Here is a 548,797-nt window from a genome sequence, read left to right as displayed (position 1 = left end):
TTGGTATTTCAGTAAAAATAAAACTTTGCTCAAGGATCTTATAAATAGAGGATTAGCCCTAACAATAAAATATTGAAGCCATACGTCACAGTTTCGAAACCCCTACTCTGCCCACTCCGCCCAATAGGATCGCAATGTTTTGAGCCAACAAACATGGCGGAAACGAAAGTAGCCAATCAGACGTGCTGATGCTCTGTGGTTTTTTGGCTTCATCGATTTAATAGGATGAAGATACATATGGGCAGATCCTCTATTTATAACATCCTTGACATTGCTCTTGAGCAAAAACACTATTGATGCATTTTTTAAAAAAATCATTTAAGAAAACAGAAAGAAAGAAAGAGGTTTACATTTCAGTTGCAATGAGCGTTGCCACTGGATCCAGTACCAGCATATGGCAAGGAGCTCCTATTTTTAGCATAAGGAAAGGTATTTGTACTTGGATTGCTATCTTCCTGTATTGCCTACTAGCAGTTGCAGCTACGTGCAACTAAATATTTCATGTTGAAGCCATATTAGTAAACTCATTCCAAACTTCTGTAGGAAAGTTATTGGTTTGTAGCACTGTCAATGAAAATTGAGTAGGAACTCTTATTTTGTTTCTACTCTGAGAGGAAAATGTAAAAGAAACTGATTCTAATTACTTTATATTGTGTCGTTTTACATAAATCATGAAATGTTTCGTTTAATATATTATAACCATCTTTACATACAGGGTGGGCAGGAATTAACTCGCTATTAGGGATATGCACGAGCGAGTTCGAGCGATTTTTCTTTCAAATTCGACTTGACTCAAAAAATTTCCTCGAAGTCAACTCAAATTCTGCTCGAGTTTCGAGTCGAGTCGAGCAAAACGAGCCAAATCCTGTGTGTAGTTTCAAATACTCTCTTCTAGTATTCTATATAGGCAATATAATTATTATCAATGATACTACTACTACTACTGCAACTACAATTATTATTATTATTATTATTATTATTATTATTATTATTATTATTATTATTATTATTATTATTATTATTATTATTATAACAACAACATCATGTATAAACATGAAAGATAGGCGGTTTGTATCAGAATACAAAACTAGTTGACTACCTACCTCGGCAATTGTGAAGTCTAGGAGGCAAGGACATCTTTCACGAAGTTTCGGGTTTATACTCTAGAGGAGCACTAAACCCGTTACCAGACGAGGTCAAGCTCAAGACTAATTGACCCGACTGGAATTTTGAGTTGTGATAACCTGTGTTTGGGAATTTAATTACTGTAAAACATAAATTTGCAATAGAAACTAATTTTGCTTTGCATAATTACTTCATAACCATGCAAAGCATGGTTATATAGCCAAAACGAGCCAAATCCTGTATGTAGTTTTAAGCAGAGTTGGCGTGGGTCAATGAAAACTTGACCCACGACCCACTGACCCACCACCTACCATGACCCACTCTGACCCATCGTGACCCACTCTGACTTATCGTGACCCACTCTGACCCACCACCCACCATCAACCACTCTCATCCACTGTAACCTACTCTGACTCACCAAAATCGTCATCAACCCTTACACATAATCCACGGCCTCTTGTACTGACTAAAGAGTTTACACTTGTAACAAAACAAGACTGTGAAATTGTCACTAATCGGAGTTTGAATTTCTACGGTCAATCGCTCAAGCACCACTCTATTGCAATAAAGGTGGATCGGGCCTTTACGATATAAAATTGTAAAATGTTTGTCAATGAAGAAATTGAAGCACTTCGAGGTGGGGGGAAATTACTGTGTGCCTAAAATATTCTTGTACTAAGAGAGTATTCTTGCTAGTGTTAATTTCTTAACGCATTCCAAAAGAAACTTCTATTCGCAGAGAAATACTTCTGTACAATATGGAAAAGATTATGATTTCTCAGTTCACGTATTTTTCTCCAAAAGACTTGGAGCGGTATGGGACCGTAATACGGCAAATTGTGGAGGCGTTAAAATATTAAATAATACTTTTGATAAAGTGGATACTTTCAAATATTTAGGATCAATATTAACAGACGAAAATCATATTCACGAAGAAATTAAATGTCGACTAAAAGCAGGGAATTCGTGTTACTATTCGGTTCAAAATCTCTTGTCGTCGCGAATTCTGTCGAGGAATTTGAAGCTTAAAATATATAAAACGATAATCATGCCTGTTGTTCTGTATGGTTGCGAAACATGGTCGCTTACTCTGAGGGAAGAACATAGACTGAAAGTATTTGAGAACAGGATCCTGAGAAGAATATTCGGACCCAAGAGGAACGAGAATGGGGAATGGCGGAAGCTTCATAACGAGGAACTACATAGTTTATACGGTTTACCCAACATTGTTAGGGTCGTCAAGTCTAGGAGGCTTAGGTGGGCAGGTCATGTAGCTAGAATGGAAGAAAGTAGAAACGCTTTCAAAGTCTTGACTGGTAGACCCATAGGAAAACGACCATTAGGAAGACCTAGGCGCAGATGGGAGGATAATATTAAGATGGATCTCGCAGAGATTGGAATACAAAGTAGAAACTGGATGCAGTTAGCTAAGGATAGAAGTCAGTGGAGAGCTTTTGTGAACGCGGCACTGAACCTCCGGGTTCCATAGGCCATAGAGTTAGTTAGTTAGTTAGACTTGAAAAATCAGTTTTCCATAGCGTATAAAGGTGCTCGGGTACTGTATGTAAGAGCACCTGCATAAAGTATGCTCATAATTGTAATTTGTGTAATCACTAAAACACAACGTTAAATTTAAGTTACAAGTATGCATAATTGCAATTATTATGAATATTTATTCAAAGTAGTTTACCTTCTAGTTTAAAAGGAAAGAAGAGACTTATTAAAAATTAGGTACAAGGTGAAAAAACACTAGAGATTGGTACAATCGAGTTTTCTTTGAAACTCGACTCGACTCGAAACATACATCTTTCAGCTCGACTCGAGAACTCGACTCGAAAACTTTCCTCCAACTCGACTCGAATTTGTTTCGAATCGAGTCGAGCCAAAACGAGCCAAATCCTCTGTGTAATTTTAAATACTCTCTTCAAGTATCCTACATAGACAATATAATTATCATCAATGATACTACTACAACACATTATTATTATTATTATTATTATTATTATTATTATTATTATTATTATTATAACATCATGTAAAAATATGAAGTGGTTTGTATCTGAATACTAAAAACTATTAATAGTTGACTGCCAATCTCGGTAGTCGTGAAGTCTAATAAGGGACATGTTTCGATTCGAACGCGAGGATCAATATAAAACTTGGTAGACATATACAGGACTAAGTACTGACCACTGTAGGGGAGTCATTCCCGTGTAAAATTCGTTTTCCGCCGCTATCCTTCGAAACACTGCAGTTAGATTCCGCGTTGTTTGCGCTGAGTGAGACCAGTTAGGTGCGTTAGTGTGTGGTAGTAAGGTCCAATTAGTGTTAGGTGTGGTAGTCAGTGTGGAAAATTGGGTGAGCTGCTGGCATCAGTAGCGTAGCAGCTGCCCCCGCAACCCCCGCAGTGCGGGGGGGGGGCGAGGTATAGGGGGCCCCAAAATCTTGCTATGAATAAAGATTTAAAGAAGTAGAACTTCAATCTTACTTCTATCGGTTTTACAACTAGAGCCCATTTTCTATACTTTGCGGGGGCCCCGCAAAAGTGTGCTACGCCACTGGCTGGCATTAACCCCCTTCATGTAGTTGAACTGTTAAAAGACAAACTAAGGCCCAGATTTAAGGATCAGACGTCAGTTGGAGTGAAAGATGAGTCATTTGCGACATTCTTGTGCAATGTAATTATCACTGAGTACGAAAATGAACTAGAAATGATACACACATCGACACTCTACAGACATTATGAATTGTTCGTGCTTGTTTCTAAAGATTTTCAATGAAAGTCGGCGACATTTTTAACTCCGATAAGCCAACTTCTTTTGCCGCTTGAAAAGCCCAGCACTGTAAATACCAGTAATGTACTGATACACCATGCTCTCTGATGACTTCACCTTTCACTGTTTGGAGTTTCATTTCCCGGTTCCCTTTGAATGAAGCAAAGTTCGTAGACAGCGCGTATCATAATCCAAATATTTTTGCTGTTATTTACCGAAATAAGTTTCTTATGTCTTTCCAGAAGCTTCCTATACGAGTTGCATCCTCCTTCATGATAATCTTCGTAGATACTGCGGATTTTCTCTTCCGTAAACTGCAAAAAACACCTGTACTTTTCACGTGCTGGACATACGTCGTATTTGACTACTGTCTTGTTCCCGCTATGGAATACTGTCTTCTTCCTGTTCTGAACTGCTATCATAGATGTCTTCCTGTGTCCTGCCAGCTTCTTCATAATATCTGTAGAGTGTCGATTTGTGTATCATTTCTAATTTATTTTCGTACTCACTGATACTTAAAGTGCACAGAATGTCTCAAATGACTCATCTTCCGCTCCAACTGACATTTGATCCATAATTTTGCGCCTTAGTTCTCTTTTTCAACAGTTCAACTACAGGAAAGGAGTTAATGCCAACAGCCCGTCCCATTTTTCCGCACTGACTACCACAACTATGGAGCTTACTACCACACACTGACGCACCTAACTGATCTTCACTCAGCGCCTAAAATGCAGAATCTAACTGCCAGAGTAGCATTGTGACACATTGTCTGGAAATGCCAGTATGTCTGGAGAAGTTTTTTTTTATTCTTGGGATAGGTATACAGGTATACGGGCTTACGATACTTTTTATGTGCTTAGAGGGACGTTTTTACCTGTTTGTGGCCCGATAATGACGTAATTTTACCCATAATTCACCTGATTTTTCATTAAATAAACACAATTCATTTTTATTTTTCCTATTCATTTTTATTAAGCATTAGAAATCCCTGTTTATTTTTTATCAGCCCACAAAAAGCCCTGTTCATTTTTTATTAGTCTACAGAAAGCCCTGTTCATTTTTTATCAGTCCACAGAAACCCCTATTCATTTTTTATCAGTCCACAGAAAGCCCTGTTTATTTTTTATCAGTCCTCAGAAGGCCCTGTTCATTTTTTATCAGCCCACAGAAAGCCCTGTTTATTTTTACACTGGTTCATGTTTATATTTTATTACGCATTAGAAAGCTCTATTTATTTTTTATTAATCAATAGGAAGTTTTATTTATTTTTTAACAATGCTCAGAAGCACTGATTGTTTTTTATTTAATTTATCACGTATGTGTGACCTTTCTGCTGGTGCCCTTACTGTTTGGTTATGCTGCGACTTTGCTTTATACTTTTACCGCTTACTTTGTATATCTTATCACGTATGTGTGACCTTTGCGCTGGCGCCATTACCGTCGCGAGTTTTTCGCTCGCCCGCTTTGTATATCCGCCGGCCGGCAGCCACGGACGCTAATGGTATTTTCCTTTATAGATACCGGCACACTTTGTATGTTTATCCAATACTTTAACTTAAGTAAGAAGACAAAGTTCACTTACTTTTGATAACACCTCCGCTGCTGGTTATTTCCTAGTTGCGGTTGGTGGTTCATTGATGTTGACAATCTTCTTTATGACGTAGAAGAACTTGTTGCGCGAACCGAAAGCAAACAAATATTGCGATACCGCCGTTGTATTATTTTTTTTTGCTAGCCGAAGGCTAGCTCCCTTGCGTGGGTTACGCCCTCTATCCGGGGTGAGAGGTGCAGAGACTGGGGAAGCAAGGATATTGGAGGTGGTCTATGGGAAGTAAGGTTAATCTGGAAAATCATTTACTTTATTGTAGATGATAATGACAGTTTATGACTTTTATTACATTTTATTCAAGTGCGACGGTCATTATGAACTTTGTTCATAATCATGAGGACAGGAGGAAATATGACAGTGAAGTGCATATCACAGGACAACACAAGGAAATGTTAGTTAGACGAATGCAGATTATCTTCTTGTCCAGGGGCTGCTCTGGACAGTGATGTAGACGAGTGGAGCCCTGTTAGCACAATAGGTTACAGTGCAGCATATGTAGGTGATATATGAAGTGGAAGGTGATCAGAAGAATAAGCTGAAGCGACAAAATGATCTGGATGGTCTGGTGGAATGGTTTTGAGATATAAAGAGAAGAGTAGGCATAGAGGGCAAGTAGAAAATTTATATCCTAAATCATAGTGGCGGTCGGCGTCCATAGTTTCCAGAAGTAATGGATGACGTTGTTGAAACCGGTTAGTAATGAACCTGACTCGTAACTATTCAAGATGACAGAGGATGGTAGGGAAAGTGATACGGTCGTAAAGCTCCTGTGTCGGACTGGGAAGCTTGATTCTATAAGCCAAACGAAATGCATGTCGTTCAAGAACTTTTAATTTCTGATAGAAAAAAGGTAGTGCAGCAGTCCAAGCAGGATGACCATATGTTAGAACTGGGCGTAAGAAGTCCTTATACGTATTAAGAATTGTCGTGGGTTGCAATCCCCAGGTGGTACCAACTAGACGTTTTAGTAAATTAAGCCGAGCATACGCCTTGCGGATGATCGCTTGAAGATGTGGCCGCCAAGTTAAGTGATGATCGATGATGATACCAAGATAAGTGACCTGTTTTGTAGGTGATATTCGTGTGCCGTGAACCTCGAGATTGAGTAGATTGGGGTTTTTCTGAACTCGAGAACGTTTTCGAGGTGGTATGAAGACTATAGCTTGAGTCTTAGTCAAGTTTATATGAAGACGCCACTTACTGCACCAGACGAGAAAAGAGTCTATTGCCAGGCGGAGAGCAGAATTGATTTGTTGAATAGTTCTGGCCGTGCAAAGAAAAGCAGTGTCATCTGCATATTGAAAAAGATGAACAGTGGGAGGAAGGGTTGGCATATCAGCTACAAACAAAAGATAAAGAAGAGGCGAGAGAGCGGAGCCTTGCGGTACACCAGAATGTATAAAAATCGGATGAGATAAGGAGTTATTGATAGTAACATAAGACAGGCGGTTAGAGAGAAAATGGAAGATGAAGCGAAGGTAGGACAGTGGTAGCCTAAAACGGTGAAGTTTGAACATGAGATATAAATGCCACACTTTATCAAAAGCCTTCTCTAGGTCAAAAAGAATGAGACATGAAGGCCGAGCCGTGTTATAATGATTCGTGATGAGATTGAGAAGCCTGAGCAATTGATCATTGATACTGAAATTAGGTCTGAAACCAGCTTGCTGTACAGGCAAGAGATTATGTTGAGAAAGATAGTGATGTAGTCTGATGACAATGATGCCCTCAAGAATTTTGCTAAATACGGAAGTTAATTTTATCGGACAGTAAGAAGCAACAGAATCTGGCGGTTTGTTGGGCTTAAGAAACATAAGAGTGGAAGAAGTCTTCCAGTCACAAGGTATGTAGCCAGTCCGGAGAATAAAAGAGTAGATATATGAAAGAAGCAGAAGAAGACAATAAGGACCCTCTTTGATATGACGATAAGTTATCCGGTCGATGCCAGGAGCTGTGTTGCGCTTGCGATTTACGACGGTGGCGATATCAGATGTAGAAATTGTATTTTCCGGTTTTAGGTATATTTATAACCTCGGTTGACTATTTGATTCAGGCTATTTTTGAATTTAATAAAATAATAATTAATTGGGTAAATATATAAATTTGATATTGTAATTTTATGAAAAACATAATTATTGTGCACTTATGTATTGAAGATTTTTTTAAAAAAGTACGAGAAACTATACATTATTGGAATGTGGATATTTCTATGGCGCTTACACGTACACTATCCGAAACTAACTATGTTTACAAGCTAACGTTGTATGTTGGTACTTTTATGTCGCCTTTTTCCGGAAGCATGGCTTATTTGACACTGATTGCAGGTACAGCATTTGATTGTAGGATATTTGTTGCACCTTGCAAGTCAGAACCATGTTCTTTATAGACAACTCTTTTTGTTATTGTTAATACAGCTTGAATTGGAATTTTATTTATTATTATTATTATTATTATTAGAATTATGAAAATAATTATTATTGTACGTAAATAGAATTGGAACTTGGGCTCTTTGAATTACTACTCCGTTATGTCAGGATATATATGACAGGAAGAGAGTTAGTTTTGTATGTTGCAGGAAATTATCATAAGAATGTGATTGCGTTTTTAGTATATGAAATTGGATGTAGAAATAACAGTACATATTGGATGTAGAAATAACAGTACATAAGATGCGATCATTTTTATTATTATTTAAATGTGAAATTGCACGTTACAATTATTTGATATGTATAATACAGTTATTATTTTGTTATTAATTGCGGATACCATATGATTTTAGTTTACTTTTGGATTGTGATATTTAGATTTTAATGTTTAGTGTGTGTATCCTACTAGTTATGTAATCGGTAGCAACGAACAATCAATTTGAAAATGCGTAGAAGTCTTGTTTGCCAACCTAATTTTGCGCTGTTTAGATTTCATATTATATATGCATAAAAATAGTCATTCCATACATAGGTTGAAACTGAAATTGTATTTTAGATATTTTGGAGGGTGGATTTTAAGGATACCCATTTTTTTGTTTTGTTAGATACTTATTTTTATTTAGGGTGCTGCATTTTTTATTTACAATATTAATGCATAGACATTCAAGATATAAGACCCGAATTTAATAATTTTATTACTAATTTAATACAGCTTGTATTCAAAATAATGGTGAGATTATGGATTGTCAAGTCAAGCGTGAATTTTACTAATTAAACTATATTTACTACGTATGACACTAATTTTACTAGAACCTGCAATGGTTTTAAGCTGTTTTGCTTCCATGAAATTAGCATTAGCGGTTTGATTTACGTTGGAGTTAAGCTTTGAAATTATAATTTTTTCTTTATAACTGGAAACTTTATAGTTGAATTTACTTAGAAATCCTGTTACAGCGTTTGAATGGTATATACGTTTATTGCATGATGATTATTGTTTTTGTAGGTGAAATGAATATCTGTTTACTGAATGAAGATATGATTACAGAAATATTTGATTTTTGATAGTCTTATCAGGAATTGAACTAAAAATTTTACGCTCCAGAGGTTACAATCGAACACTAAATAATTTTAAGTTTATCGTCCTACGATTATGCATGTTAAGGTAACTTGTATTAGAACACTTTGTGGTGACTTTCTCTTTTAAGACGAATGAAACGTTGGAATGAGAATGTAGGAGGAAACGGGAGAACCCCGAGAAAATTCCATATGTACGATGTTTGTCCATTACAAACATACATGGTCCAGAATTGAACCAAGAGTATTGACGATACTAACTACGAAGTGTGTTCACTATAAGTAAGAATAGAGGGTATTCCATTGTTTGAAGCGAATTTAATGGGAAATTGTTGATAATTGTAGGGGTAAAAGTTATTCACTTTATGTGATAGATAATGTAGCAGAACTATTTATATATTATGTGGACTTAAGACTTACAATGAATACAGTACCGAGACTATTGATTTAGCCGAAGATTATAGTTGATGCCTTTTATAGGGACTTTTTAGTTTAAGCTTGCTGAGGAATGTATTATTATACTTTGAAGTAAATATACTACGGATATTTAATCTTGCACTCACAAGTGGGATTGATTCACAAGCCTTTTGGTTTTCACTTGGATGTGCTAGCTGATTATTTATTTTCTATGCTGCACAACAATATTTTATGTATATGCTTTATTTGACTCAATTTATATACATTTAAATCACTGACAGAATCATTATAGGTAAAAATTGTTTTTTGTCTCGAAATTTTATGTTAAGTGTCTTGATTGTTTACCGTAAAAATATTTTTATGGAGTATATGTGAATTTGATTATATCTAAGACCAGAATATATTGTTATTGACAGAGTATTTGACATAGGTTTAATTGAAGTTGGAAATCAGAGATTCACAAATTGACATGTGATGCATATATGGCACATTGATATTTAGTATAGTGTAGATATTTTTAAATTTACAATACATGATAATATTAGAATTTGACATAACTTGTATTGTGGTAAAAGATTACCCTACAGAACCATCATATGAATATTTGGCTGATTACACTTTGTATTATGCTGAACTAGGTAATTTAGGAGTTTAGTTTTGTATAGAGATACAGATTAACTACACGCTATTACTGTATGATGGTGAAAATGATTGATACTTTATTGTTTGGATATTAGATATACGGGTTAAAGGTTTCTAGAAAAGAATTTAAGGAAACTTGTGTGCATTAAGATTTGGAATTTCAGATTGCAAGATAGAACTTTGTTTGATGTTACTTGGTTTATTTATGGATGTTGATTTAAATTTGTTGAATTATAATTACGCTATTTAAACTTGAAACCTGATGAATGTACTATATTCATGTAACATTACCAGAAACAACTACAAATTAGTTTGTTATATCACATTAGGCCATATTAGAAACTATTTATCAGAATTGGTAACTATATTTGAAATAGGATTGAAGACAAAGAACTATGCTTGAATTTAGCGGTGAATAATATTTACCTATTATACTGATTAGAACTTTAATTATGTGTTATGGTACCTCCACAGATTTACTACTTTATTGTTCACATATTGCATACATTTTAGGATAAATTAGTTTTCTACGACTATTTGTAGATATTACAGTAGGATTAGAATTTATTTTATATTGAAATATGACACAAAATTAAGTATGAACTATTGATAACTAATACTAACTACGGTTTACTAGGAACACAAGTTCAGACTATACTTTGTAGGTTTGAAATTACTAGTCTTTTAAGAAGTAGATGGTTACTATGTTTTAAGAGCAAGGACAATTGATTTGTACAATAGTGACAGCTATTATACTGGATTGGAGATACTCTATTTGTATAACTTTAGTTTATTAGTATTGCAATTAGCAGATAGAAGTACATTATTTATAAATATTGATGATAACGACTCTTTTAATTATCTATAAATGGTATGTTTATTAATGTCATTTAGATTTGTTTAACTGAATCAACTAAAGTAACAATCTTAACTATGACCAATATTATGATCCACTGGAGAATGTTTTGAGTTGATGTCAGTGAAAATGTACGGTAGAGACTTATTATATCCTTGGAATTATAGTTTTTACTAAGAAATGCTATGATAATGAATTATTATGATCTTGAGATGTATAATGATATGTATTGCTTTAATAATAAGAATTAATTGATTTAGAATATTAGGATTCACAGATGATTCCTGGAATATTGTTATTTATTTATTAAAGCACCACACCTAGTAACAAGTATCATCCTCTTGAACTACTATACACATAATTGACAGATTGCCACATAGTACTTTATAACATAAATGCATTGCAATTACATGTAATGCTAACTGAAGAGTGCACTATCGACATTTAATTAATAGATAGCCAGGCCACCACAAATAGTGACAACTATTGTTTTGTTTAAAGCTATTTAAATATAATTGACAGATGGGAATGTTTTGCTTTTATAATAAGATATATTTCGTTTACATTTATGGTGACAGTTTTTTTCGGCATTAGTCACTTATTTTAGATATGAGACAGCGCAACTAACGACAGCTATTATTTTATTTGAAGTATTAAATACGTGAATGTTAGCGTGATTTGTTCTTTTGTCATAAGATGTATTTGCTTTACATTAAAGTTGGATATTGTGATTATTACAATACTGAAATCTATATATGTTAGATAGAAGGCAATACAACTAGCGACATCTATTAACTTATTTGAATTATTAGAATGTGTGAATGCCAGTGTGAATGCCGGGTTGTTTCCTTTTTATTATAAGATATATCAGGTTTACATTTAAGGATTGATATTTGATTAGTTTAATACCAAGATTACTCATGTTAGATAGGAGGTAGCACAACTAGCTACATCTGTTGACTTACCTGAATTATTAATTGCATGAATGTCAAATTGAATTGTTTTACTTCAAATAACCATTTATTAAACATAAATATTTTAAAATGCTTGTATAGTAACAAGGTATATTGACGTTAAATACGGCTCAGTATACGTCATTACCATGTACTACATCGTATTTAAATTATTAGATTTTTGAATGACAGACTAGGACTTTTGCTGTTATACCAAAAGACTAATTATTTTGAATATTTATTCATTCAATTAATAAATACTAATGGATATGCATTATATTTTCTTTTACATAACTTTATATTTCATTTATTTTGCTGCTTATATTAACTTGTTATTGTAGACATTTTCTTTGTTAAAGAAATTTGATAAGATAAATATAATTGTATAAACGCAGGTAAATTGAAATTATATATTTATAGCCTACATATTGAATAAATACTGGTTTGATTTACGAGTTGATGATGAAGAGTTGAACAAACACACTATGAGTTTTATATTTGTATATCAGTAAGCATAACATTAAGGATAACTTTCTATGAATATGGACTAATTTTCTTGTACTGAAGAACACTGTATCCTTATTGAACAGAATTTTTTCAAATACATGAAGTTTTAAAGAATCATAAGGAATATTTGCAAGTAATTCGTAAAAAAAACTAAAACGATGAGACCTGACTTTATGATGTGGAGATATATCAGGAGAATGTGATGGATAAGAAAATAGCAATTTTTACTTATGAAGACACTTTATGTATTTTTGTTTAATAGTGACATCAAGTATTTTTTATTTCAGATTGATTACAGACAAAAACTATACAGTATTTTTAATACTGATGAATTACATGATAATTTAATTATATTATAGATTATGAAATTTACAGTATTAAATGCTTTGAAGGTTTGAAATCCTTCCAAGGCAATGTTTGTGAATAGATGAATGTTATCTCCATTCATAAATGTTTTAATAAACGTATTAATCAGGGGATCATCACATTGTAGGATTTGTTCATAGTTTCAATACATACAAAGAATAATTTAATTATTAGTAACTATAAGCGCTTGTTCATCTTAGGTGACAGTTTGAGACTATATTGACTTTAACAATTGCATAGACTGTTATAATGATTCCTTTATTTTCTGCAAGATATGTTTTATGTTACGTTTGTTGATCCTATCTCTTCTGTATAGTGACAAATGTTTTAAATGTATTGCGATATTTGAATGAAAATGATAAAATGATAAGAACCAATTTGTTTATTATTAGATGTTCATTTCGCCGAAGAGTATGAAGGATATGAGGCTGTAATGAAGGAGAAGATGGATTGATTGTGTTTGCTGGATGTCTATAGAAATATGTGCGAGTGAGTGGTGTGAAGATGTCTTGAAGGAAATCAGCAAAAGCACCAGCTTTGGAGGAGTCTGTCTATATAGGTAAGACATCATTTGATAGTTGATATGCTATTTTACTATGTTTTCCGCAAAGAGCATTGAAATGTTTCCAGAACCTGTTAGGACGAGTGACGTTAGAGAGTATTACAGATTTTAATCCGACACCGTAGCTTGTAACCACAGATGTAATTCTTGGCCATCCTTTGAAGTTGTCGGTGATGACGGAGTGCTTATGGATTTTTGTACGTTGACAGTTACGCTAAAATTGTCGAGAGCGAGTGATAAATGTGAGATATTTTGTTGGCCATGTTGGTCGATATGGCGTTGATGTAGTTACTGGTATGTAAAGTGAACTAGCTTCTTGGATTGAAGATGTGTTGGTATGAATGTTATGATACAGTGCGTCCATTGATGTACGGTTGTAATGGGTTTGCTGCTGCCGATAAATATGTTTTGTATTGTTCACAGTCGAATTTGTCAAAACGGATGCTAGTTCTTTGAAATTCTGTAGATTGAGTCGTATGATGAGTACTAACTTGTAATTTGATCGGAAGAGGCTCACTTTCTAATGGATCGAGAACATTAATTTGGATTTGTGAAACGTGATTAGCAGGAGTAATAACAATATTTGGTATGCTTTGTGATACAGACTTAGTGGGTTTGGAAAATCATGAATGATACCAGGTATGTAAGTTATGACAAAGGTTTGAAAGGTAGATTTGTCTCTTTCTGATCTGCCGTGCATGTTGAACTCGGCCATAATTATGAATCTTATTATTATCGGAAATGTGTTGCACGATTACAGTAGGTAGCGGTTTTACAGGTCTGATATAAACTGTAGCAACGATTATAGTTATATTACGGAAGTATAAAGTAATGATGAGATATTTTGGAAGATCTGGCAGCCTACAAAAGTGTCGGCGTGATGGAATACGTGGAGAAAATTCCACAACTGTTCATCCACTCGTGCGTCTTCTAGGAAGATGCTAGCCTGTAGAATTAATGTATATCCAGAAAAATGACAAATGATGGAGGGAGTGACAAAGGTTTCGTTAAGGATAAACACTTCAGCTTTTTCTTCCACTAATAGCGCTTCGAATAAAGCTTTATTCTGATGAATGGATCTAATATTGAGAAATATAAAGACTATATCCATGATCAGTAGGTTAGACAGTAGTTTCCAAAGATAGTGTATGAAAATAGATATTTTGACCAGAATAAGTAGTATGAAATGTAACATGGAATATTTCTTTTGCTGCGTGCGTGATTTGTTTTAAGACATGTGAACGATGAATTGGTTGGATATTTTGAAGAGCAAGCGTTAGAAAGGCAACAGTATATTGCGTGCTGTTATAGAAGAGTCCAGTGATTATAGAACGTTTGCAGAATAGTTGTATATACGTAGTGGTACCACCTACTCAGGGTGAACTTTGGTATGGACGGATTTGCCTTTACACTTGTAACTATATGTCGGGTGTTGTTCATGGCAAGTGTAACAATTTTGGGGGGTTGTAGGTTGGAGATATGAATGGCTGGAGTGATCAACAGATCAATAGCTGCAGACAGAAGTATTTGGGCATATTGCGGTAGAGTGTTGATTATATGTATATCATTTTTTGGATTGAAGTGTTAGGGGTGTTGATGACCGTGAAAGTTTAACTCTGTTTTTGTTATAAATGTATGCCCCACTAGTTAGAAGAGAATCATTAGTGGTTTGAGAAAGTGTTAGTACTTGAACAATGTACGTGGGACATGTAACATTTCTAATTCGTACAACCTTCAGGAGTGTGTGTCCTTCATAGGTAAGTTCCTCCTGAATTTCTTTATTGGTATAAGGATCAACACCCCGATTCATCACGGAAAGGTGAGGAGGACGGCGAGGTGGTGGCATTTGCTTGCCTTGAGATGCATTGTAGTTAGTAAGTTTAACATTTTGTCGAAGGTTTTCTATAAGTACCTTGTTTTTTATAGTGCTGACCAAGTTTGCATTTTCTGTTTGAAAATAAAGCTGTTTCTAGTTTTGACTATTTCTTTGAGTGTCGCACGAGGAAGGTACTTGCACAATTGTAGAGCAAATTGTTTCTCAGTCGAGAAACGTGAATCAAAAACGGTCAACAGAAACGAGTACATTAATTGAGATAAAGTTCGAGGTAAAGTTGGAGCCGCAGTAGAATTTGTTTCCATGTCCATAATGTTGTCCACTATATCTGGTGTAGCGTGTGCTTTTTTTGCAGCTGGTGAGAATTGCAAGCGGTTTCATGATTGAAGAACGGGAACCCATAGACATAACAAAGCTTCTTGTACGACCAGATATAGTTTGTGACTGCACCTACATTTCTTCCACTTTAGTGGAGTAACCAGGAAGTTTACGCTAATTATTGCTAGCTAGTAAGGTTACGATTGATACTTTGATACATTTTGGCAGTTTATACTTGGGAGTTGGCATCAAGAAAGATATGGTAGAGAATATTTATTATCGATAGATGCACCATATTATAATTAACAATAAACATTGGTATGTTATGAAATATGGAAAGTTTATTTGACACGTTAATTTGTTTTAGGTTCTGATAAAAACTATTTGATTTATAATATCACAGAACAATATTTGATTGGTATATTAGTGTTATTTATATGTAATAGATACAGCATATCATATCTAGTATCAATAATTATGTTATTTGAAATATGACAATCACACATGATAGTTGCTAATTTAACTTCTAAAATAAGTTATGGTTTATGAATTCTTGTGGATTAATGAAAAATGAAATGAAATCTTTGAGTTTTACGTCCCACGATTATGCCTGTTAGGCTAAAGGAGACGGTGATGATGAGTAGTGAATGAAAAAGGTGGAATGAAGAAAGTGGGAGGAAACGGGAGAAGCCCAAAAAACCCACGCACACGGTGATTGTCCACCACAAAGTTCTTGTGAATTTTATTACTACAGAACCGTTATGTACCAACATTAAATATGAAGCATCATACCAATTGACAAATATTACAATATTCGAAATTTTAACTGCATGATTGTCAGACTGAAATGTTTAGTTTCACAAAAGTTACGTACATTACAATATTAAATCAAGAGTAATCAATATTATACAAATTTAAAACAAAAGAATGTAAAACTGAAAAAAGTGCAGAACTAAAACTAAAAATGCAACTTGAAAAACAAAAAATTAAAACGGAAAATGAAAAGTGTAGAAGTGAAATCAAAACTGCAACTTGAAAAACAAAAAAAAGTGAAATTGAAAATAAAAATGCAGAAACCAAATTAAAAGTGAAACTTTGAAAAAACAAAAATGTAGAATCGAAATAAAAAACTGGAAACAATATTCAAAATACAAGTATTGCAATGAATTTGCAATTGCACACACATTGCAAGACTTGCATTTTGAATATTGTTTCCAGCTTTTTCTTTCGATTCTACATTTTTGTTCTATTCCTCTGATATATCTCCACATCATAAAGTCAGGTCTCATCGTTTTAGTTTTTTTACGAATTACTTGCAAATATTCCTTATGATTCTTTAAAACTTCATGTATTTGAAAAAATTCTTTTCAATAAGGATACAGTGTTCTTCAGTACAAGAAAATTAGTCCATATTCATAGATAGTTATCCTTAATGTCATGCTTACTGATATACAAATATAAAACTCATAGTGTGTTTGTTCAACTCTTCATCATCAACTCGTAAATCAAACCAGTATTTATTCAATATGTAGGCTATAAATATATAATTTCAATTTACCTGCGTTTATACAATTATATTTATCTTATCAAATTTCTTTAACAAAGAAAATGTCTACAATAACAAGTTAATATAAGCAGCAAAATAAATGAAATATAAAGTTATGTAAAAGAAAATATAATGCATATCCATTAGTATTTATTAATTGAATGAATAAATATTCAAAATAATTAGTCTTTTGGTATAACAGCAAAAGTCCTAGTCTGTCATTCAAAAATCTAATAATTTAAATACGATGTAGTACATGGTAATGACGTAAACTGAGCCGTATTTAACGTCAATATACCTTGTTACTATACAAGCATTTTAAAATATTTATGTTTAATAAATGGTTATTTGAAGTAAAACAATTCAATTTGACATTCATGCAATTAATAATTCAGGTAAGTCAACAGATGTAGCTAGTTGTGCTACCTCCTATCTAACATGAGTAATCTTGGTATTAAACTAATCAAATATCAATCCTTAAATGTAAACCTGATATATCTTATAATAAAAAGGAAACAACCCGGCATTCACACTGGCATTCACACATTCTAATAATTCAAATAAGTTAATAGATGTCGCTAGTTGTATTGCCTTCTATCTAACATATATAGATTTCAGTATTGTAATAATCACAATATCCAACTTTAATGTAAAGCAAATACATCTTATGACAAAAGAACAAATCACGCTAACATTCACGTATTTAATACTTCAAATAAAATAATAGCTGTCGTTAGTTGCGCTGTCTCATATCTAAAATAAGTGACTAATGCCGAAAAAAAAACTGTCACCATAAATGTAAACGAAATATATCTTATTATAAAAGCAAAACATACCCATCTGTCAATTATATTTAAATAGCTTTAAACAAAACAATAGTTGTCACTATTTGTGGTGGCCTGGCTATCTATTAATTAAATGTCGATAGTGCACTCTTCAGTTAGCATTACATGTAATTGCAATGCATTTATGTTATAAAGTACTATGTGGCAATCTGTCAATTATGTGTATAGTAGTTCAAGAGGATGATACTTGTTACAAGGTGTGGTGCTTTAATAAATAAATAACAATATTCCAGGAATCATCTGTGAATCCTAATATTCTAAATCAATTAATTCTTATTATTAAAGCAATACATATCATTATACATCTCAAGATCATAATAATTCATTATCATAGCATTTCTTAGTAAAAACTATAATTCCAAGGATATAATAAGTCTCTACCGTATATTTTCACTGACATCAACTCAAAACATTCTCCAGTGGATCATAATATTGGTCATAGTTAAGATTGTTACTTTAGTTGATTCAGTTAAACAAATCTAAATGGCATTAATAAACATACCATTTATAGATAATTAAAAGAGTCGTTATCATCAATATTTATAAATAATGTACTTCTATCTGCTAATTGCAATACTAATAAACTAAAGTTATATAAATAGAGTATCTCCAATCCAGTATAATAGCTGTCACTATTGCACAAATCAATTGTCCTTGCTCTTAAAACATAGTAACCATCTACTTCTTAAAAGACTAGTAATTTCAAACCTACAAAGTATAGTCTGAACTTGTGTTCCTAGTAAACCGTAGTTAGTATTAGTTATCAATAGTTCATACTTAATTTTGTGTCATATTTCAATATAAAATAAATTCTAATCCTACTGTAATATCTACAAATAGTCGTAGAAAACTAATTTATCCTAAAATGTATGCAATATGTGAACAATAAAGTAGTAAATCTGTGGAGGTATCATAACACATAATTAAAGTTCTAATCAGTATAATAGGTAAATATTATTCACCGCTAAATTCAAGCATAGTTCTTTGTCTTCAATCCTATTTCAAATATAGTTACCAATTCTGATAAATAGTTTCTAATATGGCCTAATGTGATATAACAAACTAATTTGTAGTTGTTTCTGGTAATGTTACATGAATATAGTACATTCATCAGGTTTCAAGTTTAAATAGCGTAATTATAATTCAACAAATTTAAATCAACATCCATAAATAAACCAAGTAACATCAAACAAAGTTCTATCTTGCAATCTGAAATTCCAAATCTTAATGCACACAAGTTTCCTTAAATTCTTTTCTAGAAACCTTTAACCCGTATATCTAATATCCAAACAATAAAGTATCAATCATTTTCACCATCATACAGTAATAGCGTGTAGTTAATCTGTATCTCTATACAAAACTAAACTCCTAAATTACCTAGTTCAGCATAATACAAAGTGTAATCAGCCAAATCTTCATATGATGGTTCTGTAGGGTAATCTTTTACCACAATACAAGTTATGTCAAATTCTAATATTATCATGTATTGTAAATTTAAAAATATCTACACTATACTAAATATCAATGTGCCATATATGCATCACATGTCAATTTGTGAATCTCTGATTTCCAACTTCAATTAAACCTATGTCAAATACTCTGTCAATAACAATATATTCTGGTCTTAGATATAATCAAATTCACATATACTCCATAAAAATATTTTTACGGTAAACAATCAAGACACTTAACATAAAATTTCGAGACAAAAAACAATTTTTACCTATAATGATTCTGTCAGTGATTTAAATGTATATAAATTGAGTCAAATAAAGCATATACATAAAATATTGTTGTGCAGCATAGAAAATAATCAGCTAGCACATCCAAGTGAAAACCAAAAAGTTAGTGAATCAATCCCACTTGTGAGTGCAAGATTAAATATCCGTAGTATATTTACTTCAAAGTATAATAATACATTCCTCAGCAAGCTTAAACTAAAAAGTCCCTATAAAAGGCATCAACTATAATCTTCGGCTAAATCAATAGTCTCGGTACTGTATTCATTGTAAGTCTTAAGTCCACATAATATATAAATAGTTCTGCTACATTATCTATCACATAAAGTGAATAACTTTTACCCCTACAATTATCAACAATTTCCCATTAAATTCGCTTCAAACAATGGAATACCCTCTATTCTTACTTATAGTGAACACACTTCGTAGTTAGTATCGTCAATACTCTTGGTTCAATTCTGGACCATGTATGTTTGTAATGGACAAACATCGTACATATGGAATTTTCTCGGGGTTCTCCCGTTTCCTCCTACATTCTCATTCCAACGTTTCATTCATCTTAAAAGAGAAAGTCACCACAAAGTGTTCTAATACAAGTTACCTTAACATGCATAATCGTAGGACGATAAACTTAAAATTATTTAGTGTTCGATTGTAACCTCTGGAGCGTAAAATTTTTAGTTCAATTCCTGATAAGACTATCAAAAATCAAATATTTCTGTAATCATATCTTCATTCAGTAAACAGATATTCATTTCACCTACAAAAACAATAATCATCATGCAATAAACGTATATACCATTCAAACGCTGTAACAGGATTTCTAAGTAAATTCAACTATAAAGTTTCCAGTTATAAAGAAAAAATTATAATTTCAAAGCTTAACTCCAACGTAAATCAAACCGCTAATGCTAATTTCATGCAAGCAAAACAGCTTAAAACCATTGCAGGTTCTAGTAAAATTAGAGCCATACGTAGTAAATATAGCTTAATTAGTAAAATTCACGCTTGACTTGACAATCCATAATCTCACCATTATTTTGAATACAAGCTGTATTAAATTAGTAATAAAATTATTAAATTCGGGTCTTATATCTTGAATGTCTATGCATTAATATTGTAAATAAAAAATGCAGCACCCTAAATAAAAATAAGTATCTAACAAAACAAAAAAATGGGTATCCTTAAAATCCACCCTCCAAAATATCTAAAATACAATTTCAATTTCAACCTATGTATGGAATGACTATTTTTATGCATATATAATATGAAATCTAAACAGCGCAAAATTAGGTTGGCAAACAAGATTTCTGCGCATTTTTAAATTGATTGTTCGTTGCTACCGATTACATAACTAGTAGGATACACACACTAAACATTAAAATCTAAATATCACAATCCAAAAGTAAACTAAAATCATATGGTCTCCGCAATTAATAACAAAATAATAACTGTATTATACATATCAAATAATTGTAACGTGCAGTTTCACATTTAAATAATAATGAAAATGATCGCATCTTATGTACTGTTATTTCTACATCCAATATGTACTGTTATTTCTACATCCAATTCCGTATACTAAAAACGCAATCACATTCTTATGATAATTTCCTGCAACATACAAAACTAACTCTCTTCTAGTCATATATATCCTGACATAACGGAGTAGTAACTCAAAGAGCCCAAGTTCCAATTCTATTTACGTACAATAATAATTATTTTCATATATCTAATAATAATAATAATAATAATAATAATAGTAATAAATAAAATTCCAATTCAAGCTCTATTAACAATAACAAAAAGAATTGTTGTCTATAAAGAACATGGTTCTGACTTGCAAGGTGCAACAAATATCCTACAATCAAATGCTGTACCTGCAATCAGTGTCAAATAAGCCATGCTTCCGGAAAAAGGCGACATAAAAGTACCAACATACAACGTTATCTTGTAAACATAGTTAGTTTCGGATAGTGTACGTGTAAGCGCCATAGAAATATCCACATTCCAATAATGTATAGTTTCTCGTACTTTTTTAAAAAAAATCTTCAATACATAAGTGCACAATAATTATGTTTTTCATATAATTACAATATCAAATTTATATATTCACCCAATTAATTATTATTTTATTAAATTCAAAAATAGCCTGAATCAAATAGTCAACCGAGGTTATAAATATACCTAAAACCGGAAAATACAACGGCGGTATCGCAATATTTGTTTGTTTTCGGTTCGCGCAACAAGTTCTTCTACGTCATAAAGAAGATTGTCAACATCAATGAACCACCAACCGCAACTAGGAAATAAGCAGCAGCGGAGGTGTTATCAAAGGTAAGTGAACTTTGTCTTCTTACTTAAAGTCTTCTTACTTGGATAAACATACAAAGTGTGCCGGTATCTATAAAGGAAAATACCATTAGCGTCCGTGGCTGCCGGCCGGCGGATATACAAAGCGGGCGAGCGAAAAACTCGCGACGATAATGGTGCCAGCACAAAGGTCACACATACGTGATAAGATATACAAAGTAAGCGGTAAAAGTATAAAGCAAAGTCGCAGCATAACGAAACAGTAAGAGCGCCAGCAAAAAGGTCACACATACGTGATAAATTAAATAAAAAACAATCAGTGCTTCTGAGCATTGTTAAAAAATAAATAAAACTTCCTATTGCTTAATAAAAAATAAATAGAGCTTTCTAATGCGTAATAAAATATAAACATGAACCAGTGTAAAAATAAACAGGGCTTTCTGTGGGCTGATAAAAAATGAACAGGGCCTTCTGAGGACTGATAAAAAATAAACAGGGCTTTCTGTGGACTGATAAAAAATGAATAGGGGTTTCTGTGGACTGATAAAAAATGAACAGGGGTTTCTGTGGACTGATAAAAAATGAACAGGGCTTTCTGTAGACTAATAAAAATGAACAGGGCTTTTTGTGGGCTGATAAAAAATAAACAGGGGTTTCTAATGCTTAATAAAAATGAATAGTAAAAATTAAAAATGAATTGTGTTTATTTAATGAAAAATCAGGTGAATTATGGGTAAAATTACGTCATTATCGGGCCACAAACAGGTAAAAACGTCCCTCTAAGCACATAAAAAGTATCGTAAGCCCGTATATACCTGTATACCTATCCCAAGAATAAAAACAACTTCTCCAGACATACTGGCACCTCCAGACAATGTGTCACAATGCTACTACTTGCCAGTGTTTCGAGGGATAGGGGCGCTGTCGGCAGAAAACGAATTTTACACGGGAATGACTCCCCCTAAAAAACGGAGTCGAGTTTAATGGTAAATCTTGATTTCTTTATGGGGAAAATGAACTTAATAGTTATCTGCAAATTACACACATATACTTTATGAATACTTCATGAATTTGAATAATATGGTTAAATGTATAAACCTACTTTACGATTTTCTCCAAATGAGCCGCGTAGGTCGTGATATCATGCAAAATTTAAAAAATGCTGTGTCGGCAGTTCCCAGTGTCACCTACAGGTGACACTACTTTGGATGCATGTAATTTAATTTCTTTTTCTTGAAACTTAGTTTTGATTGTCAAAGGGTGAAGAACTGTCCTTAAACAAACAAATGAGTGGCACTAGAACTCTAAAGCCATCTAGTGCAAACTTCTGCATTGATGTTTCCAGAATGGCGTCACCGAATGTTAACAAGATGAGCAGGTGTGCCCTAAATGACGCTTCTACCAGTCACAGAAGGTGAGTATGTGTAATATAAATGTTATAGTATTTTTCTTCAAGTATCAGTTAGTGATAATATTTGTTTTGTAGAAAAGAAATCTAAACTCTAATTTATCTTATGACCAGTTGAATTTCCGTTGTCACCTACAGGTGACACTGGGATATAGAGCTACTTTTTGTATTGAAGAACGTAATAAGTACTACTATCGTATAACCTGGAATATGTGATTTTGTGTGTCTGTGTATGTGTGTGAATGCGTGTGTGTGAGAGAGAGAGAGGGGGAGAGGGGGGAGAGAGAGACAGGTGTACGTAACTTATTCACTTGTGGCAATAGAAAGGGTATAAAAGGGCCAACCTTCTATATTACTATTTGTGTTAGGTAAAGTTAGTCTACTTGTGTGGTAAAATATAAGAAATCAAGATTGCTGTTTGGTGATATTTTGTCCCTTGTACAGAAGAAAATACACAATTAGTTACCTTCTACATTGGTAGAAAAAAAATAGTCATATTTACCGTCAATAAACTAATAAATTTAGTTTTCTTTTGGTGCAGAATTTTCTTGCAAGGAATATGCACCTTTTGTAGAGCTTTTATTTCATTTCGTTTACATTTTTTGCTATCAACTAAAAGAGACTTCTCAGGTTCCATTCAACCTAATATCCAATGAATATGTGCAAATCCAAAGCAGCCAAAGTTTGGTTCCGAATATATCTCTTGCTTCAGTCGAGAAAACTACTTATCCCACAGGCATTTCATATTATTTTGGAATTTTAGAGATCGAATTCATCTGATATTTTATACAAAATAACTGTTTGTTACACTGATTCCAAGATTACTTTATTCAAAAAATCTCTCTTTTTCAGCTTGAAGCTCCATGAAATTCTCGACTGTTTGGAAGAAAACGAATCTGATCTTGACCTACAAGAAATAGTTCTAATTCCTCCTGAAGATGACTATAACACTGAAGAAGACAGCGGAGATGAAGATGTGGCTGATATGAATCGATTACCGCCAAGGGTTTTGAGGTCTTCTGTTGAAGTAAACGTTACTTCACAAGAAGTTGAACATACAAAATATGCTGACAGGAGGGAGAAAAGTGTTAATAATAGTGGTGATGTACCTTACAAGAAAGGGAAGCAAACGAGTAAATCAGTGACTAAACATTCCAGTTTTATCTATGAACGTAGAGAGTGGTCCGGAAGACACGAGGTATTCACAAACCAATGCGGACGGGGAGACAAAGATGAAGTGGTTTCTCATAACAAGGATATGATATTTTCTCCAACGGAGTGCTTTGAACTTTTTTTTTTCTGATGAAGTTATTGAACACATTTGAGAAATGTCAAATAGATATGCTTCACAAAACAATCACGCACTTGACGTAACAACAGATGAGATTAGGGTTTATATTGCGATTCTGCTTTTAACTGGTTATCTGACACCAAAATACTTACGTATGTTGTGGGAAATCAAAGCTGATACTCACAACAAGATGGTTGAAACTAGTATGAGAAGAAATCGATTTTTTGAAATTTAAAAGTATGTTCATCTGTCGAACAACCTAAATCTCCCGGAAAATGACAAATTTGGCAAAGTTAGGGCATATTTTACAATTCTAGATAAGAAATTTACTGACAATTTCAAAAAAGTAAGTTCCTCTCATATATCCATAGATGAAACCATGATTCCTTATTTTGGTCGCCATGGCACCAAACAGCATATCCATGGCAAGCGTTTGCGCTTTGGTTACAAAGTGTGGTCTGCTGCTACACGCGAGGGATACCTGATCACATTTGAGCCTTATCAAGGATCTAAATCTGCTCATTTACCCAAGCAAGACCAGTTCGGTTTGGGAGCTGCTGTTGTACTCGAGCTGGAATCACGTCTTCCTCGTGAATTAGGTCCTTATAATCTGTATTTTGACAACTGTTTACATTGTTGCCCCTTCTAACAGAACTTTCAAACCGTAACACTGGTGGAACAGGGACTATTAGGGAAAACAGAACTCAGAAATGCCCTGTCGAAGACACACATCTGCTAAATAAAATGAATCGAGGATCCATGTCTTTCAAGTGCACCAAAGACATTACGATTGTCAAGTGGAATGATAATAGTGTAGTGACTATTGCGTCTAACTGTCACTCCCCACTCCCAATTTTGAAAGTTGATAGAATAAGAATGATCGAATCGAAAAGAAGAAAGATTCAAATTGAATGCCCGTCAGTTATACAAAAATATAACAGATAAATGGGAGGGGTAGATAGGTTAACGAAAATGTTCACCGTATGCGCATAGGTTACCGGGGTAAAAAGTGGTGGTTCCCTCTGTTTGCTTTCGGAATCGACGCAGCGTGCCAGAATGCTTGGCTAATATTTAGAACCACAACCACTGGGAGTCGATTTACATATTGTGATTTCAGGAGAGCAGTAGTGCAAGCCTATTGCCAAAAATATGGGAAACGTGCTAAGAAAAGTGTTGTGTGTGCATCACCTGTTTCATCGAGAGTTTCATTGGAGCAGCGAAATAGTGGAAGTGTTGAAGATCACGACCGTGTGGATTGTCCCCAAAGAAGATGCAGTTTCTGTCACAAGAGAACTAGAATAATGTGTGGAAGGTGCGAGGTTGGGTTACATCAGCAATGCTGGTATAAGTTCCATAATGCCAATCGAAGATTTTTTTTCCAAATCCGAACGCAAGGTTGGCAGAAAAGGCAAACAACCTCTCAGCTGGATGGCGTTCAAACTGTTTCATGAACTGCTTTGGTTTTTGAACCTCAATTTATGCTGGTTTTTTGTTGTAAAGTGTGTGCAATCTCTTATATAGGTTGATTTTTTGTTGCATTCAAAATATATAAACGAGAACCATATATACTTACAATAAAACTTCTACTCTCATTAAGTTTAGCATGATGTTAGTTTGTACACGTATTGCCCAGTGTCACCTGTAGGTGACACCATGGTACCGGGGTACCGGGGTATGAGTTTCTCAAAATAATATGAAATATGTATTAAGGAGTGCCTAAATATTTTTTTTTTATTTGCGAGAATGTTTAATCTTTATAAATAACGCTATGGGAATTGCCGGGTTAAATTTATCTCATATTTCACGGTATCCTCGCAAAGCTCCAATCCACTCTCAAAGGTTCATAGCTCCTAAACTATGGGACCTACCGTAGTCGGGTCAAGACTTCATTTAGGAAATAGTACGTGTCCTATCCAAATATCCAAGTTTCAGAATCATGTGATACTTCCGCAACAATTTTTCTAGAGGTAGTTGGTGAGTACTTCAAATTATATGCCCATAGCCAAACTCCTCCTATAAAAATTGTAGCGTGAGTACCGCAGGGTTCTGAAAAATGTATTTTTGGATAGGGCACATGTTAGTTCCTAAGTGAAGTATTGACCCGACTACGGTAGGTCCCATAGTTTAGGAGCTACGGAAAGTTCGTTTTTTCATATTTTTGGGAGCCTATAACTCCGAAAGGAAGCATTTGTGCACTCAGGTTGGTCTTTACTTTTTGTCTTATCTTGGTGTCAGGAATCACCTCCCAAACGTTGTCGGTGTTGCTTTGAAACACACTATATATATATATATATATATATATATATATATATATATATATATATATATATATATATATATATATATGTATATATATATTACTAATAAAACTCCAACTGACCAAAGCAGTATATATATATTAAAATTATATATTTGTGTTACAGTTTCGGCTATTTAACATAGCCTTCCTCAGACACATTATGAGAGAAATATCCAATTATGACAGCTTATATACAATCTCGATGCAAGCCACGCCCACTTTCTCTTTACAAAACATAAACTTTTAATATATACTAGCTGAACCTGCGCTCTCTTCATAGCGCATCATTCACATATGAGCATAAATCTCATTTCTCACATCATCTATACATGTCCCTTTACAGACACAAGTGAAAGACGTATTGATTTAAAAAAGCTAAGGGGTAGCATAAAGGGGAGACTTTTTTCGATTATTTTTTCTCAATATCTCGCACCGTTTGCTAGATTTGAGCTTACTTCCGGTTGGAGTTTCTAAATCATGTATGACCAGTGTTTTCTTTCTTATTGCATTCGGTATGTAATAAGCAAATACATTACATACACAATTAATTATAATGTCAGTTATATATGGTGTTCATTGGGCAAAACACTCCAATAATAAATGTTCATCTTAGAGTGGAGAAATGGCTTTCCTTTTTTTCCATTATTATTTGGCCATGAAACAAATGCCTGAAACATATACAACCCCAATATGGAATGTATAACGTATAGGATATGATGCCCTAGTTTTTTTTTTAATTTCAACGCTTCCAGTGTACTCTAATAAAATGTAATAAAGAAATAATTGCCATGTTTTTTTTAATATTCAATTAGAACTGATCAATCTACGCAAAATTTCCAATCGATCAGTGAAAACGTCATCTTTCTAGAGCCTGTAGTTTCCGAGATCTCATTGTCGAAAGTATTGACCACAAATATATAAACGTCCTCAACATATAGTTTAAAAGAACTCGGAAGATGGAAGCACAATTCACATGCATTGATTTTAGAGAAGGTTTATTAAAATACAAAGGCTCTGAACAATAATTTTATATCATAAACTTTATGGAAATGATATAGTTAACCAATTTAGACTATTTAAAGTACAAATACTTAAAGTGTTTGTCTCTGTTAAACGTGAAATCACACATAACCGTAAATGAAGATTGAAAGCTAAAGTTATAGGTTGGAGCTCAGGCGCTTTTAAACGTCATACATACTTCCACTTGGCTCTCAACTCTCCGGCCGAGGTACCTAGGTATCGAGTCTAGGCTTTGATCGATCCTGAGTTGTGGACGCAACCAGGCAATCATTTCTACGGGCGTAGTGGTGCGGCGAGATAGAGGGTTTCACCCGAGAGAGGCCAGCCATTTTTGGCTATTGCATCATTTCATTTTTCTCATTCAGGCTACCTTCATCTGAGTTACGTACTTTGTTGATTCATCACATCGACTTAGACGACCATGGATATCGACACCGGACAAACAACACCCTCACCTTCTGCTTCAACTGGTGCTATCAGCAAGACTGATAAACGCAAAAACAGAAAGGGTTCGCGGGCAGGTGTCCGATATCGGTCGCGATCCCCAGCCCCAGTGCGAACCACTCGCAGTCAGCAAAAATCGCCACCGCCAAAAAAGCACCACTCTTCGCAACCTGTGCAACCTCACTCTACCGAGATGGACGTACCATCTCCAGACGATAGGCAGCAATTTCCTTCTCTAGAAGATATCTCAAAGCCGACGTTCTATTCTTATCTGCTTACTAATTACGATCCGAAGTTCCAAAACGAGAAGCAAATTTTTCTTCAACTAACAAAGTATTTCACTCGAGCACAAGTCACTCAGATCACTAAAACTCGCAACGGGATCATAATTAAATCACCTGATCCTAACTTTGCTACGACTATTCGAAATAAATACTCATTTGAAACTTTTGGGAAAAACGCTAACCTGCAGAAACTAACAGATAAACATATAAAACAGCAACCTCCTCCACGCCGACAACCTGCTTTATCAGTAGTCATACGTGGAGTCGAACCAAGTATAAGCGACGATGAAGTCAGCGAGGAACTAAAAGCTGAAGGGCACTCCATTCTCAAGTGTTTACGCATCAAAAGCGTACATGGCGCAACTTACATGGTTCGCGTTTTGACTAGCTCTCAAGAGACCATTGACGATTTACTTTGCAATGGAGCTTTCATCTATAAAAAACGCCATAGAGTGGAGCCATCACACACCCCAGCTCCCCTTCCATTGCGTTGCGAGAAATGTCAAATTTATAACTCGCATAGCACAGCGGAATGTCGTAATCCTGCGAAATGCGGATACTGCTCGCAACTTCATAACACGAAAACCTGTCCAAACCTCCAAAATCCGCCAGCGTGTAGTACTTGTGGAGATGCTCATCCCACTTTTAGCTACAGGTGCAAATCACGGCCCCGTCCTGAACCAAGCAAGCCAGAACTAGTTGTGCCCTTAAAGGTTACAGCACCTATGGATACGCCAACTTCTGTTTTTCAACCAATTCAAATCAACCAGTTTCTTTCCTTTCTCACCACAGCACTTCAAAATATTCTTCCCTTTCAACGGCAACACGTCTTCCAACAAATTCAGCTGGCAGCCAAACGAATCTAGAATGTTAACTTCCAAGCTACTTACTCTGGTCAAAATGTATATTTTCACTCTTCTATTCTCAACACTGACCTTACCGCTGATCCACATTGAGTTTTCAGACATGGACTCTCATATTAGTTTATTGTTTCTGAATATCAGCTCCTTACAGGAACATAGGAATTTGTTTGAACAACTTCTTTTGGAGGAAACCATTCATGCATTCTTACTAAACGAAACTCACCTTACAGCTGCACGCTCTGGCAAAGTTTCAAATTATCATGTACTTTGCCATGACAACACCATACCAGCCCGCAGAGCAAATGGTGGGGTAGCTATTGGTTTCCCTCGAAGCTTACCATATCGCATCTTTCATCCTCCAATACAAAATCTGTCTGAAAACTTGGTTGTTACGCTCTATTTTTCAAACCTTTATGTAACCATTGCCACAATATACATTCGCCCTGGTCATGAGCTTCCTTATGGTTTTTTTCAATATGTTTCCAATAACTTCCGAATGTTTGTAATCATGGCTGACATCAATTTTCACAGCCGTACCGATCGTCAAAAACGCCACTTCCAGGATTTCATCACCACTCATACTACCGGCACTATTCTGCAACTACCCAAACCAACTCGACATGTTTCCAACACTACACCAGATGTAGTCATAGTTTCGAATAATCTCATAGACCGATGCACTGTGCACGTACTCGATCCGATGGGCAGTGATCACCTTCCAATTAAACTTTCTATCACACGCCGAGTCTCCAACCTTTCCAATTCTATTCCATCACGTGAAGTCCCACGTTTTGATAAAGCAGACTGGGATGCATACCGCATTTCTCTTGCACACAGTCTTGAACACTTAGAAGCCCCTACTACAGAAGAAGGATTATATCATGCGCTTGACGTTATCACATCATCTATTCAGTCATCCGCAAACTCCCATATTCCCAAGTCAACTATTTCTTTTCATCATCCTCAACTCCCACCCCATTACCTTCCACTTATTCGTCGTTCCAGAGAACTCTATAGAGATTATCAACGCACCGGCAATGTCGAATCCTTAAGGCTTCATCGACAATTTCAACGGACATTCCGGAATTACATAGGGCATATAAACAACGGCGTTGGATAGACACTTGCAATAATCTTTCAGATACTGCTCACCCCACGAAATTTTGGAAAAGATTCAACATTCTCACAGGTAAAAAGACACATACACCATATCCATTAATTCACCATGACAAAGCTCTTCATACCGATAAAGATAAAGCGGACGCTTTTGCCGATTATCTACAAACTATTTTCACTCCTCTACCACCTACTAATCAGTTAAAAACTCATCCAGTCGAAAAAGTTAATTTTCAGTCTCCTCACCTTCAACCAAATCCATCCCACTCTCTTCCCGCTAACCATCCACTTACAGCTCCTATCACCACAGTCAAAATTCAAGACACCATAGCACGAAAACGCAATACTGCCCCTGGACTAGATGAGATCCCATATCGCCATATCAAAGAAGGACCGTATATTCTCCTACACCTCTTAGCTCTCATTTTTACATTTATACTCAGAACAGGTTACATACCGTCTCACTGGAAAACCTCGAAAGTTCTAATGTTCCAAAAGCCGGACAAACCTGCCAATAGCGTAGCTTCTTACAGACCAATTCAATTAACATCTATCTACAGCAAAATTCTTGAACGTATTCTCGTTCACAGGCTCCATCAACACCTCTCTGTTAAAAACCTTCTCCCGAATCATCAAGCAGGCTTTCGTCCAAATTACTGTATCAACGACCAACTTTTACGAATGCTCACTATCATAACTGATCATTACAATACCATCAAACCATCCTGCTGTTAGTATTATTTGATCTTGAAAAAGCATTTGATAAAGTTTGGCACCACGGTCTCATTGCCAAATTGTTGAATTTCAAACTTCCTCTCGCCTACGTCCGTTTTATTTATAATTTTCTCTCTTGCAGATTGGCCTATATCTCAATCAACAGTGCTCTTTCACATCCCATCTTTCTACATTCTGGCGTGCCTCAGGGTTCAGCACTTTCTCCTTTATTATATCTTCTATATGTTGCAGACTTACCGCCACTTCCAGACAACATCCAACTTTTTCAATACGCAGACGATACAGCCTTCCTTGCCTTAGGGAACACAGTACATCAAACTAATACCGCTATGCAGTCTGCTATCAACTCCTTCGTCAGCTGGTGCAACCAGTGGAGGCTCAAGATAAATCCAGATAAAACACAAACATTATTTCTTCTTCCTCCCGGAAAACGTAGTAAAATTCAGAAAAATCCATCTTATCTCAATTTAACCGTTGACGACACTCGCCTGAAACCCGCTAATTATGTTAAATATCTTGGTCTCACCATCGACAAACACCTTACCTGGCGTCCTCATTTAAAGACGGTTGTCGCTAAAGCTTATAATAGATTGAATCTATTACGACGCTTAACTGGAACGACTTGGGGCCTCAGATCATCTGTCGTCCTAAACACATACAAGGTTTTTCTCCGGCCAATACTAACGTATGGGTTTGTGGCTTGGATTAACGCTTCTCCCTTTTATTACAAGAAACTAAAAATTCTTGAACGCCATTCATTACGTATTGCATTCCGCATTAAATTACCCAGCCCTACACATGAACTTTATGAGCGCCTAACTTTTCCCCATATTTTATACCACCTTGAAACACTCCGACTGAAATATATTACTAAACCGTTCGAGGAACGACATGCCCTCCTCTTAGAAACTATGAATTTTGATATAGCTTATACCCCTTCTCACACCCTTCATCATACTTCACTATCCCTTCTATTTTCTTTATATCATTACACTTTACCCCCTGATCATCCCGATCTTCATACCGTTGCTGCTTATAAAACCGACTATTATTCACCTCTCATCTTTCCATCCTATGTTGCACAGTAGTCCTTTTGTTCTAACAGGGTTCCCACTGTCTCCATCATGGTCCTGAGCCACCCCAGGACCGGAAGATAAGCTCATTCGTCCACTAACATTATAACACGATTAGATCGTGTTTGGTTCGATTCCTGTTCGGGCTAGCCATTTTTATAACACGAGTGGTTCGCGTTCTTATTCGGTACGCCTTACTAATGGTGGTTTTAGTGGTTAGAATTCGTATGAGGTACTGCACCAGATTGCAACTTGAGATGAGTCCGAACAAAACTGTGATATCCGCGTACCCACCTTCAGTGACACGCCTGCTTCGCATACACTCTAGTGCTATGATATTACCTACTGAATTCTCACCATTCTGGTAGTGATCGAAGCGAGAAACATGAATTACAACTGAAAACAAGAAATATACATGAAAATGATTTTACTCAAGCACAAAATATTACATATTTTGTATACATATTTACTCCTGTATTTTGTTAATATGATTATTAATGACACCTTTTGAAATTTTGAATTTTAGATTTTTCCTTTTATCATTTTAACACAATGAATTTAAGCCCATGTATTTACTAATAAAAGAATAAAAAAATAAAAAAAAAGGAATTTTAAAATTTTAACTCAGAAATATATTATATGACGACGTAGCCGGCTTATTGTATGATTAGAGAAATGATTATTTTCACACGTTATTCACTAATTCACAAAACATTTTAATTTCAAGATTTCACAAGAAGAAAGGGAGGTTTAGTGGATTCCTTTAGAGGGCAATCTCTTTTTAGATTCTTCTTTCCATTTTCGAATAGTTTTCCGACTTCCTTGAACAACTCCAATTTCCATTGTCCGGCTGGGAGTCGACCATAAAGTTATTTGTGGTACCGCAGATTAACAATTAAAGAAGTAAATTTTTCCCTTGTCTTACTTACGTTATTTCATCGCTAATATGAATAAAATTCTGTAATGGATTTGGTATTTGCTTTAGAACAGCAACATTTACAAGGAACTAATACAACGTGGCATCCCCAATCTTGGACAAATTAAGTTGTTTTGAAGGATTTTCATTGACATTTACTTCAACACATGTATGTGGTGATATGATATAAATTCCACACTTCACTCATTCATGTTTTAACACAATATCACAAGAGATGACCAGATAAACGACGGATTTCTCGGCTGAGTCGTTCACATCATTTTCTTCTCATGGCGTCCATTTTGCACAATAGTTCTCGCGGCTTCTCTATCTAGCGTCGGTATACTTGCGCTTACGATGACAAAGAGAAATTTTAATAATATCTATACAAAATGTTCTATACAAAGAATATGTATATCAAAAAGTACTATAAGGATTCACCATTAGGGCAATATATTCAAAGTATTGAAAATAGTAAAAATGTTTTCCGATTGCATCAGATTTTAAGGGACTATTTTGTTATAAAGTCATGACCACATAACATTCTTTTTGTCCGATGCACAAGAAGTTCAAGTCACCATTCACAGTACTGCCAACTCCTTGAAAAAGATAAAACTAAAACACAGTTTGCGTCGACGTACAGTACATGGAGCCTTATTCCAATTCAGCCAAGAAAAACTGGGAAAATTAAAATGGAATGGGAGTGAGGGGGGGCTACACGCTCACAACATATCCCATGTGTTGTGATGTTGATGCACTTCATTTTCATCTCATATATTCCCCTCATTTATGATTATAGCATTAAAGCTATAATGTCGTTCATATGATCCCATAACCAAATAAAGGCAATGCCATCGCTTGCAATAGTACCTACTCCCCATCCTTATGATTATAGCATAATGCTATAATGTCTGCTGTTGTATCATACATTCACATCTATTTCTATATTTATCTTCGTAATATACCTGTTGTTTATTATTTTTTTCTGTTTGTTTGTTATTGAAGCTAATAAATAAAGAATGTACTCATAGAACAGCACCATATACCTTCTATCCACAATCCTCTTCCTTCTCTTCCCATATAAAGGGCATAATCCTTTGGGGGAGCTAGCCATGAAGCTAGCACTAAAATAAAAAAAGCTTTTAAATTGCTATTGTAGCATTTTAATAGATAGATATCACCCCCAGAAAGCAGGTAAGTGCTAAGCGCCACTTTCCTTGATTTCCAACTAAGTGCATATCCTGACTACCCATTTCATATTTAATGTTGTGCAAAAAAGGAGACAGGTGGCAGGAGACAATATGAAATGTCTGCAGTGAAAACTGAATTCTAGAACAGCGTTTCCCAACTGGTGTGCAGCGGCACACTGGTGTGCCGCGAATGGGCCGCTCGTGTGCCGCGACGAAATCAAGGTAGTTGTCTCGTAGTCGTGTATTGTCAATATTTTATGCACTTAAGGAACAACTTCTTCTATTCTTTCTGTCAGAAGAAAGTGAAAATGTCGATTTCCTTAGTGATGATCCTTGGTGCAATAAAATTACTTTTCTTACCGACATATTCCAAACATTGAATACGCTGAACAAATGCATGCAGGGAAAAAAGGAAAATATCCTAACCTTAAGTGACAAAATTTTCTCATTTAGGAAGAAACTCATTTTGGGAAGTCAGAATTAGAAAACAAAACAAATGTGACATTTGAGATTACAAAGTGCTGTAAAATTGACACAAACCTCTCAACACTCGTTTCTAGTGGTCTGCGCGGATATAAAATATCGCATCCGCAGCATCTCTATCCGCATCCGCAATCTTCTATTCGCACCCGCATCATCAGATAATGAGGTAGCAAATATATACAAATTACATATTCTATAATAGTCATGATTTCGAAAATTTTTTTAAACACATTTTAAATAGCCATTGAAAAGAGCAATAAAAGGACAACTTTCTCGTGTCATTTCTTGTCCTTTTGCTCTCACTGAGTCACAAGCTTCGAACACACTTATTTTGATTTTTGTTATTTTTCTACCGATATTAAAACTTTTAATTCAAAACAAAACTCTTCGTTTCGTTTCTTAGTGCTCTTTCCAACATCATCACAAATTTCATAGCGTTTTTTTTAGGTAGGGAAAAGAAGTAGGAAACCATATCCACAACTTTATCCGCTATCCACAGAAACGAAATATATATCCGCATTTACCGGTACCCGTTTTGATGCCGATATCCGCGAATATCCGCATCCTCGCTGACCTCTACTCATTTCAGACAGATTGTCTTTGTTGTGTACCAATGTTGAGAAGTATTTTCCTACGCTTCAGTTTAATTCGTTTGACTGGGTGAGGGACTACAGTCAGCAGAATTAAATGTACGGTACAGGAAAAAAATGAATTTGTCGATGTGAGAATGACCGAGGTTTGAAGCTCCAGCACTCACAAGAAGACAAGGAATCATTCTGGATTTCTCTCCGGAGAGAATATCCAGCTATTTCTGCAAAGCTCATATTCCCTTGTCTACATCCTACTTAAGTAAAGCAGGATTTTCTGCAATGAACACAATCAAGTATAAGAACGGTTCACAACTAACTCCGAAACACGACATGAGGGTGTGTTTAACAACTACCAGCCCACAATTGAAGAAGATGATGAAAGAACACCAAGCTCAAGTTGCACATTAATTTTGCTTCGCGTACCAACTTGTTTCACTTATTTTTGAAAAACTGTAACCTTCATATATTATTATTAAAAATTGCAACCTTCAATAGATATTATTGAAATAATGTTACATTACTAATATTATTGAACAATTCATAAAATATTTAAAAATTGTAACGTAGATCAACGATGTTAATAAATTATAAGTTTCATACTGTGTTACTTTTCTGTACATTTTTAACGTTGAAAAAAGTATTTGTTATCATTGTTATGACCATTATTGCTTCTTTATTGTTGCAGAATATTTTGTAACTTGAAATAATAAAATATCATTCATTAATTTCGGTAAAGCAAACGCGGATACAAATTACCTACATTTGTGTTATTAAAGTACAAGAAATTAGTTTGTTCGTTCGTTATTTAGTTATCTTCCTTCTTAGTGAAAGGTTGGATACAGTTTTCGAAAAATAAAGTGTATTTTTTAAAACCTGAGTTCTATATTTCCGTGCAATTGTTCTCTATTTTTAAATTAGAATGAAAAATAGGAGTAGTAATGGCCTGACTTGGCCTCACTCTTAATAATCCAATTTTGGGTCTCCATGGACCATAATGAATGAATTAGGGATGCTTTGGCCGGGATTACGTCACCTATTGAAATTTTGCTTATGCTTATTCAGGGGCCATGAACGCTGGTACGAATGAATCAGAGGTACCTTGGTCCTGCTATGACGTCATTGAATTGGGAGTATTGGATCAGAGGTCATGATGATTCTTTAAAATTACTAAAAATATGGTCTTGATGATTCATTACGTTATGAAATAGTACAGGTTTACGAATGTTTTCGTTCCCTTTTATGGCATAAAATTTGGAGATTGTTATGCATGGACTAACACGGATGCAAATGAAATCTTTTAGTTTTACGTCCCACGCTTATGCCATTTAGGCTAAAGGAGATGGTGACGATAAGAAAGGAATGAAAGTGTGGGAGAAAATTGGAGCATAATGTTGCCCACCACAAAACTATTTTCGAGGTGTTTAAATCAGGGACCACATACAGCAGAGGTGAACGCTCTACCACTGAGCCACCGCACCTCTACTGGTATGAATGAATTAGAGGTAGTTGGTTCGATATAATATGTTCGTTTGACGTCACTGAACAGGGATTTTTTAGCTTGGAACTTATGATGGCTTGTTTCGTTTCCTTTTATGAGTATAAAATTTCCAAAACAAGGTTTGATTTCTTTCTTGATGACCTATTACATTATGAATTAGTAGACCTCAGTAATAGTATAAATTAGTATTAGTATTAATATGAAACTCGAAAACTTTGGAGTTCCTTTGTGGCTAACCGGTTAGCGTATGCGTCTTTAACGTGGGAGACCAGGGTTCGATTCCCGGCAGGAGCTCATGCGGTTCGGATTGTTATCCCTTTGATGAGATGGACTAACACTGGTGCAAATGAAATCTTTAGTTTACGTCCCACGATTAGGCTAAAGGTGACGATGAGAAAGGAATGAAAGTGTGGGAGGAAAACTGGAGCATAATGTTGCTTACCACAAAATTACTTTGAACCAGGGACCCCATACAGCAGAGGTGAACGCTCTACCACTGAGCCACCACCTTCCTTACTGGTGCGAATGAAGTAGAGGTATTTGGTTTGAGCTAATGTGTTTGTTTGACGTCGGGCAGACCCTATTTCACTTTTGGGACCCCCACACATGGACCATAGCGAATGAATTAGAGATGTTTTGCCCCGGGATTGCATTACCTATTGAAAGTTTTGCTTATGTTTACTCAGGGGGGGTAGGGATCACTCAGGACACATAAGATCACATTGATTTACATCAGGAGTTGGGGGAGGAAGGGAGGGGAGTATCGCACCTCGTACTCTTTGATGAGTATAAAATATTAAAATTTGGACGTTTTTTAACTTATCCTATTATCTTTCACGAGACATTTTCGTTGTATAATAGAGTACAATGATTTATTTTGGGAGTTGTCGTTCCCTTTGGAGCATTATTACGTTATATGGATGCATATTTAAATATTCCCTTAAATTTGATAAGCACTTTGTGATCTATTTTGTTCCGCTTTAGGAGTGAACATGGATACCTTGGAATCGTCCCGAGTTCGATTCTTGGAAATGTTGAATTTAATGTCCCCTTGAAACGATGATGAGAAATGATGAAATGAGAAAACATAATAAACTTACTTGCTTGCGGATTGAAGCAGAGACCTCACACATCAGGAAAAAAAAACGCTGATCCATCATGCCAACTTCATTGCGAGCAGTTTTGCGTATGAAAAAGAACATGATCAGATTATGTTACATTACACATTTTTGCTCGTTGTTAAGCATAGAAGTTTGTTATTGTGAAATTGCAGCATGTGCTTTTACTACATCAGCATTTTTCTCAGCTGACGGACTTTTAAAGCTCAACTTTACATTTATGTCAAAGACAGTTTCGTAACATATCGATGAGTGTTACATTTTTTCAATCAAGTTTAAGGAAAATGAATCACATTTTAGATGTGGTAATTTGAATGTCGTAAGAAACTAACGAGTCAACGGTATGATGTCATTATCAAAATTGCGATACTAGATGTCGTAACGATTGATGTGTAAGGAGAAAAACGTGAATAATGTCACAACCACTCAGATTGCTTCTTACATCACGTTTCGGCTCATGATACATGATGAAAGCTGTGTTTTCATTGGTTCTCCGTGATGTCATTGATTCATTTCCTCGTTTCTGATTGGCTGATAGTGTTGTCACTTTATAGTTGAACCGTTTTAGATCTAAATAAAATTCTTAATTTTCATTTTCAAGTCCTACTTCCACGAAGATCGTGAATGAACGTAGGTGTACCTCTAGTGACAGCGTGACTTTACTCCGTTCCTTGAATTTGAGGTAAGTATCAACCGCGTTTTCTTAACATCAATGGAGTGTTTTTGCATGAGGATAACATTGTTATCACTGTTTTTTATTTAGTATGAAATATTTAGCAAATGGAAGAATAACCCTCACTTACTTGACCGGGGATCGAATTAGGAATCCCACACATTAGAAGTAAGCACGAGAAATTTGTTGATTTTGGTTTAGCGTCCCTTCAGTAGTGGGGTGCTAGGAATACAGCTTAATGTTGAATTTGAGCGCATACTGGGTGTTGAACCCGGGCCACATCCCACACATTAGAAGTAAGCACGAGAAATTTGTTGATTTTGGTTTAGCGTCCCTTCAGTAGTGGGGGCTAGGAATACAGCTTAATGTTGAATCTGATCGCATACTGGGTGTTGAACCCGTGCCAGAGGAGCGTAACGCTAACCACTTAGCTCAGTTTCTGAAAAGTTACCATTAACGTAAACAAAGAAACTACGCACGAATTTGTTCCCTACAACGTGAGACGTGGACTTGCAGTTTAATGTGGGATCTGATCTCCCGCCGAGAAACGAATTCGAGTCTTTCTTGTCTTAGCTCGAGAAAAGCAAGCACATGAGATGTTGTTTTCGTTTCATGTTCGTCATACGTTTAAAGTTCAGTGTCAGAGGAAAAAATGCTTACTACTACAATGATTCTCTTAGCACAGTTAGAAAAACAATTTCATTCATTCTTTTTATCACTACATAAACTTAGGTCATTTAAATGTTGATGTTGGTCCCGAGTATGACGACAATAAAACGTTTCGGTAGTAGAACTATTTGAGATATGATCATTCTTTTAGGATTGATCGTGTAGTCATTTTGATAATGTAGTGATCTCTGAATTCAATTTTAATTCGTGCTTTTTTTCTTCTCGTTTTAGATATTTGTTTTCTTTGCCTATTCCTTTTTTGTTTTTACCTTACCTTTTTCCTATTTGAATATGGCTACTTCTGGCTTTACTGTCTTGCGAGAAATCAATAGACATTATCGGCGTTTTAATCTTGAAGGACGAATGCTGGAAATTCAAATCAATGCTCCGGCCAGTGGCACTGATATTGTTGAGTGGGTTCAGACCTCCTTTCAACAGATGTTGGATTATTTATTGGAAAACGTCGACGAATTATCGATGGTTGGATTGTCGATTTTATCCCACGATGAGAAGAACAAACCGTTTTATTTATCTTTCCGGCGTGCAAGTAATTTGACACTGGAGACTTTATGGGCATCCTTTGATCGCATCCTTCAAAGTAACGATAGTTTTCTCATGAACGAACCGTTCATTGTCCATTTTCATCATGTGGATGTGCCGCGTGGATTTGGATTGGTGCGTCGAGGTCTTTTATCAAACGACGAATTATTAAAATGCAAGAAAGGCATTCTACGAGTAAAAAACACCGACAAGAAATGCTTGGCTTATGCAATTGTGATTGCTATTGGACTAAAGAAATATAAGGATACAAATAAGAAACTGTACAGACAATATCACAACCAGAGAAAGTGTGTTGTTCTCCCAGACGTACATGAACTTTTGTCCAGATCCTCAGTGAATTTAGAGCATGGGGGATCCGTGGAAGAATTACGACAATTGCAACGCTACTTAACCGATTATAAACTTACCGTATACACCAGTTTTTCCGGAGAAGATATTCTGTATGAAGGGCCTGGTGGCGAAGACAAGATTCCAATCAATTTAATGTGCATCAATTCACATTATGACATCATCACGTCATTAACGTCTGTTTTTTCTACCAACTACTACTGTGCTGCATGCCACAAAAAATATGATCATCTTAATAGACACGTCAAGAACTGTTCGGCCATGTGTGAAAAATGTTTGCAGAAACCGCCATGCAGTAAGACCAACACGGAGAAGCAGTGCCCAGAATGCAATCGTGAATTTTATGGTGAAACATGCTATACAAATCATCTGACTGTACCATACCATAAAGGTCAACCAATATGCAAGATGGTGAAACAGTGTGCCAAATGTCTACGCATTTATTCGTTTGTCCATACAGGGGAAAGAAAACATGATTGTACTGATTATTTTTGTAATGTGTGCCATAAACACGTTACGTCTACCCACCAATGCTACATGAAGCCTGATACGACTCAATTAAAACCTGGAGTTCCATCAGTGTTACATGCCAAGAAGGCTATGATTGTCTTCTATGATATCGAAGCCACACAGGATACTTTCTTCGATGAAGACACGTTCATTCATAAGCCCAATTTACTGGTGGCCCAACAAGTATGTTACAACTGTGTTCAAGATGAAGATATACATCATCCGTGTGAAGTTTGTGGACAGCGAGAACATGTTTTTCAAGATGATCCGATCAATGCCTTTCTTGCGTATTTACGTCAACCACGACCCCACATCAAACTTATTGTATCTTTGGCACATAACTGTAAGGGCTATGATGGTCATTTTATTCTTAAATCTTTAGTGGAAGAACATGAATTGAAACCTACTTTGATCTTGAACGGAGCAAAAATTTTAAGCATGAAAGTGAATCACTTATCGTTTATTGACTCTTTAAATTTCATGCCAATGGCTTTAAGTAAATTATCCAAGGCATTTCATTTACCAGCGACCAAAGGATATTTTCCACACTTTTTTAATACTGCTGCAAATCAAACGTATGTGGAAAAATTACCGGACATCCATTATTATGGTGCAGATGAAATGAAAGTGGATGAACGAGAGAAATTCATGACATGGTACAACGAACACCAGAACGATACGTTTATTTTCCAAGAAGAATTGGTAAACTATTGTGTCCAGGACGTCAACGTACTTCGAATGGCTTGTATATCTTTCATGACCACTTTTGAACAAGAAACTCACGTCAATCCTTTCCTGGAGGCTATCACTTTGGCGAGTGCGTGCAATTTAGTATTTCGACGAAATTTCTTAAAACCCAATACTATTAGCATTCTTCCTGCACGAGGATATCGTCACAGAAACAATCAGTCACGGATTGCTTTGCAGTGGCTTGCCTACATGGAAGAAAAAGAGGGTCATTCAATTCTACATGCGGCCAAAGGCAAAGAAGTTTATGTTGCTGGTTTTCATCTGGACGGCTACTACAAAGATCCCGACACTAAAGAGGAACACGTGTATGAATTTGAAGGGTGCAGATTCCATGGATGTCCTCTATGTGTCCCTACAGGCCGTGATCAACCCATTTATGAGAACTCCGAAGAAACGATGAACTATCGCTACGAGAGAACACAGCGTAAAATGAAATTATTACGATCCATGGGATATAAAATACATGAAATGTGGGAATGTGAATTTCGTCAAGTGTTAAAATCCAATCCAGCATTGGCCTCTTCTTTAAGCACACATCCTTATACTAATAAGACACCATTAAATCCAAGAGACAGCTTCTATGGTGGCCGTGTTAATGCCATTAAATTGTATCACGTCGCAAATGAAAATGAAGGCGAAGAAATAAAATTCTTGGATATCGTTTCCCTGTATCCTTATGTGAATAAATGTGGACGGTATCCAATAGGGTATCCACGAATATATCTACAGGGAGATCCAGAAATGCCGGCCATTCAAGATGTCAACGGATTGGTCAAGTTGAAGATTTTGCCTAGCAGAAATGTGTTTCATCCAGTGCTGCCATTTCGCTCAAATAAGAAGTTGTTGTTTCCACTTTGTGCTGCCTGTGCCACACCATTAAATCAAGATTCTGAATGTATACATTCGGACAGTGAACGAAGTCTAACGGGAACATGGGTGTCCTATGAAATTCAAAAAGCCATTGAACTTGGGTATCAAGTCATTGAAATTTACGAAATTTGGGATTACGACATCACCGTATATGATCCAGAAACCAAGACTGGCGGATTATTCAGCGAATACATTAACACATTTTTGAAATCTAAGCTGGAAGCTTCTGGTTGGCCTGCCAATTGCGTCACCGAAGAAGAAAAGCAGCAGTATATCCAAGTGGTACAACAACGGGAAGGCATAACTTTGGATGCAGCAAATATAATGACAAATTCAGCACGTCGTAGTCTTGCAAAGCTCTGTTTGAATGCCTTCTGGGGACGACTCGCTATAAGAGACAATTTCAGCCAAACGACCATCATTAACGACCCCAAAGAACTGTATCAAAAATTAACTGCTCCAGATATAAAAGTCAACCAAATTTTACCTGTTAACGATTCGATGTTATACCTTTATTGGCAGTATGAAGATGATGTTCCAGTACAAAATCACAATGCTAATGTTGTCCTTGGAGCATTTACAACGTGTCAAGCTCGTCTGGAACTCTACAAATATTTAGAACTGCTGCAAGAAAGAGTACTATATTTCGATACAGATTCCGTGATATTCACGCAGCGACCATCACAGCCCACAATAGAACCAGAAGTATTTCTTGGTTCAATGTCAAATGAACTTGAATCAATTGGACCAAAAGCATACATTAAAAAATTCGTGTCTGGTGGCCCAAAACAGTACGCCTTGGAAATCTACAACCCCGACACGAAATCAACCAGTTATGTATGCAAAATTCGTGGGTTTACACTCAATTATACAGCAAGTCAAAAGTTAAATTTTAACAGTCTGGAGCAAATGATCATAAATCAATCGAGTGAAAAAATCTCCATTAGCACGCCGCACAAAATTTACAGAACCCACGATCATCATCTTGTCACAAAACCTGAAGAAAAGAAGTACAGTTTCAACTATAAAAAACGCCGATTAATACCAGACACATACGAGACATTGCCCTATGGGTATAAAAAAGCCAGAACAGAATAACAACCATATTTTTCCCTAATCCCACCAACATCACTTCCCAAAGACGGGGCAAAGAATCAACGCAACACGCGACATGCTTCAACGATGCACGAGCGGAAACAAAACTCAGATGACATCACCTTGCAGAAACCAGTGGAGAAAAAAAGGAATTCAGGTACGTCACATTTGCGTTTCTTTTCTCACCTCACTCTCTCTTGATCAGTTAGTTCGATGTTAATAATCTGTTTTTCTTCTTTCACAGGAAACAAAATAAATATTACCATGTATATTCATATGTTTTATTTTCTCTTTACAGAATTTGTACCCGTCACGGACACGTCTTCCTTTGAAGAAAAAGAAATTCTTTATTCATTTTCACATGCTAAAATAAATGTACAAAAACATGATTCTGTGTTTTTATTTCACATCCTAAAATCAAATTCTTTTTCCTGTACTGCGATTTCAATTTCTTTTTTCTGAATCAGTTTACCGGTAAAATAAATCAATGTTTTGCGGAAAAAAAATCAAACTAAATTTTTGTTTCAGAAAATTTTTTGTGTACGAAAAGAAAAACTGATTCAGAAAATTTTTGTGTACGAGAAAAATGTTTTCAGAAAAATTTTTTGTGTACGAAAACAAAATTCTGTTTCAGAAATTTTTTTGTGTGTACAAAACAAAAACTGTTTCAGAAAAAAATTTATGTACAAACAAAATTCTGTTTCAGAAAAAATTTTTATGTACAAACAAAATTCTGTTTCAGAAAAATTTTTGTGTGCAAAACAAAAATCAGTTTTCGTCACGAAACTGCTCCGACTAAATGAATCGATTCATTCTGATAGTGTTGGCAACACTGGAAAAATTTCGGTAAGTATCGCTCAGGCACTGAGTTACAGCGAACACAACTAGATTCGAACCAGCAACCTTAAATGTCTGATTCATCTCTAAATACAGCCAACTAAACAATAAGATTATGTGTATACGTCAATGCTTTGCACTGAGTCAACAAGGTTTTCTTCAAGGTCAAAAATCGCACACGAAGTAAAAAGATGACAACACAGATCTTCTATCTTTCTATATGAAACATAAACCTAGTGTAAACTGCTCGCACTGAAATGTGTAATGTAACATAATCTGCTCGTCCTCTTTTCATACGCGAAACTGTTTGCACTGAATGGAGTACGGCGGCTCAGCGCTTCAATCCACAACGAAGTAAGTTCATGTTTCCTCCTAAAATTTTTCATCATCGTTTCAAGGGGACGTTAAACTCAACATTTCTTAAACTAACACAAAAATCGAACTCGGGACCATGACATAGTAATCAACAAACTGAACTTCTCAATGGGCCATGGTGACTCAGCTCTTATTTCTGATGTGTGAGATCTCTGCTTCAATCCGCAAGCAAGTAAGTTTATGATGTTTTCTCATTTCATCATTTCTCATCATCGGCAGGGACATTAAATTCAACATTTCCAAGAATCGAACTCGGGACGATTCCAAGGTATCCATGTTCACTCCTAAAGCGGAACAAAATAGATCACAAAGTGCTTATCAAATTTAAGGGAATATTTAAATACGCCTCCATATAACGTAATAATGCTCCAAAGGGAACGACAACTCCCAAAATAAATCATTGTACTCTATTATACAACGAAAATGTCTCGTGAAAGATAATAGGATAAGTTAAAAAACGTCCAAATTTTAATATTTTATACTCATCAAAGAGTACGAGGTGCGATACTCCCCTCCCTTCCTCCCCCAACTCCTGATGTAAATCAATGTGATCTTATGTGTCCTGAGTGATCCCTACCCCCCCTGAGTAAACATAAGCAAAACTTTCAATAGGTAATGCAATCCCGGGGCAAAACATCTCTAATTCATTCGCTATGGTCCATGTGTGGGGGTCCCAAAAGTGAAATAGGGTCTGCCCGACGTCAAACAAACACATTAGCTCAAACCAAATACCTCTACTTCATTCGCACCAGTAAGGAAGGTGGTGGCTCAGTGGTAGAGCGTTCACCTCTGCTGTATGGGGTCCCTGGTTCAAAGTAATTTTGTGGTAAGCAACATTATGCTCCAGTTTTCCTCCCACACTTTCATTCCTTTCTCATCGTCACCTTTAGCCTAATCGTGGGACGTAAACTAAAGATTTCATTTGCACCAGTGTTAGTCCATCTCATCAAAGGGATAACAATCCGAACCGCATGAGCTCCTGCCGGGAATCGAACCCTGGTCTCCCACGTTAAAGACGCATACGCTAACCGGTTAGCCACAAAGGAACTCCAAAGTTTTCGAGTTTCATATTAATACTAATACTAATTTATACTATTACTGAGGTCTACTAATTCATAATGTAATAGGTCATCAAGAAAGAAATCAAACCTTGTTTTGGAAATTTTATACTCATAAAAGGAAACGAAACAAGCCATCATAAGTTCCAAGCTAAAAATCCCTGTTCAGTGACGTCAAACGAACATATTATATCGAACCAACTACCTCTAATTCATTCATACCAGTAGAGGTGCGGTGGCTCAGTGGTAGAGCGTTCACCTCTGCTGTATGTGGTCCCTGATTTAAACACCTCGAAAATAGTTTTGTGGTGGGCAACATTATGCTCCAATTTTCTCCCACACTTTCATTCCTTTCTTATCGTCACCATCTCCTTTAGCCTAAATGGCATAAGCGTGGGACGTAAAACTAAAAGATTTCATTTGCATCCGTGTTAGTCCATGCATAACAATCTCCAAATTTTATGCCATAAAAGGGAACGAAAACATTCGTAAACCTGTACTATTTCATAACGTAATGAATCATCAAGACCATATTTTTAGTAATTTTAAAGAATCATCATGACCTCTGATCCAATACTCCCAATTCAATGACGTCATAGCAGGACCAAGGTACCTCTGATTCATTCGTACCAGCGTTCATGGCCCCTGAATAAGCATAAGCAAAATTTCAATAGGTGACGTAATCCCGGCCAAAGCATCCCTAATTCATTCATTATGGTCCATGGAGACCCAAAATTGGATTATTAAGAGTGAGGCCAAGTCAGGCCATTACTACTATAGGCATAATGATTTACCACAGGGGGAAAACCAGCGACCGAGCTTTTTTCCCTGTGAGAAGATCAGCAATCACAGAAAAAAATACCACGATATTTTATATTTACGAAAATAATAATAATAATAATAATAATAATAATAATAATAATAATAATAATAATAATAATAATAATAATAATAATAATAATAATAATAATAATAATAATAATAATAATAATAATAATAAATCTATGAGTGTGCCGCGAGAATTCAAGTTACACCCGTCGTGTACCGCAAGTTGAAAAAGGTTGGGAAACGCTGTTCTAGAAGAAAGAAACAATCGGAATTAATTAGTGTTTCATTCGTTTCTATGCTCTCCTGACAAATTTGCAATTTGGCGGCGGACACCTGGCTGAAAATGATTTACAAGTTCGTGGCGCTCTCCATCGGTACTGCTGGAATTCAATATGGTGTTGGCCCACCCTTAGCCTTGATGGCAGCTTCCACTCTCGCAGGCGTACTTTCAATCAGGTACTGGAAGGTTTCTTGGGGAATGGCAGCCCACTCTTCACGGACTGTTGAACTGAGGAGAGGTATCGATGTAGACGGTGAGGCCTGACACGAATTCTGAGTTTCAAAACATACCAAAGGTGTTCTATAGTATTCAAGTCAGGACTCTGTGCAGGCCAGTCCATAACAGGAATGTTATGGTCGTGTAACCACTCCACCACAAGCTGTGCAGTATGAACAGGTGCTCGATCGTGTTGAAAGATGCAATCGTCATCTCCGAATTGCTCTTCAAGAGTGGGAAGCGACAAGGTGCTTAAAACATCAATGTAGGCCTGCGCCGTGAGAGTGCCATGCAGAACATCAAGAGGTGCAAGCCCCCTCCAAGAAAAACACGACCACACCATAACACCACAACCTCCGAATTTTACTGTTAGCACTACACACGCTGACAGATGACATTCACGGTGCATTAGCCATACACACACCCTGACCTCCCCTTACACCAAGCGAGGCGTCGTTTGGCATTTACCTGCGTGATGTGTGGCTTATGAGGAGCCGCTCGACCATGAAATCCAAGTTTTCTCACCTTACGCCTAGCATAGTACTTGGAGTGGATCCTGATGGAATTTTGGAATTCTTGTGTGATGATCTGGATAGGTGTCTGCCTATTACACTTTACGATCCTCTTCAACTGTCGGCGGTCTCTTTCGTCAACAGACGAGGTCAGACTGTACGCTTTTGTGCTGTACGTATCCCTTCACCTTTAAACTTCACTATCACATCAGACACAGTAGACCTAGGGATGTTTAGGAGTGTGGAAATCTCGCGTACAGACTTCTGACGCAAGTGACACCCAATCACCTGACCACGTTCGAAGTCCGTGAGTTCCGCGGAGCGCTCCATTCTGCTTTCTCACGATATCTAAAGACTACCGAGGTCGCTGATGATGAGTACCTGGTAGTAGGTGGCAGCACAATGCACCTAATATGAAAAACGTGTTCGGAGTGTCTGGATACTTTTGATCACATAGTGTATATAAACCTAGGCCAAACTGCTTAAGCTAGAACTTGAAATTTACATACAACATAGGATTTGTGACGTAAGGTACCACTAAAGAAGAATTTTTTGGAAATTCGGAAAGGGGGGATAGGAGACGTGGAAAGGAGGATAGGGGCAGCAATTACTATAATAATATATTCATGTTTTGGAATTCCTTAAAATTGGATACACCAAATTTGGTATTTGAATTTTTCATTTGAGGTAATTAAACATGTCTTTCAGCGTTTCTTTTTATTCAGTTCAGAAGGGAAGGAAAAGTTGTGAGTGTGGTTCACTAGAATGCTTTACAATGCATTCAAATTTCGTGCAAGACTCCGAGTTCAGATGAATTGTGTGTGAAAGGTGCAGAAGGAAGAAACGTTAAAAATTGTCCACAAAATATTAACACTTGAGGAGAGGGGAAATTTGCTTTTATATATATAAAGTGTGTTAGCTTCAATTATTTTTATTTTTTTCTGTGTGTTCTAAAAATTTAATTGCTCTCTCACTAGTTTCCACTATATATATATATATATATATATATATATATATATATATATATATATATATATATATATCGGGTGTTGCAAAATAAGTGTTACACCTCTTAGGAGGTGACTCCTACCACTGAGACAAGAAAAAAAGTTCTCTTGAACTTTCGGCTACCGAACATAATTTCGGATCTACAAGGTGCCGAAGGCGTGGGAAAATGACTTTCGGACGCCAATAGTTCAGAAACTATCCAACGTAAAGAGGCCGGGTAAAAAAATTCACTGAAGAAATCATACCTGCTGTATTGAATTTTTCATGTTTCACAATCCTACCATGCACGCGCAAGGGATTCCCCAAAGGTATGTAGGGAGTCCTGGATAATCTACCAAATGAAAATTGGTTTAAATGGATATGAATTGATAGGGTTTCTACCAGGTAACTATAATTCGTTTGTATTAAGTCGATATCTGGAACAAATACAAAATGGCGGACACCTTCATGCCCGTTGTGTGTGGTTGCATAATCGCCAGGTACGGATGCTGACCAACAGTGACGTTCTGAGTATTAATTGTAGTGAATTTGTACTCAAATGCTCTAGAAAGACATCTGGAGTGTCGGTAAAGCACAACAGATGAAGCAGGATAATTCACATGTGTCGAAACACGTAACGAAAAATGACCAAAAATGCACTCGTACTCAGTAAACGTGAGTTCAAGGCGTCGGAAATGTAAGGAATAGCATCAAGAACATGAAAGCCATTGCCAATTCACCAATAATATTTCATCAATCCGATGCAATATGATCTGCACGGTTGTATACCAATAAGGATGCAACAACTGAGGAAAAGTTGAAGTTGTGCAAGGGAACTCAATAAGAAACTGGGTAAACTAACTTAATGTCAGTAGTGGGATCGCGCGATCGATATTGATATGTTTCCAATTTGTGTGTTGGATCATGCGATCCCTCTACTGACATTAATTAGTTTACCCAGTTTCTTAGTGAGTCCCCTTGCACAATTTCAACTTGGCCTCAGTGGTTGCTTCCTTATGGTATCCAACCGTGCACATCATATTGAATCGGTTTTGAGGGAATATTATTGGTGAATTGGCAATGGCTTTCATGTTCTTGACGCTAATCCTTACATTTCCGATGCTTTGAACACAAGTTTACTGAGTGTGAGTGTATTTTTGGTCATTTTACGTTGTTTCCACACTTGTAAATCACCGTGCTTCATCTGTTGTGCTCTACCGACACTCCAGTAGTCTTTCTAGAGCATTTGAGTACAAATTCGCTACACTTAATACTCAGAACGTCACTGTTTGCCAGCATCTGTACCTGGCGATTATGCAACCACACACAACGGGCATGAAGGTGTCCGCCAGTTTGTATTTGTTCCAGATATTGACTTAATACAAACGAATTATAGTCACCTGGTAGAAACCCTATCAATTCATATCCATTTAGACGAATTTTCATTTGGCAGATTATCCGGGACTCCCTACGTTCCTTTGGGGAATCCCTTGCGCGTGCATGGTAGGATTGTGAAACATGCAAAATTCAATACAGCGGGTATGACTTCTTCAGTGAATTTTTACCCGGCCTCGTTACGTTGGATAGTTTCTGAACTATTTGTGTCCGAAAGTCATTTTCCCACGCTTTCGGCACCTTGTAGATCCGAAACTATGTCCGATGGCCGAGAGTTAAAGAGAACTTTTTTTTCTTGTCTCAAAGGTAGGAGTCACCTCTCAACAATTGTAACACTTATTTTGCAACACCCGATATATATATATATATATATATTAGGGATGGCCAAAATTTTCCGGAATCCGGATTCCGGAAATTTTGTTTTCCGGAATCGGAAAATTTACTTTCCGGAATTCGGAAAATTCCGGATTTCGGAAAAATTTCGAAATTCAGAAAAATTCCGGAATTCGAAAAAATTCCGGAATTCAGAAAAAATCCGGAATTCGGAAAAAAATCCGGAATTCGGAAAAAATCCGGAATTCAGAAAAATTCCGACATTCGCAAAAAAATCCGGAATTTAGAAAAATTCGGAATTTTTCCGAAATCCGGAATTTTTCCGATTTTACTTTCCGGATTCCGGAAAGTAAAAATTCTGGAATTGGCCATCCCTAGCTAGTAGCTGTTAAAAGAGAAACACAATAATGAATATATATACTGTATTAGTTTCTTGTAGTTGGATATGTCTTTATCACTTACGTAGAGAATTGCTACTGCAGTTATTTACTGCTTTATGAGGAAGGTCTTATTTTCACACACAAAAAAGTCGCCGGTATGTCTCAAACATTATCGCGTTCCCACCTGCAGCTGCTCCAAAGCACTGCAAACTACTTTTTAAGCAGGCGAAAGGCAGTGAAGGACAAGAAATCTCAACAAATATTCTAATAACATTCGCTTATTGTCAACATACCTACAGTGAGCGCAGAAAGTGTTCGTACACCGTGCATACTTTATATTGAAAACAGCTAGCATGAGAACGGAAGGTGGAATATATATATATTATAACGACTCTATAGAAAAGCGTCGTCAACCTGGTCCGTCTGGTAAAATATAAGTTACGAAACGATAATAACTTTTCTTTATGCAAAAAAATCAACTCCGATATTCAAAGATTATTAGTCTCACCTTTATTGCTTGATATGTCTTAAATATTCCTTTTAAGACCGTAAAATACATAAATTCACTTGACTAGGTCAACACATAACATGTACATAGCCACAACTATCCCATAATAATCTCTTACATATATTAAAAACATTCTTCTTTTCTGTTAATTTAAAATGAACATTCTACTAAGTATACTACATATTTATGAGCACTTTTTGCCCACGGTACAGGTAAATATTATACAGACTAAAGTATTTCGTTATAGAAAATGTCGCCCGATAAAGGGACTGAATATAAAAGTCATGAGTAGGCTTGGCTTTTATATTCAAGAACCACTGGTCTGATTAGATTAATGTTCGTACATTACATATGTTCTTTATATTTTGATCACACCTCGTATATATCTTCATTATTTTTTTGTTAACCCTCATATATATATAAAATATTAGTTATTATCATTCACATAAATACATTTACAATAAATCTTTGATTTCATTAATATTTTTCTTTTATTACATTATTATTTATTCTTTATCATTAAAAACATCGTCGCTTAGAAATGCAATTAACGAGGGTGAAACACAAATTATCAAGATTACTAGTTTCGATTATTATTACAAACGATGATGTGACAAATAATATTTATTCTTTTCGGGCGCATTGTATAACAAATAAGTTAGATGTTGCAATTGTAATGGATACATAGTAGCACTAAGATGTCATAAATAAAGAGGAATTTCATTCAAGGTAGTAATTGAATAATGGATTTTATAGAATGGATCTTATTCTTTAACATAATCTTTGACAATTAAACACAAATCAATCTGATATAAAGTAATTTTTTTTGCCTTTAACTAATTATAAATTGAATTATGATTCTTCACATTAATAAGAAAGAATAAAAATTAAACATAACCTACGTTTGAATAATCAAATGGAAGTAAATAAATTTATTTTACAGAAACAAAAGACACCTTTTTATTATTAAATAAACACATTTTTCATTATTATTGTTATTTTTCATTCTTATTTATTTGATCAAGAATGTTGGGTGCTACTAACTCTTTAACTAGATGCATTTCAAATATTTATAACCGTCGTTTTCATTATTAATATTAACACAAACTTTAAAACGAAAATTCACAAGAATCTATAACCAACATGGGTTTAACCTAATTTCGTTAACGGTAATCATGTTACATTCGCACTGGCATATGAATCTAATAAAGTGCATTGTACCGCACAACCGTGGTTAGGTTCTACATTAGGTTGTACATGTCTTTCATCGTGATTTGAATTTGGATACGAAGTACCATCTCGTGAACAATGATTATGTCTATACATAGGATTGATAGCATCTCTAGGATTTCGACATGTATTTCTATTATTTTTGTGTCTACTTCGGTTGATTAGGTTAGACGGATTCCTTACATAGCCTTGTCTATTTTGTTCATTTTGATTGCTAGAGTATACTCGTCTTTGGTTCGGTTCATTATTATTCACACTTCGGATATTCAAATTCCGAACAGGGACCAAATGATCTGAATTATTCTTACTTTTACCCATTCCTGATTGTGTTAGATTCATAGCATGGTATTGAGTTTCGTAGCATTGTACAAGCATTAATAAATGACTGAAACTCATACACTGTGTGGAAAATAAGATCTGCTGTAATTTAAATGGAAGCAAATTGCGAATCGATGCAATTATTCTTGATTCCGATTGCAAGGGATTAACAACCTTTAATTCATTATAGACATTTATAACAAACTCTACAATAGATTTGTGCAATCGAGGATTAAAATGTTGATTTCTAAGAGTGGCATCTCTGTTTGCCAGCAAAAAGTCATTTTCGTAATTCGCGATCAATGCCGCTTTAAATTCCTCATATGTACTAATGTGATCACGTATTGCCTTAAACCATAAGGAACAAGGTGGGAGTAATACATGGGGTATTAATTTCATGTATTGTGATCGGTCGATAGACATTATACTGCATTCGTCTTGGAACTTCTCTAAGAAAGAACTAGCATTTTCATTGCACTTACCACTAAATTTACTCATGGCTTTGATTTCGCTCATCTTGACACTTAGCTTTACCTTTCTTTTCTCACTCCTTGTTCTTGTGGTGTGATTGTTCCGGTCCGTAGTGTGCTGTGTCATGATACCATTTATATTTCGTTCATCAGTGATCTTCGGACAATTTTCCTCTAATATAATATCCTCCTCAGATTCCGGCGAAGGCGTAATTATATCCGGTGATTGGGGAAACTCGAAGCGATCACTGCCCAGATTATTGCGATAAATGGTGTCTCTAGCCTGTAACGTTTTAATTTCTTCCTGCATAGTAGCCAACTGGATCTTTTGATGTTTAACGGAAGATTCTATTAACGTTAAATCCTTTTTTACAGCACAGATTTCATGATTTTGATGATCGTGCTTTTCTTGACACTCATCGGCTAACCTTTTTAACTTCTCTTCAAACTGCGAGGATATGTCGTTCATCACCTGGACGATTGTTTGTTTCGTATCGTCTGATTTCAGTTCTATCCGTTCTATTCGTTTACTTAATTCTTCATACTGCTTGCTAGCTTCATTAAATTTCAGTTCTATCTTCTTTTCCATGGTCTGGTTAGCTTCATAGAACCTCAGTTCTATCTTCTGTTCCATGGTCTGGTTAGCTTCATAGAACTTCTGTTCCATGGTCTTGTTAGCTTCATAGAACTTCTGTTCCATGTTTGTGTTAGATTCATTGAGCTTCTGTTCCATGGTTTGTTTTATCTCAGTCGTCATTTGCATAATTTGTCGCTGCACAGCTAACAAAAGTCGATCCTCAGATGACAAACTTGGTGTTGCACTAATTTCATCTGGATTACTGGTATTAGATTCCTGTTGCACTATTTCACTATCCATTTTTCTTTTGATGACCTTACCGCTTCGTAATACGGTTAAGTTCGTATTCATAAATGGTAATATCCAAGTAAATTCAGCCCTACTTTCCTTCTTCGGGAACTGAATTTTCAAAAGATCCCGGGTTTGGTAAACCAAATTTTTATAACGACTCTATAGAAAAGCGTCGTCAACCTGGTCCGTCTGGTAAAATATAAGTTACGAAACGATAATAACTTTTCTTTATGCAAAAAAATCAACTCCGATATTCAAAGATTATTAGTCTCACCTTTATTGCTTGATATGTCTTAAATATTCCTTTTAAGACCGTAAAATACATAAATTCACTTGACTAGGTCAACACATAACATGTACATAGCCACAACTATCCCATAATAATCTCTTACATATATTAAAAACATTCTTCTTTTCTGTTAATTTAAAATGAACATTCTACTAAGTATACTACATATTTATGAGCACTTTTTGCCCACGGTACAGGTAAATATTATACAGACTAAAGTATTTCGTTATAATATATATATATATAACCAGAATTAAGACTACACATTCATACATTTTATTTCTATATACAAGAGAAAGGCCAAACAAACACAATCACTGTTTTGTTTAGAAGAAAAGAGAGAAATCCTTTTTTGTAAACGCAAAAAGTCACCGTACACTTATGCTTGAATTAATGCTTATAAAGTATATTACGTTATTTAATATTTTGTGGGATTACCCTGTGCGTTAATGATTGTCTGTAGTCTTCGTGGCATTGATTTCACCTGTAGTAGTTCGTAGTTCTGTAGCTTCGGGACTGATTATGTCCCATTCTTCTTGAATAGCTTTTCTCAGGCCTTCTTTAGTAGAGAAGTTGTGCCTTCTGATTCTTGTCTCCAGAACAGACCATAGATGTTCTATGGGGATAATGTCTGGGGATTGAGGAGGTGTGCGAAGCTGTTTCAAGATATTATAGAGTAGCCACAATCGAGTATTTTCCGCTGTATGTTTGGAGTCGTTGTCTTGCTGAACAATAAATTGTTTTCAAGAACCATCTTCTGCGCACTAGTATGGAGATTATCCTTTAATATGTTAATATACACTTTGTGGATCATCACTCCATCGATAAAGTGGAGACGACCCACTCCTGATGCACTCATACAACCCCAGACGAGCACGGACCCTCCTCCGTGTCTTACTTTAGGGGCGAGATTTTGAGGATTCATCTCTGTATTCACCTTGCGCCATACCATACGCCTCCCATTGGACTCGATAAAATTAAATTTATTTTCGTCCGAAAATATGACCCTATTCCAGAAAGAAGCCTGATCCCTTATCTTTATACTCTTTTTCAACCTTTAGTCTCTTTATACGATTTGTCTTGTTCACCCAGAACATTCTCTTGGCTATCCGACCATGATACTCTGCAAATATTCCGCACTGTACTGGCTGATACTTTAACACCGCGTGTTTCCAGATCCGTTGCCAATTGCACAGCACTACTTTTCGGAACCTTTTTTCTTTCCCTAATAATGTAACGTTTATCTTGTTCACTCAACACTCTTGGTCTTCCAGTTTTTTTTTTTTTTTCGCACAGTGATAGAAACATTATACATCGCAATTATTGTTTGTACTGTTGAACGAGGCCTGTCTGCAAGCTTTGCTATCTTTCTCAAAGACTTACCCTTCTTATGCAATTTAATAATTACTTTTCTTGTCTCCTCATTTGTTTCTGTTCGGTTGCTTCCCATTTTGACAGCCCACCGTGCAGTTTTTTCACTCCTATTCACAACTAAACTCATTTTGTTACTCGTCATGCTATACAGAGGTGTATACTCAGGTGAATACTAGTGAACCCCAGTTGTGGTATCTTTGTTTCGTATTCGTACGTCAGGTGTACGATCACTTTTTGCGTCTACTCTATACACTTTCTACGGAATTTATTTACTTTCTGGCCATTAAACTTGTCTTTGTGGTTCTTTATTGATATATTCATAAAGCTTAGTTTTATTATTCATATTGTGTGTGTTATTACACTTCTTAAATTTTCTGTTTCTTTTTCGGAGGCATTCTCGTTTCAATAGCATAGGTGTACGAACACTTTCTGCGCTCACTGTATGTACAGTAAATACAAATTTATAATTTTTGACTTTACGAAGTATACAACGTAATTGTTCAATAATTAACAAAAGCAGGCATTCATTAATTTATATTAATATAATAATTAATAAAACTAATAAGCGGATGATTGATGACTCAGTGGTAGAGTTTTCATCTATGGTATTCTAACCTAGGACATGTGGGTTTTCGATGGCTAATTTTGTGTTCGAAAATTTTCCCGGTGGTAGGCCTACTCTTGGTTCACTTTCTTATATTTGTTCCATCATCACTCATTAACGAATTTAGTTTATCAAAACTCTATAGCCATATATTCATTCTGTCCGTCAGTGAAACAAACAGTCTCAAGAACTATCTGATGGATTACCATCAATTTTGGCCATGATGTACAGAGTCAATAGTTAAGAATCGAGTTCCCTGATGAATGTAATATTCAAACCGGAAGCGGTACAAATCAACCATTTCCGGTTTTAACGTTAATCATTATATAGTAAATACGGTAATAGATAGCAAGAAGCGGTTTCCAGTAATCGACATATATGACATTCATGTAGATAGAATGTAGATCTGCTGAAAATAATGAGCTTAGGTATTTAGAGAGCATTTTCCGCTTTAGAAAATGTGTGCTTGGTAAATAATGTAGAGAATTAGCTGAGTCAGGCACGTAGCTAGAATATGGTAATAGGAAGGGGGGGGGTCTGTCACGAAATACTGTGGTTATTTACCAGGGGCTCAATCATTCTAAACTATTTTATTGGCAACATATATTTGTTCGTTTAGCCAAGATTTCTAATGGGGGGATGATATGAAATACGTGGTTACACACCAGAGGCTCGACCAATCTAAATATTTTACTGACAACATACCCATATTGATTGGTTAGGACAATAAAATGAGGATATATTAGTAAGTATTTTAATAAGAAGCTATGAAGAAATCTCGAGTAAAAGAATATAAAAAAGTATTGAAAAAGATATAGTCTTCCGAGGTCATTCGAACGGTGTCGAGAATTTTGCGTCTGGGAAATTTGCGCCCTACCTCAAGAACAGGGAAAATTGCGCCTGCGATGTACCTCCACCGGGAAGTTTGAGCCCTGCGAAATAAAAGAACCTATTGGAGCTTACGCATTTGCTCGGAAGGGCTGACATTACAGCATAAACAATCCTCCCCCCACAACCATGCTATTTGTGATTTATTTTCATTGTGGCTATATAAGGGGAGAATAAACTTCAATATAAGCCAAAAGAACACAACGGATCAACGCAATCACTGCTTCTTCCAGGGAGATGATTTTGGGGGAACACTGGCCTCCCCAGAGCTCTCAGAGTGCCACCTCGGAGGAGACCAAAATAATACGTCTATAATATAATAATAAATAGAATAGTACCAGCAGTGATCCCCCTCCGGAATACTAAGTGTGCCCCCGGAACATTTTTTTCTGAAAGAACGACTGAACGCAATTGTGTGTTTGAAGTGTAATTCCAGCAAGTAAACACACTGTACATAGTTTTCTTGATAATATTACTGAACTGATTTTACATTCACATTTTCTTTTCTATATTTTGTGTCCTGAAAAGCCAAACAACTCGCAGGGATTGTGAACAGAGATATCTGGGTAGGGCCAAACAGCCTTTTGTAGATTAAATTATACTCTTTGATTATATTAATAAATAATTATATATCAGTCATTTATACTTTTATTGTAAATTTTGTAGTATAATGAAAAATTGTATTTGTATGGATTGCCCTTTAGTGAACTAAAATTGTATTTTTTTTTTTTCATTTGTTCGGAATATTATAACGGATGGAGTAACTCACTGAGACGATGAGAGGCAAGCCTAGTTCAAGTGTGAGTGGAAGTTACTTTACACAATACAAAAATAAGTTGAATTGTAGGGCGCAAACATCCCAGTGCAAATATATAACCGGCGCATTTCCCCCTCTTTTTGGGGTAGGACGCAAACATCCCAGTGCAAATATATTGCGAGCGCATTTTTTCCTATTTTTGTGATAGGGCGCAAATTTCCCGGGCGCAAAATTCTCGCATTCAAGGAAAATATAATGTCCTTGAAGTTGACAAGCCACTTATGTCAGACTCCAATTTCGACTTTAAACGTCGCTAGTGCTACGTTAGTGTTCGATAGTGACGCAAATCGTTAGTACTCCACAGATAACGTGTACTTTTTAAATAATGGATATAAGTCTTCTAACTGCATGCCAACACGCCCACTTCTAAGAATCATCTCAAAAATGAGGTTAACCGTTAGAGCAAGTAAGTGCTCATTAGTGCCATTAACATTAACGTTAATGCCTCCATCGTACGGCCCTTTGAGTAATAATGACACTACGCTCTTTGCTAGTCTCAATGCGTCCCTATATTCTCGCGAACATTCTGTCGTGCCCAAGTTAGTTACTTTTTTTTTTGTGCAACTATTGTTTATCTGTTATTGTTTATTGATTATTGCTAGTCTGCAGGGTAGTCCTTACATTAATATGCCAATCATTGCGTATTTACAAGCAGTTTGTTATTACTGTTAGAAGATATCAAAAAACAACAGATAAAATCTACTACTTAACGGTTCATATTTTTCTTTTACAGTACATAAACGATTGATAATAATAATAATAATAATAATAATAATAATAATAATAATAATAATAATAATACTATTCCAGCATAAAAGTTATCAATTGCATCACACTGGTCACAAGCGACGCATATTTTAACTTCACAAAAATTCGTTTCTCACGATTTTCTGGAAAACTACGTATGATAACATCTTCATTATGTCAAGTTGTTTATCTCAGTGTGATATATGTCTTACCTCTGGACAATATCACAGTAAAACAAAAATTAAATATTAGGAGTACATCGTACTTTTGGACTACATCTCATTAACCATGGAAAGATTGAGTAGTGTATACTTTAGGATGGAAGTTTCAGCTTAACTTGCATCATACATTCTTAGGATTACAAAAAGGAAATTTGTTCGTTTGCATTTGAACAAAATTCTTAGGATTACAAAAAGAAAAAATAATTTTTCCGAATTCCGGAATTTTTCTGAAATCCGGAATTTTTCCGAAATCCAGAATTTTTCCGAATTCCGGAATTTTTCCGAATTCCGGATTTTTTTCTGAATTCCGGAATTTTTCCGAAATCCGGAATTTTTCAGAAATCCGGAATTTTTCCGAATTCCGGAATTTTCCGATTTTACTTTCCGGATTCCGGAAAGTAAAAATTCCGGAATTGGCCATCCCTAATATATATATATATATATATAGGATGTTTCAAAACAATATCGACAACGTTTGGGAGGTGATTCCTAACATCAAGATAATACAAAAAGTAAAGACCAACCTGGGTGCACAAATGCTTCCTTTCGGAATTATAGGCTGCTGAAAACATGAAAAAAAAATTAAATGTAAGGATCCATAGCTCCAAAACTATGATGCCTACCGTAGTCTGGTCAAGACTTTACTTACACTGAGAATAATTTGCTTGCAATTGATCCTATTGGTGCATATTTTAACCCTACCAGGTGGCTAAAACTGCTCCGACCAAAATAGGGTCAAACATTTAGTTAAATTGGGTTGAAATAAATTCAATCTAATGTGTAGTTATTCTAGTTAAATTGCAGGAGTCCAACTCAAGGGCCCAAATTGGTGTGAAATTGCATAACTGGTTAATACTTTAATCGAACTTTATGTACAATATGACCCAACAAAAGTGTAAATTCCATTAACTCGAGAATGCGCTTGACCAAACGTGTAGTTAAAAGTGAACTAGCGTGGGGTAAAAAAATGACCACATTGTGGGGTCGCTTGGAGAAGGGAGGGAGTGCAAATAACCCAACAGTGAGATAAAATTGACCACAGTGGATTTAAAACATGACGTCATAATGGGTTAAAAGAGTAAAGGTCACATTAACCGTTACGGGATTTAACACAACATGTGGCTAATGTTAAAACCATCAGTTGGTTATAAAGGTGACCCAACACTACACAATACAAAATGATTACCACTTTAGTGTGTTACTTGGAATTTTATTCAACACCAAGTTTTTTATTTTTTATTTTTATTATTTTTATTTTTTAATCTTTTTTACATACTAGCCAGAAAGGGTAGCCACTAGGGTGGACCGAATTTTTTTTTTTTTTTTTTTTTTTTTGGGAAATTCGATTGGCCGGGTTGCGGAGAAGTTGCCTCCTGTTAGTGGTAGTCAACACATAAAATTTGGATTATTTTGGTCAACCCCTTCCTTTTCCTCATGGGACTTGTATATTTTTATAGCTGCGGCTATGCAACCCGCACGACACTACGAAGAAAATTGTGCCGCACAGCTATTTTTGTCTTCAATTTCGATTGGTGGGTTTGTGGAAAAGTTGCCTCGTGTTAATGGTAGTCTGCACAGAAAATTTGGATTTTTTTTGGTCAACTCCTTCCTTTGCCTCATGGGACTTCAATATTTATATAGCTGCGGCTATGCAACCCACAGAACATTACGAAGAAAATGTGTCGCAGTCTTAGTTCTTTTTCACACTGAAGAATTTTGAAGCTGAAAATAAAACGCAATATAAATGTGAGATGTGATAGTGTTCCTATGTGGTTAAAAATTATAATCAATGAGACGAACAAATTGTATTGATGATTTCAAGCACATTATGAATATAGATAATGAAAAATTGTTGACAAACCTTTCCTTGCAGTTCTTAGTTCGTCTTGTCACATACACTCCGAAATCTCCAGAATTCACCACTAGAAGGTGGCTGAAAATCGAGTTCCACCCATCCACCTACTTGCTTCTGTTTTTTTCCTTTTCTTTTTTGGCTCATTTAAATTTGATAGTCCTGCTAGAAGTCCAACTTTTGCATCTTTTCTTCGAGACTCTAATTTTGCCCTGATAAAGCCATCTCTTCCGTCTGTTCCAAACACTAATGCTGACGCTTCTGTAACAACTTTTATCATCCTCTCCACTGCTTGCGTTTTTCACGGAAAACATTTAATTTCCTCAGAAGCTGTAGCCGCCGTCTCTATCTGTCTTCTATTTGGCTCGAAGAAAGTTATCTTGTTAATAGTGGCTTGGTGACGTCCATTGAGAACCAATCGATTATCTCATGATATTTACTTGCGTCTAAGTTTATCTGGACAGAAACACCAGAGGTGCAAAAAGTGCAGCCAAGTTCGTCAGCCTCAAAAAGTATTGAGATGAGGATGGATGAGCCAAGTTCCTTGGCCACTCCATCTGAAACGAACACTGGAACTTCTCGCGAGGTGTCTAACATATTAGAATACACCAAGGTGTCTGTTTCTAGTTTCACGGCCGGGACATTTCAGTCCCGCCCTAAGACTGGTGGTGAACCCACATCTACCACGATCACAAACACCATCCCTAAGGCTCGTCAACATCATTTTCCTTGACATCTCATGGAGGATTATAAGTTTCTCTTGTCTGGTTTTCGAACTACCAATCTTACTGCAGTATACTATATATGTGAAGTATACCAAGCTAATTAGCGAAGTTGGTATTTCTAAGGTTGATGGTGGCCCCAAACCCACCACTGTCACCACCACCATCCCTAAGGCTCCTTAACATCATTTTCCTCAACACCTTGCGCCAAGTTCCAGTGTTTGTTTCAGATGCAGTGGTCAAGGAACTTGGCTCATCCATCCTCATCTCAATACTTTTTGAGGCTAACGAACTTGGCTGCACTTTTTGCACCTGTGGTGTTTTTGTTCAGATTTAATTTCTTTTTGTAGTTCACCATATCAATATCGTATATTGGGATTCTCAATCGTGGCATATTGTTGGATTTAAATTTAGAATTGTGCTTTTTTAAAGGAGTCATAACCTGTCACATGCAACATTAGTTCCCAAGGGCTCTCCCACCGGAAATCGAACCCAGGACCTTGTACAACAAAGGCACACTTGCTAGCCACTGACCAAGGGGGAGGATTTCTTCTATTAAATATCTGTCAGAGAGTTATATCCAAACGAGATTCTAATTCAATTACCCAAGCTACAAAATCACGATCGCTAACATGTCATTTTTCATTACCTAAATACGAAGAGTATCAACAGGGCCCTAAAACCTTTGATGCTGAATCCTCGCTGCTACATCACTAGATATGGCTGCTGTTTCAATATACTTAGTTGTTTTCTATCCTTCCACATTGCGAAATTACGGAGTTCGTTACATGACGAGCATGTTGCGCAGTTTCATACTGCCTCGGGTTTTCCTTCCAATGATATACACCTTTTAAATAGCTTATAAACTTAATTATATTTCCCAGCAACATATCTCATATAAGTTGAACAACTGGATTTCTCATTTCTTGGAAAACTTCATTAATTCTAGATATCTCCACCTCTACATTCTCTTACTTATCAATTTAATTTCAACATCTATTTAATACCAATGACTGCAATAAAGGAAAAATATTCACCGAGAAAAGAAAAAAATACTAGCTTTCCTTATCTGGGTTTCCAACCACGAAATTTACGGCAGTATGAATGCGCCTTAGACCACTTCTTTACTAAAGTTAACTGATTCACCGAACGTGCCTCATGAACTTGCTTAACTATTTATTACTAGGTTTCACTTGTTTTACTAGCACACTGAGAAAAAAGTATGTGGTGTACGTGAACACGTAGCTTACATGTTTAAATCCTGTAGTTTTTGGACTTAATGTACACTAAACGTATAACTGAAAAAGTAAATTTTATAGTACTTTCCGTATAAGTGTTCCGAATAAACGTACTTTCCGTACGAACGGAAGAACTGTTGATAGGCGGTCAGGATCTCACATACAGATGGACATATGTAACTTATAGCTGACGTACGCAACATACGTCTACGTATGTAAGGTACGGAAGATGTTAGATGACAGACATCCTGCAATGACATGATGTAAAATCTAAGAGGGGAAGAATCCGACATGGTGTAAAATCTAGGAGGGATCCGTATGTATGTAGCATATGGATCAGGTACGCTAAGTACTGATTTTTGTAGTAAACATAAGAATATCTTATATTTGTACACTCCGCATCAAAAAAATTGCGACACCTAACGCCGTGCAGCTAGGTCACCCAATATACACCTTCTTATCCCATAATCGTGTCTGGTAGAGAGACTCCCTCCCTCTCCTCCTTTCTTCTCTCCCATACTAAAATTAGCTAACAACATGAACGCAATTCTAATTTAAAACTACACATGTATTAGAATCGATAAAATGAAATAACAACACCGAGACGAAACAAGATTCATAAATTAATTTAGGGAGAAACTGAAACACACACGATGAAAAATTGAAACCAATGAATGTCTATTACACAGAGGTTCACAAATGAGGCAGAGAGAAAGAGAGAGAGAGAAAGAGAGACGAGGCGAGAGAGGAAGAAAAAGAAAAGGGAGAACAGATAAAAATGTGGAATTTTAAACTTACCAAGAAAAGAACCTAACATTATAAAGTTCTGTTACCAGAAATCCAACAGTAATATAGAAATAACGTTTGTTTTATATATTTTTTCAGTACTATTCGAATATATAGAAGATGCTTGAAACATTCATTAAGTCACTTTCAAAAAGGATAGCATACGCAATTTCCAGTAGAATTGTAGATCTCACACGACACATCTAAGATAATGTCAACAGTTTAACACACATGCTTTGTTTCTGCGTGTTTGTTCGGTTGTAAATTCGGTAGTGTTCATTGGACGTACTGATACAAACTACGTTCTAATAATCCCAGTAGGTAGCGTAGGTCATATCTTCCATTCCAGACTACTAATGCAAAGTGAACAAAAAGAAAAAGGAAAAAAGGAAAAAAGAAAGAAAGATAAAATTGAATGAGTGCTATTTTACGGTAAATTTTTATCAGAAATATCCTATATTAAAAGTCCAAACCGTATCATAATGCAAAGTTACAAATGTTCAAATGGAAAATTGGATGTTTTTTTACAGATGTAGCAGACCTTGCATGTTTCAAATTTCAACGTGAATAAATCACATTGAATTACAAGATGGAAACAAATTTGTGTCGAACTAGTATAAATAATTTTTTGTTTCCAAATAACCAAAGAGATTACCATTTTCTAGTCTTTTAGGAAGATTTATCTGTACCGAACATCCAGCATCACTTTCATCTCTTGCGAATAGAACGTTGTAATTTGCACATAGAGAATGAACAAGCTAGAGCTTGTCATGCTTTTCCCATTGCAATCCAGTTTGCGGATATTCGTTACTTTAACTGCTTAGCACATAGTGCTTCATCAGTGCCTTGCATAACGTTTGATTTACCTAAGTGCTGTCACACTTGTACGTATGCATTAGTTGTCGGAGCCATTTACAACGTACATCACCACACTTCGATTGCCTCTCTCATTTCCTGCTGGTTATGCAACCACACACGGCACGTAAACATTGTCCGCCATTTTGTATCTTTTCGAGCTTTCGACCTGGTACCACGACTTATGAATTACTGGTGGACAGACTTGCCCTCGATGTTCATCTCGAGCCCCCCTTCCTTGGACAATTTTCCGGGAATCCCTCCGTTTCTTTGGGGAATCCCTTGCGCGCGCGTTGCAGAGTTATCAACCACGCATTTCTGCATAGCGCAGGTCTGACTTCGATAGTCATTCATTGAACCGCCCTCGGTCCGATTCATAATTTTTGAGATATTCGTCTCTAAACTTCATTTTCCCACACTTTCGATAACCTCTATCTCCGTTACGAAGCGTTTGCGGACACATGTTCACTAAGACTTTTTTTTTAAGTTTTGGCGTGTACTATCTACGGTTCAATTTATAACCATTTCTTATTAAACACCCTGTATATTGCAAATAGAGGGAAAAGTTATTTTTAGCGGGAAAAGTTTTGCATAGTTGGTTGTGCGCAGTTATTGAAAATCCGTGTTTCTTGTGTGTCATATAGGGGGTTTTCGTTTTCAAAACTTCAAAGTTGCTCGGGAGTGTCGGAAAGTGATAAATGTGTTCCTTTTTTTTATCTCTGGTCTCTTTCAGAGTTTAGTGGGTGTTTTCCCATTAGTTTATAATTTATTTAATATCTCATGTGTAGGTGAGTGAATTAGAAAGAATTGCTTTTTAAAAATTAATCATGCATAAGCATAAGCAAATGAAACTCGATGGTTTTCTAAAACAGCAAGTGTCCTCAAAATTGAAAAACAACAAACGTGATATTCTGTGTGTTGAAAATCTGAGCGAAGAAAAAGAGTTAACGGAGGGCAATATCGTTAGAGTACCTTCTCCCCAAATGTCCCCTTGTGCAACTTTATTAGGTGAGGAGACGTCCTGTGACCCAAAACACATTGGCAATTATGTGCACTTAAATTTGTCTACTTATATTTACGAAAATTTGTCCGTTGATTTGAAAATTGGTGAAGCGGCTCGGAAGCAAGTGAGGAAAACCGAAAGGAAAAACTGTCATCATTCATTGAGACAATTGTCTTTTGTGCGACACATGATTTGTCTTTAAGAGGAAAGAATGCTAAATCTGACAATTTCTACGATCTTCTCCAATTTAAAGTAGATTCAGGAGATATAACATTAAAGCAACACTTTGAAACTGCTGCTCAAAATGCAAAATACTTATCTGTGCAGATTCAAAATGAATTGATATCAGTTGCAGGCAACATTTTATATGAACAGTATATAAAGCCTAAAATATACCACTATTTCTTCCCACTATTATAGTGTGCTTGCAGATGAGACAGGTGATATTCGGGGTGTAGAACAATTGTCTCTAGGTATTCGGTATTATGACACTGTTGAAAATCAGATGCGAGAAGATTTCGTAGGTTTCATTCCATTAGGAGAGTTAAACGCCGCCTATATTGCTAGAATAATTCTGAAAGCATTGAAAAAACGTGGTTTATCTCAGTGTGAACTTGTAGGGCAGGGTTTCGATGGTTGTTCCACCATGGCTGGATGTAGTAACGGTGTACGAAGCATTATCAGGCGACAATTCCCAAAAGCGTTTTTTAACCATTGTGCATCACAGAAGCTTAATCTTGACATTAATAAGCTATGTCCCGTTTCTTACATACGAAACACAGTGGATACTATCAAAGAAATCCCAATTTCCATTCGCGAGAGAACATTAACAAGAAAAAATATTCCAAACATTCCACTTCTTTCTGAAACCCGCTGGACTTCCAAATACAGCAGCATCAGAAAATTTTCTGAATATTTCATAGAAATAGCGTGTGCGTTAGAAGAACTATCACTAAATTCTACAGTTTCTGAAACTAGAAGCAATGCTTATCGTCTTTTTCATGCAGGAACAACAGGAGCCTTTATTGTTTCTTTGTCAGTTATCAGTCAATATTCCTCGTACCTTGAGCCAGTAGCACAAATTTTGCAAGGAGTTCAGTTGAACTTAATGGCGGCAAAATCACACATTTCGGAGTTGATTTGTATCTTCAAAGAACAGAGAATTACAGCTGAAGTTACATTTCATTCGACCTTCGAAAAGTGCATTCGTGTTGCTGATGAACTGAACATTTAGCTGTCAGTTCCCAGACTTGCATCTCGACAAGTTCATCGTGCTAATCCTCCATATACAAATGCGGAAGAATACTATCGGCGAACCATATTTATACCGTACATAGATTCTTTGTTACAGTCGCTAAATAATAGATTTTCGGAAGAACATAGTCCAGGCTTTTCACTCTTCACACTGCATCCCCGAGAAATAAAAAAACACCTCTGAACTACAATTCATGAAGTTGATGGATGAAAGAGATGAAATTTATCAATTTGACAATTTCCTTCTTCAAGGTGAATGCTGGTACGATTTATGGAAAAACAGAAATCTAGATGCAGACAGTTTAGAGAAACTCTCTCTTTTTGATTTGATGGATCACGCCACATTTTATCCGGCAATAAAACAAGGAATACAAGTAATTGTTAACCTCCCCGTCACAATATGTAGTGTTGAGAGAAATTTTAGCACCTAAGATGTGTGAAAACGTGGTTAAGGTCAACTATCTCTAAAGAAAGATTGACAGGATTATGTATGATGAGTCTCAATCGGGAACTTATAAATAAAAATAAAACACAATTCATATCAGGCGTGTTGGATGCTTTTGGGAGAGAACCAAGGCGTATGCAATTCTTGTTCAAGAAGTAGACCTATATGACACGTAATAATGCTTACCTATATATATAGATTTTTTGTGTGCACTTTCCTTTATATTGTGTGTTCGCTTTTTTTTTATATATAAATATGATTTGATTGTTCTGCGTTTTGTAAAGTGGTTACGGAAGAAAGAAAGATTTTGTGCATTTTGTGTGAACTTTATGAAACAACACAAGGAATTATTTATACCTGGTGGCTTAATTATTTACAAACACGAAGATGACGACGATTTTATCTGATAAAATCTGCTCTTTTCCTGCTTGGTAAGTAAAACCGTAATATTTTCGCAAATACATTTTTTCATGTGTTATTTTTTTTTTTTAATTCTATTTATGTGAAATGATTAGGTTGTGATTTTCATGCACAAAAATATTTTCTTGTATTTATCGAGATCCCGAGAGCAGTCTCGTTGTTGCATGACTTCGCAAAGGACTGATAAATAAACATCAAGAAACACAGTACTGTTATAAAGTCTTCTCTTTTTATGTTGGTTTGTTCTGAGTTTAGTGTCCCTTACAGCCCCGAGGGTGAGATGTGGACCTAAATCTTCATATGGAATGGAAACTCATGAGCTCAACTTCTACCGGGAATCTAACTCGAATCTTCCACACCAAAGGCACGTACAGTAGCAACATAGTCACGAACATGCATTCTCTCTCTCTCTCTTTCTCTCTCTCCTTGATTCTTTCAACGTTTGAGATGTTGAAAACAGGAATTATTATGAAATATTAAGAAGGGAACATACGATTTTGTCTTCGGAAAGTTCTTCTAAGTCAACATAGTATATGTACTTGCATGACTTTCTAATTATAATATTGTGATTTTGTTTAATATATATATATATATATATATATATATATATATATATATATATATATATATATATATATATATATATGCGCGCGCGTGTGTGTGTGTGTGTGTGTTATTATTAGCTTTTGTTCTTGACCCCCTGCGAAAGTTTCTGGCGGTGCTCATGCTCTCCCTTGTTCACCCTCTCCCTCGTGTTGGGAATTTCTCCTCGCCCTCGCGTCATTGTGGGCGAGATAATTTTAGGGTGATGATGCCGTCGAGAGGGCCAACCTCGCGAAGGTGAACATCTCTGCGATGTAGTAACAATTGCAGAGTCGGTTAGCCCTGTGACCATATAGAACAAGTGAATACATTATCAAAACATAGCACAGGTTGGTATGTGTCTTTTGCACTGTATTTTTTACGCCATGTCTCCTGACCCTGTATTTATACGCAAAAATCGTTAAAGAATCTTAAGTTTTTATCAGTCACTTACGGTGGCCCCCTTTAATTAATCCATGCTAAGTGAAGTATTGTTATGCAGCTTACGCAAATATTTTGGAGGACAATAAGAAGGAAATTAGTGAAGGAATTATAATAATTTTTCAACCATTATTTCGAGTGGTGTCCCTAAACTTGATGTGCATGTTACTTTTCACCCATGGGGAGGTCTATCGACTTACACCCCTCGGGCTGCCCCCGCCGTGACTCAGATAGCATTTTAACTTTTAGTAATTATTTAGCACAAGTTGGTTTGTGCTTTTTGAACAGTCGTTTGATAACAAAGTGAATCTGAACAATTGAATGCAACTCTAACCGAAGAAACAATTTTTAAGGTATAACGAATGTATTTGAAATTGCATAAAATAGACAACAGTTACGAGAATAGCACGCAGCTATTTCCAGGGAACATCAATGGGACGCATATTGTAGATCTATACGCCATTATTTGGGCATGCAGCAGACTAATAACAGTCCAGGGGGGAATCTTTTAAAGCAAGGGATATGAAAGAAATAAGCTTTTGTTTTTTATTTGACCAACTATTCCTAATCTGTATCGAACTTCTCTCCTCCGGTATAGGTTTGTTTATCTGTGAACATTACGAGTAACAGTAACATTTTAAAAAATCATTTGAGATAACTTCAGGTGAAAATGTTTCCTATCCTGAAATAATCGAAAAGAAGGAAGCAATTATCGCTTGAGTCATTTAATGATGAACTCTTGTGATCGATTCGATAGTGATATTACCATGGCGTCTATTTCACGAACAAGGGAAGGATTTCTAAAAATGTTATTGTAACTCCCAGAACTTGTATCTACATTATAAATGAAGTGGTTTCATGATGATCACATGAAATATTGCGTTCATGTATGGATATTTGCACTGTGGAACGTAAAGAGTAAGTTGTCATCGCCCAGTTTTTATGATGGTTTTCGTATTGTTTATATAGCACATCGTTCTAGTTTGTCATGTTTTGATTGAAACTTAAGTTGGTGTATCAACTTGGGAAAACTTTACATTTTTTTAAAGTTATTCTTTTTTGACTGTAATATCCCAAAGTTTGATCTCAGTGTTGAATCATTAATTCAGGTGTTTTATCACAGGAAATGCAAATTATTGACAGAAAGTTTGCTGTATAAGTAGAAAGTTTTTAGTGCGTCCTGTGTGCATTAACTACACAGATACGACTATTTAGTTATGAATGTTTCAATAATAAACAAGGGAAATCCTTTATTCAAATGTATTTAAGGAGATACCACAATTAGTACTAAGTCGGTAGCTTGTGACCAGAGAATTGACGCTATAAACTTAAGGAATTTTAACCCCGGTAATCTCTTGTACCTTTACGGAAACGTATAGTTCATCTTAACCCTACCGAGGATGACTGTTTGTAATTGCTGTGTGTAAGGCTCTATTTCCACTAGGTCCTAAGGATCTTCATATTTCGAAGGTTATATATGTAAGTTCATACTTTTAAAACTATTTAAAATATTTAGGTAAATGTCTAGTAATGTTCATATTTGAAATACTTGGCAGTGCTGATATAATTTTAAAACTGTAAATATGGAGTCTTCATTAAAAAGTTAGTTGAAGTAACTGTCACAAGTATTTAATTTTTCGAAGTAAATGTATTGTTTTGCTCAGCAAATAATAAGTTCGTATTTTAAAAAAAAGTTCATGAGATTTGAAATGTGAACTTCTGCATATATTTTAATTTAAAGTTCAGGTGCAGCTACCGAATAGTTCATTAAATTAAATGGACCGTTATTGGCCTGGCATATGCCCAAATAATTGCATACAGATTGATACTATACCTGCAAACTGATTTGCTTTCCCGTAAGGGTATCCATACGCGGTCCTGAAATACACCATAAAATCGACTATGCAAAAACACAAATCAGCTTGTGCTAGGTGGTCACTAAAAGTGTAACCAAGTCAAATCAGGAACGCGGGGAGAGGGGAGGGCGCAAGTGTTGAGTCTGTAGGGAAGAGGCGCGTCAGCGACAAGAGTGTATGCAGACAAATGAGTATACTTGAACAAACACCTGATATCGCGTAAAATCTTATACGTTAGACCATTTGTATTGGTTTCACACTAGGAACTGGTATACTTTAACATAACATATAAGTTTCCAACATCGTGCAGATTAGTATCTTACGCAGTCGTCTTAGATTTGCACTCACTCAATAGCCCTTGTATTGGTTTGACACTAGCAATATTACCTTGTAAACATAAATTACTAGTGCCCTATGTTGTGCAGAAATGCTACGACAATGGAAATTAATATTCTAGACAACCCTCTTATATATGCATCCACTCATTTTAACCGTAAAGTTACCAGTTTCATGACGGGACTATTATGCATCAGTGGCCAGATTGATTGATACCTCTTTTCAGGAACTGTAGTTACACTTGAATGAAGATCGTTGTATTGGGATTTATTTTTCTCAAAAGAATGAAATGAAATGAAATCTTTCAGTTCAACGTCCCACGAATATGCCAGTTAGGCTAAAAGGGAGACAGTGATTAAAGCAAATGAATGACGATTTAAGAATTGGTGGAATGGGAAAGTGGAAGGAAACCCATGCACCAAAGATAAGCGCTCTACCACTGAGCCACCGTGCCTCCCTTTTTTTCCCCTCAAATTTGTAATAGAAGGTTTGTGCTGGCCTTGTTTAGTGTAAACATATTGTAGAACTTAGATGTTGGTTGTTCGTGAATGAATGATTCTATAGTAAACGAACTAAATTCTTTTTCACGAAGCTTTGCACCCTTTTTAAACAATGCAGTATACAGCATACAGCATAGAAGTATTGCCAACTGATTAAATAAAAAATATGTATATATTTTCTTGCGATAACGACTGAAGAAACAAACTAGAAGAGGGAAACAAGGAGATTAAGAATGAAATGAGGCATTTTCTCTCTCCGGAATCTTTGAACAAGTATATAAACGTAGACACGCACCAGCAGGAAAGAACCATGTCTACAACTTATCCTGCCATTTTAAGTTACAGCTAACCGTGACTGGCCATAATCATCTCTGTGTATCAGAGAGTTCATGTTAATGGCCCAGCAGCTACAATTTGAACAATTAAACTTTATAATACTTATTCATAACATGTCTTCTTGTTACGAACCAACATGAAATGTTGGAATCAGAGCCAACCTTCCTGTGCTTTGCTGGCTTAGTTACGCATCTAGCAGAGTTATGGCTGGTTGCGTTGGAGTTTAACTTATCTTTCAGCAGCGAGGCTCTATGAGAAATGGACCTACAGCGTAACATGGGATCCGAATCATATGAGTTCCCGTCGGTAATTGAGCCCGGATCTCGTGGGCCGAAGACGCTTAAGCTAACCATATGCCTAGAAGGGAGCTCACTAGTAGATTTAAAAACATGTACGCGTGTACTCACCATTACTATTCAGAATATTAAGCTCCTTGTAAGAGTGACGACGCCAGCGTTTAATATCTTGAGGGAACAAGCAGAGGGAAAGAAACTTAAAAAAAAAAAAAAAAAAAAGAAAGAAACAAAGAAAAAGAAATGATATTTTATTATTTGACCTACATTACAATACCAAATGTCTGTGGAGCATTCGGGGTACATCAGCCCTTTTAGATCATCTAGTGTTTTACTGCCTCGTACTTTTCCAGGAGAGTCGAAATAATGTTCCGAACACAAAGTTGTTCATTTTTAAGAAGTTGAAAACTACTGGCTTTACTTATTTATTGAATAGAGTAGTGGCGTACTCAGGGGGGCTTAAGCTGGGGGATCCCCTTAACGTAGTGATGTTGAAAGTGGATTCTGCTTGCATGCAGTATATTCCATTTGTGATCCCGATGTGTTTCTTTAAAAAAAAAGAAAGAAAAAAAAACTTCCAGCATAAGAATACGAGCTTGTAGCTACACTCTAGATGGATGAATGTGCGTGTGTATTTTGTACTCTATTTTTCAGTAACTACTGGTCAGACTGAACCAAATTTGATGCGCAAGTACCCAATCCTCTGGTTCTCAAAGTGCGGTCCGCGGGACCTAGCCAGGGGGTCGGCGAGGCCTAAAAATTGAAATATTTAGTAATAAAATGGAACTCTCAGCTGTTATGCCGGAATTATTTTTAAGATTAAGAAACTGCAGCTGTAGGCAGTACGTGTACAAAACAATATTCATCATTTCCAGTGTTCAAGGACTTAATTGATTCTTCAGGTAAAAAACTGCTGAAATGCACAAAACACGTATAGGACACTTGAAAACATTAGCTGCAAATTTTCGAGAATATTTCCCTGTCCCGCAACCTGGTAATGGTTGAATTAAAAATCCTTTCACTAATGTAGAGATCCGTAACATACAAGGTATGAATCTAGCACAGAACAAGAACAGCTGTCGAAACTATCCTGCGATACTTAGTGGAGAAACGTTTTCAAAGAAGATGAACTTTGTAGCTTTTGCTTGCGTGTGCGCTGTGGGTATGAAGAGTTGTCTTAAAAGGCATTGTAACATTTGATGCCTTTCCCTACCACTTAGTTATGTGAGTAGACCTTTTCTGCTCTTTGCAGTATTAAAACCTTAAAGCGGAATCATCTTAATGTTGAATCGGACCTAAGATTGATAGTGACAAAACTTACTCCAGGTTTCAGTGCAATTATGGAACAACACAAAGAATTTCATTCCTCACATTAGTGACCCTACATTTACGAACATTGTTGATCAAGTGCAGTTCCTAATTAAAAAAAAAAAAAAAAAAAAAATATATGATTTTCAGTCTTGAAAGTTACTGTATTTTCAATTGAAATTTCGTTCACTAGGAAACAATCCTGTATCTTTAGAACAAATTACTTATTGCATTATTTTTCTTGATCTTTTTCTTGTCAATGGTAATTCTAATTAGTATATATATATATATATATATATATATATATATATATATTTGGTCTAGGAATTAATTCGTGCGGGTGGACAAGAGATAGCGCAACGAACGGAGCGTCCCACAGTTCCGTGTATCCACACATGTGTTGCAAACCCCTGTCATCGCGTATCGTTCGTAGTATATGGCAGTGGATTAAAGCGTCAACAACACCAGTTTGTAGTTAAGTGAACATGGCGCAATTTGTGCCTGATAAAGTGTTTTTGCGGGGTGTCCTGCTGCATTACTTTAACATGCAGAAAAGTGCGACTGAAAGTCATCGTATTTTGGTGGAAGTGTATGGTGACCATGCTCTAGCTGAGCGAACGTGTCAGAAGTGGTTTGCACGGTTTAGAAGTGGTGATTTCGGCTTGGCAGACCAAGAGCGAGCTGGACAGCCAAAAAAATTTCAAGACGAAGAATTGACAGCATTGCTCGAGCAGGATTCGTGTCAAACGCAGGAACAACTTGCAGCAGCATTAGGCGTTGATCAAACAACAGTCTCCAAACGCTTGAAAGCCATGGGAATGATTCAAAAGATGTCACATTGGGTTCCACATGAATTGAAAGACAGAGACGTTGAAAGACGAAAAACCATTTGCGAATTGCTGCTTCAACGACAGAGCAGAAAGGGGTTTCTGCATCGAATTATTACGGGTGATGAGAAGTGGATCCATTACGAGAACCCTAAAGGAAAAAAGGCCTGGGTGAAACCAGGTGAACCAGGTCCATCACAACCAAAACGAGATATTCACTGTGCAAAGGTTATGCTGTGCATGTGGTGGGATATGAAAGGTGTGGTGTACTATGAGCTGCTGCAACCGGGTGAAACTATGAATGGAGAACGTTATCGACGACAATTAATGCGTTTGAAGCAAGCTCTGGCCAGAACACGACCAGAATGGGAGAACAGACATGATAAACTTATTGTTCAACATGATAACGCTCGCCCACATGTCGCAAAACCGGTCAAAACCTATTTAGAAAATGTCGGATGGGAAGTTTTACCCCACCCTCCGTATTCACCAGACGTTGCTCCTTCGGACTACTACTTGTTCGATTGCATGAACAACGATTTGATTGGACAGCGGTTTACTTCTTCAGAAGATATCGAAACATGGGTCTCTGACTGGATCGCTTCCAAGGATGAGGACTTCTTTCGCCACGGAATCCGTACATTGCCTGACAGATGGGCGAAAGTGGTGGCTAGCGATGGACAATATTTTTCTTAAGGTATTTATGTATTTTGTGTTTGTACTACAGCTTCAATGTATGCGTACCAACCGCACGAATTAATTCCTAGACCAAATATATATATAATATAATAACATGTGACATTTCAGATAACATTGCAAGGAGGTTCGCGTTATCGGAGAGTTTGGGAACAACTGCTCTAAGGAATAAAGATCACTATATGTGATGGCCGAGCTTGGTCGGCGACAGGCTCGGCTCGAATTGCCTTCTATGTTGAATTTTATTTCTCAATAACTACTGGTCGAATATAATCGAAATTTGGTGTACAGGTCCCCATTGTCTAAAGAATAAATACCGCTATACTTGGTGGTGGACTCTGGCCAAGAACAGGCTCGGCTCTTGTCTGCTTGTGTTTCTCGGTAACTACTGACCAGGTTTGAACGAAATTTGCTGGACAAGTAGCCTATTGTGCAAGAATAAAGATCGCTATATTTGGTGGCCAAGCTTGGTCAGACACAGGCTTGGCTTGATAACAGAAGTTCCACACCTATGTTCCTATGTTCCACGCCTATGTACGCTGGGATCTTCCGAATTCGATTCGCTGACTCTGTTCCCCTTATTATTATCACAAAGACAACCAAGGCTAAATTATGTTTAAAGAAATCCTAGAAGCATTAGATTTAACCCTACATAAGATTTCAACAAATTTATATATATATATATATATATATATATATATATATATATATATATATAACAATTACAACCAATAAACACTTCCTCTGTGGCATATGTCAAAATTTACTAACTTCGATTGCAAATAGAAAGCATTAAACAAGAAAATATATGTTCAAATTAAATATATACTGTTCTTCTATTACTGAGCTCCACCTTAGCCAAATTGTTAGTGCACCTGACTTCGATGTGAAAGGTCTGTTACTTCCAGTGGTACAACTAAAATTATCCAGTGTTAATTCAGTATCATGAGACAGTTGGGAAGCTATCTGAATTAAGAGCTATCAAACTTCGGTTCAGAAAGCCAAGAAAAATGGCGTCTGGGCGGTGATTGGCTAACCGTGCAGCCCCGTGTAGGTAGAGCGCCATCTGACCGGCCAGAGATTTTTATAGACTGTAGCTAAAGGAAGCTTAATACAACTTCTCTGGATTTGTTAGCAAATTTCATCAGTTTCTCAATACTATGTAACTAAAGAAAACTGAAAAGGATAGTACTCTGGCAAGCCACGTGCTGCACATAAGTGCCGATGATAATGGTCAGGGTTGAATTAGTGCCTATAGCCACATATTTGAATCCCTTTCCCCCGTCTTGTATAATACAAAATAAATTGATCTAGTGTAGTAGAAAATTCCTGTGTGGTAGTTTCTGTATTAAATATTATAATACAATGTTATCTTTTAAGAATGATCCTGTCTGTAAACGTGCATTCAACAGTGAAATTTTCTGTAGTCGTGACTAAGTGCAGAATTCACTGTGACGACAATTTGGTCATTGCAATTTACAACACAAGAACTATATTTTCTTTGAGGGAAGGAGGAGCTGCAGTATAGCCTTGGGTGTAAGAATGTGTTAATTTGGTCCTGTGCGTTGTCAGTTATTGGCTAGAAACGCTATATTTCTGACCTTGTGAGAGCCTTCCCCTTGATGAGTTTCTGGCTACGCCACTGAAATAGTGGATTTATTTCCTTTGTCACACGTAATAAAATACCCATAAAGTAATGCGATTCTTCTACTTGACTTTTCATTTGGTATTCAGCAGAAAATGTGACCCCATATACCAAGTATCAGCCGTGAAACTATGAATAACCTATCGATACTTTACTGATCAAATTCTAAGAAACCGTTAGGTCCCACATAAGAGTAAAGAAACACACAATATACATGCAGGTACCCCTTATTTTTAATTTTACTACAGTAGGGCGTAGAACAGCAAGTACAACTGCTTTTTTGTGATATGTACACTCATGTCCAAAATTATTGTCGCATGTCTATAAAATATGTTGTAGGAATATAATTTGATAACTAATTCGCCCGGTTTTTCTTATAATGTTAGTATGTGTATAATCGGCAAGGACATGTATGTGGCAAATTTCACGTCAAAAGAGCAGTAAATAAGAACAATAAAACGAAAATAAAGTTTCTTGTCCACTTAGCAACATTTTGTTTTACTCATTCTAATTTTCGTATTTATAATTCTTTTCCTATGAAATTTATCACAAATATACATTTCCCGATTATACACATAGTATCAGTATTAAAAGTACCCTGGAAAATCATATCAAATTATATTCTTACAAGAAGAAAGTTTAGATATGCGACAATCATTTTGGACATGAGTGTACATTCCAGCTCATTTTTCTAAAATGACACAACTGTTTAACAACGATTCTTCAAGGAAAGATGATAAATTGAGAGTGGGACGACTGGAGTTGATTCTTCCATAAGAAAATAGTCCACAACAGATACAGTATTGTTAAGGTATATTAAGAATTTTTCGGATCGAGGTAAAAGCATATTTCTACGTGTTATCGATAGCTTGGACCAAAATCAGAATTTTAAGAGAAAACTGTTGCAACCAATGACAAAACACGCGGAGCGCGCGTCACTACTTAAAAGATATCGCCCAAGTAAGCAGGTAGGTTGCGGGCTGCTCCAAATTATTCTAATAAACATACAGAAGGCAAAACTGTAGGTGTAGGAGAAAAGTAAGTCGCTTATGAAACGATATCAATGTTGTTTTACGGTATTCTATTGAAGAAAATTAAGACGTTAAGTAGCTAATTTTCATGTTCTCATAGAACAAGATGTCCATATTACCTATTTATTTACTTATTTCGTAGGACTGAAGTTACTGTTTGTGTTCGCACGCTACACAAGGGAAGAAAGTACATAAAGAAATATAACTTAAGGGGAAAATCTATAAGCTGTATCCATATATTTTCTGCTAGGTAAACACTCGTGGATGAAAAAATAACTTCTCGTAAGCAAAAAATATTTTTCATTTTATAATATTATTATAACTTATTGTGCTTTCATCTGTAATTATAATTTTGAAAACATAATCATGTCCTGTCCCTCTTAGGGGAGGACGAGATTGTTGAGTATTGGGTATTTTATCCATGTGAGGCGAGAAGCCCACGTCACAGTGACAGGAATATAATCACGTGGTACAGAAGAAATATTGCGAGAAGCAGACGAAATATCTTTTCTCTTCACCAATCATTAATGCTTGTGCGCTAAGTTACGATCGCTCATCGAGTTATCGAGCGGTTTGTTTTTGAAGGCTGCAAAGCATCGTGAGAGAATTGAGTTCTCTCTGTACAAGTGTAGTTCAATTTAGATGAAGTGCTAGCGCTTCGTACTTCTGGAGAACCACAGCTGCATCAGCAAACAAGCACAAGGTAGTCTACAGGTAGGTGGAACGAAGTGTGTGCGCGCTGGAAAGAAGCAGCAAGGTATCACCATCGTTTGTTACGGAGGTCAAAGACGACTTGAGACATTATTTTCATTACTATCGGAACCTTTTTTGTCCTCGGCCAGTTGCTACAAAAAGCAAGATAGGAGTGACTTGTATCATGTTTCTTGCTCTAGCCTGTATTCATCTAACTACACTCCCTTATCCGAACGAATCGAAGCAAAGATAATCTTGTTCACAGATTAGTGGGGTTAAGGAAAGCTAACATACCTGCACGCACAGACAAAGAATACACATACACAGTAGTTTCTCGTATACGTGACAAAGGAACTAACATTCCATTTGACGTCAGCTATGTGGAAATTTTGAATGTAACTGTCGACTGGAAGGTGGTATGATTTGATTTTGGGTTTAGCGTCTCTTGCAGCAGCGAGGCTGTATGAGACCTGAACCTATAGCTTAGCATAGAATCCGAACTACATGATCTCCCACCGGGAATTGAACCTGGGTCCCCCACGCCAAAGGCTCGTACATTAACCGCTAACCATTACTGGCAGGTTGTGAAGGAACCGTGGACTTGTGGTGTATATAAACAACAGAGTTGAAAATTTTTTTTTTTTCATTTAAATCGATTTTTAAAAATCTAAATTAGTGATATATATATATATAATTGAGCACAGTTTTTAATGATATTTCTTTTGAACTAGCAAACTACCAGGGTTTATTTTACTCTGTGATCTTAGAATGAAAACGAAATTGGGGGTTTCCTGGTATTTGTTATGTTTTTCCAATGTGTTTCTTACACGCAAGTTACTCAGTAGCAGTATATTATTGTTCTCCCAACGTAGGCGGTCACAGTGATCCTCAGAATTAACTTTACATTAATTGGACGAAAGTAAGTTGATTATGATAATAATAGTTCGTATCTTTTTTTAAGCATCTTAAGAGTCTTCATCCCGGCGAAATTAAAATACCGCCAATTTTACAGTAATTATGTGATATCTTCAAATAGATAAAAGATATTTGAAATATGGAACAAGAGCGCCCTACACAATATTATTTTGCGTGAGGTACCGTTATCACAAGTCACCTAGTGGCTTTCCGTTTTCAGCTGTTTAGAAACGCGAAAATAAATGCCGATTTTCAAAATGGCTCGAAATCGAAAGCAGATAAGTGAGTCGTGATAACGGTTTCTCATGTAAAATAATATTGTCTAGGGCGCTCTTGTTCCACATTTCGATTATCTTTTATCTATTTGAAGATACCACATAATTACTGTAAAATTAGCCATGCTTTAATTTCGCCGGGATGAAGACTCTTGATCAGTAGAGAACATAGTAAAATATATGCACGTGTAGAATATTCTACGATTTTGGAGACTGCAAAAATTTGCATTGCGTTGTTCAGCGATTATATATCACGTTTAATTTTCTTTTTGTAATATATTTTTTCATACTCAAATGATTCGTATCTTTATTCATTTCTTTTGTTGATATGCAAATTAAATTAAGTCACTGAATCTTCTATTGGTGAGTCATTCACTAACTTGGACTAGATTAGATCTTCTGTAGTCTAGTCTTTTGAAATTGCCTTTTTATTTTAATAATATTCATGCAAATTTAGAGTAATCTCACTTGATTTTTTTTTTAATGTGCGACTTAGATATATTCATAAGTATGCAAAGATCAGAACTGCTGTCCTCCGTGGATGACTCTGTAGACTCGTCGCCTTTGTGGTGAAAGGGTGCCGGGAATTCGAGTCTAGCTGGAAGATAAACCCCTCTTGGGTGTAAACCGAGCGATTCGGATCCCACTTTAAGCCGTATGTGAGCTCCCTCTTGGCTAAACGGTTAGCGTATGCGCCTCTAGCGTGGGATACCTAAGTTCGTTTCTAGGTATGAACTCATGTGGTTTGAATTCCAAATTAAACTGTAGGACCACGTCTCATATAACCTCACTGTTGAAAGGGACGCTAAACTGAAAATCAAATGAATTGAGATTTAAGCTGTAGGTCCCGTTCTTTACAACTCTCATATACATAAGGACTTTAAAACCAAACAAATTTATTTCTGTTCATATGTAATCTAAACAAGTAAAGAAAATAATAATAATAATAATAATAAAAAAACGGTTTAAACCCAAATTACTTTCTTTTTCAGCATAGTTTTTACCAAGCCTACGGTAGTTTCGAATGTACTTTGTCACAATCCTAATTTTATGGTGATAATTATATTATTTTTTAACACGTAAGTAGTAATTATTAGTAATCCTTTGAACCGTTCGGAAATAATTTTGCTTCGAATGGAAGTTGTGTCGTTTATGTGCAAGATAACAACAGATCAAAGCAATACAAGTATTACTCTTGAGTTGCTCTCTGTAGAAAATGTAGTACCAGCCAACAAACAGGAAGGTATTACCTCTTTGGAACCACTGTATTTTTGACGCCTTATATGTTGTACTGGTTCAGCTGCTTCACTCTTAATAAAGCTACACTCACTCACAAGAAGAAAAGGATAAGAGAGCAAGGACAGTTGGAGAACTTTAGAATTACATATGTCATTATATTTCCCGTAAACTTAATTTTTCAATTTTTCACGGTGATATGTGTTCTCTTGATCGTAACCACTTCAAATTGTTTTTTTGTAGTTAAATATGTCTCTCTTCTCGATAGTATTCGTGCACTTTAGAAAACTGTTTAAACTCGAACCTAGACTAGAGTAATTTCAACAAGTCTTTTGTAAGTTTACAATCCTAGCCTCTATTCACATTTGTTTTAAAATTGCTTTAGTGGATGCTAGTTTAATAATTACAGATTGCTTTGCAGTCAAAAAAAAAAAAAAAAGAACAAGACGTACGATTTAAGAAAGACATTTTTAAGAAGAGAGAAACAGAAAATCTTGAACTCATTTCGAAATGAGTTATCCTGCAGTTTCAATAGCTTTCTGTTTTGGATGTATTTCTCCAAAATCTGACATAAGATTAAGAGGCCTCATCACTGCGAAATTAAAATACCGCTAATTTTACAATAATTATGTGATCAAATAGATAAAAGATAATCGAAAAGTGGAACAAGACCTCCCTAGACAATATTATTTTGCGTGAGATACCGTTATCACGACTCATTTATCTGCTTTCGATTTCCAGCCATTTAGAAAATTGGCATTTATTTTCGCGTTTCTAAATAACAGTAATCGAAAAGCTACTAGGTGACTCGTGATAACGGTACCTCATGCAAAATAACATCGTCTAGGAAGGTCTTGTTCCACATTTCGATTATCTTTTATCTATTTGAAGATATCACATAATTACTGTAAAATTAACGGTATTGTAATTTCGCAGTGATAGAGACTCTTAAAACGAAATACAAAGTTCAGACATTTTCATCTTTGAAAAACTGCGACAAATGGAGTTATTGTACTCAGTTGTTTGTCGGACAGTTTGTAATCATCTGCGTAAAACAATTCCTACTTATGGTTTCAAAAGTAGACGTTTAGGTTCCTTAACAACTGACAAACTTAATGCAATATAAAGTTTTCCGAAAATCCAATCATACCTTCAGTCCAGATTTCATGTATTCGAGATCAAGAGTTTGGTATAATTTACATAAGCTGGTAAACCTTGTCGGACGTGTCCTCCTAGTTCCTAGAAACTTTTATATGAATTGGCTGAGTTGTATTTCCTTTGTGCCGTCATTCTCCTAGCAAGACATTTTCATTGCGTGCAGTGAAACAGAAAGAAAGGAGCCCTCTAAACACTTGTGTAATTTTTTAAATATCGTTTTCACAAATTGTTTTCTTTTACGCTAGCGTTTAGTGTCACCTCTACTGTGTGGTGATCAGTGAAAAAGATTAAGAATGTAGGAGGAAATGGAAGACTCTTGAAAATTGCGAACACGATATTGCCCACCACACTCACATGATTTTGGATCGAACCAAGAACCCCACGCACCAAAAGTGAGCACACTACAACTAAGCCACCGTGACCCATTCCACTTACAAAGGGAACATTAGTAATATATGTTCCGGTCCGAGTGGTCAAGATAAAGTTCCAAGAGGTGGTAAAGCAGAGCGTGTTATAAGTATAGAGACTTGATTGTTTGCTAATAAAGCTCCAACTGACCAAAGCAGTATATATAAATTTTAAGATTACATATTTGTGTTAGAGTTTCGGCTATGTAACATAGCCTCCCTCAGACGCATCATGTTACATAGCCGAAACTGTAACACAAATATGTAATCTTAAATATATATACTGCTTTGATGAAGTTGGAGTTTTATTAGCAAACTTGAATATCCCAAAGCTGCAATGAATAATTTACAAGACTTGATTGTATTTATGAAATACATACAAAATCATGAGAAAATGTTAATTATGTATTTTCAACCTTTATATTATCGATTATAAGAAGGAAATTTCGAAGAACGGCATTGGAGAATCTCAGGGAAACGTGAGTTCAAAATTAGACGGACGGGGAAGTTGATGAATCATTTTTAAAAATCATCAAACTGGTACCCATTTAAAAAAACATGCTCCTTACAGGTGGAATATCTAAGTGACAGTTCGTAGTCTAACACAGTTTCGGTGCATATGGCCATTCAGAATTTTGATGTTAGAATTACAGTGTGTTTCGTGTAAGATGGTGTATTTGTATGATCGTCTACTTAGGTCTGGCAGTGCCGCAGTGGCTCAGTGGTAGAGCGTCCACCCCTGGTACATGAGGTCCTTGGCTCTATTCCAGCTTGTGCCAAGTGAACTTTGTGGTGGACAAACACCGTGTGCGTGGGTTTTCTAGGGGTTCTCCCATTTCCTCGCACTTCCTTCATTCCACCATTTCATTCATTTTATTTAGCTGTGGCTACTTTCTATAATTATTGATGGATTGCTATGCAAATTCGCGGCAATCAGTTAAGAGTCTTTAGTATCGTTTTGAACTTTTTTCTATTTCCTTTTTAATAGTGCATTAACATTTACGCATATAATTTTGGGAGGTTACAGTTATATTTAATGAAGTGAATATTTTCAAGATCTTTCATGTGGTGAAATTAGTACTCGCCAATTATGATATCGTAAACTGCGTACATAGATTTCTTTCATATACCGGGTGTAACAAAAGTCCGGGATCATAGGTTATCTTAGATATGAGTAAAGATAGGAAAAATTAGAAGGTGAGAAAAGCTGTTGGAAATGTGTGGTTTTTAACCTCAAATAGGTTTCTTTTTTTTTCTTTCTTTTTTTTTTAATAATTAATTAATTGTATCAGCCGTTTGGGCTCCGCACTGGTAATATGCCCAATGTTAGATGAAAAAGCAACGTTTCCAGTTCAGTAGGCTCGTCGAGCGGAACTTAGGGCCGCGCAAAAATGATATGGGGAACGTATAGTTCGCACGGAAGGTATTGACGCGACGCAAGTGATAGCTAGAACCACAAATAAAAAGATACTGAACACATTACAAAATTAAAGTTAGAATACTTATGGGATAGTCAGTATTTTGTTGGACTTTCTTTCGTCTTCTTGCATGCTTTCAGTAGCTCTGGAACACTCAAGACGAGAGTTTGGAGGGTAACAAGTGGCTAATTGTCCTAAACCTCCCAGATGGCAGCTTCCAACAGAGGCAATGTAGAGATGTCCATACCCTGTAAACGTCTCTTCATGACAGACTATAGGTTCTCTATGATGTTTAAGACTGGACTATACCCTGGCCAATCTTCAATAAATGAGACACATGCATATTTAAGCCAAAATACCACACTTTTTGCTGTATGACAAGGAGCTTATATTGCATAGAAAAAGACTCTCCATTCTTTTTGCAAAGGACGATTCCAATACATCGTTTAATAGCTCAAAATAGAGAAACTGATTCATAGTCTGGTTTCTAGAGAGAGTAACTAACTCTCCTACACCACCATAACTAAAGGAAGCCAAGACCATGATAGGGGCAGGGTGTTTTACAGGTGGACATGCTTGCTGTGGAAGGGTGGAATCGTCACCAGGAAGACGGTACATTCGCTGGCAGCCAGTGCCACTAACGAAAAACGTGGCTTCATCAGTCCACAACACTGTTTTTTTCAGTCATAAACAGCCCAAACATCTTTTATTTATTTTTTAAACAGAAATCCAGTCTTTTCTTATGATGATCCTGTGTAAGATAGCGTTTCCGGGAGCTCTATAACTTCGTAGCCCTAAGCTGTCATGAATTTTCTCCTGCACCATCCGTAGGGACACATTACCAAGCAATGCAGGATTCTTTTCTTTTAATTCCCTAGCTGTTAAAGAAGGTTGCTTCTGCAGCTACCTTTTCATGATCTTTAGCGTTCTTTGAGACACTTTCCTAGACCTACCAGACTTTGGCCGGGGCATTTTGACTTCTCCTTCCTCCTTAAAACGTTTCACCAAACGTTGTACTGTTCTCAGCTTCAGACCCGTTTGCCTAAAGATATCTTTGGACTTTTTACCAGCATTAAGGAGGGCAATTACCGCCTCAGTTTCACCGGGCATCAGAACGCAGTAAGGCATCTTGTCACAAAGAAATGAGATCGCAACACACATTACAGCAACATCAAAATTACATGAAATATCAAGAGCACGTGCACACTCCCAAGTAATCCTGTCGACCCACCAGAGCAAATTGAAACTTGTTACTCTACAGCAAGTAACACAACAGGCGGGTGTTACAATACTTTACGCGATGTCATTAAGGAAGTACGCAGATCGTGTGTAAAAACGCGAAAAATATTGACACTAAGCTTTAGGCGTCAATACTTTCCGCGCGCACTGTACACATTGTTGTGTGAGGGAGCCTAGAACACCTCGAATCTATTTCTTAACAGTGCTGTATCGTTGATATAATGATTGGCTCAAGGGAACAGCCACCTGAAATAGCAACGTAGATTTTTCATTTAACATCGAGCACATTACCAGTAAGGAGCCCAAACAGCTAGTGCAATTGGATAAATTCCATCATTTGAGGTTCAAAACCACCTGTTCCCAACAATTTTCCTTTTTTTCCGCACATTTACTCATAACAGAGATGAACTATGGGCCCCGACTTATATAACACTCGGTATATAACCTGCTAACAATTTTAGTTCACTTCGTAACATTTTATAAATACTGTTATTAACAAAAGATTGGAAGGAGGAGCATTGTAAAAAGTCGTAAGTGATGCTTTAGATCTGTTTTGTTGCACATTTTCATGTACATCTATATTTTTTTCTTTTAGGATCCTCCTTGTGCCATTTGTTTAAAAAGTCCGGAGATCCATATGTAATAATAGTGTTCCATCATTAAGAAGAAGCAATGGAGAGGGGTATGTAGTAATAAATATATTAATGGACGAGTGTTATAAGAGTAATGGAGTAAATGTTTAGTAGCGTAATAGAACCATTAACTTTCTTTGTCAACCTTTTAAAGTTTTCTTTTACAATTTCTTCCATACTAAATATAACTAAACTGCTTTTTCCTTAACCTTAAGTGTGGGGGCTCTTAACACCACTCTTATTAATTCAGTGGTTTTGAAATCGAGAAAGGTATTAAGTAAGCATAATTATTTCTACTGTCTAAACTATTTAAATTAAAATCCTAATTTCCCAATCTGGAAAAGTTCAAGCCAATTGAGTAGCTGCAATATGCCAAGCTTGTCAGAATACACAAAGTATATCTGTGCATAAAACGTAACTATCTACAGTATATATATATTGATCAGAATACTAATATTCATCACATGTTATCACACTGCGAGAAGTCCCCGATTCAGCCACCTTTATTCAAATAACAGTAGTGCTAATTATAATTAGCATATATCACTGTTTCGGTAATTGACCAGTAGAGATAAGTTCCATCGAAACTATTGAAGCGATATCATCATCCTCATAGATATTGTGCTATTGTTGGCAAGTCAGTTGCTGCAACTGAGAACTTTCCATGCTCCACGGTCTTCCGCTAGCTTCGTCTTCAAGTAAGGTTTTTCTGTTTTGATACCGCCCATCAGTTGTAGCCTCCTTTGCTCCCTCTCTCTCTTTCCTGCCACTATAGTCTCTAGTACCAAATTTCACATAAGTAAATCCCCACGCTAAGCGGGTTTGCATATCCAGGCTCCTAACTATGAAAATATTTACGATCACTCCAACCCCAATCATTTCACAGATTCAACCTGTTGTATATAAGTTATTAGGACGTAAAATTGAATGTAATTTATACGAAAAACCCTTTTATGCATTGCAAGACCTGTAACGTCCAAATATTCACCACAAACTTATAGTTGTATCGACATAAACAAACAAACAAAAAAAAGTGTGGAGCAGGAAACCACTTTACACAAAAGTCAAAAGAGCTCATTGAAGACAAACGAACTGGTCGAGCGGTTTGTGTCACTAGTCTATCAATCAGAAGTTTCTGTGTTCAAACCCTGTAGAAAATATTCGGTTTTCTTTTTCTGAAAAGTGTGTTCCTATTTTCATCAGAGGACTCAGAACATTTCTTTGAATAAATCTTTGGAAACTACTTTTCTCTCAAATTCGATTAGAAGCGAACATTATATGAATTGCTAATCTAAGATCCACAGCTGAGAACAAAATATTAAATATGTTCAATATGTCATTATTATCATTTGATTTGTAATTAAAAACTAATTATAAGCATTGACGATTTCAGAAGATTCTCCCCGGTAATGGTCAAGATATGAATGAGAAAAAACTGATAAAACATTATTAGTCTACTTTGAGCATGATCGAAAATAACTTATGGCCACGAAGGGGAAATTTATGTCGACAGGGTCTCAAATTCTCCGACGGGTCATGACCTGAAATTATCATTGTTTGAAAGGTTTCCTTAACAAATAGAATATTATATTTATTTCTCGTTCTACGTTTTGAAATGGAAAAATCATAATTTTAAATAGAATTATAATACGATAAGCATAAAGATTTATACAACTAATGAAGTAAATATTCTTGTGTAAGCTATCGATTTCTATTCGGATTAAAACTCGAATACTCGTTTGCATCAAACTTTAAAGTAATTCCTCTCTCTATATATATTTCCTACTGGAAAGCATGTTTAACTCCAATTACTTAATCAATATTTTTAATAATATATTTTTATTGTAATACTCTTACTGTTCAATGTTGTATGCACTTAATTTCTCAAAGCAAAACCTCACAAATGTATAATTGACTAGTAAATATTATCAAATAAATTATCATTTAGTTTACGTAAACATTGCATCGCCTGATTTGAAACTTCGTATTTTAAATAATAATAATAATAATAATAATAATAATAATAATAATAATAATAATAATAATAATAATAATAATAATAGTAGTAGTAGTAGTAATAATAAAATCATAGCCATATCTTTATCAGAATTTCAGGCTTAGTCAATAAATGAATTCAACATATTCTCTATTCGAAGCTCTATTTAATCGAATCAGATAGAAATACGAAGAGGAACTTCGAGAACAGGTAAAAGAAAAATGTTACTTTGGTGGGTTTGGAAGTAACTTTTAAGAGTTTTTTTTTAACAAATTACAGACAAATGCCTTGGACACTTTTTTCTTTTCTTTAAGTTAACTGATTCACCGAACGTATCTGACATATGAGTAACTTGTCTCTATTTTCTACTTGGTTATACACGTTTTACACTCTTTTCCATTAACCTTGAACGACAAGAACACGAACACAAAAACATCCACATAGGTATGACAGTTAAAATTCCTAACTTCCCCCACGGGGAATCGAACCCGGGACCACATACACCTGGGGCACACGTGCTAGCCACTAGACCAGCGGGAAGAGCAAATGAAATGTATTTTGTAGTGTCTGAAGTTTATAGCTATTTCACCCTGTTGTAGTATGTCTATTGATTTTTTTAATGTTTACCGTATTCGTTACTTTGAGGAATGATATATATTATTGATATAGATTTTATTACATATTCGGCCATAAATATTATATAAATTATCAGAATTATTCATGATCTTGCATGGAAATTCACTGGTGCATGCGCAGTAGAAACAGAAGAACACAACTTTCTGATGTTGGTCAGAACACAAATTTCTAACAGGATGTCTGAATTCCTTGGTGGAAAGCAGTAGTTCCCAACCTAGGGACCTGCAGCTTCCTCCTGAGTAAGCATGAAGAGCGAGTAAGGTGGCGAAAGCTACTGGCATAAAAGAATTGTGCAATAAATAAATAAAGCACTACTTATTATGACTTTCAAATTCAGCTTGACAATTTTATAATTGCCGTTTTACAAAAACATCATATTGCACTAGGAGGGTATGCAAAAGTCTTGCTGGAAATAAATATAAATTCCTGGGATTATTATTATTATTATTATTATTATTATTATTATTATTATTATTATTATTATTATTATTATTGGTCTCCTACTTCTTGGCCAAGATGTGAAATATTCACTACCTTCTTCATACCGCTAAATCAATTTCTTCACTGTTTTCTCGTCACAGCTCATACCCCTAGCTATCTGAATGGCAATTTGTCTAATTGTTGCTCGACCTATGATTTTCCCTCGCATAGTAACAGATAGTTTTCTACAGCTTTTAGAGAGAGGTATTTTGACAACCTGTAGAAATTTGCATTGTGATTCGTATTAGCAATGACAGTAAAGTGGATATTTCTGTTCCTACTGTGCATAATCAGTATCATTATATCAGAAGTATTCCGCCATTACCAGCGGGTCACTTACCGCAGCTGAGAAGCTGCCATGCTCCACGATCTTCTGTTAACCTCTCCATCTTCACATACGATTTTTCTGTTTTGATATCGCCAATAGCCTAATTCTGTTTCTATATAGTCTAATTCGTCCTCTCCCTCTCTTCCCTGCCACCATACCCTCTAGCACATCCGTCATGATACAGTTCCTTCTTAACAGTTTCGTCCATGTTTATGTCCTATAAATACAGTAAAATACAGTAAACGAAGCATTTTATGAGTCTTTTTCTTTACAACTCTATTCGTGGTCCCCTCAAAATACTATTTCCTCCATCCTAAAGGCTCTTTTCGCCATTTCTATCCTTGCTTTTATTTCACGTTCGCATGTCATATCATCACTAGTAATAGTACTCAGATATCGAAAACTAATCACTTGTTGTTTTTTCCCGCTCCTACTTCTATATTTCACACCGATCGCTTCGTTTCAATCACCATGGATTTTGTCTTTCTAACATTTATTTTCAGCCCATATTCTTCACAAGCCTTTCTCAAGTTTTCTACATCTTACTAATTTTCCTTTTAGATTCTGCAACAACAACCATATCAACCCCAAACCGTATACACCTCACCATTCTATCTTCTACGGAAATTCCATCTTCATTATGTAGACTCGTTTTCGTTATCTCTTCTAAATAGTTATTAAATAAAATATAATCGGCGGAAGATATAACCTCTGTTGAACTCATCTTCCAATTACACTGTCTGTCTACTGTGCATGCACCAGTGAATTTCCATGGAAGATCATGAATAATTCTGATAATTTATATAATATTTATGGCCGAATATGTAATAAAGCCTATATCAATAATATATATCATTCCTCAAAGTAACGAATACGGTAAACATTAAAAAATCAATAGACATACTACAATAGGGTGAAATAGCTATAAACTTCAGACACTACAAAATATTTTTCATTTGCTTTTCCCGCTGGTCTAGTGGCTAGCACGTGTGCCCCAGGTGTATGTGGTCCCGGGTTCGATTCCCCGTGGGGGAAGTTAGGAATTTTAACTGTCATACCTATGTGGATGTTTTTGTGTTCGTGTTCTTGTCGTTCAAGGTTAATGGAAAAGAGTGTAAAACGTGTATAACCGAGTGGAAAATAGAGACAAGTTACTCATATGTCAGATACGTTCGGTGAATCAGTTAACTTAAAGAAAAGAAAAAAGTGTCCAAGGCATTTGTCTGTAATTTGTTAAAAAAAAACTCTTAAAAGTTACTTCCAAACCCACCAAAGTAACATTTTTCTTTTACCTGTTCTCGAAGTTCCTCTTCGTATTTCTATCTGATTCGATTAAATAGAGCTTCGAATAGAGAATATGTTGAATTCATTTATTGACTAAGCCTGAAATTCTGATAAAGATATGGCTATGATTTTATTATTACTACTACTACTACTACTATTATTATTATTATTATTATTATTATTATTATTATTATTATTATTATTATTTAAAATACGAAGTTTCAAATCAGGCGATGCAATGTTTACGTAAACTAAATGATAATTTATTTGATAATATTTACTAGTCAATTATACATTTGTGAGGTTTTGCTTTGAGAAATTAAGTGCATACAACATTGAATAGTAAGAGTATTACAATAAAAATATATTATTAAAAATATTGATTAAGTAATTGGAGTTAAACATGCTTTCCAGTAGGAAATATATATAGAGAGAGGAATTACTTTAAAGTTTGATGCAAACGAGTATTCGAGTTTTAATCCGAATAGAAATCGATAGCTTACACAAGAATATTTACTTCATTAGTTGTATAAATCTTTATGCTTATCGTATTATAATTCTATTTAAAATTATGATTTTTCCATTTCAAAACGTAGAACGAGAAATAAATATAATATTCTATTTGTTAAGGAAACCTTTCAAACAATGATAATTTCAGGTCATGACCCGTCGGAGAATTTGAGACCCTGTCGACATAAATTTCCCCTTCGTGGCCATAAGTTATTTTCGATCATGCTCAAAGTAGACTAATAATGTTTTATCAGTTTTTTCTCATTCATATCTTGACCATTACCGGGGAGAATCTTCTGAAATCGTCAATGCTTATAATTAGTTTTTAATTACAAATCAAATGATAATAATGACATATTGAACATATTTAATATTTTGTTCTCAGCTGTGGATTTTAGATTAGCAATTCATATAATGTTCGCTTCTAATCGAATTTGAGAGAAAAGTAGTTTCCAAAGATTTATTCAAAGAAATGTTCTGAGCCCTCTGATGAAAATAGGAACACACTTTTCAGAAAAAAAGAACCGAATATTTTCTACAGGGTTTGAACACAGACACTTCTGATTGATAGACTAGTGACACAAACCGCTCGACCAGTTCGTTTGTCTTCAATGAGCTCTTTTGACTTTTGTGTAAAGTGGTTTCCTGCTCCACACTTTTTTTTTGTTTGTTTGTTTATGTCGATACAACTATAAGTTTGTGGTGAATATTTGGACGTTACAGGTCTTGCAATGCATAAAAGGGTTTTTCGTATAAATTACATTCAATTTTACGTCCTAATAACTTATATACAACAGGTTGAATCTGTGAAATGATTGGGGTTGGAGTGATCGTAAATATTTTCATAGTTAGGAGCCTGGATATGCAAACCCGCTTAGCGTGGAGATTTACTTATGTGAAATTTGGTACGTCCCTCATGATACAGTTCCTTCTCAGCCAATGCCCCAACCAATTTCTCTTCCTCCTCTTCTTAATAATAACTAAAATTGTTCTTTTCGCACTCACCATTTCTAACACTTTCTCATTCGTTTTCTGCCCGACTCTCTCATTCTTCTCCATATCCACATTTCGAAAACTTCAGTTGTGTGTTTGTTTTTTTTTAAATCACTTTGGCGTAATGTTCGTGTTTCTGCCTCAGTACTCCAGACGAAGCACGTTTTATGAGTCTTTTTCTCAACCCTTTATTCAGAGTCGCACAAAATGCATTTTTCTTCCTCGTAAGAGTTTGATGTGTCATCTTATCCTTGCTTTTATTTCACGTTCGCACTTCATATAATCACTAATTATTCTACCAGTTATCGAAAACAAGTCATTTGTTCCATTTTCTTTCCTTCTATATTTGACACCGATCGCTTCGTTCCTATCACAATGGGGTTTAGTTTTCTAACATTTATTTTTGTCCCTTATTCTTCACAGCCCAAGCTAAAATTTTGTGATATTTTGTTGATTTTCTTCTCAGATTCCACAACAAGCGCCGTATCATCTGCAAACCGTATACACCTAACCTTTCTACCTCCCACCGAAATGCTGTCTTGATTATGTAGCCTCTTTTTTACTATTTCTTCTAGATAGATATTAAATAATGTTGGCGAGAGACAGCATCCTTGTCGAATCGCCCTTCCAATTGCATTCTTGTCTCTCATTTCCTCCCCTATTTCAACACTTACTTGTTGGTTCATATATAAGTATCTTCCATATAAGTAGAGTCTTCGATCTTTCAATCCCAACCCAACCTTCTTTACAACTCCTAACAACAAATTTCCATTTCATCGGTCAAAAGCTTTTTCTAGGTCAATACATACAACATACATCTCTTCCACTTTTTCTGTAAACATTTAACCGATCACCCTTAATAATCCAATTGCATCTCTTGTATCTTTACCTCTCCTAAACCGGAACTGTTCTCATCAACTTTTTCATTTGTTTTTCCATACAACTTCTGTTCACTATTCGAAACAAGAGTTTTGCTGCATATAGCCCTCACATTTCTCTAGGATTGATTTCTTTCCTATCATGATCATTTTCAGGAAATCTTTGGTCACTATTCTGCTTCATATATTTCATTGCAGAGTCGGAACAAATGTTTCTTGCCGTTGACTCCCATATTCTTAATGAATTCCATTGGTATATTTACCATTCCGGTTGCCTTTTTATTCCTATTCTCGGATATAGTTTTTCCAGTCATCTCGAAGAATACTAAACACTATGCCATTCTTGCTAACTTCATTTTCTACTTCAACATCTAGGCAACACGGTCTATCCCCTACCCTCATACAAGTCCTCAACGTATTTTTTCTATTTTCCTAAGACTTCACTTCTCTCGCTGACTACCTTCCAATTCTTATTTTCTACGGCCGTCGTAATATCCCTTGTTTCTTCCCCGGTTCCATGGATTTCGCCTTGTGTGCCCTGTCACTAAAGAGCACTCCTATTTATGCTCATTTGTTTAACATCAAAGCATTTTTTGTACGTTACTTCTAAACAGATGTATGTGTCTTCTTCACTGGTCTACTGGCTACGATGCACGGCTTTGGTGCATGTTGTTCCTGATTCGATTCCCGATGCGATAGCCGTGAAATTTGAATATATCACGATGTTGATTCCATCTTAAATTGTGGATCCACGTATTATGTAACATCGGCGCTGAAAAGAACGCTTAAACAGAAACAGATGTACCTATGGTTTGATCCGTATATCAGACGTACTCTGCATTTATTTTAGTTGCAATATAACCGTTAACGTGAATAATGCAAATACTTTCATATATTGCATACATGGCAGAGTTTGCATACCAGCGCTTGCGGAATATTCTCACAGCATGACAATAGACAAACTCCGCAACAAATTGCCCTGGTTAGACAGTATCCCAACAAGCCATTGACAGTTGATTTTGAAGTAATCTTTATAATGAAGTTAGTATAGTTTTAATAATACAGGTACTTCTACTAAAATAATACTGTAATCGGGGTTAATATGCTGTAAGATATTAATATATTCCTTCTATGTTGTTAATCTAGAGGCTGAAGGAAGTGAAGCAGTCCGTGCTGCTAAGCAAGAGATGCTTGCAGCACTTCGATCCAGAAAAGAAGCGTTAGAGACAAAGCTACAGGAAAAGAATGAAGAATTGAGAATGCTCTGTCTGGAAGAATACGAACTGACTGGTGTGTTGCCTCCTGACATGCCTTTGGAACCAGGAGAGTCTCCCCCACCCTTGAGAAGACGGGTAGGAACAGCCTACGCTTTGCCGGAAAATCTTATTAACAAACTTAATTCAAAGAAGGTAAGTCACGTTAAGATGTATTACATTGCTAGTACAACCGATTTTAAACTGGAATAATGTGTAAGTTGTTTGAGTTCACAAAAGTTGATATTAAGGGTACTTATTGAATTATTTTACTTGTTTTTACACTTCAGATTATTCAGAATTAACTTTAGTATTTTATATCGGCTGTTTTTCCTTTTTAACGTTCGTTTTCGTTCTTTACTGCTTTCCGAAGTTATGATCTAAATTAGTGATAGACAGTTTATAATGTATTGAGGGACAGCATAAAATGAACTATAAGTTGAAGGCCATGTAAAGAATAAACTCACAACTATGACAACTTAAGAATATTAACACAAGAACATTAAAACAAGTCTCCATTCAGCTCTATTAAGATGGCCAGCTTCACTCTTCCTGTTATGCATGGGGATTTAAAAAAAAAAAAAAAAAAAAAAAAAAACTTTTTAAATGTGTTTGATTCGCTGGCTTCCATTTGGCTAACAGTGATCTAAATAGTTTTTTTTTCCTCATTCTTTAGCAGTCCAAAATCATAATAAGCTTAAAATGATGTTTATTTTATAATATAGTACGTATTTTTAAACATGAGATCTATTATGAAACTAATCACATACAAGAGAAAAGCTGCACTAAGGCACTGTCGCTGAACTCTTCAGTAGTCAGAGAAGGGAAGGAGTAAAATGAGAAGAAATGTTATAGAAAAGATCAGTCGTTGAATAGCTTGTGAAGCGACCTACTGATAGATTCCCGAATTGGTCGTTTCAAAAAGAGTTGAAGACCTCGGTGCAAGAAGGGGATAGCTTCAATTTTATGATACTTTCAGGATTGAAAAAATGTTGTAAATCGATATTTTTTTACGTTAGCCTCCAACCTTTTTTAAAGTTTAATTTTGTTATACAGAGGTGAAGCTCTTTGCAAAAAGTTTGGAGACTAACCTAAAACAACGTTGATTTTTAACTTGTTTTATTCAATCCTGTAAATGTAAAACCTGGAGCCGTCTACTTGCACAGAGGTCCTCAATTACTTGGTTCCGTGTCTCTACAGTCTGTTTAGGTCTTACTGAGCCTTTTTTTTAAATTTATTATGGTTTCAGATAAAAACAATGTGAATAGCAATCAGGTTATCGCAGAGCGGTACGATTGTCACTGTCATATCAGGAAATATTCAAAATATCAAGGAAAGGAAACTAATCTCCAAATAATCTGCATTCAACTGCCTAGTACATAGAGACCAGTTCCAACGTCGATTGGACTGAACAACTCTGAGATGAACCAGTAAAATTCCTTGTATTCCCTTCCTAAATTCTGGATCTATTTCTCTTACATATTTCTTCATACATTAGGGCCCCACTCCACCCTCATACCAAAACATCTTAGACACATCAATGGTTATTATCCATTTTCCATCCCTAAGATTGTTTTACATTCTAGTTTTTCCATTCTACTCAACAGTCTTTTGCAAAGGCTTTCTAAGTAACAGAATATGTTCTGTGTGTATTTCGTATGCTATCCAACTCTCCTGTCGATCATTGATGTTTTGATGTTATTATCTACAACTATTTTCGGGGAGGGGGCCGCGGTGGCTTAGTGGTAGAGGGTTCACCTCTGGTGCTTGGGATCCCGGGTTCAAACCCTGCTCTCGGCAAGTGAACTTTGTACTTGACAAACACCGTGTGCGTGGATTTTCTCGGGGTTTTCCTGTTTCCTCCCACTTTCTTCATTCCACCATTTCATTCATCTCTCATAATCACCGTCTCCTTTAGCCTAAACGGCATAATCGTGGGACGTAAATATTAAAGATTTCATTTTTATTTTCGGGGAAATAGTTTCCGATAACTTCGAGTTTTTTAAGTTTTAGAGTTCTATTCAGTGACAGGTATATATAATGGAATTTGTGTTAATGCAGCTTTCTGTTCACCCGTTTTTCGTCTCTGTACTCACTTCTAATTTCTTTAGTATGAATCGCAACAAGTTTTGTACAGCATAGCAGCGTGCGTTTCCCATCGCGATTATAGTCATTTATATTTCCATACTAGCTTGGGTCCTGTTACTACTTTGCCCAAATACGAGGATTATTCAGAATGTCATTTCCAGTGGGATATTAAGAAAAAGGCTAGTTACAAATAATCATGTTTCCATTCGGTACACAGCTTTCAGATATATTTTTCACTATTGTTGAGGCAATTGTCGTATTCATCCTTTCATCATAGAATGATACTTTCTGCTGCAATGAAAATCAAGTTACGTTTATTGGATGATAATTTTGTGACAAAATGGCCGTGAAATTTCAGGAAAATGTAATGAAAGTGACAAAATGGTAAATCGTCTGTTTTCTCTCCTTTCTTAGTTTCGCATATCAAATATTCATCCTAAGGTGGTCGGGTGCCCATCAGACCATCGCTAACATTTTTATGTCCTTCGTTAAGGAGTCGCACCCATTTCTAAGTATTGAAATACTCATGTCATATTTCCCGGGTTCGATTCCCGGCGGGAGTTCATGTGGTTCGAATTCCACATTAATCAGTTGGTCCATGTCTCATATAGCCTTGCTGCTGAAAGGGACGTTAAACTCAAAATAAACTCAACTCATGTCATATATATATATATTATAAGGTTGATTATAAATTTCTCCATTTCCATGATCTTTACATTCAAAAAAGAGACTACAGACGTTTTACACATGCGGTTTGATTATTGATTTTCGAAAACATTTTTAGTACGTAGAACTGCTCGCATTGTTTAAATGTTGCCTTGTATATATGTAACAAACTAAGTGCGTATGTTCATCACCATAGCTTTTATGCTGCAGTGGTACCACTCGCAGAGAGAACTTGTAGGTTTCCTCGTATTTAATCTCCTTTCTGTATTCAGTTACGCAATAAATATTCAAAACCATTCTATGTTTATATTTCAGGAGGAGTCAATTGCTAGTCTTGAACTTGAGTACGAAATCCAAAGGCGTATAACAACGGCTGCTCTGCAGCTTTTTAATAGTTGCTCAGCGAACAATTCAGTAAAACGAGAAAGGAAAATGCAATACAAGAAGAACCAAGACAGGTTGGATGAGCTGAAGAGGCAGTTGGAGAAAATGTATCAAAGTATGGGCACGAATTTGAAAGCACAAAAGCAGAGGAAGAAGCCGCGTCCACCATTAGGCACAGGTATTGATGTTTTAGCGTATTTATTGCTTAAATTTCCATCAACGGATTTTTACATCCTGTATAACATCGTTGCTTTCACGGGTATATTTGTGTTTTGTTCGTTTTAGCGTAAGGTTACGAAGATTTACATTTTTTTTTTCTTTCTTTCTTTCATGAAATTTGGTGACGGTTCTGGAAGTCGAACTCCCCTATTTTCGAATCACTTTTCTAAATCTAATCTATATATTTGTGGTCAAGCTATATATATGTGTGTGTGTTAGCTTTATATATTTGTGGTCAAGAAAAGTTTATATGTTTGTGGCCAATTCTATTGACAATATCTCGAAAACTACAAGCTCTAGAAAGGTACCGTTTTCACTGATCGATTCCAAATTTTGTATAGATTGTCCAGTTCTGATTGAATATTCAGAAAAAAAAAAACATGGACGTTATTTCTTTATTACATTTTTTAGGGGTACACTGGAAGTGTTGAAATTTTTAAAAACTAAAGCATCTTAATCTATGAGTTTTACATTCCAACACAACATAGTTGTATACAGGGGTTGTATATTTCTCCGGCGTTTGTTTCATGGCCAAATGACAATGAAAATTGAAGGATACCCACTTCTTCAGTCTAAGATGAATGTTTATTGTCTTGGAGTGTTTTGCCCAATGAACACCATATATATCACTGACATTATAATTAATTGTGTGTAATGTATTTGACACTGATCATACATGAATTAGAAACTCCAACCGGAAGTAGGCTCAATCTTGCAACGGTGCGAGATATTGAAACAATAATCGAAAAAATCTCCCCTTTATGATACCCCTTTGCGATTTTTTTAAAATAAAAACGTCCTTCGCTTGTGTCTGTAAAGGGATATGTACAGGTGATGTGAGGAATGACAAGGAGATTCATGCTCATATGCGAATGATACGCTGTGTAGAGAGCGCAGGTTCAGTTAGTATAGATTATTTTGTAACGTATTCGCCAGAGTAGTTTGAAAATATGTATTTCTTGTTTGATTCTCGATTAAGGATATTTGCCTCGGATCCAAACCCGAGTACTGGTGTTAACCGAGTTGAAGCAAACAGTAAGTCCTGTCTCATGTAGCCTTGGTGCTGAAATGGGACGTTAAACTCCAGTCAAACAATGAAACAAGAAGTCAATACGGAGGGCGGACCATTTATCTTGAAACGTTTTGTAACTTTTAAATTAATAGATAGTATTCGATGAAATTTTACTAATATTTTTACATATCAAGTTCTGAAAGACAATTTAAACACTTGTATGAGATTCTTGTGTGTCGTCTAACTTTCCATGGTAGAAATATATTTAATATCTCTAAGGTTCATAGGCTTCTGATTCCTGAATGTAGGTATTAGGCTGTACGTGATTAAGTTGCTAAATTGCAAATTGTTACTGAAGAGGTCGTGCGCTCTTATTAGTATAGCATTCCTGAAGAGTCCTTGTCAAGTGGCTAGCGCACGTGCTCTTGTTGGACAGGGTCTCGGTTTCGAATCCAGGTGGGTGAACTTTGAAATGAACGCATTATAGTGAATCGAGTTTCTTTGAACTGATCATGTTGCATATACTCTGTGCTGAAAAGGGACGCTAAAGTACAACCATTCCTAAAGACTTAAATTTAAGCTGAAATGTCTTTGACTTAGACATCCGATGTGTATATCTCTCCTTCGGAATTGAATCACAATATTTAAAATATATGCTTGTGTTGGTAGTTCGGTTTCCTTAAAAACTGCCTGGACGCCATAAATGTTGTCCCTTTGTTGTAGGGGATAGAGCGTAACATTTGGATTTTAAAATAAATTCGTTCTAAGTAACAATAATAGTTATACTTACTATTCCGGTTTTTATTTATTTATTTATTTATTTATTATTTTTCTAACCGTTGTATCTTCTTGAAAAATGATTTGCTCATTGCTTACTTCTGAATCTTGTTTACGTTTAAGTTCTTGCTCTCCCTCCCTCGTTACATCCCTCAATCAACCTCGTCATTTTTATTTGAAGTGCTTGGAGGGATGCAGTTGTACGTGTGATTTGGTCAGCTTCACTATAGTTCGTCCACTTTCCCGGCGTACTTTGCGTAAATTAAGTCTAATGTTGCAAAATAGGTGAAAGCATAATGTAGCATTAAAGGAGTGCTCAGAAGGTTTGTTCATTTCAGTGAGATAACTGTGTAGAAGGTTGTTTGCAAATGGACAAATGTTTAATAATGGTATATAGTACAGCTGAATTGTTTTTCTTCTTTTTTCAATGCTTACAATGCAGTTAGGAAGGCATACGTTTTGCAAACGGTAAGTGTGAATTTCTGAATTGACAAATGTAATTTAAAGTAATTATGCTACAGTGATGTGAAATTTCAGTTTTGTCAATGGTCTTTTCTGGGGGTCAAAATATAATAGATACGTTATTTAACTTGTGTTTTAGCGAATAAATGAAAGATTAGCACACATCATTATTTCTTTCATCTCGAATAGTGTATATAACAGTGTAAATACATTTGTTGTGTTGTGTAAAGCTTACGTACTCTTTTACGTGATCAGCTCTAGCATGTGTACTTTTACGAAGGAATAAATTAATGAATTTTAAATGTGTTAAAATAACAAAAATGCAATATCGGTGTTATTTTATACCATTTATTTGTGTCTTATTTCTTTCAGAAGTTCTTACTGATGAATCTGGCCAAGATTTAGAAAGGGACCCAATTTTACAGGACGAAGGAGTTAGTTTGTCTCCTGTTGCTCAGATTCCGGTCTCAGTTTATCAGCACGACGCTGTAGGCCAGTATTGGGACGGAACCTTTCACCCATACATACATATGTCGGAGAAAAAAGGACATATAACTCAAGAACCAACTAATCATAAAGTGTCGCAATATAACAGTTATACAATGCCCTTAAAACAGCACAATCATTCCCACCAAATACCATATTCTCAAATGCAAAGGTTTGTATTGAATTTATTATTGGATAGTAATACTTTCTTAAAATTATTGTAGTTGAAATTAATCTTTTTCTTATGTGCTTAGGAATATGAATATATCATTTATAACTATCGTTTAAGTTGGTTGAATCAGTCGTTGTTAGACTTAGGTGAACTGAAATATCTTAATCCAACTGGTTGATCAATAAAATAACTAAAGGATGATCATTCGTTTCTTGTTTTTTGAACAGCTCGACTATAAGAATGGGTTAAAGGGGGGCTAAATCGATGTATCTGAAGGACGATAGCCGTGGTCGGACGATAAAAGCTTGTATCTACATTTGCTTCTTAAACTTGAATTATTGATACTTACGAATATGTTAAATATAGTAACATATTAGGGAAACCTATGCCCATTTGTAATATTCCGTATTTTACTTTATTGAATGATGGAAGTTTTCTGCTAACAGCAAAAATTCAAGAAAGAAGGTAAAGGTACGAGGGGCGTCCAATAAGTTATCTACGTAGACAGGAAGGGAGGGGCGGATCATAAAGACGTCTGACACGCAGGCCAAGGTCACTATAGGGAACCCCGCTGCGCAATTTGAGGTCAGTCGGAGCAATGCAGTGGCCGTGAGCAGAGTATTTGTGTTACGCCGCGTAGCGAATGTTTGTCTGACGCTGCGAACAATGGATTTCCAGAAGTTCGAGCACCGGTCGGTCATCAAGATTCTGAGAGCAAGCAGGAGTACATGCAGTAGAAACACCACGATTCCCCGCCGCCGAAAAAGTTCCGAACACATCAACAGGCTGTTTCCCAGTGGTTTGCAGCCCATGACAAAGATTATTTTTTTCTCCGGTATTTCTTTGCTGTCCACAAAGTGGTGACGGTCCATATACCTCCATGGGGACTGCATTGAAAATCAGTGATGACCAGATGAGCCTATCTGCATTCCTTTTTGTCTAGGTAAGTAACTTACTGGACACCCCCTCGTATATTTGGGTAATATCAAGAAACGATAACCATATCAATAAGACAGTCAGCAATCGGCACAAAGTAGACAGAAAATTTAATTGTCCCACCAACCTGGTCTTGAGGAAAAGTGATATATTATGTAAAATATCACTGAACCTGTCAATTTTGCTGTATTTTAGCGTTTCAGCTTTTGGTTTTAGACAACTTAGTGACAATTTGATCAACACTGGTCCGTCTTCGTGGAATAATAGAATAGGTCAGTAGTGGCGTAATGCTAGGGTTTTCAGTGTAAGCAGTGCCGAGGCCGTGTGAGAAATGACATTTTTCAGTTCTGCGTTCTATGGCTATGCCTGCTAGGCTAAAGGAGGCGGTGAGGATGAGAAATGAATGAAAAAGGTGGAATGAAGAAAGTGCGAGGAAACGGCAAAATCCTGAGAAATCCACGCACACTGTGTTTGTCCACCACAAAGTTCACTTGGATCGAACCAGGTATCCCGCGCACCAGAGGTGAACGCTCTATTAATGAGCCACCGCGACCTTCGGGGACCTTGTGGGGTTCAAAGCAGACTTGTCACAACTAAAATTTATTTTATGTCTATTTAAACGGAACAATCAGATTGAACAGTTTCGCCTAGAATTTATCAAAATAAAAAAGTATTACAGGCAATACACTAGGGGATAATATTCTTGTATTGAGGTTATTACAGTGTTACTTTCTCCTTCATATAAATATACATTTATTTCCCGACTGCACTGAACTGTCAGCTTAATGTTTAAAGTTTTTTTATTTGTTGTTCAAAATATAGGTGCAACTATAGATGAGAAGTCATTTCGCAGTTACAATAATTGACTATGTCAAACATGAAAAGAAATAATTTTGAAAGTGATCGACCACCGTCTACTTTAGAAATACTATTTCAGTATTTGCCTGAAGTGGCCGCTGAAAGTCACGAAAAAAAGTGTAGTCACAGTGACTGGCCACGGAATCAAATCTACGGAATTTCCTGATTTGAAAGCGAGAATGGTGCTCTTTCATCCCAAACGCTTAACAAATAGCTAGTATTTCCATATTTCTTTTTCGATTAAAATTCAGTGTAAATAGTTTTAATACCAGTATTACTCAAACAGTAGAAAAAAAATATTAAGCCTGAATCTCAATTCCAGTATATAACCCCTTCGTCTTTCAGCTTTTTACAGAATAAATATAAAATTTGTATTTAATAATGTACAGGAATTTTATTAATTGGAATTAATTCTTCAAATTTTTTGGCTGAAAAATTTTCTCATGTGCTCTTGCAACGTAATTGATCATGTATAAATGCATAGTAAAAATCAGTTCCATTTTTAGTAATTCTTAGTTCACTAATCAGTATGGCTTATGATTTATCAAACTATATCATGTATGTATACATGTAATATATTATTCTACATTTTAAAAATATTTTCAGATATGGAAGCACAGGTTATTTTCCATTTTATCAGCATCCATCGTACATAAGTTATGCTCTGCACATGCATCACGAAAATGATAGATTAAATCGAATGAGCAAAGTAGATATGGGTAAGTTCCTTTCGTTTTCTTCTAATACCGCAGGAAATCCTCCATTAATCGTGACTTTCGCGCATTAGTAAGTAGAATAGCAGGAGGGCCTAGACTCAATTTTAAGAACGAAAAGGGCTATTGAAAAATGCAGTTATGATGCAGGTTAAAAAATACATTTCTTAATGCTTTGCATCATTACTTACGTTGTAAGGTGTTTTGTAGGAAGAAGGGAACTTCAGTCACGACTTTCTAGGCTAAAGTGAGTGACGAAGGAAATAGCACTTGCGCAATATGAATTGTAGCCTCTAATTGGATACTACGGAAAGAGCTTTCTGCTGGCGATTTGCTAATGAAGCCACTGAAGTTTACCTTTAGCTTACTTTAATTTCTTCATTGTATAGGAATCAGTTTGATTTACTTTAGTTCCTGATTCAGCACGTTATTGCACGCGTAAGTTGCCCACCTTCTTCACTGCTGCCTAACTGTTACTCTAGTCCTTAAAAGCATTTATATGAGAAATTAATAGAGGTACTTACATTCACTCATATCTTACTGACATCTTATAATAAATCCAAATTTTTGCTAATTTGTCATTACTTGGAACTACCAAGGCTATACAACATACGCATGCGTACGTGAGAGATAAAAGCTCTTTTCCCCCTGTAGTTTTTTTGCTAAACCGGAATAAACTGGCCAATTCGAATTAATTTTATCGGTAACACACTTTCTTTCTGTGCCATTACAACTGTTTTCAAATTGATGCAACACGTCCACATCTGTTGAAAAAAATATGGAAGCTGATTGGTGTGCACTTTTGCTGGTGACTACTCTCAGCGGGACGATCCCGACGGGAGCTCATGTGGTTCGGATTCCACGTAAATGAGTAGGTCCCGTCTCATATAGCGTCGCTGCTGAACGGGACGCTAAACTCAAAATCAACTGAACTCTCAGCGGGGGATTTGAATTTCCCACAGCAAAGGTTGCGAACGTTACCCTTAGTAGCTAGCTCTTGTAACCAAGTTAATGATGAAAGAATTGGTAGAAGGATTTATTTTTATATTTGCATCCTTTGTTATCAACGAGACCGATAAGACGAGACTTTAAATTTAAACTGAGACTTGAATCACTGTAGTGCATTCAGTACTCTCCCCCTGGAAATCGAACCCAGGAACTCGTCGTGCAGTAAAAGTACAAGCGCTAGTCACTAGACGAACGAGGAGGCCTAATTGGTAGAATAAGAAATTTCAGGAAAGAAAACCAAGATTCATATCGAACTATTTTCCTACTTGTTGAATACTATTTTGCACGTAGGTTGATTGTTTTGATTTATTTTTGGCATTGTGTTCTTAATGTGTTGTCCTTACCATGAAAAATGTTTTCTTTACAGCACCACTAATAGCCCCTTATTGGAACCGATATGACGTAGGGGCTCCGGAATGTATGCCAGCCCAAGGATATTACAATGTAACCCAAAGTCACCCAGCTGAGGTGTTCCAGTGTGTGGATGAGTTAGATGCTGAGGCAGAACCAGATCTTCCTTCCAGACATCCGAGCCTTGAAGGGAGATCTTCTCGATGGAACCGGGATAGGTGAGTTGGCATATTAAGTGGTACCACTGCCAAATAAGGTATTTGTCTATAAAACATTAGTCCCTAAAACTAACAATGGACTTCTTCAATTATAATGAAATATAACGAAGTGTGACGCATTTTGATATATTCATATAAGTCTATTGTATTTTCATATTTTAACTTGCGTTTTTGCGTTCAGTTTCGGTCGAAAATAGTGTTTGTGACAATAAAAGCATAGCTGTATTTGTCTATTTTTGTAAGATTGTTACTCGGATTATTTTAATCGCCTTCCATATTATTATTATATTGCCTAGAAGGCTAGAAATAAATGTGTTAAACCATGTATCACTGAGCTGAAAACCATCTTGGCTGACAAAAATTTTTGTGTGTTTACTTTTATTTATTACTAGCGTCAATTATTCGCTTCGCTGGGTTAAAATAAGAAAAAATTAGTAATATATTCCGTTAGTCAGTCACTTTGTTACTATTACTGAAGCGCTGGCCCCGCCAAGTGAACTTTGTGGTGGACAAACACCGTGTGCGTGGGTTTTCTCGGGGTTCTCCCGTTTCCTTCCACTTTCTTCATTCCACCATTTCATTCATAATCATCACCGTCTCCTTTAGCCTAACCGGCATAACCGTGGGACGTAAAACTTAAAAAGAGAAGATATTACTGAAGCGCTCTTTGATATCGGTCATTTTCGATCATTTTTATATATCTCCCTCCTCTCCCAAGTGGCGGGGCTAAATTTGGATTTAAACTTGAGAGGAAGTGTCACTGTTGATCTCAGTGACCCCGAAAACTATGGATTCGACATTAATATCGGCAATTTTCGATCATTTTTATATACCTCCCCCCTCTCCCAAGTTGCGGTGCTGAATTTGGATTTAAACTTGAGAGGAAGTGTCACTGTTGATCTCAGTGACCCCGAACAACTGTTAATACAATGAGTTTCTATTTTCCAAAAGCGTGTTTACAGTATCCAGTTGTACTTTCATGTATTTGTTTATTATTAAACATGCATTCTTTATAAGTCTGTGGACCAATGAATATGGGTCGAACTAAATCTTGTTATGAGCTCCTTCGTGGTTGGGCGGTTAGCGTCCTCGCCTTTGGCGTTGGAGACCCGGGTTCGATTCCGGCGGGAGCTCATGTGGTTCGGATTCCACGTTAATCAGTAGGGCCACGTTTCATATAGCCTTGCTGCTGAACGGGACGTTAAACTCAAAATCTACTCAACTAAATCTTACTATTTAGCATGTTTCACAACACTTGGCCGAAGTTACTTAATAATTATGCACAATTAAACTGAGTACTTGTCACTGTGCTAGTTTATGAGGGTAATTTAAAAAGTTAGTTGCACTGCTTGAGGAAACAAAAGAGGAGCGAACTTTCACAATACTGGTACATAAAAGTTCAACGCAGATTTACTTTTCGATCTAATCACCTCCGTTATTTAAACATTTATCGACGCGTTTCACAATATTTTCTAGAATTCCCGCCCAACGTCCGATAACCTTTGTGGGTTACAGCTTTCACTTCGTCATCCATATCTTCGATATCATATCTTTGGAAGTTCTTTCATAGGAGCGAAAACATGGAAATCACAACGTGCAAGATCTGGAGTGGTGATCCTATATTTCTCACTGAAATTTGCACAGATCATCTCACGGTAGTTTTGCCTTATGTCATAGAGGAGCATAATTGCGATATTACATATTCATCGTACACTTCGTGCACCTGCCTATAAATTTCTTTGCGGTTACACAGTTTTGCCCACAAAAACTAATCACTGGGCGCACTTCCAATTTGGACGCCAACTGCCGAGATATGTTTACAACTGATTAGCAAGTAAACCACAACTACCACGCCAAATCCGTTACGTCACGCGCTGCAGATAAATGTCAGCAGTGTTGCCGCCAAGTTTCAAAAATATCCTTGTACCAAGAGATTTTACGAAGGTGTGCAACTGACTTCTTGACTAACCCTCATATTTACTGTGTGTGCTGTTTACTTACTATGTTACTCCGTCAATGTGTTATTTATAACCCTGACTTGCATTACTTGCTTTTACTCATAAACATACTTGCTGATGAAAGTGTATGATGTGTTTATTGATTTCAGGTTCGGAAGCCTTGATAGGCGGAAGCACATGGCTCACAGTAGTCCTTGCCTTGAGTCTCGTAGTGTCGACGATCTAGATGCTCTGCAAGGTAGTGTAGTAGAGCAGAATCCAACCCCAGCGCAATACGTCGGTTACTATCCTGTGGAAAACGTTCATTACGTAAGAGAGAAGCGGCGTGACACGAATGTTACACAAGGATCATCATCATCAAGAAAACATGGTCAAAATTCTGCTCATGTTAATTGGGGCAGGGAAGCCGAGGATCAACAAATGTATGTAAATGTTTCCTCTAGCCAGTCCACTGTACAATATCCGTCCAGTCCAATGGGGGGAGCTTTGCTGCCTGGACAGACATATCCGGAACACAGTTTGGGACACGTAACTGCGTCGTCGGGGGACAGAGTATTGTCTAGGGCTCAGTCAATGGGCAGTGTTGACACGACTACAAACATGAATGGTGAAGCCAGAAGTGCAAAGGAACATTTGCGAACTAGCGATATGCACTCATCAACATCTTACAGTCAGTTGAAATCGCCTGAGGCATCTACTAGGAAGCCGAAGGAAAAGGAGTGGTACGAAACGTCCCTTGATTCTCCAACACCGCCTCATCGCTCCCGATCGTCTTCCCGTAGACCCAGTGGACATTCATTCAATGAAACCAAATCGCATTCTTCCAGTGAGGCCCCATCCAGTCTTCCGTCCCCTTCAGATACTGCAAGTAATCACGCGGCGCCTAGCAGTTCGAAGTTTAACTCTGAGAACAATGTTGTCAATAAGAATTCAAAGACCAGTTCCGCTGAACAACATTTCTTACAAGCAAAAAGTGATACGTCCAATGAATTCTTTGAAACAGTGATACCTTTTGAATCACCAAAAAATCACATAACTATTCAGCCTGGAAAGTTACAGCCTTATTGGGAAGTAACGAAACCTTTTGAAATGTCTGATTTCTACAAATACAGTACAAAGTTCCGCAAAAAGAATAATCAAAATCAAACTGCTAATAAAGACGCAGACTCAAATAATTTAAATTCACAGTCTACATTAGGATCTGGAGGTGTAGTGAAGAATTATGGAACCTCTTCAGGATCTGACACTGCTTCCATGTCTTCACAGCATACTCCTAAATCCCCAGAATCAGTGTCTCAAGGATCTGAGCCAGTGTCAAGAGTGGTCACAGCACCGTCTCCTACGCCGTCTATGTCATCACAACAGAAAGGAATTTACCAGCCCCTGCAACCTATGACATGTCAGCCACTGGAAAGTTCTATCGATTCTTCTAGTGCATCAATCAGACAGAGTACACCATCTCCAGCGAAGTCTTGTTCACAAAACAGGTAAGTGGAAACGAATTCATGAATTAAAATATAGACCTTTTTTTAAAAAAGTAATAATTCCTTGATATTGTGTTAACATTTCTTTTCAGCACCAAAGCTGTCTGGGAACTTAAAGGTGGCATTCGAACCACGTGTATTCTGAACAGGAGCTAACCATATGTACATAAAACAGCCAGTTCTGCATTTGTGGGCCCCTTTATATTCAATATTGCAATTATTTATATTATGAAAAATGACAGAATTACATTATCGATTATTCAGAAACTCTGTGGATACTTAAATCCTGTTCATTAGTTACACACAATGTACGCCATTTCAACAGAATAGTTTTTCGTTGTACGCTTCTGAGAGAGTAGCTCTTACCGAGAATCAAACCCTTGTCCTTGTATACTGTTTATGTACTCGGGAAGAAAATATTCACTCAAGTTTCCAGTGCTAAAGCATGATCAGTAATGATTGATGACTGTTATTATTATTATTATTATTATTATTATTATTATTATTATTATTATTATTATTATTATTATTATTAGGAATAAAACTCTTGCATTTAGATATTTACAATGTAATTTTGGAATTTTTAAAAATCTATCAATAAGATAACGGTTTCTATTACTTATTTTTTATAATATGGTAGATCGTCGTGTTGCTGTAACAAACAATGAAACTTCAAGATTAGTGTTTTTTCCTCCCATAAAAGTGTTTATTCTTTCCTACATCAAGCATGGTACACATCATAGCATATGTTTGGAATAATTTAAAGAGTCCAAACAATGTCTTGAATTTATTGAATAATTTCTGTAGCCACTAGAATTGTAATAGATTGTGGCTTGAAAAGAAAATACACACACACACAAAACAAGATCTTTTTTTCTTGAACTGTTGGATATGTTACAAAGCCCATCAGTTTCAGAAAAAAGTATACAGTGAATTAGTTTCCCCTGAAAATGCGAAAATGTGTTATTTGTACTGGGTAATCGCAATACGTGGAATTATATGATTGGTGAGCTGTGCATAGCACTTACTAAAATGTACTGTGGCAATACTTACGATATGGATCGACTGATTTGTATGCAGTATTATGTAAAGACCAAATCTCTATAAGAAAAGTCTTACAACCGATATGATCAGTGTGTTTAGAAGATAGGCACGATAGCTCAGTGGTAGAACGCTTACCTCTGGTGCGTGTAATTTTATGGTGGACAACATCGTCCGTGGGTTTTCTCGGGGTGCTCCCGTTTGAAATGTTGAGAGAGAAGTTATGGTGTATAGTATAGTAGTTCTTTGACTGTGCTACTATAGCTGTGTTCAATACGCCTTGTATTAAGCGAAAACCTGTACATAACGGAAATAAATGATAACCGCGGGATTCCGTTATGCAGAGGTTTCACGATATCTGCAACTTCTGTACTTTTCTTTTTAATGATGTTAATATTGTTTACATGTTACTTTTTAATGTTTAATATATAATGTAACTCATAAGTCAGTTGGCAGTAGCAGTTACTAAGACTCTGGTTTGACTAGTATAGTAGCTACTTGACTAGAGCAGCAGTTCCTATAATTCAGGCGACATTATCAGTGATGACTCTTGTGTGATGTAAAGTTTATGTAAGCCCTGCTGATGTTAGTGCTAGTTAGTGGATGGTTGTTGAGAAGCAGTAAATAGAAAAATACTTTCAGAACAGCGTGTTTCTGTACTGCAAATGTGGTGGAAACGTGACTTTAATCTCAATGCTGTTGAATTCTTTGTAGATAGTTTTCCAAGCATCGCACCGTCATCTCGGGAAGGTATTGAACAAAATATTTGAACAAATCCAGTCGATAGGGAAACTTGATCGTACAGATGGACCTACATCAGTTTGTACAGAAAACAGTTAAAGCATCCAATGAATACGAACGGCATATCTTGTATACTTGAGCATTATTAGACTTTCAGACTATGCTATGCATAAGTTTCGGAAGTCTTATAGAACGTTTATGTGAGTCTGTCGACAAGTATCAGCAAAAACAAACAGATTTCGAGAAGGGGTTCTTTGCAATCGACTCAGCGTCCCAAGAAGAGGTTCCATTTCTTTCGCTAACCCTATATTCAAACCGGAAATGCAAAACAACAACCATTTCCGATTTCATCGTTGATCGTCCCAATTTTTTTTAAAAAAACTAAGAAATAGGAGAAGCTTTGCAATTGGCTCTGCGTCTCAAGACGAACGTACCATCACACTTAAAATATTCTATCAGAACCGAAAGTGCTTGAAATTTACCAGTACGTTCGGTTTCAATTCTTATTTCCATAGACAAAAAACGGTAAGACATATCAAAAAGCTACAGATTCAGCGTCCCAATAATGAGTTTTGTCTCGGCTTATATGTTTCTGGAGGGGGCCACGGTGGCTGAGTGGTATAGCGCTTACTCCTGGTGCGTGGGGCCTCTGGTTCGATCCCCGGCCAAGTAAGTTTGTGGTGGACAACATCGTGTCCGTGGGTTTTCTCCCACTTCCAATTTCCTCTCACATTCTCATTCCACCAATACTTCCATCATCATTTACTTACCTTAATCATCGCTTCCCTTAGCGTAAAGGGCATAAGCGTGGGACGTTGAACTGAAAGATTTCATTTCATTTTTTATGTCTGTTGAAACCGGAAGTGATGAAAATCTACTATTTTTTCGGCTACAACACTGATTACATAATGGATGAAACGGAAATAAATAGTGATAATCAGGTTTTTAATATGGACTCAGTACCGCAAGAATATGTTTCAGATTTGGTTTTATTCCTTTGTTGCAGTAGGAATTGAAATACATCAATTAGCACTTTCAGTTTCAATGCTGAACTCCCTAGAGCAAAGTCAGTAATAGGTAGTGGCTAGTTCTGACATGGATTCAGCGTTCAAGGAACACGTTATCTTTGATCTTTTTAACCTATAGCAACCACTAGTTATAGATGTACAATGTAAAGTTTGAGTATTGAATTCCAATAGCATGGAAGTCTATCATAGTTTCACACTGTAAAATGAAACTCGCTGATGATGATGATGATGATGATGATTATTATTATTATTATTATTATTATTATTATTATTATTATTATTATTATTATTATTATTATTATTATTATTATTATTATTATTATTATTATTATTATTATTATTATTATTATTATTATTATTATTATTATTATTATTGGACATAGTTCTGAGTTTTTAAATTTTAAGAGTATCTTTTGAGTTGCTATTTTTTCACCCTAAACTTAGTTCTCTAAATATTTGATTTTCATTTTTCTAGAAGCAGAGTTGTATCTCCTAACGCGTCTTTGGACGGAAGTTTGACTTTGGGCAGTGGAGAATCGCTTGCAGATGCCTTTTCGACAGAAATGCTTGCTTGGTATCAGGATCAGAACGTTCCCCGTTCAGCAACCCTTGTTTAAAGTCAGTCTTCAGGGAAAAGTGAAGTATTTGTGCCTTGAAGTAATTACACAGAAAGTGTTCGCATACGTTACACATTGAGTGTAAGTTTAAATAAGTAACTAAGGACTTAAGGTTGCTCATTTTGTAATTTTGTATATTGTTTCTTTTTTTATACGTCATGAACAGTTGTTTGATAAGCTTTCGTTGAAAGTTACAAACTGCTAAGCCTATATTATCTGTTACAGACTGAAATGTGGGCCAAACGTAAACGTGGTGTATCTTCGCGTTTTAAATATTACAAAGCAAGAACAATCATTCCAACTTCCAAAGATTCTTTTATTTAAGTGTACCTTATGCGTTTTTATTTAAATTGTAAAGTTCGAGGATTTATTATTATTATTACGCTGTAACTGTCTATGTGGGCCATTAAACCAGTGATCATTATTTCTAGAATGCTGATACACACAGTCATATTATCAAACCATTGTACTAATGCTTAAGTGATCTGTTATTAATATTGTTCTGGTTACTACTTCTGATTGCTTCTTAAGTTCCTATACTCAAAACTTTGATTTATAGTTTCTCGAGCAATAATACAAGGTAAGCGATTTCAACATTTTCTATATTAATGGGAGACACTGAGCTTGAAGAAAGAGAGAAAAAGTTTGAAGCCAATATAATTTAATGCCTCCTTTAGCATCACAATTTCAACACTTAAAATAATGTAAAGTATTAGCGTACTTTAAGGTTTATTTATTATGTTAACACACTTTCGCTTCCCGTTTGAAAGGATGATCAAGTAAATATTCTTCCCCTGTGTTTTAGCCAGAGGTCAGTTTGCCGGTGAGTACCTTATACATTTTGACCGCACCGTCACTCATTGGTTACCGCCATTTATTGTCCACATTGAATTTCTTCACACTAAAATCTTAGCACCGGACAGTGATGTGGTTGATCAAGATACGACTAATTCGTAGGGGGACCGTAAAGCCTCCCTATGAGTGTATCACTGGTGGGACCTACCCGCAGTTAGCCCTCTACCAAGGCATGGAGATCTCGGGTGGTATCTTAACCCGTGCGGCGGATGATGGGGTGAGAATCCAGTCATACTGTCACGGGTACGACTACCGGAGGAACAAATACATGTATGTATATTTGAATTGTTAGTTCCGGTGTTAAGAAGTTGGAAGTCAAAAGTGGGTACAAGATTAACAATTACAGATCCCAACAGATCAAATATACGTGTTCGAACAAACAAAAAGAAGCAACTACGGATGTCTTTCAGTGCAGGGTGTGCGGCGTGTAATAGCGACATGTCTTCTTTAGCTCGTAGAGGCGAAAGGCTCTAAAGGTGTCGGTAGTATGAAAATGGTACAGCTAAAGCGTCCACGAGACGTAAGTCCAATGACTAACGTGACGTTTTTTTCTTTCTTTCTTTTCTTTGTTGGCTTGTCTAGTCTGTTTTAAAACTGCTAGTTTGAGAACAGCACGGCAGAGGCGTTTACCTGAAAAAAGTTTCCCACAAAGTAGTTCACTAGAGCGCTTCGCTCTTGTTGAGGTGTTTGTGGGATTAGCATTAAAAATAGATTTCTGGGCTTTCGGCATCTATGACTATGTTAGCCCGTCACGTATGAGAGTTGATGTCCCTCGGTGATCACATTACCCAATTGAGGAGGCATAAAGAAATGGAAAAGCGGTCTGGAACCAATATCTTAGGTACCATCTCGGCATTTGGCTGGTGTGATCTTTTGAATGATTAAAACTTACTGAGGAACCCAGGAAAACCTCCCTGCCGAGAGCGTTAACGAGTACGCTGCGCTAGGCCACGGGTCGTTTGTTTCAAGACAAAATATCGATGAAGATAATCAAGACTTTAAAAGTAAGATATACTAAAATTGAAAGAAATAATTTCAATTGGATTAAGGCTTCGGATTGTAGCTTTAGAAAGAAAAAGTTTGGAACTCCAAAGATCACGAAACGAACAAAGAAAACAGATTGAATGGAGTCAATTTTGTGATTGTGAGGAAAAAGTTGCCGACCAAATTGTAAAATCAATGTCTCCCGAGGTAGAATCACATATAAGATAAAATGGAGATTCTTTGCTTGAATACCGTTGAATGGAGGACTACCGCAAATGTAGAAATGGGGTAAAGAATTGGCGAATCAGTTGGTAAAATAAGGATGAATTATCTCTTGAGTTAACAAGACAGTCTGAAGTCGGAGATGCGCTAAACTCTTAAAACAGCTGCGTTGAATATATATGAAGGAAATTAAGTGTGTGGGCGCTTGTTATTCTTCACTTGAAACGGCATTTAAGGAAATAATATCCATTTTATGTTGTGTGTTTTTGTTTCATGAGAGACTGATTTTGCTGTTAGCTCCTCAATTACTATCTCACGATCACAAAGTTAACTCCAGTAATTTTTATTCATTTCTTGTTCCAATTTTTCTCTTTCTCTCTCTCCAAAGTTTCAGTTGGAGAGTATCAAAACCGAAAGGCGGACCCCAGATTGGAAAAGGCTGCTTTAATCTATTTAAAATTCATCCAGTTTTAATATCTCACTTTTTAAGTATTTTATCTTTCTCAGTATCTTGTAATTTTCCATGAAGTCCCAGCCTGGGCCCCTCTGTGCAAGGATAATTTTTGCAAGCGTTACCGTTCTCAGACTTGCAGCAGGTTCAGAGCTTCAGCTTCCAGTAGCTGAAGAAGACATTGCGTGGCTACTACTGGCCGTACATTGCACTGTAAAGTGTGCGTGGCTGTCGGTGTAACTTTCCTTTGCACGGGTATTTTTGATCTGTTAGTATCTGGGCTTGGTCCTTTTGTACCCAGTTTTGACGCCCAACTTCTTAATATTGGATCTATCAATATAAATATGTTTAGGCACATATGTTCCTCTAGAGCTGTGTCAGTAATGGAGTTACCGGCTTTGACACTATTACCACCGCACGAGTTAAGCCACCACCTAGGGGGAAGTTCTGCTACTAAGCCTTGGTAGTGGGTTCACTGCAGGTCGATCCTACCAGTGACAAACTGTTAGGGGATTTTAGAATCCCCCGTGAATGAAACATATCCAGAACAACCACCCCACTACCCGATGTGTGGATTTCCCTGGGAAAAAAGTCAGAGTGCACTGGAAACGGCGATGACGCCATGGTAACCAATGGTGGTGGTGAAGTCATAACTGGCGTGATCTAATAGTTGTTCTAATCTTTCGAGGTGTCAAGAATAATTTATTTGAATCGTAAGACAGAATTAGTAATTGACGTCAATGAAAGCACTGTTGACTATATATAGTGAAACCTGTCTATGTTGGCCACCATCGGTTCCATTGTAAGGTGGCCAACTTACAGAAAATAAGTGTGATTGGTGTATTTTTAGAATAGGATTTCTAGTGCAATATTATTATGTAGTAGTCATTAGAATATATTGTGTAATGACTTTTGTATCTTTAAACGTTGATAAATATTGTTCATTGTGTTTCGTTATATCACTTTATTAATTTATAGTTTTTATACTATGAATCGTGTAACACTAAATACTGTTTGATATCTAAGACTTGGGTGAACTAGTGTTTCTCAGGAAACTCGAAAAAAAATCTAATCCTATCTCGAATTCTGAAAATTGACTCTTCGAAACCGATACGACACAAGGAATATCACCTCTTTCGTGACAACTTTACTACCTAATAATATTGATCCTCTTGTTAATGAGCTACAAGTGTTTCTCTCGGAACAAAAGATGTTTTGAGAAAGTCTTAAGAGAATTCATATCTCAAAACCTCAGCTACCTTTCGACAAGCCATCACGTGCCAATAGTTGACAATTGAGATGGTTAGCTTTATGGTTGAGAATTTTCTGAAATTACTAAAAGGAGCCAATATAGCTAATAGTTTTACCAAAACAGACAGGGTAAACAAATACGTACAACGATTTCCTGAATTCATGTACGTGCTTTTTCTATTCACACCTTCCTTTACCACCCTTTTATCAGGGTAGTGTTCTGGCTATTAACTTCCAAGAACAAATCATTGGAATCTATGCTTCTTTGTCTCCAGTCACAAATACAGAATATCTGCCTGTTTGCGTGGCCAAGATACGCAGGTAAATTTATCATTATCATCATAGGGTAAACATTGTTTCAATGCGGCCAACTTCCAATATAGACAGGTGGCCAACTTACAGAGTAATAAGTAACGACTGTCTTATAGAAAATTCAGGTTCAAGATGAGCAATTAGCCAACTCTAGAACTGGCCAAGTTGACAGGTTTTACTGTATACGGTTAAGCTGTATTATAAAATATTGTAAATACGGTTAAGAGTAAAAATCATATAAGAAGAAGAAGAGTTGAGTTGAGTTGATTTTGAGTTTAACGTCCCGTTCAGCAGCGAGGCTATATGAGACGTGGACCTACTGATTAACGTGGAATCCGAACCACATGAGCTCCCGCCGGGAATTGAACCCGGGTCTCCCACGCCAAAGGCGCGTACGCTAACCGCTTAGCCACGGAGGAGCTCCTAAGAAGAAGAAGAAAAAATACCAAGCAAGAATTTAGGCAAACAGAAGTTTGGTATGCTTAGAAACTAAGTTGATCTTGAATGTTTAAGCGTTATGCGTGGTTTGGTTTATAAGCAATATTAGGAAATAATTATAAACTCTACAATTTTGAAATAGCATGTTCCGGCTATTTACTTTACTGTTCCGATATGTAAACTTGTGACATTGCATCAATATCCATTCAGTTGGGAGATACCACTTATTATGCTCTTGAATGTCATTTGAAATTAACACAGTCTCAGTGTATTAATTTTTGTTTATTCACTAGGTAGTGATGACGTGACGTGGTATATTTGCCCTTTCTTGTAATACCTTTATTAATTCTCTGCTGCATTTGATTGCTGTGATTAGTTTCTGGTGCTTACAACATTTTCTCCTCTAAAATCCGAAACGTGATTGTCATTTAAGCAGAACACAGTACGAACATATAAATATTTCATTTTGAGTAATACATTTAAAGGCTGTACATACAATATTGCACTCGTAAAACGTACAGTCAAGAAGTTTACTTTTCAGGTCTATTAATTACCATATTTACGCGAATCTAAGACACCCTCAAACGTAAAACGTATTCCCAGTTTTTGAAGGAACAATTGAAAAAGAAATCCTCGAATGTAAGACGCATTCTAGGCGAAAATGGAAAAAAAAAAAAAAAAAAAAAAAAAAAAAAAAAATTGGAAATCAAATAATGTTATGGGAAAATAAAGAAACATTGAACTTACTGCTGGAATTTCCGGTATATTCATGTGCATCTGCTGGTACTTTTATTTTCCTAATGTAATTACGGTACAGCGGTGGACACTTCTAAATGGTACAGCCATATGGAAATTTACGGCTAAGGTGTACCATTTAGAAGTGTCCACCGCTGTACAACACTTGCTTGCATCAGTTGTATAGCAATCCATTATCGGTATCATATTATACCAGTATGTATATTATACTGGTATATTATACCAATATGTACACACACACACACACAAACAAATAAATAATTATCAGCAATTATTTAAACTTGTTTGTTTTCTTCTGTTTCGCACTCATATTCGCAAAAACAACACTGAGACATTGCTGCTCATCAACTGTTTCCTCATCGGCATTACTATCTTTTCCAATTTTTCCACTGCTGATGGCCAAATACACACAAAGTACACATTCTTTACACAATCGAGACCAACGGGATTAGCTTTTTTTTTTTTTTTTCAAAACTCCATCTAATCTAGCCTCCGTTTGCATAACTCAAATCTGAGATGCACCTTGATTTTGGAGGCAAAAAAATCGACCAAAAAATTCTTCTTAGAATCGCGTAAATACGGTAATTATCAGAATATTTTACGGATATGTGATTCTTTTCAATTTGTTTATAGGATACTTAAAAAGCTAGGTGAGATTAAAAAAAAATCAAAATAGACTGTCCGGGAAATGTTTCAAACCTGTAATGCTTACTGACTTCATTGCTCTAGGAAATAACTAAATTAGTTAGTTAAAAAAAAAAAGTTTTTTGTCTCTAGCTTAAGTGACGCTGCGTTCTGTAGTGCATTTTGCATTTAATTTGGTATCTGATTTGATTTTAAGTGTAAGAAAAATTATGGACTCAAATAATATATCGTCTAACTTAAGTATAAGTAATACAAACTAACACTTGAAGTAAGTCAAGTTTTCTTGAGTGTTTTTGTCGATTTATTATATTTCTATTGTAAGTCATCATTCTTGTGTAAAGTTTTATACATATATAAATGATTATTAAACCAAAGATTGTATACGTGCTTTTATTCCGAGCATATTTTCTATAATTTGCATTTATGAGCTTCAAGTGTGTACTGTGTATATCAGCATTATGTTTTGTATTGTATTTTTTTTAAATATTTAACTAAAGATATAATTTTAAGAAAAAATATTATCTAATGTGTGAATATCTATAAAAATTATGATTAAAGAAATGTCAGTTTTATAGACAATAGTGTGTAATATATGTGTGATTGTTATAGTGGGTCAGATTTGTGATAAATTTATTGAAATCTAATTTCAGGGAAATTTATAATTATAGAATATATACATGTGTGTGTGCGTGTATGTGTTTGCATGTGAAACATTTCCAGATGTATAATATGAAGATATGCTTTTGTATATTAATTTTTTATATATACTTCAACTATTAAAATACATTTTTCGGATGGGTATTCCGTTAGTGAAATACCGTGTTCATATTGTGACTTGTTGGTTGTTTAGAATTTGAGAAATCCCGGTTGACAACACCAAAACAAATGTTAAATATTTTGAAGAAAATGTTATCGCTCACTAATATATATATCTATATTCGTAACTACAAATGTGAGAGAAAATTTTTATCCGTCATTGTTGAACACGAAATTTGTTAGGGTTAATTCATTTTGCAAAACAAGTTGAGGTACAAGTAACACTTTTTCTGAAACATTTCAGGAAAAATTTCACACTTTTTTTTAGTAGTAATTCATTGATCTAAGTGTTAGTATTTTTTTCTATAAAACAATAAATAATAGTTTCACTTTGATCAGGGCGAGCATTTAAGATTGACCAAAATTACATCAGTTAAGAACTAATAATCTACCAAGGTTATTCTTTAAAAAATTCAGATGTATTACGCACTAATAATTCTTAAAAGAAACAAACTACTTAAGTTCTGTAAAAGAACAGCCTGCTCGTACTTGCAGCCGTTACCGCTAGGAGGCAATCATTATTAAGATGGTGCTGAGCCAGCGATAACTAAGGATTTAATACAGTAACCATACCGTAGGATAGTAAACTTTTCCGTAAAATACGATACTTTCCATGTTCTGCTGAGTTTGAAAACTAAGTGTGATTTTTCCATTTAAAATTACTGGGAGTGCGTACCACGTATTTCACAAAGATGTCAGAGAGGAGAAAATGCCAAATTGCTATTTAAATCTGCCACGAGCTCTTTCGCGGGTAATGGTTAGTGTTATCGCCTTCGGCCCAGGAGACTCTTGGCTCAAATTCTGATGGGAAATTATGTGGTTCGGATTCCACGTTAAACCATAACTCCGCGACTCATAATAGCCTTGATGCTAAAAGGGGTTTTAAAACCAAAACCAATCTCAATCTTCCACTTATTTCGGAAAACAATATTCCGTGTACTTCGTTATTCTTTTACTGTCAATTTGCAATTTAGTATGTATAGCACAGTTTCATCGGTAGCAGATATTCTAAGTCGATTGTTTCTAGTTTCCATTTCTTGCGACATAAAATTTCTGTGTGGTTTGTGCATGGAATCCGTTCCTGCTGGTTTGTTTGTTTTATAATCATATTCATGATGTTCAGAAATTACTATTCAGGTGGTGAAGACAATTATTAGTTTTGTTGTGTGAATCGTCCACACTAAACAGTTTTTTGTTAGAGTATTTTTCAAACTTCTCTACTCTTGTTCCGTCATTGTACATTTCGTAGCTGTTCTGTTTTCTTCATAGTGCTTTTGAGGTGTTCATCAGATATATATACAGGGTGTAACAAAAAGATACGGCAAAATTTCAGGGGTGGATTCCTTATGGGTAGCTAGACAAGCAAATAAGTTTATATGACCATACGTCAGGAAATGTATCTTTACATAGGTACAGCTATTGAACCGCGTGGCGGTGTGAAATAGTCACATTCTAGACTTCCCTCAATGTGACTCGATTTAAACCTCAATAGCTCAGCTCCTATTTAATTTAGGAAGATAATTTGGTATCATTATTTTCCTGAAGGATGAAGCTATCCACTGATAATGCATTTTCATGGGTGGACGCAGAGCCAAGGGAAAATTATCCGATGCATCCGGAATATGGGTTCCAAAAAAGTCTCAATGTCCATAACTCTGTAACGACGCATTCCCCGACATATGGTCATATAAACTTTTTTACTTGGCTACTCATAAGGAATACACCCGTGAAATTTTGCCGTACCTTTTTGTTACACCCTGTCTATATCAGGTCCAACAAATATATCTTACTTTAACTTTGCTGCTAAAATACTTGGGAATTGGCTGTACAGATAGTGGAAACAGTTTCCTTGTCCAATGCTTTCCCATATAGCTTCACAAGTCCTAATTTTATATGCAGTGGAGGCAATAAAATATGATTTGTATAAGCCAAATGGTAATTTACGATGTTGTTCGATCCCATTAGCAGGTTTTCCATCTTAGACAACGATGCGTTTGCAAAACATCATCAAATTGTCATCAAAAAGTTTTCTTGAGGCCTATTACGAATTCTGTACACTCAATACAATGTACCGGATACAGGTAAATTATTTTCACTGAGACGTGATCTCAGAAGTTGTACCGTGTCTTTCAGCCCCAAGTCTTTCAACAAATTATTAAGTTCTGTTTGAGTAAGAAGTTTTGGGTTACTATCACTTCCGTCCACGGAATACTCATAATCACTACTTCCCTCTGATTCAGACACTTCAAAAATATTCACTGATGTTAATGGAGAGAGAATTGGGAGCCGTGGACTATGAGACAAATCTAATCTCTGATTCTAAGTTTGAGTACATGATTTTGTTCTTGTTTTGTTGATTTCTGAGATGATAACGAAAGAATGTCAATGTTCAGGAGCATTTTCTCTGTTTTCTTTCCCACCCAACACATAGAGATATTGCCATATTTAGAAATGACACTCTGTAACGCAGATTTAGCAGCTAGTTGCTTGTACTAAATTGCCTGGAGTAGATTGGTAGGGGGTAGCTGTTCAGAGGGTGATAGGATAAAACTGGTATCATTTTCGTGTTCAGTGGTACCAAAATAGTCGGGAAGACTCTTTACTTTCCATACTCTAGGACCTATGTCGACCTGTGTAATGTGAATCTTTGAGGGCAACGTGCGAATACCCACCTGCATATCCTTTTTCAGACAACTAGTTTCTCTCTTTCTTTGATCTACAAAAATATGCTTGATGTACAAAAAAAAAAAAAAAAAAAAGTATGAATTTATGCACCAACCAGATTCCTTAAAAGAAAATCAAGTGACTAGTCTATTTTTCATTAATTTCATCCACTGATACGAGGATTTCGTAGCTGTTCAGTCATGAAGAAAGAACTTGGAACATATAGATACATTCTTTTTTCCGAAACTCTGCTCTCATATTTACTGTAAATCATGAAAGATGTATACGGATTCTTTTTCGTTGACATCAAACTTTCTCAAGTTTTTAATGGAGTACACTTTCCATTTAATATGGACATTTCCAATTGCTTCTTCATTCGAAAAATCGAATAAATTAATCATTTTCATATTACTAGTGACTTTTTTCTTTAGTTCATTCTGTTGCTTGTATTCACTCTTATAGACGAGATTGTAGCTAACTTGGGCAAATGTTCATCGAAGCCTATAGATCAAAATGTACCACGCACAGGAGCGCTTCGTAAAGGAAGATGAATATAGGGTATTCCAAATTTGTACTATTTCTTTTTAACACGGCTGTACATTAAAACATTGTACATAACAGACGTTCCTTTATTTCTGAGTCATTTATCTGACTTGATTATGAAATAATTTCCTCCATTAAGGCCAGTAGTTCTGCGGTTCTGTAATACAATAAATAAATAAAAAAAAAATTAGCCAGTTGCTATTAGAAGGATCTATGTTCACCTTTTCATGTGTCGACCTTTGAGCTGCATATTATTGGAATAATTTTCGGTTTAACATGGAAACAAAATCAGACAAGAAATTGCAATATATATATATATATATATATATATATATATATATATATATATATATATATTGTATTGGTATTAGCAATACTAAATATGTGATCGTCACATTCACGTTCGGAATAACATTTAGTTGGTTGTGATGTAGTTTTTGAAACCAATGTTAATTTTCTTACATCCTTTTTGATCACTGTGCTCAGTCCGTCAATATGATTGCCTGCGGTGGGTTAGCTCCACATTAAATCACGGATCTCGTCCCAAGGTCGTTTTGGGACATTAATACTCTTGAAAGATCTCTTACGGGTATGCTAATTTTCTTTTTCCCTCAGATTTGCTGATTTTTTTTCTACCAAAGTATTTTATGATTGAAGAAAGTGTATATCATGTATAAGTACTAATATAGCTATGATTACTAATTACATATAAAGATATCTGTCAGGTTTCTTTTTTGAAAAAATACCGTATAATAGAATTGCCAGGAAAGTCTGAAAGAAACGAAAATAGTATAAGGTGTGTTTCATAGAATTCCACTTACAGATGAGAGTGCACGGCTGTTCATAGAGAAATTAGGGAGGGGGTTAACACTGCTGTACATAGTATTCTCTGTGTTCATTTTGTTCCAATTTCGTTGAGTAAATAATGAAAATTTCTGCTGTCGTTCTATTATCTTAACGTGTGCTGGCTTTAATTAAACAAAATATGTCCGGATGATGTAATAATTTAAATGTGACTTAAGAAAATTTATTTGTAGATTTTCTCTTATTTTATTGTTTTGTGTATGATTTGTGTGATAAATGGATCATGCGATCGATATTCGAGAAAATTACAAGGTGGTTCGATTGTATATCTTGTACACGAATGTCTTCTTCTTTTATACGAATTAAAAAGTTACGAACTATGTCATTTTAAGAAGAAATATTAAATTATTCTATTGAAATACAATTCCAGATTTAATATATATTTTTTTCCCATGAAGCAGCCTTAATTTAGGTGCTATTTAATATACTGTCTCCTTCATTCAATTTTGAATGGTGCCAGAATCTTAATAATATTGCACTTATAATTGATGTCAAGCTTCATGAAAATAAAAGGAATCAAATATGCTGTTAATGTGTTTGTAAAAAAAAATATGTATATAGTTTTATAATTAAATTTTGTTAATTATGCTTTTGTATTTGAAGAACGTACTCAATATGGATTATTTTTGTCTAATTGAATATTTTAGCTATAATGGATATAAGAATGTTTATAATCTAAATAAATTAAATAAATAAAAATGAAAGCAAAGGTTGTGTACACCTGTATATTGTTAGACTTTACAGTTAGAGCATTTTGTCAGATAAACCATTTTGTCGTGCTGCCAGTTCATTAGCTTTCGTTGATTGATTTGAGGACTGTAGACTGTATCGTATGTTGTGAAGTAGTGGTTACATTTAAGCAGGATGCTGAATACATCAATGGAGGGGCTAGTAGTTGTGGAATATTTACTAATAATATTCCAATACAATTACTTTGTTACTTAAGAAGTTACTGTTAGGTTTGCAGTTGCAAGTAACTGAAGATATGAAGTTAACATTAGAAAGCAAAACTGGATATATATATATATTTATGAAAATGCTGTTTGTTTGTTTAAATAGTTTGTGTCTGCTACAAAGTAGTTTACAGTTTGTTTTTTTAGTGTGTGAAGAGCTAAAAGTGTATTCGAGTTAACAATTTCAGAATTCAGATTGTTTGTATAGAAATGATTGGAAGATATATAAATAAATTGCGAAAAAAAAGTATTGATATCCGCCCGTTCAGGCTGAGGTAATTAAGTACTGCCCAGACAGGAAAGCATATTCCTTTACCGGTACTAGGGACTGTTTAGCTTGCTTATTTCTGTGTGGGTTCCCTTCATGACCAAATGACAATGCATGTGATACCGGATCGCTTGTAAGTGAGGGCACTTGCGTCGGGTAGAATCTCACTTGAATCAATAAGTCCCCTCTCTTCTAGCCTTGGTGTCGATTAAACTCACCCCAGTCAATCACCTTCATAATAGTCTTAGGTTTTCTGTAGCGATAGTTCTGTTCATGACACTAGTGAAGTACAAAAACAGCCAAAGCATATCCAGTCGGCAAACTTTGATAGTAGTTTTGAAGACATGCTCACTACTCCACCTGTTACAAAAGCAAAAAGTATACGTTATCACAAAAATACACTTTCCAACATGTTTTAAATAGTAGAAGTGCTATATACGAAGCTGCTATTTCTCTTATTTTATTTATTGCTAGCTCAACTGTCCGTTCGTTGCACAGGGAGAGTAGATTTATATATATGACAAAAACCTGTAAGATACTTTATTTTTGGCATAAATTTTGAACCACTACTTCCCTTAGGATATGCCTCTTATAGTCAAAGTACATAATTAAAACTTAGCGTGGGTAGGTACTAAATATCGTCCAAAATTAACTTCAAACTGTTCAGACGTTTTTATGTGATGCAATCACATACAGGTAACATTGCTTTCAGTATGTCATATATATATAATGTTTACTTTAGAAACGGGATATTTTGAAATACTCTGGGACATGTCTCTGCCTGTTTTTAATGACGATCTTTTGTATCGAGTTTCATCTTTCTAACTTAACAGACTTGTGAGATACTCAATTTCCTATTTTGACTCCCCATACTGCTCTTAGGAAATCCAGTGTGAGGTAGGTAATATCTCGTCCGAAATTCATTTCAAACAATTCAGCAGTTTTCCGGTGATTCAATCCTACATTAGATCACTTGGACTTTTTATATATTAGATTTTTTGTTAGGGTCAGTCTTCATTACCTCAGGAATTAAAATTTTGCCGTATAAATTAAGTACATCAATATAAAGTTTAAATTTTAGACTTTTTTCTGTTTTCCGTTCCGTTCATAATATTTATTCGTGGGCTCATATAAAGTACTCTTACATTGTTAAAATTGAAAGAGCATGCTAGGTTTTGCATTATAACTACCGCTATTATTTTTGTACTTTATATTCTGCCTGCTCATGTGATATCTTCATTCATCGTATCTCAAAGTAAAATTGCCAGGTCTTAAAACTAGCATTCATGTTAGTATGGATTGATGTTGGTAGTGATCGGAATATTATTATTTTTAAATAAGTTTTGAATGATTGTTTCTCACAGAAAGTGTGCTAGGAAAATTCAGCGTGTCAAGTTATATTTGTTCAATACTGAATCCACAATATGTGTATATTTATTTCTTTCAATTCGTACATACATACAATGAAAATTGTATCAATGTCTTTCAGTATTGTGTGCCTTCAAATTTCATGAACATGTAGAGAACTATTTTCTGTATGAAAATTCAGATTGTAAATGCAAAGGCCAAAAGTTTTGTATAAGTAAACCATTATTGTAAAATCAAAGCGTAGTGCCATCATTTATTTTAAAATTTTAGAGTACAGCCCACAATTTAATATTTTTTCTGCATGTTTCTATGTTTTTCGTTCGTTGATTTACTATATGCTACTGAAGAAATGTTGCTATATACGAGTGTAATTCAGAAAGTAATGCTTCGAAGGTGATACCTTTATTTGTGTTTGACAGATAACACCGATACAGATATTAGTGGAAAGCTTGCAATGTCAGTTACAAATGGTGGCATCACTTTTCAACATGGTCCACATTACAGGCAACACACTTGTGCCGACGCGAAACAAGGTTTTTAATGCCGTTGGCGGAGAATTGTGGTAGTTGCTGGCGACACCATCGCATCACAACTGTAGCGTTGTCTCTTAAGGTGATCCTTAAGTTTAGGGAAGAGCCAAACGTCGCAGAGCGCAAGCTTCAAATATAGGCAGGATGAGGCAGAATGTCAACAACACTTTGGCAGCAGATAGGACAATTTTGAATATTTTTGGCGGTACTCCATCGAGTGACGCTTCGTTTCCGGGTCGTAACGGTGTATGCACGATTTGTCTCCGGCGATGAGTGTTCTTGGGCGCACAACCTTCCGCAGTCAGAAATTCAATGACAGTCCGCTGTTTCATCTAAATGTCACCACTGGATGCCATGAATTTCTCCATTACTCTGGAACAAGAAGAGATAGAAAGGTGAAACAAGTGACATTCAATAGCATAAACATCAGTGCATTAATGATAAACAGTTCAGAATGTTTGCAGTACTATTGGCCAAATAGTGGGCCTGGAGGCATTAATTTCTGAATCACCCTCTTACTAAAAGTTAAGCGAACAATTGTTCGTTATTCAAATATTTGTTATGGGATTCCGGGTTCGTCTTCCGGTGGGAGAATCTTGAAATTATACGCATTACGTTAGGTTCGAATTCCACCTTAAATTTTAGTCTACGTCTCATACAAGCCGCAATGCTGCTGAAAGGAACGTCAAACAATCCACCAATGTCATAATTATTCGGTTTGAATATGTTCATTTGTTCAAATTGTAGTTACCAGTGGCGGCAGCTTGTGAAGAGAGTAACCACTATAAATGAAAACTTATCGCTTCAATCTAAGGGAAGAAAAATTTCCTAATATACTAATCGTTGTATACAAGAATTACTAACATTAGATGAGTGTTCGTCACAAAGTTTGAAGTGGTAAAAGTGCAACTTTTACCAGCGCTATTTCCCTGAAGAGCCGCCACTGGGAGTTACGAATATTCGAAAAATAGTACATTCGTATTTAAACACTACTACTTTTGCTGTCACCGCCTATAGGTCTTCAGAGGTAATTCTCCGAATAGTATGGGTAATGGTTTGCTGCAGTTCAGCTAGGGTATGGGGATTATATTTGCATGCACTTTCTGCTTTAAGCATTCCCAGAGACAGAAATCATAGCAGGACAAACCGAGGGAAAGAAGGGGTCAAAACCCTTTCTTTGAGCACCACACAAATAGTGTTCCGTGCAGGTGGATTCCTAGCAGACCAGTGACACGTATTCTGCACATTCACATAATCTGATAAATAGAACCACGTTTCGTTGGACATAAAGCACAGTGGAGAGGCCGTCCACATTGTTAGTAACGAATTACAGTAAACCCGTTTACAATTATTCCGTATGATTTCAATTTGAGACCTCCGCATACGCCGATACGTTCGTGACACACTGATCTGCTGAGACAGTCCGATGATCTCCGGTATTCTAACATTTGGTTTCCGCCTACTCACGATCGCCACAGATCTGGTTTGACGCAATTTTTTCACCATGTTCTGAACGTAGTGTTTTGCAGATATGATTTGTTCCTGGGTACATGGCAGTGATGGCCTCTTGTGTGTTCTCAATTGAGCTCGTCCACACATATTATTCCACTATCAGGATTCGCTACTGCACGGAAAACACAATCTTCTCGATGTGACTTCTTTACCAGAACTGAGCAGGAAGGTAATTCCAGCTAAACTACTGAACATCGAGCGGCACACTGGCATCAGCCGAAATACCCAATTACACACATTTGCTCGTCTCTGGCATTACCTGCCGGGCTACTGTTATGTGGGTTACCCTGTACACAACATTTCAGCAAGTGAATTTAACACTGTTCGTGCTAATGAGACGGACGCCCGCTCGTTGAATATAAAACTCATTCTTACTCGCTAACAAAACTCAGTTCGGCACATACAATATTGCACTGTATCAAAGTGATGGGTTTCCTTTTCTTACAAACACTGTAAGACTGGTGGTACGCGAGGTAGATTAAAACGTGAAAGTGTATGCTGCCTACCTCCAGCAATCCATCAGGATCCCATCTTATCAAAAAGACACGCCTCGTTTGTCTGGAGCCAACAAGAACCAGATGCTGATCCACATGGACAAAAGTGTCCAGATCATCCTTCCGGTTTTATCATAAGATGAAGCAGGAAACTGAAATCTGTTTTATCATCTTATCGAGAGCCCAATTAATTTATGCCTACTTGTCCTGGTAAAACGCCATCTACAACAATGCTTTCACTGTCTACAGAAACAATGCAGGTACGAATGGGATAGAATTCATATGTCTGAGCTCCAACGTAGTTTCTTGCAGTGGAAATTACGATATCGGGAAATAGTTCATAATATTGGTAGTACGATAGAATACAATCCGTGGTGGCGGCACAGCTTTTCATAGGGTAAGTACAATTTAAAATCTGTCCGAAATGAACTGTCAACCTTCTGTAAAAGCTATATTCTCAAAGTATACATAGATGTTAATACTTTGGTTTCAAAGATCATAATTGATCAAAGAAAATTGGATGATTTAATTCAACTCATCTATAGATAAGAATATTAGACTTCTGAAAGACAAGTGGATGAACAACCTTAGTAGCATAGTTGATAGACCTTACGTAAATTAATGATAGCCGTGGTTTGACTTGATAGGGTAAGGGAACCTATGTTGATGATATATTGGTGGTAGTTTGTTTCTTCTCATGAACGCAATTGTGTCTCGAATCACTTTCTATACAGCCAATAGATGGTTCAGACATATTAGTTTCTAATCCTGCAGGTATATCTGCACTTTCTTTCAGTCAGCGAGTTGTAGAAACAGTTTAATAATAGAGTGTAGTATTGAGGAGCGATTTTGCGGTTGTCGGCAAATAACCTTACGTTTTATATTATTTCAGAGGCGTAGACTAATACGAAACACATCGGTAGTGTATATTCTGAAGACATGAGGAAGTGGTATGATGGCTGTATTTGCTAACTTTCTTCATAATTATGCATTATATAGCCTTAGCAATCTAGTAACAAGGATTTTAGGAATGATCCAAAAAAATGGATCAAAAGATTGCGATCTTGGCCAATAATTAGATGTTGGGTCAGGAGCCACAAAATTTTTGAACGGCCTCTAGATAAATCGAGTTTCCGTATATTTTACGGAATAAGGACATCATACTGAGTTAAGTGATAGTTTTGGTTTAGCTGCACTATATGGAGTTCTCGAGATATAGGACGTACAAGAAAATAATTGATTGAATGAAATATATTGCATTTTTTGAATCAGGGACCACAAAAATTTTGAATGATTCCTAAATCGAGATTTCATATTTTTTACGGAATAAGCACACCATACTGAGTTAAGTGACAGTTTTGCTTTGGCTACAGTATATGTAGTTATCGAGGCGTACAAGATGATTTGTAATTGAATGAAATATATTGGATTTTTTGGATCAGGAGCCACAAAAATTTTAAATGGCCCCTAAATCGAGATTTCATATTTTTTACGGAATAAGGACATCATACTGAGTTAAGTGATAGTTTTGGTTTGGCTGCACTATATGTAATTCTCCAGATATAAGGCGTATAAGAAAATATTTGATTGAATGAAATATATTGGATTTTTTGGATGAGGGACCACAAAAATTTTGAATGGACCCTAAATCGAGATTTCATTTTTTTTTTTTTTCGGAATAAGCACATTATACTGAGTTAAGTGGTAGTTTTGGTTTGGCTATACTATATCTAGTTCTCCAGATATAAGGCCTACAACAAAATTTCTGTCTGAAATATATTGGATCTTTTGATCAAAAAAAAAAAAAAAAAAAAAGAAAGCTTTTTGAACACATTTATAAAATTATCAGGCAGACTTTATTTCGAAGAATTAAAGAATGCATTTAAATTTATTTATTTTAGTTTCCAAAGCATTAAAATGTTAGACCAGGCATCCAATTAACCTTTTTTAGTTATTACAGTATCGTGCACGATATCCCAAATTAGGTGTATCGCTCAAGATTTGTATCATCAACTTAGGTGTATCACTTAAGATTGTATCTCTAACTTGTCACTCAGAGCAGTTTGGGGAATAATTTTCAATGTTTATGTGGTCAAAAAAGAAAAAAAAAAAGAAAGAAATCAAACAAACAGAATTTTCACAACATTTTAAAGATACCCTTTGTGAAAGCATTTTCAGCACAAAATATAAAGAATGCTCTCAAGTCATATGGAATCACACCACTTGGTCTTGTTATTCCCAAGAAAAAAAAAAAAAAAAAACTTGTTCCATTCGTACTGACAGCATTCTAATCCACAGACAGCAGATCCACCTTTGAGAGAACATCCGAACCACCTTAACCTATTAAGAGGACACCCGAGCATCCGGAACTAGAGCCAACTATTAAAAAACCATCAGCTTCACAAAGCAGAACCTCGTCGTCTCCAGTAAATATTGGGAACCGGTCAAAACCCCCACAGCCAAAACCCCCACACTCAAGAAATGTCAAAACGCCCACACAAACGGTCATAACCCCCACACAAATGGACAAATCTCCCAAACGCACGAACGGTCAAAACCCCCACAGCCAAAACCCCCACACTCAAGAAATGTCAAAACGCCCACACGATCGGTCATAACCCCCACACAAATGGACAAATCTCCCAAATACACGAACGGTCATAACCCCCACAGCCAAAACCCCCACACTGGTAGTCGGTCATAACCTCCAACAGTCAGAACTCCCACACAAATGGACAAAACAGCCACACATAGCAACGGTCACAATCCCCACATAAATGGACAAAACCCCCACACAAATGGACAAAACTCCCACATGCAGAAATAGTCACAACTGCCACACAAATTGACAAAACGCCCATACTCATGTATTGCCCTTGTACTTTTTAATAACATTTTTTATTCCACTTAAACTGATGTTGCAACTATTCTTCTTGGGCGTCATAAAGAGCCGCAACAAAGACGTGAAATGACGATCATTTCAGAGTGTGGGGGATTTGTCCGATTTTGTGGGAGTTTTGTCCATTTATGTGGGGATTATGACCATTGCTATGTGTGGCTGTTTTGTCCATTTGTGTGGGGGTTATGACCGATTGTGTGGGCGTTTTGACATTTCTTGAGTGTGGGGGTTTTGGCTGTGGGGGTTTTGACCGTTCGTGCGTTTGGGAGATTTGTCCATTTGTGTGGGGGTTATGACCGATCGTGTGGGCGTTTTGACATTTCTTGAGTGTGGGGGTTTTGGCTGTGGGGGTTTTGACCGTTCGTGCGTTTGGGAGATTTGTCCATTTGTGTGGGGGTTATGACCGTTTGTGTGGGTGTTTTGACATTTCTTGAGTGTGGGGGTTTTGGCTGTGGGGGTTTTGACCTAGACCCTAAATATTATCCTAAAATTTCCACCACTGAACGTCAGAAACAGGTCCATAAGAACAAGGACAATCGATAGAAAAGTCAAGCTCCTAAAAGATAGCCAGTCACGTCTGTCAGTAACTAGGCTACTGCACAGCCAATAACCAAAGGTAGCACAGTTGTTGATCAACCTGGACTCCGGGGATAAAGGTGAGGAGGAACGCGGGGTTGAAGTTCCCTACTTCCAGAAAATATCTGTGCCGTTCCCCCACTTTATGAAAAAATACAACGTATTCGCTAACACTCTTACCTATCGTGCGAGCGGTCCCGGTGGGGCCCCTCAGTCGAAAAAGTGTAATAGCTTTTTCCAGGCCAGCCATCTTGAATGAGGTCTTTCCTGGGTTTCCTTCATTCACACCAGGCAAATATCGGGATGGTACCTAACACAATGTTCCCATGCCGCTTCCTTCCTTCCCTTTCCCCAGATAGTGTGCTCTCCGAGAGACGTCATCCCTCATATGCGTGACGGGCTAAATGGCCTTCGATGCCGATAGCCCAGAAATCTTAATTCCTAATCCTTTTAATAACGTAGCTTATATTCAATATCTCGCTCTATCATTAATGTTAGAAGCATTAGGACTATACATTTCTATACATCTATTTAAACCAATGAAACTTTCTGAAGCTATTAGGCCTGTTGGACATGTCTCATTTGAAAATATTTTCCATTTATTTTAGATTCAGGTTCAGATAATAAGGGGTGTTTGAATGTAGCTATATTTGAAACTTATTTTATAATGCTTATACCTTTATTATTGTAATGAGAATCCTTAAAAGATAATTTGTTATATTTCCATATTTTATGTGGCATATTTCCTGTCAAAGGTGTTACAAATAGGAATAAACACATTTCTATAGCTTCATTGTTTTCTGAAATCCAATTCAATTAATTAAATTTAGGTTTGGCTTATTTTGTAAATAATGTGTCATTATAATTAAAAATAAAAACACTTGGCATAACGGCCTATTTGTGAGCCTAAGCCTGCTCCAGCGCCATCTGCTAGCGACCAACTGAACTACGTCCAGCCTGGCGGCGAGCACGTGGTCAGGAGTTTTCTAGACCTAGAGTTTTCTAGGTCTTTTATTCACCTGATTCCCCAGTTTGCCTCACGACGCTGGGTGGACGCCGAAAATTGGGAACCACCGGACAGAAATCGCACCCGTGACCACGCGGACACGAATCCAACGCTCTAACCACTGAACTACGGTGTCTCATATGTCATTATAATTACAGTGTGTAATATAAAGTGTGTGATAATACACCAATTTATAATGTTTATGTGTGGTGTTAATGTATCACCAAATTAAGAACAATATCATCAAACTAGGTACCATATCATCAACTTAGGTAATAAAGGAATGGAATTACATAAGCACATACATCTCCCCTCACATACATTAGAGTAAAATTATTTAGTAATGATTATATGTATTATATCCAAGACTTAATACCGCAACCATTTTTCACCAACTATTAGCATTTAGAGACAGGTTATTTACAAAAATGTAAATTTATCACCAAATTAGGTTCCTTTAACCTACTTGCAAAAATAAAGTTTAAAAATACGTATGTTAAAGTGCATGTTGGCCAACGTCTCGAGTCCTCATTCCGTAAACAATCCATTCCAAAATTTGAGGATCGCAACAATGAAAAAATTACGGTAAGCGATTATAACTGCTATGCCGATTATGGCAAACTTAAGCGCAAAATTTGCGTTGTGTTGACACGAACTGCTACTAAATGAGTCCCTCGACCATACAGTCTCAATCTCAATTTTACTTCTTTTGTAGGGTTTGTGTTGCAGTTTGAATTAGTTGGCAAATACTTAAGCAGCCGATTACAACGTTGGTCCAACGTTAGCAGTTGGAAATGAAATGAAATGAAATCTTTGAGATTTACGTCCCACGGCTATGCCGGTTAGGCTAAAGGAGACGGTGATGATGAGTAATGGATGAAATGGTGGGATGAAGAAAGTGGGAGGAAACGGGAGAACCCCGAGAAAACTGTGTTTGTCCACCACAAAGCTCACTTGGCGGGAACTGGGATCGAACCCGGGACCCCAAGCCCCAGAGGTGAACGCACTACCACTGAGCCACCACGGCCCCCCTAACGTTAGCAGTTGGCTAACCCACTGTTTACTGCTGTTTGACCTATTGCCCGGAAATGAAATCTTTAAGTTTTGCGTCTGACGGTTATGCCGGCTAGGCTAAATTAGATGCTGATAAGAATAAACGAATGCAATTGTGGAATGAATAAAGTGAGAGGAAACGGAAGAACCCCGAGAAAATCTACGCACACGGTGTTTGTTCACCAGAAAGTATTTGGCGCGAGCTGGAATTGAACCAGTTACCCCACGCACCAGAGTATCCGTATTTCGAACACACCGAACTCATAAGATCGGGATAAAACTTGGCATGGAGGTATAACTTGACTTGCTATATAAGCATGTGTGTTACATTGTGCAAGTCTTCCGTTTGCAAATTTCGGCAGTCAAATTTAGCATCATATTTAGCAATGCAAAAACCCATACATATGTAACTTATCCGCCCGGGATCAAATTGAACATATAGTAGATCCTGCTCACACTAAAGCATGTTGTGGAGGTTTTAATTTCCCAAGATATGGGAGGTCAATTTTGCGTCAGATTTTCGAGAACAAAAACCCGTACGTATCAAATTCATCCGATAGGGATCAAATTTGACACATTGATATACTTTGATCTGTAATATAAGCGTGTGAAGTATTATGTTGTGTGGAATTGTGGTTTCCAAATCATGATCGTTCAAATTTTGCGTCATATTTGTGAAAAAAGAAAACAATACGCAGAATTCAACTGATCTGAATCAAACTTCGCATTATGTTAGATCTTGACCTACTCTATAAGCGTGTAACATAGTATTGTATATTATTTAGTACTGGCTTTGGGTTCCCCAGTGATATGTACTTAAATTTTATTTCATATATTTGAAAACCAAAACCCATACACCATACTCATCGATCGGGATCAAACTTGGCATAGTCGTACACCTTGGTCTGTTTTATTAACATGTGAAATATGTTGCCCAGGATTTGGGTTCCCGAACTATGCATAATTGAATTTCTAAATAATTTCATTGGAAAGCAAAAAGCAAATCTTGAGGATTTTCCTCGAATGACCGAAAAATATTTGAAGACGATTGTCTGTGGATCCTTCTAATATAAACAGGCAATACGTTATTTGGCTGAAATGTTGGATGAAAGAGGTAATATTAATATGTAGTATGTTAAAGATAACGACAAGATATTGAAAACGACAGTGCATTCAAGACATACGCAAAGCAAGACATACAAATGCTTCATCTAAAACCAAACACAGAAGGTTACAAAATTGTCATTAGGCATTGTTATGACTGTGCAAATGAATTGTGAACAGTTAACTCTTGCTCCCATATTGCAGTCATTATTAGGGATGCGCACGAGATGAGCCAAGACAGGATTTTCCTCACAAAATTCGAGTCGAGACACGGCTCATCCAATAGAGAAATATACATTTTTCGAGTCGAGACCACTTTTACAGCACATTTTCGAGACGAGGCAGCCACAAATCTTGTCTCGTGCGCATCCCTAGTCATTATTTATTATATAAGTTATGGAAAATATTTGTCGAGGATCCTAAAACCAGCACAAATTTGAGCAAAATATTAGATCATGATAACATTTGTGTGGTCATAAATAAAAACAGTGAGAGGACGTAAGTAGGTACTACAATGTTCCTTTCATTCTTATTTCTTTCACACATTGAAATACTTGTACTCTTACATGTAACTGACTTTCCGTTTGCATTATATTTTCTTCTGTGTCTTGGATGAAATGGACCTTTTATTCAAATGTTTCAGTTTTCCACTACTCTACTTCTTATCCCCATCTCCCCCTCTCAGAACTTATGGGAGACACTACAACAAAGGTTGCATTACATTATTCTGTTGATGGTTATTCTCTTTCCAGCTGAGGTTATTTCACTTTGATTGGACACTGTAGTTATAGGTAATATTGAACACTCACACTGAAACTTCAGGCATCTTCAAATGGGATACTTCCGGGGGTCTAATGGTAATTTTAACCTCATATTCATGTTCAGGCTGATTGATTCATATGAAATAAACACCAATACGAACAGTTTCACTTTGGTTCAAAATAAGGATGGGGACGCCACAGGCCATCAAATGGGGCCGCAGTGAGTTTCGCGCTTTTCAGGTGTGATTTCTCATTCATTTACGTAGCAAATATCCTAAAGCTTACACTAAAATACAAAATAATAAAAAAATAATAAAATATAAAATAATAAGATAATAAATGTGAGGCTAGTTTTAGACGGAAGCATTTATCGTAGCATTTCTCGTAGCAAAAATCGTATCATCGATATCCTACCGTGTAAAGTAGTAAATGCTATAGCATTTCCCATGCCATGGCATATCCTATGGCATTTCTTGTCGATAGAACCTGCTCTATTTCGTAGCATTTTCCCCAGCATTTCTGCTCCGATTGCAGCGCCGTGGTGTGTTAAAAGGAAACGATGTGTGGGAAATAGAATTGTAGTAAAGAAAAAAGTTAGAGCAGGGATACTATTATTATGTTGATTAAAAAAAATATGAGGAACATCCTTGTTTGTACAAAGTTAAAGCGTGCAGTTTCACTATACGGATACATACAGAAATTCATTTAAAATAACTTTCTCGTTTCATTTATTGGTGTGCTCTTGCATTCTCCGGTGCAGGTTCACTTTAACAGGTGGTAACGTGTAGTTTTACTATACGGATCCATAGTATAAGTAGTAGTAGTAGTAGTAAGCAGCAGTAGTAGTAGTAGTAGTAAGAATAATAGTAGTAGTAGTACTAGTAGGAGGAGGAGAAGTAAGTAGTAGTAAGAGTAGTAGTAGGAGTACTTAGTAATAGTAACAGTAGCTGTAGGTGTAGTAATAGTAAGAGTAGTACCCACCCAACACAAGTACATACTGATCATGTGTAAAGAATGTTCCTCGAGGTACATTGGAATGTACATGATAGGTACGTGAATAGAGCAATCATGTGAAATACACATGTAAGGAATAAGGTTACTTCCGCCCAAAAGTACGTGCATGACACATACCGAGGAATGTATCTATTATGTGTATATCACGTACCGTGTATGTACTTGACACATTTACTTGGCATTGGCATGTGCCAGGAATGTACTAGGCATGTCAGTAATGTTCCTTAGGGCAGTGCTATGCAACTGGGGATGCGAGTACTTAAATACTAAAACCTTAACGCTTCATTTTTACGTTCGAATTTAGAAGCGTGTACTTTTAAAAAAAGCCAAGCAACTAACTCTGAAAATATATGCCCTCCTCCGGCATCTGTGTGGCAATTTAACTATCTAGTAAAATACTACAGTAACATTTACGAGCGACCGAGCTCTAACCTATAATCTTAGCATTCAAACCTTTGATTTACGGTTATTTGTGATTTCACGTTTATAACAAAGACAAATATTTTTAAAAGAGTGTAGTTTAAATAAATTACTGAAATAAATATTTGTCACAAAGTTTATCCTTTTAAATTATTGTTCAAAGGCCTTTGCCTTTAGTAAGCCTTCTCCGAAATACATGCAAATGAATTGTGCTGCCATCTTTGGTGCTCTTTTAAAATACACATATATGTTTCTCGACAATGAGATCTCAGAAACTACAGGCTCTAGAAAGATGACGTTTTCACTGATCGATTGCAAATTTCATGTAGATTGTCCAGTTCTAATTGAATATTTAAAAAGCATGGGCACTATTTCTTTAGTACATTTTTACGGGTACATTGGAAGTGTTGAACTTTCAAAAAAATAAAATAAAACATCACATCCTAATCATTACACATTCCAACACCACACTGTTGTATATAGCGGTTGTATATGTCTCCGGCATTTGTTTCATAGCCAAATAATAATGGAAAAGGAAGGATAACCATTTCCTGAAGGATGTCTATATTATCAGGCTGAATTTCTTTAAGGAGTTAGTTTATACTTACACTTACGTCTTCCCGAAAATTTTATTTAACGTCTAGTTTTAACGTACAGGTTTTGAACTAATTCTCTGCTGTGTAACGTCACAATATAACCATCAATGCTAATTTTATGAGGACAATTCTGCCAGTGGGGTTTAGAATGTTACAACCTAGAGAACGCATCAAACGTCAGAAAATTGCAAAATGACACACACAATATATTACAATGTGGCTAAACTCAGAAAGTGGCTATAGAAGTGAAAAGCATATGGCTAAAAAGCCACTATTGGCTCTTTGGAAATTATGTGACTAACGACGTTCTCAAAATGGCCAGATCTCGTCACAAAGTGGCTAAATTGGCAACCCTAGTCGCAATACGAAACTTACGCACAACCATGCCATGGTACATGGGGTATGTGCCATTCACATTCCTCACATTCCAGTGAAGCATGTAAAAGTGCCTTTCAAGTGTCAGAAATTCCTCGAAAGGCACGTACCTAGCGACACGTGCTATGCATATGAAATGTACATTTTTCAAGTACCAGGTACGTAAACGGTACATATGGAACTTAAATGGCACGTTCCTAGAATGTACCTGGTTGGGTGGGTAGTAGTAGGAATAGGAGTAGGAGTAGGAACGGGTAGTAGTAGTAGTTGGAATAGGAGTAGTAGTGGTAGCAGTAGCAGTAGTAGTAGTAGCAGCAGTAGTGGGAATGGGTTAGAAGCCCCGATGGGGATGGTTGGGTTCTGTTTTCGATACAAAATGGGGAAGTTACAGACCTGCCAAAATTTTATGGCAGCTTATTGAAAATTACGTGCATTTCAGGTTCGACCTTAATTTCTATATTTCCACATAAATACGCATCTCAGATGTAAGTGCACACCATATTTCCATTACTTATACACTACTCTATTAAAACATTAGAAATTTCTTCTGTAAATTTTAAAATCTATGGATCTGTATAGTATAACCGCACCGTTAAAAGTCCTTTGTATCATAATAACCATATGCGAAAACGGGCTTTAGAAGAAATAGTGACTGAAATATCTGTTTTTAGTTTTGGAACCATATCATAATAACCATATGCGAAAACGGGCTTTAGAAGAAATAGTGACTGAAATATCTGTTTTTAGTTTAGGAGCCATAATTGCGCTCTTCTCCAGTGATTTGTTTGCTACGTCACGACAAAATGCTTATCAAAATGCTACCATGTAAAAGCGCAATATACTTTTCATGCCATAGAATATTATACGAGATTTTTGGCAGCACATCCGCTACGAGAAATGCTACGATAAATGCTTTCGTCTAAAACTGGCCTGACACTTTCGGATATCTAACATATCCTTCTATATATATGAATTTTCATTTAATTTGATAGTGTTTGAAGAAGGATATGTTAGATATCCGAAAGTGTCACATTTATTATCTTATTATTTTATAATAAGACGTTGCTTTGCTCAGCATTTGTATTTTAGTGTAAATTATTGAATATAGCAAAGCTAGTATAAATCAGATAGTTATCCTAAAGCTACATCAATAACTGTTCTTTTTGCAATTGTCCCCTTATAGGTGTGGTATAGTTGGTTTTGGATAATTTTGAACATGGAGTAGGTATACCCGTGATACAATTTTGGAAATAAATATATGTGATTGTAGAATTAAAGTGACATCTAAAATTTATTTTTTTCATAATTGTGCTCGCAGATCATAATAGGTCAAAAGGGGCTCAAAATATTGAATCGAATTTTTTGAGAGAGGAAAGTAGTCGGGGGAAGTTGTTATTTTTTTGGACAAAGCCCTTGTATACACCTATACATACATTAAAATTTGAGCAAAATCGATCGAGTAATTCTTGAGAAATAAATTAATCTCACTTCTCCGATTTTGAGCCATTTCTCATGAACCAATGTGATTTGAGGTTTGAAACGTGAGGGATTAATGTATCTTGGGGGTACCTACATACCACCCACTTGTCGTCCGAAGATTCATCTGGGTCCATTTCACTATACTTATCCACCCACGCCCTTTGGTGCCGGTACGTAGGACGACACGGACTCTATGCAAGTGAACACGTTTTGTTTGGAGGGACAAATGAACAGACATCGAAATACCACTTTCTCGGCTTGTAAGAGCCTTGAAACGTGTAAAACCGTTGAAATCTCGAATTCGATTTTTGTCACAATCAGCATAATATCTTCTCTGCTATCGTCAATCGGAAGTAAACCAGTTGAGAATAGTGCCAGACCGGACTTAAACAGAAGAAGAAATGGAGCGGAAGGATAAGTGTAATCATTCCTATATGCAAAAGTAAATCTTTGTATCCGCACCTTCCTCTGTTTCTCGCAAAAATATCAAATATCGCAAAATATCATCTCTCTATGACTTACGGTTCCCGAGATAAGGCTCCTAAAATCTCCCGAAATTCGAACTCTTTTGGCCAATATTTGGGGAACGGTGATCAGCTGGCCAGTAGCCAGTTAGCCAGTGGCCACCGGTTGCTATTTGGTACCAAAATGTTCACCTCTCTTAGGTATTAATCAACACCAATATGATCTCTCTATGACTTACGGTTCCCGAGATATGACTCGTTAAATCTCCCGAAATTCGAACTTTTTGGCCAATATCTGGGGAACAGTAGGAGTGACGCGAAAAATTCCATCACTTCCCCAGATAGTGTTTGATTTTCTATCGAATGGAGGGCTCAAATTGAAAAAAAGTTGCAAATAAGAGGCAGACAAACATAGAGAATCCATGTTATAAAATTGAAAGAGACTCTTAATCTCTTTAACCACCTGATCAATCTAGACCAAATTTTCCATATAGATGAAGTTCAAGCCTGGGATGATTTCTATAATTTTACTTTGTCGGTATAACTCACGGGAGGAGGAGGGAAGGCAGATACATAAAAATAAATAAAGCTTAATAACTCTTGAACCACCCGACTGACCTCGATCAAATTTTCAACATGGATAAGGTTAAGACCTGGAATGGCTTTTATCATATCACTTCGACGGTGAAACTTAGGGGAGGGGAAGAGACATTTAAAATGGTCGAAAATGACCGATATTAGTGTCGAATCTAGTGTTTTCGGGGTCACTGAGATGAACAGTGATACTTCTGATGCCGTTTAAATCCAAATTTAGTTTCGCAACTTGGGGAAGGAGGAGAATATAACCAGTTTAGAATGCTCCAAGAGCATTGCCAATACGAACTTAAAAAGAATGGAGAGATGGAGCGGGAAGGATAACTGTCATTGTTCCTAGATGTAAAAGTAATTATTTTCATCCGCACCTCCTCTTTTACGCAAAAATTAGAAAAATAGCATCTCTCTATGAGTTACAGTTCTCGAGATATTGCTGCTTAAATATCTAGAAACTCGAACTTTTTGAGCCAATATCTTGGGAACGGTCCAGTTGGCCAGTAGAGAGTCAATTAGTGGCCATCGGTTACTATTTGGTACCAAAATGTTCACCATCCTCTTAGATATTGATCAACACCAATATGATCTCTGTGTGACTTGTGGTTCACAAGATTTGGCTGCTTAAATCTCTCGAAATCGGAACTATCTTTTGGACAATATCACGGAAACGGTAAGTTATAGAGAGATAATATTGGTATTAATCAATACCTAAGAGTATGGTAAACATTTTGGTACCGATAGTAATTGGTGGCCACTGGCCAACTGGCCATTGGCCAAACCAGTGGCCATCGGTTACTATTCGGTACCAAAATATTTACCATTCTCTTAGGTATTGATCAACATCAATATCATCTCTCTACAACTTATGGTTCCAGAGCTATGACTCCTTAAATATCTAGAAATTGGCCATTTTTTGGCCAATATTACGGGAACGGTAAGTCATAGAGAAATGATATTGGTGTTAATCAATACCTAAGACGATGGTAAACATTTGGTACCGATATTAATTGGTGGCCACTGGCCAACTGCCCATTGGCCAAACCAGTAGCCAGTTGGAGAGTGGCCACCGGTTACAATTTGGTACCAAAATATTTACCATCCTTTTAGATATTGATCAACACCAATATGATCTCTCTATGACTTACGGTTCTCGAGATATAGCTCCTTAAATCTCTGAAAGTCGGCCATTTTTTGGCCAATATCTCGGTAACGGTAAGAGTGACCGAAAAACTTAATCACTTTCTCTGATAGTTTTTGATGCTCTATCGAATGCAGAGTCCAAAATTGAAAAAAACGCAAATAACAGACAGACGGACAGACAGACACACAGACAGGAACACAGACAGAGAGAATTCAGTAACGAACTGTTTAAGTTCGTTGAAAATGATCGAAAATGTCCGATATTAGGCCGATTTAGTAATAGTAAAGAGTGACTGATTTACAGAACATATTACTACTTTTTTTTTTTTTTTAATTAACCCAGCGAAGCGGGTAATTGATGCTAGCAATAAATAAATGTGGAAAGTACCTGCAAATGTTTCGAGAATTTTACGAGGATATATAAACGGAACGTGGCGGGAAATTGGAGTTCGGAATTCCCTTGAGGGATTAGCGTAACTATGTAGAACCACTTTAACCCCCAGTTGATTTTCCTTGTGTCCTTCCATTCTTGAATAAAAATAAAAGATAGTTTGTGACACTATCTGCAATTTATTATAGTCGAAAGAAATCATGAAGAAAGAATATAAACAGCATTTCGTCTTTCATAAAGCTTTCCTTGTAAAGATTTCAGATGTCCTCGGCTTATGTAAACACAAGGTAATCTTTCATTTTATCAGCTGATCCACTACGCCCAGTTAACTCTCAAGGCGGTCGGCCATTTATTTCTCTTCATTCCCAAGATGCGAATGAGTAAGTGTGTGTTGATTGCCTGTATGATGAATCCACATCTAGAGATTGTTGATGACAGTGCCATCTGCTGGCGTGTTGTGATAGTCATTTCCTCGGCGGGAGGTTGGTAGTTTGATGTGGGCCAGGAAGAGAGAAAGCATATGTGAGTGAATAGCAGAAGCTAACAAGATCACGGGAGGTGCTGGGAGGTGATTTGTGTAAGAAAACATGTCAACAAACATCAGTACTTTCCAGGACATACTTAGCGGTAAGTTTTTTCACTTAAAATGGACAATTTTTCAGTCAACACTTAATTGTTTTTCGTAAATATTATAACGTGAACTTCAGCATGCTTATTTTAGAATTCTTAGGAAATACATAACTTCCTGAAAAAAATGTAATTAAATTTCATTGTTTATTTTCTGTTAGGGATAACTTACATTGTGACAAAATACAAATTTCTGAAATTAATCAGTATTTTCTATGGGCATTAAGATAGAAACCACAGTTTAATCAGCAAAAGAGCGCGTATCAAAATACTATACCAAAATATCTCAAAACAAGTATCTAAACGGAAGAAAATGACCCGATTGATGTGAACATGATAAAAAAAACTAATCGTTTATATTAATTTTGAGATATGGCAAATACAGATCTCGGAGAAAATGACATTTGCTAAGGATATGATTTTTCTTTAGTTTTCTTTTTACATCTTTTACTCCTACTAGTTAGCGAAGACTTTATAAAGAATATACGCGTTTAAGGGGTAAGCTGACTTACAAAGTGGAATTAAATATTTGAAATGTCATTTTTCTTTTAATAATCAAGAGTAACTTTTGCAAATATAGATCAGTAACAGGACGTTAGAGCAGTTATTTCTGCAGTACGGGCCGCGGTGGCTCAGTGGTAGAGTGGTGCGTGCGTGAGAACCCTAGTTCGATCTCATTTCGCACCAAGTGGATTTTGTGGTGGACAAATACCTTGTGCGTAGGTTTTCTCAGGATTTTCCCCTTTCCTCCCACTTTATTCATTCCACCATTGCATTCATTTCTCTTCATCAGCGTCTCTTTCAGCCTAGCCGGCATAATCGTGGAACGTAAAATTTAAATATTTCGTTTCATTTCATTTCTGCAGTATATAGATGAGTTCGAACCTTGAAAGTACGGTGAAGACTTTTCGGAATTAATAGCCAACATTTTCTCGGATTAGTTTCAACTTTATTCAACCATGTCACTCAATTGTTGAGTGGCGTACCATAACTTAAATTTCATTAATATATCTAGCCTACTATAAAATATACTGCTAACCCAAAAGTTTAGAAACTTGAGCTTATAATTTTGAGAAACTAGAGTTTTTCGAATGTTTCTGCGTTTTTTTATTTTTTTTATTTTTCAGTTACATTTGTCTTCTAATTCTTTAGCCTGATCAGCAGAAGTTAATCTAAACATTTCCACTTCCTACCATTTAAAAAAATGTCCAGTTGAGTTGATTTTGAGTTTAACGGCCCTTTCAGCAGCGAGGCTATATGAGACGGGACCTACTGATTAATGCGGAATCCGAACCACGTGAGCCCTCGCCGAGAATCAAACCCGGGTCTCCCACGCCAAATTCGCGTACACTAACCGCTTAGCCACGAAGGAGTACGAAAAATGTATTCAGATACATCATCATCATCATATGTATCCTGCCATTATTGATAGGTCACTTGCTGCAACTAAAAACCTTCCATGCTCCACGGTCTTCCGCTAACCTCTTCGTCTTCATATATGATCTTTCTGTTTTCATATCGTTCATTAATTTTAGCCTTCTTCGCCCTCTCCCTCTCTTTCGTGCCACCGTACTCTGTAGCACATCCTTCATAATACGGTTCCTTCTTAGCCAATGTCCCAACCAGTTTATCTTCTTCTTAATATAATATTTAAAATTGTTCTTTTCTCGCCTACCATTTCTAACACCCTCTCTTTCCTTTTCCGCTCGACCCAGCTAATTCGTTGCATTCTTCTCCACATCCACATTTCGAGAGCTTCCAGTCGTATTCAGATACAAATGGAAGTAATATTAAAACAAAACTGCTTGACATTACAATCTAAGAAGACGTTACAACCCAGACGTTAGTTGAATTACGGGTGCGTTCCTTAGCTGTTGTTTCGATTTTTTTTTAAATTTGAGTTTACTCCATCTCTTAATTTAAGTGGGTACGCGGTGGTTCAGTGGTAGAGCGTTCATTTCTGGTGCATGGGGTTCCTGGTTCGATCGCAGCTCGCGCCAAGTGAAATTTGTGGTTGACAAACACCGTGTGTTTGGATTTTCTCGAATTTCTCCCGTTTCCTCTCACTTTCTTCATTTCATTCATTTCTCATCATCACCGTCTCGTTTAGCCTAGCCGGCATAACCGTCGTACGTAAAACTCATTTCTTAATTTTTTGTTGAGTTGATTTTGAGTTTAATGTCCCTTTTAGCAGGGAGGCTATGAGACGGGACCTACTGATAAATGTGGAATCCGAACCATATGAGCTTCCGCCGGGAATCAAATCCTGATATTTCTTAAGTATCTTCTCAATTGCTTCATGATCACAGGGATATTAGCGAAAAATTTTTCCCCTTTCGGAAAATAAATTTGAGACCATGCACGCCAAATATGAGCACACTTCATCATATAGCTGTCTCGCTGAAATAATTATATATATTATTAAGGTTGCGTCCAAGAAATTTTTGCTAGTTCCTGGTTGAAAAGAGCCGAATTTCGTAGAATTACTGCTGTTTCCTTCCTTCCTTTTAATTTTGTAATGTTCGTATCATTTAGTAACAAAGACCACGCGCGGATATCCTCGTTTCCTCCTACTGTTTCATTCTGTCAATAACCTTATCACTAGTCGCTTGCTTTTAGTTTCTTTAGAGTAAAAGGTATAACACAGAAACTGGAATGAATTATTACGTTTTATTTTTCTTAACAAGTATACAGTCTTGTTCAAAAAATCTTGGCCAGCCACCTTGCTTTAGAAGGGTATATTCTCACAGCCATGCGTGGGAAATTCAAATAGTTTGTTTTAAATAAACATTTTATTTAATTGGGCAAAAAGAAAATTCAATCTGTTTGATTTAATTGCAACTGTAAGTAAAAGCGAAGGGCTTTTTAAAGAGAGCTGGGTGGTCAGTACTTTTCTGAACAAGACTGTACATCTATAACAAATATAACAAAGTTAATGGCCTGAGTATTATGTATATGTTTGGCCATATGTGGTTCAGAAACTATATGGCTGATTTTAATGGAATTTCTTTTATGTATTTAGCGGAATTTCAGACTGATTATTGGCTATCATACATTTTAACTTTGACAGCACGGAACGAACCAATTGCGTAAAGTGTTACAAAATGTACGGAAAAACAATCATTACATACAAAATAATATTATTGCATACACATTTTCATACGTTTCTTCTTGACGTGAAGCTTCGACATGTTCTTCAACATGGTCAACATAGAGGACGCACACACACACACACACACACACACACACATATATATATATATATATATATATATATATATATATATATATATATATATATATATAACATTATTTTCTCAAAGAGCGTATCATAATGTGGTGCAAAGAGTTCAAAAATATATGCCAAAAATTAGTATGTCAAGCCTGTAAACTAGAAAATTTTATATAGGGCCTATATATATATATATATATATATATATATATATATATATATATATATATATATATATATATAAATTCACTGGAAATAAGGCAAAACATTTCCCAGCACTTTTGAAAATTTCCATTTTATTACGGGGAAGAGTACATTTCCTATAGTCAAACTATAACAAGATGTATGTATTTTGTAACGTAACTCTGGAATGCCTATAGGCACTTCAACCAAGCTTTTTACACATGTGACCTACAAGCTATAAAATACCATAGAAGAGATCCCTGTCAACCCATGCGTTCGGAAGGGGGTGACAATAAAAAATTATCAGAAACGATCGATATTAGTGTGGAATACGTAGTTTTCGGAGTCATTGAGATGAATAGTGACACTTCTGATGCAGTTATAAGTTCAAGTTCAGTCCAGAGATGAAGTATGTCAGTGGGTCGCGGGTCAACAGTACATGACCCATCTTGACCCACTCTAACTCGCCCACCCATTCTGACTCACTATGGCGCACTGATCCACTCTGCACAGTATATTGCAAACAGCGTGTTCTGAACACTGGTGAGGACTACGTTTTTCTTTCAAGGCCAACATTTTTTTCTTTTTCATTAGTTTCTATTTACTTACTTGAGATAAGCATATCTAAGTGAAAAAAGAACTTCCGCCACTTTTGAATATTGATATTTGTAATTGTAATAATAGCAATAAGACTTTCGAGACACAGAACCTGAGTTTCTAGAGAAGCTAATTACTGGAAAAAATATTTTTGAATAACCTGTATCTATAAATATATATTAATAGCGGTGTCTGTGAATAAAAAAAAAAAAAAAACTTCAGATCCAAATTGAAAGTGACTATGCGACTCTTAATCTCTTGAACCACCCGACCGATCTCGATCAAATTTTTGACGTAGATGCAGTTTTTTTTTTTTTTTTTTTTTTAGCTGTTCACTTTGACGGTAAAACTTAGGGCGGGGGAAGAAGGCGAATTATAAAAAAAAATAAATAAAACCTAATAACTTTTGAATCAAACGACCAATCTTGATCACATTTTCAACATAGATGACGTTCGTGCCTGGAATGGATTTTACCATTTCACTGACAAAACAACGTAGGGGGTAGGAAGGATGGAGGGATATAGAAAAATCAATAAATATAAAAATAAAAGTGATCATGTTCGTGAGTTAATAACTCTTGAACCACCCGATCGATCTCGATCAAATTTTCAACACAGATGACGTTCGAGCCTGGAAAGTTTTTTTTTTTTTAATATTTTCACTTTGACGGTAGATCCTAGGGGAGGGGGAGGGGAGATTAATATATAAAAAATAAATAATTCAGACAACAATAGTGTCCTGCTCTTGGGTTTGGTAAAACGTGCGGGTTTGCTAGTAATATATTAAATAATACAATAATGATTTAAGAATAATGCAATAAGTATTCACAATCATGTAACAAATAACAGTTTCATCTAAGTAGTGAATCACTCTACGCCACTGATGTAATTTTTGCTTTATCTTTGTTTGATAAAATTGTTATAGAACTTTTGTCGTAAGATGTAGTAACAAGTTCTGATAAAAACTTTTCAACAGAATGAATTAATCAAATTTTCTCAACGTTCAGGTGCTTTCTGTGGAATATATAGATTCAGGTAATGTTGTCCAGTGCTGTAGCTCTAAAATTGTCACAGGGTATTCGAATCGTTTTCTGTTAAAAGGGTGTATGTGCAATAAACATTTTCGGGAAATGACAAAAAAAAAAAAAAAAAAAATACGAATCGGTTTGGTTGATGAAAAAAAAGAAAAATATATGTAGATATACATGGTTACTGATTTTTTATTAGCTATATAGGATGTTACTGTGAATTATTGTTTAATCTATTTGGTCTAGGAATTAATTCGTGCGGTTGGTACGCACACATTGAAGCTGTAGTACAAACACAAAATACATAAATACCTTAAGAAAAATATTGTCCATCGCTAGCCACCACTTTCGCCCATCTGTCAGGCAATGTACGGATTCCGTGGCGAAAGAAGTCCTCATCCTTGGAAGCGATCCAGTCAGAGACCCATGTTTCGATATCTTCTGAAGAAGTAAACCGCTGTCCAATCAAATCGTTGTTCATGCAATCGAACAAGTAGTAGTCCGAAGGAGCAACGTCTGGTGAATACGGCGGGTGGGGTAAAACGTCCCATCCGACATTTTCTAAATAGGTTTTGACCGGTTTTGCGACATGTGGGCGAGCGTTATCATGTTGAACAAGAAGTTTATCATGTCTGTTCTCCCATTCTGGTCGTGTTCTGGCCAGAGCTTGCTTCAAACGCATTAATTGTCGTCGATAACGTTCTCCATTCATAGTTTCACCCGGTTGCAGCAGCTCATAGTACACCACACCTTTCATATCCCACCATATGCACAGCATAACCTTTGCACAGTGAATATCTCGTTTTGGTTGTGATGGACCTGGTTCACCTGGTTTCACCCAGGCCTTTTTTCGTTTAGGGTTCTCGTAATGGATCCACTTCTCATCACCCGTAATAATTCGATGCAGAAACCCCTTTCTGCTCTGTCGTTGAAGCAGCAATTCGCAAATGTTTTTTCGTCTTTCAACGTCTCTGTCTTTCAATTCATGTGGAACCCAATGTGACATCTTTTGAATCATTCCCATGGCTTTCAAGCGTTTGGAGACTGTTGTTTGATCAACGCCTAATGCTGCTGCAAGTTGTTCCTGCGTTTGACACGAATCCTGCTCGAGCAATGCTGTCAATTCTTCGTCTTGAAATTTTTTTGGCTGTCCAGCTCGCTCTTGGTCTGCCAAGCCGAAATCACCACTTCTAAACCGTGCAAACCACTTCTGACACGTTCGCTCAGCTAGAGCATGGTCACCATACACTTCCACCAAAATACGATGACTTTCAGTCGCACTTTTCTGCATGTTAAAGTAATGCAGCAGGACACCCCGCAAAAACACTTTATCAGGCACAAATTGCGCCATGTTCACTTAACTACAAACTGGTGTTGTTGACGCTTTAATCCACTGCCCTATACTACGAACGATACGCGATGACAGGGGTTTGCAACACATGTGTGGATACACGGAACTGTGGGACGCTCCGTTCGTTGCGCCATCTCTTGTCCACCCGCACGAATTAATTCCTAGACCAAATACAAAAAAAATATTAAATTTTGGACACATACGCCTTTTTTTTACAAAAACATGGTGACAAAATGTGAAACCAAGGTTTTTCTGAAATATATCAAAAAGTTTAGACAGTGTTACATCGGTAGTTGTGACTGGGCAAAATTTAGGTAAAAATGAAATTTGAAAAATTTCTTGTCAGCCACTTTATAAAAAAAATCATATGCTAAAAGAAACATTACAAATAAGAAATTTCACGGCTAAGATTTTGTGTATCAACAGGAAAAAAAGTGAGCTTGCATGAATAACAAGATTTTAAAATGTTATTTTTTAAAGTAATTTCGTACTAGTGAGATAGTCCAATCGTTATCATTTCATTTCAACAGTTGTCACATTCCCTTAATTGTCTTTGGCCGTTTTATTATGAAAGGTTATTACAGTTTACGTATGTTTGATCTTACCGGCCCTGCTGCACATTGTCTCTCGATGAGTCTCAAATATTTTCACTAAGTAATCCATTCAATACACAATTCACTCACGACTCACATTTAACACAACTCAGAAAACATTCACAATACATTCACGTTCATGCGAAGACCCTGCCGATGAGGCGTCTATATCACTAATTACTCCAGCATAGTCTATCACTCACATTCACAATGTTGAAGTTCGTATGCAGATCCTGCCGATGAGACGTTTATATCACTAATTACTTTAGCATTGTCTTTCTGATCACTGCCACTGGTCGTAAAGTACTCTCACACTATACTCCTTGTTTTATTAACGAAACTAATAAATTGTCTTTAAAATAATGAGAATGGACGCATTCTTTTTTTCTTTCTTTTGCACTGACCGTTTGGCGTCCCTCTTCATTCTGTTCTCTCCATTCACTCTATTTTCGTTTTTCAGAAACATTTACAAATTTTCAAATGCAAGCCCACCCTCGTTTCCTATTAGTTGGGAAAACTATTTAACATTTTTAAACTGGACAAAAGACAGAAACAAACAAGGAACTTCGTTGGTGGCGACTTGAAACACTATCGGTTGGTCAGTGGATGAAAGACAAGAAAGTGAAAAAGGACAGAAAGTTAGGGAAAGGAGAGGGGAGTTGGGATGTGGACTTTTTTTTTCAACGTTGTGGAGAGTGACTGGTGAGAAAATGGTTTGGATGGGATGAGCGCCTGAAATAAAATGGCCAAACCTACTCTTAATTGAAATTAGAGCAATAAATGAATACTGAATGAAGATTGATAATATGATTGGTAATATGTGTACTGGCACATAGTATATTGATCAAAAACAGAGGTAATTATTAATAATAATAATTTGAAAGCAAACATTTTGTCTCCCGAAAATTACCTTTAAAATATTTGATCTCTGTTAGGATAAATTCTAAATTAACACTTCCCATCACTGTTTGCCTGACTTGCAAAGCACTTTGACTTTCATGTTTACCGATATAGGGAAATGCTGAGGTTAATGTTGAAACAGACCTTGACCACCTACATGCTAAATAAGAATCCTGCAAACCTTAATATTGTGCCACTATAAAAGATGAAATTTTCTCATGGTATCTTTTTCGGGATCTAAAACTGTGGCAACAAATCATAGACTGATCTTCAGATTGTCTAACGCCAAAACAGGCAACTATGTTTAATTGGTTTTAGTTTTGCAGTGGGAAGAGACATAATTGGGAATACAAGGAAGTAGCATTGCATAAGAAAATATTATTTTAATGGTAGGATTTTTATTTTTAAGCCAAGCAAGTTTTCTTTAAGTTTTATTCCCCAAATTCCTGAGCGTGTGTCCAAATTCCAGCACAGCTGATAGACCGACCAAGAGAACGCATCAATATAATATAATAATAATATGATCACTACACTTAGTACTGGTAGTGATTTCAAAACAATGTAGTACTAGTACAAACCAGCAGAATACAATATTTTAGGAAGAACAAACAATGCAGTATTCTGAAATTGCCAACACCTTAGAACATAATGTATTTTTTATGAGTCACTGATTCCTGAGTCCTTAATGCCACTGATTGGACAGAAGAACGGAATAATTAAACAATATAAATCTTTATGTTTATCCAGTATTTAATCCATGTACTTTTCCAGTACTTAATCCGTCTGATCTCGTTCATCTTCAAAAGGATAACTCCTGTTGGGTTCAGTTTAGTTTCAGTAAGTAATACATTTTTCGTTGTATTGAATGACATGATTCAGGTGTATTTCACTAATCCATTAGCACTTGGAAAACCTATTCATACTTATAGATTGTTCACAGAATAAATAAAGTGGTGAAGGCTGCTGATCCCAAAAGTTATCTTATCTCCTTTCTCTGTTTGTTCCTTGTCTCCAGAGAAACTAGAATTTTTCTTATAGTATTATGGCCACCATGACCTGAAATCTAAAACATTTCCACTATTGAACACAACAGTGAATTTATCAGACCTGCTACTGTGAATAATCAACTCCGCCAATGTATGTACACTCATGTCCAAAATTATTGTCGCATATCTATAACTGTCTTCTTGTAAGAATATAATTTGATAATGATTTTGCTGGGTACTTTTAATACTGATACTATGTATATAATTGGAAAATGTATATTTCTGGTAAATATCGTAGGAAAATAATTATAAATACGAAAATTATAATGAGTAAAACAAAATGTAGATAAATGGACAAGAAAATTTTATTTTCGTTATATTGTTCTTATTTTTCTACTCTTTTGACATAAAATTTGCCACATACATGTCTTTCCTGATTATACACATACTAACATTATAAGAAATACCGTACGAATTCGTTATCAAATAATATTCCTAGAACAACATATTTATAGACATGCGACATTAATTTTGGACATAAGTGTACATTGTAAAGGCGATCACGTTTCCTAAGAGCTTGTTTGATGATGGCGAAACACCCGCCACATGAAAAAATCGCTGGGAACGCGACCAGGGAAAAAATTTTGGACACATTTTCTTATGTATTCATTATTATGATCCTGCTTGTTTGATTTTCAGTTAAAAAGGCATATTTGTAGAATTACGCCTTTTTAACAGAAAACGCAGATTTAAATGCCTTGTATTTTCAACAAGTTTCAAGGAATACACGTTCTTTTAACACAAATAGTTGCATCTACCTCTAAAATACTCAGTTTGTAAAAAACTGAAAATCGTAGAAAAAAATGTTACACACACTTTTAACAGAAACAATTCATATCCTGTTTTTTTTAACACCTATGATTGGGATAAAACCTATATGTGACAATAGAGATGGCTTTATTTTTAAATGAACAATGTAAAATGAATGTATTAGTAATTCAATTAAAATATAAAGTGTGTGACACTGTTGCATAGTCTAAAAGCATTTTAAGGTACTTTCTTTATGATACTTCTTAACACACATCACACGATGAATAACATACGGTAAATTGTGTAGATACGCAGAAGGAACTAATCCACTGCGAGAAGGAACAGAGAAAATTGCGCCTGACGTACTATGTTCATATTACGGAAATAGAAGGAATTATGAAAATTGTGGTGAGTATGAGGAGTAGCGAGTAGGGTGCAAATACAAATATCACAGTTAAACAAAGATTTCGAACTGGTATTCGTTGAGTAAAACAATACGAACTTGGACAGAGACAGAACTGATCTAATCTTTCCTTTCCCCCTATCTTTTGTGATCGCAGAATAGTAAGAAAAAAGTTTGTTTTTTGCATGATCAACATACCTGAACAGAAGCTGAGAGTAGGATAGAAAAGTAAGTGGTGTACAAGGAGTGGATAAAAAGTTATGGCAACCAAGGATGTTATAAAATAGAGGATCTGCCCATACGTATCTTCACTATAAAAACTCAATGAAGCCCCCCCAAAAAAACGAGCATCGTTTGAGCAGGCACGTCTGATTGGCTACTCTCGTTTCCGCCATGATTGTTGGCTCGAAACATTGCGATCTTAGTGGCGCGGAGTGGGCAGAGTAGGTGTGGCGAAACTGTGACGTATGGCTTCACGATTTTTGTTGTATGAGTAGATACTCTATTTTATAACATCCTTGATGGCAACATTGTTATAATTCGTACCAGACTTTATGTACAGAAGAAGAATTGTTACATTTCTTCAATGCGATCGAGGCCCCCCCCATTTCTTGTCACCTTCTGTCACACATATGGAAGGCGTCATACACTGGGAGCACGTCAATCTTTGTCAATGTCCCACAAGGACTGCAATATGGCACAGATTTTTTTCTTTTTGTGTGTTGTAGTGCTTCCCGCGAAGTGGTTTTTACATTTTGATAAAGAAAAAAGGTCTTCATGAACTCCCTTTTAAACATTGTGGTTCTTTACGCTCGAGTCCTACTTCAATTTTAATCCATGCAGTGCATATTATATATATATATATATATATATATATATATATATATATATATATATATATATATATATATATATATATATACCGAGAGAGAGAGAGAGAGAGAGAGTGGGTGGGTAGGTATAACTCTCTGTTAGGAAACAAAACACAAGGTATAAACAAAAGATTTTTTTTACTGGATACCACAAGTGACAAGTAAAGACCTACACAGCATCCTAATGCAAGATGGTGTGACGAAATTAGGTAGACTTCAAATATCTTGGAAACGAATTATCCAAGATAGATGATTGTCAAAGAGTATTGGAAAAATCTTAATCCAGGAATGAATCGACAATTGTTGATAATCGTATGTATGTGTTTCCCTCACCACTCTATCATGTGATCCCAGTTCTCATTCTTGATATCTGATTAGGCCTATTTTAGATTAAGAAATAAGCATCTATACCTTGTTCTGAGAAATCATATGTTTACCCCTGTAGCTGTAAGAGTTTCTATAAATAAAGATAATTAAACTAAACTTTACTGTTTCTAGATATAACTGAGTAAAATGTACTGTTATGGCTAAGAATAACAAACGGTTCTGCGAACTCGAAATATTTTAATAACCGGTTCTAGCGAACCGGTACAAACCGGCTGAATAACACCACTGACTCCATGTTTATTGTTCGTCTTTTTGAACCATATTGTTGTGGCAGTTCTACTTTCCTCCTCTAATTTACGACATTGCTCCTTTTAACTTAATAGCACGTAGAAATTCTCACTAGCCACAGTTGACCGCTTCACATTTCCTTATCAACTACGGAACTCTCGTAGTGATGAGTCACAGTGTAGTGTAGTCTTGTAGTTCTGAGACACAATGCTGAGTGTAGTCTTGAAGTGCTGATACAGAGTGCTGAGTGTAGTCTTGTAGTGCTGAAACAGAGTGCTGGGTGTAGTCTTGTAGTGCTGAGAAACAGTGCTGAGTGTAGCCTTGTAGTGCTGAGACACAGTGCTGAGTGTAGTCTTGTAGTGCTGAAACAGAGTGCTGGGTGTAGTCTTGTAGTGCTGAGAAACAGTGCTGAGTGTAGCCTTGTAGTGCTGAGACACAGTGCTGAGTGTAGTCTTGTAGTGCTGAAACACAGTGTTGATTATAGTCTTGTAGTGCTGAGACACAATGCTGAGTATAGTCTTGTAAGGTAGTGCTGAGACACAGTGCTCAGTGTAGTCTTGTAGTGCTGAGACACAGTCGTGTGACGTGAGAACAACATTGCCACTACTTTTTATTCAACCTATGTAGTTAGTTTATGTCTAGAGTCATGACCCTATTAAATGAATAGGAGGCGCGATGGCTCAGGTAGAGTGTTCACTTCCGGTGCTTGGGGTCCCTGGTTCGATCCCAGCTCGCGCCGTGTGGACTTTGTGGTGGACAAACATCGTGCTCGTGGGTTTTCTCCGGGTTCTTCTTTTTCCTCCCACTTTCTTCATCCCACCATTTCACTCATTTCTCATCATCAGCGTCTCCTTTAGCCTAGCCGACATAACTGTGGGACGTAAAACTTAAAGATTTCACTTCATTTTCCTATTAAATGAATATTAACAAAACAAAAGTAGAAAGTACTCTACGCCTTGAAGCATAAGGTATACTAAAAAGGCAGGGTACCCTGGTGTAACACGCCGATTGCGATCAGATTGCAAAGACATAGAGAACATCGAAAAAGAAGCGACACGTATTTTTTATATCGGCCAACAAGCGTATTGAAAGAATCAAATAGGGCCATAAAAATCGGGTCAAATAAGATTGTGTGAAATATAGCGAGAACGAGAAGAGATATCGGGAAAGGTTCATGTACGAAATACTACCCATAATCGACGCAAGGCAATGAGGTAGAACACGTCCATGCGAAGAAGCAAAACATGCGGAAATGGACCAATCACGTGTATAACATTGTCACAATGTGTTACGGAAATGAGCGAAAAAGGTGGTAAGGAGCGGGAAGAAAAAAAGAAACGAAAGTAGAAAATACGTGTTTTTGCTTTGGGTGCATATGTCGTCCGTATGCGAAAGAGACGCAGATTCATCTGAATGCATGAAGGTGGCAGAAAACGTAGGAAGGATGCAAATGCCGTTCGTATAGACAGCCAGCGAGACAGTACTGCGCAGTGGGTTGCATATATATCTCGTAATGCAAACAATAATGCATTGCAAAGTAGAATATAATAGCAGGTAGTCTCATACGTAAGATAAACAGCAACAGTAATATCAGTACCATGCATGAATATCAATATCAACATTACATCACTACGAAAATACGCGTACAACATAATGGTAATAGTAACATTTTTGTTTTTGTGTTACTACTGCCTACTTTTTGTTTCCAACATCCATCTCATCGTTGTTCCTATTACGCGATATATGCAACCAACTGCGCTGCACTATCTCGCTGGCCGCCTATACGAACGGCGTTTGCATCCTTCCTGCGTGTTCTCCCATGCTCGTACATTGAGATGAATCTGCGTCTCTTTTGCATACAGGCGACATATGCACCCAAAGCAAAAACGTGCATTTTCTATTCTCGTTTCTTCTTTCTCCATGCTCCTTACCACCCTTTTCTCTCATTTCCGTGACACATTGTGACAATGTTATACAGTGATTGGTCCATTTCGGGATATTCTGCTTTCTTCGCATGGGTGTGTTCTACCTCATTGCCTTGCGTCGACTATGGGTAGTATTTTATACATTTAACCTTTTCCGATATCTCTTCTCGTTCTCGCTACATTCTACAATAATCTGATTTTGACCCCATTTTTATGTCCCTGTTTGACCCTTTCAATGCGCTTGTTGGCTGATAAAAAAAAATACGTGTCGCTTCTTTTTCAATGTTCTCTATGTGCAATCTTATCACAATCGGCGTGCTACACCGTGGTACTCTGCTTTGTAAGATTAAGCAGAGAATATACGGTGTATACCGCTGTATACCCTAGACTACAGTCCTGGACGAGAAATGTCTCATCTCATCTCGAGAACGGGACGAGAATTATAGTTTCAAATTCACGACGAGATGAAACGTGACAACTCAGGTGTGTTCGTTACTAGAAACGAGACAAGATGTCAAATTTCACGAATTTTGTGGACAACACTAGTTCACCCAAGTCTTAGATCTCAAAAATGTTTTAGTGTTACATTATTCATACTATAAAAGCTATAAATTGATAAAGTGATTGTACGAACATAATAAAATTATTTATAGAGATCCCTTGTGGCTAAGTGGTTAGCGTACGCGTTTTTGGCGTGGGAGACCTGGGTTTTATTCCCGGTGGTAGCTCATGTGGTTCGGATTCCACGTTAAGACATATCTCCACGTCTCGTATAGCCTCACTGCTGAAAGGAAAGCAAACTAGGAATCAATATTATATAAAAAAAATATTTATAAAATGTTTAAAGATATGCATGTCATTACAGAATATACTCCAATAACAAATATGTTTTAAATGTTGTTATATCACACTCATGGACCTCTTGTGATGTAGAAGGATTTTGATAAAAATCTACATCAAATTAAGAAAATAAAGTCAGGGCATAAATTTTATACTTAAATTTACGAAACGAGGCGATAAAATTTGAAGGCAAGACGAAAAAGGCTTCTTTGAGAATCGAAACGAGACGAGGCGAGAAAATCTTATTTCTGTCTCGTCTCATCTCGTGGGCAACACTAGATTCCGACGATCACACCAAAAGAGTTAGGGACCATGGCTCCTTTAAAATTCACCTTATTATTATTTTTTTTAAAAATAATAACTGTGTCGTTTGAGATTTGGCTTTAAGTTTCATCTAATCAAGATCCACCTAATACCTCCTAGGCGGAAAATGTCAATCAAAATTATAACACAGAGTTACTGTTCTTATTAGGCGAAAGTTGATTTTTTTTTAAAAAAAAGAAACAAAACTTAGTTTAGCCCACAGATGTTGGTAGTCCTGCACCCTATTAAAAAATAGCATTAACTATGAACTTTTCTACCTATCAAATTTCCCGCATTGACAATAAGGTTTAAGAAGGAAATGTAATGGAATCCATAGAAAGTGACAATTGATTATGAAAAGTCAGCTGCAAATTGTTCTTTTCAAATGCATAAATCTAAGTATCTTATTTTTAAGATTCCTAGCGGATTTGGACAAAGATTAGAGGAATAGGATTATTTCAATTATATCGAGAAAATGTGAGTGTTAGTAAGCGGACCAAAAGAGTTGTTGCACTATATCTTGCCCCAGGAGACAAGGTATCTTATGTTTTCATTCAACCTAGAAATAAACGTACCAGACGTACCACAGACTCCTGATTACTGTGAGTACAATGTTGAGACATGGCTGGACGAGAATGATTGATTGATTGATTTTTGAGTTTTACGTCCCGTTCAGCAGCGAGGCTATATGAGACGTGGACCTACTGATTAACGTGGAATCCGAACCACATGAGCTCCCGACGGGAATCGAACCCGGGTCTCCCGCGCTTGACGAGAATGAGGTGCGTTATCCTCCATAAGTACCAGGAAAGACCAGAAAGTTACCCTCATCACGAAAGAGATGTGCTAGTAACGTAAAAACAATGAAAAATGATAGATGGCATCTTACTAATGCATCTCTACAGGCTCTGTTGAATTGACGTTACACAAAATTAGACGGCGACAGCATGTTGGATAAAATCAAATTTCGAACTGTGATTAGTTTTCTCCATCTTCAAGGAAAATCGGCACAATCGATACATGAAGTGATGGGGGAGTTGTGTATGGTAAGGAATTCCCATTTTATGATATAGTGGAACGCTGGAAGAAAAAAGTTCTATGCAGACGTACAAGTATAAAGAATGGCCAAAGAATAGTCATCCCTTAGACCCAAGCATGGTGGAAAATATTGAGTAACTAATGCATGAAGATACTATAAATTCTATAGGTGTGTTACTATAAATTCTATAACTAGGAAGGTGAACATTAGTAGACGGTTCGTACACGCCGTATTAAATTACTCTCTGGTTACGAGCAAGTGGCAGAAAAGTGGGTTCGTCTTATTGTTGACGGCACCTCTCCAAAAGCAGCAATGTGTGCAATGTACACAAAGCATTTTGAGCCTATATCACAAGACAAGAATGTTTTTGTAAACAGATAAAGTTACTATGGATGAATACTAGGCGTATCTATTTGACTCTGAAACCAAATAAATTATTAAAACATGTAAACATACCCTGTCTCCGAATCACAAAAAGACTGAAATGAAGCGTTCATCCAGTAAGACCATGTTGTCCGCATTTTGTGATTATAAACGTGTAATCTTGATTGGTTTCTTCCAAAAAAAAAAAAGCTACAATCTCAAGAAAATATTACAGAAAACTGCTGCAATTGTTACGGAATGCTATCAAATCAAATAGACGGGAGAGGTGTGTTCCTACTAGCGGACGATGCACCAAAATACCGAGCAGCAAAAACACTCATTTTTGTGTAGCAATGCAATTACCAACTGACACCATATTTACATAATTTGTCTGCGTCCTATTACTCTTTCTTACCAACTGTAAAAATAAACTATTTGCGAGGTGGACGTTTTCTGGATGATGAGGTCATTAATGCGATGGAAAGCTAGTTTGCCTCCAAATCCGCAGACTTTCAGTACGAGGTAAGAAGAAACCCACCCGTGGACAAAATTGCAGATACCTCGTTCATCTCTTTTATGGTGAGAGTAACAATGTTTTTTAGCCTCTTCTCGTACAAATAGAATTTCGTCTATTTTTTAAAGTTCCAAATGTACTGGAACTACTATTTCCAGATGTAACAAACACTAATCTACATACGGGATTAGAATATTGTAAATACGATACGATTGTAAGTGCATAATCCATGTTTATAAATCAATTTGAACCAAATTATGTTCCTTTTATTTATTTATTTATTTTTAATGACAACCTTAGACAAATTAAGCCATTTAGTGGCTTCCAGAATAGTTCTTCTGTAATTGTAAGTCATTAACTGAGATCAGCTTATTTTTCTTTCGGTTTAAAGAGACATAACAGCAAATCGAGGTGAAGCATAGTATTAAAAATTAACATAAATGCAGGGAATTCATACCTGAACATACGTCTATGTAATATGTAGATTTCTTTTTAGATTTTTCGATGCAGGGTTAAGAAGAGAATGAAATGACAACGTATCAAAGCGTTTAGCGTGGCACATCGCTAAATCAAAGAAAGTGAAGTGGTGCTGCCTATCCACAAATTGTAGAAATCAAAAAACGATGGAATCACAAGAATACATAACACAACGTTGATGCAATGTGTCATTGAATTTCAATTAAGTGTAAGGAGAATTTCTTGGTGATTTGTATATTTTTGGATCAAAAGATCCAATATATTTCAGACAAAAATGTCCTAATATGCCTGATATTTGGATAACTACATACAGTGTAACCAAACCCAAACTATCACTTAACTCAGTATGATGTAATTATTCCGTAAAAAATACGAAAGCTCGATTTAGGGGTCTTTCAAAAATTTTGTGGCCCCTGATCCGAACACTAATTATTGTCCAAGATCCCAATCTTTTGATCCATTTTTTTTATTATTCCTAAAATTCTTGTTATTTTATGATTTATGCCAATTTTATTTTTAGAATTTTCTTTATTTTAAGATTTATGTAAAATTATTCGTTAATGTTTGTGTAAATTTATCAGAACTTGGTGTCATACCTACCTACTGATATAATTGTGCTTACAATGTTTTAATATGCACATATCCTTTCTTTCATAAAAACAAAGTTCTGTATCATTCCTTGTCAGTTACTAGCAACATTAAGTATTTCGGATTAAGTAAATCTACTTAGATGAATCTTGACTTCAATATCCACCGACCTTTTTTCTTAACTTTCCATATCGCCCCCAGAAAGCAGAAAGGTGCTAAGCGCCAAACTGCAAATTTCTCAGGAGAGCATATAAACTAATGAAATACTAATTAATTTCCGATTCTTTCATTCTTCTATAGAATTCAGTTTTCACTGCAGACCTTTCATACCACTCCTACCACTTGTCTCCTTTCTGCCAACGTTAAACATGAAACAGAAAGTCAGGATATGCACTTAGTTGGAAATCAAAAACAATGGCGCTTAGCACCTTTCTGCTTTCCGGTGGCGATATGTAAATTCCTTGCTTGTAGTTATTAGGCGAATTTTGAAAAGGCGAAACTTCATGTTACTGTCTGAGACGTTAAGCTGGCATTCGGATAGTGTTGTCCACGAGGCGAGAAGTACGAGAAATTTCTCTTCTTTTCTCGAAATCGAGGCGAGAAGTGCATTTTTAAATTCGAGACGAGAGATTAATTTCTCGCATTTCTCGTCTCCTGGGCCACACAAGTTCACTCATGCATGCCCAAAATCAGCCACAGAGGTTGTGTATTTATTAACGTTTAAACATACGAAAGTCTTCACAATATACTCCAATAATAAATATAATTTAAATGTTACATCACACTGTAGGCCTACGTGGACCTCTCGTTACGCTGAAGGATTCTGGTAATTTCGACATGAAATTAAGGGAACAATCAGAACATAAATTTTGTACATAAATTTGCAAAACAAGATTAGAAATTTTAGAGATGTGACAACAGGATAAATCCTTATTTCTCGTCTCGTTTCGTAGAAACACTAATTAGCGTGTCCTCGTAGATTTCAGTCCAAGAACGGCACGGTTATTTAACTATATTTCCTTTAGTAGTGAATCAGAAAAGTTAGTATTTCATAGAATTATAATAATGTGGAAATGGTGGAAACATATACATTTAAGTAAAAACGCAATAAACTCGTTCATCTCTGTTGCGAAGAGCCAGTTGGCATAGTTGAGTGATGCTGTGTATTAGATTGGATATCACCGGCCTATCAGTCGCGAGTTCGAATACCGCTCAGGGCCTGCATGTGACCTTTTACTATTCATTTCTTGTTGTGTATTTCAGCCTAACGAGAACATGTGTGAGATGTAATGCTCAGAAACAAACGCGGTGCACATATTCTCTGGTTAGATCCCAAAACATACGAAGTAATGATCAACTCCTCGTCCGTGACGATTTTCAGGTTAATCCTATTTCTCCACTCAGGGATGTAATACATACCCACCTATTATTTTTATAGTTCAGCATGTACTCACCTTAAACTTAAGAAAGAATGAAGCGTATTCAGGGGTTGGTATATGCTATATTTTTGAAAACGATAGAGCGTATGGCCTATCTACCAAAAATTTTATCATTACACCATTGTCTCCAGCCAGCAACTTCATTTTAGACTTCGCTAGGGGGGGAAAGGTTCTCTAAACGGGTAAAATTTCCATATTTTCTATTAGCATACATATTACTATACAGCTTGTTAAGACATGCACTGTATTTTTGACACTCAGGAGGGGGCAGTTTCCAGATGACACCTCTGCCTCCATCACTTTATTCTCCAACTTTTTGTTTGTATTTAAATCTGTAGCCTATAATAGGAGCGGATCCAGAATTTTCTTAAACGAGGTTACAATTTTTCAGTTTAACTTAACACAATTATCCCCTTTAGACTAAGGAAGAAGATTAAGGCAAATGAATGATGATGGAAGAATTGGTGGAATGAGAAAGTGGAAGAAAGGGGAGTACCCCGAGAAAACCCACCGACACGATGTTGTCGACTACCAACTTACTTGGCCGGGGATCGAACCAGGGAACCCACGTGTCAGAGGTAATCGTTCTACTGCGAAGCCATCGTGCTCCCTTAAACGGGGTTACAAATTCGAGAATAACTCACAGATATTTTCCGGATTTACGGAAAATATTTGTCCCCTTACACTTTACGATATAGATTTCAGTGAAAGGTCCACAAAATGCTCTAGTTTTGGCATAAATTTTGAAATACAATACCAACCCTCTAGAATACGCCCTTTAATCAAAGTGACATGGTAAAACTCCAGCTTAAGGCGAGTACTAACTATAATTCAAACGTCATTGCAAACGGTCAAACCTATGAATGCGACTATAATCTTAGTCATTTGGTCATTTTTTTTTCACTCATTATCAACCTTTATGGCAATATTAGGGATGGCCAATTCCGCAATTTTTACTTTCCGGAATCCGGAAAGTAAAATCGGGAAAATTACATAATTCGAAAAATTTCGGATTTCGGAAACATTCCGGAATTCGGAAAATTCCAGACTTCGAAAGAACTCCGAATTCCTTGAATTTTCTAAATTCCGGATCTTTTTCCGAATTCCGGAATGTTTCCGACATCTGAATTTTTCCGAAATCCGGAAAGGAAAATTTTCGATTCCGGAAAATTTTGACCATCCCTAGGTGATATGGATGAATTTAGGACTAATCGGAATCAAGGGTGCCTCTCATCTCAGCGTCCCCGTAAACTATGAATTAGACACTAATATAAGTTGTTTACGATTACATGTCTTTACATGTCACTTCATTCCCACTGCTCTTGGTATGCTAGAAGCGTTTTATCCCACTTGAGGCTGAACCTGAAGGGTATAAGGAGAATAACCATTCATTTCGGCGATCCATAAACTGTGTTTTCAACACTAATATCGTTAATTTTCGATTATTTTTGCATGTCACCCCTTCCCACCCATACGGATGATAATGGTTTATGTTTTCTTTTTACTTTTTTGTTTTTATATTCGAGCTAAAAATATTTTAAATTCGGTGCTTTTTGAGCACAACCTCGTTACTTTTTAATGTTGAGATCTGGCAACACTGGTAGGAAATATATTTTAAACGCATTACATAATAGATTCGTTTTTAATCTTTCCTGTAATTATTCTAATCGCTTTAAAACTGTATTGAGTCATATTTTCATACGCATTTTCTTCAAAAAATCTATAATCTCAATGTCTGATTTCCGTTGCTTAAAAATGTGAATTCTATGCCATAACCTAAAAAAGAAAAAAATATATATAACTAAGAATAAGTAAGTTTCGTAACCATTTTGTTACGAAGTCTTACTAACAAACTTGAAACAGAAGAGATGCTTTTTTATGAGGCAGCGGTTTAATTGTGTGCTTTCCTTCTGTCGTTACTCAATTAATACTATAATGCTTCCTTATGCGTTTTTAATGTAATGTGCTGAGCGCGCATAAACATGTTTCAGTGATCTGTCAATGAAAAACAATAAAAGAAATAACGATACGAGATTTATTAAGTAGGATTCTCGGGCGCGAGAACTTTATAAATAACATTGAGTACATAGGAGAAATAACAAAATACAGAATGTTGAAGCAGTAATGTAGCATTGAAATTACTTGATATACTGGTAATGTAGCAGAAACATAGTGCTGCATTGTATTCTAGATCAGTGGTTCTCAATCTTTTATAGCTGACAACACAATTTAGTGATTGCTCACGACATCGCGACCCACTTGATTTTTTTTTTAAATCTATACAAGGTGTTTCAAAACAACACCAACAACGTTTGGGAGGTGATTCCTGACACCAAGATAAGACAAAAAGCATAGACCAACCTGGGTGCACAAATGCTTCCTTTCGGAGTTATAGGCTGCCGAAAAACATGAAAAAATGAACTTTAAAGGTCCATAACTCCAAAACTATGGGATCTACCGTAGTCGGGTCAAGACTATTTAGGAACTAGTATGTGCCCTATCCAAATATCCAAGTTTGACAATCTTGCGGTACTTTCGCAACAATTTTTATAGAGGTGAGTACTTCAAATTATATGCCCGTAGCCAAACTCCCTTTATAAGAATTGTTGCATGAATACCTTAGGATTCTGAAACATGTATTTTTCGTTACTGAAGTCTTGACCCTACTACGATATGTCCCATAGTTTTGGAACTATGGACCTTCAAATTTCATTTTTCCATGTTTTTGGCATCCTATAACTCCGAAAGGAAACATTAGTGCACCCAGGTTGCTTTATACTTTTTGTTTTATGATGGTGTCTGGAATCACCTCCCAAACGTTGTCAGTGTTGTTTTGAAACACCTTGTATATATGAAAATAAAACTATGTATGTGACTTCATACATCTTGAACTACCCGACTGATCTCGATAAAATTTTCAGCATAGATGAGGTTCGAGCCTGGGATGTTTTTTGCTATTTCGCTTTGACGGCGCAACTTAGGGGAGGGGGAGATATATAAAAATGACCGATATTAGCGTCGAATCCATAGTTTTCGGGGTCTCTGATGAGGAACAGTGACTGCCGTTGCTGTTTAAATCCAAATTCAGCCATGCAAATCAAATGAGGGGGAGGGGAAACTATATTAAAATGATCGAAAATGACCGATATTAGTATCGAAATTATCATTTTTGGGGTCGCTGAGACGAACAGTGATACTTCTGATGCCGTTTAAATCCAAATTTACCCTTTCATGTCCAAAATGATATATATTCTCCTCGTGCGAAGAATGGATACTCTGCTAGTTAATAATAACATTAATTAAAATAATGTAAGACTGTAGGTTTCTATAAAGTAATGGCTCTATATAACACTGTAGTTGGAGACGTTGATTGGCACAATATGTCTCAAAGTTGATTTTAACTAATTATTAAAGTCTTCAAGATTTTTAAATTCCTTATAGGACTGCGCAACACACTAACTGGGAACTGAGATGAAGGGAAATAAGTTAACTTGCGTTATCTTATAGATAAGGAAATTCAAAAAAAGTGACATTAACATTGTGATTTCAGAATATTTTCCCCTGGGGAGAGATTTTCAATACATGGGAAATGAAATGTGACGCTGTAAAAAGCAATGATATTTCACATTGAACAGTACCGGAGATATGACCCTCGGAGGAGAATTTTGTTGCTACGGGGTGAGTTTTCCTCCCGGAACACCTCCAAAAATCTTCGCTGAAAACGTGGTTTCATCGCCATAGAAACAAAGTTTACACTTGTATCTTATGTGTTACCAATTTAAAGCAAAAAAAGAAATTCCAACGAAACAATTTTGTTCTGGCGGTTACTTGTCCTGAAAAAGGGTAATCATCTTTTAATACATCAATAATTAATAACACTTAGAAGAATGATCAAGAAAATTCTTGTATTTTCACGAACATCCAGACGGAGATTAAAGATATATTTCGCATCTGCGCAGACTTGCAGGAAAATTCGTTATAATAGTAGGGCTGTTTGGACTTGAGATCATTAGTGGTGCTTCAGTTGACTCTAATTCTTGTTGCACCGCCCATGGTTCCACCACTACCTTTAAGATCATTTTTTGTCTTCTTCTTAGCTTAGGCCATACAAAGGTTGTTTCCTATGCTTATAACCTTATCTATATCCTATACGACGTATTTTCATAAATATATAGGGTAGAAGCACGCTGCCTTCGATCTAATAGTGCAGCGTTTGATTTAGCAGTCCGAAGTGTGATCTTCGTGAACAGGAGCGTCATTACAGATTATTCTTGGAGGGAGCAAGACCCCTTGATATGAGTAAAATTTCGCGTTTTTCACTGATTTACTATTAGTATATTAATAAAATCTATATACATCTCAAACTCAGAGGGGGGCGGCAAATGCCCCTCCCTGACCCCCTAAATGACGCCCCTGTTCGTGAAAGGAATTTCTAGTTTAGAGGATTCAGCTGGACGACCAGCATCACATATCTGCGTCAATAGAACGCAAAATTTGCGATTCAGTTTGCGATAATAATCGGAATTAGTTATTGATTTTGTGAATTTACGATGTGTTGTCAGTAATGCAAATTTTGCGTTTTGTAATGGTCTATTTCTGCAGTTTTTTTTTTTAACAAATTCATCACCACAACTGTTTCAAAAAATAATATTTTGTGTTGTGACCCCTGATCTTCTTGTTATATTTAAGTTATGTATTAGGTAAAAATATGTTCTTAAGTGATCTCTAAGCGCATCAATAATTAAGCATAATTAGCTAAAGAACACAGCTAACGTGATATTCGTCTTTTATCCAATTAGTGTATTAAATAGTAGAAAACAATTATTTACACATATACAGTAAAATCCCGATTATCCATGGAATGGGTGGCGCGGCTATAGTGGATAATCCGCAAAATAGCATATCAATACAAAATGCTTTTGAACAATTTTATTTACAGTAGAAAGCCTTCATCCACAGTTGTAACTTAATAAATGGTAGTTTCCTGTACTTCCGAGATAGTTGATTTACTTATTCAGATAAAAATTTGGTCACTTGTTTTTGTTCATTCGTGTTATAAAATCTCTCTTTAAAATTGTCAGCAACAAGGCTATATGAGACGTGGATTTACAGCATAACGTAGGATACAAACCACATTAGCTCCCTGCGGGAATCAAACCCGGATCTCTCACAATTTAAATTGTAATGCGTTCAAAATTTTTCAATGCCCTCTTACTGGGTATCAAACCCGAGATCACGTGCACCATATAGGCACGTGCTATGCACTAAACAACTGGAAAGGGTAAGAATAGATCATTTTCAACATTTTAAATTTACTGCAACTAGAAGTGGTACAAAAAACATACAACTACATCCAGGGGCGGATCCAGGAGGGGAAACTTTCTTATTAAAAAAAAAAACTAATCCCAGAGTTTGGAGCTCTTAAAAGTAGCTCTAAGTAGCAGCATTACAACCCACCGCCCCCCCAGAAGTTCGTCCTGAATCCGCCCCTGACTACATCCAATTTGAATACTGATCACCGCAGAACCTAATACGGCAAAATATAGTTAGCAAAGCGTCCAAATGGCTTTCTGATATGAATTTAGCGTCCCAAGAATTATATATATATATATATATATATATATATATATATATATATATATATATATATATATATATATATTAACTCTTAGAATTTAAAAATTGAACTATTTGTATCTTCTTTATCTAATTGAGATTCTCAATGATAGTGTGTGAGACACAGTTTATTTGAATTTTATATTTTCTACCTAATTTTGAACAGATGTTGAATCTAAAACAACCACAATGGCATGACAGACTTCGAGGATTATTTGTCGTCCGCAGACAATACTTTGAGAAACGCTGAATTAGTGAATTTCAACAATGTATTTAGACACACTTTAATATGTAATTTCTTCGTTTTATTTAGGTCAACTGTATCATTGGCGTCAAAACAGTAATGCTTGTTGTATCATATAACTCCCGCTGGTGCGTATGAAATGTGCACCCCCAAGTGTGCAATTCCAAAGGTAAAAATAAAAGGAGAGAAAATAAAAGAAAGAAAGAAAACGAAAAGAAAAGAAAACTTCAATACATGGTTATTCAAAATAGTCGTAACCATACAACACACTTTTGCTATTGCTCAGACCACGATCAATAATGCCAATCTGTGAAAAAAATCCCATTTTATGGGATTTTATGACATTAATTTCTCGAAAAGGGATAAAGGGAATTTTCGTCGCGATTTGTAATCTACATGGGATTTGTCATACTTCAACGTCAGCAACAAAATTCTCCATTGTCAGGAAGTAGACTAAATGGACACTAGTGCAAAAGTAACTTGTGACTCTCAAAGAACGATCTCCAAGAAACGGAAATTGGTGGTGTTATTTAATAACTAAAATTTAAAAAAATAACGGTAGTAGTAAAATATGAAATGAGAAATAACCAGCTTAGAAACTTTCCACACAAACTGACTGCAACATCTAATGCGTGGGGTCCCTTGTTCGATTCATGACCATGTAAGATTGTGGTGGACAACATCGTGTCCGTGGGTTTTCTCGGGGTACTTCCGTTCCTCCCACATTTTCACTCCACTAATTCTTCCATAAACATCATTCGCTTGCCTTAATTATCGTCTCCCTTAGCCTAAAGAGTATAGGCATAGGACGTTAAACTGGAAGATTTTATTTCACAAACTGACTGGAGAATAAAGTTCGTCCAATATCGTTGCGTTCATTGAAAGATGATCTCATAAAAGCATGATGAAAATGCAAACTGCTTGCACAAATGTATTTCCTCTCGTTCATATTTTTATTTTCTCTTTCAATTAAGGATAATTGTAAATGCTCATAAAGTGATAAATGCAGAGATCGAAATTTACGAATAGGATGGTTCGCTCATATTTTGAAGATAGTGGCTGAAATGAGCTTAACGTGGGAAATTCAGGACCAAATGGGAATTTTCTGCCTCTTGAGATAGGATTTTGTAACGTTTCTGGTCGGTATCACTGACCACGATTATACTTCGTGACGAAAGAAGTCTCGTGTCTGCGATGCAAAGAAGCCGTCAACCGCACGTTTCACCACCTAATCAACACAGTCGTTTTTCTCAAGCAGTAATCGAGATTAAGGAAGCAGGGGCGATTCCTCTATAGAACGGATGGAACAGCCTATTTCTTCCCTTTTGTGCCACATTAAGTAAGAACACATTATTCTAAAACCAGAATTCTTTTAGGACAATTAAAGCTCATTAGCTATCTTATTGCCTGCAAGTGCCATGTCATTTGCTTTCCAAAGGTACAACGACGTTAAACGTTCCCTTGTTGTTGGTGGTGAGAGGGATATTTTCTTCCGAAAAACTCGAATATATACGAATATAGTGACTTTAGCGAGAATGGAAAAGGAAATTTGTGCATTTGACCTTTTCCAACCTGAAGGCCTCCAACCAGCGTATTGGGCGTAGTGGAATTAGAGTTTCATACAGTTCAATTCGTTTACGTAATTTTAATTTGCTAAGGAACAATATTGTTTGTTCATCCTTTCGTATAACATGGTATGTGACATTATATAATTTCTTTTTTTTTTTTAAAAAAAAAAAAGCGGAAATGCTTAGGTTTGCATTACCCTAGTTGGAAATATACCGTAGTTAAACACTGTTAAAGAAAATTCATTTGTTTTTTACTTTCGAGAGACGAAAGGAGAGAAGAAAGAATGGCGATCGTAAAACAAGAATTTTAGGAATGATACAAAAAATGGATCAAAAGATTGCGATCCTGGCCAATGATTAGATGTTGGGTCAGGACCCACAAAGTTTTTGAACGGCCTCTAGATAAATCGAGTTTCCGTATATTTTAGGGATGGCCACTTTTTTCGAAAAATACTTTTTCGAAAATTGAATTTTTCGAAAACGAAAAATGAAAAACGAAAAACGAAAAAAAAACGAAAAGCGAAAAATTTTTCGAAAGAAAAACGAAAAACGAAAGATTTTTCGGAAAACGATAAACGAAAAATTTTTCGAGAAACGGAAAAGGGATAATTTTCGTAAAACAAACTGAATTCATTTCGTTTGTTAGTACTTCCAAACTATAGTATACTATGCATACGTATAGGAAGTCTTATAGAACGGCCATGTTCATCTGTCTGTCTAACCATCCGTTTGTCTTTCGGCTGGCGTCAGAGCAAGAGCGGTAAGAAATAGCGAGAAGCATAGGTTTGCAACACGAATAGATTCATCTAATGCATTTGACTTTTATTGAATCCAGAAGTGGTAGAGATCTATCGCTTTCTGCTACATTGTTGATCACCACAGAACACAAACGGTAATATATACAAAGACGCGGTTTTTCAGAACCCATTCAGTGTCCCAAGAACATATTCAATGTTCGCCCTTATTACACTTGCAGATTAAGCTATGCGTAAGTGTCGGAAGTCTTTAGAATGGCTTTGTCCGTCTGTCTGTCGACAGGTGTCAGAGCAAAAACAGTAACAGATATTGAGAAGTCGTTTCTTGCGGTCGATTTAGAGCCCCTAAAATAGGTTCAATCTCCTCCATTAACCCTCCATTTAAACCGTAAGTGATTCAAATACCCTTCTTTTGGATTCAATTTGTATCGCTATAGAACGAAAAGAGTAATAGATAGCGAGAAGCGATTTATTGCAAACAATTTAGCATCTTAAGACAACATACAACTATCCACAACATTCAATCAAAACCAGAAATTGTTTATATTTACTATTATTTCCGGTTCCAATACTGAAGTACGAGATATCGATTCAGCTACCAAGAAACAGGACTATCTTTTCCATTAATCCTTTTTTCAGATCGGAAGTTGTTAAAATAACCATTTTCGGTTTGAACATTGATAGATATAGAACAAAAGTAGTAATAGATAGCCACAACTGTTCTTTTTTTTTTTTTCAATCGAATCGATACAGCGTCTCAAGAGTATACAAGCTATATATCATCTCAACCCACAATACCATCGAAACCGAAAGTGGCTGAATTTACTAGTATATTGGTTTCAATACTGATTTTTATAAAACAAAAACTAGGAGAAACCGTGATGCGGTTTTTCGCGATCGACTAAGCGTGCTAAGAATAGGCTCTACATTCTCCCTTGATCTCTATTCACACCAGAAGTGGTTCAAATTAACGATTACAAGTTTCAACATTTATCGCCACAGAACAAAATTGGTAATAGATAGCGACTAGTGGTTCACCTACAGTCGATTCAGGTTCTCAAGAGGAAATACAATTACAATCTTCAACACTCCACAAGGTCAGAAATGGTTGAAGTTTATCACTTTTTTTTTTTTTTTTGATTTTATAGGTAATACTAATTTTCATAGAGCAAAATCGGTGAGATATATCGAGATGCATTTTTTTTTTTTTTAAATCAATCCAGCATCCCAAGAATAGATTCCACATTCTTCGTTAACACTTTATTTGAATCGAAAGTGTTCAAATTAACCATTTCCTGTTTTAACACTTGTCGTGATAAAACAAAAATTGTAATAGATAGCGACAAGCAATTTTCTAGAATCAATTCAGGGTTTTAAGAGAACATATCGTAATAACCTGCATCACTCTTTTGTAACCGGAAATGTTTGAAATTTACTACTACTTTCGGTTCCAATACTTATATTCATAGAGCAAAAACTATAAAGGATATCGGGAAGAGGTTTTTCTGAAATCGATTTAACGTCCTAAGAATAGATTCCATCTCCTCTCTGAACCCTGTATTCAAGGCGGAAGTGGTTCAAATTAGCCATTCCTGCTTTCAATCTTTATCGCCATAGAACAAAAACGATAAGTGATAGCTATAAATGACTTTTTATATGGATTCAGCATCCGAGGAACAGATTCTGTCTTGGATGTTATTAATATATTCCAACCAGGAGTTTTAGTTGTGCTACTTGTTGTACTGAAGTTTGAGTATTCAATTCGCATAGGTTGGAAGTCTACCGTAGTTTTACACTGTAAAACGAAACTCACTTGATTCTCTACAAAAACAGGAAGTAGGAAAAATGTATCACAACCAGGGGCGGATCCAGGGGGCGATCGGGGAAATCGCCTCCCCCCCAGAAGAGGACACTTTCTTATTTTATATATAAATAAAACCCATCCCAGAATTTGGAGCTCTTAAGTAGCAGTATTACAACCCACCGCCACCACCCACAGAAGTCCGTCCTTGATCACAACTCCCGGTTTCAGTATTGATCACCATAGAGCAAAAATAATAAGAGATAACGATATATATATATATATATATATATATATATATATATATATATATATATATATATATATATATATATATATATATATATATATATACAAATGGTGATCAGAAAAATGGAAACACCTGTAGTTGGCAACACGTCAGATGTATGGGTTGGCAGTGGTGTCGTGGCGCCCACAGTGCCGGACCACTGGTAGTGGTGTGTTAGATCGGTCTCCATACTACGTTAGGCGCAGTGGAACAGCAGTGTCCAGTGGCTGCAGCAGACGGAGGTAGTGTAAAATGGGAGACCTCTCAGATTTCCAAAGTGGGCACATTGTTGGTGCGCGGTTATGTGGAGTGAGTGTGACGGCAGTGGCTACTGTGTTAGGTGTGTCGCGTGGGATACTGTCGAAGGTGATGACGGCCTACACAACACACGGGAAAACCACATCGGGGAAGCGGAACAGTGGGTGGAAGAAAATCATGAGTGACAGGTCACGCCGGGTATTAAAGCGCATTGTCACGCAGAACCGTCGTGCCACTGCGGAGTAAGTGACGGAGGAACTCAATCAGCAACTCCCCCACCCTGTTTCGACAATCACAGTCCGCCGCGAATTACATGACTTGAACTTACGGGGTCGTGTTGCACGGGCCAAACCGCTCACCAGGGACCATAACACTTTCGCACGCCGCAAATGATTCCGCGACCATGCAACTTGGACCGTTGAGGACCGAAAACGTGTGATATGGTCGGATGAGTCATCCTTCACCCTATTCCCAACCACGGGCCGTATTTATGTGTAGAGAACGTCCAAAGAAGCTTATGATCTGCAGTGTCTCCGCCCAACTGTAAAACATGGCGGCGACTCGGTGATGCTGTGGGCCGCCATATCATGATTTTCATTGGGTCCTGTGGTCACACTTAGCGGACGAATCACTGCCAACGATTATGTCGCAATTTTAGGAGACCACTTGCATCGTATGGCTCGGATGTTGTTCCCGGACAATGACGCCATCTTCCAGGATGATAATGCACCCATTCACACAGCTGGCGTCGTTGCAGCGTGGTTTGAGGAACATCGGGATGAAGTTCAACACCTGTCCCGGCCCGCCCAATCCCCAGATCTCAACATAATTGAACATCTGTGGTCCGTCTTGGAAACACGACTCCGGCGACGATTTCCAGCTCCATCCTCTCTCACAGAACTGGCCGATGCCCTGTACGAGGAATGGTGTAAAATTCCACTTGCTACCATTCACGACCTCTATGCCTCCATCCCACGTCGCATTAAGGCTGTTCTGAAGGCGAAAGGTGGCCCGACACCATATTAATCTGGTAAGTTGCAATTTCGTTCAGGTGTTTCCATTTTTGTGATCACCATCTATATATATATATATATATAAAGTACTGCAAATAGATTCAGGCCTAATTCTATAACAATTTCAGAAATTTTCTTAGCTGCCATTTTGGATAGAAATCACCAAGTTTGGACAGAGATGTTGTTTTAGTTACATAACATGTTATAGTTACATATACATGTTTTAGTTACATATATGAATCCAGGATTCGAAGATTGTCATCTCGATCGCTTTCCCTCTATGTAAACCGGAAATAGTGAGAAATTACCATTTCCGGTATCATAGTAAAGAAAAAACGATAGCCGGAAGCAGTTTTTGAAATGGATTCTGTGCCACAATGGTAGTTTCCATCACTAAGTTTAATGCAACCGAAAGTAATAAATACTTACTATATCTCTGGTTACAATATTTTTGCTTATAGAACGAGAGAGGTATCTACTAGGAAACGACAAACGTTTCTTTTAAATATATAATGTCATAATTCCAAGAAAAGATTTCAAGCCCTGCCCATTGGTCTAGTGGCTAGCGTGTATTCCTTTGATGCACAGTGTCCCGAGTGGGGAAACATTGAACGTGTTATGGCGGTTCGGATTCCACTTTAAAATGTATGTCCACGTCTTGTATAGTCTCGCTCGATACTGAAAAGGGACGCTGAACTTCAACAAACAACTAAATAAAAAATATTTCATCTTAGTAGTATTCTTGTACTGAAGTTAGTAGCAGTAAAAATTAATACAAAAACGAAGGCCCACATATTTAAAATTTGAATTCTCGTTTGATGAGATTATTATAGTCAGATACTTAGTTCTTTGTCGTAACACATATAAAACATCTTGAGAACAAATAAGCCATTCAATAGTATTTTGTTAGTATTAAATTGCCTATTTTTGAAAGCAATCAAATTGTTTTTGATACTGACTTAGTTAGTTATAGAAAATAAGAGAAATGGATGGGGGATCTTTTAGTGAGAAGTCTTTAGAATCATTATCAGTACATATAATCACTTCATGTTTCATATTTTGTTAAAATCAATTGTTAAAAGTCAATTTATTACAGAGCTACCTGATACTATCACGATCAGTTTATGCAGGATAATCTATTTGGTAATTTGTTAGTCTTTTTTTTTACATTATAAAATATATTGTCAGGTTAACTGCTGTATCGCCGGACCAATTTTAGGAAATTTACCGGGTCAATTGGAGAATTTATTTAAGTTTACGAGGAAGAGTGATTGAAAGTCAGGTAAGGGGAATAGTAAAAGCTCAGATAGTGATTGTATTTGCTGGTTGCTTTTGATGTTGTAAGCGACACTGTATGTGGAGGCGGATGGACTATTTCGAGGAGAGGTACACTTGTTTTACTATACGGATCCATAGATTGTAAAATGTACAAAAAATTTGGGCAAATCTTTAATTTGCCCATTTCATGTCGAGAACAGAACCCAAGCAACCCCTGCTAGGCTTCTAACCCGTTCCTACTACTACTACTACTACTACTACTACTACTACTACTACTACTACTACTACTACTACTGTTACTGCTGCTGCTGCTACTACTCCTACTCCTACTACCACTTGTACTATTGATCCGTATAGTAAACCTGCGCCCCTAATAACATAATCTAACGTAACTTAATGTAATCCAACCAAATATAACCGAATACAGTATATTTTGCTCCATTTTTTCGATTTTCAAATTGGTCCGGCGATACAGTAATAATGCCATATTGTCGATAACACATTAATAATCACTATTAGTAAATAATTATTTTTTAATATTCTGTAAAATATAAATTTTACACTGTTTACCTTTGTGAATTATTATTTCTAATTTATATGCCTCAAGAACAGAGGACCAAAGGTCTGTGCATCACAATATTTCGTGCTGAGCTCGCACGCGTACCAGACTCGTTAAAGTCTATGACAATATCAACTTTGGCCAATATCGGATAACTTTAACGCGTTTTAATGAAATTTCTTGATTTTACTAAGTGCAAGTCCAAATTTTCTGAACAGTATTTTGAGAAAAGATACTGCTACCAGCTAGTCAGAGCATCAGTATAACTGTGTACTGTCAGCAGTTGAGCCGTGTTCAAGAAAAAACTCAAAACTCTGGAGCCAGCACTTGTGAATCGCAAAGGGGCCCTTCAGTTACAGGACAACGCTAAGCCCCACGTGGCTAGGATGACCCGGGACACCATTCTACACTTTGGATGGGAAACACTATTGCATCCGCCATACTCCCGGGACATTGCACTGTCCGATTATCACCTGTTCCATTCCTTGGACAATCAGCTTAGAGGACGCCAGTTCAAATCCCTAGTAGAGGTGCAAAATGCACTTGATACCTTCTTCGCTTCACGGCCCACCAAGTTCTACCGCGATGGAATACATGGCCTTCCAAAACGTTGGCAGAAGGTCGTCGATGCTGATTGAGACTATTTTTGATCTTCCAGATATGTCTTAGGTTACATATCGATATTTGAAGGTGTTGGGTGAAAAAGCGACAGATCTTTCTTGGTTACCTTTATAGTTACTAAGCTCGTCAGGACCTACTACCTTGCCAAGTTTGGTAAAAATTGGATGAGTTCCATCTTTCGTGCTTTAATGAAATTTCTTGATTTCACTGATTTCAAACCTAACATTGATAGCTAATAACTCAGGAACAAAAAGTCTGTACATCATAATATTTTATACTGAGCTTCCATGCATACCAAGCTTGTCAATATTTACGACCCTACCAACTTTCGTCAAGATCATTTGAGTTTAATGAAATGCGTCTTAGCGAAATTTGTTGATATCACTAACTTAAAACACAAATTTGATTAGCAATAACTCTGGAACCAAAGTCCCGAACACCATAATATTTAACGTGCGTACTAAATACATCGCAGTCCATAACCATACTAACTTTGGTCGTGATTGGATGAGTTTCGTCAATAGTAGGCATTATATATTATCCTTTCATTAAACACAAATCCAAGGGGCCACGGTAGCTCAGTGTTAGAACGCTTACCTCTTGTGCATTTGATCCCAGGTCAAGTAAGTTGGTGGCAGACAACATCGTGTCCGTGTGTTTTCCCGGGGTACTTCCATTTCCTCCCACATTATCATTCAACGAATTCCGAAAACTTTTCGAGAAACGAAAAATCATCGAAAAACGGAAACCGAATTTGTTTTCGAAAAACGAAAAACAATTTTTTCGATAAAACGAAAAACGATTTTTTCGATAAAACGAAAAACGAAAAAATTTCCGAAAAAACGAAAAAAATTTCGAAAAACGAAAACGAATTTTTTTTGAAAAAACGAAAAACGAAAAAAAAATTCGAAAAAGAGAAAAACGAAAAAACGAAAATGAAATTTCTGAAAATCGAAAACCAGGTTTTTCAAAAAAGGCCATCCCTAGTATATTTTACGGAAGTTTTAGTTTGGATACACTATACGCAGTTCTCCAGATATAAGACGTACAAGAAAACGTTTGGTTGAATGAAATATATTGGATTTCTTTCGCCTTCCGAGCATATCAGAAATAACTCGTTACTGCCTGAAAGAATTTGCATTGGTACTTATCGTTTAATATGAGCGAAGCTTTGCGAAATATATTTGGCACTTATGCCAAGTAATGAATAATGTCCTATGCTTTCTGTAATCGGTCAGAATAATATTGTTATAAATCTGCGAATCGTCTGACAACAGTTACATACGCAACAATATTGCTATCTTCTGTTCATACATGCTAAGACACAAGAGTAACAGATAAAGAAAATAGTTTGGAGCACTGCTATCTCTGTAACTGTCGTTAGGTGATTCACAGGTTTACAACAATATTATTGTGACCGATTACTGAAAACATAGAATGTTATTAATTACTTGCCGTAAATGCGAAATATATTTCGCAAAGCTTTGCTCATACCAAACAATACAAAACAATGCAAATACTCACAGCCAGTAACTAGGTATTTCTGATATGCTCTGAAGACGATGTACTTGGTGTTCTTGTTGCAAGAGGGAGCTTACATATTCAAAAAACGACACCGTGTAGAGCCATCCCGTACTACCTCACCTCTCCCAGTTAGATGTGAGAAGTGTCAAACTTATAATGCGCACATCACGTCAAAATGTCCAAATGTTTCCAAATGTGGATATTGTGCAGGACAACACGAAACCAAGGACTGCCCGAATACGGGAAAGCAACCACATCGTTCCACATGTTCCAGCACAACGCATCCTACTTACAGTTACAAATGCAAATCTAAGCCGGCACCTGATCCAAATCAACCAGAAATGACAGTTCCGCTCCGTACAACGGATGCTTCAGTCCTATTCTCACAATCTATTGCTTCACCTATCACTGTAGAAAACTTCCTGCGATATATCACTCTTATTTTACAAGACATTTTTCCATTCCAACGTCAGCTTATTCTCGACCATGTTATTGCAGCAGCCTCTGTTATTTTCCAAGTTAATCTGTATGCCACGTATTATGGTCCCTTTGTTCATTTTCATATTGCACCACGCGATACTGCAGTTTAAAACCCACTCCTTCTGTTTCAGTATGGGTCTTACTATTCTTTTTATGAATATTCGATCTCTAACTCAACATCGAATACTATTTGAACAACTGCTTCTAGAAGAACAGGTCGATATATTTGCATTGAACGAGACAGCTCTTAAACCTCCACAACCCATACGCTTTCCCAGGTATCAGTTTGTACGGCATGATTACCCAGACACCAACGCCAGAGCACAAGGCGGCGTAGCAATTGGAATACGCAATAAACTTCCATATCGACATCACTCCGTACCAACGTATGTTCCATTACCCGAGCACTTAATGACGACAATATATCTATCAAACTTAGCTCTTACTGTGGCTACTATTTACGTCCATTCAGGACATATACTTCCACTAGAATTCTTTCGATACTTGTTTTCTCAGTATCATCATCTTTTAATCTTAGCAGATCTGAATATTCACAGTCGCTCCGATAGGGATAAAACTCAGTTTTATGATTATATATCGCTAGGTTTGCATGGACATATATACAATCTACCCAGACACACCAAGCCCAGTAGTCAAACTACTCCTGATGTTCTTATTAGCACAGCTTCATTAGTTGCTAAAGTGACTGTAACTGTTCTTGATTGTATCGGTAGTGACCACCTACCAATTAAGGTCCAAATCAATCATGCACGCCAACCATCGTCTCCATCATTCACAAGAAATATTTTCTTGTACGATAAAGCTAACTGGGAGCAATATAGAACTGATATTAACATCGCGTTGGGTCAGATGGAACCACCACCATCTGAACTTGATCTCAACAACGCCGTTCATACCATAACCACTGCACTTGTTGACAGTGCTAACAAGAATATCCCTACATACCATGGTAAAACGTATCAACCAATATTACCACCTCAGTACCTCACACTTGTAAGAAAATCCAGGCAGTATTTTCGTGAATACGAGAGGACACGAAACCTTGAATATTTAGCTCAAGCGCGTCGTTGGCAACGCACAGTTCACAACTACATTGTTGCCCACAAAAGACTTAGTTGGAGTAAAGTGTGCAACAAGCTGAACACGGAAACGCACCCTACAAAATACAGGAAGCAATTTAATCTATTGACTGGACAGAAAGTTGGTACTACTTACCCTCTGGTACAGGACAATCACCTTTTGCAGACAGATCAAGCAAAGGCTGATGCTTTTGCATCTCATTTGCAAGCGGTCTTTACACCGCCTCTATCATCACACCGTTTAAGTCCCCGACTATCTGAGCCAGCACTTAACCGATTGCTCCAACCTTCTACATTGCATGAGTTAGATAAGTCCAACCCTTTGACTCAGGAGATTACTTCTGATGAAATACGTGGAGCTCTTAAACGTAAACGTAATACTGCTCCTGGATTTGATTCTATATCTTACAGAATTCTTAAAGAATGTTCAGTAAAATTTTTTGTCTTCTTAGCAACAATCTATACGTTTATTCTACGAACTGGCTATTATCCGCAGGACTGGAAGATGTCTAAAGTTTGTATGTTCTTAAAACCTAACAAACCACCTCACTCCGTGAAATCGTATCGACCCATACAATTAACATCTACGTTAGGTAAACTATTTGAAAAAATCCTAGTACACCGTCTACATCCATATCTTAATGAGCATAACATTCTACCTTCTCACCAGACAGGATTCCGGCCGCTATATAGTATTAATGACCAATTACTTCGCCTTACCACTATTATTACAAATCATTATAACAAAGCACTACCGTCTTGTTTCATACTTATGGATCTGGAGAAAGCGTTTGACCGTATTTGGCATTACGGCTTATTTTATAAGCTTTTGAAACTAAGAATTACTCTCACTTATCTGCAAGTTATATATTCCTTTATACTCAACCGTATTGCCTATGTGAACATCAACGGCTCGTTATCGCATCCTATATTTCCATTCACCGGTGTACCACAGGGTTCAAGCTTATCACCTCTTCTTTACATCCTCTATGCCTCGGATTTGCCACCTCCAGCACCTAATACATATTTGTTCCAATATGCGGATGATACCGCTTTTCTCACTCTTGGTAAAACAATCCAGCAGATTAACGTCCACTTACAGGTTACAATTACAGCATTTCTTCACTGGTGCGATAAATGGAGGCTCACTGTTAACGAAGACAAAACACAGGCTATAGTAATTTTACCACCCAACCGCCGCAGCAGGGTTCATCGAAATCCAAATTTGCTACGGATACATGTTGGCGATCATAATTTACAACCTACTAAAACTGTTACATATTTAGGTATTATCTTCGATGATAAATTGCGGTGGACAGTCCAACTCCAAAAACTTAATATGAAAGCAAAAAACCGATTTCAGCTTCTACGTCATCTTGTGGGTCAAAACTGAGGTTTGAACTCTAAATTATTACTGAATACCTATAAAGCCTTTATGCGTAGTGTCCTTACTTTTGGTCATACAGCCTGGTGCTCTGCCCCGCAGAAGTTTTACAATAGATTAGAAATTCTTGAACGTCATGCTATCAGACTTGCATTTTGCATTAAACTACCGTACCCCGATGATGACCTTTATAATAAGATTGATTTTCCTCCGCTTGTCCAACACATAGCTCTCTTACGCCAAAAATATATAGCTAAATGTCTCCATTCATATAAAGATATATTTCTCGACACCATATTCACAGACTTGGAACAAGACTCTCAGTATCGATACTGCTATACACCTCTCAGCATCCTCCTTTCCATTCATGCTCGACAACTTCCAGATAATCATCATCATGCAAGATTTTTCCGACGACAGCTCATTCATGACGACATTCCTCATCTCTTACCATTATAGCACTGTCTCCCACAACACTAATAAGGGCTTCCCCCTGTTTCACATCAGTCTTGAGTCGCCCCAAGACAGAAGACTAACCAGCATTCGTCTCACTAACTTATTTCATTGTGTTGTGATGTGATGTGCACTGCATTCATTATCATGAGCATAAAATCTTCCTTGCTTATATTCATTAACACTTTTGTATACTCATATTTTGATTATTCATTTATTTTGTTGCTTTCTCTGCACCTCTTATTTATTTTATGCACTTATTCTCTTATACTATTTATGTATTATTACTGTTCATAACGTCATATTATTAACATTATGTTTTTAATATTATTATTATTATTTCAATGTACTTATATGTGTTTGCAACATTTTGCTTTTTGTATATTGTTACTTATAAAAAATTTCCTTTGACAGCTCACTACCCAACCAAAATGCAATCAAAAATAACTGATGCTCCCACATCCCAGGCCAAGAGAGAGGGCGAAACCCTCTAGTGGCAGTTCTTCTTATTCCCACATGTTGAACGACAATAAAGATTTCTAACAAACCTGTCTCTCTCTCTCTCTCTAAAAAAAAAAAAAAAAAAAAAAAAAGCTTGGTGTTGAATTTACACACAAGTAACACGCTAAAGTGGTAGTCATTTTGTGTTGTTTCAACACCTCACTTTTTACTGTGTAGAAATCATTGAAAGTGACTAATATCAAGGAGCGCTTTAGAAATAGTAAAAACTGACTAACGAAACATATTACTATCTTTTTTTCTTAATTTAACCCAGCAAAGCAGGTAATTGATGCTAGTTTATATATAAAACAAGAAATTTTCTTCTTCTGGAGGGGATTGCCCCGATCGCCCCCTCTGCATCTGCCTCTGGTTTATTCTTGGAGCTGTGTTGTTCGGACGATTTTCTCAAAAACAACACAGGCGATTTTATTTATATTTCATAAATAAGTATTTCGTTGATAACTATGCAATGCTGTCTCAATTACTATTTACGAATAAGTTTACAAGAGGTAGTTTACTCTTGACGTGAGTTTCTTTTGAGACTACTTTCTCGTAAATGACTCAAGCGATTTTGTTCATATTTTATAAGTAAATGACATTAATATTCCTATAATATCACTTACATCAGAATTTTCACAAGAGGTAGTTTATTCTTGTGGCCAGTTTCTTAATAGTTTTGTGGAATACGACTTCTGCGATTTGATTTCATATACACAAATATTTCATAAATGACCTTAACATGTATCAGTCATTTTATTTAAAAATCTACAAGAGGTGGGTGTGAATATTCTTTAGGCGAAAATTTTCCGAAAAGGCCTTACAATTTTGTTCGTATTTCGGAAGAAAATAATTCATTAATAACTCCAGCACATCAAGATTTAGTTTAAGAAATTGGAACGAAAAATTTTAGTACAGTAGCTCGTACCTTTTGTTTTATTAAGTTTTATTGTTCTTTCCCCACGGTTATACGAGGCGCATCCAGAAAGTAAGTTTCCCACGCGTCTCATAGCTAGGAAACGGTATGTTGCGCGAAGCGACTACGTGTACGTGAGAGAGTAAGGTCCTAGCATGGCACATGCACTAGCGGAACTTCCCTAGTGCTCTCAGTAGCGTGGCAGTGGCTGAAGATGGACGTTCCTATTCCAGCTTCCGGCGCGTGTGAAGTGCGAGCAGTGATAAAGTTTTTGAATGCACAGGGCATAGCACCAATCGAAATCCATCGTTAGCTGTGCCAGGTTCATAGGCCTAACGGCATGAGCAAGCAGTTCGTCAAGATTTTCCGCTCCTTATTGCACACCGCTGTCACGGAGTGCCTGTTGATCAAGAAGTTTTGTATTGAAGCAACTGACCCTAGAGCACAAAGCAAGGCGCACAGGGTCAGCACTGACATTTTTTTCAACGATAAAGCTGACGATGGATTTCAATCGCTGCTATGCCCTGTACATTCAAAAACTTTATCACTGCTCGCATTTCACACGCGATGGGAGCTGGAATAGCAATGCCAGTCTTCAATCACTGCCACGACGCTACTGAGAGAATTAGGGAAGTTCTGCTGATGCATGCGCCATGTTAGCGCCTTACTCTCTCACGTACACAGAGTCGCTTCGTGCAACATACGGTTTCCTAGCTATGGGAAGCGTGGGAAACTTACTTTCTGGATGCGCCTCATATATTTTAACTCCATTATTGATTATTTTAACTCCTGCTTTGTCGTTTCGTTCGTCATTTTGAAGCATTTATTTTCCCTTTTATATAGTTCTGCTCCATATTTTGTCAGTCTATGGTGAACATCTATTCGGTCACGCCACTCTATTAATGTCCTCATTCTCTTTCTACTCGATCAATCGATCTATTCATAGAAAAGAAAATAAACAATTATATGTAGCGAGAAAGGAGTTTTGATGTCAATGCAAATCCGAATAACATGTTCCATCTTTATCTGTTATTCCTCAATCTAAACCGGAAATTGTGAGAACTTACTACCACTATTGGTACTAATTTCTGCTACCGATGGATCGGTGCCGATAACTCGCACTTCTGTTTTCAATATTGATCTTCGTGGGAGTAATGATAATAATAGATTGCAAGAAACGTTTGCTTTCTAAATATGGATTCAGCTTTCAGGATCCATCTTTAATCTTCTATTGAAACCGAAAATAAACTGATTTAAGAATGAAATAAAATGAAATCTTTCAATTTAACGTCCCACGGTTATGCCTGCTAGGCTAAAGGAGATGGTGATGATGGTAAATGAATGAAATGACGGAATGAAGAAAGTAGGAGGGAACTGGAGAACCCCGAGAAAACCCACGCACACGGTGTTTGTCCACCAAAAAGCCCACTTGGCGCGATCTGGGATCGAACTATGGACCCCAAGCGCCAGAGGTAAGTAGCAGATTTCTAGCATTCCCATTAAATTCCCATCATTTGAAAGAAACGTAGTTTCACAGCGTGAAATGTAATCCAGTTTTTCAAGTCAGTCTCTTGCTTTTGAATGACATTTGAAGTTCTCAAAATTTGTTGGATATTATTTTGATCGCAAGAGAGTGATGGTGATCGCAGTAGAGAATTTAAGAGATGTGTAAAGCAAAGGTCATTGTTATAACATTTTACGAGGTACTAAAACACGCATCATTCAGGTGGCTTTTGCCTTTACAACTTTTTATGATTTACACTGCCTTTTGTAGCCATTCTAATAATTTCTCATTGAATTCAACGTGTTTTTTTTTTCATTCAAATTTATTTGCGGATCTTTCCTGTTTTAAGTTTTAGAAAAACTGCATTTTATTTGTTCTTCGTTCTGTTCAGTCGTTATATTTCTCCAGTAAACACCGATGAGATAAGAGCGGAAATATTTGTTGGGCGATAACGCAAAGATGACGTGGAAATATATTACGTATGTAGTCACAATAAAATGTTTGTTTTTACTCTACTTACTGTAGCAACGCAAGACAGACATACTCAATTCACTTTTCTTCTTTTTTATATATATTTTTTTAAATAAATAAGTAGGTCGTCAAATATGTTGAATTTTAGTTGAGTTGAGTTTAGCGTCCCTTTCAGCAGCGATGCTGTATGAGACGTAGACCTACTGATTAACATGGAATCCGAATTACATGAACTTCCGTTGGGAATCAAACCCGGGTATCCCAGGCCAAAGGCGCGTACACTAACCGCTTAGCCACGGATGAGTTCATCATCAAATAGATATAGTGGGAAAATGTACTGCTAACTAACTAACTAACTAACTAACTCTGTGGCCTATGGAACTCGGAGGTCAATGCTGCATTAACGAAAGCTCTCCATTGACTTCTATCCTTAGTCAACTGGATCCGGTTTCTACTTGATATTCCTATTTCTACAAGATCAATCTTAATATTGTTCTCCCATCTGCGTCTAGGTCTTCCTAATGGTCGTTTTCTGATTAGATTTCTAGTTAAAACTTAGAAAGCATTCCTACCTTCCCTCATTCTGACTACATGATCTGCCCAACTGAACCGTCTAAACTTGATGACACCAACAATGCTTGGTAAACAGTATAAATTATGTAGTTCCTCGTTATGAAATCTCTGTCATTCTCGTTCTTCTTCGGTTCGAATGTTCGTCTTAGGATTTTATTCTCAAATACTCTCAGTCTACGTTCTTACCTCAGAGTAAGTGACTATGTTTCGCAACCATATAGATCAAGAACAGCAGATATGACAGTCGTTATATATATATATATATAGCTTCAAATTCGTCGACAGAATTCGCGACGACAAAAGATTTTGAACTGAATAATAACACGAATTCCTTGCTTTTAGTCGACGTTTAATTTTTTCGTGAATATAGTTTTACTACTATTTTACTACTAATGATTTGTAATACTATTTTACATAATTCTGTAACTCGGACATCGGCCACCGAGGTACGAAACCAGCTCTAAAATTACTTTCAAAATCTAATTCAACCATAATGCCCGTTGTTGAGAGGATCGAATAAGTTGTGCATGACGAAATGTTTTCTCAAGTTATTTTTGTGATTTACTTTACCCTGGGCGGAGCACACGTGGGCCACGAAAAAAGAAATATTTAATAAAAACAATATAGAGCGTACCAGGGCTGATAATATCTGTGTAATTGCGAAATGAAGCGTGTAAATTTCTGTAAAATTAGCACTAAACAACAAACAAAACATATTAAAAATAGAAAAATAAAATAAAATAATAGCTTTATAAGAATAAAGTATTTTTGGTTAGAGTTTTGCGTCCTTATGTAATACCTAGGCTATAATGAATAGGACGTTTTAGTACCGTGGGCTTCAAACCACTACCGGAGATTGAATCCCGTGCACTTGATTGGTGTACATACCATCGTCAAAGACCAATCCTCACAATATAGTCCGTTCCTCACCACTATTTCACCTCCAAAAGAACTGGTTAACAGGGAAATACTGATTTATTAGACCTATGCAATTGATTATGAAAGTAAAACTGCTTAGGTTGCGGGTCACGAAGAAATGGTACTCTCAGCTTTGAAACGAAATGAAATGCAACCTTTGAGCTTTATGTCGAACGTTTATGCCGGGTAGGCTAAAGGAGACGGTGATGATGAGATATGAATGAAATTGTGGAACGAAGAAAGTGGGAGCAAACGGTAGAACTCCGAAAAAAAAAACACACGGTGTTTTCCCACCACAAAGGTCACTTGGCGCGAGCTGGAATCGAACCAGTGACCCCAGCACCAGAGGTGAATCCTCTACCAGTCTACTACTGAGCCACCGCGGCCCCTACTCTCAGCTTTGTAGGGACCAAAAATACCACTTACAGCTGCTTTCAGCCAAGTGCTTTAGGTATATGTAATCCCAGAATACAGATTTCATTTTGGAGGATCGTGTGATAGGGTGCGGTAGGAAGAAAATAATGGGCAGGAAAACTATCTCTTTAAATGAAGTAAGCTGATATATTTGTTTTCTTTTTCTTACCCGAACAACAAAAAAAAAGCTTAAGTTGTACAGGATGATCCAATAAAACGTCCCACATTTTAAAGGTTAATAACACAGAAAGTATTGGAGATAGACACTTGTTTATTCAAAAATATAAAAGGGGATTGAAAGCAGTTTGTAATTATTTTGTTCTATTGTGTGTTGAAGTAACATAGCAATTACAACATAACTGTTGTAAATAACACTCAATAAAACCACCCAATTTTTGATCGGCTAAAGCGTTTTCAATGAAGGGGCAAGAGGAGTCATCGCTTCCGCTCGCCTCTGCTACCGTTTTTAGTTGTCATTATGGTGTAACTAGGAGCTCATCGCGCGTACGTAGTTGAAATAATGTACAGGAAGAACAGCATTTCTGTGATTACAGCGCAAAGAGCGTACCGCTTAAAGTTTTTTACTGCACGTAGTGAAAATTTTCGTGATCGGAAAACTATCTTGGACTGGTTCGAGAACTTCCGAAGAACAGGTTCAACGTTGAAATATCGGGGTTCTGGACTATTTTGCAGTCCCCAGAATGTTCTACAAGAAAGCATACTTCGGCTGTTGGGCTTTCTATGGACAGTGTAAGAACAGAACAAATCATAATAATGTAATTACAAACTGTTTTCAATAGCATTTCATATTTTTCAGTAAATAACTTTCTGTTTGCAATACTTTTTTTTTTTTAATTAGTCTTTAAAATGTGGTAAGTTTTATTGGATTACTCTGTATATGGGAAATGGGTTTTAAAAGTTACGAAAATAACTTGAGTTGAGTTGGCTTTGAGTTTAACGTCCCTTTCAGCAGCGAGGCTATATAAAACGTGGACCTACTAATTGACGTGGAATCCGAATCACATGAGCTCTCGCCGGGAATAGAACCCGGGTCTCCGAATAACTTGATTAGTTTATTTATAAACACTTTTCTTATTTCTGGGGAAATGACATACTTTTTCGACAGAAGAATGGTCTCCAAGAACATACATTTATAGTTTCATCTGTATCATATTTGATGCAATATAATCATTTCACGATCATATTAATCCTTTTAAAATCAAATGTCCCAAGGTAGAGTTCAATACTTTTGTATTACTCAACATCTGAAGAGTAAGAAATAAGGAAGTCATTATTGTCTGAAATTCGAACCATGCTTAGACATTGAAAAATCTACTTTATAATTGAGATGAGGAGCAGATATGTCAACACACACTATTTGCTTGTTTACTGGTCTCTGTTTCGGAATGTTGGTTTCCTTGTTGTGAATCACCAGTGTATCATAAATGTCATACCCAATTTATAACAGAGCTACAATATATGAGTGCAATCTACAAGATGAATCATGCAAGTTTAGTGACAGAATCTCTCGTCACTGGGAACATCCATCTCGGAGGTGCTTAACTCGCGCCTTAAAGAATATCATGTGGGCAAATTTCAATGGATTTTACAGATGCATGTTTCCAGTGGGCATAAAATTTACTATAAAAACAGCAAATACAAATTATTTAACCCAACATCTGTTTTGTTTTAATGTTTTGGTCTCATTTGAAGCAGTACACCCCACTCGATGGCCATGTGTATAGTGTATGCGGCTTTGCCGTGGGAGCCAGGGTTCAATTCCGAGCGGGGGCTTATGGAGTTCAGATCCTACACAAAACTGTAGGACTACGTCTCACATAGCATTGGTGCTGAACGGGATGTTAAATCCAATCCAATTGTCCTTGGTTCGATCCCAGCTCGCGCCAAGTGAGCTTATTGGTGGACAAATATTGTGTTCGTGGGTCTTCTCGGGGTTCTCCCCTTTCCTCTCACTTTCTTCATTCCACGATTTCATTCATTCTCAATTATCACAGTCTCCTTTAGCATAAACGTGGGACGTAAAACTGAAAGATTTCATTTATTTCAAATTCAATCCAATACAATCATTTATAGCTGTAATTATCAAAACTGATGTTTTATTTATTTCCAAGAAGAGTGTATAGTGTATGGAAGTTTTTGTGTTACGCAAACTAAAAAATTCTCAGTCTACCTCGTAGCTAAATGGTTAGCATTTCTGCCTTTCTAGTAAGAGATCTCGGTTTGACTTTTGGTGGGAACTCATATAGTACAAATTACACGTTAGATTAGATTCGCGTCTTGTGTAACCTTCGTACTGAAAAAGGAGCATTGGAAACCAAAGAAATAAAAGGATCATGGCTATTCCACTCTCTTTCAGGTCACGGCCGCAGGTTTAATTATATTTTCAGAAGTATTATACAATGCATTCTGTACAAACTCTATTAGTAGACTTTTACCTCTGGTGCGTGGGGTCCTTGGTTCGATTCCCGCTCAAGCCAAGTGCACTTTGTGGTGGACAAACACCGTGTGTGTGGGTATTCTCGGAAGTTTTCCCGTTTCCTCCCACTTTCTTCATTTCACCATTTCATTCATTTATCATCATCACTGTCTCTTTTTGCCGAGCCGGCATAATCGTGGGACGTAAAACTTAAAAGATCTAATTTTTTCTATTAGCGATTTGGTTTCCAATTCAGTATAGGTTCCGTCCTTCTAAACCTCGGTGATGCAGAAGGACATACTAGAAAAATTATCCACTCACTCCAAGCAAACACAATTAAAAAAAAAAATCTCAAAATAAAGCATTACCTCCGAATCACTGATCAGAAGGTTCTGTCGTTTTTGTAATTGCTTGACTGTTACAAAGCGTCTGAAGACTATTATTTTGAATAAATCCCGAGATTTGTCATATTATTCTATAAACAATCGTGATACCTTAGTGTTGGCTACGAGATGAGACAAGACATAATTTTCAGAACGAGACGAGACAGAGTTCTTTTAATAGGAAAGATACATTTTCCGAGACGAGACATCACTTCCACAACATCTCGAGGTCAGAAATCTGTATACAAAATGAATATCGTGGCTTTAAGGTTTTTGTAGTATTTATTACAATTAACTTACAATTATACTGTAGATAATACATCAAATGAAAGAGGAACTCAAATAGTTTTGTACGCACGCATACACATGCACCGTTTCCTCTATCTGCCGTTAGAAGGAGCCAGTAGCAAAGATGGCGACTAGTGAGCAGAAAGCTTTTTGTGTTTTACATTTTGTAGAGACCGAATCTGTAGTACCGGTGCAACGTCTGTGTGGATAATTTTAAGGAAACGCTTATAACTACGTCCTTATCGTTTGCTGTTACTACAAGCTCTAAAGCCTACAGCCTACGGTTTACGTGCCAACTTTGCAAACGAAATGTTGCTGCATGACGATGAACATTTTCTGGATCATGTCGTCTTCAGTGATGAATCGACATTTCACTTAAATGGCCATGTGAACACTCATAATGTTCGATATGTGCCGTGTGTTGAATGTTGCTCATATTGAACACTTGTAGCAAAAAATGTTTGAGTTGCTCTTTTAATTGATGAATTGTTTATAATTGTTCCTTAAATATAATAAATACTATAAAACCTTAAACCCCAATACTCATTTTGAAATACCCTATATACGTTACATTTTACAAATGCCTGTATTAACATTATGTAAAATAACAATATAGAAAATGAAATAAAAATTGAGAGTATGTCGGAAGACATGTTGAAAGTGGGACAGTTGCGGAACTGACATGATCGTAGCGAGTACCGACATTTTTTTCCCAAAGAAAAATAACTACCTACCCCTTATGTTGTTATTGTGGGAGTTAAAATTCTTATTTAAATCTTTAGGCAAAAATACCGGGAAAAAATCTAACAATACTTCATACTTTTGTTGGCAGCTTAGAACAGACTAAAGCAGAAACAACAAAGGCTTGTTCCAAGAATAACCCGTGATGCTACCACCACATTTGTGAATGTTGTGCCCTATATAATTTTCCTGTTTCTCAGCTCCCTTTTATTCTGTCTTGTTTGCTCGTTGTCAATGTAGCTTGTTATCTTTTAATTTCTTTTCCTTGCGCCGTGCCGTGTTGACGTCGAATGGGGAGAACCAGCTTCTGAAGAGACGCTACAACGCCTTGAGCCAACCGTAAACAATTCCTTCCCCTCCTCTTGTGTTCTTTGCCCACATTCAACACAATTATTCAATCAAGTCATATAAGCTCGTTGATATACTGATGCAAAGTCTACTCATATGGAGGATTCACCATTCCCAAGTATTCTAAGAGAAAACTGTTAGGAAGTACTTGTTCTCGTTGTTGTATGGTAATAATTTGACTGCGAACATGATACAAGGGTTTTCTGGACGATTCCGAATATTTAGAACATTTTACTCACTTTCGCTTGCAATTATCATGCACCTAATTTAATTTGTAGCACAGACCCCAATCAACCGTGCAGCATATTTGACCAACCGAAACTAATAGTCGGCATGATTGAAAAAAATGAAGTTGAAATACACATTGGGCTACAGTATAGGCTAATGGCCAGCATGGTTGGAAAAATGAAGTTGAGACGTAAATTAATCCAACATAGACTAATAGTTGGCATGATTGGGAAAATGAAGTAGAAACATACGTTGGCACAACGTAGGCTAATGGCCGACATAGTTGGAAAACTGAATTTGAATCACGCGTTGGTCCAACGTAGCCTAATGGTCGGCATGATTGAGAAAATGAAGTTGCAACATTCGTTGGCCCAACGCAGGTCGACATGATAAGGTAATAATAATAATAATAATAATAATAATAATAATAATAATAATAATAATAATAATAATAATAATAATAATATGACCAAAATTAATTGCTTTTTACTATTTCATTCAACTTGTCTTTTCTGTTTGGGTTTGGGTACACTCTGCAATTAATTTTTCATCCACTAATCTTTTAAGGACGTACTCTCACAAACACCAAGTAAGAATTGCTAATAGTTTAACCGAAAATAACAATCGTAAACACCTTGTGAAGGTCCATATTGCTTTGATTTAATTACTCTTATGAGCTAAAATATGCATATCTTTTGAAACAAATGGGTGCGTGGCCAGATGTATTTTGAGCATGACTGTACTTATCTCCGATGACAATATTGTAACAAATTCGACCTAATTAATTTAAAATTAACTACGTCAACATTAAATTTGCAAGATTATTATGGACATAATTCTTATTTGCAAGACGTGATATTAATTTTACTGGTTTAAATTCAGTAATTCTATAAAGTGAGAGAAATGAAACTGTATTCTTTTGGGCCAATGAACAACCGACAATCAGTCTAATACATGTTGTGTAAGATCCAATATTAAAACTATTGAGTATATATCGTGACACTTTTAAACTAATGAAGCTAATTCGATCATATGATACCAACTTTGAAACGAAACTGCATCGCGGTTCATTGTGTACAGGATGTCCCAAAGGACAGTGTTCAACTTCTTTTGTTTTTATTTTTTAGAAATAATTGATACTGTTGTAAAATGCCAAAACCTGCTTTAAATTTATTTAAGTGGACGATATTTTAACTAATAGAATTCCACTTTTAATGTCGTCACAGATGGTATGCACGGGAAAACTCAGAAAATTTATATAACAAAATCCTTACACAACTAAAATGTTATGTAACTAAAACAACATCTCTGTCCAAAATGGCAGGCAAGAAAATTTCTGAAATTGTTTTAGAATTAGGCCTGAACCTTGGGAGCTTGGGCGTATCCCAGGGGGGTGTGCGGGGATAAAGTCAATAATTTTAGAATTTAGGACTTATATTTCTGGGCTTTCGTCATTTATGGCTATATAGCCCGTCACCTATGAGAGATGACGTTCCTCGGCGAGCACACTATCTGGGGAAAGGGAAGGAAGAAATGATTTGGAAAGGAAGGAAGCGGTCTGGGACCTATAAGTTAGGTACCACCCCGCCATTTGTCAGGTGTGAATAAGGAAACCCCCAGGAAATCCTCATTCAGAATGGCTGGCTGGAAAAGCTTTTTGCACTTTTTCGACCGAGTTCCCCACCGGGAATCGAACCCGGGACCGCTAGCACAAAATCAGCAATTTTAAGTAACCAGGGAATCAATAACAATATTTGAAATATCTTCCCAAGAAAAAACTTTTTTGTAGAGTTTCGACATTTGTGTGTGGTCTCTGTCTAAAATGGCTGTTATGGAGGTTATGTTTATTTTCTGTCATTTTGGATGCAAATTACATAGAATCGTTCAAGTTGCACTAAAAGTTTTTTTTTGTGTGTTTAAATACGTTCCAAACAACATACAGTATTACTCTTGTTCCTTAGTTAGCGTAAAATTTTTGAGTTGTTCTAATAACGCCACTGGCCGCATTAGTTTAAAATATCGTCGACTTAAATTAATGGAATGTGGGCTTTGGCGTACATGTCAATTATTTTTTAGGTAAAAAGGTGAACTTTTACTTTTGGAGCAGCCGTTGTGAGCATATTCATTCAATTTGCCTTGTCTCTGTATCTATCTGTGTCAAATTTATACAAATTTTCCTCCACTTTCATATCAACAGACTATAGTAACTGCAAGGACTCTTGAAACCTGGGCTCTGCACCAACCACAGAACTGCTTTGCTTCACGTGTGATGTGCCTTCCGATTCTTGGAGCTGCCTTCCGAACGCTCATTTGAGAAAACGTGCAACAACAGAAGTGCACCAACAATGTTGCCAAATTTAGAAGAGATGGTGAACGAGTGACCAAACAAGCACTTCAAGAACTATAACACGAACACTAACAATTATTCGAATTTAACGGTAACAACAATAAATATAATAGTAAAATATAAAACAACAACAATAATAACAACAAAACGGAACTTAGCGGCAATCCGACAACACTGTACTGTCAGGAGATGTTCAATGCGCAGCGCGAGAGACGACACTGGCAAAATTTGATGGATGCGGGTTGACGACTGGCACACACCCTCACGTTCTATTGCATGCTGAAATTGGTAAACGGCGTGACAAACATCTTGGCATTTGAAGGCGGTGCTCCAAGTTCCCTTTAAATGTTGCTAGCAAATGAGACGCCAGCGGTATTGCCACGTTTATTTTGTACACATCCACGTTTATCCCCTGCCACCTGATCGCGCTGTAGTTTGTCTGCTTAGCAATAGCCACACCCCTTTACCACTTGGCAACGTCGCGCCAGAGCTTGCATTTTATTCGTTTAGCTGAAATGCCAAGATGTTTGTCACAGGCTTTAGATTCCTCAAGCTTCACGACTTGTTGGGATCACTAATTATAGTATACTTGTGATACTACTTTCGTTCTTCACTTGATTTCTAAAAAATTCGGTTTAGCAAAAGCACCGTAACATAATTACCATATGTGTCTGTATTTGTGTCCGTCCCAAAGATATATATACAGTGTATACATCAAGAATTACTTAAAGGATCACTATTATACTTTGAAAAGAATCGACTTCGTTTATGGATGTGATATTTAAACCGGAAGTGATAGAAATCAACCATTTCCGGTTTTACACTGACCACTATAGGGAAAAACTGTAATAAATATTAAAAGGCAGTTTCTTGTAATGGATTAAGTGTTCCAACAATACATTTGATCTCCGTTCTCAACTCTGTACTAACACAAAAAGTGGTAGAAATCCACTGGTTTTCAATATTGATTTACTTAGGGCACAAACGATAAGAGATAACGATAAGTCCTTTTTATGGAATCTATTTAGCTACCACACTCCCTCTTAACTGTCTGTTCAAACCGGAACTCTATGCATCACGACTCTGGAACTTACTACAAGAATAACTAAAGCTTTTCTGATTTGAGGATATACACTTATTTATTAAAACCAAAATCCTAAAATCAAGTTCAAATGTGTGTAAAAAGAAGAAGAAAACTGTTTACTATGTAATCCAAAAAAAAAATAAATAAATAAATAAAATAAAGCGATTGTCGTTAAATTTTATGCTATAGCCCCTATGTCATAATTGGAATGTCGTTGCTAGGGCATCATCTCCCTCTGTTAACCTAAGTTAGACTATGACCCATTCATCAGCACGGCCTAATAGCCAAATGATGTTTGTCCAAGACTGAACGCTACTTACACCGGGGAGAGGCTTTCGGGTATGGAATACCTCCAAACAAAACCGGGGGTTCTTCCTCGGATTTTTTTAAAAATCAACATTTGAAATTAGCCTAAAACAAAAGTGAACCGAAAGACTAAAGTAAAACAATACCTTAAAATAACATTTTTTAAAGTAATATTTTCTACCGATATACAAGTATAAAAGGCCCACAACTTGGCCTTTTGAATCGGGGGGGGGGGCGCAGAGGTAGAGCGTTCACCTCTGGTGATTGGGGTCCCGGGTTCGATCCCAGTCCCCAAGTAAACGTTGTGGTGGACAAACACCGTGTGCGTGGGTTTCCTCGGGGTTCTCCCGTTTCCTCCCACTTTCTTCATTCCACCATTTCATTCATTACTCATCATCACCGTCTCCTTTAGCCTAACCGGCATAACCGTGGGACGTAAAACGCAAAGATTTCATTTCATTTCATTTGGCCTTTTGAACTACCTTTTTCAATGGACACTGAAATAAAAAAGGAGAAGGCAGACTTTGGTAAGTGAACTTCGGGGCCATTTTTTGCGAGTTATTAGTACACATTAAAAGTATTAATATTGCCAACTGGGAGAGCGCAATGGTCAAAAATAATGTAGAAGAACCGTTTTAAAGTTTTCTACTAGCTGCATATATTGTACGATGCACACAGTTACCAATTGTCGGCGTGGCAAAGTGAGGAAAACCTTTGGCTTATAAGTAAAGGGTTTCGGGTTCAATTCCTGTTCAAGTCATACGTTTTTTTTTTTTTGCTTCAACCAATAGAGTACCGGTAGCCATTAGTAACTAGAAGTAAAATATTAATTCATTATATGTTTATAATGAATAAAACAGTAGAAATTTCCAAATCACTTGTAAAACCTTTCAATGTTTCATGCTAACTACGGTAGGAGCAAAATGTACTCTATTCCGTAAATATTATTGTTACCGCAGTCGTGTAAAAAATGTTCTTGACGCTTCGTGTCTACACCTGTAGACAGTGTGCGAATTACAAGGAGAATGAGGAGGAAATCTTCTTTGGTTATAGCAAGATCCAGTATTAGCAAAGGGAATTTCCCCCTCAACTCCTTTGTAATTCGAAAACTGTCAACACATGTAGACACAAAGCGTCAAGAACATTTATTACACGACTGTCGTAACCAGTGGCGTATTTAAAGGGGGCGCTTCCGGGCTTGATCCCCCCGAAATGTTATTTACTATAAAAAGTAAATAAATATCTTGGAGAATTTTCACATTTCCAGGACTAAAGTTGGCAAAGTCCCCCCCCCCCGAAATAAAATCGTAAATACGCCACTAGTCGTAATCATGATATAATTCGTGATATCAGTACATTTACGGAATAGATTGAATTTTGTTTTCCAGTTAACATGGAACATTGAAAGATTTTACAAGTGATTTGAAAATTTCTATTGTTTTATTCATTTTAAACATACGGTGAATTAAGATTTTAGTTATAGTTACAAATGCCTACTTTATTGGTTGAAGCATAAAAAAAAATGTATGACTCGAACAGGAATCGAACGCGGGACGCTTTACACATAAGTTATAGATATTACTCACTCTGCTACACTCTCACTTGGTAAATTCGTGTATCGTACGATATATGTGGCGAGTAGAAAACTTTAAGACGGTTTTTCTCCATTATTTTTGGCCATTGCAATCTCCCAGTTTGTAATATTAACTCTTTAAATGTGCACTAGTAACTCGCAAAAATGGCCCCGAAGTTCACTTACCAAACTCTGCCTTATCCTTGTAAGTGATTTACCATAAAATTTAACTTATTAGCAATATATTGTTAATAACTCTATTTAAAATATTTTTCTTTATAATTAACCTTTAAAATTCAGCCATAACTCACTGAAACAGACATTATATTGAAAACAAATAAACTAAATAATTTACCATTGTAATGTTTTAAAACCTTGCCATGATAGAAAATAAAACTGCTAGTATCTCCTTGTATATACAACATTTCTTATTTGCTTCAACGTAACACTGTTACATAAAGTAATCCGAATGCGCAGCAAATAAATAAATTATAATTGAAATTAGGATCGTATCTGTCATTTGTTTTAGTTTAGCGGATAGTAAGAGCAATTTATACAGTTATTTCAGTAAATAGCAGACCTATAAGTAGAGAATATTTGCAAAAGTATAGTAAATTTAAAGATTATTATGTAGGTTTGCCTTCAAAATTATATAAACAATTAACAACATTACATCTTGTTTTTTTCACCCTTCACCAAAACGCTCTCGTTGGGCCTTGCAAACGCCTCAAGCCACCTCTGACACTTGTGGACCAAAATAATCAAAATTAGTCTAGGACGAATTGGCTACCAACATTGTTGCATTATTATTATTATTATTATTATTATTATTATTATTATTATTATTATTATTATTATTATTATTATTATTTATTTATTTATTTATTTATCAATGTCGAGGATTACTTTCCCTATGTAGAAATTCAGCTAAAGCGGTCTTTACTTTTAGTCATAGGATATTACAGCAGGCTTTGTATAGATCATAGTGGTATTGCGTGCTGTTCATCTCAGTAATTTCTAGGAAGGGAAATGAAGCGAAAAACAGCTTACTACTAGTTTCTGAAGTATGCTGACCCATGTGCTGACCTTTGTAGTATGTGAAAACATATAAGACTTTCCTGTAGCACTTACTGTGCTATTTAAAGAAGTACGCGTGCTGGTATGAAATTTTATCCTTGTTGGACTTAAAACAATGGATTCTAAATAAGATTTAAAAAATCTGCGCAGGAGAGCGATTGAAGTTCTTACTCACGAACGAAAGTTGTTGTTATATAGGCCTACTTGGGAACGGGATTAAAAGAAGTAAGGTGGGGATAATTACCACAGGGCTGCCAACTTTTCAAACCTGCTAACCCGTACATTCTCAGCTTGAGTCTTCCAAATTCAATTTCGTTAAATTAAAACCTTATTTCAGTTAAACATCCATTTATGTTTTTCTTCTTAAATCTATGTTTAACAACATTTGCTAGAGAAACAAAATAAGTTTGATTTGAAACTGTAATTAACGTTTATTTCTGAATAGACTGAAACTTATACTTATTTTCATTTTTAGCACTTTTTAATACAGCAGGATTTTTTTTTCTTTTACGTAAAAGTAAAATTCTTTGCAGGTCATGTGAAAGTTATTTTTTAACCATTAGTTCAAATTTCAGTAAATTTTCAGACATACAGTTTCTTGAATCAGTCCAAGCATTTCCAATCATACTAAACATGCTTTCACAAAATGTACTACTTGGAGGTAGGCCCTATTGATAATACAAATGCAGCTAAGTAAAACAATTCTGTTGTGTCAGGTATAGCTTGAAAAACTTTTAACCCTTGACATCTAACAGAAGAAGACTGATCAATTTCGCTTTGCACTTTTTTTCAAGTAGTGAATTCTGAATACAGCTTGTCAATGTTTACGTTAACTTTAACATGATTCAAAATATCAGTAACACCAGACCAATTGAGAGGTTTTTTTTTTCAAATTCAATAGTTCACAATGTTTATATACGGAATTTTCGTAATCATAGCATTCCTTTAAGTACGTCAAAGCCGGAGTCAAAATTATTAGTTCACCCGTACATTTTGATTAGCAACCCGTACACCCATATCTGAGTTGTTAAACCCGTACAGTTGGCAGCCCTGATTAACAGCATATAATTTTCTCTACTAAATGGCGTGACAAACATGTTGGCATTTGAAGGCGGCGCTACAAGTTCACTTTAAATGCTGCTAGCAAATAAGAGGCCAGCTGTATTGCCACATTTATTTTGTACACATCCACGTCTATCTCCTGTCACCTGATCGCGCTGAGTTTGTCAACTTAGCCATAGCCACACTCCTTTGCCACTTGGCAACGTCGCGTCAGAGCTTGCGTTTAATCGTTTAGCTGAAATGCCAAGATGTTTGTCACAGGCTTAAGTATGCCACTGTTCTCAATACATTTTCTCAAACGATCCACTACATTTCTTTCAACTCCTTTTAATTTGTGAAGATTCAAAGTAGTCATTGCAGTGGTTATCCTTTCTCAAAAGGGGTGCAGTTCTTGAATTTTCACAGCGTCCAATTACAATTTTAAAATTCTCAATATGGCTAAGTGTGTACGATTGAGATTGAGATCAGGTACCCAGATAGCTGGAACACTTTATTTCTTAAAAAAAAAAAAAAAAGTATTTAGATAAGTATCACGTGCAATTACTTAGGTGGTATTCAATAAAGATCATAATGTCGTTTACAGCAATTTGATATTTCAAACCTTTCCGGAGATATGAAGAAAAAAAGTTAAATTTGATATATTTCTTAAAATGGCGTATTTGTGTAGACTTTTAAAAAAAAACGTTTTGATATTCTTTGTTTCTATTACACTACAGAAATTCATTCTGGCAGGTGTAATTAGAAGTATCCGGAATTACAGATTTATAAGCAGTGTGGCAAACTTTATTAGAATTTACCATATCTCCAGAACGGTTTGAGATAGCAATGTGTTTAAAACAAAATTATAATTATCACGTTTGTTGAAAATCACCTATACAATTGGATGATGAACTTATTAAGCAGTTTTCCAAGAGAAGGGCGTTTTGAGAAAAGTCAAATTTACAATTTCTGTATCTTTCTTCCTGTTCAATCGAAATACGTCATATGATTATTATAGTATTAGATACTAAAGTACTTCGAATGTGCATTGCCCCGTACGTTTCATTTATGTTGTTACTGCTGTAGAGGCCACGAAAATTTAGATGTTCGTGATACTGTAGGGTCTTTAGTTTGAAATACCAAATCTGATATTATAAGTTTTCGTTTAGCATCTATATTTGAAATATGCAATAGCTTGATGAAGTACCATTTAAAAATATATAACTCTATGTTAGGTTGACAACACTGTTAACCTAGTTATATTGCAGAGCGTGTCATATAATGTACCCTGCAGATTTCCGCATGGTACTAAATTTTAAGATTTTGTCTATTAGGTTAAAAGTTATAAGAACGTGTCAAGATAAATGATTCACTCCTGTATATATATGTTCCAAGATTACGCTTTAAGGCTTAAGGAGATGGTGATGATAATGACAGAAGTGGTGGAATAAGGAAAGTGGGAGGAAACGGGAAATTCCTGGGGAAACCCACGCACACGTTGTTTGTCCCCCCCAAAAAAACCCACTTGATACGAGCTAGGATCGAAACAGGAACTTCAAATACCAGAGGAGAGCGCTTTACAACTAAGCTACCGCGACCTCCCACAGAGTATTCTATATATTATGTAGTTTGTCTACATGGCTTTGTGGACATATGGCCAAGTTATGCAGGTAAACAATTTTAGAGAGTTTACTATATGTAAGCCACTAAAATCATTGTTTCGAAAGATTCCTTCCCCGAATGAGAAACTATTTCTACCTTTCATCACACCTTGCTTGAAAACTTTAGAACCACTTTATTACTTTTTTTGTGATGATAGAAAATATTATTGTTTATCTTTTGTTACTGTTTTGGTACTGCTATGTTTACAAGAGATGTTACGTTACATTTTTTTTTTATTATAACTGTTAAACTAAACAAAATGATTTTCCTTTGTGTTTACAAATTGGTTTCAGTGTAGTTTGCATACGTCATTCTTTCCGCTTGTGTAGTCTTTGGATGCGTTTATTAACGCTATGGCGTGTTTATTATTTCTCAATCTGTTGATTTGACTGGGAGCTAGTTGCAAAGAATTCAAAAGGTCGTTATCAGCAACATATAAGGGATAGACGGCAATACGGAATGTTCAGACAATATTTCCCTAACTTACTCCTAACAATTTCACCTCCTTTTCCTCATTAGTTACAATGTATTATTATCAATTTTGTGGCAGTTTGATACCAGTTACCTGGTTTTCTATGTAGTATAATACCGGGAAAATTCCCTGACACAATGTGTTTAAATGAAGATAAGTAATGTTAGATAGGATACGGAAATCATATTTTTAATTCAAGGATCTTTCTGTTTTTCAAACGAATTTGACTTTATTCCGTAATATAAGTTGGTTAAAAATGACACATTCCACAACAGTTGTAATTGCTTGGTACACTCATGTCCAAAATTATTGTCGCATGTCTATAAATATGTTGTTGTAGGAATATAACTTCATAACGAATTCATCCGGTATTGCTTACAATGTTAGCATGTGTATAATTAGTAAAGACATGTATGTGGCAAATTTCATGTCAAAAGAGCATGAAATAAGAACAATAAAACGAAAATAAAACTTTCTTGTCCATTTAACAACATTTTGTTTTACTCATTCTAATTTTCGTATTTATAATTCTTTTCCTATGAAATTTACCACAAATATACATTTCCCGATTATGCACATGGCATCAGTATTAAAAGTACCCTGCAAAATCATTATCAGATTATATTCTTACAAGAAGGCAGTTATTGATATGTGACAATCATTTTGGACATGAGTGTACATATTCAGTACAATGAAGTTTGTTTCAGATGAACACAAATGTTGCACGGTGGCTCAGTGGTAGAGCGTTCACCTGTGTTGCATAGGATCCCTGATTCGATCTCAGCTCGCACCAAGTGGACTTTGTAGTGGACAAACACCGTGTTCGGTTTTTTTCGGAGTTCTCCCGTTTCCTCTCACTTTCTTTATTCCACCATTGCATTCATTTCTCTTCATCACCGCCTCCTTTAGCCTAGCTGGCAACCGTGGGACGTAAAGCTGGAAGATTTCATTTCACGAACACGAGCGCTGACGAGAAATCTAATGCAACTTTTGTATCTACAATGCCTATCAGAACGTTGAAATTTGAAAGTTTTCTTTGTTGTTAAATTTATACTTCAGTATGCAGAGATAAATATTAAATAGAAAAGCATAATTAATATTTTTGTTTTAATTAACGCCTTATGCTATGTATAATTTCAGAGCTAGTCTGCATTGTGCACAATTGCAGCACATTATAATGGAATTCCAAGGATTGTTTTATTAACAGTAATCAAACCTTGACGTTAACGGAAAATGAATATAACATACATGGTTATTCAAAAATAATGATGCAAAAAAGAAAGCATATTGATTTCATACTGAAAGGATATACGAAAGCAAAATTAATCGAAAATTAGAAAGAAAAATTGTCAGGTTTATAGCCTATATTTTTAATTTACTTTGAAGTCGTTAGAGGTGCTAATTGTTGTATAAATAGTTAACAATGCAAATAGCGACCACAAAGATAGAGCATCCATATCTTGCGATGGAATTTACACGAACAGGGTCTGTGTCCTAACAATGACGAAACATTTTCGTACAGAATTCAAGAAACAAACATCACATAGAAACTGTCTTTCACGCTAACAATATATGTCTCGTACAATGAAGCAGATAACAGAGGATACATTTTATGTTGTAGTTATTGAACTTAAAAAAAAAAAAAAAAAAAAAAAAAAAAGCCCTTGACCGCGTGAACTGCGAATTGGTGTTGGAAGTTGTAAGGTTGAGTTTTAACGGAAAGCTTGCAGATTCATACGAAAATTACATATGAACGAAGAAGTAAGCGTTAGAATAGGGGGAAGATGACAGAGAAAGTCCAATTGAAAGCGAAGTTTGACAGGGATTTTGCCTCAGTGGTAGAGCGTTCACCTCCGGTGCTTGAGGTCCCTGGTTCGATCCCAGCTCGCGCCGTGTGGACGTCGTGGTGGGCAAACACCGTGCTCATGGGTTTTCTCGGGGTTCTCCCGTTTCCTCCCAATTTCTTCATTTCACCATTTCATTCATTTCTCATCATCACCGTCTCCTTTAGCCTAACTTGCAAAACCGTGGAACGTAAAACTCAAAGATTTCATTTCATTTCCCAAATTCTACCGTCAAAGTGAATAGGTAGATACTATCCCAAAGCCGAGCCTCATCTACGTTGAAAATTTGATCGAGATTAGTTGGGTGGTTCAAGAGTGATTAAGTCACAAAGACAGTCACTTTCATTATATATATATATATATATATATATATATATATATATATATATATATATATATATATATATATATATCCCCCTCCTTCTCCTCTGCATTGTACCGTCAAAGTTAAATGATAAAAATTATCCCAGGCCCGAATGTCATCTATGTTGAAAATTTGATCGAGGTCAGTTCGGTGGGTCAAGAATTATGTTTCATTTATTTTTATATATAAATCTCCCCCTCCCCTTCCCTTCCCCTAGGTTCTACTGTCAAAGTGAATATATATAAACTTTCCAGGCCTGGGACTCATCTATGTTGATAATTTGATTAAGATCGGTCGGATGGTTTAAGCATGATGAAGTCACAAAGACAGTCACTTTTACTTCTTCTTTTTTTTTTTTTTTACATATATCTCCCCCTCCCCTATGTTGCACCATAAAAGTGAAATGAGGGAAACATCCCATGCCCAAACCATATCTATGATGAACGTTATATCAAGATCGGTCAGGTGGTTCAAGATTTATTAAGTTTTATTCATTTTAATATATTTCACCTTCTCCCCTCCCCCTCTCCTAAAATCTACCGTCAAAGTGAAATAATTAAAAAAATCTCAGGTTCTAACCTCATCTCTTGAAGGCCATTTTGAAAACGGTGACCGATATGAAAATTCTCTTGACACAGTGCTCTTTGGTTTTTAACTATCTATCGAACAAAATATCACTTCTCCATGTTTCCATTTAAACTTCTGAAGTTGAGCCCTGGTACCCCCAGAAGGGCGGTCCTGAAAGGCACCGCGACAATACCATTCGACGTGTCCCATGGCATTTCCTATTTGAGTTATTGTTTGGTTCATTTATCTTCAACCGTTTTCGAAATATTTCCGTGGAAAGATTAAAATGGACCACCCTGTATACAATATATTTCGCTAACAGGAAAAATACTTAAAGCAATAGGTTTTACTTTTAGTTTTTAGTTTTCTGATTTCTGGTAAAATTCCTCTTTATTATTTGCATATTTTTCGAACAACTCAAAAAGAGAGAGGATCTTATTTACACATGCACACACACACACCACACAAGTGCGTAAATTTGAGCAGTGAGAAACATTAAAGAATATAACATGTGAAACTTCCGTTCGTTATTATTAAAGACTAGCAGCATATCCGTTCTTCGTACGGGAAGAATACGTTTCATTTTGGACATAAAGGGCACCAAAACTGTCACCAATGAACTTAGGAACCCCAAAAACTATGAATTCGATACTAGTATCAGTCATTTTCAATTACTTTTACATGTCACCCTCCCCTTTTAGGAGTACTAATGGGGGCTAAATTTGTATTTCAACGGCAATGGAAGTGTCACTGTTCACCTCAGCAACCCCGAAAACTATGAATTCGACACTAATATCGATCATTTTCGATATATATTCCCCCTTCCTTCCTCGAGTTGCACCGTCAAAGCAAAATGATAAAAACCATCCCAGGTCCAATATATATAATTTGCTGTACTAGAAAAGAGGTGTTTGTTTACATACAAAATTTTGTGCATGAAATTTATATAAAAGAATTTCTATACTAGGATATTAAATAAGTAATTATATGTTTTAGCGCATGAGGATTAGTAAAATTTGCGTAATGCTCTTTCTTTTAAGAAGTAATGTGATTAAAATTAGCAAAAGTCCACCTCATCAAAGAGCATATTATGAACTCAGTTTCATTCAAGAGTCCTATTTGTTGCAACAGAAATACTTCATGATGGTAGATGTGTATGCAACTGTTAAAGTTCTGAAATTAATGCACAACTACGAATAAACGACTAACACGACATAAAGGAAATGAGTGCAGATTCTTAATTTTCAAGAATAATTACAACAATTTTATTTTGTAATGAGTTTTTTTTAAATAACCTCAATATTGAAATTTCTCAACTTACATTTTCCACGTGTTCGAAAAGAAAACGGTTTCATTACTTGTAAAATTAACCTAATACAAAGATTTTTGTTATTTTCCCAATTTTTCCAAATTTTCCGGAAAGAAACCGAAAAAAACTGTTTTTTACCAGCAGGTTCAAAATTTCCTGAAATTTTACAACACTAGTCACGCCAGGTACCTGTGTCGGATAACAGTTAAAATAATTCCAATTGAGTCTTTTATAAACACCACAACTATCCAATGAAAAAGAGAAATATAGGTTTTTCTTCAATGGTCATTGAAGACTTAAGTGAACTTCAACAAGTAAGATCTATTACGGCACAATCTTCACAATATCTATTTTCCCTCAACCTTATATGGCTCGTAGGATTACAGTCGCAGCCAGGATGGATTTAGGATTTAGATTTCTCGGCTTTTGGCATCTGTGGCCATGTTAGCCCGTCAGGTTTTGAGAGATGACGTCCCTCAGCGAGCACACTGTCCGGGGAGAGAGTAAGAAGAAAGGATTGGAGAAGGAAGAAAGCGGTCTGAGACCTATATTTTAGGTACCACCCCGGCATTTGGCTGGTGTGAATAAGGAAACCCAGGAAATACTCATTCAGGGTGGTTGGCCTGAAATTTTTTTTACACTTTTTGACCGAGTGTCCCCACCGGAAATCGAACCCGGGACCGCTCGCAGCCAGGATGGCGTGGATTTATGACTACGAGAAATTTGTTCAACCACTATTATATTATAGCTGTATTGCAGTTGATCAAAGCAGAAAATGAAATCAGTTGTAGTGATTGATGGAGAATTTCTTATTTATTATGTTCTTTGTAGTTACGGAAATGCAATTCAAAACTGTAGCAACTACACTAAGTGTTCACTGAATTACGGCCACCTAGCTAATACTTTGTTGGTCCACTTTTGCTCAGAGGACGGCCTGAACACGGCGTGGCATGGATTCTGGTACTTGCTGATATCTTTCCACGAGGATCTGATACCATATATTAATAATGTTATCCCACAACGAGCCCACAGATGTTGATGTAGGAGTCATGGTGCGAAGAGCTCGTTCCGCAACATCCCACAAAGGTTCTATGGGATTAAGATCCGGTGAGATAGAGAGCCAATTCATATGCTACGGCTCCTTGAAATGTTCCTTAAGCCAAGCAAGTGCAGTCCGTGCATTGCCGTCCTGGAAAATGCCGTCTTCGTGTGGGTAGAAGTGTTGCATTATAGCGTGTACGTGATTCTCTAACACCTGCAGGTACACAGCAGATGTCTCGTTGTGGTCCATACACACCAACAGTGCCAGTCCATGCCAACAGAAGTATTCGCAAACCTACAGTCACCCATACAGTACGCACCATGCACGAAGGATCCATAGCTTTGTGCTGTTGGTGCCACACATGCACAAGCCCGTCCGAGAGAAGTAATACAAACAGTAATTTATCGGACCAACACACCAATCATCCATGGTCCAATTAGCTTGTTCCTGTGCTCGAGCGCGACGAAGTCTGTGGTAATGCGTCGTGAAGAGTAGGTGACGAGTGTGTAATCTGCTGTGGAACTGCATGCGTGAGTGTACGTCGTATAGTTGCGTGGTATATGAGTGTTATGCATTTTGTTGGTCACATAATTCCCAGACACTGATTGTTCGTTGGCTGTCATGAGCTGTTTAACGCGACGCATGCCCCACGTTTTGAACTTCCGTACACCTCTGTAGTTCCGTCTCTTGGAGACCGTTACTCCACTTTCTTTCCACTCATTGTATAAATTCACTACACAGGAACGGGCGCATCCGACAAGTATTGCTGTCTTGGTATTGACGTACCTATTGCTCGGGTACTCACAATCATGCCCTATTAAAATGCGGATAAATGCTGCCCACCTCCCATTATAACAGTGTTTTATCTGCCAACATGTAGCTTCGAGGATGTTCTTTTTCTGCAATACTACCAGTCGGACTGAGCATATAATCATCTCTGCTGCTGGCCACACTTTCTTGTGTGGAGGTCACAATTCAGTGAGCACTCAGTGTACATTGTAAACACATATAGAAGAAATGTCACTGTCGATTTTGATGGTTATCGTGAAGATGGTACAAGTTAAAGTTAAGCTTTGATACCAGTTCCTAGCTCTAAGACTTTTGCACCTGGTTATCTTCGTCTTGTTTCTCGCAGCTGTGAATAATCTTGCACCAACTATATGTAGAAATGTAAGATTACATTGTTCCACCATGTGAGAACACTGTAATGAACTTTCCTGCGATAATTCTTCTGCCTATGACGATGTTATTGACTGATGATGAGTGTGAACCGTGTAGCATTTTGTTTCAACCAGATTGGACTGAAAGAGGAATTGAATTTTATCAGTCAACAAGTAAACACCGATTGTATAAAATGTGCAGTAATATTGTTGAAAGTAGAATATTTGGTTCTACTTCCTACATTCCATGTGTATTGGGTGGGTGATTCGTGATGTTATTACAGTATAAAATACATTATTTTGCACGTTAAGCAGCTATCAAGTGTTGCCAGTCGAAGAAATGGCGGGTCCAGAGGCAGTGGTCAAAGTGAGACGGTATGCGGTGGTATGGCATACCGCCTCTGATTTTTCAGTGATCAAGACATACCGTCACTGGAGAGTAGATGTTAAATGCCTTTAATAAATCCATTTTTATACTCAGTAATTGACGAATAGCTTTGCACGTAAAAAGATTTTATTTCTTATGTAGAAATAATTTCTAAGTTGATAACATTGACATTTTTGTTATCTTTTTCCTGCCTTTTTGTTTTTAAAATGATGTGCCTTCAAACAAGCTCATCTAGTTTATATTTTGATGTGCCATATTGAATTGTTTCTTTTTTATGTATGTCTGTGTCTTCTTGCCTTAATGCAAATGTTATGTTTCTAGCATGGGCGGATTTAGGGGTTGTCTGCTGTGGGGGCGGATGTTTTAGGGATTTGAAATACCCGTCAGTCGAGGGGGGGTCCGGGATTTTTCCCGCAGGAACTTGTTAATGTAAAAACTCGGTTTTTGAGCATTTTTATGTATAATTCCCTATGATATAACATAAGGGGATTTTTATATATTTTCTCCAAAAGTTTTTGGACGGGGAACAGAGCCTCTCCATATCCCTCCCCCACGTAACTACAGAGAAGCTCTCCAATGGTCTTTAATCACTGCGTAAATAGAAACGCAATTTTTAAGGCAACATACCCTCACTGTATTTCAACATAGGCGGTATGTCGAGTCAGAATCAAAATAAAACATACCGCCTCTGCTTTGTTTTTCCACTTCGAACACTGTTCATAGGTGATAGATAATGAAACGGCCCTAATCTAAGTTAGGAACAATTCCCCGAACCAAAATTGGCCATATTAATTAGCAATAACACAAGTAAAAACAAATTAATAAAATATAGTAACCATAAATTTGTATATAACAGTTATAGAAACAATATTAACTTATGTGCATAGAGTATTAATAATGTATATACATGTATATATTTTAAAGCTAAGAATTATATTTCATTCCGTTCGTCATATTTTCGTGTATATTAGAAAGGTTACTGGATTCGATTTTCTGAAAATATCTCATTTGCATTGTCAAACAGGATTAAGAAATATTTTTTCTCCTTGTAATTCTACATATTGCAACGAAACTTGGCACATACATCATGTATAGACAATAGTATTTTTCAAGGTGGATTATATTCAGGCATCTGTACCCGGTAGCCCTTCAGGGGCCCCCAAATTTCAAAAAAAGAATTTTAAGAGGGAACTTTTCATATTTATCCCAAAACACTTTTCTTTCGTACATTATAAACACATGTGCATCCTATAATTTAAAATCTTGTTTCATTCTGAAAAGAATGACGTATTAACCATGATACTTGGGTGTAAAGTACTGTTCTTGGAAACACACACACACACACACACACACATATATATATATATATATATATATATATATATATATATATATATATATATATATATATATATATATATATATATATATGCCTGGCTATATGACTTATCTATGTTGAAAGTTTGATCGAGATCGGTCGGGTGGTTCAAGAGCTATTAAGTTTTATTCATTTTCGTATACCTTCTCTCCTCTCCTCCCCCTCCCCTAAGATCTACCGTCAAAGTGAAATGATAAAAAAACTTCCCACTTTCGATCCTCATCTATGTTGAAAAATTTGTTGAGATCGATCGGGTGGTTCAAGAGTTATTAACTCACGAACATAGTAACTTCTATTTTATATATATATATATTGATTTTAGTACATCTCCTCCTCTTCTCCCTCCCCTATGTCGCTTCGTCAAATGATAAAAACACCCCAGGCACGAACGTCATCTATGTTGAATATTTGATCGAGATTGGTCGTTTGGTTCAAGAGTTATCAAGTTTTATTTATCTTTCTATAACTCCCCCTTCTTCCGTCTCCTAAGTTCTACTCTCAAAGTGAATAGCTAAAAACACTCCCAGGCCGGAACTGCATCTATGTCAAAAATTTGATCGAGATCGGTGGGGTGATTCAAGAGATTGAGTCACAAACATAGTCACTTTCAATTTTATAATGTAGACTGGCTTTGGCTAGCTAGGGGCTCCGCCCCCAGACCCCCGAGTCTGCTCGACCTACGGCCTCGTATTTCTTATTTATCGGCCTTTGCATCAACAGTGAATTTCGTGAACTTGCTCTTCATATTTCCTGAATCTGATCATCCGGGGGCTTCGCCCACACTCACTGACTTTGCTCGGCCTACGGCCTCGCACCTTTTGAACACACGATTTTATCGCTTCTTTTCCTATTTCAACTATCTAAAATATAAGATTTTGTATCTTAAGAAAACACCATTTAAATAGCATGGGAATTTCTTCATCCTCCTCTGGACCCCCTAAAAATTAAAAATATTCACTTTTGGCAATTTTCCTGTGGGTGAGTTACGGAAAGCTACAATCATGCCAAATTTAATCATTGTAGCTCTACAGGAAGTGCTCAATAATTTATGCCAGTTCATGTAGTTTTATATATAGTTAAGATTTAGATTTAGATTTAAGATGGATACCTGAAGCTCCTTTCAGTGCTTAAAAGACTCACGCTCAGATATTTTCATAAATAGCTCGTGTAATTTAAAAACAGTCTTCATTTTTTGATGTACTTAAACGAAACAAAAACTTCATGTCTCTTTTTCTCATAACTTTTAAGGATGCGCACGAGACGAGTCGAGACAGGATTTTAGTGACAAAATTCGAGTCGATACACTGCTCTTTCAATAAAGAAATATACATCTTTCGAGTCGAGACCACTTTTACAGCACATTTTCGAGACGAGAACGCCAGAAATCTTGTCTCGTGCGCATCCCTAATAACTTTGGTGATTTTACTTGAATCCCTTGTGCTCCGAATGAACTACATAACAGCCAGTTCCATAAAGTTTACGAGCTTACATGTTGACTTCACAAGTTGACAAGTGTTTTGAAGTAGAATCACTAATGGAAATCATTTATAAATACTAAACTCGCTCTCTCTCTCTCTCTCTCTCTCTCTCTCTCTCTATATATATATATATATATATATATATATATATTTGGTCTAGGAATTAATTCGTGCGGTTTTTAATAAAAATTGAAGCTTTATTTCAAAAACAAAGTAAATGAATACGTTAACAAAAATATTGTCCATCGCTAGCCACTACTTTCTCCCATCTTTCAGGCAATTTACGGATTCCGTGTCGAAAGAATTCCTCATCTTTTGACGCAATCTAATCAAAGATCCATTTTTCGATATTTTCTGAAGAAGTGAACCGCTGTCCAATCAAATCGTTATTCATGCAATCGATCAAGTAGTAGTCAGACGGAGCAGTGTCTGGTGAATATCGCGGGTGGAGTAACACTTTCCATCCGACATTTTCCAAATAGGTTTTGACCGGTTTTGCGACATGTGGTCGAGCGTTATCATCTTGATAAATAAGTTTATTATGCCTGTTATTCCATTCTGGTCGTTTTCAGGCCAGAGCTTGCTTCAAACGCATTAATTGTTGTCGATAGCGGTGTCCATTAATAGTTTCACCAAGTTTCAGAAGTTCATAGTACACCACACGTTTCAAATCCCACCATATATACAGCATAACCTTTGCACAATGAATATCTCGTTTCGGTTGTGAAGGACCTGGTTCACCTTGCTTCACCCAGGCATTTTTTCGTTTAGGATTCTCGTAATGAATCCACTTCTCATCACCAGTTACAATTCGATGCAAAAATCCCTTCCTTTTCTGTCTTTGAAGCAGCAATTCGCAAACGGTTTTTCTTCTTTCAACGTCTTTCTTTTCAATTCATGTGAAACCCAATAAGACATCTTTTGAATCATTCCTATGGCTTTGAGACGTTTGGAAACTGTTGTTTTCTCAACTCCAAATGCTTCTGCAAGTTCGTCCTGCGTTTGACACGAATCCTGATCAAGCAATGCTCTCAATTCTTCATCTTCAAATTCTTTTGGCTGTCCAAATTGCTTTTGGTCTTCCAAGCTGAAATCACCACCTTTAAACCGTGCAAACCACTTCTGACACGTTCGCTCAGCTAGAGCATGGTCACCAAACACTTCCACTAAAATATGATGACTTGCGGTAGCACTTTTCTTCATGTTAAAGCAATGAAGAATAACTCCCCGCAAAAACACTTTATCAGGCACAAAATGCGCCATTTTCAGTTGAAGAAAAAATGTTGTTGTTTCCGCTTCAAGCAACTGACATATACTAAACAAGATGCTCAATGACAGTAGTTTTCAACGCATGTTTGGATCAACGAAACTATGGGACAATAAGCTAGTTACGCCATCTTTTTGTAAAACCGCACGAATTAATTCCTAGACCAAATATATATTATATATTATATATATATATAAATGAAACTCATTATGTTTGTGATTTCATACCTCTTGAACCACCTGATTGATCTTGATCAAATTTTCAACATAGATGAGGTTTGGGCCTGGAATAGATTTTGTCATTTTACCTTGACAGTGCAGCTTAGGGGAGGGGAAATATTTAAAAATGATCGAAAATTACCGATATTAGTGTCGAATCCATAGTTTTCTGGGACGCGGAGATGAAGAGTGACATTTGGATGCAGTTTAAATCCGAATTCGCCCCTTTGTGTTCAAAATGAAACTTATTCTTCCCCTGCGAAGAACGGGTATTCTACTAGTTTATTTTATACAGTTGTAACTTTATGATCTAGATAATTACAATGAAAAGTTAGCCTATTCATTAGTTGTACACTGGTATTACAAGACTAGTGCCTTTTGTGTAACAGAACTCCGATGTTTAGCGAAGTTTGTAAGATCTACCACTTGTGACATTATGATGAATTTATTTCTTTCATACTGTTTTGGGTTTTATGTGAGGAATGTATATATATATATATATATATATATATATATATATATATATATATATATATATATATATATATATATATATAAAGGTAAATAGAAACATGAAACCTTTTTTAACCTTCAAGGGACATAAAGGGCAACATTATGCTGATATCAAAAAAAAAAAAAAAAAAAACATGAGATGCGCTCAAGGGGTTACGGGGGTAACTACAAAATTTTAAACAGCAACCCTCACCCTGGTACCTCGTTTGAAAGCTAATGACGTGTAGAGACCAGTTCTGGAAACTGCTAGTCGCTACCGTGTGTCTGTCTATCATGGTGGCCATCCGTAAGTACGTGCGAAGTACTCGTAGTTACCCCTCGTAAACCCCTTAAGCCCTCCTCATGGGGGATTTTCCTTATCGGCATAATGTTGTCTTTTGTGTCCCTTCAAGGTTACAAGAGGTTTCATGCTTCTATCTCCCTTGGTTTCTTCAGGAGACGGGTCTTAGTGTTATTCGTGGAACGCACTGTGTATATATATATATATATATATATACACACAAAATTTACGTATATTCAAATGAAAAACAACTACTACTTTCGCCACGTCAAACAAAATAATGCATCATATTACTGTATTGATTTTTATAGTATACTTTCGTATCATATCTGCTTGTTTCTGTTTGAAATCTTTAGCGCCAAACTTCCCTTTTCTTACTTTTTTAAATCATTCATTAATGTTCCACTTTCTTTCAGAACAGTCCCAGTTCTCTTCCATTTTTCTCGGTGTCCCGAGGAAGATTTTCAGGAGGGTGGAGTGTTTCTGGTTTAGAAAATTTCTTAGAAATATCCAACTGAAACGTGCTCTCATAATGAAAATTTGATCATCTTGCTACCTCGCAAGTACATTGAAGTTCTAACACTTTTGTTGATGTTTTGTGAGACTTCAGAAGCAACTTCCTTTCCTCATTTCCTTCGGTCTATCAGTGGCTCAGCAATGAAAGATTAGTTTTGTGCTGTTATTTGTAACCATCAAAGTAAACGATTCTGGAACAAGGATGTGAATAATCAGAAGGAAATGAGTGTGTACTCCTACTTCCTGCTCGTTAGTGTTGCTGGCGAATGCATTTTTTGTTCTCAACATATAAAGTGAATGTTACAAACACAACACATTCTTAAAGCTACTAATTTCTTTCATATTATTTTGCAATAGCCTCTATTTACAATTTTAAAGAAGTCTTGTAGTTGTTTGTAAAGGACTTAAAGTTACATTCTATATGGCAATATTAAATTATAACACTCTTGGAAATCCTACTTCTTTTGCGTACACAACAAAATCTAGTTAGTTTTAAAAAAAGCCGCTACGTTGAAAATTTCCCATTAGGTAATCAGTGGCGGATCAAGAAGATAAAAACTTTGGGGTGGGTAGACAAAACCCAGAGTACAATAGGTGTATCATGCATTTACGATTTTTCATGAGTCCTGTAGAAGTTTCCAGCTTAACTCCCTCCCGATGGATATTATGACCGGATTGGACGTTGACTTTGTGGACGTCAAGTATTGTTATACACATTCCTTGACGGAAAAACTGCAACTACAACTCTATTTAATGTTTCAAAAATTTTCCAATAAAGAATAAAACACAACGCTTACTATAACCTTTCAAAAATATATAAATTACAGCTTCAATTATTATTGTCACACAAGAAAGTGGGGGTCCCAGCCCCCCCAGTCAAGGGCTAGATCCGCCACTGATGGTGGTAGAAATGGACACGACTGAGTTGTGTATTTTCATTTGCATTGCAGGAAACTAGGCCAAGAGTTACGACCCCTAAAGCTTTCCTAACTCAGTATATTATGACGAACAACACCTAAAAGTTGCGTACTGCGGATCGTACCGACCCTCCTCATTGTTTTCTTACTAATCTTTTATATCACTATGAACAGAAATGGTTTACTAAATACACATGTTCTTATATATATAAGTAATAATAAAAAGTAAACTAAAAACAGAGAGTGTGTGTGTATGTGAATCATGATATAAGTTTAAATTCTGTAGAAATATTGATTCAACCAGTATAGATTTTGTTTCAAGTGCAAGTGTTTGGTCTTATTTGAAAACCAATATTATAAGCAATTATACACTTAACGCGACCAAAGTTGTTTTGTAGCGATAAATATTAGATAGTTTCATGGTTGCGAAGCAATGTGTTCAGAGATCCTGAGTTTAAAGCTAAATACTAAAAACTGAAATTTGTCCGAGTTAAGCGTAACTTGCACTTGTTATAATCGGAAAAGATATCATGAAATTACGATGAAATTGCAGTGTGCGATTGTAGCAAACAGTTAACTTATTAATGTAGATCCAACCTAAAGTCTTGCAATGTTAAAGCTAACTTGGTTTGATTGTGACTCGTATCGTTCATTTTGACGAATTTTCCCTCCATGTTTTTCACCCAAATTCGAAATGTTATAACCATGTCATCTTTCTAGTAAAAAAAACATATTTTCCGAAATTTCAAATTTGTTTCTTAACCAATACGTAATAAAGATAAAACAAATAATAATTGTAACTTCATGCAAAAAATAAGAAGACAAAGAAGATGCGAGGGAAGAGTAATAATTTTAGTTTGCAGTGTCTATGCCGATAATCGATACGATCTGGAAGGCTTTCAGGTCTTCGAGCCTCATTTGCACCCTAGTATGTGAACGAAGAACGGGCGAATGAAACCCACACAAGCAGCACTGGTTCACCCATTTAGGTTGTCGAGGTCAGTGCCTCTCCTCAGGTTCGCTATTTTGCGCTTTAGTTACATTAAATACAACCTAGTAGTGAGAGCTGTCTCCCAAGTACGTAATAGTACAAACGATGGTACACTCATTTTCAAAATGATTGTCGCATGTCTATAACTGTCTTCTTGTAACAATATAATATGTTAATGATTTTGCAGGGTACTTTTAATATTGATACTATGTGTATAATCGGGAAATGTATATTTTTGGTAAATTTCACAGCAAAAGAATTATAAATACAAAAATTAGAATGAGTAAAACAAAATGTTGCTAAATGGACAAGAAAATTTTATTTTCGTTCTATTGTTCTTATTTACTGCTCTTTTAACGTGAAATTTGCCACACACATGTCTTTGGCAATTATACACGTACTAGCATTATAAGAAATACCTGTTGAATTCGTTAGCAAATTATATTCTTACAACAACATGCGACAATAATTTTGGACATGAGTGTACACTTGACAACATTTCACTTTTAACAGTGTCTCAAATCAGACATTCCATGTCAGTAAATGTTAACAGACGAGTCGGTTTGCAGGAAGTTTTGAAGTTTGCAGGAAATACAGGTTTTAAATGGACTATCCATACACAAATAATAAATACACTGATATGCTTTTCATATACGGAGAAGCTAGGCAAAATGGAAGAGAGGCCTAGAGATTGTATCAGGAGAGTTTTCCGAATACGCGACAACCTACACACACCATACTTGCAAGACTTGAACGTCGTTTGCGTGAAACAAGTTGTTTGTGTACTACTAACCAAGAGTGTGGGGTACCCATAAGAGTTCCAACCGTCAAATTGGAGGAACAAGTGTTGCAATGTGTTGAAGACAATCCTTCTACCACCACCCGGGCTATCGCACATGTCTTCAATGTTGGCCGTATCACAATGTGGAACGTTATTAACGATGATCACATTCATTCTTATCACCTCAGGAGGGTTCAGAAGTTGGAATCATAAGACGGCATGCGTTCAATTCTGGCGATGGTTTCTTGATAGAGTAGCTGAAGATTCTCAGTTCACACCCTTCCTCTTATATGTAATGGTGAAGCACTCTTCACACGAGAAGGATACTTCAACACAAAAAACAGACACGTATGGGCAACTGAAAATCCTCACGCTGTGCATTTCAGAGGATTCCAATATCGTATCTTGCTCAACATTTGGGATGGAATTGTGGAAGACCAGCTGATAGGCCCATATATTTTAACTCCACGTGTTATCGGACAATATTATCTGACATTTTTGAACGAAGAGCTCCCTAATCTCCTGGAAGATATTTCATTAGTAGCATGTAGGAAAATATGGTTTCAACATGATGGTGCTGCGACACACTCCACTGCAGAAGTTTGTGAGCATCTCCACAACATAATTGAAGAGAGCTGGATCGGTCGCGGTGGTCCAGAGCTTGGCCTGCACTTTCATGAGACCCGCCGCATCTGGAACATTTTCCTTTGGGGTTACATGAAGGAACTTGTTTATTAGTCCCCAGTGGAGACTAAAAATTCTCGTAGGAAGAACTGTTACAGCTTCAGGACAAATGCGTGAGACGCCAGACATCTTTCAACGACTTCGTCAGAATTTGAACAGAAGATATACAAGGTGATCTCTTGTCGATGGAAACCACTTCGTACATTTTCCTAATGTGTCAGCAGAGATTACGTTATAGTACAGGGTGATTATATTTCATATTCAATGTTATTGCTTTGTCTATTGTTTTGGCCTTAGAGCAATTAAAAACCCATGTCATTGTTGCTTTTCTTGCGGTTTTTGGCCTCAGGACAATTAAAAACCGGTGTGTCCCATCCGATGTGGGATCAGTTGAGCGTGGTGAATGGGCCTTCAACTAAGAGTGTCACAATTACTGAACTGACTTGCACGTGATCGAATGCACGAAACGAACGAGTTGTAGGAGTCTGGTTGTTTTTTTAGAAGCGATTAGATTGCTGATTTTAGTTTAACGTCCCTTTCAAAAGCGACACTGTTTGAGACGTGGACCTACATGTTAACGTGGAATCCGAACCACATGAGCTCCCGCCGGAAATCAAACCCAGGTCTCCCACCAGTGCCGTGCCGTGGAAAATCAGCGCTCGGGACGACAGTATATGACAGCGGCCCCCCATACATATGAATAAGGTCAACAGAGCAGCCGCGAAGCGCCACCATGGTTGGCGCGAAGTGCAAGAATTTTTTTAGTAAACCCTGCTTTACCTTGATTTTGAGCACTTTTTATCACTTTTTCCTTCCATTTTATATATATAATCCTCCCAAATTTTGCGCCCCTTACTTCGGCGCCCAGGGTTGTCGCCCCGCTCCCCTCCCCCACGGCATGGTAGAGCCTCCCACGCCAAAGGCGCGTACGCTGTAAGCGATTAGACGCGAAAAAATAGACAGGGAGCTGCTTATTAATGAAATGTTTACAAAACCGGCGATGTGGCAGTCAAAACGCAAACTGTATATGAGCAGAGATGTCAGTGAGCACATGTGGGAACTAAAGACCTGCAAGGGCTGAATTTTTCGCCCCGAACCCAATCCAGCTCGAATGTACCTCGGCCAGGCCCAGCCCGGGCCCGAAAAGTTTTGGAGATTTTCGGTCCGAGCCCAGCCCGGGCCCGATAAATTTTAAAAGTTTAATTTTGTAACATTTTTCATGGGCACACTTCTTCAATGTTTGCCTTTACTCTAATTATCGTTTAACGAAAGTCAATAATTATTACAGAATTGCAATTAATCGGCCCCAGCCCGGCCCGACCTGAAAAGAAATAACAGAGTCGGCCCGCCCAAGCCCGGCCCGTGCAGGTCTCTAGCGGGAAGTGTTTTCAAAATACAATATACAGCGTGTTGCACGTACCTTGGGAATACTGAAACTATCGCAAAAATGTTAGTTTCACGAACATATGCTTAGAATTGTAATGTTATTAATTTATTTTCTATTTTCTTGTAGGTTTGTTATACCTAGACTCTAATATACCTCAACATATTGAAACTTAATGCAGAAAATTGGAGAACTGCGCGACTTCGATTTCCGTTTTATCTGTTCGTCTAGCTCTCAACTTTCATTTTTCATTTTCTCTCGCTGCTTCGCTTGCGTTCTGTGTGTTCATATGCTCAATTTCCACACAACGTACAACTCACATTCATCATTTTGTTTACCTCAATTTCTGTAGGCTTATATGTCTAGCATTTGCAGTGCATACTGTATATTTTCATTCTAATATTTCTTGTGCTCCCAAACGAGTACAGTTCCTTAACTGTGTTACTACCCTTGGATACATGTATTTTGTTCTTGATGTTCGAACGGTTTATTCTTCATCATTTTTTGGCTGCTTTCTGAAGCCCAATATTTAATGTTGAAACTGATCAGCAAGACATGATTCGAAACTCATGATAAGGTGCAAGGCCGTGATGCTGTCTTTATTTCTGATAGTTAGCAACGCAGAATTATTGGCTTCCCATGTTTTGTTCAGCAGTACCAAAGGACACTAAACATGCAATATCCTGAGAGAGTGACTGTTTTTTACGATATAATGTTATTTACGATTTGCAACACTGTCAACCCCATGTCACTGACGTTTCATATTTTCGTTGCATTAATTTTATACATAACATCTTGCTGCAATATATTATCATTATTGTATCCTAGTCAACGAACTTAAAAAGTTCGTTACTGAATTCTCTATGTTTTAGTGTGCTTCTAACTGTTATTTGCATTTTTTTTCAATTTTGAACACTGCATTCGATACAGCATCAAAAACTATCTGAGAAAGTCATTAAATTTTTCGCGTCACTCTTACCGTTCCCGAGATATTGGCCAAAAAATGGCCGATTTCAGGAGATTTAAGGAGCCACTTCTCTAGAACCACAAATCATAGAGAGTTGATGTTGGTGTTGATCAATACCTAAGAGGACGGTGAACATTGTGGTACCAAATACAGTAAAACCTGCCTTCAACGGACCCTTTATTAAACGGAAAACTGTCTTAAACGGAAATATTTCACGGTCCCATGAATTTTGGAGTAAAAAATATGTAAAAGTCACTTCATTAAGCGGAAACTGTGTTACGCGGACAACGGAAAGCAAAATAAGCCTAATAACGGAAAATTCTGAGTTGCGGACTACAGCGTTTAGAAAATTTTTAGATATTGTATGAGGGGCAAACATATATATTACACTGTCTGCGATAAATCCTTCGATCTTTTGTTAAACCTTCTGAACAATTTGCCTTAGGGAAATAACGATTGATTTACTTAGTGTAGTTTCTCAGGCTACAGCATATGCAAACAATCAAGCAGCCAAGCAGCAATGCATACAGAAAACCCTGTTTGACTATTGGAAAAATACAGTAAACATGTACATAGCATATTTTGTGTTCATTTGTGTGTGTGTTTGTGTGTGTATTAGAAAGTAGAAGAAAGAAGTACTGTAAGTGAACAAGCTACGTAGAACAATATGTTTTCTCAGCATGTCCGTTATAAGCATGTATTTTTAAAAAATAAAGGTCTACCTCTATTAAGCGGAAACCTGACTTTAACGGAAATTTTTGCTAGTCCCGCTCGATTCCGCTAAAGACAGGTTTCACTGTAGTAACCGGTGGTCACTGTGCAACTGGCCACTAGTTTGGCCAGTGGCCACCAGCTAACATCGGTACCAAAATGTTTACCGTGCTCTTACGTATTGATCAACACCAACGTCATCTCTCTATGACTTACCGTTCCCGACATATTGGCCAAAAAATAATTCCAACTTCGGGAGATTTAAGGAGCCCTTTCTCGGGAACCGTAAGTCATAAAAATATAATGTTTTGCGAATTTTTCCCAGGAACAGAATCTGTGAATATATATATATATATATATATATATATATATATATATATATATATATATATATATATATATATATATATATATATATATATACTTTTACATATAGGAACAATGACAGTCATCCTTCCCCGCTCCATCTCTCCATTATTTTTAAGTTCGTTTTGGTAATGCTCTTGGAGCATTCTCAACAGGCTTTGAATTGTATTTGCCATTTTCGAAAGTCAAAACTACGTCACAATCCTGTATCTCGAAACTACTCCACAATCGCGCAAATGGTAGGCCTATTGAGAAAACTTACAGTTTGGTCCAACGAATCTACCCACAAACAGTGTAACATGTTGTCTGGGATACCATATTTATACTGGAGCACATTTTGTCTGGGATACTGGAGTACCTGTTCATACTGCACGGCCAGTGGCGGAGTGGTTACACGACCATAATATCCTTGTAATGGATTGGCCTGCACAGAGTCCTGACTTGAATCCTATATAACACCTTTGGGATGTTTTGAAACGCCGACTTCGTGCCAGACCTCACCGACCTACATCGATACCTCTCCTCAGTTCAGCACTCCGTGAAGAATGGGCTGCCATTCCCCAAGAAACCTCCCAGCACCTGATTGAGAGTAGGGATGGCCATTTCCGGAAAAAGAGTTTTCCGGTTTCCGGAAATCACATTTTCCGTTTTCCGTTTTTCCGGAAAATTTTCCGTTTTCCGATTTTCCGGAAAATTTTCCGTTTCCGTTTTTCCGGAAAATTTTCCGTTTCCGATTTTCCGGAAAATTTTCCGTTTCCGTTTTTCCGGAAAATTTTCCGCCTTCCGATTTTCCGGAAAATTTTCCGTTTCCGATTTTCCGGAAAATTTTCCGTTTTCCGATTTTCCGGAAAAAATATTTTCCGTTTTCCGTTTTTCCGGAAAATGTGGCCATCCCTAATTGAGAGTATGCCTGTGAGATGGAAGCTGTCATCAAAGCTAAGGGTGGGCCAACACCATATTGAATTCCAGCAGTACCGATGGAGGCCGCCACGAACTTGTAAGCCATTTTTAGCCAGGTATCCGAATACTTTTGATCACGTAGTATACTGGGTGAGGCATTTAAAACTGTTTTTTTGAATATCTGGAAAACTACAAATCGAATTTTAAAAAAGTTGTAATAAAAGTTGTTCGTCTCGAAGGGGGACATCCAATGATACCACACTCGACCCCCTGCCCCCACCCCCTGGGGGCGGGAGAGGGGGCAACTTTGAAATCTTAAATAGGAACCCCCATTTTTAATTCCATATTCTAATTCCCCGTGAAGAAATACGTAACTTTTGTATTGAACATTTTTTTTTCATTGCGTGATAGATGGCGCTGTAATCGTCAAAAATCAAAATGGCTCACAAACATTTGAAAAATGAGGCATTTAAAACTGTTTTTTTGAATATCTGGAAAACTACAAATCGGATTTTGAAAAAGTTGTACTAAAAGTTGTTCGTCTCAAAGGGGGACATCCAACGATACCACATTCGACCCCCTGCCCTTACCCCCCCGGGGGCGGGAGGGGGGCAACTTTGAAATCTTAAATAGGAACCCCCATTTCTTATTTCATATTCTGATTCTCCGTGAAAAAATACGTAAATTTTATATTGAACATTTTTTTCGTTGCGTGATAGATGGCGCTGTAATCGACAAAAATCAAAATGGCTCACAAACATTTGTAAAATGAGGCATTTAAAACTGTTTTTTTGAATATCTGGAAAACTACAAATCGGATTTTGGAAAAAGTTGTAATAAAAGTTGTTCGTCTCGAAGGGGGACATCCAATGATACCACACTTGACCCCCTGCCCCCACCCCCCGGGGGCGGGAGGGGGGCAACTTTGAAATCTTAAATAGGAACCCCCATTTTTTATTCCATATTCTGATTCTCCGTGAAAAAATACGTAACTTTTATATTGAACATTTTTTTCGTTGCGTGATAGATGGCGCTGTAATCGAGAAAAATCAAAATGGCTCACAAACATTTGAAAAATGAGGCATTTAAAACTTTTTTTTTGAATATCTGGAATACCTTATCAAATTTTCAGTTATAGACGGTGATAACACAATATTCTTTCTTGAAGGAGAAATGAATGTAAATCCCGTGAAATTTAATTGTTTATCACTATTATCCTGCTTGCTGATGCAAAGCATAGCATTGGGACAAAAGACAATTTGAACCGAAAATGGCAACTAGTCATTCAATGGTTATAGAAAGGAGCCGTTTTGGAATTAAAAAATCCTTTCCTTATCAGTGCGCCATGTTGTTGTGGACAATATCACTTATGAACAGAAACCTACTTTCCAAATTACTTTTTTTTAAATGTTTTAGACAGTTTTGGCAAGAAACCAATTCATAAACAGAAAGATACGACCTGAAAGATTTCAAAGCTACTGATATCTCAATTTAAAAAAGAAAAAATGGACAAGATCCGTTTTGAAAATACTCGACAATTAAAACTACTTTTAGCGTTACCCAGGAACAACGACGTGGACGTAGTAGTAATTTGTTCCCTTCGGGGTGCTTTTTTAATGTGAGTCCCCTTGCCTCTCACCATCGGGGTGCTTGTTTTAGGTGAATCCCCTTGCCTCTCACCATCGGGGTGCTTGTTTTAGGTGAGTCCCCTTGCCTCTCACCATCGGAAGCTCAATATTTTACCGAAGCAAATGTTCAGAATGGTGTCCGTTTTCTGCAATACACATTACAACTCTGTTTCTGAAGGACAATTCTACTGCTCTAAGTGTCTCTTCGCTAATGTTTGCACATGCATTGATTATGCGCTGCCGCATATTTTCTGGGGTTGTTGGTTCTTCCGTGTAACATTTTGCTTTTAGCGTTCCCCACAGGAAAAAGTCGGAAGAAGTTAAATCAGGGGATCGTGCAGGCCAATTTTGAGGACCACCTCGTCCAACCCATCGATCAGGATATTTTATATTCAAAACCTCACGAGATATCCGTGAATAATGCGCTGGACATCCGTCTTGTTGAAACCAAATATTCATTCTTGTTTGAAGTGGGACATCTTCCAGTAGTGTTGGCAAAATATTATCTAAAAAATCGGCATACATTTGACCATTCAAATTCCCGTCTATGAAATATGGGCCAATTATTCGAGTACCTAAAACACCGCACCAAACGTTCACACTCCGTGGACGTTGACGCTCGGCTTGCCTTAACCAATGAGGATTATCTACTGACCAATAATGCATATTATGCCGATTCACTTGACCAGTATTCGTGAAAGTTGCCTCATCAGAGAAAAGTATCTGTGAAATAAAATCATCATTAACTGCTAATTGCTGTTGTGTCCAATTGCAAAAGTTCAAGCGGTGTTGAAAGTCGTCCCCATGTAGTTCCTGATGCAACGAAACGTGATATGGATGGAATCTGTGTTCATGCAGTATGCGCAGAACACTTCTTTGCGACATTCCTGAACTTCGTGCGATTTGTCGAGAACTGATGTGAGGATTTGCAGCAACTGCAGCTAAAACATTCACTGCGGCATTTTCGTTCTTCACAGGCCGTGATCGGACTCGTTGTCTTGGTTGCATACTTCCAGTTTCAATAAATAATTGAATAATACTGCGAAAAGTCGTTGCAGAAGGAACATTCCTATCAGGGAACAGGTTAGCATACCTTAAACGTGCTTCTTCTACTGTCTATTTGACTCAAAGTACTCCTTAACTTCGTCACCTAATGTTACTGATATCTTCAATTGATCCATAATAAGAATTTTTCTGTAACTAATGAACAACTATTTTCATCATTATTGATCACAGACTCCAACTACATAGCAACGTCCAACTTCATCATACGATACGGACTATTGTCTTGTTGCCCATATTCTTTTCTTTCAGTTAACATCCCATTAAAAGTGAAATCCACAATCGAACTCCACTCAATAGAATTACATCAAGAAACTAATCCTTGAAACTACAAGTTATTCTCACCAATACAAACAACGACATAACCCTGAATGACATGTGAACGTACTTTGTGAGTACGTTATGTAACATTGTCTTTCTTGGCGCTGTCTAATAGATGGCGGTCTAATAGACAACAATCAAAATGAGTAAACACCGCTGACAAGTGATAAGAAAATGTTCGAAATTATGACTATTTTTTGCGATATATTTTGCATTATTCAAACTACCGTCTACGAAGCAAGAACTGCTATCACGCGTAGCAGTCCATGGTTAGATTTCCTGTAGGTGTAACACTTGCAATTAGGGAGGGCACGAGCGAGTTCGAGCAAGTTTTCTTTGAAACTCGACTCGACTCTAAAAACTTCCTCCAACTCTACTCGAAATTCTACTCGAATTCGGGTTAAGTTTCGAGTCGAGTCGAGCCAATTCGAGCTAAATCCTGTGTGTAGTTCCAAATACTCTTTTCAAATATCCTACGTAGATAATATAATTATCAATGATATTACTAGAAATATACTACCACTACTACAACTTATTATTATTATTATTATTATTATTATTATTATTATTATTATTATTATTATTATTACTATACGAAAGATAGGCGGTTTGTATCTGAATACTAAAAACTAGTTGACTGTCTATCTGCGTAGTCGACAAGTCTTTAGGAGGCAAGGACATCGGTCATGAGGTTCTGGGTTTGAGTTCCGGGGGAGCAAGCCAAAAATTGATACAAGTTACAGGGCGTCGGTCAAACATGTTCAAAACTGCTTGGTCCGGGTTTAGGGTTGTCATCGGCTCAAGCGGTCGGCTCACAGCTTATTCACTATCAAGCCAAACAGAAAAGTGAGCCAACAGCTCACCCAAGCGAGCCGGCTCAGCCATAGGCTCAGTTAAGCTGAGTAGAACCGAGTCGATGGGCTGCTTTTAATGGAGCTGGCTCGAGCCGATGGCTCACATGAGTCGAGTTGGTGGCTGATTCGAATGGAACCGGCTCGAGCCATCGCACAGTGGGAGATTTCACCAATCTAAGGGAACTTTATTCAATTTTGCGACCATGCAATATAGCAAAGAATACCTGCGACGTAGATAGCTAAATATGCCGTTTATATGAAATTGACATGAATTCGGACGATGGTCGCGTGCAACGGTTGCAAACATGGCCTGAAAAGAGGCAACGAAGTGTACGCGCTTAGAGCCTACGACAGGTACGCTTTATACTAGCAATTCATTTGGCTTGTGTCCTGCTGTGCTTACACAAAGTGATCAGTGCAGTGCTGTAATAGTATTGAGGGTGTCCGAAGGAAAGATCGAGCACTTGAACTTTGCCTTGCATTATAGGGTTCCTGGGGGATAGCGTGGAAGAAAAGTGTGTGTGAACGTGTGGAAAAAATGTTATATGGGAATTAGAAACAAGGTTTTAAGTAGGTGCTCTGTGGTGTTCAGCCTATGGATTAAGTTCACCTGAAAGCTTGTTGAGGTTAGAAGTGAAAACAATCGAGAAACCTTGCGCAAATTTGCGCAAAAACGTGAAGACGCGGTGTAAAAATTTCTCCCGTGTTTACATGGCGAGCTATATTAGATGTGTGTGAACAACATGCGTGAATAAAGCAGTTGGAAGGTTTAACAAATTGCATAATAGAAGAAACCTTGGTAGTGGAACTTACCACTAGTTCGCCAGGAAGAATAAGAAAATGTATTAATGATATACGTACTGGTTAAACGGGACAAAGCCAATCGGCACCAGAAGAGGTTGATAGAAGACAATACAATGTCGTTGGAAAATGAAGTGGACTTCAACATAGTGCCTGTTCTGCCAACGGATACTTCTGTTGAAAATAAGCGCGGTAGACCGAAAATGTACCTCAAAAGTGCAGAGTAGAAAAGTTAAAGAACATAGAATCAATTTGTTGTTCTTGCCCACACGGGGAACGAAAATCAAGAAATCTCCAAGCGCTGCACTTCCAGTTCCAGCGAAATTATCAGAAGATGAAGCTTTGGCGTTACTAGTTGATGCGAATCTTTCGAAAAACCAGTAAAATGTCGTACATGATGAGGCAAAATAAGCAGGCTGTAAAATGTATCCATCCTATGATAAGGTTATAGATAATAAGCAACATTGTTATCCAGATTAAATAAAAATCATAGAAACTTCCGTTGACATACCGGTACAATCCCTTCTTGATAATACCATAGGAAGACTCAGTAAAACACAAGATGAGTTTCGAAATTTGTCAGATGTTCGCAACATTAACATTGTTATTAAGGGGGACTGTGATGGTGCGCAATAAAGTATGTATCGCCAAACCTTTTAGATGAGCATTCAACTGACGAGAGTTTGTTTGGTATATCTATTGTCCCTGTTCAACTGTATAGTGTCACTAACAATCGTAATTGTGTCATTAGGCAAAATCCCGCTCCATTCTCTACTAGATACTGTCATCCCATAAGTTTTGTGTTTGCAAAAGAAACATTTGAAGTTTTACAAAACGAAGTCGAGAAAGCAGAAGACCAATTCGAGAAACTCACTGTAGGAGACAAGGAATTTTTCTTTCGCCCTAAGATTATTTTTTGCATGATTGATGGAAAACTGTGTAATTCTGTATCTTCATGTGCGTCTACCCAAACGTGTTATTTATGTGAAGCGACACCAAAAGAAATGGATAATTTTAGTATTCCTGCTCATAAAACTGCAGATCTGAAATTTTTGACTTTTAGGCTCTCTCCGGCTTATTCTTGAATACATCTTAGGGAGTGGATTCTTCATATTGCCTACCGCCTAGACATTAAAGGATGGCATGTAGGAGGCAAAGAAAATCGGATGAAAATGAAATAAAAGAGAAACGTGTCGAAGCAAAATTTCGTAGTGAGCTCGGACTATTGGTAGATATCCCGAAACAACAAGCAGGAAATACCAATGATGGCAATATACCCCGAAAGTTTTTTTCGGGATGCTGAAAAATCGTCCGAAATAACTGGGGTAAATGTCGACTTAATTAAGCGATTTCCCGTTATTTTCGAATGTTGAAATTGTGGTTTTCTGACTGGTACATACATATTTAGTGAGTGCGCTCTTTGCATTTTGGAAATGTATAAAAGTATTCTTGGTATCATATGTCCGTAAGCGTACTCAAAGTCCTATTTCACGGGAGAGTATTCTACCTATAGGCTAGCTTCCCGAAGAAGCACAGGAGGCTCGAAACAATAACAATAAGAAATATAGGGGACTCTTTATAAGAAAACTATCTAGAGTGAATACCAACACGGATTTAATTCATAGATTGCTCATCACCTGATCCATATATTGCTAATAAACGTGCTCCTGCCAAAACCAAACGTTCAGACATAATGTCCGAGGTACTACGATCGTTAAAAGAGCCTTATGTGAATGATTCCTCTGATCATTCCGAACAGAGCAGTGACTAAGACTAAGAACTTATTTTTACCGTCAGTTTTGCGTGCACGCTGACTCTTGTTTATTGTCCTGATTACCTAGTGTAATGCACTGTTGTGTTTACCTTTCTCACACATGTGTTACTTCTTTGGTAAATAATACACTAACAACATTCTTTATCAAAGAAATCGCATATTTCAATCGAATGAAACGTCAAAACCTGCACCATTCAAATGTGCATCATACATTGAATAAAGTTCCCCTAGATCGATGAAATCTCCCACTGTGCATCGGTTCAATTGTGCCGAGTCGCTGGCTCGTCCCAACCAAGCCGGCTCAATTGAACCGAGCCGATGGCTTTCCATTCCAACCGAGCCGGCTTGAGCTGTTAGCTCAGTTCCAGCCGAGCCTATTGACATCACTGCGCAGATTCGGCTTCTTCTGGGGCTCAAAAAGTAGACCGTGCAGGTCTAAGCCTAGACGGTAAGAACTACAGTATATACTTATATTGGTGCTCACGAAATTTGAAGCTATCTTGTTATAAAAATCTATTGTTGTCTCGTTTTTGAGACGAGATGACATATACTAAACGTACCCCCACCAGATGTACCTCTGTCGTGAGAAATATTAAAAGTATTCGACATTACTGCTTACATTTCTCATGGCTTTCGCTTTCCAGTCTAAACAGGCCATAATTTAAAAACGAGTTAAAAAGAGCTGAATGTGCGAGCCATTTATCAAACTCGACTCGACTCGAAACTCGAGCTCAAAACAGTGACTCGGCTTGGAACTCGACTCCAGAAAATTACCTTTGACTCGACTCGAGCTTAAGCTCGACTCGCGCCTATCCCTACTTGCAATGTGTAGACTATTGCAGAAAAGGGAAACCATTTCGAACGTTTGTTCGTTTGTTCAGTAAACAATGAAGATGTGTGAGAGGCAAAGAGACAACCCCAAAACAAACACCCGAATGGTAGGATGTATCATTTCATGTCCCCCTTCGAGACGAACAACTTTTATTACAACTTTTTTAAAATCCGATTTGTAGTTTTCCAGATATTCAAAAAAACAGTTTTAAATGCCTCATTTTTCAAATGTTTGTGAGCCATTTTGACTTTGTCGATTACAGCGCCATCTATCACGCAACGAAAAAAAATGTTCAATACAAAAGTTACGTATTTTTTCACGGAGAATCAGAATATGGAATAAAAAATGGGGGTTCCTATTTAAGATTTCAAAGTTGCCCCCCTCCCGCCCCCGGGCGGTGTGGGCAGGGGGTCGAGTGTGGCATCATTGGATGTCCCCTTCGAGAGGAACAACTTTTATTACAACTTTTTTAAAATCCGAATTGTAGTTTTCCAGATATTCAAAAAACAGTTTTAAATACCTCATTTTACAAATGTTTGTGAGCCATTTTGATTTTTGACGATTACAGCGCCATCTATCACGCAACGAAAAAAATATTCAATACAAAAGTTACGTATTTTTTCACGGGGAATCAGAATATGGAATAAAAAATGGGGGTTCCTATTTAAGATTTCAAAGTTGCCCCCTTTCCCGCCCTCGGGGGGTGGGGGCAGGGGGTCGAGTGTGGTATCATTGGATGTCCCTTTTCGAGACGAACAACTTTTATTACAACTTTTTTAAAATTCGATTTGTAGTTTTCCAGATATTCAAAAAAACAGTTTTAAATGCCTCATTTTTCAAATGTTTGTGAGCCATTTTGATTTTTGTCGATTACAGCGCCATCTATCACGCGACGAAAAAAATGTTCAATACAAAAGTTACGTATTTTTTCACGGAGAATCAGAATATGGAATAAAAAATGGGGGTTCCTATTTAAGATTTCAAAGTTGCCCCCCTCCCGCCCCCGGGGGGTGGGGGCAGGGGGTCAAGTGTGGTATCATTGGATGTCCCCCTTCGAGACGAACAACTTTTATTACAACTTTTTTAAAATCCGATTTGTAGTTTTCCAGATATTCAAAAAAAACAGTTTTAAATGCCTCATTTTACAAATGTTTGTGAGCCATTTTGATTTTTGACGATTACAGCGCCATCTATCACGCAACGAAAAAGATATTCAATACAAAAGTTACGTATTTTTTCACGGGGAATCAGAATATGGAATAAAAAATGGGGCTTCCTATTTAAGATTTCAAAGTTGCCCCCCCTCCCGCCCCCGGGGGGTGGGGGCAGGGGGTCGACTGTGGTATCGTTGGATGTCCCTTTATGAGACGAACAACTTTTATTAGAACTTTTTTAAAATCCGATTTGTAGTTTTCCAGATATTCAAAAAAACAGTTTTAAATGCCTCATTTTTCAAATGTTTGTGAGCCATTTTGATTTTTGTCGATTACAGCGCCATCTATCACGCAACGAAAAAATGTTCAATACAAAAGTTACGTATTTTTTCACGGGCAATCAGAATATGGAATAAAAAATGGGGGTTCCTATTTAAGATTTCAGAGTTGCCCCCCCTCCCGCCCCCGGGGGGTGGGGGCAGGGGGTCGAGTATGGTATCATTGGATGTCCCCCTTCGAGACGAACAACTTTTATTACAACTTTTTTAAAATCCGATTTGTAGTTTTCCAGATATTCAGAAAAACAGTTTTAAATGCCTCACCCGGTATATATGTGTTCTGAAATTTCAAGATGTGAAAAATTATATTCAGGTGGGTGAACACATAGACTCGACTACCTAATGTCCAACTATAAGTCAACATTATTTATTTATTTTTTACTTTTCTGTAATCTGTGAAACATGAGTTGACACAGCATGAATAACACTTAGGCCTAATTCAACAGAGTTTTCTCTGTGATTCATGGTAGTTGCGCTATTAATTGCCTCAATGTTTCTGACGTAAGACTTAAGAAGGGACGTCTCCCTCGTAGTTTTATAATTATTTTGATAGAATACTTGGAGTAATCTTTACTTCAAACGATGACTAAATAGTTGTACAGCGTGTTTATAAATGAATGGTGCTATTTAAAATGATCCATTGCTTTACTAGTTATTACTAGCGATAATGACGTAATAATACTTTGTTTCTCTCATTCTCACTAAACTTGACAAACAGACAATAGATAGCAGACAAAACAACCGATCATTGTTGAAGCAGTGGTGGCAGGTACACAAAGATCTCGACAATGGTGGAGTCAATGGTAATACTTGTACCCCCTGGCAACACTTTTCTCTGTACTTCTGGACAACTCCATTCTCTCCCGTTTTTGGTTGGTTCTTACTGCTTCTTCTTGTCAATATTCCAAGGCAGTGGTTCTCAAACTTTCCGATAACGCGGATCCCCTGTTCATTCGGAAAATGATTTGCGGACCCTTTTGCAATGCTACCTGAAATTTAACGTGGTATTAAAAACATACTAATTAGAATTACCACTAACAAGAAAAATCAAGAAAAATAATACAATCATTTATTTATTCTGAAAATATATGATTGTTTCCTAGTGAACGAAGTTTCAATTGAAAATACGGTAACTTTCAAGACTGAAAATCAATCTTTTTAAAAGAAAATAAATTTGGTAAAGATTTTCTCAAATGTGGGGTCACTAATGTGAGGGAAAAAAATTCTTTGTGTTTTTCCATAATTGTACTGAGATCTGGAATATGTTTTGTCACCATCAATCTTAGGTCCGATTCCACATTAAGACGATTTCGCTTTAAGGTTTTAATACTTCAAGAGCAAAAAAGGGCTGCTTACATTAGTAAGTGGTAGGGAAAGGCATCAAATGTTGCAATGCCTTTTTAGACAATTCTTCATATTCACAGGACAGACATGTAGTAAAGTAGGAAAACATTTAAATTTACAAACATAGGTATAATTTCTAGTTGCTTTCTTTTTAGTCACTGAAAATAATACTTCTTGCATAACAGATGTGAGTTACATTTTATTACAACACATTTCAATTTTTAGGTGTCGCGGACCCCCTGGCTAGGGCCCGCCGACCCCACTTTGGGAATTACTGCTCTAAGGAGAAAATAGTATCTGGGCTAGAAAGAGCCTTCTTTTGAGCAGGGGCATTTATCTCTCCAACGCTTCTTTACGCGTTTGGCGTATGAATAAAGTTTCAGTGATACAAAAGATGTTATTGTGTGAGTACCTTAAGATTGTAATAATTACCCCGTGAATTCTCCAAATATAATCTATTTTAAATTATTCTTTTTGCTTTTCAGATGTTAGCCAATTTCTTAAGGACATACTGGTTGAAGAGAAACTGTCAGATACAGCGGAAGAGAAACGCAAAGACTTACTTCACCGTCTTCATCAATACCTCGCCAATGATGCTACACCACCGCCTTACCTTGATATGAATGGAAGTTCAAGAGGTAAACTACTAGAAATTTGTGAAAACTATCATGTTTTCTAGCGCTTTTCATAGAAAACGCTGAAAGAGTTAAATCACGCAAAATGAAAAACGTTAAATATTTTATAGTAATTTTCTTTACGATTAGAACATGAACTCTAATTTGGTTTTCAGTAATTATTATTATTATTATTATTATTATTATTATTATTATTATTATTATTATTATTATTATTATTATTATTATTATTATTATTATTATTATTATTATTATTGACTGCGCAATTGGTAATAAGACATTCACGGAATATAGTACAATGTATGGAAAAAATAATGTATCAGTTTCAATTATCTATCTGCGTCAGTTCGTTGGAGACACTTCTTTGGTCTGTCGCTGTGAGTTGAGCTCGCATAGTTTATTGCATAAAAATGATTCAATTCATACGACTGTATTACCAAGGTTGCAGTGCTAAGGCCGTGCCCAAAAGATACAAGTACACATTCGAAGTATGCTTCTCTCCGGAACTGACGCCACCTAGTGTGCGTCAAAATGTCGAAGTTCACAAATCTGCAAGTACATAGTGCGTAGTGTGCGAAGATGTACACTACGTTAGTATACTTGTGAGCTTAACATGGCGGTTTCTCGTAAAATGACCTACTAAAATTTTAAAAGGCATATTCTTAATATTTTTTGAGGCGAAAATGCTTGTGGGCTGTTCTAATAATAATTTACTTGATAAATATACAAATTAGTGATTTTACAAATTAGACTATCTGTAATGCAGCTATTTACACGTAAATGACAAATTTTAATGACGTATGAATTAAAATGTTAAGCTCTAGTATACAATAATGAATACCTAGATTATTCATTTCTCAATAGCTACAGCTACAGCTGCAGCTGCAAATATTAATTCGTAGGTAGATAGGCCTAATTTTCTACTTTTGATTCTAAACAAATTCCTTTCAAAGCTACCATATTTCTTTGCAGTTGAGAGAGATTGTGTTATGCCAACTACCGTATATGTTGCATTTTTGACAGCTGCCCAAAAGTGAAATACTTATACATATCAAGAATTTCTTTCTCCAGATTTATTGAAGATTTCACAAATTCCTCTTCCTAAATCTTTACTTTGGCCATTTAATTTTTATGAAGCTTTTTTAAATGTAGGCTGTGGATGGACTGAAGCATTCTCTTGCAGTATGCAAGACAGCGACTTATTCAAATGAACGCTTGCTATGTATTGAAGCAACTAGACCTTTGAAACTGATCATTTCTTCCATAAATATCGTGAACGGTTTATTACCAATGACGTGATAGTTCAGTGTGTGGCTGAAAACTTTTAGAAGCACCCTCGTACCTTGCTTTCTTCTTTAAACTGTTCTTAGCCGCTACTTGTTTCGTGCACTATAATCTGGAGACTGTTTCACGAAAACTTACAACCTGACATCCCGTTTTTGCAAGTTGCAAACTATCAAAAAGAAACACTAGAACAAATATTAATAATTGTATTTGCAAATACTTGAGTTATTACCTTCAATTTGTTACAATTTTCCTCTATATCCAATTGTAAAACAATTATTTATATCAGTTATAAACTAGTATTTATCAGTTACAAACTAGTTATGAAAGAGAACCATGATCAAAGTTAATGAATAGTTCTGCAATTGAACACAAACTTGATGGCACTAAACAGCGTGACAGACATCTTGGCATTTGAAGGCGGCGCTCCAAGTTCCCTTTAAATGCTGCTGGCAAATGAGACATTGAAACAAAATGTTGCCTTTTAGCATAATGTTACAAGGAAACCATTTCAGTTAAGAGATTCATGTAAATAGCATTTGTATAATTTCTGTTAAAATTTTTCGAATAATTTCTTCCACATCATTTGAGTATTGAATTATCGTTGTTTGATAATTATTTGCTACCTTTATTGAAATATTTTTTCGAGCAATCATTTAAATTATGAGCATTTGGATAATAATCATTTAAATAACAAGTAGGTAAATCAATATATATAGTTTGTTTAGGGTATGTTTGCAGAGAGTTAATAAATATAATAAAGTCTGTCCGTTTTAACCATTAACTGTAAGCTAATAACATACAATTTTGGGTGATAACACGCAGTCAACTGTTTAGAAAACAGGTACTGCACCAATCAGATTGATTGTGCATGGTGCAGTGGGGAATGTTTGTTTCTGGTGTAAGTTGAGCTCACCTCTCCGCAATGTAAGTGTATTATGCATTTGTTTGGAGATAAAATTATCACAAAACGAGCTGGTGGTTAATTCTTGAAACGGACAGACTATATATACTGTATCATTTTAGAAATTTATTATAAAAAGAAACTTGTTTCGTATATGTAATTTTAACAAAATTTTTGCTCGCATAATGCATAATAATATTTGTTTATTTAGAGGCCGAAGATTATGTGCCGAGTGATAACCCTGTGTCAACCGCAGCTGATGAACCTGGTTGGTACGAAGAATTTCCAGCCGACTCACCCTTGACCGAAAACCAAATTCAAGAAGTGTCTTCACAAGAAAGTCAATCGTCATCGGAGTACCCCGAAGCTGATGATGCGTCCGTCACTCGGAGTCACCCAGTATCAGCATCGGATATCAAGGCAACTGCCACTAAAACTGGTCCTCTTTTACGCAAAGAGAAGAGGTTTTTTATGGAACAGTACCGAAGGTATTGGGCAGGACTTCGGGACAATCTATTGTTTCTGTATAGCACAGAGAAGGACTTGAAACCTCATACAGTGCTGGATATTCGTGGATACGATGCTCGGCCAGCATCATCCGAAATGAAAGACAAAAATAAGAGAGATATTTATTTTGAAATTGTTTGTACAGGAAAGAAATCTCACCAGGTGAGTTCTTTACAAAATGTCAAAATTTCTATAAAGATAACCAAGAAAGTTCTGTCGCTTTTTCACCCACCACCTTCGAACATCCATATGTCACCCAAGACGTACCTAGAAGATCAAAAATAGTCACCATAAGCATCGACGACATTCTGCCAACGTTCTGGAAGGCCATGGAACCCATCGCGGTAGAATTTGGTGGGTCGTGAAACGAAGAAGGTATTAAGTGCATTTTGCACCTCTAATAGGGATTTGATCTGGTGTCCTCTAACAAGTAAAGAGTCCAAATGGATGAATCGAGTTGCGGGATGAGACATAGTGTATCTGATAGAGGATGTGAAAATATGTGTATGTGCAAAGTTATAGCGGCTGAGCACCATAAGAAACGGAGGGGGAAGGGGTCAAAGTTGGTGGGGAAGGCCTATGCTATGTTATAGAAATACATCAAATAAAGTGTTGAGACGTAAAAATAGTGAAAGATAGACAATACAAACAGTAGTAGTTTCACATATTGGCAAACGAAGAATGGGCAGAGTAGATCATGAACCTCCGCTGCCATTTTGAAATCCGCCATTTTGAAATTGTGATATTTTTGAAATGGAAAGGTAGTCATGTGATATGTCAATTAGGACCAGCATGTTCTCAAAAAGTCAATTATGAACTTCAGTGATCGTTATATGCACTTATTCGGAAGATTTAGGATCAACTTCATAGTTAGGCCTATTTACGAAAATCTAGGAGCCTGATACTAATATGATGGAAGTTTGGATTATCACGAAAACAAATTTAAGTTAAAGATATCTACAAGCCAAGAAAACTAACAGTGAAATTTGATATCTAAGGTGTATATTAGTACATTATTATTTATGACATTACTTCCGATTTGCTTCATATAGTACCGAAGAGAACTGTTCCGGTCTGGAAGAACCGTTTCCGCTTTGTTTTTCGCTTTTGCTTGAAAACAATGTAGAGTTTATATAGCTACCTTTTGTTAAATCACATACTTACTAATATAGACCATAACACAATAAAATCTGATAGATTGGAATGCAATTTTAACGTACTGTCTGTAGACTACAATTTTTTTTCACAACTTGCTATATTTTCACTCAACTTTCTTTGTCCGCCTCCGTAAGCAAAAGTAACTTGGGCCGAGCGTAGCATGTGATATCTGGATGAAAAGTGGGCTACTGCAGTCGAATGTATTTTCGTAATAATCCAAACTTTCAACATACGAGTATCAGTCTCCTAAATTTTCGTAAATAACTGTAAAGATGATCGTCAATCTTTCAAATAAGTACAGATAACGATCACCAATGTCCATAATTGACTTTTTGAGAACATGTTGGCCCTAATTGATATATCACATGACTACCTTTCCTTTTCAAAAATATCACAGATTTCAAAATGGCGGATTTCAAGATGGCGGCGGAGGTTCATGATCTACTCTGCCCATTCTTCTTTTGCCAATATGTGCAACTACTACTGTTTGCATTGTCCATCTTTCATTATTTTTACGACTGAACACTTTATTTGATGTATTTCTATAACATAGCATAGGCCTTCTCCCAGCAACTTTGACCCCCTCCCCCTCCGTTTCTTATGGCTCTCAGCAGCTATAACTTTGCATATGCACATATTTTCACATCCTCTATAAGACGCACTATGTCCCATCCCGCAACTCGATTCATCCATTTGGACCCTTTACTTGTAAGATGATTGTACAAGGAATGGGTGTTTTCTTGAACACAGCTCAGCTGCTGATAGTACACAGTTGCATTGATGCTCTGACCAGCTGGTACCAGTTCCTCATGCAAGATGCCGCGAGCAGTCCACCAAACATACAGGAGGACCTTCTTCTGGTGCATTGCTGGTTTCGGCTGTTTTGGAACCGGATCATGGGATGCCAACCGATTATGACGGCGATTATAGTCCCAGTTCCTCATATGTCTGGCCACTTTTCGCCTCACTTGCTGCCTGAAAATCTTCATTTTGGACATGTGTTGGTCTTCCGGTACGTGGTGCGTCTTTGAGTGTTTCGTAACCTTCCTTAAACTTGTTAAACCACCTCTGTACTGTCGGCGTAGTCACGACACCCTCGCCAAAGGCCTGGCATATTTTCCGCCCCGCTGCAGTGGCGTTTGATCCCAGTTTGAACTCGTACAACATACACGCCCTTATGACGCTCTGTGGAGATCCCATGTTCACTCTGTCCTTACGGAAGTTCACGATGTAACTGAACTGCTACAACCAGGTAGTGTATTGGATATACCCACACAAATAACTGGACCTCCCCTCATCTCCATTCGCATTCAACTCACTATGTGAGGGCCAATTGAAGACAAACTTTCACAAAAAGCGGCATAACTTTCTTGGTTATTTTTATATTTTGAAAATGTTTATGTAAATATTGATTGCTAACAAGTTTTGTAACTTTAAATCACAAAGAGAAATTTGAGTTTAAATAATATACAAACAACAGATTATTATTTCAGTCATTTTACATAAAATTTGGTATGTTGTAGCTATAAATATCAAAATGATATTTTTAATTGCCGCGTGGAAGTATAAATCAATGTAATGAAACCTTAATTACTCAGTTCTTTCTTTTGCTTTGAGTTTAACATCCCAATTTTACACTCCAAGGCTAACGGAGACGGTGATGATGATAATAAAGGAAATTATGGAATTAAGAGTGAGGAAGTAAACGGAAGGACCCCGAGAAAGATCACGCACATAGTGTTTGTCTTCCACCATCACACATTGCGAGAAGTGGGACGAAAGTAGGAACACCACGCACTAGGCTTGAGCGCTGTTCCACAGAGTCACTGTGATTTCTACACAGTTCTTTCGTGCATGGTATCAAAAATCTTAACTCTTAATCTATTCGGGGTGCCCCGTAGCTCAGTGATAGGGCACTTGTTAATTTGAACTACAGTACTTCCAGCTTGAGTAGATGGTTAAGAGTCTTCATCCCGGCGAAATTAAAATACCGCTAATTTTACAGTAATTATGTGATATCTTCAAATAGATAAAAGATAATCGAAATGTGGTACAAGAACACCCTAGATAATATTATTTTACATGAGAAGCCGTTATCACGACTCACTTATCTGCTTTCGCTTTCGAGCCATTTTGAAAATCGGCATTTATTTTCGCGTTTCTAAACAGCTGAAAACGGAAAGCTACTAGGTGACTTTTGATAACGGTACCTCACGCAAAATATGTCTAGGGTGCTCTTGTTCCATATTTCAATTACCTTTTATCTATTTGAAGATATCACATAATTACTGTAAAATTATCGGTATTTTAATTTCGCCGGGATGAAGACTCTTAAGGGAAAAGATAGAACTACTCTTAAGACACTGAATTGATTGCGAAAAACTGCATCTTGATAACTCGTACAGCTTTTACTCCCACAGAAATTAGTATTCAAACTTGAAGTAATAGTACATTTCAACAACAACAGGTTTTGGTAGAGTGTTGTGGGTTTTGTTAGTGTGTTCTCTTGACATCCAGAATCGATTTTGAAAATACAGCTTGCTGCTATCTACTATTCTTTTTGCTCTATGGCGATAAATGTTAAAACTGAAAACGGTTAATTTTAACCATTTCTAGATTCAATAGAGAGTTAAGAGAGGAGATGGAACCTACTGTTGGGAAGCTGAATCGATTCCAGAAACCCGCATCTTGATAGCATTTGCCGTTTTTGCTCTACGGGAATCAGTATTGAGTTCGGAAGTAGTAGTAAATTACAACTATTTCTGATTTTGGTAGCGTGTTGTGGATTGTGATGGAATTTTATCTTGATACCCTGAATCGTTTTCGGAAAACAGCTTGTCTCTATTTAATACCGTTTTGTTCTCTAGCTACAAGTGTTAAAACAGCAAATGCTTTTTTTTAATAGTTCCAGTGTGAATAGAGATTTAAAAGAATAAATTGAATCTATTCTTGGTACGTTGAATCAATTGTGGAAAGCCGTATCTTGATATCTCTTTTTGTTTTCACTCTATGAAATAAGGATTGAAACAGAAAGTAGTACTAAGTTTTACTATTTCTAGTTTTGGTATAGTGTTCGGAATAACCATGATTTTTGCCTTGAGACGCTAAATCGTTTGCAAAAAAAAAAAAGAAAGAAAGAAAGAAAGAAAAGAAAAAAGAAAAGAAAAAAGAAAAGAAAAGAAAAGAAAAAGTTCTCGATATCTGTTACCGTTTTTATTGTATGGCGAAAAAATATTGAAACCGGAAATTGTTAATTTGAATCACTTCTGGTTAAAATAAAGGGTTAATGAGAAAGATGGAACTATTTTTGGGGCACTGAATTGCAGAAAACTGCATCTCAATATCTCTCACCGTTTCTGTCGTTTGAAAATCAATATTCAAGTCGGAAAAAAAATATTAAATTTCTACCATTCCCTCTTTTGATAGTGTGTTTGGGATAATCATGGTACGTAGGCCTAAGACGCTGAATAGTTTACAAAAACAGTTTCTCGTTACCTGTAACCGTTTTCGTTTTATGGTGATAAAATTTAAACGGAAAATGACTTATTTGAACCGCTTCCGGTTTGTATAGGGAGCTAACGGAGAAGATGGAAAATATCCTTTAGACTCTGAATCGATTACAAAAAAACTGCATTTCAATATCTTATCATTTCTGCCCTGATGCCTGTCAACAAACACATGGGCAAAACCGTTCTTTAAGATTTCTGAAATTTATGCATAGCATAGTTTGGAGGTCTAATCATTGTCTCTGACATATTCGTAACAAATATAGATTAAAATTTTAGAGATGATATCCATCTTCTTGTATTATGTAGAAAATTTTTATTTGTAAATTTATTTTTTGTATCAAATCGTTTATGTATATCCACATAAAAAGCAAACACATTAAATTACAAAACATCTTACTTTCCTCTATCCAACTATTATGTTGATAATCAAACCATAACAATTTAGCATATACCTTATCACCCTCCTTTCCTAAAAGTTTTTTTTTACAATATACTCGTCTTTATATCCAGCTATTAATAGTTCTGGTTGATAAAATCATCCTTTACTTAGTACGTAACTTCTTCAGATTTAAATTGTATCTTGCATTGTGTCCGTATGCTTTTTACAATTAACACAAAAGATTATGAGTGCTATTTATTTAATAGAAAATCATCAAAGTTCTCTCTTTATTTACATAATAAGAAACAAAAATTGTTGTTCTTCCCTTGCTGAACTTGCTTGAAAGTAATTATTTCGTTTTTTTTAATTTAAAAGAAAAGCTTCCAATTGGACTATTATTGTTTAACAATTATTTAGAAAGTATTTGTGAAGGCTTAATTTCATATGCATTATTTTTACATTATAGAGGCATTTGTAACCATTAAATAAATAAAATATGCTGAAGATTAGATCTTTAAAGTTTTTATTTCTCAATCGACGCAACAAGTTTATAGTTTTTTCTGCTTAATTCGCTTAAAAGTTTCTTTTTTCATCGTTTGAAAATCTTCATTTGTAACAAGCATCTCAAGAGCAATATCATCTTTATTTATTTATTTTTCTTGTGAAGATCTTAATATATCTTCAAATTTATTTCTATTACTTTCTAGTTGTTTATTAACATTACTAGTTATTGATTTATGCTGTTCTGATGTTATTACATCTTGATCATTTACATTGCCTAAACTAACAAGTATTTTGTTTTTTAAAATCAACTAATGGTTCATTTTTGGTTGTAAAGGTTTTAATTAGGTCAAAGTGAAAGGTATAAGGACTTAAAAATGTTACTGTATAAGATAGTTATGTTTTTGTATTCATCAATATCTTCTTTTTTTAACTTAAATTTTTGTAATAATTTTAATTGCTTATTTGGAATATTACCTAAACACCAATGTTTTCATTTCAAAGTTATTCTTTTTCAGATTTTTAAAATCAATATCAACATTTATCCCATATTTTCTTAATAACCAACAAAAACATATTTCATATTCATAAAGACCATCTTTCATTTGTAGAGTTTACAAAAGGTTAGAACCAACTTTTACACTCATCTACAAGGATTTCTTCCATGTGTTTTAAATTTAATGGTTTTTGTTTTTAAATTGTTGTCGTATTAAATAAACATCGTCATAACACTTCGAATACTTATGTTCTTTTAAAACTTTCAATATGCCTTTCATTGATATTTTTGATCTTTTTATTTGTTTTGAAAAGCTTTATCTAATACATTATAAATCTCTTTTAGAATAACTTGTTTTCTAAGGCTTGGACTATCATACCAAGGATTTCTTTTCCCATAAACTCTTATTTTGTCACTTACATAAACAGGGTTCATTACATAACAACTACGACAATTTCTTTCATCGTTAGTAACATTTTTACTACCCTAAATAAAACATTTTGGTTTACGATATTCTGCCAGGTTCTCAATGCCATTTTTCAAAATAACTTATGATATTCATCTCTATATAAAAACTAAGGAATATATCGAGCTCATAAATCATCCAGTTTACTTAGATTAATTTGTCCTTTAAATCTATACCATACAAGTCAATACATGTTATAATTGTGCCTTAGAAGTAAATCAACTACAATTTTCTTGTAATATCTTTTAATATCATTGTGTATATCTTTCATGTTTAAGCACAAACTCATAAAAGCTATTAAACTTATAACTTTCGCTCACTTTTTAACATATACATTACATCATTAAAAAATAACCTTTACTTAATAATTTTAAAACTTTAACACAAGGATGGGATAAAGAACCCACAGTGTCTAATGCACAGAGAATTACAGGTATTATAAAAATAAAACTACCAATATATTCTTTTGGTGAACTCTTGATGTCTTTCATTTGTATTGTGTTTAAAATCCTTTACCTTCTTTTATTTTCTTAGCTTTATAATTAAGTTTTTTTCGTTAGTACATGATCTATTTTTTAAATTAATTAACTCGTTGTGAGGAATAGAAAACGTTAAACGCATACTATATTTGTTATAAAGAAAATCTTTATAAACCCCAATTTGATTTCAAGCTCAGACCTAAATTTACATTAGCTTTCATCACTAATGCGGTTCCTAAAGCTGATAATTTTTCTGTGATTAATGACTCATCTATAGCAAACAGTCTTTCCCATGCTTTGTTTTCTAATTCTTTGATCGCAATATATCTAGAAGCCGTACTTTTATTATCACTATTATATATATCGTGTTCTTTACAAGCTTCATCTAGTCAATTTATACCTTTATCTCGTCTCCCTAAATGTCCTTGTAGCTTGTTTTCCAGACCGCAATAACTTAATCCTGGAATATATAATTCAAATGGAAGGTTATTAATCAAAGAGTTTACTAATCCTGTACCATATTTCTCGTTGTTCCAAAACATTGATGGTAATGTGTTCGATATCTTTATCAAATAACCTATACCTTCTGAATCATTTGGAATAAACTGTGAGAGTTTAGAATTGATCATATTCATTATGCCCATTATCTAGTAAAACTTATTATTACCAGTTTTTTCTCCTTCAATAACAACTAATACACCAATTATTTTTCTAACGTCATCCACCCATACATTTTTGGGAATTCTACATATTGTTTTGTACCTTTAGCCGTCTTTTGTTTTCTTGGTGATGGAGTTTCTTTTTGTCTTTTTTTATTTCATTCCAAGTAGGCTTAATGTACTTGTCATATTCCAGAACTCTTATAATACAGTCATATTAATACATCTCTTTTTTTTTTTTTGATGGATCATTGTTTTGATACATAGCGTTTATGAGTAATATTACGTACTTATAGTTTTGTTCATCTTTTTCTGTGACAATTTCATATTCATTATTATTCTCACGCGCCATTTTGGTTATTAATAACGACACTAAACCATCTGTTGCTGTAAATGCTCTATCATCAACTACTATTCTATTTATGCTTCATCTCCAATTTTATAATCAATTTTTCCTTGAATCTCTTGTAAACCAAAACGTTTCTGCTTTGGTTGATGTAAGTACTCGGTTATCCTTCTAGAAATTGTAAATGTGGATTTTAAATTTTCTATTTTTTTTTTAGAAATCGGAGATACACTCCCTAGTTGAATAAATTTAATTTTGTTTCGGGAAGAAGTATTTCCATCTGTAAGTAGCTTTTGGTCAAATGATGTTTCAGATGGTATTCTAGGATAATATAAATTCTCATGGAACAAGTTTTGTTATTAGATTTTTGTTTTGTTATGTTTATCCTTTAATATCATTTTCTGCTGCATGAATAGCATCAATTATTGATTGTTCCTGCTTTTCGTATTTGTTATTCATTCCTTGTTTTTCCTTTCCTCCAAGTTTTAAAACCTTAAATAAGAAACTCTTTTAACTTGAGGTTCCTCTGGATTTCTTTTTCATCAATTTTTTATTGAGTCGTCCAGTTCCAAAACAGCTCTTGGCCATTTACAGGAAATCCCAGAAAACTTTTTAAAATGTTGAATCGGCATGTTTTGTAGAGCTGGGAATATATGAGAGTCTTCATGTGAAAACCTGAACATCCTCAAATACTTCCAGTTCTACTAAACTCATCAATCCTGCAGTTTTTCTCGGTTTCCTGGGAGTTTCTGTAAATGGAAAAGAGCCATTTTGGAACTGGGTGACTCATATATAAAGTCTTTGAACGTTGTTGACATTTACGTTGAACGTTCATGTTGATGTTGACGTTTGGGTGATCAGATGTTTGAACGTTCATCAAAATTTTATGGAAATTACCTAAAAATTTAAGCCACGTGTTAATTTTTTATAAAGTTTTGAATCTTTTTTTTTCATTATTCAGTTTTCTTATCATATCAATTGCTATAAAAACTTAATCATCTTTCTCCTCTATCTCAGGGTTTTTGCTTAGGGCCTGCCAATGAGAAAATGTTAAAAATGTTGTTGTGAATTTGGAACAAATATACTATTCATAATACATATAGTAAGAAATTCAAATAAATAGTAATGCAATACATGAAACGATAAAATAATTTTAGAAAACGATTGGAATACTGACAACTAAACCTGCTCTCCTTTGATGCCGGTTTGACAGAAATACATATATTTCTGTAAAATTGATGTCAACAGAAGAAAAACTGGAAAATATGAGGGGCAGAGGGACAAGCGTTCAGAAGCTATAGGACCCACAATGTATCATGATAGTGTGTAGAGATTGACATATTCCCTAAATGACGTCTCTATTTCTTGTATGTTTCTACCTTCTACTATGTATTATGTACTATGATATCCTACTATTTCTTGTATGTTACTTGTATGGTTCCGTATGTTGCTGTCAAATACTAACGAATTTTATGTCTTATCTGTACATTGCAGATAGATCCTAAAGTCGTTATGGCTTTGGTCTCCCTATTGGGAACAAGCAATCGTCCCCCCAATAACCAGGAATCGGATATGATACGACCATAACTACCCTCCTGAAAAAGGATATGGAAATTGTGGATAAGATCAGGGCATTAGGATTGGGTGGTGGCGATAGAGAAGAATGGGACGAGGAAATGGAGTGCGGATATGATGATGTCGATGAGGAACAGCGATGTTCTTCGCAACAGTCTCATGCCTTGTCTTCGAGTTCATCGGCATCCGAGCATGAGCCTTCACCGAAAAGGCGAAAGCATGATGGTCCCGCAGATATTACAGAAGAGGACTGGACTGATTACAAGAAGCGAGCTTTCGTGTACTGAACCACAGATCCTACTACAGGCGAACCTCGGCGACAGTACTGAATCAGTTCAAGAACATTAAGCATATGAATATTCTGTACAATTTGGAGAAAAATTAATGCTCCTCCGATCCCAAAAATCAATCAGGCCGTCCTGTAGAAGTTCAAAGAGAAGGAGCCATTATTCACGATCGGACATTGAGACTGTGGGCCATGCAAATTAAGGTAACGATGGATACAGAAAATACTATCAAGTTTAAAGCTTCTGATTCCTGGGTACATCGCTTCAAGAAGCGAAATAACATTGTTGGTAGAGCGATAACCCACAAAGTCGACAGGAACTGAAAGGAGCAAGAGGCAAGTCTGTCACAAGCGTGCGATGATTTTGTTGAGAAGATTTGCAACATCATCGTTACCGAACACTTTCCACCGACATGTGTCTTCAATGATGACCAGAGCAGATTTGACAAAGAGTCACATGGCCATCGGACCATGCGAACCAGAGGAACAACTGTTGTTCGCTCTGTTGTTGGATCAGTCTCTACAACACAACACAATTTAATGATTATGCCTGTGATTTCAATGGACGGCAAAATATTGCGGCCAACATATGTGTTTGTATCCGAGCCATTTGGAAAATGCCCGCATCTGGATCGCCAACAGATCCTTCAAATATAAGATATTATGCTGGAAAAACAGCGAACACGTCGAAAGTAGACCTCAAACGGTTCTATCGTGAAGTTTTTTGGCCAAGTATTCCTGGAGACAGGACAAATATTCTGCTGTTGGTGGATTCATGGGATCGAACAAAGATCATACATTGTCTGATTCCGAAGTATCTGATGGTAAAGTCCTACAAAAAGAATTGATACCTGAAGGATGTAGTAGAAAGATCCAGTCTCTTGATATTCATTTGTTCCTACTGTGCAAATCGATTTGCTCGTTACATAACGGACACAATCATTATAAAAACACAGGAGCACATTTGGCATTGCGATAGTTTTCTGGTTTGCAGGCCTTTTCTCTATATCAGTTCAGCACTCCAGTTTAAAGAACTTGATTAAATATGCTTTTTATAAGAGCGTATACTTGGACGAAGAACCTAGAATGCGGATTGCGCCAATGGATTACTGTTTCGAGTCATTGACAAATGATGCGTGTGCAAAATGTGACGCTATTGCGTTTGTAAAATGTTTCCAATGTGAACTGACTTTCTGACCTTCTCACTGTTTATTTGATGAATCACACATTGATTGTCTCTTGTAATCGATTTGGATTGACTGAAATAACATATTCCATCGTACATCTACAAACGTGTTTAATTTTTTTTTCAAGGCGTTGTTTCTACCTTTATGTTTCGCTCTCCAACCTTATTAACATATCGTTATTACATATCAATACTTGCAACGTGCATTTTAGAGACGTTAGATGTCAGATTTCCAACAACTATCATGATACTTTGAGGGTCCTATAGCTCCTGAACGCTTGTCCCTCTACCCCTCATATTTCCCAGTTTTCTACTTTCGACATCAGATTTTCGGACATATATGTGTTTCCGGCAAACTGGTATCAAAGGAGAGAAGGTCTACTTGTGAGACAAAAATAATTACCTGACATTGATCTATGAAAAAATCCAGTTTAATTAGAATTATAGAATATTGTATTAGAAATTACTGAAATATGTAGATAGTAAATTATGCAGTATCATATTATTGGATAAAGCGAGTTATCTTTCTTCCATTATCCAAATACTGGGGTTGGGTGCGCTATACTCCAAAAGTATTTTTATTTATCTAGATATTGTACGATAAATTTGACATCAGGTTATCACCTCCCTTACACTGTGAAATTCAGTAACTGTAGTTTTCTTTGCATTTTTGTTTTGTACTTTGCATGTATCCTCTTTTTACGTAAATACAGAATAACATGGATATCGGTATTGTTCAAGCATGTAAAAACTATTCCAGAAAACAATACCGTTTATTGCGAAGGTGTCTAATATATATTTTAATTTATTTTACATTTCAGTTTCTCGCACGTACATTGAAAGATATGGAACAATGGGTTACAGCCATTTGCGAAGCCAGTCGAAGAAGTAAAACGCCTGAGGTTCAATTAAGGAATCCATTGGCTCTGAAGCGACTTCGACAACTCCCTTCCGTACCGAATGATGACATGGAAGAAACGTACGATGATGTTAACAATATTCTAGAATCCGACAGAAGTAGCAAGGAAATGTCGCCCGAACAAAGAGAGTCTGTGGATGTGGAGTATGAACACATGAACTCCGAAGAGGAAATTTATCATGATATTAACGAGCTGACAGCTGGTCAATATAATCTAAATATTGCCCCTGCGTTGCCACCAAGAACTCCAGTAACACACACAACACTTCATAGGATTAGCTCTGAAGAGGAAATGTATGACGATGTAGGATTAGATAAATTTTACTACAATGTTGCAAATCGTCCTCCGGAAACAAGCCTCTCTGATGAGGGACCTGAGATGATATACGATGATATTGGAGAAGATTTATCACTGAGTAAAGAAAATGGGAATATAAAATCTCGAAACGAAATTACACTAAAAGATAGAACCCCATCGCCAATTCCAGATTCTAAACAAATAACAAACGTTTCTCAAGAAAAAACGGGAATGATAAATCAACGAAGTGAGTCATTCACAAATTCTAGCTTTAATTCAGAAAATAAACAAGCTTCTGAGCATTTAACCGTAAAAAATAATAGGGAGTTTAATTCCATCCAGAAAACATCACGTTCACCTATAGCAGACATTATAAAACCATCGTGTAACATTGGTGATACAAACTTCGCTATTCCTGATACTTCTGAGAAGTATGAACAAAAGAAGGATCAAAATAAACCGTCAAAATCATTCCGCAATGGTGAGAAAATACTGTCAGACAGTGGTGAATCAACTAGTCCTTCAAGTTGCACAGGAGACGCTAACTCTAAATCAGGAGATAGTCATTCACGGCGAGAGAGTGCAGGTCGCATCACACATTTGATCAAGCAATTAGAAGCGTCTATGGGTGGGAAGCCTGTCATTAGGCCTAGACCGTTTCAGCAGCAAATGAACAATAAGGTGTTACCGAATTTACAATCTAACTCAGTTGAACGGGACGAATTATACGAACCTGTAGATAACCCCCCCGAAGGCGTTCAGGAAGAAGTTATCCCTCGGCTCCCCCCACGACCATATGCGTTTCGTTGAACATAAAAATACTGATGTAATGAACCTACTAAATCTCAAGTGGCACTAGAAGAACAGATTGTTAATGCTTCTACCCGCAGCACACAGGTTTGGTACATTTAAAATGGTACGATTTAAAAGATTAAAAAGGCCTAGCTGCACCAGAGAGAGGTGTCAGTATACTTTGGTAATTTACGTGTTATAGAGCTCCAAAATTTTCTTTTTAATTATTGTGTACTACTATTCCTAATGGGACACATGAAAGCATATCACCAGTTTTTTTTTCTAAATTTAAATACGATAATGATATTATCTGATTCCAGTTTTACATTGGTATACAGCTAAATTTGGCACTTAGGCAAATAGTACAGGGTTTACATCTACAAAGCATGAACGCATGTTTTATTCCTTACAGAGTAGTTGCTCAATTCAAGCAGTTGCGCCAGAATTTAAGAGTTCTTATTAGATTCACAAGATCATGCAAATAATCATTCGTATATAAAATTGTCCAAAGGCATAAGTCATTGCTTTTGTAACTTTTGGCTAAAGTTTAATAGTAACTCAACAATTGCTTGGTAACAGCAATTCAACTAAGCACGAAATATTCTTTTCTTCTATTATGGTTATTCGATTTCTTAAGGTTATCCCAAGGATTTCTTTAGGTTATTTGATTTCTCAAGTCCCTATGTATATTTATACACACTTTCTTGTGGCTTTCTTTTGAAGTATTTTAACACAAATTTCGTGTGTTAAAATATTTTTCAATTTTTCAAACTTACTAATACAATTTAGAGCCAGTTTTAAAATCTTTGAATAATTATTTATTTTTAAAATAGACAAAATTATCAATACTACCCAATATTACTATTTACCAATATCAGATTATGGTAGAACACGTAAATCGTTACGTGATCTCTGTTCAAATTATCAGAAACTTAAAAAAAGAGCGTAGGTCTTGCTCTTAATAATATCAAGCGTGTTCAGAAATGTAGCAGATTTCCATAAGATAATGAACTACTCAACGATCTGGGACGCTTCAAAAATATTGATTCTTTATTGCATTGTATTTTGCAAACACTAAAAAGTTCGGATAATTTTAGGAGTAGAATTTTTGACTTAAACCATCGAAGTCACTTCTCATAAAAATGAAGAAATTGTGCAGTGAAATGTTTTATGAAACACGCAACTATAGATCAAAATATGTATGACGATTGGAAATAAGCAACGAATTATTATGTACAACAATTGTGACAATAGGGTCAAAACTAAAAGGACAAAATTTCTCCTTTTTACACAATAAAGTGTATATCATACGGTCTAGTTTTTTATGACAGTAAAACACAACACTTAAATTGCCGAAATAGGAACAATATTAGGAAAAGTATTTATTTTCGTGCTGATCATGATGCTGTCATTAATAATAATACTAGTTTGAAGGTAACCAAAGTTAAATACTTCTCTGGGAAAAATTCTTGTGATATTTGCTTAGAACAACCACTAGAAACATCTAGAACTTTGCTTTTTGATGTTAGCGCTGAAACCTTATCTGATTTTACAAGATCTACAGATATCTGTTAGCATCTGTGAGAATTACAGGTGACGAAGATATAATCTCTGAGACGTCCAGTTGATGAGAAGATCGGAGCGATCGTTAGATCTCACAAAATCATTGAAAATACCGATGCTAACTCAAAATTACAAATTTTGAGATATATATCTATTGGCTATTCCAACGACAATTTGAAAGAAAAATGGTCAAATATGTAATATAAACCACAGAAAACTTAATACCGCTATGATTAACTTATAAAACAGGTTTAACAGGTGTTTATCTTTAATATAGGCTGCAAAAATAAAAATAAATCTATATAAATACTATAAACTTTAAATAACTTGCATTTTAAAGGTTGAAATAAGATTTTTGTGTCAAATATCTACAATTTTGATTTAAAAAAATAGATAACAAAAATCCGACCCCTACTTATGGCGCATATTGGTGCATCAAATGCTGGTTTCGTGTATTTTATGGTCTGTGTGTTCCGTTATTTCAATTTTAATAACGATTTCAAAGACTTGACATCCACAATACCAATTTTTGGGGTGCAATCTGAAGCTATAATTATATTTGAATGAATGATTGTTCTGATCACTGTAAAGAAATCAAACAAAACCTGTAGCCAATTTTAATTATATGGTGTTTAGAACTATATTTGTAGAATTATAAACACACTATCAAAGATTGTAAGTCTAATGTGTCTAGACTTTTAAGTTGAAAAATTTACATGCTGCTGAAACTATAAGTAGAAACTTCTGGACGTGTATCAAAGCAACTAATCGCCAAAGAGGACAATTCCTAAGATTATTATGAAGCTACTCATTCAACACTTGTTGATCGAATCATAGTTGTGCTCCCGTTTCTGTGATCCTCGTTCTGTTTTATGCTACTTGGTAACACTGATCTTTTATAATCGTTGACACAATTGCAGTTTTATCAACTGGACGTAATAGCACGAAGAAGAAATTTTTAAAATATTATTCAGATAGGTCAAATTGAATTTTAGAGCATAGTTTCACATTGTTCAGAATAGTACAAAACTTGCAGAACACTATTAAAAATTTTACAATTCTTACTTTGTGGTATGTTAAATACTAAATATTTAAAATATATTAAAAATCACTAAATCTATAATACCATGAATCAAAATTTAATGTAGCCAATACAAAATTTTGATGGTCCAGTCCATCTTTTAGGGTCATAGTTTGGCACAATTTACAGTTTGAGGGTGTGGTTCTACTCCCTCTTCCTGCTAGTCTGGCAACAATTGAATTACAAACGTAGTACTCAGTAGCGAAACTACTGTACAGACATTCCCCACAACTGTTAGGAAGGGACCTTTATTAGGCTCCTGAAAATGTTATAAATTATATTTTTTTGGTAAAATTTATGGAAGAAATTTAATAATATACATTTCTAAAAACTTAGGATTTTGTGAGAGAAGTAGTCAAATAAAACTATTAAAAGAAAGCAGTGGATTAATTTTAGGAAGTATTAACGAAAACTTCTGATATATTCTTATTGTTTGTGAATCTTTCTTCATTAGCGGTTGTTGCCACTTATCGATGTAGATTTGGTAATTTCATATGTTTTATTTTGTTTTAACTTGAAAGTCAACTCAAGAATCTATCATTATTTACCAATCGCTAATGAACTTAACTTGCTCATTTTGTATATGTTAAGAACTATATATTTCGTGAAACGAATTCTCAAAATGTACACAATTGTAAAATAGAGGGACCAACAAGAACTTAGAGAATTCTTATGATTCTTCATTATTTTCAAAATGAAGATGGTACATAATATAATAAATTATTTGTATATCTTGCAAAAGATGTGATGTTAAGAGTATGATTATTGAAAAAAAAAGAGTAAATTAACAGAGGTTCCTATTAACGTCTGACGACAATGTTTTAAAATGGAGTGTATTTCCTTTCATTGCCATCAGTATCAAGTGTTCTTAGTTTACAGGCCTATATAACAATTTACAATATTGGCATTATAATGATTTGAAAATAAGTAATTTTTGTTCACTTCGTTATTTATATTCAGTGTTGTCCCACAAGAATCAGGAATTATCTATATATTTTCTATCTGCTATAATAGTTTAAATGTAACCAATTCTTCTATAAGGACACTCAACAATCAAGAAACAAGATACTATTAACTAGGCTTATTTACATTGAAATACTTAATGGTGTGGCTTAGCGGTATAGCGTTCACCTATAGTGTGAGGGTCTCTGGTTTAATCCCAGGTTATGTGAGCATGTGGTGGACAACATCACGTATATGTCTCTTCCCGATTTTTTCCCGTTTTATTCCACATTCTCATTCCATTATTTCTTTCATAATTATTCAACTCCATAAATCGTCCGTCTCCTTTAGCATAATCGTAGGAATTAAAACTGAAAGATTTCATTCCATTTTTTGAAACATTTTCATTTTTCATACCTACGGCTCTTAACATACTTCAATATGTATATCTTCGTATACTTCATAATTCTATATATACATCGTAAGTCCTTTGCACTGCACCTCAATATTTATTCCAACACAAGTTTATTTACATCTGGAATACATTTTAGAATCAAGATAATCAATTGCACAGACAAATTCCACATTTATCAAAATATGTTACTTTAACTTTAAAAGTTTCTGCTTATTAGCGTTAACCCAAGAGTCAGATTTTGAGATTATTCGTTTCATGAGACACATAAAGGCCAATTTTCACATATCGCTTTCTGGGAAACATCAGATAAGTATCCATAAAGTTTCCTGTACAGAGGAGTATCCATAAAGTTTCCAAACTACACTCACCAGATTTGATACATATTGGATTTGCAATTTCTAGAATCATGTATTGGAAGACGCAGTCCTTTGGACTGGCCACCACGATTCCTGCTGTCGTTCCTGGGCTTGAATACATGCGTCCATGTGAAGGCAGAAAAGTACACTATTAAATATTGTCATCAAGCAACGTCTTGTCGAGACTTGTGCACCCTTAAAACCGGAAATTCTGTATGTTGTTGAATGTTTATAGCTGAAACGTATACACAAGTATATTCAGAATAAATTTTCTTAATTTATTTGTATCAGTATACAATACGTGCGCTATTCAGTCAATTACATCACAAAACTCTCCACTGTAATTGTCACACGCATATGATTTATAGAAAGTTTTCTTTCCAATGAAACGCACTTTCAAATTTTATAAGAATATGTAGGTCGAAATTTACGAGGAAATTAATACTAAACACTACATCTTCTTCAAAATGGTGGATGTAATTTTCTTTCTTTCTATCATTACTTTGGCTGTAACTGTTCCAAAAATATAAATCATTGTATTTGTATTATTCCTTTCAGGCAGCATAGTTTACCACCATGCTTGAAAGGTTTAAGAAAAAAATTCCGCTTGTATTTTTGCTGAAGTAGGTCCTTTAGGAGATTATTTTTGTAGAGATACAGATTAAGTACACGGAAGTCACATAAGCGTAAATGACATAGGATACATGGGAAAGGATATAGAACATTTTCGAGGAAAATTTCTCGAAAATTCCCTTTCCGCGACATTGTCGCAATCAGATTCTCTCAAAGTAATCGCTAGAGTAGAGAGTGAAATTTTAAAGGAAATACCATTGACAGTAAAATATATCAGTTTTTAGAGAATTTAATGGATATAACCAGGCAAACTACGTTAAAATAACATATTTAGTTTGCAATTCCAATTACAACATAAGGTATCAGTTTATTTTCTTATTACTTTCTGGTTGTAATTATCCCAAACATAAAACTAGCATAATAGGATTTGTTATAAAAAATGCTTTCAAATGATATACGAAAGTTTTAAAAGATGTTAATGCTGAACAATTATTGCAAAATGTTAAAAAAAAAATCCGATTATCAAGTTACTAAATTAGAGACTTCTGGAAATTCACTCATATTTCCCAACTTGCTGATCTTACGCGTTGACTCTTATACGGTTTGAAGCTCTTAAATGTTCAAATACAATTTATGTATTTACGACAATTGTTGCTAATACAGTAGTGGAAAAGTAAAATGACAGTTTTCATTTTAAAGAATAAGAAAAGTTCAATAATTTCATTTCAATTAATATTATTTTTTCTATGGTTATATGTGTTGAGTTACTTTTGAAACTTTAATGATTTATTGTTAATGGAGTTTGATATTTTTTAGTCTCTCACTAGGATACTGTCAGGTTAAGTAAAAAATAATGACAAATTCACGACAATAGATTTAAAAAAATAACAAAAATGTATTTCCTGACCAACTTATTCTACTACGTTAGCACATAAATCACGTGAAAGAGAATTTGATTATGATACGGCTAATTGGAGTAGAAGTTACAGGTGATTAACTTAACTTCTTTAATATTCGTTAATTGGGTAAATATTGAAAGAGAAATATCAATCATATTGAATACGTGTTACGATTCTTGTGCAGTACGCTCAAACAATAAAAGTAACTATGTGTGAAAACTTTTGATGTAACTTGTATATGTATTGGATTTCGGTTCATTAATATATTAAAATTAATTATAAGCATTTGACTGCTCACTATTCACGTTTGCAATATTTTGATAAATGTGCAGATATACTATAAACCCAACCAACAGACTTGAGAAAGAAACTGGCCAGTAACATTTTATAGGATAGTGTATAGTAAAATTTAATAATAACTCCAGTAGATCAAGCTCAAAAACAATAGAATATTCTTATCTGAACACAATAGTTTAATTAATCACTAAGCATTGTTCGATACTTTCACACTGTATTTATGATTAAACTATTGATGTTTTCCTTTTCCATTTCTCAAATGTTTGACTGCAAAATGTGAACTGCAATTCATTTGTAGAAGCTTATAACAAACGAACATCACCAAATAATAATATTAAACAAATTGACAATTAGCTTTATATATTAAGCAATCATACCTAGAAACAGAACGTTGAATTCTTCATAAAAAACATTGTATTTATAAGTACATAAAGAAGGTGTTGTGCATTTAGTAATATTTTAAGCTGCATTCGAGTTAATTTTTGTATCGTCATGCATCTTTTCAAGGTCACTCACGGTTTAATAGTATAATTGGTACACATTTGTACTCTGAACATTTCATATTAATGATCGAATAACAAAGAGATGTGAGTGTATTTTCCACTTTTTTTTATAACGAAGAGTATTCATATATTTTTGAATGCCAATAAAACATTCATTCATTGTATGAAATTACCATTCCTTTATATTAATATTATATTGCGATTGTATTGTATTGTATATATTTGTAAAGTCGGCTGTGTTTTATTACCAAAAATGTAAGAGATGTATGTAAAGCTTGAAATGACAGAGAAAGAATCATACTGTGTATATTTAACGTTTCAATAAAACTTTTATGCTAAACAATTCACTTTTCTAGACTTTTGGTCACTGTGTTTCCAAAAGTTCTATTAAAATATCAAAGTCATGAGAAGAATTTTGAGGATAATTTCTGTTGGATTTGTCTGGGAGAGGAGTGTGGATTGTAGATGTACGTTCTCCGCAATATAGAGTTGTAGTACGGATAGGGTACATATATGCTTCGAATTTGGTTCTACTGAAGCTGAGTGTGGAAGCCATAAATAAATTCTAAGATACTTTTTCTTCACGACTCTCCCACAAAATTTAGTAGTAGTGTTGTTGAAATGGAAACAATAGAAATATCGTTTTTCTATTTCTATTTGTATTTTTAAGCAAATTTGGATTTTCTTTTTAAGAAAACACGTTTCAAGAGTGACTTTTCCTTTTTAAAAAATCCACATTTGACCCAGCTTTGATGGCTAATAATTTCAGCACCAAATACATGCATACCTTCAGAATTACCTCCTTGTCAAATTTCGTGAACGTTGGGAGAGCTCCACGTTCGGCGTCTAAACAGCAAGAGTTCTTTTCCTCTTTTTTTCCAGAAAACAGATTCAGTAAGAACACCAACTCAGATTCCTTTGAAGCCAAATAACTCGAGAACCAATAGCTTTTAGCTCAGCATCTCCGACATTATGGTAGACTTTGGCAAACTCAATATGCATATGAAAAATTCTGTTGTGAAGAATTTTGGTCTCAGAGTTATTGGTCATTAAACTTTTGGTTTGGGCTCAATCAGAAAGTAAGTCGAAATTCCCATTTTGATGGCCAATACTTCGTAAACCAATGTCTGCACACAATAATATTCCACGTGCTTAGTAAACTCATGAAGGTTTACTATCATTCCAAATTTGGTCCAGATCGAATGAATTTCGTCCATCGTGTATGATCGTACAATACATACAAGTATTATGCAAAGAGAAGCTTAAACGATTGACGAAAATGTAGATATATTTTAATATCCATGTTTTGTTTCTTTCTAATATTAAAGTAACTCTTAAAAGCGTGCAGTGTGTTTCGTGTGCGCACATATCTTTGGTATTGCAATAGATGCTTTTACAGCCCATCGGCAACTGCTATAAATATTTTATTTTTATTTTATTTTTTTATTTTGTACATAACCGACCATTAAAACTAGGTAACTAACTATATGGCCTATGAAGACCTGATGGTCAATATCGCATTCACAAAGGCTCTCCATTGACTTCTGTTCTTAGCCATCCAGTTTCTACTTTGTATTTTTATTCCTGCGAGATACGCCTTAATATTATCCGTCCATCTACGCCTAGGTCTTCCTGATGATCATTTCCCGATTGGGCTTCCAGTTAAAATTTTCAAAACATTCCTAATTTCTTCCATTCTGGATACGTGGCCTGCCCAATTCAATCTCCTAACCTTGATGACCCTAACAATGTTTGGTGAACAAAATGAATAATACAGTTTCACGTTATGAAGTTTCCACCATCTCTCATTCCTGCTCCCATTGAGTCCGAATATCCACCTCAGCATTTTATTATCAAACTTTCAATCTCTGCGTTCTTCTCTCAAAATAAGGGATCATATGTTGCAACTATACAGCACTACAGGCATAATTACCATTTTATATTATACATTTTAAGCTACAAATTCTTCGACAGAACTTTAAGAGCCCTACAACGTGGTGTAGGTAAGTCTTCACTAAAACATTCTAAGGGGTAATTCCAAGGGGTGCGTGGTTACTTAATTATAGCTGGGGTTGAATTAAGTGGATAAAAGGAAATTAAGCAAAATAATTACATCTGCAGGTTCATGACACACAGTCATGACCTGTGTGCTAAAGGAGACAGACATTAATAATACGTAATGATTTTGGAAGAATTGATCCAATGAAGATTCGCGAGAAAATGGAAGTATCCTCCGAAAGAAAGAAAAAAACCGAAAGTGAGAACAATAGATACAATATTCTTAATCACAAACTCACTTGGTTGTAATCTACAGTGGAATCCCTTGCCATGGGGAGCTGATGACACATAAAAGCAACAATACTCGTTATGGAACAAAAAGAGGGAAAAGTCATGTTAAGAAGGTAAGCTATCTCGTGAAGAGTTAGTAACTTATCCTTTCAGATTTGTTTAAGACAAATTAACATTCCACAGTATTTCCTCTTTTGCTAAAACAGGCGAATAATTAAAGAAGTATGAAAATAGTTGAGAGAATAAAAATATGCCATACAATAGAAGAACAGTACGGAAACCCATTGACAGTTCTGGAAAGACACCTGCTCAGTGCGATGACTAACATGGAAAGTTTCTTGGCCATGTGGACCACGTTGTAGTTAGTAATAGGAAATATGACACATAGTATTACGAGACAGTAACAATGGTGAGAGTGTCATTGAACAGATCAGGTGTACACGGACATGTCTGGGAACAACAGCGCAATCTACACTGAAAGTAATCCCTCTTCCTTCACTTCCCCCTTCTCTCTTTGATATATGAACTTATGATATATAACAGAGTCAGTGAAAACAAATTGCAAGTAAATTGAAAGCACATAGGCCACAACGGATGAATAATGTCACGTGCCGCCTTTTAATCAAGGGGTTCCGATTTCGATTCCTAGAGGTTACAAGAGGTTCAAAGCCAAAGGTAGGTCAAGACCTTATATGTGGTGGTATCGGTACTGAGAAAGGTCATAAGACTATAAGATGACCAGCGTAGTAAGAAACTTGCCTGTACGTACCTAGGGCAGGCTCTAAAACGGTGAAAAACGAAAATTTAACACGTTTTATTTCGAACACGAGGAACCAGGCACGTAGCCAGGATTTCGTAATAGGGGGGGGGTCCGAGACATGAAATACTGTGGTTATCACACCAGAGTTCGATCATTCTAAACTATTTTACTGGTAACATATATTGGTTCATTTAGTCAGGATTTCGTGATGGGGGGGGGGAGGAGTTTGATATGAAATATTGTGGTTATCACACCAGGGGCTTGATCAATTTAAACTATTTTACTAGCAACATATATTGGTTTGTTAAGACTTTAAAATTAGGACATATTAGCAAGCTTTATGCTTTATTTTTATCTTTAGCTTTATTATTATCTTTATTTTTAACGCTGATTCTTCCTATTTCTTGTTTTTTTTTGTTTCGTCCTTCCTTAACTTCTTTATTTCTGGTCTCGAAAGGGGGGGTCCGGACCCCCCGGACCCACCCCTTGGCTACGTGCCTGGAGGAACGGTGGATCTGGAAGTCTATAACCGTATACAAAGATGAAGTCATGCATGAGCTAAGAAAAATGATATGACAAAATGTCCGACAAGTAAGCAAGGGATTACACAGAAGGCATAAAGGATTCCCAGACGTGCTCGGACGTAATGACTTGATCGAAGTATGCAAAACGTAAACCTTGACAGAAAGCGTTAATAAGAAGTCGATCTACAGGCCAGATAGGGGTCATTGTTCAACTATGCTTGATTGTATAACAATAAAACAATAAATAACAACAACAATGAAATGAGGACATCACTACATATGCAAGACATAGCTTTATACCCACTTAGCCCTTTCATGCATGAATTATGTTCTCATTGACATATGATGATGATTTTTTCTTACAAATTGTTCTTGATGTACTATGACTTGTAAAACTGAAAATTTCGAAATTTGATATTTTCTTAAAGGAATTTAATACATTATCTTGATCTGTCCACTTGATTGGGCTTCATGCATTTTGGGTAGGATAATCATTTCTGAATTGTAGTATAAAGTTTGAAAAATTGCACTAATAGTAAATGGAATAAACGTTATATTGTAGAAAATATGCCAAAGTGATTCTGGTACAAGTAATAAGAGATAAAGAATTAAGATATTCATCAAAATCGTACATGTAGCCACTATTCCCTGCCCTTTTCCAAATTTTCTACCACAAGTTTTCGGCTTCTTGGGTATATACTGCTTTATGTTAAGTCTACACTTGAATGGCACGATTTTCTCGTCAATGCATTCATACTCTTCATCATTCAGAGCAAATTTGAATCTCTAGTTTATTCAGTACATATCGTAACTTATAAAGTATGTTGCTCGCATCTCGAGGCTGTGAATTATCATGGAAATGAAGATACGTTCATATGAGATCAAACCAGTTTACTGACATTATAACTTTGTAACGCAAAACTTCATCTGAAGACCAATACTGTCGTCTTCTTGGGTACCTGATATAAGTCATTACAAGATTAATTTCAAGAAACACTTTGATTTCATCTGAGTCAATCCAAAATGTTCCTTGCCATTTTGATCCGCATACAGATTGATCTGAAACACAACGTCATTTACAAAATAATCTGTAAATAACTGCGAAAACAAGTCAATTTGTTCATTTCCAGTAATACTTACATTGTTATTTCCAAGGAATGGAAAAACCTTTTGAGAAAATTTATTGCTACATTTTGACCACTTCACTTTAGCTTGTTGTGGTCTTTGGTTGCTTCCTTTTTCTTCATTCGCTGATTCTAATTCACTTCTGTCATCCTCAAGATGCTGAGTAATATGTGTTCATGGCAGTTTGTGTGTACAAAGCCTACGTGTTCCTGATTTCAGTTTGATTTCAGGAATGATTGTCTATTTGGGAGGCGTTCTGAACATACTAATTTTGTCTGCCGTAACGTATTGGAATCAAGTGTGGTGACATCAACTGGAAATCGAACCCAGATTTCACATACTGTATATCAGAACGTCAGAAGGTTTGATGTGGCTCATTGGTTGCCCCAGAGACTTCAGTTATATTTTTCTAAGCGGCAAGGAACGCTTTTTGCAAAAACAATCATATCTTCATTAGATGCATGAAGTCCACTCCAGTGGACAGATTGCGGCAGACAAATATGCTTCAAGTGCGTGCTCTCCACTACATGGGACATATCTGTTTGGATGATTTCTGCAGATACAAGAACAGAATCTGATAATATCATGATATCAGCTTGGTTCACACATTGTAAAAAAGAAAATAAAAAATATCACTTGCTTGGCACGCCCTAAGTAGAAGATTAAGCAGATATTCGAGAAGAACTCGACACGCCTCTTTCTTGTCTGTTCAAGCATGCACTGATGACGCCACACCCCTGCTTTAAAAGTTTCACGCTAAGTGTCAAAAAAATTCAGATCGTCAGGCCACCCAGGTAACTTCTATTGAAAAACAATGCACTTGGGTTGCGGGTGGAGAGTCCCGGCAGAACACAATTGTTACCAATAAGCAGTGTCTACTCCAGTGGACGTTATGCACGAAAGGGTTAGAGAAGCTGCCTAAAACGCCGTCCTCAGACGTTAGTACAGGCATTGCAAAGGGGAAGCAGTGAGCCTCCAACATGTATTAACATATATGGTATGGCTATGGCTAGCGGTAACAGTTCTTGCAACTAGTTCTTCTTCAGACAGTACAGGTGTTTCTTAAACCAGGGTTTTCATATGCCACCACAGAAAAAAGTCTCATTTTTCTGTGGGGGCAATAGTATCAGAAAAAATCAAACGGTGAACGAACAGGCCTACTCACGGGACCACCTTGCTCTATCCATTGCTCTGGATACACATGATTCAGGTATTACTGCACATCATGTGAGAAATGACTGGCTCCGTCATGTTGCAACCAAATGCATTGAAGAAACTATAGGGAAATCTCTTCAAATAGTGCTGGAAAACGTTTACCATAAAATAACAATAAAACTGTTCATTTAATCGAGCTGATAAAAAATATGGATCAATGAAGTAAGCTCTAAAAATACAATTGTTACAAATGTTACGGGTAATTACAATCTTTGAGGATGAATGTGATGTCTGCATTCGAAATGACCGATGTCAATATCTTCACCTGACTGATAGAATACTTATTTAAAAAACGGGTTTTCAATTTACCTGTAATTTGTTTTCGCTGTCCCTGTGATAATCTCATATGTTCATACATCAAAGAAGGAAAGGGAAGGTGAAAGGAGGGAGATTACTTTTCATGTAGATTGCTCTGTTGTTCTCAGACATGTCCGCGTACAGCTGATCTGTTCAATGACACTCTCACCATTGTTACTGTCTCGTAATACCATGTGTCATATTTCCTATTACTAACTACAACGTGACCCACATGAAACTATCCATGTTAGTCATCGCACTGAGCAGGTGTCTTTCCAGAACTGTCCATGGGTTTCCTTACTGTTCTTCTATTGTATGGCATATTTTCATTCACTCAACTATTTTCATATTTCTTTAATTATCCGCCTCTTTTAGCCCAAGAGGAAATACTGTGAAATGTTAATTTGTTTTAAACAAATCTGAAAGGATAAGTTACTAACTCTTTTCAAGATAACTTACCTTCTTAACATGACTTTTCCCTCTTTTTTTAACATAATGAGTATTGCAGCTTTTATGTGTCACCAGCTCCCATACGTTGTAAACAATCTGTTGTTCGGTACGTGGTAGGGGGAAAGGGGGTAGATGGTCACTCAGTGTTAGCGAATACGTATATGGCAAGGGATTCCACTTTAGATCTACAACCAAGTGATTTTGTGATTAAGAATATTGTATCTATTGTTCTTACTTTAGTTCTTTTTTTTTGGGGGGGGAGGATACTTCCATTTTATCGCGAATCCTCATTCGATCAATTCTTCCAGAACCATTATGTGTTATTAATGTCTGTCCTCTTTAGCAAACAGGTCATGACTGTGTGTCATGAACCTGCAGATGTCAGTCGCAAATACAGTTATGCGACCACGCACAACACGCCAAAAATATTTCGCTATCTTGATTTTATTCAAAATATTGACGGTCTTTCAACCACTTTTTTTAGTTGATGGTACGTTGTTCTATCTGTCATGAATCAGACCTATCTGACCTAACAGAATATCTGGAATCCCCCACTTTCTGTGGGGGACTTCCTTGGTCCGCCACCGAACGATTCAGAATCACGCATTTTTGAATAGAGCAAATTACGAGTCTAAGATAATAACACGCCGTCTCAGCTCAATAGCTAATAGTTTTAGAGATATTCGCCCCCAAAGTTTATTTTCCCAGGTTTTGGACAGTTTAGCTCTGGAACTATGCACTTTGACCACGGGACCATATGAACTTTTTTCGTTATTTTGATGAGGAATCATCTGTTTCAGTTGGTCGGTCTAGTTCATTAACACCCAGTGTACATATATATATAATTAAATCGATATTACGCTATACTGAAATGTTACATTTAAATAGGGACAAGGGGGAGCAAAATTACTTCCTATTTTCTTGTTGATTTTAAACTCAATCGTGAATGATTGCGTGTATATATATGAAGCTTCTCAATCATTTCCACTGCTTGAAGTGGTACTCGGTCAATTATGACGGTGTGGATTTTGTCCCTTCCCCATTAATTTTTTCGTAACTTTTGTAAAAACTCAGGATTTTGTGAAACAGGGTGTTCATTTTCTTTGAAATCATAGCTGTCGCTTGGAATTGAAGTTAGCTAGATGGAAGAGAGTGAATTCATGCAACTTTGGAAATGTGTTAACGATTGCTTCTCTTCAAGTACCCCATTCTCACAAATCATTGGGTCTGATGTGTTAGGCTGACTATCGTGAGGCAAAAGTCACTGGAGGTTCGAGTCAGTGTATGGAATATGCGCGGATTTTTAATTGTCCCCAAAGTTTCTGTGTTCATGACTGTATCGCATTGGATTAAATAGAGTAGATATGAAGTACATATGAAGACAAATGATCCACCTGAGGTGAATCGAAAAATAGTGTTGGGGCACTCACTTGTTGTGCGAGGGATCCCTGCTTCTATTTCAGGATATGTGATTTTGTGGTGAATAACATCATATACATGAGTTTTCTCTATGCCTTTAAATTTTCGCCCACATTAGAATTCCAAATTATTTTATAATCACTTCGTTTCATTAATCATCCATCTCCTTCAATATAAAGGGAATAATCGTTGAACGTAAAGCTAGAAATGTCATATCATTATTTTTTCACTTAATAACTGAATGCGAAAACTTGTTTTAAGGACTGGAGTAAGATTTTCTATTGATTTTTATTGTGTTGTTTTTTAAATGTTGGATATTTCTATTTAGAACTACATTTCTTTCTTTTCTAGTGGAAATATGGCAATCCTTTATTTTTCAGAGCTTTATGCCTGCACTATGCGGACGCTGTTAACGTGGAGTTATAGTACGGAAAGTATAACGTCGTTGGTTTCCCGCGAAAAGTTGTAGTGACGTTTATGGGGAGTTGTGAACTTGCTTACTCCTGGCTCGCTGAGCGCGGTGATTGGCGGGTGGTGATTGGCTACCCTCTTACCACACCCCCAGTGACGAGCAGGTCCAAGCGCGGGAAGCCAACGACGTTATACCTTCTGGACTATAGCAACGAGCAAAAGTGGGCTTTATGCTTTGGACTACACTGACGATAAATACACATCATATACAAAGCCTCCCTTTAGTACTTTAAAATAGACCCATCTTATATTTTCTCACTACTAACAATAAGTTTTTTTAAAGTGATACATCAAACTTTATTACACCCGGAAGACGGTACTTACTGCTTCCAAGTTTCGAAAAGTACTCCTGTATGCAATAGTTACGATAAATTGCGGGGATTGCATTTTCACGATATTACTCAAAGTCATTAAATGTTTTTAAATTTACTGGGCCGTATGCAAAGTCATTTTGACGTGTGATTAGTGTCATACTAAAGAGTTCGACTAACATATGGTTCCTGTAGTAGTCAGGCCTTTAGTATGACTTTAATCACTTCAAAACGACTCTGCATAAGGTGGACTCTATTTCGTATACGTACACACTCCCGACGTCGCGTTGCTAATGCGATTAGACCAGTTTAATATTCTCATCACTGGTTAACTCGTCCTCACTCTGCGTTGAAGACATTTGTACAGTAAATCCACTGCTCCAATCGTCCAGTGTTAATGTTGTGTTGTTGTTGTCGCATTTTTGGTGCCTGTATAGTCCAGGCCAGGCTTTAGGTGAGTGAATCTGCGTGATTATTCACTAACCTTTGTATAAGAAAAGATATACGGTACAGACGTCCCAGAATTCTTTCCCTGATTACAAACATTCATAAGGCATAAAACAAGACACATCCCAAGTACTTTTTATCTTGAATTACATGTAACACATTCAAGTTTTTGTGTACACAATTAATAAATTTCTACGTGTAATCCTTTCGTTGCCCGAAGGATACCCAGGCGATATTCCAATTCCACCCATGTGTTGATCAACATTATGTGACGGATGGATGTTATGACTACAGTAATTCTACGCCTTAATGCTGTGATATCGTTCACTGATGTTTGGTAAACCTGGTCCTTGACATAACCCCAAAGGAAGAAATCTAGTGGTGTTATGTCCGGTGATCCCGGAGACTAGTTTGTGGGACCATCATGACCGATCCATCTTCTCAGAAATGTATCCAAATAGGCACGAACATCTAATCTTCAATGGGTTTGCGCACTATCTTCTTGAAAAGTTGTCTTAAATGTCCCTGAATCTGTGGTACAACAAATAACTGCAACATATCAAGATAAGTATTGACTGTGATCGTCTTTTTATTGAATAATAAATGTTCTATGATTTTATTGTGCATAAGACCGCACCTCACGTTCAGCTTAGGGTTGTTTCTGACTGTCCCAAACACAGTTTGGGGATTCTCGGACCGCAGTATTGTGTCGGTTGGGAACATCGTTCAAATGAAATTTGACCTCATCTAAGAAAAGATCACCTTTCAGATAGTCAACATCGTCCTCAATCTCAGACAGCATGGTAACAGCAAAGTCATGACGAGCACCGTAATCTGTTGGTTGTAGGGACTGCAGGGTCTGGAGTTTGTACGCACAAAAAAGATGTTTATGTAGAATGAGGTGCACTGATGTCTTAGGAGTCCGCAACTCACGTGAGGATTTGCGGACTGATTTCTTGGGGCTTCTCGCGAAGGCGTCTCTCACTATCTGAATTTCTGGGCACTAGGGCCAGGCCTGCCTGTTCTAGGGAGATAACTGATGGTGCCCGTTTAATTAAACTTTGTATACCACATTTTGATGCTTTTAACAACTGATGGCTGTCTATGGTATGCCGTCTGGAATTGTCTCTGGACTTTTTTCGGTGACTGTGTTTCGTGATACCAGAAGACACATTGGGCTTTCTCCTGGTTTGAGTACATGTTTCTGCAAATAGTGTCCGATTGCGGTGTTGTTATATCACTGGGCTCTGTATCAAACAAAATAACAGTAAGTATGCAAAGGAAAACTTGTTACATGCAATTCAAGATAAAAAAGTATTTGTCTATGTATCATGTTTTATGCCTTATCTATGTTTATAATCAGGGAAAGAATTCTGTGACACCCGATACTTGTGGTGTAAAACGCCTCATCACTGATCGCTACGGGGCGAGAAAATGAAGTGGTATTACCTCAAGGAGAGAAAATATAATAGTTATTTTTTTTTATCTCCGTGACACTAATTTGGTGCAGGAATGAAAATTGCAATCACTAGTTTTACTGGAAAGAGGGATAGGTTTTTTATTCCAAAAGCATTAAGTGAGAAAAATTCACTCGTATCCCCAAAGTTTCACCCTGGTGCTAGTTATGATTTCAGGGGTTGTACGAAGGAGAAATTTCCTTCCTCTTAAGCTACAAATTTCTCTATCTCAGAGACAAATATCTATTCATGTTCAATATGGGTTACCAGTAATCTTGCACCAGGCCCACTTCTTACCACACAAGTAGTAAAAATTACAAGGGAAAAATGGCCTTTAAAAAGAGCTCGTTGGACAAAGGCCTCATTCTGTTTTGATTTGCATTAACGTAATATAAAATTTGCATTTTAGTTTGCGGTATACAATTTCATGTGGAGGTAATGCATTAACTCATGATGCACTATCATAGAAGTGTCTGAGAGATATGAGGACAATGTATTAACTCATTATGTGCAACGATAAAAGTGTCCAACAGGTAGGAGATTTGGAAATAAGTAAGTCTCGAAGATAGTGAAATTAATTCCGCACAATATATCAAATTACAAGTTTTGTCCGTCAAGTCCGACCCAGATTACTCCTCAGAAATATGGTATTGTAATGTAGGTTAAGAAATATAAAATTTTATTTTCGACAGAAAAAAAAGCTGCATCCCTAAAAATGTTTCACTTTTCCTCCAAGAAACGAAAGCTGATGTCGTCACTGATTTCGAGTATCGCAAACTAAAAAGCTAATTTTATTATGTTGACGCTAACCGATACGGAATGAGGCCCTAAGAATAGATTCATCAGGAAAGAAGTAAATATGTAATTAATTTATGCATGGGTCGATTGCAAACTTGCAACTTAGAAAATATTAGATACCAATGTAGTCAGTGTTTATTTTTCCTATAATCTTAACTCTAAATGCAAGTTTCCGTAACACCTCTATGTTGCAACATCTGAAAAAAAAAAAAAAAAAAAAAACGCTGAGCAGTGGTTAATTTTGATATGAGAAGATTGATTTTCAGGGTTTTACTTTGTAGTCTGTGAAGAAGTGCATTATTTATTAAAAACATTTTGTTTATACCGTATTATGTAATTTTAGTTTAGAAGTTTATGTTTTTATAAGTTCACCACACAGCTGACAGAAATGTAAACATCGTCGTACATAGAGTAAAACAAGTTAGCGCATGGGGAATCCCTAAATATTTGACGGAATTTAACTACTTCGTGTGATAACTGATGGAATAATCGAGATGTGTTGAATTAGGCAGAGAAGACTTAAGTTTGGTTAATTGAGACAGAACATGTATACTTGTAACTAGTGGGGTTTTGTTGGAGAACAGATAATACTAGTAACTGTCAACATGATATATTTTTATCTACTTTTCGTCAGTTTATATTTCACTTCCTCTGCTGTTTCAGAAGAGGGCGATGACAATTTCCCGGATTCAGAAACGTAAGATTAATTCAAATATCTAGATTAATGATATCGATTAACTGAAATTTAAGGGTAAACTTTACAAGACACGCTCCAGCTGCGCATCGATAAGTAGGGCCCTTTTAAAAAGTATAGTATAGTATAGTAGGGTAGAGTAGAGTAAGATATAAAATAAGTAGAGTAGGGGTTAGGAACGGGTTAGCTTAAGGTTAAGTAAGTTTAGATCAATTTTCACAAAATTATTAGTGTGTAATTTCTCGTTTTTGAGTGAGTCTACCTGCTGGAGCGGGCGTTGTAAAGCTAACCCAAATTTAATATTCGCTTTCAGCACCGACATTATGTGAATCGGAGACTACTGCTTAAAGTGGGATCGGAACTCTATTTCGGTTTTACGTTAAGCTTTCTGTACCTACTGGTTATTGAATCAGGAACCACTCACGCACATAAAATGGAAGCGGTGACCACTTGGACTCACAGGAAATCTGAATTGTTTGCTAGTTATGTAGTTTGTAATTTATTTAATAATTACAAAAAGCGCGGACGATTATCCTTGGGGATAGAAGAGGCTCATACTTCTCAAAGTTTAATTTATTAACGTCCTCATTGATTCTTCTTGTCCATATTTCTTCTTTTTCCCCAGCCTTTTAAATTTCAGTTTACTCTTCTTCACTATTAAATTTCGATCTCACTTTAGCTCCTGGGAAATTTCATAGTTCTTAATTTGGTTTCTGAACTATTCCTTCACGAATATGTAATCTATCTAGTGCTATTTTCGTAATTTTCCGTTTATAAATCCTGTGCTTATGTTTCTTGAATATAATATTTGCTACCACTAACTGAAATTTGTAGAATAATTAATAGGGCCTAACTAATTTTGTTGATATTTGAGTTAGTGGCACTACAACTTAATGAATTTGTATTATCCAATACTCGTTACCCGATGCGATCTTGTTGGTACAAAGCTCACAGAATATTTGTAAAATAATGTTGTTGCAATTTGAATCGGTGGAACTACAAATTAATGATATTGTTTGATTGTTCGTTATTGAACACGGCGTGAAACCTTTTCATGATGGTACAGAATGATAAAGGACTCGTACAATACGTTGGAATTAAGTTTACTGAAATTTGAGCCAGTGATACTACAACTTAAATATATTGGATTGTCCATACTGAATTTCCTTTCCTACGCTCCCCAGCGCATTTTTTTTTTCTTTTTATGTCTATAAATAGAAGAAACAACCGATTTTTAACGCACCAGTTCCTCTATAGATGCAAATTCAATGGTGCTTAAAGAGTGAAAATATGCGCGACTGGATCTAGATTTGAACCCAGGATCTTCGGCGTACCTGGAAAACTGGAAAAGTGTTCTGAATGTGCACACTGGATTGTCGAAGCGCAGCAAGATTGTGGTCTGATTAAATGAACACCGACTTGAAGAGTGAGAGGATGTATGGCTGTTCAGGGAGCGGACTGGGTAGCATAGTGGTTAACGTTACACCGAAGATCTCGGGTTTGAGTACCGGTTTAGTCGTGCATTTTATCACTGTGTATATTTTTTTTCAGTTATAATGAAAAAAGTTGAAAAATATAAGTTTTTTTTTTTTTAAATCAAGAAGTGAGAGAGATGGAACAAATAAAACGCTATTAAATGAACTAGCGACTGCTTCGAAGTTCTTTCTTGTAGTGAAGATATCGCTTCATAACGTAATAATTGGTTGATTTGGTTATTTAGAGTTTAACGTCTCTTTTCAGCTTCGGGGTAGTAGGCGATGTTAACCTACAGTTTAAGGTGGAATCCTCCCATCGTAATGTCCTGATTGTTGATGCTTTCTTACCAGGAATCGAACCCTGGACCACGTGAACAGCGGAGAAGGCTAATGTTATAATTATCAGGCACTCAAACAACATGAGGCGTATTTGAAACAATTATTGGTTCATTCAATATTTTCTAATTAAATAGATTACTTACGAAAATTTCGTCTTCTTGAGAAAGTAATGTGGTGCATATCTTAGGTTAGGATTGTACGTTTCAAAACTATACAAGTAGTGAACATAAAATATCCTATACACCAGTATTGAGTTTCTCGAGCGCTTTGCATTCTTTGTTAATTTTAGCAAATCATCATCATATATACATACTCGATTTATGTAGGTTAAGCGGTTAGCATACGCACCTTTGGCGTGGGAGACTCGGGTTCGATTCCCGGCGGGAGCTCATGTGGTTCGGATTCCACGTTAATCAGTAAGTCCCATCTCATATAGCCTCACTGTTGCAAGGGACGTTAAATTCAAAACCAACTCAACAACTCGATTTATGTACGTTTATTACCTCAAATTAACGCTTAACAGAATTGTTCTATTATTTCTACCCAATGGTTATTTGAACTAATTTGTGAAGTAACGAAAATTTGACTAAACTTGAAATTTTATGGCCAATAAGTCGGTCTACATAGAAACATATTTTGTGTGTAATACAAAGCAAATCAGGATGTCTTCGTGTCAAGCTTGGTAGAAATTGGATGATTTCTGTACATCGCATACGATGTATACTGTCCTGATTTATTATTATTATTTTATAAAAATCAGATGAAGAACGAAAATGAAAGTATCTTTACTACACTTGTGCGTTTTTATGCTGTGTAGTTTTACTATACTTTATTTGACATTGTGTAGAGATAACGAAGTGGGCGAGAATGTGCTCTCAGACTGTAACCTCAAGATAGAAAACAAGCAAATAATTAGAATGATCTTTGTTGTCGTTTTTAACTAATATTGTGTCTTGTTACATGTACGAATTAGGAATATATCTAATGTAGGAGGAAACCCTCCCCAAAGGAAATTAAATAAGTGAGCCGAAACTGTCCAATTCCATCTCCAGACAGGCGGAGAGGTTGAAATCATATTCTTATATTTTCTTGAAATTTTGACAAATGAAATTATGACATAATAGGAGTGAAATGTATATTTGGTTTTGTTTTTCTAAAAAGTTATTACCCAAGATACAGCTCTTCAAAGTTGACTCTGCGGATCACGGTTACGAATATTAGTTTCTTTTTTTTTTCTTTCTTTTTTTCTTTTTTTTTTTTTTTTTATTGATGAGGGAGCAGTGCTACATCATATAAACAAGGAAAGCATAACCTATCCTCAAGACTAACCGTAGTACAGCAATTTTAATAATACTAAGAAAAATAATAAAAAGGTTTATTTCTCCAAACCACCAATCACGAAAAATGTGAAACACTTACAGAAGTTGTATAGCTAATAGCACTACATATCTTGAAAAGGAAAAAGACGCCATCTTGTTTCAGAATAGTATTAAAAATTATTTTGTATTTAAGGATAGCAATTGACGTAAAACGTACAATTTTGTATTCCTGTAGACTTTTGTTGTACAGAGAACGTTAAAATATTTACTTACAGGTTTCGAGAAACAACCCAGAATATTCCAGAATGCGAAAGAACTTTCTAGAACAAATCAGAATATTCCAGAATCCAGAAGAACTAGATCAAACTGGAACCTGCTAGATAATTCAGGACGAGTTGATGGCCTACCATATAAAAATGAGAAAATCAATTTACTTTGCACTTATTTGTAGGCAAAGAAAGGGAGCAGGTCACTACGGTGAAACAGTATTGAAGGTTGTGTGTAGGATTCTCCTGATTGTAGAGAATTACGTAGAACACAGTCTGTGCAACCAGTGCTCTTAAAGAAAAAAATGGTGTCCCAGTGGGGACAGAACAATGAAATGTGCAGATTATGAACATGTGCACAAGAAAATATATTACAAAAGCAGCAAAAGACCAAACTTCATTGTGGTTGGTGAATGAAGTTGTGTGTTTGCTAAACAGTTCCCTAATGAGAGAGTGGATCGAAACCATTACCTGTGTTCTAAATGTTACACCAGATTACATAATCAGGAATACATGAGTTACCTTTTCTGGTGCTAGATTAAAGTTGCGTCGGTGATACACCTTTTATCCCTGAAGGCGAAGAATTGCAACTGTTAAATACATCAGCAGCAGTTGGAATTTCACCTATGAAAAAGCCTTGTTGTGTGAAATGCAATCCAGAAGCATGTGATACGAAAACGAAAAGAACTTGTAACCAGGGTTGTTGGAGTTTTCCCCAGCCCAAAATCCCCCAGTGGGTTTTAGTGGGTAAAACCCACAATAAAACCCAAAAAAGCCCACCTCAAAAAATACACTTCAAACCTTGGATTGAAATAATAATCGAAATATGATTATAACTACTTTCTTTTACTCGTACTTTTTAGTGTATGCCTACTTTCAAAATTGGCTTAAAATGTGTATTTACAACCAGAACAGAACAGAACACCATTTAAAACAAACAAACAAAAAAAAAAAAAAAAAAAAATGGTTTGGGAATCATTCATAATGAATTTTATTTGCGCTCGATCAAATTTGCTGTAACACTGTTCAACTGTAATCTATTATATAAAAATGAAAGAATTTTGTTTATGCGCGCAACACGGGAAAACGGTTAAACCGTTTGGAATTAATTTTTGGATGCACCTACCACGTACTTTGAACTAGGTGTTTAATTAGGTTACTTTGATTAAGATGTGTATTCTATGTGGGGAGCAGATGGTCAAAATCTATGCGAAGATTTTAGTATCTCACGATTCTGTCAAGTTAGGAAGAAGACATTTTTTTATGTAAACTTCCCACTAAAAGTAAATGGACCCGTGTCCCAGTATTTTTGAGAGTTTCCATTTTAAGTGGGGAAGGGAAGCACTTTCAATAATTTGAAAGTGATTTTACCTGTTGTTTCTGATCATATCACACGGGGAAACGGTTAAACAGTTTGAAATGAATTTTTAACATACAGGAGTTAGTACCTACCCTGAGCTAGGATTTTTATATTACTTTGATTCAAGGGCACATCCTAGGAGAAGGAATAGAGAAAGTTCAAAATTCATGTAAAAAAAAAAAAAAAAAAATACGGTATGTCACGAACTCGCCAAGTTAGGAAGATTAAACTCTTTATATAAACTTTTTATTAAAAATAAGCTGGCATGTATTGCGATGTTTTTTAAAAAAATCATTTTATGGGGGAGGGGGTGATTTTCCATGATTCCTTTGTTCACATTCAAAGCGATGTCGTCTGTTGTTTATTGGTGCTTGAACAGTTTTAAATGAGTTTTAGAACACATTTAGTACCTACCTCAAACTGGGATATTATTATGTAACTTTCCTTAAAGGGCGTAAAGGAAGGGAACTTTCTTAAGGGAAAAGGGGGTTAAACATTCATGCCAGAAATACAATATCTTACTAAACTTTCATTGATATGCGTATCCTAAGAGGGAGACAAGGCTCAAACATTTTCCTTGAGCCTAATTCTAGCCGTACAAAGAACGGGCACTTCAGGTAGTATGGAATCAAAAGTAATGCGACTATATTTCCTTTGTTTTTGTTATATATTTGGGTATTAATATAAACAGATAAAATGTTTGCTCCATGTGTCAGCTAATTACAAATTTAGAACGTTTCACATGAAAAAGGCAATTCCTAAAGATATACCTCTATCTTCTCAACACTAACGGCAATCAGATCGTGGAACTCCCTATTTCTTTTTGCCTATCTGATGGAGTATGTGAAGCACAGTACAATTATTGTATGCCACAAAACCCCTTTAATCGTAAAATATATTGTAAGAAATCAAATTGGCAACTGAAAATGAGAAAAAATCAATTTCCAATATTTCAGTTCTTAAAAAAACTTTTTTATTTCTTTTAGAAAAACAACATCCATTCAATAAAGTCATTTTTTTATCTCTGGCTCCTGAATTTAAGATACTATCCCATTATTTGCCCCGCGTGTTTTAATTGAAACTCAAGACGGCCGGATTTGACTCGTAAGTGTAAGAGGGGATTTTATTCCTATTTTGTATTAAATAAAACTATTGACCTCTTTGTTACTCTAGAAAATTGTGTGCTTCCTTCTTTTTAGAAATCGTAATATAAGCAAGTGTCAACGGTGCAAAGTGTCTCACGCGTATAGGACTTAAGGGGTTCCTTGTGCATTATTATTATTAAGTTTAGTTTAATGTCTCATGATTATGTACCACGTCTAAGGGAGACTGTGATGATATGGATAATAATGGTGGCATGGCGAAACCACCACCACCACCCCGAGAAACTCATGCACACGATGTTTGTCCACCTCAAAACGTGCTTGGCGGAAGGTGGGATCGAACTAGGAATCCGCGCCAGACGTGAACTACCGCAGTGTCACGCGAGAATTTCATAATTTTATGGGTACAGTCTAACATATATGGTAGGAATGTGGCTTTAAATACACGTACAAAATTTAATAAAACCCAATATTACACAATAAAACCCAATTTTGCCGAATAAAACCCAAAAGGATTTGCAAATAGCATTATCATTTTATATGGATGATAAGTGGGACTGTACGAGGCAGAGTGCTAATTAAAAGGATACTGTTAATGTACTTGAAAATGGTCGATAAATTCCTATATTAAAGCGCTATGTGACAAGGACATTTCTGAATTATTCACTCTTTTTATGAGTATCCAGAAACAAAGATAGGTAGAACATTTTTTTTTCTCTTTGCGTGCTAAGTGGGTAATACCACATCCAACAGGAGAGGTTTTTGTTTTCGTGCATTGTGCAAATTTCAATCTCTGTGTAGTTGCTCTGAAGAACCTGTTGCGAGAAAGAGACTGCCCGGATAGTCTAACATGTAAGGTATTGTCATTAGTTGTGTACCACATGGAGAGTGTCTACAAACATTACAACTTGAAGAAGCAGTAGTAGACTGATGATATAAGCTATACAACATGAGAAACCAGTAAACTTGTGAAAAATAGAGTGCTTATCGATTATTTCATTGACGAACTATCCCGATGGACTGTAATACATTGTCATATTAAGAATGTGCGAAGAAACCACATTTCCCATACCAAAGATCAAGCAAAAACATCTATCCAAAAGTTAGTTATTCATTGTCATTTTGCAGAGAATTTGTCAGTTCTATCAGAAAAAGTACAAGGATACCACTGACAAAATTAACAAATATCCATCTTGACAGCAGTCACGTATTTCAACAATGAGATAATAAGTTTTGCAATTGTCAGTGATGACACAGGACATGAAATCAATCTTCTTCCCATGCTTTATTGGCAATTCATAAGTTCAAAGAAAACAGTGTTAAGCTAAGTAGAACTACTATAATATCCGATGGGGCTGCTAGTCATTTTAAAACCGCCGTGTGCGTGGGTTTTCTCGGGGTTCTCCCGTTTCCTCCCACTTTCTTCATTCCACCATTTCATTCATTACTCATTATCACCGTCACCTTTAGCCTAAACGGCATAACCGTGGGACGTACAACTCAAAGATTTCATTTCATTTTTTCATTTTAAAACCGCTTTCAACTTTATGAACTTTCTCAATCATCAGGTCCCTCAGAATGGATTTACAGTGCAACTGGACATGGAAAGGGGCCATGTGAAGGGATCGGAGGTCTAGTGAAACATCATGCCGCTAGTCAACGTTCAGTAGACTTTGTCCAAACAGTTTCACAGTACACTCCTACAATAAGATCGATTATTTTACACAGAGAGGAAGTAGAAGAATTTAGAGTTAGAAAACTGAAAGAGTGGGCATCCATTGGGCCAGTGAAAAGAATTCAAAAGTCTCGTGTGTCGGCATACGATGAATACAATCTCTCCATTGCAAGGACAGCGGGAGTTACCATGAAAAATATATCGTTTGGCCACAGTGAGTGCTTACCAGCAATTAAAGTGCAACATCTGCCTGGCATGTTTGTTGCCTGTGTGTATGAGGGTGAATGGTGGGTGGCAGAGGTCACACAGGTTAGCAATGAGTTACAGGAAGTTACTGTTAACTTCATGCTGCCTCATGGCCCATCCAATGGGTACCGCTTTCCTGAGAAGAAACAGGAAGCTTATCACACATGTTCTATCCCATTACGTAATATTCTAAAGATAATTGATTCTCCTGTGCCAGCTGGCGCATCAGCTCGACTTAATTCGATACTGGATGCTGATACTAAATGTATTGAGCAACTGTTTAGTGTTTATACTGGATACGGTTAATACATGCGCTGTATTGTTGCATGTCTATTGTTTGCTTGTAAATTACTTCACCGTTCACCAACAAGTGTCTAATGCATCAATTGTTATTATGTAGTGTCACAATACAACAAACTTGTATGTTTTACATACTTCATTCCATTATTTGCTATCCTTAATATTGATTCTATTGGTTTAAAAATGGGTTTTTACAAAATAATTTCTAACCCTATTCAGAAACAAGATGGCGTTTTCTCCTCTTCGGGATATGTAGTGCTGTTAGGTATACAACTTCTGTAAAAGTTTCAAATTTTTTGTGATTGGTGTTTTGGAGAAATAATTTTTATTATTATTATTATTATTATTAAAATTGCTATACTACGGTTGGTCTTGAGGATAGGTCCTGCTTTCTTTGTTTATATGATGTAGCACTGCTTCTTCATCAATATAAAAAATAACAAAAACCATAGCTACCACTTTGTTGATATTGTGTCAATATATATATATATATATCAAATTTTGTGAAACTAATATTCGTAATCGGGATCCGCAGAGTCAACTTTGAAGAGCTGTATCTTAAGTAATAATTAGATAGATAGATAGATAGATAAATATAGATAGATAGATACAGGATGTAACAAAAAGGTACGGCAAAATTTAAGGGTGGATTCCTTATGGATAGACAAGTAAAAAAGACCAGATGACCATATGTTGGGAAACGCATCGTTACAGAGTTACGGCCATTGAGCCACCTGACGGTGTGAAATAGTCACATTCTGGTCACTCCTTAATGTAACTCAATATAAATCTCAATATCTCAGCCCCTAATTAAGCTAGGAAGACAATTTTGGTATCTATGTATTTCTGAAGGACGATGCTCTCCGCCAATATGTATTTTATGTATATGGGGGAGTACCACGGTGGACATGGGAGGGTAATTACTTTTTTTAATTTTTTTTGCATCAGGATTTTGGGGATGGCATTCCTTTCCCCTTTCAGGTACACTCATAAAATGCATATCGGTGGAAAGCTTCATTTTTCGGGAACATATTGCTACTAAAATTATTTTCCTAGCTTAATTAGGGGCTGAGTTATTGATATTTAAATTGAGACACATTAAGGAGCGACCAGAATGTGACTATTTTAGGCCGTCAGGCGTCTCAATGGCCGTAACTCTGTAACGATGCATTTCCCGACATATGGTAATATGAACTTTTTTGTTTGTGCACCCATAAGAAATCCAACCCTGAAATTTTGCCATACCTTTTTTTACACCCTGCATATACAGTGCGTTCCACTAATAACACTAAGGCTCGTCTACTGAAGAAACCAAGGCAGATAGCAACATGAAAACTTTTGTACCTTCAAGGAAAATAAAAAAAATGAAATGAAATCTTTGAGTTTTACTTCCAACGGTTATGCCGGTTAGGCTAAAGGAGACGGTGATGATGAGTGATGAATGAAATGGTGGAATGAAGAAATTGGGAGGAAACGGGAGAACCCCGAGAAAACCCACGCACACGGTGTTTGTCCACCACAAAGTTCTCTTGGCGGGGGCTGGGATCGAACCCGGGACCGTAAGCACCAGAGGTGAACGCTCTACTACTAAGCCACCGCGGCTCCCAAGGAACATAAAAGACAACATTATGCTGGAATGGAGACCCCCATGATGTGCGCTCAAGGGGGTTATGGGGGTAAATACAAAGTTTTAAATATCAACCCCCACCGTGTTGTATCTCGTTTCAAAAGTAATCACGTGTAGAGACCAATTTTGGAAACCATATGTCGCTAGTTTGTCCCTATCCAACATGGCGGCCATCGTTAAAGTACGGTCGAAGTACGTTCCACGCATAACACTAAGGCCTGTCTCCTGAAGAAACCAAGGCAGACAGAAGCATGACCTTTCGTAACGTTGAAGGGACACAAAAGACAGCATTATGCTGATAAGGAAAATCCCCTATGAGGGGGCCTAAGGGGTCACCAGGGGTAACTACGAGTACCTTGACCGTACTTACGGATGGCCACCATGATGGATAGACACAATAGCGACAATCAGTTATATATACATTTCACTCCTATTATATCATAATTTCATATGCTAAAGTTTCAGGAATATCGGAGACAATGATTTCCTGTTTGAATTGAGATGGACATGGCCAACTAGGTTTTAGCAATTCAGAAGAAAAAATTCGTGACTTAATCTTACGTTTTCTTTTCCAGAATCCACCAGTGGAGTACATTATTGGAAAACTCTCTGACTAGGTTGGCGAAACGTATTACTTATGTAGACGATTTGAAAGCGGTAAGTTTTATTTGCACTTTTTTATTGGTATATGTAGTGCTCTTATTCCCTTCTTTTAAACTAAAACTAAACCCCTGGTGCAACAACCCTTGGGGCGAGGAAGTGCCATTCGGCTGCAGGCTCTCATGCCTTTGGGGGCGATGTGCGGTCAGCACATGGCTCTCCTTGACGTCGATGCTGGTTTTATAGACCGGAGTTCAGTAGTTCTTTCTTCCAAGTACCTCACGACCAATTTCAATTGAATTAACAAATAATCTGTAAATTTAATTGTTAATTGCAATTAACAGTTGAAGTTAATTGCAATTAATAAATCGATTGAAAGTAATTGCAGTAGAAAGTAATTGCAATTGAATTCAGTCATTCAATTGCAATTGAAATTAATTGGCAGTTAATTCAATTGCAATTGATTTCCATAGTAATTACTTTCAATTGATTGATCAATTGCAACTGATTTTCACTGATTAATTTTCAACACTGTAGTTCAGAGAGGGCGTGGGGCAACGAAAACTTTAGCCACGACCAACTGACCCACCACCCATCGTGACCCACAACCCACTGTGACCCACAAACAGATTGTCATCAACTCTGACCTATGATTCACACCCTCTTCTCTACTGACTAAAGAGTTAAAACTTGTAATAAAACAATTCTATGAAATTATCACTCATTGGAGTTTGAATTTCTATGATCAATCGCTCAAGCACCGCTCTATTACAATAACGGTGGATCTGACCTTTCTAATATAAATAAAATAGAGTTTGTTTCTGTGTTTGTCTATCTGTGTGCGGCGGGTGGACCACACGAGTGGACCGAAAATTTTCAAAATTTGGTCACGGGTAGCTTGGTCTAGGCCCCAGATCAAGACGAAGAGTTTTTTTTTTCAAATTTCGAACTAGGGGGGTGTCAGGGAGACGTTTACCGGGACCAGCCAAGTTGGCCGAGAGTTACCAACTTTTGGTCACGGATACCTTGGTCCAGGTCCGAGACCAAGGCGAAGCGTTTTCGACAAAATTCGAACCAGGAGGGTCTCAGGGGGGCATTTACCGGGACATGTAAAAGTAGTAGAAATGACCGATATTAGTGTCGATTTCATAGTTTTCGCGGTCGCTGAGATCAATGGTGAAGCTCCGATCGCATTAACTTCCAAATTCACCCTATTCGGCTGCGGACCGGAGGTCAACTGGGGGAAGGGAGGGATACCGAAACGTAAAAGTAATCCAAAATGACAGATATTAGTGTCAAATCCATAGTTTTCGCGGTCTCTGAGATCAATGGTGATAATTTTCAAATTCAGCCACCATTGTATGCGGGGGCCGGGAGTCACCGGGGGTGAAGAATTGCGAGACATGTAAAAATAAAGGAAAATGACCGATATTAGTCTCAAATCCATAGTTTTCGCTGTCGCTGAGATGAATGGTGATACTCCCTGAGGCATTGACTTCCAAATACAGCCCCCATCGGCTGCGGGCCAGAGGCGTTTTTTTTTTTTCAAAATTGGAACCAGAGGATCATAGGGGCTTTTACCGGGATATGTAAAAGTAGTAGAAAATGGCAGATGTTAGTGTCACATTCATAGATTTCGCGGTATCGGCTGGGCCCAGAAGCGATTTTTTCACAATTCGAACCAAGGGGGTCTCAGGGGGCGTTTACCGTCACATGTAAAAGTAGTAGAAAATGACCAATATTTGTGTCGAATACATATTTATCGAGGTTGCTCACAAGTAAACCTTACGTTTGGGTGAATCGAGTTGCTGGCTGAGACACATATGAGAAAGTAGTACTAAATGTGGTCAGTACTTCAGTGAAGTTGTAGGTGCGAAGCTCCAGGGGTTTAGGAGATACAGCTACCAGAATATTACATGGAAGTACAGAATAGTCATCATACAGTTGGAGGTAAAAGCTCTGTAAGACCTCTTGTAACGACAAAAGGTGAATAACAAATATATGGGTACATATTAGGACTAGGGGGAAGTCATATAGTAAGGGTATACCTGACGGCGGCCATCTTGAAATCCGCCATTTTGAATTACGGTTAAGTTTTTAAAATAGGAATAGGGTCATGTGATACATGATTTAAGGCGCAAATTTAATCAGAAGAATAATGGTGACGTTAATTTTGATTTACGCGCAATTAGTAAAAAGTTACAGGGAAATTAAATATTGTTGTAGCAAATGTATTAGTCCTTTACCCCACCTTGTAAATTTTGTGTTAATGATAATAATTAAATAAAAAGCAGGTGGATAAATATTAGGTCTGTGGTAAGAGTTGCCTTGATGGCGGCCATTTTGAATCAGACAAAAGTTTTAAACAAAACGCATAATAGTGACACCTTATTAATAGCAAATTTTACCATAAATCCAACGGTATAACCATTTTTGCTTTATCAGCACAAAATTAAATGGGAATAGAGTAATGCAATAGATGATTTCGGGCTAGAAGTTAATCAGAAATTCAATGGTGGCGTTACAATGCTAGTTGTTTGATGCTGTACTTTCACGCCATTTCGTTGTTTTTCTTGTATCCTGTTCACATCTATTTCTCGCTCGCTATTTAAAACTTCTATCTGATTCAAAATGGCGGATTTGAACATGGCCGCCACCAAGGCAACTCTTACCATAGACCTAATATTTATCCACCTGCTTTTTATTTAATTATTATCATTAACACAAAATTTACAAGGTGGGGTAAAGGACTAATACATTTGCTACAACAATATTTAATTTCCCTGTAACTTTTTACCAATTGCGCGTAAATTAAAATTAACGTCACCATTATTCTTCTGATTAAATTTGCGCCTTAAATCATGTATCACATGACCCTATTCCTATTTTAAAAACTTAACCGTAATTCAAAATGGCGGATTTCAAGATGGCCGCCGTCAGGTATACCCTTACTATATGACTTCCCCCTAGTCCTAATATGTACCCATATATTTGTTATTCACCTTTTGTCGTTACAAGAGGTCTTACAGAGCTTTTACCTCCAACTGTATGAAGACTATTCTGTACTTCCATGTGATGTTCTGTTAGCTGTATCTCCTAAACCCCTGGAGCTTCGCACCTACAACTTCACTGAAATACTGACCACATTTAGTACTACTTTCTCATATGTGTCTCAGCCAGCAACTCGATTCACCCAAACGTAAGGTTTACTTGTCAGATGTATAATGACACATCCCGATAGTGTTTACGTTCAAATTAAGCCCCCACCGGCCTTCCCAATGAAAACACGTGTACGTTGTTGGATATATATTCACACAAAATATATCCAATTTTAGAAATGTTTCTTAATTGTTCTTCCGTTGTTTACATTGATATTTTATATGATCCGTGCGAAGAACGGGCATAACAGCTAGTACGAAATGGTAAAGGGTTTGTCATGGACCAAATTACACTGAATTATATACCTCTATAATCGGAAACACACTTAATTGTTTGCATACTTCCACAAAACATACAAACACCAAATTTTGCATACTTGTTCGTCATGGGATGTGAGTAATGGGAAAATTCCGATATCACGAAAAAGGCGACATTTTCCATGTAAATGAAGTGTCGAAATTTTTCGTCGTTTCGAAATGCTGGTTTTTAGAGTAGTTCTGCACACCATAGAAACGTCATATTTTGTCAGGCAGTGAAGCTAGGAACATAGTTTATGATAGAAAAAAGAGCATTAAAATTCGTTTTCGTTTCGCGGCGCAAATCGAAAAAATGTGAAATTTGTAATGGCTGTATGTAGGACGTTGAAATTTCGAGGTGATGTTTATTCTGATGCGTAGTTTGCGAATCCGCCCTTAAACTTGAAAAAATAGTCATATTCGTTGTAAGAAAGTGCTAGGAATGTTATAAGGGGGCGTCTAATTCCACACAACTTGTAGATATGGTGGAATCACGAAATTGCGTTCAAGTGTGTAGATTACAGGGCATGTGAGGGGAAAAATCCGACATGTTGGAAAAGTCGCCATCTTCGATTCAAAATGGCGGCTCAAAAATTTGTAACCATAAAAATTGTAAGTTGTGCTCTTGGTAGGTGAGCCAGGTTTCGCTATGTTATTAAGGACGTAGTTCAGTTTAAGTGAAGAAACAAATCATTGGAGAAGTCGCCATCTTGAATGCAAAATTGCCATATTTTTGAATTGCCTTCATTTGGACTCTTATGTTGTATATTGAGGAGAATAGAACAAACAGAATTCAACGTAGTAAGTTAGCTCCGCGGTAAAGTGTCTGATTTGTGAGTAGCAGGTCTGGGTTCGATTCCCCCCCGCACCTTCTTTTTTCTTACGTTTTTTTTCTTATCACGTTGCTTCGTTTTATCAAAATAGTTTCTGTTGGCATTGCGTGAACAAAATATTTTCGTTATTACAGACACAGACGAAAAGAATATATTTATACACTAACTGTTGATATCGTCTCGAAACTAGGCAGTATGTTCGTGTGAAGCTTCGAGACGATACTCAACTTTTTAGAAAGAAACATATGTAGCTTTAGAGATGGGGCAACACCAGTGTTTCTTTCAGAAACAATGTTCCTGAGGATCACAGTTAGTATTCCCAGGGGCACTGCTCATAGTATTCTATTTATTATTCTATTATACACGTATTATTTGGTCTCCTGCGGGGGCACTCTAAGAGCCCCAAGGAGGCAGTGTACCCCCAAAAACATTCTGAAAAAAAACATTGAGCATCATTTCCACGATATAGTATACAGACGAGAGAAAAATACATTTTGTCTCGCGAGGATAGTGTGTGCTTCGAACCGGAAATAATTGCAAACAATCTCCCTTTTTATACTGGTCGTTTAGAGAAGATGCGTATACCAAGTTTGAAGTCTATACCACAACTGAAAAGTATAAGATTATAACTTTTAAGGAAATACACACACACACAGACACACACACACATATATATATATATATATATATATATAAATATACGCACCTTTTGACAATTTTCTCGTTGGCAGCGTATATAGTTATAATATACGGGATACGTGGAAAAGTGCCCCTTTCGGTTCAGTAGTTTGTTTACAGGACCGGTTGGAGTGAAATGCGTTTTATAATAGACTCAACCTTATAGGCAAACAATATATGCTATGAAAATAAACTTTCAAAGAAAGAAAAAGTGAGAAACAGATTGTTAGGAATCGAACCCAGGTCTCCTGTCCAGTAGGCTCACGTCAATCCCCTACACTACCGATTTCCTTAGATTTTCGGCTTCGTTCTTACTGCTCACATAATACTGGTACGTTGCGGCCGGCATCTGTGGGGAATTATATACCTCTATAATCGGAAACACACTTAATTGTTTGCATACTTCCACAAAACATACAAACACCAAATTTTGCATACTTGTTCGTCATGGGATGTGAGTAATGGGAAAATTCCGATATCACGAAAAAGGCGACATTTTCCATGTAAATGAAGTGTCGAAATTTTTCGTCGTTTCGAAATGCTGGTTTTTAGAGTAGTTCTGCACACCATAGAAACGTCATATTTTGTCAGGCAGTGGAGCTAGGAACATAGTTTATGATAGAAAAAAGAGCATTAAAATTCGTTTTCGTTTCGCGGCGCAAATCGAAAAAATGTGAAATTTGTAATGGCTGTATGTAGGACGTTGAAATATCGAGGTGATATTTATTCTGATGCGTAGTTTGCGAATCCGCCCTTAAACTTGAAAAAATAGTCATATTCGGTGTAAGAAAGTGCTAGGAATGTTATAAGGGTGCGTCTAATTCCACACAACTTGTAGATATGGTGGAATACCGAAATTGCGTTCTAGTGTGTAGATTACTGCGCATGTGAGGGGAAAAATCCGACATGTTGGAAAAGTCGCCATCTTCGATTCAAAATGGCGGCTCAAAAATTTGTAATCATAAAAATTGTAAGTTGTGCTCTTGGTAGGTAAGCCAGGTTTCGCTATGTTATTAAGGACGTAGTTCAGTTTAAGTGAAGAAACAAATCATTGGAGAAGTCGCCATCTTGAAAGCAAAATTGCCATATTTTTGAATTGCCTTCATTTGGACTCTTATGTTGTATATTGAGGAGAATAGAACAAACAGAATTCAACGTAGTAAGTTAGCTCCGCGGTAAAGTGTCTGATTTGTGAGTAGCAGGTCTGGGTTCGATTCCTCCCCGCACCTTCTTTTTTCTTACGTTTTTTTTCTTATCACGTTGCTTCGTTTTATCAAAATAGTTTCTGTTGGCATTGCGTGAACAAAATATTTTCGTTATTACAGACACAGACGAAAAGAATATATTTATACACTAACTGTTGATATCGTCTCGAAACTAGGCAGTATGTTCGTGTGAAGCTTCGAGACGATACTCAACTTTTTAGAAAGAAACATATGTAGCTTTAGAGATGGGGCAACACCAGTGTTTCTTTCAGAAACAATGTTCCTGAGGATCACAGTTAGTATTCCCAGGGGCACTGCTCATAGTATTCTATTTATTATTCTATTATACACGTATTATTTGGTCTCCTGCGGGGGCACTCTAAGAGCCCCAAGGAGGCAGTGTACCCCCCAAAAACATTTTGGAAAAAAACATTGAGCATCATTTGCACGATATAGTATGATAGCGGTTCAAAAGTTTGTAACCATGAAAATTGTAAGTTGTTCTGACGATAGGACAGTCATGTTTTGGTATACTCTTAAGGATGAAGGACAGTTTCAATGGAGAAACAAATCATTGGAGAAGTCGCCATCTTGAATGCAAAGTTGCCATGTTGTTGAATTGGCTTGATCTGCCTTGTTATGAGCTATGTTAAGCATAATAGAAAAAACATAAATCAACATACGAGCATGGCTCAGAGGTAACGTGTAAGGTTTCTAATTAGCAGGTCCGGGTTCTATTCCCGACTAAACGGTTTTTGTATTTTTTTCTTATCTCTATTTCTTCGTATTAGCAAAGTACTTTCTGTTCGTATTGCGGGAACAAAATATTTTCATTATTACATACGTAGAGGCATCTTTTGAGATGGTCCCGAAACGAGGCAGTATGTTCGTGTAAATTTTTGGTGACGATACTCAAGCATTCAAAATCAAACATATGTAGCCTTGGAAATGGAACATCACCAGTGTCCCTTTCGGAAGCAATGTTCGGGGGGGAGTATTAGCCCGGAGGCACTGCTAATAACATTCTATTTGTTATTGTATTATAAACGTATTATTTTGATCTTGTCAGGGGCGCTCTGAGGAGGCAGTGTCCCCCAAAAAGAGTCTGAAAGAAACATTGGCATTTTCACGATATAGTGTCCATACAAGACAGCAATACATTTTGTCTCGCGACAACAATTTCTGCTTCAAACCGAAATGATTGCAAAATATCTCTCTCTCCCCTTTTATGTCCCTCGTTAAGATACATGCGTATACCAAATCTGAAGTGAATACCACAAGTGAAAAGTATAAAATATTAATTTTAAGAAAATACACAAACACACAGGGACGTACGGAGGGGGTGAGTCCTGGGGGTCCAGACCACCCCCGAAATTCCAACTTTTGTGTAAATTTAGCCTAATTTTAGGGACAAGTTTAGGAATTTAAATATAAAATATCCTGATATTGAGTTTGGACCCCCCCCCCGAAATAAATTCCAGCGTATGCTACTGCACACACACACACAAAAATGGGCACCTCTTGAAAATTTTCTCGTCGGCAGCGTACATAGTTATAATATATAAGATATGTGTAAACGTGCCCCTTTCGATTTAATAGTTTTAGTTGCGGGTCCGGTTGGAATGAAATGCCGTGTATAATAAAGTCGAGCTTATTTTCAATCACCTATGCTATAAAAATAAACTTTCAAAGAAAGAAAAAAGTAAGAGAAAAACTTGTTGCGAATCGAACCCAGGTCTCCTGCGCAGTAGGTTCACGTCGTTCCCCTTCACTACTCAATTCCTTACATTTTTGACTTCCTACTTACTGCTCACACAGTACTGGTACGTAGCGGACCGGCTTCTGTGGAATTATTATATACCTCTATAATCGGAAACACACTTAATTGTTTGCATACTTCCACAAAACATACAAACACCAAATTTTGCATACTTGTTCGTCATGGGATGTGAGTAATGGGAAAATTCCGATATCACGAAAAAGGCGACATTTTCCATGTAAATGAAGTGTCGAAATTTTTCGTCGTTTCGAAATGCTGGTTTTTAGAGTAGTTCCGCACACCATAGAAACGTCATATTTTGTCAGGCAGTGGAGCTAGGAACATAGTTTATGATAGAAAAAAGAGCATTAAAATTCGTTTTCGTTTCGCGGCGCAAATCGAAAAAATGTGAAATTTGTAATGGCTGTATCTAGGACGTTGAAATTTCGAGGTGATGTTTATTCTGATGCGTCGTTTGCGAATCCGCCCTTAAACTTGAAAGAAATAGTCATGTTCGGTGTGAGAAAGTGCTAGAAATGTTATAAGGGGGCGTCTAATTCTACACAACTTGTAGATATGGTGGAATCCCGAAATTGCGTTCAAGTGTGTAGATTACTGCGCATGTGAGGGGAAAAATCCGACATGTTGGAAAAGTCGCCATCTTCGATTCAAAATGTCGGCTCAAAAATTTGTAACCATGAAAATTGTAAGTTGTGCTCTTGGTAGGTAAGCCAGGTTTCGCTGTTATTAAGGACGTGGTTCAGTTTAAGTGAAGAAACAAATCATTGGAGAAGTCGCCATCTTGAATGCAAAATTGCCATATTTTTGAATTGCCTTCATTTGGACTCTTATGTGGTATATTGAGAAGAATAAAACAAACACAATTCAACGTAGTAAGTTAGCTCCGCGGTAAAGTGTTTGCTTTCTGAGTAGCAGGTGTGGGTTCGATTCCCCGCCGAATCTTGTTTTATCTTACGTTTTTTTTCTTATCACGTTGCTTCGTTTTATCAAAATAGTTTCTGTTTTCATTGCGTGAACAAAATATTTTCGTTATTACAGACATAGAGGAAAAGAATATATTTATACACTAACTGCTGATATCGTCTCGAAACTAGGCAGTATGTTCGTGTGAAGCTTCGAGACGATACTCAACTATTTAGAAAGAAACATATGTAGCTTTAGAGATGGGGCAACACCAGTGTTTCTTTCAGAAACAATGTTCCTGAGGATCACAGTTAGTATTCCCAGGGGCACTGCTCATAGTATTCTATTTATTATTCTATTATACACGTATTATTTGGTCTCCTGCGGGGGCACTCTAAGAGCCCCAAGGAGGCAGTGTACCCCCCAAAAACATTTTGGAAAAAAACATTGAGCATCATTTGCACGATATAGTATGATAGCGGTTCAAAAGTTTGTAACCATGAAAATTGTAAGTTGTTCTGACGATAGGACAGTCATGTTTTGGTATACTCTTAAGGGTGAAGGACAGTTTCAATGGAGAAACAAATCATTGGAGAAGTCGCCATCTTGAATGCAAAGTTGCCATGTTGTTGAATTGGCTTGATCTGCCTTGTTATGAGCTATGTTAAGCATAATAGAAAAAACATAAATCAACATACGAGCATGGCTCAGAGGTAACGTGTAAGGTTTCTAATTAGCAGGTCCGGGTTCTATTCCCGACTAAACGGTTTTTGTATTTTTTTCTTATCTCTATTTCTTCGTATTAGCAAAGTACTTTCTGTTCGTATTGCGGGAACAAAATATTTTCATTATTACATACGTAGAGGCATCTTTTGAGATGGTCCCGAAACGAGGCAGTATGTTCGTGTAAATTTTTGGTGACGATACTCAAGCATTCAAAATCAAACATATGTAGCTTTGGAAATGGAACATCACCAGTGTCCCTTTCGGAAGCAATGTTCGGGGGGGAGTATTAGCCCGGAGGCACTGCTAATAACATTCTATTTGTTATTGTATTATAAACGTATTATTTTGATCTTGTCAGGGGCGCTCTGAGGAGGCAGTGTCCCCCAAAAAGAGTCTGAAAGAAACATTGGCATTTTCACGATATAGTGTCCATACAAGACAGCAATACATTTTGTCTCGCGACAACAATTTCTGCTTCAAACCGAAATGATTGCAAAATATCTCTCTCTCCCCTTTTATGTCCCTCGTTAAGATACATGCGTATACCAAATCTGAAGTGAATACCACAAGTGGAAAGTATAAAATATTAATTTTAAGAAAATACACAAACACACAGGGACGTACGGAGGGGGTGAGTCCTGGGGGTCCAGACCACCCCCGAAATTCCAACTTTTGTGTAAATTTAGCCTAATTTTAGAGACAAGTTTAGGAATTTAAATATAAAATATCCTGATATTGATTTTGGACCCCCCCCCCCGAAATAAATTTCAGCGTATGCTACTGCACACACACACACAAAAATGGGCACCTCTTGAAAATTTTCTCGTCGGCAGCGTACATAGTTATAATATATAAGATATGTGTAAACGTGCCCCTTTCGATTTAATAGTTTTAGTTGCGGGTCCGGTTGGAATGAAATGCCGTGTATAATAAAGTCGAGCTTATTTTCAATCACCTATGCTATAAAAATAAACTTTCAAAGAAAGAAAAAAGTAAGAGAAAAACTTGTTGCGAATCGAACCCAGGTCTCCTGCGCAGTAGGTTCACGTCGTTCCCCTTCACTACTCAATTCCTTACATTTTTGACTTCCTACTTACTGCTCACACATTACTGGTACGTAGCGGACCGGCTTCTGTGGAATTATATACCTCTATAATCGGAAACACACTTAATTGTTTGCATACTTCCACAAAACATACAAACACCAAATTTTGCATACTTGTTCGTCATGGGATGTGAGTAATGGGAAAATTCCGATATCACGAAAAAGGCGACATTTTCCATGTAAATGAAGTGTCGAAATTTTTCGTCGTTTCGAAATGCTGGTTTTTAGAGTAGTTCTGCACACCATAGAAACGTCATATTTTGTCAGGCAGTGAAGCTAGGAACATAGTTTATGATAGAAAAAAGAGCATTAAAATTCGTTTTCGTTTCGCGGCGCAAATCGAAAAAATGTGAAATTTGTAATGGCTGTATGTAGGACGTTGAAATTTCGAGGTGATGTTTATTCTGATGCGTAGTTTGCGAATCCGCCCTTAAACTTGAAAAAATAGTCATATTCGTTGTAAGAAAGTGCTAGGAATGTTATAAGGGGGCGTCTAATTCCACACAACTTTTAGATATGGTGGAATCACGAAATTGCGTTCAAGTGTGTAGATTACAGGGCATGTGAGGGGAAAAATCCGACATGTTGGAAAAGTCGCCATCTTCGATTCAAAATGGCGGCTCAAAAATTTGTAACCATAAAAATTGTAAGTTGTGCTCTTGGTAGGTGAGCCAGGTTTCGCTATGTTATTAAGGACGTAGTTCAGTTTAAGTGAAGAAACAAATCATTGGAGAAGTCGCCATCTTGAATGCAAAATTGCCATATTTTTGAATTGCCTTCATTTGGACTCTTATGTTGTATATTGAGGAGAATAGAACAAACAGAATTCAACGTAGTAAGTTAGCTCCGCGGTAAAGTGTCTGATTTGTGAGTAGCAGGTCTGGGTTCGATTCCCCCCCACACCTTCTTTTTTCTTACGTTTTTTTTCTTATCACGTTGCTTCGTTTTATCAAAATAGTTTCTGTTGGCATTGCGTGAACAAAATATTTTCGTTATTACAGACACAGACGAAAAGAATATATTTATACACTAACTGTTGATATCGTCTCGAAACTAGGCAGTATGTTCGTGTGAAGCTTCGAGACGATACTCAACTTTTTAGAAAGAAACATATGTAGCTTTAGAGATGGGGCAACACCAGTGTTTCTTTCAGAAACAATGTTCCTGAGGATCACAGTTAGTATTCCCAGGGGCACTGCTCATAGTATTCTATTTATTATTCTATTATACACGTATTATTTGGTCTCCTGCGGGGGCACTCTAAGAGCCCCAAGGAGGCAGTGTACCCCCAAAAACATTCTGAAAAAAAAAACATTGAGCATCATTTCCACGATATAGTATACAGACGAGACAAAAATACATTTTGTCTCGCGAGGATAGTGTGTGCTTCGAACCGGAAATAATTGCAAACAATCTCCCTTTTTATACTGGTCGTTTAGATAGATGCGTATACCAAGTTTGAAGTCTATACCACAACTGAAAAGTATAAGATTATAACTTTTAAGGAAATACACACACACACAGACACACACACACACATATATATATATATATATATATAAATATACGCACCTTTTGACAATTTTCTCGTTGGCAGCGTATATAGTTATAATATACGGGATACGTGGAAAAGTGCCTCTTTCGGTTCAGTAGTTTGTTTACAGGACCGGTTGGAGTGAAATGCGTTTTATAATAGACTCAACCTTATAGGCAAACAATATATGCTATGAAAATAAACTTTCAAAGAAAGAAAAAGTGAGAAAAAGATTGTTAGGAATCGAACCCAGGTCTCCTGTCCAGTAGGCTCACGTCAATCCCCTACACTACCGATTTCCTTAGATTTTCGGCTTCGTTCTTACTGCTCACATAATACTGGTACGTTGCGGCCGGCATCTGTGGGGAATTACACCTCTAAAATCGGAATAGTGATAGGGTTATATATGCGTTTTTTAATATCATTAAGGAAATGATGTCTTGTTATTTAATTGTATTAAGAAATGAGAAAGACACCTATGTAATACACTGTTATACTACTATGCAAAAAGTGGTTTGTTTAAAATGCTATAAACAAATTTTCAAAAGCCTCCAATAATATTCATATTCTAAATTACTTAGTTAATAATCGTCTTCATTGAAAATATGAGAGTAAAGATACACGAAGACTCTATGTAATTGCCCAGTGTATATAAACATTTCAAGAAGTCTTGCTGCCCAGTAAGTACATTTTTTTTACCAAAGGACACCATTATAATAAGATATGCTACGGTACACTGCAAAAACTAGTGTTGAATCAAATGTTATGAACTAATGTTTAAAAAGCCTTAACAAAATTCATTTTTATAAATTAGTATCTACAAATTGTAGTCTTTATTGAAAATACAAGACGAGAGATACAGGTTGACTGCAAGTAATTGTCCAGTAAATATGAAATATTTGAAAAAGTCTTGCTGCAGGTAATATGTACAACTACGCCCAAGGTTTCCATTATAATCCACTGTACTACATTACAGTACAAAAGTAGTGTTCACTCAAATGCTATGAAAAAAAAAATTAAATAATTTTCAACAATATTCATATTTGTAAATTACCTAGTAAATTGTAGTCTTCATTGTAAATACAAGAATAAATATGCAGGGAGCCTGTAATATTTTCGCACTCTATCACAGATGTGAATTACTTTTAGTGCAGGTAATATGTACAATTAACAACATGGACACTATTATAATACATTGTACGTACTAAATTACACTGCAAAACATAATATTTAAAAGGGTGGAAAAATTCACATTTGTAAACAGTGAGTGTTGTCGGAAAATGAAAGGTTTAATTGGTAGGCTATTGCAAGACAGTTTCCGTTGTTTATGTTTCAGAAAATACATTCTGTTATTGTCTCTAACATGTATAGATGTGCGCAAAGTGTATATAATTAGCCATGTACATGATTGCCAGAATAGAAGTAGTAATAGAGTTCTTCTTATAAATTGTGTGTTTGCTGTCCAAAGTTAAATGGAAGAAATAATACCGGTTCAATTGAAGTTTGTGTTGGTAACAGGTGTGTGCTGTAAAGGGAATTGAATTCCTCAAGGAAGTTTTGTAGAACTTGACACTTTATGGCAAAGCCATGACCGGGGGTCTGGGGGCGGAGCCCCCAGCGAGCTTTAGCGAGTTCAATTATATAGATAATTATTATAATTATCATTGATATTTATTTCCTTGTTGGATTATAGATACTTTTCAGTGGAAAAAAGAATAAAATTTGAAAGTCTCAAATCTATTTCAAGTAGGCCAACGTAAATGAAAAAAGCATAAAATTTTCCATATAATTAAGCGTACCGTACAAACTTAAAATTTCTATGTAATTAAGCTTACTGTACAAATTTTATGTCTCTTTTTCTCACAACTTGATTTCCTTGTGCTCTGAACGCTAAACACAAGCTTCAGAAATTATTATAATAGAAAGCAGTGGATATATAATGCGAAGCACTGTATTTTTTGTTTCTCAACTAATATCGATCGTTTTCGATTATTTTTTACAAATCAACCCACTACCAAGTTTCCATACGTAGAAAGTCCCCCCTTCCATAAAAGAGATTTAAAAAAAAAAATGCTAGGACACGTTCTATTTATTTTGAGCTCCATAAATTGAAGTCGAGTTTCGTGTCGAGCCGAGTTTGACAAATAGCTACCTCGTTCAGCTCGTTTTAACTCGTTTTGAAATCATGATCTGATTATACTGGAAAGAGAAAGCCATGAGAAATGTAAGCAGTAATGTGGAGTACTTTTAGTGGTGCTCACGACAAGGTTGCATTTTGTCTCGTACTTTTAGTGCATCTTGAGGTTAGTGCATCTCGTCTCGTCTCGATAGCGAAACGACTATAGATTTTTTATAACGAGACAGCGTCAAATGCTGTGAGCACCGGCGTCATTAACTTGTTCCGCCACCAACGAATTTCGATATGGTTCCTTGTGCATAGTTTTGTGCCATTTTGTACGCCTATTCTCACTTTTCGTGCGTCACCGCAAGTGGGTCAAAATGGGCTTACAAATATGGCGGAACAAGTTAATGCTGTTCCGCCACCAACGAATTTCGAGGTCGTTTCCTTCACATCGTTTTGTGCGGCTATTTCCACGTTTTGTGCGTCATCGGAAGTGGATCAAAATGGGTCACTATTGTGGAACAATAATGACCCACTGTTCCGCCACCAACGAATTTCGAGCTGCATTCTTTCGCATCGTTTTGCCCGTGCTTTCTGCCGTTTTGTGCGCCTATACTCACGTTTTGTGCGTCACCGCAAATGAGTCAAAATGGGCCTACAAATATTTCGGAACAAGTTAATGCTGTTCCGCCACCAACGAATTTCGAAGTCGTTAATTTCACATCCTTTCATGTTTGTTTTCTGCCGTTTTGTGCGCCTATTTCGACGTTTTGTGAGTCACTGGAAGAGGGTCCAAATGGGCCTCAAAGGTGGGACGAAAATGACCCACTGTTGCGGCAGTATCGAATTTCGAGGTCGTTTCTTTCGTAACGTTTAGTGCCTTTTTGTGTCGTTTTGTGCACCTATTTCCACGTTTTGTGCGTCATCGGAAATGGGTCAATGTTATCCTACAAATATGGCGGAACAAGTTAATGCTGTTCCGTCAGGAACGATTTCGAGGTCGTTTCCTTCACATCGTCTTGTGCGTGTTTTCTACCGTTTTGTAAGCCGATTTCCACATTTTGTGAAACACTGGTAGTGGGTCAAAATGGGCATTCAATGTGGGAAGAAAAATGACCCACTGTCCCACCAGTATCGAATTTCGAGGTCGCTTCTTTCGCATTGTTTAGTGCATGTCTTGTACCGTTCCTGCGCGTTTTTCACTTTTTGAGCGCTGACGAAAGTTGGTCAAAGAGGACCTACAAATATGTCAGAAAAAGACATATTCATCCCACTTTCAAGGTCCATTTTGACCCACTTCCACTGACGCACAAAGCGACACAAATCACGCATGAAAAATGTGAAGGAAACGACCTCGACATTCGGTGGTGACGGAACAGCATTAACTTATTCCGCTATGGTTGTAGGCCATTTGGACCCATTTTCGTTGTCACACTAAAGTGGAAATAGGAGCACAAAACGGTACAAAACAGGCACTATACGATGCGAAAGAAACGGCCTCCAAATTTCGACGGTGGCGGAACAATGGCTCTTTTTCTCACACATTGATGGTCCATTTTGACGCATTTCTGGTGATGCTCAAAACGTGGAAGTAGGCGAACAGAACGATACAAAATACATACTAAACGATGTGAAGGAAACGTCCTCCAAATTCGTTGGTGGCGGAACAGCATTAACTTGTTTCGTTATATTTGTAGGTCCATTTTGACCCACTTCTGGTGACGCAGAAAACGTACAAAACAGGCACTAATCAATGCGAAAGAAACGACCTCGAAATTCGATAGTGGCGGAACAGTGAGCCATTTAACTCCCACTTTAAAGGCCCGTTTAACTCACCTCGGGTGATGCACAAGACGAAAAGTAGGAGCAGAAAACCGTTTTTTTTTTTTTAAAGGAACTAAACAATGCGAAAGAAACGACCTAGAAATTCGATAGTGTCGGAACAGTGGGTCATTTTCGTCACACCTTGGAAGCCCATTTTGACACACTTCTGGTGACGCACAAAACGTGGAAATAGGGGCACAAAACGGCACAAAACAGGCACTAGTCGATGCGAAAGGAAGGACCTCGAAATTCGGTAGTGGCGGAACAGTGATTCATTTAACTCCCACTTTGAAGGCCCGTTAACTTACTTCCGGTGACCACAAGACGAGGAAGTATGCGCAGAAAACTTAAAATAGGCACTAAACGATGCGAAAGAAACGACCTAGAAATTCGATAATGGCGGAACAGTGGGTCATTTTCGTCCCACCTTCGAGGCCCATTTAGACTCTCTTCCAGTGACGCACAAAACGTCGAAATAGGAGCACAAAAGGGTACGCGATGTGAAATTAACGACCTCGAAATTCGATAGTGGTGGAACTCTTGGTTTTTTTTGTCCCATCTTGGAAGCCCATTTTGATCCACTTCCGGTGACGCACAAAACATGAAAATACGTGCTAAAAACGGCAAGGGACTGGCACTAAACAATGCGAAAGAAGCGACCTCGAAATTCGTTGATGACGGAACAGTCATTTTCACCCCACCTTGGAGACTCATTTTAACCCACTTCTCATGACGCACAAAACGTGGAAGTAGACGTACAAAACGGCATAAAACGATGTGAAGGAAACGACCTCGAAATTCGTTGATGGCGGAACAGCATTAACTTGTTCCGCCATATTTGTAGGCCCATTTTGACCCACTTCCGGTGACGCACAAAATGTGAGAATAGGCACATAAATCGAAACAAAACACGCACAAAAGATGCAAAAGAAACCACCTTGAAATTCGCTGGTGCCGGAACAAGTTAATCACGCCGTGAGCACCAATATAAGTATATACTGTAGTTCTTACCATCAAGGCTGAGAACTGCACGGTCCGATTTTTTAGCCAAAGCAGAAGCCCAACCGGGATAGTGATGTCAACCGGCTCGGCTTGGTTCAACTGAGCGAACAGCTTGAGCTGGCTTGGTTGGGTGACCCATTGGCTGGGTTCAATTGAGCCGATGGCTTGAGCCGGCTCGGTAGGGACGAGTCATCGACTCATCTCGATTGGAGCCAATGGCTCGAACCAACTCCGTTGAAACGAGTCCATCGACTGGGTTCGAGTCAACTCAACTGAGCCGATGGTTAGGGTAAGCAATCAATACGGTTCGGTTCGGCTCGGGTGAGCCATCGGTTCTAACTGGCTTGGTTGGGTGAGCTGTTGGCTCGGTTCACTTCTCGGTTCGGCTCGACAAGTGAATGAGCTGTGAGCGAGTCGCTTGAGTCGTTGACAACCCTAAACTCAGGTCGAGCAGTTTTGAACATGTTTGGCTGGAGTCCTATAACTTTTAACAATTTTTGGTTTGAGCCCGAATACTTGCTCCTCCTGAACTCAAATCTAGAGCCTCGTGACCGATGCCCTTGCCTCCTGAAGATTTCTTGACGACTGAGATCGACAGCTAATTTTTAGCATTCAGATACAAATCGCCTATATTCCACCTTTATGCACGGTGTTATAATAATAATTCGTTATAGTAGTAGTAATATCATTGATAATTATATTGTCTATGTAAGATTCTTGAAGAGAGTAGTACTTGAAACTACACAAAGAATTTAGCTTGAATTGGCTCATTTTGGCTCGACTCTACTCGAAACTTGATCCGAGTTCGAGTCGAGTTGGGGGAAATTTTTCGAGTCGAGTCGAGTTTTAAAGAAAACTCGCTCGTGCCCATCCCTATCGTATGCATGACGGGCATATAGAGTTCTTTCGAGGGGGATAGAACCGTAAACATAATATATTTAAAAAATACTGAGTTTCACGGCTTTCTTCCCAGGGGGGCGAAGGGATGATAGTTATCCATCATTTCTTATAAGTACCTTATTTGAAATATGTTAAACAGTAACAAGTGGACAACACACTATACACACAACTTCTTATCTTCAGTTTTAATTGCTGATTTCAATTGCAATTAACAATTAAATGTTTCAACTGCACCCTTTGCGATTGACAATTAACAATTAAAAGTTTCAATTGCCTGGTGACCAATTAACAATTGACGAAAATTTAATTGCAATTTTTATGATTGAATTCAATTGCAATTGAAATTAATTGTCAATTTCAAATTGAAATCAATTGCAATTAATTTTCAGAGCAATTACTTTCAATTGATTGATCAATTGCAGTTGATTTCAATTGATTTTGCCCAACACTACTCACGACGTTGAGTGGTCGCCTCTGTGCCAACACCATCTGGTGAGTAGTCTAGGATAAACCGAAAAAATGCAAAATTGTTTCTTTCAAGTCGTAATACCACGGAAAAGTTGCGAATTAATGAGATTAAAAAGGAGTAATAAAAGAAATAAAATCGGTTTTTATCTTCCGGTCGTGCATGTGCTCTATAGTTTGCCGAATTAAAAGAAAAATCTACAATACTTCTTATCTTACCTAACTTGTCAGTATTTAAATGTAATAGCTCTAGTCGAATTTTACTCGAACCGATAATGATTTAAAAAAAAAAGAAAGAAAAATAAAAATCGGTCAAGGTATTCCGCTCACGCAACGGCTGTCAATTCTAAGAAATTCAGATGCGTTGTAAATATTCCAAACTGATTAGAACTGCAGTGGCGTATTCGGTAGGGCGTCCTTCTTCAAACTGGATGGCCGGGTTCGATCCTCAGTGCGTACAGAATTTATTTATTATTTTACCTTCGTTTCAAAATAGCTCTGGCGGTAGACTGTCTCTGTAACATGGGTACATAGTGGGTGAAGGTGGTCAGAGTGTGGTGTTGATTACATCAGACCCTTAACGTGCCAAATGGTTGGTGCCAGGTGGTTGATAGCTTTAACTTTACCAATCTTGATAATTTTCAACACATTCGTTAAAATGCCGAAGCTTTTGGTATGCTACACCAACTTTGATTGAAATTGATCCCGACGTTCCAGAGTTATGCTGCAACGTGAACACATATATGTCCCAGAAGCCCCTAAAGTTAGATAACCCAAACGAATCTGCTGTATTTCAGATTTCATACCATTCAGATCATGCGTGGAACTGGTCCTTCTGCTAAATATAAATAATAGCTGGTGAGATTTATATTTATTTCTGATGATTGAACTAAGGAATAATAAACTCTGAAAAAAAAAGCAGGGAATTCACAGCTCTTCACTGCTTCTTGCACCAGTTGGCCGGCAGCGTCTCAATTATAACTGTGAGTTTATGTCACTGAAACTGGGTAAAATCCTTTATTCATAGTAAGATTTTTTCACTGCCTCCATTTTTAGTGGAAATCTACGAATGTATACAAAATAAAACTGGGAAAATCTTGGAATGGAGCTTTTACTAAGAAACTGAGTAATTAAGGAGACATACTAGATGATTCGAAGACGAAGAGTGACATGTGGAGTCTCTTTTCGGAAAATTGTGATATCTGGTAACCTTAGCGTACACAACAGAACGAAACTAATAGTTAAAATTTTGAGTTTTAATTCAAGCGTATGAAACGTAGATACGTTTATTAAAGTTAAATGTTCTGTTCGTTTGGTATCACTTTGTACGTAATACATGATTAGATTATAACGAGTTATTGTTGATAACTCTAGAAGTAGGTTCATAACACTGATCCTGTCGGTTCATAACTTCATGGAAACTTGCAGAATAAAGTTGGTCTTAAATAAATTTCACTATATATTTTTTTTTCCCAGAAACCTTGTTTTTATCCATAATTACGTTATATAAAATAAAGGCGTAATATTTTTCTTGCACAAGATACTTTATCTATAGAAGGTAATATTTTTCAAGTAGTGTTGCTATTTATTTATTTATTTATTTACTTTTAGTAGGACTAAGCTTTCAATATAGATGAGTAAATAATGTGAGTGATAGGGTAGTTCTCAGCATAGTATTAAAAGTGTAACGTGCATGATAAGTGTGTAAGTTGAAATGAAATAGTCATGCATATCTTAATTTAAAGTAATTAGGCCTGGGCCGAAGAAAACAGCACTTCCTTGTTTGGCCAAACTTGGTGATAATCTAATATTGTAACTTTTATATTTGTTTCTTTACAGAGTTACTCTGATGTAAAGGACATTAACCTTATGTCTGTCAATGGAGAAGATATTTTAAAGGAAGCGGTGAATGATCTGAATGCAATGTTTGAGAAAAAGAAAAAAGCGCTACAGGTACAGAAATGTTACTATGTTTCTCCTTAGGTCTCTGTAGCTATATGTTAATTTATCATATGTTAATATATCAGAAACGCATTAAAAAGTCAGATTTGTTATAATGTTTATGTATTTTTCTAAGTTAAAAGATTCTGCCCGACTTATTTTTAAGAAATACTATTTAGTGTGTAAATTGTTAGTGTTCATGTCTTTGGTAGGGAATACTGGTTCGATTCCTGTTGTAAGTGTATGTGTTTAAGCCATAGAACCACACTTTATAAAACCTCAGTGCGAAAAATATGGTAAAGTACAAGACGAAAAGTTCCAACTCCACATTAATGGAGTGTGATTGCGAATACCTTGCGAAACCAAATGGCTAAGTTAGGTACACACTTACGATACCCAGACATAGGACTCAAACATGGTGTATGTACAACCCTTGTCAGAAAAATATCAGTTTTTTTCTATTTTTTAACGAAGCAAGTGTGTTTGAAACGCGGAAAAATGGTTTGATTGTATCGACAGTTTTCTGTTCGAAATAACTACGGCGTTGGAGTGTTTCTGTAGAAACTCGTCTGATGGCAGACCTATGCATAGCAACACACTCTCTCGCATGTTGGTGCATTACACTGGAGGACAAGATGGACGTTGATACCAAACAGAGAGTGAACATTAAGTATCGTGTTAGGTTTGAAAATTTTCTACTGAAACACTGAACTTGCTATAGAGTGACAGTTCATTATCCAGAAGCTGTGTCTTCGAGTGGCACGAAAGATTTCGGGAGGATAGAGAATCGATTGAAGATGATGCAAGAGTAGGTCGGCCATCAACTTCACACACACCCAAGTGGATCGAGTGATGCAGTTTCTGCAACAAGACCGTCATGTTACAGTGCGCATGATATCTGGGGAGATCTTACTCGTAGTTTGAATCGGGATATGTGCCACCAAATTTGACGTGAAGATTTGGGCAAACAGAAATTGAGCAAAGGAATTGTTCTGAGTTGTTACAAAGATCCATAAGGGACCCAATATTTCTGTCAAAGATTATTACCGAAGATGAAAATTGTTGCTACCAACTTGAACCTCAAACAAACCACGAAAATGCCGAATAACTAGGCAAGGATTTACCAGCGTCCAAAAGGTGAAGCTGCAACCTTCGAAAACAAGATTAATGTTGATCATATTGTTGATGCCAGACATTTGGTATACCACAAATATATGCCTCAAGGACAATCAATAAATTAGGATTTTTACATTGTGATGCTCAAGCGTTTGCGGGATTTCTGTGCCACAGGAGAGTTGTTTCAATTGCATGACTATGCAAGACCCCATACTGCTGTATCGGTCCAGGAATTTTTAGCCAAACATAGTATTCGTCTTTACAACGTCCATCATACTCACCGGACTTGTCGTCGTGTGATTTCTTCGTGTTTCTGCTAGTGAAAATGTCACTGAAAGCGAACCATCGTAAAGATATTGCAGAAATCCGAACAAGTGTGACAGAAATACTTCGTAGCATCCTGGAAGAGAAATTCTCAGCTAGCTTTAATGTTGCGAAAACGTTGGCAGCTGTGCATAAAAAGCCAAGGGGACTACTTCCATAAAACCAAGGATTGGTAAGCTGATTATTTTGTTTTTCATTATCTCAGTCCTAGAAATTTTCTGATAAGGGTTATATGTAAAAGCGTAGGAAACAGGATTTATACTTCATAAATATAATATTAAAGTGATACCTCCCTCTCCTTCCGAAGAGCTCCCTCGTGGCTACTGGTTATCGTATGTGTCCTTGGCGCGGGAGATCGGGGTTCAATTCCCGGTGGGAGCTCATGTGGTTGGGAGCCCACGTTAAGCTGTAAGCCCACGTCTAATATAGCCTTACTATGAAAGGGACACTAAACTTGAATCCAACTAACCAGCTCCTCCTCGTGAAAAATGTTAAAAAATTAATAACTGGTTTCACACCAAAGCTGTTACGTTTATGTTGCTTCTTGATTGAAGAATATAACAAGCCTGCGTGTAGTGCAATTAAAATCAGGATCAATGAATACATTAGCAACGCCAGAAACACTAACAGATAATATGTGAGATCTTAAACATATGAGGGCAACAAACTTAATCTAGTACATGTTACGAATATATATGTCTCAAAAGATTACACGGAAATGGAAGTTTCCGTGTATTTTCTGTTCTTTTTCTTTTTTAAATAGAAAAGTCTGAAATTAAATTCCTGGCGAGGAAATTTAGATGAATTGTGGCTACTCTTGTTGCGTAACTTCAGTTTACGCAGAAAAAAAATATAAGCATAATGTTTCAAAGGATATCTAATTGCCAATTTTACGAAACAACGCTCGTTTCAATTACAATTATTTCTACAGTGTAATTTTAAATTCTCTTTTCTTGACTTTTTTCTTCAAAACCTTCAAAGGAACCTCGTTGTATCTTTGTGTTCAAGGTTAACTGAGCTGGAATAGTGAAGAAATTACATTTACTTAATAAAGAGCTTTATTATTTAAGGTTGTGTGTCTCTTATGAAACTAGAATGTTAATTATTCACATTTAAGGAATAACATAACAAGGGTATAACACACAAAGACTGAAAAAATGACTGACAGGATCGGGACTCGAACCCAGGACCTTCGGCATACTGTGCCAATGCGTTAACCACTGCGCCACCCAGTCCGTTTCACGGAACAGCCACTCACTGTCGAGTTCAGTCTCATCTCGGACCATGTGGGTTATACCTCGGACTCTTACTGTGATTGGACAACCCTGTGTCCATATACCGAGCACCTTATGACGGTTATGTTTCATATATACTAATATACACAAGGTGCTCGGTACTAATATGCACAATATATATTAATATACCGTCATAAGGTGCTCGGTTTATGGTCATAGGATTGTCCAATCTTAGCAGGCGACTATAGTACAACCCACGTGGTCTGAGATGAGAGCACCGACCTCGAAAGTAAGAGAGTAAATAGCTATTCTGGGAAGCGGACTAGGTGGTTAACGCATCGGCATGGTATGACTGAAGTCCCGGGTTCGAGTCCCGCTCCAGTCAGTCCGATTTCACTGTTTGCATGTTATAGAATTCGCACTTATTGAGGATTCTGGTGTGTAATAGAATCAGTTGTTTCTTTTTTCATTAGTATATATAACAAGAGTATTTTATTTTGTAAGTATAACTTAAAATTGGAGTGTACTCTGACACGCGGCAGTAGGTCTCTTAGCTCTGGTGTAAAGGACCCCAGGTTCGACCCTAGTCCATTTGAATTTGATGTGGACAGCCTTAGTCCGCACGTTTATTCTTTTCCTTGTTTGTTTTTCGTTCCACCAAAGGTTCGATCATCAGTCACCTGCAGTTGGTATCCATCTCCTGTAAGTTAAAGATTGTAATTAAAATTTTCATCTTGCAATTCAAGTTAAAAAAAAAAAAAAAAAAAGTAATGTTTCGGTTACTTTTCAGAAACTAGTGAAAGCAGCAGAAGAGGCTGCAGCATCATACGAGGAAGACGAAACGTTACAAATTGAAAATGTCCCATTTCTGAATGTGAAAGAATTTGAGAATAATGACCAGCGATTAGAATATAATTCGAAATTCCTGCAGCCAGTAAACTTGAACGCATCTGGAGTGCATGTACCGTTAGAGATATATGAAGGATGTAAGTAAACTCCGACTTTTATGTTTATTTAAAACAGTGTAGCTTTTGCTGGTAATTTAAACGCATGCTCATATTTCATTTTCTTCTTTTGATGTATTATTTCTATGTAGCCTTGCAACTTTAAATTTGTATATACTTGGGGTACCACAGAAATCGTGGCAACTTTGTGTTTTTTAGTTTTATTTTTACGAAAATGGGAACGAAGCAAGAAATTCTGAAGTATGCACATAGAAGATTAGTACATGCGTTACATGTAAGAAGTTGGTTAAAGATACATGTCCCCATCGTGGTATAGCACAAGAAAAATGAGTACAATGAATCATTCGTTTCATACTTGTTTTACGTCGACTTACAACGTTACAAGCCTCATAAGTACGATTACAATTGTGCGTAAAGCCCAGCAACACATAGAATGACAATATCATACGGAGTTCCCAAAGAATCCACTAGATGGCAGGATCATGATCGAATTGTGAGTGCACTGTATGTCTTCTACACTTTCCCGCAACGACACCTACGTCTGGCTATTTGGGAGAAACATCTTGAATGTCTACGCGATGCACTCATCATTCATGACAACGCGACAGCCCATACGGCAGCGTGTATGCAAAATCTTTTCGCGCAATCGAGATGGAAAGTACTCGAACATCCACCATATTCGTGAGACTTTTCACCTTACAATTTCTACCTCATATCAAAATTGAAGAAACCATTGAACGGAACACAATTTTGAACACGTGAGGACATTATTATAGCAGTAAGTCATAAAATCAGAATATTCGCTTATAGTGACGCCACGGCTATTCGGCGCTTACCACATCGTTGGCAACGTGTAGTAGATTCTTTTGAAAGCCACTTCAAATACGCCACTGGTATGCCTTTCTGGCCTTTACGCATAATTGGAATTGTACTTACAATGGTTTGTAATGTTGTAAAACACGTATGAAACGAATCGTTCGTTGTATTCATTTTTTCACGTGCTATATCCTGAAGACGATATGTATGTTTATCCAACTCTTTACATATAACGTTTTTCACATGTACTAACCTTCCAATTGCATATTTCAGAATTTCTTGCTTTGTTCCCAATGTCGAAAAAAAAAATAAAATAAAATAAAAATAAAAATAAAAAAAAAGGAAAAAAGTTGCCATTACTTTTGCAGTAACCTACCATATATATAAAATTCCAAGTCAATTCGAGAGAATTAACTCCGAAATAATCAAACAAGTAGCACGTTTGCCTTTCGTGTATGTCTTCCCGGATGCGAATACTAGTTGGAGTCTAGTGTTCATTAGCTTTACAGGTTGGGTTCACCGTCATACATAATTCTAAGTAAATAAGTAATTTTAACGTATGGGTATTAATTGTCAAACGAGTAATCACAAAAATCTTGTTCTGCTGATACCTACAGACAGGGTGGGCTCAAAGTCACTTTCCCGAAAACAATATTTCTTCACATATTGTGGAAAGCGACTTTGTGCCCACCCTCTATAGACACAAATATGCTGAGAGCAACGGAACCTTCTATCATTTTTATTCCTATCTTCGAACATTTGATGATATCTGTGTATCAGGTTTTCAGTTGCCGTAACTACGTATTAAGTGATCACTATTACTTTGCAGAGTTTGATGATAATCAGTTAAACTTATTTCTGGAAATTCCTGTTAGCCATTCTGCAAACAATTCAGCTTACGCCCATGTGTCACTTTTCTAACGCTTAGCCAAGGCGCTCCTTGGGGATGTTTGAATAACTCGGTACCCCACGTAAATGACTCCCAGCGAATTCCGTAGTTGGTTGATACCTATCTATGAATATTCCTTGTAGGCAGGTGAACAATTTGGTACTTTTACTGTTGTTCTGTGTTGCATAAAACAGAAGTGAGGCGAAGAACGCAAGGAGGAAGAAACAAGATAAATGTGAAAAGTACATTGTATTATTTTTTCCTAACGTCTTATAAAAAGTAAGGAAACGAAAATAGTTGTCCATAAAATATTAAAAAAAAGAAAAAAATAGAAACAAAGCATAAAGTGAAAAGAAAACGAACGCATTTCTAGAACAAGACGGTGTTAGAAATGGTGGGAGAGAAAAGAACAATTTTAGATATTAAGAAGAGTAAGAGAAACTGGTTGGGACATTAGCTAAGAAGGAACGGTATGATAAGGGACATTTTAGAGGGTATGGTTGCAGGAAGGTGATGGAGGGGACGAAGAATACCACAATTAATGGACGATATTAAAACAAAGAAATCGTATGCGAAGACGAAGAGGTTAGCGGAATACCGGTGGAACATGGAAGCTTCTCATTTGCAGCAAGCGGCCTGCTAATAATGTCAGAATACCTATGATGATCATGATGTCTAGAAAAATCTAAGCTAATTCTGTAGATTTATTTTATTTATGATTGAGGACAAACTAAACTACTACAATATCGTAAGGTTCCATTTTATTTATAAATTTATTTATTTATTAAGAACTTGGCGTTTATAAGTGTGCGATCTGCACGAAAACCAATGTGGGTGAAACCTTGCTTCTGAAGTGTGAAACCACATTTAGTTAGATTATCCTCAATGTTTGCTTCAGAAAATAAAACTGCTTTAATGAGAGTATCGGCTGTAGGTTTTGTCTTGGGGGCCACGGTGATTCAGTGGTAGAGCATTCACCTCTGGTGCATGGGGTCCCTGGTTAGATCCTAACTCGCGCCAACTGGACTTTAGGATGGATAAATACCGTGTGCGTGGGTTTTCTCGGGGTTCTCCCTTTTCTTCCCAATTTCTTCCACCATTTCATTCATTTCTCATCATCACCGTCTCCTTTAGCTAGCCGGCATAACCGTGGGACGTAAAATTCAAAAAAGAAAATAATACATAATGTATTTAATTCTATTGCTCCATCTAGATTATTCTCACTTATGAAGAAAGAAAGAAAGCAGAAATATAAGGCTTCTGTAACTACTTTATATAACCATATGTAGCTGGAAGAGAGGAATTTCGAATCGGAAGTGAAAATCAATAACTTAAAATAGTAAAAATATACAACACTAAGATGTTATTCTGTATTCTAACATGCTGCCTACTTGGACGCTTCTCGGCCTTTTTTTCATTGTTCTTTATAAATTTTCTTTGTTCCCGACTTCTTCTGTCTCTCTGATAAAGCGTTTTAGCGAAAGTGTTAACGTTGGGCTGGTTTTAGTACTTTTTATTATACTTCTACTATTTTCTGGTTAAATATAGGGTGCACCACGTAACTTGAAACACTGTTGCAACTTTTAAACTAATAAACAGAAAACAATGAAATTTCATACGATGCAAATATTGATAAGAGGAAATCGTATAATATACTTTGTAATACCACCAGATTAACAGTGTTGCCAATGCAACATAAAGCTGTATTTTTTTTTTCAAACAACACTATGTCAGGTTATTACATATTTCAAATTTATATGTTAAACGAAAACTTATAATACCACATTAATTGAAGTGAGCGGAATGGAATTTCTACCATTCAAGGAGGCACAGTGGCTCAATGGTAGAGCACTTACCTCTGGTGTTTGGGGCCCCTGGTTCGATTCCCGGTCATGTAAGTTTGTGGTGAATAACGTCATGTCCATGAGTTTTCTCGGAATACTCCCGTTTCCTCCCACTTGCTCATTCTACCAATTCTTCCATCATCATTCACTTGCTTCAATCATTGTCTTAGCCTAAAGGGCATAATCATGGGACGTTAAACTCAAAGATTTCGTTTCATTTTTTTCTACCATTCAATGCAGTCGGTATTTGTGTGTCTAAAATGGTGTCAAATCCAGCCCCCATGGTGTAAGTTCGAATATATATGTGCAAGATAACTGTCTAATATAAACCTCGTAAAAATGATTCGATTATGAGAAAATATTGTTTCTTAAGACATTCCAATCGTCCTCACAGCTTGAGGTTAAAATCTACAAAGAATGGAAGGGTAAATGTTCCTTCGTTATTTAAAAAATATATTCCACTGTAATTTTCGTTTCGAAATGTTCAATTTTGGTATAACATACCGTATAATTTCTTTGAGGCTTCCATATTATTTTATACACCATCTTCTTCTTCTTCTATTTATTATTATTATTATTATTATTATTATTATTATTATTATTATTATTATTATTATTATTATTATTATTATTATTATTATTATTAAATTTGATTCCACTCTGGCCAGAGAGTGTGAATTGTTTCCATGCTTTTTCGTATTTATGTTTTTTTGTTTGATGGCACCTTCTTCATATAATAGTCCATTATGTGACTGTGTATGGTAGGCAGAAGACAGTAAGATGTATTTTATGTTCAAGCAAAAGTCATTTATCTTGTTTTGAACAATACAATGATGGAAACAATGTTTGTATAAATGATTACAAGTGTAATATTTCTGTTCTGGAATTAAAAGCTGGCCAAGATCTTTCTCCTGAGGTGGCCGGAGGTTTAACTCTAAGGTAGATCAGCTGATGATTCAGTAAACGTGCAAGCGAAAGAAAAATTATTTATGTTCTAGATTGTAAAGGGTCATTTACTGATCTTGAATCGATATGTAAGTTGTTTGAACAGAGTTTAAACTAGGGATGGGATAAACCGGTTTTCTCCGAAACCGGTTTCGGTTTTCTTAAAAACCGGTTCAGTTTTCATCGAAATGAATTCCGATGAAAACTTGGAAAACAAATAAAACTATTTCTGTGTAAACGAAATCGGTTTCCGGAGAACAATGAAACACTATTCTGGTCAGAAATAGAACCAATTTTGGAAAGAAACTGGAACCGGTTTTGAAGAAAACCGAAACTGGATCCGGTGAAAAACCTATAACAGGTATCAGTGAAAACCGAACCGGTTTTAAAGAAAAGCGAAACCTGTTTCGGTGAAAACAGAATGGTTTTAAAGAAAACTGAAACCTGTTTCGGTGAAAACAGAATGGTTTTAAAGAAAAGTGAAACCTGTTTCGGTGAAAACCGAAACCGTTTTCTTCAAAACAGGTTTCAGTGGAAAAAACGGTTTTTTTTTTTTTTTTTTGAAATTTTCAAAAAACTGTTTCGATTTTCCTGAAATTCGGAAACTGAAAAAACGGCCTTTGTGCCCACCACTACTTTAAACAGAATAAGACGAGAATTACAACATGAATTTGATACAATAAAGGAAGAGCTTGATTTTTTGAAAAAAAAGAGAACTCTGAATTTAAAAAGTTACTAGTAAAGGAACAAGTGGCAAATGGAACAACGTTATTTTCTAAAGCGAATGTTGAAACTGTATTAGATGTAAATAATAAAAATCAATACCCCGCTTTAGTAATAAGTAATTAAAGTAACAAGGATGAAGGTCTTCCTCAGGTAATTGCAAACTTGGACTCAGGTAATTGCAAGAAATAAAAAACGTATACAAAGTGAATCAACTAAAATTGTACAAGATAAATCCAACTTAAAAAAGGAACAGAGAAAACTAAAAATTGGCAGTGGACCAAATAATTCTAGTTTGGTTTCTAATCTAAGAAAAAAAGCGTTATTTATAACTAGGTTCAATCCCTCAGTCGAGGTAGAAGAAGTTGAGAGTATTGTAAAACAACTCAGTTTAACTGAAGTGACTTGTACCAAATTGAAAACAAAATATAATTCTTACTCTTCCTTCCATGTTGAGGTAAACGAACAAGACTATTCTATAATAAGTGATCCTGAAGTATGGCCTAGAGGTCTTTTAATTGATTTTTTTTTTATTTGTTTGTAAATTACGGAATCAGGATGAATTTCTTAGGAATACCGATTCTCATGCTAAGCATAGGGAGTCTTAAAATTCGGTACCAGAGTTGAAATGGTTTAAATAATGAGGGAGCACGTTTTCTCCTGATTTTATATCACATATTTTCAGTGAAAAATTATTAAAAACTCAGATTTTTATAGAATGTGGTGTGTGACATTGGAGATTAGAGAGTGAGAGGGAAGAGGGAGGATCGCTCACTTCAACAATGCACAGCAATCACTTGTTTTTTAGTGTTACAAACTAAGAACTGTATAGTATCAGATACTGTACATCCAAATTTCGGAGGTCTCTACAACCGTAATCGCAACTGGGATGAACGGGGCAACGTACATCCAAAGTGCTTTGTTGTCGAATATCATGATCGTGATATGGCACATTACAAATAAACAAGAACAAAGTTACAGAGGATTGAATATTTGACTCTTTTCAAAAGGTTTTGTTTCAATAAATTGCTTAGACTAGTATCGCGTCTAAGGAATTGTCTGGATCGAACAGACGGAGTAAATTTTAATGTCGTTAACAATAATTTAATACCTCAAACCGTTCTGGAAATATGATAAACTTTGCTAGAGTTTGCAACACTGTTTAAAATTATGTAACTGCGAGAACTTGTTGTAATAACAACTACCAAAACTGTTGCTGTAATTGTAAAAGCAAAGTGAAACGACAATAATTTACAGATTTCTTACAAATACACAATTTTAAGCAGTCTAATCAATTTCTACCTATGTTTTTCATATCTCCGGGACTCAGGTTTGTTAATATTAGTCACTTGATCATTGTTGAGGTTTCCGTTACTTCTCCGATTTAGTGACTTTTCGAGCTATTTGTTTCGGAAACTATGTAAATGTTGGATTTACTAGCATTGAGTGTGTGTCTCTGTAGTGATGAAACGTATTTCATTCGTCAGAAAGCCAAAACAAAAGTATAAGTATTGGCCTAAAGAGACAGTAATCTTCAAAAGTTGAAACTCTTAACAATAAAAGAGGTGCATCCACATTACTGACAAAAGATGACAACATAAACCATAAAGGGATTAGTTATTGCTTGAATATTCGACTTTTGGTCGTATAGAGGAACCAATATTGGTTACCATTTTGGATGAAACTCTGCATAAGATTATTTTGCTACTTTCTTTCAATTTGACCAGAAGCATGTCTGCGATTAATTAAAATAAGACAATTGTGATAAAAGAATTTGTTTACAAACAATTAGTTAAGTTCGTCTATAAACGGATACTCATATTGCCTAATTAAAAAAAAAAAAAAAAATGGGAATGACACGCTTAATTAATTGGAATAGTAGGGAGAATAGAAATGACAACGCCTTAGCCGCGCTGAAATACCACTGGGGACACGGTGGTTCAGTGGTAAAGTGCTTACCTCTGGTGCATGGGGTCCCTGGTTTGATCCCCGGTCAACGAAGTTTGTGGTAGACAGTATCTGTCTGCGGGTTTACTCGTTATACTCCCGTTTCCTACTACATCTCATTGCAGCAGTTCTCCCGTCATCATTCACTTGCTTAATCATCCGTCTCCCTTTGCCTGAAGGGCATAATCGTGAGATGAGTGAAAAAAAACTATGAAAGATTTCATTTCATTTCATTTCTGAAATATCGCTTCCCGTGAGATCAGCGAAGTTAAGCAATGTGGGGTCTGGCTAGATGAAAAATGGGTGATCGTATTTACCAGATGGTATCGGTATTATGGAGTCCACCCATCGTCGTGAGGACAATTGGGGTGCTTGAAAGGAAGTAGCGAACTCCGGCCTAGAAAGGTAGCATTGACCGCGAGGGAAGCCGATTTGCTGATCATCATGAGTGCCACAATTCGGGTCAGCCCCTCCCACTTCCAAGGGCTGTTGCACCAATTCATTTTCTTTTTTTTTTTTTTTTTTTTTTTTTAAGAAAAGAGAACAAAAATATTTGCCGTATTTCCTGCCTTATAAGATTCACTTTATTTATTTATTTATTTATTTATTTATTTATTTGAAAATGAGTCCAAAAGTGGAGTGCATCGTATACACCAATGCAGAGATTTTGGTTATTTCACATCCATTAATAACGCAAAACTGACTAAAATCATTAATCTATTAGAGCCTTTTGATTTCAAGTGTGCTCTTGGAAAATACGATACTTTGGCCGCACCCTTGCCGCCCTCTTCCGGAGGAAACCTTCCTTTCGCTTTGGGAAAAAAGTAAATGACCTCGGTTGTGTTGCCAATTTGCCATTCAGTCGTTTGGTCTTAGAGAGTGAAGATCGTAGGCTACTTTAGAATAACTAACAAAACAGTGCACAGGAAAACCCGTGAAATAATTGAATGTAGCAGCCTTGTTCGCATCCAGCTATTGAAGGATCTCAACCACAGCAACGTATCCCTTCTCTTTTGAGGGAGATACGGGAAAACACACATCGACTACAACGCCATCGTGGGTACACTTGAAATAGAGAAAGTCTCTAATAACACTTGTGTAACAATTTCGGCAGTGTAAAAACATCGCATTCATCAGACAGTTTATCTGACAATGACTGATAAAGTGTCTGATAAAGGCGATGTTACATTGCCAAACTGTTACACAAGTGTTATTAATAGATTAAGTGCTTTGCTCTATTTTGTTTTATTAATGTATGCTGAATATTTCCGAAGCTATAATGAACAATATACAGGATGTTTCAAGATGAATATCGGGATTTTTAAGTCTTTGTAGTATTTATTACATTTAACTTATAAATAATACATAAAATGAAGGAGCAACTCAGTTTTTGCTACAAGTGTTCAATGTGAGCACCATTCATCACATGGCACACATCGAGTCGATAGGCGAGAAAGGCCCATAAACTTTCTGCCGGGATATGGCACAAAACTCATTCAATGTAGGGGAATCTCGTTGCAACTGTACCATCTCGTGGGGATTTGCTGACGCCCAGATGCGAACATTATGAGTGTTTACATCGCCACTTAAGTGAAATGTCGATTCATCACTGAAGACGACATGATCCAGAAAATGTTCATCGTCATGCAGCAACATTTCGTTTGCAAAGTTGGCACGTAAACCGTAGGCTGTAGGCTTTAGAGCTTGAAGGTACTGCAAAGGATAAGGATGTAGGTGTAAAGCGTCTCCTTAAAATTCTCCACTCAGTCAGAGTACAGATTCAGTCTTTGCAAACTGTAAAACACAAAAAGCTTTCTGCTCACTAGTCGGTATCTTTGATACTAGCGCTTTCTACTAACGGCAGGCAGAGGAAACAGTACGTGCGCATGTATGTATATAAAACTGTTTGAGTTGTTATTTCATTTGTTGTATTATTTACAATTGTAAGGTAATTGTAATAAATACTACAAAACCTTAAAACCCCGATATCCATTTTGAAACATCCTGTACATGAACTGTAATATTCTCCATTATACCAGCGTTGCCTACTATGTACTATAATTAAAAATAAATTAATTGCTGAGCAAAGCAAATCAATTTATTGCTATAAAACTAATATCTTATGACAGTTTTCCCAACTAACTACTTGGTTTCATCAGACACTATCACTATCTGATAATGTCATAATGTCTGATGAAGCCAAGTGGGTACTTGGCGAAACTATCACAAGATATTAGTTTTATAGTAATAAATTGATATTGCTTCGCTCAGCGATTAGTTTATTTTTAATTATAGAATATACATGAGTTGAGTTGATTTTTAGTTTAACGTCCCGTTCAGCAGCGAGGCTATATGAGACGTGGACATACTGATTAACATGGAATCCGAACCACATGAGCTCCCGCCGGGAATCGAACCCGGGCCTCCCACGCCAAAGGCGCGTACGCTAACCGCTTAGCCACGGAGGTGCTCAGAATATACATGATTATTTTAATTTCATCACGTACTCCCGATTCTGTGTTGTTTGTTGTCTTCCTTGCTTCATTTACGGTGTGCAGCAGCATTCTTGCTACGCACAGTTCAGTTGCTCAGTAAATGTATTTGGATACAATCGCTTTATGTGCCGATTCATAATAACTATGCTTTTCTCTGGATGCACATGAGCTATAGACGATACTAGACGTGCGTGCGATCTGCATTGACTTAAATGTTGTTAACTTCTCATATGTTTCTTTATGAAGTAATACTTTGTATTAAAAAGCAAACAAACAAAAAACTATTATTTCTAGTGATTTTTTTTCACTCAAAATGGAAAACAGAAAATGGAGTGCGTCTTACGTACCGGTAAATACGGTACAAAATAAAATGGTTAATCCAAATGAAGAGAAATTGTACTCTTAGGAACTTGGTATTAGATAGCGGAAGAAAAACCACGGAGAAGACGATCACAGGTAATGGAAAGCATTACAGGGTTAACTTCCACGACAAGATGTAGATGTTAACTCATGGCTTTGGTGTATGGAAGTGTCTCAATTTACGGAAAGTAGCCTGTCCGTGGTGAAAGAATACTTTTGATGGTGATGATCAGAAATACTTTATTTCCCTTTATCCATTATATAGAAATCATAGTATAAAACGTAATGTGGAGTTTCTTGCAAAAATATTGTTTTTCTCTTTCATATTGCTTAAAACGCAAATTTTGCTGTAGTACTGAGTATCTGTTTTACCTTGATGTGATCTACGTATCAACAATGAAAGTGTTATCCAAACATTTTTATACTTACCTCTTCTTTCCTTTCTGTGATCTTTATCATGTCACTAACCATATGTCCTAATTATCTCTCAGTGTAATTCCAGGTAGTAGATTGATATTTTGGAACCTCAAGCTGTGTGAAATCTTTGCAATCACTTTTTGTATTCCCGTTGTTCTGAATACAAAATTATTTGAGAGCTTTGTCTAATCAAATGTATGAATTTTCTTGTTGATGGTTTCAGTTCTTATTCTACACCGTGGATGAAAGAAGTTAATGAAGATAAAATGGTCCCGAGGAACAGTAATAAATCGTGTGCGTCATTTTCATTTATTTATTTATTATTGTTCTCCCTCACAATTTAAGAGTATACCAAATTTAACGTGCCCGGGAAACGAATTTGTGTACATTCCGTATGATGCACCTCGTCTCGGGCTTGAATCCGAGTGACACTCCATCTTTATTAGTCTGCTAGGAATAAACTTAAAGCAGGAGTCAAAATTGTGATTCATATCGTTAGAAATATTAATATATTGTACGTTGAATATCGACTTATACATGGTAGTCCATTTATAAGGATAGTAGTAAATATCTCAGAAATCGTACAAGGCAGAGAAGCGAAATTTTGCACCCAAGAAACTATAGGGAGTGGAACAACGTCCTAGGTACTTTGTAATATTACCGGATGAACAAGTGTTGCCAACCTAATATAGAGTTACGTTTTGTCAAATGGCACTACGTCAGATTATTACATATTTCAAATCAACATGTCAAACGAAAACTTAAAACACCACATTTATTATTCAGTGTTGCAAACTAAGGATGTTATAGAATCACAAACAACCAAAGTTTGGAAGCCTCTAACATACATACAGTACAACGCAGATGGACAGGATGATACACACCGAAAGTACATTAGCATTGGATACCATGGTCATGGTACGACTTATTTTGAATGAATAGGAACTAAGTTACCAGGGCTTGAAGATTTGAATTTTTTTGAAATGCTTAATTTCGAAAAAAATGCTTAGATAAGTATCGTATCTAGTTACTTGGGTGGTTTGCAATTGAGGTACAAATTATTTTGCAGTGTACTGCACTTCGATATCTGAAACCGTTCTGGAGATATGATAAACATTGCTGAAGTTTGCAAGACTAATGTACTTTCCATCTATATTATCCTGTCCATCTGCGTTGTGCTGTATGTGTGTTAAAGGCTTCCAAACTTTTTATGTTTGTGATACTGTAACATCCTTAGTTTGCAATACTGAATAATAAACGTGGTATTTTAAGTTTTCGTTTGACATGTTGATTTGAAATATGTAATAATCTAACGTAGAGCCATTTGAAAAAAAAAAACAAAAAAAAACATAACTTTGTATTGGGTTGGCAACACTGTTCATCTGGTGATGTTACAAAATACCTAGGACGTTGTCCCCCTCCCTATAGTTTCTTGAAGCAAAATTTCGCTTCTTTGCCTTTTACGATTTTTGAGATATTTACTACTATCATTATAAATGGACCACCCTGTATATTACATTCAATCACCAGTTGTCAATTACCGCAGAATTCTTTTGCTAATTACCGCAGAATGAATAGATTAATTTTGCATATAGTTTTCAATAAAATAATGAAAATTACTTGAATACAGAAAATGTCTCATTAATGTAAAATTCGTCAAACACAAAAGAACATTATTTTGTCAAATTTTTGAATCCTTTCGACGATGTTGTTCTCGACGGCACGAAGATTAATTAAAAGGCAAAGCGACGCTTCGGTCTTAGGGAATTGTAATCTGCGGTGTTCCTCGGTATCTCTGAACACTGGTATCTGCGGTGTTCCTCGGTAATATAGCTCTCTTTAAACTGACAAGGGACCATTTCGATTTGGTGAGTTAAATTGCTGAAAATGAATGTTAGCATTGGATTCAGCATCAGAAGAAACAGAGAAAAGAGGGTGTTTATTGGCAGACCGTATACAGGGTGGGAGGTAAATGAGGGGAAAATGTAAAATAAGAGGAATGCAAGTAGAGCTCCACTGAATAGATGTAAAGTGAACAGTATTTTAATTGCCAATAGTATTGTAACTGGTTATTAGAAGAGTCACCAGTGTTGCAACCGGCATGGTTTGTTGGAGGGGGTCATTAGTATATCAGAACCCTAAATGGGACAGGTGTTTTGGTGTAAGGTACCATGCCAGCATTTATCCAGTGGAACTATTTCTCATTTCGTTATACGTTGCAAACATTCTTCTTGATGTTCCAAGATTCGATTCTATCTCTTTCCATCCCTCGTGCATACAATGTGCTCATGGACCGTACTACAGGGTCTCTAGTTTCTCATTTACGTCACCTTTATGACAGTATTGATACATTGCCACAACGTGGAACGCCTCCTGTTACAGAGGTCTCAAACTGTATTGTCCACTGTTTATTTCAATACACGGTGTGTGTCAAGAGCCATGTGTCATATGACCACTTTTCCGTATATTCTTCTTGCAGTAAGTCCAACATGGTAGCTTTTCAGATGCCCCTCATGATTCACATCACGCCTATTCAGTGGCGTTCTACATGCATTCCTCATATCCAACATTTGATCTCAATTCCTCTACTCGTTTCACAATTAACATGGCATTTCTAGACATTTTCTACGTTCTATCTTCACACTTTGTCCTCATTTATCTCCCACCCTGTATACGGTCTGCCACTAAACACCGTCTTTTTCTCTGTTTCTTTTGGTGCTGAATCCAGTGCTAGCAATCATTTTCAGCAATTGAATTCACCAAATCGGAATGTTTCCTTGTGAGATTTAAAAGGACTTTTCATATTCAAGATCATCTTCCATGATAATTTATGCACCCGCCAACCGCACCGGAAGTTTCGGATCTGCCTGTATATGAGGGTTCTGCTCTTCATAATATGATGTTACGTAATATGAAGGACCTGAAGCAAATATCAACAAGAAATAAAGTTGTAATTATTCTTTATGTTGGCAGGAAGAAGAGTGCCGAAAGTAATTTCTCTCTCTACATTGCAACATTACAGAATATTAATATATGCTTTTTTCTTTCACCCACGATGTATATTGTATTTTTTTTTTTTTTTTTTTTTTTTGTATAACCTTCTAATGGTGTGCGTACTTATACTAATCTGAAGATTAGGAAAAAAAAGTTGTTTTTCTTTCATTGGTTGCTGAAGTGTTAACATCTTTGTTGTAGGGATGGGTCCTCGCTACAAAGTGGTGTGGTGGCACGGTATGTTTGTTCAGTTGTTTCCACAATAGCTTCCCGTAGTGTAGAGAGAACTTTGATGCATGTTCGAGAACCACTCTTAAAGACCAATAGGAGCTTTAGAATGCTACCAAATATATGCTACGTAGATTAGCGCATGTTCTGGCGATATTTATATTTTCCCCCTTTCGTTTCGGAATTACTGAAAAATATTTTTTTTTTTTTTACTTCTTGTTCATCTGTTTTATACATATTGTTTTCGTTTGGTTGGTAATGCAGTTACACCTAACTTCAAAATGATGAGCTTCGTAGTTTAGAGAGTGCATATAAATGATTTTTTTTTTCTTTTCTGAGAATGGAAAAAAAAATGTACGAAACTAAATATTTAGAGGATATGAACATGGGATTGCAAGTAGTTCGTTCTGGTGCTACATCAACAAAAAGAACTGCAATTGGAGGGTAGATTTGGGCAGTGAAATAGAAAGAGAATTCACTCATGTATACTACCGGTAAATATTTATGTGTACAGTGTGTATTAACAAGTGAATGAAAAACATAATAAATATAAATAAATAAATAAATAAATAAATAAAAGGTTTAAAAATCCAGCAAGATAATGTGGCAGCACAACAAGGATTGCTGCATACTCTGGAATATATTAGAAATATCAGAATGATAGTGAGGACTTACTCTGTTTTTTTTTTTTTTTCTTTCTTTCTTGTTTTAAATATCATTTTTCTTTTATTCACAACGTTGTAGAAAAGAAAATATTTTGTTAAAGGGAAGCACAGTTGATGGTCTTTAAAGCCTTGATCCGTTAGGATTTTACAAATTGATTGAATAAATATACGTATATACGAGGCGCATTCGGAAAGTAACCTCTGATTGGTCACTGTGCGTAAAGTGATGGGGGCAGGGCTACCATCTTTGCAAGATGTGCACGGTTGATCAGTCTGCATCCAGCCGTGATAGAGTGAAAGTTGACTGATCACTAGATCCACTTTTGTAGCGTCTCAAAATGTGTGCTGCAAATAGAAAACCCTGCCAAGTGCGAGATGCGAGCTGTTCTACATTTTCTTACGGCAAAACAATATCCGGCAGCAGCTATTCATCGGGAACTTAGTGCCGTGTATGAACCAAGTGTGATGAGTGAAGGAGTTGTTCGTGAATGGGTTCGTTTATTTAAAAGTGGACGAACAAACATTCATGACGAAGGGGGGAGTAGCAGGCCATCAGTGGTCACTGATGAACTCGTTCAGAAAATTGACGGAAAAGTTCATGAAAATCGACATTTCATAGTCTCGGAGCTTTCCGATGAATTTCCACAAATTTTCAGGATTGTGTTATATGACGTAGTGACACAGAGATTAGGCTACAGGGAGTAGGCACAGGCGGGAGATTTTTATGCTGATGGAATTTCTAAGCTAGTGCAGAGAAAGGAAAAGCGCTGGAATGTTTATGAAAATAGAGCAAAGACGTAGTTTTCAGATGTATATAATAAATTATTCTTATTTACTTTGTTGTTTCTTTTTTAACCAATCGAAGGTTATTTTTCAAACGGCCCTCGTATATTCATGAAAATAAGGATGCTTTATGTCCTTTGCCATCAAGTTCTGAAATGGTGAAACTCAGTACCGCACTAGAGATATCATGGGACTTAATGGTTTGTTTCATTTGTTTCACAAGTGCACTAATTAAATTTGTTATACAGGTAAGGCTGTTTCAGTCTAATGATTGGTAGAGATTGGAAACATTCATGTGTTGAAAGAATTAGATAATTTTACTGAACTGCTTGCTAAAAAAACCTGTTACAAATGTGGGCTGTTAAAAATGAGTTAAGTATTTCTCAAATTTTATATGAGAAGATACGAACAGAAGACATATTTAGGATAAAGTGTACTATTTATAGTTTCGCTGAAAGGAAGGTAATGTTCTTTATGTCGTTTTGTTGGCACTATGCAGCCGTCAATATCAAGGCAAAAGAAGAAGTTAGACTCCTGTGAAAAATCAGTAATAACACTTGGAGTACTCAGAAAATGTATGAAGAGTTAGTGACAATTATAAAATACATATAACTCCAAGATAGATCTAAGGAAAGTCAGTGCATGTATGAGGGCTGTGTTGGAATTCAGTGTATTTTATAATGATTATATTACTGGTTTGGCTTTGAATGCAATATTATACCGATTCACTGATAACAATATCCGTTATGACTCTAAACTTACTCGATTATTAAAAATACTTTCTGACCAGAGTGACACATTTATTTCTTGAACGGGGTCGTGGTGGCTCAGTTGTACAACGTTCAACTCTGGTGCATGGGGTCATTGGTTCGATCCCAGCTCGCGCCTAGTGAGGTTTGTGATGGACAAACACCGTATGCGTGGATTTTCTCGGGGTTCTCCCGTTTCGTCCCACTCTCTTCATTCCACTATTTCATTCATTTCTCACCATCACCGTCTCAGCCTAGCGGGCATAACCGTGGAACGTAAAACTTAATGATTTCATTTTTTTATTTTTTGAAACTGAATAATGTGTAACAGTTTCAACATTTAAACGTTGTCTTCGTCAGACACTAAGGAAAAAATAATAAAACACAATTAAAAAGATAGGGACCGTATGTATAAATAATACAGATTATATGATTTCTATCTTGTTTTTTCATTGTCTAAGGAATACAACGTTAAGCTGTTGAAACTATTACACATTACTCAGTTTTAAGAAGTAAATGTCTTATTCTGGTCAGAAAGTTTTTTTTTTAAATAATCGATTCAGAAAGGTCAGTGTTCACGTAGTTAGTCAAAAAAAAAAAAAAAAAAAAAAAAAAAAACCTCAAAGCACTGGTTTAATTGTGTAGTGCCTTAATTAAACATTGCAACCCCTTGCTCTTATCCTCAGAATACGTATAGTTTAATATCATTATGTATACTTTGAAGTCCTACACCCTGTGAATATATAAATGCTATTTGTAGATTCACTTAAGTTCTGCTTCACATGGTGCTCATTAATTCTTATTGCATATAAAAATATATGACAATAAAAGTATTCAGTTAACGAGCGTAGTAATAATGATATTTTGATTTTCAGCATTCATATTAATTCAAATGTTCACTGCAAACTGACGGTAAGATGTAAGTTGATCTACGTAAAGTACATTAGCAAATGCAATTTCTTTGCATTTTCATGTAATCTAAAAATTCAGTAATTAAAAAAAAAAAAAAAAAAAAAAAAAAACTGATAACGATGAGTCTAAAATAATAAATAGAAAGAAAGTGACACGGACATTGCAGAAAGCATGCATTGACGTAATTTTAGGCACTACTAGGTAACCGAATATAGTAGTTAGCAAATGTACCTGTTGTGACTGCGATTCCAGGTTTTGAGGTGGCCCCAAGTGGCATAGTCGCTAACGCTCTCAGCTTTGGTGCGAGCTGTCCCGGGTTCGATTCCCGGTGGGGACACTCGATCGAAAAATTGTAAAAGCTTTTTTCAGGCCAGCCATCCTGAGTGACGTTTTCCTGGATTTTCCTCCTTCACGCCAGGTGAATGCCGGGATAGTACCTAACATAATGGTCCCAGGTCGCTTTCTTTCTTCCCCAATCCTCTCTTCCTTCTCTTTCCCAGGATGGTGTGCTCGCCGAGGGACATCATCCCTCATATACGCGACGGGATCAATGGCCTTAGATGTCGACAGCCCAGAAATCTAATTCCTGTTCCTATTTCAGATTTGATTTCCAGTGGACGGAAAAAAAGAAATTGACGTTCGCCCAACACAGTGAATCGATTTTACAATTATTTAAACTAAGATCGAGGGAATTCCCTCTATTAAAAAAATGCAGTAATGGCTATGGAAAGTCAGTGCCAAAATTTAGCGGGCCATTGCATTCTAAATACAATTATCCAAACGGAACAAATGTAACAAATTTATTTTTCTATTCTTCCGTTTATTGTTTTTGGGGTAATTTTCTAACCCAGGCGTGGATCTGATTTATAGTAATGGGCTGTGCTATAAAACAGTGAACAGGAGGCTAGTAGCATAAGTTTATTGCATTTCGAATCGAATGCCTTCCTGTGTATCATAATTCAGTATGGTATAAAATACTACAATTATTTGTGTTTGATATTGCGAGAAAACTAAATACATGAAAGTTCGTTGCGATCGTAATACTGCATATTATGGATGCTTTAGAATATCAAATAATACTTCCGATAAAGTGGATACTTTCAAATACCTAGGATCAATATTAACAGACCAAAACCATATTCACAAAGAAATTAAATGCCGACTAAAAGCAGGGAATTCGTGTTATTGTTCAGTTCAAAATCCTTTGTCGTCACAAATCCTATCGAAGAATTTGAAGCTTAAAATATATAAAACTATAATCGTGCTTGCTGCTCTGTATGGTTGCGAAACATGGTCGCTTACTTTGAGGGAAGAACATAGACTGAAAGTATTTGAGAATACGATCCTGAGACGAATATTCGGACCCAAGAGGAAGGGAATGGGGAATGGTGGAAACTTCATAACGAGGAACTACATACGGTTTACCAAACATTGTTAGGGTCATCAAATCTAGGAGGCTCAGGTGGGCAGGCCATGTAGCCAGAATGGAAGAAAATAAGAACGCTTTCAAAGTTCTAACTGGAATTCCAATCGGAGAACGACCATTAGGAAGACCTAAGTGCAGATGGGAGGACAATATTAAGATGGATCTCGCAGAAATGGAAATACAAAGTAGAAACTAGATCCAGTTGGCTAAGGATAGAAGTCGATGGAGAGCTTTTGTGAATGCGGCATTGAACCTCCGGGTTCCATAGGCTATAGAGTTAGTTAATTACATTTGCATGTTCACATTATCAAAGTCTTCTTCAGTAACTTACAGGTAAGAGATATCTGAACTTTGTAAATTTGCATTTTTGCGGTCGTGTACTTTAAGATGATTTTGTTTATTTTCTTTTATTTTTTTTTAAATTTTTAAAATTTTTTTTAGGAGCACATTATGAAACCCTGTAGACTACAGTAGTGATCCTTACAAGCTACAGTTATTTTTAGTTTATAGTTATGTACGATAGTTGTTATTACTAGTGGAGATCTTATATTTTTGCTTTATCCTAGTTAAGTTTAAGTTATTACTAATTCTTCTCCGTTACAGATACTGACATTTTGAATGGTTTGAAATGGTCTTCTGCATTGGATAAGGTCTTCAAAGAAAATTTAGAAGAAGATCCAACTCTGCGCTGGCAATACTTTGGTAGTCAAAGAGGGTTTATGAGAGTTTATCCAGCTTTTAAGTGAGTAATCTTTAGCCGAAAACATTGTGATTAGTCGAGAAACTTTCCGTGTATTTTCTGTAATTTATAGTAATTATACATAAAGTGTGTCACTTATGAATTTCAACTACATATATTAAAATACTAGTTAATTCACCTATCTGTAACTACCTTTTTCCCCTTTTCTTTCGTCACCCGAGAGCGCCTTTGTGGCTAAGCGGTTAACGTACGCGCCTTTTGCGTAGGAGACCGGGGTTCGATTCCCGGCGGGAGCTCATGTGGTTCGGATTCCACGTTGATCAGTAGCTCCCGTCTCATATAGCCTCGCTGCTGAAAGGGACGTTAAATTCAAAATCATCCCTCGTCACCCGTTATGAATTCGTACGGGCCAAATTTTATACCGTTACGCCCGGCAGGAAAAAAATTGTCTCATATTGAAAAAAAAAATCTCTGCTCCTTTTCTGCCTCATGTCATTTGTAGTAAACTCATGATGCAAGTGATTGAAAATATCACATTCTCTGAAACACAACAAAATATATTTGCGGTAGGAGTTCATGTCATTTGGATTCCACGTTAAGCTATTAAGTTCACGTTTCGTGTAGCCTCGTTGTTGAAAGGGGCGTTTAAACTCCCACTCAATAATGTACAAACAAAACTATACTCTTTTTATTTTGTTGAAATGGCGGAAGTTTTTTACTGTTCTTATTCAACTCATTTCTTCTGTATGATTAACTTAATATTTCTGGGAATATAAACTAAATTTCCTATACGGATAAAAATAGGTTTAAAATGTTATTTAATTCAAGTAATATTAAGAGACATTCAAATACTCTGAAGAAGAAATAAGGATCTTTTAAGTAATATTTTTAATTATTTGCTTATTATTCCCTTAGTCATTCAGCCAGTCATTAATTGCTGATTCAGTCCGTTCAATATACTAATGTTTCACAGTGACGTCTCTGCAGCCTGAAGTATTCATAATTAATATTCATAAAATAAATGCTTTTCAATGGCCTTAATATATGCTGTCATATACAGCTGCTTGTGAAAATTGCAACATCAACATAAAGGACTAGAATGCATCCACACTCGTAGAGTTTTACAACAAGGTATGACATAGAAATTATTATAATTTCAGCAGATGGCGCATGCGTAGACCCAGCAGTGCCCTCTGTTCGGTTCATGGAAGGAGTAGTACTACAAGAAAGCCGTTTACGCAGCACTTAGGTAGTAAAGCGTGAACAACCAAACAGGCAAGTGCAGAGCAAGCGTTACTATTGTCTCGTCGACGTCAAAGGGTGAAATATAAACAGACAACTGCATTCGAACGGGTTCACATACTTGGCCTACGGGAAGACTGCTTCTCGCACCGCGAATTGATACACTTATTGGGCATGTTGTCACGGATACCTTTATGTCGGGTTCCATTGACACAAAACCACATACGTCTCAGAATATAATGGGTGGGTGAAGATCGTCACTGGCATGCAGAGTAGCAGGCGATCATGTTTATAGACGGCTTCTGGTTCACTTTTATCCTATATTTATGATCGCATACACATTAGGTGTTATTGTGGTGAGCGCAATGTGCCAGCGCGCATTTTTGAGCGTCATAGTAGACAAACGGAAAGTGCGATGTTCTTTGGTGCCATTGGGATGAATACGCGAACTTTATTGCTATGCAGTCAGGGCAACCTCAGTAATGACCACTACGTCAAGGAAGTTGTAGAGGCCGAAGTCATATCCTTCAGCTAACTCTGGACTCCATATTTCAGCAGGATAATACTCGGCTACATCTATCCATGAATGTGAGAGCCTTCAAGAAACGGTCGGTAACATCGTACAATCACCTGTATGTGTGGTATATGGTAGGAAGGATCTTTGCTCGTTACGATCCTCCAGCAGACATTGTCGATGCCTCGTGGACTCGCATTCAAGCAACATAGCAGACAATTTCTCAAAAACACTTCCAACCAGTGGCGTACGCAAGAACGGTGTTCGCGGTTTTAATCCCCTTGAGCAAGGTATTATGTAAAAATAAACAGTTACCATATTACACCTAAAATGTAATGCATACAACACCTGAAATTATACAGATATGTGAGCTTAAACTCCCCTCCCCCACTTTGACGAACTTCTACGTACTCCACTGCATCCAGCGCCTGGTTGATTCGGTGCCACGACGTATAGAGACTGATTGCCGCATGTAAACGCTTAACATTATTTATCAAGGTTAGAGGTGCCATAGCGTTCTGAAATTATATTCGTTTCTGTTTATTCAAGTAGCAAATGCGTGCTATAAATTTCATTCCACTCAGACGTGTCTTGGTTTTGCAAACTTCACAAATACCAGACAAAGATAGACTTCTAGTTGGTTCGAAATTTAGTCAGTTCTAAGATTTGAATGTCTCTTAACCACTAGAAGTCTGCTCTTTTTTCTGTTCAAGAAGGTGATGGTTGGTACTGATTTTTTGAAACTGTTAAGGGGAAATAAACCAGAATGCCAGTGTATAATTCTCTGGTTGTATTCACATTGGAATATAGTGCTCATTTTTATTTTTTCATTATTAATTCCTTTTTACATGTTTATTTGCATGATTATTCTGACTGCTCTGTTGACTGTTATATTTCTGTATAGATTCTTTAGAAAATTGTAGCGTAATGTGGAAGTAATGATAAATATTTAAAGCGAACATATGTCTGCCATTCTGTTCAACATACATTTGTGTGTATCTATGCCTATTCCAGGAGTAGTAAAATTTATCCGATTTTAATGGAAGTTTCCTGTTCCTGCCTACAGGCTTATTATGAAACTCATTTTTAGCATAAAGCATGTTGTTTGGGGATTAAATCCGTGAAAAGAGAGGAGAAAATAAAAACAACCTCAAGTTGGAAATTCTCATAATTTACACAATGTGATAAAACAATTTTCCGCTACAACTTCCGTAAAACTTATTTGATTTTGCGGACCGTGGTGGCTCAGTGGTAGAGCGTTCACCTCTGGTGCATGGGCTCCTGGGTTCGATCCCAGCTCGCGCCAAGTGAGCTTTGTGGTGGACAAACACCGTGTGCGTCGTTTTTTCGGGGTTCTCCCGTTTTGTCCCACTTTCTTCACTCCACCATTTCATTCATTTCCCATCATCACCGTCTCCTTTAATCTAGCCGGCATAAGCGTGGGACTAAAACTGAAAGATTTCCTTTATTTGATTTTGCTGTAATACGGTGTATATATTCTTTAGAGCTTCATTATCACTCTCCTTGCTTAGGGTTGAAATCAGTCAAGGATAAGGCCAATAAAAGGAGCAAATTTACTTCCATCTTGAAAGTTTCCGCATACACAATTTGTAATAAAATAATTTTACACAATGTATGCCATAAAAACACTTCGATTTTAATACAATATGAGGTTTCCTAATCATATGCATTGCTTGGAATTAAAATAGATCAAGAAAGCACAATTGTCATGAAACTTGGCATGTGCTTCTTTGGAGTTGACAATAGTCAGGGCCAAGGGTGCAAAAGGCGCACTCCTCCTTATTAAAGGCTTAAAAGCTACTCTGTTTGTTGGTTGGTGTTTGAATTGGTCAAAGGTAACTTGATAGAAACATTTTCTTAAATGGTCATTTCTACAATGGACGACACCAGCAGGTATGAGACGTTTCAGACCCTCGTTATTATTAGAGATGGTTGCATCACACGTAAGAAATAGTAAAGATATTTAACGTGTTCAATGCTTCCATGTTCATGCAAGTGTCACTGCAAGGATCTAGTGAGCTGCCTAGCTGTTATTTAGGCCAAATTTGTCTAAAACATAGTCCTGGATATCTATCAATGTTCATTAATTCCGGAACAGAATTGGGCAATGGAAGAATGTTTTCCAATTTAATGTTTGTTATTTTCGCTAGCTAAATAACATATTTTTTTGATCATTCATAATGAAAACCTGCATTTTGTGGAAAAGCACAGGATATTTATGTTTCCTTGAGTTTGAAGTACTTTTGGTGTCATGCATTTCTGATCAGGTTTCGCTGTCGAGAGTCGTAGTATGCATCTGCTTTATTTCCTTAAATTTATAGCATCTTTCAGCACATAATAGATTAAACATGATATATACCAAATTAATAACATGATTGTGATTCTGGAGACTTGATAGTGGCGTATCTTTGCCCTAGTTAGCTAATCCTGTTGAGGACTTCTTGGACGTATAGATGATCTAGACCAGGCCGCAAAGTTTCAGTCAGACGCACTCGCCAATTCAAAACTGATAGTCGCCAGTATCTCTCAGGCACAAATTAAGAGAGGTCCCCCCCTCCTCCGACCTTCGGTTTGACAAAGATAGACTTCACATTTCGCGTTTTCTCTCACTCAGTGACTATTTTCATGCGAAACAGAAACTGCGCAGCCCTGTGAGTTTGGCAGAAACCATTCCTACCAAACACTGGTCGCCAGCTCTAAATTTCTAGTCGCCAATGGCGACCTGGCGACCGGAAATTTTGCGCCCTGATATAGAACCAAGTTGTGGCAGACTTACGAGATACCGATATCAGAGTGCTGACTTGGTCTTTGGCAATCAAGGCTTGTAGTTACATTAAAAAAAAAAAAAAAAAAAAAAAAAAAAAAAAAAAAAAACATTCATTACTTGTAACGTTTTTGCACCGGAACAGTGCCTTCTTCAGAGAAAAGGGACAGCCTGGAAAAAAGCATTGTTTACGGTGCCAGAACCTAAGTAATTTATATTTTTATTGTAAGTCATGACTCATCGAAACTTGTCCAAATATGTCTTTGTATTGAATATGGAACAAAGAGATGAGTAAAAGTATAGAATGTTAGTAACAAACGATGTGTGACCTGTCCAAATTCTTAAGGTCCAAGAGCACTTAGAAGAAATACACTTTTTGTTTTTAAGATGAGCCATGTGTGATAATATTGTAAATGATGATTTTAATCGATACTTATTGATGTTAATCGATATTTGGTCAATAACTAATATGAAAGTTTATTTCTGGAGAGGTCGTGTTATATTTTTTAGTGGACTCACACCAAAGATAATATATCCAAGCGACGTACAGTCCATACAAAATAACTCGACATATTTCCAAGTGTGCTAATTGTGTGCGGCTGTATATAAGTACCTTGTGTCAAATTTTTCTGCTTTGTAAAGATATTTTCCTCGTCTGAAACTACACATTATGTCAACTTTTTAAATAAAAGAAACAAAAAAGTCCTGTCGTATTTCTCTCCTTCATAAAACTTTGAGATGCTTTCCTGGTCTCAAAATCAGCACTTTCTTACGTCATAAAAGAATGCTTATAATACCCAATTTTTGAAAGTCCTTTGCATTTACGGGCAGTTAACACAAAGTTTGCTACTGCTCGTAAAAGCAGTTTACTTATTTATTTCTTCTGCCAATTACCGTTGCGTTCTTTTCCACAAAAGAAATAGCTCTAAACGACTAATTTTGTCAATCCATACCGAATTTCATCTCCCTTAGCCTAATGGGCATAATCGTGGGACGTTAAACTGAAAGATTTAATTTCATTTCATTTCCAAACCGAATTCCGAAGCGGGCCGCGGTCGCTCAGTGGTAGAGCATTCACCTCTGGTGCTTGGGGTTCTTGATTCGATTCCAGCTCGCGCCAAGTGAACTTTGTAGAGGACAAACACCGTGTACGTGGGTTTCCTTGGAGTTCTCCCGTTTCCTCTCACTTTCATTTCATCATTTCATTCATTTGATGAATAACGAAATACTACGAAGAGAGAGAGGATAAAATGAAAGATTTAGGTCTAACAATAAGTTTCCGTCTTACATATGAAAACCATATTGAATCTGTTATTAATGGTGCATACTATATATTGGGATTTGTAAACAGAAATACTGCTGATTTCAGAAATAGAAATGCAATATGCAGTCTGTAGAATAGTTTCGTAAGAAGTAAATTATAATAGGGATGTATAGTTTGGGCTCCCTGCTATTAATATTATATAAAAAGGATTGAACAGGTACAAAATACATATTTAAGATATCTCTTCTATATAAAAAAATCAAAGATCATCGTATCAAGAGAGAATATCGTATAAAACCCTTTTAACGGAATTTCATTATGATAGCTTGTGTGATAGGAGGGAATTAATTGATCATATGTTCTTGTACAAAATAATTAATAGTTTGGTCGGTAGTCAGGAACTTCTTTTACATTCATTAAATTTTAATATTAGGAAGCACAGTCTACGAGTTCAATTACTTTTTCACTGTTGAAAGTCTAATACACTCGTACATCAAAACTCGCCAATAGTAAGGATAACTAGAAAGCATAATCTAGTAGTGAAAAAAATGTTGTGATGTCGACTTTGCGATGAATATTGAATATTATATTACCATAATAAAAGAATACATTAATAAGTAAAACTACTTTTGTAGGTAATGAATACCTACTGATTTGCATTGCGATTTGGACCATGTAAATTTACAATCTACAAAACAAGTATCAAATACATATGAAATTATATATAGAAATATCTACGGTTAGCACTTTATTCATGTATTCATGTATTACACACTTATAACAAAACGACGTATTTACTCCTTTGCTGTGTAAGGTATTGAATGTATGTACTATTTTATTTCATTTTTCTGTTTACGTTTGTTACTTTTATTTTCATTCTGCTTTTTCTTTTCTCTTTGTAATGTCTGTTTTTATGTTTCACTGCGTAACATAAGAAAAATTACCTGTAATACCTAATGTCAAGGGAGAAATAGCTCTGTAATACGTAATAATGAAAAATAAATAAATTTCTCATGATCACCGTCTCCTTTAGCCTAGCCGGGATAACAGTGGGACGTAAAACTTAAAGATTTCATTTCATTTCGAATTCCGAAGCTGAACCTCATTTATCAGAAGCAAACAGTTGTTGCAAATGTACAGTTCGCAGCAAAAATCCTGCAACATGAGCATGTAAGTTTATTGTGGAACGACGAAGTCTTTTGCTCCAAAATAAGTGTGCAGGGGAGGACTTGCAGTATTTACAAATCCAACATTTATACTGTGGCAACTTAACCTTTGATAAAAATTCATCCTGTCATTAAGGAACGTTAAAAGGTGTTGAAACGTATGTATTGGAAAACGAAAATATTTTGATTTAAACCTAGTAAAAAAAAAAAAAAAAAAAAAAAAAAAAAAAAAAAAAAAAAAAAAAAAAAAAACGCTCATGCAATAAGCGGGTTGTTTAGCAGACTGATTGCTTGAATGTTATCATAATTTCCACATATACGCTAATAAATATGTTATAATTTTTTTTGTTGAATGCTTTAATTCAGTTTTGTAATTTTGTTTTTAATTTTTGTCATTTTAACGTAGACTTTAATTTGGTGCTAATCCAAATTTAAATGACAAGGTTATATAAGGATGTCCTTAAGTCATTTCGGTATAGTTTTGTTTAGTACTGACATGTTTCTTATTATTTATTCTCACTTGTATTAGATTTATGTTTTAAATTTCTTTGTTGAATGCATTAGCTATAGTTCCTAAGTTCGCATTAGCTGTATTTGGTTTTTATGTAGACTTTCAATTAGTACTAAAATTTTCTTTTCACTTTCGTATTTTGCTTGCTACATTTTTTTTTTTATTTCTTCTTTGAAGCTTTTATCTTATTTGACATCTGCCTGTGTGGAGTCCTCGTGGATAGTAGATGCACCCGTTTCGCTGTGCTTTTCTGAATACCCACAAGATGCACTTAAGTGAAGTATGTTTACGTAAAAATGCCGCTTTCTTCAGTTGTTCGAAAGTGAGAATATTTTATATGCTAAGTAATCTTATTTAACATTTTCTGTGTCAGAAGCTAAAATATTTTTCTTTTTTATTAGTTATGGACGTCACTTGACCAAAACTCCGCGGTCAGCACATGCTTACGTACAAGTGCAAAATAAACTGAGTACAAAGCACGTAGCGATGGGAATTAATGCTACAGAACTAGTAAATTTTAAAAAATGCTAGAAGACTAAATAATACGAATTAGTCATAAAGATGTCCCACATACGCTGTTTGAACTTGAATAACTCGAACCAAAATAAATAAGATATGATTTTTTTTTTTTTAAGTCGCAAAGATGTTCAAAATATTACTGATGATGTTCTAATGTGGAATATGCTGGCGGCAGTAAATCGTCAGCATTGCTGTGGAACAGACCGACAGATATGTGATATGGTTTCCGTTGGAATAGATTCACAAGCAGTCTCAATTGCTTTCCTCTCATGGCATCCAGCATACGCGGTTTTGTGGCGTAGACAATACTCTGCAGAAATTCCTACAGAAAGAATTCTAACGGCGTTGGATCGGGAGATCTGAGTGGATACTTGACACTTCCTCGTCGGCCTATTCACCTCTCGACAAATGTTTCATCCAGGAATTGTCGTATGTTTCGATGGTAATGTGGCGGTGCACTGTCTTGTTGGGAAAAAAGAAACAATTCCTGGATGAAACATTTATCGAGAGGTGAATATGCCGACGAGGAAATGTCAAGTATTCACTCAGATCTCCCTATTTGGGTACAGTTGATGAACAGCTGGCACAATTTTTCCTGCAATATATTGAAGTAATCTATACGTGTCACTATTCTTGATAAAAGAATGGCCCGGCAAGTCCTCTCACAGACATACCACACCACACTGCTAACCCAGGAAGATTAACAACTCGTTCTGCCTTAATATGGATAATATCTCTTGTCCAGTACACACAGTTGTGGCGATTGATGGTTCCATTCAATTTAAAAGTCGCCTCTTCAGACCAAATAATGAAATTAGTCAAGTGTTCATTGTCGCATACCCATTCACAAAATTGGAGGCACCTATCCGAATTGTCCTCATTGATTGTCAAGCAATCTGGGAATGTAGGATTTCCACTTTGCTAGCTTTAAAGTGCGATGAATACTTAATTTGCTTATACCATGATTCACGCGAAGCTTGCCGTATGAATTTCTAAGGGGATCTTGTGAAAGTTGGTAACACTGATTTTACCCTTGTTTCGTTCGGTACTGTTTTTTGCCACACCGTCCCTTCTTCAGATATACACACAGTTCCTTCCCTCTCAAACTTCTCGCGTAATTTCGTAATTATTACACGTGACGGTGGCGCAGTATCAAGTTCTGTCCGCCAGCGCCGCTTTCATGTTCACACATTTCCAGAAACATTTTATAAATTGACTTTCGTTTCTGAAAGGAAAGGTTCCCAGCTATCTTGGCAAGTACTTCTCGCTACTGGCAACAGAGCTGAAAATAAAAGAAAAACAAAACAAACTAATGGGAAAGGAAAAAATAAACAGCTACACACACTAGTCATTAGAGCGCCAAATAATAACAATTTGACCAGTTTATCTTTAATACTTTTTCGGTTATTAACATTCAAACAGTGTACACACCTTTGTGGGACACTATATACATCAAAGAACTGCGAGTTTGAATAACCTCAAGTCAACTAAAATTTAATTGTTTCTTTAACGTAGGTAGAACATAATTTGCTGTATAATACCGAAAACTGCAGAGAAATTTGCTAATTCGTTGTTATTTTGTTGATATATAAACATGTAAGACGTGAATATTAATTTTTGCGGGTGATTGTTCAGTTAGAACACGGAAAGTGTTAAGTTATTGTTTTAAGTCAAAGCTTGCTTATGTAAATCCAGTTATGGTAATAATCTTAGATGCATATGATATATACATTCAAAATCGCTGTGATTTTTGATTGACTACTTTGAATATATGTAATGCGTATTAAAACGGATCTTGGCTATCTGATGGTTTTAAGTTGTGTTCGTATTAGTTTAATATATATATATTATATAATTGCAATGCAGTACAATAAATAAATAAATGTTTTGTGTTACTAATTCTGTATTACATGTGTGCTGTTTAATCGAAAATCAAATTTACGGTTGAGAAATAACATGTAACCTAATATTGACTGAGTGATATATTTATTTGTTATCTTTGGACTCCTTTTATCTGACAATTACATAGGACTTACTTATGTAGAATGTTGAGGTGGAATGAATTAAAGTACAATAGTAATCACGAATGGTTAGGAATATTTAATAAAATAATACAAACAATTTCTGTAACAGATGGCCGAAAATGAAAAACTTGCCTGATTTGTTTGACGTCCGTCGAAGATCATGGTTTATTCAGGGAGCTGTGTCACCGAAGGATATCGTCATATTGATTGACACGTAAGTGGGTATTGTAGTGTTTTGTGCAATGTGTATGATAATTCGTAGGAAATACTTGTGAAAATTATTCGTGATCTTGTGATACAAGTAGGTAGTGTTTGTGCCAAAATATTATTTAGTAGTTACAAATACTGCATTTAAGATGATCTGGTTTTGAATGTTAATCTAGAGTCTATGAACTAAACCAAACCCTGTGCCATATGGCTGTTTCTTGCCGTGAACGAGTTTGAATGTGCAGTGCACATAAATATATTTTTAAGCACACTATTTAATTGTTGCCACACTAATGAGGTGTTTCTGGTCATTTTCAGTGACATTCGAAAGCATATCAGTTCTCAGCCACTGAAGTTTTTTTCAAAGTTTCTACACTTTTGTGAAAATCCACTAATCGAAATAGCCTGTCTGTAAGTGGAAGCAGTTTGTTTACTTGGGCCATCTTAAGGCATACCACATTGCCAGTTACTGAGAATCGCATAATTTAAGGGGTTCCATGCTGCTTTTTATATGCTGTCAATAGTTTTGTAAACCTAGACAATCTATTCTGTGCTTCTTGCGTCCGTGCGTCCTAACCAGTTGTAACGCATTGTTTAAAATTCATTCATTTTAGAAAATGAAACCGTAGAACGCGTTCCCTTATTTTTCTGGTGGAACGAAATACAACCCTGCAGACAGACACACACACACACACACACACGCACACACACACACATATATATATATATATATAAAATATATAAATAATTTGCCTCGATTAAACCTTTATGAAAAGCCTAAGAGTTAAAATATCACGCCCACTGTTATGAGGTGAAAGTCTTATCTGCAAGGGGAAGTGAATTCAGTTCCATTTTTCGTAGCGTAGTCGCTAACGCTCTCGTCTTTGATGTAAGCGGTTCTGAATTCGATTCCCGGTACAGACACTCGGTCGAGAAAAAGTAACAGCTTTGTCAAGCCAGTCATCTTGAATGATGCTTTTCCTCATACACGCCAGCTAATTACCGCGATGATACCTAACGTGCAGGTTTCAGGCCGCTTCCTTTCTTCCTTCCTTCTCCGGATAGTGTGCTCGCCGAGGGACGTCATCCCTCATACATGACGGGCTTAAGACCGTAGATGCGGTAATGTCCAGAAATATATTAGACTTCCAAACTATGCTATGCATAAAGGTCAGAAGTCTTATAGAATAGATTGTCCGTTCGTCTGTCGACAGGTATCACAGAAAAAAAAGGGTGTTATATATCTTTAGAGAACATAACATGACTATCCACAACGCTCTACCAAAACCGGAATTGATTCAAATTACTATTCTGGTTTCAATACTGGTTTCAACGTTTATTACACCATAGAACAAAAACTGTAACAGATAGTGTGAAACTATATTTTTGTGGACGATTCATCGTTTCAAGACAACATATCTTGATTATCCACAACACTCTACCAAAACCAGAAAATTATTCAAATTTATATTACTTCCGGTTTCAATATTGATTTTCGTATAGCAAAAACGGTAAATGCTATCAATGCGTGTGGTTTCTTGTGGTCGGTTCTGCGTCACAAGAATAGGTTTTCATCTCCTCCGTTGAAGCTCTATTTAAACTGGGAGTGGTTAAAATTAATCATTTCCGTTTTCAGCGTTTATCACCATATAATAAATATGGTAATATATAGCGAGAAGCTTTTCTTGCGAACGATTCAGTCTCATGACAACGTGTTATGACTATCCACAACATTCTACGAAAACAGAAAAATGGTTCAATTTAATTATTATTTCTGGTTTCAATACTGATTTCCATCGAGCGAAAACGGTAAAAGAAATCAGGAAGCGGCTTCGATTCAGTGTCCCAAGAATAGGTTCCATCTCTTTCCTTATCTGTATTTGAAACCGGAAGTGGTTGAAAGATTTTTCTTTGCTTCTTTTGTTGTCCTCTGTACGGGTATAATTAGTATGTGATAATTAGAGACCGGATGTTTAGGCATTAAAAACATGAAAAATAGGCAGTTAAAATCTTAAAAAAAAAAAAAAGACAGTAAAATAGGCACCAAAATGTAACTCGAAATAATGAAGATAAATAGTCAATACAATATAAAAAAAATTAGATTCAGGTCATAGATAATGTTCGAAGAATATAGAAATATACCTATTTGTTAATGTTCTTTACTGTATATATAAAAACATATAAAACAAAGCTTGTGTGTTTTATAAACTATATATTTTCCCAATGAAGGCTTATTTTGAAGAAAATGCATAAAATAGGCAACATTAGATACTAAAGCAATTATTTAGGCAGTAAGGGACAAAATAGGCAAAATAAATTCGCTGAAATCGAAACTATGACCCCCCCATATAAACTTTAAAACGTTATTTTTGATCATATCTTTAATATTAAAGAATAGGCATTTTGCTTAATATCCGGTCTCTAATGATAATATTTCTTCACCATATATACACATATAAACTTGTTCTGATTTTATATCATGTTCAGTTTATGTGCGATATTTATATGTAGTTGGAGGAAAGCAATCCTGAAGCGAGCAAGTAATTTATGGATATATACAATTTAACTAATCTAGTTCAGGCAATTACTAAACTTGTGTAGCTGTTATCATGAATAAAATTACTACCGCAAGAACATAGTAGAAGGCACAGTGAAACAATAAAGATGGAGAGAGCACCAAAATTAATAATTTTAAAGATGAAAAGGTTCGTAGAAGACGGTAGTATATAAAAATAGCTTTGGTGGATTTCATTTTATGTGTTTACTTCTATTTTTGTCTATTCTCAGGAGCGGAAGCGTACATGGACAGACATTCGACATGATAAAGATATCCGTAAAGAGCTTGTTAAATACTCTGGGCGCCAATGATTATGTAAATGTGGCATGGGTAAGTACTGTTTAGATTATGGTAGGAATTTGTGTCATCTCAACAAACCCACAGGAACAAAGCTGTAAGTGTTTAACAAAATGTAATCAGTGTAAAAGAGTAAAGTGAGTTAGAAATCCAATAGCATTTTGTAATCATATTGACGACAGTGTGCCAAAGACATTTATTGTCCACGGCGAAACAGGCAATCATAATACATGCATTTTGTACGTTAAAATTCGTGCAGAAGGCTCCTCTAATTAATATTTTCACTAGTATTTAAAGTTTTTTTTTTAAACTTTTCTAAGCATTCAGCGTGTTTTATATTGATTATATTGCATATGATTGATTAGATCTGAAGCCATTATTAGGTCAGTAGTCTAAGTAATGTTCACAAAAGCCTCGGACAAGGACTGATAATTTGGCACGACCTCAGCAAAAGAAAATGGACATGAGATTTGGAACATGGAATATTAGGAGTCTTTATAGGGCAGGCGCGTTAAAATCCGTAACGAGTGAGTTAGAGAAATACAGTATAGATGCAACATCCAAAAACCTAATCGTGAAGAGTACAAAATTCCCACATCGCGACATTCATAAATACACTTGGACATCACCAGACGGGAAAACACATAATCAAATTGATCACGTTTTAGTAGATAGAAGAAGGCAATCTAGCATAATTGATGTCCGGTCGTTTAGAGGGGCTGATTGTGACATTGACCACTACCTGGTAGCAGCGATAATACGAGAGAGGTTATCGTTGAATAAAGGTAATATTCATTGTCCGAAAACGGAGAGATTCAATTTAAAGAAATTAGAAGAAAGCCAGGTAAGAGAGAAATACCAGATTGAAGTTTCGAATAGATTCTCGGCTTTAGAAGATTCGGAGTGCACTAGTGTTGAGGATACCTGGATTGAAATTAGAGATAGCATTAAAATTTCAGAAAAAAAAAAAAAAAAAATTGGGACACGCGGAAATACGTAGGAACAAACCATGGTTCGACCAGGAATGCATAAAACTAGCAGAGAAGAGAAAACAGGCAAAATTACGCTGGCTACAAACTCCGAGTGAAATAACTACACAAAATTTCGCAGATATCAGGCGGGAAACATCCAAAACTTTTAGAACAAAGAAACGCGATTTTCTGAAAGCTAAAATTAAGGAACTTGAAGATAATAGTAAAAATAAAAACATCCGGGACATGTATAAGGGAACCAACGAATTTAAGAAAGGCTATCAACCTCGTGCTTATATATTAAAGAATTCTGACGGTACAGTTCTCACTGACACGGATAGCATCTTAAATAGATGGAAAGATTTCTTTGACGATTTGCTTAACACGCAATCGAAAACTAGTGTGCGTGGAGAAAAGGAGATACACACCGCTGAACCGTATATTCCAGAACCCAACCGAATAGAAGTAGAAACCGCTATAAAGAAATTAAAGAAACACAAATCTCCGGGTGTAGATGAAATTCCGGCTGAGTTAATTTTAGCTGGAGGCGAAAAATTGTGGAACAAGATACACAAACTCATTCTCCTTATCTGGAACAAGGAAGAATTGCCACAAGAGTGGAAAGAATCAATCATTGTTCCAATTCACAAGAAAGGCGACAAAACTGACTGTAATAATTATCGAGGCATTTCTCTTCTGTCAACATCCTATAAAATCCTTTCAAATATTCTATTAGCAAGACTGACCCCATACGCAGATGAAATTATTGGAGATTATCAATGCGGATTTAGACGGAATCGATCAACTATCGACCAAATATTTACCATTCGCCAAATACTCGAAAAAAAGTGGGAATACAACACCCCGGTACATCAACTATTTATTGATTTTAGAAAGGCGTACGACTTGGTTAGGAGAGAAACATTATACAACGTTCTTACAGAACTTGAAATACCGAGAAAGCTAATTAGATTAATTAAGATATGTTTAAATGAATCCCAAAGTTAAGTCCGGGTAGGAAAATTTTTGTCCACGAGCTTTCACGTCGAAAATGGCCTGAAACAAGGAGATGCATTGTCGCCATTATTATTTAACTTTGTTCTGGAATACGCTATAAGGAAAATCAAAGATAGCAACCAGGGCCTACAGTTGAACGGTATTCACCAGGTTATGGCATATGTTGATGATGTAAATTTAATAGGTGATGATAGGAGAATAATAGAAAGAAATGCAGAGATCTTATTAAACGCTTGCAGGGACATGGGTTTAGAAGTAAATGCAGAGAAAACTAAATACATGGAAGTGCGTCGGGACCGTAATACAGCAAATTATGGATGCGTTAAAATATTAAATAATACTTTTGATAAAGTGGATAGTTTCAAATATCTAGGATCAATATTAACAGAGGAAAATCATATTCACGAAGAAATTAAATGTCGACTAAAAGCAGGGAATTCGTGTTACTATTCGGTTCAAAATCTCTTGTCGTCGCGAATTCTGTCGAGGAATTTGAAGCTTAAAATATACAAAACGATAATCATGCCTGTTGTTTTGTATGGCTGCGAAACATGGTCACTTACTCTGAGGGAAGAACATAGACTGAAAGTATTTGAGAACAAGATCCTGAGACGAATATTCGGACCCAAGAGGAACGGGAATGGGGAATGGCGGAAACTTCATAACGAGGAACTACATAATTTATATGGTTTACCCAACATTGTTAGGGTCGTGAAGTCTAGGAGGCTTAGGTGGGCGGGTCATGTAGCTAGAATAGAAGAAAGTAAAAACGCTTTCTAAGTCTTGACTGGAAGACCAATCAGAAAACGACCATTAGGAAGACCTAGGCGCAGATGGGAGGACAATATTAAAATGGATCTCGCAGAGATTGGAATACAAAGTAGAAACTGGATGCAGTTAGCTAAGAATAGAAGTCGATGGAGAGCTTTTGTGAACGCGGCATTGAACCTCCGGGTTCAATAGGCCATAGAGTTAGTTAGTTTAGTCTAAGGGACATTTGCTTTGTTGCCTTCCCCTTAAGAATAAAATCTTAACAATGGGATAGGGTAGTTTATTGAGTGAGATACGGCAGAAGCGTGTGTGATTTCTGCACACCATGAGATGAACACACTGTAATTTCGACGTATTATTATTATTATTATTATTATTATTATTATTATTATTATTATTATTATTATTATTATTATTATTATGATTATTATTATTATTATTATTATTATAGTTTGAAGTCTGTTATCAGGGCTGAGGCAATAGATTATTAGTTGTTCTTGTTATGAATGACCTGTGACCTCCCACATTGTAAAGGCTAATAAAACAAAAAGTATTGCAGGTAGAAATATGTTTATTAAAAAATATAAAAGGGTATTGAAAACAGTTTCAATCACTTTGTTCTGATTGGAAATGAAACAATTGACAAAACAATTTGGAGACTATTCCTGAAGGCTACAGTTTGTAATTGCTCATTATTCTGAAACATACGAGCACTTTTAGGTCGGGATGATGATGATGATGATGGTGGTGGTGATGATTTATTATTATTATTATTATTATTATTATTATTATTATTATTATTATTATTATTTCATAAATTGTTTTCTAAAACATTATTTAAAAATGAATAAAATCATTTGCATATATTCAGCTTAGTTAAGCCTAAAGTTGAAATTTACCATGAAGAGGTTAATATGGATTTGAACCATCGGTGCTCCCGCCCGTAAACAGAACTAAGGTTATGGCATAGATAGAAGTATACTAGGTGATTTATACAGAAAATATACTTTGTAGAGGTTATAGGACTTATTTCAGTGTAGACTTTCTGTGGATCCAGATTACAAAGATATAATTTGTGAGTGGATCCTACTCATAGGAAAGAAAGTACCTTTTCTTTTTGTAGCTGACATTGACACATTATTCCGATGACAGACTACTCAGTTTTAGAAGTTAAGCTCTTGTATTTAGTTCTTTCAGAGTATTTGTGTTCATAACTATCATGTAAATACCTTTTACTTTGATTTACATATATTAATGCTAAAAATTCTATATATTACTTATAGTCTGAATAAATTGCATACAAATTAGTTACAGATTTTGTGAGTAGTATGTATGCCAGTATAATAATTGTTGTTCCACAATTAGATGATTTTAAAGAGACTGTTTTGTATTGTTGGCTAACGTATCACAAACACGTTTAAAATTTGAGTAACAAGTGTTGTGTGAAACTGCAGACTGAAACACAATAATGATAGCCTTTTTGTTTGAACATGTATAGGGTTTAATATATAAGTAGTTTAGTTTGTATCAAGTTTCGTGATTATACTCTGTAGGTTTGTGGGAATCGAACTTGGTTTTAGTTTGAGTGTTTTACGTCCTTATGTGATACCAAGGCTATAAAGGACGGAGCGTACCATTAATATGGGCTTCGAACCACAACTTTGAATCTCCGGTGCAATTGACAGGTGAACAGATCAGCCCATACAGTATAGGCCGTTCCCAACCACACTGCCTCGCCTCTAAGAGGGCTAAATTACAGGACCACATCACTGGCTCCGGCGAATCGAACCTGGAAATCGCTTTAAGTATCACTAGGAATCGAACCTGCGACCATGCATGGAAAGGGTGGCCGCTTTAAGAATGCAACTGCTTGGGAGCCCAGTTGTACTTTGTTTCTTAATAGTTTCGTCTTACATCCCTCTAGTATGTGTTCAGGAACGATAAATTAAATTTATTTTTAATACCAGTGCAAGAAAGCGAGTCCACTCACACTCTCTTGTGAGCAGTGAGATAAACCAGCTAAAGCCCCAATGGGTTGCTGTGTGTAAAATCAAATGAAAACAAAGAATTCACGAGGGATGAATTTAATGTTAATTCAAAATTTAATGTGTGTGTGTATGTGTTCAAGAATGCCGTAAGAGAATTCACAAATTGCCAGTGAGCGCAACACCGCGTATATGAGCAACACTAACCTTGTTTAATCTGCTTCCTGGTAGCGACGTTGTCCTGGTTCCTTCTGCGCTGATTTCTGTCGTTGTTGGACAAAGTGTTTGTAATCTCGGCGGCGATGAACTTGTATACTTTTCTCCCTGGTATCCTCTCTAAAGATTTTGATGATTCGATGTTGAGTAGTAGTTGGTCTCGGAATAAGTTCAGCTATGCGAGTTTACTAACGATGTTTGTAGTCATTGTGTCGCATGGGGTTCAGACTACAGCTGAGACCAGAACTTACAGCAAACTATAGGCAATTACTGAAGCTGTAAGACTTGTATTGTAAACTGAAATTGACGGATTTAGTGTCATTGTCAACGAACTGAAGATAGTCAGATTGACGATAAAAGACTGTCATCGGAAGACGAAGAAAGACAGCCCAAAGGCTAAAGACCAAAGACCTCCAATCACCCAAATTTTAATGTTTTATATGAATTCACACTTGTTTTCATTGTTCATCTTATTTTTGAAGTGTTGTATTTGTTTGTGGTCTTCTGTCAGATGATGTTCGGCTTGCTCAATATATGTGCATAAGATAAAATTTTGACAGTTCATGAACTCTTCCAAACATTCCTCGAACTTATATAGGAAATTACAAGGTCAGTATTTTGTTTGCAATTCCGCGTTACAACATTTATGCGTCTGCATTTCTATTCTCTTAAAGTTTATTACCTTTTGCTTTTATGTATTCTTTCTAACTTTTCCTATTTCAAGTTCGTTGTCCTGACTAACTAAATGCTGCATACATAAATAACATATCGAAATATTAATCCCAAAATCAAACTGATGCTACAATAGTACGAAGCAAAAGTCGTTAATAGTACAAGATAATCTGTAGGACCGTTGGTAAACCAAAAACAAGTAGTTGGGTTTTATAGTAGTACTAGCTGAAATACCGTTCTTGGCACGGGGTGAATATGTGTATGGGAATTTTTGAATCCTTTTCCCTCTTAAGATATGCATTTCATTGAAACTTCTGTAATAATAATAATAATAATAATAATAATAATAATAATAATAATAATAATAATATCATCATCATCACCACCACCACTAATTGTAAACCATCCTACCAGAATACGAATTTCACTCTTAAGTGCATGATAAAAACCCACCTTGAGGACGATACTAATTATGTTTCAGAAGTTACTTCAAACGGATAAGCCGTTTACCCGACCCCGAAAAGTATGGATTCGACACTACTCTTGATGATTTTGGACATTTTATTTCTCAACTTTTTCCACCTACCATGCCGATGGGGGCTGAACATGGACTTAAGCAGCTTCAATATTTATCTTAGTGATTCCGAAAACTATAGATTAGACACTAATATAGGTCATTTTTTATTACTTTTATATGTCATTCCCTTCCGGTCCCATCGGGTTGCGACGGATGTCTTAATCCACATTATTTTTTCCCAAATTGTAAATCATATGTGTACCAAATTTGGTTAAAATAACTCCATGCGTTTCAGAGTTACGGTGAAATATGCATACATACATATATACACACTCATATACAGTATACATGTTTATATAGTGTATATGATATAATATAGTGTATATCATATAATATAGATGTAACGCCAAGGCGTTGGCCCTGTCAATTCCTCTCCAACTGGTATATACCACACCTAACGACAAGCAACGCTTTTGGTGTTACCTTTTTCACAAAATAAGGAACCGATTACAATAAATTAGCGACATCCAGTGCCCTCAGCATTGCCTGTGTAAATTCCCGTGCCAATTGATAAAGCCATTCTTGGCTAAATTTGGGCTTAAATGAAATGATAGGCGGGGAACCTATCAGCTTAGCAACTTAGACGTTGAAAGTTTGATCAAGCTCGGTCGGATTGTTGAGAAGTTATTAAGTTTTATTCATTTTCACATATTTCCTCTCCTCCCTTCCCCCTCACCTAAGCTCTACCGTCACGATGAAATGATAAAAGACTTCGCAGGTTCGAACCTCATCTATGTTGAAAATTTGATTGAGATTGATCGGGTGGTTCAAGAGTTGTTATTTCACGAACATAATCACTTTTATTTTTATATTTATTGATTTTTTTTATATCTCTCCCTCCTCCACCTCCCCTACGTTGCTCCGTCAAAGTGAAATGATAAAAAGCATCCCAGTCATGAACCTCGTGTATGTTGAAAATTTGATCGAGATTGGTCGTTTGGTTCGAGACTTATTAAGTTTCATTTATTTTTTATATCTCTCCTCCTGCCCCTCCCACATGTTACACCATCAAAGTTAATAGATAAAAACACTCCCAGCCCGGTCCTTATCTATGTTGAAAATTTGATGGAGATCGGTCTGGTAGTTCAAGAGATCAAGAGTCACAAACATAATCACTTACAATTTTATAATGTAGACTAGCCTTTGGCTCCAGTCCCCCGAGTGTGCTCGGCCTACGGCCTCGCATTTCTTATCTATCGTCCTTTGCAACAACAGTGAAGTTCGTGAACTTGCACTTCATATTTCCTGAATCTGCCCATCGCCCCCACACACTGTCTTTGCTCTGTCTACGGCCTCGCACCTTTTTAACCCACAATTCTATCGTTTCTTTTCCTATTTCAACTATCTAAAAGATAAGATTTTTTATCCCAAGAAAACGCTCATTTAAATAACATGGAAATTTTTTCATCCCCCTTTTAGACCCCTAAAAAATTAAAAATATTCACTTTTGGCAATTTTCCTATCGGATAGTCCTGGAAGGCTACAATCATGCCAAATTTCATCATTCTAATCATGCCGGAAGTGCCTAAACATTTTGGGTTGTAGAAGACGTCCCATATAAATAACATGTGGAAAGATTTTTCAGTTCCCCATAAAACCACTTTACGTTTGGACATTTTTATTTCTGATGATTTACTTAGGTAACGCTAACGAAAACCTACAAGTATACCGAATTTCAAGTTTTTATTCCAATTCTAAGTACCTAAAACATGAGATTATAGGTCAAAAAAAAAAAAAAAAAAATAACATGGGGAAATTCTTCATCCAATCTTTAGACCCATAAAAAATTTAAAATATTCACTTTTGGCAATTTTTCTGTAGGTCTGTTCTGAAAAGCTACAACCATGTCAAATTTAATCGTTGTAGCCCTACAGGAAGTGCTCAATAATTTGGAGGTGTAAAAGGTGTCCCATATAAATAACATGGGAAAGATTTTTCAGTTCCCTACAAAACCACTCTAAAGTTGGATTTTTTTTTTTATTTTTACTGATTTACTTAGGTAGTGCTAACGAAAACGTACAAGCATATCGAATTTCAAGATTTTATTCCAATTCTAAGTACCTTAAACATGAGATTATAGGTCCAAAAAAGGCACATTTAAATAACATGGGGAAATCCTTCATCCCCTCTTTGACCCCCTAAAAATTAAAAATATTCACTTTTGGCAATTTTTCTGTGGGTTAGTTCCGGAAAGCTACTATAATGCTAAATTTAATCATTGTAGCACTACAGGATGTCAGCTCATGTAGCTTTATATATAGTTAGGATTAGGATAGGATTTTTCGATCATTTTTATAGGTGCGCTAGGGGGTCTAACCCCCCTCCCCTCCACCACCACCACCATTGGGGACTGAATCTGGACTTAAAGGGCACTGGAACTGTCACCAATCAATTTAGAGACCCGAAAATTGTGAATTTGACACTAATGTCTCGTTTTTTAAAATTATTTTTATATATGCCCCTTCCCACTTCCCAACGTGTGCCAGGGTTGTGCTGCTCCCACAGTATTATTTTCAAGATTGTAAGTAATAAGTGTACCAAGTTTGGTTAAAATTTCTCTATGTGTTCTGGAGTTATGCATACTTAGGTTTTTATATATATAGATTTCTAAAGGCTAAGATACGTAGAAAAAATCATACTAAACTGCAATGTGATTTTTATTTTACAGTTTAATAACGAGGTAAACTGGGTTATACCGTGTTTGAACACGTTAGTACAAGCAACAAGTCAATATAAAAGACTGTTTTTCGATGCCATAGACCGATTACAGGAAGGAAATCTTACCAGCTATTCCAATGCTCTGGAGTTTGCCTTTGAAGCATTTATTAAGGTAAGGATCTATTATATTAGTACGTGTTGGTTCAAAGGTAGAGATTTTGTTTTAGAATATTGTACTACGTAGTGTGGTATACTTGTGGATACTATATTAGATTTTAAATGTTAAGTGGAACGCTATTGGATGTACTTACTGATCAATCTGCAGATGTAGAATTGAAGAGCTCTTTCTCAAAACTTTTAACTCAATTTTGGATGAATTTCATTCTCCCATTTGGTATTATTCGGACGGTGGTAGCCACTATATATATATATATATATATATATATATATATATATATATATATATAGTGGCTACCACCGTCCGAATAATTCCAAATGGGTGAGTGAATATATATATTTCGAAACTACGATATATCAGAGCAAAATGTGTGGCAAAAGGTTATTTTTTCTCTCCAAAAGGTGCAAAAGTCCATTTTTTTTCAGACTCCACTAATAAGAAATGTTTCTCACTTTTAAAACGGGTGTAGAAACTCTGAGAAGTGTGTTTTGTAGATCCTCTTTTAGTGTGACCTTGTGCAAAGTTGCAAATTATAACCATAAGTAACAAAGTGAGAGTATTCCATAAAGGACACCGAATCTAAATTGAGTTTGTTTATGTTGTTTTGCAGTTGGCAAACATGTTCTTACCATAGTTGTTATCTTTTGTCATTCCGATTAATGTAGCTTCAGTTGTTTTGGCCAGTTTTTGTTTCTGTTTATTACAAACATGGTGAGGTTTGCGATGCAACAACGTGTGCTGATTGTGAAGACATTTTACCAAAATGGTGAAATTTCAACGCAAACAGTGCGAAAACTCCGTACGATTTTTGGAAAAATGAAGCACCTAATGAGTCTACAGTTCGCAGACTAATGTTGAAGTTTTAGACAAGTAGTTCAGTGTCTATGTTGAAATCACCTGGTCGGACGGGTTCTTGTCGGACAGAGCAAAACATCGCTCTCGTGCAGGGTAGTGCTAATGCGAGCCCTGCAAAATCGATTCATCGATGTTCGCAGAAATTGAACATTTCGTCAACTTCGTTACATTGAATCCTGCATAAAGAGCTTCATATGCGTGCATACACAATTTAACTTACGCAACATTTGAAACCTGCTGATCATGGTAAGCGAAAACGATTTGCTGAGTAGGTTATGAACAAGCTGACTGCAAATAAGCGTTTCGCGAAACAAATTATTTTCAGTACTAAGGCTCACTTCCACTTAAGTGGATTTGTGAGTAAACACAACTACAGGATATAGACTGGAAATTCGCGGAATAATTCAAGTGCGTGAGATGCATCCGCTGAGAACGACTGTGATGTGGGGTTTGGGCAGGTGGAGTGCTTGGGCCTCGTCTTTGAAGATGATAGGGGAATACAGTTACGATTAATGGAGAACAATACCGTAACATGATTCGCAATAAATTATGGGCTACATGAAATGAAATAAAATATTTAAGTTTTACGTCCCACAATTATGCCGATTAGGCTAAAGGAGACGGTGATGATGAGAGATGAATGAAATGGTGGAATGAAGAAAGTGGGAGGAAACGGGAGAACCCCGAGAAAACCCACGAGCACGGTGTTTGTCCACCACAAGGAGTACACGGCGCGAGCTGGGATCGAACCAGGGACCCCAAGCACCGGAGGTTGAACGCTCTACCACTGAGCCACCGCGCCCCCAAGTTGTGGCCTACAGTCGACGATATGGACAACCTAAACAATATCTGGTTTCAGCAGGATGGAGTGACCTACCACACAATGAGAGAGACAATTGACTTCCTCCACGAAAAATTCCCGCAACATGTGATCTCTTTGCGCGGTGATCAGGAATGGACAGATCGGTTATGTGATATTACATCCTATGATTTCTTATGAGCTTTCTTGAAATCACAGGTATATGCTAACAAACCACACAGTCTTTTGGAACTGAAAGTGGAAATTACACGCGTGATCGGAGGCATCGAAACAGATCTCTGCGAGAAAGTTATCACAAATTCCATGAAGTGCATAAACTTATGCAGACTTGGTATGGTTGAGCATATGCCTGACACTGTGTTTCATACGTAAATGAGATATTTTACAGATTATATTTATATATATATATATATATATATATATATATATATATATATATATATATATATATATATAAAATCTGTTTTGATGAAGCCTGGCCTATTGTATTTTTATCTTCAAATTCGGCGTCCTTTATGGAACACCCTATATATATTGATTGCGTCGAAGAATACGCAGGTTTCCTCGGAATTCTGTTTCTGAAATACTGACATAGATTTCTTCTAACACACACTGTTACTTATTCAAACTTATTTGCATTACTTGATTTAGATTAGAAAAGATAAAAAACTGAAACGAAAGTTTTGAACATATTTTTTATACTACATTGACTAAGTTCATTTAACATGATCATCAAGGAATATTAATGTGATTAGGTGGAGAATTAAAAAAAAAGTTCTTACAAATAATGATTTTTTTTACTTAATGAATGTGAATAGGAGTTCTTCAGTTTATTAATTAAGCAAAATAATAAGTTGTGTGTTCCATTCCTGAGAGGCTAATGTTGGCCTGTGGGCGGTTTGAATTTTAGGCTCCCACATTTTCGAGACCTCAATATATGATGGAAGATGTAGACACTCCTAACGACTTTACTCCTCGTAACTCCGAGGTAGGAGAAGAGTGAAACTAAAATAATAATCATATTAATAACAGCGATAGGAATGTAGCAGTACTAATCCTGGAATTTTATTTTGTGCTGGAATGTTATTCGTGTCACTGTTCCTTATATTGTTTGTATTATGATGTTCATTTATTATATAAGATATGTTATCATTTTTGACAATATTATTTATTTGTATTCTGTACTTTTTTCAAATTTAATATCAGTTCGAGGAAAGCAGAAAACCATGGGAAGGCGCTAATTGTCAGAAAATAATCATGTTCTTCAGCGATGGGGGAACTGAGTGGCCTGAAGAAATTCTGAACCGTTATAAGAATGAGACGATTACGTCGGATGTACGTATTTTCACCTACGCTTGTGGACCTCATCCAATACCTACTGTTATTCTCAAGGAAATCGCATGTAATTCTAAAGGATATTTTAATACTATAACGGCGTTGGGAGCTATCAGAACAAGAGTGCAGGTAACTAATGATAATTCAGAATTCTCTTGTTTAGTGCATTTTAATTTAAATGAGCTTTATTGTTAATTAAATTCAAGGTTAGTATCCTGAGAAACGAGGGTGGTTCATATAGAACGATTGTTTTTTTCGTAATAGTTTTATTTACGTTATTATGAACATTCCTTTTATTTTTAGTGAAATGGAATTATTGGGACAATTTGATGTGCAATGAGAAGCTTTTCTCATTTTTTTTATTCATATAATACGAGGCATGTGCAGAAAATAAATTGTACTAGATTTTTGTAGGTTTCAAAAAAAATATTTAAAACAAAACTTTTACATGGTTATGTCAGTACATATGTGAACTATTTTTTCCACGTAGTCGCCATCCCTCTCGATGCACTTAGTGGGATGAGGGATCAGTTTTTTTATGCCTTGGTCAAAGAAGTCTGCCATCACCACTTTTGCTCAATTCTTCACCTCCACCTTCACTTCCTTGTCAGTTCATTTTTTCCCCCATCCATGTGCATCTTCTGGGAGGTGAACGGATGATAGTGTGAAGGCGCCCAGGTCAGGGGAATGCGCGGGGTGGTTCAAAACATCCCATCCGAATGACTCCAAAAGTTGCTTGGTTTCATTGGCCGTATGCGGTCTGGCATTTTCGTGCAGAAAGCAGACTCCCTTCGTCAGCAATCCCCTTCTCTTATTCTGAATTGCTCGTCTCAATATTTTTGATCTTGTTAAAAACTTTAGACAAAGATTTTTCGTTCACAAGGAGATAAACGAATAATGCTGCGAATCTCACACTTGGCGGCAAACTTTATCGACATCTTTCACGGGAGACGTTCTGTGGCCACAGTTTTGGTCGTATTGCTGCGTGATTTGGCTCACTGGGAAGGATAGGAGCTAAACTACATGACAGTGTGACCAACTTAGCAATAACAAATTCCCTCTGCCCGCGAGAGCCCTAGTACGCTTATTTTGTGAACGTGCCTCGTGTAATGGTGCATTGTTCTTGATTATCTCTAAACCCGTGGGATAATTCTGATAGCGAGTGCCCTAGGAGTACGCTAAGAACAACAGAACTAGACTAGCCAATGACAGCTTTCTTACAGATGACGTATCAAAGTTCAAGATTCGATACAGCACACAGGGCCGCGGTGGGTCAGTGGTAGAGCGTTCACCTCTGGTGCATAGGGTCCTGGGTTCAAACCCTGCTCTCGCCAAGTGAACTTTGTGGTGGACAAACACCGTTGCGTGGGTTTCCTCGGGGTTCTCTCCTCCCACTTTCTTCATTCCACCATATCATTCATTTCTCATCATCACTGTCTCCTTTAGCCTAGCCGGCATAACCGTGGGACGTAAAACTCAAAAATTTCATTTCGATACAGCACACTAGCAGGCGCACACAAACTGAAAACTCACTGTGTCTGTTATGTAACATCTTACGTTGTAAGTGTCCCAGTTCTGCACAAAGACAGATTGTATATAAGTGCGTTAGTGCCAAGAAATGTTTTAATTAGTGCATTTGTAATTGCTTTTATATTTCTTGCGCCTTTGTAAGTATCTAGTCATATTAAATAGATTAATATTATTTTCAGTTGTCCGATTTTGATTGTGATGCAGATTTTCTCATGATGGTACTGTATATGTGCAAATATTCTACGTTGTTTTTCATGTCTATTTCGTGCTTTTTACTTATAAAACCTGTTCATTGCAAGATCTCTATAAAATAGCGCGGAAAGTGATGAAAGAATCCATTTATTCAAAATTTAACTTCACATATTGTGACTGTTACTAGAAAATTCCTTGTTGCTTTTCAAACATAAAAATAATCTCGTTTCAATTGATGTTTTTTCACCTGGGATTCCTAAGGTTGAAGGAAATATTGTTATAATCTAAGAAACGTTACATATTGCTAATGGTGACCAAATGGAAATCACATACAGTACTGAAAGAGTTAGTCGAAACTCAAACGTGAACAGCAATGTATATTTTCCGTAGCAGCATACCAGCATTCTTACGACACTTATGTCTTCCAAATTCTTTCGTAATTTGTTTGAATTGCAAACCAAGTGAGCGAAGACACCATAAATTTGAGATAATGCTCTTACCAAAGAGACTCAAGCAACGGACGTGAGTTTGTTCAGTCAATAGCATAAACCATCGTGCTGAGAAAGCCTGTTTGTCAGTTTACTAACAGCCAATTATTCTGGAGCTTCATTATTTTCAAATAGGTGATGTTAGTGGCTGTTTTGTGAAAGAGAATACAGGATCATTATAAATAATTAATCGCATTTAAAATACTATAATTTCAAAGCTGTGAGTTCAGTCGTTTCTGCCTAGCACATATTCGAATAACGAAAGCGCATATTCGCTCATGAAGATCATCCCTGTCACCGACCAGACGGGGGCACGAGGCCAGTTTGCAGTAGAAGGTGCTTATTCATTGTTACATTGAAGAGTTTGGTTTCTCTCTCTCTCTCTCTTTCTCTTTTTCTGTCTTTCTTTTTTTTAGGATGTATAATGAGAAAAATGTTTACTGTCCCATTTGAAGCTCAGGGATTGCTTTATCGCTGGCTTGATGATGACCATCAATGGGAACGTGTTACGACATGCGTGGGCCTAATTAGATTTCCACTTATAAATATGCCGTGTGACTAAAGCAGGACACATAAAATATTTATAACTGTGTGAGTAAAAGGTACACAAATAGTAAAAATTATGTACAACTCGAGCGGGACTCGAATCCGGGATCTTTAGCGTATTGTGCAGATGCAATAGCCACTACGCTACCGAGTCCACTCCCTGAACAGCCATGTTTTCTCACTCTTGAAGTCTGTGTTCATTTACTCAGACCACATGTGTTAAGAATCGGTTGTTTCCTCCATTTATCAATATAATGCGTAATTCAACCTCAGAGGTGTTCTGAATGTAGACACTAGATTATACAAACACAGTAGTTGTGGTACAAATCATGTGGTCTGAGTAAACGAACACCGACTTCAAGAATGAGAGAATGTAAGGCTGTTCAGAGGGCGGTCTGGGTAGCGTAGTGGTTGACCCATCCTTACAGTATGCCGAAGATCTCGGGTTCGAGTTTCGGTCCAGTCGTGCATTTTTCTAACTCTTTGTGTATCAATGACTTCGCACCTATAAAGGAATAGGTGTGTTAAAAATCGGCTGTTCACTCCGTGAAATATGGAAAACTTCGTTTCTTATGATGTATGTATCATTCCACATTCATGTGTAATTGGTGAAATACAATTTCCTTTGAAGGCTAAATTATCACCTACCCTGCAGAACCGACGATCCTGTGGTGAGATATTATTACTCACAAAACTCCTTAAATCCACCAGACTCAAGGGGGTTTCCAATGAATTTTGTGGAGCTCGTGTTGAATGTTCGATTTATTCCAGAAACCGCAGACAATATCGAAATATCTCTCTTATTTATGTATTTACTTATTTATTAAGTATACAGTTTTATAACCATTTTACGCAGGAAATAATAAGAGATGGTAAAGATTGTATTTTAATTTACTAACCTGAGACATGTTCCTGTGATCACCATAAATTTTGGAGTGAAATATGTTCCTTACATTCTATAAGCAGGGATGGGAAAGAGTTTCTGGAAAGAAATTGGCCAGGAGCTATATACTTAAAGAAACCATCCCAGCATCTGCCTAGTTCATCTTCGTACTACCTTGTCAGGTTCCAAAATGTGTTGTGCTGTTATTCTAAGGGAAGAAGCATGACATTTGAAGCTGATCTTCATTGTGCTGTATATAAAGAGCACTCTGTCTTGTTTTTAGATAATAGATACAATGATTTCCAAGACGAATATGGTAGTTCGCCGTGTCTAGTTTGTTTTTTTCCCCTATCCGTCATTCAAAGAAACATATCATTCCTAGTTTCCCTGCCAAATCATATATTACTGAGTTTGTTAGGACATCCCAACCATTGAACTTGCTCCGAATTTTACGTACGTGCTTTCCATAAGTAAAGTTACCAAATAAGTTTGTAGAATAAACATTCAACATTTTCAAAGCGCACATCATAATTCGTGTAACAGCCTATCGTGCTATAATTTCGCTGCGTTGCTTCTGTGCGGACAAACACCACGTGCGTTTGTTTTTTCGGGGTTCTCCCCTTTTTTTTCCCACTTTCTCCCTTCCACCATTTCGTTCATTATCATAACCCACGTCTTCTTTAGTCAGGATACAGAATAGTGAGACGTTAAACAAACAAACAATCAAACGTAAGAAATGCTTCCACCCATCATTGCTGAATATAAATTTGTCTGTCATTACTCAACAAAAAGGGGACAGGGTGGCTCAGTAGTAGAGCGCTTACCTCTGGTGCTTGGGGTTCCTGGTTTGATCCCCGTCCAAATAAGTTTGTGGTGGACAACATCGTGTCTGTTGGTTTTTCGGGGGTACCCCTGTTTCCTCCACATTCTCATTCCACCAATGCTTCTATCATCATTCATTTGTCTTAATAATCATCTCCCGTAGCCTGAAAGGCATATACGTGGAACGTTAAACTGAAAAAAATTGTTTCATTTTCATTTCATTATCAACGAAAGTAGAGAACAATCCAGAAACACCAAACTTATATTCTTCAGTAATGCATTCCTTACGTACATTGTTTTAAATTCATTTTTGTAAGATTTACTTTTTAGAATAATAATTTATATTTGATTGATATCATTTGCTTGGAAAATCCACAAATGCATATACAAGAATAAAACTAAAGTTCAAAATTGAATATACAGTAATACTTTTTTTAACACTTAATATTTTCACCATTTGATTCTTGTTAGTAAATCTTCCATCATCATGCTCCATTGTGCATTGTAGAAATAAAATACTTTAAATATTTGTGGGAAGAATATTATTTGTCTTGAGTGTATAATTTTAACGGTTATATATAATTTTATTTATAAAGGACTTTGGCGTTTGTTGCAGGATTATGTGCGCATATTGAGCCGTCCTGTCATTTTGTCGGACGATGAACATTTCTTTCAATGGAGTAACTTCTACAGAGATGTTGGAGTAAGTATTACTCGTATCTATTTGAGGACATCCTCCAACTGAGGAATACCTCACAATCTTGTTCACAAACAACAACAACATAATGGTGATAAACTTCCATACCCTCTATTGTAAATTTTCTTACCGAATATCATCTCAGCCTCCATTTTCCCCAGAAACTCGTAAATCTTGCTTATTCTATATTCAGTATCTCAGTTGAAACCGTAAATGTTTTCCTGACCCGTACCAAAATCGGGTACCGATGGCCCACGTGAAACTGATTCCTTGGAATACCCTGGACCTCTACCGAAGAAAACCAGAAACAAAGGCAAAACTTGTCTTACAGTTAAGACCAATCTTACCTTCTAACATCCAGTCACAAAGCTAACACACACTTCATTATTGCTATAGGTGTGATTCCTCATAGATCAAAACAAGTTTTCTTCATACCGCACTCACCTACATAATCTGTTAAACATGAATTTTGATGTTCCTTTGGAGGTATAAAATGAATGTAAATGTATTTAAAAAGTTCTAACCACATATATATAAACGATGATAAATTTTAAAACTAAAAGCAAAACAAACAGGGAAGAAAACTATTTGTTCCATTTTATTGAAGTCGTATTTTACATATTTGTTTTGAATATCCAAAATTTATATGTGGAATGTGGGTTTGAATTTGGACTTATAACTCTCCAAAACCAGCTTTTCATGTCCTAGCGTGTTATTTGTTGTTCAGTTGTTTAATTATTTTTGAAACTTGAATATTGTTATATTATTGCTTCTGATAAAATATTTTTAAAATGAATTTCAATGATGTCTTTTTGAAACATATCATACTTGCGATATCGTAAACATCATTTTTAATTTCTTCCTTTCAGGGTCTTGGAATGATGACTACTGTAACGTTACCAGTGTCCAATCCAAGAGACGAAGGGGTATGTTACGTAACAAGTAGTATATTGCGTTTTTTACTTACCTGGATTAAATTAAACTTGATATATATAACCCAATCATATTTTCTTGTTTGTAAGTATAAACCAGGGTTAAATGGAAAGAATATGTACACCTTGTCTCAAAAAGGTTGAGCGCATTCTTTATTGCTGTTTCGAGGCAAAAATTTTCTAAGTCCAACTTCGGGTATATTCGGGAAAAAGTAAACCAGGTTCGAACCTCGAAGCCAACCTTTGCAATCGGGAAAAATCTTGCAGATGTGTTTTTCTTCTTTTAAATATAATAAGACTTGTTACCAATTATACGTAAAAAGCAACATTGATTGAAATACTTAATCATACAATATTTCGAAACTTTGTATTATGTCAGCACATGCTTGTTTGTCATTTTGCTCTCCATACTTAATGGAACATTTAGATACGTAAACGAATCTTTCCATATGTAAAAGAATGGTGAAAGTTAAGATATAGAAATTTATTCTCTCCTGAGTACTAAAATAAAAGTTAAAGTAGAACAAAAACAATATTTGCAGTGGATATGAATGTAATTATTATCTTAAATACCCCTATATACTGCTAGAACTATTTTTCGAAAAGCGCTTGTGTTAGCTCAGTGGTACGCCGTTGGATTTCAAATCTTAAGGTTGAGGGATCGATTCCCATGAGGGGCAATGTTTTTTTTTATGAAATTCTATTTTCCGCAATGCATGAAAAATTATATAAAATAATTACATTAAAATACGTCAGTTGTATATATATAACATATAATCATTGCAGAACATAGTGATTATTATGTTTAAAATATAACAGGTGTTCACAGTACGTTGGTATTCTATGATATATGTGAATGTTAAATACAAATTAAGAAAATAATAACATCGCAATAAATAAATTATGTAGTGTATTTATTTGCAGCTATTTGTCATCGGAAGTTACTTCTCAACATTCGTATTACAGCATGTCATTGATATTCTTGAAAAATTATCCGAGGCATAAAAAGAGGGTATAAACAGAGAATCCAAAATCGGAACGCTCGCAAGAAATTCATGAACCCCAAAGGTCTCGTGAGCAGACTGGAATTGTCCTTATGAAGCATGCCACAGCAGAAGGTCTTTACATAGATTTTCAATTCAATACCTGAGATATGCTTTTGCAATGTGGAAGTGGTGATGCCTTTGGTCGCTCTCTCTCACTTTCTCGCTTGCTCACTCTATATTTATATATATGAAAGTGGATGTATGTGTGTGTTTCGACATAATTCTGATATGTCTAGAGCAATTTTAACCATATTTCTTACAATCTGGAAAAGAATACTGTCGGGATACATATTAAAAATGCTAGAAAAGGATCGATATTAGTATCGAATCCATAGTTTCGTGGTCGCTTAGGTAAACAGTTCTACTTTCAATTCAAGTCCAATTAAGCTCCCATTAGCATCCAGGGTGGTTACATAGCGACAAAAAAATATCGAAATCAACCGATATTAGAGTCGAAGGGTAAGTTTTCAGTGCCGCATTTCCCATTAGTCCAACTAGGCCAGTGCCTAGAGGGCAACATATTTGAAGAGCGCAAAGTTTAAAATTTTATTTTTTTTCGTATGAAAAAGTTTTAAAAATCGAGAGCAAATATACTATTTCATGAGCAATCCTCTTTTACTATTCTAATATATTTAATGATAGCGTAAGAAATCTGAAAAAAATTCAGAACATATTTCCCATTTATTTTTTGTTACGTAGTTGTAACTGTAGCATCTAGTGAGTGGTATTTAACTGCAATAAATTCACTAATTAAGCATATTCGAATTAAGTTTTATTTGTAAGTTAGGGATCAAGGGGCGGAGAAATATGTAGTTATTGGGGGCGCCGAGAGCAAAAGTGCGTAGGCACGCCGAGCTTCTAAATGCAGCACTGTTCGCTAAATTAATTGGTAGAAATTTTAATGCGATTTAAGACCAAATTTAGTCCTAGCGGTGGCGGTATCCGTTTGCTGTCCTAGGAGGAATGAAAGAGGCTGACATCAAAATTATAAAAAAAGACCTATATTAGTGTCGAATCTATAATTTTGGGGGTCTCTTAGATAAAGAGTGGCACTTCAGATGCCATGTAAGTTAAGCCCTCATTAACACAATGAAGGAGTTTGTGAAATTTGCGACATGTAGAAATAATTGAAAATGACCAATGTTAGTATACAGTACAACCCATATCTTTCGTGGCCGCCAAGTTCATTGGGAGCAGTTCTGATGACCTTTAAGTTTAAGTTCAACTTCCAGTAGGAGTGAGATCCCCCAGCACATCTAATAAGGAAAGTTGAGTTGTTGAGTTGATTTTAGTTTAGTGTTCCGTTCAGCAGCGAGGCTATATGAGACGTGGACCTACTGATTAAAGTGGAATCTGAACCACATGAGCTCCCGCCGGGAATCGAACCCGAGTCTCGTCTTTTAAATGAAACAAGACATGTTAAAATCAAAGATGGAGTGGGTCAGTGGGTCGGTTGGTAAGTGGGTGAAATGGGTCAAGATTTGTGAGTGGGTCAGTGGATCGTGGGTCAAAAGGACGTGACCTACTGCGAAACACCACTCACCGTGACTCACACGGGCGCACCGGGTGGCCACCCTTTTAGTCCAAAAATATTTCGTCCAAAGAACATTTCGTCCAGAGACATTTAATCCAAAGACATTTGGTCCAAAAGACAATTCGTTCAAATGACATTTCGTCCAAAAGACAATTGGTCTAAAGGACATTTCGTCCAAAGGAGAATTGGTTCAAATTGCATTTCGTCCAAAATACAATTGGTCCAAAGGACATTTCGTCCAAAAGACAATTGGTCCAAAGGACATTTCGTCCAGGGATGTTTAGTTCAAAGCACATTTCGTCCAAAGAACATTTGGTCCGGTAACGCTTTGGGGTCAAGGGTTTTTTTTCTATTAGAAGAGTAAAAGTGATTTATATAACATTATGACTCAGTAGCTTCTTATTTCTAAAGGAAATTTGAAATAGAGATTTATTCCGCAATTTTCATTTCGATAGAACAAATAATGCTGAGATATTCAGAAAAACGTAAACGCCTGAAAACAATATGGCCGAACAACAGGAGTGAGGGAAAGGTTGCAGTGTGAAGTATGTTGCTGTAATAACTGCTAACATGACATATAAAATTTTCATGTTGTGAATGAAATAGTTCTAAAATAAGTACTGGTAACTAAAATTAATGGAGTTTAAATTTGAGTAAGCTAAATATTAGTTATTCAAACCCTTGTGTTAGAAAGGTGAAAAATTATGTGTCAAGTATCTTTGAAGAAATACTGAGAATAGAAAAATACACATGTGTGAAATATATTCTTACACGAAAGACCTTACTTTACATAGGGTCTCTAAAATGTCTACCCACAATTTCATTTGCTTTGGTCCACTACTTCCTGCGCTATTACGGTAATATTTACTTTTTTTTTCGGAGGAGGCCTAGGCCCCAACAGTGTTTTCCGCACAAATTAAAACACGTTTCGTTTATTGTTTTGCGAATTGTCCCTATACGAGGTTTCGTTGCAATTCTCCATACTCTTTAAGAACCTCTGACGTATAATTATTTGCACTTTTGACATTTCGTAATCAACAGTTTAAAAGGTCCGTGATATACGCAACCGCTTTTTTTTTTTTTTTTTTTTTTTTTTTTTTTTTTTAAAGGAAAATACGAAACCCAATTACCTTAATTTACGTCTACAATATCTGTTCACAGTTTCATTCAACTCTGTACACTTCTTCTTGCCTTTTAGGCCTCAAATTTCAAAATTTTGGGTGGGGAATTTTGTCCTTAAAACCGTTTTTCCTCAGAAAATAAACTCGCATTCGTTTATTTTTTGCGTAATGTCGTTCCAATGTGTCGTTCCAATTCTTCATGTCCTGTAAGCACTTCTGACATACTGTTATTCGCACTTTTGATATTTCACGATCAAAGTTTTGTAGGGGTCTGTGTCCCACCCAAACCTTTTTCTTTTTTCAGGAAAATACGAAACCAGTATTCCCTTATTTTATGTCTACAATATCTCTGCACAATTTCATTCACTTTGGTTCATTTCTTGTGACCTTTCGGGCCTCAAGTTTCAAACTTTTGGATAGGGGCTTTTGCCCCCCTAAAACCGTTCTTCCACAGAAAATAAAAAAACGTATTTATTTATTTATTGCGTATTGTCCCTACTCAAAGTTTCGTTGCAATTCTTTATGTTCTTTACACACATCTGACATACAATTATAAGTACTTTTGATATTTCGTGATCAAAGGTTTGGAGGGGTCTGTGCCCCACGTAACCATTTTTTCCAGGAAAATACGAAACACGTATTCCCTCATTTTATGTCTGCAATATCTGTGCACAATTTCGTTCACTTCGGTCCACTTCTTCTTGCCTTTCGGGCGTCAACTTTCAAAATTTTGAGTAGGGGTTTTTGCCCCCCCTAAAACCATTTTTCCGCAGAAAAACACGTATTCGTTTATTTTATGTGTAGTATCTACCTGCCTATTTTTTTTTTCAAAATTGGAGTGTTACACTTGGGAGGTATTACTTGTGAGTCATAATGTTATATGCATCACTTTTACTCTTCTAAGAGAAGCAAACCCTTGTCCCCCAAGCGTTACCGGACTAAATGTTCTTTGAACGAAATGTGCTTTGAACTAAACATCCCTGGACGAAATGTCCCTTGGATCAATTGTCTTTTGGACGAAATGTCCTTTGGACCAAATATCTTTTGGACCAATTGTATTTTGGACGAAATGTCCTTTGGACCAATTGTCTTTTGGACCAATTGTGTTTTGGACGAAATGTCCTTTGGACCGATTATCTTTTGGACGAAATGTCTTTTGGGCGAAATGTCCTTTGAACCAATTGTGTTTTGGACGAAATGTCCTTTGAACCAAATGTCTTTTGGACCAAATGTCCTTTGGATCAATTGTCTTTTGGACGAAATGTCCTTTGGACCAATTGTCTTTTGGACAAAATGTTCTTTGGACAAATTGACCTTTGGACCAAATGTCCCTGGACGAAAATCCTTTGGACGAAATATCTTTGGACGAAACGACCCCCAACTACCCACCGCCCCATTCTGTTTAGCGCATTGTAGACAGCATCTTCTGAACACTGGTGAGCTTGTCTACATTTTACTTTCAAGATCTCCATTTTTCTTCTTTTTTCATTTGTTTCTAATGAAAAAAGCTCAGGCATTTTTGGATTTTGATATTTGCAATTGTAAGAGTGGCAATAGCAATAGGAGTTCAATTTTGAGATACAGCTTGTGAGCTTATAGAGGAGCTAACTGCTGGAAAAAAAATTGAATCACCTGTAATATATGAATTATTATACCTAGTATAAAAAACTGAAAGTAACTATGTCTGCGTGATTATCACGGTCAAATTGCAAAGTCAAATGAAACGACGTTTGGTATATAATCAGGCCCCAATCCCAACTGGGAAGTTATCATACGCGTATCACTTTCATTATAACACATATACTTAGTAGGGAGTAGGTGTCCGAATTTTTGCGAGAAACTGAGTATCTTACAAGCCGTTCAACTTAAAGAGCTGAAATTCAGTATATAACTCTTTAATAAAAATAAACAGAACATGTCCTGGTATTTTTAAAAATGTGTTTTATGAGCGAAGGGGGGGGGGGGAGATTTTCTATATATTGGAAACTAGCAGCGTTCACCCCGCTTCGCTGCGGTCACCCCGGAACGCAATAAACTTTGTTACTTAGATAATTTTTACTTTTTCGCTTTCAAGTGATATGATAAAAACCATAGAAGATTGCAGTAAATCTTAACATTATATCGCCTGTCATTTATGTTAACCCGCCCCGCTTCGCTGCGGTCATCCCGGTGCTGGCATATTGTAAAAGTGTCTGTAAAAATAAGCAAATCAATTAAAAAATTTTAAACAGAAGATTCAAGCTATTTTCCGCTGTATATCGCCTGTCATTTATGTTAACCCGCCGAGTGATAAGATCATGCGGGTTGCATATAAATACGTTTATTTTTACCTATGATGAACTAATAACAAAGGATTTGTGGACACCTGAATGGTCAATTATCTCAAGACACTGGTAATTAAAAATTAAAGTGATATGATAAAAACCATCTAGGGTCCAAATCCTAACAACCCCCCAAAAATGAAAGAAATTGGTTCAGCCGTATTAGCGTGATGAGCGGACAAAAAATTGTACGTTCTCTTTTATATATATAGATTGGTAGTGGGTTGATTTGTTGTAAAAATTATCGAAAACGATTGATATTAGTTGAGGAACTAATTGAGGAATGAAAACTACAGTCCTTTAAATTTTATACCCACTGCTTTCTATTATAATAATTGCTGAAGCTGGTGTTTAATATATGGATCGTTCAGAGCATAAGGCAATCAAACCATAAAGTTGTGAGAAAAATTGACATAACATTTGTATTCCAAGCCTAATTTCATGGGCATTTTAAATTAGTACGGCATGCTTAATTATATGGAAAACTAGTTTTTCTTTCTTTTTTTCTTACGTTGGTCTATTTTATCTTGACTTGATACTTTCAAATTTCATCCTGTTTTCTACTGAAATGTATATGTAAGCCAAGAAAGAAATAATTATATATGATAAATTTAAATTCATCTTAATTTGAAAGATGAGAAACACTTTACCATTGTATATCGTAAAGGTCAGATCCACCGGTGTTGTAACAAGTGGTGCTTGAGCGATTGACGGTAGGAATTCAAACTCCGATAAGTGAAAATTTCACAGTCTTGTTTTATTTCAAGTGTAACCTCTTTAGTCAATGGGGAGAAGGACGTGGATCATGGGTCAGAGTTGATTACGTTGGTGGGTCGGAGTTGGTCACAATGGTTCAGAGTGGTTCATAGTTGGTGGTGGGTCCATTCTGGATTCTACCATTAATTTCATAATTCGAAATCACCCTGTCCTTTAGCTTAAAGACACAATCGTGGAACGTAGAATTTAATATTAGTGATGTAATAAGCCCATAATGGGTCGCTTCTTGTTTTACCTTGGTGCATTATACTTTTGCAATGGTAAGACAAGTTTTTACCTCTTCTGGGTAGTTTCACAGTTTCACATTTGTAGAGGTGGTCACGGAGTTTTCAATGAAGGATTTATTACCATTTTGAACGCTCGGTATTTTGCACAAGTTAGCATAAAGACTCGAGACTCCTACCATTTTAAAAAAAAGTAATACTCTTAAATGACATACTACTTGATTCCCCTTGCCATTTTCAAATTTTGAGTTGCACCCCTCCTGAGACCCTCCGGGGAACCTTGGGGGCAAATCTTTTTCCTCGACACGGGGTACCTTTCAAATTATAAAATACATGTTTTCCGGTGTTGACATCTGTTTCATCGTTTCAGACTTTTATTAGTGTTAACGGGCTTCATGGATACCATGCTTCTTTATTCTCTTAGTTTTCAGATAAAAGCCCCCATGCCGTAAGCGTCAGTGGACCACCGATGCGCAACTGGCGGCCTTTCGCCAAAAGTTGGATCCCGCAGCTACGATCCGTGGTGGCCCCACTTCGGTTTTAAAAATTATACCACCAGCGGCAGAGACTCGACGAAACGCCAACGAACCACAAAATTCCTCCCCCAAAATATGTTAAATCGCCCATATGCTTGATTTGTTTATATTCAGGTGAGTGTAAAAAACACTAGGGGAAAAAGCAAGTATCCCAAGGTGGGCGCGAACCTTCAACCTTAAGTTTACTTGCCGCATATTCTTGTTGACTTCGCCACGGAAACGATGAAGAAAATCTCGCTTGTAGAAGAATAAATTGTTGAGGTCTTAATTTAGCCAGTCAAACAAATCCCTCTATCTCGAGTTCTGTGAGATGGTACTGTGAACCGTTTCGAGATTTATTGCTTTCTGGTGGGGTACTATCTATGTGCAAAATTTGAGAAAATCGCCGACGCGCACCTTCGGAAACTCTCCTCTTGAGTGCAATGTTGACCAGAGATGGTGTGGGTCAATGAAGCCTTGATCCACAACATACTGACCCAGCACACATCGTGACCCACAATGACTCAACACCCAACGTGAACCATTCACCCACCATGACCCACTCTGAACAAACGACCAACTATAAAAAACTCTGAACCATTGTGACGAACTCCGACCCACTAAAATGCATCGTCATTAAATTTGATCCATTATCCACACCATCCTCTTTACTGACTTAAGAGGTTATATTTGTACTAAACCAATTTTTTCCAGTAGTTAGCTCCTTTAAAAACTCATAGCTTGCATCTCAAAAGCCAAGTAGTAAATTCTATTGCCATTGTTACAACTGGAAATATCAAAATCCGAAAGAGCCTGAACTTCTTTCTTCATTATAACCAAATGAAAAAAAGAAGAAAAATAGAGATCTTGAAAGTAAAACGTAGGCAAACTTGCCAGTGTTCAGAAAATGCTATCTAGAAGGCACTGAGCAGAATGGGTTGGTGGGTCAATGGGTTAGTGTGAGTCACGGTGATGGTGTTTCGCAGTGGGTCACACCTTGTTGATCTACGATCCAATGACCCACTCACAAATCTTGACCCACCGACCAACTCAATCTCTGATTTTACATTTAGTATATCATTTAAAAGACGAAACATACATCTACACATTTTTTTCTCGATTGCGAATAGCCTTGATAAAAATATACGAGTTGAGATGGTAATTTCTTCTTAAGGTGAAAAATTGATATGATTAAAGAGCCCATCTTGAAGTGGTTACAAACTACATTCCAAAGTTATTAGAAACGCTTTCGCGACCCCAGAAAACTATTACTTCGACAAATATTTAAGTAAGTTTTTACATTTTATTAATCATATCTCCAAGCCCCTCATCCTGTGAAGATGGGGATGACTTTGGATATAACGCCATTGAGTGTCTCACTACTCATCTCAACGACCCAGAAAACAATGGATAACACTCTACAATCAGTCATTTTACACTATTTTTACATGTCACTCCTCCCAACTTCCATCCCTTGAGGTATCTGAATTCCACAATATTTTTTTTCTTAGATTGAAAGTAATATGTTTCCCATGTTAGGTAAAAGTTGCTCCAGACATTCCGGAGTTTCGCTGGAATATACACGTATACATACATCAAAACATTTGGAGCTGTGTGAGCAATGCTTTCGATGTTGCTCCTGTAAATTCAAAATCCAGGTGGCATAGTCGCTCATACCAAAACGTGGCATTCAATAACATTGTGTTTGTAATAGTGTCATGAACTCAAACTATGGATTTGACACTAGAGAAATTTTTTTTCATCCTTTATCGTCCGCCATAATAATGGGTGTTGAATCGATTGAATTGATTTTGAGTTTAACGTCCCGTCAGCAGTGAGGCTATATGAGACGTAGACCTACTAATTAACGTAGAATCCGAACTACATGAGCTCTCGCTGGGGGCCGAATCTGGGTCTCCCACACCGAAAGCGTGTGCGCTATACGCTTAACCACAAAGGAGCTTTACGATGAGACTTAAATTTGGACTGTAAGTTGCTTTCGGAGTTGTAATTATTAACTTCTGCAACAACGAGAACTATGGATTCGACACTAATATCGATCGCTTTTACTTTATATATATATATATATATATATATATATATATATATATATATATATATATATATATATATATATATAAGAGGCGGAGAGAAAGGGACCACATCCATATACAAAAGCCTTGCAGATTATTGAACTGAAATCCTTTGGAAAGAAATCCTATTCTGCCTTCTTTCTCGAGTATAAATAAGTCTCTTAGACATGACTTCATGTTCGTAAATTTCCTGTTTACATGGTTTGGGGATCGGGAGTTTTGTGTCTGTAACGAAGATTGGAGTTTGTATAATAATTTCTGTTTCTACCCGAATAGTCTCTTTACCTTTCAGGAAGCGTAAATCACTTGCTGTAAAGAGAAAATTCAGAAGTAACTTCCGATGACAAATAGCTGCAAATAAATACACTACATAATTTATTCATTGCGATGATATTATTTTCTTAATTTGTATTTAACATTCACATATATCATAGAATACCAACGTACTGTGAACACCTGTTATATTTTAAACATAATAATCACTATGTTCTGCAATGATTATATGTTATATATATACAACTGACGTATTTTAATGTAATTATTTTATATAATTTTTCATGCATTGCAGAAAATAGAATTTCATAAAAAGAAGCATTGGCCCACATGGGAATCGAACCCTCAGCCTTACGATTTATAGTCCATCGGCGTACCACTGAGCTAACACAAGCGCTTTTTTAAAAATAGTTCTAGCGGTATATAGGGGTATTTAAGATAATAATTACATTCATATCCACTGCAAACGCTGTTTTTGTTCTACTTTGACTTTTATTTTAGTACTCACGAGAGAATAATGTTCTATATCTTAACTTTCACCATTCTTTTACATATGGAAAGATTCGTTTACGTATCTAAATGTTCCATTAAGTATGGAGAGCAAAATGACAAACAAGCATGTGCTGACATAATACGAAGTTTCGAAATATTGTATGATTAAGTATTTCAATCAATGTTGCTTTTTACATATAGTTGGTAACAAGTCTTATTGTATTTGAAAGAAGAAAAACACATCTGCAAGATTTTTCCCGATTGCAAAGGTTGGCTTCGAGGTTCGAACCTGGTTTACTTTTTCCCGAAGATACCCGAAGTTGGACTTAGAAAATTTTTGCCTCGAAACAGCAATAAAGAATGCGCTCAACCTTTTTGAGACAAGGTGTACAAGTAATATGTACGTCAACAAGTATATGTGTGACCCTTAAGAAAAGACAAACAATAGACACAATCCGCTAGTTAACACCATATTTTGCTATACAGGGTGCTTCAAAACAACATTGACCACGTTTGGGAGATAACTCCTGACACAAAGATAAGACAAAAAGTATAGACCAGCCTGGGTGCACAAACGCTTCCTTTCGGAGTTATAGGCTGCCGGAAGCATGAAAAAAATGAAATTTAAAGGTCTATAGCTCCAAAACTATGACACTTACCGTAGTCGGGTGAAGACTTCACTTAGGAACTAATACGTGCGCTATCCAAAAATACATGTTGCAGAATCCTAAAGTACTTACGCAACAATTTTTATAGAGGGAGTTTGGCTGCGGGTATATAATTTGAAGTACTCACCAACTACCTGTATAGAAATTGTTCCGGAAACACCACAGGATTCTGAAACATGAATATTTGGATAGTTCAGATACTAGTGCCTAAGTGAAGTCTTGACCCGACTATGGTAGGTCCCATAGTTTTGGAGCTATGAACCTTTAAAGTTCATTTTTTCATGTTTTCGGAAGCATTTGTGCACTCAAGTTTGTCTATACTTTTCGTCTTATCTTGGGGTCAGGAATCAGTTCCCAAACGTTGTCAGTGTTGTTTTGAAACACCCTGTATATGCAAATCTTCTAGCAAAGTAATTATTATTGGAAACCAACGAAATTTTTCCCAGCGCCACAAAATTTCATTTTTTTTCTATTTTCTCGAAAACTACACATGTGAATTGATTCTCAAATATGTTATTTGTTTTGCTCGGTATGATCTATCAACAGACGTATGTCTTATATTTGGATAATGTTTTATTTAAAATAGATATTAAAATTCAAGAGTTAATGATAATTTTAGACTATATCTCATTACCCATACTATGTACGGTCTTCTTCTTAGTGTTGTAATGAGGAGCTTAACGAGAGTATATTTCAGTAGCAATTTCATCTTAATAATTGACACGGTTCTTATCCAAGTTTACAAAGAAGTTCAGTCAGAAACTGTCGGAAGCCTTATAAAATGCTTGTGTCCGTCCGTCTATCGACATGTATAGGAGCGAAAGCCGTAAGTGATTTCCTGTAATCGATTCAGCGTCTAAAGAATAGGTTCCATGTCCTCCGTTAACCCTCTATTCAAACCGGAAGTAGTTCAAATTGTTCATTTCCTGTTTCAGCGTTTATCACCGTAGAACAAAAACGGTAACAGATAGCAAGAAGGGTTCTTTTCAGTGTCTTGAGGCGACGTAATTACTATCTTGAACAATCTACTAAAACTGGAAGTGTTTCAAATTTAGTATTCCGGTTTGAATACCGATTTCCCCAGATCGAAAATGATAAGAGATATCCAAATACGGTCTGTTGCAATCGATTCATTGTCCCAAGAATAGGTTTCATCTCCTCTGTAAATCCTCTGCTGAAACCGGAAACCATTCAAATTTGCAATTTTCGTTTTCAACGTTATCGCACTAAAACAAAAACAGTAACGGATCGCGATAGGCCTAAGGGTCTCTTGATATGGATTTAGCGTACGAAAAACAGGTTCCATCTTTGATCTTATTCCTCTGTTGCAACCAGTGGTTATTGATATATTACTTCAAATTTGAGTATTGAATTCATTTAGTTTGAAAGTCTATGGTAGTTTCTCACTGTGAAACGAAACTCATTTGTTTCATAATCAGACAATTTCGTTAATCATTAGTCTCCTCCAGCCTAAAGAGTGTAAACGTGCGTCATTAATAATAATAATAATAATAAAATAATAATAATAATCATAATAATAATAATAAACGGTTTAGTATATAATCTGGACTACTTTTCGAATGTTGTCTATAATAGTTTTTTATAATTGTTTTCTTTAGTAAGTACCTATTTTCGTAGGAGATGTCGCCTTCCATGTCTTCATAAAACGAGGATTTCATAAGTAGGCGTGCTGTGACAAAACTGAAAAGAGTTATTACAAATTATAAGTTCAAAGTGTTTACTAAAGATAATTTAGTTGGGTGCCTTAAATTGAGTTACTACTTGTGATTGCACTGAAGAGATTGTAGCGCGCTGAAGAATCTTATAATTCCCTATGCGCTTAATATTTTTTGCTCCCTTATTACGTATCCTGCATATTAAATTCGTGTAACTGAATGATATATTCATATTCTCCTCTGAATCAAAAACCCATTCATATATAACAAATTTCGTGTTTCTGTGTTCATTGGCGCAAACGAATAATATGATAGTAGTGACATTTCTTATTTCTTGTGTCTTTTTTCTTGTGTGTTGGCTTTCTTTTTTTATATAGGATGTATTCCTTTCATTTAATAAGTTAACAATTCTGTGTTGGAGTGTGGTATTTATTTCAGTAATCTTTATATATATATATATATATATATATATATATATATATATATATATATATATTTGGTCTAGGAATTAATTCGTGCGGGTGGACAAGAGATGGCGCAACGAACGGAGCGTCCCACAGTTCCGTGTGTCCACACATGTGTTGCAAACCCCTGTCATCGCGTATCGTTCGTAGTATAGGGCAGTGGATTAAAACGTCAACAACACCAGTTTGTAGTTAAGTGAACATGGCGCAATTTGTGCCTGATAAAGTGGTTTTGCGGGGTGTCCTGCTGCATTACTTTAACATGCAGAAAAGTGCGACTGAAAGTCATCGTATTTTGGTGGAAGTGTATGGTGACCATGCTCTAGCTGAGCGAACGTGTCAGAAGTGGTTTGCACGGTTTAGAAGTGGTGATTTCGGCTTGGCAGACCAAGAGCGAGCTGGACAGCCAAAAAAAATTCAAGACGAAGAATTGACAGCATTGCTCGAGCAGGATTCGTGTCAAACGCAGGAACAACTTGCAGCAGCATTAGGCGTTGATCAAACAACAGTCTCCAAACGCTTGAAAGCCATGGGAATGATTCAAAAGATGTCACATTGGGTTCCATATGAATTGAAAGACAGAGACGTTGAAAGACGAAAAACCATTTGCGAATTGCTGCTTCAACGACAGAGCAGAAAGGGGTTTCTGCATCGAATTATTACGGGTGATGAGAAGTGGATCCATTACGAGAACCCTAAACGAAAAAAGGCCTGGGTGAAACCAGGTGAACCAGGTCTATCACAACCAAAACGAGATATTCACTGTGCAAAGGTTATGCTGTGCATATGGTGGGATATGAAAGGTGTGGTGTACTATGAGCTGCTGCAACCGGGTGAAACTATGAATGGAGAACGTTATCGACGACAATTAATGCGTTTGAAGCAAGCTCTGGCCAGAACACGACCAGAATGGGAGAACAGATATGATAAACTTATTGTTCGACATGATAACGCTCGCCCACATGTCGCAAAACCGGTCAAAACCTATTTAGAAAATGTCGGATGGGAAGTTTTACCCCACCCGCCGTATTCACCAGACGTTGCTCCTTCGGACTACTACTTGTTCGATTGCATGAACAACGATTTGATTGGACAGCGGTTTACTTCTTCAGAAGATATCGAAACATGGGTCTCTGACTGGATCGCTTCCAAGGATGAGGACTTCTTTCGCCATGGAATCCGTACATTGCCTGACAGATGGGCGAAAGTGGTGGCTAGCGATGGACAATATTTTTCTTAAGGTATTTATGTATTTTGTGTTTGTACTACAGCTTCAATGTGTGCGTACCAACCGCACGAATTAATTCCTAGACCAAATATATATATATATATATATATATATATATATATATATATATATATATATATATATATATATATATACACCTACTTTTGGGTACGTAAAAGTAGTGGAAGGATGTATTGCAAGGAAACAAGGGAAGTTATTTCTCTTTCATATCTGTACCATGTAGAAGGAACTTACAACAAAATATTTAAAAAAAATGTATTGTTTATACTTAAATATATCATGTTTTCATTAGTTGCATTCCACAAAATATGTTCCTTTATTGTATTTCGAATTACAGAACAACCAGACACTGCTGGGCGTGATGGGAGTTGATGTTCCTATAAGTGAAATGGAAGCTTTACTTCAGTGGAAAAAACTTGGGCTAATAGGGTACGGGTTTGCGGTGAATCCTAATGGTATTGTGGTATTCCATCCGAGATTGGAGCTTCAAATCACATTCATAGAGGTTAGACGATAAGCCTTTTTTTCTTTTTTAACTTTGCATAAACAAGATAACAAGAGTATTGTTATACGTAACGGAGTAGTAAAGGATTTATGCTAAAAGTGTTGTCTAAGACTACTGAAACTAACCTTAGAAAGAACGTGAATACGAAGATTTATACTAATGAAGTATTTGGAAAATTTAATGTGACCAAGAAAAAATAAATGTTTATAAATATTTCTCTTAAATTTAATTATAAATATTCACTGAATATACATAATAACGTAAGTTGAATTGTCATTGTTTTCTTTCTACTTATTTATTTATGTATTGTTTGTTTGATCGTTTGTTTAAGTGAAGTATGAACCTTCCCATTTGATTGTGTCGTGATCAAAGACAGAAAGCTAAACTTATTTAAACAAGGTAAATGGAGTGTAATTTTAAGCTGTTATATACAGTACGAGTCAGAAGTCCCTTCTACTCTTTAAAAAATGAAAGTGAGTGGTAGATAGCCGGAATTGATAATTTTAGGGACACGTTAGGCCAAGGGGAACCTTTATGGTGCGTCTCAGGTAAACGGCCACCATCTTGCTGTCTGCCATTTTGAATCTCGCTCAAGAAGTTTAAATCGGAAGCGAGTCATGTGATATATGAAACAAGGTTTAGAATTTTAAGAGAAACTCAATGGTGTGATCAGATTTATTACAGCCGTAATAACTTCGAAGTTATAATGACTTGAAACTCAAATTTCCAGGTGCTGAGCCATGCCATTAGCCAAAGCCGACCGCATCGAGATAGTCTAGATGTGGGGTGGTAGAACTGTCCGTGCTGTAGCTCATAATTACAATTAAAGGCATACTCAACACATTCTAGTTTCGCACGTTGCATTAGCACAGTTAATGACCAAGATCGAAGAAACAGGTATAGTCGAGGACAGGCCATGATCAGGTAAGTCCAGAACTGCCACTGACGAAAGCACAGCTACAGCAGTGCCCGCATCGTTTGTTCAGTCTCTAGAGCGAAACACACGCCGACTATCACTGGAATGCCACGTCAGCCAAACCTCCATTTGCAGAGTGTTCACGACGCATAAGCTACAGCTGCTGCAATATCTTTCTGAGGACGACCACTCAGATTGGAGAGTGCAATTTTGTGAGTGGGCAGTGGAACAATTGCACCAGGACCCCCAACATTGAAATGTAAATTGTACATACCGATAAAGCAAACTTTTGTTACAGTGCAAACAAAATCTATCCTACTGGTCTCCAGATAATCCCAAGCGGACAGATTCTTGTAAATGGGTGGTACATTGAAAATTATGGTGTGGGCAGGGATCTGGGGAACATATATCATTGGCCCATTTGCTATCCCTGGCACCTTAACTGTATAGCGTATAGTTCGTTTCTTCAGCCGAATTGCAGTTCATATATAAATAATGCCGCCTTCTACATGTGGTGGCTAGTGCCATAAGTCCGAGGGATCTTGCAGAAAACACCCCGATAACTAAATGGCCAACCAGAACCCTCATTTCAAACAATTGATAGACGCTTGTTAACTCCACGTGGAGTCTTAGTTACCACAGTTCCAAATGCTATCCTTTATGTTAGTGCTCGATTCCCTGTCTCAAGACCAGCTTCCTTTTTCTTACATTGCCTGATATCTGTTTCATTATTAGCCATAGTATTAGGAAGAAAGAACAGACAGTGGGTGTTAAGACGTTGCATCCCCGCAAATGCGATCAGAAGGGAAGATGGAGGGAGGAAGAGATGCTCTTGTGAAAATCAGCATGGGAACATGAAAGAAATTTGCCAAACTGCACTTCTGTTGAGTGAACGCACTATACTTGAACTTGTTAGAACAACTCATTCTTTCCTCAGTGTCGACACCGGTTGCCAGCTTCCCCTAATTTTAACCAACATGATGGGGTGACACCTCATTATGAACTGCAGGTTCGTCATTATCTGGATGAGCAATTTCCTGGTCGATGGATTGGTCGACGTGGGCTAGTGGAATGGCCTGCCAGATCACATAATTTATCACCATTGGACTTTTACCTGTGAGGTCACCTAAAGGCAATGGTATGGCGAAAAGATTAAGGACCTGGATCATTTGAAGCAACGGATACAGGATGCGTGTGCACAAATCACAACTGAGACATTGCTCCATATTTATACAGCTTGGGAGACGTGTCTGCAAACATGTATAGCACAATACAACCAGCACATTGAACACATTTTGTAAGAAGTAATCTTAGTTTTATGTGATTATAACTTCATATTTATTACAGTTATGTTAAATCGGATTACACCATTGAGTTTCTCTTGAAATTCTAGCCCTGTTTCACGTATTACATGACTCTCTTCCCATTTAAACTTTTCGAGCGAGATTCAAAATGGCTGACAGCAAAATGACGGCCGTTCACCTGACGTGCACCATAAAGGTTTTCCCTCGGCCTAACGTGTCCCTACAATTACCAACTCCGGTTATCTATACTCACTTTCATTTAATAAGGGATGGTAGGGGGCTTGACTCACCCTGTAGTTTAATGTGAAAACAAACTCTTTGTCGGTACGACCGACGAAATCCTTCAGATGGCGCATAATCAAGTGTGTGAAAGTGCTTAGTGCATCGATGTTATTTTTTCTTTCTAGAGTTGAGTTTTCTATTCCTCAATTCACGTAGATCCTAATCGTCTCACGAATCCGGGTATATACTGAAAATTATCTGTCTTCTTCATGAATCAAACCCTCGAGCTTATGTGGTTCGGATTCCACGTTAATCAGTAGGTCCCGTCTCATATAGCCTCGATGCTGACAGGGACGTTAAACTCAAAATCAACTCAACTCAACTCAAACCCTCGTGCTAACCATACGATTGTAGAGAAGCAATGATTATGTCACACTGTCCTTGTTAAAATGCATTTTCTTTCTTTTTGTTCCTTAATTTTCTTAACACTTGCTTAATTTCAAAATGCTGTACTATTATTCGTTTGTTTCAGGAACCACCAGATATTGATATTTTGGAACTAGAAGGGTATTCTACCGTCATGGAAAATATACGGCGTGATATGGTAAATGGTAGTACGGGAATCGTATCAAATGTTGCTGTCCCGTTACTTGTGGGAAGTCACCACGCTCTGCTTGTTAATGTCAGCTACTACTATGCCCCAATTAAGAGTTCTTCTTTCAGGTAAGAGACAAAAGGGAAATGCTGTGTTCTTGATAATGAGTTTATTTATTTATTTAGATAGAGAGTAATAAATTTACTTATAAATGTAAGTTAGAGGGAAGAGACTTTTTAAATCATATTTATGTAACTACAAAGTATGGGAAATAGTTATTACTGTTCCTTGAATACTGCGCTTTCCCACTTGAACTCGCATCTTGTTCTTAATTATTTCGTGTATTTCGAAGAAAACGTCGTAAGTTTATAATATTTAATTACGTTTATTAAAATTTTAGGTCTTGAAATATAATGTACGATCTGTTGAACTTTTTCTTCTTTCTTCAGCTTAAGATTATGGCAAGTCTTATAACTTTATGTACACGCACTCGATCATTAGCGCATATTCAAATGAATATTGGGTTTACTCTATTGCCTGGCAAATGTGTAATACATTATTCGAACTTACCGGCAAGCATTTTATGCTTATTTCTATCACTGTAATTATTGATTGTTACATTTCTGGAGTGAGAATAATGCTTCCTTTTCAAATGAGGTCCCGGTTTCATTCCAATGTAGATACTTGTTTTGGATACAATCCGAGTAGGGGTTCAAATCTCAGTTTATGTTTCATTGTAGCTTTTATGCTTAAAAGTAAGAATGGCCAATTCCGGAATTTTTACTTTCCGGAATCCGGAAAGTAAAATCGGAAAAAATCCGGATTTGGGAAAAATTCCGGAATTCGAAAAAAAATCCGATTTCTGAAAAATTCCGGAATTCGAATAAATTCCGATTTCGGAAAAAATCCGATTTCCGGAATTGTTCCGAAATCCGGAAAGTGAAATTTCCGATTCCGGAAAATATTTTTTTCCGGAACGCGGATTCCGATAAATTTTGGCCATCCCTACTTAAAAGAGATGTTAATTTTCAATCGGTGAATTCTTCTTTTCAACGTAACTGATTTTGTTACTTCAATAGACACATCTTGCTTCTCCGACGATTCCTTTTGCTTTACATTTTCTTTATTCTGGACGTTTTTCATCATCATCTTTTCACATTTCTTTTGTACTTCATTATGTCATTTCTTCCATTTTGTACCCATTTTTGTGTTATTTTCATAAATATTGTAAAACTTTGTCCCATATAGGTTGTAGGTAGAGCGTTAATAAAAAGAGTGTCTGGAATCGATTCCCACTACCGGCTTTTATTATAAAAATTCCACTATAAAAAGTATTTTACAAAGTACTATACAAATAATCTCTCTAAGTTTGCAAGGTTAGTTACAGGTAGTCTTTGACCGTAAGGTCGCAGACAGGATCTGTACAGAGCCTCGTAGCTGGCTAAGCAGAGTGGAGTTAGGGACCCAATGCTCCGTGGCAAGCAGAGGGATGGTTAAGTTGCCAACAGAGCCCCGTAGCACTCTAAGCGGCTGAGGTTAGGATTTCCAGACAGAGCCCCGTAGCAGGCTAAGCCAGGAGATTGGATAGGCGTAGTCCCGTAGCAGACTAGAGGCCTTGGGATAGGTTACTCCTAATGTTCCGAGGCAAACAGTAGGAGGGACACCAGAAAACTGGTACCTAGTTGCTGTCTCCTCTAAATTTATAGGGGTCCCCAGGTGGCGGTGGCGCTGCTGCTCCGATGTCGTCTGCTCCATGGGAGGAGCCAGAAGTCTGTCGTCTACAGTGATAGTTGATTCATCTGGTGTGTAGAATCCTCTTGCAAAACCATGTGGTGGTGTTTGTAAACACTGGCGTGTAGAATTGTTTATAAACAACACCACGTGGGACATTACAGCCCCCTGGCTTGTTTAAAAAATAAGCCGAAGGGTTATTTTTCTTCTTGTAGGGGTTGGCAACACTAAGGGATCACACACAAAAAATCACCAAAAACACTGGCAACATAGGAAAAAAATCACCTTTTCGAAGCACTATTAAGGTAGTGAAAGAAAGCACTAAACAGTTATTCCCTAATCGCAGGCAGGATCGGTGCATATTACATGTCACTTCATTTCCCTCGAGGTACGGCTGTTTTTAGCTTTGGCGTTAATATACATATATTAGCTCACTTATGGTGAGGGGTGTTGGAGTCTGTGGAATCTATTGCTCTTTAGTTGTATGAATGGTATTAAATGTGTCGATTGGAAATGGTGGAAATATATCTAAACGAAGTCTTTTGGATGTTTTTGGTACCGAGCGAAGACGGAGATATATAGTATGTATAAAATAATGAGAGTTATGAATACTCAAAATGTTGCGATTATCACAGGGATATAAAGATGATTTATATTTGAAAGTTCGTGATGCGTACCGCGTGATTTCTTGGTCACCCTGTATAAGGTGTAAAATTTCTAATATATTTGCACTAAGCATATGTATTTAAATAAAATAATCCAATTTTTAAATGGCAATGATGATGATAATGATGGTCCTGAATTCCTGGACATCCTGTATAAAGTAACAGCGATCATGATTTTTGGAACATCCTGTATTTTGTTTATGGTGCATAATATTGCTGACAATATGTAGTTCACTGTGGGAAAAGAAGTGGTGGTGCGGTGGCTCAGTGGTAGAGCGTTCACCTTTGGTGCTTGGGGTCCCTAGTTCGATCCCAGCTCGCGCCGTCTGGATTTTGTGGTGGACAAACACCGTGCTTGTGGGTTTTCTTGGGGTTCTCCCGTTTCCTCCTACTTTCTTCGTTCCACCATTTCACTCATCTCTCATCATCACCGTCTCCTTTACCCTAACCGGCATAACCGTGGAACGTAAAGCTGATTCCATTTTTCAGAGTGGAAAAAGAAAAAAAAATATCGAGGAAATGTGGAATTATAGGATAGTCATCTTTGGACAGATCAGTTGCCTTTTAAACGCGGAAATGCAATTTCAGCATTCTTCCATTCAGTGCAGAATAATGAGTCAGCTTTTCGCGAGTGACTGAGAAATGTTCGTATTGCAATGAAAAGTCTCTTTATATGTCTGAATGCTTGTCTTCGTGTTTCTTCATCCTAGTGGTGAGTACTTTTACTTTTTTTGTTTTTTTTCAAAGTAAGAAGTGAGAATGATTAAAATGTTTTATGCTATACAATGTTCTTTACCAATTGAGTTAAATAATTTAGATGAGTTTTATGTTCTAATCCTGTTCTTTTCTCTTCGTACTGCCAATTGAAAGAAAAGAAATATTTAAAAGATGAGCTGTTTGTGCCAGATTCTATCGTGTATCTTGCGTCTTGCGTTCTTGTTATATATATTTTTTTGTTTAAATGTCTTCGCTTTATCGACACATAACGTCGGGGTTGATGCAAGCGGAATATCAGAAATGGTCTTAGGTTCGTATCCGTGCGTAAGGAAAAAACTTGGATACTTGGTTCCAGCCTTGACGAATGTATTAATCGCAAAAGTTATATTTGGGATAAGCTTCGGCCATTGGTTTCGATTTTCTTGTACTAAAAATTTAAGAGCATTCTGTATAATTCTGTGGAATGTCTCCACTACACCTAAAGTTTTATGATCATATAAACTAACTCACTCTATGGCCTATGGAACACGGAGGTTCATTGCCGCGGTTCACAAAAGCTCTCCACTGACTTCTATCTTTAGCCAATTAGATCCAGTTTCTACTCTGTATTCCTATTTCTGCGAGATCCATCTTAATATTGCCCTCCCATCTGCGCCTAGGTCTTCCTAATAGTCGTTTTACGATTGGTCTTCCAGTCAAGACTTTGAAAGCGTTTCTACTTTATTCCATTCTAGCTACATGACCTTCCCACCTAAGCCTCCTAGACTTGACGATCCTAACAATGTTGGGTAAACCGTATACATTATGTTGTTCCTCGTTATGAAATTTCCGCCATTCCCCATTCCCGTTCCTCTTGGGTCCGAATTTTCATATTTTTTAACCTTCAACTTCCTCGACAGAATTCGCGACGACAAGAGATTTTGAACCGAATAGTAACACGAATTCCCTGCTTTCAGTCGACATTTAATTTTTTCGTGAATATGATTTTCGTCTGTTACTCGTATTGATCCTAGATATTTGAAAGTATCCACTTTATTAAAAGTATTGTTTAATATTTTAACGTATCCATAATTTGCTGTATTACGGTCCCGACACACTTCCGTGTATTTAGTTTTCTCTGCATTTACTTCTAAACCCATATCCCTGCAAGAGTTTAACAAGTTTTCTGCATTTCTTTCTATTGTTCTCCTATCATCCCCTATTAAATTTACATCATCAGCATATGCCATAACCTGGTGAATACCGTTTAACTCTAGGCCCCGGTTGCTATCTTTGATTTTCCTTATAGCGTATTCCAGAACAAATTTGAATAGCAATGGCGACAACGCATCTCCTTGTTTCAGGCCATTTTCGACGTGAAAGCTCGTGGACAAAAAGTTTCCTACCCGAACTTTACTTTGAGATTCATTTAAACATATCTTAATTAATCTCATTAGCTTTCTCGGTGTTCCAAGTTCTGTAAGAACGTTGTATAATGTTTCTCTCCTAACCGAGTCGAGACCTTCCTAAAATCAATAAATAGTTGATGTACCGGGGTATTGTATTCCCACTTCTTTTCGAGTATTTGTCGAATGGTAAATATTTGTTCGATAGTTGATCGATTTGGTCTAAATCCGCACTGATAATCTCCAATAATTTCATCTGCGTATGGGGGATTTTATAGGATGTTGACAGAAGAGAAATACCTCGATAATTATTACAGTCAGTTTTGTCGCCTTTCTTGTGAATTGGAACAATGATTGATTCTTTCCACTCTTGTGGCAATTCTTCCTTGTTCCAGATAAGGAGAATGAGTTTGTGTATCTTGTTTCACAATGTTTCGCATCCAGCTAAAATTAACTTAGCTGGAATTTCGTTACACCCGGAGATTTGTGTTTCTTTAATTTCTTTATATCGGTTTCTACTTCTATTCGGTTGGGTTCTCGAATATACGGTTCTGCGGTGTGTATCTCCTTTTCTCCGCGCACATTAGTTTTTGGCTGGTGTTAAGCAAATCGTGGAAGAAATCTTTCCATCTATTTAAGATGCTATCCGTATCAGTGAGAACTGTTGCGTCAGCTTTCTTTAATATATTCGTTGATCCCCTTTTACATGTCCCGAATGTTTTTATTTTTACTATTATCTTCAAGTTCCTTAATTTTGGCTTTCAAAAAATTGCGTTTCTTGGTTCTAAAAGTTTTGGAAGTTTCCCGCCTGATGTCTGCGAAATTTTGTGTAGTTATTTCATTCGGATTTTGTAACCACCGTAATTTTGCCTGTTTTCTCTTCTCTGCTAGTTTAATGCATTTCTGGTCGAACCATGGTTTGTTCCTACGTATTTTCGCGTGTCCCAGTTTCTCTTCTGCTGAAATTTTAATGCTATATCTAATTTCAATCCAAGTATCCTCAACATTAGTGCACTCCGAATCTTCTAAAACCTAGAATCTATTCGAAACTTCAATCTGGTGTTCCTCTCTTACGTGGCTCTCTTCTAATTTTTTTAAACTAAATCTCTCCGTTTTCGGACATTGAATATTACCTTTATTCAACGATAATCTCTCTATTATTATCGCTGCTACCAGGTAGTGATCAATGCCACAATCAGCCCCTCTAAATGACCGGACATCAATTATGCTAGATTGCCTTCTTCTATCTATTAAAACGTGATCAATTTGATTATGTGTTTTTCCGTCTGGTGAGGGCCATGTATTTATGAACGTTGCGATGTGAGAATTTTGTACTCTTAACGATTAGGATTTGGATGTTGCAAAGTTCAAGAGTCTAATACCGTTGTCATTACTTTCCTTATGCAGACTTTCGTTCCCTATAACTGGTTTGAAAATATCCTGTCGTCCTACCTTCGCATTGAAATCCCCTAATAGAATTTTCATATGGTATCGCGGAAGTTGGTCAAATATCCGTTCCACTTCGTAAAAGCTGTCTTTTATATCGTCATCCTTATCTTCTGTTGGGGCATGTTCATTTAAAACAATATCACACCACCAACCCTTAAGAGTAATAAAAGAAAGTCTGTCAGTAACAAATTCAACCCGTTTAATTGCTGGTAATATACGTTTATGAACGAAAAACCCTGTTCCTAACTGGTGATTTTTATTTCCTTCCCCGTAAAAGAACGTAAAATTCCCGGAATCCACAGATCCATTTCCTTCCCACCTAACTTCCTGAACTCCTACTACGTCGATCCTATATTTCTCTAACTCTCTCGTTACAGATTTTAACGTGACTGCCCTATAAAGACTTCTAATATTCCATGTTCCGAATCTCATGTCCGTTTTCTTTTGCTGAGGTCGTGCCAAGTTATCAGTCCTTGTCCGAGGCTTTTGTGAATATTTCTGAACAAGTGCTTTTTTTACAGGATGAGGCTGTTAGCCTTACCCAAACACCCAAGCTGGAGGATCACTCCTAGTCGTCTGCCCGCGACTGCTTATTCAGTATATTCGCAGCTAACCTCTATATTTAGAGGCCTTCTCGATCTGCAACCTGAGGACGCGCCATACCGTGGTGACCCTGGACAAAATTTAAATTCAAAGTTGTAGAACTTTGCTAGTTTCTATAGTCTCTTAGCATTATGCACAGGGTGTCTATCTAAATACAGGTACGAACAAGCTCCATATTTAAGAATGATTTCATATATAAGAAATTGTTCAATTTCTTCGGCTGTGATGTTGTCTACAATCTTCGTCACGCAAAATTGGGTGGACGTCTCAGTAGCCACTAGTATGTGTTTGAAATTTCCTTGTCCGACCGTGATTTTTCCAATTGAATCGTACTGCCACGCAGTAGCGATAGGTGTAGGAGGATGATGGAGCAATTGACCCGATGGCTTGGTTGGTACTACACAAAGTAAATATAGCAATCCTAATTGAGGAAGTTTCTGAGTTCTATATAACTGTCCATTTTTAAGAGAAAAATATTTCGCAGCACAGAGTGTAGACAATTTATTAGGTTCTTTATTTTCCAGGGCACACACCAAAACTTTTACGGAAAAAGTGGAACCATTTCAAGTTCTTTTGGAAAAGAATTCAAAATTTAAATGGACAACTCAGCATGATGAGCTATTTGAGAAACTTAAAACTGATATTATTCAGGACCGATCTTTGTTTCATTTCGATCCATCATTGGAAATCCGAGTGTACTCTGATGCATCCTCAATTTCAACAGGAGGAATTTTAGCATGTTATAACACTGAAACTAATCAGGAACGTGTTGTTTCCTATTGTAGTCGTCGTTTTACCAAAACCAAACGACGAGCCTCAACATGGCAGAAAGAACTATATGCATTGATATATGTCCTTAGAAAATTTCGATATTTTCTACTGAATAGAAAATTTAAGTTATTCATAGACGCTAAATGGCTAAATGCCTGGCTTCACTCAATACGCAGCCCGACAAGGTCAGAAAATTTACTCGGTACAAGATACTCTTAGCAGATTATAATGTTGACATCCACCACATTAAAAGTCAACAGCATCCTTAAGATACTTTTAGTCGGTTAGAAGAAGACATACAACGGGATGAAGAAAATGAAACTGATAACTTTTCGGACACGGAGGACGCTAAAATTTTTGCTTCTCACTCATTGGAACACACCTTTCAAATTGACCAACCCATGACATTACCCAATTTGGGGGAAGAGCAAAGGAAGAACCCTTCATTTTCAGACCCAAGCGAAGAGTGAGTATTTCAGCAGTACACACACACACACACACACACACACACACACATATATATATATATATATATATATATATATATATATATATATATATATATATATATATATATATATATATATATACTAGCATCAATTACCCGCTTCGCTGGGTTAAATTAATTAAAAATAGTAATGTGTTTCGTTAGTCAGTCACTTTTTACTATTACTAAAGCGCTCCTTGATATTGGTAATTTTCGATGATTTTTATATATCATCTCTCCTCCCCATGTTGAGGGCCACGGCATCGGAAGTGTCATTGTTCATCGCAGCGACCACGAAAAATACGAATTCGACACTGATATTGGTCATTTTGATTTTATATATATATATATATATATGTCCCCCTGCCCTCCCACAATTTTTGCGGGGCTCAATTTGGATTTAAATCTCATCAGAAGTGTCACTGTTCATCTCAGCGACCTCAAAAATATAGATTCGAAACTAATATTGGTCATTTTCGATCATTTGTAAATATCTTTCTCCTCCTTTAAGTTACATCGTCAAAGCGATATGACAAAAATCATCTCATGTTCGAACTTAATCTAGGTTGAAAATTTGATCGAGATCGGTCCGGTGGTTCTAGAGTTATTAAGTTTTATTTATTTTTATATATATCTCCCCCTCCTACCTCCTCCCATAAGTTCTATCGTCAAAGTGAATAGATAAATACCACCCGAGGCCCGAACCTCATCTATATTGAAATTTGATCGAGATCGGTCAGACGGTTCAAGAGTGAAGTCACATAGACAGTCACTGTCATTTTTATTTTTTTACATATATATATATATATATATATCCCCCTCCCCCTCCCCTACGTTGGACCGTCAAAGTTAAATGATAAAAATTATCCCAAGCGCGAACGTCATCTATGTTGAAAATTTGATCGAGATCGGTTAGGTGGTTCAAGAGTTATTAAGTTTTATTTATTTTTATATATTTGGCCCATCCCTCCCCCCACCCCTAAGGTCTGCCGTCAAAGTGATATGATAAAAAAACACCCCATGTCCGAACTTCATCTATATTGAAAATTTGATTAAATTCCGTTCTGTGGTTAAAGGGTGATGAAGTCACAAAGACGGTCACTTTTGTTTTTATTCTTTTTACATATATCTCCCCCCCTCCCCTAGGTTCCACCGTAAAAGTGAAATAACGAAAACATCCCAGGCCCGAACCTTATCTATGTTGAAAGTTTGATCGAGATCGGTCAGGTGGTTCAAGAGTTATTAAGTTTTATTTATTTTCATATATTTCCCTTTCCTCCTCCCCCCCTCCCTATCCTAAGATCTACTGTCAAAATGAAGTGATAAAAAAACTTCCAAGGTTTGAACTTCATACATATTGAAAATTTGATTGAGATCGATCGGGTGGTTAAAAAGTAATTAATTCACGAATATAGTCACTTTATTTTTATATTTATTGATTTTTGTATATCTCCCCTCCATCCCCTTCCCTACGTTGCTCCGTCAAAGTGAAATGATATAAATCATCCCAGTCCCGAGCCTCATCATCATTGAAAGTTTAATCATGGTTCAAGAGTTAAGTTTTTTTTTGTCCCCCTCCCCTAAGTTGTACCGTCAAAGTAAATAGCTAAAATCACTCCCAGGCCAGAACCGCATCCACATGGAAATTTTGATCGAGATCGGTCCGGCAGTTCAAGAGATTATGAGTCACATATATAGTCACTTTCAATTTTATAATACATATAGCGAGAGAGACAGAGAGAGAGAGAGAGAGAGAGAGAGAGAGAGATCAATATTTGTTTGGCAGCCTTATAACGTGGTATGTCGTTTGTCTGAAAAAAAAATCCAGAAGGAATAGTTTATACTTGAGGGTGGGTTTTAGTTAGAAAATTATCTCATAAGAAACTCAGATGTTGTAATTTGTATTTCATAAATAAATGTTTTATTAACAACGCTACAGTGTAATCAATTAATCATGAAAACGATAGGAAGGGGTATGTTTACACTTCTGGGTAGGCCCCTTGCCTGGATCCATTCCTCTCCCTTCCCCGAAAGTTATACAGAAATGAGCGCAGCTGGTCATTTCTATGAAGAAATCCACAGGGCTGGTTTATTTTTCAGCTTAAGTTTTCTTTGGACGAAGTTTTCCGTATACTTATGTTACATATTTTTTTATATACCTTTTAAAAAAATCCGTAATAACAAATGAATGGCATAATTCAATATAAGACATGGGAGCGAGAAAGTCTAATGTGCTGTCCCGTACTCTTTTTTTCGAAAGTGATTAAGCCATGTGAATGTGTAATTTTCTGGATACATTTTAAAAAAAGTTTTATAGGTCATCAAAATTCTAACACTAAATAACAGACAAATGTTTCATCCCAGTGTCTCAATATAAACGAATAGAATACATTCGAGTGGCTCGGGGAGAGATAATGGTATGTCATATTCTGTAACTTTCGAGTAGACTGGAAAAGAAGATTCAACACTCACATGCAATTTACTGCAATTACACACACTCAACAAGCTTCCCCTGCTATCTGCAGGTACATTTATGAAGTAAAACTACATACATACTGTTTTATGGTTCAATCTCAATCCATTCAACTTAATAACTTAATTTAACCGGAAATGACGCTTACTATTATGTTCACCCGAGTCGCTTATGTATGCACATGCGTAAGGGAACGTGTCGCCTATTGAATAACAGGACGCCATCTCTTAGTGGCGATCAACAACAACACTTTTTTTATTAATTCAGTAAGAAGCTACTAGATGGCTTGGAATTCAACTTTTTGCAATGGTAGTGAAAGGAAGAATGTGGAAGTGAAACCCATGACACTACGCTAGGAATGTATATGGTCACATATTTAAAACTGTATGATTTCATTTTTTAAAAACACTAATATGTTAGTAACCATCTTCCTAAAAAAGGATATTTCTTTGCAACCTTAGACAGTACAGTCACCGTAGACATTCTACTGAAAAAGCTTTAAACGCAGAACGCTCATGAATCACCATCACCGTGTGGACGAGAAAAGTTGCAGTGCTTGCCGGCTGGGAGTCGTGGCGTGCTCCTGTAATCCAGCTATCTTGGAGGCCGGGAATCGTGGATTGTTTACCTTTGTATGGTATTCCGCGGATGCCGTACATAAATCACACACCCGCAGTGAGGTTCTAGAGGTGGTGCTACAAGAAAATTGCATAATATCGCTTCCGTACCTGCATAATATCCGTAGCATACCCACTCTATCCGCATAATATCACATTCATCCTCACTGCTCGGGTGTGTGAGGTGGACAAGACCGATTTCCTCTTTTATTTTTTTCTGAGAGAAAACTGCATTTTAATAGATAAAGACTGCAAATATACTTATTTTTAATACTGTAAGAAGTAATAATAATAATAATAATAATAATAATAATAATAATAATAATAATAATAATAATATTAATAATAATAATAATGGATCTTACCCTTCTGTCTGACAGGCGTCGGTTCTTTGACTTGAAAGTTTTTCATGTAATTCTGCATGGAGATTTTGTTCTGGAGAACTTTTTCTCTTTAAAAATTCCTCATAGAAACATTAGGAAATTTGTCCCGTTTATTAGTAAATATCTAATTAGGTCTTCTATATATAAAAGTATAGAAACAGCTAATAACTTTTATCCGGTTCTTGATTTGTTTCATAAGAATTTCAAGAAGGTGCGTGAATTATTTTTTTTAATTTTTTTAGATAAACTATGAAATGTCTTAGTATTTTTAGACTTGCAACTGATTCTCTTAATTTATAAAATGTTTTTTTATTTTTCTAAATACTGTATGGATTTGTTATATATATATAATCAAATTGTAAGAACCTTTTTAATTCTGAACAAATACACATGTTTGTTTCTTATTTTTGTTATATTTCTGGAGGTCATTTTGTAAAGTTTGTAAGGTGCCATTTGAAAAATCCTTTTATGTTTTGTTAGGTTTTTTTTATTATTCTCTCGTCTTTTATTTTCCTATCATCTTTTCGTTTTTTCTATGCTACATTCCTTCTTTACTACGTATACTGCACTTTTTTTTTAAAAAAAAAACTTGGTCTTGGATTTTTTTTATTTGTGTCATTTTTTTAATGCTTATTTTCGTCATTATTACTAGCCTTATGAATCAGTGTATTTTACCTGAAGTGTTTAACTTAGAAATATTTATTTTCATATTGTATTAGCAGCTACCTAGTGTCTTTTTGAACTTATTTTTTCTCTTTCAATATTTTGTAAACTGTTACAACTATATGGTTAATAATAATCTATTTTTGAATTTTACACTGTATACTTATCCTATATGCACCTTTTCTATATGCATATTAATTATGCTTATTTGTTTTAATATTGTTATTTTTGTATTTTTCAGTTTGTAACATATACTGCATGTTTTTATGTTATTTTTCTGAACTAATACTTTATCCATTTCATCTATTTTTGTATAATCAGTTGTATTCTGTTAATTCTATCTGCATGCTCCCTATGCTTGTAAAAACATTTTTTTTTCCTTTCTTAGGGGCACCTGTGGCTGTAATGCTGTTTGCTCCCAATAAACATATTTCAAACATTATTATTATTATTATTATTATTATTATTATTAATAATAATAATAATAATAATAATAATAATAATAATAATAATATTTCGGTTTAAACTGGTTTCATCTTAGTAATGTAACGGGCGTCCCTGGCAAGTGCAGATTATTTGAAGAGTTCTTCTTCTCCAAAGAATTTTTTGACCATATGACAGGTGTCTAGTATTAGTGATTTTTGTGAGTTTGTTGAATGTTTTGCGTTTTATCTGTTTTAGTTGCGCTACAGTACTTTTAAGGGATAATTTTTGCTGTAGCTGAGATAGCGATTCGTCTTATTGTAACTTTCTGACATTTGCATAACTTTTTAAATTCGTCTGCCAGGTCTTTATTTATTTTTGTACTGAATGTTGTAACTATGTTATGAGTCAGTGGTACTGCTTCATCTATGAGGGTTACTTCTTGTTCCATTTTAATGATAGTAGTGATGTCGGGTCTGTTTGCAGGTAGTCTCAATCTCAGTAGAGTTTGTATTTATCATTTTTAAGTACTGGACGTGGCTGGTATTTGTAGTATGGTTTGGTATCGGTGATTAGTTCCAAACTAGTACCATTGTATGCGGGCCGGGGTTTATCTCCTGTACGGGGAAGGGGGTGTTATTGAGACATGTAAAAGTAATAGAAAATGACCGATATTAATGTCGAATTCATAGTTTTTGCGGTCACTGAGATCAATCACATTAACTTCCAAATTCAGCCCATTCTGCTGGGGGGAGGATACCGAGACATGTAAAAATAATCCAGAGTGACCGATATTAGTGTCAAATCCATAGTTTTTGCATTCGCTGGTCCGCGTCGCGTGCGTAGTCGCTAACGCTCTCGCCTTCGGTGCGAGCGGTCCCGGGTTCGATCCCAGTGGGGACACTCGGTCGAAAAAGTGTAAAACGCTTTTTCAGACCAGCCACCCTAAATGGGGTTTTCCTGGGTTTTCCCCATTCACATCAGGCAAATGCCGGGGTGGTACCTAACTTATAGGTCCCAGGCCGCTTCCTTCCTTCCCCAATCCTTTCTTCCTTCCCTTTCCCCGGATAGTGTGTTCGCCGAGGGACGTCATCCCTCAAAACGTGACGGGTTAAATGGCCTTAAATGCCGAAAGCCCATAAATCTAAATCCTAAATCCCTTTTGCAGTCGCTGAGACCAATGGTGACAATTCCATTAGCGATGGCTTTCAAATTCAGCTACCATTGTATGCGGACAGGGGTCACCTGGAAGGGTACCGAGATATGTAAAAATAATCCAAAATGACCGATATTAGTGTCAAATCCATAGTTTTCGCGGTCGCTGAGACGAATGGTGGTACTCCACAAGCGTTGACTTCCAAATACAGCCCCCATCGGCTGGGAACCAGGGCTCTCTAGACGCGTTTACCGGGATATGTGAAAGTAGTAGAAAATGACCGATATTAGTGTCAAATTCATAGATTTCGCGGTCGCTGAGATCAATGTTGAAACTCCGATCACATTAACTTCCCAAGTTCACCCCATTCGGCTGCGAGTCAGGGGTCACAGGGGAAATACCGAGGCATGTAAAAATAATACAAAATGACTGATATTAGTGTCAAATCGCTGAGATCGATGATGACACTTCCATTAGCGATGGTTCTCAAATTCAACTACCATTGTATGCGGGCCAGATGTCACCTGCGGGGGAAGGGGTTCGAGACATGTAAAAGTAGTAGAAAATGACCGATATTAGTGTCAAATTGCTAGTTTTCGCGGTCGCTGAGATAAATCATATTAACTTCCAAATTCACCCCATTCGGGTGCGGGGAGGAGGGCGTTACCGAGACATGTAAAAATAATCCAAAATTACCAATATTAGAGTTAAATCCATAGTTTTTTCAGTCGCTGGGATGAATGGTGATACTCTCACAGGCGTTGGCTTCCAGATACATCCCCCATCGGCTGGGACCCAAAGGTGCTTTTGTTTTTCTTCAAAATGCGAAGCAGAAGCAGGGGGTTTAAGGGGGAGTTTACCGGGATACGTAAATGTAGTAGAAAATAACCGATATTTTTTCCTTTCGTTTTTCAGTTTGTTTAGGTAAATATTTTATCTGATCCATGCGAAGAATGGGTATTTCAGCTAGTTTACAAATAAAGGTAGATCATCGGTAAAGGGACAAAAAAATACTAACAACTTACACTTTTTTTTCGTTTTCTTTATTGAATACAAGTTTAAATGTTTCAAATCAAATTATTTTACCACATTAGTAAAAAGGTATAAAAAATACTGTAGAAATGTGACTTTTTACAAATCTCGTCAAATTTAGAGTACATGCACGGCTGGAAGATATACAAAGGGCGTCCAATAAGTTATCTACCTAGACAGGAAGGGAGGGAAGGAGCATAATGACGTCTGACGCGCACGCCAAGACAACTGTGGGGAACCCCGCTGCACAATTTGAGGCCAGTCGGAGCAACGCAATGGCCGTGAGCAGAGTGTTTGTGTTATGCTGCGTAGCGAATGTTTGCCGGGTGCAGCTGTCCCAAAATTTGTTGGACAACTTTGAGCAGGACCAGGACAAATTCCTGGCTCAACTGGTGACAGAAGACGAAACCTGGATCCACCATTGGGATTCTGGGAGCAAGTAAAAGTCCATCCAGGTCCACCAACGAGGGCTGTTTCCCGGTGGTTTGCAAGCCATGAAAGAGACTATTTTTTCTCTGGGATTTCTTCGCTGCCCACAAAATGGCCTCCATGGGGATTACATGGAAAAACAATGCTGATTAGGTGAGTCTGGGGACTACATCGAAAACAATGCTGATTAGGTGAGTCTGGGGACTACATCGAAAAACAATGCTGATTAGGTGAGTCTGGGGACTACATCGAAAAACAATGCTGATTAGGTGAGTCTGGGGACTACATCGAAAAACAATGCTGATTAGGTGAGTCTGGGGACTACATCGAAAAACAATGCTAATTAGGTGAGTCTGGGGACTACATCGAAAAACAATGCTGATTAGGTGAATCTGGGGACTACATCGAAAAACAATGCTGATTAGGTGAGTCTGGGGACTACATCGAAAAACAATGCTGATTAGATGAGTCTGGGGACTACATCGAAAAACAATGCTGATTAGGTGAGTCTGGGGACTACATCGGAAAACAGTGATGATCAAATGAGTCTATCTGCATTCCTTCCTGTCTAGGTTGATAACTTATTGGACGCTCCTCGTAAATCGATTTTTAAATTCCTTTTTAGTCTCCCCAATTCACAACTTTTCCGTGGTATTACAACTTGAAAAAAAAAATTCAATTTTTTCCGTAAACCATAGTTTATATCACTGCTAGGAGTAGGTGTGTCATCGATAAAAGTCTGTTCCAGTATTCTATATTCTTAGTAAGAAATGACAAACTTTTTGGAACCATAAAATTGTTTTTTTTTTCCTTCTTTTTTCTTGAAACCTACGCATAAAAATTTACCATGTAGCATGCCATTTTGTTCACTTTAGTATCGTCTGTCAACTGATGTAGGATATTGTGCGTCTGCGAACAATATTATAGTTAAACAAAATTTAACGTTTTAAATTTAATCACAATTTTGTATTCTACAGATTTTCTCGAATTTGCACATAAACTTGATGTTTATACGTTGTTCGATCTGTGAAATTTCGCAACTGATCACAACACATTCCTCCGTTCAGCTACACTGGCTGTTAACGGGATGATCTACCTTTTCTCGGCACAAAAATTTTTATATTGGACCTTATGGGGAGAACATGGCTACCGAATTTCCTCAGTTTCTAAGGAACTAGGTATCTCTAATGGAAAAGAAAAATTTTGCAGCATTCTACAGAAGTTTATTAACGGGTTGAAATACTTAAATTGTATATTTGTCTGCTAGTTTAGCAGAAATAAATTATTAAAAAATAAATAAATTAGTTTCTTTTTATACAAATTATAATATGTCTAACTTTGGAACCAATTATGGTAGAAAGACCAACTTTTTTTTGTTTTATTCCTTGAGAAGAAACGACTCTAATAGTTTTAATCACAACCATATCTGATACGCCAATTAAAAAATAGTATTTTAATATAAGTATTAAATTCCACCTGTCAAAGTTTGACGAGGGTAAGTCACGCCCCACTCTAAGCTTGGCCGCGGAAAGGGCGGGGGTTGGTGAAATGGAGGGGGAAGGGGATGGATGTCTGAATGAAACAGGTTCTCGACCAGTTTCTGAGATTATCTGTCAGCTGCCAAATACTGTTCGCTTTATATAGTTTGTCTCCCTCAATGGTTCCATACTAAGAGACTGGACGATGTGGTGTGAAGTATCCTCTTTTTCCCGTTACCTCTGGAAGTTCATCAAGATGCATTCTAGAGTGCGCGGGAAGAACAGTATATATCAGAAAACGTTGTTATTTTGGGAATTTTTTCCCTTCCGGACAAATATTATAGCATACAGTAGTGGCGAAGGGAAGGGGGGCAGAGGGGTGCCCCCACAGGATTCCGACAATGTAAAGTCCTGGCCCCCATATATAGGTGTCCGTAAAAAAATGTCCCCTAAGTTCTTTTAAAAATAATGTCTTGGGAATATATTTCAAATTTGTGGTGTTTTCCTGGTAGCCGTCATTTTCCAATATGGCTACCGCCCTACGTAAATCTCTCTCTCTCTCTCTCTCTCTCTCTCTATATATATATATATATATATATATATATATATATATATATATATATATAAAGAGAGAGATCGTGAACCAAGGCACTTAGAAAGATAATTTTGGTGTCAAACTATAGGTTTCTGAGGCCGATGAATTTAAATATGGCATTGTTTATTGCCACTTAGAAACCTTACAACCTGGCAACACTGTTGTCTAACGATTAACTGTACAAAGTTACAAATGCGTATATGCACGCATTACTCTAGGTAGCGTACTTCCTTAGGAGTAAACGAAACCTACTTTTTCTGGTAGCTTTCATCACGACAAGACATATTTTACATGGTAACATGAGAGAACATTGTCTAAATCCAATATGGCAGCCAATATGATGGCTAATTACTAGGCAACCAGGTAATGGACTTAATCAAATGCCTGTCATCCTAATTGGCCTAGAGCCTAGAGAATGGGAGAAAGAGGCAGGATACGGTCTCATTGAAGAAGCGTCTCCTGAGGGGGCGAGGGAAATTTAAAATACTCCATTTTTTAATGAAAAACACGGTTTTGCCTCCTTGTCCGCAGACAACACTACACACCAAATGCTCTATAAGACGTTCTCTAAATAGCCCTGTTAGATCCAACCTGTATTGTGTGTAAACCGTGCATTTTCACGGGGGAACAGCGGAGCAAAAGCCCTGTTTTTTTGTGATATTTCTGGTTTCTCGTGCTTACTTCGCTAAGACTAAGCACTGTAAGCCAATCTCCAATTATCCTATAGCAGTGTTAATTTCAGATCATTTCCTCCGGAGGCACCACGCACAGGGCAAAAGCGATTAAAAATTGCGTGCTCCACAGAAATTTCTGCGAAGATCTCAAGCACTCGAGGGTGAATTTCGTAGCTCTTGGGAGAATTCCCCCCCTCCCCCCAGAATCACCCCTGAAATCATCACTGTCCTAGGGAGTTGAAACAAGAAGCAGGATACGCAAAAAAGAACAAATTTTCAAAGCATTTAAAGTTTAGGCTCGTTGCGCTAAGCGCCTTCTTAGGAGGAGGATATGGGAATTGAAAAATGCACGTTTTCTTTTATTTATTTACTAGCAGCGTTCACCCCGCTTCGCTGGGGTCACCCCGGAACGCAATAAACTTTGTTACTTAGATAATTTTTACTTTTTCGCTTTCAAGTGATATGATAAAAACCATAGAAGATTGGAGTAAATGTTAACATTATATCGCCTGTCATTTATGTTAACCCGCCGAGTGACACGGTCATGTGGGTTGCATATAAATACGGTTAGATTTAGCTATGATGAGCTAACAAAGGATTTGTACGTTATGGACACTTGAATGGTCAATTATCTCAAGACACTGGTAATTGAAAATTAAAGTGATATGATAAAAACCATCTAGGGTCCAAATATTAATAACCCCCCAAAAATGAAAGAAATTGGTTCAGCCGTATTAGCGTGATGAGCTAACAAAGGATTTGTACGTTCTCTTTTATATATATAGATTTATTTATTTATTGAAAAACATGTTTGCCCTTTTTTGTCCCCAGACAACTATGCAGACGACACACACCAATTGTCTTATACAAAAATGTTGCCATGATAACTCCTGTAAGACCCATTTGGAACGGTGTCCATACTGTGCATTGTTATATGGGGACAAGGGAGCAAAGCCCTGTTTTCTTTGACTTTTTCGTTTTCCGCGCTTACCCCGCTAAGACTACGCACTGTCAGTTAGTCTCGATTTATCCTAAAGACTTGAAAATCAGATGTTTGATAAATGTTAACATGGGGCCTTCAGTGTACAAGGGATTCAATTTATTTACTTCTTATTTATTTGTGAACGAGAAGGACAATAGGAAGGGGTCGGGCCTCCAATTTCGAGGTCACATCGGCCCTTTAGGGAAAGCTAGATTTGAAAAAAAAGTGGTCGTGGTCCTGGCCGTTTTAGAGAAGGTACGACCCCGGCATTCTCCTGGTGAAATTGAGGAAAACCTCAGCCAGGATGATCGGCATAAGCGGGATTTGAACCCACACTCAACCTACTCAGTGCGGCATAGCAGGCAGCCGCTTTTCCCCTACATCACCGGCTGGGTTAACCACCGGCAGAGAGTTTGCACTATCTTCGTATTAAAAAGGGATATATTTCAATGCTTTTTCATGACACTTGTATCAAAAAAATAAAAATGTGGGATTTGAATTCCTTATGCACTCACGCCCCCATATATCAAATATGATTTTTTCTTGTGAACGAGCTAACAGCATTGGTTTCAATAAAAAAAAAAAAAAAAAAAAAAAACTTGGTACACAAACTGATTTGTACAATGATCTTGGATGAGTTCGTTAACCTGAATGACCAAATTGAAAATTTGAAAAGACGCCGTTTGAACCTCTCAAAAATTCTTAATTTCTACAACTGAATCGTTTCATGCTAAAAGAGTGTTAGTCCATAATCAATGTTTATTTTAGTTTATCAAGCCTGGGAGGCACGCAACTATAGTAGTCCTTATGTAAGTTGAATGGCATAACTTCTAGCTACCCTATGGCCACATACCATAAGTAATACATTTAGAGTAGAGGGCGGAGGGCATTTGAACAATAAATTTCCCGAAATTCTTATTTTCTCCTTCACACTCAGTAAATTTTCTTATACAAGTGCATCAATGTGCTGAATATGATATACCAATGTGACCAGAGAATGGAGAACTTTTTCAAATTTTCGATGAGACGTAAGCCCATAAGGGATATCGTTCAAATATATTCCCTTGGGAGGTAGATTTAAACAAGGGTAGGGAAGGTTTGAACAAACAATAATATGAGCCAAAGGATAATTATGGTGGTCCGCTTCAGAGGGCTACTTTTTACGGTAGAGAACTAATTGCTAATATATATCACTCAATGTGGTTGAAAACAATATGCTATCAACTCTGAATTATTAGAATTCGATTTTTAGTTTGGTTTGCCCGGAAACTGCCTGAAGTTAATGTTCTGGACTCGGTCTGAAGGACCCTCAAATCTCAATAAATAGACCAAATAGCATTCTGTTCGCTAATTTTGATTCAGTTCATCTTATAGACACCGATTTAACCAATTTAAACCTTGCTTAAAATGTGTCCCGCACTGTTCATTCAAAACTGTCCCAATACGTATGACTGACACACACACACACACACACACACACACACACACACACACACACACACACACACACACACACACACACACACACACACACACACACACACACACACACACACACACACACACACACACACACACACACACACACACACACACACACACACACACACACACACACACACACACACACACACACACACACACACACACACACACACACACACACACACACACACACACACACACACACACACACACACACACACACACACACACACACACACACGAAAGTCAGAAATGAAACCAAATTTGGTTCAAAATTGCCTTACTTCAATGTGAACGCCAGCATGATCCAGAAAAAAGTACAAACGACAGCCGTTTCAATTTTTCAAGGAAAGCTGTCTCTTGTTGCCCTGTGCCAAAAGTTTTTTTTCTTTTTTTAACTCTTTGATTTACTAATGTACTCTCGAAAATATTCATCCTTTCTTTACATACAACATATTTTCTGAGGCAGAACTATTCCTGAGATGACAAATATCAAACAGAATATTTCCTGAGATGACAAAAACAAACAGTAATGAAAAATATTTTCTTTGAAATGTCAAACGAAGTGATATAGGGGAGCGAGGTGGGGGAGTCTCAATTGAAGTCCCATCAGATCACACAAGAACTAACTCGTTAAATTTCATTACAAAAGATTCTTTTGCAAGTTAAAATAATTTTGCACAATGTACATAAACTTTTTAGTTGTCGTTAGAAATAAACAAATAATAAATGTCCTAAATAACTTTATTTCTCCACTACAGCTGTAAAAATTGTTCAGAACTTTGATACTTTTGAGACATCTTTTTGGAATATTATCCTGTTGCTGTTCTTGAGATAATAATAATAATAATAATAATAATAATAATAATAATAATAATAATAATAATAATAATAATAATAATAATAATAAAACTTTTGCCTTCTGAAAATAAACAGATGGTAAAGTTACGGTCGATACATTTTTGGAATTCGAAGGCATTTTAGAATGCTTGTCTATCATCTGGCTATCAGAAATAATTGATCACCATTTTCTCTACATACCTATAATTTTCTTACAGGGTAGAAACACCTCCTCGAAAGAGAGAGAGAGAAAAAAAGAGAGAGAAAGTGGCCGAACTTGGGCTATTGAACGTGAGGACAGGATGTTTACATTCGCATTGACACCTGCTGTGAAAACGGTCCCTTCATATCTCTCGGGAAGAAAACAAAAGAAAAGGGTGGGCGCGGATACCTTACCCTCGTCAAACTTCTTGACAGGTGGACTTTAATACTTATATTAAAATACTATTTTTTAATTGGCGTATCAGATATGGTTGTGATTAAAACTATTAGAGTCGTTTCTTCTCAAGGAATAAAACAAAAAAAAGTTGGTCTTTCTACCATAATTGGTTCCAAAGTTAGACATATTATAATTTGTATAAAAAGAAACTAATTTATTTATTTTTTAATAATTTATTTCTGCTAAACTAGCAGACAAATATACAATTTAAGTATTTCAACCCGTTAATAAACTTCTGTAGAATGCTGCAAAATTTTTCTTTCCCATTAGAGATACCTAGTTCCTTAGAAACTGAGGAAATTCGGTAGCCATGTTCTCCCCATAAGGTCCAATATAAAAATTTTTGTGCCGAGAAAAGGTAGATCATCCCGTTAAGACGTGTTCACACTTGTTAAATTCAGAATTTGTCAACCTAGGGATCATTGTGATTACATCACAAATGCCAGAACTACAACAACATTCCGGGAACTGTGTGACTGCTCTTCGTACTTCAGTTTTCAGTAATACGCAGAATTAAAATCTTTCTATTTAAGCAAAGTGTACAGGGTGGTACGTTAATCCACCGACAGAGTGAAGGAAGTGATAGTAGACATTCAGTTAAGCAAAATAAATGCCAAATGAACATAGGTCGAAAGCAGCACCATTTTACCTTAAAAGGCGCTGATATAATGCCGAATAATTTCACGTACGCGAAAAGATATCGCTGCCAGGTCAAAAGAGCACACTGAAAGTCGCACCCGATAAATCTAATAACGTTCAGATGGGAGCAGAGCGATCGCCGCGCAATAGGGTGAGAAGGGGAACCCATACATGCATTCCTCATCTGTAGAAATATCCGTGCTAGTGCGCTCACTTCCGGTGCATGGTATCCTTGGTTCAATTTGTGGTCAAGTAAGTTTGTGTTGGACAACATCGTGTCCGTGGGTTTTCCCGGGGTATTCCCGTTTCCTCCCACATTCTCATTACATCAGTTCTTCCATTATCATTCACTTGCCTTAATTATCCGTCTTCCTTAACCTAAAGGGCACAATCGTAGGACGTTAAGCTGAAAAATGTCATTGAAAGAAGGATGTAGATATATCTATGTCTCGGCGACCGGTCCACTTGCATCTGTACGTCATTGCATTTATCGGCTACTACTTTCTCTGTAATTTTTTTGACCAAATAGCGATATATTTCTGCATTCGTGAGATGTTCGGGATTATATCTGCGCCTTCACCGCTGTTTGAACGCTTCTCATGGTAAAACTATGCTGCTTTCGTCCCATGTTCATTAGACATTTTTTAAAAATTAATTTAGTGTCTACTTTCACTTCCTTTATTTTGTGGGTCCATTAACGTATCATCCTGTATTCTAATTGATTCGTAAGCTTTAACGTTAACGCTATTTACAAAATAATATATAAGGATTGTGTATGGGTTTTTAATGCTTAATGTACGTTAAAGAATAATACTACTCACGTATACTTTAACATCTTTCCGCTTACATTTTTAGGTAGGATGTTTAGGAATGTATTTATAGGTAGGATGAAGGTATAGAGAAGTTAAGCCTTTGATTTAGCCTGTCTTTTGATAACGTTTCATGGACAAAACTATCGAAAATATGTGTTGTGACTATTTGAGTAATCGTTCATACTTAACATGTATTGGTCTTCTAGGTTGGCTTTGGCTGTCCCAGTGGGCCAAGTGATTTTACAAGTATCTAACCAGAATCCCGACCAGGGCTTGGAGATTTCTGATCCACGTGGAGTCCTTCTTGCTCCGTGGAGGTATTGCGGCGAAGAAAATGGGGAAAATAATCTGGAGTATCTCTCAGAAGCCATACGAAACGCTTACGAAACATGTAAGATTGATTTGATATTCTTTTCGTAAGAGTCCATTGTGTCTTGTAGAGAATTGCATTGTCTATTAGGAACTTTCAGGAAAGAAGTCAAAGGATGCACATGCTCTACACCCAAAAAATTCTAACACTGTTCCAGCTGTCGTGATCTTAATGTTGGTTGTATATTGGGAGAATCAGTGATAGTGCTCACATCTGATGCGAAGAGTTCTTGATTCAGTCTCAGGTCAGGCCAGTTTTTTAATGAAGTGAACTATATCATTGGGTTTTTTAGAAGTAGTCCTTTTTCATACCACCTACTACAGCGTTTCCCAACCGGTGTGCCGTGAATGGGCCGCTGGTGTGCCGCGAGGAATCGAAACAAAATTATTAATTTTAGAGGAATCAAATTGTAAAAGGTAGGGAATATATATATATATATATATATATATATATATATATATATATATATTTGCATTTCACGTTACTATGGACCTCTACTATAAATCTACAATTTTAAGTTTCATACCGTGTTACTGTTCTGTACATTTCTAATGTTGAAAAAAGTATTTGTTGTCATTGTTATAACCATTATTACTTCTTTATTGTTGCACACCATTTCGAAACTTGAAAATTTAAAATATAATTCAATCCTTTCGACAAATTACCTACATTTGTGTTTTAAAAGTAAATGAGATTTGTTTGTTCATTCGTTCGTTATTTAGTGATCTTCCTTCTTAGTAAAAGGTTGGATACAGTTTTTAAATAGAAAGCGTATTTTTAAAAACTTGAGTCCAATATTTCTTTGCAATTGTTTTCTATTTTTAAATTAGAATGAAAAATAACCATAATGATTTACTACGGGGAAAAAACAGTGTTCGAGCTCTCTTGTCTGTGAGAAGGAGGTCAATAATCACAGAAAAATGCCACTGTGTTTTATGTTTACAAATAATATCCATAAGTGTGCCGCGAGAATTCAAGTCACACCCGTAGTGTGCCGCAAGTTGAAAAAGGTTGGGAAACGCCGACCTACTACTTCATTTCAGTAATTAATTTACATTGGGCGGGCCGCGGTGGCTCAGTGGTAGAGCGTTCACCTCTGGTGCTTTGGGTCTCGGGTTCGATCCCAGCCCCCGCCAAATGAACTTTGTGGTGGACAAACACCGCGTGCGTGGGTTTCCTCGGGGTTCTCCCGTTTCCTTCCACTTTCTTCATTCCACCATTTCATTCATTATCACTGTTTCCTTTAGCCTAACCGGCATAACCGTGGGACGTAAAACTCAAAGATTTCATTTTCGTTTTCATTTACATTGGTTCAGTCTTCTATAGTCTATAGAGCATAAGTAAAGTCGTAGAAAGAACAAGAAACCTCTCCGTGGGTGGTTTCGGCAATGTCCGAACACTCGTATCCTCTTACTAGTGACATTGTAAGTAAATGTGTATCCACCAACGTTGCCATAGTTTTGGTCTCTGTTATACTCTGATTTATGACTTACACACGTGGTTTAAGAGGTCACTTTCCTCTCTTTCTTTTTCCCCCTTGCCGTGGATTTGGGATTCCACTTTGCTCTTTTCTGCCCCTCGCCAACGAAAGGTACATGCTCTATTTTCTGTTAATGCTAGTAAAAAAAAAAAAAAAAAAAAAAAGTACACGACCATTAATATTTCAGAGTACACCATATTTTTATTGTCTGATCTATCTATAGCAAGAAATCATGTGTAATATTCACTATTTAATGCAAATGTCATAATTTATTCTTAAAAAGTATGTATTAAAATACAAAATATACACCACTTTCAACTATTAAGGAGAATGAATTCTGTTATTATTTATTTATTTTGCTTATTTCAACTTTGTTTCGATAAAATTAAGAATATTAATTAAATAATGAGTAAAATATTTGCTTTTAAATGAGTAAAACAAGAAACGGCTTTTTGCAATCGATTTAGTGTCCCAAGAATATGTTTTAATCTCCTTCTTGAATTCGCATAGTTTGAAAGTTTTAATTACAGTAAAACGATAGTCACTTGTTATGTCATCAAAATGTATATGCTAAAGTGGAGGAATAGGGTTTAAAATGTATGTCAAGAATAGGATATTTCGCGACATGTTAGGGAGACGAAACAGTATATAAACTCAGTATTAAAAGTAAGTGAACATTTGCTCCAGCATTTTGTGAAATTCCACTTTAAGAGGAAAAATTCTATAACTAATTTTTCTCAATAAGTAATAAAAGATACAGGCCACTCCACTAAATTTTCTCACTCCAATTTCTTAAAGTATATCATATTATGCTGCAGTTATTGCTTAAACATGAAATACGAGCGACATGTTTTGAGGAAATTTCATTCGAGGAAAATTACCTACATGAACTTTTTTTTTTTTTTTTTTTATAAGAAGTGACTTTACCTACACTTTTTATAAGAAGTGTACATACATGAACTTTTTTTATAAGAGTCGGATTTCTTTCATGTCACTTTCATTAAAGGCGTATCCTAGGGGGAAAGGGTTCAAATATAGAATATGTCAAAAGCTGTTAAACAGTTTAAAATCATTTTTTGAAAATAGTACTTGGGTCGTCTAACCTTTTATAATTTAATTTCCATTTAAATACCTGTTCTAAATGCGAAAAAAGGGTTCAAATATGATTCACATTTCAAATATTCTCCATAAATCTACTCTTCCCGTGAACGCCGGTTCTTCAGCCAGTTAATAAATAATTTTATGATTAGCGGTAATAAAAATAATAATTTAATGTTACAACGAAGGCAAGTTGTGTCATGTGTGGTTATCACATTGCTTTCTTGATTGTTGTTCTAGGCCAAGGTTCCCTCTTTCTTAATTCAATTATCTAAAGATGTAAATTAAAAACTGAAAATTCTGTGTTTGGTCGGGAATCAATCCAAAACAAAGCATATTAAATTAACTATAATAGTAAAACATTTCCTGGTGCTAAATTTCACATTACAATTGGAAAGTTTACAGAATTATGCGAGAAATCTTGACAGAATTGTCCACGATTTTCGTTTTCCTCTCAAACGAATTGTGAGATACTACCTTTTACTTATTATTTGTCAGCATACTTTCCAAATTTTTTCCCCATTTCTCATTATAATGTTAAAATTAATTCAAACTATACCTAGATCTCTATTAAATACGTAAATACCTCTCAGCAATAATAATAATATAATAGATGAGAATAGTTGTTCCGCTAATAACTAACCATAGTCATCCTGGGTAACTCGATCTATACCCCGTGGCCTATACATAACACTATCAAATAACGAAGAGAAAGAAGAAAATTTAATATTATGTCTATGTTCTTCCGGTGTCATGAGGAAAACTCAGTAAAAGAAAATTAATTTAGACGGCCTATGCTCTAGTGAAGAATTCTATAAAAATAATCGATGTAAAATATAGTGTAATTATGTAATAAAATAATTAAAAATAATGTAATTTAATAAAATGTAAAATATAATTGAAATACACTATTCGTAAATTTTTGATATCTTGTTGCCTTATGTATTATGTAAATGAGAAAGTTACTTCTTCATCATGTATTTCAGATATTGTTATTCGACTAGAATTGAAGAATTGAAGATACTTTTATATAGATTAAAATCTTCCTCGTGTTTTTTTTTCAATAGATGCATTCATGTTTATCTTTTAAAAAAATGCCAAAATGTATTTCTTGCCTTCTTTGTTTATGTCATTCTTTCTATATAGAGAACAGGGAGATGAACAAACATTAACCAACTGGCCTGCACATATGGTTCGCTCCTTCTTAACGGAAGAAGAAAGATATTCTGTTGAAGTGTCAAATAACAAAGCAACACGAAGGAATCGCAGCTTCCAGGCTACTTTTTTCTTCGCCAAAACATTTAAAACATTCCATTCCTTACTCAAGTAACGGAGATCAGCTTTTACTCACCCCCTCCTATTTTAGCTGAGAGCTGTCATGGAGTTCGAATTTGTTGGCAACATCGGATTTCAGAAAAAATATCTGTTTCACTACCATGTAATGGGCGGAGAAGGGTAATAGGTCAATTTTCTGGACCTCACCCTAAGGCCGTCATGAAATTTCCAAAAGTCTACGGGATGTCAAGCTAAACATTTCACTTGATTTTAGAACATTATAGATACAGTGTGTGTAAGTACACACAGAAAGCCAAATAAAAATTGACAACGGTTATTTTTTTTTTTTTTTTTTTTTTTTTTTTTTACCTCGGATCATAGGTAAGTGCTTTATCATTGAACCACTTTCACGCTTTCACCCTCCCCCCTCCCTTGACATAAACATTTTAATGGGATCTAAAGATAATAAATTGTTGCTATATTAATAATTAACATACAAATTTATATTTCGTTTTTCTTTTCTTCTTATTTATTTATTTATTTATTTATTTATTTTAAATTTTAGGCAATACAAATTTGGTTCAACAGCTATTATGGGATGTGAAAAATACCAAGAAGCTCTGGGAACTGTGGAAGGAAAGTTCTGGTGATTATCTGTTCAACAACTTTGTTTCAACAGATGGCGGATTGACCTTGGTTTATCCTGTTAGGTAAGTGGGAAGTAGATCTTTTTCGAGATTTAAAAAAAAAAAAAAAAAAAAAAATCTTTTATTACAAATGCTGTTGAGTTGTGTGTCATGGTTATAGAAAGTAATGGTTTGAAATAACATGAGGCCAAATCCCATCTCATTTAGGAAGAGAAGAATGCAATAAGTATTTAAAAAGCTGGTGATCATAATTCCCCTCCCCCCAAAAAAATCCAGTGGTCAGGTAAAGGAGTTTAAATGAATAGGTAAATTAAATAAAGAAACATAGAACACTGCAATGTGGTGTTTTCTGATCTGGTATAGACTTGTAAAGTAACCAGAAAATGTATGTCAGAGGTTTTTTCTACAATGCTAAGTTGAATTAATGTGTAATGACACTAGAATAATCTTTGCCATGTATAGTGCCGTAGTGCAATATTAGGCTCATTTCAGATTTGTCAAAAACCAACAACAACTAGCTATATGTGAATTATACACTCCAATTTCAATTCGCTGGCTGGTTAGCCTAAATCCTTCATGGCTTTGTACAGTTGAATTTATTATAGTTGCACTGTTGATATTATATTATTACTAATGTCTGGAATATATGACAAACTGCAATGAATGCCACATTTTGCATAGTTTCAGTTTCCTGCAAGGAAGACACTTATTTGTTTATTTATTGTCAATGTTATTTAATCCTCTTCTTTAGTTACGCTTGAAAAGTGACATAATGGCAGCGTAACAAGATTTAACATGTTCTTGTTTTTGTGTATGTATATGAAAAGGGGAAAGGAATTTAATTATTTATTTAGATAGAACCAAGCTCAACATTAATTACAATTTGTATGTACTGGCCTCTGACCGATTATGTACGAAATTAACTAAATAAAGATGAATATGTAAATATCCAAACTAGGTAAAATTTCTCCTTTTTGTATGAAATACATAGAACAGTTGATTCTCCACTTTTTTGCAAAGTTTTTAGCTAATTTTACGGTAATAGCATACTTTTTAAAGTTTGCTTTCCGAAAAACCATATATATAAAAATATTAACAGCTTTTCTTTTCATATTAACACAATTGTAATCTAAGGGTTTTCTTTCTTTTTCTTTTCTTTTCTTTTTTTTAAAGTAGAAATCAGCTTGAAAAACAACTAAAACTGTCAATGATTTCATCTCAGGTGATAAAATTGTTTACAACTTCACGAATATAATGTAAATCGAATGATCAGGGTTTTTGTTTTTTTAACGAAAGCCATAGTCGTGTGTAGTGTCGACAGTGTGTACTAACGCATAGTGAGAAATGCGCAAAACGCTTCAAAATGCCAGAAGGAGAACTTGCCTTAAACCCTAAAATTGAGAGATTTTTGAGTAGTATACTGCAGTTTAGTGTCAGGCAAGAATTTCATCTTTTAACTGTGGTTCTTTTATCTATCGAGTAATATTGATTAGAGATTTTTAAACGAGAGATGTAACCGTAAATTGACCGTAACTCTAACCATAAAACATGAATTCTATTACATCATATATTCAATCACGCATTTTATTACTTTCGAGTTTTTATTTTAATATATTTTTTATGTATTTCATTGTACCTATTTAAACCGTTTTCGTCGTACTTATGCCTTCATTATGCGTGTTACTTTCATCACTTCATTTTGCTATAATTTCTGGACTTAAGCCATTACTATCAGTGGTAGAGGGTTCACCTCTGGTGCGTGGGGTCCCTGGTTCGATCCCAGCTCGCGCCAAGTGGACTTCGTGGTGCACAAACACCACGTCCTTGGTTTTCTCGGGAGTTCTCCCGTTTTCTCCCACTTTTTCATTCCATCATTTCGTTCATTTCTCATCATCTCCATCATCTTTAGCCTAGCCAGCATATTCGTGGGACGTAAAATTCAAAGATTTTTTTCTTTTTTTTTTTTTTAAGTTATAGCTAGCACTGATGAAATTTCGAGAAAGAAAATAAAATTGGGTCACGGTAGATCAGTTGATAACAAAATTTACGAAACACCCTTGCAACTTTCAAAGCAAACAATGGAAATGTATGATACTAAGCCTCTTTTTTATTTCTTTTTGCACCTTCTCACAGATAGTAATGTACAAAGCATCCACGATATGCATTTTTCAAATGCTTATAAAATATATTTTTCTTAAAGTAAGTTTGGGCTATTGGACCAAATCGTCAAATGTGATATGAGTGATAGTAAAGGTGTAACTGATCTCACCGTGTGGTAACATTGTTTTTATAACTTGAGGAATAGTGTTTTGTTACATAATCTTTTATTCCAAATGAAAAGTTTTTACTTTCTTTTCTTTTTCTTTGTAGTGAGGCCAAGCACTACCATAGCTACAGGGATCCGTATAAAAGTATTATCTACAAAAGAACCTCACAGAAAAAAGGATTCCTCTTTTCAACAGTAGAAACAAGCAGGAATGGTACTACAGTGATGTCCATTGCTATTTCATCTAGAATATCTGTGACGAAAGGAGACAAGACCACAGTAGCTGCAAGTGAGTATATTTATTGCTTATTGGTACAGTTACTTTTATAATAATAATAATAATAATAATAATAATAATAATAATAATAATAATAATAATAATAATAATAATAATGAAGAAGAAGCAGAAGCAGCAGCAGCACCGGAAAGAATTATAAATAATACAATACTCCATGGTGCTACAGTGTACGTAGGGTTCTACACGGCCACACAGCTTTTCAATTGGCTAATGCGTAGTAGACACATTGGCTCCCATTGCTATTTTATTTCTAGATTGAAGTTTGTCACTGCTTAACCCAACTAACTGTTTAATTGTTTCACAGGTCTACGAAATTCATTTTGCGCCATGCTAATGCGCACACATATCACCACGTTCAATGTATTTAATTTTGTCCGAATAAAGAGTCATTTTGTGTACTAAAATGTTTAAGAAATGCTGAGCGAGTGAGTAGGCAGTAAACCTAGTTGATTAACACTGTTTAACCTCCTTTCGCTTGAGTCAGAATATTAAAGCGTTATTCAAATCATAAGCTGTTCCTAGACGGCTAGCTAAAGCAGGGATATCACCACAATATACGGTCGTACAAGACACGATTGAGTAAGCCAAATATTAAGAGAATATTTATGTTGCCTTCCGTAGTAACTTCTCGACGGCTTCACTTTTAGTACTAAAAAAAAAACATTGTATCTTCTGGATTATACAGATCTGTACATAATATGTCAAAGCTAATATTTTGCATTGCATAATATGTTTGATCCACAAAACCTTTGCAGAGGCCGTGGTTTACGGCTTTCCCCATTGGTCTAGTGACTAGCGCGCGCGCGCGCTCTTGGTGCACGGGAACCCGGGTCAGATTCTCGGTTAGAGATTATCTAACGCATTATGATGGTTTGCATTCTATCTTAAGGTGTTCATATAGCTTCGATGCTGAAGCCGTACCAACCAGACAAAGACCGGGGTTAACCTAATTGCAGAATAGTAATCTATAGAAATTTGAATTAAACTCATAGAAATGATATGTTATATTAAAACTGTATTTCTTTTTCAGTTGTTGGTGCCGAAGTAGAAAAGGAGCAAGTAGAGAAGTTATTTATTAAATCAACAAATAGTTCAAACTCTAAAATCAGTTGTGCTGACAACGAGAAGCTGACCTGTTATCTGGTGGATGATGGAGGCATTGTAATTTCATCAAATCAAGGAAATGTTATGGTAATATAAAGAAATGAGATAAGTCATTGTATAAGCCGCTTGAAGAATAATCTTATACTTACCCCTTCTCTTCTGAACTATTGTAGATTGTTCAAAAAATCATGTTAAATGTCGAATGTGTCAGCATTGGCAAGACATAGATAAGGAAATGTTTTAGTATGGCTGGGATGTATGGGCATTAGTTATACTTGATAGCAGCTGAAATGCCCGTTCTTCGCGCGACGAGAGTAGTTTTCTGGAAAGAATTTAAAAACCTCTTCCCCCCCCCCCCCCCCAAAAAAAAAATACGCATTCCAGTGAAAGTTCAGTGATAGTGATTTACTTCTTCTCTTGCCCATTGTCAATGTGAGCCATATAAAGTTATTTCTATTTGTTCTTGAAGTATTCGCACAGACTGTTTTCATAGCAATAGACACAAACAACATTTGCCATTTTTTTACACTTTCTACTTCAATTTGCTTGATAAGAAAAATGTTTATACCTAGTAAGTAAAAACTTCTTGCTCTTTTTGTATCATATGTAACCAATTTCCATACATCATATTCGCATTAAAACATGTTATTATATATGTGTTGGCAATGCCGATAGCTGTAAAAAATCTACAGTAGTTTAGAAAAACAAGGAAAAAGAGTACTTTTTGAGTTTACTAAAATAAGTCAATTGTAATCTCTGTATATACTGTGTGCAATTAAGTTTGGAGAGTTTCTATTGTGGTTTTCTTGAGTTTAGATAGTGGCTAGGTTTTAAAGATGTGACGTCATGCACTGCTTGTTGCCATTGTGATTTTCTTTTTAATAACAGCTAAGAATATTAAAACTAATTGAAAATGGTGACTGATGTATTACGCTTTAGATTGTAAGTAATACAATGACAAGGATTGTAATAATATTATGTTTCCAACAAATGAATTACATCGTATTATACGGAATATAAAAAAATAGATTCAATATTTAGTTCGTACTTTCGTAAATGTATATTTACCAACTTTGTTTTGCGTGTAAAGGTTTGGTAATATATTAATTAACAATATAATTTTTTTGTGTGTGTGTGTGAATTCTTTCATATTAATAGATTAACAGATAAATTGGTTGTGTGATTTCTAAGTTGGGAATACAAATACTACAGTAGGTACGAAGCTTGACAGGAAAGTAAATATACAAATATATTTGCAGGTTAGGGGGAAAAGGTGTACCAAAGTTGACAACACTAGCGGTAATCTTTATCCATACGACGAGTATTGAGAGTGAGTCGTCAGTGCTGAACTGAGTCCTGTGTAAGAAGCACGCGTTGGAAATGACAGCGGCAATACCGAACCCCGCCAGCAAATGTCACCGAGAACTTGCTTTCACATTTTCAATATAACGTCTTTGAACATCTGCCATACAGCTCCGAACCCCAACCTCGCATCCAGCGATTACCGTCTGTTCCTGTATCTAAAGAAACATCTTGGTGGAAAATATTTTGACGACTATGATGAGGTCAGGGAAGTCACAACATGGTTCCAGACGCAGGTGCTGGAGTTTCATGATCATGGGATACAAAACTTGTCCCATCTTTGAACTTATGTGGAGAAATAGCCTCTGTACCAGTGTATCAAATGTAGCTATCTTTGTGTTCAGTACTTTTTTCCTATATCTTATTTTTCATTTGTATCTTTACTTTCGTGACAACCTTCGTAGATAACATGCCTTCGCTGGTGTTGTTGAAGTTGAAAGTAACTATAGTTGTCAGCTGGGGATTTATCTTGAAGTTGATATGCCTGTCTGTTTGAAAAGTCGATTAAAACAATTGTTGAATGGGGCTTACGTTGTTTATAAAATGAACACAAGGTATATACTTTCATGTAACCGAAAACCAGTTCTTATTAACTTTTTTTTTTTTTTTTTTTTTTTTTTTAAACTTTAACAGGACTTCAGATTGCCTCTCTCAGGCAAGAGAAGGTTTGAAGAAGATAGTGTTACGGTACTGAAACGTAATAATAATTGCATTATTTTATTGTATTGATAAAACTTGATACGGAAGAAAGTGAAGGTAGGATATTGTATAGTCAAGGCAATAAATAATATTCAGCTAAAAAATGTCTTTTTGCGAGTGAAGAATTCTACAGTACTTCAGATGGTAACGAACTACACAACTCCGTCAGCCTAAAAAAGCAATGAGTGTTGTGTCAGGCAGAATCTTGGGATGGTTATAAGAGCAACTGATAGTAACCTGTGGATCTGACAGGCATTCCGAGTGTAATTTAGACGATAGAAATTCAGCTTTTATTTTTCCATATACAGTAGTTTAAACACAAAAAGTAAGCTTGCTTTTTTTCTTTGTCTGTCGACACAGGCTTGACTTCCCGAAACTGTCAACGAAATATGTTTGTAAATTTCTCTACTTTGAGATATGAGTAAGGAGGGTTGTTCGTACAAAATTCGTCCTTTCGGAAATCGGGATTTTGATCGTGATGCAAAATATCCACACTGTAGTGGGTTGTATTTAGAAATGTCGCGCATAAATCTTGACCGCACTCCAATTGAAGTACTGTAGATGTGGTTGGGGTTTCATGTCAAACTTTAGCTCTCATTTATCAGCAGCGGTGCTTAAAATGGGCGGTGAGCTCCAATCAAGTAAACAAAGAAACAAAATAATTACTGGAGGTTATCTAATGGTGGTGGTTATGTAGACGAATTACGAGATTTTTTTTTTTTTAAGTAAGATGAGCAATAGGCTAAATGAATGTTTCCGTGGCATGATTGAAGCAATAAAAATATTCCTGTCCAGTTTCTGAAGGGATACTTGAGGCTACAGAGGTTCATAACAAAACCCAAAAACCTAAAAATTAGTGGTAGAACATTTATTCGGCGTATGAAACATCAAGGTTTGATTTCCCGCCAGTCCAATTGTTTATTTTCTACATTTCTTCTCATACTCTGTAGTGTAAGACGAAATTCAACCCGAGACTTTTCTTACCTTTTAAAATCGAAAGTATTTAATTCGAAAAAAAAATACTGTTTTTAATCATTTCAGATAGGAAGCTTTTTGGGACAAGCAGACCCTCAGCTGATGAGCGAACTAGTGAATAAATCATTTTTCCTTTATGAAGAACGATACAATTTCCAAGCATGGTGCCGTCGAGGAGAAGAAGTTACTACGGCAGGCAGCAGAAATATTCCCCTCATGTTTGGTTTACTCAATCGTGTCTTCGCCTCACTTAATCCTATATGGTCTCTAAATATTGGACGTTTATTTGAAATGCTGAAATATACTGTTTCAAGGTAAGAAATTTTCCATTCTGTATTGATTTATTTTTATCTTCTTATATACAGGGTCGTATCCAGAAGTAGTAGGAATATTTTTTTTTTTTTTTTTTTAATTATTGAACATTTTGGTACATCGACTTCATACTCTTCAAAATAGACCCCTTGGACATTCACACACTTCTAGCCTTCTGGAAGTCGTCCTCCGGGATGCCGTTCAGCGCCCTCGTCGTCGCCGCTTGGACCGCTTACACCGAGTCGAAACGATGCCCCTTGAGCTGCCTCTTGATAGGGGGAACAGGAAGAAGTCCGGCGATGCCGCATCAGGGCTTTAGGGGGGGGGGGGAGTGAGGCAACGTGGAAACGCCGAATTTGGTTAGGAGATCCTTCACAATCCACGCGCCGTGGCACGGCGCGTTGACATGGTGGAGCTTCCATTACCCCACCAGGTCTGGTCGCACGCGTGTGATCCGATTTCGCAACCGTGTGAGCATTTCCACGTAAAATCTTGCATTTACACTCTGTCCAGGAGGTACAAACTCCTTATGGACAATGCCACGACGGTCAAAAAATGCAATCAACATCGATTTCACTTTCGATTTCGACATTCTGGACTTCTTTTTGCGGAGTGATTGTGCGGCTCATGGTATCCTCCTTGTAGGCCTGCGTAAGCATGTCCTTGGTTTCGGTCGCTGATTTTCCCAGTTTGACGCAAAACTTGATGGCGTATCGCTGCCCCAAATTTCGCTCCATCGCAACTGACGACGAGGCGTCACAACAGGAGGTCACTAACACAGTGGTCCACACTCAACTAACGCACGCAGGCGACAGCCGCCGATCGACACCTGTTCCCAAGTTTCCCCTCCATAACATCCGGCCTTGCAAACCTCCCCTTCTCCCACATTGTTCCGCGCGCGCGGGAAAAATTAGTTCTACTACTTCTGGATACGACCCTGTAAATGAAAGGATATGGAAAGAAATATGAACTCTTCTCTATCTCTGCATTAAACAAAATTTTAAGTCCAGTATTGAAAGTTCTTCGTGAAAACAAAACCAATCTGGATTCAGTTTAGTACCAATCCAACCAAATTATATTTTTTATAACCTGCAATTCAATTTTGTATTATTTTCCTTAAGTTACCAAGTGGCTTCATAAATGGAAATCTCCACACATTTCGGGTGTCTTTCTTTAGACATTTCACTCGATCTACTTAGATTATATTCAATAGCTTGGATCTGTTTTGGGGATTCGAGTCATGTGTAACTTTGCTTATTTTGGTAACTCAAGTGGATTTGCCTTAGTCTTACCAGAAAAATGCCGGGATGGTACCTGCTAAACAGGCCCTGGCTAATATCTCCCCAAACCCTTCCCATTGTTATTGTTGTTGTTAGATATCCAGTGTAAAATGTAGCCTCTGAGCTGTATCTGGTGATTGTTAAATAAGTAAATTTAAAAAGTACCCGGTTGTCGCACCCAATACAGTTAAAATTGTGGTTTGGTATATTTTCATCTTCTATCTTTTTGGCATGAAATGTTTTACCTGTGGTAAAACAATACAACACATAGAAATTAAAAAGTCATTGCTAAATTAATTATCAAATGACTTAATTGCATTTTCGAAATATAAATTATTTTAAAATGCATTTTAAAAATACAATTAAAAATCGGTCGTAAAGTCGCCTATTAGTATTGTCGTGTCATTAGCAAAGTGCATAAAAAAATACTTTATTGAAACAAGTATGCAAACCGAAGTTTACAAGATCAGTTGTGAATGTAGCAGCACGTCCATATAATAACACGTAACATCAAAGCAGCGATTAAAAAGCATTTAATATATTTGAAAGAAAATCACACTATTTGTGGGTTTTCAAAGCATTTATTTGAACACAAACATTAAATTTCAAAGGCGATGTCTTGTATAAGTTTTAGATTACAAAAATTGAGAGCAACATTTTTGAATCGTTCTATATTCTTGTGAAAAATCTATCTCACAGAACAAACCAAGGAAATCTAAACTAGGTTTGGAGTGAAACTTTAGCGAAAGAAATTATACAGATTTAAATTTCCAAATACCAAGAATTTTAATTAAGAATAGTAAATTTGTAGTTATGCTGTAGTATGTCCATCTGGCTGTTACTCTAACTTGAAATTCGCCGTGTGGACTTTGTGGTGGACAAACACCGTGCTCGTGGGTTTTCTCGGTGTTCTCCCGTTTCCTCCCACTTTCTTCATTCCACCATTTCACTCATTTCTCATTATCACCGTCTCCTTTAGCCTAACCGGCATAACCGTGGGACGTTAAACTTAAAGATTTCATTTCATTTCTAACTTGAAATTTTTCCTTCAGAATCTGCAGCGTATGGTCACCATATCTAACAAGGGACATTCACAATGAAGAAGTCTCAAAATGGCTTCCAAATTTTCCTGAATATACTTGGAGATGTAACAAACAAATTGTACATGTTATGGTTACGGAATTCCTAACGTTCAATATTAAAGTGGTTCTTGCACAGTCATTCTACTGAGGCAGTATGGAGGGGAAGGAGATAATGAAACCCGCTTCTCGACCAGCAGCCTGTCGTGATAACTGGAAGTTACTCAGAATCCATTTCAAGAAATTAACGTCAGGAGAACCATAGAATGTCGAATAACAAGAAAGTTTATTACATTATTTTGGGCCCTACGTAATTTTTCATTAGAAACCGTCTAAGCTAATTTTAACTTAGTATTCAAAAATGGAAAGGTTAATAATTACCAACATTACGTGTTGTATTCAAGGAAATGAGTAGTGGTACCATCCTGTGAAATATTAAATCAAAAGGGCTTCTAATTCGCATTTTTAACCGTACACAGTAGTTACGTCTGAGGGTCCAAAATTAACTCAATCAGCGTCCCATGTCGTATGATTTCCTTGAATATAATAATAATAATAATAATAATAATAACAACAACAACAACAACAACAACAACAACAACAACAACAACAACAACAACATCATCATCATCATCATCATCATCATCATCATCATCATCATCATCATCATCATCATCATCATCATCATCATCATCATCATCATCATCATCATCATCATCATCATCATCATCATCATCATCATCATCATCATCATCATCATCATCATCATCATCATCATCATCATCATCATCATCATCATCATCATCATCATCATCATCATCATCATCATCATCATCATCATCATCATCATCATCATCATCATCATCATCATCATCATCATCATCATCATCATCATCATCATCATCATCATCATCATCATCATCATCATCATCATCATCATCATCATCATCATTATTATTATTATTATTATTATTATTATTATTATTATTATTTAACCTTACACGAATTAAGAAAATAGGGATATAGTGACTTAGTACAAGAGTATCGTTCATTTCTAGTTCAGGAGATCTAGATTTAATCACAGGCCGTGTGAGTTCATGGTTTGTAACAATGTTTCATGGGCTTTCTCGAGAATTCCTCTTTTCTCCCCACATTTCCTTAACAACAGTGTTTCCATAATCACGCACTTCAACTTTTTGTCTGCCTCCTCTAACCTGAAGGACAATGCAATGTTTTCCTAGTTGTCGCTTTCTGAATCAAGAAAAATCAGTATCCTAATTCGATAGTACTTACAATAAATGGATTTACACCTATATTGTAAAACAAGGGTATACTCTGTAAAGCTATCTTGCCTGTCACAATATATCAGCACCTACATTTTAACGTAAAAAGTTTTGATTATGTAAATTCACTTCCTTTGTAGTTTCCTACTGTGGGCTTTACCACTACCCACCGAGGCGGTGACAGAATTTGGTTGGGACCCGTCAAGTTTCAACAATAGTCAGCCGTTCAAGAGAAATCATGGCTGCGTTACGAAGTCCACGTGGTATTACCAAAGAGGAACAAAGAGATTCCATGGACAATTCACGTGTGACGACTGCAATCGTCAAATTGAAGTTTCGTTTCTGACAAATGTGAACTTGTTGTTGGTTGTCACAGGGAAACCTTGTCATTGCAGTGAATATGTTCATCCACTCAATCAGCTTCCTGAAGAAGGTAAGAAGTTTGAAAACCATTAAAATATTATTAATGTGCGCAAATCACCATTTTTTTCTTTCTTCCTTCTTTTTCTTCGAGGAAATAATGTAGAAAAGTTCGAAGTGCTTAAACTGATGGTTTTGAAAAATTGAACTTAGGATTTTTGTAGCTCGTACATTTATGCAGCAAGTTTGAACTTGATTTTGTCAAATGTTTCAGGGATTAAGGGATGAATTTTTAATAGTTGAAATAGCAGCATCTGGAAGGTGTTATTACTTACGTGGACTCACGTTGCGGAAATTCGTTAAATAATTTTTATAATTATTGCGAATCTGGGTTGATTTGTCTTAAATTAAATACTGAATAAACCATGTAGAGCACTCAGAGCTCCCGAGATCGTTCCAGTTAGCATTGACTAACCTTTATTTAATGATACATCTAACGCATACATATTGCAAGAGGTAATGGGGATGATCCACCACTGGTTGTATTGATTAAGGGCCAACCAGAGCCCAATCAGAAATGATAAAGAAGACGTTGAGTTTGACCATGTGTATTTAGATAATTCATTAATTTGGTGTGTTATATGTTGTTGTGTAATGCGAACTCAGTATGAAATTATCTTGTGTGTAAATCGTGTACACGAATCGTGTTAGCACAGTATTTTGGTTGTAACACATATCTTGGTTGTTTAATGGGAGATGTTCAGCCCAAGCACTGGAAATCCGCACTTCCAGAGACAGTAGTTGGTCGTATCTCGTATTGTCGTTGGTTCAGGTAGTACTATAATTTCTAAGTCCAATTTCTTCTACTTGTAACGGCCTTCTGTACCTAACTCTCGGTAAAATTCTCTTCTCTCGATAAATAAACTCAAGTTTTTATACGACCAAAACTGCTGACATTCTGGAGATATGGTTTCAGCACTCGCGCCAATTTTCACCTACGTGTGTCCTAGATCTTGAAAGATCTTAATCATCCAAATTCTCCTAACCTCGATTCAAACATGATGACACGAAATAATGTCACTATCCTGATATCCTGATATCCTGATTGTCCGGCCGAAAGTGTGTATGTTAACAAATTCGTTACATAACATTACAAGGATTTGTTTTTATTACAGCATGCATAGAATCTAAAGTATACACATAATGTTATGTTAGCACATATCTTATGAACGAAAATAAGACTGAAGTTAGATTTCAAGAATTAACAATAATTCCAAACTACATCAATTTAATTATAAAATATCTATCGTCTTGACATTATAAATGAAGTTTGTTTCCTTATATATATTTTTCTTGTAGAATTTCCGTGTACGTGGTTTAACATTTGTTTCAATTAGTATCCAGCTATTAAAGGAAAAGTCGGTCATTATTTTCTAAAAGTATTCTTATTTAACCATTGTTAAATATGGTCCTCATTTACTTGGGAATTAGTGAACTAGACTGTTTTGGAGGGACCGCGATGGCTCAGTGGTAGAGAGTTCATCTCTGTTGTATGGGGTCCTCGGTTCGATCCAGCTTTGTGGTGGATAAACACCATGTGCCTGGGTTTTCTCGGGATACTCCTATTTCCTCCCACTTTCTTCATTCCACCATTTCATTCATTTCTCATAATTACCGTCTCATTTAGCCTAGCCGACATAACCGTGTGACGTAAAACTTAAAGATATATATGCTGTTTTGAAATTATTTTAGGTTAAATCTGTAAAGTTCCAGAGAATAAGATTAAATTGTTGCAGATAATTTTTTTCTGAAACTATTGTATTAGAAAATTTAGTACAACATTATAAGTAATATAAACAAATGCAATAGTAATGTGGCAGTTGACTTTTCTAGTATTGTGGTACCAACATTTTTGAACATTACTGCTCAAATTTGTATTTTCTGTTTCTTTCAGATCGTGGACCAGATGTATGCGTAATAGCCAAGCCATTTAGAAAGAGACCAGATGTATGTTATGCTCATGACGAACGGGTAAGTTTCATTTATATTGTGTCCGTGAATTTTCAGGAACATTCACCAATGGCTTTATTCTATTTAATGTTTTCAGTTACAGTATATTTATAATGTGCCCAATGCCATCTTCCGTAATTCTTCTTGAAACGATGAGTATATTAACTTGAGTTGCAATCTTTTCGATCTTTGCCTATTTGAAAGTAATAGTTTTTACAATATTAATGTTACCACATAGTAAAAAACACATTTGATGAAATGTTTTATTTATTGTGCGAGTTATGCATTCATGGACCAGATGTGTTTAATAAGCGAGAGATGATGTGAATGGGCGGGCAAGGACACAAGGAGGCAATGGTGCTTGCTAGGAATCGTTGAGCGTTATGTAACACATCCAGTCGCACCATTGTCCTATAGAAAATGGCTCCACTCGAAATCTGTAGAAGTGGGACTTGAAAACCGTGTCAGGATGGCTTAAATGTTATTAGACACGAGCGGAAACGGAACCCCGTATGGCATCCTGTATTACAACTCCCGGATCGGAATCGGTGTGACGATGTAAAATTCATGCCTCACACAGTGTGTCGTTGCGATCCCACCAGACACTCATGCTACCACCATGCTGCTGCAGACAGAAGTGAATTTCATCGAAGAAGATAATGCCATGCCATTTAGCCAGCATACGCGACGTTTTCACTATTTCAGCCGCAATGTCTATCGAGGGAAGTCAAAGAGAGCCTAGCAATGGACACCGTGAAAAATCCCAGACACTTTAAATGTCTGTAACTACACGTATGGACACTGGTCCCTGCGCAGCACTTCCGATTTATTGGAGTATATACTTTATATGTGTTTTTTTTCTTTTTCTTTCAGTTTTCGTTGTTTGTTGTATTTTTAAAATTTTTATTGTCATAATTATGGTAAGTAACTAATTTTATCTATCGTTAACCATGGTAATCTGGAAGTTACTGTTAGTTAGCTATAAGAGAAGGTCTAAATAGCCTTAACCTCGCTGAGAGGCTAAACTACTAGGGTTGTCCGTGCTAAGCAAGACAAAAATAAATAAATAAACCACTAAAGTGATCGTGCATAGCATACAGGACAATAAATTAAACAATTAAGGTAGCCTTGTGTAGCGTAGGCTCTCTCGGTCAAACCCAGCTCCAGCCAAGTAGGATATGTGGTAAACAAACATCGGTGCGTTTCTTGGAATTCTTCCATTTCCTTCCACTTTTATCGTTACACCATTATCATTTATCTTTCCATCGTCATTTCCTTTAGTCTTAGTACAGGCAGCGACAAAAGTTCTTTCCGTTTAGTAAAATTTATTTTGAAAATAACGGTGGTATGGCTCATAGGCGGAGCTATGGGGGGGGGGGCATAGGGGGGCATTGCCCCCAACTTTTGACAAAAAATAAAAATGACACCTATAAGATCCTTCAATTCTCATTTGTATTTGCCGTGCTCCCCCCTCAGCAGACAAAAGGTCTGCCCCCCCCCCAGGAGACAGTTCCTAACTCTGCCCATGGTATGGCTGGAACGTTCAATGGTGGTATGGATGGCATGACTGGAACGTAGAGAATATTACATTCTTTTTAATTTATTGGAAACCGTACTCAAACTGACCTTCCATTCTGAAGTTATTTACGAAAGTAATTTAATCAAACAAAATGAACTTTTTTCGCTGGCTGTACCTAATCATGGGACGTTGAAACTCAAAATAAATAAATACTCGTGCATAAACATTAAAATAAATAAACCAAAGGCTGCTTAATTGGTTCTAAGCCTAATTGAGTTGTTTTAAAATTTTGCTAACTTTGATTTTTAGTAAGGTGTATTCACTTGTCTTCTTTCAGGAAAATTCAACAGATTGTGGGGGCGGAGGCGCATCTTTTATTCTCCCATGCAAGATACTTATTGAAGTTCTGCTAGTATGGCTGTATATAACATAACGGAAGAAATAGATACGGTTATTGGGAGCACTTTTAAAGGAGCTTTAAACTCGTGCATTAGAAGCAGAGAAAGTCAGTTGACATTTTGTAGGATAGTATTTAGTTTCACTTAAGACAGCAGGTTCTTGAGAAAAAAAAAATATATAGTTTGTTTTTGTTGCCAGTGGTACCTTTCGTTTGAGATCACTAGGAGTGCAACTGTATTCTAAGTATCATTATTATTAATATTATTATTTTTAGAGTTTTAATATTAGTAAATATATTATATGAGAGAATTAGTAATATATTTAATAACATACTTCTGAGATGCTTCATTCTGTGAGTTGTGCTTTAGCGAACTTAAAAGTCATATATAACAGCTTTCGTCCTACAAAGCACTGATCAAGTTTCTGCAATATTTGTAAGCACGACTTAATTTGTGATTTTGCACACGTTATTAGATAACTGTGCATATCAGGTACCTGTGTAAAAGTTACATTTAGTAAATGTTTATTGTTGTCGGTTTAATGTGCAAGTGTAAGTTGTATGTCAAGAGACTCACTTGCATTAACATGTTATATTACTAACAAAAGTTGTATATGCAAGATAATATTTGGGATTGAAGGAATTATGAAACAACTCGGGTTTCTCAGGTCAAACCTTTACCCTCTCCCCATCTCTTCATATTAGTATGTGAGAATATACAGAGAATTCTCGATAACTCGGACTTCGATATCCTGGACTTAAACAGTTTTTATCCGGAAATGCAACTTGAGTTAGTAACACGCACTCCACGTGACGAGTTTACAATTTCAAGTATGGTGTACACAAGCCGCTTGCTGTTGGTACAGATGATGCAACGTAGCACTATTTGCCATGCCATCTCCCTTACCCTTCCAAGATTTTACGTTGTAGTGAATTGAACGCTTAGACCGGAGTATCTTCGTTAAGTATCTCGAAGCCGGCATGGAGAGGGCGCCATATTACAAAGTAATCACCTGGACATGTGTGTGATCTCTAAATTAAAACACTGAAAATCTATTAAAATACTGTAGTGTATTTATGTCCTAATATATAATCATATTGTAATTGAAGACAAAAGAGCTTTTCATCCTTAGGTACCATTTTTTGATTTCGTAATTTGGACTCCTTCTTCTTTTGGTCCAAACTATCGAGAATTCTCTGTATTACAATTTAAGGAAAGATAATTCTGTTTCGTGACGTATGTGAACGAAAGCTTGTGTGCTATAATGAGAGGCAAATTCCTATATTTTGTAGTTCTATAACTGGCTTCCATATTTTTGTCAGTAATTGTGAACTATTTTTCTATCAGAGTAAATCCAACGTTATGAATACTACTTATGCATATTTGTTGTGTAAATTCAAAAAGTACTGAGTATTTCCTTATATATATAATATATGTTTCCTAATTCATGTTCTATAGTGAGAATTTGTCTTGTAAAACTTCCGCCAGATGTCCGTGTGTAAGGACGAATTTATGGATCATAATACTGTCATTTTGAGCCAGTGAAACAAATATGAAGGACAGGCAATAGCATTAGAGCAAAAGCTAATTGATGTACTGGCATCTTAGCAATTTCGATTTTAAAAAACTTCTATAATTCGAGAACTTTGGTATTTTTACGTAAATATTGTTACCTTTCGCCATCTTGTTTGTAAGACTTGTGTCAGGCAGAGTCCAGATTCCACTGAAAAAGCAATGACCGGGAGACTAATATCTCAGTAGGGCTCTGTATAAACCTGACTTGTGTCTTACACTTATAATAATAATAATAATAATGCAAATACTTTCTAATTAGTCATAACGGAAGATTGTCTTTGAAATAAAACTACGGATATAAAAACCAATGCAATGGAATGAACATTATTTTTGACTGACACTATAGTTAAATTTTAAATTTTACATGGTATCCTACTGGACTATTACCTGAGTAATTGTAGCTACTTCCCTTCATTAAATGATCTCTAATGCAAGGAGACAAATACGTATTTTTATTTTTTGTGTTTCTTGTAGTGTTTGTCAACGACATGATATTAATATTAAGTGCGAAATTTTTTATTTATTTATTTATTTATTTATTTATTTTTGAAATGGAATGAACATGATGTATTCTTCAGCTTTAAATATATATATTGTATAGCATTCGAAGTTCTCCAGACTTGGAAGTTCACATTTAATTACACACACACACTGTTAGAGTTCATGTCAGCCGCTGATATCTTTATGAAAGTGAAACGGAGTATTAAAAGTTCGTAAATCGTGCTATTGTTGATTTCAGAGTTGGAGGTAGAAGAGCAGTTGACTTTCGATTAAACTACGTGAAATATTTTAACTTCTATAAAGATAGTTTTTAGCCAAGTTTAAGTAAAATAACAATAATTGGAAGCTATGCATATTGAAAGCGTTATTTATTCCTTGGGACCAAAATATAAGTTAACTGTTTATGAGTCCATGATGCTCTGACTTTATTAAAACTCTCTCGCATTATTTGCGAAACTTGCAAGAAGTCTTCATGGTATCACGCACTGCATTCAAATATTGAGCAGGAAAAAAAAATAATAAAAATTAAAAAAATAAAGTAAAGAAAGAAAATATTTCAGTATGATGTATACCTTTAAGTATTTTCAGTTATATTACTTAACACAATAAATAGGGGTTGAGTCTGCAGTTAATAAGAAAAAAAAATAATAATAAAAAAAAACCGTATTAAATTTTGGCGATAAGCTTCAGTGATAAATGAGTAATGTTGTTTGAAGGTAGTCTTCTTCTTCCTCACCTCAACCATAGGTTGGTGGGCAACTTAGCAATTTTAAAACATTTCTATCCATTAGGAGAGCTGTTTCATACTTTGATAAGGTCTCTCCTTCGTAACTGCATCTAGATATTCAACCCTTGGTCTTCTTCTTCCTGGTTTTCCTTTTACCTCACCCTCTATCAACACAGTGATCCAATCGAAGTGTCGAATAAGATGGCTAAACATGCTGCTTCTTCTTTTTCCTATTATCTTCATGATCTGTCGTCCTTCATTAGCTTCCTTTAGTACGTCTTGATTCCTTTTCCTTTCGGGCCATGATATGCGCAGCATTCTGCACCAACACCACATTTCAAATACTTCCAGCTTTCCTCAGTGCCCACGTCTTTGATCCGTAAAGCGCCACGCTCCATACCAGAGTCTTAATAAATCGTTTTCGAACGTCCAACGATACATTTCTTGATGTTAGCAGTCCTTTTCAAGGTAGTAAGTTGGAAAATCCTTAGCAAAGTTCGTTTTGACGCGTATTTTTAAAACACAAACCACTCATACGAAAACGAACTAAAATTGAGATTATTCGGTTATTCCATCGTGGATAGAAAAAAAAAAGAAAAAAAGTAAAATAATGCGAAAGTCAAACAACCAACTGCTAACTAGTCAACAAAGATTCTCTTTTAAATATAACCATTGTACTTCGTCAAGTGATACTTTAAATTGAATATTGGCATTATATCAGTGAATCTTTCCACAAGTGTTTTGACTTTAGATTAAGACTTAAAATTTATATTCAGTCTTCAGTACAATTTAATACCTAACGCTTAGTTCACTAAACTAATATCTGTGTTTTTCTTGACTGTTACAAAGTAGTATTAGAAATCCTTATTATGAAAGGGCTCTATTATTATAGTTCTTTCCGTTTCTTTTTCTCCTTTGCTTTTTTTTTTTTTTACTTTTTTTTATGAGAACATGACAGTCTCTTTCATTTATTCTATCAACAATACATCATGCTTATAAATTAAAGCATCTTAGCACGATGCATTCGGCTGATGGTATTTCAATGGGCGCATTTATTTAAGACGGGGGAGGGGGGATGGTGAGAACAATCATTGTAAACCATGCAACATTCACTAAAGAAACATTTTATTCTGAATGATACGAAAAGGTATCTTGGAGTCACATAGTGTATCACACCGTAGCATATGATCTCTCCTGATAGTGACACATGGTACATAGCGACATATTCTGTATTAAAATATACAACTTGCTGTGGACAATTACGAAATGGAGTACTACTCGTTTTCCCAGGCCATTCGCAGCTTCAGGAGAGAGAGAGAGATGATCCTGACAGCCAGAAACATTGTCTCAAGGAAATTGCAAGCGTGTGAAATGAGGGTGTAAATCTAATGATCTGGTCATCCTTTTTAACATCGGATATCTTCTTTATCCGGATACCATTTCCAAGCTCGACTTAGTGCGGGCAAGCGTTACAATAAAAATTATCTCCAGTCCCATTGCTGTCCTTATAGAAAATATTGCTGAAGACAATAGAGGTAGATCTGCCAGTACTCCTGGCAAACAATGTAAAGATATACGAGTTCCTGCTTAAAACCAGTCTATATCACAATACCACTATCCTCAAACTGATCTCTTTCAGTGATAGTGAGCGAGTACATGACCCAAGCTGCTGCAACTGTAGCGCTACTAAATGCCATAATATATTCGGGGCTGCTGGGAAATTTTAGCATTTCCCGTGCTGTAACGCGCGAGCATTATCAGTCAGTTATTAACAAATAATGGTTATCTGTAGCTGTTAAGCGTCAGCTAACATTCCTGTGCTTCTGGAACCTTTACTACATCTTTTGTATACGCTTTGTCAAATCTGAATGTCCTGGGCTTCCTTTCGCTGGGTTTAACGCTTCTCAAGTTGCCTGTGATCTTCCTTCGTTCAAAGTGGTCACGATAGTTTTGGTGGGCTATATTCCCTACTTAAACACCACGTGTGTGTTAAGCGGCCTCCAGAATAGATAAGATGTGTATTCCATAACAAGCACGAGTTTTTTCGACTCATCCAGCGCTATTGTACGTTTGCTGGCGAAGTTAACATTAACGGTCGTTAATGGACACATAATTAACATGTGTAACATTGCAAAATAACATGTGTAGTGCACCCTGTTATGAAAATCGCCTCTGATCCTTAATTTATAAGCATGTACGTCTTATAGTATTATTCGTTCCGCTTACCTTTTAGCACATCATAAGCAATATAAGGTTCCGTGTACGAACGTGGATTGATCTTATAAGAGGTCTTATTGAAATGGCTTGTCGGACAGCTTATTTTAGTACAAATAGTACCATTATTGTATTGTTTATAAAGGATGTCAGATAGAAATTTCATTGATGTCAGTACATAAATTGCTGTACTAATGTGTTAAATTTACCAATAATGTTTAATGTAAAACAAATAGTAGTTATTATTTACCTTTAACGACACTCTCATAGATCAGTGCGTGGTACCTAAAGAAGACAATTACAATTTCTTCCTTGTTAACTAGTAATTAAATCTATTTCAGAAAAAAAAAATTGTTGATTAAATAAAGAGAAGATGTAAATAAATGTTAATACCACTATTTTAAAACTCTTCTGGTAAGCTTCAATTAAGTATGTTTGCGATTCTTTATTGTTTACATTGTATATATAAACTTATTTACAATTGTATGCATTTATATTGAGCTCTTAATGCATTGTGAAGAAACTAGTTATTGATATTGTGGAAAAAAAAGAAAGTTTTGCTATATTTTAAAATCTGGAAGTAACATACATAACAGGGTACCGAAAAATAACAATCAAATTTCGGAAGGCGATTCTTTATATCAAATAAAAGAAGAAGAAAAAGATTTAATAAATACTAAGTAAAAAATGCCTTATTTCAGAGCTATAAGCTGTAGAAAGTGTAAGACGTGAAGTTTTCTTGTGTAAAAACCACGGAATGTAGCTCAACTGATTCGAGAAATTACAGACAAACGAGTACAAATTCTATGTAAACGTCAATGTTTGCAAACTGTGGGGTGTCTGTATAAACATTTTAGAAGTTAAGGTTGAGTATGGGAAGAATTTACAGCATTAATTAATCTTCTAAAATCCGTGATGTACATACGGTACAGCTCCTTGGGGGGCGCGGTGGCTCAGTGGTAGAGCGTTCACCTCCGGTGCTTGGGGTCCCTGGTTCGATCCCAGCTCGCGCCGTGTGGACTTTGTGGTGGACAAACACCGTGCTCGTGGGTTTTCTCGGTGTTCTCCCGTTTCCTCGCTCTTTCGTCATTCCACCATTTCACTCATCTCTCATCATCACCGTCTCCTTTAGCCTAACCGGCATAACCGTGGGACGTAAAACTTAAAGATTTTTGGTACAGCTCCTTAACGAGAGTATTTCGGCAGAACTTGTAATTTATCTACAATTGCTTCAACTAACTGAGCTAGGTCGTTTAATTTTACAGCTAGGGAAGGGATTTGAATCTCATGTCTGTGAAATGAAGTGTTTTTTGACTCATGTGTGTTAGATCTTTTTTCCTTTTTATTTGACATAAAGAATCACTTACCATAGTTTTGTGGTGTCGTGTATATAGTATACACAACATAGAGTGGAGAAAAGCAAAAATGAATATTATTTTAAATATGTTAGTGGTTATGAGAGTGCAATTTTGGGCAACGTCATAGTGGTGCGAAATATAGCAATTTTATTCATTTTTGTATGTGAGGTGAAATATAAATGGGAATCTTATATGAAAGAAGATATGTTAATAAGTTTACAAGTTCACACTTATTTTGCTGTTATGCTATTTAAAATATATATTTCGTGCCAAATATTCATTGAGTTGTATAAAGAATATGCTGCTTTTAATATACTATATTTGTTGTAGCTTTCCCATGTATTTGTATTAGTATGTCAATAATGACTTTGTTTGCAGTAGTATATATTTGAATATAAATGTGCATAATAAGACGTGAACAGGGCTTCGTAATTATTTGAGAAATTAGGAATGAGATTATAGCTATGAAGGAAAGCTAAGAAGTATGTGGTTTTCGGTTGAGCATGAATTTTTATTATTGACTGTTCTCTGTAAATGTGTCGTGAAATACCTTTGGTTTTTATATTTGCTAACGTTTAGAACAGTTTATGTTAACCTTTTGGATCTTCCAGTTGGTAATAGAAATAAATGGGAAACATACATATACAGTTGCGTTCAGTATATACTTTTTAAATTAGATCATGTGTGTAATTAACAGGAAACTGTATGTTAATTATAATATTCGTTTACTTATCTAGCTGAATTTCCTTTGGAATGTGACTACATACTTATTAAATCTGATGACTACTGATACTGAAATATAGGTTTCGTGTAATTCTCCGTACATAAGGAAAAAAAAAACAAGCTGTTTTCACTACACATTACAAAGTATGATCGATATTAATACCGTGTATTTAATGCACTTCTTCGCAACTTCTCGCCGATCACGAAATACACCGCAGATCATCGTGGATGCGAGTATATTTATCTAGCATGTCCGATCTCTCGCTTCTTGGTTTGATCATCAGCACTTCCCACTTTCCGAATCTTTTTAATCGGCTTCGGTACTGCATCAGGGGTCAGTGGCGGAGCCAGGATATGATCAAGGGAGGGACTGAACCGTAGTTTGAGCTTTATCCAGTGTAAAGCAGGATTGAAGCTCATTTCATCCAGTGTATACCTGAGAGTCAAGGGGGGGGGGAGGGCTAGAGCCCCTACAGGCCCCCTTGGATTCGCGCCTGTCAGGGGCTATGGCAATTCTGCGAACGTGTTTGGCATTAAGTGTTTTCGATACAACTGATACCCGAAACAGTCATCAGAATTACCTTAACTTGTTGTTCTCTGCTTGAAGTCATCTCTATGCAGAAATGAAAAAATTGAATATTTAGGCGATGTATGGAGACTTACCCACTACCTGTATTTTGGGTTATATATATATATATATATATATGTATGTATATATATATCAGGGATTATAACAAGATTGTAAGGGGATACAATACTGTTCATGATAATCCTGACAATGAAAATGTATGTAATATCATGCTATAGGGTAACTATCCACCATTTCTTAAAGTATTCCGTGTCAAGCATATCTAAATTTGGCACGTGTATAATGCATTTTATTGAGTGACGATGAATTATTTCCCGCTACATCTTCTTTTAAAAAGAGAGACTTACAACATATTTTTCTATCTGTTATTTAAATTAAAATCAATAAATATTTAGTTTTCAATAGAATATTTTTCGACCATTTCCAATTATTGTAAAATGGTTTGTGATATTCTTTTTATTTTTTAAGTTGAAATTGTTACCTTATTTCAGACAAAATATTGTAATAGATAATAATTGATTATGTTTCCTCAACATATTCCAATTGTTATTATTGTGACTTATCAATTCCAGTCTTTCATTTCGAAATATGCTAGCCACTTTGGTTGGTTGTCCATTACGTCGAGAGACCTTGAAAATAAATAAAACCTTATTGTATGTATTGGTCAGTACAGTCGGGAACAATTAGCATCCGCGTGTATACACACAGATAAGCAACATTATACTATTTCCAGCATACACATTTTTTTTTTTTTTTTTTTATCATGGATCACCTTGAGTGCTGTTCCCAAAATGTATAGAGAACCATATTCTCTTTTACGTCAAAAGAAAAAAAAATGTACTTAGGTTTGTCCATTTACTACGAAAGAGTAATGAAAAATGACTTGAAGCTTTTAACGCTGGATATGGAGAGTAATGGAGAAATATTTTGGTAGAACGAAAACTAATGAAGAAATGTGAACAACATTGGAGAGAGGGAAAGAACAAAACTAGAAGTAGTTAAGAGGCTTAATCATTGCGAAATTAAAACACTGCTAATTTTACAGTAACTATGTGATATCTTCAAGTAGATAAAATATAATCGAAATGTGGAACAAGAGCACGCTAAACACTATTATTTTGCATGAGGTAAAGTTATCACGAGTCACCTAGTAGTTTTCCGTTTGCAGCTATTTCAACACGCGAAGATAAATGCCGATTTTCTAAATGGCCGGGAATTGAAAACAGGTGAGTGAGTCGTGATAGCGTTATCTCATGTAAAATGATATTGTCTACGGAGCTCTTGTTCAACTTTTCGATTATCTTTTATCTATTTGAAGATATTACATAATTACTGTAAAATTAGCGGCATTTTAATTTCGCCATGATGGGGCCTCTTAAAACGAGGAAAATAAAGTAGTTCGGAATTATTTGAGAATTGTTGTATTAGGAATAGTTAAAAGGAGAGAAGCAAAGAGAAAAATATTAAAATTTATGGACGGGATTAAAAAGAGAAATTGTTACGTCAAAGCGAACAGATTAGCTAAGGACTGTAATTCGTTTAAATTCACATTTGAAATTTGCTGCAAGTAAGCCTTTCAGTGACGGCAAATACTTTTGGTGATAATGATTGTATTTCCCTGTTACTGGGAGTTGTGTTTTGTTTTTGTCCCTGATGTACATTTCAAAATAAAAATATGTTTTGGGAACTTTCAGTGGCCATAACTTTTGTTCCCGACTGTACAAAACTAAATCAATTAGATAATCTTCATCAATGTCTTATCGAAGTAATGAACAGGAGGAAATTTAAATAACTGGGTGTGACGTTAAACTATTAAAGAATAATGCACTGCAAATATTGGTCACTTTTGCTTTTACGTTAGAGAAATACGAATATTAACATTATATTACAGTGTTTGTTTTAGTGCGTTAGTTAATTACAAATTATAGTGATAATTCTGTAAAGAGTTTGTCTTTAGTGACATTACGGTATAATTATAAGTTGGTTCAAAGAATATAATTGTTATTAGCATAGTAATAATTCAATGAAGTAGTTTTATTGTACTGAAAAAGTTACGTATTTCAGTTGCGTTGATGCAGAGTCTAATCTAATAAAAAAGATATTTATGCTACATTCGATTTATTTTTTTCTTTCATAACTTCCTTTTATATTACCTGAAGTTCTTTTTTTGTTTCCCTTTAGCTGTTCCGTCTTGCTAAAATTTCCGTACAGGTTCAAAACATCTCTTGTTTCTTTATTTAATTTAATAATAATAATAAAAAAAACTTTTAAATTCGAATTCCTTTTATGAGCTTCTTCGTAGCTAAGCGGTTAGCGTACGCACCTTTGGCGTGGGAGACCCGGGTTCGATTGCCTGCAGGAGCTCATGTGGTTCGGATTTCACATTAATCAGTAAGTCCCGTCTCGTATAGCCTCGCTGCTGAAAATGACGTTAAACTCAAAATCAACTCAACTCAGATTCCTCTTGCATAGTTTGATTTCAAAATAGGACTTCATAGTTGATTTATTCGTTTACAACAAATAAGTTTCTATGCAAATTAGAATATTTTGATTAAAATGTGCGTACGATTTTTATTTTATACTTATTGTAGGTGAATTCGGCTATCTTGTGACCAGAACAAACCGTGATTTTTTTTTTTTTTTTTATAGCTTGAAAATCAGGATGAATTACGGCAGATCGCTCATAGATTAGTAACATTTACTTCGGATCGATATGCCCCTAGACTGATTAAGTTTTGACAGGCGCAGGTGACCGTGACCACACGGTATGGTAGTGTAAATTTATCATTGTAGGAAAGAACAATTACTTGTAGGTTTGGAAGTTGCGATATAATTAATTTGTTTTATGAAATAGGAAAACAATATGTTGAGAAAAAATACATTTAAAGAAGTTATTTAAAAGGTGTCACAGTAAGGGGAGTGTCACAAAAATAACTGTGTGTTAAGAGTCTTCATCCCGGCGAAATTAAAATACCGCTAATTTTACAGTCATTATGTGATATCTTCAAATAGATCAAAGATAATTCAAATATGGAACAAGAGCGCCCTAGACAATATTATTTTGCGTGAGGTACCGTTATCACAATTCACCTAGTGGCTTTCCGTTTTTAGCTGTTTAGAAACGCGAAAATAAATGCCGATTTTCAAAATGGCTCGAAATCGAAAGCAGATAAGTGAGTCGTGATAACAGTTTCTCATGTAAAATAATATTGTCTAGGGCGCTCTTGTTCCACATTTCAATTATCTTTTATCTATTTGAAGATATCACATAATTACTGTAAAATTAGCGGTACTTTAATTTCGCCGGGATGAAGACTCTTAACAAGTAATAAAATTTTGCTTATGAATTATTATTATGCTTATATTGTGTGTATAAGATCCGGAATACTATACCCGTTGAAGGCATTCGGTTGTTTTTTGGTAGTAACCCCGATTCTTGAGAGCTATTGAATGTGTGTCTGTGTGTAGAGAAGCCATCAGTATCTGCAATTAGAGCCAATGTAGTGACAACACATCCATGACTAACATTACATTTAGCCTACCAAAATCCTTATAACCGAAAACAGTTTTATTTTAGTTTTGTCAATAATATTAAAAAAGAGAAGTGGAGTTATTCTCAATGTGTTGTCTAAATACATGGTATAGAATAACATCAAAAGACAGAAAGTTCAGAAAAGCGCTAAGACATTGATCTTATAAATGATGTCATTTAATCTACATTAAATAGGCGTCGGTGTAGAACACTTGAGGACACACGCCCAATTTCTAGTGATGTTACCAGGAACATATTTAACTTTTTTTCTCCCCGGCCCACTATGAAATTGCTTCCAGATTTCTCTAATTTCCAGAATTGGAGTATGAAGAAAACGCTGTCAGAGAAATTTTGTGCGTAAATGTGGTCCTGCAGGTTAGTATTTTCGGTATTCATTCAGCATCTTGATGAAGTGGCGAGTTAGTTGTTAGTACAATCAGATATCTCGAGTGGATAGTACGAAGTAGGGATTTAGTCATAAACCTCGTTAGATTGGTTTTCTCCAATTAGTAATTTTGTAGTTTAAAACAAAGCATTATGTTACACAGGTTTGATAATAAAAAAAATAGTTAATAACTGATATGAGTAATATAAACTTTAATGAAGGTAGATTTCAGCAAAGTATACAGTAAAGTCGTCGGAACTCGCAACATTCATTGTCTCACGTTTCATTATCTTCTTGCCTCAGTGAAGATCGCTCTTCCTGCAATTACAATCGGTAACTTCAAAAGACAAAGGTGAATGAACAAGATAAATCTTTAGAGATGGTTATAAGATGGGACAAAAAGTGGCGTGTTGTAAACATAGAAAATAAGCGTTAAGAATAGACAGAGATAAGGAAAAATCAGAGAATCTACTTAAAAGTGCCAGAACCAATATATTTAGATTTTTTTTCCTCCACTACCCCTGCCTTTGCCAAATATTTTGGTCTTATCGGCAGATGCAACTGCCCATTCTGAATAATTTCTGTCCTATTTTCCAGATCTATCTGTCTTGCTGTATTATCCTTCCGTATTTAGGTAAGAGGTGGGCTTTTTTAGACCTGAGTTCTGGCTAACTACCTCAGGTCTATTTTCTTCTTTTTTTATTGACCATAACAAAGAAATAACTTTGTTATAGCATGATTTACAAATCACACACATAATACATAACACACATAAAATACAACATTCACAAAGTCACATGTCAACTACTAATAAAACATTATTAAAGGAAATATCTTTGTTTGTTTGGTTGTTTACATTCAAAAGAATTTTTTCGGTTTTACCTTTGGTTTCCCTCCTGTGTTAAAACATGGACGATTAATATTTATTTATTTATTTTACTTCCTTTTACTTATAAAACTTACTTGGTTTCTCACCTGTTTTAGATTAATCGACAAAGTTTTTATAGAGTATGGAGAGAAAATAGAGGTAGTGTTGCTGGCAGAGAGGACAAGAGAAAATTAGATGATTGCCGGGCCAGCATCCTGACCACAATTAGAGAGAAGTAGTGCATTTTCGAAGTAGAAATAAGCGTTGAAGAGTAAAAAGGATACCTATGAAGTCTGTTACGGAGGAGAAAGTGGAAGTAAGAGGGAGGGAAGTCGCGTTGAATGAACCAAGATGGGGAATGGAGATAATAAGAATGGTGCCAATACCAGCGCGACATTGTACAGCGGGGGACACTTCTAAATGGTACACCTTAGCCGTAAATCTCCATATGGCTGTACCATTTAGAAGTGTCCCCCGCTGTACAAGAAGCATTGTGACCACTCTAGCGTTGAAAGTGAAGTGTAGTGTGCAGCTGGAAGATATACTGGATATATGACAAGGGACAATTCCGATTTGGTGACTTGAATTCCTGATAATGATTTCTAGCACTGGATTCAGCACCAAAAGAAACAGAGAAAAACAGGGTACTTAGTGGCAGACAGTATACACGGTGAGAAAGAAATGAGAGCAAAGTGCGAAAATAGAACGTAGAGAATGTCTAGAAATGCGGTGTTAATTGTGAAACGAGTACAGATTGAGCTCAAATGGTGGATATGAGGAATGCAAGTAGTGCTCCACTGAATAGGAGTAATGTGAATCATGGCGGACATCTGAAAAGCCGCCATTTTAGAATTAGCGCAAGAAGGATATACGGGAAAGGGATCATGTGACATATAGCTCTTGACGCACACCGTCTATTAAAATCAACAGTGGCCAATACACACTAACGGAACCAGAAGGATCGTTTGAGGGGAAGGGGGGGAGGTTCGCTTCCTGAAAGATAAGCGTAGCCTGAAGGTGAGCAGAATTTTACTTTGCAAGAATCGGACGCATACGAATGCGGGACTGGAGGGGGTAGTTAAACCTGATTCCGAGATTCCATTTTGGGATTTTTTTTTTTTTTTTTTTAAATGAAAGCATATTCTTTTTGTAGATTTAAATTAAATACGCACTTTCATTTCGGAGACATGGCGGTGTTATGATTTACTAGTATTGACGATGGCATTCATTTTAACGAAAGAGTGTACAATTTGCTCTAATCATTTATATTTTGAATAACAATTGCGGGACAGCAGTTGTTAAAAAAAAAACGACAGACTCGGTGTACGCAAAAATACATAAAAAAAGTATACATGCATAAAGAACAATACAAAATGTCAACAAATAACAAAAGACATTATGATATTTATATGTACATTTCTTGGTAGCTAAAAATAATACAATAATTAATTATAAAGTGATGTTTAATAGTATATGGCACACAGCGTTCCAAGCGGGCCAAAATATAGGGAAGCAATTTTTTCATATTGCTTTCATTTCTGTTTATATCAGATACAGCTAATTCAGCAAATTGAAAAGAAAAAAAAGTATAATATTCAAACTGAACTCCAAGGATGTTTAGTGGCTCCGTGATTATTCTCCGTGGTAGTGATTGCCCGAACATGAATTCCGTGGCTTTCCCCCGAAATAAGAATGTTATGATTTTTGTCTTAAAAGAACTGTCCTGCACATTCAAGGGCACAGATCAAGCACAGGAGAATGAAATGGATAGACTTTCTAATACATAATACTGTTCATGACTGCATTTAAACATTGTACTGTACTACTAACAGGAACCCAGAGCGACGGTTTGAAGTTAAACTACAGCAGTAACATATAAAGAAATAAATTGTGAATATAAATCTTATATAAATATAATATATTGCAGTACTCCTTAACCATATAAATCACTACAAAGGTAAATGCACTATTTATTCAAGAAAATACTGAAAATAATGTAATAACAAAAATATCAATACTAAACTTTCCCTTACACAAACTTAACAGAAATTTTGTCATATCTAGCACGAAATGTGTAAAACTTTTGCATGAAATAAAATTATATAGAATCACAATATAAGCCATTATAATGTATAACTAGTAAAAAAAAATCTTACGACAAAATGAACGAAAGATCAGAAATGTAAAACCAAAGTGATGTTTACGTCCATTACTGCACACACACTATATTTCCTAAAACATACCGACTGGCGATATTATTTGACAATATCAGATATTAAAAAAAAATTAAAATTAAAATTTAATTTTGAAAAATTCTCACCTTTAAACGAAATTACCAATAGAGAATAAAGTACGTAACTTCTTTCATCTCAGATATAATATGGATCCCGTTTGGCCTAATGGCTAACACGCTAGTCTTTGGTGCGCGTGATCCCGGATTCGACTCCCACTGGGGGTACAGTTGAACAAAAAAAGTGGTTCGGATTCCACTATAACCAGTAGGTCCAAGACTTCTTTGACCGTTCTGGCACAAACGTGGGACGTTAAACAAACAAATATCATATGTATAATATATAACTGTTTATTAAAAATATAATATAGCCTATATACCGGTACACATTTTTTACGACTGTAGTTGTGCACTTTTGTTTGAGGTAAAGATTTAAAAAAGCAATTTCAAAACTTTTTCGAGTTTGTTCATCTTTCTTGATTTTGTTTCATTGCTTTTTCATATATATATATATATATATATATATATATATATATATATATATATATATATATTTAAAACATTGCTTTTTGGTGAGAACATTTCAGTGAACTACGAACCTTTTCAGTGTTTCTCACTGACTTATTATTATGCACAGTATATATTCTGCAGTTATTTGGAACTGAATTAAGTGCTTTCTTTAATCCTTTATGGAGATACTAGCTGGCCAGATTTTCGAGCACCAGAATGGCACCAACTACATTGCTTTTGCAATTTCTTATCTGTACTTTCTCACGCCCGAGTTATCACAATGTCTCGTGCATTGTGACCAGTGGATTAAAATTAACATAAATGCTTTTCCGTATTCTGTTTGCATGTGCATGCAGGTGATTTAACTGAGTGGTTTTTAGAATGATCTGCCAACACTCTTCAGTCGACCACTGCAGCTCGTACCTTGAGTTTTGGCGCTCAGGGAGTTTGACTCCGGTATTGTGTGCAGCCACCACGCACGTTGCGTCGGGAATTAAGTATGATTTTGTGTTAAGGGGCATAAGCTATTAGCCGGTGAAGGACGTTTTCTTACGGCTAGCCCAACTAGTGAAGTCCCAGGTTCATAAACCTTGTGTTCCAAAAAGTTATAAACGCGCCCTCCAACATCAGCATTCCACTTCGGAAATTATTTCGCTGAAGACTCACGTCGACTCTTCAGGACTGTTTGGAGTAGCAACCAGAATACTACGTGGGATTACCCCGGCGATCCTTTCCCCAGCACTAATCCCCCAAGTGTGTCAATGGTGTGAGAAAAGTATTCATAGTGAAATTTCAGATATAATCTCATATATATATATATATATATAAAGGGCTACATTGCATTAAAAAGGCAAAGTGTGATTTTAGTGATGAATATTATTACACATATTCTGTGTTAAGTGTTGTGTTCATTTCTCTTCGTTATTTTTTATACAATAGTATTCTAATAAATAAGTATAGTGTTATTTAATCCAGTGTGTTTTCGTTGTTTGTGTGAATGATGTTTGTGTGCGTTATGGTCTGGATGACCGTCTGATCGTCGTGAGGATTTCGGGACGAGACATCCGAACCTCTCGGCGCCTAATGCTCATCTCATCATTGAGACCGACGAGTGATTTGGAAACAATTTGTAACCCCTTCTTGGAGAGGTCCTTCATCGTCCTATCCAGGTAAATTCTGATCTCAGGAGAACACTTATTGGCAGAACCACGGAGGACAAAACCATGAACACCGAACTCAAGTTGGTTACAAATAAATGGCAGCCCGATCAGCGACTTGATCCCTGAGTGGTTATAAATAAATGGCGCCCGAACAGGGACTTGACACCCGGGTGGTTACAAATAAATGCCGTCCGAACTACCGACCCGAATCGAGACCGTTGGTGCTCGAATACTTATAAGGTAAATATTTTAATATACCATTTCTTTTTCAGCTTAGTACCAGGAGTTTGAAGAAAAATCTCTTTCAGATGATTCTAATCACATGCTTTAGTGATAGTTTGTTCAAGATGGCACACAACGAAGCAGATTTGTTTACTAAGATAGCTTCACTTTTTCAAAAGCATTTTGATAGATTAGAAAAGCAATATGAAGAGTTCCGTGCTGAAAATAGAGAGAATTTTGCTAGGTTAGAACGAAAACTGGATAAAAATAGAAAGACCTTTGCTGAGGTAAAGAGCCTATTAGGGCAAAAGATAGACGCTTTACGGGAGATGTTTCGGGAAAAGAACCAAGGAACAGAAAGCGCCGAAACCAAAACATCGGAATGTGAACTCCAGTTACAGTCAGATGTTTCTACTGGATACGAAACACCGGAATTTAAGTCTCAGTGATTGATATTCCTAGTGTAAACAAAACATCGGAGTCTGAACCAGAGACAGACGTCCTGAAACCACCCTCGTAACAAACCTGATAATGACTTTGCTTATTCAGAATCCTATGACATCATTAGTAGTAGTAGTAGTAGTGAAAATCACGAAATTATGATTGTAGACGACAGAGGTCGCAAGCGCTCTAAAACAGCTGTCACAAACCACAGAGTGAAAAAGCACAAACGAGGTTATAGTTATTGCAATAAGAATAACAGATACAAAAGGAGTCGTACATCATGGTCACGTAACCTGAGTTATCACAAACTAGATATGAACCGCACCAAGTGTGACAACATCAAGAATAGATTTGTACGTAGAGGTAACCGTCATGGAAATAGACAAACAGACGGCAGTTATCAACATAGAAATAGTAATCACAGAAAAAGAAAAAAAAAAGGTGACAAAGACTTTGTATGTTGATACAAATTTCTCTTCTAGGAAAGCGACGTATTTCTTTTAATCTTTGTTTTGCTTTTAGCTAGCAGCTATTATGTTTTTTCCTTTTCTTGTTTTGATAAGATAGCCGCTGCATTTTCGACCACCTGTTTATGTCGATGAATAACGGACGACACACAGCTGATTGATTCCTTTTCTTTTTCTTTGCTCAGCGTCGTATTTCATACATTTAGCTATATATCGATGTTGCAGACCTTAATGTTTTTTAGATGTTTGAATTTAAGATTTTAGTAAATAATTAATGTATTATCATACGTAGGGGAACCGTACTTATCTAAAAACGGTTTGAACTAGTAGCGCAGTTCCGTACCTCAGCTAGTGGGAAGACATTTTGGCCTTATAATATATTTTTATTAAGTGTTTTAAATTTTTAAATTCTTTTTGGAATCCCTTCCCACTTTCCAAATTCATAATTGCGTTACATACGTAGGGGAACCTTACTTACCTAAAAACGGTTTGAACTAGTAGCGCAGTTCCGTACCTCAGCCAGTGGGAAGATATTTTGGTCTTATAATATATTTTTATTAAGTGTTTTAAAATTTTCAAATTCTTTTTAGGATCCCTTCCCACTTTCTAAATTCTTAAATGTTATTACATATGATTTACATTGACGTTTAATTTTCTTTTTAGAAAAAAATTATCAAGATGCTCAGGATGAGAAAAATTTTTGGTTGTTACTTATATATATATATTTGCATATTTGTAATTGAAATTTAGTATGTAATCTCATTCGTAGAATATGAAACTTTAATATCGTTTTTTCTTTCTTAATAGTAACCCGTAACCAAGCATGTGTATTCTTAGATTAGATTTTTTCCAGCATGTTTTATTGTTCTGTCAGATCCCAGTAAATATTTTAATATTTATGAATCGTAACTACATTGTGTACTTGTATGCTAATGTGTTGTAATTTTTGTTATTAATTTTCAGAAAGTTATATTTTAGTCACAGTATGTCCCAAAATTATTTGGAATTTATTAGCTAAATTGCTATCGTTATGGAGGATTTTTACAAATCAACGTGGCCGAAGGTCTCTTAATACGATTCTTCAGGTTTCAGCCATAACAAACAATATGGAGGATTTCTTTCCAGAAATCAACATGGCCAAAGGTTTTGGAATACAAATCTTTAGGTTTCAGCCATACCACCAAGGACGGATGATTTTTTTTTTCAAAAATCGACATGGCCCATTATTTATGAGGTTTCAGCCGTCTTAGAAATATCGATATAGATGCCGAAAAATAAACTTATTTTCTTTTTTCTTTTCAACAGCATGAAGCCATAACGTTTTATGAAAATTACTTTCTGTCAATTATTTCATATGCTCGATGACTGAATTTTAATGTATTTATACCACCGTTTTGAATATTTTTGTAGCGAAGATGCCTAAGAAAGTTTAACTGTCGTGGAATAACATAACTGTTTTGTAGGGAATTTAATTCTGATGTTTCAGGCCGACCAGAAAGTTGTAATGTTGTTGTCTATATTTTCATGTTTGTATCCCATGTTTTTCTTTTCATAGGTCTCATGTATTTTTTCTTACAGAGACATATCTTTACGATGCTACGAAAGCATTTGTATTTATGTGTGTTTACACATCTTTTTCTAGGTGGAAAACGTACGTTGTGTTCCAGGGAACATACGCGTATTTTACTGAATATTAACGTTTATATTTCAGTTTTGTACAGAAACATTTTATAAGTGCCTATGGTTGTAGGCCTTTTCATGTTTCTAGTTTTGCATCGTAGGAAACGATCGCATATTTTATGTGTAAGTACGTGTAGTATTACACATTTTTCCCACCTATAGTTTTGGACAATTCGTTGTGTAATGACCATTTATTTTCAGGAATGTTTGAACTAGTGAGTCAACTTCCTTGATTCAGACCTTCGAAAAACTTGGATCAACACTGTATAGTTTTCAACGCTTTATAAATAAGTTCTTTTGCAGATAGTAGCCACCTATTCTCGTAACCCTACAATGCTTACGTTTCTGGAAGCGAATACCAATTATTTTTCCAGTCCTAAGCTAATAATAACTTTGTTTCAGAATGAAATCATTAGTTGTATTGAGCATTATCGAATTAGTCTCGATTTTTATATGGTGAGCAGATGGCATTTTAATCTTATGGCGTGCCGAATTTTCTTCATACATGTCAACGAAATCACAATCTTTTCTTTGATATGCAGAATCATCCTTATTTCTTGGAATTACTATGAACGTCAATTTTGACACAAGTTTATTTTTTATTTTGGAAAAACGATTTATCGTTCTTTTCTGCCAAACAACACAATGCACGATTAAAAAAAATAAAAAGTGTGATTAGATGTGAAGTGGCGATGTGATAATTGTGTGAACTCTTAACTTAATTCGCTAAATTCGATTCCTTTATTAAATTGCGTTTATCAACGACAGAATTATTAACATTTAAAATCTAACGGAACTAAACTTTTTATTGATGTTGTAAATTGCTAGACTAAATAAGCATGTATTTGTTAATTGTTACTTTTGAAATTGTCAATAAACGCGACTAGTTTCCTTGTTGCCTTTCCGCGTTCTTTTCCACCTAGCTTGACATTTCCTTGTTTACTGAACATCAGACTCATGTTTTTCTTTTTGATTAGACAAAACCATGAGGACACATCGACAGGGGGTATTCGCCACGAAGTTTAGGAAGGTGCAGGATCGTCGGAGGCAAGCACACCGCACCATTGAAGGACGACCGACTCCATGTCCCGAGAATACCATTCTGTTGGTCTATCGCTGCAGACGTATTTCAGTTTGACATCTGAGTAGTGGCATGAAGGTGAAAGAGAACATCATTGGAAACGCATCAAGACGAGAGAACCCGACGCCCCTGGCAGTCCAGCAGGATTAAGATCCAGTTGTTGGCTGACTCCGGTATATCCAGGCTTCTCCAGGGAAAACCATTCATCATCCAGATGACCATTACGACACCAGTCTCATCGGAATGTCAGGCTAGTGCTCATCCTTTATCTTTTAATCAGAACCTATCTCTCTCTCACCTATTTCCCCAACTAGTCATTTTCAAACTTAAAACATTTGAATTTTATTTAAATTCAACCATACTTTCGCAGTTAAGTACCGTGTTGTGCATCAGTTTCATCCACAATTGTTGCATTCATTTAATTAGTATTATAGAAATTATTCTGAGCTACAACTGATGGCACAACACTGGCACAGTAAATACATATCAATCAATCAACCAACCGAAAAGTCTCAGATTCAGAGAGCTTTAGGTAAGGAGAGCTGAAGATTCTATATTTCTCTTTATTTAAGGTAAAGGTACTTGAAGTTTCGGGACCTGAATTCCATTTCCATATCCTTTTTATAAGATGCAATTTTAAAAAATATATTTTTAGTCCAAAGAGTGAGGCGTCTTTCCCTCCTTCCTACATTTGTTCGTCCAACGAATGAATCATATTCTCGCTCCTTTGGGGTTTATGGTGACCGCTTCAAGGAACTAGGGACAAAAGTATTCACACTTCAAATATGTCTGTATTAAATACTATAAAGTACCACATATTTTGATTAGACTCTACTAGGCTTGTCACACAGATTGAACCGGTCGGGAAAATACCATATTTGTATTTTCCCACGATAAGTGCTGGAAGTAAAAATCAGACCTTTGGGGGAGGGAACTTTGCCCCTCCGCCCCTCCTCTTGGATCTGTCAGTGCCAATACAGTATATTGATGTATCCTGTTGCTTCCATCGATGGGAAATTAACGAGTCTCATGTATCTTCTTTGCACGAGTCAAGTGGCCATTTTCCAGCCAACAAACGTCCTGATCCACCCAATATTTTTTATATGCTGGTAAAAGTTGAAATGTGACCAAGGACAACCTAAAAAATTTCATGACTGTGGTTTTTTGACCTATAGGTTAGACGAAACTGCTGCTCCTCGTTGATTCATTGAGAACCATTAAAAATGAAGAGTTGGTGAAAAAGACGGACAATGTTGAACTTACCCGACTCCTTATTCCTGATGATTGTATGTCACTCATACAACCGGTGGATGTGATATTCTTCCGTATTTATAAGAATTTCGTAAAATGTAGAACAGAAGTCGTTCTTCTGTCGCCTGATTTCAAAACATGACAGCGAGACTTCATTAACTTGCAACCACTCACCCACTTCCAGTTTACAGCACCAAGGTTCCAAGCTATGATTAGTTATACTTTCTACAGAACTGGATATTTGCAAATAGCTCCTGGTGCATTCATGTCGACCACTGCTTCAATACCGGCCGCAACTGTGACGAGGCCGATTGTCTATTTGTATTGTTTTCAAATGTGCCCACTTTTATCTTCATTTTTGTATCAATCACACAATCATTCTTAAGGTCCATGACAGTTGCAATTAAACAGGGGTCTCAAACTGCGTTGGTCATTATTGATTTCAATAGACGGCGTACGTCAAGAGCCATATATCACACGAACCCTTTTCCGTATATTCTTCTTGCGCTAATTCCAACATGGCGGCTTTTCAGATGTCCGCCATGATTCACATTACGCTTATTCAGTGGCGCTCTACATGCATTCCTCATATCCAACATTTGACCTCAATCCCTCCACTCGTTTCACAATTAGCCAAGTGAACTTTGTGGTAGACAAACACCATGTGCGTGGGTTTTCTCGGGGTTCTCCCGTTTCCTCCCACTTTCTTCATTCCACCATTTTCATTCACTACTCATCATCACCGTCTCCTTTAGCCTAACCGGCATAACCGTAGGACGTAAAACTCAAAGATTTCATTTTTCATTTTCGTTTCACAATTAACATGGCATTTGTAGACATTTTCTATATTTTATCTTCGCACTTTACTGTCATTTATCTCCCACCCTGTATACGGTCTGCCACTAAACACCCTATTTTTCTCTGTTTCTTTTGGTGCTGAACCCAGTGCTAGCAATTATTCTCAGCAATTGAATTCACCAAATCGGAATGGTCCATTGTGAGAGATCAATGTAAGTTCCCTGAAAGGCTACATATCGTGCGGCGTTATCAGCGATGAATTTCCCAAAGGATACCAACATGGCCTTTCAACCAAATATGGCAAGTAGTATGACTTACGGAAGTACGACGATAAAGAAGTAGATGGAATTCAGAGAGAATCCAAGAGGATTTCGAAGTCCAGGGGGAGGATTGTAAGGATTGAAGTAAAGAGTTGCAATCCATGGCTATGTAGACAGATGGATTTTGATGCTGAAGAGAGTAAAGAAGGGTCGCAAAGAGGACATAAACTTCAATGAGAAAAGTAGAAACATAAATGGGTAGTTTAAAGCTGAAACATTCGTGAAGAGAGGAATCATAGAAAGCAGAACCCAATACAAGCGCTGGCCAGAACCGTCACAGTACAAATATACAGTGTTTGGAGAGAAAGAATAGAAGAGTAGAAGTGATGTTGATAAGAAGCCAGGGTGGTAAGATGGAGAGGGGAGTATTCATGGAAAGTGATAGAAACTTTTTCCTTATCAGCTACGGAACTACGTATTGAGACATAGTCCTCTGACGTGAGAGCAGTGTTTTCACTACTTTTTATCCAACCTATGTATATACAGAATACAAGGTGTTAGTGTGCACGGCTAACAACGCTTCGGAGGTGAATCTACTCATAGAAATCACAGAAAATTGAGAGTAAAGATTTCGTCGGAATCGCTTAGTTTTAGAGATACATGCTGCAGAAAGCGTGGGAAAATGAACTTTAGAGGAGAATAGCTTCCAAACTACTAGCCAGTAGCCATTGAGTTGAGGCGGCGTGTTATCGTCTTAGACTTGTGCTCTATCCTAAAATGCATGTTTCAGGATCTTTTAGTGGCATCGCAAGGGATTCCTCCACAGGAAGAGAGGGATTCCTAAATACTCCTTTAGGATACATGGGTCCTATTCACTACATATGGAAAAAGACGTCCCAGCAAATAACAAAATTTCGTTGACAGGTCATCGATATCTTGATCAGAATCAAAATGGCGAAGGGTTTTTGATGTGTTGTGCATGGTTGCATAACAAACGAAAGGAATTATTGTGGTTGACAAAGTGAAATTAAATGGAACCTATATATTAATAGCGGTGTATGTGAACAAAAAACTTCAGAACGAATTGAAAGTGACTATGTTTGTGACTCTTAATCTATTGAACCACCAAACCGATCTCGATCAATTTTTTGATATATATGCAGTTCTGGCCTGGGGGTGTTTAGCTATTCACTTTGACGGTAGAACTTAGGGGAGGGGAAGGAGGGGGAATTATAAAAAATAAATAAAACTTAACTCTTGAACCAAACGACCAATCTCGATCAAATTTTCAAAATAGAAGACGTTCGTACCTGGGATGGATTTTGCCATTTCACTTTGACGGAATAACGTAGGAGATGAGGAGGAGGGGGAGATATACAAAAATCAATAAATATAAAAATAAAAGTGACCATGTTCGTGAGTTAATAATTCTTGAACAACTCGATCGATTTCAATCAAATTTTCAACATAGATGAAGTTCGAAGTTTTTTATTATTTCATTTTGATCGTAGCACTTTGGGGAGGGGAGAGGAGGGAGTAAATACATGAAAATGAATAAAACTTAATAACTCTTGAACCACCCTACCGATATCGATCAAACTTTTAACATAGATAAGGTTCGGACCTGGAATGTTTTCATCATTTTACTTGGACGGCACAATGTAGGGGAGGGGAATGGGGGACATATGTAAAAAATAAAAATAAAAGTGACTGTCTTTGTGACTTCATCACGCTTAAACCACCTAACCGATCTTAGTCAAATTATCACCATAGATGAGGTTCGGACCTGAGATGGTTTTTATCATACACCTTTGACGGTAGAACTTAGGGTAGGAGGAGGGGAGTGGAAAGATATATAAACGTAAATAAAATTTAATAACTCTTCAACCACCTGACCGATCTCGATCAAATTTTCAACATAGATGACGTTCGAGCCTGGAAAGTTTTTTTTTTTTTTTAAATATTTTCACTTTGATGTTAGAATCTAGGGGATGGGAGGGAAAGGGGCGATTAATATATAAAAATTCAATCATTCTGACCACGTTAGTGTCGCGCGGTTTGCTTGTCTTCAGTTTAATGTCTGACGATCGTACCGTGTGCATTAAAGGAGACATATGTTTATGATATTTAATGATTTTGAAAGAATTAGCGCAATGCCGATCTGTGAGAAAATGGGAATATCCCCCGAAAACAAATACGGACACGATATTTTCCCACCACAAACCTATTTGACCTGGTTTTGAAAGTAGGACTCCTTGCAGTAGAAGTGAATACTCTACCGCAGAGTTACCATATGCCCCTCTTCCTCTTCTATGTAGCAGAGAAAAAGTTGTTGACAACCCACTGTAAGTGGTTATTATTATTAAGTATTCTGCCGGTTGGCAGGTCCTGGGAGTAATGAGTTTTATTATTATTATTATTATTATTATTATTATTATTATTATTATTATTATTATTATTATTATTATTATTTATGTTCGGGCCTGAAATGTTTCTTCCACATTACTCGATCTTTTGCTTCCTCTTTTAAGTCCCAATATTTTCTTCTGTTTTTTTTTTTTTTTTCAAATCATCGATCAGTTGATTCCTGTGTGAGAGACGATGACACATGAAAATATCAAAACTAAGTGTGTAACAAAAAGTTGAAAAGGATGTGTTAAAGAAGTAGACTTCTCGAAAAGCGTAAGCAAATGAGCTTTCCAGACGCATAATCACAAAGACAAGAATACTGCAAAATTGCGGTGACAGGTCACAACACAAAGGAACACAACATGGCCTGTTCCATCCTCAGTGTTGGGTTAAGTACTCATTTTTTTGTACCTAGGTACAGGTACAAGGTACTGATAAAAATTGTACCTAGGTACAGGTGTTAGGTACTAGCTGGCCAATGTACCTAGGTACAGGTACAGGTACTGATCAAAGTACCTAGGGTACTTTTCTACGTACAAGTTGCTACTCAAGAATTTTCATACATCAATGAGCAGTCGTCTGTCAAATGAAGTTAGAATTTATTTAATTATAGTAATAGATGATGGGGGTTAGGGGGGATTTATTGCGCATTAGATAAGGACATTTGAGTTTTGTAGACTAAGAGTGCATATCTGTTTTGGCGCTCAGTGAACATATTTGTATTTTCCAGATCATTTCTCAAACATCTTTCTATATACAGTATAAAATATTTTCTTTGGAAAATGTGTTGAGGTGTAAATCAAAAAAGTTATCAGAATCGCAGTCGACATTTGAAGTACAGAAATTGATTGGTTTGAAGCCACGCCATCGTGAGCAAAAGAAAGCAGTGATACCAGTTCTTACCAAATATGACCAACCGAACCAAGTGAAATTACATCAAGCCTTGACTTATTTGTGCTTTGGATTTGATACTATCTCCAGTGTGCGAATTAGGTAATTTATATTGGGGGGATAAAATTAGGCCAACAGGACGTAGAGTCTGAAGGTGCAATATGAGACAATAATGAATTCCCCCCCCCCATACACATACACACATAAATATGATATGACATATGTAATAAATAAGGGATTTATTAATTCAATAAATCTACTGACAATAACTATGTATATACCTCCTTCGTGGCTAAGCGGTTAGCGTTTGCGCTTTTGACGTGGGAGACCCGGGTTTGATTCCCGGCGAGAGCTCATGTGGTTCGGATTCCACGTTAATCAGTAGGTCCCGTCTCATCTAGCCTTGCTGCTGAAAGGGACGTTAAGGTCAAAGTCAACTCAACTCAATAACTATGTATACATTGTTTGACATGTACATACTACATTTAACCTTTCTGAATGTGTTTAAATGTTGTACTCACTCTTGTGGTCGTAGCTTTCTAAGGTCTATTTACTTAATAATTCGGTCCGATTGGTAGCCATGATTACAAGCATATGTTAATTTTTCCGCTCATATTGAAATCTACTCACAGCCTTGCCAAAGAAAACCTACCTCGGTGTTATGAAAACCACTAAAATTATTAATTAAACCTAACTTACTTTTCTTTTCTTTCTTTCTTTTTTTTTTCTTAATACGTATTAGCCTATCATACGAAAAATGGATTATTGCTGGTCCCGATTTCTGACATCAAGGTCAAATCGAAGGCCAAATATTTAAAAATTCTCAATTTAAATTTCGAGCTTGCGCTTCTATTTCCCGCTAATGCTGCCCTCTCCATTTTTTTTTTGAAATATCGATTCCGTGACAGAGCTCAGGAAATCAACACACAATTACCTTACTCCTAGGTTACAGCTGAGTTGATTCACTCTGTGCTACGTTATCGAATGAAGAATAAGCATTACATTGAACTTTCCCAGATAGCATTATTGGCGTGAACAGCAAACTGTACAGCGAAAAGAAAGATGGAAAGTGAAGGGTTACCTTTAAACAGCCCGCTCCAGTTAAAGTGCTTATACAGACACAGAGAATCAGTCGTATTAGCAAATGCTGAAACAAATCTTATACACTTACTCAACTTCACTAACGTGTTTGCTCACTACGGACGCATCCTCAGCATGTACGTTAACATATAGCCACGAAAGAATATATAACTGAGATTTTGAGTACAGTTTCAGAAGTTCATTTCCGTAAAGTGTAAAAGGTAGTGATATTCAGGCAACGATAATCCACTTAAGGTGTATTAAGCCCATTTGTTCTATTTATTGGATATTCTGAATATTATGCAAACTTGCAAACTAAAATGAAACATAACAAAAATTAAAACAAGATGATAATCGATACAAATGTAGAGGATGAATATGAAACCTCCCGCCTTCGTCATTAAAACAAGATGATAATCGATACAAATGTAGAGGATGAATATGAAACCTCCCGACTTCGTCAAGTCTGGTGGAAGAAGCTATTTGTTTGCTTCTTCTTGGCCAACTTCTAAGAGCATTTATAAATCCATATGGGACTTTGTTAATCGCAATTAATACATTCAAATTCAGGAACGACGACGAACTCAAGGGTATGAGGATACGGTTGCAAGTAACAACTGTAGTCATAATAATATAGTTCACTAAGCAACGGTGAAAATAGTGGGGAAATCAGAAAAGACCAAAACTGATTAGTTTACATAGCTTATTTTGGAATACGGCTAGCAGATTAAACTTACAAGAAGTGACAAAAATCAGTGAAATTTGGCGTTATACTAACCATGGTTTGAGGAGGAAAACGAGCATCCTGGGTGGAGACACTTCAGTTGATTTCTTTTGGGGGGAACAAAATGTGATTGAGGGGGAAAATCCCCCTCATGCCCCACGGTAATTCGCACCCTGACTAGCTCAAATTAATTCTAAGAATAACATAAGGTAACAAATAATGACACAGCTGAACTTTGATCATTGGTGAAGCAACTTTGAAAAATTTCTTTCAAAGAAACAAGAAAATCTGCAATATTTGTTTCATGTCCGACCTACCTAAAAAGTACCTGAGAAATGTATCTAAAAATAGGTACTAGGTGCCGGAAAATCGTACCTAGGTACAGGCCTTAGGTACACGTTTTGTACCTAGGTACTTCCCAACACTGTCTACCCACCGGACCAACGTAACGACAGACTAAGCCCGAGCTTTCTGGGATTTCATCTTGTTATGTCCCTGACTTGTATTTTCAACTTACTTACCTGCCCTGAGTTTTTAAAATTAACACCTACAGTGATGCCATTTAGGCTAAAAGAGCGGATGATTAAAGAATGATTAAAAGACTTGATTGAATGAGAATGTGATAGGAAATGTAAAAAATCCGAGAACCCCCCCACCCAAAACCGTTTGTTTACCAGCACCCGCCTAGAAATGTCCAGTGGGTAGCAATACGTAGTGTGGGGATACGGGTAAACCAAACATACAGGATGATGAAAGCATTAGTGTTATGAATTTCCAATGAGAAAGGTGATGCGTACAACCTCCGTGTCTTTTTTGTGATTGTGGATAGTACAATAATAAGGAAATACATGAGAATTATGCTTATTTTTACCGCTGTAGAGAAGACGCATATGCCTTTCACTAGGGACGCTTTTTAGTGTTCCGCAAATACTCTCAAATGTAGCATTACAACATATTTTGTGCATATTTATCACCTGTGTAAACTTTCCTACAACTTCCAAATAGTTTTTGCTCTCGAACTAAGAGCTGAACACAGCAGTGTTTTCGAAGTTTTTGTGATAAGCTTGCAAAAACCTTCTTTGTTTGTATATATATATATATATATATATATATATATATATATATATATATATATGTGTGTGTGTGTGTGTGTGCGTGTGTGTGCGTGTAAATAATGTTTAACAGTTCGTCAAGTAAGTCAGAAGTTCGATTGACAGTTTCTCTTTTATGTATGGCCATGGGAAAAGATGAAGGACATGACGCATTTCCCACCGGAATTTTCCTTTCGTTGAGTCACGAGAAGTTTGTGGCCAGATATAACCGCTTCGTTTGCTAATGATGGAGAAAACATTAATGAATATGACACCAGAGGGAGCCAGCAAGCTAATAACTGAAGAGTTCTAAAGCAAATGGAAAACCAGAAGCATTTATTCGCATAGGGAGTCCAATTAACACACGGCTTTCTTTGAATGATTCTAGAGTATTCAGAAGTCCACACAAGTTAGCAATTTAGGCTCCCAGATTGGAGATACCAAATACACGATTTGCTATGCACAAGGAACGAGAACTGTATAATTTACTTTTAAGAGAAAACCTAGTAGTATAACACTGATTTAAAAAAAAATCAACTTGACTCTAATTGCACAACCACATTTTTTTTTAAAATTTTAAATTTGAGAGTTTTATTGTATACCTGCAAAACCTGCTAACTTCTTTGAAAACAGAAGACGAATAGAAAAGAAAATACAGTACGTTCATCATACAAGATATGAAGACGTGGCTTTTATTTGGATGAAAATCAAATCCATTTTTCTATAAAGATAATCCTCAATATTTATTACGTGACTTAACACATTTTAAGGCATATCATAACGATAACAATGGACAAAGTTAAAGTCAAGCAGGTTAAGGCAACAAAATTAACATTAGAGATATACAAATATTTATCAAAATAATGGAAATATTTAACAAGATGCAACTTACTACCTGTTATAAATGCGTGTGTGTAGTGTGTACATGACTGTTAATTAAGAAAGTAAAACAAGGAGTAATTACCATATGGTATACTAAATTTATTATATGTCAAGAAATATGCAGATTCAACCTACTTTGTCAATAAACCATCTCTCAACGACGCCAGGTCCCAGTACTATATAAACTTTTGGATGTCAACAGGTTAGGTTAGTGTCAGTGCAAGTTATATCATCACACACGCAGGCACCTGTTATTTTGCCACAAGAGCCTTCATGAAATAAAAGTGATCTAGTGCTACCAATTCTACATTTCCAGGAAGAAGGAGGATAACCTAGGGTATTCGGAAATTGGAAGATCCTGCACCGTATATGTTATTCAGAATGCTTTTCAGAGACGAGTTTGTAAGCCACACTGAGAAAGAGGTAAGTGTCATGTCAACCCTTCACGATCCCTCTGAAGTTGTCAAGGTTACAAGAAACCAAAGGGCCCCATCAAGATACTGCCGCCTACAGTCGGACAATTGGTCCATGCCGACCAGATGCCGCGATCGGATTGCCGGCGTCGGACACCGGCGTCTTTCCGAAACGCTTTTCGACTGCGACAAATAATTGCCTTGCCGAGCAGTCGGCAAACAGCCGTAAAGGCGCAGTAAATGCGCCGGCGAAGCCGTCGAAAAGAGGACGGCATAAGGAGTCGGCAGAGGGTCGGAAAGAGGCCTTTCCGACTGTTTTACCGACTCTAACGGTTGGCAACAGTCGGCAAAGGGCATTTTATTTTATGATTTTCGACCGCTTGCAGCCTTGGCAAAAGGTCGGCAACTTTGAGCAAGTAGATCGTCGTGTCACCGCGGATGGGTGCCGGCTGCTACCGTCGGCCAGCCACTGTCGCCGGCGGCAATCCCTCTTTCCGACCGCGACTTTCTGATGGGGGGTGGAAGCAAAACAAATGTTCCCTGCCTCAAAGTTGTGGATTATTATAACAAGAATATGTATTATGTAGACAATTTCGATCGTCTGAAGGGAGATTGTGAAGTTGACAGAAAGTGTAAGAAGTGTTCACATAGGCTGTTCTTTCACTTTCTGAACTGTTGTGTAGTGAATGCGTGTTGTCTCTATAAAGAACTGGATATGGAGCAATGTTCTCATAAGAACTTCCGTAGAAAAGTGTACCAAGGTCTCTTAGCGAAGAAAATAGTAGCCATCACGAAATCTGGTACTCTGCGTCAGAGAAACTCAGGCCCAGAGTAGAGTGAATGGGTGCTAATAACTGCAGCAAAATCCGCGTGATGTGCGTTTTCTGAAACGAATTATCACATGCGACAAAAAAGCGTTATTTTTTCGAAGTCCGAATGTGCAAAAACAGTGGTTGAGCAAGGCCCAACTTCCAGAACCGGTCGTCAAACAGGGCCGTTTTGAACAGCTGTGTGTGGTTGAACTACGACATGGTAATTCACTTCTTCCATTTCCATAGGCCATAGAGTTAGTTAATGTCGGTTACATACGTGCAAAGCGTTCTTAAATCAATAAAAAAATTAATAAAATATGACCCCATATAATTCTACTTTGAACCAAAAATCGAAACGGCTTAGTACGTAATTTGGTCTGGTGAAGATCTGTGTGTGTACACAATTTGGTGACTAGTTGACTTCTATGATAGGAGAACAATAGAAAGAAATGCAGAGGTCTTATTAGACGCTTGCAGGGACATGGATTTAGAAATAAATGCAGAGAAAACTACATACATGGAAGTTCGTCGTGACTGAGACTGACTGAAAGTATTTGAGAACAAAACCCTGAGACGAATATTCAGACCCAAGAGAAACGGGAATGGTGAATGGCGAAAACTTCGTAAGAAGAAATTGCATAATTTATACCGTTTACCGAACATTGTAAGGGTCATTAAGTCTAGGAGGCTCAGATGGGTAGGTCATGTAGCCAGAATGGAAGAGAGTACAAACGCTTTCAAAGTTTTGACTGGAATTTCAATCGGAAAACGACCATGGGAGGACAATACTCGTATTAAGATGAATCTCGCAGAAATAGGAATACAAAGTAGAAACTGGATCCAATTGGCTAATGACAGAAGTCAAGGGACAGCTTTGTGATCGCGGAATTGAACCTCCGGGTTCCATAGCCCATGGAATTAGTTAGTTAGTTAGTTTTCTTCTTTCTGTGCGAAAATTGGTAATACACACCAACACCTATAGAAATATCTCCTGCCTTCTATATACGTATTGAGTATAGAAGGAAACTCCGAAGTTTGGGGAAACTTACCCTATTCTACCCAAGAATCCTGAATCGGTTTTAATACCTACTAACGGGAGTGATCGAAATCTTTATTATTAATAAAATAATGTGTGTATCTATATGTGTGTCTCTATGAGTCTATTTGTCATCTGCTTTTTTTAAATTTTTTTTAAAGGACTGACCTAGATATTTCCGACGTCGTTCAAGTGCAAGTTTAGCCCCTATCACCATTGGGATAGGGATGTAAAACAATAGGTGTAGATCGATCGCCTCGAGCTAATAGTTTTCGGGATTGCTAAGGTGCTTGGTGACAGTCACGATGATATTTAAGCCCAAGTGTAGGCGGAAAGGAACATGTCAGCTGGCCTTTTCATTGATATTGAGAAGACAACACCCAAGACGTTGCTCTTCTACTTGATTTATTTCACTCATATTGACAGGGGCAACGCCGAAGGCTTTATTCTTTCTTATTTATTTCACTGATTTCTTTACTTTCAAATATGATATATTGCATTAACCTAATCCGCCCTGTGCTAAGGACGAGTATTTCAGCTAGTGCTTAATAAGAGATAAATAAACTGTGTTTTGTCAAAAGTCGAATATTTATCGAATCAAAATCGAATGTAGATTATACTGAAGAATAATTTTGTATACTTACGTGCAAACTTACAACACAAGGTGTATTTTACTCTTTTCACACTAGCGGTTAGCGTACGCGCCTTTGGAGTGGGAGACCAGGCTTCGATTTCCGGCGGGAGCTCATGTGGTTCGGATTTCACGTTAATCAGTAGGTCTCATATAGCCTCACTGCTGAAAGGGATGCTAAACTAAAAATCAACTCAACTCTTTTCACACCATTATTTTTTTTTTAAGGATTGAAACAAATGAGGGTATTGATTTGTATAAAGTATCGGCTCGAGTGTAGTTACTTTTCAGATCTAAAACAGTAGATCACTCCTCTCTTTTTAGCCTACTTTCATTTGGAGTTTCTAATTCCTGTATGATCAGTGTTTTCTTTCTTCTTGTATGCAATATGTAATAAGCAAATATGTTACATACACAATTAATTATAATGCCAGTCATATATGGTGTTTATTAGGCGAAACACTCCAATTAAAAAAAAAATCATCTTAGACTGGAGAAATGCTTATCCTTCGTTTTTCATTGTCATTTGGTCATAAACAAACGCTTGAGAGATATGCAACCCCTATATAGAGTTATGTTGTGTTGGAACGTATAACTTACAGGGTATGGTGTTTTTTTTTATTTCAACACTTTCACTGTACCCCTAAAATCTGTAATAAATAAATAAAGGCCACGTTTTTTAAACATTTAATTAAAACTTGACAATCTACACAAACTTTGGAATCGACCAGCGGAAACGGCACGTTTCTAGCACTTTTGGTTTTCGAGATCTCATTGTGGAAAGGATTTGAGACAAACATATACTTAAAATGAAATGAAATGAAATCTTTGAGTTTTACGTCCCACAGGTATGCTGGCTAGGCTAAAGGAGACGGCGATGGTGAGAAATGAATGAAATGGTAGAACGAAGAAAGTGGGAGGAAACGGGAGAACCCCGAGGAAACCCACGCGTACGGTGTTTGTCCACCACAAAGTTCACTTGGTGCGAGATGGCCAGGGACCCCAAGCACCATAGGCGAAATCTCTACCACTGAGCCACCGCGGCCCCCGAACATATCTAGGTAAACTTTTCTTTGGAGACAAACATATAAACCTAGCCTTATATATATATATATATATATATATATATATATATATATATATATATATATATATATATATATATATATATATATATACTAGTTTAACCTGAGCTCTCTCCACACAGCTCATCATTGACATATGAGCATGAATTTGCTTGACATTCCTGACATCTGTACAAGTCCCTTTACGGACACAAGTAAAAAGACGTCTTGATAAAAATCGGCAAGGAGTGCAATAAAGAGGAGATATTTTCATTTTTTTTTAATATCTCACTCCGTTTGCAAGATTTGAGCCTACTTTCGGTTTGAGTTTCTAATTCATGTATGACCAGTGTTTTCTTTCTTCTTGCATGCAGTACTCGTATGTAATAAGCAAATACATTACATATACAATTAATTATAATGTCAATTATATATGAAGTTAACTGTACAAAGCACTCCAAACAATAAAGATTCATCTTAGACTGGAGAAATGATTATCCTTCGTTTTTCATTATCATTTGCCTAAACTCCTGAGAGATATACAACTCCTGTATATAACTTTTTGATGTTGGAATGTATAACTCGTAGGATATGATGCTTTATTTTTTTTAAAAAAATTGAACACTTCCAGTGTATCCGTAAAAGTGTAATAAACAAATAACGGTCATGTTTCTTAAATATTCAACTAGAACTGGACAACATACACACAATTTGGAATCGACCAGTGAAAACGGAACGTTTCTAGCACTTGTATTTTTCGAGATCTCATTGTCGAAAGGTTTGGGGATAAATATATAGACCTATCATTTTAATATATAGACTAGCTGAACCTGCGCTCTCTACACAGTGCATCATTCACATATGATCATAAATATCCTTCTCACTCCTCACAACATCTGTACATGTCTTTTTACAGACACAAGTGAGACGTCTTGATAAAAAAAAAAAAAAAGAAAAAATCGGTAAGGCGTATCATAAAGGGAAGATTTTATCGATTATTTTTTCTCAATATCTTGCACCGTTTGCAAGATTTGAGCCTACTTCCGGTTGGAGTTTCTAAGTCATTCATGACCAGTGTTTCTTTTTTTTCCATGCAGTATGTAATAAGCAAATACATTACATACACAATTAATTATAATGGTAGTTATTATGGTGCTCATTGGGTACAACACTACGAAAATAAAGATTCTTCTTACACTGGAGAAATGGTTATCCTTCCTTTTTCATTGTTATTTGGCCATGAAATAAACGCCTGAAACATATGCAACCCCTACATACAACAATGTTGTGTTGCAGTGTATAGTGCATAGGATATGATGCTTTATTTATTTTTTAATTTCAACGCTTCCAGTGTGCTCTAAAAAATGTAATAAAGAAAAATGACCATGTTTCTTAAACATTAAATTAGAACTGGACGATCTACGCAAAATTTCCAATCGATCAGTGAAAACGTCACCTTTCGAGAGCCTGTAGTTTCCGAGATCTCATTGTCGAAAGGATTGACCACAAACATATAAACGTCCAGAACATATAGTTTAAAAGAATTCGGAAGGTGGAAGCACAATTCACCTGCATTGGTTTTACAGAAGGCTTCTTAAAATACAAAAGCTTTGAACAATAATTTTAAAACATAAACTTTATGAAAAAAGATGTATTTAACTAATTTATTTAAAGTACACATACTCAAAACGTTATGTTTGTCTCTGTTAAACGTGAAATCACACGTAACTGTAAATGAAAGATTTGAAAGCCAAAGTTATAGGTTGGAGCTCAGGCGCTTTTAAGTGCTATTGTAGCATTTTAGTAGATAGACTAGCTGAACCTGCGCTGTTTAACACAGCTCACAATTTTAATAGGAGTGTGAATCTCCTTCCCACTTCTCACTATATATGTCCCTTTACGAACTCTCTCGCAAGTCCCTTTACGAACACAAGTAAAAGACAGGAAAATACAGGAAGACTCACAAAGGGAGTGAATTGCTATACACAAGCATATAAATGTAGTATTTTAATATATAGAATGCTTTGGGGAGTTTGTGGCAAACTTGGATAAGTAATAGATTATACCAAATGCATTATATATATATATATATATATATATATATATATATATATATATATATATATATATATATATATATAGGCTATAATTCCATATCCGAGTACACCTCATTGTGGGTCCACAAGTCTTCGTAGTTGCCAGCTTGCAATAGCTTTTGTCATTCAGATTAAAGCAAAGCGCCTGAAATGCTCATCAACCCGCTATACGTAGCTTCTATACTGGTTGCCTTTCACAAGAGTATCAACATAGTTGCAATACTAAACAAGGCCAAAACGACGCGTAAAATCTGGAATAGAAGAATAAAGACAAGTCTTTAAGTATTCAATTAGCTGAACCTGCGCTCTCTAAAGGGACATGTACAGCGCACCATTCGCATATAAGCATGAATCTCCTTGTCATTCTTCACAACATCTGTACATGTCCCTTTACAGACTAACTGAAAGACGTCTTGATTAAAAAAAAATCGGCAAGGGGTATCATAAAAGGGAGTTTTTTTTTCTCAATATCTCGCACCGTTTGCAAGATTTAAGCCTACTTCCGGTTGGAGTTTCTAATTCATGCATGACCAGTGTTTTCTTTTTTTCTTGCTTGCAGTATGTAATAAGCAAATACATTACACACACAATTAATTATACTGTCAATTATATATGGTGTTCATTGGGCAGAACACTCAAAAAATAAAGATTTATCTTAGACTGGAGAAATGGTTATCCTTCCTTTTTCATTATTATTTGGCCATGAAACAGACGCCTGAGACATATACGACCCCAATATACAACTATGTGGTGTTGAAATGTATAATGCGTAGGATATGATGGTTTAGTTTTTGTTTTTTAATTTTAACACTTCCAATGTACCCGTAAAAAATGCAATAAAGAAATAATGGCCATGTTTTTTTAAATATTCAGTTAGAACTGGACAATCTACGCAAAATTTGCAATCAATCAGTGAAAACATCTTTCTAGAGCCTGTAGTTTCCGAGATTTCATTGTCGAAAGGATTGGCCACAAACATATAAACGTCCACAAACATATAGTCTAAGAGAACTCCAAAGATGGCAGCACGTTTCACTTGCATTGATTTTGGAGAAGGTTTACTAAAATACAATAATTTTAAAACATAAACTTTACGAAAAAAAAATCTATTTAAACAGTTTATTTAAAGTACACACACTTAAAATGTTCGTGTCTGTTAAACGTGAAATCACATATAACCATAAACGAAGGATTTGAGAGCCAAAGTTATAGGTTGGAGCTCAGACGTTTTTATTTTGTGTTGTAGCGTTTTAATAGATAGATTAGAACTGGAAAATCTACACAAAATTTGGAATCGACGAGTGAAAACGTTTCTGGCACTTGTGATCTTCGAGATCTCATTGTGGAAAGGATTGGAGACAAACATAAACCTAGCACTTTAATATATAAATAGATAACTAAAAATTCAAACAAGCCTGCTGACATGTCATGGACATTGAGTAGTGTGCCAGCAGTCTAAAAAGGTTGGGAATCACTGCACTACTTGAAGCAGACATTTGCGAATAGTATATAGAGAAGCTGAATTTTCTCTTTAGTAACATCTGACTGTCTGACTGTATTTTTATTTTATCAACTAAGACTGTAGAAAGGTCCAGTTCCACTTAACGTTACAATAGCATATCTATTGTGTAGTTGAGTTTACACCTTGCTGTCGACTTACGGTTATTTTCGATTAACTTAATCCTCTATTTGGAAGATACTACGTTAGCGCACAAGCAACGAATTGGAGCTTGCAGAAAATAAGCTAATTTAACCACAGGTTCAGTCACAGATGATGTAAAAAGAGATTATTACACTTTTTGAAGATTTTTTCTTTCAACTCTGTGAGTTTTCTCTGCTCGAACACACGTTCCTCTGCCGTCAGCTGCCTTTAATGCCCTCCAGGGTAATTCACCTACGTTCTTTGAAGCTTTCACGTTTGAAAATACTCCTTACAACCATTGTAACTTTTTTTTTGCACAGTATGCTCCTTCCCCCACATAGTATGTCAATATTTCTAAGCCATAAGAATATAACGATTTGGCAAAACCTGTCTATTTTCTTTTTCTTTCTTTTTCTATACTAAACTGAGATGTTTCTTCCAGATTTCCCCTTTAGTCTTAAGATATCGACCTTGAACATGGAGCGAAAAATAGCCACATACGGGACTATCACATAAAGTTACCCAAATGACCGCTATCTCTTCACGGCATTTAAATTCAGAAGTGGTGCAGTCGTTTGGTTGCCGTTAATCGCATAGGCTAATGCTAATTCATGAATGATATGATGGCCGTAGTAACCACGCCAAAAAATTTTTAAAAGAAATTAATGTAGCGTACTCCAGTCAGCAGGGACTCATCCAACTGAGAAAAATCAAACGAGAGAAGAAAAAATATACGAAAAGAATAAAACCAGAGAAAATGCAAAATGATCGAGAAAATATTTGCTCATCTGCCAGTATGATTTTTAATCGTTGAGTGCGTAATGTGAAACTCTGAAGAGATCAAATAGTCGCGCCAATTACTTTCTCATTAAACTGGGATTACTCGAACCTATAGCACAGAATATACAGTATTAATTTTTTTGTGTGTATAACAGTCACTAGGGGCCTTATGCAAAGTCGTTTTGACGTATAATTAGCGTCATACTAAAGGCCTGACTACTGCAGGAAACATATGTTAGTCGAACTCTTTAATATAACACTAATCACTCATCACAACGACTCTGCATAAGGCCCTAGATATTTAAAGTCTCACATTTTTTTTACCAACTTTATTTATATTGTTGCAAAATAAAGCTGCGTTGTGGTCTATAGCCAGACTTTTATGTGTATAATGTATTGTAAGAATGGAGTTTTGTAAACTAAAGTAGTAGTGTGGAGCGAAAAATCACTTTTTTTATATATCGAAAACGCAATAGTGCGGAAAAGTTGTCAATTAATGTTGATAAAATACTGTAAAAATTTCGTCGCTGAAATCGAATATCTTCGGGTGGCGAATCGCCAAAAAAGATTTTGTGTCTTTATAGGGTATGCAAACCCGCCGTACATATCACTCTTTTGCGTTTCTACGGTAAATGAACAAAACCTCCCGGGTATTACTTAACCCACATTTCTTAAGTTAAGTAATATATAAAATTTAAGAAATGTTTTCTGCATGATTTAGGCACATTTTGGATCACACACTAGTCAGTTTGATCAAAATAACAATCTACTTAATACAAAATACATATTTTTTCTGCACTTCTCTGCTTGTTTCAGCGAAACGACCCAGGATCCACGACGAGAACGTGGGTGCCGGTCAGGTCTCCCCCATGCCCACCCTACCATCCATACATGTATGTTCAAAATTAGATCTTTGGTTATTTGCAGAGCATAGTTTGCCTTTGTTTCTACTTTTGTGTTTACAAATCGGTGTTTTTAGTTTAAGTCTGATAAAACCATCTCTGCCATAAACTGCTGCAGATGCTTCTGTTACAAGTTTCACGCAACGTTCTGTACTCGTAATGTGACAGGAATAGTTTAAAGCTCTTTTTGTGACTGGATGTTCACGGTTATTATTGTAGATTCCAAGTTCTTTGTTGGAAAACAAGACAACGCTGGAGGATGCCTCACTTCAACTGATTCCCAATTAATAAGGTCTGTGTAATCGTTTGCATTGAAATTGAGCTTTGGTGGCATATTTTTTTGTTACATGTGACTCATTGTCTTCTTTAACTGGTCTTCCTCGTTTCGTCTTCCTACTGATACTACTGTCATAATATCTGCTCTTCCCATTCCTAGCTTTTCCCATTACGTTGACTATCTTTCTCTATGCCTCTTTTCTAACGTGAAGTCTTTCATCGTTAACCATAAAAAGCAATGTATTCTCCGGGTGTGCGAAATAACAGTTATTTTGGATTACGCACTTTTTGAACCAATTGCCGCTCCTTTTGTGGTATGTACCTTGAAGAAGTTCTCATTAACCACAAGTGTTTAGCTCCATCTTTACAAGTAGTGTATCTCTTTGCTGAAAACCAGCGACCTTCAGTCTCTTTCCTGCATAGAGTTTGATCTTTAAGACCATCAAAGTACAAGCCTCTAAGATCCTTTCCTTTGGCCATTAGCACTTCCTTTTGTCCTATATTTTCCCTTTCTCGCCGGAAAGTCTATCATCTAGCCAGCATTTTGTGGATCAATTATTCCAAAAGATTGCAATGTAGCTGTTGCTATCAAAGCAGTTGCACGATCAGATGTTCGAAATCGGTCTGCCAGCATACCGAGAAGACTAAGGACATGTCGTTGCTGCTTGCTTCCTTTTTCTCTACACTGAGAGAAATGCATACTCCAGTCGGCATGTAAATGCTGTTTTTACCAGGTTACGCGCGTCACCTCATTAAGTAATGTTGTTTCATCCGTAGTACTGTCTACACCACCGTCCAGCGAAAATTTTGTATTGTAGGACCACCATTTCAAATCTAGAATTAACGCCATACCCATTCCGACGGTGGTAACTTACGTATATAATGTTGTTACCACCTTCCTACGATTGTTCCCTCCTGCTTCTTTCTAAATCTGTGACTCCCTACCTTACGAGAGTAATAGTTTTCAACACGAAACCAATCATGTGAATAAAATTATCCAATCACAGCGAGTCTAGTTCGACGCCGAACTCCAGACTTGGCATGGTGTTCCCACTTGCTGTACTTTTATACATGAAATTACATTACTTAAGGAGCGCACCCGCGTAAATACGATGTATCCACACGGAAATCCTAGTCCTTTTTTTCTCAGTGTAATATTCTGTTGTGTTGCAAAGTAATCATGAACACCTGACTCATCGCCATCATAAGATGATGTCTGGAGTTCATTAGAAGTACTCGTTTGTGATGTGTAAGAAGACTGTTGGCGGGTGGTCTCTCGTGATTTACTTTTAGTGAGTATGATTAGTTTTAAAGTAGTCTCCTCGTACTCAACTCACTCTATTCTGGCTACTCGTGTTGTTCTCTGTTCTTGCAGAAATGTCCACTCCTTCTTAGGTATTTTCTTTCTTAATTCACATGAGCACATGGAAAGTTAATGACATTTACAGGAACATATATCACAAGACTTCGTGTAATCTTGTTTAAATATATCCATTTTTCTGGAAACTAACAGAAGCTTTCGTTTTCTTCTCAGATTTAACAAACTTATATTCTTTCCGTGCAAAGCAAGTAGAAACTGAACTACACGTTCTAACTAAAAGTAGGGATGGAAGCTTTGCACTAAACAGATTTCACACATTGAGCAACGTCTCTCGCCAACATCTTTACAGATCGATCATACCCTTTCTCACACTTTTCCAGCTCTACCAATTGAAAATAATGCTTCATTACATCTAATTTTGTGGGCAATTACACACCTGAAAGTTCAGCTGAATGTCCAAGCACGGGGTGAGTCGTTCTTAATCTTGTTCTTATTTTCAGCATGGTTAGAATTTCGATAATGATATAAAATACAGATCTTACACACATTACATAAAGTTTAATTTACAGTACAGAAACAAACTGTTTATACACGTACCAACTACGCACAATGAAGTAAACACTAAAACACAATGTTAACACCGCAAAATTACCTTGAAAAGATCGTCTTCCACACTCGAACAAAGTTATAGAATACTAACGTTTTTTTTTTTTTTTTTTTTTTTTTAAATACTGCTATTATCAATTGGGCTAGTCCAAATTGAATTCTTATTCAGGGGAGGAAATTAAAACTCTATAAAGCAGTACTAGAATTTTTTTTTAATTAGAGTGTTGAAGGAAAAAATATAATGAATAATGAATACATTTATCGGCATATTAATTTAATGCTAGAACCTTATAAGAAACTACAAGTACAGTAAAGATATGCAATATTTTGTTTTGCTAAAATGGGCTATTTTATGGTTCCAAATCTGCCTAAATCATCTAGAAATTATTTCTTCAATTTTATAGACTGCTTACATTAAGAAATATAGGTAATAATTTGTTCATTTATTGTAGAAACACAAAAGAGTGATGTGTACGGCGGGCTTGCATACCCTACAAAGACACAAAATCTTTTTTGACGATTCACCACCGGAAGATATTTGATTTCAGAAACGAAATTTTTACAGTATTTTATCAACATCAATTGTCAACTTTTCTGCACTATTGCGTCTTCGATATGTAAAAAAGTGATTTTTCGCTCCGCCCTATAAAGTAGGTACAATGCAAAGCAAAAATCCCACCCTAACCCACGAATTCCTGCATTAGATGGTACCATGTAGATTGGGAATAGCTAAGTATACATAATAATGATTACTTTTTTGACGAAGCCAAATTTTTAATGAGTTAATTAGACTTATTCTATTAGGAGATTATCATTTTGTCAGGTATGTTTGCACGAGGAGATTTGATTTGTAGCCCACAGGGAAGTGTAGGGGAATGAGCTGTCGTAAAAAGCAAGCTGCTAACACGGAAAGTTAGTGAACAGGAGGCACAGAGGCGAGAACTTTCTGAAATCACTGAGCCTTAACATACCTTAGACAACTGCATATTATTTGTTGGAGTATGTGGTAAGTGTCCAGGGTTTCTTTTAAGGAGGTTTATGCGGAAGTCATGTTTACATTATATATGCTAATTTTAACTTATTGTTATAGTTACAAATTTGCAGGAAGGATAAATGAGTTCCTTAGACATTGCTCTTTCCTTATGAAGTAATTTATTTTACGTATACAATTTCAATTTTTACGTTAGGCTAATCTTAATCTAAGCTGACAATAAATATTGTTTGTGAAGATTTACAATATGTTTCATGAAACTGCTATGAGTAAGTTCATTTTGATTATGCATAGTCTTGTGTGTCATTAATCATGACGAACAATAAAACAGGACAACAGGAACGAGGAGAGGAGCCCAGGCTTGAAAAGCCGGCATCTCTTTATGTCATAGAGCATATTTGTATTAATGAATTTCATGGGCATGAACTATACTATTTCGCACAACATTGATAGATCTGCATGTTAAGAATAACATTTATGTACAGGGTAAGACAAAAGAATATTCTACATAATTAGTATATAGGATACCCTATTTTGTTTTGTTATTGGATGTACAATCATATAATGTACATTTTTAGACGCATTCCAACGCCTCCTTCTTGATTTTGTATTTTAATGTCCAAAAGTGTATTTAAATAATTCCCATAACTTGCTGACAAATTCATTTTCGGGGCGTTTATAGATTTTTTTATTCGTATTTTATAATTTCATTCCATTATTCTCGATATCTATTAATCCTTCATTAGATTTATAATTAATTCATTTGTATAATCTCTGGCTATTTCATTCGTCCAATCATTTCAAGTTCTTCCGTTTGTAGAGTACGTTTCTCAACTCAGCGAAAGTTATATTATCCATTGCTGCAGAAGTTAATTGTTCTTCATAATGCATTTTAATAGACGTGTGCTACTTATATCTTAATTTGGTTCCAAATTAAGCAGGTAAATTACGTATATTGGCAATGGTATAATGGGAGCCATAGGATTTTATTGACGCTATATACAGTCAATTTCTACGAGTTCGTACCCTTCATTTTCCTGGAGTAGAACTACATTTTTTTTTCAAAAATTGGTTTCCTTAGAACTTACGTTTGCTTTTTCAAATTCGATAAAAAATTAAATATAAACTATTATTAAAAGAAGCACTTGTTTCCTTCTCAATTGTTGTGTTTCTGACTACTTAGTGGAATACATTTACTTGCACCGAGATACCTTTAATAAAGCTTGCAAGACAAACATGTCATCATGAGGTTATAAAACAAACAAACAAACAAAAAAAAAAAAAAATGTCACCGTTGTGGAGAAAAAGGTATAATATATCATGTAACGTTTCTTCCAATATCAGTTTCGGCTGGTGAAATCCCCTCTCTTGGCTTGTCTGGAGCTCTGAGAGATCTAATTCAACTCAAGCCTCTTAGCTTGCCTGGAGCTCTGAGGTCTCTTGCCCACTTAGTTTGCCTGTAGTTATGTGTTTTTTTTGCCCTTTTAGCTTGCATGAAGCTCTGAGACACATCAACTTTTCTTTGTTTGTCCGGAGCATTAAAAATGTTTAAACCACTTTTACTTAGCTTGCCTGGAGCTCTGTGGGAAATTTTCCTTTGGGTGCCTGGGCCTAGAAACACTATTTATCCAAACCACATAAAAAACATTGTATTGGTCTTATCACCACACTTATAGTGACTTTGCTTAATATTTATATAACAAAAAATTTATAATAAAACGGTTGTGGAAGGAAATTAAATCCCGCGTGCTAAATTACTTTACTTATTAAATTATCAAAGTAGTTTTACAATAAGCTCCTTGCCTTTTACGGTACTTACTCTTAAAACCATCACTCTTTCTGTAATTCATCTTCATAGTTTTATACCAAAATCAAGTTTAAAACAGTTCAGAATGGCATTTTATTAGATAATATTCTGTTTGGTGTGCGTATGAAACATATTAATAAACATTCGTGTTATTCCAGGTTTTACCAAGGGAGGAGATAGTTCACCGGCTTGAGATTTTCACATTTTTTAATAGTATATTACAATACAATTTATTTGAACTTATCTGCCCTCTCGTATACTTGTGTTCGACTCAAACAACTTTCACCATATTGTACTACCATCCGACAGTGAATTTTGATTGGTTTCAACCCTTCAATCAACAGAAATCTAATGACACTCCACTGCTTCACGTTTGGTGCAAACCTACAAGGGTGCCGCGCGCGATCTTGTTACTCTCCCAGCATCCCGTTCGCGAGGTAGGCGTGCCAGTTCCATCTGATAAATAGTTCTTCGGCACTAAAAAAATAAGAAAGAAGCACCAACTTTGTCGAAGTTTTGTATTTTTACACAACTTTTCTGGTTATTTATTGAATGGATCTTAGACTTGGAATAGACCTATTAAACGTGAATTTAAGGTGGCCAAAGTTTAACCTGTTAAACATAAATTAAATACATTGTAACTTTATAATAACAATTTACAAATAATAATAATAATAATAATAATAATAATAATAATAATAATAATAATAATAATAAAAATAATAATAATAATAATATTAAATAAAGGACAAATTGTTTCCGCAACCTGGAATTTCATTACTAGTAACATTGATCCTGGTCACAAAACTAAAAGAATTGGAAAGCTTCACTACGCTGTCTTGCTTCCATGTTTCTATGTATACCCTATTTTCACATTTAAATTTTTTCAGCTATTTGTGATTGTAGTGGTAGTCGGTGTAAAACCAAATAATTCCCCATCTCTTGGGCTTTCGTAATCAATGGAGATGCGTGCAGACCTGAAAGAACTTTTTGCTCAGAGAGGCTGCCGTTTTTCTGTTCACCACACTCTTTTGTTTTTCTTTCTCCACGTACAGTGTTGTAAATGACAAGAGGAAATAAGCCATTTTTTTTTCTTTCTGAGTTCACATTTGTTTCTGAGCCGTACTTTCCCTTTTTGATTTCATATTCGTTCCTCTGACGTTTGGCTCTGACAGTGTGCGTTAACGCAAAATGACATTCTATTCATTTTTTTTCTTACTTTGGATATTTTCATTTTAAATATGAGAAAATTCTCAAGAACTGAATCTTTCGTAATGTCCAGGCATATGTTCGTAATCTTTCGACATTATGTATTCACAAGAAAAGGGAAAAAATTCAAAAATTGATCTTCTTGCTCCTACTACTCTCAGAGAAAACTTCAAAAAAATTTCTCGGTGCGGAGATAAAATTATTTAAAAAAAATTTTTTTTTTCCTCACAAACTATCCTGACTAAATGCCATCTTAAACTTCAGATGTGCTCCATTTAGTATACGTAGGTTTTGGTTACAGGATTTTTCTTATGATTTTAACTCTGTGATATTTGTAAAAAGGAATAATAATAGCCTTTTGTGCTACCTTCTTAATTACATCCACTTGGTTTCTACATGGGACGGCAAAAATTAATGATTATAATAATATACAATACACATGTGGCTTACATAAGGTAAGTTAATTTGTCCATTTCAAAAATATCTATTATTGTTGTTGTTTAGAGTTTGTGATTTCTCTCTCTCTCTCTTTTTTTCCGTTATCACTAACAAGGCACATTCGCGAAGTGACCCCTCTGGATTCGTGTAAAATTCATTCAAATGCAAAGTTCTCCATGGCGCAATGTGTATTGTACTAATTTTAGCGGCCCATCCCGGTTATTTGCATATTTATGGGCCTTTATATATATATCGGGTGTTACAAAATAAGTGTTACAACTCTTGGGAGGTGACGCCTGCCACTGAGACAAAAAAAAGTTCTCTTGAACTTTCGGCTATCGGACATAGTTTCGGATCTTCAAGGTTCCGAAAGCGAGGGAAAATGACTTTCAGACGCCAATACTTCGGAAACTATCCAACGTAAAGAGGGCGGGTAAAAAAATCACTGAAGAAGTCATACCTGCTGTATTCAATTTTGCATGTTTCACAATCCTACCATGCACGCGCAAGGGATTCCCCAAAGGAAAGTAGGGAGTCCCGGATAATCTGCCAAATGAAAATTGATCTAAATTGATATGAATTGATAGGATTTCTACCAGGTAACAATAATTCGTTTCTATTAAGTCGATATCTGGAACAAATACAAAATGGAAGACACCTTCATGCCCGTTGTGTGTGGTTGCATAATCGCCAGGTACGGATGCTAACCAACAGTGACGTTCTGAGTATTAAGTGTAGCGAATTTGTATTCAAAAGCTCTAGAAAGACATCTGGAGTGTCGGCAGAGCACAACAGATAAATCAGGGTGATTCACATGTGTGGAAACACGTAACGAAAAATGCCCAGAAATGCACTCATACTGAGTAAACGTGAGTTCAAAGTGTCGGAAATGTAAGGATTAGCGTCAAGAACATAAAAGCCATTGCCGATTCACTTATAATATTCGCTCAATCCGATACAATATGATGTGCACGATTGGATACCAATAAGGATGCAACAACTGAGGCCAAGTTTAAATTGTGCAAGTGGACTTACAAAGAAACTGGGTAAACTAAATGAATGTCACTAGTGGGATCACATGATCTATGTTGAAATGTGGTCAATGTGTGTGTTCATATCAACATGTATATAATGGACAAATGTCAACATGTCCCACTACTGATGGGACACCGTCCCACGTGCGAAAAGTAGGAAAATAACTACTCGGGTCTTGAATCTGACGCCGTGGGCTCCCAGTAGGTATGGAAACCGCGGCCACGCGAGCGAAAGCAAGCGTTCTAGTCCTGAATTCCGAAATTCATATAAGCCTATCTTCAAATGTTGGCAACACGGCACATAATGACTTCACAGGTATGGTTCTAATCATAATTAGATTTTCTACGTGCTATAATTTGTGTTCCGTGCCATTTAACGAAACTTCATTTTGTGCTCAGTTGGCAACACTGCATTACAAATTATGTTATTGAGCATGTCTGTGGGTACAATGTTTGCTTACTATAGTGTTGTGTAAATATAATTTTGATTACTTTAATCATTTTGAAGTTCTTTCTGTATCAGTGTATCTTTTGCATTGCTATCTTCACATGATTCTAGATCCTTCTTTCCTCTGCATCCCCTGTGTTTTTGGGTGTCGGCCCGTAAAACTTTGGATTTCTCACTTTTCTTTACTCCTCTATCGATTGCACATTGTTTGATTTGGCAATGCGACTATTAATATAAGCTGTTCGCTTGTGAGTACAAATTTAACATACATTTTTAGGAATAAAATAAATTATTGTGTAGTGATAAACGTAGCATAATTTAGAACCATTCATCAACATTATGGATTCAGATGTCGAAGACCGTCTTTGACTTGTTGAGTTCTGTTTGAGTTTAATGTCCTTTTCAGCAGTGAGGCTATATGAGACAGGACCTACTGATTAATGTGGAATCTGAACTACATGAGCTTCCTCCGGGAATCGAACCCGGGTCTCCCACGCCAAAGGCGCGATGGCTAACCGCTTAGCCACGACGTCTTTGACTTTTGAAATGACACGAAAATTACTTTCATGTGACTCAGCAGCATTATCAGTTTCCTTTTCGTGGGAGAGATATAGGGCAATACAATTGAACTAACTAATTTCAAAGTGGTAAAGTTTCATAGTAACTATAACAATCATTGTTGGTCTGCCCCTCTTGGTTCTATTTTTTTGTACAAAACTAACGTGACTATAGCACCAGAAAATAGTCACTTCCGTGTTACCTATGATTGATGCATCCATTCTGGTGGAGAGCAACATTTAATCAATGCCTAATAACTGTTGTGACATCAACAACATTAATCACTTAATTGATGTCAGCATAATTTGCAGGAAGTTTTTGTTGTAGCAAGCATGCTTGTTAAAGGTTATGTCGCAGTACAGAAACAAACAGATGATCAACCAGGAAGTAATTCTCAAAAGTTTGTCAAATAAAAAAATGAAAATGTTTATTCACGTACATATTTTCAGAAGAAAACTGTTAAGATCAAACCAAAAAAGAGTTGAATGAAAAGTTGTTTGAATAAAAAGGATTTATGACCTTGAATAGCAAAATATTGAAATATAAATTCTATAGGGACAGTGAAGTCGAATACAGTATTTTCTGCAAAAATTAAGGACACAATATATCTATATATTAAAATGTCAGGTTTACAGGTTTGTCTCCAAAGATAAGTTATATGATAAAACATCATATCTTATGAGTTTTACATTCCAACACCACAAACTTGTATGCATAGGTTGTATATGTCTCAAGCGTTTGTTTCATGGCCAAATTATACTGAAAAATGAAGGTAATCATTTCTCCATTCTGAGATGAATATTTATTGTTTGGAGTGTTTTGCTGAACAAACACCATACATCATTTACATTATAATTATTGTATGTGTAATGTATTTGGTTATTACATACTGCATGCAAGAAGAAAGAAAACACTGATCATACATGAATTAGAAACTCCAAACGGAAGCAGGCTCAGATATTGCAAACGGTGCGAGATATTGAAAAAATAATCGAAAAAATGCTCTCTTTTATGGTACACCTTGCCAATTTTTATCAAGACGTCTTTCACTTGTGTCTGTAATGGTACATGTACAGATGCGAGGAATGAGAAGGAGATTCATGCTCATATGTGAATGATGCACTGTGTAGAGAGAGCAGGTTCAACTTCTGTATATTAAAATGCTAGGTTAATATGTTTGTCTCCAAAGAAAAGTTTATATGTTTGTGTCCAATCCTTTCGACAATGAAATCTCGAAAACCATAAGTGGTAGAAACATGCCGCTCTGGCCGATTCCAAATTTTATGAAGATTGTCCAGTTCTAATTAAATATTTAAGAAAATGTGGCAATTATTTCTTTATTACAACCTTTTGGGGTACACTGAAGTGTAGACATTAAAAAAAGGCAAAGCATCATATCCTACGAGTCATACATTCCAATACCACACAGTTGTATACAGGGGTTGTATATATCTCAGGCGTTTATTTCATGGCCAAATGATAACAAAAAAAAAATAACAAACAACGATAATCATTTCTCCAGGCTAAGATTAATGTTTCTTGTTTGAAGTGTTTTGCCCAATGAACGTCATATATCACTGACACTATAATTAATTGCGTGTGTGGTGTATTTTCTTATTACATACTGCATGCGAGAAGAAAGAAAACACTGGTCATACATAAATTAGAAACTCCAACCAGAAGTAGGCTCAAATCTTGCAAAAGGTGCGAGATATTGAAAGAAAATGATCGAAAAGTCTCTTTCCTTTATGGTACCCATTGCCAATTTTTATCAAGACGTCTTTTACTTGTATCTGTAAAGGAACATGTACAGGTACAGATGTTGTGAGGAATGACAAGGATTTTCATGCTCATATGTGAATGATGCTCTGTGTACAGAGCGCAGGTTTAGCTAGTATGTATGTATGTATGTATAATATTTCTTACGAGTTCAGCCGAACTCATCCAGTCAGGATCAAACTGGGGGCAAACGTTAACCTGCTTTGTAAGCGTGCTGGATAGTATGTTATACTGGGTTTGGGTTCCCCAGTTATGTGTTGTGAAGCAGAAAGATGACATCAAACACATCTGATCGGGACCAATCTTGACATGGTGATAAAACTTGGCCTACTACATATGCATATGAAATATTTTGTGCAGGCATACGATTCCTGAGTTATAGGTATTCAAATTTCGAATTATATTTTCAAGCACAAAATCCCATATGTATGTAACTCGTCCAATCGGAATCAAATAAAGCATTATGGTAGACCTTGATCTGCTCTAAAATAATGTGAAATATTATGACGTTCAGTTTTTGGGTTCCCGAGTTATGGGTGGGCAGATTTATAGCATATTTCCCAAACTAAAAATTCCATACAGCGAACTCCTATGATTGAGAAGAAACTTGGCATGATCATAGAGATTGACCTGGTGTGTAAGTGAGCAATATCTTATGTTGTCCACCTTTTTCGTTGCCGAGTTATGTACTGTCAAATTTTGCGTGATATATTCAAAAGCAGAAATGGGCCGCGGTAGCTCAGTAGTCGAACGTTCACCTCTGGTGCATTGGGTCCCTGATTCGATCCCAGCTCGCGCCAAGTGAACTTTGTGGTGGACAAACACCGTGTGCGTGGATTTCCTCGGTATTCTCCCATTTCCTCCCACTTTCGTCATTCCATCATTTCATTCGTTTCTCATCATCACCGTGTCCTTTAGCCTAACCGGCATAATCATGGACGTAAAACTCAGTGATTTCATTTCATGTCATTTTCCAAAAGCAGAAACCCCTACATCGAGCTCATTCAATCGGTATTAAACTTGGCACGCTAATAGACCTTGATCTGTTATTTTAGTGTATGAAATGTGGTTTGCAGGCTTTGGCTGTATTACGTACGATCGAATTTCTAAACCAATTATTTAGACACAGTGCAAAATAATAAATACCGTTTAAATGATAATTAAAAGCCAGTTTTGGATAGAAACAATAAGCATAAGTTGAATTACGATTTGTTTGACAACTATAGATATTTCAGTTATATCAAAAATATATCTATCTGTACCCTATGCGAAAACGACAGTGCTACAATGTGAGCAAACCAAATTTAGAATTCTAAGGTACAGCGATGTAGTGCTCTACATATCATATAAGTGTAAATCAGTTAATTCCAACTGAATGCTATGTGACGTCACAGTTTGTAGGTCACCTTCTCAGCGGGAAGAAAAGGAACTGGCAGTAGCCTAAATATTGAGGAAGAACCAGTGGTGATAGGCAAACAAGCCCACCAATAGCGTAGTCGATTGTTTTGGAAGTATATTATTCGCGAATTCATAACTAGATGACCTCTCTCAACGCCTGTTTTTTTCTTTCACCTCCCTCATCCCTTTACCACCTTTCCTTATTATGTTTCTGTCTGCTTTTATTTTCAGATTTTCAGAGAACGCTGCTACGTCATACATCGGTCAGTTCTTAATGGAAGGTGTAAAATATTTCAAGTAACATTTTTCTCATCCTTTGTTTGATTTTTATATAGGAAAGGAGTCAATCAAAAGAATAGTATGTGATGCACAGAACATATTCGATTTTGACCGAACTTGGCTTGTAGGTAGATCTTGTCTTGTACAAATACTTTTCTTGGCAGACTTTTGCTTCCATAGTTATGGGTAATCAAATTTAGACTTTGCACATAGACAAATTTTAGATAAAAAATATTAAACTTTGAAATTTCAACGTATTGTAATGATAATTCGTGGGTTCACGCCTCAAATTTGTATGGTGTTGATAAAAAAAACTACCAACAAGCATATCTCTTTGGCCTGAATCAGCTATTATTACTTTAATGCACCCATAGAAGGTATATTTTATTTTGTTCAGATTTCATTTAGAAATGTTTCATGAACAACCATGAAGTACGAAATAAGCCACTTTTCATCGGAAAAAAATCCTCAAGAAGTAATTTAATCTTCGAAGTGAGTTCTTTATGAACAATTTTCTCAAATAATGACTTATTCACTTTTTTCCATGTTTCATAAATAAAGGTTACATTAAAATGTCTGGAATATAGCATAAATCATATTCCATGGGGAAAAATCATAATGCGAGGTTCTTCTTCTTCTTTTTTTAAAAAAAACTACTCATTGCATTTTGTTCATATTTCATTAAAAATATTCCATTAACATCCGAGCAATATAGCATAGGTCATTTCTCACGGAAAGATGCACCAATAGTAGATATTATACTCTTGAAGCCGCCTAATGTGGAATCCAATTCTTCCGGACCAAAGACACGTACGTTAACAATGTAGGCACGATGGAGATAAAGCTGAAAATATGGTTACTTCCCTTAATAATAATAATAATAATAATAATAATAATAATAATAATAATAATAATAATAATAATAATAATAATAATAATAATAATAATAATAATAATAATAATAATAATTCAGATGTCAATGCTGAATCTAAAATCACAGATAGGTCATACAGAAAGCACATATTGCATTTTGCGCGGAAGGGAGGTCATGAACTATCAGGCTTTAAAAAGAGGGTGCGAGATGAACAAGGTTGAGAACTACTGTTTTAAACTTTATCTAAGCAAAGGAAGCTACCACTTGAACTTTATATAACCACCCACGTGTCCTTTCTGCTTCGCCCTGTTCTGGTGCGAATTAGATGCAATACTAGCTTGCAGTGTCTACCTAGCACAGTTTGGTGCATAGTTTACGCACTTGACGACACAATTGCACCGAACAAGCCTTATCAACTAAGGTACGACAGTGACATCTGTCATAAAATACTTCTATATGTTGAATGCACGGGTAAACTGCAGGGCATTTTTTTACTCGTGTTGTAATGCTTTAAATAGGCCTATTATATCAGTAGATTTCGTTTCGCTGCGAAAGCTTGAAAGAAATGATTTGTTTCATAACACACTGGAAAACTTAGGAACATGAAGAACACAGGGTAGGAGAGTTCAGCGGAAGGTCAAGAGCTCTGATCTTCAAGTGTCGTAGACAAATGTGTGTTCAGGTCTGTATCCACGGGGGCGGGCCTCTCTAAATTTTTACTTTTACCCTAAAATTTTCAAGTTTGGCTTGCAAATGAACTATCATATGGTTATGAACTATATTTTTGAATCAGGCTCCCCTAACTTCTACCGCCCCCTACATCTTTGGGCGAGTTACGAGCCTGTGTGTGTTGAATTCGGTGCAGATTATGTACTCTTGCCAATAGATGGAAATTTACAGAAAAGATGTAGTAATTTAGATTTGATTTGAATTTAGCTTCCCCTTCAGCAGTGCGGCTATATGAGACATGATATTTGGTCCCGAACCACCTAAGGTCCTTCCGGGAATCGAACCAGGGCCTCTCGCGCAAAAGGTGCATACGCTATCCAGACCCGAAAGCAGCCACAGAGGTTTGGGGGGCACGAATATGTTAGGGGGGCCAAGTCATTAAAAATTCTTACAAATATTTCATTTTGTGTATTAATAATAGCATTTTGTATTGAGATCTGGAGGGGCCACGAAAAGTTTAGGAGGGGGCAGGCCCCTCTAGTTGCGGGCCTGACATAATCCATGTAGACACGAGGGAGCTTTGTGTAGTAATTTATATATGAAGAGCATTTTTTAAAGAACTATGTATACACTGAACATTTAAGTGGAAACATGTAAGTACGTATTACTTTATAAACAATAAAAAGTTTGTCCCGTTACGACGCAACTGTGCATACCATAGCGATGTGTAAGAATGACCATGACACTAGTAACAAGGAACTCTCAATTATTACACTGTTACACTACCACTGCATTTTTGCGTGGGAGACTCGAGTTCGGTTCTCGTTGGGAGCTCATGTGGTTTGATCAAACATTGACTTGTAACTTAGATCTACGTCTCATATAGCATCGGTTATCAAAAGGATGTTAAACTCAGATTCATTCTTTTCACACTAGTAATAAAAATCGATAGTGTGACTAAAGTAGTTTGATTTTATCGGAAGGGGAAACAATCATCATAGAAAAATACACAAATGAAGTGAGCATAAAGGGAAAATCGGAAAATGCAGGGGCAGGGCAAACGTATTCACATTTCAGTAGTACTTGTGGAGTTGTATAGAGTATATTATTTTTATCTATACAGTGTCAGCAAATAACGGTCACACTGTGTGTTCGGCTCCCGTTCACCACACTTTGTCTTCTGCCTCTACTCACTTCGGCTTTCACACTTTCCAGTGGATCAGAGAATAAATATCCTTGTAAAAGTGAACAGAAAGTAATGGAATAACCACTCTGTTTCAGTTATTCTCGTTGCACTTTTGCTGTACGTGCTTGGTGGGCAGGCATCAGTTAAATTAAACGTTCTAAGTGCATTTGCAGACTAACAAGAAATTTTGATTTCAGTCATTTTTTACCAGATGGCAACCGGATTCTTAATCTCCGCATAACAGAGACATAATGTGTGCAGTATTCCCTTATAATGGTTATATGATAGTCACCCTTACATTATGTGCTATATCTAAGTTACTACCGTACTATCTTTCCCTATGTACTGCACAAATAACATAGCTATTACTTGAATTTAAATTTGGTTATCCGAGCTTTTAATATTATTTGAAAATCACTACCATTTTTAGTGATTTTCTTTTGCATGCCTAAGATCAATGAGCATTTAAACTAAGGAGTGTTATTCATATTCGCTAACATCAATTGCTTTGTTCGACCATAAACTGAACAGAGTACAAAGTTTCAAGATCAAACTTGAGCTGCTTTTACGTCACTATGGAAACGTCCAATAGCGGACTCTCTTTGGATGAACCTCTTGGGATTGGCGAAAATGCACACAGTGCCAAGCATTTCGTTTGTGAGAGGTGCGGTGGCACGTTCTAAAATGCGATTTCCTTTCCCAGAACTGATTGCAAAGACTTAGAAATGTCATTTGCATGTAGAAAATGATAATATGTGATGGTGGGCTGCAGAAATTTTTTATAATATTATAAAACATAGTTTTCCCTACAAAGCATAAGTTCAGCATTTCACAAAAGAAACTAAGATTTCGAAACCAATATCATGTAAATACATGGCGGACGAGATTGCTACAACACCTAAGTACCTTCTCTTTAATCATGCTTCCGATTCCCAAACATAAGTATGTTCATTTTCACGTTTTGTTGCAATTTTTAACCCTGACCCTATAATTTTGTGCTTCAAGGTATGTACAGGAGCGCGACATATGTGGCAAAAATGAAATAACATCTGTAAAGTTTGTCAGAATACGAAAAATACTTTACGGTTAAATTTGTTTCATTCGCATCTCTCTCCGCGGAACAACTCTCGTCACCCGTTTCATCATTGTCATTTGATACAGAAAAACTAAACGAAGTCAATGTCCCGAGGAACTTTGTCATCGTCACTGATTCCTTCTACGAGCCGGTATATTTCACTCTCCAATTCACATTGTGTAGCAGTTGTATTTACATTTATTTCTAAAGCAGTACGGTCACAAACATGAATGACACCGTTGCTATTATCCTCTAATGTCTCGTCTCGACTGCAACCTCGTACGATATTTTTACGTTGGTAACTGGACATAAATCAGCTCGGATTCAATGGCTAGGATTCAAACCTTTCAATAATATACCTGTGAAAAAAAATTCTTTCTAAGTTTACGTATAAATAATTTTCTTCGCATTATTTTTTCTTTCAGTAAACATGACTGCTCGAAGTCGGACTCTTCAAGACGTTTGGAACAAACACGTGTGTTTTCATTTGGCAGAAATTTTTCCTATCGATTTTCTTGAGCCATAATTTATATCGATATAGTGATTTCTCACGATTTGGAAACGTAAAAAAATCTTTATGTTCTCAGCTTTAATCGCACAAGAATTACGAATTACAACTGAAAACAGCACGTGTTAGGCATTTCTACCTCAATTCACAGACATAACACACGCTGTTCTAGCACATGTTTTCTACTTCGCACCAGTTTCTTTCAGAAAAAGAATGTTCCAGGGGCCACACTTAATATTCGGAGGGGCACATTATTTTCACACAATACTATTATATTTATTATATAATAAATTATATATATTTATTATATAATTTTTTGATATCTTCCGGGGGGCACTCTCAGAGCTCCGGGAGACAGTGTTACAACCAAAAACATGTCTGGAAGAAACACTGCTTCGCACAACACTACGTAATCACTGCAATCTCTCTATTTTTTATACTAATGCTGTAGGAAAAACAACTAACAAAAACTTCCCTCAAGAATTCAACACAAAGCAAGACTGCTAACGAACCCAAAACACAATGTATTAAATCCACTGCACTATTAAAGGTTTATCAGCTGCGTACAAGGGAGTGGTTGCTGACTCACATTGAGTTACTCGCGTAGCCCACGAGTGACGTCAGCATTTGCGATTCATCAAAAACAAATGCCTATAGAAGCCAAACGAGACGGCCTATCAAGATTTTAAATAAATACGGGTCTCTTATTTTTTGTTACTCTTTCTATTGCACCAAACTTGTTTTTAACTAGGGGAAGATATTTAAAAATGATCGAAAAGACCGATATGAGCATCGAATCGATAGTTTTCGAGATCGCTGAGACGAATAGTGACACTTCCGATACTGTTTAAATCCAAATTCAGGCTCTATTGCCGTTTATGTCCAAAATAAAACGTATTTTCCGCGTGTGAAGAACAGGCAATCTGCTAGTTTATAATAAATATTTCTCCAGCAAGCTTACAAAATGACATAAGTGTCTTTTCATGCAAAACTCAGAAGGTGTATTTTACTCTTGTGGGCAAAATTTCTTCGAATAAAATTTTAGAAAAATGCCTATTATAAATTTGATTATATTTTGTAAATAAACTTTTAAGCAAAAACTACAGCATTGCATGATTCAATTTAAGATATGGAAGCGAAAAAGTTTAGTGCGGCGATCCATACTTTTGTTTGTTATTCATAAGCAACTCATAATGTAAAGAAAAGTTATCTAATGCATCGTGCCATTCTGTGTGTAATCTTTAGGATAGTATTCTTTAGACTAATTATCTCGTTCGTAACATCTTTCACTTTGCTAAGGAAAACTTGAGTTTGATTCCCGTTCTGGGTACATGAAATACTTTAAATCATATTTATACGTCACATATCAGTTTTCAACGAACTTAAAAAGTTCGTTACTGAATTCTCTATGTCTCTCTGTGTGTGTGTGATTGTGTGTTATTTGCGATTTTCTTTTAATTTTGAGCCCTCCGTTCGATAGAGAATCAAAAACTATATCAAAGAAGTGATTGAGTTTTTCGCGTCACTCTTACCGTTTCCGAGATATTGGCCAAAAAAATCCAATTTCGGGATATTTAAGGAGCCATATCTTGGGAACCGTAAGTTATTGAGAGATAATATTTTGCGAATTTTTCAATTTTGAGGCCCCCATTTTGAACACTATAACGATTTTCATATTCTTTAAACAGCCGTTTTACATGTTGATTATAAAATTCACCACCCAAATCTGTTTCTGCATGAAACACGGGCAGCCTACACTTTTTAAATTAAAAAAAAATCAATTTCTTATTGCTTTCACAATTTCAGGAAAATTCTTTGTTTTTAACGGAACACAATACGTATATCGTGCAAAAATACCATTACTACATAATACATATTTGTAATTATCATTATTATACTTTGCAATATTTTGCGTATCTGCTAAATCCATTTGTAATGTTTGTTGGTTTCGTATAACAACATATCGTAGATCGTTTTAACAGAACTCTTAAACAAAACATATGGGAAAAAATCTAGTACTCAATGAAATCATAAATGGATAGACATATTACAAGAATTTTAGAAAACGAAATGAAATGAAATCTTTGAGTTCTACGTCCCACGGTTATGCCGGCTAGGATAAAGGAGACGGTGATGACGAGAAATGAGTGAAATGGTGAAATAAATAAAGTGGAAGGAAACGGGAGAACCCCGAGAAAATCCACGCGCACGGTGTTTGTCCACCACAAAGTCCATACGGCGCGAGCTGGGATCGAATCAGGAACCCTAAGCACCAGAGATGAACGCTCTACCACTTTTTGTTAACTGATTCACCGAATGTGCCTCGTTAACTTGGTTAACTACTTATTACTAGGTTTGTACTTGTTTTACTCGCTTAACTCATTTTTGTGTTTAACCTACAACGACAGGGACATGAACAAAGTAATATCGAGGACAGTTAAAATTTCAAAGACTATCCCACCAGGAATCGAACCCAGGACCAAGGGCGCACGTGCTAACCACTAGACCAGCGGGGAGGACACCACTGAGCCACCGCAACCCTAAGAATTTTGTAATGAGTATAATAATGAAGTACATAGAACAATCGGCATAAAGTCTGTAGAAGTTAATAAGAAAAAATAATTATTTTTTAAGTTCGTTCGGGCAATGCTCTTGGAGCACTTTCAACTGGTTATAGTTCTGAAATGGAACGCAAAACTACAATCAATTTATTACTGTTGCCATTGAATAAGCCTCTAAGAGGAGTCATAATTATTGATACATTTCATTGGTTACGTATTATATTACAGTGACGCCGTACAGCCTGTCATATTCAATGTTGTACATATACAACTGTCAGTCAGCTTGACCTAGTTTACTGCTATGAGTCTGTGACTTCGAAACTGTCAATTCTCTCTCTCTCTCCGAGTTGTCAACTGCATTTGATAAAAAACATCTGATGCGAAGTTGTGTGGGCAACGAAGGGAACATAGCGACAGCATTTTCTACACAAGACATGAAATTGACCGCTTTTGCTTCAGCACATCTGCCCGAATTACTTGTATTGGGCGTTCAGAGCACAAGGGAATCAAGAACAATAACCAAAGATGTGAGAAATGAAATGAAATCTTTCAGTTTAACGTCCCACGATTATGCTCTTTAGGCTAAAGGAGACGATGATTAATGAATAATGATGGAAGAATTGGTGAAATGAGAATGTGGAAGGAAAGGGGAGTATCCCGAGAAAGCCCATGGGCATGATGTTGTACACCAGGAACTTACTTGACCGGGGATGGAACCAGGTACCCCCCACACAGAAATAAGCACTTTATCACTGAGTCGCTGTGCCCTCTCCAAAATTATTACAGTACACATAAGTACGTGGGAAAGTTAATATTGTTTTTATCTCCCGGTGTACACGATATTGTCCACCACAAGCTTACTTGGCCAGGAAGCGAACCAAAGACCCCATGGACCAGAGGTAAGCGCTGGACCACGAGTCATCGTTCCCCCCATGTGATTTCCTTTGAATTGCATGTTGATTTTCTAATACCCTTTCCATCCATGAATAAAGATTTTATGATAATTTCAGTATTGTCTATGCTATTGGGATAATAACTTGTTATGGAAATACAATCGAGAACATTTCAGAAAAAAAAATCAAGATATTTTTTACAGTATATACATTTGAACATACAAAGCCTTTTTCTCCCATGTGGAAACTTTGTCATTATTTTCTACTGATTCCATTTACTTTATGCTTTTATACTATTTCTTCTTGTTTTTCTCCCTGCAATTTCTAGTATTTCTGTCTGATTTCTGGAACCTGTCTGATTCCTATTATCTGTAATTTTACAAGAGTACAACTTTGATTGCTGGAATGGAAGAATACACAAGAGATCTGTGAAAACAAAGCAAAATCAGTGAATATTTGACTAGATTTTCCATGGTAACAAGACAATACATATGTTCGCTGCTTATTCTTTTTATGTACTAAGACAGCGAACTCAGATCTAATTTCCGTTTCCAATGTCTGTTCGGTTATTTTTTCTCTTGGATACAAAAAAGGCTACTAGATGGCGCAACAGTTCGATTGCCAAAATAGAAGAATAAAAGTTATTATTCGTTAAGATTTCTATTCATAGTCCAGCGTCTTGGTTCATAATATTTCCTTCATTTTTTTTTTTTAATTTGCTGAGACAAGCTTGAAGACATAAAGAATAGAATGTCATGATTAAAAAGAAAGGGGAGAAAAGAACTTACAGGCAAACTTTATTAAGACAATGAAAGTTGGACTTCTAAGGTTGTAGTGTAAGTCAGTCACTACATACTCACGTCCGTCCGTTACTTCAAATAGTTGAATGCTGCATGTTCTAAAACGTTGCTATACCAACGATTATCTCGGTTCATTTTGTTAATACAGTCAATGCGATAATACCTTCATGAGTAATAGTGACATTATTGGTGACCAGTCATATCCCATTTTTTACTACTGAAATAAAGGTGTATAATTCTTGAATGCTACAAGCTACACGTTGCACCGATAGATGAAGCAAGCATCCTTCTGTGATTGACATCTACCTGAGGAAATTGAAAGTTTTTGAAATATAAATACAAGTTCCTTGCGCGTGATCCTCTGTAAGTATTTATCTGAGTTAGTTTTTATATGTATTTTCAACGAACTTAAATAGTTCGTTACTGAATTCTCTATGTTTCTCTCTCTCTCTGTGTGGTTATTTGCAGTTTTCAATTTTGTGCTCTGCCTTCGAAAGAGAATAAAAAACTATGTGAAAGTAGTGATTAAATTTTTCTTGCCACTCTTACTGTTCCCGAGATATTGGCAAAAAAAAAAAAAAAAAAAAAAAAAAAACATTTCGGGAGATTTAAGAAATCATATCTTGGGAACTGTAAGTCATAGAGTGGTCATATTATTGTTGAACAATCCCTAAGAGGATGTTGAAAAATTTGGTACCAAATAGTAGTCACAGACCAACTGACCACTGTTCCGCAATTATTGGCCAAAAATTTCGGATTTAGAGAGGTTTAAGGAACTATATCTCGGAAACTGTCATAGAGAGATGATATTTTGCGAATTTTTCAATTTTCAGCCCTCCATTTTGAGCATGTGTCCTCGTAAAACAACATAACATAGAACGTTTTAACAGAACTCTTAAGAAAACATGTGGAAAAAATTTAATATTTAAGGAATTTATAAATGGCTAGATATATTATAAGAATTGTTTAATGAGTATAATAATTAGGTACATAGAACAATTGTTATAAAGTCTGTAGAAGTTAATAGGAAAATTTAATTCTTTTTAAGTCCGTTCTGCTAATGCTCTTGGAGCATTCTCAACTGGTTTTCTTTTGCTTCTATTTTAAATTCTTTCACTCACGCTCATGCCAAAGAGCTGACCGCTCGGAAGCTATACGTAAAGGAAAAAGTAAGTATGGAAATGAAACAAAAAAATATGTATAAATTAAAGTACTTAGCTTAATATTTTGCGATTATAACTTGTAGGCTAAAAGACAGATGATAAAAAAATGCAAGCGAATGATCAGAAAAGACTTGGCGGAACGAAAAGAGTGGAAAGAAAAGGAGAAAACTTCCAAGAACATTCATAAATACGGTGGTTGCTCTGCACTACAAACTCACAGGGCTTGGGATCGAGCCACAAAATCTTCGCGATAAAGGATGAAATTTCTAGATTAGTCATTTCTGAATTGAGTGCTGTGAGACGTTACCGTTTCCTGCTCCCATTCTGAGTATAAGACACAGAGAGAACAAGAACCACACAAGAAACCTCGCGTTGATAAAGACAGTGATGATAGAGAATTTGTAGAACATCGATAATGGGATAGATGGTTTTACAAATATGCCACTCGTAGATTCATGACGACTCATCCATTTGTAATACTTGCTGGGGATATTAGGATTACTGATGGACACAAAATCCGGTTTTACAGTTTTCGTTCCTTTTTCTTTCTTTCTTTCTTTCTTTCTTTTTTTCTTTTTCTTTTTTTTTAGAAAAACCGAAACTAGTTTTTGACAACTTCCAAAAGCCGGTTTGATTTTCTATAGAAATGGTTTCGGTTTCAAAACCGGTTTGGTTTTCTATCAGCAGCAAGTTTCGGTGAAAAATCGAAATGGTTTTTGAAAAAACGAAACCGGTTTTATAGAAAATCAAAATGTTTTTTTTCTAGAAACCGGTTTCCACTTTTTATTTTTTTTTAAATATTGCCCATCCCTAATTAGCAAGTGTGACTTGTAAAATTGTAATGTTAATAGGTCCGTATGTATATCCGTTAATCCACACGATACTCTTGACTGTAAGTGAATTTTTGAATTTTTGTTTGCAATATATAAGCAGAAAGCTTATCTCGACCAAGTTCATTATTGGAGTCAATCCGTTAATACTTTCACCGGTAACGACGACTTTAACGGTGGTTATGCATGTTTCATTTTCCCTTTTGAAGCAAACGTATGCATTTCTAGAATGCTAGAAGTTACATATCACGAGTTTAGATGGCAGCGGACATCTTTCAGCTGTTGACATCTACCGAAAGAAATTGAAACTTCTTGCAATATAAATAACTGTACGTTTCGTGTGATCCTCTTTATAGTTTTAACATGGCTACTTCTTTCTTCCAGCTTTCCTTTCCTTTCAATTCCTCTAACTGTTTCTCTCTGTTATTTGTCTTGTTAAAAAAAGTGTGTACATACTTTATACAGCGACCAGTTGGAGACGGATGCTCTAGACTGAATCACTGTGCCTCAAAGAAATAATTATAAATTCATTACAACATTTATCTCTTAATATTTCCATTGAAATGTCTAAACTGGTAGCAAAGCAATTTGCACTGTATGGAGAGCGCAGTAGGTAAGAGGAACTATAAAGCAAGCATTGTCGGCTTTTTAGGGAAGTCACATCGGTAAATTCTTATTTATTTATTTTCCTTTTACTGCAAGCTAATGAAAGATACCTTACCTAATATACTAATTCTTGTGTTTGGCTTTCTAGATCTGTAAAAAGCTTCCTTTCCTTAGATGGTATATATATTAGATGGTATTCCCCGCAGGAATTATTCCAAACTCCAAATATCCAAGTTTGGAACTAGGAGTCCTACGCAACAGAGGTGGGCGCTTTATTACTGAGATACCGCAGTCCTCATGGTAGCTCTACAAGAGCCGCCACTGAAAGTAAGACTCAAGAGACCCCTTTAATAAATTTTTCTAAATGTATCTCCACACACAGTAAAAAAAAATGTGTTAATTCAACTCAATTTTAACACAGGGCAGTGGTTCGAGCGTGACTACCACTATGTGGTGTTAATTCATCACAGACCCCGCGGTTTTGACGTTTAACACAGAGGCTGTGTTACATTTTTAACACACAACCGGTGTTGAGCGGTGTTAAATTCAGATCTGTGTTAGTATTTTCGGTGTTGATTCGACACCATATCAGAGCCGTTAATGTGGGGAAAAGTGTTGAGTGTTACTTGTGGTGGTGCTACGCCAACACGAAGAAAGTAACACAATGTATAGTCTGTTAATTATTTTGTGTTAATATTGACCATGACAAGTATTAATATAAAACAGTCCCAGTGTTATTTCAACATTATTTTCTTGTTTCAACACACAATCTGTGTCATAATTCAAGGTCAAAGACGTTTAAGTAACACCATTTTGGTGTTAATTCAACACTTCATGTGTTAAAATTCAAGATCAGACCACCATATTAACACCATTTTCGGTGCTAGTTTGATTTCACTTCTGTGTTACTACGACAACTATTTAGGTGTTGAAATAACTCCACGTGCGATGTTGATGTAACCATTTTTCTGTCTTGGAAAAGCTTGTGGTGTGCATGCTTACACTTACAGAAGATTCTAATTTTAAAATAGGAATAGTAAACTACAGAACACTTCATTTAGAAAACCTTCACAAACTTTTTTGTCGTCCTTCACAACATTTATTGTGAAGTATTTCTTGACGGTGCGAAACACAACCTTCACCAACATCTTATTCAAGAACGATAGGAGACTCATACATATATCCTTATTGTATGTTTGCCTCTTAATCGTGTTTCTACTTGTTTTCCGCCATTTTAGAAACAATCCCTGGTGTTGACTGGTGAGCGCTAGTATAGTGTAGAAGTGCCACAGTAATGCGGTGTTGTTTCTCGCTGTTGAAATATTTCTTCAGAAATATTATGTAAAATAATTGAGAACATATTGCACGCTTTGCATGTTGAAATTTTATGAATACCTGGATTTGTTCAAGTATTTCTTTCTTCTGTGTTTGTCTGTAGCTTCAGTATATAAGCCTTTATAATTAGATGCCCTATTTGGCAATCACGCAGAAAACAACACCGAAGATTCTACACTCGTGTTAATTTAACACACAGGCTCTGTGCCATTTCAACTACCGGCATTTGACACACAACTCCAAATGGAGAGTGAGTTGTTCTATGTGTTATATTTTAACACAATCGTGTTAACACACAGGCATGTCGTTGAAATAACACAACGATTGTTTACAGTGCATATATCCGCACTAAAGTAATATATATTTTGATACTTTCTCAATGGTTCATATCTCCGAATTCTAGCCTTCATACCATATAGGGCCTAGTACGGTACATAGTAAGGTCTTGATTAAATGTATTGTGGCACCGCGTAGCGTAGTCGCTAAAGCTCTCGTCTTTGGTGCGAGCAGACCCGGGTTCGATTCCCCGGACATTCAGTCGAAAAAATGGAAAAGCTTTTCAGGCCAGTGATCCTGAGTGATATTTTCCAGCGATTTCCTCATTCACACCAGGCAAATGCCGGGATGGTACCTAATATACAGTTCCCAGGTTGTTTCCTTCCTTCCTCAATCCTTTCAGCCTTCGGATAACATGATTGCCGAGGAACATCATTCCTCATAACATGACGGGCTAACATGGCCATAGATGGTGAAACCCAGAAATCTAATCTTAATCCTTGATTAAAAGTGTTGTCCTTATATAAATTATTCACAATTTATATAATTCGTAAGTTGCTAATTGATTAAAATGTATAATTTTTCCCCTTCTAAAATATTAACGATTTCTACCAAAACCCTACCCTTGAGAAACTCCTGTTTAAGAAAGCATGGATATTTTCGCTGTTTGTGCGTAATCTTCAATTCGTCAAATAATAATAATAATAATAATAATAATAATAATAATAATAATAATAATAATAATAATAATAATAATAATAATAATAATAAATTTTGACGTAACTGACAGTACATATAGTAAAGTAAGATATGCATTTGAGTAATGGATTAATTGGAAGTTAACACCTCTTTTCCGAACCACATAAGTCAGACTCAGGACTTTTGTAGCAAAGACGAAATGAAATGAAATGAAATCTTTGAGTTTTACGTGCCACGGTTATGCCGGTTATGCTAAAGGAGACGGTGATGATGAGTAATGAATGAAATGGTGGAATGAAGAAAGTGGGAGGAAACGGAGAACCCCGAGAAAACCTCCGCACACGGTGTTTGTCTACCACAAAGTTCACTTGGCGGGGGCTGGGATCGTACCGGGGACCCCAAGCACCAGAGGTGAACGCTCTATCACTGAGCCATCGCGGCCCCATGTAGCAAAGACGAGAGTGTTATTTGGCCACGAGGTAATTTTAGGTGTAAATTTGAATTCAAACGTTGTTACCCTTTGTTTCTTTTATTTCTCTTAAATCTTTTGTTCATATTTTTAATAATTCGTTCACCATTTTCGCAATCCTGTCTCAAAAAAATGCAAAGATGCAGTTGTTTCTTCCAATGATACATAACCGTACGTTCATCAGCATCCTTTTTGGTTCGTATTCATGCTGCGCGTTAAATTGGAATTCCCACCGTCATAAACTGCGGAAATATTAACGCCTTCTGTAATTGTTGTAATTAGCTGGATGCAATGGGTTCTAGGATGGTAGTTAGGAATATAATGGCTTGGTCTCTTCTTCTTGTTCTTGCTCTTTCTCCTCTTCGTCTTCATTGTCTCTGAGTGCTCTAAAATATTCGAGCGTTAAACTGGGTATAATTAACTTGTCGATAAGATGTCTTTCCAATAACCATAACTATGCGTATTAGTTACGCTGGTTGTTTCTACGAAGCTATGTAATGTATATACATGCACAGTTATACGTGTTACTTATGTAGAAGTACCTTTAACATGTTTTGCAGTTTGAATAACCATCTACTTACAGTTAACATTTTATATATATATATAAAATAATAATACAATAAGCTTCATTATCAATAGTTAGTTTTTCACCGAATTCTTTAGTCTGATGTACACTCATGTCCAAAATTATTGTCGCATATCTATAAATATGCTGTTCTAGGAATATAATTTGATAACGAATTCGCTCGGTATTTCTTATAATGTTAGTGTGTGTATAATCGGCAAAAACATGTATGTGGCAAATTTCATATCAAAAGAGCAGTAAATAAGAACAATAAAACGAAAATAAAGTGTTCTTGTCCATTTAGCAATATTCTATTTTACTCATTACAATTTTCGTATTTATAATTCTTTTCCTATAAAATTTACTACAAATATGCATTTCTCGATTCTACATATAGTATCAGTATTAAAAGTACCCTGCAAAATCATTATCAAATTATATTCTTACAAGAAGGCAGTTATAGATATGCGACAATAATTTTGGACATGAGTGTACACTCTGGTTAAAATTGTGCCTAATTAAAAGTCCCAATTTTTTACATTTATTTATTAGTTTCCCTCTAATTCAAACTCCATATTTTTAATGCAATTATTCAAGACCTACTTTATACACAACAATCTCGGACTTCGAAAATCTCTTAACATTTACAGGAAGGTGATAGCACCAGGGGCGCCTCAACGGGGGAGGGGGAGAACCTGGTCCGGGTCCTCCCCAAAAATTGTAACTCAACTAATATTTGTACACTTTATTAACATAACTATACTTTTTTTTAATAGAGAAATGATTGATGTAGCCTAAGATTTGATTTTACACCTCATCTGTACTCTTCCTTTCGTTATAAAAATAATCTAGTTCTATCAGATTTTCTGAGCATATAGATTGCAATAATTAACAATTACTCATCGTCTTTTCGGGTGCAGAATAACACTCAAGTTTAATACCACATAGACGTATCAGACCCCTCACCAGGAAAAAATAAAATAAAAAACAAACTTTGGACAATTCTCAATAAAGAAAAAGTTCTGGGTGCGCGTCTGGATAGCGCACAAATGGAATGACATCTTTCAGTTTAACGTTTCCACGATTATGCCCATTAGGCTAAGGGAGACGATGATTAATTCAAGTGAATAATGGTCGAAGAATTGGTGGAATGAGAAAGTGGGAGGAAACGGGAGTAGCCCAAGAAACCCCGCAAGCACGATGTGATTCACCACAAACTTACTTGACCGGGGATTGAACCAAGGACCCAGCCAGCGCACCAGAGGTAAGCGCTCTACCACTGAGCCACCGTGCCCCCCCCCCTGGATAGCGCACGTAACGATACTTCTTAGCACGCCCATTTGCTATTACTAATTAGCGTAATGGACTCAGACGTTTGCAGCTTATTATAAAGAAATTTCATTATGCCCCTTTGTATTTCTACAACCAACATTACAAATAAGGTAAAGAAAGGATACTTCACGCACAATTCAACTAACTTGTGTAAAATAGCTAACATTGAAGGAATTGTTAAGAATGATGTAGTTGGGTATCTTGTACACTGCAGCGGGCCCGCAAACATTGTTGAAAGTGATTGTAGTCTTAGTAGTAGCCGTCTTTCCAAACCCTTATTTTGCGCCATCTCTCCTACAGGGTTAGAGAAGCTCGAGCACTAGGTATGCGCACGACGGTGATACTGCAGAAACAATCTGTGATATGACGAAATAATATAAAATATATTTTAGAAACATGACAGAACTGACAGAAACATTTGCATGCTGTTCTGGTCTCTGGTTTGATCTCCGGCAACGTAAGTTTGTGGTGGACAACATCGTGTCCGTGGGCTGTCCCGAGGTAGTCATGTTTCCTTTGACATTATCATTCCACCAATTCTTATATCATCATTCACTTACCTTAATCATTCGTCTCTCTTTGGCCAATTGGCATAATCGTGGGACGTTAAACTTAAAGATTTCATTTCTTTTTTCATTTTCTGCACTTCTGGTCTCAAAAAGTGGGGCTGCCTTCCAGAGACTAACGTAAGTCCAAAAAGTTAAACCTAGATTCTTACGTCCCTCGGATCTTCTTACAAGGGAAATCTACTTTTCCTCCGTTCTGATACAGAGCAATGAGCATATTCTCTTATAGCAGCGTTTCCCAACCGGTGTGCCGTGAATGGGCCGCTGGTGCCGCGGGAAAATCGAAACAATATTAATAATTCTATAAAAATCAAATTGCAACACGTAAGGGAAAATGTATATTTGTATTTCACATTACTATGAACCTCTACTATGAAGCTATAATTTTAAGTTTCATACCGTGTTACTCTTGTGTACAATTTTAATGTTGAAAAAAGTATTTGTTATCATTGTTGCTCCTTTATTGTTGCAGATTATTTCGTAACTTGAAATTTTAAAATATCATTCAATACTTTCGACAAAGCAAATATGCATGCAAATTACCTACATTTGTGTTTTAAAAGTAAAAAAGATTAGTTTCTCCGTTCGTTATTTAGTGATCTATCTCCTTAGTGAAAGGTTAGATACAGTTTTCGAAAAAGAAAGCATAGTTTTTAAAACCAGAGTCCAATATTTCATTAAATTGTTTTCTATTTTTAAATTAGAAAGCATGAAAAGTAAGCATAATGATTAACCACGGGGGGAAATCAGTGATCGAGCTTTCTTCTTTGCGAGATCATTAATCAGAAAAGATACAACGGTATTTTATATTTACAAATAATAATATCTATGAGTGTGCCGCGAGAATTCAAGTTACACCCATAATGTGCCGCAAGTTGAAAAAGGTTGGGAAACGCTGTCTTATAGTAATAGAAATAGTCCGTCTGGACGTTGCCTCCAAGTATACACCTCTGCATTGATCAAAGTATAACTTTATAGCTTATGGGTTTATTTGCATCACCTTTCCCAGCTTAAGGTATAAGTAAAAAGGCTTTAAGAACAAATAATAAAGAAAGTGATGGATAACAATAAGAAATGATATGAAATACAGTGATCTGATCAGTACGAGACTGTATACCTACTTTTGGGCTCCCCTATATATTCACGTGACATGTTGAAAGAAGGTAATAAAATATGACTAAAAGACAAGAAAAAGATAATAGTAAAATCTGGCATATTACATGATACGCGATTAAAGCTAGTGAAAAGTACATCTTCAACAGGACAGTAACAGAAACAAACAAAAAAAAAGCTAATAGTATGCGCTCTTGTGTAGTGGATAGTGGTATAGAAACAAACGAAAAAAAAAGCTAATAGTCACGCGCTCTTGGTCTAGTGGATACTGATATAGAAACAAACAAACAAAAAAAAGCTAATAGTCACGCGCTCTTGGTCTAGTGGATACTGGTATAGAAACAAACAAAAAAAAAAGCTAATAGTCACGCGCTCTTGATCTAGTGGATACTGGTATCAATAGCCGATTGGGCTCGGGCGTTTGGCTTTGGATTATGAGGTGTAATCCACTAGGGGTTTGAGTCTCTCTGAAGACGAGCCATGACCATAGAGACCAGTGTCCCTGTTAGGAAACAAAAAAGAAAGTTGATTAGATAATGGATTCAAATGTTAATGCTTATTCTTAAAGTGGGCAAGACATTTTTTTTTTGTAAATAAAGAATCTGCATTTCACTGACAAAGAGCGTTGATGTTAATGCTAGAAATTTATAAATATAAATCACAGCTATGTAATAATAGTACAATAGAATATATATATATATTAAACAAAATCATAACACCTTCTCCTCTTGTACCTAACGTTGTTTACTCTGGCGTGGGAGATCCACATTCGATTCCTGGTGGGATCTCATGTGGTTCGAATTCCACGTTAAATAATATGCCGAGGTCTTATATAACCTCCGTGTTAAAAGGGACGCTAAACCCCAATACAACACAGTCTTACGTTTAATGTTGAACAGAAAGCAATAGAGAACAAGTTGAGAATGCCCTGAGAGCATTGTCAGAACGAACTTAAAAAAGAATGGAAAGATGGAGTGGGAAGGATAACTGTCATTGTTTTTAGATGTAAAAGTAAATCTTTTTTATCCGCACCTTCTTCTCTTTCTCGCAAAAATTAGTAAAATGTCATCTCTCTATCACTTACAGTTCTCGAAATATGGCTGCTTAAATATCTAGAAATTCGAACTTTTTTGGGCCAATATCTGAGGAACGGTGGCCAGTTGGCCAGTAAACAGTTAATCAGTCGTCACCGGTTATTATTTGGTACCAGAATGTTCACCATCCTCTTAGGTATTGATCAAAACAAATATGATCTCTGTGTGACTTACGGTTCCCGAGCTTTGGCTCCTTAAATCTCCCGAAATCGGAACTATCTTTTGGTAAATATCAGGGGAACGGTAAATCATAGAGAGACGATATGATATTGGTGTTCATCAATCCCTAATAAAATGCTAAACATTTTCGTACCGATATTAATTGATGGCCACTATCCAAATGACCACTGGCCAAACCAGTGGCCAGTTGGACAATGGCCACCGGTTACTATTTTGTACCAAAATAATTACCATCCTCTTAGGTATTAATCAACATCAATTTCATCTCTCTACAACTTAAGGTACCGAGCTATTGCTCCTTAAATATCTGGAAATCAGCCATTTTTTGGCCAATATCACGGGAACGGTAAGAGTGACACGAAAAATTTAACCACTTTCTCAGATAGTTTTTGATGCTTTATCGAATGCAGTGTTCAAAATTGAAAAAAAAATCGCAAATAACAGACAGACAGACACACAGACATAGAGAATTCAGTAACGAACGTTTTAAGTTCGTTGAAAAGATGTTCATCCTAGAAACTAATTCTTTAGTAATTCGCGCAGTCAGGGGCGTCGTTTCTGGAGGGTAGGTTGGTAATTACCCCCCTGAGTTTGAGGTGTATATAAATTTTAATCAAAAGTATAATGATATACTAATGAATAACATGAAACTATGCATATCGGAGAGTCTTGCCCTCCCCCCCTCCTCCAAAGCAAAATCTGAAATGACTACCGCGGGCAAGGGAAACCATTGTAAAAGAAAATAAATGGTCGATAAATGTTATGAATACTAACAAAAGTGTCCTTTCTGCGTACAGGAAAATGTGATAAATATGAAACGGAAAATTTCAACATTGTAGAAATTATTTTCCTTTTTCCCCTTTAAATATAGATTTTTAAAAAATGTTGAATCTCGTACTTTCAATGAGTAGATTGTGTGCCACAGAGCATACCTCCAATTTTCGGAATAAAGAAAAAGACTCCACATATGAGTAAAATGGCAGGAAGATAGGTTCCCCGATTATTGACATCTTCCAAAAACTGCAACTTGTGTAATATACACAAAGCATTTCGGAGTTTGTTGCTTTGATAAACAGGTTAGTGATTATGAATGAATGCTGGTTATATGTATTTGACTCTGTAATTACATAAATAAAAAAAATCATTGAAATATACCTCGTTCTCCACCACGAAAAGACTAAAATGCATCAATTATCCAGTCAAGTCATGCTGTCCAGGTTTTGGAATCATAAATGTGTGCTATTCACTGATTACTTACCAAAAAAGAAAAGAAAATGCTGCAATCACAAAGGAATATTGCTGAAAAAGTTACGGAATGTTATCAAAGCAAAGAAATGAGATTTGCTATTTGAAAGGGTGTTGCTGCTAACGGATCATGCAACCAAATCAAGCGGCAGAAACACTCACTTTTGTGTACCATTGTTGCTATGAACCTTTGCTCCACTAATTATGTTAACCATATCTGGAACATACTTATCTACAGATGGTATTAACGGACATATTCATAGGCGTGAGAAATGTATGATAGTATGAGTTCAAAGTAAATATGTGTAGAGATAGACGCGTCCGTGGACAAAATTGCAGATCCCTTGATCGTCTTTATCACGGTAAGGGTAATAACTCTCTGACCTCTCCTCGTATTATCTTTTATTTTTCGTGATTACGTATATTTGTTCTGTGCGCTTATTTAGTAACATAGTCTGTTAGATATTATGATGTGTCCTATGCTGGAAAGTGGTTAATATTCCACTGGTTGGATGTTTGTATTAATTCTGGAAAGGAGACAAACTAAACGTGATAAAGTCATCTTACTTGGGCCATTTATAATAAGTGCATGTTTTCAATGCTTTTTTTGGTTACCTTAAACGAATGATTGATATGATGAACATCTTGAATAGAGCCATAATAATCTTTCCTGGATCTGTTTCACAGAAGGCAAAAATTTGTCAAACTGCGTCCCATGCAGTAGAATCAGAGGCATTGATTTTTTTTTTTTTTTTTTTTTAAGATTTACTGTTCATTTGCGTTTTCGAAGCTAAATGAGAATTGGACCTACAGTTTACAGTGGAAACCATTCATCGTAAAGTGTCCAAGTTTCAAGGCTCTTCCACCGAAAATTCAACCCAGCATCCCGTATACCAAAGGGACATGCAGAAGAGCATATTCGTGACAAGGTGACTAACGCGTGCGCTTTCTTTGAGCGCGGTCTCAGGTTTGTTCCCAGTGGACGTCCTTGCCTAGTATATAAACTCGACTAGCGGCTGGGATACGACCGTATACAGTAGGACCTGTCTTATGTAACGTCAGTGAAAATCTGATCAACTAGTCATTCATTAAATTCAAATAAGATTCATAATTACGACGTTACTGAACTTCGTTTTCAAATGTCAACCATATGTACGTATAGCAGTAGAACGATCATGATGAAGATGTATCGCAAATCTGGAGTCGCGTGGTAAACCAAGGTTTCACAAAGGCTGGAGATTCAATTGAGTTTTAGTTTAATGCCCTTCTGCAGGCGGTTAAATCTAAATGTAAAAGTAAATTGAATAAACTTGACGGAAAAAATAGTAATTAGGGTAACCTAGATACTACACTGTTTTATGAGTATAATATTATCTACATTATCTCCCCTAGCGTGTTAATCTTTTCACTAAATTTGATTATCCCTTTTTTTCTCATCAACACGTTTTACTTTCATGGATCTCCCCTTTTGTTCTTAAGAACAAGGTTTTACTTGAGGCTGGGTAATTACTCACGGTTGAGTAACTTTAGATTATCGACACCTCTTTATCTACGAGCATCAAAGAGAAATTCTTCTTATCGTCTCTTTGATGTTCTGCAGTGAATTTCTTAAGGGATTTTTTTTCTCTAAATATTAAACGGAGATTACTTGTTTCAGGACCCATTAAGTCTTAGACAAAGATTAGAAACTTCTTCATAAATTGCTTTCGTTGTGTCAAACTGACTTCTATTATGAGTTAGTGACTTCCTAGCTGCTTGTCTCTTTATCATAATAATCTTCTTCTGCATAGACGTTCTTCCTGGTTATATAGTTAGAACACACACGCCTTCGGCACGAAAGATCCAGGTTTGATTCCCAGCAGAAACTCACGGAGTAATGATTTCATTCATCTCTATAGATAGGGATATCTTTTTAAAGAGGATTTTTGGGCTGACGGTGGTTCAGTGGTACAGCTCTTACCTCTGGTGCGTACGGTCACTGGTTCTGTCTCCGATCAAGTCAATTTGTGGTGGACAACCTTGTGTCTGTGGTTTGTTCCGGAATGCAAAAAATATTGATTAATGGTGAGTGTCAAGAATACTCTTACATAGTTGGTTAGATATGAGTCTATCGACTCTTTCAGCACCGAGGATAGATGAGACCTCTACCTATAGAATTTAAGATAGAACCAGAAACACCATAATGCATTCAAATTTCAAGGCTCTCACGCCGAGAATCGAACCCAGAATTCCAATGAATCAAAGGTTACACTTTAGCCACTAAATCAACTGAGAGGGTAAATCTCATGTAGAATGACAGTATCAGACATCGAATGTCATGGTGAAGATGCTATAATTTACGGTACAACGTTTTCTTAATTATATGTGTGAATATTAACTGCATGCTGATTCATTGATATTTTTGTACACTTGGAACGGAAAAAACTTAAAATATTGGAAATGAAATCTTTGAGTTTAACGTCCCACAATTATGCCTGTTAGGCTAAGGGAGGTTATGATCAAGGCAAGTGAATAATGATGGAAAAATTGGTGGAATGAGAATATTGGAGGATATGGGACTACCCTGAGAAAATCCACGAGCACGATGTTGTCCACCACAAACTTACTTGCTCGGGGATAGAACCAGAAACCCTATGCGGCAGAGATAAACACAATACCACTCTATAAAATAATAATAATAATAGTAATAATAATCTCAGTAGACACTTATTTACAATAATTCAGGTTAAAAACTAAGAATAAACTTAAACCATTCAGTTATAACCTTGGTGATGATAAAGACGTTGGAAACTCGAGTAAAACAACACAAAAGTAAAAACCGTTTTTCTTCTTCTGCCGGGAAAAAAAAGAGAAAAGTTTTACCATGCGCTATGCATTTCCTAAACTCAACTCAAACTGTTTAATGTTGCCCCAGCAAAATACACAAATGAAACAAAGCAAAAGCTCTGCAGTAACGATTGCAAGAGAAATTATAATGTGTAGTTTGCTTTACGAGTACATAAATTAAAGGGGAAAGACTGAGATGAAATTGGCAACTAAGGTAGTTCTCTTTGCACGCTCATCTTTAGCTGAGAGAACGTAAAACTTTAGTTTTCCTTCCGCTCCTACTGATTATCTATCATTCTTATTATCCGATTACCCTTAATCGATTTCCCCATGTGTCATCGGATTATCTGAATCAGAGGGGAAAAACAAACTAGTCTTCGTTAACTAGGCATCGTTTGTCTAACTTCGACTACTTGTGCAAAGAACAAACAGTGGTTTCAGTGCTTCTCAAAGAACTATGTGCCACGCTTGTTATCGTTGCTATTTGTACCCGCAAGTTTTCCCACCAGATGAGGACAGCTCCAACAACTAAGCTGAAACTCAGATATTAATATTGAAACTAAGTTGAAACATTGGGCAGCTGTTCAGCAAAATCTCAAGAGCTGTCCGCTCATTTCACCAACATCGTTATGTGTAGCTATGAAATTGTTTCTTGCTATTTTATACAACAGATCATAACTACAGTAAGTAAAACGATTTAAAGAGAGTTCTCAACGCTGGTCTATAGATTTTGATGCACGGGGTTCCTAGGTTCGATTCTCGGTGCGAGAGACTTGAAATTAGAAAGTATTACGGTGGATCGGATTTCACTTTAAACTGTAGGTTAAAGTCTCATGTAGCCTCGGTGGAGGCTGCCCCAATTCAACCAATCAAAAATGAAACAGACCTTAACTCCTTCAGTGCGTAATTTTCAGATGTGAACCGCTGTAAAAAGTGTAGTTTTTTTTGAGAACTGGAATTTGTTACCTTTTAATAACTTTTGAACCTCTCAAGCAATCACAATGAAATTTTCGGCATTACGATCTTTGTTGCTTCTAATTAGCTACTATAACTTGTCATTGTCGTATTTATGGTTATCATCATCATCATCATATGGTTAGGTTACACAAAATTTGGGAATGCCTCAAAAGATCAAGCCCAATTTTTCTGTGTGGTCTCTTGGGGTTCCTAGGTGAGCGCAAACTCGCTAAATATTGTCGGGAATAACATTACTCATACTATGGGCAAGTATATTCGCCATACGCAATACAAAATAGCCAAAGCAAAACGAAAGCGTATATATACGCCATCCGCACAGCAGGTGCGTTTTGAAGACACGAGGTAACTCTCCACCCACACTGAAGGGGTTAATAATAAAATTATTATTTTTTTTTTAGTTTAACGTCTCATGGTTATGTCTGATAGGCTAAGGGAGACGGATGTTTAAGCCAAGTGAATGATGATGGACGAATTGGTGGAATGAGAATATCGAAGGAAACGGCAGTACCGCATGAAAACCCATGGACACGATGTTGTCCACCACAAACATACTTAGCCGGGATCGAACCAAGGATCCTGACCCACCAGAGGTAAGCACTATACCACTAAGCCACTGTGTTCTCCGACGTTAATATTAACGATGGGTAATGAAATCGTAATGGATGGTTAGTGATATGAAGTTATTGAGACAGACAGATACGTTACAGTTTTTGATACATGATATCCAGACTGCGTGGGAGAAACAGTATAAGTTTAAAAAAAATGTTTTCAGGAGGCGAGTTTTTACTTTACCAAGCATAAGTTTGAATCACTTATACTAACAGCACCAATTATTAAGCTCAAGTTTAGAAAATGAAATGAAATTTTTTAGTTTTACGTCCCACGTTTATGCCGGCTAGGCTAAAGGAGACGGCGATGATGAGTAATGAATGAAATGGTGGAATGAAGAAAGTGTGAGGAAACCGGAGAACCCCGAGAAAACCCACGCACACGGTGTTTGTCCACCACAAAGTTCACTTAGTGGGAGCAGAGTTTAAACCCAGGACCCCGTGCACCAGAGGTGAACGTTCTACCACTGAGGCACCGCGGCCCCAGTTCACGTTTATAATTGACTTATACCAAGTTAACCTGAGGTGGTGCATGACACACAGATCACCAACTTTGACTTATCTCATTTTGGCCAATTTCTAACTTATACTTTTTCTCCCGCGCAGTCTAGATATTAAACACATTAAAATGAAATTTTTATTTAAGGATGGTATCGAAAGCAGCAAATAATCGTAAAATTCAGGCTGAACATCCATCGTATTTCCCTTGGTTTGTTGGACTTACGACAATTTATCTACGTTTTACTTGAATCATTGTTAGTGTTGGGAGAACTGTATTTTCGATAAAATGATTGTTGATTGGTTGACTGAAGCTCAATATGTGTTTTGAGAACTGAAGCTCATTGAGGTCCAAACCACTATATAGGTTTGTATCTGAAAAATCACCACATAGACAATGGAACAGAGAACTACGAACACAGATAGCATACAGCATTGGCCATTTGGCATCAAAGGGTACAAGGGGGAAGAAAAAGCTTTTTACACAGAGTCCATTTAAAGATTAGAACCAAAGTAAACAGACACACTTCACGTAAAAAAAATCCATGCATGTGTCCCACAAGAGCTAGTAAAAAAAATATACTTTAAATTTAAATCTACTTATGTATTTCTATTTCAATATTATATATATATATATATATATATACAGGGGCGGATCCAGGATATGATCAAGGGAGGGATTAAACCACATTTTGCCGTTTTATCCAGTGTAAAGCAGGATTGAAGCCCATTCTATCCAGTGTACACCTAAGGTCAAGGGGGAACTATAGCCCCTATAGTCCCCCTTGGATCCGCCACTATATATATATATATATATATATATATATATATATATATATATATATATGTGTGTGTGTGTGTGTGTGTGTGTTTGTGTATGTATATATATATCAAAGAAAAAGGTATTTTACAGATATATTTGACATTTTAAAATACCATAATATATTTGAGTGTCTCATATTATTCTTACTCTTTCTAGCACACTTAAAAGGATTCACTCTACGTAAGGCATCAATGAGCCAATTATTAAAGGGTCAGTAGAAAGATGTCCACTCTCAGCCAAATACTTTCTTTTTATCTAAGTTCTAACCTTGTGACGGAAACATATTAGGCTATCTTGTAGTACAAAGTGGCACGGGTTCCGGTATTGGAGTGGGTTGGAGCTGGGGGATGGAAAGTGGATAGGATGCCATTTCATAAAAACATTGCAACAATTGTAATGGAACTTTAACGTAATGTCAGGTAATAAGGAAATATGTGAACAATCCATGCTCTTTAATTACTGTCCTCGTTTCGTTATTACAAGTACCAACACAAAAAAACACATTGTTCAACGCTCCAACGATGGCCATGGTTCATGCGCACCGACTACGTGGTTGCTCCGGGGCTCCGGCACCCACACAAATAATATTGTGGGTGCAGTGTACCCACAAGATTTTTAGTTTCTACCCGAGTTTGAACTCGTTTCTCTTGCGTTTAAATCAGCCGTGTTACCGACTGAGCTAGGGCAGCCCCAACTTATCCTTATAGTACCGGTATATTATATTTTATCACAGCACAGCCCTTTATGACGGTTTTCATAAAATATTTTAACTAAAAATAAATGAATAAAATATTGAGACTTCTCTGAAAACATATGTAGGCTAACACGTACCGCCATTGATATGCAGTGAGGGCGCGGTGGCTTAGTGGTAGAGCGTTCACCTCCGGTGCTTGGGGTCCCTGGCTCGATCCCAGCTCTCGCCATGTGGACTTTGTGGTGGACAAACACCGTGCTCGTGGATTTTCGGGGTTCTCTCGTTCCTCCCACTTTCTTTATTCCACCATTCTACTCATCTCTCATCATCACCGTCTCCTTTAGCCTAACCGGCATAATCGTGGGACGTAAAACTTGAAGATTTCATTTCATTTCCATTGATATGCACCCATATAAATTTTTCAAAGTCGCTGCCGTTGCCATGGTTACTGTTATGGTATTCTTATAAAATTGCATCCTATTCTCTTCCAATCTCTCATCCGTAACCCACTCCAAGCTATCTTCTCTTTCCTCTTTCGATTCCCACCCCACCAACCAATATAAGTTATTACGCCTGCGCTATATTCAAGTTTGAAACATGTCAGAAGGCATACAACACAATTAAAAATTCGTAAAGAAAGAAAAAAAAACTCAACTCAGAAGTACTACAACTCACGAAGAGTTACAGTCGGCTAGATCAATTTTAAGTGGATTATGTATAGTCAGCAAATTTCCTACCAATGCTTTCATTTTTATATTTCAAACCCGGAGTTTGATATCAGGTTGCCTAGAAAATATTGAGCCCTTGGAGGTCAAAATTTAGAACAAATTTGTTGTTTTTCTAAAAATATGAAACCACATATGTACCATTTTTATTGATGACCTTCTGCTATTTTTCCGGCAACATCATAATCCTGTTATTATTGAACTTCTGTGATTTCTGGTAAAAAAAAGTAACACTTTCACAGGCTTCTTTTGAAACTAATTTAACCACTTAGAGAGTATGCAGACAGCGAAATAAATGATAATCTGACGGTTCCTGGTCCGTGCTATACGCTGGATAGCATATAAAATTCCAGCCACGTTCTCTCATTTTTTGACGGGAAGTCAATAACTTGTGCGGTCTGATATTGCCAACGAAATATACGACACCCTTTCTGTTGACCAATTCTGGTCGTTTCTTTTGAATTGTTAAATGAAATCGCGATAATTGTCGAAAGTACAGGTTAGAGACTATAGTTCTGCGTAATGCACGATTGCATTCCAATCCCACCAAACGAACAGCATAACCTTCCTGAGTCTGAGCGTGGGCTTCGCCGCACAGTGCGGAACGTTTTTTCACTTCGGTCACTATCATTTTTGCAGATTGTTGTCATAGGTTATTCACGTTTCATTACTCGTGATCAATCGGTTCAGAAATAGCTCGAGTTTGTTAAGTTTCAGTAGAGACTCGCAAATAGAAATTGGGTAGAGTATTTTTCTTTTCTTTTCTTTTTTTTGAGTCAGATCATGTTGTACCCAAACGTTGAGATTCTTCTTGTAGGCAGCTCTCTCCAAACAGTTTAACATCGTGTGGTGATGGTTGTTTAGATTATTTATTTATTTATCAACACAACAGGTATATGTCCAATTAAAGTGTTTAAATATTATAATTCATTTTTACAAAAGTTTCTTTTTAGTGATTTACGGGACATTGCACATATATAAGTTTCAAAATGTTTTTGACATAATTTGTTATAGAAGGAACATATTCGCCAGATTGGTGACTTTAGCATTATTTTGGTTCTTGCCCTTTTACAAGAGAAGAGACTTGTATAATTAGTGCTAGTACTAACTGAAGGAACATGAAAGTTTAATTATATAAAATTTGAACAATCGAATTCATTTCGAACTATTTTTTTGGAAGAATACGAGATCAGCAATATTATGCCTTTGTTCTAATGAGCAAATATTAAAATTGTCTACCAGTGTATGGTTTTCAAGTCAGGGATAAATTCCAGTTACTTTCTATATCAAGTACCTAAGAAATTCTGATTGAACTTTTTCAATTTGTTTACGATACTTTTGTTGAGAGGGTATCCAAATCACAACAGCATATTCCAACTTGGAGCGTACATATGAATAATACATTTTCAAGAGAGTTACAATATTTCTGAAATTTTTACCACTTCTAATTATGAATCCTAATAATTTAAACGCCTCATGAGTAACATTTTCGATGTGTTTAATGAACATTAATTTAGGGTCAAATGCAACACCTAGATTTTTAACTGGATTAGGTCTACTTATAGAAGTATTACTAAGCTTATAATCATATTTAAGGGTACTTTTGTTTCTGATGAATGACAATACATTACATTTGTGTATGTTTACTCCAAGTGTGTTTACTAAACACCAATTTGCAATACTCTCTAAATCAACCATGCAAATATTTTACCTTGGCGTATATTTTGAGTTCATCAGCGAACAATAATTTTTCACTGTTGGGTATATGATCTGGAAGATCATTGATAAATAATAGAAATAGTAAAGGGCCTAGGTTGGAGCCTTGTGAAACTCCCGATAACGAGAAATATCAGTCTGATTTAAATTCTTTGTAGACAACTGTGTGCTTACGTTAGTGAAGATGTTGTGGCTGCTATCATATCTGTCCTGCTCGAATTTTCACAGAATATTATCCAGGTTTTCTGTGATTGATCTCCCACTGTAAGGAGTACCTTGGACACCTGGCCATTTTTTGGCTGTTAGTTTTGTTAAAATATCTTACTCATAAACAGAACAAATGTCTTCCTAGAACTGCGCAGCATTTCCGTGTTTTTCGAAATGAAATTGTAAAACGTAGCGCAATTTTGTGGAAAGTTTAATCGTCTTCACGCTGCAAACTTTACATTTGATTACAAGAATTCCAATATATTTTGCACATCTATTACTTTCAAGTATTAGATGTTTAATGACGTTAGGCCTGACTCGCTGCAACTCATATACTTTTGAGATTTTGGACACTAACGCCATGTACTGCATACTTTTTAAATAGTGTATTCATTTCGAGTGCCTTCCAATTTCTCACGATGCTGGTTCAACGCCAAAAATTCTGTCTCGACAAGGAATTGAATTCTAGACCATACTATTTGGCTGCACATGAGCACGAAGTCCATACAAAAGGTACACAATCTTAAGGTCTACGGAGAAGAAATAGTATAGTTTTAATTTTTGTCTGAGAAAAATAAAAGTTATGGTAAGTAATTTAGAAGATGTAGTAAGGTTACTATATAAAACTGATGAAGAAAGTTGATTAAAACAACAGTAATTGCTGTAGTATATATACGGTAAAATTGCTAGAGACCTTTCTTTCTTTAACTTGACATTTCATCAAGTGCAGACAAAATAGCGAACTAAACGAGGGTAACTTCTTTTTTGTTGCGCAGGACTCCGCTCATTTTACCTCCTTGATTACCACCATAAATGAGGCTATTTCCTTAGAATTTCTTTTGCAAATACGTGAACGTGGAAACAAAACAATAAGAAAACTAAGATTCTTTTATTAAAGCTTAAACCGCTTTTTGTGTGTTAGAGGGTGGGAAAAGAGTGGGAAAAAATATCTCACTTGAGCAATATGGTTCTTACAATATGGAAGTGAAAAAATATATTAAAAATAAAAAAAAAGAAACACACTTCAGCGTCTCTGGAGATTTTCCCCTGTCGACTTCATTCTTTGCCTCAATAACTCACCTAGGCAGACGCTCGATTATTCGTAGATTAACTTGCGTTCAATTTCAGCGCTTTTGTGGTAGTGGAATGCAGCTTTCTGAAACTTGAGTGATGATTCGAAAATTATTTTGGAGTTCTTTTTCTCTACTTCCTTGTTGATTTTCTCTTTTATCGTCAAGACAGATTTATTCTTCTTCTCTTTATTTTATTGCTTACGTTAGAGATTCTACTTATTTTCCAAACTCATAAGAGTCGGTGAAATGTTATTTATATCATTGTCGTTGTTGCTGAAAGTGCTACGGTTTCTTTTCTCAACCATTTTGTTCTTAGCTTGTACACTGTTTTCTTAAAAATATTATTCCGCATCGTACTAAGAAATTTCACAGGCAAATCTATCTTATAGTTTGTTGAGAGATCGGTCCGTTATGGAGTTGACCCCTTGCGTTCCAGTGGCATCCACAAGGATGTCATGAAAACGTATCCTTTAATAAAGGTCTTATTAATCCTGGAGCTGATGAAATTTTTTAATGGATGCAAGGCACGAGTTAGTTCTACCATTTCTCCTTAGGTAACAACACCTTACTGACAGAAAAGAAAAAATGTTTTGTCTCAGTAGATGGCAAACCTAAGGGGGATATGTGTTTGTTTTGACGATAAACAGCAACTTTGATATCGTATTTCGAGATCGAAAAAATCTCTTTTTGATCTAGGTCAGTGTTGCCAACCTGAAGCAACATAAAATCCCTTCAGAACATCAAAATTCTCTTTTTCGGTCCAAATGTTCCACAATGCAATTTTTTAATCAGTAATGTAAATGCTCTCCTCGCGCGTGCACAATAAGGGTCTAGACAGACTTTTAACAGTAAATGAAAATCTGGTGTTACAGCACGCACATAGGAAAATGACACTTGGAACGCAAGGGGTTAAGGACATAAAAAAGTTCTCCAAATAAAAGCAGCCGACATGAGTTGACTGGTTGCAGTTTATTACGTTTTCAGCATCAGGATAATATAAAACTTGAACCCATAGTTTAAGATAAATCTGGTCCACCTTAATATTTTAAAACTTTAATTCTCTCTCATCGAAAATCAAACCCGGTCCCCATGCACTCCATACATTACATCCGCAAGAAGGACAGGTGACACACAAGTATTTTATCACGTTTGTTGTGACACTGCTTTGCTTTTTTTGTCTTCTTTATAGGTTTCTCTGTATGTGCGAGGGTAAGCCAATAAATATGTGATCTCTTGTTCTAGCCGTCTCTAGGTTGGCTATAAAGCTTCCTGCGCTAGCAAGCTAATACACAGCGTCATTGTCTTTGCTTATGGCAGGCTTCAGCTTTATTACGTCAGTTCGCTTTGGGATTCTGCGAAGTAAACACGAGTGTGCCACTGTCTGTTTGCACCCGGATCCCGGTTTCTCTGGACAGTTGACCCCTATTTTTATAAGTATTTTTTAGAATTTTAGTCCAATTAAACCGGTCTTCAGTTTTTTTTACCAGTTCACGAAGCACAAACACAACTTCCCCTCACGTTAATAACTCGTTCTGATATAATTTTTAGCAAACCAATAGCATCTCTGGCCGATTGCAGAAAACTGCTTGTCTCCATCTATAACCATTTTTATTCTATAGTTATAAACGCATAAACGTTAACTTGAACCACTTCTGAATTCAATAGAGGGCTAATGGAGAAGATATAACCTATTCTTGAGAAAATGAATCGATTGCAAAAAAAAACTCATTTCGATATCTCTTACCATGCTTGTTCTGTGGAAATGAGTATTGAAGCCAGAAGTAAAATTAAACCTGAACCATTTACGGTTTTGATAGCGTGTTGTGAATAGTCATGGTGTTTTACCTCAAGACGCTAAAATCGTTTGCAAAACAAAACAAACAAACAAAACTGCTTGTAGCTATCTATTACCATTTTTGTTCTATTGCGTTAAGTGTTGAAACTGAAAATGGCTAATTTGAATCACTTCCGGTTTGAATAAAGGGTTCACGGAGAAGATGGAACCTATTTTTGAGACAACAAATCGATTGTAGAAAACTGCATCTCGATACCTTCTACCGTTTTGCTCTGTAGAAATCAGTATGGAAATCGGAAGTTAAAATAAATGCGAATAGTCATGGTATCTTGAGATTCTGACTTGTTTGGAAAAGAACTGCTTCTCGTTATTATTTACCGTTTTTGCTCTATACCATTAAACGTTGAAACTGGAAATGTTAATTTGATCCACTTTCGATTTGAATAGAGCAGCGTTTCCCAACCGGTGTGCCGCGGCACATTGGTGTGTCGCGAGTGGGCCGCTGGTGTGCCGCGAGGAAATTGAAACAAAATTATTAATTCTATAGCAATCAAATTGAAAGACATAGGAAAAACATATATTTGTATTGCACATTACTATGAACCTCTACTATCAATCAACAATTTTAAGTTTCATACTGAGTTACTTTTCTTCTATACATTTTTAATTAAAAAAAACATTTGTTATCATTTTATGACTATTGTTGCTTCTTTATTGTTGCAGACAATTTCGTAACTTGAAATTTAAAAATATCATTCAATCCTTTCTACAAAGCAGACGTGCATATAAATTACCTACATTTGTGTTTTAAAACTAAAAAAGATTTGTTTGTTCGTTCATTATTTAGTGATCTCCCTTCTTTGTGAAAAGTTGGATACAGTTTTCGAAAAGGAATTGTATTTTTAGAAACCTGAGTCCTATATTTCATTGCAATTGTTCTCTATTTTTAAATTAGAATGAAAAATAAGCATAATGATTTACCACGGCGGAAAACCAGTGATCGAGCTTTCTTCTCTGTGAGTAGATCAGTAATCACAGAGAAAAAAAATACCACTGTATTTTATATTTACAAATAATATATATATATATATATATATATGAGTGTGCCGCAAGAATTCAAGTTACACATGTAGTGTGCCGTAAGTTGAAAAAGGTTGGGAAACACTGGAATAGAGGCTTAACGTAGGAGGTGGAACTTATTTTTCGGACGTTCAATCGATTGCCAAAAATAAGACTTTTCGAAGCTCTTAATGCTTTTGCTCTAATACATGTCGACAGGCGGATGGACGGAGAGAGATAGACGTTCTGTACTTTTCGACACTTATACACAGCATAATGTAAGAATCTAACAATGTCTGTATTTATCTGCGTTTTTGTCATCGGCTTTCCACATGTCTAGAATTTTCGAATATTGTAGACAAATATATCTTCAGGATATCTAATCGCGAATGTACCCTCTTTTCTCCTCGATTTTTAGCTTTAGTGTCGTGTTTAGGGTGGGATGAGAATGTATGCGAAGCTGTAGACAGTTTTTTCACATGTTTGTAAGAATGCCTTACATGTATGCAACCAACATTACTTCATGACTTACGTGGTTGCATAACAACGGATGATAAATACACGGAGAGTGGAATGGTTGTGCGGAAAATCTTTGAAGACACCCTTCGTCTCATTTTATCCAGGTTCTGAATTGAGACCCGGGAACGACGAGTGTTTATAGCTATTTCTTTAAATTATTTTATTTTTTTTCGATTATTGACCATATAACTTCTTGATCTCTACTTTTCTTCTGCCCAATTGTTTAATTTGGTATCCACTTGGGCCAGTCCGAACGGAAGTTTTTGTGTTTCTTAAACTGTTCCCATATATTTCCTGAACCTTACTGACAACCTATTAAGTATGTGTGTGTATATATCTTCTCTTGTGCTGGTTGAATCAAGTATTTTCAGTGACTAGTTGCACATGAAAACCGTCACCAGTCTCTCTCATTTTCCGGTAATTGCTCTCAAATCACATTTCTTTCTATCAGTACCTTCCTCTTTCCCACATAACTGCACTAAAATTCCCTATTACTACAACGCTCTAACCCTGTTTTCTCACAATGATCTCTTCTACGAGCATTTTCTTTCATTTTTCTTTACTTATTAGAGAGGGCATGGTGGCTCACTGGTAGAGCGCTTACCTCGAGTGCGTAGGGTTCTTGCGTCGATCCCCGGACAAGTGCGTTTGTCTTGGACAACATCGTGTCTGTGGGTTTTTGCTGTGTATTCTCGTTTCCTCCCACATTTTCATTCCAGCAATTCATCCCTCATCATTCACTTCCTTTAATCATCATCTCCCTTAGCCTAACAGGCATAACCGAGGGACGTTAAACTGAAAGATTTCATTTCATTTCAATAAATTTACGTATTAGATTGCTTTCGCGGAAACCTGTGAGTAAGTGACATCAATTCTCTAATTCCACTTTAGTTATCGTCTCTTTCAGAGGTTTGCCCAGAATTACCTTAACATTCTTACGGGAGAGCATTTCTTATTATCACATTACATAGCATTTGAGTCTCAATCGTCTATTACTTCTCATCTAGCTTTACAAATCATTGTGCCATCTAGATAATTTTGTTTCATCCCCATCCTTTTCATCTTTCATTTGACTGTTTCCTGAAAAATCCAGAACACTATACAGGATGGTAAGAAACTATTTGAACAAACTTCGGGAGCTGATTCCTTACACCGAAACAAACAAAAAAAAGTCTTCTGGAACTTCGGTCAATGAGGGGTAGTTTCGGAGATATAAGGTGCCGAAAGCGTGAGAAAAATGAACTTCAGAGGGCTGTAATTCAGAAACAATACAACGTAGAGAGTGCGGTTTAGAACATGACACTCAAAGTCATACCTGCTCGATTAAAAAATGTAAGCTTCAAACCTCCCCAAGACGTGTGTGAGGGATTCTCCAAAAAAAAAAAAAAAATAGAGATTACTTGCTAAGTTATAGGAGATCCCTACGTTTCTTTGGGAAATCCCTCACACACATCTTGCGGAGGTTTGAAACATACATTTTTTCAATCGAGCAGGTATTACTTCGAGTGTCATGTTCTAAACCGCACTCTCTACGTTGCGTTGTTTTTGAATTACAGCCCTCTGGAGTTCATTTTTCCCACGCTTTCAGCACCTTATATTGACGAAACTATCTCTCACTGAGCAAAGTTCCAGAGGACTTTTTGCTGGTTTCGGTGTCAGCAATCAGCTCCCAAAGTTTGTTCAAATAGTGTCTTACCACCCTGTATATATCATACGAATTCACCCGAACACATTCGATCAGGATCAAAGTTGGTATTGTGGTATACCTTAGCCTACAATATAAGCGAGTAAAATATTATGTTGCGCGTACTTACGGTTTCCGAGTTGTCGAATTTCACAAAACAAAAATCCATACACCAAACTCATTTGGTCAAAATCGAACTTGAGATGGTAATAGAATGTGACCTGCTATACATACATGTAGAATATCATGATATAATGAGTTTCTCTTCCTGTGTGATGGGAAGTAAAATTTTACCTGATATTTTTGAAAATGAAAATAATCTCATCTTTGCACCGAAATCCTTGGCAAAAGGAATTTTTGAACATAATTAAGCGCTCTAGTTTTAGTGCTTGAATATATTGTAAAAATAATCTGCTCAGACAAACTTGGTAGAGCAATAATGCACACAGATTTGAAGTTCTTCCAACAACCGCTTTATTATAAAACTTTTGCTGCGATACAATGTACTTAGAATTTTAATGGGGGTTTTAAGAACATAGACTTTCTTAATTTGGTGGTTGATGATTAGGGATGTGTGAGGGCCTAGTTGCAACCAAGAGACAAGTTCAGGAAAACTTCAGATCCTAGTTGCAGCCAAGAGGTGAGTGTATGTAATCTCTAAGAGCCCAGGCGCAGCTAGGAGAGTGGTTAGAAATTTTAGGGTCCAGTCGCAGCCGAAAATTGTACTTTCCAGGGTCCAGGTGTAGCTAAAAATGATTGGTAATTTCAGGGCTCAGTCGCAGTCAAAAAGGGTAAGATAGTTTCCAAGGCCGAGTATAGCTGTAAAAAAGGTAGGTAAGGTGGCCAGTTCAAGAGTAGACTGATATGTTTTAAGGTGATGTGGTGTCTTATATACTCTTCTAAAGATTCCTGGTAAAACCTCACGGTGGTAATAACATTTGTCTGCTTTGTATGTCTGCTTCGTCGGCTTTGTTGTTGTTGAGCATGTGGTGAGCATATATACAAATGATTTTATCTTAATTTGCTCACTCTATCTAATCTTAGGTTGCTTCCAACTGGAAACGTATAAAAAACACGTTTCCTATTCCCAAAAATAAGGGTTATTTACTCAAGAGTGAAAATAAAATTGAGCTTTTACATATTTCTTTTTATCATTCTTTCATTAACAACCCAGTACTGTAGTATGTCATTTTCCTAAAAGAAAAGATAGAGATAATTTATTCTTGGGGTAAGATCTTTCGGGACGATTCTCGAAAACGGCTCACGCGATTTTGTCCATGATTCATAAATATTTCATTTACAACCTGATAATATGGAGCAAATAATTTGTTCTGGAAAGATCAAGTTTCTGTTTGGATCGAGTTTTATTTTATAGATTGAAAACTGTAACATATAACAAGAAGTGGTTTTCTGTAATCATTTAAGCCTCCCAAAAGTATGTTATATCTCCACTACTCTTTCTATTAAAACCGGAAGCAGCAGAAATCAATCATTTCCAGTTTTAACGTTGGTGTTGGTCGTTACAAAGTAAAACCGGTTGAGAATGCTTCAAGAGCATTGCCAGAGCGAACTTAAAAAGAATTAATTATTCCTATTAACGTCTACAGACTTTATAACAATTGTTCTATTTACCTAATGATTATACTCATTAAACAATTCTTGTAATATATCTATCCATTTATAAATTCCTTAAAGGAGCAGTTCGACTTAGAAATGCATTTTTTACAATTTATTTCCATTTGTAGAGTTGAAAATTCTAAAAGGAATGGTGTTTGTTTGATCGCGATACGTTCACTCGTTAGCGAGTAACAGAGGAAGAAAGATTTTGTGATGACGTCATTGGTGGTCAAGGAAAGAGAGCAGGCTTACATACTACACAGTGCCAAGCATTTCGTTTGTGAGAGGTGCGGTGGCACGTTCTAAGTGCGGTTTCCTTTTCCAGAACTGATTGCAAAGACTTACAAATATCATCTGCATGTAGAGAATGATATCTGATGTGGGCTGTACAAACGTTTTTATAATATTATAAAACGTATCCTATAAAGCATAAGTTCAGCGTTTCAAAAAAAAATCGAAACCAATATCATGTAAGCAGATGGCGAACGAGATTGCTGCAACATCTAAGTACCTTTTCTTTAATCATTCTTCCGATTCCCAAATATAAGTACGTTCATTTTCACTTTTTGTTGCAATTTTTAACGCTGACCCTATAATTTTGTGCTTCAAGGTATGTACAGGAGCACAACATATGAGGCAAAAATAAAATAACATCTGTAAAGTTTGCAGAATACGAAAAACACTTCACCGGTTAAATTTCTTTTATTCGCATAGCTGTCCGCGGAACAACTCTCATCACCCATTTCATCATCATTGTCACATGATACAGAGAAATTAAACGATGAATCAATGTCTTGAGGAACAGTCATCGTCATTGAGTCCTTCTACAAGCCGGTATATTTCACTCCCTAATTCACACTGTATAGCTTATTTCTAAAGCAGTATCTTCAGAATCATGAGTGACATCGTCTCTATTACCCTCTGATGTCTCGTCTTGACTACAACCGTCAATTACGTCTTGTACGATATTTGTACGTTGGTAACTGGACATAGATCGGTGCTTGTTCAATGGCTCGGATTTTAAACCTTTCAATAATATACTTGGAACAGCATTCTTTCTCAGTTTGCGTGTAAATAATTCTCCTGGCATTAGCCAGAAGTGGATCTAGACGGTAAAACTCAGGAGGGGGGAAATCAGAACCCAGACTATTATAGGTATATCATGTTTACTAAAAACTTTCAAAAATATCTAAATAATAGCTTAAATCAATTTTTTCACTCAAGAACTGGGGGGCCTTGACCCCCGGCCCCAGCCTAGATCCGCCACTGGCATTAACTTTTCTTTCAGTAAACTTGACTTCTCGAAGGCAGGCTCTTCAAGATGTTTGGAACACGAGTGATTTTATTTGGTACATTTTTTTCCCATTGATTTTCTTGAGCCATAATTTATATCGATCTGGCGATTTCTCACGACTTGGAAACATAAAAAAAAAGTACTTTATGTCCTCAGCTTTAATTGCACAAAGCTACTTCATTTCACAGACACAGCACGCGCTGTACTAACACATGTTTTCTACTTCACACTAGTGTTTCTTTCAGAAAATAAATTCCGGGGGGGAACACTTCGTATTTGGAGAGGCACATTATTTTTACATAGTACTATTATATTTATTATCTTATATTTATTATTTTGGTCTCCTCCGGGGGAATCTCTCAGAGCTCCGGGAGACAGTACCACCCTAAAAACATGTCTGGAAGAAACACTGTTACGCACAACAAACGTAATTACTGCTCTCTCTCTACTCTTTTTTATACTAATGCTGTAGGAAAAACAACTAACTAAAACGTCGCTCAAGAATTCAACACAGAGCCAGACTGCTAACAAATCCAAAACACAATCTATTAAATCCAATGCACTATTAAAGGTTTATCAACTGCGTACAAGGGAGTGATTGCTGACTCACATTGAATTTCTCGTGTATCCCACCCATGACGTCAGCATTTACGATTCATCAAAAACAAATGCCTGTAGAACCTGAACGAGAGGGCCTATCAAGATATAAAAAATACGGGTCTCTTATTTTTTGTTTCTCTTTCTATTGCACGTAACTTGTTTTTAACTCGAACTGCTCCTTTAAATATTAATTTTTTCCCACATGTTTTCTTAAGAGTTCTGTTAAAACGTTCTATGATATGTTATTTTACGAAGAAACATGATCAAAATGGAGGGCTCAAAATTGAAAAAATTCTCAAAATATCATCACTATATGATTTACGGTTCCTTAAATCTCCCGAAATCCGAACTTTTTTACCAATATCTCGGGAACGGTAAGAGTGACGCGAAAAATTCCATGTCTTTCTCAGATAGGTTTTGATGCTCTATGGAACGGAGGGATCAAAATTGAAAAAAAATCGCAAATAACAGATATATATACACACACACAGACATAGAGAATTCAGCAACGAAATTTTTAAGTTCATTGAAACGGTAACAAATAATAATAATAAAAAAATGATTTCTGAAATCGATTAAGCATCCGAAGAATATGTTTCATCTGCACTCTAATATATCTACTAAAACCGGAAGCGGTATAAATATACTACCACACCCAGTTTCAATAATAATTGAGAAAATGTCACCATTAAAAACAAACTCCTTTCCTTGGTGTGTACCCGACACTACTACTTATTAATTTTTAACAACGTGAAACGCATTTGAACAGAAAGAAGAGATTAGGTATTATGCATGGTAACATTTGAGAACACTGCTCTGTTTGAAGGTAGTTCGACAAATATTACATCTTTTCTTCTCGAGATATTTTTAGTCAAAATACGATAAAAGAGAAAGAGAAAGAAATAAGTCTAGTTTTAAGTTGTGGTTTTGGGAGAACAGTCATATTTCGCTTTTGACACAATCATAAAATTGAACTGAAACGAATCGTAAAATCTCTACGTCACTGGAACTGTAGCGTGAAAACCTTGAACAGAAAACATCTTACAAGTGAATTATTCGCTTACCCAGTATTGTTAGCAGCTATCGCACTGATCTGACTAAACTTTTAAGAGTGTGTTACATATTCAAAAAAACTAGACATATTTAGTTACCAGGAAATAGAAACATATGCGTTCACAGCACGTCTCGTCCTACTACCTGACATGAATAATGATTGTTAAAATTACTGTCGCCTTTCGACGACTATTGCTGTTAGTGTTGAAAGTTTTATTTCTTTCTTTGGGTTTCTTTTTACTGCTGCGGTATTTTTGGTGGACTTTTGAGAGTTACATATTCATTAGATTCTACGAGTACGTGAAGCCGCAAGAATAATTGTAGGGCATTAGAACTTAAGGATTTGTTGCTTTCCAACGAGATCGACAATACTGCAGCTTTCATTGTCCATTTAGCTAGTTAAAGAGCAAGTGACGCAGCTTTGATGCACATTTTGATTTCTTAAATATGGTTACAAATAAGATTAGGCAGTAACCATTTCCACCTCCACTTCCCGGATGTAGTTTTTCTTTATTTAATAACAACATTACAATACACTATTTAATAACAATTTATATTACTGATTGAAGTTCTCAAGGCTAGTAAATTATCTATAGATCCAATTGAAGGTGAAGCAATCTTTGGTGTAATTATATGAGGTAATAAGTATTGAGGTGCAAATCAAGATAACAAAATAATTCCTTCAAAAATCTTCTCCAGTTTAGATGTTAACTGAATAGGACGAGACTAACCGTGCCTGGTCCTTGCTTGGCTGTATAAACATGAGAATATTTGAGACTTTTGAGGATATCGGAAAGGTCCGATTCGAGGTACAATCATGGGAAGAGAAGCTTACTTAATATTCCTGTAGGTTATGTTATCAAAACCTGGTCTAATATTCTCTTTGATTCAAACTCCTATCCTCAGTTGCCGTCCATCCTCGTCTACTGACGTCTTTGCCAATATTTTTTTTTTGGCATAAAATTTGATCCCCGTTTCCCCTTAGGATACGCATTTTAATCAAAGCAACACGATAAAAAACCTAGTGTGAGATACGTGATAATTACATTCATCAATTGATTTCAAACAGTTAAGTTGTTTTCGCGGGATGCAGTCATAAAAAAAAATCCTTTTAATTTCTATGTAATACACATAAATGCCTGTTCTTTACAAGAGGAGGATAGGATTATATAAAACATTTGAAGCACCCTTAGGATACTCATTCGAATGAGAATGTGATGACAAAAAACAATAAAATACTTCATTTTTCGCAGAAATTTTGAACCCCCTACCTCTGTAGGTTAGGCCATTTAGTTAAAGTGACATCACAAAGTGCAAGCTTGAGAAAGGTATTAGCTACGAGGTGTGTTGAAAGAAGTATCGACCCTTTGGTTGGAAAAATACATTTATTAATTTGGAAATCCGAAACACTAATCCCCTTCAAAGTAGCCTCCTTGCTAATGCACATACTTCTTCCAACTAGGGATGGTACCGAGACCGAGACTAGTCTCGGTCTCGTCTCTTTATCGTCTCGAATTATCGAGACGAGACCGAGACCGAGACGGCCTTTTATATACCGAGACGAGACCGAGACCGAGACGGCCTTTTATCTACCGAGACGAGACCGAGACCGAGACGGAGCTCTATAAATCGAGACGAGACCGAGACGAGACTTAGGTCAGTCTCGAAAGTCTCGGTCTCGTCTCGAATATTGATATAGACAACTATTAAGATTGACCTTTACTCAAAATTTCTTTCATTGCTGTATTAGGTAATATGGGAACAGTTGACCAGTGTTCAGTGGCGTATTGAGGGGATGGCTATCGGACTGAAGCCTCTCCCGAAATAGATTTGTGATCATATTTTCGCATTGCACGTACAAAACAAATATTTCTTACTTGTTCTCAAGCCTCTCCCGAAACAAAATCCGCTGCTGATGTGTATAGTCATCTCTGCCTCTCTCCCTCTCTCAACACACATACACACACACACACACACACACACACACACACACATATATATATATATATATATATATATATATATATATATATATATATATATATATATATATACCAGCGGATCCAGGATATGATCGAGGGGGGGGCTAACCCATAGTTCAACATTTTTATGCAGTGTAAAGAAAGAAGTAGGATTGAAGCCCATTTTATACACTGTATAGCTGAGCGTCAAGGGGAGGTATAATCCCTTTAACACTCCCCTTGGATCCTCGCCTGTATATCATATTACAACGACTCACCAAAGGTAGTCGTTAACCCTGGTTCAGTTATATCTTCAGTGGCAATAATCGTTTTCACCTTAAAATATCTTCTAAAGTTATATTCACTAGTATGCTCACCTTTTTAATGTATATTCACACAAACCGACTTGCAATCCAACATGTTAACTGAGTATCTATAAACAACGACATAGCAACCAACTAGACAATAATGTATATTTTTTTATATATTAAAACATTCTTCTTTTATTATTTTTGATTAACATTATAACAGGTATAGTGCTTGTGTAAAAGCACTTTCTGCCCGAGATATATGTAATTATGAGCCGATACAAAGTATCTCGTTATATAAAATGTCGCCCGATAAAGGGACTACATATAAAAGTTACAAGGGAGCTTGACTTTTATATTTAAGAACCACTGGTCTGTTTATAATAATGACATAAGAATAGTGCTATTCTTTACATTTTGATCGTCCTTCATATATAACTTCATTAAGTTTCCTTCATATAAATACATTTATAATAAAACTTTTATTCCATTATTATTATTTTTTATCATAAAAAATGTCGTCGCTTACTAATACAATCAACGAAGGATGCGAAATCAAAAGCGTAAGAGATAGTTGTATTTTAAAACACAAATTACAATGATCAACGATTTCATTCATCATTAAAAACGGTCATGGAAAAAAATGTTTGCTCTTTCCAGGGCGCATTATATAACAATTACGTAAGATGGTATTTTAAGGTATACATCATATCAACAAGGCGTCATGATACAAAAGAATCTTATCCAAATATCATATAAGGTTACACATGAGTACAGTCGTCGGATAATTAGCTTAACAGAATGAACCTTCTACTGAATATAATCTTTGACAATAAAGTTTCAACATAAATCAATATAATATAAATAACCTTTGTTTTTAATCAATAACAACATTAACATCTTCCCGTATGGTAGATATAATAATCTATGTTCAAGTGAACGAAAAGAAGAAATTAAATTTATTTTCACACATAAATATTCATAAGAATCAATAGCTGATATGTGTTTAACCCCTACCACATCAACTGCAATCAGTTTAGATTCGTACTTGTATATGATTCTAATAAAGTACATTGTACCGCACAATCAAGATTATGTCCCGCATTATTATTCTGTACAGGAATTGTGTCATTATTTTGGTTTTGATACGAAGTGCCATCTCTTGAACTACGGTTACGTCTATCAATGTAGTTTACAGTATTTCTAGAATTTCGCCATGTATTTCGTCTGTTTTTGAATCTACTTTGGTTAAATGGTCTGACATAATTATGGTCACGATTAGTTGTGTTAGGTGTGTTCCCATCATATCTTTGCTTATTCTGATTGTTCTGATTGTTTAAATTTACTCGATTTAGGTTATGTTCCGTATCGTCTACATTACGGATATTTAGATTCCTGACTGGTACTGATCTAAAGTTATCTGAATTGTTTTTAATTTTGCCTACTCCCGCTTGGTGGTTCTGTGCTTGGTATTGAGTTTCATAACATTGAACAAGCATCAATAGATGATTAAAACTCATGCATTGCGTAGAAAACAGGATTTGTTGTAATTTAAACGGTAGTAGATTTCGAATAGATGCGATCACTCTAGATTCAGATTGTAGTGGATTTACGGTTTTTAATTCATTATACGTATTCACAACAAAATCAACAACAGATTTGTGCAAGAGAGGATTAAAAGGTTGATTTCTAATCGTGGCGTCTCTGTTTGCAAGTAGAAAGTCATTCTCATAATTTGCAATCAGCGCTGCCTTGAATTCCTCATATGTGTTGACGTGTTCACGTACTGCCTTAAACCATAAAGAACACGGTGGAAGTAATAAATGAGGGATTAGTTTCATATATTGAGATTTATCTATACACATTATACTGCATTCGTCCTGAAATTTTTCTAGAAAAGAAGTAGCATTTTCATTACATCTACCACTAAACTTACTCATAGCACGTATTTCGCTCATTTTTACACTTAACTTTACATTTCTTTCACCGTTTCGTGTTCGTGTTGAGTGAAAATTTCTACCTACTGCGTTATGTGTGGTTCCACCATCTCTTTTCCGCCCATCTGTATTTCTTGGTTGAATTCTTTCCAAAATAATATCCTCATCGGATGAGTTACTTGAAGAAGAGATAACGCAAGGTCCTTGTCGATCTGCTTCGGGTGAATGCGAGGTCATCTCTTGTGAATGAGGGAACCCCAAACGATCATTAACCATGTTGTTGTCATATGCATTGTCTTTAATCTGTAACGTCCTAATTTCTTCCTGTAAGGTAGATATCAATTGTGCATTTGCACGTATTTGGTTAGAATTATCTGTCACCTGAATCTTTTGCTGACGAACAGAAGATTCTATTACTTCAAAATCTTTTTTTACAATATTAACTTCTTGGATTACATGATTGTAATTATCCTTGCAATCTTCAGATAATCTTTTTAACTTCTCGTCGAATTGTAACGTGATGTCTGTCACAGCTTGTATTACAGATTGTTTCGCTTCTTCGGACTTTTGATCGATTTGTTCTAACTGCCTACCCAATTCTTCATATTGTGTTTCTAATCGTCCATTCAACTCTTCGGATTTTTGCTGTACCAATTGTTTTAATTCTTTGGACTCTTTGGACATCTGAGTTAAATTTTGTTCTAGTCGTTGTTCCTGTCGCTGTAATGCTAGTAAAATTCTGTCTTCTAATGTCAACATTCCGGGTGCAATAGGAGCTATATTCTGCCCGTTGTTAGCATCATCAACAGTTTCATTCTCTACTGTCTCACCAATCATGATTTTTCTTGTAATTACTCTACCACTTCTAAGAATAGTTGAGTTCGTATTCATGAACCTTCTTACTAAGGTAAATTCACCCTTACTTAGACTTCGGGATATGAATTTACAAGAATCCCGGGTGAGGTAAACCAAAAATTTTACAACGACTCACCAAAGGTAGTCGTTAACCCTGGTTCAGTTATATCTTCAGTGGCAATAATCGTTTTCACCTTAAAATATCTTCTGAAGTTATATTCACTAGTATGCTCACCTTTTTAATGTATATTCACACAAACCGACTTGCAATCCAACATGTTAACTGAGTATCTATAAACAACGACATAGCAACCAACTAGACAATAATGTATATTTTTTTATATATTAAAACATTCTTCTTTTATTATTTTTGATTAACATTATAACAGGTATAGTGCTTGTGTAAAAGCTCTTTCTGCCCGAGATATATGTAATTATGAGCCGATACAAAGTATCTCGTTATAATATCTAATATAAGTAAAAGGAAGAGTTTGTTTGTCTGTGTCTGCGTGCCTGTCTTTCTGATTGCCTGTGTGCGGCCTGGGGACCACACGAGAGTCCAAGAGTTACGAAATTTGGGTGACAAGTATCATGTCCCAGGCCTCAGACCAAGAAGAAGCTTTTTTTTTTAAAAAAAAAAAAGAATCAGGAGGGGCGTTTACCGGGACATGTAAAAGTAGTAGAAAATGACCGATAGTAGTGTCGAATACATAGTTTTCGCAGTTGCTGAGATCAATGATGATACTTCCATTAGCGATGCCTTTCAAAGTCAGCTACCAGTGCATGCGGGCCGTGGTTCACTTGTGGAGGAGGGGAGTACCGAGACGTAAAAATAATACAAAATGGCCGATATTAGTGTCAAATGTATAGTTTTTGCGGTCGCTGAGATCAATGGTGTCACTTCCATTAGCGATGACTTTCAAATTCAGCTACCAGTGCATGCGGGTCGGGGTTCACCTGCTGGGGAGGGGGTACCAAGACATGTAAAAATAATACAAAATATTTTTAATAAAATATGTCAAATACATAGTTTTCGCGGTTGCTGAGATAGTGATACGCCCACAGGCCTTGACTTCCAAATACTGGTCTCATGCGAAAAATGGGTATTTCATCTGGTTATATATAATAGTCATATATATTAGAAATGCTGATTTTTTTTAACATGCTGTGTGAAATATGGAAGGGGAAATTTTTCTAGATACTCTGCAATACCACTAGATAAACAAGCAATGTTGCCAACGCAACATAAAGTTGTAATTTCTCAAATTGCACTACGTTTGATATTACATATTTCTGTTCAGTTAATTTAGTTTAGTGCGTAGGTTTTCTCGGGGTTCTCCTGTTTCCTCCCACTTTCTTCATTCCAACATTTCATTCATCTCTCATCATCACAGTCTCCTTTAGCCTAACCGGCATAAACGTGAGACGTAAAACTCAAAAATTTCATTTTATTTTTTAATTGAGTTTAACGCCTCTTTCAGCAGCGAGGTTATATGAGACTTAACCTACTGATTAACGTTGAATCTAAACCACATGAGCTCCCCGGGAATCTAACCCGGGTCTCTCACGCCATAGGCTAACTGCTTAGCCACGAAAGAGTTCTACTTATTTCTAATTTAGATATTAAATTAAACCACGTAAAAGCACATATATTATTCAGTGTAACAAAGGACAATACATATCACTGACATCAACATTTTGGAGATCTCTAATAACTCAAATGGCAGGAACATTATAACATTAGTGTTCAATAGTTTTAATTACAACAAGTCACAGTTACATTATTTTAAGCAGTGTTGCGAACTTAAATAAATTACTAAATATTATTATAAATATAGTGCAAATAACGTAGCTAAAGTGCAAAATATTTTAAAATTACTCGTAATTTGTTTTATGGTGCAAGAATGTTTTCAAAACACGATGTTTTTCATAGTCTTTGGGCTACTTATAATGTTAATGTCAAAGTTTTCGTTCCAGCAATACATGTAAAAACAAATTGTAACTGAAATTAAACGTAACTGACAATTATTCAGTAACACTAGTTGTTCTCCCTAACCCTTAGGCCTTGTATATTTTTTTTAGATTAAAACACTGCTTTATTAAAATTTTAATTACATCCTAACTGCATTTCATTTGTTATAGTTTGACCACCGACCATCTCAAACTCGATCCATACCATATAGCTATATGCAATTATTCAAAGACTTACAGTTAGTAATACACATTGTGTTGATTTTTGGTTTGTTTTGTTTTAGTTTAACGTCTCACGATCATGCTAGGGCGGCTAAAGGAGACGTGGAGTTACTGATCATAGTGGAATCCGAAAAACTTCGGTCGTTGAACACTACCGCCATCGGGAATCGAACTCGGGACCTTGCGAACCAAAATCAAGCGTACTAGCCATTACAGCAAATGGGGGTTCTTACATTGTGTTGATTTAAATAATTGAGTCAGTGTTGCCAGATCCGAAGATAAAAAAAGTAGCGTGTCTGTGCTCCAGAAGTAGAGGATATGAACTATTTGTAGCCTAAATGTATAGAAATGAATTATTTGGCAACTAATGACTGGTACTAATGAAATAATGTTTAAAATAGACCGGAAAATGTGATGGGCATATTGCAAGACGAAATTATGATCGATACACAAAAACAATTTTAGATTGGATACCACGTGACAAAAACAGCCTAGGAAATGTCCGCATACAAGAAATTGTGACAAAATCAGGAACCACTGGGGAGTAAACTGGAAAAGAATTACCCAAGATAGATAGTTGTAGAGAAACTTGGGAAGACTTCATCCAGCAGTGGATTGATAATGCTTGATTATGATGATGGTGATGATTTTATATCGAGACTTCAGAGGTAAACTAAACCAAGTCATAATTTCGTAATTTTACAGGAGAAGCGAAAAACCGGTACCTTAACTAAGATCTATAATACTGTTTTTCAAACTATAAGTAGATACAAAGTAATAAGATGGCTTTAGACTTACATTATTACACCACTAGGAAGAACATAGTCTATTAAAAGAAGTATTCTAACTCAATTTGACCAAAAACTTACTTAACATAGTCTACCACTAATGTTCAGATATATATATATATATATATATATATATATATATATATATATATATATATATATATACTGTAGAAATTTACTAGGTAAGGTAAGGTAAAATTGGATCCAAAATTTAACGAAAGTCATACAGCGAAAAAAAATATTTTTAACTATTTTTAATACATGTTGCTGCAAAACTACGAAAATGAATACAAAAGAAAACTTAGAAAGTTAAGAATCACTTGTTTTGGCGAGAGAGAGAAAATAGATACAGCTACACTGAGAAAAAAAAATGTAGGTGGCATACTTAAAAACGTAGGTTACATTCGTAATTCCTGTAGTTTCTGGACTTAACGTACAACCGTATATAACATCCTGCAGCAAACGTATAGCTGAAAAAGTATGTATTATACGTACTGTCTGCATAAGTGCAATGACGTCATTCGTGTGACGTCATCTGCAGTAACAAGTATATACGGAGGTAATATCTAGCTTTGTGACGTCAGGGTCGTATGTAGCATGTGGGTTAATAATGACGACGTACACTGACTATCAGGACGGAGCATGATTTCAAGAAGTATGCAATATACGTTCTGTACGTATGTTTCTTGCGTTCAACCCCGAGACAGCATCTATATTGTACTTGTGCCCCATACGTACGACTAGATACAGTATACGTATTGTACGTATGTATTATACAGATTTTCCTTATGTCGCACACAGCTTGTCCAGATACAGCATACAGAATATCCGTATGCACCATACAGAGTGCATATATGTAGCTTACAGACTGTCTGCATGCAGCATATAGATTATACGTATGTCGCGTACAGGTTGGCCATATGTAATGTATAGATCGGATGTATATAGCTAATAGGTTGTCCATATGAAATATACAGATTTTACCTGTATCGAATACGTATTGCCTTCTTGTAATGTATGGATCGGACATATGCAGGATCTAGAGTGTACGTATAGTGCACCATTATTAAAGTGCTGCAACATACTGCAAAGTGCATGATACATTCTTACTGTAATGTTGTCAAATATTGTTTTACTCTGTATGAAAACAAAAATAGCTTAAAATATGGTTGATCTCCTTTGTGCCAATAATAATAAAATTAACAATACTACACTTTTCAAATCTTAGTTTGGAGCAGTGAAACTGTCCAAAGAAATGTATTTACTTGCAGGGTGTCCTATAAGTTTGGGCTTCCTGCTAATTCGTTGGAAAGCTACTGCAAAGCCAAGTGTTGAAAAGTGACACAAGCGTTAATTTTAAAATTATGGGCACAAAGGAGGTTAACCATATATTAAACTATTTTCGTTTCCATACAGAGTAAATCAATATTACTGTAAGAATTTATCATATGGTTTGCAGTTAGTTAGTTGCAGCACTTCAATAATAATGCAAAATGCACAGCCTTATACAATCCTATATTCAAACTCAAACAAGATTTACGTGCAATCATTTATTAAGCTGTTATCATCCATTGCTTGTACGATATAAAGATTAGTTTACCTCATTCCTTTCCTTAATAGTATCTTCTTCTAAAGTGCAGTTGTTACCACAAGAGGCCTGAATAGAATTTTCCAGAAATAACTTCTCTGTACATTTTAATTAACAGGTAAGTTATGTCTTTTCTTTTTTTTCTTTTTTTTTAATGTCGCAATAATTAAAAGTGTAGTGTCAGCCGAAAACGTATTCGCTTACAAGATGATTCCTACTCAGTACTCGCTATTAAAAATGCAACACCAAGAAGGAGACTGGGTAGATGCGCCAAAGTTCCCAGGCCGATACCTAATAGTAAGTGCAGAATACTCTTAAACGTTCGCTGTATTCGCTGTGTGACAACGTGGTGACAGCGGAGGCGTTGTGCAGCCATCGACTAAACATATTTATTCTTCCCTGCTATAGACGTTCTGCAAATCTGGACTTTCCTGGATGCATCCTTCTTAGTGCAACATTTTAAGCAACGAGCAATTTAACAGTCTCATACATTGCTTAAAGAAAGAGCAATGATTCTCAGAATTACTCGGAAGATATATATACACAATTTAAAACGGTTATTTCAAACTTTGCAATTCAAAGCACGAAAAGAACTATAGATAAAGGAACACTGATTTTAGCCAAATAGTAATTAGTAAACTCAATCACACTCAGTACCATTAGTTGCTTGGTGTTATCCGTAAGTCAGAGATCACGGTATCTCATTTCGTGTAGATTTTTGCATTTGTTTAACGCTAAAAATGTATTTTATCGCTAATTGAACCCAGTACCATATATATACCGACAGGACGTACCTTAGTCACAAGGTGACATGAGTGAAACACTAAACTATTCGATTGACACCTGCGGTCTTGTCAACACTAGAGAAAGTTACAAAGTGATTAAGTAAATACGGAACATAGTTCATAGAAAGTATAGCGATGTATGAAGTCTCCGTTTCATACGACTTGGATAAAGGATACATCTGAAATAGCAACAAAGAAATATATAATGATTTCTCTGGATAATTTGGATTAGTCCAGAATTCGAACACACACACAACACGAACACACACAAGTCCAACTTTTTTTTTTTAACTTCTTTCTTCGGATTCCCAATAAAGTTGACTACTGAAAAGCTGAGTTATAGATTCTGTATTAAAACAACACCTTCGCTAGACATGTTCAGTATACACATTGTCTTACATACAGAACAATACATTAGTTATTAATGCATGTCTGAAATAATAGTGCTTCGTATAGAATTTTACTTCATCCAATCGCAATAGCACAAAGATAAAAAATATTGCGAGCGATAATGTTCTTATTACAGAGAAAAAGAATTAAAATGACTTAACATTAACAATCATTTTCTTTAAACAGAGATAATATTTTATTATAATTTATGGAAGAAAGAAATAATTTGTAGTACAGTATCTTTATTAGGGTTATATATTCGTACAAAATAATGTAAGTACAACTGGGTCTGTCTTCAGAAAGGACGTACTTTTAGCCACAACCTACACTGCTTCTTTTGACTGTCTTTCAAGCAGAATCCTGGTTTGAAGCACGAAATACCTGCAACAAAAATCAGAAAATATTTAAAATGTTATATTCAGTGTGTTTAATTTGGTTGTACTTAACAATACAAAATATCTTAACCTTTTTGAGATTAAATGGAAAAAATCTGTTCGGTCAGGTATGGACTTTTGGGTTGCACGTAGAAAAAATATGAGGTGTTTATTGATGCTGAACAACAACTCAAAATGTATTACCATTCAAAAGTAAGTGGGTACCCCAATGGTGTTCGGGGTACCATGGGGTACCTAATGTCTGTATTTTTTAGATATATGGAAATGTATGTCTCTAAAATGTAAGGAACTGATATCTGTTTACCGAAAACCTCAACTCGGTAAGCCTTATGGATATCGAGATATGGGAAAATAAAGAACGACACCATAGAAATGTGGGGTTTGCGTACTAGATGGGCAGTTTCGGAAACGTAATTACGAGAGCTTACAACCACCTCAAAAGTAGTTTCAATTAAATACACTACACACACGCCCTGATGGGGGTTTTCGGGTACCATAATATTCGCAGAACTCTCATTTCTAAACATTCTAAAATATGTTTTAATAACGTTTTAAAGAACCTTAGAGGTGTGTGTTTACCGAAACCGCAAGTCGGTACGCCTAACAGTTACCGAAATATGATGAAATAAAAAGTGACACCATAGGTACGTGGAGCTTGCATATTAGACAGTACAATTTAGAAAATTAATTAAAATATGACTATCAAGATATTGTCAAATAAAGGGAGGATCCATACAGTTATGGGGTTTTCGTGTTAGGTGGTAAAATTTCCGAAACCGGCCATGGAAAGTTAATAAGCATCAGTAGCAATTTCATCTTAAACTAATTAGGTATTTCCATGGAGTTTAAGAACATCATGGGATCTACCAAGATTACATTTTAAAAGCTTTGGAAAATATATTTTGACATTTATAAAGAGTATTAGAAATATATATTTACCTAAAACTTCCAGCTGGTACATCTAGCAGCTAGAGAGGCACCATACAATAAAAACGTATTAGATCTTGAAATTTCAGAAAACAATTATTGATCCTAACAAAAGTTAAATAAGATGGTACTTCTATGGGTTAAGTGAGTACCGCAGACTCGTCAGTACAATTTCGATCGAAAGATTAATTCAGCTCTAAATTTTCTTTGGACAATTCCAAGCGTTCATCGGGCTCTGAAATAAAGTGAACATTTTTTGTCAATATCTAATATAGCAAACGAGATATAAGGAATTGTGTATTTTATGACGTCGTAAAAATAGAGACCCACATGGATTTGTACTTTTGAGTCTTTGCTGTAAGAAGAAGAAATTTTAGAAAACAACCGTATATACCTTAATAGACAATTAAATTGGCGGGGGCACAGTGGCTTAGTGGTAGAGTGCTTACCTCTGGTGTATTGGGTTCTTGGTTCTATCCGCGGCCAAGTCAGTTTGTAGTGGACATCGTATTCGTGGGTTTTCTCGGGGTTCTCTCTTTCCTCCCACCTTTGCATTCCATCAATTCTGCCAACAACATTCACTTGCTTTAATCAAAATCTCCCTGAGACTGAAATGCATAATCGTGGGTCGCTACACTGAAATATTTCCTTTTATTTAATTTAAAATTAAATAGGGAGTTAAGTATGATCGTATCTCTATGGGTTAAGTGAATACTCCAATAGTTTCTGCAAAAAAAGATTAGTTAAACACCCTACCACTAAGCTACTGTGTCCCCGCCCATTGAATTGTCTATTAAGGTATATACAGTAGTTTTCTGATTTTTTTCTTATAGGAAAGACCCAAAAGTACAAATATATAAAGATCTCTATTTTTACGCCATAAAATATATAATTCCTTTTATCTTGGTTACTATCTTAGATATTGACAGCAAATTTTCATTCTTTTGTACAGCTCGATGAACCCTTGGAATTGCCTGAAGAAAACCTAGGACTGAACTAATCTTTCGATCGAAATTGTACTGAGGTACTCATTTAACCCATAGAAGTACCATCTTATTTAATTTTGTTGCGACCAATAATTGTTTCCGAAATTTCAAGATCTCATACACTTTTATTTCACAGTGTTTCTCCAGATGTTAGATGTACTAGCTGGAAGTTTTGGGTAAACACATATTTCAAATACTGTTTACAAATGTCACATTATATTTTCAAAAGTTTTTAAAATTTAATATTGGTAGACTCCATGATGTTCTAACACCCCATGAATATATCTAATTACTTTAAGATGAAATTGCTACTGGTGTTTATTAACTGTCCATGAACGATTTCGGAAATTTTAGCGAAATCTAACACGAAAACCCCTTAACTGTGTTGGTCCCCCTTTATTTGACATCATCTTGATGGCCGTTAGTCATATTTTAATTCATTTTCCGAATTGTAGCGTCAAGTATGCAAGACCCACATACCTATAGTATCTCTCTTTATTTTCCCATATCTCGGTATCCATAAGGCTTACCGAATTGCAGTTTTCAGTTAAAAAAAAATCAGTTCTTTACATTTTAGAGACATGTATTTCCATATATCTAAAATGCAGAAATTAGGGACCGCATTGGAACCCCATTGGAGTACTCACTTACTTTTGCATAGCAGGGTAAAAACGCCAGTGGTTCTCACTTTAAAGTTGAAAACATACTATTTTGTCTTTTCTCTGAGCATTGTGAATCTGTCGGAGCTATACCGTAGTTGGAAAGACTCACTGATCCTTCCTATAATGACCATGTAGTCAGAATTCAAAAAGGAGTAGAAGGAAAAACAATATTTTAAAATCCTTGCACCAGTAGTCCTCACCTTAAAATCAAAATGTTCCAGTAATAGTCAGGATTTTCTATCAGTGTTCGTCACTCAAGTAACTTGACATAATTTATTCAAAAACGCACTGTGTATCAGTTTAGGGTTAAGAATACAATATAAAGTAGTAAGCTTAATAACTTTTCATCACTTTTAGCACTCAAGAAAGAAAAGAAAAAAACGTTTTTACATACTTTTTAAAGCAATTTCAGAAAGAAAAATGTTAACTGAATTCTAAAGTTAACTGTATATCACTTTCACGTTAAGAGTACAATATTAAATACTATGTTTAATAACTATACGTCACTTTAAACACTCAAAAATGAAAATAAACGTTTGTACATACATTTTGAAAACAATCTAAGAAACAAAATAAGTTGACTGAATTCAAAATTTAATTATACATCACCTTAAGCTTAAGAATACACTATAAAATACTGAGATTAATAACAATGCATTACTGAAGAATGAAAACAAAAATGTTTTAGCTACCGATATTGTATTTAGATGTTATTTCTCATTAACATTTTTTTTTTGTTGTTGAGAACTCGTGATCAAGTCTAGGGATGCGCAAGAGAAAAGATTTGAGATTGTCTCCTCTCGAAAAGGTGCCGCGAAAGTTATGTATCGTCTCGAAAACTGGATCCGTTTCTATTGGAAGAGCTCTGTCTCGTCTCGAATTTCGTAACAAAAATTATATCTCGTCTTGTCTCGTGTGCATCCCTAATCAGGTCCATAGCCAAAAACTTCATTTCCGAAGGGTTCGATAGGGCTTTGCGATATCCGAATTTAAATATAGATAATCGATATCGACAAACTATCGAAACTTGTTCGAAATATTGAAAAATACAGCAATATCGAAATATAAACAATATCAAAAATCGAAAATATAGAAATACGAAAGAGAGAAAAGAATATGGATATATCGATCAAAAATTTCGATATCGATGTTTTGATATTTGAAAATATCAACCGTTCGATTTAAATATCACACAGCCCTAGGCTCCAACTGTTGTCACCTTTAAAATTAATGTGAAAATTACTGACTAATATTCTGTAAGTACCATAAGACGGGATTATTTTGCACTTCAGGATTAACTTTGCACAAAATACGGCAAAAGTTTCACAGTCCTCTGTCGGTAAAATGATGGACTGTAAAGAGAAAGTTTCAACTGTCACCGTAAGATAGAACATTGACTATTTGGTTGGCGGTTAACATCAGTTCTAATTACCTGAAGGGTTTGTTGTTGTAGAGGTATGGAAAGCAGTCACTGTAAAGGCCGACAAAATTTGAAAGATATCACCTACAAGAATTTTCGTCAAAGTCAAGTCAGTTTCGTAGAATACTCTGTGTATAATGGGACTTTGAGACAATAGTTGAAATTGAAGTGTGAAACGTTTTAAAGTCATAGAAAAATAAAACTGGGAGAAGGTTGTTTCAGCCTCTAATCGGGGCTACTTTGCACCGATCAAACGTAACCCCTCAGATAGGAAATTATTACTACGGGTACCTCCTGCCATTTAACTTTAGGAAAATTTCCTATTCAGGTAAATGTCGGGATGGATTTCTTGTTGGAAAATAAATTACGAAAAGCGGCGGATTCAGAAAAATAGTTTGAGAGTGACTTCACACAGAAAGACTTCCTTTATTTAGAAACGACTAGACTTTTTGAAGGGCTTGAAGCGTAGACGCATAGGAATGACTAACATCAGAATTTTGTAAAAAAGAAATCCTGTAATTTGGGTGAGCTTCAGCCTGAAAGCCTCAAATCCCGTAAATCTTCCACTGATTACGGTTGGGATGATATTCTTGGATATAAAGAGCAACCAAGGCAAATCAGATCTCGAAGATTTTTGCTGTTCTTGAGTTGCCATTTTTGTGGGACATACTAAACTATCAGAACGTGGTTCCTATGTCGGTACCAGAAAATACATAATTTTCTTTACAAATATCAATAATTCGTACTAAGTACTGACACCGGTACCGTAAGTCCAACCTCAATATTTGTAGACTGCATGCAGTTTTGTGTAGGAAGTGAAATGTATCAATAGAAGAGAGAAAACACTGCACAGAAACATTATGTTCGTATGCTGAAAATACTTTTTTGTATGTGTTGCAAAGTATCTTCAGCTATCAGGTTACTTTGCAACAAAGTTTATATGAAATGAAATGAAATGAAATTTTTGAGTTTTACGTTCCACGATTATGCCGGATATGCTCAAGGAGACGATGATGATGAGAATGAATGGAATAGTAGAATGAAAATGTGTGAGAAAACGGGAAAACCCCGAGAAAAATCACACACAGTGTTTCTCCAACACAAAGCCCATTTAGCACGTGCTGGGATCGATCCAGGAACTTCACGCAGGAGAGGTGAACGCTCCACAACTGAGCTACCACGTCCCCCAAAACACAACCTCAGAATATATTTCATATAGAGTAGAAATAACAATATGTTGTAAAAAAAAATGGCCGGTCTGAAAGGCATGTAAGCTAAAAAATTACAATTGCTACTCGATTTGTTTACTAGCATTGTTTAATTATCTACGGTACTGAACATCGCAACACCAACATCATTATGTTATGTCACATCCTTTCAAAACTATGAAAACTGCAAAGTACCTGCTTTGCTTCGTGATGTCCGAAGAGTAAGACGACTGAAGGCGAAAGCAGGCAAGTGGCATACAAATTTATGATGTTGAAGGCATTATTTTTCACAGCTATGGAGAAAAGAGATAGAAACAATAATAACGAAATCTTTGTTTTACGTCCTACGAATATGTTATGTAGGCTGACGGTCACAAATGAGTAATGAAAATTTATGATCTTGGAATACGATTTGGTGGAATAATGAGGGAGAAAAATAATCATTGATTAAATATTAAATTGAAAAGAAATAAGAGCCTGACGCTCAAATACTTATCTATCCGGCACCCATCTTGATCCCTCTAAAATATCATGAAATGCTTGATTGATTCTAAACCCAATAATAGTAATAATAAACACACAATATATAATTTACGCACCTTGAAATGTAGAAATTAATGGTTGTAATTCCCAGCTTTCCAATAGACCTTTGATTTCTCCAAATGAAGATTCGGATATCTTGTTTCTTCTCAAGCAATAATGGGTTACAATAATCAGTTGCAGTCCAAAGCCAAGTCATTAAGTTAAGTATGAATATAAAAGAATTCATTAGTTAGATGCATACAAAATCCTACGCATGTAAATCCGAATCTACTTATTAAATTGTAAATTTAAACAAACTAAATTATACTACAGATATAGTGACATCAAACATATATCAAATAAGATATACAGGGTGTCTCAAAAGTCCCCTGACATAGGGTAACTCTGTTATTATCCGAGTTATAACAAAATGTCGGAGGGGAAAGCATCTCCAAATATGATGTGTCCAATCTAAAGTGAAGGAATTTTTAAAATCGGATGACCCCTTTGCGCTGTACACTCTTTATGCGCCCAATGTGAAATGAAAATGCAACGTTGCCATTTACCTGGACCCACAACATAAGTGAGTAAAGTTACTGTCTTTTACGCTAACATGTTGATGGCCAGCCTCCGTTTCAAACAGTAACTTCATTCACTTATGTTGTGGGTTCAGGTAAATGGCAACGTTGCATTTTCATTTAAAATTGGGTGCATAAAGAGTATACAGCACAAACATCTCGTCCGATTTTTTTAAAGTGTTCACTTTAGATTGAAAACGTCATATTTCGAGATTTTTTTTCCTCTTACATTTTGTTGTAACTCTGATAACAGAGTTACCCTATGTTAGGGAACTTTTGAGACATCCTGTATACATCATAAGAAGTTCCTTTCTAAATTCTACACGGATGTGGTTAAATTGAATGTGAGGTGGGTGATACACATTAGGCCTTTTGGGAGTACGTCACACGGACGACCGTAATTTTGTGTTCAAAATTTTTATGAACTGGTGGGATATGTGATACATATGGCCACGGGCTAGAATTTTCTCAGTATGTCAAATATGCAATCAGATTTCATGCAGCTTAATTTGGTGGAAAGCTATTGCCAATTGAACGTTACATTTACCTCTTTCTTGCAGATGTTGAACCATGCCGTTAGCATGTGAGGAATGGATCGAAATAATCAAACTGTGGGGCGGGAGGAGTATATGTGCAGTGGTTGCCGATTGCAGAGTCATCCACAATGTGACTCTGTGTCACATGTTTCAGTGTCACAGTAATTAACTAAATTTGAGAAGACGGGCACATTCGTGAACATACATCGTAGCGGTTCAAACTCGCGGGACCTTGTTCCTTCCCCATTTTGAACCGGTACATGAAAATGCCATTTACTCCATGTTTGCCTGCGCCGATTTTGAAAATTCCTTCACTAATCGATTTCTCCCGTTGAGTACTACAAGAACCAGTTAAAATCTCGCGGGCCCTTTATTCTTCCCATTTTGAACCGGTACATGAAAGTGCGATTTTTTTATGCTTGCCTGCGCCGATTTTGAAAATTCCTTCACTAGTCGATTTCTCTCGACGAGTACTACAAGAATCAGTTAAAATCTCGCGGTCCTTTTTTCTTCCCATTTTGAACCGGTACCTGAAAATGCGATTTTCTTCATGTTTGCCTGTGCCGATTTTGAAAATTCTTTCAGTAATCTATTTCTGTCGTCGAGTACTACAAGAATCAGTTAAAATCTCGCGGGCCCTTTTTTCTTCCCCATTTTGAACCGGTACATGAAAATGCGATTTTCTTCATGCTTGCCTGCGCCGATTTTGAACATTCCTTCACTAATCGATTTCTCTCGTCGAGTACTACAAGAATCAGTTAAAATCTCGCGGTCCTTTTTTCTTCCCATTTTGAACCGGTACATGAAAATGCAATTTTCTTCATGCTTGCCTGCGCCGATTTTGAAAATTCCTTCACTAGTCGATTTCTCTCGACGAGTACTACAAGAATCAGTTAAAATCTCGCGGGCCCTTTTTTCTTCCCATTTTGAACCGGTACCTGAAAATGCGATTTTCTTCATGTTTGCCTGTGCCGATTTTGAAAATTCTTTCAGTAATCTATTTCTGTCGTCGAGTACTACAAGAATCAGTTAAAATCTCGCGGGCCCTTTTTTCTTCCCCATTTTGAACCGGTACATGAAAATGCGATTTTCTTCATGCTTGCCTGCGCCGATTTTGAACATTCCTTCACTAATCGATTTCTCTCGTCGAGTACTACAAGAATCAGTTAAAATCTCGCGGTCCTTTTTTCTTCCCATTTTGAACCGGTACATGAAAATGCAATTTTCTTCATGCTTGCCTGCGCCGATTTTGAAAATTCCTTCACTAATCGATTTCTCTCGACGAGTACTACAAGAATCAGTTAAAATCTCGCGGGCCCTTTTTTCTTCCCATTTTGAACCGGTACCTGAAAATGCGATTTTCTTCATGTTTGCCTGTGCCGATTTTGAAAATTCTTTCAGTAATCTATTTCTGTCGTCGAGTACTACAAGAATCAGTTAAAATCTCGCGGGCCCTTTTTTCTTCCCCAAGCCAATATTTTTTTGTATATTTTGAATGTATTCAAGTATGGAACAAAAGTATTATATAATTCCCTTAGTAGGCTTCTCAACTTAATATTTTTCAACTTAAATTTTATTTATTTTAATTATTTATTTTCTTGTGACTCAATATTTAATTGCAATCGTTCATTGGGGAGAAGGGTGGCCATTCTCAAATATATAAATATAGTATTCTTAAAATTTATGTGTTCTCGTACTATTAGTTTCTTCCACTAGACCTGGAAATTGCAAAATTAATACCTGGAAAACCTGCAAAATTCAGGGAAATTGAGTTCCATATTTATGTATGAACACTGCTATTTACAATTTTTTTTTCGAATAGGGAGAACTGTACGAAAGGGTGGTTTGAGAATAGTATAACAGTAGGTTTCTGGGAGTGTTGTTCGAAATGAAATCTTTAAGTTTTACGTCCCACTATTATGCTGGCTAGGCTCAAGATGACGGGGTGTTGTTCGGTGGGGGTCAATGTTGCCAATTTTGGGTAAAGTCGCTAAATAAGGGGAATTCGACCTCAACGATAGCGTAGGGTGACCATAAAATTTTCAGTTAAAAACGGGACAGGTTCTTGCAACACTAGACTTTTAGATCTACCTTTGTTCTTATCAGTGCCTTGATATCAGAGTTCCCCCTCTCTCTCTTCGTTACAGAGCGGGTACTTATGAAAAAGGAAAGACACGTTGAAGTTTGTTTAACACACAACCAACTGCTAAAACCTCTGCTGCCTTTCGAGCAGTACTGCGAACTATAGAGTATGTTTAATATAGGGATTTTCAGTTCAATTTTTGCCGCTTTGTTATTATTTAATACTTTTAAAAGGAGTAAAGGTACTGGGTTTGTTATTTACTTCTTTCATTTACATAAAACGGGACGAATACTACTTTTTTCCATCTACTGACGGGACGGCCGCGACACGCCCATAAAACGGGACTGTCCCGGTCAAAACGGGACGTATGGTCGCCCTACGATAACGACAAAAAAAAAATCCGATTGGAGACTTTTTGGGTGATTTTTAAATGACGATTTACCTACTTACACATTTAGCGACTTTTTGCTGCAAACAAAATGTTCATCTGTAGAGAAGCATTATTAGTTCAAAAAAGTTTTTACGTTATTTTTTTCTGTTTGTTTGTTTTAATCAGCGCAAGTGATGAAGAGTTTGGAAATACAGCGTACTCACTACTCCACAATCCTGCATTGTTATGTTACCCTTGCCCTCTAACAAAGAATAACTACAAACTTGATGTCCTTTAGTTCGCAGAGTTTCCGTTGAGAGACACACGTAATACATCATTACCGATAGCAACAAGATTAGCTATAGATGCGTGAAAAAAGGCGAAGAAATTGTTTGTTATATTTGTCCTCTGGGGTCTTTTAATTATTCTGCACTTTTTCTTTTACAAAAAATTGCTTAACGTAAGTACTGTAGTGTTAATTATTTCGGAACTATTTTGACCACAACATGAACAAAAGTACCCGAAACAACCTGAAATGATCCCTGAATTAAAGGATTGGTTGCGCCCTGTTTACAAAGATGTGAATAGAACCAGCGGCGCAAATCTGTCTTCAACATTAAGGGGGGGGAGGGGAGGGTAAGACCGTTACCATATTTTTTTGGCGATGTCCAAAATACTTATGAAGTTGAAAAACAATGTTGTGGAGGATCAGAGTTGTCTTTAGCGTTAGGAGGCTGCAGATTTGAGGCTTATTCTGGGGGACATCTCACGTTCCTTTGTAGCAATCGGACAAAAATCATCAAATTTCTCCCAAAAAACACATTTCAAATCGGATTATTTGGGAGAAGTCCCCCTCAGTTCCAAGATTGGAGGGGACATGTATCTGTCATCCCCCCCCCCCGGGATTTACACCAGTGAGTAGAACATATTGTTTAGTTTACATCTACAACTTTTACAATGCTTATAGACAATGAATTTCTCGATTATTTCTTATAGCGACTTTTCACCCAAAATTGGAGTCGTCACCTCTCGTTTCGCAAACTTATTGTCAACATTTTAGAAACTGGCTGCGGGGAGAGCTACAATGGATGATTCAAGTTATTTCGTCGCTTCCGCTGTGAACCTAAGTACAAGATTCCAAAAGTCACATTTTTTTGGTTAAAAACAATATGTCTGCTGGGTGAAAGCATAGACTGGAATGTGTTGCCTTTCCTACCTTATCTTTAATCCCATAGTAGCTCCTTTCCCAAAGTAAAAAAAATGCAATTCTTCCTTTCTTAATAGTACTTATGACCCAAAGTATTACGTAAGCATTGTATGTTACTTATGTAGCTCACAGAGCCGCAGCTATGGGCGAGCAAGCAAAGCACGTGTCCCGGGCGCGTGGTTGGAGGGGCGCCTAAAAGAGAGGTTATATATTAGTACTTTTCCTGGCGGTATTTAATACTTTTCATCAGAGTGCGAAATCATGAAATCAAAGTGAGAGGAAAAAATGAAATGAAATCTTTGAGTTTTACGTCCCACGGTTATGCCGGTTAGGCTAAAGGAGACGGTGATTATGAGAAATGAATGAGATGGTGGAATGAAGTAAGTGGGAGGAAATGGGAGAACCCCGAGAAAACCCACGCACACGGTGTTTGTCCACCACAAGGTTCACTTGGCGGGGCTAGGATCGAATCCGTGACCCCAAGCACCAGAGGTGAACGCTCTACCACTGAGCCACCGCGGCCCTAAAAGTGAGAGGAGACTGGAGAAGTGAAGAGAGAGAGAGAGAGACAGAGAGAGAGAGAGAGAGAGAGAGAGAGAGAGAGAGAGAAGAAAACGCTCGCACTTTTACACTTCAAAATAAATTAAATCATTTATTTTTTCTGTCCCCCTCCTCCCCCTCCCCTAAGTTCTACTGTCAAAGTAAATAGCTAAAAACACTCCCAGGCCAGAACCGCATCTACGTTGGAAATTTGATCGAGATCGGTCGGTCGGTGCAAGAGATTAAGAAAAAATGAAATGAAACCTTTGAGTTTTACGTCCCACAGTTATGCCGGTTAGGCTAAGGGAGACGCTGATGATGAGCAATGAATTAAATGGTGGAATGAAGTAAGTGGGAGGAAATGGGAGAACCCCGAGAAAACCCACGCACACGGTGTTTGTCCACCACAAGGTTCACTTGGCGGGGCTAGGATCGAATCCGGGACCCCAAGCACCAGAGGTGAACGCTCTACCACTGAGCCACCGCGGCCCCCGGCCGGGAATCGAACCCGGGTGTCCCACGCCAAAGGCGTGTTCACTAACCACTTAGCCACGAGGGAGCTCATTTGTGAGGCAGTGTAAACCCCCCAAAAAAGAAAGAAAATAAACGCACACTGGATGTTTGCGCAACTGAGGATCAAAACATTCTCAATGGAGTATGAGAAATAGTAAACGTCAATCAATGTGTGCTTTTGCTTATTCATTACTTCGTTAATACTTAATTCCTTCTAGAAATAGTGAAACAATACTATGAAGAAACACTAATTAAACTAATAACAATTACGTTGTATTTCTTACCATACCGTTTTTACCACCCATAGAATTTCAACCTAGCACTATACTGCATTAGTCACGCCGTAACGAAAGCTGAAATTCAAAGACCTGGCACTCGTAACTGTTGAAGCTGTGTTGTAGCTACCTGTATATCACGCGGCCTGCGTTGGTACTCCTCAACATAAATACGTCACAGCCCAAAGCCAGGAAACATCACAAACAGAAGACAGGGGCACAAGCAGTGCCTGACACTTCACGAACTCAAACCCACCAAGACTCAACTCAACATGACCTTCAATTACGTTCTAGAAACCAAACCAGTGCTAAGGCACAAACTCACCAACTTCCTATATGAAAACACAAGAAAAAAATCTAACGTTTTGGTTCCAAAGTGATGACACAACAATAATACTAAAAAGGTTTTAATTTTCAGTAACCCAAACATTAATTAACTAGGGAACATAACAAAGCAAAAATAAATAAATAAAAATAAATTAAATTAAAAAATAAAAACCTGACAAGTAAGCTCTCCCTGACTACTTTTTTTTTTTAAATTTCAGTAAGGCTGTAAAATATGTCAATATCTTCGTAATATATATATATATATATATATATATATATATATATATATATATATATATATATATATATATATATATATATATATATTTCATTGTAAACAAGTTCTTTAAACAAAAGAAAGCTCTGAGAGCGCTTACCTCTGACGCGGTAGGTCCCTGGTTCGATTCCTGCTCCCGACAAATAGGCTTTTGGTGAACACTGTAGGTGTGGTTATTCTTAAGACTTTCCAGTTTCCTTACATTTTCTTGATTCCACCATTATCATGTATCTCATCGTCACCTTCTCTCTTACATTGATGTACAATCATGGGGCGTTAAACTAAAAGAAAAAAAAATCTTGCAAATATCCTAGTAAAAATGAGTTTTCTAAACTACACTAGTGGCCCCGCGTAGCGTATTCGCTAACGCTCTCGCCTTCGGTGCGAACGGTCCCGGGTTTGATCCCGGTGGGGGAACTCGGTCGAAAAAGTATCAAAAGATTTTAAGTCCAGCCATCCTGAATGAGGTTTCCTTGGCTTTTCCTCATTCACAGCAGGCAAATGCCGGAGTGGTACCTAACATATAGGTCCCAGGCCGTTTTCTTCCTTCCCAAATCCAAAAATGAAAATGAAACCTTTGAGTTTTACGTCCCACGGTTATGCCGGTTAGGCTAAAGGAGACGGTGATGATGAGTAATGTATGAAATGGTGGAATGAAGAAAGTGGGAGGAAACGGGAGAACCCCGAGAAAACCCACGCACACGGTGTTTGTCCACCACAAAGTTCACTTGGCGGGAGCTGGGATCGAACCCGGGACCCCAAGCACCAGAGGTGAACGCTCTACCACTGAGCCACCGCGGCCCCATTTTTCCCCAATCCATTCTTCCCTTCCTTTCCCCGGATAGTGTGATCACCGAGGGAAGTCATCCCTCATATGCGACGGGCTAACAAGGCCATTGATGCCGAAAGCCCAGAAATCTAAATCCTAAATCTTCACTACACAAGGGAATTTTCGCGCTGAAAACGGTTTATTAGCAATTATGTTAAGCAGCCCTGTAGTAAATCTGCACCAAGTAATAAATCGTCACATATAAAACGGAATGAATAAACACATAACATTCATTTTGCTACCTTGAAATGTAAAATGTTTCAAAACATTAATATTCAAAGATTTCTCAAAATTCAGATTCACCCATTCCATTGTCCTCAATCATTAACGAGTTTTACAATAGTAAGAATTGTATTCATAAACTACATTACTTACTTAGTACTATATTAAAGCAAGTTACACTAAAAGAATATATAATTAATGGAATATTTAACTAAAGTAATAGTTAACTAGTGTACTTACCCAAGCATTTGTTTGCTTCCTCTCTTCTTTTCCGTTTGTAAACAACCTCGTTTCGCAAGCAAAAGACGGTAGTTCAATGACGTCAGCCATGGCGAAAGAAAGAGGTGTCTATAGGCGGCCTGGATCTCACACACAGATGGACGTATTTAACATATAGCTGAAGTATTTAACATACGTATACGTATATAAAATACGGAAGATTGTTAGATGTCAGACATCCTGCAGCGACATGATATAACATCCAAGCGCGTTAAAGGCAGTAGCTGTGTAGCATATGGATAAAGTACGCTCCGTACAGATTTCCTTAGTAAACATAACGAATCTTTGTATTTGTACAATATACCGCTGTCCGGATAATGGATTTTTCTCAGTGTATGCGTATGTAATGCATTACAACTTTAGGAACTTGTATACGAAACAGAATGTACTTAAATTTAGACGCGAACTATGCGAAACATCTGACTTTGAATCTAACTTGTTTCATGATGCAACCCAAGGCCACACATAGAAAAGATGAGTGCCGTAGCTCCCACCACAAAGTTCAGGAATTTCGTGTTATAAGGTGTCAATTAAACACGTAGATGTGAAACGGTAATAAAGCATTTGATCAATTTTAAACAAAATATATTGTAGTAATAATTTACCCTATTTGTTCAGATAATGAACGTTATATTATGTTTTTAAAATGACAGTCAAAACAGAATGTATTGGATAATAAATGAGAAATTGTAAAATTTCAATTTTGGTACGATTAAATACATTCATGCTGCTATGTGTTGCGTTATCCGTTAGAATGTATTGAAGGATTCTAAGGAAATAAATTACTGTATAGTACTGAAGTTAATTTAATAGAGTTTAATTGTATAGGCAGTACTGAGGCCATATGAGAAAGTCTATTGCTGAAAGTGAAATATGGGTTACTATTAGAATTTTATTCCAGATATGATATACCCACTGGTGATTGAAACTAGAACACACGCATGGAAGGCATCAGCGTTAGCAAATTAACTCTGAAGAAGTACACCATACTATAATTCTAAGTCAAGAATAAGGCCAAAAATAAGAAGCAGAAACGACAGACTTTACAATAATAATGCTTTTACAATTTTAATTTCACCTTTTTATTTCGAGACTTTCGAGACGAGATCGAGACGAGACCGAGATTTGGCCCTCGAGACCGAGACCGAGATCGAGACAAGCATTTGTTGACCGAGACGAGACCGAGACCGAGACGGCGATTTTTGACTCGAGACGAGACCGAGACCGAGACAGCTATTTTTAAACCGAGACGAGACCGAGACTGTACAAAGTCTCGTATCGTCTCGTCTCGATACCATCCCTACTTCCAACGCTCCCGCCATTGTTGAAAATACTTCTGAAACGCATTTTTTAGAATGGTGAGCAACCGTGTCGTCGATTTCCGCATGTTGTCTTCTCTTGACTCAAATCGAGTTCGTTTTAGTGGTATTTTCACTTTAGGACAGGGGTTTTCAAACTGTGCGGCGCGCCTTCCTGGGGAGGCGCAAGGATTTTAAAGAAAATATCCTACAAAGGAACATATTTATAATGCAACACGTGTACTTAAGTCTGCACCCTTCTTCTTTAGTAATACATAGTGTAATAAGCCTTTGTATCACCTGTTCCACATAAGATCAGGCCTTGCGAGTGCATCTTCCTTTTCCAACTTCTTATCTTTGCGAAACCGGATTTTCAGTCATGACGGTGATCAAATCCAAATATAGGTGAAAAATAATCTCCAGAAAGAGATGCGTCTTGCCATTTCAAAATATGTGACGAATTTAACAAATTGTGTAACTTAAAACAAGCTCATACATCCCATTCACTTTGTTCAACATTTAAATGTGTCAGTTTTTATTATTTAAACCCCCTCGCTGCTCGTATTTTTCAGTTTTAGCTAAATATCTGACTTACCACAATTTATAATTACTAACACCGGCTAAATAACATTAAAAGGCGTAGTCATTGTGTACAATGTAGATTACCCGTGTTAATAAGATATTTTCATTACTAATTAAGGAATGAAATAGTTTATCATAGTGATAGTCTTACTTTTAGCGACACATGTATTTATGACTTATGTTGACAAATTTCATTTTTGACAGGGGAGGCTCGTTCAGATTTTGGTGGTTTGAAGTTTGAAAAGTTTGAAACCCCCTGGTTTAGGAAATGACGAAAAGTCACATGGAGCCATGTCGGGTGAGTAGGGAGCCTGACGACACACAGGAATGTTGGGTTTGGCCTGAATCAAATTTTGCGAAGACTCTTCTCATGCCCAAATTCTCGTTTAAAATTGAATGTACAAATCCGATTGAATGGTTTCCACTTGGATATCGCCAAGCTTTTGAAAAGAAAATGATGCAATATAACTGCTGATGTTATTCTATCATTTTACAAAAAAAAGAAAAGAAAAAAAAGAAAAAAGAAAAGAAAAAAGAAACCCGACGACCGCTCACTACACGTCTTCACTTGTTGGCCGACTGACAGCGACTGATGGTTTTTGCGGGCGGGAAATTTTCACGACTGCGCATGAGTGTCCCCTTTACATCTACACTGAAGAAAGTATCCCGCGCTTCATTGGTTTACGTGGGGAAAAAATAAGGATCGATACTTTTGAACACACCTCGTATGTTCAAAACTTCACTTCACAGTGGTAAACTGTACTCAATGATGAGGTCACAAACAACAGACAGCGTCGATATTAATGTGAAGAAAGAAATTATATAAAATATCGTCCTTCCTCGCTTAAAGCAGAAAATGGTCAAAAACGATGAGACATGTTTCACATTATTTTTAATGTAGAGTTTATATGCCAAGTTTGTTCCTCCTAACTTGATGGCCTTAAGAGATAACGATTTTTTTTTAGAAATATTGAACTTGGGTTCGCATGTGGTATGTATGTGGGTTCGCACCACGGTGGACGGGAGAGGATAAAAGTTGGTGTTTGTTTATTTGTTCATCAGGATATTTTTGGGCCCATTGCCCTTCTTGGGGAACACTCATAAAAATCGCTGTGTAAATTAATGAAGGTGTACACTACATGTAATACCCTGTATGAGTACTTGTTGCTTATATGGGGGAGGAGGGCAAAATTGGACAATTTTTCGAGTCTCAGTTTCTTGACGTAAATTATATTTATTTTCAGGACGGTTCCATAAAAGGCAAGATAACTTTTCGCTGAATTGTTCTATAAAGTTAACCAAGAAAGTTCTGTCGCTTTTTTTGTGGAGGTCTGTGTTCAATTGGCCGCCCTCACACCGTGATTTGAACGCGAATGGAGATAAGGTGAAGGTCAGTTTTTGGTGTGGGTATTTCCAACATACTACCTGGTTGCTTCAATTCAGTTACACCGTGAACTTGCGTAAGGGGAGAGTGAACATGGGACCTCCACAGAGAGTCATAAGGGCGTGTATGCTGTACGAGTTCAAACTGAGGTTAAACGCCGCTGCAGCGGGGAGGAAGGTATGCCAGGCCTTTGGTGAAAGTGTGGAGACTACACGGACAGTGCAGCGGTGGTTTAACAAGTTTAAGGACGGTGACGAAACACTCGAAGACGCACCACGTACCGGAAGACCAACATATGTACAAATTGAAGATCTTCAGTCAGCAATTGAGGCGAACAGTGGCCAGACATGTGAGGAAATGGGTCTACAATTCAGTAGGAGTGGAGAAACCATTCGGCAGAATATTCATTATCTTGTGAAGCACTACAAGTTGGGTCGATGGGTTTGACTAAGGCCAGAAGTTAACGCGAGCAGACACCTGTACTTATATGCTGTCTCGTCTGAGGAAAGAGCCATTTCTGGACAGGGTGTTGATATGTGATGAGAAGTGGTTTTGTACAAAGCTCCATGGTGCCGTAATCATTGTTTACCTTCCCATGAACAGGTTCCAAAGCAGCCGAAACCAGCACAGCACCAAAAGAGGGTTCTCCTGTGTGTTTGGTGGACTGCTCGCGGCATTGTGCATCGGGAGCTGCTTCCAGTTTGTCAGTGCATCAATGTAGCTATGTACTATCAGCAGTTGAACCGTGCTCAGGAAAAAGCGACAGAGCTTTCTTGGTTACCTTTAGAAACATAATTCTTGTTGGTGTACACGATGTATGCAGCAAAAAGGATGTGCATATAACGCGGTAGTATGATAGGGGAGGGGTAAAAGTCAAATTCAACGAATTTTTCCTCTACAAGTAACATTTTTTTTAAAAAAGAATATTTCCTACATAAAATGAATTCATTACGCTTTTCTTCTATATTCCATTATCGTTTATACCATTTTTATATTGCTGTCACACGTATGTTGCCTACATATTTGTCAGCGAGTGGTGGCTGCAAGGGTTGCCAGGGACCACAAATTCTATTTTTAGGCATTTTTTCTTCTTCTACGAATAAGGCGAGAAATGCACAAATATTACCCCGTTGGAATCTGTGTTCCATAAGATTTTCAACAATGTATCATGACTCTGTGATTGTTAGTTCGGCACCAGGGTAGCCAACGCGAAAGTCTGCAACAACCCATCAAAAATGATATACAGGGCGTTTCTAAGAAATTTCGTTTTGAATTTTCATCTTGCTTTTTTATTACACTTGTGCCTACCATTTTTATAATATTGTCACAAGTGTGTTGCCTGCACATTAACATCATTTTGTCAGCGCAGGGTAACTGCAAAGGTTGTCAGGTCCCCCATATTCTATTTTTTTTTCATATTTTTAGCATCTTTTTGTTTCTTCTTCTTCTTCTCCTACAAATAAGGCGGGAATTACACAAATGTTACCTCGTTAAAATTTATGTTCCATACACTTTCCAACGACGTATCACACATGTCCCTGTAATAATTATGAAGGTCACCAGGGCCCCCAACATGAGAGTCTGCGATTTCGTTCAAATCCACGACGCGACGGGCGAAAAAAAAGTAATTATAGTAACGTGGTAGAAATCCAGCTCAGAGATGTTACTTATTATGTTACAAAATTTATTTAAAGCTCTTGAACCGTTTCCTCGTGTTTTGACCACAAACAACAGGGAACACCGTTTTCAATGTGATGAAAGAAATTATAGAAATTACCCCTTTCATAAGTCTTCCTTTAGAATACGCATTTTAATTAAAGTAGTATGATAAAAATACAGTTCTGGGTAAGTGATAACTATATCCAAGAATATGTCAATCGGTTAAGCCGTTTTACCGTCATTCAAATAAAAAAAGAGATCAGTTTCATTTCTGTATAGGGCGAGTGAAAATGATGTTCCCGATTTCAATGATTGTTTTGATTTTGCTTTTATTTAACTCATATGTAAACAGAGGTTACACACGCTGATTGATCAACTCAAAATGTTTTTTCTAACATATTATAAATGTTCAATAGGCGATCCACGAGTTACTCGACACACATCCAGTTTATAATGAAGTTTTTGCCAAACTCTTCCTAGCATGTCAGGGTGGATATTAGCCACAGATGCAGTGATGTGCTCACGCAATTCAACCACAGATGTAGCAAGGCGGCACAAATACCTGATCTTTGACGAAACCCCAGAGAAAGAAGACACATGGAGTGAGATTAGCCATTTCAAGCACACTGAAATATTTCTGCTGGTCTGTGGAAGCCATATTGCTCACATCGAATAAACTGCCTCCTAGTGGAAGTCTACGTAACCACGCCTCTGCAATAGAGAGAAAAACACTCTTTGAGATTCTATTCCAGAAAACAAGTTATATTGCCAAAAAGAAACTACTGTTCGAATAATAAATGAAAAAAAAATCGGAAATATCATTTTGGCTCACCCTGTAACAAATATATTTTTAAAGTAAATGAACTGAGATAATTGATAAAATAGATACATAATTGGCTATTTTTTATATTTTAATTTTACTGCAAGAATTATAAATTAAGATAATAGGTGAAAGACAATAGGTCAAAGTTAATATCTATTCAAATTTAACACACGTTAACCTGTCTTAAGAAAGCATTGATTTTAAATAAACCACTAGAAATTTAAACGTGTTTTCCTTCACTAGTCACTATGAAACGAGTATCATCTGCTCTGACTCACCACGTTCTTTATGTGAAGGAAGCATACTCAATAAACGTCGGATTATAAACTATTTTAGAAGTTATTACAGTTTCCTTTTTTACATTTTCACTCTCTTGCACACACACGCAACAAACGCACATCCATTATCTGAGAAATAAGCGAGTATCTCACATAAATACCAACGAAATAGTCATTTTTTTTTTTACAACGGCTACACCAAATCGATGTAACGCTTATGCTGAAAATAGTGGAACAGAATTCTAAATTCAATGAAATGGTGAGAAATTAAGCTTCCAGAGAGGGAAGCGTATATTAAATTCAATGGAAATATAGAAATTTTATGCGAGTTTGTTTCCCGCATTGAAAAGCGATCTACCAAACCTCTTTCTGAATTATGAGAACAACAATTATATTATGTGACAAAAAAGTATTGGCTTTCCGATAAAAGCAAAATATTTATCCGCAAAATCAATGACATTTTATTTAGTACTAAATGAGAGGTTCCACTAATGTCTGTTGCAAAAAAAAAAAAAAAAATATGTATCGTAATTTTGCCATTTGGGATTGGAATGTGGAAGACGTTAATTAACGAAACCAATTGGTGTGATTTGAGAGAGACGGTTTTGTAAAGTTATGAATTTTCATTTTCTCTCACCTCTCTCTCTCTCTCTCTCTATCGCTCTCTCTTTAGTTTTTTTTTTTAATTTTTGATGTGTTGATCGTAGCGTGAAAATAGATTCCATGAAGTCGATACATTGTCTCGTTTTGTGTTGTTATCAGCTTGGAATATTGTGAATTTATTTCGGATATAAATATAGAAATATATATAGATACTTTGTCAGAAGCGAGAAATGAAGAGATCAAAGCAATATAGTGTATAGATATATAAATGGAAACCCAGAAAAAATATAACTATGTGCACTTCGAAAGTGAATTGATTCATTTGAGGTCCAATAAAGGGTCAATAAAGGGTCATTCCATGTCAAACCACCTAGAGCATTGCGCTTCAATGTCTCAGATTCTCTTCAAAATTTTTTCATACATAAATACCAATAAAATTATGCTAATTTATTTTTTTTTTCGATTTTTTGGATGAGAACTTTTGAAACTTTTGAAACTTTTTTGTACATTCATTTTAACACGTACATGGTATGGTTAAAAATAAAGATGGTGTTTTTTGTATTTTTAATTATTATTTCTTATTTACGGAAATATACAGTTTTAAGTTTTGTTAGAAATTGTGTCATTGCTCGTAAATTAGAACTGTGAAACTCTTGAAACTTTTTTATAGGATCATTTTAACACATACATGATATGGTTAAAAAATAAAAAGTGTGCTTTTGGTATTTTTGTAATTATTATTTTTGCAAGTCAGAGTGCAATTCATGAATCGCTCTGGGCCTTCTATATTCTACTGGCCCGAAAACGAAGACTTTTGTTCGATAAATTTTGAAAATATCATCTGGAAAGTTCCTGTTCCATCTCTTAAAAGAAGACATCATATCATCAATGAAAAGAATGAGCTGTGAAATATAGGACACAACATTTTGTACTATGTCAATCTATGAAATTCTAAGAAGTATTACTGGTATGTGTGTTTATTGTTTTCATCTACGTACATTAGTCTATTATTTCTTATTTCTGTTGATAGGGCTTGTAATAATCACTCAACCCCTTACATTGCTAGGCCTATATTTTCCATTCACAAAACCGCAAGATTATTACAAAATGTACCCCTTTTTGTTATTTAATCATACTTAGTAAATGCAAAACTATCCTATAAAAAGTTACAAAAGTTTGATAGTTGTAAGCGATGGTACAATTGGGAAAAAAAGTTGAAAGTCATAGTTAAAGTACAAAAAATATATATATTATGGTAATACCAAAACTACACATTACACCAGTTCTATTTTTAAGCATGCTTAATATTTACTAAAATGATTATTTAAAACGTTTTAAAGTGTGACAGTTGTCACTTCAGAGTAGGAATGGCCAAAATTTTCCAAAATCAGAAATTTCACTTTCCGGATTTTTTTCGAAATCGAAGTTTTTCCGAATTCCGAATTTATTTCCGATTTTACTTTCCGGAATCCGGAAAGTAAAAATTCCAGAAATAGCCATCACTACTTCAGAGAAAAGGCATAATTTGCTAACATCAGTAAATCTGTATATTTCTGTACATTTAAAACACAAATAATAATAATAATAATAATAATAATAATAATAATAATAATAATAATAATAATAATAATAATAATAATAATAATAATAATTGCAAAAATACCAAAACCATCCTTTTTATTTTTTAACGATATCATGTATGTGCTAAGATGATTCTATTTAAAAAGTTTCAAAAAGTTTCATAGTTGCAACTTACGAGCAATGACACAATTTGTAACTAAACTTAAAACTGTATATTTCCGTAAATAAAAAATAATAATTACAAAAATACAAAAAACACACCATCTTTAGTTTTAACCATACCATATACGTGTTAAGATGAATGTACAAAAAAGTTTCAAAAGTTTCATAGTTGTAACTTTCGAGTAACGGCACAATTTGTAAAAAAAAAAAAAAAAAGCTTTGTATGCCCATTAATGTTTGACAGTTTAACGTTTTGCAAGGTTACTTAAAATCTACTAAAAGAGCAAAAATTAAGCTTTCATTTGACACCTGGATGAGCCCAATAAATTCAAAAATAAGGAAATTATTGTAATTTTAGTTCCATGATGCTGAGTGCCGGAAAGTGAAATTGAAGCAAAAATTCAATTGCTTCATTTTGCAATTGACATTTTTCAAAAAACTCTCCCCGGCCCATTTCTCATCAAAAAAAAAATAATAAATAAATAAATAAATAAATAAAAATAAATAAATAAATAAAGTAAAAAAATAATTTAGCATAATTTCATTGGTATTAATGTATGAAAAAATTTTAAAGGGAATCTGAGATATTGACGCACGGTCATGTTTTTTTTTTTTAAATTAAGGTGATTTGACATGGAATGATCCTAAATAAGTTGTAACTGGTTCTAATTTATTCTAAATATTTTTCTTATTTCTTAAATACAAGTATTGGGCCACAGTGGCTCAGTGATAGAGCGCCTGCCTTTGCTGTGTGGTGTTACTGTTTCAATCTTCGGCCAAGCAAGTTTGTGGTGGACAACATCGTGACCGTGGGTTTTCTCGAGACACTCTCATTTCCTCCCACGTTCTCATTCCGCCAATTATTCTATCATTCATTCATTTGCCTTAATTACCCGTCTCTTTTAGCCTAAAGGACATAATCGTGGGACGTTAAACTGAAAGACAAATATTTAAATATAAGTGCCTTGAGGCGCCTAATCCCTAAGTTATGGCCGCACTCGGCGGTTCGTATCAGCAACTATTGATTGTGAAAAAAATCGAATTTTTTAATGATATAAAGCTACAAATCCTGCACTTTAAATATCCACTTAATTCTAACCTAATTATGTGAGTGTTTGAATCTAATTTAAAACTATTTTTTCTTCTTTCAACTCAGTTATTAGACTATGAATACAACGTTGTAACAATGGTAACAATTACAAAATCTAATTAAGAATCTCTTGTTTGCTATAAATGGAAAGTAGCTGCATCATGCCACGGGATTTCACAATCAACCATTTTTTTTTTTTGCACGGAGTTACTGTGCAGATGTGCATATGGCGACAATTGGCTACCATTTGTGGCGCCATAGCAGCGAGGTAAGAACTAGAGATAAGCATAATCGAGCATAATCTTGATAATTAAGTGATCTCTCATTCGCTATGAAAATAATCGAGCTCGAGGAATTTGCTCGGTCTTCTGACCATGCGCTACTCATGTGAAGAAGTCAAGCTGAGAGATCGTGAATAGGAGTAATGAATCACTCACTTAGCCTGTCTGAGTTGTGCGCATGGGTTTTGCTTAAACTTTCTTTGCAAATTGTCTTTGACTATGAGTGGCCACGTTGTCATTGAGTAGGACCCTCGAAAAACCGTAAGAATATTCATATGTAGAAGAGAAACAACTCTGCTTAGAGTGTTACCAATATTGTTTTAAACTATGTACTATACTGCAGACATTTAATTAACCTAAGATAGGAACTCATTCTTGAGACAAAATACTTAAGAAAGACAATTCCAGATAACTATACGATAGGTATAGTTGAAGCATAATGCAATAGCGAGAAAATTAAAGTGAACTAAGCGAACAGGTAAGGTAGGTCAATACCGGAAAATCATTGGGAATCGAACTCTGAACCACATGTTTGAACAATAGTATATTTAGGGATGGTGTCGGGTCGAGACGAGACGAAACATCATACAATCTCGGTCTCGTCTCGATTCTTTTTATTTTCTATCTTCAGTCTTGACTAAAGACGTATTGTAGGTACTGTAGGACAAATTATTATATCTGGAGTGGGTATCCATTTTCGTTGAAGTCTCTACTGTCAATCACTTTATTAGAATACATACTGCTTTAAACTGGAGTGGTACTGAATACGGCAAATACATAGTTATGCATACATCGTGGCACTACTATCTCATTTCTCACCAAGGTACAAGAGAATATATACATAGCTGCTAGTCTCGAAGCCCCCCGTTATGCGCGAATTGACCTTTATGACGTCAGAGGTCAAAGGTCAATGACCTTGGCCCAGGGTCAATGACCTAGGGGTACCTAGGACCACCCCCTCTAAATTTTGACAGGGGTACCATGGCCCACCCCCTAAATTTTGGCAGGGGTACGTAGGACCACCCCCCTTAAATTTTGGAAATTGCCAAATCTAAAAATTTGGTATGGTAGCCTAGGACCACAGTATGTACCTCTATCAGTATTGGGTGTCTATGTCGTTCCCTTTCATGGGTAAAAAATTGCCAAAAATTCAAATTTCGGGGGTTTTTGACCTAATTTATCCCCTTTGATGAGGTGTTATTACCCTATATAGTTATATGGGCGTATACAGGGGTCCATTACCTTTCATAACATATGGGTATATTAATGCACCCCTTGAAAAATTTGGGAGGGGTACCTTGGCCCACCCCTTAAATTTTGGAAATTGCCCAATTTAAACATTGGGTATTATAGTACAGGACCCTAATATGTATTATGATAAATTTGGGTGGTCCACCTCGTTCTCTTCTAGGGGTACAAAATTGTCAAAATATAAACGTAAGCAATACGTAGTACCACGTGTTTGGTTTTTGGTCGATTTTATCCCCTTTGATTAGGTGTTATTATCCTATATAGTTATATGGTCATGTATAGGGGTCCATTACCTTTCATAAGATATGGGTATATTTGTGCACTCCTTTAAAAATTTGGGAGGGGTACCTTGGCCCACCCCTTAAATTTTGGAAATTGCCCAATTTAAACATTTGGTATTATAGTACCGGACCCTAACATGTATTATGATAAATTTGGGTGGTTCACCTCGTTCCCTTCTAGGGGTACAAAATTGTCAAAATATAGTACAACCACGTGTTTGGTCTTTTTGCCCAATTTATCCTCTTGGATGAGGTTTTATTACCTTATATGGTTATGTATAGGGGTCTATTCCCTATTATAAGACATAGGTACATTTGTGCACTCCTTTAAAAATTTGGGAGGGGTACTTTGGCCCACCCCTTAAATTTTAGAAATTGCTCATTTTATATATTTGGTATTATAGTACTGGACCCTAACATGTATTATGATAAATTTGGGTGGTCCACCTCGTTCCCTTTTAGGGGTACAAAATTGCCAAAATATAAACGTAAGCAATACGTTGTACCACGTGTTTGGTTTTGACCTAAGTTATCCCCTTGGATGAGGTCCTATTACCTTATATGGTTATATGGTTATGTATAGGGGTTTATTTCCTATCATAAGACATTGGTACATTTGTGCACCCCGGGAGGGGTACCTTGGCCCACCCCTAAATTTTAGAAATTGCTCATTTTATATATTTGGTATTATAGTGCTGGACCCTAACATGTATTATGATAAATTTGGGTGGTCCACCTCGTTCCCTTTTAGGGGTACAAAATTACCAAAATATAAACGTAAGCAATACGTTGTACCACGTGTTTGGTTTTGACCTAAGTTATCCCCTTGGATGATGTCCTATTACCTTATATGGTTATATGTATAGGGGTTTATTCCCTATCATAAGACATTGGTACATTTGTGCACTCCTTTTAAAATTTGTGAGGGGTACCTTGGCCCACCCCTTAAATTTTAGAAATTGCTCATTTTATATATTTGGTATTATAGTACTGGACCCTAACATGTATTATGATAAATTTGGGTGGTTCACCTCGTTCCCTTTTAGGGGTACGAAATTGCCAAATTTTAGTACAACCACGTGTTTGTTTTGGCTCAATTTATCCCCTTGGATGAGGTCCTATTACCTTATATGATTATATGGTTATGTATATTGGTCCATTCCCTATTATAAGACATGGGTATATTGATGCACACTTTAAAAATTTGGGAGGGGTACCTTGGCCCACCTCTTTATTTTGAAAATTGGCCAATTTAAACCTTTGGTATAATAGTATAAGACCCTAATATGTATTATGATAAATTTGGGTGGTCCATCTCGTTCCCTTTCATGGGTACGAAATTGCCAAATTTTAGTACAACCACGTGTTTCGTTTTTGACCTAATTTATTCCCTTGGATGAGGTCCTATTACCTAATATGATTATATAGTCTTGTATAGGGTCCATTTTCTATCATAAGACATAGGTACATTGATGCACCCCGGGAGGTGTACCATAGCCAATCCCTTAAATTTTGGAAATTTTTCAATTTAAGCATTCGCTATCATAGTACATGACCTCAATATGTATCATGATAAATTTGGGTGGTCCACCTTGTTCCCTTTCATGAGTAAAAAAAATACCAAAATATAAACATAAGCAATATGTTGTATCACGTGCTTGGTTTTTGGCCCAATTTATTCCGTTTGATGCGGTCTTATACCGTATATGGTTATATGGTCATGTATATAGGTTCATTTCATATCATAAGACATGAGTACATTGATGCACCCTTTAAAAATTTGGGAGGGGTATCTTGACTCATCCACTCAGTTTTAGAAATTGTTTAATATAAGCATTTGGTATCTTCGTACAGGTCTTCAATATGTACCACTATAAATTTGGATGGTCCACATCGTTCCCTTTCATGGGTAAAGAACTACCAAAAATCAAATTTCGGAGGTTATTGACTCCTATTTAGCACGTTATATGGTTTATTACATCTATATGTTTATGTTCTCTTTTAAATTTGGGAATTATAAAATAACATAATTTGGTAAACGTTTTCTAGGACCCATTGGTGTTTCTCTTATGGCCAAATATTCAAAATTTAAAGGTTATTAACGGGCTTTATTATTAAATGAGTACAGGATTTATTACTTTTTCATAAGACACAGGTGTATTTGTGCACCAATCTTAAATTTTGGAAGGGGTACATTTCTTATTGTCATATCAATAATTGGTAATTGTTCTTTGGGTAAATCATTGTGATCACGTGATCAGTTATTGACCTATGATGGGATTAGGAGTCCAGGACATTGGTACATTTAAACTTTGTAGGATAATTTGAGAATGCGTCATTGGTATTGATTATTACAGCCAAATATAAACGTAAGCAATACGATGTACCACGTGATTGACCTTGATGAGGTAGTGTACAGGGATACATAGCTAACCTTATTGAATCTTATGACTCATAGTCTTAAGGGAATACATGCTACAACACTGGCAAAGTTATTGTTGATGTAATTTGATTGGTTGATCACTATCTTTCGTGCAATCTGATTGGCTGATCACTATCTTTCGTGCAATCTGATTGGCTGATCACTATCTTTCGTGCAATCTGATTGGTTGCTGATTTTCAAATCTTTGCTGCATTCAGTTTTAAGTTTTGTTTAACATTTAAAAAGTTTTTGAATTTTTTTTTGTTTGAAACTTTGGTTTGACATTTTTTCGTTTCCAAATTTTTTGTTTAAAATTTTTTGTTTGAAAATTTTCAAAATTTTGTTTGAGATTTTTTCGTTTGAAATTTTTGTTTGAAAATTTTTTCGTTTGAAATTTTTTGTTTGAAAATTTTTGTTCGAAAATTTTGTTTAAAATTTTTTGTTTGAAATTTTTCGTTTCCAAATTTTTTGTTTGAAATTTTTTGTTTCAAAATTTTGTTTGAAATCTTTTTCGCTGCAAAATTTTGTTTGAATTTTTTCGTTTGAAATTTTTTGTTTGAATTTTTTTCGTTTCAAAATTTTGTTTCAAAGATTTTTGTTCTAAATTTTTGTTTCAAAGTTTGGTTTGACATTTTTAAAAGTTTGTGCACTTATTAGTAAAGAACTGGAACTGTTTAGAACAAAAACCTTTGACAACATTATGGTGCAATAGTACACGTCAGAATATGGGGTTGTACTTGAAATGAAAAAACACAATTCATTGAAATGGATCATTTTATTACACTCCACATACATCCATACCAGATAGTGGTTCTGGATATTGTCGATACAATGTATTTTGAACTTCTTGCACTAGTTTGTCTTTAGCATATAATTTTAATTCCAATTGAAGTCTTTTAAGGTCTAATGCAATATCAATTGGTGGAAACTCAATGTCCATTTGATCACAAATAAACTGTTTATCAATACAGGTATGCACCCACGAACGATGTTGACAACCATCACAATATCTAGATACATGTTGTGCAATATGCATAACACATTTTTCAAAATAGTACTTTTTCAGGAATATACTTGTTTTGTTGCACACTTCCACTGCATGTTTCACACACTGAAATACGCTGATAAATTTGTTCCATTCCGTTTGTGTTAGATACACCATGTTGCGAGGGACATGGAATGTACTCTTTTTACGTAACAGCACCATCTTCTCTTCGAGGACTGTACGCAGCACCACTTCATGATTTGAGCCTAATGATTTGACTATGGTCACATTTAGCTCATCATGAAAATAATCGTTCATTTGGTCGATTCGTGAACATAATATTTGCCATTCTTCACAGGTCAGTTGTACACCAAATTGTTCTGCTTTGCCCAATCGAATCACAGGTTCAAATGTTCTAGCACTGATACCAATCATCACATGTTTTGTTTGAAATATATTTATTGGATAATAGCTTGCGAAGATGAACTCTTTATCGTTAGAAGTACACATCTTTCCTCCTGAAAAGCACTTGCTCAAATGATTTCGTGGGATGACACTGTATTTGCTGGTTTATAGTTATTGCTGACGTCATTGGAAAGGAATGTGCTGACGTTTGAATTCATGATTTCATCACAGTTGCTGACGTCATGCCGACCAACCAAATTCATACAACTACGGCTGACGTCATTGGAAAGAAATGTGCTGACGTTTGAATTCATGATTTTGCTGACGAATCTGGCTGTGTACTAAATTCAAATTGATGACTTCGACCCAAGAGTCCTTTGTAACATAAAGATACAGATCCAGTATTTAAAAAACGCAGCAGTTCTTCTTGTTTTGATGCTTCCATGGGTAAATATCTTGCTGGTAAAATTATATTCTTATCATTTTCAAGCTTCACTACGATTCTTAATCCAAACTCTGTAGGGATCATTTGGCTAGCTAAGATTCTATAAGGTACATTCTGTTGTAAATCAGTAATCTTGGTAAATGATTTCATCACATCACGTGTGTTTAGAAACTGCAGACAAGTAGCCATGATGATGTTATCATGAATACTAACTCGAACGATACTTATATATGATGAAAAACTGATGACGTTGCATTATCATGTTCTGACGTGTACTATTGCACCACAATGTTGCCAGAGGCCAATGTCGAAATAAAATTTTGAAACGAAAAAAATTCAAACAAAAAATTTCAAACGAAAAAAATTCAAACAAAATTTTGAAGCGAAAAAAATTTCAAAGAAAATTTTGAAACAAAAAATTTCAAACAAAAAATTTGGAAACGAAAAATTTTCAAACAAAAATTTTAAACAAAATTTTGAAACGAAAAAATTTCAAACGAAAAATTTTTAAACAAAAAAATTTTGAAACAAAAGTTGTCACAAAAATGTCAAACAAAATTTTGAAACAAAAAATTCAAACAAAAATTTGAAAGGAAGAATTTTCAAACAAAAAATTTCAAACTAAAAATTTTACGTTTCACGGTTAACCGTCAAACTTTATCCGGTTTTTAACTATTCGATTAACAAATAAACGGTTTTGATCATATTTATCAGTGAGTGCAAAATGCTGAACGAAACCAAGATTTTTAAATGTTAAACAAATCTTAAAACTGAATGCAGCAAAGATTTGAAAATCAGCAACCAATCAGATTGCACGAAAGATAGTGATCAGCCAATCAGATTGCACGAAAGATAGTGATCAACCAATCAAATTACATCAACAATAACTTTGCCAGTGTTGTAGCATGTATTCCCTTAAGACTATGAGTCATAAGATTCAATAAGGTTAGCTATGTATCCCTGTACACTACCTCATCAAGGTCAATCACGTGGTACATCGTATTGCTTACGTTTATATTTGGCTGTAATAATCAATACCAATGACGCATTCTCAAATTATCCTACAAAGTTTAAATGTACCAATGTCCTGGACTCCTAATCCCATCATAGGTCAATAACTGATCACGTGATCACAATGATTTACCCAAAGAACAATTACCAATTATTGATATGACAATAAGAAATGTACCCCTCCCAAAATTTAAGATTGGTGCACAAATACACCTGTGTCTTATGAAAAAATAATAAATCCTGTACTCATTTAATAATAAAGCCGGTTAATAACCTTTAAATTTTGAATATTTGGCCATAAGAGAAACACCAATGGGTCCTAGAAAACGTTTACCAAATTATGTTATTTTATAATTCCCAAATTTAAAAGAGAACATAAACATATAGATGTAATAAACCATATAACGTGCTAAATAGGAGTCAATAACCTCCGAAATTTGATTTTTGGTAGTTCTTTACCCATGAAAGGGAACGATGTGGACCATCCAAATTTATAGTGGTACATATTGAAGACCTGTACGAAGATACCAAATGCTTATATTAAACAATTTCTAAAACTGAGTGGATCAGTCAAGATACCCCTCCCAAATTTTTAAAGGGTGCATCAATGTACTCATGTCTTATGATATGAAATGAACCTATATACATGACCATATAACCATGTACGGTATAAGACCGCATCAAACGGAATAAATTGGGCCAAAAACCAAACACGTGATACAACATATTGCTTATGTTTATATTTTGGCATTTTTTTTTACTCATGAAAGGGAACAAGGTGGACCACCCAAATTTATCATGATACATATTGAGGTCATGTACTATGATAGCGAATGCTTAAATTGAAAAATTTCCAAAATTTAAGGGATTGGCTATGGTACACCTCCCGGGGTGCATCAATGTACCTATGTCTTATGATAGAAAATGGACCCTATACAAGACTATATAATCATATTAGGTAATAGGACCTCATCCAAGGGAATAAATTAGGTCAAAAACGAAACACGTGGTTGTACTAAAATTTGGCAATTTCGTACCCATGAAAGGGAACGAGATGGACCACCCAAATTTATCATAATACATATTAGGGTCTTATACTATTATACCAAATGTTTAAATTGGCCAATTTCCATAATAAAGAGGTGGGCCAAGATACCCCTCCCAAATTTTTAAAGTGTGCATCAATATACCCATGTCTTATGATAGAAAATGGACCAATATACATAACCATATAATCATATAAGGTAATAGGACCTCATCCAAGGGGATAAATTGAGCCAAAACAAACACGTGGTTGTACTAAAATTTGGCAATTTCGTACCCCTAAAAGGGAACGAGGTGAACCACCCAAATTTATCATAATACATGTTAGGGTCCAGTACTATAATACCAAATATATAAAATGAGCAATTTCTAAAATTTAAGGGGTGGGCCAAGGTACCCCTCACAAATTTTAAAAGGAGTGCACAAATGTACCAATGTCTTATGATAGGGAATAAACCCCTATACATATAACCATATAAGGTAATAGGACATCATCCAAGGGGATAACTTAGGTCAAAACCAAACACGTGGTACAACGTATTGCTTACGTTTATATTTTGGTAATTTTGTACCCCTAAAAGGGAACGAGGTGGACCACCCAAATTTATCATAATACATGTTAGGGTCCAGCACTATAATACCAAATATATAAAATGAGCAATTTCTAAAATTTAGGGGTGGGCCAAGGTACCCCTCCCGGGGTGCACAAATGTACCAATGTCTTATGATAGGAAATAAACCCCTATACATAACCATATAACCATATAAGGTAATAGGACCTCATCCAAGGGGATAACTTAGGTCAAAACCAAACACGTGGTACAACGTATTGCTTACGTTTATATTTTGGCAATTTTGTACCCCTAAAAGGGAACGAGGTGGACCACCCAAATTTATCATAATACATGTTAGGGTCCAGTACTATAATACCAAATATATAAAATGAGCAATTTCTAAAATTTAAGGGGTGGGCCAAAGTACCCCTCCCAAATTTTTAAAGGAGTGCACAAATGTACCTATGTCTTATAATAGGGAATAGACCCCTATACATAACCATATAAGGTAATAAAACCTCATCCAAGAGGATAAATTGGGCAAAAAGACCAAACACGTGGTTGTACTATATTTTGACAATTTTGTACCCCTAGAAGGGAACGAGGTGAACCACCCAAATTTATCATAATACATGTTAGGGTCCGGTACTATAATACCAAATGTTTAAATTGGGCAATTTCCAAAATTTAAGGGGTGGGCCAAGGTACCCCTCCCAAATTTTTAAAGGAGTGCACAAATATACCCATATCTTATGAAAGGTAATGGACCCCTATACATGACCATATAACTATATAGGATAATAACACCTAATCAAAGGGGATAAAATCGACCAAAAACCAAACACGTGGTACTACGTATTGCTTACGTTTATATTTTGACAATTTTGTACCCCTAGAAGAGAACGAGGTGGACCACCCAAATTTATCATAATACATATTAGGGTCCTGTACTATAATACCCAATGTTTAAATTGGGCAATTTCCAAAATTTAAGGGGTGGGCCAAGGTACCCCTCCCAAATTTTTCAAGGGGTGCATTAATATACCCATATGTTTTGAAAGGTAATGGACCCCTGTATACGCCCATATAACTATATAGGGTAATAATACCTCATCAAAGGGGATAAATTAGGTCAAAAACCCCCGAAATTTGAATTTTTGGCAATTTTTTACCCATGAAAGGGAACGACATAGACACCCAATACTGATAGAGGTACATACTGTGGTCCTAGGCTACCATACCAAATTTTTAGATTTGGCAATTTCCAAAATTTAAGGGGGGTGGTCCTACGTACCCCTGCCAAAATTTAGGGGGTGGGCCATGGTACCCCTGTCAAAATTTAGAGGGGGTGGTCCTAGGTACCCCTAGGTCATTGACCCTGGGCCAAGGTCATTGACCTTTGACCTCTGACGTCATAAAGGTCAATTCGCGCATAACGGGGGGCCTACTACTAACTGGTAGAGCTCCCTTATATCTCAGCGGTGAGCGTATCTGCCTTTCGCGTTGGAGATCCAAGTTTAATTCGCAGTAGGAGCTCATGTGGTTCGAATCCCAGGTTAAACTGTAGGTCCACGTCTCATATAGCTTCGCTGCTGAAAGAGGTGCTAAACTGAAAATCAAATCGGAACAACTGGTAAACCGGACAGAATGTGTAAAATGGTTGATGCAGATATCGTCGATCGAGGGCAAATAATACGTATTCGACGCAGGTGAAATTCAATTTCAGTAATTTTGTGAGAAATTAGACTTTTTTGTCCCACAATATTAAGAGCAAAGTAAGAGTTAGATGGATAATGATTTACGTCCACATTTTACTTGTCTTGAGAATTGCCTGAGGGCTTGTGTTTATGGCCAGGCGCCGTTAACCATCCTACCCGCGTTCTTTCTTGGACACAAGTCCTCGTTCACTTAGTGTATCTTCAAGGGTTGTTAAGCTTCCTTGACGCTACTAGCGTGTAATTCCTATCTCACAGTAGGGAGTGGGATGTTCTCACTAGACTAGAGAGTGCCTGCCGGTCGAGACTGTCTTGCTGGCGAGTCAGGACCTACCATGCTCTGCAAACATGGTGCTCGAGCATTATATACCGCGAGTACACGTATCAACCATCAAATTCTATGGATTGACCACAGTCTGGCATAGTACAATCCAAGCCCGGATAGCTCAGATAAACCCGGGTTAGCCTGATCATTCCTGACTGCATACCTTTATCGTTTGGTGGCCACCACCTTCCACGTGGAAATACCGCGAACGCGTTGGTATGCTCTCGTATTCCATCCTAAATTCAACAGTAAGTAAGTACCAGTTCTCCATTTGGGTTTGAGAGCAGTCCCACACCCTATTGGATTCCTTTTTTCCACTCCAATCTAAAACTATTACCCAGAAACCTAGTATTGGATTTTTTTCCAATTTCCACTTGGGGACCTTCTAGATAGTAGACCGTCTCCAGGTAGAATCACCAAAGCAATACAAGACTTATTATAATTATAAAAGAGGTACTTCATATATTACTAGAATCAATGACTGATGTAGGTTGTCTGCTTACGCAGACATGGTAATTTGGGAGTCCGCCTAGGCCTTATTCCCCAGTGGGACCGTCCAAATAATATGCACTTCCTCTATTCTACATGTTGAGGCATCAAGTACCCGTTGCACGTAGTTTAGCTACCTCCCAAACCCAATACCCATTTGGAAAGAAACACCACCCCTTCCCTTGATAGGGTCATCCAAATCCTCCATTTACGTCAGAGGTACTCCGTACATTAATAGATCCAATGATTTATGTCGACTGTCTATTTTCAAAAGACATGATCATTTGGAATCATCGGGTCCCCCAGTAAAGTTACTGGAATCCTGCACCCAGCAAAATCAATCAAAGCTTGGGACGAAGGACTCTTATTACCTCACAACTCTTTCTGAGGTACAAACAGTGCGTTAGAATAAAGTATGCTGTCCCGAACCCGATGGAAGTCACCACTTGCATTCTCAAGTATCATTATTCCTCCCCTTTGGGTGTTGGATCCACCCCAGTAGGCACACCAATTACCCTCTTTTTCGTGTTGGAGTACCATGTGGACTTATCTTCCGGACCAAAGGGCACAATCTAGCTGCTCATTTCGGAGGATATCTAAAACTTTACCCTCACTGGTAGAAGCAGCAGGCTACCTAGGTGTTTTATCTAACTCGATTAGGCCGTAACGAGGTAACACGTACCCTTCCAGTTGCCACTTGGAGATCCGACCGAAGCCTTCATTCCCCGGTAGGTAGTTGTCCAACTAATGCACCACTGTCCACAATGATGATGAGACAGTAGTTGTACACTGAACATAACGGGAGTAATGTGTTTCCACTCACTTACCGAGTTCCGATCTCCTTCTCCTTCACTAGCCTGCCACAATGCATTCTGCCCGAGCTTCAATAGCGGGGTCCCTCTCTCTTTCTCAGGATGGGATTGGGACCGGCCATGGCGAGGTTAGTATGCAAAAAGGACATGAGTAGCTGTAAAAAGAGAATAATCTGGAAAAGTTCAATGAGACAAACAACCTTGATGCTCGTTACCATCGAAATCTCCTCTGTATCGCACGTAGCCATCGTCACCATACATTCTTTCAGATGAGCACCGTATTGAATGAGGATCAAGTTGTACAGTCAGTAGACGATATGTGCAGGGCTCGCTTCATCGTTTGGGCTTGAGAGGTCGACGTTCTACGAAAGTAGCAGTGTGGCGCCGCGAACACCTCTTCTCATTGCTCTACACATCACCCAACGTCTTCCGTGTGTCACAGTCATAGTGGCGGAACCGTCAACAATTGAAAGCGAATAGTGTGAAGCGATGATTCTGGATTCCACTGCATAATATTAATTGTAAGCTGCGAAAATGTCGCTTGCGGACGAAACCAAGGATTCAACGTGCTAAATTGAAACTGACAATGTCATGGCGGCTGCGTGATGCTCCGAGGTGTTTCTTCCTAGAAATATTTGAGGCTTTCGTACATGTACTACCTGCTCTCACTGAATCGAAGAACGTGGACCTGCTGAGCGCTTACCTATATCTATTCATGCTTTTTTGGTTGCAGATAGAAATAGAGTGTACCAACAAGACAATTGATCCTGTTGCAGATCTTGCTTGGCTGAAACTTGGGCCGATGAGGATTCCGCCAGTTCCTCCCTATTGAAATGGCCACCGAGAAACTCGGAACTAAATTCCATTGAACATCTGTGGAGTACTATGGTAAAAAGGTGCACAAGGATATAATTTACCACGGACGTATTTACTTAGTTTCTGGGAAGTCTAAAAGATGTTAGACAGACCCTAATTCCAGGTTACTTTCCTAGACTAATTTAATCCATTTCTCTTCACATTGCAGCCATTCTTAAGACCAAAGGCACAGCAAAACGTCACTTTTAAGGTACCCTTGTTTCATTGACACTTCAGTGTCTCTTAATAACGTTCTGAGTTTACAGATACTTCTCTTTCAATTTTATATTGCTAATCATAGGATTGTCATTTACTTCAAACTTATCGTCTTGAGCGTTCTTTTGGAGTACGTTAAAATGATAAGAAATGAAACAAAACATTCCATGAGAAAGTTAAAAAAGGGAAACTGGAGTACAGTGGGTGCAGCAACTATGAAAATCATATTTTTATTTCCACCACAAAGAATCACTTGTTTCTATCGCAAAGTTACTACGCTTCCCAGGTTATTAAAAATGAATATGATCTCTTTCAGTTAATTCCGGCAACATGGAACAAATTCTCGCAGCCTGATGACCTCATTCAAATTTATACTGTGCTAATCTAAAGTCTTAAGAGCAGAAAACTCACATTATTATTTATATGTAGAGAGGGGGGGGGGAGAAAAAAAAAGAAATTCACTATGCAAAAGGTAAAAAGAATTCGCACTTACCTCATTCATCTCTGTTCATATTTTGAGAGTACTACAAACATTAACACAGTTGCATGACATAGAATAGGGTTTCTTATATATATAAAACTTTCCACAAAAGGATTCTTGAATGATCATTTTAGTCAAGTTCTAAACTGAATTTCTGCTTGGAAGGCTGGTTAACCTTTTCAAACATGCTACTCACTCAGTAAAGTTTTGCCTTTT

At 36.3% G+C, this 548,797-nt stretch overlaps 3 protein-coding genes and 1 non-coding gene across 8 annotated transcripts; 3 read left to right on the top strand and 1 right to left on the bottom strand.

The window, feature by feature from the left end:
• Positions 1–69,552: 69,552 nt before the first annotated feature.
• sstn (stepping stone) lies at positions 69,553–117,331 on the top strand. 2 transcript variants are annotated; one of them, XM_081761633.1, is made up of 9 exons: positions 69,553–69,761; positions 85,608–85,694; positions 93,896–94,158; positions 97,072–97,318; positions 99,986–100,268; positions 102,669–102,781; positions 104,151–104,352; positions 106,460–107,797; positions 111,080–117,331. In XM_081761633.1, exons 2-9 carry the CDS (start codon positions 85,685–85,687, stop codon positions 111,219–111,221), a joined length of 2,598 nt encoding a protein of 865 aa, XP_081617759.1. In that variant the 5' UTR covers positions 69,553–69,761; positions 85,608–85,684; the 3' UTR covers positions 111,222–117,331. The 2 variants fall into 2 exon arrangements, with proteins under 2 accessions (XP_081617759.1, XP_081617758.1); XM_081761632.1 differs by having other exon boundaries at positions 69,554–69,761; positions 99,983–100,268.
• A 24,098-nt stretch (positions 117,332–141,429) lies between these two features.
• Positions 141,430–252,403, top strand: LOC145687987 (uncharacterized). The gene is made up of 4 exons (XM_081761631.1): positions 141,430–141,643; positions 229,544–229,696; positions 232,093–232,550; positions 244,250–252,403. The coding sequence occupies exons 1-4, from the start codon at positions 141,604–141,606 to the stop codon at positions 245,453–245,455; spliced, it is 1,857 nt and encodes a 618-aa protein (XP_081617757.1). The 5' UTR covers positions 141,430–141,603; the 3' UTR covers positions 245,456–252,403.
• Positions 252,404–263,915: 11,512 nt separating this feature from the next.
• LOC145687984 (voltage-dependent calcium channel subunit alpha-2/delta-2-like) lies at positions 263,916–416,626 on the top strand. Of its 4 annotated transcripts, XM_081761627.1 has the most exons (22): positions 263,916–264,326; positions 274,609–274,690; positions 295,005–295,118; positions 298,572–298,767; positions 312,378–312,413; positions 317,543–317,681; positions 327,774–327,878; positions 330,659–330,758; positions 339,603–339,764; positions 342,652–342,909; positions 347,858–347,944; positions 348,808–348,864; positions 363,661–363,828; positions 366,803–366,993; positions 390,000–390,184; positions 394,582–394,726; positions 397,034–397,218; positions 398,258–398,418; positions 401,434–401,681; positions 405,462–405,754; positions 407,636–407,712; positions 409,548–416,626. In XM_081761627.1, the coding sequence occupies exons 1-22, from the start codon at positions 264,235–264,237 to the stop codon at positions 409,641–409,643; spliced, it is 3,177 nt and encodes a 1,058-aa protein (XP_081617753.1). In that variant the 5' UTR covers positions 263,916–264,234; the 3' UTR covers positions 409,644–416,626. The 4 variants fall into 4 exon arrangements, with proteins under 4 accessions (XP_081617753.1, XP_081617754.1, XP_081617756.1 ...); XM_081761628.1 differs by lacking the exon at positions 312,378–312,413; XM_081761630.1 differs by lacking the exons at positions 263,916–264,326; positions 274,609–274,690; positions 295,005–295,118; positions 298,572–298,767; positions 312,378–312,413 and adding an exon at positions 325,299–325,443 and having other exon boundaries at positions 317,639–317,681.
• TRNAR-CCG (transfer RNA arginine (anticodon CCG)) lies at positions 341,355–341,427 on the bottom strand. Its single transcript has one exon. It is a non-coding gene; the product is annotated as a tRNA-Arg (tRNA).
• Positions 416,627–548,797: the final 132,171 nt, after the last annotated feature.

Source organism: Thermobia domestica, chromosome 6, assembly GCF_964235325.1.
Source record: "Thermobia domestica chromosome 6, izTheDome1.hap1.1, whole genome shotgun sequence".
In the NCBI taxonomy this organism is placed as follows: Eukaryota; Metazoa; Arthropoda; class Insecta; order Zygentoma; family Lepismatidae; genus Thermobia; species Thermobia domestica.
The sequence above is the reverse complement of the archived record's forward strand: the minus strand, read 5'-3'. Positions and strand labels throughout refer to the sequence as shown.

What these genes read in the sequence shown, in the direction of transcription:
- sstn (XM_081761632.1), top strand. An exon ending in CCATATTCTCAAATGCAAAG is followed by an intron (nt 100,269 to 102,668) that starts GTTTGTATTGAA and finishes AAATATTTTCAG; the next exon opens with ATATGGAAGCACAGGTTATT. An exon ending in AAGTCTTGTTCACAAAACAG is followed by an intron (nt 107,798 to 111,079) that starts GTAAGTGGAAAC and finishes TCATTTTTCTAG; the next exon opens with AAGCAGAGTTGTATCTCCTA.
- LOC145687987 (XM_081761631.1), top strand. Translation starts at nt 141,604, where the DNA reads ATGTCAACAAACATCAGTACTTTCCAGGACATACTTAGCG. An exon ending in TTTCCAGGACATACTTAGCG is followed by an intron (nt 141,644 to 229,543) that starts GTAAGTTTTTTC and finishes TTTGCTTTTCAG; the next exon opens with ATGTTAGCCAATTTCTTAAG. An exon ending in TATGAATGGAAGTTCAAGAG is followed by an intron (nt 229,697 to 232,092) that starts GTAAACTACTAG and finishes TTGTTTATTTAG; the next exon opens with AGGCCGAAGATTATGTGCCG.
- LOC145687984 (XM_081761627.1), top strand. Translation starts at nt 264,235, where the DNA reads ATGATATATTTTTATCTACTTTTCGTCAGTTTATATTTCACTTCCTCT. An exon ending in ACTTCTACAGAGATGTTGGA is followed by an intron (nt 347,945 to 348,807) that starts GTAAGTATTACT and finishes TCTTCCTTTCAG; the next exon opens with GGTCTTGGAATGATGACTAC. An exon ending in ACGAAACGCTTACGAAACAT is followed by an intron (nt 390,185 to 394,581) that starts GTAAGATTGATT and finishes TTTAAATTTTAG; the next exon opens with GCAATACAAATTTGGTTCAA.